The sequence below is a fragment of the Sus scrofa genome, chromosome 15 (genome assembly GCF_000003025.6).
Source record: "Sus scrofa isolate TJ Tabasco breed Duroc chromosome 15, Sscrofa11.1, whole genome shotgun sequence".
NCBI classification, from domain to species: Eukaryota; Metazoa; Chordata; class Mammalia; order Artiodactyla; family Suidae; genus Sus; species Sus scrofa.
Window position 1 is genome coordinate 94506133 of NC_010457.5, and position 487587 is coordinate 94993719.

Genomic DNA, 487587 nt, shown 5'->3' on the forward strand with positions numbered 1-487587 from the left:
GTTTTATGGTGTCTCATCTTAAGTCTTTAAGCCATTTCGAGTTTATTTTTGTGCGTGAAATGAGGGTGTGTTCTAGTTTCATTGATTTTCATGCAGCTAATTTTCCCATCACCAATTGCTGAAAAGACTGTCTTTTCCCCATTTTACATTCTTGCATCCTTTGTCGAAGATTAATTGACCATAGGTGTCTGGGATTATTTCTGGGTTCTCTATTCTGTTGCATTGGTCTGTCTGTTTTTGTATCAGTACCACACTGACTTGATAATTGTAGCTTTGTGGTATTGCCTAAGGTCTGGGAGAGTTATGCTTCATGCTTGGTTTTTGTTCCTCGGGATTGCTTTGGCAATTCTGGGTCTTTTATGGTTCCATATAAATTTTTAGATTGTTTGTTGTAGTTCTGTGAAAAATGTCATGGGTAATTTGATAGGGATTGCATTGAATCTGTAGATTGCTTTGGGTAATTTGGCCATTTTTACTATATTAATTCTTCCAGTCCAGGAGCATGGAATATCTTTCCATTTCTCTGAACTCTTTAATTTCCTTGATTAATGTTTTATAGTTCTCAGCATATAATTCTTTCACCTCTTTGGTCAGGTTTATTTCTAGGTATTTAATTTTTGGGGGTGTGATTTTAAAAGGTATTGTATTTTTATATTTCATTTCTAATATTTTATTGTAGTATACAGAAATGCAACCAATTTCTGGATGTTGATCATGTCTCCTGCTACTTTTCTAAATTCATTGATAAGTTTGAGTAGTTTTTGTGCAGAGTCCTTAGGATTTTCTATGTATAATATTATGTCATCTGCATAGAGTAACAATTTTACTTCTTCTCTTCCAATTTGGATAACTTTTATTTCTTTTGCTTGTCAGATTGCTATGGATAGGACTTCAAATACTACATTAAATAAAAGAGTGGGCATCTTTGTCTTATTCCAGATTTAGCAGGAAGGCTTTCAGCTTTTCTCCAATGAGTTATCATATTGGCTATGGGTTTGTCATAAATGGCTTTGATTATGTTAAGGTATGTTCCCTCTATACCTACTCTGATAAGAGTTTTTATTGTGAATGGATGTTGGATTTTGTCAAATGCTTTTTCTGCATATATGGAGATGATCATGTGGTTTTTTATTTCTCTTTTGTTAATGTGTATGATGTTGATTGGTTTGCATATGTTAAACTATCCTTGTGAACTTGGGTGAATTCCACTTGGTCGTGGCATACGATCTTTTTTATATGTTGTTGGATTCAGTTGGCTAAAATTATGTTGAGAATTTTTGCATCTATATTCCTCAAAGATATTGGCCTATAGTTTTCTTTTTCTTTGTCTGGTTTTGGTATTAGTGTGATGGTGGCTTCATAGAATGTCTTTGGGAGTGTTCCTTCTTTAATCTTTTGGAAAAGTTTAAGAAGGATGGGTATATAAGTTCTTCTTTGTATGTTTGGTAGAATTCACTTGTGAAACCACCTGGTCCTTTTTGTATGGAGTGTTTTTATTACATATTTATTTTCAGTTATCAGTCTATTCAATTGATCTATTTCTTCTTCTTCTTTGTGTGTGTGTGTGTGTGTGTGTGTGTGTGTGTGTGTGTTTAAGGCTGCACTCATGGAATATGGAGCTTCCCAGGATAGGGGTAGAATCAGAGCTGTAGCTGCAGCCTATGCCACAGCCACAGCAACTGCCAGATCCAAGCTGCATCTGCAACTTATATGACAACTCATTGCAACACTGGATCTTTAATCTACTGATCAAGGTCAAGGGATCAAACCTGTATCCTCATGGATACTAGTCAGGTTCATTAAACACTGAGCCATGATGGGAACTCCTGATCTACTTCTTCTTGATTCAGTTTTGGTGGGCTGTATGTGTCTAGAAAATTGTCTGTTTCTTCTAGGTTGTCAGATTTGTTGGCATATAATTGTTCATTGTATTCTCTTATTTTTTTGTATTTCTGCAGTATCCATTGAGATTTCTCTTTTTTCATTTCTTATTTTGTTTATTTGAGTTTTTTCTTTCTTCTTGGTGAGACTGGCTAAAAGTTTATCAATTTTGTTTACCCTTTCAAAGTACCAGCTCTTAGTTTTATTGATTTTGTCTATTGTTTTTTTGAATCTCTTATTGATTTCCTCTCATCTTTATGATTTCCATCCTTTGGCTGACTTTAGGTTTCATTTATTCTTCTTTTTCTAATTCATTTAGGTGGTGGATTAAGTTGTCAATTTGAGATTTTTCTTCTTTTTTGAGGAAGACCTGTATTGCTATGAACTTCCCTCTAAGAACTGCTTTTGCAGCATCCCATAAATTTTGAATGGTTGTTGTGTTTTCATTATCATTTGTCTCAAGGTATTTTTTAAATTTCCCTTTTAATCTCCTCATTGAGTCATTGGTTTTTTAATAGCATGTTGTTTAGTCTCCATGTAGTCAGTTTTTTCTCTTTTCTTTCCTGTGGTTGATTTCTAGTTTCATGCCATTGTGGTCAGAGAAAATAATTGAAATAATTTCTATACTCTTTAATTTGTTGAGGTTATTTTTGTGCCCTAGTAATGGTCAATCCTTGGAACTGTCCCATGTGCACTTGAAAGGAATGTATGTTCTGATTCTTTTGCATGTAATCTCCTGAAAATATCAATTAAGTTTAACTTTTTTATTGTGTCATTTAGGATCTTTGTTGCCTTAGTGATTTTCTCTCTAGAGTATCTGTACATTGATGTGAGTAGGATGTTAAAGTCTCTTACTGTTATTGTTATTCCCGTCAATTTCTCCTTTTATGTCTGTTAGTATTTGTTGTGTGTATTTGGGTGCTCCTATATTGGGGGCATATATATTGATGAGTGTAATATCCTCTTCTTGAATTGATCTCTTTATCATTAAATAGTGTCCTTTTTTGTCTTTATGGCCTTTGTTTTAATGTATATTTTCTCTGATATGAGTATTGCAACTCCTCCTTTCCTGTCTTTTACATTCTCATGAAATACCTTTTGCCATCCCCTGACTTTCAGTTTATATGTGTCCTTTTTCCTAAGGTGAGTCTCTTGTAGGCAGCATATTGCAGGCTCTATTTTTTATCCAGTCTGTCACTCTTATGTCTTTTGATTTGAGCATTAAGTCCATTGACATTTAAGGTAATTATTGATAAGTACATATTTATTACTTTTTTTTTTTCATTTTTAGGGCCACACCCACAGCACATGGAGGTTTCCAGGCCAGGGGTCCAATCGGAGCTACAGCTGTTGGCCCACACCATAGCCACAGCAACTCAGGATCCAAGACACTTCTGCGACCTATACCACAGTTCATGGCAATGCCAGATCCTTAACCCACTGAGTAGGGTCAGGAATTGAACCCTCAACCTCTTGGTTCCTAGTTGGATTCCTTTCTGCTGCACCATGACGGGAACTCCACCATTTTAAACCTTGTTTTTCAGTTGATTCTATGTTTCCACTTTGTTCTTTTCTTTTTTTGGTTGGTTGATTTTCTTTTCTTTTATGATTGTATCCTCTTCTTTTTAATGTTTGTGAATGTAATGTTTGGTTTTGATTTCTGGTTGCCCTATTTTTCAAGTATGTTAAACCCTTCCTATATATGCATGCTTTAGCCTGATAGTCATATGGGCTCAAACACATTCTAGAAAAAGAGAGTCTAGATTTTCTGACTTTCCTTCCCCACATTTTATGATTTTAAAGTCCTTTTTTAACATCTTCATGTTTGTCCTTTTGCTGTTCCTTGTGTTTATCATCACTATTATGATAGGTTTTTTTTTTCCTTTTAGATCTGCATACTGGCTTATTTAAATGATTGATTTCCAACTGTGATTTCCTCCATAATATTTCTTCCAACTTCTTTTTTATTTAGAGGATCACTTTCAGTGTTTCTTTAAAAATGGGTTTAGTATTGCTATACTCTTTCAGTATTTGTTCGTTGGAGAAATTCTATATTTCTCTTTCTATTTTAAATGATATTCTTGCTGGATAGAGTATTCTAGGCTGCAAATTTTTCCCTTTTATAACGTCAAATATATCTTGCCACTATCTTCTGGCCCATAGTGTTTCTGTAGAGAAATTGGCTGATAGCCTTATGGGAGTTCCCTTATAATTAACTCTTTGTTTTTCTCTTACTACCTTTAGAACCCTCTCTTTAAGTTTTGCCATTTTTATTACACAATGTCTTGATGTGGGCCTATTTGGGTTCAACTTTTTTGGGGCCTTCTGTGCTTCCTATATTTTGATGTCTGTTTCCTTTAGATATGGAAAGTTTTCAGCTATAATTCCTTCAATTTTTTTTCATAATCTGTGATTTTGTTTTTAATTCTTAAGCCTTGTGATCAGATAATTTACAAATCTGTGCTGATGGTATAGCTCCCCTACTTTAAATCTTCCATGAGTTGGTAAAAGCACCATTATCAGTCACACATATTCAGTAGTTCTGTAGTTGTGTTTTTGAATACCTATTTAAAAGACAGTCCTGAATCCTAACAGGCTGACTTTGTAAGAATTCACAAGCAAAGTTTGCTAACATATCCTGTTACAGTGAATTTTAAAAGTATCTGATCTTAATGATCATCTAAAAATTTAACAAATGCTAAATATTCTTTATTTGATGCTGTACATAAACCACTAAAACACCTTTCAATAAGTAAATGGCATTATTTTAGATACAGAGAATTTTAATGAAACTGGCATAGTTGAGACCAAAAAGATAAAGTGGACATTTTCAGTTTACCTTCAGCTCATGCCTTAACAGGCTAGTGAACACAACTTGAAACACAGGTGAATCTTGCTCTATTTATGAGACAGTGAAGGAATTGTCTCAGTATTTCAATATATTAATATAACCAGTTATAGGAAAATAAATATAAAGCCAATCTCCTATAGGTTTTAAGATAGTCGCCATTTTCCTGAAAAGCTTAACATTCCATATTCAAGTTTAATCATCTCTGTTGACAGGAAAAACAGTGATATTACTTGTTGAACTGGGATTATTATTAAAATTCAAAAAGCTGACCATATTCATTTAGTCACCAACCAATCTTATTTAAATCAGGACTTCTCAACAGAAACATTCCATCAGCCATACATGATCTGAATTCTAGTGTGTGAGATTAATTTAAATATGGTACACATATAAAAGTCATGAGACATTTCGGTCTTGTAATAAATAAGGTGGTGGCCAAATTTTACTCATTGAGCCACCAAGTCTTCCCTTTCTCCCTTCTTCTTAATGTCTGCGAAGATCATTTTTGTTCCAGGAATGTACTTCTTGGGAATCTCCAGGTACTCCATCAGTGTCTCCTCTCCCCAGGTGATGCCTTTGTTCATTTTGTGTAAGTGAATCCAGGAGTCTGGCCTGTCTTCTGCCCAAACAGACCAGAGAGATTTGGACCAGTCTTGTGCTTGCCTCCCTTTTCTGCAATATGGCACCGGGCACACTTCTGAACAAAAATCTCCTTGCCCTTCTCAACATCGCCCATTTTAAAATTGTTTCTTTAGCCAAGTGCCTCACACAAGTAGCCACTCACAAGCTGGATGTCCTGCTCTCTAACCCTTTTCTTTTTTGTCTCCTTCTGGGATCCCTATTATGTGTAGAATGGCCTGCTTTATATCATCCCTTTGATCTCTTATGTTGCTTTCATGTTTTTTCATTAGGTTTTCTGTCTGCTGTCCTGATTGGGTGATTTCCATTATTCTGTTTTCCAAGTCACACATTTGTTCCTCTGCATTATTTGTTCTGCTCTTCAGTGCCTTTAACTCAGCTCGTGTCTCTGAATGAATTTTGTAATTTTCTTGGCTCCTTTTATATTTTTAGTTCCTTTCTAAAGTAATCTGCATTACTGTTCATATCTGCTCTTCATTCCTTCATATTCACTCTTAATTCCTTCTGGATTTTCACTAGCTCCTTTTTGAACTTGGTGTCTGTTAGACTGCAGAGGTCTCTTTCATTGTTTGGTCCTTCAGGTGAATTCTCCTGTTCTTTTAACAGGAATGGTTCCTGAGCTTCTTCATTTTTCTTACATTTTTCTTATTCTCTGGAGCCTGAGTCTCAGTGCCCAGCCTCTGCTTGAGCATCTCAAGCTGTGATGTCTTGGGAGGTGGTACCAATGGTCTGTGTGGCTCTCTCTCTGCTTTCCCCTCCTCAGTCCAGCTGCTGCACTTTTCTCTGAGGCTTTGAGGTCCCTCTCTCTTGGCTGATCTCCCTGTCAGGAGGCTTCCTTGGGTGTGGGTTCCTTTCCTCTTTAATAGCTCCCTCACAGGAGTGCTAGTCCCATCCTGATTCCTTTTCCCCCTCACTCTCTCTTTTTTCCCTTTTGTCTCTACCCAGTTATGAGTAGTGTTTCTTGCCGTTTTTGGTGGTTTAAGATCTGCTATCATTTAGTAAGTGTTCTGTGCAGATCATTCTATATGTAGATGGTGTTTTTCAGTGTTTGTGGGAGAGAGTGAACACCACATCTTATTCCTCTGCCATCTTGATCCCGCCCCAGAAGAGATTTTAAAAGAGGTTTCGTGAATTCCCTGGTAGCTCAGTGAGTTAAGGATCTGGCATTGTCACTGCTTGTCATGGGTTTGATCCCTAGCCTGGGAACTTCTGTGTGTGATGGGTGTAGCCTAAAAAAAATAGTAATAATAGGTTTCTTGAGGATCATAGTATAAAAAAATTAGAATCAAAAACTAGACGGAATACATTTATAAATGGTGGAAGATCGAGTAAAAATGAGCAAGATAACTATATACCTTATATTAATATTCTACTTAATAGTTTTTCTTGAAAATATAAATACTTTAAATAATGAATATGTTATTAGGTTTAATTTTAATTATAGTAGGAGATTATAAATTGATAAAATTAATCCAAAATAATATGAAGGATATGGAAAATAATCTGATTGCATGTATTTAACTTATGCTAAACACATTTTAAAATAAATCCCTTACCACTATGCTTGGATAGCTGAATTATTTCTTAAATACTGAATAATCATTTGTGTTCATAATGATGATTCTTAGGATAAGGCAAGATCTTGAACCGACTTTTTAATCATTTGAGGAGGAATAAATTTTTTTCATGTAGTTTGTTAAGTATATCTTATTCATTGTATTTTAGTTCTTTAAAAATTGATAGCCAACATTTCACCATTGTTAATATCAATAAATATTTGAATGCCTTTTATACATAAACATCAATTTAAATCAAATTGTTAGAGCATTCTATACTGGAAAAGGAGAAGATACATTGCCTATAGAGATATACTTCAGATAATAAGTCAGCAAGATTGATTATGTATATGACTTGTAAAAAGGAAACAGCATTTTGTTTTTTTTCTTTTTGTCTTTTTTTTTTTTGTCTTTTTTTTTTTTTGTCTTTTGTTGTTGTTGTTGCTATTTCTTGGGCCGCTCCCGCAGCATATGGAGGTTCCCAGGCTAGGGGTTGAATCGGAGCTGTAGCCACCTGCCTACGCCAGAGCCACAGCAACACGGGATCCGAGCCGCGTCTGCAACCTACACCACAGCTCACGGCAACGCCGGATCGTTAACCCACTGAGCAAGGGCAGGGACCGAACCCGCAACCTCCTGGTTCCTAGTCGGATTCGTTAACCACTGCGCCACGACGGGAACTCTGGAAACAGCATTTTGTATTCATTCTTTATATGTACAATTTTAAATTTACAAGTATCAATGTGAGTGATTATTTAAAAGGTTATTCAGAATTTTCTTTCTTTGATTTATGTACAACTATCAGTAACACTTCTTTTTTTTTTTTTTTTTTTTTATTTTGTTGTCGTTGTTGTTGTTGTTGCTATTTCTTGGGCGCTCCCGCGGCATATGGAGGTTCCCAGGCTAGGGGCTGAATCGGAGCTGTAGCCACCGGCCTACGCCAGAGCCACAGCAACACGGGATCCGAGCCGCGTCTGCAACCTACACCACAGCTCACGGCAACGCCGGATCGTTAACCCACTGAGCAGGGGCAGGGACCGAACCCGCAACCTCCTGGTTCCTAGTCGGATTCGTTAAACACTGCGCCACGACGGGAACTCCGACACTTCTATAGTTTAAAATAAATTTAACTATGCATGTTAATTGAATTAAGATTAGTATCCACATTAGAAAATACAATGGCTAATCGGTACTCTGTTGCCTTACATTCATACATGGTGCTTGATGGCTTACAGACTGCCATTACATACATTTTTTTAAATTTTATTTATTTATTTATTTATTTATTTATTTATTTCCACTGTACAGCATTAGGACCATAATATTTCCTCTCACTGTTGTGTTGCTATGTAGGTATCTAGACATAGTTCTCAGTGCTACACAGCAGGATCTCATTGTACATCCATTCCAAGAGCAATAGTTTGCATCCATAAACTCCAAGCTCCTGATCCCTCCCACTCCCTCCCTCTCCCCCTGGGCAGCCACAAGTCTGTTCTCCAAGTCCATGATTTTATTTTCTATGGAAAGTTTCCTTTGTGCCTTATATTAGACTCCAGATATAAGTTATATCATAGGGTATTTGTTTTTCTCTTTCTGACTTATTTCACTCAGTATGAGAGTCTCTGGTTCCATCCATGTTGCTGCAAATGGCATTATGGCATTCTTTTTTATGGCTGAGTAGTAGTCCATTGTGTATATATACCACATCTTCCGAATCCAATCATCTGTCGATGGACATTTGGGTTGTTTCCATGTCCTGGCTATTGTGAATAGTGCTGCAATGAACATGTGGGTGCATGTGTCTCTTTTAAGTAGAGTTTTGTCTGGATAGATGCCCAAGAGTGGGATTGCGGGGTCATATGGAAGTTCTATGTATAGATTTCTAAGGTATCTCCAAACGGTTCTCCATAGTGGCTGTACCAGTTTACATTCCCACCAACAGTGCAGGAGGGTTCCCTTTTCTCCACACCCCCTTCGGCACTTGTTATTTGCAGACTTATTATGATGGCCATTCTGACTGGTGTGAAGTGGTATCTCATGGTAGTTTTGATTTGCATTTCTCTCTTTTTTTTTTTTTTTGTCTTTTTGCCATTTCTTGAGCCGCTCCCGCGGCACATGGAGGTTCCCAGGCTAGGGGTCCAACCGGAGCTGTAGCCGCCAGCCTACGCCAGAGCCACAGCAACGCAGGATCCGAGCCGCGTCCGCGACCCACACCACAGCTCACAGCAACGCCGGAACCTTGACCCACTGAGCAAGGGCAGGGATCGAACCCGCAACCTCATGGTTCCCAGTCGGATTCGTCAACCACTGCGCCACGACGGGAACTCCCTGTATTTCTCTTATAATCAGTGATGTTGAGCATTTTTTCATGTGTTTGCTGGCCATCTGTATATCTTCCTTGGAGAAATGTCTATTCAGGTCTTTTGCCCATTTTTCCTTTGGGTGGTTGGCTTTTTTGCTGTTGAGTTGTGTAAGTTGCTTGTATATTCTAGAGATTAGGCCTTTGTAAGTTGTATCATTTGAAACTATTTTCTCCCATTCTGTAAGTTGTCCTTTTTGTTTTCTTTTGGGTTTCCTTTGCTGTGCAAAAGCTTTTCAGTTTGATGAGGTCCCATGGGTTTATTTTTGCTCTTATTTCTGTTGCTTTTGGGAGACTGACCTGAGAAAACATTTGTAAGGTTGATATCAGAGAGTGTTTTGCTTATGTTTTCTTCTAGGAGTTTGATGGTATCTTGTCTTATATTTAAGTCTTCCAGCCATTTTGAGTTTATTTTTGTGCATGGTGTGAGGGTGTGTTCTAGTTTCATTGCTTTGCATGCAGCTGTCAGGTTTTCCCAACAATACTTGCTGAAAAGACTTTATTTTTCCCATTTTATTCTCTTGCCTCCTTTGTCAAAGATTAATTGACCATAGATGTCAGGGTTTATTTCTGGGTTCTCTATTCTGTTCCATTGGTCTGTATGTCTGTTTTGGCACCAGGACCACACTGTTTTGATGACTGTGGCTTTGTAATATTGCCTCAAGTCTGGGAGAGTTATGCCTCCTGCTTGGTTTTTGTTCTTCAGGATTGCTTTGGCAGAATTGGGTCTTCTATAGTTCCATCTAAATTTTTGGATTGTTTGTTCTAGTTCTTGAAAAATGTCATGGGTAATTGGATAGGGATTGCATTGAATCTGTAGATTGCTTTGGGTAGTATGTCCATTTACACAATATTAATTTTTGAAATCCAGGAGCATGGAATATCTTTCCATTTCTTTACGTCTTCTTTAATTTCCTTGATTAATGTTTTATCGTTCTCAGCATATAGGTCCTTTACCTCCTTGGTCAGGTGTATTTCGAGGTATTTGATTTTGTGAGGTGCAGTTTTAAAAGGTATCGTATTTTTGTATTCCTTTTCTAATATTTCATTGTTAGTATACAGAAATGCGACTGATTTCTGAATGTTAATCTTATATCCTGCTACTTTGCTGAATTTATTAATCAGTTCAAGTAGTTTTTGGGTTGAGTCCTTAGGGTTTCCTATGTGTATAGTGTCATGTTGTCTGCGTACACTGACAGTTTTATCTCTTCTCTTCCTATTTGAATGCCTTTTATTTCTTTTGTTTGTCTAATTGCAGTGTCTAGGACTTCTAAAACTATGTTGAAGAGCAGTGGTGAGAGTGGGCATCCCTGTCTTGTTCCAGATTGGAGTGAGAAGGCTTTCAGTTTTTCCCCAATGAGTATTATATTTGTTGTGGGTTTCTCATAAATGGCTTTGATTATGTTAAGGAATGTTCCCTCTATACCCACTTTGGTGAGGGTCTTGATCATGAATGGATGTTGGACTTTGTCAAATGCTTTTTCTGCATCTGTTGAGATGATCATATGGTTTTTGACTTTTCTTTTGTTAATGTAGCGTATGATGTTTATTGATTTGCGTATGTTGAACCATCCTTGTGAACCTGGGATGAACTCTACCTGGTCATGGTGTATGTTTTTTTTTGATATGTTGTTGGATTTGGTTGGCTAAGATTTTGTTGAGAATTTTTGCATCTATATTCATCAAAGATGTTGGCTGATAGTTTTCTTTTTTGGTGGTATCTTTGTCTGGTTTTGGAATTAGGGTGATGGTGGCCTCATAGAATGTCTTTGGGAGTATTCCTTCTTCTTCAACCTTTTGAAAGAGTTTAAGGAGGATGAACATAAAATGGTAAAAAGAAAGTCTATTCAGCAAGCATTGCTGGAAAACCTGGACAGCTGCATGCAAAGCATTGAAATTAGAACACACCCAAACATCATGCACAAAAATAAACTCAAAATGGCTGGAAGGCTTAAATATACGACAGGACACCATCAAACTCCTAGAAGAAAACATAGGCAAAACATTCTCTGACATCAACATCATGAATATTTTCTCAGGTCAGTCTCCCAAAGCAATAGAAATAAGAGCAAAAATAAACCCATGGGACCTCATCAAACTGAAAAGCTTTTGCACAGCAAAGGAAACCCAAAAGAAAACAAAAAGGACAACTTACAGAATGGGAGAAAATAGTTTCAAATGATGCAACTGACAAGGGCTTAATCTCTAGAATATATAAGCAACTTATACAACTCAACAGCAAAAAAGCCAACCACCCAATGGAAAAATGGGCAAAAGACCTGAATAGACATTTCTCCAAGGAAGATATTCAGATGGCCAACAAACACATGAAAAAATGCTCAACATCGTTGATTATAAGAGAAATGCAAATCAAAACTACCATGAGATACCACCTCACACCAGTCAGAATGGCCATCATAATAAGTCTGCAAATAACAAGTGCCGAAGGGGGTGTGGAGAAAAGGGAACCCTCCTGCACTGTTGGTGGGAATGTAAACTGGTACAGCCACTATGGAGAACCGTTTGGAGATACCTTAGAAATCTATACATAGAACTTCCATATGACCCCGCAATCCCACTCTTGGGCATCTATCCAGACAAAACTCTACTTAAAAGAGACACATGCACCCACATGTTCATTGCAGCACTATTCACAATAGCCAGGACATGGAAACAACCCAAATGTCCATCGACAGATGATTGGATTCGGAAGATGTGGTATATATACACAATGGACTACTACTCAGCCATAAAAAAGAATGCCATAATGCCATTTGCAGCAACATGGATGGAACCAGAGACTCTCATACTGAGTGAAATAAGTCAGAAAGAGAAAAACAAATACCCTATGATATAACTTATATCTGGAGTCTAATATAAGGCACAAAGGAAACTTTCCATAGAAAATAAAATCATGGACTTGGAGAAAAGACTTGTGACTGCCTGATGGGAGGGGGAGGGAGTGGGAGGGAGCGGGGAGCTTGGGCTTATCAGACACAACTTAGAATAGATATACAAGGAGATTCTGCTGAGTAGCATTGAGAACTTTGTCTAGATACTCATGTCGCAACAGAACAAAGGGTAAGGGAAAAAAATGTAATTGTAATGTATACCTGTAAGGATAACTTGATCCCCTTGCTGCACAGTGGGAAAAAAAATAAATTATAAAAAAAATTAATTAAAAAAAATATATATATTATCCTGAAAGTGGACCTGGCAGACCAATCTGAATTTAAACCAACAATTTTAAGCCAAACAGTATTTTCCTAATCAACGGTACTGTAAAAATTTGGAATATATATGAAGATGATCAAACCAAAAAAAAAAAGCAAATTCCAAGGTCTATTATCTGTTCTCTTTCAATCTCTTGATCTCCACTCTCATCTTTCAGTTTCTACCCACTCTTGGACATAATAGATAATCTTCTACTCTGTGTAAAACCTTTCATAAATGACATTTGAGTTTTGAATTTTTAGTTGGGCCTTATAAAATCTGGGTAAATTCAAACCATACAGTTATAGAAAAATTTGAAAATTCCTTTTGATTTTTTTTTTTTTTTTTTTTTTTTGTCTTTTTAGGGCTATGCCCATGGCATATGGAGGTTCCCAGGTTAGGGGTCTAATTGGAGCTGCAGCTGCTGGCCTACACCACAGCTCACGGCAACGCCAGATCCTTAACTCACTGAGCGAGTTCAGGGATGGAACCTGTGTCCTCATGGATGCTAGTCAGATTTGATCTGCTGAGCCACTGTGGGACCTTCTCCTTTTGATTTTTAATAGGTAATGTTTGACCTATTCTGATACTATGTGCCTAACAAATTTCAGCTCTCTATTATTCACTTATTTCCTACATAAAATAAAGGTGGAGTTCCCATGTGGCACGGTGGAAACGTATCTGACTAGGAACCATGAGGTTGCAGGTTCAATCCCTGGCCTCGCTTAGTGGGTTAAGGATCCGGCGTTGACGTGAGCTGTGATGTATGTTGCAGAAGTGGCTTGGATCTGGCGTTGCTGTGGCTGTGGTGTAGGCCAGCAGCTGTAGCTCCAATTAGACCCCTAGCCTGGGAATCTCCATATGTCTTGGGTGCGGCCCTAAAAAGCAAACAAACAAACAAAAAAGAGAGGTTTCTTTGGATTAATGTGCATTAGTAATCTATTACTGTATTTATGATTGCCTTGTTTTATTTAATTGTAAAAATTGAAGCATAACCAAATTTTCTTTACTATTAATCACTATTTAAAATTGGAATCAGAAATTAAATTGCAAATATGGTAGCAATAAAAGCTATTTAAAATCTCAGTGAAAACAAAGACACAGATTTTTTTCTTAATTTTTAAAAAATTTTTAATTTTTATTTTTTAAATTACTCAATGAATTTTATTACATTTAGGACACAGCTTTTATTTTGGGTGTAAGACAATATGATACATAGTATATGTAATTTTTTAAAGGATACACTATTTTGTAATTTATTCCTTCTACTGAAAATTGGACCTTATCTGACATAAGTCTTACCTCCATATCTATTTCCTTTTTGAGCACTGTTTACATCTCAGGTAAAGGAGAAGCAAAATTCATTTCATGGATTTGTGTTAAGTTCTAATATCCCTTTCTGAATGAAATGGATTTATGTATTGATGAAATGGATTTGCATAGTGATGAAAACTTTTATTTGAATCTTTAAAAACTAAAGAATGTATAAGAAGAAATCTGAAAAAATATTGCATAAAGTGGAAGGAAAATACACTACTTAGACTTTTTTCTTTTTCTTTTTTTATTTTAAGGGCTGTACCTGCAACATATGGAAGTTCCCTACCTAGGGATAGAATCAGAGCTGCAGCTGCCAGCCTATGCCACAGTCACAGCAATGCAAGATCCAAGCCGCATCTGTGACCTACACCATAGCTCATGATAAGCCAGATCCTTAATCCACTGACCAAGGCTGGGGATTGAACCTGCATCCTCATGGATACTAATTGGGCTTGTTACTGCTGAGTCACAACAGGAACTTCCCTACTTAGACTTTTTAAGTAACGACCTTGGAATTTACCAGATGGATAACCACATTGTGGTTGTAGGAATTATAATCAGTATTTTGCGATTTTTGAAGAAGTTTTATAGGACAACTGAGCTTTGCTAGTCCTAACAAAGCATTTTATCAAAACCCATTTGAACATTTGGTTGTAATTGTGTATTGTTATTAGTTCTGGAGGAAATAATATCAGTTTTTAAGATTGCGGGTGATACCTGCAATAAGATTATTGAATTATGAAAGAAACTTAGGAGTTCCTGTTGTGGCACAGTGGAAACGAAACCAACTAAGAGCCATGAGGTTGGGGGTTCAATCCCTGGCCTCACTCATTGGGTTAAGGATCCAGCATTGCTGTGAGCTGTGGTGTAGGTCACAGACGCGGCTCAGATCTGGCATTGCTGTGGCTGTGGCGTAGGCTGGCAGCTACAGCTCCGATTCAACCCCTAGCCTGGGAACCTCCATATGCCGTGGGTGCGGCCCTAAAAAGACAAAAAGACAGAAAAAAAAGGAAAGAAAGAGAATTTACTGATCTCTTAACATCAAGCTACAGCTGTAATGTGTTTCCGGATTGTTAGGCAGACTGCAATGTTTACTCAAATGCTGTATAATGTAAAGCCTTATGTAAATATCTCATGATTCTGACCATTCTCATACATACTAGAAAAAAGAGTCAAGAGTAGAAATATATAGAAATTTGACTATACAATAAGGTTTTTAAAAATTCAGTTTTTTAGTTATTAGAAACACCCATTCTCTAATTTCTTTAAAGGCTGGTTTGTTAAAGACATTAAACTGCCTTTCCTCCTATCTTTAATTAACTAAGTCATTTTGTCCCTCTTGGTTGCCATTTTGTCTTATTTTTTCCCTACATTGAATTAATTGCTTTAGAGCCTAGTTTTAAAATCTGTTTTCTGGAGTTCCCGTCGTGGTGCAGTGGTTAATAAATTCGACTAGGAACCATGAGGTTGCGGGTTTGATCCCTGGCCTTGCTCAGTGGGTTAAGGATCCGGCGTTGCCGTGAGCTGTGGTGTAGGTCGAGTTGCTGTGGCTCTGGGGTAGGCCGGCGGCTGCTCTGATTCGACCCCTAGCCTGGGAACCTCCATATGCCGTGGGAGCGGCCCAAGAAATGGCAAAAAGACAAAAAAAAAAAATCTATTTTCTAAGGAAGCCTCTTTATGTTTCTTTCTACTCCTAGTTGGCTTTTTGTTTGTTTGGTTCGTTTTGGTTTGTTTTTTGTCTTGTTAGGGCTGCTTTTGTGGCATATGGAAGTTCCCAGGCTAGGGGTAGAATTGGAACTGTAGCTGCTGGCCTACGCCACAGCAACGCCAGATCTGAGCCATGTCTGCGACCTACACCACAGCTCAAGGCAATGTCAGATCCTTTAACCCACTGAGCAAGGCCAGGAATCGAACCCATGTCCTCATGATACTAGTTGGGTTTGTTACCACTGAGCCACAACAGGAACTCTCCCTAGTTGTTTTTAAATTTACCTCAACAGTTTATTTTTATAATATGAATTGTTTGGGCCATCTTTCCTTATGAACATGATAATAACACAAAATAAACATCTAATTACTAGAATATATGTATATCCAGTTATGGTAAAAATTAAGCAATTTAGTGTAATTTTGTATGTGAAAGAAATTTATAAATCCTTTAAAGCATGCATTGTACTTTTTGTAGTTTGTACACCACAGTATGTGTGTAATTCCAGATAGTAAACCCTTTTCTTGATAATTAAATATGATAAAAAATAAGATAGTTTAGTTAAATGGTTACATATGGTAATTTATGAAGACTAAAGGCCTTATGAATTCTATGTAAACAGCTCATGAATTTCTGTATCATATAATTTGGATTATTGTCTATATACTTTGATTTATAAGTCAGAAAATCTCATGGTATGTTTCTAAGGTAGCATCATCATTTTACCACATTTTAGGCAGCATTAGGCTTTATTAGATTAAAATCAGTATTTTTCTTTATCATTTTGATATAAAAAAATGCTTCCTATGCTTCTTTTTAAAAGTTAAGCAGCCAACTAATAAAATTTTCATTGATCATAATTTGTTTCCAGAAGGACCAGAAAAACTTATAACCAAATGACTTGACTCAGGCCACTTTACTGCAAAACTCTAGGGTGTTTTATTTAAATTTACAATCATATAAACCTGATCCAACAAGGAAAAGGAACTGTTGATAGACAATCTTAATGATTTTCAAATCTTAAATAAGCAAAATGTATATATTTTATATGTTTTTCCTTGGGTGCATTTCTCAAAATATAGTCTCAAGGACTCTTTAAATGTATGTGTTAGTGAATCTCTTTTTCTAAAGCTAATTTGACAAATATCTATATTTTAGGAAAAGAAAAGAAAGCACCTGGAATGCTTTAGACTCCTTTAACATTCTCCTTTAACTTTTCTCCAAGTTTTATATATTAAAGTAAATATAACAGCCAAATTAAAATGTTTTACAGTGTTATTTTTTGTCACCAGTATGTTAATATTTTCATTGACATTGATTTTGTAAATGTCTTGAAATTTCACTGTTATAATTTGTAAAATTTAAAAATTACTTATCAAAGGAGTTTAAATTACTAGAAAGGAGTCAGCTATTTTACTCAGGACATTTAAAGTTGATTGTGGTGTACAATGTCTCATAAAAAAAAAACGCACCCCCCAAAAAAAACTATATGGTTACTTTTAGAGTATTCACAAATTTTGGTTACTTTGACATGTTTTAGGTTAGTGATTATGGAGAATTTATTATAATACTGAATTTCCTCATGGTGGCCTTGGATTAAATACAGATGGTTACAGATTAGCTAGAGTACTTGTCAAAATAAATTATAAGCTCGAGCTTTATTATCATTTGCAGCTTGAACATAGTGAATCTGATACAGTGTTCCTTCATAATTTTGATGCTCCTTGCAGTAAATTTGATATAGAACAGTTGCTAAAGAAACCCAGTTCAGATGTGTGACCATTTTTATGGAAAACATCTGGGGTAATTATAATTAGTTCAGGATGTGTACTGTTTAAAAATAATCTTGAATTCATGGAGAAAGAAGCGTATCTTTTCCTCAATGACTAGAATAATCCAAGTTAGTATAAAAAATTCTTTAAGTTTATTGGTAGCTATGCTTAGAGTATAATTTTAGAGTATTCCAAAAGGAAATAATGAGTAACTTTTATGTAAAATGCCAAATTGGCACTTTACACCTGTTAGTGTGTTTCGTTTAGAACAGCTGTGTCTTTTATTATCAGTAAACAGATGCAGAAAGTAATGGAATGTTTTAAAGCAATATGTTAATCCTGTCTTCCTCTACTGAACTGTCTCACAATATAGTGATTAAATATTGACTGTGCAGCTGTTACTTACAATTATAGAATTTCTTAGTTAATTTCTGCTTCCCATGCCCAAATGTTTTAATATTTAGAGATCTAATTTCTAATCTTAGAGTTTCATAATGTGGTTTATTACAATTTGATTTCTAATGATTAAGTTATTTGACCATTATGGAAATAATTTATATATTTATAAAATTCTTATTTTTTTTGGTGAATTGACTAATATTCTAGGTAGGATAAACATTTTTTAAAAGTATTTTAAAAACTGAATTGTTTATGAATATGAAGATGATTATTAAATAATGACATTTTGTTTAATTTTATGCTTGAAAATGGACATCATTGAGCTATAGAGGAAATGTTACTTTTATCAAATATTTACAAAGCAGAGTAAAGTGCATAATACTTTCTTAGAATAATAAGAACATTCAGGCAAAACACCCTGCAAGTTACTTTAATTCCTATAGCCCTTTTGCATTTTAATTATATTTTATTCCTCACATCTCACCTTGTCAGAAAAATATTTTAGAAACCACTTCAGTTATTACCACTTTCATACTTAAGCTTGAGGAATAGCTGTATTAGCTAAGAATATTATTATTACTAATAGCTAACATTTATTGTCTCAATATGTGAAAGGTATTGTGTAAAGAACTTTATATGTATTATAATGTTCTTGCCCCTTTTTGTAGATGAGGAAATTCAACCAATGTTTTCCAGCTGGGAAATGGAAGAGATTGGATTTAAATCCAGGCATTTTCACTCTCAAGCCTCTTGTTCTTGACAACTTTGCATTTTTTTCTGCCTTTAGCATCTAATATCAACATTATATAGAGTGGGTTTTTTCAAAGCCACTCTGTGCACACCAAGGTGGTAATTCTATCGTTTAGTCCTCATGCCTAAAAAGAAAACATGCATGGAAAGATGGAGAGCTCCAATTCTTGGTACCTCACCATACAACGACTGTGTCAGTACTCTTCCGCATCATCAGGAGTGTCCCATAGCACAGGTATGGTGACATTGTTTATACTAGAAAGGTTTTCAAAGTAGCACTCTGATTGTACTACTTTGTATAGACAAATCTAACAATTTGTCTTCCCCAAAAATACCTACCAGTAATTCAAAAAGACCTTAAAGAGCAACGTGATCTAGTTTCTACCTATGTTATTTTATTTGTGCCTTAACCTAGAAATATCAGTTATTGCTGAAACTTATTAATGTCTCTGTCAGATATTATTACTAACTTCTTAACATACTCAGTTTATTTTGTCATTTTTTCATAGGAAGTATCTGATTTTGTACATGAAGAAACTAGACTCAGAAATGTTAAATAAATTGGTCAAGATCACAGCTAACAAATGCTGTTTGTATGCATTTGATTTTTTTCTTAAAAAAAAAAAAACCGGAAATCTAAAAGTGTCCTACTAATTATTTTTGTAGAGAGCTTTAAGATTTCCATCTCTAACAGATGGCTACTTGTAGTTTTACTTGACACTGATGAGAATGCTTATAAGATTAACTAGGATCAGCATTGTCATGAGGTATTGCTGGAAAAAATTTAATATGGTAGGAGTGCATTTAAGGTGGTTATTAAGAGGCAAAATGTTCTTGCATACAAGCTGTCAGACCTATCAAAAGAAGACTAGACTTCTTTTTGCATGTAATAATATGAAACATAATTTTTCATGTTACTTGAGTCTTAAGTGAATAAAGATATTAGCTTTGATAAATTCAACCATCTATCCTATATTTATTCAACATTAATATTTTATTCAAATTATTTTTATATAATTATGAAAATGATAGTTATTTATATAGTGTCTCATCAAAGCAAATTACCTAACACAGTGAATGTAAGAGATAAATGATAAAATTATCATTTTATATAGTACAGAGATTTCCCAGGCAGAATTATTTGGTAGTTTGGTTTTTTCTTTACATTTTAAAAGATTTTTTTAAATGAAACATTATTTTGAGATAACTGCAAATTTACATGCAATCTTAAGAAATAATACTAATACAGAGAGATCTTGTGTACCCTTTACCCAGTTCCTCTCAGTAGTAATATATTGCAAAATAATGTAGTACAGTACCCCAGCTAGGATATTGATGTTAAAACAGTCAAGACACAAAACCTTTCCAACATCACAAGGATTCTCATGCTAAGCTTACACAGCCACATTCACTTCCTTTCCACAGGCTTCCTTTAACCCTGACAACTAATCTGTCCTCTATTTCTATAATATTATCATTTCAAAATGTTATATAAATGGGATCATACAGTGAATAACCTTTGAGATTGACTTCTTTTTCACTCAGCATAATTTTTTGGAGATTCATTCAGATCGATGCAGGGATCAGTAGTTTGTTCTTTTTTATTGCTGACTAGTATTTCATAAAATGGATATACCACTGTTTGTATAACCATTTACCCATTAATGGATATCTAGGTTGTTTCCAAAACAATATAAATATGGTTTCTTCCATGGTACTGAAGTTTTATATTTTTAAATTTTATACATAAGTCTGTGACTAATTTTAAGTTAATATTTGTATAATATGTGAAACTTAAGTCCAGATTTGGTTTGGTTCAGTTTTTGTGGGGACAGAGGGCATTATCTGCTAAATTAATCTAGCATAATTTGTTGAAACAACTCTCTTTGCTTCATCAAATTGCTTTTGTACCTTAGTAGAAGAAAATCAGGCCAGCACATTTGTGTACGTGTGCTTCTTGGTTTCCTTGTGTTCCACTGATCTACGTTTATATCCCTCTACCTATATCATAAGATCTTGATTACTTTAGCTATATGTAATGTCTTAAACTTGAAAATTTTATTCCTCTCAATTTTTTTTGGTAATTATTCTTTTTTTTTTTTTTTTTTGTCTTTTTGCTATTTCTTGGGCCGCTCCCTCGGCATATGGAGGTTCCCAGGCTAGGGGTCAAATCGGAGCCGTAGCCACCAGCCTACGCCAGAGCCACAGCAACACAGGATCTGAGCTGCGTCTGCAACCTACACCACAGCTCACGGCAACGCCAGATCATTAACCCACTGAGCAAGGGCAGGGACTGAACCTGCAACCTCATGGTTCCTAGTCAGATTTGTTAACCACTGCGCCACGATGGGAACTCCTATTCCTCTCAATTTTTTCAAAATTGTTTTAATTTTCTAGCTCTTTTACCCTTCACATAAAATTTAGAAATCTCGTCTATATGTACAAAAATTCTTGCTGGAATTTTGAAATGAATTGAATTAAGCTTGTATATCAATGTGGAGAGTATTGAAATCTTTACTGTATTGAGTTTCCAATTCATAGACACAGTAAGTTTCTCCATTTATTTAGGATTTTTTTTTTTTTTTTCTTTTTTGGCTGCACCGTAGCATATGAAAGTTTCCAGGCCAGGGATTGAATCTGAGCTGCAGCTGTGACTTACACCTTACTACACCAGGCCAGGGATCAAACCTGTGACCCCACAGAGACAACACTAGATACTTAACCTGATGTGCCACAGTGGAAACTCCCTATTTAGGATTTTTAATTTCTTTTTATCAGCATTGTTTAGTTTTAGCATCCAAGTATTATATGTCTTAATAGATTTTTTCTTTTTTATTTATTTTTTGACCACACCTGCAGCATGTGGAAGGTCCCAGGCCAGGGACTAAATCTGAGCCAAAGCTGTGACCTATGCCATGGCTGTGGCAATGCTGGATCCTTAACCCACTGTGCTGGACCAGGGATTGAACCCTTGCTACCACAGAGACAGTGCCAGATGCCTAACCCACTGTGCCACAGCAGGAACTCTAGTAATCCTTTTTTTCTTTTTAATGATTATAAAAGGTATTGTATTTTTACATTTTGGTGTCTGCATGATCATTGCTGGTATACAGAAGTACAATTGCTTTTTATATGTTTATCTGGTATTCTGCAGCCCTGCTGAACTCATATTGTTCTAGGAATTTTTGGTAGATTCCTTGAGATTTTCTGTCTACATAATCATGTCATCTGCATATAGGGACAGTTTTCTTTCTTTTCAGGCCCTGTGCATTTTTTTTCCCTACTTTTTTGGCTATATATAACTTCTAGAACTATTTTAAATAGAAATGATTTAGAGAGGTCTTCCTTTCCTTATTCCCTGTCTTAGGGGGGAAACATTTTGTTTTACCATTAACTGTAATATTGGCTGTAGGTTTTTGTGGATACTTGATCAAGTTGAAGAAGTTTTCTCTATTCCTATTTTTCTGATTTTTTAAAAAAAATCTCGATATGGGTGTTGAATTTTGCCAAATGCTTTTTATGTATTATTCATATTATCATGTGATTTTTTTCTTTATTTTGTTAATATGGAGTAGTGCATTGATTTCAAATGTTGAACTAGCCTTGTGTTTTTGGTATAAACCCTGCTTGGTCATAATGAAAAAATCGTTTTATGTATTGCTGAATTTTTATTGCTAATATTTTGTTAAGGATTTTTGCTTCTTAATTTATAAGGGCTATTGGTCTAGTTTTCCTGTACTTTTTTTTTGTTTTGTTTTGGAATCAGTGTATTTCATAAAATGAATTGCAAAGTGTTTCATCCTCATCTGTTTTCTGCAAGAGATTGTGCAGAATTTGTGTCAATTCTTTAAAAATTTGGTAGAATTCTGGCCTGCAGATTTCTTTCAGTGGGAGCTTTTAAATGATGAATTCAGTTTCCTTAACAATCACTGGTTATTCAACCCAGTGTAATTATGGGTAGGTGGACTATGAAAATTATCTATCATAGTTGGTGAGTTATTGTAGTCTGTGTTTTTTAGATATTGCATTATTTTATCTACGTTGTCAAATTTATGAGTACAGGCTTCTTTGTAATGTTCCCTTTTTATCCTTTTGATGTCTACACAGTCTATAATGATATCACTGTTTCATTCCTGATATGAGTAATTGGTGTCTTCTCTATTTTTTCTTTGTGAGTTTTGTGATAACATTAGCAATTTTATTACTTTTTTTGAAGATCTAACTCATCATTTCTTTAATTTTTCTGTTTTTTTTCTGCTTTCAGTATCATTGATTTCTGCTTTTTATTATATCCATTCTACTTGCTTTGGATTTACTTTTGTCTTCTGGAATCTTGAGGTGAGAAAATAGATTATTGATAAGAGATTTTTCTTTTTTTCATGAGTACATTTAATGTTATAAATCTGCCCTCAACACTGCTTTAGCTGTGTCATGAATATTTTGATATGTTTTATTCTTATTTTCACTCAGCTCAGTGTATTTTCAATTTTCTTTTGAGACTTTGTCTTTGATCTGTCTATTATTTAGAAGTGTTTTGTAGTTTCCATTGTGTTTGAAGAATTTCCTGTTTTCTTTCTGAATTGATTTCTAGTTAGATTTTTCAGTGGTCAGAGAACATACTCTTTAATATTTTAATTCTTTCACATTTGTGGAGATTTGTTTTACAGCCTAGGATATGTTCTGCCTTGACATGTATTCTGTGGGCATTTGAATAGAATATGTATTTTGCTGTTAGGGGTGGAGAATTCTATAAATGTTTATCAGATCCTGTTGTTTGATTGTGTTGTTCAAGATCTTATATTCCTTTTGATCTTCTGTCCAGTTTTATCATTGTTGAAAAAGAGACAATGAAGTCCCCAACTGTCACTTTGGATCATCTATTTCTTCTTTCAGTCCTATCAGTTTTGACTTCACATATATTGCAGCTCTCTTGTTCAGTGCATACATATTTCAGATTGCTGTATTATCTTAATGGATTGACTTTTTTTTTTTTAAGGGCTGCACCCATGGCATATGGAAGTTCCTGGGCCAGGGGTCAAATTGAAGCTGTAGCCACTGGCCTGCGCCACAGCCATAGCAACACCAGATCCTTAACCCACTGAGTGAGGCCAGGGATCAAACCTTCATCCTCATGGATACTAGTCAGATTCATTTCCACTGAGTCATGATGGGAGCTCCAATGGATTGACCTTTTTATCATCAAACTATGTTACTCTCTATAGCTGTAATTTTCTGAAGACTACCTTATCTTATATTAATATAACTACTTCTGCTTTTTATTGATTTTGTGTTTGCATAAGATATCTTTTTCTATCCTTTTATTTTCAGTCTGACTATATTATATTTGAAGTTTAATTTCTTGTAGATAGCATATACTTGGGTCATTTTTTTTCTTTTTCTTTCTTTTTAGGGCTGCACCTGCGTATGGAAGTTCCTGGACTAGGTGTTGAATCGGAGCTTCATCTGGAGTCTACGCCACAGCTACAGTGACCTATGCTGTAGCTTACAGCAAAGCTGGGTCCTAACCCACTAAGTGAGGTGAGGGATCAAACCCGCATCCACAGGGACACTATGTCAGGTTCTTAACCTCCTGAGACACAGTGGGAACTCTGGGTCATGTTTTTAATCCTCTCTGCCAGTCTTTTTTAACTGATACAGTAAGACCGTTTACATTTGATATAATTATGGATAAGTTAGACTTAAATCTGTTTTTCATTTCTCTGTTTTATTTTTTCTGATTTCCTCTGGATCACTTGAACATTTTTTAGAATTCTATTTTGATTTATCTTTAGTGTTTTTGAGTATCTCTTTGTATAGACTTTTTAGAGGTTGTGCTGGCATTACTATGTATGTATATACACATGTATACACACACCCCTATCATTGTCTATTGGTATTATCATTTTACCAGTTCAAGTGAAACCTTAATTCCCTTGGTGTTCTTTTACCCTCTCCCATTTATTAAGTAATTGTCTTAAGTACTTGCTTATATGCAATTAGGAACATCGTATACAGTGTTATAATTTTTACGTTAGCCATCAAATACAATTTAGAAAACTCAAGAAGAGAAGTAAAATGTATTGTATTTAACCATATCTTTTGCTTGCTGTATTCTTTCTTCCTGATATTCCAAGATGTCTTCTTTTATCATTCCCTTTCAGTTTATAGAATTTCCTGCAGCTCTTTTTATATGTTGGGTCTGGTAACAGATTTTCTTAGTTTTCGTTATCTAGGAATGTCTTGGTTTATCTGTCATTCCTGAAGGATATTTTCAGTGGATATAGAATTCTGGATTAACACTTCTTTTCTTTTAGCTCTTGAAAAATGTTGTCCCACTTCCTTCTAGCCTCCATGATTTCTGGCGAAAAATCCATGTCATCCAGATTGCTTCTTTTTTGCTACTTCATGAATTTTTCCTTTGTTAGTAATTTTCAGAAGTTTGACTAAGATGTGTCTTAGTATAGATTTCTTTGGGTTTATCTTTTGGGGGCTTATAAATCTTGAATCTATAAATTTATGTCTTTTGCTGAATTTGTGGAGTTTTTAGCCTTTATTTCTTTGAATACTTTTTCAACCCCACCATCTTCCTCCCCTTTTTTTCAGAACTATGATGACATGAATCTTAGGTCCTTAAAGATCTCATTTTTTTCAAGCCTATATTTTTTCTCTTGTTCATGCTGTGTAATTTCTAATGTTTTATTTTCCAGTTGAGTGGTTATTTCTTCTGATTCCTTTCATTCTGCTGCTGAGCCCATCCACTGAGTCTTTTTATTTAGGGTGTTTGTTTTTAGGGTTGTACCCACAGCAAATGGAGGTTCCCAGGCTAGAGATCAAATCAGAGCTGTAGCTGCCTGCCTATGCCACAGCCTCAGCAACACTAGATGAAAGCCACATCTGTGACTTACACTGCAACTTGTAGCAACACCAGATCCTTTAACCCACTGAGTGATGTCAGGGATCGAACCTGCATTCTCATGGATAGCAGTCGGGCCCTTATCCTGCTGAGCCACAACGGGAATTCCTAGGTTATATGTTTTCATTTTTAAATTGCCATTTGGTTCTTTTTTATACCTTTTATTTTTGGCTAAGACTTTCCAATTTTCATTTGTTTAGAGCATGTTTGTAATTGCACTTTGAAACATTGATGGCCACTTTAAATGTCATATAATTCTAACATATCTGTCATCTGGGCATTGGTATCTATTGATTGTCTCTTTCATTCAGTCTGAGATCTTCCTGGTTCATGGTATGATGAGTAATTTTCACTTGAAATTGGACATTTCTTTATCCGGAATTATAGTGTGAAACTGAATATTATTTAAAACTATTGCTTTAGCTGGCTTCCTCTGACAACTCCTTAACAGGAGAAGGAATATGTTACCTCATTATGGCCAGGTGGGGATATAAGTTCTAGGTTTCTCAATTGTCCTCCATTGTTTCCCAGAGGCTTGTTGGGTAGAGAGAGTTTCTGATTAGTGCTGAGTAGATGTGGAAGTTCCAGCTCCCCACAAGGTCTCCACTGATATCCCAAGGGTGGAGCCTATAAATCAGCCAGTGGGGTTGAAAGTATTATCTCCCTATTGGTCTTCTCTGACACCACGTCTGCAGAATTGAGAGGTGCCTTCTACAAACTGATCAGAATGGAAATCTAGGCTCCATACTTATATTTTTGGGGTGGGGCTGTGGCCTAGTTGTTTTTTGTTTGTTTGTTTTTCTTTTCTGTGATGTTTGGTTAAATTAGGTTGGGTATTATACAAAGCTCAGTCCTACAATCTCAAGGAACAGAATGCTGCTTTCACTTGAGAACCCAGCCCTAGCTAACACCTTGATTATAGCATTGCAGGGAACCTACCTAGAACAATGTCTGCACTCCTAGTCCTCAGAAACTGTGAGATAATAAGTATATATTGTTTTAAGCCAAGTTTATATATCACAATGGATAACTAATGGACTACCCCAAAATTCATAACCATTTTCCATATATAAAATAATTTCACTTATCTTCTCTCTGCCAAGTTGTTTGATGGGGGGAATCCTCTTTTCCATTTCGTCTATGATCCTGGCTTTCTTGTCTAGAAGTTTCATGTCACCTTTGGGATGAACACTAAGGAATGTACTTTTCTTGTGAGATGCACAAGTTTGGGATGCACTTTTCTGCTGGTGCATTTTTAGCAGCTCATTATTGACTTTAGAGGTTAAATATGCTTTTGGGGGATTTTTTTTAATTTCCCCAATACATTATTTTTTTTTCTACTGTACAACATGGTGACCCAGTTACACTTATATATATACATTCTTTTTTCTCACATTATCATGCTCCATCATAAGTGACTAGGCATAGTTCCCAGTGCTACACAGCAGGATCTCATTGCTAATCCATTCCAAAGGCAATAGTCTGCATCTATTAACCCCAAGCTCCAAATCCATCTCACTCCCTCTACCTCCCCTTTGGCAACCACAAGTCTATTCTCCATGTCCATGATTTTCTTTTCTGTGAAAAGGTTCATTTGTTCCATATATTAGATTCCAGATATAAGTGATATCATATGCTATTTGTCTTTCACTTTCTGACTTACTTCACTCAGTATGAGAGTCTCTAGTTTCATCCATGTTGCTGCAAATGGCATTATTTTGTTCTCTTTTATGGCTGAGTAGTATTCCATTGTGAATATATACACCACATCTTCCTAATCCAATCATCTGTCGATGGATTTGTTTCTGTTGCACCAGGACGGGAACTCCTGAGAGAATTTTTTTTTGTTAAGGAAGTCATATATATTAATTCTAAAAGCATATTTACATTCCCTCCTGCACTGTTGGTGGGAATGTAAATATGCTTTTAGAAATAACATACATGACGACTTTAAAAAAAATTCTCTCAGGAGTTCCTGTTGTGGTGCAGTGGAAAAAAATCTGACTAGGAACTATGAGGTTGTGGTTTTGATCCCTGATCTCACTCAGTGGGTTAAGGATTCAGCGTTCCCATGAATTGTGTTGTAGGTTGCAGACACGGCTCAGATTTGGTGTTGCTGTGGCTGTGACATAGGCTGGCAGCTGTAGCTCCAATTAGAACCCTAGCCTAGGAACCTCCATATGCCGCAAGTGTGGCCCTAAAAAGAAAAAAAAAAATTCTCTCAAATTTTAGGCTTCTAGGATAGCTGATTCTAGTTGGTCTCATGTGCAAGTAATTGTAGCCAAATATTTCAACTAGACATAGGTTTCATACTTAAAAACTCTGGTTGTTTTATTTCAAGCTCTCTGCTTTGCCCATTTCCCTACCTCAGCCAACCTGAGGCCATCTGAAATAGTATGTTTGCTGTTGCTCTGGCTTTCATTCTTTTTAAGTATGAGAAGGTGCTGGGAGCTATAAATTCATACATTAAAAAAGGAGGAAAATTTCAAATCAATAACATTTATTTTTTACTTTTGGTGGGGCCTGACTACTCATATAACGAAGCTACTCTAATTGGTAGAATGTACAAAACTTAATGAGAAGGAAAAATTGAAGTTAACTCCCAGATTCTATCTTGAGCAAAACTGGTGCCATTTTTTAAGGGAGGGAATAGAGGAACAGCAGTTTATGGGGGAGGCTGTATCCAGAGGGATCAGAGATATGAAGTTTAGTGTTTGATATGTGGAGTTAAAGACATCCAACTAGATGTGCCCATAAGTCCATTTGTAGGTATGGACTTCAGGACTAGTTTAGGATAGGATGTTCTTTGGATTCATTCTCATATGCGCATTGCATGGTTTTTGAAGCCAGGAATGTGGAATGAAATCATCCAGGAATGTATATAATGAAAAGAGACTATGATATAAGATAGAATCTTTTTATTTTATTTTAATTACTCAGTGAATTTTATTACATTTATAGTTGTGCAAAAATCATCACAACCAAATTTTATCACATTTCCATCCCAAACCGTCAGTGCATCTCCCCATCCCCCCAACCTGTCTCATTTGGAAACCATAAGTTTTTCAGTCTGTGAGTCAGTATCTCTTCTGCAAAGAAGTTCATTGTGTCCATTTTTTAGATTCCACACATAAGTGATAGCATTTGATGTTGGTGCTTCACTCTCTGACTGACTTCACTTAGCATGATAATTTCGAGGTCCATCCATGTCACTGCAAATGCCATTATTTCTTTCCTTTTAATAGCTAAGTAATATTCCATTGTGTATATGTACCACATCTTCTTGATCCACTCCTCTTTGATAGACATTTAGGTTGTTTCCATGTCTTTGCTATTGTATATAGTGCTGTAATGAACACTGGAGTACATGTTTCTTTTCAAGTAATGGTTTTTTCTGGATAGATGCCCAGGAGTGGAATTACTGTATCAAATGGTAATTCTATTTTTATTTTCTGAGGCATCTCCATACTGTTTTCCACAGTGGTTGCACCAATTTACATTCCTACCAACAGTGTAATGGGTTCCTTTTTTCCACACCCTCTCCAGCACTTCTTGTTTATTGACTTTTTGATGATGGTCATCCTGACCAGTGTAAGGTGGTACCTCATAATGGTTTTGATTTGCATTCAAGATGTTGAACATCTTTTCATGTGTTTTTTGGCCATCTGCATATCTTCTTTGGAGAACTGTCTGTTTAGATCTTCTGCCCATTTTTTGATGGGGTAATTTGTTTTTTTGGTATTGAGCTGCAGAAGGTATTTATAAATTTTGGAGATTCATCCCTTGTCAGTTGATTCATTTGCAAATATTTTCCTCTCCTTCTGTGGGTTGTCTCTTCATTTTGTTCAGGGTTTCCTTTGCTGTGCAGACACTGTGAAGTTTGATTAGGTTCCATTTGTTTATTTTTGTTTTTATTGTCATTATTCTAAGAGGTGGATCTGAGAAGATGTTGCTGTTGTTTATGTCAGAGAGTATTTGGCCTATATTTTTCTAAGATTTTTATGGTGTCTGGTCTTATATCTAGGTCTTTAATCCATTTGGAGTTTATTTTTGTGTATGGTGTTAGGGAGTGTTCTAATTTCATTCTTTTCCATGAGGCTGTCCAGTTTTCCCAGCACCACTTATTGAACAGGCTGTCTTTTCTCCATTTTATATTCTTACCTCCTTTGTCATAGATTAGTTGACTATAAGTGAGTGGGTTTAATTCTGGGCTTTCTATCCTGTTTCACTGATCTGTATTTCTATAGATCAGTCTTTGTGCCAGCACCATATGGTTTTGATGACTGTAGCTTTGTAGTATAGTCTGAAGTCTGGGAGCCTGATTCCTCCAGCTCCATTTTTCTTTCTTTCAGGATGGCTTTGGCTATTCTGGGTCTTTTGTGCTTCCAAACAAACTTTAAAATATTTTGTTCAAGTTCTGTGAAAAATGTCCTTGGCATTTTGATAGGGATTGCATTGAATCTGTAGGTTGCCTTGGGTGGTATAGTCATTTTGATAATATTAATTCTTGCAATCCAAGAGCATGGTATGTCTTTCCATCTGTTTGTGTCATCTTTGATTTCTTTCATCAGCATAAGACAGAATCTTGAGAAATAACAATAGTTGAGAAATGAACAAAGGAAGAGGATCACGCAGATGATATTGGAAGCAGAGTGTAGAGAGGTAGGAAAATATACATCATTCAAGCCAACAGAGAAGAATGTTTTAAGAAAGTTTCCACTATGATGCAGTGGGTTAATGGCCCAGTTTGTCTCTCTGGAGGCATCTGTTTTAACCCCGGCCCAGCACAGTGGGTTTAAGGATCTGTCATTGCTACAGCTGGGGCATAGGCTGAAGCTCCAGCTCAGATTCAATGCCTGGCTGGGAACTTCCATATGCGGCCAAAAAAGGAAGGAAGGGAGGGAGGAAAGGAGGAAGGAAGAAGGCATAGTATGTATTATTAAACATTTTCCAGACATTAAGAACTGAAAATCATTCATTGGATTGAGCAGAAAGTACATATATAATCCTCTTTAAAATAGTTTTAGTGAAGTAATGATGGAAACCTGATTATACTAGATTAAGGAGTATGCAGAAAAAAAGAAATTTGATGTGAAATTAATGTAGATAACTTTTCTTATTCTCCAGGTTTTTTCTATTCGGCAACTTATATATTATTTATCGTTGTTGTATGATTGAACACGTTTGGGGGCATTTTTTAGTCATTTTTTTCTTGATTATCTATCTTCCCAAGGATGAACCCACTAAATCTTAACTATTCGCAGGGCTCTCCATTTTACTCTGAAGGAATGGTTGTATATATCCCTCATCTTCAGAGAGATGCCCAACATGTTATTTGTGCTTTCTTGGGTGACCTTAACTTTTAAATAACTTTGCTGCTTTAAATATTCAGTACTCAGTCTGAAATCTGAGCTCTATCCTCTTTTCTTCTCTTCCAACTACAAAAGTTTAAAATAGCATTATACAGTTTTGGTCAAGGAGTGAATACTTGTTTATAGAGTGTTGGGGAGAAGTTGCCTTTTTTTAAATAAAAATTAACATTTGATCACTTACATTTCAAAACTAAGTGAGAATTACCAAATGAATACAAACTTGATCACTATATATTTACAAATATGGTCTAGTGAGAATAACATCAGCTTTATAAAGCTATTTTATCCTTTCTCTTTTAACTTTTAACTTAAAGTAACATTAAGCCTACCAAAAGTGACAAAAATAGTACAAAGAATTTTGTATCCCCTTCACCAGATACTCCAAATATTAGCATTTTGCTTTAGCATTTTCTTTTCTCTGAAACTTTTTAAAGTCTTGAAGTTCCACACATGATGCCCTTTAGCTTCTAAAAACTTCACTGTATTTCCTAAAAATAAGGACAGTCACACAATCTCAACACAATTATTAAAATCAAGAAGTTAAAATTGATATAGTACTATTATCTATACCGTAATCCTGTGTTTTCAGTATGATAGCCCCTAGCCACATGTGACTATTTAAATTTAATTTTTAGAAATTTAATTCCTCAGTCACACTAGTCACTTTTCAAGCACTTGGCAGTCCAATGGCTTTTATATTAGCATCGATAGAGACCATTTTCATCATTGCATAAAGTTCTATGAGACATTAATGCTTTAGACATTAAATTGTACCCATTGTTTTAATAACAGTTTTTTTAATAGTTGATTTACAATGTTCTGTCAATTTCTGCTGTACAGTAAAGTGCCCATTTATACATATATATATATACACACACACATTATTTTTCTCACATTTTTAAGAAGATGTGGTACGTACACACCGATGGCTTTTATAGCAAAAGAAAAAGAGCTACTTCAGATTTTGCTCAACATCCTACTCTTATGTTGGTCCAGAATCTCTTACTGCATTTGGTTGTCATGTCTCTGTTTGTCTCCTCCACTCTGGGATAATCTCTGAGTCTTTCCTTTTATTTCATGACAAATGATTTTTTTCCAAATTCCATCATTTATACCACATGTACTAGTTGGAATTCTATTTTAAGAAAGAATTTTCCCTTCTTGGAGTTCCTGTTGTGGCTCAGCAGGTTACGAGCCTGACTAGTATCCATAAGATGTGGGTTTGATCCCTGGCCTCACTCAGTGGGTTAAGGATATGGTGTTACCCATGAGCTATGGTGTAGGTCATAAATGGGCCTCAGATTTGGTATTGTTGTGGCTGTGGCATAGGCCTGCAGCCATGGTTCCAATTCCACCCCTGGTCTAGGAACTTCCATATGTTGCAGGTGCGGCCGTAAAAAGCAGTGAAGAAAAAGAATTTTCCCTTTTCCCTTCTTTATTTACTTCTATTGGTAGCAACTTATAGGTTCTTTCATTCTGTGGTTAAAATCCATTGCTGTTATGAATCGTTCGATGTTTGAATTATCCAGAATTTGACCAGTGAGAGCCCTTCAGGCTGGTTGATATTCAGACTGAACATGTCACCTGAGGTGATGAAAATGAGATTTTTTTGCAGCACTGGTAACATTTAGTTAAAAGTTATATGGATTATGGCCTTCTTTACCTACTGAGTATCTTAAAGCTATTTAAAATATCAGAATTATCATTATACTCCTAAAAATGAAAATTGTTTTATTGAATCTCATCTCTGGATATGCTGTATCTTGTGTCCATTACTGGGAACAAGATGTTTTCACTAGCATTGCTTTATTATTGTTTAATTTGGATAGACATTCACTCATCTATCCTCTCCAGGTTTTTTTTTGTTCGTTTTTTGTTTTTATTTTGTTTTCTTTCAGGGCCACACTTGTGGCATATGGAAGTTCCCAGGTTAGGGACCAAATTGAAGCTGCAGCTGCTGGCCACAGCCACAGCCACAGCAATGCAGGATCGAGCCTCATCTCCATCCTACACCACAGCTCACGGCAAAGCCAGATCCTTAACCCACTTTGCAAGGCCAGGGGTCAAACCCACATCCTCATGGATAATAGTAGGGTTCATAACCCACTGAGCCACAACAGGAACTCCCTCTTCAGTTTGAAAACAGCTATCATATAATCAGCATTCAGTTATTTTTGTCAATTTTTTCTTTCAATTTTATTGAGGTAGTATTGATATATGGCACAGTATAATTTTAAGATTGTATCACATAGTAACTTGACATAATATATGTTGTGAAATGATTACCTCTATAAGTTTAACATCTACCATCTCACATTGATAGAAAAAGAAAAACATTTTTTCTCTTGGGATGAGAATTTTTAGGATCTACTTTCTTAGCTACTTTCAAATATACCATATAGCATTGTTAACTATAGTCATGTTGTACATTATATCCTCAGTACTTACTTTTCTTATAATTGGAAGATTATACCTTTGACTACTTTCATCCAATTACTCCCACCCCCAACTCCCTTCCGCTGGTAGCCAAAAATCTGACCTCTTTTTCTGAGTTTGGATTTGGGGTGGTGGATGGGGAGATAGCTTTTGTTTGTTTCATTTTCAGATTCCATATGTAAGCAAAATCCTGCAGTATTTGTCTTTCTCTGTCTGACTTGTAAGTGGAATCATGCAGTATTTGTCTCTGTCTGACTTATTTCACTTAGCATAATACCCTCAAGGTCTACCTTCCTTATCAAAAACAGCAGGATTTCCTTTTTAATGTGGAATAGTGTCCTATTGTGTATGTACACACCACATCTTCTTAATTCAACTTAGGCTGTTTCAATATCTTGGCTACTATAAATAATGCCACATGAACATGGGAGTGCAGATATCTTCTTATCAAGTCTAAAACATGCTTTTTTTTTGTTTTACATTTTAACATTCTAGAAATCAGGAGTATCTTAGAATTGATAATGAATTACAGTCCCTATTTGCCAAGTATCTGTCCTGATACACTTGTAATTCTTGAAATGTGCAGGAATTTAACCATAGTAAATCATATTTCCATCACTTCATTTGGGTTATATCTGCTGTTGATATTATATATGTTAAGGTCACTAGCTATTTAAAAAGTTTTCAGAAATATCATATCACTATTTGCCATTGAAATGAAAAAAATTGTATTTGTAAAAGGCGCAGAGAAACAAGGCATAAATTTGGTGTTAGTGAAGGTTCAAATTCTTGTGGTAAGATCAAGAAGTGCTAGCATCAAAACTTGAAAAATGGGTGGCAATGGCTTAGGAAATCCCAGAGACAACAATGTAACCTTAACTAATGCAGCATTATCAACCCTCCAGATGTCACAGAAGATGATAATGTTTGGAAAAACCTTCAACAGCAAGAAGGAGGTAGTGAAAATGATATAGCTCCCAAGAATATTTCCCCAACTTTTCCTTTTTACATGTGATCATGGAGAATAATGGACAAAAAAAGAAATTTGCAGAGAACAAAACAAGGCCCCCAGGGGGAATTTTCCCCATAAGCAGCATCAGGGCAGTCAGGCTAGCAAAAGAATTTAATTTGCTATCAGAGGTAGGAGTCTTTGCATTACCTGCTAAGTGGATTTATCAATCACTATGGCTCAATGACTATTAGTGTTTCTAATTCTTCCTTTTCCCAATAGGAGTCTCATGGTTATTCTGTTCCCACATCACTATTGCATATTGGGTAGGGAGGGAGCAGATAACTCATCTTTTTGGTTATGGATACACAGACCGTGAGGAGCCACACTCACTAAATTCCATTTTCTCTTCAATAACAATAGAGCTATAGCTATGATGTGACTGCCTAGCCTGGGACTGCATTTTCCAGTCCTCCTTGCAGCAAAGCTATGGTCATGTGACAAAGATTTCACCAATAGAATGTGAGCAAAAGTGATGCAACTTCAGCTTCTCTTGCTTAAAAGAAATTCTCTGCCCGTTATTTTTTTTTTTTAATTCCTAATTCAATTTATTTATTTATTTATTTATTTTTGTCTTTTTTTGCTATTTCTTGGGCCGCTGCCATGGCATATGGAGGTTCCCAGGCTAGGGGTCGAATCAGAGCTGTAGCCACCGGCCTATGCCAGAGCCACAGCAACACAGGATCTGAGCCGCATCTGCAACCTACGCCACAGCTCACAGCAACTCCGGATCGTTAACCCACTGAGCAAGGGCAGGGATTGAACCCGCAACCTCATGGTTCCTAGTCGGATTTGTTAACCACTGCGCCACGACGGGAACTCCTAATTCAATTTATTTAAACTAAAACCAGAGCCAAAACCAAAACCAATTCACCTGTTTCTCCTATCTTCTGCCTCTGGCAACCACTGATCTTTTCTCTGTATCTGTGAGGTTGTATACATATATATTTAGATTTCATGTTTCAGAGAGATCATGCGGTTGGTATTGGGCTTTCTCTGGTTAACTTATTTCACTTAGCATAATGCCCTCAGGCACCATCCATGACACAAATGGGAATTTTACTTTTTTTCGTGGGGGACAAATAATATTACATCTCTCTGACACACACACACCAGTTTTCTTCATCCATCTATGGGCACTTAAGTTATTTCCATATCTTGGAAATAATTGTAATAATTTTAAATAATGCTTCATTGAACACTGTAGGGTGGGGTACATATACCTTTTTGAGTTAGTTTTTTTCATTTTCTTTGGATAAATACCTAGAAGTAGAATTGTGGGAATCACATGGTAGATCACTTTTTAGTTTTTTGAAGAACCACAATACTTTTTTCCATAGTGGCTGCACCAATTTACATTCTCACCAGCAGTGCACAGTGTTACCTTTTCTCCACATCCTCAGGAACACTGGTTATCCCTAGTATTACTGATGCTAGGTAATATCTCATTGTTTTGATTTGAATTTCCCATGATTAATGATATAGAGCAGCTTTTCATGTACCTGTTGACTATTTATATGTTGTCTTTGGGAAATGTCTATTCAGATCTTCTACCTGTTTTTTTTCCTTATTTAAAATTTTTTAATTTATATTTTATTGAAGTATAGTTGATTTACAATGTTTTGTTTCAAGTGTACAGGGAAGTGATTTATGTATATATATAATTTATAGGGAGTTCCTGTCATGGCTCAGTGGAAACGAATTTGACTAGTATCCATGAGGACTCAGTTCGACCCCTGGCCTTGCTCATTGTGGTAAGGATCCGGCATTGCTGTGAGCTGTGGTGTAGGTCGCAAATGCGGCTCAGACCTTGCGTGGCTGTGGCTGTGGCATAGGCCAGCAGCTACAGCTCTGATTTGACCCCTAGCCTGGGAACCTCTGTATGCTGTGGATGCAGCCCTAAAAAAAAGGCCAAAAAAATTATATATTTATATATATTTATATGTGCATATATGTATACATGTATACTTTTCACATTCTTTTCTGTTATAGGTTATTACAAGATATTGAATATAGTTCTCTGTGTTATACAGTAGGTCCTTTTTGTTTATCTATTTTATATGTAGTAGTATTTATCTGTTAATCCTAACCTTCTAATTTATTCCTCCCTTCCTCCCACTTTACCCTTTGGTAACCATAAGTTTGTTTTCTGTGTCTCTGAATCTATTTCTGTTTTGTAAATAAGTTCATTTGTATCATTTGTTTTAAGATTCCACATATAAATGATATCATATGGTATTTGTCTTTCTCTTTTTGACTTACTTCACCTAGTATGATAATCTCTAGGTTTATCCATGTTGTTGCAAAAGGTATTATTTCATTATTTTAATGGCTGAGTACACACACACACACACATATACAGATACATAAGATATGGTGTATATATCTTATGTAACTTTTCATGTATCTTATGTATCTTTTCATGTATCTTATGTATCTGTTCATCTGTCAGTGGACATTTAGGTTGTTTCCATTTCTAATTAATTTTTTTGTTGTTGTCATTGTTTTGCTATTGAGTTGTATGAGTTTATTATATGTTTTGGATATTGTCCCCTTATTATATATATGATTTGTAAATATTTTCTCCCATTCAGGTTGCCTTTCATTTAGTTGATAGTTTCCTTTGTTGTGCAGAAGATTTTTGGTTTGATGTAATCCTACTTGTTTATTTTTGCTTTTGTTATTAGCATTTATTTATTTTTTGATTGTTAAGTGACTTTGCTAATGTCAGTGCTTATGAAACAAGGTTATCACTACAATGGGATTGAGATTGGCAGTTTATTCATATAACTGAAGTATCTCTCCAAATGATTCCTGGTCTTTTAGGGGGGAATGTGAGGGTGAGGGTGGGAGCAACTTCCTAGAAATTCTGGTTAAAGCTTTACCCAGTGCCTAGAATTATGTTTGGCACTGTTATTGCTCAATAAGTATTTGTTGAATTAATTAATATCTGGAGAAAGGTCTCCCAACTATTTCTTTAATCTTTAATTCCTTTAGGTCAGTTTTTTAACTTAATTGTTTTTAGTGGATGGGCCATTTTTACTTTTAGCATATTGCTGCCTAAATACTTGTAATTATCAATTAAAGCATTATCAAATTGTCTTCTGTGGAAAAACATGTCTGTTGAAATTTTCAAAAGGGGTGGGGTGCTTCATGTATAAAAAGCAGGTTGATTTTCTTTCTTGAACTTTGCTCACAGAGCTTTTTATATGTCACTACACACTATGAATCTCTTAGAAAAAGGAAAAGGAGACTACTCAGCACTTTTGAAGCTTATTTAATGATAGAACGCATTTTTTTCCTCATTTCATAAGGGGCTATGATATCATGAAATATATGTTAGAAAATGCTTATCTGAGCTTTTAAAATTCTGCTCAACATTCTTTAGGCTAATTAATTATTTTATTATTTTGTTTCATTTTGTCCTTTTGGGTCTACTTGTTATGACCCCAGTGAATTTTTTTTCTCACTATTCCAGATAGCCTCTTTCAGGTAAATATGACATGTCCTGGGAAGTCCATTGATTTCCCAAAAAACTGAGCCCATGAATTGGAAATGGCCTTAAGAAGATTACCCATCTAAACATTTGTCACACATTCAACAGACAAATTTAATGTAATTTTTCAAAATCATTTAAATTCTTTTTAAGCCATTCTATACACCTTGGTAAGAGATGTTTCATATTCTAATAGACAAAGTAGTAGAAATTTTAAACATTCAAGGAATGTTGAGTCAGTCTTTTAATGGCAGAATGATACAGAGTAAGAAAAAATTCCATAGAAATAGAACCAAGAGGAGTCTACATAAATAGTAATGTGAAGAAGAGCGAATTCCTTTTTAGCTGTAACATCACATTTTTTACATGTTGCACACATTGTTTAGCCGTTTCTAAACACATTTCCATTTACGTCATTTGTAAAAACTGCCTAGCCTCATATTCTGGAAAACTGACAAAGTTGTAATGAACAGATGCAGATTCCATAATTGTAATTGGCTTTTACTCTAAACTAATGTTCTGACTCATGCATCATTAATGATTTCTGTTTTTCTCCATTTATTACCTTACAAATTTGAAAGGGTATCTTTCAGATTGAAAACATTTTGACTTTTTCAAGTGAAGGCTTATTGCATATGATCTATAGATTCTCCGATCATCTATATTTAAACATATGATTTTATTTTTCCATGTCCTTTTTTACATTTCTGTTATTTGACTTTATATAATCTTTCTCATTTCACTTTTGCCTTTCCCGGAGAAATATGTCACTTTTAAATCTACCCCTTCTTTTTATTACATTTTTCTTACTATTAAAAATTTCTTGTTTTTAAACTAGATTTTATTTAATGTGATGTATATTTTATGTTATTTTACAAATTCTGTTTGAAGACTGGATAATAAATATTAGAACTCCAAAGAGAGATAAAAAGATGTGCTCTCATGTTACTTTTTTCTGATAAGATTTTAACAATAACATGGGAACAATTTTTACTTGCCAAAATGGGACTAATTTAGGTGAATATTTGAAGGATTCAAAGGGACCAAGTAATCTTGTTTTAAGCATAATACATGTGCATTTTCATATGAAATAGAATAAACCTTCAAATCCTGATTTTTAAATGGTTCCTATGACAGTTTCTGACTATTGTTGAATTTTGCTATATGAAAGAAGAGCACAATATTTATTAATGAGGAGTGATTGTTTTATAATTTTTTTTACAGTGTTTATAAGCTCTTTTCACTAAAATACCAAAATACAGAGCAAGTGTTTTGGCATATTGTTGCCTGTTGTAAGGAAGATTTAATAGCTTGTTATGGACTATTAATATGAACAGAAGTCATTTGGAGTTCAGATATATATTTAGAACTAACATGTGTGCAAAAAGATGCAAAGTGAATCAAGAAATTCTGGAAAAGATAGTTTGAAAAGGAAAAATTGCTGTTTTTCTTGCTAGCATTGATGAAATAAATATTTAAATAAAGAGATTTAAATATTTTATTTATTTTGAAGAATTTTATTAAGAGCTGGAAGCAGTAACTTAGAATTGAAAGAATTAAATCAATACAGTATGAAACTCTTTATCTAAAATAATAGTAAAAAAAATAATTTAATTTCAAATGTTATCTAGGAAACCCAAAGTGGTTACAGCTGTTAGTTGTAAGAGATGATTACGAACAGAATGTCTGAGTTTAGTAATAAAATGCAATTTTTACTGCTTAAATTTAAAATAATCACATATAAATTAATTTTCTCTGGTTTTGAAAATGTCTGTCATTCTATTTTACATAAAGAACGGAAAAATCTTCATATTGAACAAATGTTAATAGAAATACAAGTGAATGATTTTTTCTTCCTTCCAATTTCTTGATTAAAAGGTGTGTATAATGGAAGCACATGCCAAGTAGATTTGCTGCATGAATTTTGCAGCATATGGTAAACTAAAACCCTGGTGACCTTTTGGTCTTGTTGATCACATGCATGAAGATGATCATCTGTTAATCTCTACTAATCACTGGTACATCCTTGTGCAGAAGACAGAGCAGTTTTTATTTGTGCTACATTTGCTCTTTTAGAAAATGCTTCTACAAGGAATTTTTTTAAATTATGCTCTTATTATAAAATAGTGAATATTTTATATCTAAAAATAATTTTAGATAAAAGAATTAGAATTTTAAACCTGTATATATCTTCATCATATTTTGTTTTTTTATGAGTTTTAGATACCAGTAATAATTTCCTGGAGTTATGGATATGAATGCCTCTTTAGGCCTGTCAATACACACATGCACAGGTTCATACACTTTAACTTATATAATATGTGTTTTTCTTGTTAGAATTACCAAAAAAAAAAAGCCCAGTGCTTCTCAAATTTTGATGTCTAAGAATTGATGTCTATGAATTACCTAGGATCTTGTTTAAAATCCAGAATCTGGGAGTTCCTGTTGTGGTGCAGTGGTTAACGATCCGACTAGGAACCATGACGTTGCAGGTTTGATCCCTAGTCTTGCTCAGTGGGTTAAGGATCCAGCGTTGTCATGAGCTGTGGTGTAGGTCACAGACATGGCTCGGATCTGGTGTTGCTGTGGCTCTGGCGTAGGCTGGTGGCTACATCTCCAATTAGACCCCTAGCCTGGGAACCTCCATATGCCGCGAGAGCGGCCCTAGAAAAGGCAAAAAGACAAAAATAAATAAATAAATAAATAAATAAAACAATAAAATAAAATCCAGATTCTGATTGTGTAGTTCTGAGGCAGAGTTTGAAATTCTGCATTTCTAGGAAATTCCAATTTCATGGCTATTTGCTAGTCTGTCTGAGGTAACAAATATTTTCTTCAAAGGGCTAGGTGGTAAATATTTTAGGCTTTGTAGGGCAAGAAGCAAAATGAGGATATTTATAGGTAGTTACATTTTTTTAAAAATCCACAAATTTTTTATTGTTGAAATTTAAAATATAATAACTGAGTACTTTTGTGGTACATCTGTATAACAGAACACTATTCAGCCATAAAAAGGAATGATCCACTGATATGCATAGCAGAATGAATCTGAAAAATAGCATGCTTAGTGAAAGACGCCTTACACAAAAGTTACTACTGTATGACTCTGTTGATATGAAGTTTTAGAAAATGCAAACTATTCAACAATAACTGAAAGCCACATTTCTCCTTTACAGAAGGAGAAAGAAACCCTGGCTATAAATTATGAGAAGGAAGAATTTCTCACTAATGGACTTTCCAGAAAAATGGTTATATTCATAGCATGAGAAAGCCAAACTAGAACAGCATCTTGAAGAGGAGCAGGAATTCCAGGTCAACAAACTAATGAAGAAAACTTAAAAACTGGAGAATGTTAACCATTTCTAAACAGCTTACATTACATTAAGTTTGTTGGGGGGATTAATCTTCTGTCTGCCTGCTTTCATACTCTGTGCATATTAAGATTCTTTCATCCCTCTGATGCCAAGTCACTCAAGTATGGACTGCACAGAAGAAATAAGTTTACATGGTAACCCAGTACGCTGATGTTTTTGTAACTGTATGACTGCAACAAGTTTCATGAAACAATGCTAAAAACAGACAAAACCACGCACTCTGGGACCAGGAGTGAGAGGAGGTATCTGAGGGAACTGTTTAGATGATGAGAATGCTCTGTATCTTCATTGTGGTAGTAGTTATGCAGTTATATATCTTTTTCAAAACTCATCAAATTAGGGGACTCCATCCCACATTTTATATGGACACTCAGGTAGCCCAATAGTGAGGTTAGGAAGTAAGGCCCGTCGCCAATAGCCAGCAAGTAACTGAGGACTTCTGCCAAGAGCCAAGTGAGTGAGCTATCTTAAAAGTAAATCCAGGAGTTTCTGTCATGGCTCAGTGGTTAACGTATCCGACTAGGAACCATGAGGTTGTGGATTCGATCCCTGGCCTCTCTCAGTGGGTTGAGGATCTGGCATTGCCATGAGCTGTGGTGTATGTCGCAGAAGTGGCTCGGATCTGGCGTTGCTGTGGCTCTGGCATAGGCTGGTGGCTACAGCTCCGATTGGACCCCTAGCCTGTGAACCTCCACATGCTGTAGGTGCAGCACTAGAAAAGACAGAAAACCCAAAAAAAAAAAAAAAAAAAAGTAAATCCTCCAGCCCCACTCAACCCTTCAGATTATTCTAGACCTAGGATGACAATTTAATTGGAACTTGTAAGAGATTTGGAGCCAACTAAACCACTCTCAAATTCCTATTCATAGACATCAATAATAAATCTCTGTTCTCTGAAGCCAAAAAAATTAAAAAAACACAAACCATACACTTCATATGGATGTGTTTTGTTTTATTTAAGTTACACCTCAATAAGTAAATTTTTTAAATTGTTTGAGGGTCTTCAACTAATGCAATGTCAACGTGAAATGACATTGAAAATTATAGGAGTTCCTGTCTTGGCAGTGGTTAACAAATCCGACTAGGAACCATGAGGCTGAGGGTTTGATCCCTGGCCTTGCTTAGTGGGTTATGGATCCGGCGTTGCTGTGAGCTGTGGTGTAGGTTGCAGACGTGGCTCGGATCCCGCGTTGCTGTGGCTCTGGCGCAAGCTGGTGGCTGCGGCTCCGATCAGACCCTAGCCTGGGAACCTCCATATGCTGTGGGAGCAGCCCTAAAAAAAAAAAAAAAGTGAAGATTATATATCAGTATCCAAATATGTTTTCACTGTTTTAAGTACTTCCCTAGAGTCCTTTACACTGTAGGTAGGGCCATTAGTAATCTGCACCCCTTTCACGAGGAGACTGTTTATTCTGAAGTTATACCTGAGCAATATATATTTAGGGTACACATTAGGTGACAACCATTCTAAGAATATGTCTGATTGCCCGGTAGAAGAGTCAGGATTTCTAAACCCTTTGCTTTGGGTGGGACCAAGATTTAAATATGCTGTAGTTACTACCTTCCACTTTCCAAAATAGAGATGAAGGCAGTACAATGATATAATGTAATAAGTTTGGACTCAATTATCAGGAAGCCTAGGGTTTAGTCTCCACTTAGGCATTAACTCACAAAATGATCATGAAGAAATTAGTCAGACTTCTCTGGATCCCAGTTTCCTCCTTTATAAAAATGAAGTTACTGGACTAGGAGGTCCTATAATTTTTAAAATTTATGATTCTATGAACTGGGAAACTTAAAGGATGATGAGACAATATGTAGCTTTAAAAAGATGCTGATTTTATATGATGGTTTTAGGTGCCATGAATCTTCAAAGATAGTTCAGAGTGATGCTTTTTAAATATCTGAATTTTAAAAGAAGCATTTAAAAGAGATACTGATATAGCAACCTGAAGCATTATAGCACTGTGGCACAAAAAAAGTAAAATGTATTTTAAGATAATTATCTTGAACATCCTGTTTCTTTTTTTAGCTACTAAAATCTTTTCAATTCCAAAATTCTGTAATAATCTGAATTTCTCTCTCTTATTACTAGATTTTTAGTCATGGGAAATGGGTGCGTATACCCTCCCATTGTCAGGTAGTTATTTCTTTCTTAAATCCTCAAATAAGGAATTTTAAATGAATGCTTTTAAGCTTTTGCAGAGGTTTTCATTTCTAGGTCTTGCATATCATACCAGAAAGCTAGTTTGCTCTGTAAGTTAATTACATAAGTGTAGTAATCATTGATCAGCACACATAAACATTAAAGTACAGCTCATTAATTTTCTAACTGTGCTTTCTTATATTGACATTAGCCATTCCTAGTGCAGATTTTATGTCATTTATACCTAAAATCAAATCTCAACTTTGTCACTTATCAGCTATATACGAGTTACTCAAACTTTCTGAATCTGGTTTCTTTCTTTTTTAAAAAAAAAATGAATGATAATGCCTATCTCATGAAATTGCTGATTGATTAAGGATTAAGTTAGCAAGCATAACAAAAGCACTAGGATTAAGAAAATTTTTCTTTTATTCCCCAAAGTTAGCAAATATAACAATGCATTGGTTGAATTTTTGTTTTGCCACATACAATGAACTAGTAACAGATAAAAAGATTATCCCTTAAGTTCTCTTCAACCCATCTGCATATGCTTTGGCTTGATGTATGACTATTTTTGTATATTTTGCACTTCGCTGCCTCTGACATTTTTAAACATAGATTGTTAGGTATTCAAGTATTTTTATAAGTATACAATTTTTTAAACTATTTTACTAGTGCTTAAATCATTTCAGTTTAACATTACTTAGAGTTTAAAAGTATAAAATATTTTATGAAAATGTGTTGTGGAACTTTGTAGCCAGACAGTAGTAGTTTTGAATCCTCAAACTAGATATGTGAATTTGGGTTACTTGTATAATCCCTGAGCCTAAATTCCCCAAGAAATTAAATGGTGATAATGATTAAGCACTTAGCTTGGTACCTGGAACATATTAAGCACTCAAGAAATGTTATTTATAAAACATCATTATCATTACTAAATGACAATTATAGATTTAACTTTATGCGGGTTAATTTAGCTGACCATTGGTGATTTCTGATTCTAACTAGAGTTTCAACTTTGTGTGAATAATGAATATGTTACTATTACTCAAAAATGCATACTTTGTTGGTGGTGGACTATCTTTATTAAACATGGAAATTTGAAACAATGTTTATTTTGCTGAGATTCTTGATTAGGAAATTTACTAAATCATCACTGGTAATTGGTAAAATGCTGTCACGAATTTTAATTCTAATTTTTTATTCAGTAAAATGTATCATTTTTTTTCTTTTTGGTATACTTTCAGTGTTAGGCTTAGAAAGAATTTCTTCACCCCAATATTATGTATTTGTTTATATTTTTGCTAGTTCTTTTATGGTTTTATTTCTACATTTAATTCTTTAATCTGTTAGTAAATACTTTAGGTACTTTGAAAGCCAGATCTTCCAAGTTGGGACATATATCTGTAGGTAAACTGAATGACTGTTACCTACATTTCACTGTCCTTAAATATTTCCCTAATAACCCTTCCAAGACCTAAAAGTCAAATGTTATAGAATCATCTTATCTTAGTCTTTCAGTTATTATTATTATTATTGTCTTTTGTCATTTTCTAGGGCCACACCCACAGCACATGGAGATTCCCAGGCTAGGGGTTGAATCAGAGCTGTAGCTGCCTGCCTATATCACAGCCACGGCAACACCAGATCCAATTACACCACAGCTCACAGCAACACTGGGTCCTTAACCCACTAAGCAAGGCCAGGGATCAAACCTGACAACCTCATGGTTCCTAGTCGGATTCGTTTCCACTGCGCCACAATGGGAACTCCCTTATCTTAGTCTTTGGTCCAGCATTTGCTGAAAGTAAGAAACAGGCTTAGTGTAGAAAACCTGAATCTGAAAGAGATTAAGGAAGACCACCAAAGAGAGACAGTTTACTTCCCTGTATTGCTTTTGAAAGCTTAGATGTCAACCCTTGCTTATATGCTTTCTTGCTGTGATATTTTCTGGAGACATCATGCTATATAAATAAACTTTCAAAGACATATAGATATGATGTATTGTATATGTATATAAGCATGCAAGTTTCTCCTCCTCCTTTTTGCCCTTTCTTCCTACTAATGATCTAAGTTCCACAAAGAGTTTATGTATTGTCTTGGAACTTGGGAAGGGGTATCTGATCCTTACTGCCTCTAGTTGAGGTGTCTTATCCCACCTGATCTCTGGGCATAAGCTTCTTCTGTCTATACTATCTACTGTGAAAATATTCATGGTCAATGTAATTCTTGGTATATTCTCTTATTCAAAGTCCAAGTCTGCCGCTAACTAGCTTTGGGTAAGTTATTTCTCTGTGTGTCAATTTTCTCATCTTTAAAATAGGGGACAATAATACTACCTATCTTACTGGATTGTGAGAATTCATGCATGTAAATTACTTAAACAACATTGAGCAAATAATAAGTTCCTGCTTTATTATAGGTGTCATCATTATCTTATCAAGGGCAGAGTACAGTGATTGCTTGGAGAGCTCAGCCATTCCCTGCTAGTTAGGCTCCTTCTATCCTTTTCACTTTGAGACTGCCCACCCTCAAACTGTGCCATTTGGTTCTCTACTGCTGTACTTAAATCTCAACTGTCTTTCATGCCCGAAGGATGGGATTGGAAGAATACTTAGGAACTTTTCCAGATCATTTCTGCACTTTGCTGGAGATAAGGGAAACCTGGAGTGAGTTTAAGGGTGTTATTTCAGACTGCTTTTGTCATTCTGTTGTGACTATTTCATCCAGCTTCCTCAGTATTAGTTTTTTCCCCATCTAATTCCTTAGAGGAAACTTTAGTTTAATTCTCTGAATCTTCCCCTTTCAGTATCCTTGATGCACGTATTTCTCTTCTTTAATTCTTTGGTAAGTGTAAGGACTTGAAAGCCAGTAGAGAAATAGATGTTTAGGTAAACCAGACAGCTGTTACCTGCATTTCATTGTCTGAAATATTTCCCTGAACATCCTTCCAAGATCTGAAAGTCTAAGGTTAGAGAATCATCTTATTTTAGTCTTTAGTATAACATTTGCTCAGAGCAAGAAAGGGCTTAGGTTAGCCCTATTTCTTCACCTGCCCTAAGGTGGCCAATGATAGATACATTCTCAGAGTGTAAGCTTCAGATCTTCCAAATCCGGCCTTTTGGGAACTGAAGCAAAACCAGTATTCTCCTTGAATGTATACTTAGATCTTAGAAATAAAAGACATACTGGGAAGATCCTATCTTGGGATTGTGCTTTTTTCCCTGAGAGTGATATTTATAAATCAACAGAAATGGGTAAAAGAAGAGCAATAGGGACTGGAAAGAGCAACTTTTCAGTATCTAAAAAGTCTCATTTTAGTTGTGTTTATGGTCATTTTAAAGCAGGATACTTCCACTGTACTTAGGATGTGCACTTGTAGGATAAATACAGACATGTATCTTTTTAAGAATTTTTGCTTTCCCACCCTTTTTTGGTCACATCGTCTATAATTTATTGAATATATACTTAGAAGGTGTTTCCCTTTTATTTTTAGCTATTTAGCTAATCAATTTTTATATAACTAAAAATCATTAGTCTTCACTATAAATAAGTTATTCTTTAGTTTCGTTGGTTTAGGACTTGAAAATTGTAGGCTGTAGCGATAGAAAGGAGGAAAATATAAGCTAGAATTATATCAAAACAGAGAATAAGAGTGTTATAATAGAAACAGATATAAGAAATAAGTGGTCAGCTGACTTGGTTGTCTGTACCAGTCTACGGGGTTGCGTCTTTTCTTGATGGTTTAATATTTTTGGTGCTTAATACCTTTAAGTGTGATAGCATCCCCAGCCAAAGACCTTTTGTCCAGGGTCCACTGAAGAGTCTGAGACAGGGAAAATGGGGACAGTTGACATCTAAAGGAATTTTCCCAAACACCTTGTCTACCTAGTTCATCAATATAATCCAAATATGTAGTAGAATGCTTGGCATATAGCATTCACATAGCAACAACAATATTTTTTACTGAGATATAGTTGACTTACAATATTAATCTCAGCTATATGACATATTTATTCAAAGTTTTTATAGATTATACTCCATTTATACTTATTATAAAATATTGGCTCTATTTTCTGTGCTGTTCAATATATCCTTGTAGTTTATTTCTTTTATACATAGTAATTTGCACCTCTTAATCCCCTATCCCTATGTTGCCCCTCCCCCTTCCCTTCCCCCACTGGGAACTACAACTTTGTTCTCTATATCTATAAATCTCTTTCTTTTTTGATATATTTTCTAGTTCGTTTTCTTTTTTAGATTCCGCATATGTGATAATATACCGTATTTGTCTTTCTCTTACTTATTTCACCAAGCATAATACCCTCCAACTCCATCCATATTATTGCAAATGGCAAAATTTCTTTTTTATGCCTGAGTGATATTCCATTGTATATGTACACTATATATATATATATATACACATACACTTAAATGCGTGTACACTATATATATATATATATATATATATATATATATATAAACCACATCTTATTTATCCATTCATCTGTAGATGGACCCTTAAGTTGCTTTCATATCTTGGCTATTATAAATAATGCTGCTATGAGCATTGGGGGTGTATATATCTTTTTGAATTGAAATGGAATTGCTAGATTCCAGGAATGGAATTGCTAGATCACATGGTAGTTCTACTTTAGTTATTTGAGGAACCTGCGTACTGTTTGCCACAGTGGCTGCACGAATTTACATTCCCACCAACAGTGTACAAGGTTTTTCTTTTCTCTACATCCTCGCCAACATTTTTTTGCAGTCTTTTTGATGACAGCCACTTTGACAAGTATGAGGTTATATCTCATTGGCAACAACAGTAATATTAATAACAAAGGCAACTGACATACATATGATTCTTATACATTTTGGACACTTTATGAGATTTTTACATATATTGATATGTTCACTCTTCGTAAAAATTTCTGAGATAGGTATTGTTGACACCCTCATTTTTATAGATGAGGAAATTGATGCCCAGAAATGAAGTGACTTTTTCAAGGTCTAATGACTAATAATAACTGGCAGAACCAAGATATATATAAGGCATCTGGATTCAGAGTCTAGCTCTTAACTGCTAAACTGTACCTTTTGTTTGTATATTGTTTGTGATGTTGAACGAGTGATGAAGCCCACATGTGTGTAGTCAAAATGAAAACATTATCAAAGGATTTGTTAATACATAAATAAGTAAATATTTAAATAATTTTAAATAAATTATGTAAAACAATTTAAATTAAATGATATTTGACTTTTATATCATCTAAAAACCTGAAAATGACCCTTTTATAAAATGGTATGTTTTTTCCTTGCTCTGGAATTCTAGCTGCATTTCATCTAGAGATAATACTTTGGAGAATGTGTTATATAGGTAACCTTCATCATATTATAAGGATGTGGCTATTTGCACCATAAGAAATAGTCTAAGTAATTAGATTTTATTTAACAGATCAACTTTTTTTGACAGTGTTCTTAAGTATTCTTTTATCTACTGAAACATTTTTTGAGATTTGTTAATTTCTCGTTAGCTGTCCCAAGCATGCTTTAAATAATTTAAAGAAAATAGAAATTGCCATTTTTAAATGCTGATAGTTTCAAAAGTAAATACTGTTATTGATACACTATTAGATTTTGCTGAGTAAAGCTGTTCCTACACACAAACATCTTGGCCACCTGCAACTGTTTGTCAGTGGACTTTGTTTGAGAACACTAGTAGTAATTGTAAACTTAGGAATGTGTGACAAGCTCACAGCCAGCTGTGCATATCCTGACTTTTTCCAGGTGTTAAAATAAATATGACCATTTGGTTCACTTGTAACTCAACAAAAATATTTCATGATTCATTAACTTAAAAATCCATTTATAATTTTTATTGGAGGGAGTGGATAATGTTATATTCATTTGAAATGAAGAAATACACACCCAGAAATATTTGTGGTATCATTACTTTGAATATTTAATGGTCTCTTCATAAAATGAAAAGAATTTTAATGTAACATTTGTGTAGTTTTTTTTCACATTCTTTTCACAGGAAAACACTACTGAGCCACATAAGTCTATAAGCATCAAAAAGAATGAACAAAATGAAGATATGTTTTTTATTCAAAGTTCAGCTTGCCTTGGCAAAGCCCAGTTCAGACTGATCTTATATAAATTTCTATCTCTGGTACATGTCATATATTTGATCATTAGCTGATAATAATTACTGTTTATTGAATACCTCCTATTAGGTGTTAGCGCAAGAGACCCAGATGCCTGAATCTTGCCTTGACTAAACTTCCCATCCTTATAAGTTTCCTGAAGGAGAATATACATCTTAAGAGTCAACTGCAAGTGGAAACTTCCAAATTCACTCTATTAGTAGATTATCTTGTATTGGAAGCTCCAGATATGAAGCCAGGGTGCTCAGATAAACTGGAGTGGAATATATGGGTAAATAAACTCAGGAAGAGCAAAGAGGTGGAGTGAGCTGAAAGAGAAAGGAGCTGATAGATCTCCCTTACCCCTGCCTCCCTCCCACTACACATACTTTTATTTCTAACTGGTTAACCTAGTCATTACTGGTATCCAATCTTAAGGTAAAGCAAAAGAGGGACCCTACCCCTAAGAAGAGAAGATTCTTCCTTACTTTTTTTTTTTTTTTTTGGAGAAGAAGATATAACATAATTGGTCAGATTCCTGGACACTAATTAAGCCTTGTTAACTTCTGGCAGACTCTCCCTGTTTTTAAAAAGAAATACGCTGATGCAGACAGCTTTCAAATTTTCTTGAGTGAGACCTATCATGTGGCTAGCCAGAGGTTATTAAGGTCAGGATGGTAAAGTCCCTGACCCTACTTCTGTGTGTTTGCTCCTTTGATATTTATTACTATTTTTTAATAAAAGTATACCACGCCCACAGAGATACCTTTTTTGAAATCAGTCAAAAGAAGTTATTGATGAAGTCTAATTCCAGGCTAGATAAAAAAATGAATGTCTGTTCTACTTTATATTCCAAATAATGCCCAGATTTTCACTCCAGCCTACATCAGATTTCAGAATTTGATACTGTGATTTTGCCCAGTCTTTGACTGTTATTGTCTTTGTCTAATACTTAGAAATGTTCACATTCTGCCTTGGGGGTTTCAGAGGGAGTTTAACACATAAGACAAGAGGATATAAATGTGAATTCCTTTTACTCAAAATACAGGCCCTCATACCAATTCCAGCCTTATAGAAAAGATGAGAATGAGGGAGGGACCAGACCCATGATCTTTATACACATACCTAGCACAATATTTGTTTTGGAATATGACTAGTCAGATCAACAGTTATTCTCTGAAAGAGGTGTGGAAGGCCAGGGAAGGGGGGTAGCTGGAACATGTTCTCTACCCAAAGGACTAAATCTACTGTGCTGACATTATCATGTATACTGGCTTCACAGCCTAAGAGAGCACTTAGAATAGTTTACTGGTCTTTTAGAAATTTACTTCAAGTAAGATTGCATGCAAGTCAGAGAAGAGTTTTATTTTTTTTCAGTACTAAAATAGATGTCATTTTTTTTCCAGGAAGAATCATATTTACTTTTATATAAAGGTCTTTAAAGCTTATTTTTCAGTAAGTCAAAATCCTGATTTTTATCTACTTCCTAGTGGATGGAATCATTACATCTAGTCCAAGGCTTTTGACGTTTTGAAGGTGCTTTGTAACCTTAAAGTATACTCAACTAGGATATATTTAAAATTGTTTTTATATACAATGATTTCTCATATAAATGGCTTGAACATTAATCTTTTCATGGAGAATTATATCAATCAAATGTAAACTATATTGGATTATATGAGTATTTTAAAGTTAGAAATAATAAAGACAGGATAAATATTCTACCTATTTTTTTTCACTTTTAACATTGTTATAAAGGAAGAAATGTAAGAAGGATTAATATGAGGAAAGAAAAAACTACTACAAGCAGATAATATGGTTTCTCACAAATAAAAAATAACTGAAAAACTTTTAGATCTGATCAGATCCAAGATAAATATTCACCTTAAACTATTAACAGTAGTCACTTCTAAGAAAAGAGATATTAGTGTTGGGGGATAAAGGTGGAGATTTACTGTTTGAATAATGTACTATACTTTTTTTTTTTTTTTGTCTTTTGTCTTTTTAGGGCTGCACCTGGAGCATATGGAGGTTCCCAGGCTAGGGGTCGAATAGGAGCTGTAGCTGCCAGCCTACGCCACAGCCACAGCAATGTCAGATCCGAGCCACATCTTTGACCTACACCACAGCTCACAGCAACACCAGATCCTTAACCCATTGACTGAGGCCAGGGATAGAACCTGCATCCTAATGGATGCTAGTCAGGTTCATTAACCACTGAGCCACCACGTGAACTCCTTAATGTACTATACTTTTTTATGTACTTCGATACTGTTTGAACTTCTATAATGAGCATGCATTTGTAATTTTTAAAATCTTAGAACTAAACTATTAACTCTTTATATAAAATCTATTTTAGAAATTCCAATACAATATCATGTAAGAGGCTTCACTGTGTATGCTGATATTTTTATGTAAGTTGGATCATTATAATACTTTGATAGGAACCGTATTTTATCTTGTTTTGGAAATAACCCAGATGTCCTTGAGTGGATAAATGGTTAAACAAACTTGATAGATCCATACCATAGACTAATACTCAGCAGTAAACAGAAACTATGGATATATGACTTGGATAAATCACCAAGGAATTATGCAAGTAGGGAAAAAAAAGTTCCAAATGATTATCTATTATATGATTCGTTTATATAACTTTTTGTTGTTGTCTTTTTAGGGCCACACCCACAGCAAATGGAAGTTCACAGCCTAGGGATCAAATCAGAGCTACAGCTGCTGGCCTACTCCACAGCCACAGCAACTTGGGATCCAAGCCACATCTGCTACCTATACTACAGCTTATGGCAAGCAGGCACAGCAGCTTGGGGTTCAAGCCACATCTGCTGCTTACATCACAGCTTATAGCAACACCAGATCCTTAACCCACTGAGCAGGTCCAGGGATCAAACCCATGTCTTCAGGAATCCTTGCCACTGAGCTACGACGGGAACTCCTCATATAACATTTTAAAATGACAATTTAGAGGAGCTCTCTTGCAGCTCAGCGGGTTAAGGATCCAGCATTTTTACTACCTTGGCCTGGGAACTTCCGCATGTGGTGAGTGTGGCCAAAAAGAAAAAATAAAATAAAATTGCAACTTAGAAATGGACAAATTAGTGATGAACAGGACTTAGGGATGGGAGGAGGAAGTAGGAGGGGAGTGGTCAACACTAAGAATCATTGTGGTAAAGGAACTATTCTGTATCTTGACTGGTGGTGGATACAAAAACCTAAACATATGATATAATTATGTAGAAATAAATACACAAATAAGTCCATATAAAACTGGGGGAATCTGAACAAGATTGGTGGTTGTATCAATGTCTATAAACTGGTTTGGATATTGAACTACGGTATTGCAAGATGTTACCATTAGTGGAAACTGGTTAAAGATACGTGGGATCTAGCTTTGTTATTTCTTACAATTTCAATGTGACTCTACAATTATCTCAAAGATTTCAAATAAAATGAAGGATAGCTAAGAATTTCCCACAATTATGAAAAATACTACAATTCAAATAGCTCAGATAAGCCTAAGCAAAATAAATTAAGGAAATCTGCAAGTGGAGTGATAACAACTTTTACCAAGTTGCAGATTCACAGATTTGCAATTTCCCTTTCTTGCTTAGTGTTAAAGTACCAAAGACAAGACTTTTCAACTACTCCACATTTTCCAGTCTTCCATATGGTTAAGTGTGGCTTAGTGCCTAATTTCTTGCCTGTATAATGTTTTCAGCTGGGGACCTTAAGGAGTAAACAGGCTGCCTCCATTTTCTTTCCCCTTCATATAAACCAAAGCAAGAATGTGCCAGTGACCTAGTTTTGACCATGGGGATGGCATTGAAATAAGATGATAAGGGACCTGGGTTCCTGAGTAACAGGAACAATAATTATGCCTTTATGCAAGATTTTCTTTGAGTTATATGCTTATAAATGAAATTACTGGTCATAGAATATATACATTTTCATAGGATATTGCCAAATTGCTCACCAAAGTACTTGTACCAAACTATATTAGCAGATTGAGTTTATTTCTATACATCCTCAATATTTTCAGATATTTTTAAAATTGTAAATATATTAGCATATACGAAATTATATCTCCCTATGCTTCTAACTTGCATTTTCTTGATTACTCATGAGGTTGATCATCTTTTCATATATTTATTGGCCATTTGGTTTTCTTCCTTCATGAATTACCTTTCATTTTACATTACTATTTAGTCCTTAATAATAGACCAAGAGGCTAGTACAAGTTTGTTTATTTATCAAATATTTATTGAGTCTCTTCTATATGTTAATCATTGTGCTAGCTGCTGAATACAAAATAGTAAATTAGACCACTGCCCTTGTCCTAATGGAGCTTACCAAGTGATTTTTTTTTCCATTTTCAGTTTATATTGTTGAGATATAATTGAATGTTTTCTTTGAACTCAGTTTGATAATCATCAACTTTCATGCAAGTATCTACTATCAGCTGAAAACATCCAGAGACCTTTCATAATTAAAGTTATTTCAGACTGACCTTATAATTTCAAATAGTGAATACTGTTATTAAAAGTCGTTTTTATCTAGAAAGATGTACTATGCCTGTTAGGCATCCAAGTAAAAGGCGAAAGATTTATATGATATGAAGAGAAACCAGAGTATTAGGCATCCAAGTAGATAAGCATTTGGGCACTCAAGTCTGGAGCTCAGAAGAGAAATACAAACTATAAATTTTTTTAATAGTTATTTCCCCAATATAATTTTTTTTCTACTGTACATCATGGTGACCCAGTTACACATACATGTACACATACTATTTTCGCACATTATCATGTTCCATCATAAGTGACTAGACAGTTCCCAGTGCTACACAGCAGGAGCTCATTGCCAAGCTATAAATTTAATTTTTGTAATCACTTGCTTATTAGTAGTAGTTAAGGCCATGAGACAGAATGAGATTATTGAAATGTGTGTAGATAGTAAATAAAAGAGGCCTTGGACTTAACTTTGGGGCATTCTGGCATTTTGAAACTGTGGAGATGTGGAAGAATCTACAGAGGAAAACAAGCAGTATTCAATAAGTGAAAGGAAAAAAAAAGAGCATGTGGTGTCCTGGAAGCCTAACAAAGGCAGTGTTTCAAGAAGGAGGGAGTGATAGGATATCAATTACCGGAGTTCCTGCTGTGGTGGCTCAGATTGCTGTAGAGGCGTGGGTTTGATCTCTGGCCTGGTGCAGTAGATTAAGGATCAGGCATTGCTACAACTGTGGTGTAGGTCACAGCTGTGGCTTGGATTCATTCCCTAGCCCAGGAACTTCCGTATGCCACTAGTATGACTATAAAAAAATTAAAAAGATATCAACTACTACTGATATTTCAAATGTGATGATTTCTGAGAATTAATACAGTTATACTAAAAAATAAAATCATGTCTGAGATGAGTATTATGAAGGAGCAGCACACAGTACTGTATAGGCATGTAATGGGAAGATTTGAGTCAGAGACTTTCCTAAAAAAATGATAATGGTACTGAAAAGTGAAGCAAGGATAATTGAACTGAGATGTGAAGAAAGAGTGGATGGAATAAACTAGTTGATATGAGAAGAAAAGAGACTTCCAGATAGTGGAAATAACAGCCGCAAATATTTTGCAGGTAGAAGGAAGAGAAAAAAAGGCCAGCAGGCTGAATTAAAGAGAAAAGAAAGGGGGAGAAGTATGAGACTTGAGAGGTGGGCAAGAGCTAGACCATGCACAGCCTGTAGGCCATGTAATGGGTTTTTGTTCTGAAATTACCCTAGCGGTAATGGGAAACCAATGTTTCTGGTGACAAATCTGATGCTAATTTTATTCTTGGTCCTTTATATGCTACTTGTTTCTCTCAGGAAGCTTCTAAGACTTTCTCTGTGTTCTCAGTTTTCTAAAATTTTATGATGATGTGCCTTGTTCTAGATCTCTTGTCTTTCATTTTTGCGGCTATTTATTGGTACCTTGTAGCTTGAGATTTATGTTCTTCAGTTTTGGTAAATTTTCTTATATTATTTCTTTGATACTTTCCCCCCAATTTAATTTCTCCTCTTTTTTTGGAACCTCTTTTAGATGGTGGACCACCTGAAAGGATTCTCTAATTATCTTTATTTTTTTCTCACTTGTGTTCTATTTGTGATTTGCAAATATTTTCTTCCAATCTCTGTCTTACTCACTGGTGAGCAAAGTTTTCAATTTTGATGAAATATAATTAACTTATTTTTTCTTTTATGGATTGTGCTTTTAGTATCATGTCTAAGAACTTTTTGCTTAATGCTAGGTCATGAAAATTTTGTCTTAAGCTTTCTTTTAAAAGTTTTATTGTTATACATTTTACATTTAGATCCATGATCCATATTGTATTACTTTCTGTATAAGGTGTGAAATTTTGGGTAAGTTCCTAAATATTTCTTTCTCTCTGTCTCTGTCTCCATCTCTCTCTCTGTCTCTCTCTCTTGTTCTGCTATAGAAATTCTTCCATAGATAATTGTCAAATTGTTCCAATGCTATCTTTTTCCCATTGAATGGCTTTGCACCATTCACTTGATGTATACAATTCTGGGTGACAGTTTTTTCCTTTCAGTACTTTAAAGATGTGTCACTTCTTGTTTACAATTGTGGTAAAAACATACAACATGAAATTTACCCTCTTAATTTTTAAAGTATATAGTGCAGTATTGTTTGCTATTAGCACAGTGTTTTGTGGAAAATTTCTAGAACTTTTTCATCTTATGTAACTGAAACTCTGTATACATTGAACAGTGACTCCCCATTTCCCTCTCCCTTCAACTTCTTCCAACCACACCATTCTAGTTTGTGCTTTGATGTTTGACTACTTTAGATGGCGTATATAAGGGAATTATTCAGTATTTGTCCTTCAGTGACTGGCGTACTCCATTTAGCATAAAATTCTCATTTCATCCATATTGTGACATATTACAGGATTTCATTCTTTGCAATGGCTGAATAATATTCCATTGTGTGTGTATGTACCACATCATCTTTATCCATTCATCCATTGATGGACATTTAGGTTGTTTCTACCTCTTGGCTATTGTGAATAGTGCTGTAGTGAACATGAGTACAGATATCTCCTTGATATGGTGATTTCAGGTTTTTTTGGATAACTACCTAGAAGTAAGATTGCTAAATCATATAGTAGTTCTATTTTGTGTGTGTGTGTAACTTCCATACTGTTCTCTCTTTAGCAGCTGCACCATTTCATATTCTCACCAATAGTATAAAAGAATTCTACTTCTCCCATCCTTGCCAATCATTGTTATTTTCTGTGGGTATTTTTTTCATGCCTGTGGCATGCAGACGTTCCTGGGCCAGGGATCAAACCCACCCACAGCAGTGACATGAGTCACAGCAGTCACAACACTGAATCCTTAACCCACTAAGTCATCAGGGAACTTCTATGTTTTTTGATAATGGCTGTTTTAACAGGTATGAAGTGATCTCATTGAGCTTTTTTTTTTTTTTTTTTTTTTTTTTTGTCTTTTTGCCTTTTCTAGGGCCTCTTCCTGCAGCATATGGAGGTTCCCAGGCTAGGGGTCGAATCAGAGCTGTAGCCCCTGGCTCACACCACAGCCACAGCAACACCGGATCCTTAACCCACTGAGCAAGGCCAGGAATCGAACCCGCAACCCCATGGTTCCTAGTCAGATTTGTTAATCACTGTGCCATGATGGGAACTCCCTATCTCACTGTGATTTTAATTTCCATTTCTCTGATGATTAGTGACATTGAGTATCTTTTCCTGTACTTGTTAGCCATTCGTATGACTCCTTGGAAACCCGTTTTTAAATCTGCTCTTAGGGTTTTTTGTTTGTTTGTGTTGTTTTTTGCTATTCAGTTATGGGAGTTCCATATATATTTTAGAGATTTACCCCGTATGAGTTATATGCTTTGCAAGTATTTTTTCTCATTCTATAGATTGCTTTTTATTTATTTATTTTTTTTTGTCTTTTTGTCTTTTGTTGTTGTTGCTATCTCTTGGGCCGCTTCCGCGGCATATGGAGGTTCCCAAGCTAGGGGTTGAATCGGAGCTGTAGCCACCGGCCTACACCAGAGCCACAGCAACGCGGGATCCGAGCCGCGTCTGCAACCTACACCACAGCTCACGGCAACGCCGGATCGTTAACCCACTGAGCAAGGGCAGGGACCGAACCCGCAACCTCATGGTTCCTAGTCGGATTCGTTAACCACTGCGCCACGACGGGAACTCCAGATTGCTTTTTAAACTCTGTTGTTCTTTCCTTTGCTGTACAGGACCTTTTTTTCCATTTGTTTATTTTTTGCTTATGTTGCCTGTTCTTTTGGTGTCATGTCCAAGAAATCATTGCCAAGACCAATGTCATGAAGACTTTCCCCCATGTACTACTTCCTTCTGGCCTCTTGATTTATTATGATAAATCTACTGTTACTATTCCCATTCAGGTGATGTTTACCAATGGCTGCTTTTAGGATTTTTTGTTTGTTTTTAGTCTTTCAAAAATTTGATTATGATATCTCAGCATCAATTTCTTTGGGTTTACCCTATTTATCTATTTCTCAGTGGGTTCATTAAGCTTCTTGAACCTGTAGTAATTATGTTTTTCACTAATTTGGGAAGTTTTCAACACTTACTTCTCCACAATTTTTATTCACCCCAGTATTCTTTTTCTTCTCCTTCTGGAATTCCAATGATCATTTGTTATTACCTCAGCATACCCCTGAGGTACAGCGTTTTTAAAATCTATTTTCTCACTTATATGATAGTTACTGTTGCTTTATCTTCAGGTTCACTGATATTTTCTTCTGCAGTCTCCATTCTTTTACTGAGCCCCTCTAGTGAATTATTTTATTTTATTTATTGTATTTTTTTAGTTCCAATACTTTCATTTGATTCTACTTTACATCTTTCTTTTTTTTTTTTTTTTTTTGTCTTTTTAGGGCCACACCTGTGGCATATGTAGGTTCCCAGGCTAAGGGTTGAATCGGAGCTACAGTTGCTGACCTACACCACAGCCTCAGCAATGCATAACTAAGCTACATCTGCAACCTACACCACAGCTCACAGCATGCCAGATCCTTAACCCACTGAGCAAGGCCAGGAATTGAACCTGTGTCCTCATGGATGCTAGTCAGATTCACTTCCATTGAGCTACAACAGAAACTACTATCTTTAATTTCTTTTCTGAGAATTTTCAGTTTTCTCATTTGGCAAGAGTCTTTATTATTGCTTTTTGGAGCATTTGTATGATAGCTGCTTAAAATAATTGTTTGAGAATTCCAACATCTATGTTATCTTAGTTGTGGTATCTATTAATTGTCTTATTCAAGTTCAGATTTTCCTGGCTCTTAATATAATTATAATTTTGGATTATGTCATGGGTATTTTGAGTATTATGTTATGAGAATATAGTTTCTAAGTCTTTTATTTTCTAGCAGGTAGTCATCATTTTTAGGTTCAGAACACACATCCTGACCCATTTTTGTTGACTGTGGCTTGACTGTCAATTTAGTTTCCAGAGCAATCGTAGTATAAATCTGGCATGCCTCACTACTGCCCAGAGGTAAGTTTGAAACCTAGTAATATTCTGTACCATAGTTCAGTTCTCACAAGTTTTACCATGTTGGTTCTTGGTTTCATGCCAAGGTTACTTGGGATTGTGCCCAGAACTGAATAGATCTGAATAGATGTGCTTTGTGGGTTTTTTTTTTTTTTCTTTTTTTTTTTTTTTTTTTTTTTTTTTTTTGCTTTTTAGGGCCACACCCACAGCATATGGATGTTCGCACACTGGGGGTTGAATCAGAGCTAAATCTGCTAGCCTACACCACAGCCACAACAGCTCAGGCCATGTCTGTGACCTACACCACAGCCTACGGCAATGCCAGATCCTTAGCCCACTGAGAAAGGCCAGGGATCAAACCTCAACCTGGTTCCTAGTTGGATTTATTTCTGCTCTACCACAGCGAAAACTCCCATAGATGTATTTTAAAAATCCCTTCTCTACTTTTCTCTCTCTAATCCTCCTTCCCCGCTCTAGTTTGAGAGAGCGTGGGATGCTGCTTTTTGCTCTTTTGCTTAGTGCAGAATAGGAATGGTCAGCAGAGCTCCAACTTCACAGTGCCTACTACGGAGGGAGGGGGCACTGCTACTTTCATGATGTTTGTATGGAGTTGGGAGGGTATAGTTAGATGAGTTGTATTCTGCAGATCCATCCTCACCATGTCCTTTGGCTAGAGAGAGTGAATTTTTCTTGGGGCCTTTGTTTTGTTCTCGTCTGTGCCCATTGCAAGTATAGAAAATAAACAGCAAACAGGGAAAAAAAAAACCCATCATATTCACACAGCTCATTTTTCAAGTTCCATGGTACATAGTCTACCTTCTTTTCTCTATTTTCCAGAGTCTTCTGATAATTGCCTTGTGTTTTTTGTCCACAGGGTTTTCATTGTAATCAGCAAGAGAGATAGGATTGAATATGCTAAATTCATCTTGTCCAGAACTGGAAGTTTCTCTGAGAATTTAAATATTTCTTTAAACTTTTCTTCTACTCCTAACATTCTCTCAGTTTCTTTTTTATTTAATTTCTTCTTTTTGCTATATTTTCTTATTGGAGGTTAAATATAAATTCATTTTTCATATATAATAATGAGGCACCAAAAATCTGGTTACAAACTCTTGTTTACCTATGGGGTTTGATTACTGGCAGTTTTTACTATAGGTCAATCTGTGGCAAGCTGGAGTTTTTAAAGTGGATGCCACTATTAAAATATAACTTTCAAAAAGGCTAAAAAACGGAGTTCCCATCATGGCACAGTGGAAACAAATCCGACTAGGAACCACGAGGTTGAGGGTCCATCCCTGGCCTCACTTAGTGGGTTAAGGATCTGGCATTGTTGTGGCTGTGGTATAGGCCAGCAGCTGTAGCTCCAATTAGACCCCTAGCCTGGGAACCTTCATATGCTGCGGGTATGGCCCTAAAAAGCAAAAAATAAAAGGGGGGGTAAAAAAATAACTTATATACATAAAAATGACAAATACCAAAAAATGTGACTTGTAAGATGTTAGGACTGATTTAAAGAACAGTTGAGAATCTAATATATGTATATGCTAATATATATATATAATATACATATATACGCACATCTATCATTAGGTTGTTGCAAAAGAGTAAGTCAGGGTAACACTTATCTGGGTGACCTCAAAAACATACTTTCATTCTTTGAACTGTCTATGGGGTCCATGTAGAAAAGAGCTGAGATGGCCTTTGGGTGATGGCCAGCGAGAAAAGGGAGACCTCAGTTGTACAACCTCAGGGAACTGAATTCTGCCAACAAAAAGAATGAGCCTGGAAACCTCAAGCTCTAAGACTAAGCCCACAAAGAATGAGCCCCAGAGCTGACAATCTGATATCAGCCTTGTGATGATACTCATAGCAGAGAACTTCTCCTCGCCTTGTCGGAAGTCTGATCTGCAGAACTGTGAACTAATGAGTGGATGTTGTTTTAAGCTGCTAAGCTTCTGGTAATTTGTAACACAATAATAGGATAGTAATCAAAGGTGCTTATGAATTGGTAAACATGGATGTAAATTGTAACAAACATCTATATAAAAAATGTTATCTCTTTGGGAGGGTCTTCAAGAATGACAAAAATAAAACTCTGAGCAAAAGTATATAAACTGAAAGGGGGCTCACTATAGTTAAAACATTGTATATTTGAGAGGCAGAGATTTGTATGTGTGTGTCCCTGCTAAAAAGAGATCAGATCCTAAATCTGACCTCCCCTTCTTCTTGAGCAAATGGCCAGTCAGAGACCACACTTCCCTGACTCCCACAGAGCTAAGTGACCTTATATTGATTTCTCACCAATGTAACATGAGTTGAAGTCATTTATGCATATTTCACCTTATTTTCTTAAAAGGAAATTATTTTCCATAGCTTCTCTTCCTCCTTTCTGATATTGGAACATAGATAATACCGAGCCCGGCTTTGAACATACATATACAGACCGTAGGGGAAGGTGGAACAACAGGATGGAATCATCTGTGTTCCTGAATCACTAGAGCAGAGCCATACATCTAACCTCACTACAACTTGGGACCGTCACATGAGATAGAGATTTACATTATCTAGCAATTTGTATTTTTAGATTTATTTCTTAGAGCAGCTTAATGTTAACATTAACTAAATTGATCCCTGCAACTGGAGTATAACAATTATAGGAAGCTAAAATACAGAGCATTTGGCTTAGCAAAATTTAGGGCTTAGCAGTGAGGCAGTAGATCTTATGTTGTTTGGGGTACAGAAGCAGTTGGCTTTTCTAGCTTGTGAGGCTCAAATTTCTGGATTCTCTATTCCTTTCCTTCTCTGCTTGCAAATTGGCATATTCTTGCCTTAGCTCATCTTTTTCTTATAATACCTTGCTAAAGCAGCAAGAGTAGTGAACGCATATTCCTTATTAATTTTAGTCATATATTATAAGAAATGGCATGGATAAAACTGTGACCCAAAACCTTTCAAAGAAAGAAAGGCAATCCATTGACAAAAATAAGGTTGAGGATATTGCCTTTCAACCTAAATCTCCTGTTCAGATCACCTCAAACTAGCCATCATTAAAGTGAGAAAGAGGGAGAGAGGAAAGCAAGAAGATGGGAAAAAAGCTGGCTTTAGAAACTTTGTCTAGAAAAAGAACAAAAACCAAGAAACTTTTGATAGTTTTACTGGCATATAAACAAATAGGAAAGGAATAGAACCAAAGCCTAATAAGGTGTTTTGAGAATTATACAACCACCAAGTCTATAAGTAAGGTCTTGTGAAAGGCTGTGGTTGTCCAATCCTTGATACAATCCTCAGGCTACCAAACCTACTCTAGGAATGAAGTTGGCTATTAAAATAGTACACTTATCCACTCTCAATCTACCCTACCTATATTCTCTTCAAAATCAGATATGGCCACAGAAGATTAGAAACAATTTAAAATGTCTAGAAGGCAAAGGCAGAATCCATAGATAATAAGGGAATTTTTCTAATAGATCAGAACCAGCATATAACTCAGAAACCTCCTTTACTATTAGGCCTAACAGCTCTTTATAATTCCTGCCAAGCATGATTTTTCTCCTCTCTATGGGCAAGTGACTACTCTGCAGTTTCAGTTCTTCCTTTATCCAAAAGGTCTTCCATCCTATTAGGGTTTAGGTTCATATAACTTGCTTATTAATGTATTATACGCAGGACTAAGAGGCACCTCACATGAACTGAATGGAGAGAATTTTGCAGCACCTAGATATCTTGGATTTTAGACTAGACGAGGTCTTAGATTATGTTTAATAAAGTGGCAGTAAGTCTTTTCTACGTGTTGGAGGAAAGTAGGCATAGGTATTTAGATATCCACACACCTACTTGTCCCCAAAATGTCTATTCCCCTCTTCTTCCCAGGTACTTGGTCTTGGCATCAAGAGAGTACATTTCCCAGTCTGACTTGTGGCAAGATAATGCTATATGACTAACTACTTGCTGTTAAACAAATTTTTGCCTCATTGGCTGAAAAGAAGATTGCTTGCACTGTATTTTCTCTCTCTTTCCTGTAGAATGTAGATGTGACAACAGTTCAGCTTTGGCCATGCAGACAAGGACGCATCCTAGCTGATAATGTTTCAATGACATGGATACAGTCTAGAGCCCTGAATGATCTTACAGAGCAGAGCCACCGCATTAATCTAGACTGTTCATGTCACAATCAAAAAGAGAAAAATTTTTTTTTATTAAGCCACTGTATCTTTGAGTATCTTACCCTTTTCCATAGTTAATTCAGGAAGCTCAGACAGTGTTTTAGGTTAAACTTTTTTAAGCACACTTAAGAAAGTATTAAGGGTAACCACTAAAGGATAGAAATCTTAGTCTAAAAAATTTTAATCTAAAAATCCCCCCCCCAAAAAAGACAAGAAAGAAATAGAACCAAAGGAGAAAATCAGGACAAACAGCATAAAGTAAGATTGTAGTAACAAGTCCATAAATATAAATAATATCAATAAATGTAGTGAACTAAACTCACCAATTAAAAGTCATCATAATATAGAAAGATTAAAAGAATAGAAAAAATACACAAGGCAAATGATAAAATAACATTAGATGGTTATATTTTTATCAGACAAAATTAAACTCTAATACACAAAGAATGCATAATTAAGTATGGCACAAATGAACTTTTCCACAGAAAAGAAACTCATGGACTTGGAGAACAGACTTGTGGTTGCCAAGGGGGAGGGGAAGGGAATGGGATGGACTGGGAATCTGGGGTTAATAGATGCAAACTATTGCCTTTGGAATGGATAAGCAATGAAATCCAGCTGTATATAGCACTGGGAACTATATCTAGTCATTTATGATGGAGCATGATGGAAGATAATGTGAGAAAAAGAATGTATGTGTGTGACTGGGTCACTTTGCTGTACAGTAGAAAATTGACGGAACACTGTAAACCAGCTATAATGGAAAAAAGAAAAATCACTTTTAAAAAAAGAAAAAGAATCACTACATAAAATTTTTAATTTTGTGGGAAGATGTAACAACTCTTACTTTATATTCCCCTAAATAAAAGAGCTATGATATATGTAGGGATTGTTTTAACAGAGGTACAACCTTATGTGAGAAAGTCTACTTGAGTCTGGATATAGAAAATCTCAAGGAGTTCTCAAAAAAACTTACTACAGCTTCTAAACAAATTAAGCAATGTTGCTCAAATAAATTCAACAAAAGAATGGCAATACTTATATACTGAAAACTTCAAAACATTGCTGAAAAATTAAAGATCTAAATTTGTATGGAGAGATTTCATATTCATGGATTGGAAAACTTAATTATTGTCAAGATGACCTTCTGTCTCAATTGACTTACAAATTCAGTGCAGTCATCAAAATCCTAGCAAACTTCTTTTTGTAGAAATGGACAAACTGATACTAATTTACTTGGAAATGTAAAGTGCATAGAATTTGAAAAAGAAGACAGTTTTACTTTTTCCTTTAACATTTGTTTGCCCTTATTTTTGTTCCTCATTGCACTAGCTTTCAGGACCTCTGTGTTGACGTAAATGATGAAAGCATACATTTTTGCCCTTTTTTAAATTTTAGGATGAAAATCTAAGTTTTTCACTAAACATGTGGTGTTAGCCATGAATGATTGTGTAAATTTCCTTTATAATATGGAGGATGTTTTCCTTATTCCTGAGTTGTTGAGAATTTTTTACTTTTATTATGAATTAAGCATTTGACTTTGTCAATTTTTTTTCTTTTTTCTTTTCTTTCTTTTTTTTTTTTTTTTTTTTTTTTTTGTCTTTTTGCCTTTTCTAGGCTGCTCCCGCGGCATATGGAGGTTCCCAGGCTAGGGGTTTAATCAGAGCTGTAGCCGCCGGCCTGCACCAGAGCCACAGCAATGTGGGATCCCAGCCCCATCTATAACCTACAGCACAGCTCACTGCAACGCTGGATCCTTACCCCACTGGGCGAGGCCAGGGATCGAACCCTCAACCTCATGGTTCCTCATTTGTTAACCACTGAGCCATGACAGGAACTCCTGGCTTTGTCAAATGCTTTTAATGCACATTTTTGATGATCAAATGGTTTTTGTCATTTATTCTATTAATGTAGTGTATTAAAGTAATGAATCCTAAAATGTTAAGCCAACCTTGCACTACTGAGACAAATCCCAACAGGTCCTGGTGTAAAATCCTTTTTATATGTTGCTTCATTTCATTTGCTTTTTTTGCTTTTTAGGGCTGCACTAAAACATATAGAAGTTCCCAGGCTAGAGGGTTGAATCAGAGCTGTAGCTGCCTTCCTATGCCACAGCCACAACAATGCAGGACCGAAGCTGCATCTGTGACCTACACCATAGCTCACAGAGATGCTGGAACCTTAATCCACTGAGTGAGGCCAGGAATTCAACCTCCATTCTCATGGATACTAGTTTTCTCTGCACCACAGTGGAAACTCCTGCTAATATTTTTAAAGGACATTTGTATTTTGTTTATGAGGGGTATTTGTCTCTACTTTTCTTGTGGTATTTTAGTCTGGCTTTGGAATCAGGATAAAACTGGCCTCATAAAATAAGTGGAAAAGTGTTTCTTCTGTTTACTGAAAGAGTTTTTGAAGAGTTGTATTATTTCTTTAAATGTGATAGATTTTTTTCTACCTCTTTTAAAGATAATTTTGTCATTTTTATCATTCTAGTCATTTTTTCCACTTCATAAAAGATTTCTCATTCATTGGTATAAAGTTGTTTATGATATTTCCTTATCTAGTCTCTTTAATCCCTGTAGGGCAATCAGAATTGATGTGTCCTCTTTCATTCTTAATTCCAACTCCAATTCCATAAATTGTCTTTTTTTCCCTTCTTTTTAGGGCTGCACCTGTGGCATATGTAAGTTCCTGGGCCAGGGTTCCAATTGGAGCTTCAGCTGCTAGCCTTTGCCACAGCCACAGCAATGCAGGATCTGAGGCACATCTGCAATCTATACCATAGCCCACGGCAATACCAGGTTCTTAACTGGACTGAGGGAGGCCAGGGATTGAACCCCCATCCTCGTGGACACTATGTCAGGTTCTTAACCTACTGAGCCACAACAGGAATTCCTGTGTTTTTGTTTTTATTCAGTTCCTTATATTTTCTAATTTACCTTGTGATTTATACTTTGATTTCTGGATTATTTTGAAGTCTTTCATTTCTAAATATTTCAGGATTTCAAATATTTTTTCTTTGTTAATTTAAATTGAATTCCTTTATGGTCAGAGAACATAACTGTGTTAAAAAATATATTTTTACAGAGGAGACAGTTTGGGGGGGTGGGAGGATGTGCTTGGGCTGTGGGATGGAAATCCTGTGAAATCAGATTGTTATGATCATTAGACAACTACAGATGTGATAAATTCATTTGAGTAATAAAAAAATTAAAATAAAAAATATATTTTTAGAGTCTCTTATATTAGCACACAAATTTACTATTTATCGTGTTCTTTATTTCTTTCCATGGATTTGAGTCATAGTCTTGGGTCACTTCTTTGAAGTCTGGAGGATTTTCTTTAATTTTTTTTTTCTTTTTTAGGGTCACACCTGTGACGTATGGAAGTTCCAGGGCTAGAGGGTCAAATCGGAGCTGCATCTGCTGGCCTATCCCATAGCCCCAGCAGTGACAAATCTGAGCCGAATCTGTGACTTACACCACAGTTCATGGCAATGCTGGATTCTTAACCCACTGAGCAAGGCCAGGAATCAAACTTGCATCTTCATGGCTAGGAGTCAGATTTGTTACCACTGAGCCACATGGTAAATCTTAATATTTTTTGTAAAGCATGTATACTAGCAATGAATTTCCTCAGTACTTGCTTATCTGGGAATGATTTGATCTGATTGATTTTTGTCCTGCCTCTGACTAGTTGTGGTGGGTTTTACTTTTGGTTTTGTTTTTTTTACCCAGTAGGGAATAGGTATCTGAGAAGGTGTAGGGTCAAGTCAGTGTATTCTCCAATATTAGACCACGGTCCTTCACAGTCCTCCTTCCATAATAGAGGGAGTCCTTGTTTATTACTCTTCAGGATAAGGCATGGGTTTTAACAAAAGCATAACTTTGTTCATTGACATCTGAGGTAATGTGGACTCATGAATACCTATAAAACCAATCCAGTTGTAGTTAGTTTGGGGCTGCATGCAACAGAAATTGTCCCTAACTTAAGCCATACAAGATTTATGGGTATATACTTTCTTGCTCACAGAATCAAAGTAAGAGTTAAATAGCTAGACTTTTAGAAGTATAGGATTTAGGATCCCTTTGGATATACTAGAAACTTCCTATCTTGAGCCATCCTTTTCAAAATCTTCAGGATATCACTGGCAATACCACTGGATAACTTAGTTATAACCATCTTTTGTTCTTGTACCTCAGACCTAATGATTACATTTCCCAGGACAGACTGGCTAACTTGGGTAACATGACCAAGTTAAGTAGTGAGAATCCTATGATTGGAAGGATAGGATTTTTATTCCACAAATAAAAATTTTGCTGATACCAAAACAGAGAGAAAATGAACACCAGACAGACAACCAAGCCAGCTATCCTCTAAACTCAGAATGTCAGCTCATCCTCAATCCACAAGTGAACTGAGAAAACTTATTGTTTTTGCCTGACCATAATTCATTTCCCCTTATAGTAAAAGTATCCCTTTATTCCTTGATGAACCCTCTCTGTGACCATTTCCTAGGAGTGGAGGTCTAGGTATGCATATGTGACCCTTGCCAGGCCAGTTCAAATTGATAAGTTTCAATCTGTGACTTCTCTTGGAAATATTAGGGTAAAGGTATTCTTTCTCTTCTAGAAAGTAACCTTCGTTTATGAAAAATAGTTCTGTTGGATATAGAATTATTAGTTGACAGGTTTTTTTTTCTTTCAGCACTTTGAAAATGTGATTCCACTGCCTTCTGACCACCATTGTTTCAATGACAAGTCAACTGTTAATTGCATTGATGCTCCTTTGCATATGGTGAGTTGTTTTCTTTTTGTTGATTTCAAAACTTCTTTTTGTTTTTCAGTATTTTAGCTATGATACATCTATGGGTCATTTTGTATTTGTCTTACTTGGAGTTGGTTAACCTTCTTGGATCCATAGACTTACATATTTTTCTTCAAATTCAGGAAGTTTTTAGCCATTATTACTTTAAATATTTTTCTGTCCTTTTATTCTCTACATTTTCAGGTACTCCCATTACATGTGTGTTATTTAGTACAATTGATGTTGTCCCATAGGGCTCTGAGGCTCTATTCTTTTTTCTTCAATCCTTGTTCTTTCTATTCTTCAGATTATATGACTTCCATTGCTTATCATCAAGTCCTCTGATTCTTTCTTCTGCCATCTCAAATATATTGGTGAGCCCCTATAGTGAATTTTATTTTATTTTATTTTATTTACTATAATCTTCAAATGCAGAATTTCTATTTCTTTCTTTTTTAAGAAATAATTTCCATGTACTTAATGAAAATCTCTAAGTTTTGATCCTTTGTTGTCACACTTTAGTTTTTTATACATAGCTTCCTTTAGTTCTTTAAACATATTTATAGTAGCTGCTTTAAAATCTTTGCTAATCTGGAGCATCTGAGTACATTTAGTTTCTATTGCCTACTTTTTTCTAAGTATGGATCTCACTTTCCTGTTTTTTTACGTCTCATATTTTTTTGTTGAAAATTGGACATTTTAGATAATATATTGTACATTCTAAATTCTTGTATTTTTCCCCAAAGGTTGTTGTGCTGGGTTTCTGTTTGTTCATTAGTTTAGTCACTTGCCAGGCTTATTCTATGAAATCTCCCTTGTCAATTGTTACCACTGGTGTTTCTGTCTACTTATTTTAATTTTGTATTTGTTCTTAACCTTGACTTTCTAGGAGCTTTCCTCTATCTGCAGAGTTTAGTAGTTAGCCATTTATTCATGAAAATTGTGTTTAAACAGATTAAACCAGTAAAGCTCTGTCATCTGCAGATGGATCTGTATGTAGGCAACAGTTAAGTTCACATCATTTCAGTACTTTGGAAACCAAAGAAAGGCATATGAGAGTCTGAAGAGATACAGGCCTAGTTAGCCAATCATCTGCAATAAAAAAGTACACATTTTATCACAGAAGAGAAATGCACTTTGTAATAATCTTCAAGCTGGGGTAGGCTACCTCTTTGGAATGTGAAAACTTTCTAGGAATACAAGGATAAGGATCATTTAAAAGGAATCAATTTCCAGATTCTTTACTTCCAACTCTTTCCAAAAATTAATTTGAGTGTAAACTTGACTGAGTTCACAATAGCCCTTCCATCACTTTACAAAAGTGTGTATATAAATGTTTCACACTCTGAGCTCTGAGAAAAGGGGAAGACTTAATTAATGATTAATTAAGTTACCACAATCCACAGGGAATTTCTCTGTCTTCTCAATTTATGTTATGAGTAAAAAGTAGATTAGGAATGTAGTATTTTGTCCCATGTTGGGATGTTTTGAATGCAGATATATGGTAGAATAGGGTGGTGGAATTAGTGATGATTTCCATTTAAGGGCTGTTCCTTTTCCTTGCTCCTAGCTGTTGTCAATGAATATGTACACATAAGGAAGCAAAGAAAGGATTAATAAGAAACACTGAATGCTAAAAGGAGTACTTTTATACATGTAAGCATAAAAAATTCTTTCCAGCTGTTCTCATTAATTTTCCCAGGACATGTCATAAGCTGAAAAGAAAAACTTCCTTGAAATGCCAAAACAGTTAAGTTTACTGGTGCTGAATTTTTAAAATGTTATTGAAAAAAATTTCTGGTGCTACCAAAATTTTCAGAACGCATTAGATAAAACTTACCATTAAGACGTTAAGTATCTAATGTGAAAGAAAGTAGGTGGCATATAGAAGTTCCCAGGCTAGGGGTCAAATTGGAACTGCAGCTGACCAACACAGCCACAGCTGGGGCACATCTGCAACCTACACCACAGCTTACAGCAACACTGGACCCTTAACCTGGACCCTTGATACTGAGCAGGGCCAGGTATCAAACTCACATCCTCATGGATACTAATCAGACTTATTAACTTTGAGATACAACAGGAACTCCCTAAAATATGTGTCTTTTGTATATACACAACTATATATAAAATAGAGAGAGATAACAAGGACCTACTGTATAGCACAGGGTATCCTATTCAATACTGTGTAATAATCTATATGAGAAAAGAATCTGAAAAGGAATGGATATATGTATATTTATAACTGATTCACTTTGTTGTACACCTGAAACTAACACAACTTTGTAAGTCAACTATACTTCAATAACATTTATTTTTTAAAAAAGGAGCTTCACCACACAATGTGTTTAAACATTAGCAACAACATAAAAAAATAGACTATTTAGCAACCACATAGGAGTTTGACAAATATAGTTTTAGTTTTAAAATATGATTTTCGTCTGACCTATTTAAAAGTTAAAGTTTTGAGGTATAATATTGATGAGGTAAGAATGTAATCAATCACCTGAAAAGAAGAATTACTAAAAGACTAAATTAGTTACCTCTGCCAAAAAATAGTCTATTTTGTCTAAAGAAAAAAAATTTTTAAATATATGTATATCTTTCATTTAATCAATTTTATGCTAAAAATGATTATACTGATAACCCAATCTAAAAGACAGTTTTTAATTTTTAGAGCCTTATGTTCAACAGAAAGAAAAATTAAAATTTAAATCTTAATTAATATACAGGTTTTTGTTATAGATTCATTCAACAAGTATTTAGTGAACACCTCCTTTGTGCCAGACAGTTTCTTGGGATACATCAGTGAATAAGAGATTATACACACACACACACACACACACACACACACACACACACGCATCCCTATACCTGATCTCTTGGCATTTATGTTCTGGGGGTATAAATAAGCATATTACACATTACATTAGGAAGTGATAAGAGTTGGGAAAATGAATAAGTAAAACAGAGAGGTTAGGAAGTAGGGCTTTGTAAGAAGTGGTGTGCAGGAATTGCAATTTTAAATAGGGAGGTGGGGATAGACTGTGTTGAAAGGTGTCATTTGAACAAAATTTGAAGAGGGTAAGAGTTTGCTATGTGGATACATGAGAAAACTGCCGTGCAAAGACTCTAAGATGCCTAGTATTTTGAGGAGTAGCAAGGAGACCACTATAGGTGGAGCAAGTTGAACAAATGGAGCAAATTGTAGAACCTTTTAAACACTTGGTCTTTTATTTCGAGTGAAATGGAGAGCCAGGAGAGGATAATAAGCAAAAATATGGCTTTATCATTCTTGACCTTTGTGTAGAGCATAGACTATAGGAGGCAAGAAGTATAACAGGACAAGTTGTTAGGAGCTCTGAGGATATGGCAATGGCACAGACTGGAATGAAATAAGAGGAAATGTTGAGAAATGGTTGGATTCAGGATGTACTTGTAAGGATATGAGAGAAGGAAAGGGTTTTAGCTCTCGGTAACAAGGAGAATGGTGTTGCCATCAACTGAGATGGGAAAGATTGCAAGGGAGCAGTTTTGGAGGGAAGATCAGGAATTCAGTTATGGTTATGATGAGTGTGTCCATAAATGTCCAAGGGATGAATCAAGTACATAAATAATTAAGGATGGAATTTGGGAGAGAAGCATAGGCTAGAAATTTTAATTTGGGAGTCCTCGTCAAGGAGATGATTTTTTTTTTTTTTGTCTTTTTGCTATTTCTTGGGCTGCTCCTATGGCATATGGAGGTTCCCAGGCTAGGGGTCTAATCGGAGCTGTAGCTGCCAGCCTACGCCAGAGCCACAGCAACGCGGGATCCAAGCCGCGTCTGCGACCTACACCACGGCTCACGGCAACACTGGATCATTAACCCACTGAGCAAGGGCAGGGATCGAACCCACAACCTCACGGTTCCTAGTTGGATTCGTTAACCACTGCGCCACGACGGAAACTCCAAGGAGATGATATTTAAAGCTGTGAGACTGGAGGAGACCATGGTCAAAATGTAGGTAGAGAAGACAGGCAAATCAAGGAGTGAATCCTGGAATATACCAATAGTAAGAAGTAGGGAAGAAAAAGAAGACTCAGAAAAACAGCCTAAGAAGTAGTTACCAGTAAGGTCTTAGGATAATCAAGAGAAGAAATCAGTGAATAAAATATTTCAGGGAGGAGAGAGTAACTTTGTTGCAAAAAGAAAATAATTGAGGCGGTGGCTGGTTGGGGAAATAAGGCCAAATAAACATTAATTTTCTTAAAGATGGGAGAAATAATGCCATATTATAAGCTAATAGGAGTGATCCAGTAGGGAACAAGAACAACAGATTGATGAGTTAGTAAAGACAAAGCAGTATTTCTATATTCTTGAGTAAGTGATATGGAATAGGATCTAGCACACAAGTGGAACATTTTGCTTTGGATCAGAGTATGAATAATTAATCTATAATAACAGGCAGCAAAGGAGAATATGTGGGTACAGAAAATGACCTGTGGAACTGTTAATTGTTAATTGTTAATTTTCTTAGCGAAGTAGGAAGCAAGATCATCCACTTTGAATAAGGGTATAAGGTACTATGATTTGAAAAGAGATAAGATGTGAAAGTCCTCTAAGAGAGTAAAAGAGGGAGTGGGTTAAGGATGTATTGCATAATTACTGAGCAATATTAATGGTAAGATTAGTCATGAATTTGAACTTTTTAAATACTTAGGACCTATGGTCATAGGGAAGAAAAATGAAATTTAAAATTTCAATTTGCTTGTTTTTGTTGCAGATTCATTCAAGAAATATTTGTAGATTACTGTGAATTTAAAGTCAGTGTGTCGAGTTCCCACTGTGGCTCAGTGGTTAATGAATCTGACTAAAAGGTAACTAAAAGACTAAAGGTTGCAGATGTGGCTCAGTGGTTAATGAATCTGACTAAAAGGTAACTAAAAGACTAAAGGTTGCAGATGTGGCTCGGATCCCACGTTGCTGTGGCTCTGGTGTAGGCTGGCGGCTACAGCTCCAATTCGACCCCTAGCCTGGGAACCTCCATATGCCAAGGGAGCGGTCCTAGAAATGGCAAAAAGACAAAAACAAACAAACAAACAAAAAAAACAAACACAAACAAACAAAAAACAAAAAATAAAGTCAGTGTGCTCATATAGAAAATATGGTGGGTGATGTATCAGTCATCTACTGAAATAGCAGAGCTGCCAAACAAACAAACAAAAAATCACAAAATATCAGTGGCATATAGCAATATATTTTTGCTGGGGGTTTTTTTGTTTGTTTTTTGTTTTTGGTCTTTTTGCCATTTCTTGGGCCGCTCCTGCGGCATATGGAGTTTCCCAGGCTAGGGGTCGAATCAGAGCTGTAGCCAGAGTCACAGCAACGTGGGATCCAAGCCGTCTCTGCAACCTACACCATAGCTCACCACGACGCCAGATCCTTAACCTACTGAGCAAGGCCAGGGACTGAATCCGAAACCTCGTGGTTCCTAGTCAGATTAGTTAACCACTGTGCCACTACAGGAACTCCAATATTTACTTTAACTCATGATTCCATAGTTTGAGTTTGTAGTTTTGCTTAATTGATATGGACTTAGTGGGTCTCACGCTACTTCTATAGTCAGTGTCAAGTTTTCTAGGTGCTTGAGTGATCTTTGCTAAACTCACATGTCTGGGCCCTTGGCCTTGACAATTTTGTTGATGTGTTTCTGTTCCATATGTTTTTTTGTTTTCCCCCAGCAGGCTAGCCCAGGCATATTCTCATAGAGAAGGCAGAGAAACCAAGAGAGAACAGAAATACACAAGCATCACATTTTCTGACACCCCATTGGCTAGTGCAAGTCATATGGCCAAGTCCATAGTCAGAGAGCAAGGAGACCATAAGATTACAGTGAAAAGGGTGTGGACACAGAGAGGACATTAATTGAAACAATTAATATAATTAGTCTATCGCAGGTAATCGGTAAAAGACTTTCACAGATATCACATTCAGATAAGTATCTGAGGAGGAAGTATAATGAAAATTTTAGATCAACGATAAAAAGGAAAGATTTAGAGATGAGATTGTTCATGTTTTTTGTTGGTTTGTCTTTTTAGGGCCACACCCACAGCATATGGCCATTCCTGGTTAGGGGTTGAATCAGAGCTGTAGCTACTGGCCTACACCACAGTCACAGCAACAGTAGATCCTCATCTGTGACCTACACCGCAAGCTCACGGCAATGATGGATCCTTAACATACTGAGTGAGGCCAGGGATCGATTTGTTTCCCCTGGGGCATGATGGGAACGCCTGTTCATGTATTTTTAAATGGAGGATGATATGTGTCAAACCATTATGCTAAGATTCTTTTAAATATATTTAAAAGAGAAGTTATCTTCCTTCCTTCCTTCCTTCCTTCCTTTCTTGCTTTCTTTTTCTTTTTAGGGCTGTACCTGCAGCATATGGAAGTTCCCAGGCTAGGGCTGAATCAGAGCTGTAGCTGTCAGCCTACACCACAGCCACAGCAATGCAGATCTGAGCTGTGTCTGCGACCTATACCGCAGCTCACAGCAATGTAGGATCCTTAACCCACTGAACAAGGCCAGGGATGGAACCTGCATCCTCATGGATACTAATTGGGTTCATAACCCACTGAGCCACAATGGGAACTCCTATTTTATTTCTTAATGTCAGAATTTACTTATCTAAATTTTTTTAACCATTTAATCTTTTGATGAACAGTTTCAGACATCAACTAAAAATTTATCAAGTAAACGTAAACTGTCAAAATTCATTTGGGGAATATGAGAACAAAGGTTTAAAAATTATTGCTCTAAATCATACCTTTGCCCGTGGACCTAAATAAATGTGGAGATGACAGAGGTGGTATGGTCTTTGCTGAAGCAAATTCAGTTTTCAAATCTGACAGTGTTTTCAGATTGATTTGAGGACAATCCATAAGAATACAAGTTCATGTCAGAGTTACTCCTTCACACTTTATGGGCTAATTGCTGTCATCGTCCATTGCCTGCTCTGTGACTTGTAAATGCCATCTTTTTTTTTTTTTTTTTTTTTAATTACCGTTCCTCACTGCAAGTGTATTTGTCACTTATGGGCTGCATTCATTTAGGAGTGTGGCTGAGGCTGGAACATCCAATACAGATCTTGGCTGAGGTGGGGATCACTACCATTCTCATCCTCCAGGGCCTCTCTCCCTACATACAGCCTCTAATCTCTCATTAGTATAAGCTTGATTTTGCATAACATAACAGTTGGATTTTACAAGAGCTAAAAGAGAAGATGCTGTCCTTTCAATACCCAAGAATCAAAAGTTCTAAAACATCACCTCTGTCATGTTTCATAGTGACAGTGACATTCAACATGCCTTCACAAAGCTAGTCACAAGGCTAGTACAGACTCAAGGTGAGGAAAAATAAATTCCACCTCCTTTTTTTTTTTTTTTGGTCGTTTTTTTTAGGGCCTCACCCTAGGCATATGGAGGTTCCCGGGCTAGGGGTTGAATCAAAACTGTAGTTGCCAGCCTACACCCACAGCAACAGCAATGCTGGATCCAAGCCGTGTCTGTGACCTACACCACAGCTCACAGCAACACTGGATCCTTAACCCACCGAGTGAGGCCAGGGATCAAACCTGCATCCTCATGGACACTAGTCAGGTTTGTTAACCACTGAGCCACAACAGGAACTCCAGCTCGACCTCTTCTTTATGTGAGGGGATCTGTGTGTACAGAGGTAGAATTTGGAGATTGTTGGACATTTAGATTTGTTCGTCGATTTTCTATTCACATTTATTTTTCCATTTAAATTCTAGGCTGTCTTATTCTAGCAATTTTTAAGTGTTTTGTGATATCACAGATACCGATCCATTATCTGTCAGTTGCAATAAAATTTTTTTGCCTAAATGTGTTGTGTCTTTTGAATTTGTTGATAATCTCTTATGCCATAATGTTGTTTAACTTGGCCAACCATGTTGTATGTGTAGTTTTTAGCTCGTATACTAATATTTTTATTTTTAAGTATTTTGCCAATCTGGAATTTAAGTATTTATATGATGTGAGATCAGGGTTCAACTTTATTTTTTGCAGATGATTGGCCAGTTGAGCCAGTATCATATATTACATATAGCATCTTTTTTTTCTAATTTATTGAAATACCACATTTGTCACATGTATACTCAGATTGAATTCTGAGTTATCTGTTCTGTTTAACTGAATTGAGTGATTTTATTTTAGTGAAGTATAGTTGATTTACAGTGTTGTGTTAATTCCTGCTATATAACATAGTGACTCGGTTATGTCTATGTATGTATATATGTATGTATATTCTTTTTCATGTTCTTTTCCATTATTGTTTACCACAGGATATTGACTATAGTGCCTGTGCAGTACAGTAGGACCTTGTTGTTTATCCATTCTGTATATAATAGTTTGCATCTGCTAATCCCAAACTCCCAGTCCTTCCCTTCCTAACCCTCTCCCCCTTGGCAATCCCAAGTCTTTTCTATCTGTGAGTCTATTTCTGTTTTGTAGATATGTTCATTTGCGGCATATTTTAGATTCCATATATAAATGATATCATATGTTATTTGTCTTTCTGACTTACTTTGCTTATTATGATGATTGCTAGGTCCATCCATTTTGTTGCAAATGGCATTATTTCATTCTTTATAGCTGAGTAATGTTCCATTGAGTGTGTGTGTGTGTGTATAATATTTTCTTTATCCATTCATCTGTTGATTGACATTTAGGTTGTTTCCATAACTTGGCTACTGTAAATAATGCTGCTATGAACATAGAGGTACATGTATCTTTTCGAATTATAATTTTGTCTGGATATATGCCCAGGAGTGGGATTGCTGGATCATATGATGACTCTGTATTTTTAGTTTTCTCAGGAACCTTCATACTGTTTTCCATGGTGGCTGTACCAATTTACTTCCTCACCAACAGTATAAGAGGGTTCCCTTTTCTCCACATGAACCGGGTATTTTTTAAAAATCATTTTTAAGTGTACAATTCACCAGCATTATGGACATTTGCACTGTTGTGCAATCATTACAACCATCCATCTCTAGAACCTTTTCATCTTCACCAAATGAAACTATGTACATGATAAACAACTCCCCATCATCCCCATTCATCACACCCCAGTTCCCAGCAACCACTATTCTGTTTTCTGTCTCTATAAACTTGGCTACTCTAGGTACTTCATAAGAATGAAATCATGTAGCACTTATTCTTTTGTGACTGGCTTATTTCACTTAGCTTAATATCCTCAGGTTTTGTCCATGTTGTAGTAGGTGTCAGAATTTCCTTCCTTTTAAAGTCTGAATAATATTCTACTGTGTGTATACTACATTTTGTTTATCCATCCTTCAATCAATGGATGCTTAGGTTGCTTATACCTTTGGGCTATTCTGAATAATACTTCTATGAACATGGGTGTACAAAGTCCCTGCTTTCAATTATTTTGGGTATATATCTAATAACTGAAGAGTTTTATCTATTTGTATGCCATTCTGATTTCTAAGCATTTTTATAGATTTTATTTCTATGTAAAAATAATTGTTTTTCATTTAAATTTCTAGATGGTTATTATTATTACAGAAAAGAAACTCTATGTATTACATCTAATTGCTTTATTTCTAATAGAATTTTGTTATAATTTCTTGGGATTGCTAGATAATGTACATCCCATTCTGATATCTGATACTGATTGAAATTATTTTTGTAACTGGTTTTTAGAAAATGATCTTTATCATATTTAAGTGTAGTTGACCCTGGGACAAACAGGGTTTAGGGGCACCAACCCTTCCCCCTACCCCCAGACAAAATCCAATATAACTTTTTTTTTGTCGTTTTTTGACTTTTTAGGGCCGCAACCGTGGCATGTGGAGGTACCCAGGCTAGGGGTCTAATCAGAGTTACAGCTGCCAGCTTATGCCACAGCTATAGCAATGCTAGATCTGAGCCACGTCTACAACCTACACCACATCTCATGGCAATGCCGGATCCTTAACCCATTAAGCAAGGCCAGAGATCGAACCCACAACCTCATGCTTCCTAGTCAGATTCGTTTTCACTGCACCGCAATAGGAACTCCCTATAATTTTAATATTTTACTTAAATTTTATAGTTAGTCCTCTGTATCCTCCATATCTGCAATTCTTCATCCTTGAGTTCAACCAACCTCAGATGTGTAGTACTATAGCATGTATTTATTGAAAAAATTCACATGTAACCGGGCCTTCAATTCAAACCCATGTTGTTCAGGATTTACTGTATTTTCCTTCTATTTCTATCTTAGATTTTTATTTGCAGTGGCTGCTGTGTTTTTATCAAATGCCTTTTAGCATCTACAGGTGTCTTCCTCTTTTAATTGGTGATGTTAAGAAATTATGTTAATAGATGTCTTGATATAATATCATCCTTGTATTCTTGGAATTAAAACTTACTTGATAGAGTACTATTCTTTTGAAATATTGTTGTGTTGTATTTCTTAATATTTTACTTAAAATTGATCGTGATAACCATTTTCCAGCATATCAAATTATCATGTTGTACATCTAAAATTAATACAATGTTATATTCAGTTATATCTCAGTAAAAGTAGAAGGAAAAAATACTTTGGGAAAGTTTGAGAAATGCCATAGGTATTAATCATTTTGAAAAAAAAACACTTCTCTGTTTTCATTCCAATATCATTTTTATTTTTAAAAAGTCAAATTTTTAAAATTTAAATTTCTTGTAATAGAACAAGCTCTTTAGTTTTAATGAGAGTATTTTATCAGATTTTTAAGGAAAAAGAAAAGCCACTTATATTTCTTTTGGAGCATAAATAGAGCCTCAAGAGATCGTATTTACTATCCTATTAGTAATATATATATATATGTATTTTTCCCAGTTTGTATTTTAAAAGTTTGAAATAAAGATGTGTTAGATAATAACATTTTCTAATTTAATTATAATTACAATTTTTAGATGTTTGCTGAGAGACTGTCCAAACTCCATTAAAGTAATAGGAAAAATGCCCATTTTTCCTTATGGTAATTAACCCATACCTATAAATATATACTATTGTTGCTTTATAAAATCCAAGATATCCTCCAGAGGGCACTAGATACAATAGTGAATGTATTAGATGTGCAAATGTAAATTACATGTGTATTAAAGTCAAGGGACAGGAGGGAAGCATCCTGCCTACTATGGTGTTCTTACTGGAACTGTAGTTACTCGAGAGCATCCTGGTAAATGTGGCCTGCCTAGGATATAAGCCTAGATCAAGCAGTTAGTGCTGATATGCACTTGGACTCTTAAAAGTCTTTTTGAGTGTGAAAAAAAGATAAAATTTGCAAAACTGGTTTATATTCATTTTTAAAGATGCCTAGTTCTTTCTACTATATATCAGGTAGAAATAAAGTCATATTTATATATACCTTGTGTAACTATAGAATGGACACAATTCCTATGCAACTTAACTAAGTATATTTTGACTGCAAGTCCTCAGGAAAAAAAAGTATTGAAAAAGCAAAATATTTAAAATAATGTCATTGAAGATCAGTGTGCACAAATAACTTGTTTAGGACCTAATCTAGGCTTGAGAAACCCCCAATGGGAACTTGAATTCACTCAGGTTAATTCCAGGGTCAACTATAAACTTCAGGTTCTAATCCCACATACATCTAATAATCCAGCTTTTCATTATTTCTAACCTAGACTATTGATTACTCTACCTATGTATCTTTGTCTCACTGTAAAGGAAAATCTCTAAATATATTTATAGTCACTTAAAAATGATTCATGTTTATAGGAGTTACAGTTTTGTCTCCAAACCAGGGAATCAACATTAGCAACTATTTAACAATTAATCCTTTTTGTATCTGTTTTTGAATTGCATAACTTAGTTTGAGTTAAATATAATTACCTCTTCCCAATTCCTTCTTATATTACTATTGCTATCTCTTCTTCTGTCTATACTTACTACTAATCTGGAACACAAGGTTGAGATTAGTTGGGGACCTTTTTTAGTTTCTAAGTAAGATTTGAAGATCCAAATAATTATTCTAACTCCATTGGAAAATACTTTTCCACAGAGTGCAATCGTTTATCAGTAGATTACAGATAAAATGAAACTAGCCCAGATTGTTCCATGTCTCAGCAAAAAGGAACTACCAGGCAAGGCAAAATAAAATTCAAACAGACTTATTCTTTTAAACCACACAAATTCATTAAGTTCAATCATCTGCTAACTAGTCTTCCAACCTCCAATTCATGCCTTCTCTGATATATCTGCCAGATTACTGTTCTTAACATGTATATCTTACCATGTTAATTTTAACTGCGCTCCCTATCACCCCTACCCTTTCCACACATTCTCAAAAGACTAAATGTATCTTCATTTCCTATGAGGAGATGAAGGACAGGCTTAGTACTCAATGTTTGAAGTTCTCTACAATAAAACCTCAACACATTTTTTCCCTCACTCACTAAAATATTATTGAGGACTATTATGTGTGGGTTTGTATTCTCTATTATTGATTTAATATTTCTGCTTTTTCTTCATTCTTTGGTAATTTTAAAAACCCTTCCTACTTCCTTAGTAATTACTTTTACAGGATAGTCTATTTTAACCTTAGTATTTCTATTTATTATTTCTGTAGTATTATTGTTTTCATCCCTTTTCCTCCTCCTAGCTAATCAGTCTTCATTCTAACCTAATTCCACTGTGTATGATCTTTTTTTCTTGCTTTACAGATTTCATTCTCTTGTTAATATGAGAGATTTATTGAAAATTCTCTTCTGTTTCCTGGAGGGATGTCTACTTTCAGAATGTATTCCTTATCTGTTTATTGCAGGCTATCTTTCCTCTCTCCTTCTCTCCCTCCCTCCTTAAGTTTTCTTTTGTACTATAAATATGGTGTATTTCTAGCAGTCATGCCATCTCTTTTCATTCTTCTTTGAAAGATCCTTCCCACTTCGAAAGGTCATAATCACAAATTTCCCTTAATGCTTTAATTTGAAGGTAGGTTATTTGAGGCTTATGTCCTATCTTATTACATTGTTTAATTATATGAAATGAGGGGTTGGAGCGATAATATAATGAATGACCATGTGTTTATCACTTGTTAAAAAAATATGATTTGTTCTTTTGCATTTGTGTTGTTCAAAGTTGGAGGTGTGGATGGTCAAAGAATACTTATCTGTGTCTGTAGGCAATCATGACAGTTGGATTTACTCTCTACTATTTACTGTCTACTCTTTTTTTAGTAAGTAATAATTCTGTACTAGATTTAAGTTTACCTATACAGAAATCCTTTGGATTTCATAATCTCCTATTCAGGGCGAATGTCAAACTTTTGATTCTAACAAGGATAGTCATTTCTGGGGATAAGCAAAACCTAAGAATTCTGATTAAGATGTTATTAGTACATAATTATTCATCCTATCAGGTGAAGATTTCTTTTCAAGGGTCTGTTCCCCTAGTATTTCCTGTCTTTATTTCTTTATCTGGCAAATCTCTGTTTATTATTAGAGATTGCTCTGAATGACCATAGGTCATTATTATATTTCTCTTTATGAAATGTATGCATGCGGGTGCACACACACATACACACTAAAAGAATATGGGAAAACAAACACCAAGATGGCAGATCCCCATGATAGTGGGAAGTGGCATCTATTGCAAAAAGAGCATTCTACAATTTCCTTTGTTATAACAATCCTCTCACTTTGCTTCCCTTCATATTAGGAAGTGCTGGTGAGAGTTTTCAGAGTTTATCCATTCATCTTATTCCTCCTGTACCGAGTATGGCAGTGGGATTTTTCACCAGCTGTTAATTATTAGAAACTTCTTTCTCCTTATCTGGATAATATCTTTTTATTTTTGTAGTATGAGATTTCATGTCATTCTTAGTCTAAGTGCTACTGGTATATATTTTTCTGATTGGGTTATTTTTGTTGTTTCAATTGTTGCTTTATTTTGCTTTTGCTATTGTTCATTTTATTGTTTTTAAGAAGGGAGAGTTTGTGATTCAGATTTCCACTAACAGCTTCCCTGGCCACCATTTCTTCTCTCTAGAAATTTCTCTGCTCCATTTATATTACACTCTTGGTTCTCTTCATAACCTCTTTTATGCCTTCCTCTAATCTCTACCTTCTGCCTTTCCTTGAAATATTGAAGTTTCTTAAAATTTTATTCTTGACTCTCTTTTATCCATCCCCAGTGCATCAACTGCTCTCTGCCTGCTAAATGTATATCTCTTACTCAATCTTACTAGGCTTATATTTCTCATCTGGTTTTTTTGTTTTGTTTTGTTTTGTTTTTTGTCTTTTTGGCAGAGGTTCCCAGGCTAGGGGTCGAATCAGAGCTGTAGCGGCCAGCCTACACCACAGCCACAGCAACACCAGATCTGAGCTGTGTCTGCAACCCACACCACAGCTCACCACAACACCGGATCCTTAACCCACTGAGCGAGGCCAGGGATGGAACCTGCAACCTCATGGTTCCTAGTCGGATTTGTTTCCACTGCGCCACGATGGGAACTCCTATTTCTCATCTTCTATTGGGCATATCCCCCTGGTTGTTTTGTACTCACTTCTTAACATCTCAGAAATAGAATTTAGTATCTTAGATATGAAACCTGATTCTGTATTTCTAGTCCCTACTTTTGGCATCACTCTCTATCTAACTGTCTAATATTCTTTTTAGGCCTCTCTTTCCATTTTAGCTCTCATATCCAATTGATCACCAAGACCTATCAGTTTTATCTCTCAAATATCCACTCAGGTTGCCAACCACATATTTACTCTCCCTACTTCTAGTCTTATCTCTTTTTCATTATACTCTATGTTAATACTAGAGTGATTTTTTTTCTAAAAGTAGTTGGACTACTTGCAAATGTGAATTTTCAGTCGTATACTATTTATTACAGGATAAGATACAGAATCTTAAGTAGGGCATGTAAGGTGCTTCAGAATCTGGCCCCTGGTTACCTTAGGATGCTCATCTTCTCTTCCCACTTTCCATCTCCCCACATCATGTGTCCACAGTAAACATTTTAATGTATAAAAATATTTGCATATAGTAAGTTACATTAACTCCTTTGATGTACATTTCTATGTTTTGACACATATATACAGTTATTTAATCACAATAGTAATCATGATACAGAACATTTTCATCACTATCAAAAATTACTTCATGTTGTCCATTCGTAGTCAACCTCTGTCCCTGTCTCTAGATCCAGCTTTGGGGATCTGGTGATCTCTAACCTGGGCTTTGTCCCTACAGTTTTGCCTTTTCGAGAGTGCCATTTTAAGTCTTTTTTTCTTTCACTTAGCATAATATATTTAAAATTCATCCATATTGCTATATACATCACTAGTTCTGAACCATTTATATTTACTTTAAGCAAGATAGTCTCTATCTCTAACCTCTCATGTCTTCATGACTTTGAGCAATTTTTATTTCTTGGAATGCCTCATTAACCTGTTGAACCTCTACCCATTTTTTAAAACTTCATCCATCTCCAACCCTTTTGTCAACACAACATGACTATTCTAGGCATCATCTTTTTTATGTTGCTTACTACATTGCATTGAAATCAGGAAATTATGGTCATGGGCTACATTCAAAGCCCAAATTCCACAGTCCCTACCCCTCTGTTTTTGTAAACTCTGAAACTAAGAATGATTTTACATTTTTTTCTTTTTAGAATAATTTTTTTCTTAATTTTTATTTATGTTGAAGTACAGTTGATTTGAAGTGTTATGTTAGTTTCAGATGTACATCAGTGATTCAGTTATACTTATATACATATTCATTCTTTTTCAGATTCTTTTCCCAAATAGGTTATCACAGAATATTGAGTAGAGTTCCCTGTGCTGTAGTAGTTGGTACCTGCTGGTTATATGTTTTATATATAGTAGTGTGTATATGTCAACCCAAGCTCCTAATTTATCCCTCTCCCTCCCTTTCCCCTTTGGTAAGCATAACTTTGTTTTCTAAGTCTGTGAGTCTGTTTCTGTTTTGTAAATAAGTTCATTTGTGTCTTTTTTATTATATATATAAGTGCTATCAATGATATTTGTCTTTGTCTGACTTAACTTCATTTAGTATGACAATCTCTATCTAGGTCTATCCATATTGCTGTAAATACCATTATTTCATTCTTTTTTACGGCTGAGTAATATTCCATTGTACATATGTACCACATCTTCTTTATCTATTCCTCTGCCAATGGACATTTAGGTTGCTTCCATGTTGGCTACTGTAAATAGTGCTGCAATGAACATAGGGACGCAAGTAACTTTTTGAGTTATAGTTCTGTTTGGATATATGCCCAGGAGTGGGATTACTGGATTATGTGGTTGTTCTTCTTTTAGTTTTTTTAAGGAACCACCATACTGTTCTCCATAATGGTTGTGCTAATTTACATTCCCTCCAAGAGTATAGCTGCATTCTCTTTTCCTCACACCCTCTCCAGAATTTATTGTTTGTAAACTTTTTGATGATCGTCATTCTGACTGGTATTAAAGGATTCCTTATTGTAGTTTTAATTTGCATTTCTCTAGTAATTAGTCATGTTGAACATCTTTTCATGTGCTTTTTGATCATCCATATGACTTCATTGGAGAAATGTCCATTTAGATTTCTGTCCATTTTTTTATTGGATTGCTTGTTTTTTTATATAGATCTGCATGAGCTGTTTGCATGTTTTGGAGATTAATCCCTTTTGGTCACTTCATTTGGAAATATATTTCCCATTCTATAGGTTGTCTTTTCATTTTGTTTATGGTTTCCTTTGCTGTGCAAAAGCTTTTAAGTTTAACTTGGTTCCATTTGTTTTTTGAGTTTTTTTGTTTGTTTGTTTTCTTGCTTGCTTTTTAGGTCCACACTTACAGCATATGGAAGTTCCCAGGCTATGGGTCAAATTGGAGCTGCAGCTGTTGGCCTATACCACAACCACAGCAATGCTGGATAGGAGCCATGTCTGACCTACACCATAGCTCACAGCAATACCAGATCCTTAACCCACTGAGCCAAGCCAGGGATCAAACCCACATTCTCATGTTACTAGTAGAGTTTGTAACCCACTGAGCCACAATGGGAACTCCCTCCATTTGTTTATTTTTATTTTTATTTTCACTACTCTAGGAGATGGATCTAAAAAGATACTGCTGTGATTTATGCAAAGAGTATTCTGCCTAATAGGTGCCTGGGTTTATTTCAGGCTTTCCGTCTTGTTCCTTTGAGCTATACTTCTGTTTCTGTGCCAGTACCATAGTGTTTTGATGATTGTAACTTTGTAGTATAGTCTGAAGTCAGGGAGCCTGATTCCTCTAGCTCCATTTTTTTCTTTCTTAGGATTTGTCTGTTTGGGCATATTTTGTGTTTCTCTACAAATTTTAAAATGTTTCATTCTAGTTCTGTAAAAAATGCCATTGGGTAATTTGATAAGGATTGCAATGAATCTGTAGATTACCTTCACCCATTTATGATAAAAATTCTCCAGAATAGTGGGCATAGAGGGAACCTGCCTGAACATAATAAAGGCAATATATGACAAGCCCATAGTTAATATCATACCAGCAGTGAAAAGCTGAAAGCATTTCCTCTAAGATCAAGAACAAAATGAGGATGCCTACTCTTGCCACTTTTATTCAACATAGTTTTGGAAGTCTTAGCTATAGCATTCATGAAAGAAAAAAGAAATAAAAGGAATCCAAATTGGAAAAGAAGAAGTAAAACTGTCATTGTTTCCAAATGACATGATACTATACATAGGAAATCCTAAAAATGCTACCAGAAAACCACTTGAACTCATCAATAAATTTGGTAAAGTTACAGGATGCAAAATTAATGCACAGAAATCTCTTGCGTTTCTATACTCTAAGAACAAAAGATCAGAAAGAGAAATTAAGTAAACAATCCCATTTACCATTACATCAAAAAGAATAAAATACCTAGGAATAAACCTACCTAAGGAGGCAAAAGACCTATACTCTGAAATAAGACATTGATGAAAGAGATCAAAGATGACACAAACAGATAGAAAGATACACCATGTTCTTGGAATGGAAGAATCAACATTGTCAAGTAGTTTACAATCTGCTACTTGTATGCCAAGCCAGCCAGAGGCTGAAGTGCAAAAAACTAACTATGCCTTGAGGACTAATGTAAGAGTTGGTGAATAGAGATTACAGGTAAAGTCCTGAAAGAAGACAGTAAAGAATAAATTCATCTTGAAGGATGGAAAGGGGATGGCTTCTAGGAGGAAATGGTTTATATTTTAGGCATTATAAAGGCTTTTAAAACTAAGAGAAGATTAGAGGAAAATTCAGTTGAAAGGAAAAAGCAAGATCCATGTCAATGAGATGTGAAAGCAAACGGAATTTTTGAGGAGTTAGTATAGTGTAATTGTAACTTAACGAATTTTTTCATGTTAAAGTACTTAAGTTTCTAAAAATAAAAGAAATTTTACTTTCCAATAAAACAATTGATTTACTTAAGCCCTTTGTATACCCTTATTTATAAACTTCAGTGTAACCTAAGCCCACAATTCCATGATTAGAATTTGGGAACAACTTTATTGCATATCCTAAAATATAAGTACTTAAATTGGCCCTTGGAAAAATTATGTAGCTTAGCATTAACTTTATACCCAACACCATTTGTTAAAAGAGTAATATTTCTTGCCCCCTAACCCTTGCTCTCACCCCACATGCCACATTATATTCCAAATTCAAGCCTGGGACATGCATGCACAGTGCTTTACTCTTAATAGAGTTGTGGGAATCATGCTATGTTCTAGAGATCAAACTTGTCTTGGGGTTTCAGCTAACTAATTTCTCTATCAGGTTTCACATGCTGTATATACCAATCACATTTTGCATAGACAGAGGAGGACATAAGAACATTGCCTCTTACTAAACTTTGTTTTAGTTTCCAGTTAAATGGGAGAAATTAAATTAGAATGAAGATTTAAACAACCTTCTTATTTTTAAATAAAGTGATGTACATAAGTCTGCCATAATTAGCACCCAAAATTCAGTGTGACCTTTATGGCAGCTGGTGATACTCTAATATTTCTGAGTAGTACATAAAAGGTGAAAGGGCATATCTCCTTTCAATGTGCATATGTAACTGCAATAAGTATTAATAGGAATACATACTTGTGGATAATCCTGGAATGTATATCTATATTTATAATTAGGAATAGTTATGTGAATTTGATATAAATATCTGTCATCAATGATGTTTGATTATCAATTTCCCTTATACATTTTGCAAGATCTATAAGCAGTTGGTGAACTACTATTAGGTTTTGTAACAGGTAGTGGAGTGTTTAGAATTTCTTTAAATTCTTTCATGTGTAACAATATTTGTTCAGAACCCATAAATTTAAATGTAAGGGGTTTTTTGTTTGTTAGTTTTACTTGGCGAAATTATGGCAAATGACCAGATCAGGCATTGTAGAATTTCAAAATGTAATTTTGTGTGAGAAGTTCAATTCTTAACTGCCTGTTTTTGGTAACACCAGAAGAAACCTCAAGAGCAGAGTGTGATTGTTTTATTGTATTCTGCTGTTCCCTGTACATATTTGCCTTATTTTCTGGTTTCCCTTAATTTCCCTTTGCTTAGCTTTTTGATTTTCCTCATTTCCTGCCATATGGTTCAGTCATATACAATGATTAGTGAGGAGAAGTGAAAAGAAACATAGAAGTATGTTTGTGTGGAGAATTTTAGGTGATTTTTACTTTCCCCTTTATATTTGTCTGTATTGTTTAAAGAATAGAATTAGAAAATGAAAAAAAATGATTGTTTGATTGCAAAAAACCTAGCATTAACAATCTAGGTAGTTTAATGACTTAATCAGTAGGATTCTTTGGTGTGTGTGGGGGGTGTCATGCTTGCAGCATATGGAAGTTTCTGGGCCAGACCCAAGGCACAGCAGTGACAATGCTGAATCCTTAACCATTGGGCTACCAGGAAAGTAGAGAGAAGGATTTTTTTTTTTTTTTTTTTTTTTGGTCTTTTTAGGGCCGCAACTGTGGCATATGGAGTTTCCCAGAAATAGAGGTCAAATTTGAGCTATAGCCAGCCTACACCACAGCCACAGCAATGTGGGATCCAAGCCATGTCTGCGACCTACATCACAGCTCATGGCAACACTGGATCCTTAACCCACTGAACAAGGCCAGGGATCCAGCCTGCATCCTCATGGATGCTAGTCAGATTGATTTCAGCTGCACCATGATGAGAACTCCTAGAGAAGGATTCTTAATTAATGTACAGGCTTGAGAGACAAAGCCTAGTTTCCTATGATTAGATTAATTTCAAATGAATTCATTTGACTTGTTTAGGATGTTCTTCCTAAGAGATGTTTATGAAATAATTGACTGAATTTTAGGAGGTGTTTTTATTTTATATGTCAAACAAATGATAACTCCTTTTTTTTTTTTCTTTTTATGGTTACAAGTGTGGCATATGGAAGTTCCCAGGCAAGGGGTCTAATGAGAGCTGCAGTTGCAGGCCTAGGTCACAGCCAAAGCAACACTGGATCTGAGCCGCATCTGTCACCTACACTGTAGCTTGCAGCAACCCCAGATTCTTAACCCACTGAGTGAGGCCAGGGATTGAACCCACATCCTACGGATACTATGTCGGGTTCTTAACCTGCTGAACCACTGTGAGAACTCTGATAACTCCTTTCTTTGCTATATTGTGACTGTGAAGATTTTCTTCTTTATGTGGAACACAGTCATATTCCTAAGTCTTTAATCTTCAGTAGATATTTGTTGAAGTATTTAATATATGATACACTTAAAAAATGCTTCAGTTTAAGAAATGCTCCAACAGAAAAGTTGGCAAAGTAAATGAAGTACATTTTTATGTAAATATAAATGCAGTCCATAATTTACAAAGAAGCATAAATAACCAATAATCATGAAAGATATTTTACCTCATAGGAATCAAACAATGCAAGTGGAAACAACTAATCTATCATTTTTCCACCAAAGATTAAAAAACTTGCTTATCCTCAGGATTGGTAAGGGAAGAAAAGAACATGCACGCTTTCATTCTCTGTTGATAAGAATGAAAATTATTTCAGTTCATTCTGGTAAGCAGTTTGGAAATAAATATAAAATATAAAATATATGGAGCCTTTGACCCCAGGATTCTATCTCTAAGAATTTATCTTAAGAAAATAATCAAGTGTGGTAAGATGTCTAAGTAAGGATTTTGTGGCAGCACTGATTATAACACAGAAAAATTAAACTCTAAATAGCCATCAATAGAAATTTATTAAATAAATGATGGCTCCTTTATATAATAGAATTCCTCACATCCATTAAAATGATACTTTATTTATTTATTTATTTATTTATTTATTATTTTGTCTTTTTAGGGCCACACCCACAGCATATGGAGGTTCCCAGGCTAGGGGTCTAATCAGAGCTGTAGCCACTGGCCTATGCCACAGCCACAGCAATGCCAGATCCAAGTCTGTGACCTACACCACAGCTCATGGCAATGCCAGATCCTTAACCCACTGAACAAGGCCAGAGTTCTAACCCGCATCCTCACAGATACCAGTCAGATTCATTTCTACTGAGCCACGATGGGAACTCCTGTATTTATTGATCTCTAAAAATGTTAATGATATATTGTTGAGTGGAAGAGCAAGATATAATACAGCATGTGTGGTATGATTCTTACATATCAAGATTGGCAAACTTTTGCTAAAAATGGCCAGGTAGTAAATATTTTAAGTTTTGTGGATCATACAGTCTGTCATGCTATTCAGGTCTCCTGTCAGAAGTAGCCATGAGTATGGCTGTATTCCAATAAATCTTCATTTACAGAAATGATCACCTTAGCTTACTGACCCCTTTGATATATGTGAATGTGCGTGTGTGTGTGTGTGTGTGTGTGTGTGTGTAGAGAGAGAGGGGGAGAGGAAGACCATACATTTCTAGAAGAATGTTCACCCAAATGTTACAAGTATGGCTCTGTAGGGGACATTCTAGATGATTTTTACTTGCTATTTTAGTTTTCTGTACTGTGTAGGATTTTATAGTCATTTTAAAAAGTCTTTTTTTTTTTTTTTACTTTTTGGGGCCACTCCTGTGGCATATGGAAGTTCCCAGGCTAGGGGTCAAATTGGAGCTGCAGTTGCCAGCCCACACCACGGCCACAGCAAGGCAGGATCTGAACCACATCCTCAACCTATGCTGCAGCTTGTGACAATGCTTGATCCTTAACCCCCTGAGCAAGGCCAGCGATCGAACCTGCATCCTCATGGGTACTAGCCAGGTTCTTAACCCACTGAACAACAGGAATTCCCCCCAAATTATTTATTGTTTCATTAAAGGAAAGACTCTCCCTCAGAAAAACAAGTATATGAGATAACATGCCTGAGACTTCTATTTCTAAAGTCTCCCATGTTACATAGGTATATATAAAATATAGTAATACTTAAATATAGCTTGCCATTTTATTTGGTACAAAGTCGCCTCGTGCCTGCATTATTGTACTCCTTTAATATTGTACTTGCTTCTTTAATATTGTACTTGCTTCATTATCCCTGGTTTTTATAGCCCTTCCTCCTCCTCCTAGTTTGTATACAAATGTCAGCTTTATATAAGGATATATTTTTTAATCTATTACTAGGCCTTCTAGAATCAATCAGAAGCAATCCAGTTTTGTAATAAAAATAAATATACATACACACACAAACACACTGTATTTCTTGGCTCACTTCTTTCTCTTAATGCCAGCTTTGTGGTTTTTCTTCCTATCCCCTTAATATAAAGGTCTCCCAAGTTTCTGTCCTTGTTCTCCTCTTTCACTACATTGTTTTCCTTGGCATTTTCATGGGTTCAGGTACTACCTGCATGGGAGGACTCATCTGGACATTTGTGGACATAAGTGACAGGTAGCCAATTCTGTCTTGGAAATTTATTCAAACCCACACCTACTTAAAATAACCAGTTCCTCATCACACCTTTCAGTATATCACACAGATTTTAGTTTCTCATCAAACTTCTCTGATAGATGTGTGAAATTTAGATTTACTAAGTCAGCTTAGTAACATCTGGCTCACCACAATATGCCTAGATTGTGAGCTGGGTTTCCAATACCAGCCTTGGAAGAGGTACTTTGGTGCCTTCTGGATATGTATTTAGAGACAAAGAAGTATACAAGCAGAAAAAGCAGTTAATCTTACCTGTAGTTGTCTAGACAAGATATGATGGTGGCTTTGACTAGCTAGGTTGCAGTGGAAATGAAGTAAATGGGTTCTGGGATTTTAAGAAGACTAGCAAGATTTAGTGAGGGACTAGATTTGGAGTGGTGAAGAATATCAATCAAGGGGGAGGGACACTGGGTGCCTTTTCCTCATGACATAGAAAGTTATCATAATCAGCTAAGATGAAGAAAAGTGAGGGGTCAGAAGTTTGAGGATTTTGCCAGGCAGAGAGGGGATGGGTATTTCAGGCAGAAGGAGTAATATTAGCAAAGGCTTGAAGGTATGGAAATGATCACTCTTTCCTGGAAATTGTGTATATTTGAGTATTCAGTAGTATGAGGTGTGTAGTAGGGAAGGTTGGCATAGAGAAGAAAGTCTAGGAAAACAAGGTAAAACCTGATTGTGAAGAATCCCTTTTTTTTTTTTTTTTCTTTTTAGGGTGGCACCCGCTGCATATGGAAGTCCCTGGAGCTAGCAGTTGAATCAGAGCTGTGGCTGCCAGTCTGTTCCACAGCCACAACAATATCAGATCCAAGCCACATCTGCAACCTACGCTGCAGCTTGGTGCAACACCAGATCCTTAACCCACCAAGAAAGGCCTGGGATCGAATCTGCATCCTCGTAGATACTATTCGGGTTCTTAACCCACTGAGCCACAATGGGAACTCCAAGAATATTTTTTTTTTAAATTTTATTGGAATGTAGCTGACCTACAAAGTTGTATTAATTTCAGGTGTATAGGAAAGTAAATCAGTTATACATATAAATATATCCATTCCTTTTCAGATTCTTTTCTCATATTGGTTATTACACAATACTGAGTAAAGTTCCCTGTGCTATACAGTAGGTCCTTGTTACCCATATATTTTATATATAGCAGTGTGTATGTATCAATCCCCACCCCCTAATTTATCCCTCCCCCACTCACCTTTCCCTTTTGGTTTTGAAGGTTTGGTTTTGAAATCTTTGAGTCTGTTTCTGTTTTGTATGTTCTGTTGTATCATTTGTAGTAGATTCCACATATTAGTGATCTCATATGATATTTGTTCTTCTTTTTTCTTTTTCTTTTCTTTTCTTTTTTTTTTTTTTTGTCTTTTTGCCTATTCTAGGGCCTCCCCTGCGGCATATGGAGGTTCCCAGGCTAGGGGTCGAATCGGAGCTGTAGCTGCCGGCCTTCGCCAGAGCCACAGCAACGCGGGATCCAAGCTGCGTCTGCGACCTACACCACAGCTCACGGCAACGCCGGATCCTTAACCCACTGAGCAAGGGCAGGGATCAAACCTGTAACCTCATGGTTCCTAGTTGGATTCGTTAACCACTGAGCCACGATGGAAACTCCAGATATTTGTTTTTCTTTTTGACTTACTTCCTGATTGTGAAGAATTTTGAACCTCATGCTAATTAGTTTTTACCTTATAAATCAGCAGTCTTCAGACATTTAAATTCAGACTGCTAAAACTTCATATCTAATTTGTGAGACCAACAAGAATTGCCTGATTTTATTTAGCACAGTAAAGTATTAAAACAATAATAAAACAACTATTTCCCTTTATGTTTTATTGTTTATAGTTTTCTGTTAAGGAGATTTGAAAAACTGAACACTAGATATTTTCTTACATTTCAGGAATAGTACTAGAATTGACATAACTCTAAATTACATTATAAAGGAAGCTAAAGAACATATAAATCATGCCAAAAATACTTAGGATTGGGAGGACTGGATGCCTCAGGGAATTGGAAATTTGATCCAAAGCCTGTCACCTGTTAAAATTTATCCTGGGTCAGTAGTGACTGAAAATCATCACGACCTGACAGGTGTTCAGGATCGTGTGTAAAATGAAGTGGCAGACTCAGTATAGTTCCTATTTGACACGTGTATGCATTACTGAAACCACTGCAACATTAATTGATAACTATGCTGGCAATCTTGATTGAGGTGCCAGGGACTAACTGGACTGAACTCTCTTCACCCCTACTAATGTGCTTTTTAAAATAGGCTCAAGTGTGCTTGTGTAGTAGAAAAGTGTCTTTGGGCCTGTTCCTTTGACTAGGTTACTTTCCTCCTGAAATTGACCACATGTGTGTTCTGTTTTTTCTTTTCACAGTGGATTCCTTTACTATTACATCTGAGCTGAGGTGGGTTTTTTTGTGAAATGTTTGTTTCTCTACTTTCAATCATCAAAGAATATGAAGCATCAAGTTGCTACTTATCACCCACAGGGATTAGTAGACCCATTCCGCTCAATTTATTCTCTCCTTGGAATTTAATTTAGAAGCATCGATATACTCTTAAATGTATAAGAATTTATATCACTCATAATTAAATATCACTGAAAAATTTGTTTTTCAATGTAGTTAATATTTGTCATTCAAAGATTGTTCCTTTATATATTAGAGAATCAGGAATAAAAGTAGTCTACTCAACTCTCCCTGGTTGGTAGTGGGTGAACAAGAGGAGAAAGAAAATTGTTCATTCTCAATGGTATCATATAGTGAAAATAATTCTGTTTCCTCAATAAAGGATCATGATGGTACACAGGTCTATATACATGACTTTAGTCTCAGTCATGCCAAAAAGATTTTATCCAGGTAGAACAAAGAAGGTGATTTTTATAATAATCTTATAATTTTATTAATTGCAAGCTTCTACTTTCATGATTATCGCTTAAGAAGTGACTTGCTCGTGCTCCTTGTTTAGTGGATATATTGTTTCCTAAATTTAACTAGCAAATAATTCTCTCTATCTACAACTTCTCCCAGAATGCTAAAGAAAGACTAAAAAGGATGAATCTTAAATGCATGTATTTATAGGCAAAATAATGATGACATGAAGTTTAAATCGGTTTTCCAATGGAGGCAATAAATGTATGTTCAGAGTCTTGCCCTCAAGGTTAGTAGCATACCTCTATGTCTGGCTGACCAGAGTTTTGGACACATCTTGTGACCATGGGACAAAACTACTTTATCTAGTTGTGGAATAAATTCATTAGCAATATGCATTTATAAGTTGCACAGTTCATGTACTTGATAGTAACAGATTGGGCTGATTATAAATGAATCATTCGGTTATGCCTTACTGCTTCCAGGCAGTCCCCAAACATGCTTGGTACTTCTGCTCTCATAGCTCCCTAGAATATACTCCTTTTCTTTCTCCTTTCTTCCCTATGCTTCCATCTATACCTCTCTCCTAGCCAAGTAAACTTTTTTCTTTTTATTAAAGTATAGTTGATTTACAGTGTTGTGTTAATTCCTGCTCCAAGTAAACTTTTTTTTTTTTTTTTTTTTTGTCATTTTTGGCTGCCTCATGTCATATGGAGTTCCCGGGCCAGGGATGAGATCCAAGCCACAGTCACGACTTAAGCCTCAGCTGTGGCAGCACTGTTCCTTACCCGGGCCAGGGATGGAATCTGAGTCCCAGTGCTCCCAGGACGCCCCAACCACCTTGCACCACAGCGGAAACTCCTCCAGGTAAACTTCTAACTCATCTTTGTAGTTTTGAAATATCTGTAGATTCTTTTCTAGTCGTCTCACCTTTCCCCAGCCATTTCCACTCTTCATTCTAAAGAACATTAATTTTTCTTTCCACATACTCAGCAATTGTGTTGTCACCAGTAGTATTTGTATTTGTGGGCTCCTTAAAGGAGAGATTATTATGTGTTTAACATGTAGCAGACACTTAAGAGCTGTTTATTGAATGAAGGATTATATGAATACTTATAATTTCATCATTTTCATTTTTGTTACATTTAAATAAATGTTTGTTTCATACTTAGATAAATTCTGAAAGACCTATAGATAGATTTAGGTAGCCTAAAAGGAGGCAAAAGATCTGAAATTTTACTCTGAAAATTGTAATACACTGATAAAAGAAATCAAAGACTACACAAACAAGTGGAAAGATATACTGTGTTCTTGGATTAGAAGGATCAATATTGTTAAAATGACCATCTACCCAAGGCAATCTAGCAATTCAGTGTAATCCTATCAGATTACCAATGGCATTTTCATAGAACTAGAACAAATGGTTTTTAATTTGTATATAAAATAAAAAAGGCTCTGAACAGCCAAAACAATCTTGAGAAAGAAAAGCAGAACTTGAATAATCACACTCCCTGACTTCAGACTATACTACAAAGCTACAGTAATCAAAACAGTATGATGTTGGCAGAAAAACAGAAATATAGATCAATGAAACAAAATAGATTACCCAGAAATAAACCCATGCACCTGTGGTCAATTAATCTATAACAAAGGAGGCAAGAATATACAATGGAGAAAAGACAGTCTCCTCAATAAGAGGTGCTAAGAAAACTGGACAGCTACATGTAAAAGAATGAAATTAGAACATTCTCAACATCACATACAAAAATAAACTCAAAATTGGAGTTCCCATTGTGGTGCAATGAAAACAAATCCCACTAGTAACCATGAGGTTGCAGGTTTGATCCCTGGCCTCACTCAATGGGTTAAGGATCTGGCATTGCCACGAGCTCTGATGTAGGTTGCAGACATGGCTCGGATCCCACATTGCTGTGGCTGTGGCATAGGCTGGTGGATGTAGCTCCAATGTGACCCCTACCCTGGGAACCTCCTTATGCTGCAGGTGTGGCTCTAAAAAAGCAAAAAAAAAAAAAAAAAAAAAAAGGATTAAAGACCTTAATGTAAGACCGGATACTGTAAAACTTCTAGAGGAAAACATAGAACACTCTTTGACATAAATCACAGCAATATTTTTTAGATCTGTCACCTAGAGTAATGGAAATAAATACAAAAATAAATGAATGTGACCTAATTAAACTAGAGCTTTTGCCCAGAAAAGGAAAGCTTAAACAAAAAGAAAAGACAACCTGCAGAATGGAAGAAAGTATTTGCAAATGAAGTGACCAACAAGGATTAATCTCCAAAGTATACACAAATAGCTCATGCAGCTCAATATTGAAAAATAAACAACACAATGAAAAAATGGGCAGGAGATCGAAAAAGATACTTCTCAAGGAAGACATGCAGATGGCCAAAAAGCACATGAAAAGATGTTCAATATCTCTAATTATTAGAGAAATACAAATCAAAACCACAATGAGGTGTTACCTCACATCGATTAGAATTGGTCATCATCAAAATACAAACAATAAATGCCAGAGAGAGTGTGGAGAAAGGGGAACCTCCTATGCTGTTGTTGGGAATGTAAATTGATGTAGCCGTTATGGAGAAGAGTATGAATATTTCCTAAAAAGCTAAAAATAGAGTTGTCAGCAATCCCACTTGTGGGCATATACCCAGAGAAAACTAATTTGAAAAGATACATGCACCTCAATGTTCATAGCAGCACTTTTTACAATAGCTAGAACATGGAAGCAACATAAATATATATATGGAACCTGTATATATGTGTGTGTGTGTGTGTGTGTCCATCAACAGATGAATGAATAAAGAAGATATATATATGTATAAGATATATATATATATATATATATATATTACTCCACACACACACACACACACACACACACACACACAGGATATACTCAGCCATAAAAAAAGAATGAAATAATGCTATTTGAAGCAACATGGATGGACCTAGAGATCATCATAATAAGTAAATTAAGTCAGAGGAAGACAAATTTCATGTGATATTACTTATATTTGGTATTTAAAGAGGTGTACAAATGAACTTATTTACAAAACAGAAACAAACTCACAGACATAGAAAACAAACATGATTACCAAAAGGGAAAGAGAGGAGTGATGAATTGGGAATTTAGGATTAACAGATATGTACCATGTATATAACATAGATAACCAACAAGGACCTACTGTATAGTACAGAGAACTATATTCAATATCTTATAATAACCTATATTAGAAAAGATTCTGAAAAGAATAAATATATGTACAACTGAATCACTTTGATGAATACCAGAAACATTATAAATCAACTATACTCAAAAATTTAAAAAAGAAATGTATATTCCAGTAAAACTTTAAAAATCAACTAACTTAAAAAGTAATTTTTAAAAAGACCTATAGAAATATCTATAGAGGGGCCTTCAAGTATTTTTGCTTCTAATGAACTTAATTAAAAAAATCCTTACCAGGCATTCCTGTTGTGGCTCAGCAGGTTAAGCACCTGACATAGTGTCCTTGAGGATGTGGGTTCAATCCCTGGTCTTGCTCAAGGATCTGATGTTGCCATGACGGAGGCATAGGCCGCAGCTACAGCTTTGACCGCTAGCCTGGGCACTTTGATATGCTGCAGGTATGGCTGTAAAAAGGAAAAAAAAAAATCCTGACCATAATTTTATTGACTATGACTTTTAAGATAGTTTTTTTTTTCAATTTCAAGATGCTCTTTATTTTTTTAGTAAAGTGACTTACAATGTTGTATTAGTTTCAGGTGTTTGGCAAGGTGAATCAATTATATATATAAATATATCCATTCTTTTATCCCATATAGGTCATTACAAACTATTGAGTAGATTTTCCTGCGCTATACTGTAGGTTCTTATTAATTACCTATTTTAAACAGCAGTGTATATATGTTATTATAGTTTTCATGGTTGTTAATTTGTACATATGTTGTAAAAGTAGCTAATGGACTTTTTCTTTGATCAGTTGTATGACATTCCAAAAGTTTTATACTTTTGCCTGGGAAAAGTGGGGCAAGATGATTAGAGGACTGTAAATTACACAAGCCTAGCAGTCTATAGGGCAAAAAAAATGTAACTGTTAATTGTGGAAAAGTTGAAACATATTCAGAAGTGTAAAGAATAGTTTAGTGAATCCTCAGTGACCTATTACCCAGATTTAATGACTTTAGCCCATGGCCATTCTTGTTTCATCTATTTCCAGCTTATCGTGCCAGCCCCAAATTTTCTTAAAGGCAGATTTATTGAGGCCTATTTACATAAAATAAATATACCCTTTTTTAAAAAGTAAAAAATATACCCTTTAAAGTGTGAAGAGTTGGGACACACATACACAGTTGCACGTATGTTTAAGATACAGAATATTTACATTAGCATAGAATTTTTCCTCATGCTACTTTGTAGTCAATCTCTTTACCCACCCTCACCTTCTAGTAACTACTTATTTGTTTCTGTGCCTAAAGTATTGTCATATAAATAGATTCAAACAGTGTGGAGACTTTTGTGTCTGGCTTCTTCCATTTACCATAAAGTTTTTGAGATTCCTCCATGTTGCTTCTAGTATCAGTAATTGTTCAGCTTTTCTCTGTTTTATGGATGTACCACAATTAGTTTATCCTTTCAGCCGGTGATGGACATTGAGGTTGATTCCTATTTCAGGCTATTATGAGTGAAACAATTTTGAACATTCACAATTGGGCTTTTCTATGGATATATGTATTTCTCTTGGGTAAATACACAAGTATGGAATTTCTAGGTTGTATTATGAATTTTTCACTTTTATAAGAAATGGCCAAACCATTTTTCAAAGTGGGCACACTACTGCTGTGAAAAATTTAGTGCATTTCAGTGCAAAATTTTAAACTAAGAAAACAATCTGGTTTTTTTGGGTTTTAAATTTCTCTTACTAATAAATCTTTGATCTAAAGTGCTTGGTTATTTTTATTACTCCAAGCAATAAGACTCACTGAGGCAACTATCAAGACATATTGCTGCTTACTGCTGGCAAGATTCTGGCTAGAGTTGTCTTGGACACACCACAGTGCAGCCTAGCCAACTATGTGCTCCCAAAATCACAATGTGGCTGTGGGCCATGGCGCAGTACAGCTGACATGATCTTTGCAGCGTATTTGGATTTAGGAAAGTCAGGGCTTAAATCAGGCTATATCTTACAAGACTGCAGGATCTAGAGATTCATTTTTCTGGCTAAATGAAGCTGCCACTGAAGAAATGACCCTCATTTGTAGAGTTAAAACAGGTTCTTTTATATTAAAAAAAGTATCATTTCCATTGAGTATTTTGGAAAGTGTAAACAATGGCATCCTAGTTTATTATCCTTTAACTTGGTGAAATAATTTATTTGTTTGTTTGTTTTGGTCATCAGAGTTTTAAAAGGCCCTGGATTTAAGACTATGACCTATTTTCAATTTTATTAGAAAATTAAAAGTACTCTACTTGTTTCGTATGATATAGAATATATTTAGATATACTATTATCAACATTTCATTTTAAACTACCATTAAATGAATACTGCAGATAATAAGGCCCTATGCTAGATCTATATCTAGTACACCCTCTAAACATATCAGATAAAATTAAAACTGCTGGAACAACAAAGTGCAAGTATTATTTAATAGGTGATGTAAATGCACAGGAATTACTCTATGCTGTTAAATACATGGCAATTTATAAAAGAAAACATTTACATATTATAACTGTCTTTGAAATTGATAGCACAACACTACAGATAAACTATCAACCAAGGAGGTATGAGGTCTCATTTTAAGAGATTGCCAAATAGCTTCTTGATAATGATGTTGTGGATGATTCCTTGAGCTGGGAGAAAGTTCCAGTGAGACCTGAAATGACTCAATCCCCAGGGATCAGGCATCCTTGAAGTCTACCTGCAGAGTAATCAGACATGATTTCTTTTGGCTTTCTAAGACTTGATCTGATTCTTTGCCATAGCTACCCAGACTGGAAGATGGACACGGTCCCACAGTAATATTTATTTGCACCAAATGCTGTAGTCATTCAGAACCTGTCTAGGATGCCCAGGGTTTTAGACACTGTCTACATCTGCAACATAGAATGATTATAAATCTTAGAGCTCCAAGTCAGACTGAAGCCATGGCCAAAAACGGGGGGCCAAAAACTATGAGAAACTTGGAAAAAGATGCCTCTTTGCTTAGACTCTGAATTTTCAAAGTATTGAGACTTTTCAGAGGGGAAGGCAGAGACAGGCAGAAGTCTTAAATACAGTTAAGTGGGGCATGCTTATAGAATGAATTCCAAAGCCAGGGTAGGAGATTACCTGCAGCTGGTAATGTGCGTGTTAAGAACAGAAAAGCATAGTGGAGCTGTTTTAGCTCCATGGGACTCAGGATTTAGCTGGTATTCATGCTGCTCTTGAACCTGAGAGTCAAGCTCCAGAATCTGATGAATCACTTTCTTTCTTAGGGTCAGTGCTATGACCCCACATCTAGTGGGGTTGAATTGTAACGGTCACAAACTGTGATTGAGGAGATGCAACTTTCTTTGTTTTCTTTAACTGATCTCACCTTGCTTTTAAATCTCCTTTCCCTCTAATGATGGAAAATGCTTGAGCTTACCGATCAAAGTTAACTGTTTTCCAGAGAAAATTTTAGACTTTTTAAAGGTAAGTGCTATACGATTCCACTTATATGAGGTGTCTAAAGTACTCAGACTCAGAAACAGAAAGCAGAAAGGTGTTGGCCAGAGGTTGCAGGTGGCAGTGGTGGAAAGGGGGATAGGAATAGGGAGTTGTTCAATGTGTGTACATTATCGCCCTGGGCTCTTGGCCTTCTTAATCAATAGAAGTTGATAAGAGCCCAGACAAGAAAATTCAGGCAAGTCTTTATTGGGCCCCCTGCTGCAGCAGGGGGAGGTGAAAACAAACAACAGATTCCTTTGCTTGCTCTGTCACAGAGGAGAGGCAAGCTGCTTCGTTACATAGGGTGAGGGTAGGGAAGAGTCCAGGGATCAGACAAGAAGGGTGGCTTAGGTAGTCTGCCCACTCCTTTGGTGACGTCGTATGCAGCGGGCATGCATAGTACCTGAATCGCTTTTTCTCCCAATTCTTCAGATAGTTGGGTTTTTAGTTTATTTGTATCTTCTTGTCCATAATTTGCCCCAACTGCTGCACGTATCAGTTATTTTTAGTCTTTTATAGTTTTTTGTATTTTGTTACTCAAGGAGATGTTTGTCCAGGTGCAAGCATTGCAGCCATTGCAGCAAAGTGTCCCAGGTCCCAGGCCTCTGCCTATGTTATATAGAGTTTCTGTTTTATGAGATTAAAAAAAGTTCTAGAGATCTGTTCCACAACTATATGAATATAATCAAACTTACTGAAATGCACACTTAGAAATGCTAAGATGGAAGTTCCACTATGTTACAGTGGGTTGATGATCCGGCTTGTCTCTGTGGCGGTACCCAGACCCAGCACAGTGTGTTAAGGATCCGGCATTGCTGCAGCTGTGGCATAGGTTGCAGCTCGAGCTCAGATTCAATCTCTGGCCCAGGAACTTCCATATGCCACCAAGATGGCTGAAAAAGAAAAGGAAAAAAAATGCTAAGATGGTAAATTTTATGTTATGTGGGTGGTTTTTTTAATCACTTCTTTTTTTTTTTTGGTCTTTTTTAGGGCCGCAGCCATGGCATTTGGAGGCTCCCAGGCTAGGGGCGGAATTAGATCTGTAGCCCACCAGCCCACACCACAGCCACAGCAACACTGGATCCAAGCTGCATCTGTGACCTACACCACAGCTCACGGCAATGCCGGATCCTTAACCCTCTGAGCGAGGCCAGGGACCAGGGATCGAACCCACAACCTCATGGTTCCTAGTCAGATTCATTTCCGCTGCAGCATGACAGGAACTCCAACAATTTTTAAAATAAAATAAAATTAGCCGTTACAAAAAATTTAGAATTTGAGGGAGGGGTTATTACTTTTTCAGTATTTCTACCTTGAGAAAGGCTCTCTTCTTTCCCCTCTATTCTGCTTTTCTAAATGGATGTGAGCAGAGAGGCGCACCTAACTTTCTGGCATTGCAGAAGGGTTTTCTGGTCCTTCTCCAAGCCTTCTTCTTGACACGGTTTGTATTGCTTGGCCTCAGAATCTCCTTTCCTCTTGATGCATCTGCTTTAATTTAGCTGGGTTCCCTGGTGACTGTGTCCTGTACTCATAACCACTGATATTCACCTGGTTTTCCTAGCATGTGCTGACACTTGCTATTGATGACAAAGCTGTTGCTTCCAGTTCTGGGGTCCCTGTACATTATCATCTTCATCTAAACCCAACATCAAATCCAGCAGTGCATTCAATAAGCTATTCCTCCTTGGTGACCTGGTGGCTCTTTGATACTTTCTCAGAAACTATCTGGAGGGTTTAGGAACCATTGTGGATGCCCTTAGTCTCAGCACCCTCTCAGTCATTACACTTCAACAGCTCTGACATCAGAATTCTCCTAAAGCTTTTTGACTTTCCATGCTACATAAGAATCAGGGCACCAGCTCCAGTGCTCTTTGATTCTCTCATATTTGTCTGGATTTTTCTACAGTATTTACCTCTTTCAGCCGAGTTTGACTCCTAAAAGGGAGCAAGAATGTTTGGATATGATTTCTCTCTTTCTCATCCCCTTTCCCTCTCCTTTGGTCCAAAATAATAATAATAATGGTAATATACCCCAATTTCCTAGTTAGTATTTTCTCTAATTTTCCAAGAGCAATAAACCTCAACCTAATGACTGGGTAACCCCTAATGACTAAATGGGGGAGGAGAGGGAAGAACTACTAAAAAGGAAAAAAATTGGGAGGCAAATATTTTTATAATATCCCTACTTTGCCTAGGCTTTTTTTGTGGATTCTGCTCTCTACCTGCTTCTCCATGTCCTGTTCACCCTATTTCCCATGTGCATCTAATACACTTTTTACCACCATTTATGCCCCAGTAGTGGATAAGAGTGAAGATCTGGAGTCAAACTATCCCAGTTCAAAATCTGGTACTGCCATTCACTAGCTGTGTATACTGAATAAAATTTCTTAGTGCTCTGTGCTTCAGTCTCTTTGCCTATAAAATAAAGGTAATAACAGCCTGAACTCTGCAGATGAGATAACCATATAAAGCACTTTGAACTGTGCCTGGAATATAGTCAATGCCCAATTAGTAGATATTAATATTCAGACCATCATCACTTTTCCTCTATACTAATAGGTTTCTAATTGAATGCATTGTCCCTATTTCCATCACTAGGCTCCTTCATCTCTACTATTATTTAGAATTCAGAGGATCTGAGAATTGGATGGGAGAATTACATCTTTATTTTAGTTCACATTTAATTGAAACTGGCATTTCTTTTCATTCTGAATATGGACTTGAAAGCGCAGAAGTATAATATGTGTGACTATGTCACCAACAGAATCACAAATAGTTGTAGCTGTTGCATGTATCTAACATATGTTCATCACTACCTTTAATTTTATTTGATCATTTATTTTTATTGAAGTATAGTAAATTTATAATATACTAGTTTCAGTTGTACTACCTAGTGATTTAATATTTCTATAGATTATACTCCATTTAAAGTTATGCAGCTACAGCTATGCTGTACCTTGCCACTTATTTATTTTATTAATAGTATTTTGTTCCTCTTAATCCTTTACCTCTATCTTGCCTCTCCCCACTTTCCTCTCTACCCTGGTAACCACTAGTTTTTTTCTCTACATCTGTGAGTCTGTTTCTGTTTTGTTATATTCATTCATTTTATTTCCTTGAGTCCACATGTGAGTGATAACATGCAATATTTGTTTTCTCTGTCTGACTTACTCCACTAAGCATAATGCTCTCCAGAGCCATCCATATTGTTGCAAATGGCAAAATTTCATTTTGTATGGCTGAGTAATATTCCTTTAGAGTGTGTGTGTGTGTGTGTGTGTGTGTGTGTGTATGTATGTATATCACATTTATTTATCCATTCATCTATTGGTAGACACTTAGATTGCTTCCATATCTTGGCTATTGTAAATAATGCTGCTGTGAACATTGGGTACATGAATTTTTGAATTAGTGTTTTCATTTTCTTTGGATACATACTCAGGAATAGAATTGCTAGTCATATTTTTAGTTCTATTTTTAGTTTTTTGTGATATCGCCATAATTTTTCCCATAGTGGCTGCATCAATTTACATTCCTATCAACAGCGTACAAAGGTTTTCTTTTCTCCACATCTTCATGAACACTTGTTTGTGGTCTTTCTGATGATAGCCAATCTGATATCTCATTGGGAGGTAATGTCTCATTGTGGCTTTGTTTTGTTTTGTCTTATTTTCTGTCTTTTTAGGCTGCACCCACAGCATATGGAGGTTCCCAGGCTAGGGGTCCAATCGGAGCTGCAGCTGCTGGCCTACATCACAGCCACAGCAATGCCAGATTAGTGATGTTTAGCATCTCTTCATATGTCTCTTGACCATCTGCATATCTTCTTTGGAAAATGCCTGTTTGTTTGTTTGTTTGTTTGTTTGTTTAGGCCACCCTATGGCATAGGGAGTTCCCTGGCCAAGGATCAGATCTGAACCACAGTTGTGACCTACACCCAACAGAGACAACACTGGATCCTTAACCCACTGTGCCAGGCCAGGGATTGACCTATGTCCTACTGCTTCAGAGACACCAGCAATCCCATTGCACCATAGCATGAACTTCTGGATAATGCTGATTTTTTTTTAAATCAGGTTTTTTTTTTTCAAGGGTTGTTTGTTTTTTTGACATTGAGTTGTAGAAGCTGTTTATATATTTAGGTTATTAAGCCTATTCATTCATATCACTACTTTTAAATTATGATAGTTATTCAGCTTAGTACTAGATGTTATTTAATTTAGCAAGTTTCTATGCTATCAGATTTTATTATACGAAAACTTCTAAAACATTTCATAATTATAATATACATAATTATATATTATAATTTAAACCATTTATTTATATAATTTATTCATTTATATAATTTAAAATAATTTAAATTATTATTCTGAGACTAGGCTTCATCAACCATCAGAAGACATTGGCCCAAAAAAGTTAAAATGTCTTATTTTTTTTTTCACTTTTTATTTTTTTATTTTTTTTATTTTCCCACTGCACAGCAAGGGGGTCAGGTTATCCTTACATGTATACATTACAATTACATAAAATGTCTTATTTAAAGTGCAGAATATTCCCTTTGGAATGGATTAGCAATGGGATCCTGCTGCGTAGCACTGGGAACTCTGTCTAGTCATTTATGATGGGACATGTGATGTGAGAAAAAAGAATGTATACATGTAAGTATAACTAGGTCACCATGCTGTACAGTAGGGAATATATATATATATATATATGATAAAAAATAAAAAATAAATAAAACAATGAGATAAATAAATAAATAAAAATAAAGTGGGTTTTTGGGAGTTCCCATCGTGGCACAGTGGTTAACGAATCCGACTAGGAACCATGAGGTTGCGGGTTCGGTCCCTGCCCTTGCTCAGTGGGCTAACTATCCGGCGTTGCCGTGAGCTGTGGTGTAGGTCACAGATGCGGCTCGGATCCTGCGTTGCTGTGGCTCTGGCGTAGGCCAGTGGCTACAGCTCCGATTCGACCCCTAGCCTGGGAACCTCCCCATATGCCGCAGGAGTGGCCCAAAGAAATAGCAAAAAAAGACAAATAAATAAATAAATAAATAAAGTGGGTTTTTAAAAATTACTTCCAACCATGTTGCTCTCTACTTAAAACATTTCACTTGTCACTTGCTGCCCAAGGGCTGTATCCTCCAACAATTCTGAAATACTTGCAGGACCTGGAAGGCGTCATGTTCTTTCAGGCCTACATTCATGTGTGTGTGTGTGTGTGTGTGTTGGGGTGGGTGGAGGGAAGTGTTGTTTTGGAATGTCAGTCTTCTTTTCTTCCTCATTTATTTTTTCTCCTTACTCATCCATCAAACTTTTATTCGCTATTAAAAACATTGCTAATGTCATCTTCTCTTTTAAGTCTTAAGTGAATTCCCAACATGACACAGATGACTTTCCTTTTCTCTCCCACACCACCTTGTGTAAACCATTTGTCACATTTTATTAAAGCTGACTGTGTGCTTTTCTGCTCTCACTAAACTGTGAGTTCCTTGTGAGAGAACCTTGATTTATTTTTCTTCTCTCCTCTCTCTAAAGTTCCTGCAGTAGTATCTAGAACTCAATAAATTGATAACAGATGATAGGATATCACACAAATATGAACAGAATTAGTATGTCATTTCAGAAGAAAAGTACCAGAGACATTCTTGGACAAGACAATTTTCTTGCCCTCTTCTTATGGTGATAGTGGAGGGAAAATATTGTTCTTTGGAAATCTGAATGATATATTGGGTGGCATGATTGAGAACTTTTTTGTGGCTTTGGGGGAGGAGCAAGAGATGTGTAATTTTTTCCTTCAGAGCTGTGGGAGAAACAGATCTTAACTTCAGTAGAGGTGAGAGGCACTGTCCTGGGAGACTTGGTTGTTGTAGGCTAACTGTCTCATACCTAAAGAGAAAAAGGGATTAAAATACAACAATAGTAGACTCTTAAATTTTTTGATGTAATAAATGCATGAATATGAATATACAAGCATACGTCTGGTAATTCCTAACTGGACAGAAACCCTGTTATCATCAGTACATTTCTGCTTTCACACTGATCTGTATTGATCGTAGATTTCAAGAGGGTACCTGATTTGACCCTAAGCATCCTATATTATTGCTAAATTCTATGAAAATGACTTTTTGGTTCTAAGGATCCTTATAGTCAGGCTGAGTCCCCTAAACACCATTCCACATTTCAAGTCACCAAAGGAAAGATAATATTGTAAATGGTCACAACTGAAGAGTCATATGGAGAAAAATAAGTTTGATTCCCATCTCACACTATGACAAAATAGAGGTAAGATGAATTAAAGATTTTAAAGGAAAATAACAAATCGTGAAAGTATTATAAGAAAATATAAGATACATGAAAAATATAAACATATAGGGTAAGACTCAAGTATGACACATAAATTAGAAGCCATAAAAAGACTAAAATATGTAACATAATACAAATATTCTAAATTCTGCATTAAAAAACAAGAAACCACAAAGTCAAGAGATAAATCAAAATCTGAGACAAAATAGTTGTAGCTAATTTTTTAAGTTTATAGGTTTCATTTTAATAACAGCAATGTAATGAAAAAATAAGCAAAGGATAAAAACAGTTAATAGAAAAAGAAGTACATGTCATTCTTTTTTTTTTTTTTTTTTTTTTGTCTTTTTGCCATTTCTTGGGCCACTCCCACGGCATATGGAGATTTCCAGGCTAGGGGTCCAGTCGGAGCTGTAGCCACTGGCCTACGCCAGAGCCACAGCAACATGGGATCCAAGCCGCATCTGCAAACTACACCACAGCTCACGGCAACGCCGGATCCTTAACCCACTGATCAAGGCCAGGGATCGAACCCACAACCTCATGGTTCCTAGTCAGATTCGTTAACCACTGCGCCACGACTGGAACTCCATAAGTAATTCTTAAATATGGAAAGATTAGTAACCTCACTCAAAATAAAAGAAATACTATTAAAATCATGATCAGATAACATTTTTCACCTATCAGACTAGAAAAAAGAATGATGAGGGTGTGGGAAAATAGAGAACCTCATACATTGTTAATGGAAGTATAAATTGGTAAATCTCTACAGAGTACAAATTGGCAATATCTATTAAAATTAAAGATAATCGTATATACCTGATATATGTGTACACACATGCTATACAAATATTTATTTACTTAGCATACTTTCAGCTGTAAATAACAGAAACCCAATTCAAATATGACTTAAGCAGTAGAAAAATGAATAATCTCATATAACTGTAAGTCCCAATGTAAGGCAGTTCTAGGTATAGTAAGATTAGTAGCTCAGTAATATTGGTGAAGATTTAGATTCTTTCTGCCTTTCCCTCTGATCCCTATGGTGTTTACTGGGCCCTTAGGTTGTCTTTAAATTTTAATATGCTATTATTATCTATGATAATCAATATAACCATTCCGTATTGTTGGATATATTATTTCCAATTTTAAAAAACAGTAATAACATTGTGATTTTACGTAAATATTTGCATCTTTGTTTTCTTTGGATAAAACGTTAGAAGTAAAACCACTGCATAGAACCTTTCAGGATCTCATTAAATACTGGAAGACAATGGCTCAGAGCATTTCTATAGGCAATGTATAGAGTGTTCATTGCTAATCAATGTACTAATAACAGTAGATAATAACAAAAATTGAGTGCATTTGTAAATTAAAGGATAATCTATAGTTTTAATTTACAATTTTATTATTAGAATGAGCACTTATTAAAAATAAAATTAAAAAGTTACATTTATTAAAAAGTAACATTTTTATTTATTAAAAAGTTTATTTAAAATGTCACATTTTTCTAAGGGGTATTTTTCAGATCAGAATTTAAAAAAGGTAGTATTTAGCAAAATTTTAAGTTCAAGGATCTAGGGTTCAGGTATGAAATGCAGAGAGTTAGTACATACATTCAGGTAGCCAGAACTTATGCCTATATCTTCTCACATAAAGATCTCATGAATTTATGATAGAAATTGGGAAGAGGGAAGCTTCAGACAGTGGTCTTTTTTGGTGTCCTACTTCAGAGGCTGAACTGGAAATAAGGAAAAGAGATGTTATTGTCCTCCTGTTTGGAGTCTTGGGGGCGTGGATATTGTTCATCATTTTCTGGGCGAGGTCCGTGGAGATGACAAGCATTGTAGGAGCAGTTTGCATTGACATCACAGTGCCTCTATAAAGCAGAAATGCTGACATAGCACAAGAGGGCTTGAGATAAAAACTGTGGTCAGTTCTGCACAATTAGAAAATAGGAGTTCTCTTATGGCACAGTAGGTTAAGTATCTGGTGTTGTCACTGTAGCAGCTTGGGTGGTTCCTGTGGCAGGGGTTTGATCCCTGGCCTGGGAACTTCCACATGATGTGGGAAAAAAAAAAAAAGACAAATAAAAAAGAAAAATTATATTTTTCACATCTGAACTAATAGCTGAAAAACTGTACTTCTACATTTGTATTTGTATCTCTCCCATATCACGTATGCCCCGTCTTAGATACTTAGTCACAAACATCTCTGAACCTCAGCTTCTTCATTCTAAAAATGGAAATACTAATACCTATCTAATGTACTTTTCCCTCCTAAGTAAATGCTCATGCTTCCTGTCCGAGACTTTATTGGGTAGTTTATTTCTTCCAAGGTGAATAGGATATAGGAGGCCCAAGCACACTAACCCGGGAATGTACCTGGCTTACACAGATAGAAGCCAAAATCCAACCTTTGGTACAGATTCTACCCTGAAATGACACTGCTCTCTTTGGCCAGTACCAGAATTCTTTAGTCAGACATCTGGTCACGCAAAGTGAGACTGACCCTTCATAGTCTACTCACCTCTATCAGCAAATGAAAGAGTTTCTGGCACTACAGTTGCAGGGCTACTCTCCCATGAAAGTCCCATTTGGTGCAAGTTACTTCAGTCATAGGGATGCATCCTGGCCTGTGTGTAGATGGTAATCCAGCTAGCTTCCTATCAGTCTTATGCAACTTCCTTGGAATTTTGTATGACTCTGGAGCTGTAAGAAACTTAAATTCACAAATTCATAAGACATGGGTCCTGATAGATTCTAGACTTTGGGACAAATTTACTTGCTTCCAGGGAACATCCTCAAGTAGGAAGAAATACTCTCATTTGTTCGTTTTTGCTGTAATTTCTATCCCATGGCACCTGGACTGGTTCAGAGCCCAAGATGTCTGAGTTTCCTCAGTAGAATCCTTTACTTATGGGGCAGGCAGCCACATAACTCATGCAATTTCTTGAGTTGCTGAGAAGTATGCAGCTTTTCAGGAAGATATTCTTGGAGCTCAAGCCAAGCATTTGCCTCAATGACTGCCTGATTGTTTCCATTTAACAACTTGGGTTTTCTCCCACAGTCACATCAGTGTGCTCAGTAAATTGCTGTTTTATGCTTCATTTTCACTTTCAGAATTCTATCTCAGCATTATGGGGATCTGATGTCATGATGTAGGCAAACGTTCCTGTATTGACATGTTTTGTTTTTGGCTAGTGGAGAGGTAATGCCAAAATTCTGAGTTCCATGGGAATAGAGCCAAGAGACGCTTGGCTTCTTAGTCAGAGTTAGTGTCCGTGGGAGCGGATCTGGGAAAGTCTTGTGGAGGATCCATGGCCAAAACCGCATAATCAGATTTTGTTCTGAATGGGGTCCTTCATAAGATGTTAGAAAAAAAGAACATAACATTATAGGAAAAAAGTTTTCTTAATAGAATAATCTCGGCTAGGAGAACAAATTAAATATGTGATTTATTAGGTTAATCTCTTTATATTTTTGTTTTAAAGCTTACCTTTAAGATTAACTGAATCAAATTTATCTATTGCCTTTCTCAGGGAATCTCTCCAATAGATCTCCTTAAGATGAGAGTCTGGGAATATGTTTTAGATCTCTATAAATTAATTCCAGTGAATGGTGTTTTGGCCATAGTGCATACATAGGACTAATAAAAGAAAATTTTATTAAAGTCAGTTTTCTAACAAAGTAAATATATGTGTGTGTTTAATAGTCACCTTTATTATAGAGCAAAAATAATAGCATTATATGGTTAAAAAAAAAACCCTTCTCTTTCAGTAATCCAAAACTGGAATCGGAGAAAACTAAATGTATATATGTCTTTGCTTTATTGTTAACCTGTGTATTTCTGTATCAGGAATACTTAGTATAATGTTAAGCCATAGCTGAAGTAAACTACTCAACCATTCTAAGAGATTATTAGGGAGTTTTCTACTATTATTACACATACATTTTATATTTATTCATTTATTTATTTTATTCTTATTATTTTTTTGTCTTTTTGCCATTTCCTGGGCCGCTCCTGCGGCATATGGAGGTTTCCAGGCTAGGGGTCAAATCGGAGCTGCAGCCGCCGGCCTACACCAGAGCCACAGCAACGCGGGACTGAGCCGCGTCTGCAACCTACACCACAGCTCATGGCAACGCCAGATCCTTAACCCACTGAGCAAGGCCAGGGATCCAACCTGCAACTTCATGGTTCCTATTCAGACTCGTTAACCACTGAGCCATGACAGGAACTCCTATTTTTATTTTTTTAATCTTATAATGATTTTTATTTTGTCCATTATAGCTGATTTACAGTGTTCTGTCAATTTGCTACTGTACAGCAAGATGACCCAGTCACCCATACATGTATACATTCTTTTTTCTCCCATTATTATGTTCCATCATAAGTGACTAGATATAGTTCCCAGTGCTATACAGCAGGATCTCATTGCTTATCCATTCCAAAGACAATAGTTCGCATCTATTAACCCCAAATTCCTAGTCCATCCTGCTCCCTCCCCCTCCCCCTTGGCAACCACAAGTCTGTTCTCCATGTCCATGATTTTCTTTTCTGTGGAAAGGTTCATTTGTGCCGTATATTAGATTCCAGATATAAGAGATATCATATAGTATTTGTCTTTCTCTTTCTGGCTTACTTCACTTAGTATGAGAGTCTCTAGTTCCATCCATGTTGCTGCAGATAGCATTATTTTATACTTGACAGATAAAATAGGCAGCATAAAATAAAATCAAGGAGTTCCCATTGTGACTCAGTGGAAATGAATCTGACTAGTATCCATTAGGACTCAAGTTTGACCCCTGGTCTCGCTCAGCAGGTTACGGGGCTGGTGTTGCCGTGAGCTATGGTCTAGGTCACAAACGTGGCTGGGATCCTGCCCCGCTGTGGCTGTGGCATAGGCCAGCAGCTACAGCTCCAATTTGATCCCTAGCCTGGAAACCTCCGTATGCCGTGGGTGCAGCCATAAAAAGATTTTTAAGAATAAAAAAATTAAAAAATAAAAAAAAATCAAGAAAATCCTGTATTCTTGATAGGATGTGATGTTCACCGAGGTCTTTTGACAGGTAATCTAGTAAAAATATATGTAAATATTCCCTCTATCTAGTATGTTAAGTGGCAACAAAGAAACTCTTGCTATAAATGAATGATATCTAATGAAAATGTATCAATTTTTTAGACTTCCTCTGCAAAATTCTGTCTAGGCATGAATGAACTAAATTTAGTACCATTTTGCATTGCTTGACATCATACTCAGGGATGACCAAGATTAGTATAGTTTACTTTGATATGTTTTGCAATGTGTAAACTGGAACTGAATGACCATGCAAATGAGATTTTAACACTATACATCACATGCCAGGCAAGTCATGACTTGCACATCACATTTTAGCCTATGGTTTAGTTTCTTAGTTTTGTTACTGAATAGTATTCATATGTATTATGTTTTAAACTGATCATTTGATATTTTAAATGGATTTCTTCTTGTCATGCTGCATTTTTAGTAAGTATTATTGTAATGAATGATTAAACAAGTGTAACTGATTTAGATTTCTATTTCTTAATGTAATTAACATATAGATATAAATGCTGCATTTCCTTGGGCATTTTGATTGGTTTATTTAGCCTATGAAATGGACATAATAATACTACTCAACGTTCAGCATTACAAAGATATAAAATTATATCATTAACGTGAAGGCACTTTGAAAGCTATTACTAATTAATTTACTATTTCGGTTTGTGTTACTATATACAATAAAGTAATGATTTTAATCACAGAATAGCATAAATTTCCTGTTAGTGTCTATTCATCCAATAAAATCTCCAGGTTGATAAAAGATTTATGAAATAGATGTAAACAAACTCAGGGCTCTTGTTTGTTTGTTTTTAGCTCTCCTGCATTTTGTCTTTTGAAATAATTTTTCTTACTCTGATCCACCATTTGTTCTACTCTAATATTTCAGAGCTTTTTTCTCAGTTCTTGAACCAGTTCACTTTATGTCTTTGGGCAACCGTGTCTTTAGACCTCTGTTCTATAATATGTAAATTATATGATCTCTTAGGTCTATTCCATCTCTCACATCCTATGACATTGACCAACTTCTATCTCTGTATGTATGCTGCTTTGCTAATCACCTGGTCTTCTTCCAGTTTCTCCTGATACCAATTCTAACCTCCCTCATTAAAATGCAACCACGCAACCTCTGGCAGAGATCATAATCTAGATAAAGATATATTATAAAAATAAAAATATTGAAAATATAATTTCACTCTTTCATTAGGACTTGGTGAAGAATTGTTGTAACCAAAGCAATAAATCATTGTGTCAAACTACTCTGAATTCCAATCCAGGCCAGCCACTGAGGTAATTCTTATTGTCTCAGTTCCTCAGAATCCTCTTCTGTAAACTGGGGACAATAATGTCTCTTACACTGAGCATGTCAGGAAATTTCCTAGCACAAATCTTGTGCTCAGTAAATATTATCACCTCATACTGTCCTAATTCTGATGTCAGAAAGCCTGATGATTTCTCGATTTTGTTTTTACACATAGAAGAACTTGGGTTCATAATTTGAAGTGCTTTTTTATTCAACTATCTAGTTTAAACTGTTGCAGAGTTGCCAGTTGATGATTGGATGATCTTTAAGAAACATAGAATGTTTTGGTAATTAGTAGGTGTTTTAGCCATGTTAAGACATCCAGGCTGGAGTTCCTGTTGTATAGGCTGTGCATCTGCGTATCTTTGGCCACTATGCTATCCTAGCTGTGCCGGAGCTCCCATCGTGGCACAGGGGTTAACGAATCTGACTAGGAACTATGAGGTTGCAGGTTCGATCCCTGGCCTTGCTCAGTGGGTTAAGGATCTAGCGTTGCCATGAGCTGTGGTATAGGTCGAAGAAGTGGCTCGGGTCCCGCGTTGCTGTGGCTCTGGTGTAGGCCGACAGATATAGCTCTGATTAGACCCCTAGCCTGGGAACCTCCATATGCTGTGGGAGTGGCCCTAGGAAAAAAAACAAACAAACAAACAAAAAAAGACATCCATGATGCTTTGATATTTATTTTCCTTTTCAGACATTCAAATTGTTTAATGACTAAAACCAATTAATTGGGAAGCAGGCTCTTATAAATATATTTTATTACTTCATGAATAATTTTTATCTTAAAAATCTTGGAAATTTTGGCATCCCTCCTGGGGGGTTGCAAACTAAGTTCTATGAGTGAGTTCTAGGAAGACCCTAAACTCCATGAAATTGCAAGTTTTATTTTCTTTGTGAGACTATCTCTAGTTTTCAGCAGACCCAAAAAGATCATTGATATTCTTAAATGAGTGTATGGTGGTATAAAGGAAATAAATATATTTTCATTTGAGGGATACAATAATTGAGCTCTAATCTAGCTGCTTTCAGTGTTTTTATTTTAAGAAAATAGTGTTCTATACAGAGATACAAAAGTCAAGTTGAATACAAAAGAACCATAGAGTTTGAAAGGGTTTTACTTTTTTTTTTCCTTTAACTAAAATAGGTTTGTGGGAAATATTACAAAACATTGAGAATATTAAAACTGATACACTACATTGAACTTTACATAATGTTTTATGAAAATCTCAGGGATTAACATTACATATCACAAGTGAGTATTCTTGGGGTGCTGAAAATGAAATTGATGTGCCCATAGGCAGACTGGCAGGGTGTCTTTGCAATTCCTAGGACCTAGGCAAAATAGAAAAAGAAATACCGAAGTCTTGTCAACCAAAGAAATTGGTCCTGATGCTTTATTTTGTGGTCATATGGGTTTCAAAAAGGTCTACCAAAAGGAGAGGTTTATATGATACTGGGGCTCCATGGTAAGGACAAGCATAAAGACTGGGGAGTCCTTTGACTGGGTCCTTGAAAATTGAGGTTGTTCCTTTCTTACAGTCCCCAGTCATAGTTTCTTAGTCACAAACATCTCTGAATCTCAGCTTTTTCATTTTAAAAATGGAAATACTAATACCTATCTAACATACTTTTCCCTCCTAAGTAAATGCTCATGCTTCCTGTCCGAGACTTTATTGGGTAGTTTATTTCTTCCAAGGTGAATAGGATATAGGAGGCCCAAGCACACTAACCGGGGAATGTACCTGGTTTACAGGTACATTGTTGTGTCAGCACTAAACATGTTGTGTCAACAGATAGAAGCCAAAATCCAGCCTTTGGTACAGATTCTACCCTGAAATGACACTGCTCTCTTTGGCCAGTACCAGAATTCTTTAGTCAGACATCAAGGTCCTCCATTAGAGATCAAGGTCCTCCATTATTTGTACTTCAGAGCCAAGGTGTGTAAATGGGCCTGTTAACCCAGACTTTTAGGTCATGTATATTCATGGCCCTGGAAGATGTTCTGATATGTGCAGCTGAGAAGTGACCTCACCCCATCACCATAGTTGGGCCCTTTCCCCACAAGGCCAACTAACTCCCTTACAGCTCCAGCATTGTCAGTATTAAACACATATTAAAATTAGAAGTACAACACTTTGTATGAGTGTAAACTAGCATAATACCATTCATGGTTAAAAATTATATTTATAATAATTATAAATTATTTATTTAATAACCATAACACTAGATAGAATTTTAATTACCTCCTCTATTAGATTGAGTCACTGCTTTAGAGCTAATTTACTAAACGGATGGGGGGGTAGAGAACAGAGCTCATTTTGAAGACATTTATATACAGTGTTGCACTTAAAGTATTTCTAGGCACTTTGTAATCATTTTTCAATTCAATTTGAAAATTGGTGCCCCCAAACTCGGATAAATGTGCCTGTATCATTAAGTGCTAGAAAAAAGATGTGGTTTCCCCATGTCCCTGTGGCTTAGTAGAACTTGTAACTCTAGGACCATATACCCTTGCCAACTGCAATGCATTTGGAAATTGAACCTATGAAAACATATAAATAGTTTTCAGGTCAAGATAAAGAGAAATGAAACAGATGTAACTAGTCTTTGCTTTTGTATGTTTAAAGCAACCTAACCAGAACCAATTAAACAGGAGTCTCACTCTAGTAGCAGACTTAAAATTTTGAAACCAAACTTCAATGCTAAATCATTAAACTGTTATAATAAAATGAAAACCAAAAATTCAGAATTAATCATTATAACATAAAACTGTTGTGTCTTTCAAAAAAGGTGAAAACACTTTAATATAATTTATATTGTTTCTACACATTAGATGTAAGAAATAATTTCACTTAGTCATAAGTACAATGTATTTGATTAACAAAATCCTAATTTACAAAATAGAAGTAAATATATGGAGAAATATATTCATTATCGAATTATAAAATTAAATTAACAATTCTTAAGATATCATCAGTTTATTATTCTGATTTCAGATAATTGAGTTAAATCATTTTGGTATGCTTACTTATAAGTATTAAAATAATGGAACGTTGAGATTTGAATACATTGACAGTAAACCATTGAAATTTCACATTCACATTATACAGCCATCATGAATCCATAGTGAATGTTAATAATGTAAAAAAATATAAAATGATTGTAATATAACCATCTAACCATTAGCATATGGAGTTTTAAGACCACTATTTAATCAGCTAATTTGCTCCGAAATATAAGCATTTGCTTTTCTGTCACATGACATGTATTTGTGCCTTAATACTTAATTTGAAATATCCTTACATAAAAATATACCAAAGTAAATAAAAAAGGAGACATTTATTTACAAAACAATATTGTTTACATATTATATAAATGCAATTGTTTCAAAGTCTTTTTATACAATATTGATAGAATCAGTCATTGCCATGATTTTATCATAAAAACTGCAGTGTTGCAAAGGCAGGCTATAATTTTGAAATTTTGATAAAAATGAATACTTTTTGGCTGCCTTTTAAATGCAGTTTCTCCAAGTATGCTACAGAATTGAATGCAGAGCTCTAGAAAAATGATTTTTCTTTCATTAAAGAAAATCCATTCTCCATTTGAAAGAGTATGAAAATGCACCTGAAGAAAGGAGAACCATTACTTTACTGAATGCTTTTATTTGATAAACCTGATAACACCAGCCATTCAGCCTATTGAATTAGCACCATTGGCATGAATTGTCAATGTACTGTATCAATCAGAATAGGAATGGGAACTTGCATATGGTGTACCATCCCTATTTTTGTGGAATCTTCTCTTACCAAGTATGCTATCATACAATATAATTCAAGTGTTTAAGGATGACTCAAATAATGGTATATAACAATCCTACATCTTATCAATACTACATATAGATTTTTCTGTAAATATTAAGTAAAATTGTAAAGAAATAGACTTTAAAGCATACTCCTTTAATTCACCAGAACACAAGGAGAATTGCTTTCATTTACCTGCATATGTTGTAATATATATGAACATAAATGGAATTTGATCTCCTCGTTCAAAAACTCTGGAAATCATAAAAACTTTTTATTGTATGATTTGTTTTGATGGTTAAATGCCAACCATTGCATATATTCTCTCTTTTAGTTCATATACTGTCGCTTGTGCTTAAGTGACTGTAGCATACTCCAGGCATGTAGCCTGTGGTACATAATTTCACAGTTTCAAAATTATTGAGGGGAAAAACCTTCCATGTTTTAGGAAGTAATGAACCAAATATAAATCTCATGAGCACCCACAGCGATCTACTACCATGGCTGGAATTTTCCCATATATTATTTGTTCTTTGCCATTAAAATATAGCATATTGATTGGAGACATCTTTGTGGGAGTACAGCAGGGGCCTGCTGAACCTCTGGGGTTTGCTTGGTGCACAAGATGAGTGTGAGGGTATTTTTGTAAAAATACAAATTCACACTCTCCAGAGCAGTAATTGGCCTTATATCTTTTGGGTGCAATAATCCAGTCCCATCCAAAAGCTTCAAAATCCACAGTTAGAGGGTAACGACAGCATCGAGATTCTGTTGAGTGCTCATCACAGTCGAGTCCAAAATCTCTCCTGGATCTTTTTGGTGTGTCTGTTACCTTGACTTCTAAAAAGGGATTCTGTGTGAAAATGAAAGAAGAGTTAATAGTAGCAATAGATCCTGAATCACTTTCCTACCCTAAGGATTTAACTGTTGAAGAAATAAACTATTTTGCTTATTTGTGTTTTTAAAAGGCACAGCATTAAGGAATTTTAATTTACACTAGGCTCAAAAAAATATAGCAGCAATATAAATTTCCCTGAGGTCTTCGCCTTTTTTTTTTTTTTTTCTTGTTTCCTCCAGTTTGAGTATCCCAATGCCTGGCGCATAAGAGGTGCTCTGAAAATATTGATGGGAAGAAAGGGAGCGAGGACAGAGAAGAGAGAGAGAGGCAGGAGGAAAGGAAGGGGAGAGGCTAGCTTCCTTTCTTCATGCTTGTTGATTAAATATGGTGGCTAAATATGTCTGATGGGTAGGTATGCTCATCCTTCCTCCATTCACTAGGTGTTATTAAGGGAAACTTGGATATTAACACCAAAACAAAATAGTTACCACCCAACACATAGGGACTGTAATGGGAAAGTAGGTGATGAAGGGAGTGGTAGGTATACTGGGTTGAAAGGACAAACTCCAGGAAAGGGAGGGAAAGATTCAGATGATACAATCATTCTTCCTTTATCCTTTCATTGAAAAATCCTCCTATTCAGATATTTAAGTAATAATTTACTAATCCCCCTGCCCCAATCTTTTCCTCCATATAAGACATTTTTCCTTTCATTTGGAAAAATGAGGAATATATCATATTAACTATCTGTTTAATAATAATCAAAACCTCAGTCATATCACCAACTTTGATCATGAAAATGGTACATATAAAAAAGAACACATTCTTAAGTAATTAATAGTAGTTTTTATCCTGTATCAAAATCAAAATAGACCTGGTAATTATTGGTATTTAAGATTATAAAAAAACAATAACATCATTTTGGGAGTTAATAACGTTTTAATTAAAGAAAAACAGATCACTTGGAGAAGTGTTTAATCTCTTAAAGAATAAGTTTTTATTTAAAGTAGCTATGACTTACTAATTATATATTCTTTTCAAATGAGACCATTTAAAAGCTAAAAAGATAACATTTATTGCTTGCAAGTATAGTATCTTATAAATTATAACAATAAATGGAAGTAAAGAATATGGTCACAATAAATAAGTTTTTGAAAGCAGAAGTAAACAAAAGAAGAGATGAACCAGAAGAGCAAGTACCTTTAAATTTATACTAGGTTTTAAAATGGTTTTTATTAGTTTTTATAATATATAAGACATTGTCATCTTTTTGGCCTTGGAATAAATTAGTTGGCATTACCTAAGTAAATTCTTGCAAAAGAATAGTGAGATAGTTCAGAACTAAGTTGAGTGTTACAGGTTTACTAGCCTAAAGTTTTAAATTTTATTAAGGGCAATTCACAAAGTAATCTACATACATATTAGTGCATCAACAGCCTACAAAATAATGAACATATTTATCATGAGGGGATCTTAAATATATTATATTTAATAGTATGTAAGTCTAAACATGTTGTAGTTAATTGCTATAAATAAAAGCATTTCATTTTTAATTATGATTTTTAGAGTTTATTTTTTTCTGCTTTATTAAACCAAAAGGTTTTAACACACTTGGCACTCTTCTAGGGAAAAAATATTTACTTGGGTATATACTAGAATCCAATATGAAGATTTCATGTTTTATTCATATAATCATATGGCATATCAATGAAAAGCAATTTGTGTTTCATTTCCAATTCAAAAGAATTTCCTAAGTTAAGGATTATAGTAAAACTTTTTTCTTCTAAATCCTCATGCAAAGTAAAAGTATCAAGAGGGTATTTCATAGGATATGAAACTGAACACCTACTTTTATTGGGTACAGGGCTACCATTGGGGTAAGATACTTTTGTCTAGCTTAGGAAACTGGTAGTTATTTTCCACTACTACTCATTCACATTATGAATAAAAACATAACAAGATTTTAAGAGTGTTATTTTCAGTAAACTCTTACCAGCCCATCTTCTCCTGGTCCTGGGAAGGTTACAGCAAGATCATGACCATTCTCATCTAAAGCTTTGATTTCAATGCCTAAGTTGGATTCAGGTTGTTTGAGCCAATTTTGCAACACTGTCTTCACATCAATGCTCTGCCAAATACCAGTGCCTGGGTTCATGTCAAGTTTCAGAGATCGGATTCCAGTATACCTTGTACCGTCTTTCATGGGTTTGATGAGTCTCAGGATTTGCACAAACACTGTTGTAGGAGTCTTGACGGGTCTCAGATATATCCACAGTTGGGCCTTTACTACTTTATTGTATTGTATTTTAGAGCTAAATTTAAAGAAGCAGCATTTGGGTTTTCCTTCCACTTGCATTAGAAGATCAGCTAAAAATGAGTAAAAAAAGAAAAGAGTTATTGAAATTGTTTCATGAAAAATGAACAAACTCCTTCATATTAATCAGTGAGCTTTTTTTCTATTGGAATAGTGCATGCATATTTAGTCTTTTAAAATGAAAAACTGTAGAATTTCATTCATAATTCAGAAAAATATCAAATGAAATAATTACTATAGCTTTTCAGATTTTTTTCAATATGTTTTTTCAGCTGTTTATGAGAAACCTACTTCCTTTCTAGAAAACTGTAGACTAAAGAAAATTCTGTAAAGGAATGAAGAGTGGATGAAATTTTAAAATGATGATGATTAGAGAGAACAAGAGACACTGTGGAGGAACATCCACTTAGAATTCTTTGGGAATCTGAGTAGTTACACTTACTGAGCAGCTGTACCAATCAGTCTGGAAGAAGGAACCCTTCCCCCAGGCCTGAATTACCTGGGGACGAGACACACTGAGCAACTAACTGAGCCTCGGGAATTAGTAGAAAATATAGTACATCTGTTATGTTTTGGCCTGGGATAGCTTTTTTAAAGGAACCAAACTAGAAGGCACTTAGCACCAGAATTTAAATGTTGCATTCAGGCTATCTCAAAACTTAGAAAACATTGTTAAGGCCATGCTGTCATTGTAAGCAGAAGCATTTAGAAACAGCTTTCCTTTTGGTTTTCCAAGATTGTTTATAAATAAGGCAAATCTACTCTAGGATTATCTGATAGCATAGTTTTCAAGAAAAATTATTTGTTGCATTATAGCCTAATTACTTAATAAGAAGAATAATATTTTGAAACTGTTTTGAGTCTAGTTTAAAGTGGGTAAAGCACTGTATAAAGCAAAATCACAGACACATGGCACAAAAATCTTTCTTGTCATGCCTTCTCTGTTAAGGTGCCTGTCTCCCTTTCCTTGTGTATACTTTTGAACTGATTGTAATAGGAATGGTATGAAATATATTGTCCTTCATAAGCAATGTGGATACTACAGGTAATAGTTCTTTCTCCCTCCTATGAAAAAGAAAATAATATTGTAGAGCTTATTAAGCATGTGCCTGCCTGGAAATATTCAGACAGGGTACTCTCAACAATAGTACCATGGTCAAGGTATAAGCAGGACTTTGTGAGCCATAACCTACTTGATAAAATGTTTATTTCTTGGCATTTTCTGATAATTAGCTCATAATTACCATTATGCTATGTTTACTTCATCATTGCTCTTACCAAAACATTAAATTTTTTAAAAATATTTTTTATACTTTCCAGTGTAATAGCTTTCAAAATTAGACATTTTAATTTGTGAAGAACATAGAAACACTGTGAGAAATCGTTCTGAATAACAGAAGTCATTCTAGGGGTGCAGCAAATGCCCCAATGGGGCTCAATATCTGCAAATTTACATCTTCCCTTCTTTATCATTAGTGAAAAAAACCTGTTATTACAAATGCCTATTTCAGACAACCAACCTTTTTTTCCACATTGCTTGTAGAAACTCCCAATCCTTGCCTTGGTGGCATTAAGCTGTGAAAGCATAAGCATGTTATATTTGTCTTATTAAACTATATAACAATGCTATGCAAGCATTTTATTTTTTATTTTCAGCTGTTTAGCTAAGGAAAACAATAATACAGCAGCTTTCAGTCTCATTAGTTTATTTCTCATGAAATCTTGAAAAAAGAAACTCTTTTCCCTCCTACTTACGTACAAGCCAACAGCTTGTTAAAAGAGCCTGAAAATAGATCTGTTTCTCATAAACACTGGAACAACAGTCAGCAGAATTGTTGATATACACTAATAGGACTACTTACACTCTGTAGGCATGGTAATGATCGTTTCCGTCGTAGCGTGATAATCATCATCTTCCAAGGAGCCATCACTGCTGTCATCTCTCTGGACATCGTACTGATCAATCAGTTCCCGGAGTGGAGGAGCTTTGGGCAAAAGTTGTCTTATAGCATCTTTGCTAATGTTAGGAGCTGTTTCCAGGCGAAGTTTACTGAGGATTTGAATTTTTATGGCTTCTAGTCTTGAAGATTTAGTGTTTTGTCTCCACATACATGCATTACACAGCCCCTCTTTTTCCACATTTTCCTTTTGCTCGCTGTTCTCATTCAGATCCACGGGACCAGCAACAATCAGCATAAACAGGTAAATATAAACATAGATTTGCAGTTTTTGCATGATTTTAAAATCAATACAATCTTTCTCCTTGTTCTTATTTCTTCCTTTTACTTTTGCTTTTGAGTAACGCCAAGCAAAATTTTAATGCCTGCACTGTCTGAGAGACAACTTGCCACACCAGTGAATCTTTTATACTGTATTCCAAGTGGCTTTTTATATTCCACTTGATGAGACAAGTGTCGTCAGGATCTATGATTGGCTCTTGCTCCACAATGAATCTCGCTGTCAGAGGTTAAAACCCTGTCTGTCACAAGTCACCAAACAGTATTTTGTTACAGTCAAGGGTGAGCTGATTCATTTGACTACTTCATAAAAGAAATAAATCTACAAATAATGAAAGATATATGTGACATTTGAAAAATTAAAATCTATGTTAACAATAATATAAACTGCACTTAAATATTATTAATCTTTATTAGTGAAACTTTAAAATTGTAATTTAAATAAGTAATTCTTTTACACTTCATACTTAAAAAGTTGAAATGTCTTTTTCCTCAAAAAAATAAAATGATTTTACATTATTTAGACAAACATTTGAGGAAAAAAGAATTTTATTTGCTGTTTTAAATTATTTTTAGTCCTGTGTAATCAGAGAAATACAGATTTAAATTAGGAAGACCTGAATTAAAATTTAAGATTGTGATACTAGTAAAATATATTCAGCTATAATTTGAGAAACTTGTTTTCCTGACTAAATTTCTAGTACATAATGAAAATCATACTTATTCTGTTATATTACACATGGAATTATTTTTAAATAATATCTTTTATTCACGTGAAAATCGTGCTCAGTTTTCAACTGATTTTCTCCTATCCTAAAGTTGCAGATTAATATTGCTCAGAAGATGTGTTTTTTCATTGTTTATTACCAAGAGGATAATGTCAGCTATCTGAGCTTAGAATAAGCTTAGAATAACTTAGAATAGAAAGATAATGAATTTTATGACTGATAATGCAGTTTGCCTCAGATTTCCAGTGGTGAAAGTAAAAAATGTAGTATCTATTCTCTGTAAATTATGCCCAAGTATTGTAAACACATAAAAGAGAAGGAGCACCATAATAAAGGGTGCCCATTTTTCTGTTTCCCAATTCTGTGCTAGGTTTGCACCCCTTTGCCAGTTTCTCATTTGACCAGAGGGCAGACACCTGGCAGGGATTTGGGGTAAGGTCTGGGAGCAGAGAATAGAGCTTTTTGTTCTCTAAATTTAAGTGGCCTCTGTAGAGCTCAAACTCTCAACCTTAGCTTTAGGAGCCACAAGATCTAATCAAATGAACTATTAAAGAGCTAAACAAACATAGCCAGTGAGAAACAGAAGCTGTTTCCAGGCCACAGGAGATTTATTCTTCCTACTCCTTTTGGGGAAGCTAAGGACTCCTAAGAGAGTTAATCCATTACTTTTTTTTTTTTCCAAGAGAATGCAGTGGTTCATATCAAATATTTATTTTTTAGGTCACTACTTTTGCACATTGTACACTCATTTACTGCCTCAGTGCACTAAAATGCAACTCAGTAGCCTGAAAAGTTAATGCATTTTCATCAAATTCTTAGGAGGTATCTACATCTCTTGAGAAAAATGGCCTTACATAATGCATTAGACTTGCTCATCATTAAAGATTAAGGAAAAACAGACACAAACCAGATGCCCTGAAGGATTTCAGAAATTCTTTGTTGTGGAGCAATATTAGATCAGGCTTATAAAGGGTTTTTTTGGTAAATTTATTTTTCAACATATAAATCTTTGTAATATTATAATAATCATAACATATGCTCCTATACACTTCTGAGTAAATCAGATATTTTTTTTTTTAAACTTGAATAGAATTGCAAAGCTGTTGGGAAATAGGCTTTGGAGTCAGATAGACCTGAGTTCAAATCTCAACTTTGCCACTTCTAACAGTGTAATAATGGATGAGATACTTAGCTTCTCTAACCTTCAGTTTTGGGGGATGTAATTCAATAATGCATGTAAATTGCTGAGTATAGTGCCTGTCACATAGTAAGTGATTGATAACTAGTACTTGAATGTTTGGTCTTTGTTTCATGCAGAGGGGTTTGAGATAATGCTTAAGTTTATCCTCCACATGAACTAGAACTGCTTCAGGTTGTAGCTGCCAATTATCAGTTCACATAGGCTAGCTCTCTAGGCCTCTGAGGCAAGTGAAATATTCCAAGACAACCCTATCACAAGCCACATTTCAGCTCTTTATTCTTAGTACCTGGAGTAAAGGAAACAAAGCTGTCATTTCCGTACAGCTAATGCTCGTTATTCATGGATTCCCTGTATGCAAATTTGTCTACTTGCTGAAATTTATTTTTAACTCCAGAATCAATACTCATGGCACTTTGATAGTCATTCAAATGCCTGTACAAAACAGCAAAAATCTTGAGGACACAGGGTCCCAGTTGAGGTCAAACAAGGCAATTCTCTGCCTTGTTTCAGCTCTCAGATTTAAGCAAGTGCCCTCTTTGCAATCTGTATAGTACCATGTTTTTCACATTTTTACTTGTTTTTTTAGGGGATGATTCTGCTGTTTAAAATGGTCCCAAAGCATAGTGCTGTGCTCCTACATACAGGAAGGCTGTGATGGAAAGGAGAATGGTGGTTACCAGGTGCTGGAGGAGAGGTGGGGTGGGATGGGGGAAACCTACTGTTCAATAGATACAAAATTTTCAATTTGGGAAGGTCAAAAAGTTCTGGAGATGGATATTGATCATGATTGCACAACAATATAAATGTATTTAATGCCACTGAACTGTACACTGAACTGTCTTATGTATATTTTACCACAATTTAAAAAAAAGAAGGTTGTGCTATGACTTAGGGAAAATAATTTCCTTAATGGAAAAATATGTGTATTATGTAAGCATAATTCAGGCTTGAGTTATAGTGTGTTTGCCTATGAATACAATGTTAATAAATCAATAATATATATTAAATAAATATTTTAAAACAGAAATGAACATAAAACAAGGTTATATATTGATTGGTTGGTGAAAATGTGACCAGAGGCTGATAGGAACCTAACTTTGTACTTCCCCTAGGAGCAATGGCTCAGTGATCCATCATTCATTCAGTGTTGGCAGTGATTTGATAGAACACAACTGCTATGAATAATGAGAATCAACTGAGTCTAATCAACTGTGCTCAAGGTCAGTATTGAATGAGTTAATAGGTACTCAAGAAGTTTTGAGAACCTATATTCCTTCTCCAGTGTCAGTGACTGCAATCTTTCCAAAGCCCCAGAGAAGGAAGGTTCACCAGCCATAGGAACCATCACTGTGGTGTGACTGATGGGGGCCTAGCCTTGGCTGCATTCATGAAGAATGGACTGTGTCATCAGAATGAGTGAGTAGAGAATCCCTTCTAGTTAATTGGGAGGGTGTGGTCCACCAGCTTGTTGGCTTTGTCTTAGGTGTTCCGTATTTGAAAGCAGTTTCTCACATGAGTCAATTTAGGTGGCCAGTGCAGCTCTTTCACAAGACTTATCTTTTTCCTTCCCCCTGTTCTTTATAGTGGATGAGGGCCTTATATTTCTATAACCGAAGGGAGCAAGGAACTTCTCTCACTTCTCTTACAAATGCCAGGGGGGTGTTTCAAAACAACTTTGAAAATATAAAGCATATTTCCCAGGGAGTTCTCTTGTGGCATAGCCAGTGTTGACAACTGCAGTGGCTCTGGTCACTGCTATAGTGCGGATTCAATCCCTGGCCCAGGAACTCCCACATGCCATGGGTGTGGCCAAAAAAAAAAGTGTATTTCCCAGAAAAACATTTATGGTTTTACTCTACAGTCTGGGAATTACTAAGTGCATTAACATAAAGGCTTGTCAGAAGTTTAATGATGTGGCCAAAGAAAGGAGGATTAGACTATTAGAATAAGGATAAATCATGAAAAATTCAACTTGTTGTGAGAAAAACCCAGAAAATTATATTTTATCTAATCATTTTTGCCATTTTCTTGTTTTTTTGTCTTTTCAAACTCCACTCTTTTTAAATTGAAGTATATTTGATTTACAATGTTTGTTAATTTCTGCTGTACAGCAAGGTGATTCAGTTCTACATATATATTGTTTTTTAATATTCTTTTCCATTTTGGTTTAGCATAGGACATTGAGTATAGTTCTCTGTGCTATACCTTGCTGTTTATCCCCTCCGTGGGTAATAGCCTCTGCTAACCCCAGCCTCCCACTCCACGCTTCCCCAAATCCCCTCCCCAGCGGCAACCACAAGTCTATTCTCCTTGCCCATGAGTCTTTTCCTGTTTTGTGGATGGGTTCATTTGTGTCATATTTTAGTTTCCATATATAAATGATACGATATGGTATTTGTCTTTCTTTTTCTGACTTACCTCACTTAGTATGAGAATCTCTAGATGCGTCCATGTTACTGGGAGCCCATTTCTTCTAATGACACCTCTTTGGTGTTACACTGTTCTGATTATGCTTAAGGCCAGAAAAAAAAAAAAAAACAAAACTAAATAGTGTTCAACTCACGTAACAGTTTGAGAAGGTAGTCATCCCACATTGGCAATATCTCATTATCCATACTTTCAATAGATTACAGAATAAAAATTAACAAAAACAAAGAGATCCTTAAGCCAGGGAAAAATAGTATAGGAATAGAAGACAGGAGTTCTGAAATTTAGTTCTGGGTTTGTTGCTGACATTTTATGTAACCTTGAATGAGTCAGTTGACAAAGTCTTTGTTTTGGAATGCAGGTATGTATGTATGTATAATGGACCTGTGAACAGCACGTTTAACCTGCATGGGTCCTCTTATTTGCACATTTTTTGCTAAGCATATACTACAGTACTATACCATCTGCAGTCACTTGACTCCTCCAATGCAGAACCTTGGATACAGAGGGATGACTGTAAAATTATATGCGGATTCTCAACTTGGAGGACAGTTGGTACTCCTAACCCCTGTCCTGTTTGAGTGTCAACTGTATTAATTCATATATTATTTTATGAAGTATTCTAATGCCTACTATGTCCCTGGCACTGTGCTAGATTCTGAGGAGAAAACAGTGAGCCAAACAGAAACAGTGACTATCTTCATGAAACCTATAGTCTAGTTTTTTCACGTGAAATAGGAAATTTGATATGTGCTCTTTTGCTTGAGACATACTCCTAAAGCAGCAGTTCTCAAATTTTTTGGCCTCAGGATTCTTTTGCTGTGAAAAGTTATTTAGGGAGTTCCCATCATGGTTCAGTGGTTAATGAAGCTGACTAGGAACCATGAGGTTGCAGGTTTGATCCCTGGCCTTGCTCAGTGGGTTAAGGATCCGGCGTTGTCGTGAGCTGTAGTGTAGGTTGCAGACGCAGCTCGGATCCCGCGTTGCTGTGGCTCTGGCGTAGGCTGGCAGCTATAGCTCTGATTAGACCCCCAGCCTGGGAACCTCCATGTGCCGCGGGAGCGACCCTAGAAAAGAGACAAAAAGACAAAAAAAAGAAGTTATTTAGGATCCTCAAAAGATTTTGTTTGTGTGGGTCACATCTATCAAAATTTAATTTTGTATAAATTAAAACAAGGGGTTTTTTTGCCTTTTTTTTTTTTTTTTTTTTTTTTTCAGGGCTGCTCATGCAGCATATGGAAGTTCCTAGGCTAGAGGTCAAATTGGAGCTGCAGATGCCGGCCTACACCACAGCCACAACAATGCGGGATCTGAGTCACATCTGCAACCTACACCACAGCTCACGGCAATGCTGAATCCTTAACCCACTGAGTGGGGCCAGAGGTCAAACCCACATCCTCATGCATACCAGTTGGGTTTTGGGTTTGTTACCACTGAGACACAACAGGAATTCCCAAAACAAGATATTTTAGAATACAGACATATGCAAGCGTATATTCTATTTGCTGACAGCATATGTGTCATCACATATCGCAGAGCATCTGGAAGAAAGAATGAGAGTAGCAAAAAAAAAAAACTCTTAGCATTGTTGTGAAAATAGTTTTTTTCCCACAGTCTTTCTGAAAGGGTCTTCACACCAGGGATCCCCAGACCACGCTTTGAGAATCATGCCCCAAAGTAATAATTTGTTGTTGTTGTTGTTGTCTTTCATGTTTTTAGGGCCACACCCGCAGCATATGGAGGTTCCCAGGCTAGGGGGTCTAATCAAAGCTGTAGCTGCCAGCCTACACCTCGGCCTCAGCAACGCCAGATCTGAGCCGTGACTACGACCTACACCACAGCTCAAGGAAATGCCGGATCCTTAACCTGCTGAGCGAGGCCAGGGATTGAACCCACAATCTCACGGTTCCTAGTCGGATTCATTTCTGCTGTGCCACAATGGGAACTCCCCAAAGTAATAATTTTTATACTACTTTAGTTTAATTTTTTTCCCTCTAACTTGAAGTCCCCTCTCCCTAATACCTGTAGCTTTGCTTTTAATGAGACATCAAATATGGTCATTTTAAAATGTATGATACATAATTATTGCCAAGAGCATAAATATAAATGTTATTTTTTTATAATTAACAACTACTAACTTGAGGTTGTTTAGAGGACATTTGCACATTTGTCAGTTCTGGAGCATAGACTGAAATCTGGTCTTGAGGGATTTCTTTTATGGTTTTCAGGTCAGTCTTGATAATATTCATATTATGGCAATGCATCATAATAATGTCCAGTTAACAAAGTTTTTGCATTCCACTGTCCTGTAGAGGTACTATTAATTCAGAACAACTTTAAGTGTGATTTCTACCTTCCTTCCTTTCCAAAGTGGAAACACTATTCACTCACACATTTGAAATACAAAGAACAAAAATTAAGTTATAATTTAGCTTTCTCATTTTTCCACTGAAAAAAGATACTAGACTCAAAGACTTAGTGTTAAAATTAGACTATTACAATTCTCAAGTATTTGCTTTTGTTTCCTTACTTGTCCTCCCATCTCTACCCCTCCCTCCCCCAAAAGGCTATGAGCTCCTGAAAGACAGAATTATCTTGTTCATTTTTGTCCCCTTAGGTTTTGGTCTAATACCTGGTACATAATTAGCTTGACAAAAGGGTGTTTATGGATCATTGAATCAACAAATAAATAATGTCTCCTTAAGTAAAAGAAAGTTCAACTTTCTAATTTTTCAATAGGTATACTTATATTTTTATATTTATAGACTTTTGAAGGACTCTGTTGTGCTTTTAGTTTGCACTGACTATGTTTACAGCACTTCTACAGGGTTCTCTCTTACCTGAGGTGGTAGGGAGTACCAGTACTGGTGGATCCTTTTGTCCTTGCCTCCTCTTGCAGTTCTGTGGTAGACCAAGCACTTGAACTTTTGCACTTAATGATCTTTGTGGCATTTAACAGGACCTTGTTAGGGAGTGACCACACTTGCTGTGATATAGCTAGACTACCAGAGCCCTTACCCAGCATAGATCCTATTTAGGTCAAACTGAGTTTAAGGAGCAACAGAGGTAGCCAGAAAGGAGAAAAGAAATCTCAAAAGGGCAGTGTGTGTGTGTGTGTGTGTGTGTGTGTGTGTGTGTGTGTGTGTGTGTGTGTGTGTGTAGGCACAACAGTCTGCTTTGACCCAGTGGGGAGAAATGTGAACTGATTATATATGCTACAGTCTTCTCCTTCTCCATGTTCTTTTATAAATTACTTCTCTCCCTTTCTCCTCATATCAGTAGGAAGGTATTTTTCCCCAAAACTCAAATAGAGTTTATCACCTCAGTTTACCCCAAGGCATAGCTCTTTGAATAGCCATTCCAGGTGGGCCAAAAATCAACCTATTTCCCAGAATATGCTCTCCACCTAAGTTCTTAGCTCTCCAGGGGGATCTGTGAGTTCCATAAGTAATTTCATAAAACTTAGTACTTGATGAACATTCTAGATCTACAGTGTATGTCTGTAGTCTACAGTGTATGTGTGCATATATATATATGTATATATACTTATTATATACGTGTATGTGTATGTGTGTATATATGTATGTATATGTATATATGTATGTGTGTATGTATGTATATGTATATATATGTATATTATATGTGTGTGTGTGTATATATATGTATGTATGTATGTATTCATTTTATTGACACTCCTGCAGCTTATGGAAGTTCCCAGGCCAGGGATCAAACCCACACCTCTGCAGCAACATGAGCCACTGCAGTTGGATTTTTAACCCATTGTCACACAGCAGGAACTCCTACAGTGTTATTTTTTAAAAGGTGTTTATAGTTGAGTTTTTTACTGTAATAAAGTTGACTTCAAATGCCATCTAAAGTGATAGGGGTTGACTTTTATCTGTGAGAGTTCTCTAAAAATTTGTTTTTCCTTGGAAAGGAATCTTTACATTATTAAAGCTTTGAGAACCTGGCTCAGATAATTTCTTTTAATAGTAAATAAGCATAGCTACTGAAGTTTTTTGCTGAATGGCAGTTGCTGGTTGAAAAAAGTCTGTAATTTACTAATTTAACCCTTTTTACAAGTCTTGAATTTTCTTTTTGTTTTTGTTGAATGTACATGCAGTGACATAGCAGGTAAGGATGTTTCCCTGATATGTTATAGCAGTCTCTAGTTGGACCGTCAAATTTGCTACAGTCACATCCTCACCTTTGATCTAAACTTCCACACCATTGCCCACCTCCCTGGATTAAGAAGGCACAAAACTTCTGCCTGCAGTTATGCATTTCTTCCTCAAATTTTAATGAAGTAAAATTTAAAAAATTTACAAATGGGAAGCCGAGTATAAGAAGTTCGTTTTCATTATTTTTGATGACTGATTTCCTTCATGATGGTTTTCTTTACTTTAGAACAAGCACATGCTTTCCAGAGCAGATGACAGTATAGATCGACACTGGAGATTATTGAAGCATAGTTGATTTACAATATTGTGTTAATTTCTGCTGTACAGAAAAATGATTCAGTTATACATACATATATATATATTTTTTCATATTATTTTCTATTATGGTTTAATCACAGGATAGTCAATATAGTTGCCTGTGCTATACAATAGAACATTGTTATTTATCCATTCTATATATAATAGTTTGCATCTGCTAACTCCAAATTCCCAATCTACCCCTCCCCCACAATCCTTCACCCTTGGCAACCACAAGTCTGTTCTCTCTGTCCATGGATCTTTCTGTTTGGTAGATATGTTCATTTGTCTCATGTTTTAGATTCCAAATAAAAGTGATATCATATAGTATTTTTATTTTTCTGACTTACTTCATTCAATTTGATAATCTCTAGTTCCATCTATGTTGGCGCAAATGGCATGATTTCATTCTTTTTTATGATTAAGTAATATTCCAGTGTATATATGTACCACATCTTCTTTACCCATTCTTATGTCACTGAACATTTAGGTTCCATGTCTTGGCTATTGTAAATAGTGCTGCTATGAATATAGGGGTGTGTATATGTTTTTGAATTAGAGTTTTGACTGGATATATGCCCAAGAGCCAGATTGCTAGATCATATGGTGACTCTATTTTTAGTTTTTTGAGGAACCTCCATACTGTTTTCCATAGTGGCTGCATCAGTTTACCTTCAAACATATGTAGTAGCATTCTCTTTTCTCCACACCCTTTCTAGCATTTATTGTTTGTGGACTTTTAAATGATAGTTATTCTGATTGGTGCAAGGTGATACCTCACTGGAGTTTGGATTTGCCTTTCTCTGGTAATTAGCAATGTTGAGCAATTTAGATTTTAAATTTAAAGACTTAAAACCCTTAAAAAAAATTGGCTTCCTCTTTACTCAGCTAGTGACTTGGAAATAGTAATAGCCAGAATAGAATTCAGTGCTTGCCAAAAGTATTCAGGAAATGTTTTCTTATTTCCTTGGAATTGCCTAAAGCATTGTTTTTCATAATTCACAGAAGTTTGGCTTTCAGAGCCATTCTGTTTCCAAATTCTTTTGTAAATTCCTAGAAAGAATTCTCTAAAAATGTATTCATTTATTTGTTTATTCATTACACTTACTGAGCACCTGGTTTGTGAGAGAGACTATGCCAAGAACTAAAGGCAAGGAAAAAAAAAATGATACTTTTTGTCTAGTGGAAAAAATTGAATTTCAGGAGCATTAGAATTTTAAGATGATCATATCTAATATACTCATGAACAGATGGAGAAACTGAGGCCCAGAGAGTTTATATGACCTAAAGTAGAATTAAGTTAAAAACAGTTTATTTGATTTACAAAGGCAATTTGAATTGAAACACTTTTGAAACACCAATACTTCTTTTATATTGAGTTAAGAATTTTTTTTTAATGTTCTAAAATTAACAAATAAGGTCAGTGCTCAATTTCCTGGGTCAGTGCCACATGGTGCCCTTTGTCCTTGGAACCAGTCCATGGTCTGGCTTGGCAACTGAAAGACCCAATGACCTGAGTTTGGCCATTAGTATAGGGGTTTTAGTGTCTACTGACTAAATGTACTTGGGATACCCATTTGCTCAGGTATTGGGGATCAGCCTTTTGTTACAGAACATCACTATTTCTGTTAAGCTCATTTTTCAATATTTTGAATTATATATTTAAATTCTTGAAAATTTAAATTAACAAATCAGAAGCTTCTAGTAATTTTAACGATAAAAAGTTCTGACTTTTGTATTGATTTAAAAATAGAAACAGTCTTGAATTAGAGTAAAAACATTTTCATTTAATTAGATTTAACATGAACATTCTGTCCCCTGCTGGGAACTCTAAGAACTACATCACCGGTACCACCAATTTTTCTATGGTCATAGGGACTTTAGGTTAAACCTTGAATTCAGTTTTCTATATGTTCTTTCCTTTGTTTTGGTAATACACAGAAAATTTTTAAATAAAATCTGTAAGGCATTACTTTTATTAAGGTTCAATATCTGTTAAATATTGCACATTTTTGCATGATATAATGAATCTAAATACACTGTAATAAAATCAAATCTTCACCTTCATTTTAAATATGAATAAATATTTTTCATCTTCGCTCAAACTTAGAGGAGAAATCTGATGAGAGAGCAGGTGAAATTTAAATACTTGATTAAAATATTTGATTTTTTTAAAATATTCACTGTTTGGTTGTAGGTAGACATCGAGTATATTTATATACAACATTGCCCTACCCATAGAAAGGAGTGGGTAATCACTTGAGCAAGTGCAAAGTTATGGACTGGAGTATGGACTATGGGACAAACCAACAATTTCTTGGGTGTAGCTGGAACGGTGTATACATAGGATATTTATCAGTGTGGAGTGGAGAACAAATGCGAGACTAGAAATAAGATGATAAAACCTTCCCTCTCCAAAACCTATGAATAATAAACACTTTTGCCAGCTAGTATCTATGAGCTCTCTGGCTTTGGACAACTTAGAAACTTTCATTTCCTCATCTGCAAAGTGGAAATATTAGTCAAGTTGTGAGGACTAAATGAAATAATGATGTAAAGTACCAAGAACAGAGTCTGGGGCTAAGTAAATGCTTAATAAATACTAAATATTGAAATCATTGTCAACATCTAACAACAGTAATACCAGTAGAAACCTAACAATTTTTATATCACTGATATTAATTTGTTAGAAATCTTAATTGAAAATATATAAATTTAATTTTTGTAAAGAGAATACATATGATATACTCAGAGGAAGATCTAAAGCAAAATCACTAGAAAACTAGAAAGAAAACAGTGGGAAAAGATCTTTCAGGCAAATGCTAACAAAAAGAAAGCTGTAGTCATGATAGTAGGATAAAATTTAAGGTAGAAAGTATAATACAAGGTGAAGGAGGAAATCTTATGATGGCAGAAGCTCTACAGAGAAGGTATACATTTCATAAACCTTAAAGCATTGAATAATATAATAATAAAAATACATAAAGAAAACTGCAGAACTACAAGGAAAGATAGAAAGTAGTACTAGTCTACTTTAATTCACTTCATGGATTAAGATGTCAAAATTGGTACGGATATATTTGGATGATAAAGTCAATGAGGTTGATGAAATAGATTTGGTTGATGAAATAGATGAAATAGGTATCGTGTTATCTGAAAACCAATCTTAGTTTTAAAAGTTCATGAAACATTTACCAAACTAACTATACATTGGCCCACATACACACACAGAAATCTCTTAATTAATTCCCAAAATTAGAACTAATCCAGACTACATTCTCTGATAACTATGCAATTCAACAAAAATGAGTGAACAAAATAAAAGTGAAGATTATATTTTAAATATAAACACTACTTAAAACAACTTTGGTGCAAAAAGGAAATAAAACTGTTTTTGCAGAATGTGTACAAAATAATAATTAAAACATTACACACCAAAACCTATAGAATACAACTACTACTGTGTTCAGCAGATAGTCATGGTTTAAAACAGGAATACAAGAAAGAAGAAAAACAACATACTGTTTAACTAAAAAAATTAGAAAGTGAGAAGTTCTCCTATGGCACAGCAGGTTAAGGATCTAGTGTTGCCATAGCTGTGGTGCAGATCTCAACTGCTGTGTGGATTCAATCCCTGGCCCAGGAACTTCTCGTGCTGTGGGTGAAGCCAAAAAAAAAAAAAAAAAAAAAAAAAAAAAAGTAGAAAATGAACTACCAAACAGACTAAAATTAAACCTTAAAAAGCAGAAGAGAAAGGTAAAAGCAAAAACAGCAAAGCAGCAAATTAACTATAATTCAATAAAATTTTTAAAATAAAGTACGTATTGATTTAAAAAACAGAAAAGCAATAGAACTGATAATATAAATTACAGTATAAATCTATGACTTATTTCCTTAAGGAGAAAAAAAAATCCAATACACTAGCTAATCTAATCAATATAAAGAAGGCATAGATAGTCTATATATTTTATTATATTATGCAAATAAATTTGAAGACCTGGAATTCCTGAAGTGGCTCAGCAGAAATGAATCTGACTACTATCCATGAGGACACAGTTTCAATCCCTGGCTTTGCTCAATCCCTGGATTAAGGATCCAGCATTGCCATGAGCTGTGATGTAGGTTGCAGATGTGGCTTCGATCTGGCATTCCTGTAGCTGTGGTGTGGGCCAGCAGCTACAGCTCCTTTTTTGACCCCTAGCCTGGGAACCTCCATATGCCGTGGCTGCAGCCCTAAAAAGACACAGTCACACACAAAAATTGAAGGCCTACATGGAATTAAGATGATATAGGTCTTGTCTTTTCTTTTTTCTTCTTCTTCTTCCTTTTTTTCTTTTTAGGGCCCCACCTGTGGCATATCAAGTTCTCAGGCTATGGGTCAAATTGGAGCTGCAGCTGCCAGCCTACACCAAAGCCACAACAATACCCGAACCAGCCGCATCTGCAAACTACGATGCAGCTTGAGGCAATGCCAGAAACTTAACCCACTGAATGAAGCCAGGGAATTTTTTTTTTTTTTTTTTTGGCTTTTGGCTTTTGGCTTTTGGCTTTTTAGGGCTGCATCTGTGGCATATGGAAGTTCCTGGGCTAGGAGTCTAATTGGAGCTGCAGCTGCTGGCCTATGCCACAGCCACAACAATGCAGGGTCCAAGCTGTGTCTGTGACCTACACCACAGCTCACACAAACATGGGATCCTTAACACACTGAACGAGGCCAGGGATGGAACCACATCCTCATGGATACTAGTTGGATTCTTTACCACTAAACCACAACCAGAACACTCAACTAGTAGATCTTAACCGGTTGAGCCACAAGGGGACCTCCCAAGATGATATGGGTTGTCTAAAAAAACACAAGCAAGGAAAAAAATGGAATAATTACCAGAGAGCTACTCTCTGAAAAATACCAGTTTTTATAGATGATTCTTTCAAATCCTCAAATAATCTACAGTGTTTTTCAAGATAGTGGTTTTGAGATGAGCATTTTCTTAAACTGAAATAAAATAGTATAGAGTGAGTGCATATCATAGAGCAAGAATTATGATGTGAAACTTTGGTTACAGTGCTTATTTTATGCCAGATCTCCTTTTAAAGCTGCATTTTTTACTCTGGGTCACAATCAAAATACTCTGAAAGCCACCATTCTAAAATTTTAATAAATTAAAGAATAAAAATGAATTAATTCAGAAAGCTTAGCAAAAAATATAAGCTCCATAATACTGATGCTAATACATGGCAATGAGCAAAACAAGAATATTGATTCAAATTTTGAAATTAAATATTAGTGGAGTTCCTGCTGTGGCACAAGATCAGCAGTGTCTTGGGAGAGCTGGGAAACAGGTTCAATCCCTGGTCCAGCATAGTGGGTTAAGGATCCAGCACTGGTGTGGCTGTGGCTATGGCTCAGATCTGATCCCTGGCCCAGGAACTCCATATGCTGTGGGGTGGCCAAAAAAGAAAAAAATTTTTTTTTTTTTAAATTTTATTTTCCCACTGTACAGCAAGGGGGTCAGGTTATCCTTACATGTATACATTACAATTACAGTTTTTCCCCCACCCTTTCTTCTGTTGCAACATGAGTATCTAGACATAGTTCTCAATGCTATTCAGCGGGATCTCCTTGTAAATCTATTCTAGGTTGTGACTGATAAGCCCAAGCTCCCGATCCCTCCCACTCCCTCCCCCTCCCATCAGGCAACCACAAGTCTCTTCTCCAAGTCCATGATTTTCTTTTCTGAGGAGATGTTCATTTGTGCTGGATATTAGATTCCAGTTATAAGTGATATCATATGGTATTTGTCTTTGTCTTTCTGGCTCATTTCACTCAGGATGAGATTCTCTAGTTCCATCCATGTTGCTGCAAATGGCATGATGTCATCCTTTTTTATGGCTGAGTAGTATTCCATCGTGTATATATACCACATCTTCCGAATCCAATCCTCTGTCGATGGACATTTGGATTGTTTCCATGTCCTGGCTATTGTGAATAGGGCTGCAATGAACATGCGGGTGCATGTGTCTCTTTTAAGTAGAGCTTTGTCCGGATAGATGCCCAAGAGTGGGATTGCGGGGTCATATGGAAGTTCTATGTATAGATTTCTAAGGTATCTCCAAACTGTTCTCCATAGTGGCTGTACCAGTTTACATTCCCACCAACAGTGCAGGAGGGTTCCCTTTTCTCCACAGCCCCTCCAGCACTTGTTATTTGTGGATTTATGAATGATGGCCATTCTGACTGGTGTGAGGTGGTATCTCATGGTAGTTTTGATTTGCATTTCTCTTATAATCAGCGATGTTGAGCATTTTTTCATGTGTTTGTTGGCCATCTGTATATCTTCTTTGGAGAAATGTCTATTCAGGTCTTTTGCCCATTTTTCCATTGATTGATTGGTTTTTTTGCTGTTGAGTTGTATAAGTTGCTTATATATTCTAGAGATTAAGCCCTTGTCAGTTGCATCATTTGAAACTATTTTCTCCCATTCTGTAAGTTGTCTTTTTGTTTTCTTTTGGGTTTCCTTTGCTGTGCAAAAGCTTTTCAGTTTGATGAGGTCCCATGGGTTTATTTTTGCTCTAATTTCTATTGCTTTGGGAGACTGACCTGAGAAAATATTCATGATGTTGATGTCAGAGAGTGTTTTGCCTATGTTTTCTTCTAGGAGTTTGATGGTGTCCTGTCGTATATTTAAGTCTTTCAGCCATTTGGAGTTTATTTTCGTGCATGGAGTGAGGGTGTGTTCTAGTTTCATTGCTTTGCATGCAGCTGTCCAGGTTTCCCAGCAATGCTTGCTGAATAGACTTTCTTTTTCCCATTTGATGTTCTTGCCTCCTTGTCAAAGATTAATTGACCATAGGTGTCTGGGTTTATTTCCGGGTTCTCTATTCTGTTCCATTGGTCTGTCTGTCTGTTTTGATACCAGTACCACACTGTTTTGAGGACTGTGGCTTTGTAGTATTTCTTGAAGTCTGGGAGAGTTATGCCTCCTGCTTGGTTTTTGTTTCTCAGGATTGCTTTGGCGATTCTGGGTCTTTTGTTGTTCCATCTAAATGTTTGGATTGTTTGTTCTAGTTCTGTGAACAATGTCATGGGTAATTGGATAGGGATTGCATTGAATCTGTAGATTGCTTTGGGTAGGATGGCCATTTTCACAGTATTGATTTTTCCAATCCAGGAACATGGAATATCTTTCCATTTCTTTACATCTTCTTTGATTTCTTTGATTAAGGTTTTATAGTTCTCAGCGTATAGGTCCTTTACCTCTTTGGTCAGGTGTATTCCGAGGTATTTGATTTTGTGTGGTACAATTTTAAAAGGTATCGTATTTTTGTATTCCTTTTCTAATGTTTCATTGCTGGTATACAGAAATGCAACTGACTTCTGAATGTTAATCTTATATCCTGCCACTTTGCTGAATTTATTAATCAGTTCAAGGAGTTTTGGGGTTGAGTCCTTAGGGTTTTCTAGGTATAGCATCATGTCATCTGCATACAGTGACAGTTTGATCTCTTCTCTTCCTATATGGATGCCTTTGATTTCTTTTGTTTGTCTAATTGCTGTGGCCAGGACTTCCAAAATGATGTTGAAGAGCAGTGGTGAGAGTGGGCATCCCTGTCTTGTTCCAGATTTGAGTGAGAAGGCTTTCAGTTTTTCCCCATTGAGGATTATATTTGCTGTGGGTTTATCATAAATGGCTTTGATTATATTCAGGAATGTTCCCTCTATACCCACTTTGGCGAGGGTCTTGATCATGAATGGATGTTGAACTTTGTCAAATGCTTTTTCTGCGTCTATTGAGATGATCATATGATTTTTGACTTTTTTTTTGTTAATGTGGTGTATGATGTTGATTGATTTGCGTATGTTGAACCATCCTTGTGAACCTGGGATGAACCCAACCTGGTCATGGTGTATAATTTTTTTGATATGTTGTTGGATTCGGTTGGCTAAGATTTTGTTGAGAATTTTTGCATCTGTATTCATCAATGATATTGGGCGATAGTTTTCTTTTTTGGTGGTATCTCTGCCTGGTTTTGGAATGAGGGTGATGGTGGCCTCATAGAATGTCTTTGGGAGTATTCCTTCTTCTTCAACCTTTTGAAAGAGTTTAAGGAGGATGGGCACCAATTCCTCTTTATATGTTTGATAGAATTCACCTGTGAAGCCATCTGGTCCTGGACTTTTATTTGTAGGGAGTGATTTTATGACCTCTTCAATTTCATTTCTAGTGATCGGTCTGTTCAGTTGGTCTGTTTCTGCTTGATTCAGTATTGGCAGGCTGTAAGATTCTAGAAAATTGTCCATTTCTTCCAGATTGTCAAACTTATTGCCGTATAGTTGTTCATAGTATTCTCTTATGGTTTTTTGTATTTCTGCTGTATCCGTTGTGATTTCTCCTTTTTCATTTATAATTTTGGTGATTTGGGTTCTTTCTCTCCTCTTTTTAGTGAGTCTGGCCAGGGGGTTATCAATTTTGTTCACCTTTTCAAAGAACCAGCTCTTGGTTTTATTAATTTTCTCTATTGTTTTTTGAGTCTCTATTTTATTGCTTTCTTCTTTGATCTTTATAATTTCCTTCCTTCTGCTGACTTTAGGACTTTTTTGTTCTTCTTTTTCTAATTCATTTAGGTGGAGGGTTAAGTTGTCCATTTGGGATCTTTCTTCTTTTTTGAGAAAGGCCTGGATTGCTATAAATTTCCCTCTGAGCACTGTTTTCGCAGCATCCCATAGATTTTGAGAGGTTGTGTCTTCATTATCATTTGTTTCAAGGTAGTTTTTAATTTCCTTCTTGATTTCCTCACTGACCCATTGGTTTTTTAGTAGCATGTTGTTTAGTCTCCATGGAGTAGGTTTTTTCTCTTTGCTTTTCCCATGGTTGATTTCTAATTTCATGGAATTGTGGTCAGAGAAGATACTTGAGATAATTTCTATGCTCCTAAATTTATTGAGATTCGCTTTATGTCCCAACATGTGGTCTATTCTTGAGAATGTTCCATGAGCATTTGAGAAGAATGTGTATTCTGCTTTTTTTGGATGTAGTGTCCTGAAGATATCAATTAAGTCTAACTTTTCTATTGTTTCCTTTAGGATCTCTGTTGCTTTATTAGTTTTCTGTCTAGAGGATCTGTCCATTGATGTGAGGGGGGTATTTAGGTCTCCTACTATGATTGTATTCTCATCAATATCTCCCTTTATGTCTGTTAATATTTGTTGTATGTATCTGGGTGCTCCTGTATTTGGGGCATATATGTTGATGATAGTAACATCCTCTCCTTGGATGGATCCCTTAATCATTAAATAGTGTCCTTCTTTGTCTTTCTTTATGTCTTTTGTTTTAAAGTCTATTTTGTCTGATATGAGCGTTGCAACTCCTGCTTTTCTGTCATGTCTATTGGCATGAAATACTTTCCCCCACCCTTTCACTTTCAATCTATATGTATCTTTTGTCCTAAGGTGAGTTTCTTGTAGGCAGCATATTGAAGGTTTTTGCCTTTTTATCCACTCAGCCACTCTGTGTCTTTTGATTGGGGCATTCAGTCCATTGACATTTAAGGTGATAATTGATAGATGATTATTTATTGCCATTTGATCCTCGTGTTCCAGTTGATTCTATGGTTCTCCATTCTTCTTTTTTTTTTTTTTCAAAAAAGAAAAAATTAAGTTAAATATTAGCAAGTAGAATTCTATAGTATATTAAAAGAACAATATACTGTAATGGAGCCCAGTTATTCCAGCAGCACAAACATGGTTCAATATCTGAAATCTGTTAATATCTTTTAATATATTAATATGTAAAAGAAGAGGAAAACATGATCATCTTAATTTATTCCTATAGAGCACTTGGCAGAATTTAAATAGTCCTTTAGAAAGCCCAGAAATAAACCCACACACCTATAATCAACTATCTATGACAAAGGAAGCAAGAATATACAATGGAGAAAACATAGTCTCTTCAATAAGTGGTGCTGGGAAAACTGGACGACTATATGTAAAAGAATGAAATTAAAACACTCTGTAACACCATACATGAAAATAAACTCGAAATGGATTAAAGACCTAAATATAAGATTGGATCCTATAAATGTTTAGAGGAAAACATAGATAGAACACCATCTGACATAAACTGAAGCAATATCTTTTCAGATCCACCTCCTAGAGTAATGAAAATTTAAAAAAAATAAACAAATGGAACCTAATTAAATTTAAAAGTTTTTGCACATCAGAGGAAACCACCAAAAAAACGGAAAGACAACCCACAGAATGGGAGAGAGAAGTTATTTGCAAATGAAGTGACTGACAAGGGATTAATCTCCAAAATACACAAACTCATGTGGCTCAATATCAAAAAACAACCAACCCAATCAACAAATTGGTAGAACACCATTTCTCCAAAGAAATCATACAGATGGCCCCCCAAAAAATGAAAAGATGCTCAACATTGCTAATTATTAGAGAAACGCAAATCAAAACTACAATGAGGTACCACCTTACACTAGCCAAAACAGCCATCATCAAAAAATCTGCAAACAATAAATGCTGGAGAGGGTGTGGAGTAAAGGGAACCCTTCTACGCTGTTGGTAGGAATGTAAATTGGTACAACCACTATGGAAAACCATATGGAGGTTCCTCAGAAATCTAAATATAGAACTACCATATAATCCAGCAATCCCACTCCTGGGCATGTATGAGGGCAAAACTAATTCCAAAAGATACACACACCATTATGTTCATTACAGCACTATTCACAGCAGCCAAGACATGAAAGCAACCTAAATGTCCATCAACAAAGGAATGAATTAAGAAGATGTGGTACATATATACAATGAAATGTTACCCAGCCATAAAAAGATTGAAATAATGCCATTTGCAGCAACATGGGTGGACCAAAATTATCATACTAGTGAAGTTAGACAGAGAAATACAAACATCATATGATACTACTTACATGTGGAATCTAAAAAAATGGATACAGGAGTTCCTGTTGTGGCACAGCGGAAGCAAATGTTACTGGTATCCATGAGGATACAGGTTTGATCCCTGGCATCCCACAGTGGGTTAAGGATCCGGCATTGCTGTGAGCTGTAGTGAGGATCGCAGACACAGCTCGGATCCCACATTGCTGTGGCCATGGTGTAGGCCAGCAGCTACAGTTCCAATTCGACCCCTAGCCTGGGAACTTCCATATGCTGTGGGTGTGGCCCTAAAGAGACTAAAATAAAGTAAAATAAAATAAAATAAAATATACAGATGAACTTATCTGCAGAACAGAAACAGACTCACACACAGCTTTAAAAACAAACTTATGGTTATCAAAGGGGATAGGTGGGGGGAGAGGGAAGGCCTGGGGGTTTGGGACTGGGGCATATGCACACTGCAGTATTTGGAACTGACTGGCCAGTGCGGACTTGCTATATAGCGCAGGAACCTCTATCCAGTATTCTGTGATAATCTATATGGGGAAAGAATCTGAAAAAGATTTGATGTGTGCATAACTGAATCACTTTGTTGTATAGCAGAAAAATATCACAACATTATAAATCAACTATACTTCAATAAAACTTTATAAAATGAAAAAAATTAATAGGAGTCCTTTAATTAGGACAGTTCCTTACTAAAAAAACCTTCAGCAAAATTTGAGTAGATGGATATTTTCTTGAGTGATAAACCAAAATTATGCTTAATGATGAAACACTATACATATTCTCATTAAAATGAGGATAAATTAAGAATAGCCTTAACAATAATTACTTGTTATTTTTATGGAACTATTAGCCAACACAATAGACAATATGGAATATGGTATAAATATAGGACAAGAAAAAACAAAGTTGACATTATTTTTGCATATTATATAACTTAATGCCTATAAAAATATAAAAGAGTTGACTGAAAATATGTATATGAAATAAATTCGTTAAGGTATCATGTTACAAAATGAATGCACTCTGAAATCATAGGTTTTTTTTGGGCAAAAAGTAATCAATTAGAAAATATAATGAACAAAAAAGATGCCATTTAAAATAATAACCCAAACTAAGCCAAGGCAAGGAAAAATACCTGAGGAGAATTCAGCTCTAAGAATGCAGGCCCTACACCAGTAGTTCTTAGTCCTGACTGGGGTTAGGCTCTTTTTTTTTTTTTGCCTTTTCTAGGGCTGTTCCTGCAGCATATGGAGGTTCCCAGGCTAGGGGTCCAATCGGACCTACGCCAGAGCCACAGCAACGGGGGGATCCGAGCCGCATCTGCAACCTACACCACAGCTCATGGCAACATTGGATAGTTAACCCACTGAGCAAAGCCAGGGATGGAACCTGCAACTTCATGGATCCTAGTCGGATTCGTTAGCCACTGCGCCGCGGTGGGAACTCTGGAGTTAAGCTCTTAATAAATACACAACTCTTGTGCTCTACACCAAAACAATTAAGCTTTTGGTGATGGGCCTAAACAGCTGTTATTTTTTTTTTTTTCTTAACCCTCTAAGTGATTGTAATGTACAACAAGGGTGAAAAACTACTGTTCCATATAAAGAAGATATTAAAACTCAATAAATGGAAAGACATACCCTTTTCTTGTATAGGAAGACTCAGTAATGTATAAATGTCATTCTCTTTAGTCTACAAATACAATGTAATTTCCAATTAAAACACTGATCAATTTTAAAATATAACAATAATTCAGAATAGCTAGGTAACTGGGTTTTTTTTGTTTGTTTGTTTGTTTGTTTTTTTGTCTTTTTGCCATTTCTTGGGCCGTTCCCGCAGCATATGGAGGTTCCCAGGCTAGGGGTCCAATCGGAGCTGCCGCCACCAGCCTACACCAGAGCCACAGCAACGCAGGATCCGAGCCGCGTCTGTGACCTACACCACAGCTCAAGGCAACGCCAGATCATTAACCCTCTGAGCAAGGGCAGGGATCAAACCCGCAACCTCAGGGTTCCTAGTCGGATTCGTTAACCACTGCGCCACGACGGGAATTCCAGAATAGCTAGGTAACTTTTGATAAGGAAGAGAGATTAGAGGGGACTAGCATTAGTGGATATGAAAACATTTTAAGGACCAGTAATTTAAAATAGCATGGTATTGATAGAATAATAAAAAAAAAGTGAAACAGAAAAGAGTGAAACGTAGACACAAGCATGTAAGAAAACTACATAAGTGATTAAAGTGTCTTTTTAAGTTAAGCCATTAAATAAATGGATTATATGTTGGTATTAGGACAGATATAGCCACATAGACCCCTGGCCACTAGACTGTAACCTCTGTGAAGACAAGGACAATTTCATATTCATCAACTATTTAAATCTCAGAAATGAAACTTGAAAAGTATGATAAGAAAATATGAGTGGTTTTCAAATACCATGATGTACACTTTGGAGTGGGCATCATACATCCTAAGCATGTGTATGTCCATGAATTTGAGGTTTTCTTTGCCATGCTGAAATTTAAAATTAATGAGACACATTTTTCAATCAGTTCTATTGTAGCTTGATAAATGCGGCCAGATAAAAATTTTTAATTTCAGCATGGCAAAGAAAACATCAAAGTCAAGTACAATATAAACTATTTTCTAATTTTTCTTATTTCTTTGACCTGTTGATTATTTAGTACATTGCTTAGTTTCCAATATTCGGAGGTTTTCTAGATTTTTTTGATACTGATTTCTAGTTTAATATTGTTCTAATCAGAAAACATACTCTGTATGATTTCTATGCCTTTATATTCATTGTAGCTGGTTTTATGGCCTGGCAGATAATATATCTGGGTGAATGTTACAGGAGCATTTGAAAATAACATGTATTCTGTTGTTGAATGTATGATTCAAGATGTCAGTTAAATGGAGTAGGGTTAAGTTATAGATCTCCTTACTGTCTACCTCTTCTGTCAATTACTAGGAGAGGAGTGTTGAAGCCTCCAACTATAATGATGGTTTGACTATCTCTATTTTTAGTTCTGTCAGATTTTGCTTCATGTATTTTGAAGCTTTGAAGTTGGATGCATATATATCTACAATTGTTATGCTTTTGTAATTAATTAAATTGACTTTTCTGTGGTTATGCAATGTCCCTCTTTATCTCTGGTAATATTACCTGTCCTTAACTTGTCATTATTTTTGGCTTTTCTGGATTTGGGGGGTTTATAGTTTTCATCAATTTTGGAAAAAAATGTAAGCATTATTTATTCAAATATTTTTTCTTCCTCATTCCTTTCTGAGACTATAATTGTGCATATATTAATAAGACAATTTGATGTTGTCCCACAGGTCACAGAGCCTCCATTAATATTATTTTTTACTCTTTTTTCCCTCTGTGTGCTTCTGTTTTGACAGCTATTTGCTTTTTATTTCTGGTTTATTGATTTTTTTTCTGCAGTGTCTAATCAGATATTATCGCAAATGAAAATTTCATTTCAGATATTGTATTTCATCCCTGGAAAATCCATTTGGTTCTTTTTATGTCTTCCATTTCTTTCCTTATTATGTTCATGTTTTCTTTTAAAGTTTTCTGCATATTTATAATGATTTTTAAAATCCTTGTCTGCAGATTCCATCATCAATGTCTATTTTGTATGTCTATATTGACTGTTTTATCCTGATTATGAGTCATATTTTCTTGCTCATTTATTTGTCTGCTAATTTTTTATTGAGTGTAGGGAATTGTAATTGTAAATGTTATGCTGTAGAGTGTCTAAATTGCATTGTCTTCCTTTAACATTTGTTGAAGTTGGTTTAGATAAGGAGATAAGTTATTTGTAGATCAGCTTGATGTTTTTGAGGCTGACTTTCAAATTTGCTAGGTTGGGTCTACAGCGGCTTTTACTTCAGGACTAGTTTAAGATAAATATGAACATATGATCTTTCTGAGGTCATTTAAAGCCCTGGATACTCAACAGATCTTTTACTCTGGCTGGTTAGAACTTGAAGCCCTTTGTGACTTTGACAAAGTATTCAACTTACAATTCTCCAGTGTTCTTTGCCTGTTCCATAAAGTTTCACCCTATCCATTTGCAGCCGTATTTCAGATTCAAGGGAACCCTGTGCAGATTTTTGGAGTCTTTCTTTGAATAGATTCCTCCTCTCTTGCACCCTGTCCCACAGTATCCAGTGTTCCTAACCTCCCCAATTTCTGATCTCTGTTCTCTCAACTTAGCAAGATTATTGTACTCTGCTTGTCTTTCCCTTCTCTGCAGTGTGATCCAAGTTGTGCCTCCAGGGCAATTCTTTTTTTCTTTTTCTTTTCTTTTTTTTTTTTTTTTTAATGCTGCACCTGCAGCACCTGGAAGTTCCCAGGCTGGGGGTCAAATCAAAGTTGTAGCTGCAGGCTTATGCCACAGCCACAGCAACTCTGGATCCAAGCTGCATCTGTAACCTATGTCACACCTTGCAGCAACGCTGGGTCCTTAGCCCACTGAGTGAAGCCAGGGATTGAACCCACATCCTCACAGACACTGTGTCTGATTCTTAACCCACTGAGCTACAATGAGAACTTCATCCAGGGCAATTCTATGGATCATTCATTAGTTTCCTTTCTCTTAGGGATCACAGCCTTATGCTGTCTGTGTCCAGTTTCTGAAAGACTTGTTTTGTATATTTTATCCTGCTTTCTAATTGTTTATAGCAGGAAGGCAGGTACAGTACCAGGTAATCAAATGTGGTCTGAGGTAGAACTCTCTTTGGAAGACAAACATTACAAAGGGAGGAAAGTGATATTGTGGTGCAGCAGAAACAAATCCGACTAGTAACTATGAGGTTGTGGGTTCAATCCCTGGCTTCACTCAGTGGGTTAAGGATCCAGTGTTGCCATGAGCTGTGGTGTAGGTTACAGACATGGCTCAGATTCTGCATTGCTGTGGCTATGGTGTAGGCTGGCAGCTGTAGCTCTGATTAGACCCCTAGTCTGGGAACTTCCATATGCCGTGGTATGGCCCTAAAAAAAAAAAAGGAAAAAAAAAGAGAGGAAAATGAAATGCTTATGACAGGAAAAAGGCTAAATTTATCTTATGTTCATCCAGAACCCCTAAGAATAAGAAAAAAGTTAACTCAGTAGAAAAATAGCAAAAAAGGACACAAATTTCCAATAAACCTATGAAAAGATGTTCAACCTCACTAAGGTTAACATTAAAATATGCTGAAAAGTTGAAATACCATTTCTCATTCAAGCATTATAATAAGCATTGGAAAATAATTTCCTATTTCCTTCTTGGTAAGAGTGTAAATTTAAATTTTTATCCACGTTGTAGAGCATTTTGGCGTTCTCCTTCAGAATTTTAAATATGCCATTCCCTTTGACCCAGCAATTCTATTTCCTAGGATTTTCCCCTCAGATCAACTTGCACAAACTCTCAAAAATTTATAGAGTTGATAATGCTGAAAAGTTGAAAATACCTTACATGTCCATCAATTAGAAATAAATTATAGTATCTCCAGACAAATCTATATGTGTATACTGACTTAGATGAATATAATATACTAAGTAGAAAAAGCAAATTAGTATCAGAACAGATTTTATAACTGTGAAAAAAGAAAAGTTATATTTATTATATGTATGTTTTCTCTGTAGATATTTCATTCAGTCCTTCTGACTTTAATATTAAGTATTTGCTGATATTTACTCCAGCTCATATTCAGCAGTCTATGTTATATCCCTTTTGGATAGTTAATAAGAATTTCCAGTTTACCATGGCCATAAGAGAACTTTAATTTACCAATCCTCTCTTCCCTACCCAGTCTTCTCCATTTTATTACATGGCACCATCATTCAACCACTTGCTTATATCAAACATTTGGGAGTTGAGGAATTTGTCTTTTTTTTTTTTTTTTTTTTTTGTCGTTTTAGGGCCTCACCTGCAGCATATGGAGGTTCCCAGGCTAGGGGTCCAATCAGAACTGTAGCCGCTGGCCACAGCCACAGCAATACCACACCCAAGCCACGTCTGCAACCTACGCCACAGCTCACAGCAAGGCCGGATCCTTAATCCGTGAGCAAGGCCAGGGATCAAACCTGTGTCCTCATGGATGCTAGACAGATTCACTTCCACTGAACCATGGCGGGAATTCTGAGGAATTTTTCTTGATAAGCTCCACAGTGTTCAGTGGGAATAAAGGAGTCAGAAAGCTGGAGGGTTACAAGGATATTTCCTGGTTATGGGATATTAAAATAGCATCCACTTTCTTTTTAGCTGGCAATAAATTAGCCACTATATCATGCACTTCATGTATATTATTTCATTCAATCCTCATGAAATCAATAAGGCAAGTGTTATTTCTCCATTTTATTATTAGTGTTTAAGATTTCAGGTGAAAGGAGTTCCTGTCGTGGCGCAGTGGTTAACGAACCCGAGTAGGAACCATGAGGTTGCGGGTTCGATCCCTGCCCTTGCTCAGTGGGTCAAGGATCCAGCATTGCTGTGAGCTGTGGTGTAGGTTGCAGACGCGGCTTGGATCCCGCATTGCTGTGGCTCTGGTGTAGGCCAGCGGCTACAGCTCCGATTAGACCCCTAGCCTGGGAACTTCCATATGCCATGGGAGCGGCCCTAGAAAAGGCAAAAAAGACAAAATAAATAAATAAATAAATAATAAAGTAAAAGGAAACAGGCAAAATTTATTTAAAAAAAAAGATTTCAGGTGATAATGCTTTAGTGGAAAATGAGGGATGTGTATGTGTATGTGTGTCTATGTGTAATCTTCTCACATTTCTCTTTCTTTGTTGCAGTGCATAGATCCTGCCAGAAGACGGCTGCCAGGTACTATAGATATCCTGAGAGCAATAATTTGGTCCCAAGGTAGGTGTCAGTGGAAGCATGTCAGGCACTTCCAGTGAGGTGTTGATTCCCACAGCTGGTATGTGCAGAAAGGCCTCAGATCCCACTCTTCACTAGTTCAAATTCTATAGTACAGAATTCGTTCTTCCTCAATTTTATCAAAGTTGTCCTTCTTCCTCAGTTACATAAAAATATCAGCTGCTTCTGTGTGTAGAAGGATGTCATTTTTAAAATAAATGCACTTTTCAGTGTGACATTATTTAGCAGAATTGCGAGCAAGTTTAGAAAATTAATTTCATGAGAAGCTAGGTACTAGTAACAAAAAAAGTAATAAAGACGTGATGCCCCTGATGACCTCACATTCCAGTGGGGGAGACAGACTTGTAAACAGATATGTTAAAGTAGAAGGTGGTAAGTGCTCCTCTGAAGATTGAGCAAAGCTCTGTCAGGGCAAAAGCACAGGGGACTCTGCCTCAGGGAGTCAAGAAGGTTTAACAGAATAGGTGACATTTGAGCTAGATCTTGAAGGATGGGCAAGCGTTTGCCAGATGAATGAGATGATCTCTATATAAAGTGCCTAGTACAGGGCCAGGTAGTTGGTAAGACCCAATAAATGTTAACATCTAGTTCCAGTCGAAAAAGTGTTCCAGGCAGAGGACACAGGTCAGTTCAATTCAAGGAACACTTATTGAGTACCTTGTTTAGATCAGGCCCCATTCCAGATTTCTTAGCCCTTTGTGCCAGGCACATCCTGTGAAGACAGATAATTACACAAGGGTCTGGTGTGAGCCATGTCCAGATCTACTATTTATAGAGTTTGCTCTCAAGATGGAGCAGGGATGTTTGTTTTAACACTGCTGACACATTCCATCTTGATTGCAACCCCCTACAGCACGGAGACAGAAACAGCTAAAGGCTGTTCTAGACTCAATTTTATGAAGGCAGTGGTGACAGTCTAGCCTGGATTCCCCCTGTGTTTTGGGCCACTTTGATCTGCACTTGGGTCAGGTCTGGAACAGCATGGTTGGAAGAGTCCAGATGCCAGAGTTTCTGTCCCAGCTCATTGACCCAGAGGTCAGTAAGCCCCTTTATCATACTTAATCATTAAATCTTTTTTTTCAGATCATAAAATCTTTTTTTTTTTCTTTTTAGGGTCATACTCACGGCATATGGAAGTTCCCAATCTAGGGATCGAATCGGAGCTAGAGTTGCCAGCCACAGCCACAGCCACAGCAAAGCCAGATCTGAGCTGCATCTGCCACCTACACCACAGTTCACAGCAACACCAGATCCCCAACCCATTAAGCGAGGCTCAGGATCAAACCCACATCCTCATGGATACTAATTGGATTCGTTTCTGCTGCTCCATGATGGGAACTCCCCCAATCATAAAATCTTGATGCTTTATTCTATAGTAAGGTAAGGGATAGTATAGAATAAATAGAATCTGTACTGTTATGTGAATTTCTTCCACTAAACACAGAGCCTATACATTTCCATATCTAAAACAGAACATTTCCAAATGTAAGGAACATTCTATAACTGATTTCAATGGCTGTTTTACTAGCATAACTGGGTTACAAACAATACAAGGAATATGCCAGGTCTTTCACAAACGTTTTATTTATCACAACAATTCTATGAGATGGGAATTATTCTAACTATTATACAAATTAGGAAACTAAGCCACAGCGTATTTAACTTACAAAAGACTAAAAATAGTAACACTGGTATTTGAAATCATGTCTCTCTGACTCCAATCCCACTTTCTTTTCACTATAGCAGTGTCCTATAGTGAAACACAACTCCTACCATTAGTTGTGTTTCTACCACATGTCAGACACAATGTGAAATGCTCAAATACATTCTCTTTAATCTGCATGAATTTTCTTTAATATTATGCTAAGTACCTTGCTAACACAGCCAGCATATTATAGCTCTCAACTTCAAGCCTAGTTCTGAGACTCAAATGCCAGTTGTTCTCAAGTGCACTGGAACCAAATAGAGAATTAAAAAAAAAAAAAAAAAAAAAAAAGCCCTACCCCAAGAGAGTCTAATTTAATCGGTCTGGAGTAGAGCCCAGGTGATTTTTAAAGCTTCCAGGTGGTTTTAATTTGCTGCCTACTTTGAGACCATAGCTCTCAAAAGTGAATAGGAAGCTGGAGGTAAGACACACTTTCACTTATTAGGATAAAAAATTGGTGGAAAATAGCACCTATGGACTATTTCTAAAGTGATTGTAGTTTCCTTGAAAGTACTGAAGAAAGTAGGAAGGAATGTGGGCCGTGGAGTAAGAGAGACCTAACTTTATACCTTAGCTTTGATGCTTTCTTGCTGCTTGTCCTTTGACAAGTTATTTAGCATTTTGTCAAGTATTGGTTCTGAAAGAAATAGAAAGTGTCTTTGAGAAGCAGATTCTATCTTGGAACAAATGGAGTGAAGGCTGCCTCTGGCGGTCTTTATTGGGGGACAGTCTGCACACAGTGCATCGAGAAGGCCCTTTTCTGCCTCCCGTGAGAAGTGACCCTGAGGGAAGATTCCCCGGTAGCCTCAGATGCCAGGGTATGGATGTAAGCTCAGGTGGGAAGGAAAGGGGAAGAATATTTTTAACATGTTATACTGTATCTAAAAAATATTTTACAATAGAAGCAATGGATGGTAATTAGGCTTCCTGGTTATTCACTTAAAGCTTATTTATAATTATGCCAGAAAATATACTACATTTTGTATACAAATAGCACTCTATTTCAGTAACCTTTTGAGGCTGATAGGCTTTGAGGAAATAGTGTGGACATGTAACCATCATTTATAACATTGTTTTTATGAGAAATATGGGGTCACTACTTGGAAATCCAAGAAACTGCTTCTTTCCTCTCTAACTCAACAAATATAGTGCCCACCAGTCATTTAGTGCAGAGAGAAAGAGGCAGCTTAAAGAATGCTGTTTGCTCTCTGGAGTTTAGCAGAACTCTTTTAGCTACTGATGATAAGATCACAACATGCTTGAGGTCAGGGCCCATTTCTTTCCTTCGTTTGTATGCTCTTTCCTCTCAAGCAACCAAGCATATAATATGAGCATATAGTGGACATTAATATATACATAGATTAGATTTGAAATCAGTAGTGATCTCATTGTTGGTAGAAGATAGGATACTGGTAGTCCATGACTGTGCAATGCTCCTCAAATGATCACATTATTTCCTGAAATCAGATGCCTTTCAATGACAAGAATTTAGGAGACTTAGTAGCTGTTACAGTAAAATGTCATGGTGGAAATTATAAGGGCTGTGAGGGTGGTTCTGATGGCACTAGAAAGCTTACCTAAAGAAAGCGACAAACTCGGATATTTACATTTTTAACTTGGGACACTGTCAGAGAATCAGAAAGCTTCCTTGGCTACCTAAATATGTCTTATTTCTTGTACCATTGGGGCTGAGGTACCCAAAAAAACAAACCTAAGTTTGACTCTGCAGCTTTATGTATTACAAGGCATGCTTTCTAGGCATTGATAAGAAGAGTGGGAGCCTGAAACTGAAAATACTTGGATAGGTTCTCATGAATATAGCTACCTTGAACCCCCAAATACCACTGATCCTTAGTCATTAGTGGAAGAAGCAACCCGCCCTCTATTGATAATCATAGTCTCTCTCTACCTGATAATCTGTTTTAGTATAACCTGAGGTATTTGATTTGTCAGAAGATAAGGAATATCTTCAAGGTCAAATCCACTACTTCTCTTTGCTTCCAGACCCAGGCCTATTCCATAATTTGATTCAGATCCTGAAAGACCTCAGGGAAGAGAAGGAAAAAAAAAAAAACTGGAAGATATGCACAATGGTTTCTACACAGTTTATGGGGCATAGTTGGTATTTGCAACTCCTTCTTCCACTATTTTTCCCCTCTTCCTTTTGTCTTCAGATAATACTTTAGCTAGTCATGATTATTTATCAGTTAGGATGACCTAAAGTTTCATCTCTGAAAAAGCTGAACCATTAGTGGTTCTTGCTTGACTTGGGTTGCTTTCATCCTCCAGTAGATTTTACTATGGATGTGAGAGTACTAAGAAAAACCCTGGGCTTCCAGACATAGTCCTCCATCCCTTTGCTGTGTAGTACTAACCTAATTTTATAACTAGGATCAATTGCCTGAGCCAATACAGTAATCCCCTTCTTTGCTTGCTGGTTTGGTGGCATGAAGAATTCAAGTGGCTGATGTGGTAGCCTCAGCTCCCATTCAGTGGAACCTTTCTGGTGTTTCCTAGAGGAAATATTCCTCCTTTGGAAACTATGAGCATAACATTGTGGGGATGGAGATAAAAGTTATGTGAGTAGGTCATTAGCAACTATAATGAAGGGGCCACCCCTCTTTGTAATTCTGTATTATAAGTATTCTGGTTATGGGAGAAATGGCATCATCTATTGGTTGCTGGCTCAGAGAACTTGTGGGCCAACTCCTCAGTCCCACAGGAAGCAAATAAATGAGTTATCAATAGATCATTCCATCATTCTATCAAGCCACCTTTTTCCTGTGGACATGAAACCATGTCTTCAATTCTTATTCTTATTAATGGAGTTCCTTAGTCAAAAGAAATATTTTATGCGAGTCCAGGAGAGTAAACAAAGAAGCCTCTTAGTTCTTGGATAGTGGCGCTAAGCAGAAACATTATAGGCAAAGAAGGCAAATTCAAATCCAGATTAAGTATCTTTCCTCCATGATGACAGAAGTTCAGTGTAATCCATCTGCCTTTAGGTGACTGACAAGTCCTGGAATTGATGCCATTTTAGGAGCTCAGTGTGGATTTCTGATGTTGATGACATAGACACTCATCAGTGCAAGAAACCAGGTCAGCCTCGGTGAATGGAAGCCTATGTTCTTTAGCCCGTGTTCTTGCCAGGTCCATTGTCAAGAACCAGGGTAGCTGGGGAAGACAGCTAACTGACATCCATAAGATTGTCACACTGTTTACTTGATTTTGAGAATCTTTTTCAATGGATTTTTTTTTTTTGTATGCTTTCACATAGGACACAAATATCCTCACTCTGCCCACTCTGAAAGGCCCATCCTTTAAACCTATCTCCTAATCCTGTTTCTTCAAGCCGCTGACTCCTTGGCCAAATAGCACTCACCCATGAATCGATAGAGATCTCTACTTCTGTCTATCTCTCTAGCAAGCCAAGTGGACAGTCAGGTTTTAATATTTAAGTTATGAAGCATTCTACCCTGAGGTCTCGCCACCTTTCTCAGGGCAGCCTCAAGCGCAGGCTGTAGTGTGAAAACAATAAACCTTTATAACCTTTCTAGTCTGAATGGGACAAACTTCTATCTTATTCTCATTCCCCCTTTCCTTCCTTCTCTGGGGTTCCTAGCATCATCTTTTCTATAAAGGAGAAAAAGAATTTTTTAAACCTTTTATAGCTTAAGTTTTCCCTATGCAAAAGATTCTACAAGCAAAAATAGAAATAGTCTGGCTACCTGCTTGACTCGTTGAAGAGGAAGAAAATTACAAAGCAAATAATAAAAATAGTATCTCAGAAACTATCCTACGCATCTTTCTATTTTTTGAAGTTCTTTCTAATAGTTCATCTTATTTGAACCTAACTGAAACACTGTGAAGTTAATATAGCCAGTATTGTGCTCATTTAAAGATCACGAAACTGAATATATATTCTAGGAATATAAGCAGGAACCAGAACCTTGCCCTCTGGTACAGTGGCAGGAGAATGAATGCACTAACCTATGGTCATGATATGTCTTGGGGACTCTGATTTATGTAGTGGAGAGAGATGGTGATTGATGGAAGAATGGTGAAGAAGCAGAGCACTCAGGAACAGATGACCCCGAGGCACTGAGCCGAGGGTAAGAGTAGGAGGCAGGCTTTCCAGAAAATTCCAATATAAGAACCATTCCCATATGTGTCATTTCTTTTTTCTTTCTTTTTCTTTGTCTTTTTAGGGCCACACTCGCAGCATATGGAGGTTCCCAGGCTAGGGGATGAATTGGAGCTGCAGCCTGCCGGCCTATGCCAGAGCCATAGAAACGCGGGATCCGAGCCACTTCTGCAAACTACACCATAGCTCACAGCAATGCTGGACCCTTAACCCACCGAGCAAGGTCAAGTATGGAACCTATGTCCTCATGGATGCTGGTTGGGTTCATTAACCGCTGAGCCATGATGGGAACTCCTGTCATTTCATTTTTGTCCTTTTTCTTAGTGCAACATCAAAAGATTTTTACAGGTGAACAATGGGGAAGGACATAAAAAGCATACTCAAGCCCAAAGAAATATTTCAAAAGGATCAAAACAGCAAGATGAGGAACATAAGTAACCTAATGAATAACTGAACATTCCAAAAATAAATCTGGTTCTGATAAGATATTGTATTAGCTCATAAAGACCAAAGAGGAAAGAAAAAAATGTCCTGTTAGTGTGGATTATAAATCTCTTTTCAGCAAAATTGAGTCCTAGGAATTCCTGTCATAGCTCAGTGGTTAACGAATCTGACTAGGAACCATGATGTTGCGGGTTCGATCCCTGGCCTTGCTCACTGTGTTAAGGATCTGGCGTTGCCATGAGCTGTGATGTAGGTTGCAGACGCGGCTCAGATCCCGAGTTGCTGTGGCTCTGGCGTAGGCCAGCAGCTACAGCTCCGATTAGACCCCTAGCCTGGGAACCTCCATATGCTGTGGGAGTGGCTCAAGAAAAGGCAAAAAGACAAAAAAAAAAAAAAAAAAAAAATTGAGTCGTAGTTAACCAAATCAAGTGAATAGTTTATTTTAAAATCAGTTTAAATTTCTGAAGTATTTCTTGGCCTCCTCGTTTTGTGTGTCGTAGATACTTTTATTTGTTGTGACAGAAATCTTCACCTGTATAAACAGGCCCAAGAACTGGGCAGATGTCTTTATTTCCTGGTAATCCCAGGTCTGTGACCTAAAGCAAGTCATTTAAACTCAGTGGGCTAAAGGCCTTTTGCATCACTTATGAAATAGAGAGAGAATGCTAAATGCACTCTAAGCCTTCTCCCAAATTTCAAACTCAGTTATTCTGTGAAAAATTGTTATTATATTTACACAGGTCCAGACTTAGGTTCTTGCATTTAGAGTTAAAAAGATAGGGTCCAGCAGAGGTCACTATAGTCCCACGGAGCCCTCAGTCTGCCTCTCAGGAAGCTGACTTTGGACATCACATCTGTCCTTTGTCTTGATTTACTGTCTGAGACCACATAGACCCTCTACGCACACAGGTGTTTTCTAAATTGACCTTCGGATGTACTCAGAAAACCCACTTCAAGTGTTTTCTTGTTCTATTCCTTTCCTTTATTTTATTTATATTTTCCTGTCACAAGAGATCATTTGCCTCCATTGACTTGGAGGTGCTTCCAGAGAATTTATTTTATTTTAATTAGCTATGTTAGATTTTTCACCTTTTAAAATTGTGTTGAATCTAAAATAGTGTATATTTATTTAAATATGAGATTATATTAAAACAGAACACACAAAAGTCAATCCTTTATTTATTTATTTATTTATTTATTTATTTATTTATTTTGAGATTATGAGCAGGTTTTATTCAATGAGCACCAAGATCATTTTCCGAGACTTCAGAATTTGCTTTGTTCTCTTTTGCTTATCTGAATTGATTATTAGGTGAAAGTTAATTTTTTTTAATATTTCTTTTTATTTTCCCACTGTACAGCAAGGGGGTCAGGTTATCCTTACATGTATACATTACAATTACATTTTTTCCCCCACCCTTTCTTCCGTTGCAACATGAGTATCTAGACATAGTTCTCAATGCTATTCAGCAGGATCTCCTTGTAAATCTATTCTAAGTTGTGTCTGATAAACCCAAGCTCCCAATCCCTCCCACTCCCTCCCCCTCCCATCAGGCAGCCACAAGTCTTTTCTCCAAGTCCATGCTTTTCTTTTCCGAGGAGATGTTCATTTGTGCTGGGTATTAGATTCCAGTTATAAGTGATATCATATGGTATTTGTCTTTGTCTTTCTGGCTCATTTCACTCAGGATGAGATTCTCTAGTTCCATCCATGTTGCTGCAGATAGCATTATGGCATTCTTTTTTATGGCTGAGTAGTAGTCCATTGTGTATATATACCACCTCTTCCGAATCCAACCATCTGTCGATGGACATTTGGGTTGTTTCCATGTCCTGGCTATTGTGAATAGGGCTGCAATGAACATGTGGGTGCACGTGTCTCTTTTAAGTAGAGTTTTGTCCGGATAGATGCCCAAGAGTGGGATTGCGGGGTCATATGGAAGTTCTATGTATAGATTTCTAAGGTATCTCCAAACGGTTCTCCATAGTGGCTGTACCAGTTTACATTCCCACCAACAGTGCAGGAGGGTTCCCTTTTCTCCACAGCCCCTCCAGCACTTGTTATTTGTGGATTTATGAATGATGGCCATTCTGACTGGTGTGAGGTGGTATCTCATGGTAGTTTTGATTTGCATTTCTCTTATAATCAGCGATGTTGAGCATTTTTTCATGTGTTTGTTGGCCATCTGTATATCTTCTTTGGAGAAATGTCTATTCAGGTCTTTTGCCCATTTTTCCATTGCTTGATTGGTTTTTTTGCTGTTGGGTTGTATAAGTTGTTTATATGTTCTAGAGATTAAGCCCTTGTCGGTTGCATCATTTGAAACTATTTTCTCCCATTCTGTAAGTTGTCCTTTTTGTTTTCTTTTGGGTTTCCTTTGCTGTGCAAAAGCTTTTCAGTTTGATGAGGTCCCATGGGTTTATTTTTGCTCTAGTTTCTATTGCTTTGGGAGACTGACCTGAGAAAATATTCATAATGTTGATGTCAGAGAGTGTTTTGCCTATGTTCTCTTCTAGGAGTTTGATGGTGTCCTGTCTTATGTTTAAGTCTTTCAGCCATTTTGAGTTTATTTTCGTGCATGGTGTGAGGGTGTGTTCTAGTTTCATTGCTTTGCATGCAGCTGTCCAGGTTTCCCAGCAATGCTTGCTGAATAGACTTTCTTTTTCCCATTTGATGTTCTTGCCTCCTTGTCAAAGATTAATTGACCATAGGTGTCTGGGTTTATTTCCGGGTTCTCTATTCTGTTCCATTGGTCTGTCTGTCTGTTTTGGTACCAATAGCACACTGTTTTGATGACTGTGGCTTTGTAGTATTTCTTGAAGTCTGGGAGAGTTATGCCTCCTGCTTGGTTTTTGTTTCTCAGGATTGCTTTGGCGATTCTGGGTCTTTTGTGGTTCCATATAAATGTTTGGATTGTTTGTTCTGGTTCTGTGAAAAATGTCATGGGTAATTGGATAGGGATTGCATTGAATCTGTAGATTGCTTTGGGTAGTATGGCCATGTTTACAATATTGATTTTCCCAATCCAGGAACATGGAATATCTTTCCATTTCTTTACATCTTCTTTGATTTCTTTGATTAAAGTTTTGTAGTTCTCGGCATATAGGTCCTTTACCTCCTTGGTCAGGTGTATTTCGAGGTATTTGATTTTGTGAGGTGCAATTTTAAAAGGTTCATATTTTTGTATGGATTCTTATTATTTTAGGTTAGAATTTAACTTTTTTTTGGGTCTTTTTAGGGCTGCACCCCTGGCAGCATATAGAGGTTCCCAGGTCAAATTGGAGCTGTAGCTGCCGACCTATACAACAGCCACAGCAATGCAGTATCCAAGCCCCATTGCAACCTACACCACCACTCATGGCAACGCTGGATCCTTAACCCACTGATTGAGGTCAGGGATCGAACCCACATCTTCATGGATACTAGTTTGGTTTGTTAACCACTGAGCCACAATAGGAACTCCTAACAACTTTTTAACCATCTTTTGCCCTGAAACACATATCTGTACTACCTATCTATTTCTACCTATGGTTTGAGGTTTCTATAGATGTGTGGCCCAGAAGAGCATCACTATTATGAATAGAGATGTTGTTATAGTCTTAAAAGCAAAAAATTGAAAACACAGCATTTGTAATATTTTCCTTTGCTTCTTCTTTTAGCAATAAGCCCAATGTAAGTGAAATTCTATTCACAAAAGTTAGAATTAGACAACAGAACTCTGGTTTTAATAGCCAGTCCTTTCTTCTGATCCAGTACAACACTATCCCTAGAATAAGGAGGTAACAATTTTCATAGATCGGATGGACAAGGATTTCTTTAAAGGTTATTACTCTGGGGTGGAAAGGACTTGAGGAAATAGGTGCTTTTGAGTACTTCTCCTCGATACCCAAATCAATACATTTTTCTAAAGAATAATTGAGAAAAATGATTCAAATTCTTAAAGTAAATTTATTAAAAATGCATATATGTGTGTAGTTCCCATTATGGCTCAGCAGAAATGAATCTGACTAGCATCCATGAGGATGCAGGTTTGATCCCTGGCCCCCCTCAGTGGGTTAAGGATCTGGAGTTGCCGCGAGCTGTGGTGTAGGTCGCAGGTGTGGCTCGGATCTGGCATTGCTGTGGCTGTGGTGAGGGCTGGCGGCTACAGCTCTGATTCAACCCCTAGACTGGAAACCTCGATATGCCCTGAGTGTGGCCCTAAAAAAGACAACAACAAAAATACATATATGTGGATTAACAAAAAGATTTACAATCAGATTTGTTTTGAAGTGTTATTATGACAGAATTTTGAAAGAACCTAAATGTCCTACAGTAAATTACTAATAAATTGTCAAATGCTAGCATCACATAATATGTATAATAATAATATGTAAAAAATATTTAATGATGGGAAAATATTCACATCGTAGTCAGTTAATTCTAGTTTATTTATTGAGTACATAAACCAATATGTTAAGAGCAATTATTCCTAAAGGAAGGAATTATGAATAGTTTTTAGTTTTATCACTGTACTTTCTATGTTTTATAAGTTTTCTGTGATGAACATGTATTAATTTATAATCATATTCTGTCAGGTATTAAAAACTATTTTTAAAATTCAGAATTTTAAGCATATTTATGTTTATGAAATGTGTTTATAAACACATAAGCTATAAAATAAATTATGAAAATGAATTTATGGATTATATTTATATTTGCATTTATTCTTAGAATCATGAAACTTCATAGTTGAAAGGGATCACAGTGATAGCCTGGTACAAACAACATTTGGCCTCTAGAATTTTAAGAGAGATAATCTACATCATTGATAAGGCTTTTGTAATCACTAATATAAGTTACGACCTCTTTGGTCCTTAAAATCATTTCATTTAGGCCATTTGTGATTTTTTTAAATAAAAGAAGGTAGAATCTACTAGTTGGATAAAAATAAATTATCTTTTACTTTAAGAGACAGAGAAAGCAATTTCTTACCTTTGATAGTAGGTCACTGGGGACATATTTCAGTACAGCTTTAATAAATTCCTTTGTATTGTTATCAAAATATTGGAGTTCTCTTATGGCACAGCAGGTTAAGGATCTAGCATTGTCACTGTAGCAGCTCCAGTCACTGCTGTGGCATGGGTTTGATCCCTGGCCCAGGAACTTCTATATGCTGTGGGCATGGCCAAAAAAAATCATAGTTTAAGGATTCCTATGAGATAATAGACTCTGAAATAAATTCATATATATCAAATTGAAAATTCTGGTAATAATGGAGTTTTGTCTTTTAGAATTAAACTTAAAATGAATTTTTTTTTTTCTTTTTAGGTTCACACCCATGGTATAAGGAAGTTTCCAAGCTAGAGGTCGAATTGGAGCTGCAGCTGCTGGCCTACCCCACAATCAGAGCAACAGCAACACTAGATCCAAGCCATATCTGCAACCTAACTGCAGCTCACAGAAACGCCAGATCCTTAACCTATTTAGTGAGGCCAGGGATCGAACCAGTGGATATTAGTTGGGTTCGTTACTGCTGAGCCACAACGGGAACTCCCTAAAATGAATTTCTGTTTCTGTTCCTGAATGCAAACGTGTACCACTGAGAGGTTATCTGATTAACATGACATTAAAAGATTTCTTTTGAAACACAATACATGGTTGAACTCATAGGCATTTTCCATTCTTGGAAGTACCAGGCAAAAATTCAGTTCTCAAATTATGTGGGTGGTTCGTCTATTAATGTGGTAGCAACTGTACAGTAAAGATATCTGAGTTTTTCACAAAGGATATAACTTTATTACACAGTTTTATTTTTACCTATGTGCCAGGTACTGTGCCAGATGCTGGGGTACATGCAATAGGGCAGGGTCCCTGACCTTGAGGAGCCTATAGAGCAGAGCATATTCCTAAAAATGAGCGGGCAAGTAGATTGTAGTGAGTTAAGTACTATGCTAAGAGACATGCTAGTGCTAGGAAAGAAGTAGGATGGGACAATGGTAGAAACCTTTTGCAGAGGATCCATTCAGCTCACACATCTTTCCCTGGGAACTACCTTCCACCTTTGCCTCCCAGCCTTGTCTGTACTGTGTATCTCCAACCCCAGCCACTGATGACTGGACAAGAAGTACATATTTGACCCCAACTGGAACTCATCCCAAGGGAAATTTGATCACTTAGCTGTGGCAGTTGAATCCACATGATCCTGTAAAATCAGAATCAGGGTGGTGGTTTGAGGTTATATACAAACAGATAAAAGAAGGCTGCCCTGTAGAAGTCTGGAGAGGAGGGTGGACTCAATCCATTTGGGAAGAATTGCTTCCAAGATGGCTCACTAATGGGGCCGGGGAGTTGGTGCTGGCTGTTGTCAGGAGACCTCAGTTCCCCTCCACAGCACTGCTTAAGGAATGGCAGCTGGCTTCCCCCACAGCGAGCAATCCAAGACATGGGCAGAAGCTATAAGGCTTTCTAAGACTTTGTTGGAGAAATCGCACACACACACCATCACTTTCTCTATGTTTGTCACCAGGCCATTCCTGACTCACTGTGGAAGGATACTATGGAAGCCTTTCCTTATTTATTAATAATTGGAAAGAAACCGAAGCATCTGCCTAGACTGGGACTTTAATAATGTTGGAAATGGTAGCAGCAGCTAGTGCTGTCGCTGAGAGGGGGTAATATCAATCTCTTTCAAGGGCAGGCCAGCATGCATAAGGAGGGAAGTGGGAGATGAGATTAAATGTGCCCACTATATACCTGTTACTGCTTTGGGATAAGCAATGTCATGACAGGGCTGCCATATACATCATGCCAAAGGAACAGAGACATTACTTTTTATGGTATAAGAAATTTCTTTGGAGCCATTGTCAGGTTTTGTATAAGCACATGGAATTTGAGGAGAGGCTTCAGGACAGACTGAGCCCCTCTAGAGTAGTCCTAAATTGAATCATAGTTCTAAGGAGTCATAAGATTTAGGATTTAATACTAAGGACTCAATCCTAAAACTTTGGGCTCTGGAAAGTTCTATGAATCTCTGGGAGTAACACTTTGTTGGCTGCCTGCCTTTTAGCGTCACAGACTCTCCATGATTTATATGTATAGTCATTATGTTTTCAGAACAAAAACATGTGGTATAATTTGACAGTGAACAGTGTACTTGAAATTAGAGCTGTCATTGAAATCCTTACCCTACTCTTTCATATATGAACTGGTCCTTTTATGTATTTAGCAAAATAACCATGGGGAGTATAAGCAATTAATAAAATATGAGAATTCTCAGGGATGGATGTGTTCGGGAGGAGGTGAGTGCATTTTTTTTAGGGGTTCATAATTTTTTTTTAAATATAGGATTGACAAGATGGCGGAGGAGTAGGGGGACACGCTCGCCCTCTCCCACAAACACAACAAAAAAAGCACATCTACAGAATAAATGACTTGCACAGAACAGCAACCAATCGCTGGCAGAGGAACCTAAACCCCAGTAACGGCAAGAAGTTCGTGACATTACTGGGCAGAACGGGAGAAAAGAGGAGAGTGAGAGAAGGTGAATCCGAGCGGGATGGGCGCTCCCGAAAGGGAACTGCGGAGGAAAAAGGGATCCCGCACCCTGGAAAGTCACCTACCGGGGGAAAGATCAGACAAACCGGAGGAATCTCCAGATGCAGAGAAGAGTGTAGCAGTAAGTTGGAGTACGGAAAAGCCGATCAAGAGCCCAATGGACCATCTGAACTACAGGCACAGTCACCAAAAATTGAGACGCCTGGGTGGGGGCTGGGCACCGAATCCTCGGCTCCAGAGGTTAGTCCCCGGGAAAGGGCCGGGGGACGCCTGGGTGGGGGCTGGGCACCGAGACCTCGGCTCCAGAGGTTAGTCCCCGAGAAAGGGCTGGGGGACGCCTGGGTGGGGGCTGGGCACCGAGACCTCGGCTCCAGAGGTTAGTCCCCGAGATCGGGCTGGGGGTGCGGGGCGGAGCGGAAACTGCTTGGGAGGTCTAGAAACCATTTGACAGGGCAGAGACTGCCTGGGAGACTAGAAAACAAAGCTGTTCCAGAGGAAGGAAACAATACTCTAGGGGCGGGGAAGTGGAAAGCCACATCAGAGGGAACCTGGGAGAAGAGCCTGGTCTGCGCCTGTGCTGGGGAGAGGAGAGAAGAAGGGGTGAGTCCCCATAGAATACCCCCCACGCCACAGCAAATTATAGGCCCGCTAGCGAGCAGAAAGCTGTGCTTCCCAGTGCATCCCCTCCCCCCACCCCCGCCACCCACTACGCTCTCACCGGACCTGGGGCTGCCTGCCATCCAGGAGGGCTGGCCTCAACAATTGCCTGAAGCCTACCACCACAGGGGCTGTCCCTGCACAGGCCTGCTTGACCTTTGGAGGGGCTACACTTCCGCAGAGCAACACCAAACACCACCAGCCCCCGAGAAAAGGCCTGCAGCCCAGAAAAGCTAGAACAAGCTTAGCCAGGCTGTGAATAGATCGGCCTAATTCTCGGACGGTTTTTCTGAGTCGGGCTGCCCCGGGGAGGAGCCTCTTCGGTTTCCAGTGGCCCTGCTACCCGCCCAAGCCCCCAGGGGGTGCTGAGACCTAGTGGATCAGCTGCATAGGACTGCCAGCTCCAGGCAGGACCCCCTGCAGCCCAGAAAAGCTGCAACAAGCTCAGCCAGACTGTGAAAAGATCTGCCTACACTCTCAGACTGTCCCTCTGAGTTGGGCTGCCCTAGGGAAGAGCCTCTTAGGTTCTCAGTGACCCAGATAGCTGCTACAGCCCCCAGGGGGTGCTGCACTCCTGAGGAACAGCTGCCCAACACTGCCAACCCCCTGCAAGAACCCCACAGCCTAAAAACACCAGAGCAAGCTCTGCATGACGAAGTGAAATCTGCTACCATCGTGGTGTGGACCTCCCAGTCCTGTCTGCCCTCAGGAAGCCCTCCTTTGCTTCAAAGAAACACTGTTAGCCCCATCAACACTCCAAAAAAGCCACACTGCCTCAAAAAAGATTGACCAACAACGCCAGCCCTCAGGAAATATTCCACGGCAGTGACAAGGCAAACACTGCCCGATCACAGAGAGTACAACTCCCTCAGGAGAAAGAAAACAACAAGCAAGATGAAGAAGCTGAGAAACCACCCCCAGTCAAACCAACAGGAGAACTCACCTAACACAGTCAACAATGAAACAGATCTCTGCAGTCTGACAGACCTGGAGTTCAAAAGAGAAATAGTGAAAATACTGAAGGAATTAAGAGAAGATATGAACAGTAATGCAGATACCCTCAGAAAGGAGCTAGAAAATATAAGGAGGAGCCAAGAAAAACTAGAACATTCATTTGCAGAGATGCAAACTGAACTAGGGGCAGTAGAACCAGAATGAATAATGCAGAAGAACGAATCAGTGATGTGGAAGATAGAATAATGGAAATCACTCAATCCGGTCAACAGACAGAAAACCGAATCAAAAAAACTGGAAAGCAATATAAGGGACCTATGGGATGATATAAAGCGGGCCAATCTACGCATAATAGGAATTCCAGAAGGAGTAGAAAAAGATAAGGGGATGGAAAATATATTTGAAGAAATTATCACTGGAAACTTCTCAAATCTAAAGGATACTGGGTTCAAGATACAAGAAGCACAGAGGGCCCCAAACAAACTGAACCCAAACAGACCCACACCAAGACACATCATAATAAAAATGGCAAAAGTTAGTGATAAAGAGAGGATCCTAAAGGCAGCAAGAGAAAAACAGAATGTTACCTACAAGGGAACCCCCATAAGAATATCAGCTGATTTCTCTACAGAAACACTACAGGCCAGGAGGGAATGGCAAGAGATATTTAAAGTGCTAAAAGGAAAAAATATGCAACCTAGAATACTCTATCCAGCAAGAATATCATTTAAAATAGAAGGGGAAATAAAATGTTTTCCAACAAACAAAAACTTAAAGAATACAGCAACACAAAACCCAGGTTAAAGGAAATATTGAAAGGGCTTCTCTAAACCAAAAAAAAAGGAAGGAAAGGGAAGAAAAAAGAAAAGAAAAAAAAAAGAAGAAGAAGAAGAGGAAGAACTAGGACTGAGGAAACCGCAATCAGAGAGCAGTCACTCAAATGAGCCAGCATACAGATTTAATCATGAACATGCTTCAAACAAAATAAAATTAAAAAGAAAAAAATAAAAAAGAGTCATCAAAACCATAAAAAGTGGGTAAGGGATGTTAGGAAGTAAATAACCCTTTTTGTTTGTTTGTATGTTTCTCTTCTTAATTTTAATATAGTAATGAAGTGTTTGAACTTACAAGACCATCAGGCTAAAACACACAATTATGGGAAGAGGTTAGCATACTTAAAGAACAGGGCAACCACAAAAAAAATAAATAAATAAACTCAAGCAGATAATAACAGGAGACCATCCAACCAAAAAAAAAAAAAAAAAAAAAAAAAAAAGGAAGAATGGAGAACCACAGAATCAACTGGAACTCGAGGTTCAAATGGCAATAAATAATCATCTATCAATTATCACCTTAAATGTCAATGGACTGAATGCCCCAATCAAAAGACACAGAGTGGCTGAGTGGATAAAAATGCTGCCTACAAGAAACTCACCTTAGGACAAAAGATACATATAGATTGAAAGTGAAAGGGTAGGGAAAAATATTTCATGCCAATAGACATGACAGAAAAGCAGGAGTCGCAACGCTCATATCAGACAAAATAGACTTTAAAACAAAAGACATAAAGAAAGACAAAGAAGAACACTACTTAATGACTAAGGGAGCCATCCAAGGAGAGGATGTGACTATCATCAACATATATGCCCCAAATATAGGACCACCCAGATACATACAACAAATATTAACAGACATAAAGGGAGATATTGATGAGAATACAATCATAGTAGGAGACCTTAATACCCCCCTCACATCAATGGACAGATCCTCTAGACAGAAAACCAATAAAGCAACAGAGATCCTAAAGGAAACAATAGAAAAGTTAGACTTAATTGATATCTTCAGGACACTACATCCAAAAAAAAGCAGAATACACATTCTTCTCAAATGCTCATGGAACATTCTCAAGAATCGACCACATATTGGGACACAAAGCGAATCTCAATAAATTTAGGAGCATAGAAATTATCTCAAGTATCTTCTCTGACCACAATGCCATGAAATTAGAAATCAACCATGGGAAAAGGAAAGAGAAAAAACCTACTCCATGGAGACTAAACAACATGCTACTAAAAAACCAATGGGTCAGTGAGGAAATCAAGAAGGAAATTAAAAACTACCTTGAAACAAATGATAATGAAGACACAACCTCTCAAAATCTATGGGATGCTGCGAAAGCAGTGCTCAGAGGGAAATTTATAGCAATACAGGCCTTTCTCAAAAAAGAAGAAAGATCCCAAATGGACAACTTAACCCTCCACCTAAACGAATTAGAAAAAGAAGAACAAAAAAGTCCTAAAGTCAGCAGAAGGAAGGAAATTATAAAGATCAAAGAAGAAAGCAATAAAATAGAGACTCAAAAAACAATAGAGAAAATTAATAAAACCAAGAGCTGGTTCTTTGAAAAGGTGAACAAAATTGACAAACCCCTGGCCAGACTCACTAAAAAGAGGAGAGAAAGAACCCAAATCACCAAAATTATAAATGAAAAAGGAGAAATCACAACGGATACAGCAGAAATACAAAAAACCATAAGAGAATACTATGAACAACTATACGGCAACAAGTTTGACAATCTGGAAGAAATGGACAATTTTCTAGAATCTTACAGCCTGCCAAAACTGAATCAAGTAGAAACAGACCAACTGAGCAGACCGATCACTAGAAATGAAATTGAAGAGGTCATAAAATCACTCCCTACAAATAAAAGTCCAGGACCAGATGGCTTCACAGGTGAATTCTATCAAACATATAAAGAGGAATTGGTGCCCATCCTCCTTAAACTCTTTCAAAAGGTTGAAGAAGAAGGAATACTCCCAAAGACATTCTATGATGCCACCATCACCCTCATTCCAAAACCAGGCAGAGATACTACCAAAAAAGAAAACTATCAGCCAATATCATTGATGAATATAGATGCAAAAATTCTCAACAAAATCTTAGCCAACCGAATCCAACAACATACCAAAAAAATTATACATCATGACCAGGTTGGGTTCATCCCAGGTTCACAAGGATGGTTCAAATCAATCAGCATCATACACCACATGAACAAAAAAAAAGTCAAAACTCATATGATCATCTCAATAGACGCAGAAAAAGCATTTGACAAAGTCCACCATCCATTCATGATCAAGACCCTCGCCAAAGTGGGTATAGAGGGAACATTCCTGAATATAATCAAAGCCATTTATGAGAAACCCACAGCAAATATAATCCTCAATGGGGAAAAACTGAAAGCCTTCTCACTCAAATCGGGAACAAGACAGGGATGCCCACTCTCACCACTGCTCTTCAACATCGTTTTGGAAGTCCTAGCCACAGCAATTAGACAAACAAAAGAAACAAAAGGCATCCATATAGGAAGAGAAGAGATAAAACTGTCACTGTATGCAGATGACATGATACTATACATAGAAAACCCTAAGGACTCAACCCCAAAACTCCTTGAACTGATTAATAAATTCAGCAAAGTAGCAGGATATAAGATTAACATTCAGAAGTCAGTTGCATTTCTATATACGAGCAATGAAATATTAGAAAAGGAATACAAAAATACGATACCTTTTAAAATTGCACCTCACAAAATCAAATACCTCGAAATACACCTGACCAAGGAGGTAAAGGACCTATATGCCGAGAACTACAAAACTTTAATCAAAGAAATCAAAGAAGATGTAAAGAAATGGAAAGATATTCCATGTTCCTGGATTGGGAAAATCAATATTGTAAACATGGCCATACTACCCAAAGCAATCTACAGATTCAATGCAATCCCTATCCAATTACCCATGACATTTTTCACAGAACCAGAACAAACAATCCAAACATTTATATGGAACCACAAAAGACCCAGAATCGCCAAAGCAATCCTGAGAAACAAAAACCAAGCAGGAGGCATAACTCTCCCAGACTTCAAGAAATACTACAAAGCCACAGTCATCAAAACAGTGTGCTATTGGTACCAAAACAGACAGACAGACCAATGGAACAGAATAGAGAACCCGGAAATAAACCCAGACACCTATGGTCAATTAATCTTTGACAAGGAGGCAAGAACATCAAATGGGAAAAAGAAAGTCTATTCAGCAAGCATTGCTGGGAAACCTGGACAGCTGCATGCAAAGCAATGAAACTAGAACACACCCTCACACCATGCACGAAAATAAACTCAAAATGGCTGAAAGACTTAAACATAAGACAGGACACCATCAAACTCCTAGAAGAGAACATAGGCAAAACACTCTCTGACATCAACATTATGAATATTTTCTCAGGTCAGTCTCCCAAAGCAATAGAAACTAGAGCAAAAATAAACCCATGGGACCTCATCAAACTGAAAAGCTTTTGCACAGCAAAGGAAACCCAAAAGAAAACAAAAAGGACAACTTACAGAATGGGAGAAAATAGTTTCAAATGATGCAACCGACAAGGGCTTAATCTCTAGAACATATAAACAACTTATACAACCCAACAGCAAAAAAACCAATCAAGCAATGGAAAAATGGGCAAAAGACCTGAATAGACATTTCTCCAAAGAAGATATACAGATGGCCAACAAACACATGAAAAAATGCTCAACATCGCTGATTATAAGAGAAATGCAAATCAAAACTACCATGAGATACCACCTCACACCAGTCAGAATGGCCATCATTCATAAATCCACAAATAACAAGTGCTGGAGGGGCTGTGGAGAAAAGGGAACCCTCCTGCACTGTTGGTGGGAATGTAAACTGGTACAGCCACTATGGAGAACCGTTTGGAGATACCTTAGAAATCTATACATAGAACTTCCATATGACCCCGCAATCCCACTCTTGGGCATCTATCCGGACAAAACTCTACTTAAAAGAGACACGTGCACCCACATGTTCATTGCAGCCCTATTCACAATAGCCAGGACATGGAAACAACCCAAATGTCCATCGACAGATGGTTGGATTCGGAAGAGGTGGTATATATACACAATGGACTACTACTCAGCCATAAAAAAGAATGCCATAATGCTATCTGCAGCAACATGGATGGAACTAGAGAATCTCATCCTGAGTGAAATGAGCCAGAAAGACAAAGACAAATACCATATGATATCACTTATAACTGGAATCTAATACCCAGCACAAATGAACATCTCCTCGGAAAAGAAAAGCATGGACTTGGAGAAAAGACTTGTGGCTGCCTGATGGGAGGGGGAGGGAGTGGGAGGGATTGGGAGCTTGGGCTTATCAGACACAACTTAGAATAGATTTACAAGGAGATCCTGCTGAGTAGCATTGAGAACTTTGTCTAGATACTCATGTTGCAACAGAACAAAGGGTGAGGGAAAAAAAAATGTAATTGTAATGTATACATGTAAGGATAACCTGACCCCCTTGCTGTACAGTGGGAAAATAAAAAAATTAAAAATAAATTAATTAATTAAATTAAATAATAAGAATCCATGTGGCAAGAATCAGAAAATAAATATTCGTGGATGCCTTGCAGCATAAGTAGGGGGAAATAGAGTTTTGTTTAAGGTTACAGAAGTAAAGATTTGTTCCCTTGGCCCCAGAATTTTTAAAACTATTGTCTGTAACAGGATAATATTTTGTTTTAATGTCTTCCTTTCTTCATCCATAATTTTACTTCATTTGAGGGTCGTTTTTATTTATGTGATTTCTTCATTTTCACTCAGCCTTTGGGGGATGAGTTTCCTAAAATTTTGAGGTCAAATTTGGATCTGTGTGTATTTGTTAAAATGTTGTTAATAGATTCCAAACACAGCTGTCAGTGTATTTTCCTTTTGGGAATTCCTTGTCTTGGTAACCTGACCATGGGAACCTACAGAAAGTAGGGAAACAGCTGCCGGCAGTCAGAAAGGAAAGCAATCTACTGGCCCACTCACCTTCAAATTGGGCCAGGAAGGGCCTGCCCTCTTTTTGTGCTCCTCTATCTTGTGACTGGTCACAGTGCAGCTACTGAAGCAGCAGCTCTCTGATTACGGACCAGGGTCCTGCTTTCTTTAAGGCTCCAAAACTCCTGCCAAGAGCCTCCATCTTCTTGCAGCCACAAAGAGGGTGAGCTCCTACATTGCTTTAGTTTGACCTCAGAGCCGTTGATCTCACGGCTGGTAAGAAAGTAAGATGAGTAGGTTTAAGCAATTAGAAAGTACATATGTACCAGTCTGTATAGATTCTCATTTCCAGAGACATATATTTTTAAAGGTATTAACAAAGGGGATGCATGTGCTATTTGGGGTGTTTAATAATAATTGATAGTGACCCCTAGTGCCTTTTATCTGTCAGAAGTTTTACATATTATTTCTAATCTTTTCTGCAATCCTATGAGACTGGTACTATTACTGCCATTTTGTAGATAAGAAAACTGAGTTTCTGGAAAGTTAAATCATCAGCTTAAAAATCAGAGAGTAACAGAGTGCAAGAATCATGATTTCAACTCCAGCCTATCTGACTATCAAATCTCCTGCTCCTTTCATTCAGGTTAACATTTTGTTTAAAGGGGGGCTGGGGACTGGAGTTCTAAGTTTGCAAGTGTTTGTTCTTATGAAGCAGGATTACTTCATTTTTTATTTTAAACCATGTTTTCCAGCAATCAAAGGGATTGATTACAGGATGTTTTCCTGCCAGCCAAGTCTATTGAGCTGAATCATAAACATTGCCTCGCCTTCTGTCACTATTCATCATTTATTCATGGATCACTGGTTCCTTATTAGCATTATATCCATTATGTCTTTTGAACGATCTTTTCAAGGCTTTGGGGAGGATGTTAGAGGAGAGGTAAAGGGAGGCATTTTAAAGACCGCTTTAAGTAGGAACAAATGATTGCTTTATCTTGAATGAATCATTCACATTCTGCTGGCCCAAGAAAAATAGTATTCAGAGAAAGTGAGGGACCAGTTAAAAGAATAAATGACCAGGATAATAATCCATGAGAGATACGGAATATAATTCCTACAAATCACAGAAATTGAAAAGAATTTTTGGTAATATCAGAAACAAATAGGATGGAAACAAAAGTTCAGGGAAACAGGGTGTGTGTATACATATACATTATCTTATATCACATTCAAGGGATTTATAACAAGGGTTTGACCTCATATGATGGGGGAGCTGGTTAAGCAGTATCTGTAAAGCTGTTGTCTTCACATCTGATCCTGGAGCTTGAAGTCCATGGCAGGCAGTGGGTAAGGAAAGATGGATATAATGTGGGAAAGAGCAAGACCCAATTAAAACCCCCAGGATGGAGACAGAACCCACAGGATGGACTGAAACCTGCCTCAGTTCTTGTTGCCACTGCCCCTGGTGAGTCAGCAGCCTGAAGAAGCTAGATCTTTGTTCATGGAGCTAAACATCCACACCTGGTTCGGGAGTTAGACGTGGAAGGAGAATTGGGGAAGGTGAGGCAGCTTCAGCAGTGCCCACTGCCTCACAGATGAGGAGCCAGCAGGTAAGTGACCACATGGTTCAGCTGCTTCTTCCCTCCAACCTCCACATCACTCACAAGTGTCTCTCTTGGAGCCCACCTTCGCCTACCGGAAAGGAAAACCAAGAAAGTTAGTTCAGGCTAGACAGGTTAACATCTTAAAAAGTCACCACACACACACACACACACACACACACAAAGAGGAAGAAGAGGAATAGTATGAGTATGAGTATAGCACTATAGCACTAGAAAAAAAAGAGGACCAAGTACTTTGGGCCAAAATAAAATGAACTCTTCATGAGGCTAATTATGGTGACTGACTAACACAGCCCATAGCTATTCTCCATGGGGGTCTTGTTGTCTCCACGTGTTACCACCTATAAGAGCACAGAGGCATGATCCTGTTTCAGGAGTTTTTTGCCTGCCTATGTGTTGGCCCAGACAAAAGTGTCCTGGGCTTATTTTTGTTTTGTTTGGTGTTTTGTTTGCTGTTGTTGTTGTTTGTCTTTTTAGGGCCACACCTGTGGCACAGGCTAGGGGTCAAATCAGAGCTGCAGCTGCTAGCCTACACCACAGCCACAGCAATGCAGGATCCTTAACCCACTGAATGAGGCCAGGGATTGAAACTGCATCCTCATGGATACTGTTCGGTTCATTACCACTGAGCCACAATGGGAACTCCCTGTCTTGGGCTTCTTTTCTCTGTTAACTAATCTTCATGTTCTGTTCATGCTTCTGCTCTGATATGGCTTGATTTTTCCACTTCTGAGATAATTCCCTCCTCAAACTTCCACTTCTCAAAACTTTGGTTGTGCCCTTTGTATTAGTTTTTACTGCTGCTGTAATACATACTGCACTTTGAGTGGCTTACAACACAAATTTATCTTGCCGTTCTATAGTTCAGAAGTCTGAAATTGGTCTTTCTGGGCTAAAATCAGGTTCTTGGCAGAGCTGTGTTCCCTCCGAGGGCTCTAGGAGAGAAGGCATTTCTTTCCCTTTCCAGATTCTAAAGATTTAACCACCTTTCTTTGTTCATGGCCCTCTTCCATCTTCAAAGCCAGCCATGGCCAGTTAAGTCTTTTCATGCTATGTAGCTCTTACTCTTCTGCCTCCATCTTCCATATTCAAAGACCCTTATAGTGACATTTAAATCTCCTTAATTTAAGGTCAGATGATTAGTAATCTTAACTCATCTGCAGTCTTATTTCCCCCTTCCAGTGCAGCCTGCCACATTCACAGGTTCTGGGGTTAGGACATGGGTATCTTTGGGGAGGGGCATTGTTCTACTGGTCATACCTTTCCATCTTGTCAGGGCCTCGGCTTTTTATAGATTAGAATTTAGGAGTGGTGTTTCAGGTTCTTTGCTTTCCACCTTGCCACTTACTCTGAGGCAATGAACACAAACTACCTCTTTATAGAGGCTAATGTGAAAAGAGAGAGATAAATACAAGGAAAGATCACTTAATGTCCAGAAATAATTCCTGCCACTCAAAAAACATTCTGCATTTATGAAAATCAGCTGTATGGCACAAGGCAGAAGGGACTCAGGAGTCTCTTTGATAAGAACCTTAATGCCATCCATGATGCACCCGCCCTCATGATGTAAGCACTTTCTAATACCATCATCCTTAAGGGGTTAGGAGTTCAACATATGAATTTTAGCAGGACATAAACATTCACACCCTAGCACTGGTCTTCTGTCTTTCTCTTATCATCTCCCTATATTTAGTTTCCTCCCTTATCCCGTATGTATTCCATAGGCCATCATCTTAGCCAGTTTCCTGTCAATATTCTAATTTGCCTTGCCTCATTGTCTTTGTAGCACCAGTCTGTCAAAGCCCCAATCTAACAAAGCCCAAGCTAGAAGAATCCAGATACCCACCTTCTCTGTGTCTGTACCTAGGCTGAAGAACACTAGTAGAAAAAAATCATGTGAACTGACAGATTTCTGAGCTTTCAACATTGCCCGGAAAGCCCAGTGTGTCTTTAGAGTTAGCTCAGGCTTAAATTCTCCTCAAGCCCCTGTCTTTCTGTCTATCCTAAACCAAGGAGCAGATGAACTCACTTTATACTTTACACAGAGAGCAACAACAATGTTGGAGAACTACCACAGCCTTTCAAAGATCAATTCTACAAACCGTCCTTGATGGTACCCATCCTGTCTTCTTTCCCTCTTGTTATGATGCTGCCCCACCCCCTGTTAAAGACCAATCCTTCTCCTTCTGCCCTTAATCTGTATCCTCTTCCATCTTCTCAGGAACCTTATGTTGGCAGTTGTCTTTCTTCTCTATAATGACGTTAGTCTTTCTCTTTGGTGTCTTTCCTATCATCAAATAGTCTCAATCCATTCCTTCTTAAGGAGAAAAAAGTCACCCTTGATACAACACTTTTTTCCAGCTGTTCTTTTCTTGACATAATTCCTTAAGGTGGATTACAAGCCCTCTTCTCTTTCCAGTATACTCTCTTTTTAAATTTTTCATTTTTTTTATTTCTTTGTTTTATTAAAGTATATTTGATTTACCATATTATATTAATTTCAGGTATACAGCATACTGATTTAGTGTTTTTACAGATTATTCTCCATTAAAAGTTATTGCAAGATAATGGCTATAATTCCCTGTGGCTATACAATATATCTGCTGCTTATCTATTTTATACATAGTAGCTTGTATCTCTTAATCCCATATATTTAGCTTCCCCTCCTCCCTTACCTCTGGTAGCCACTGGTTCCATTGGTAGCCACTAGTTTGTCTTCCGTATTTATGAGTCTATTCTGTTTTGCTATACACATTTGTTTATTTTTTAGATTCTACATATAAGTGGCAACATACAGTATTTATCTTTCTCTTACATATTTCACTAATAATATTCTCCAGGATCATTTATGCTTCTGCAAATGGCAGAATTTCAGTCTTTTTTAAGGCCGAGTAATATTTCAGTGGGTGTGTGTGGGGGGGTGTGCATAAAATATATGTATATCACATCTTTTTTATCCATTTGTCTGCTGATGGACACTTGGCTTGCTTCCATATCTTGGATATTGTAAAATAATTGCTGCTATAAACATGGGGATGCATGTATCTTTTCAAATTGATGTTTTCATTTTTTTCCAAATATATGCCCAGGAGTAAAATTGGTGGATTATTGGTAGAATTGGTAGATTTTTAGTATTTTGAGTAACCTCCACACTGTTTTCCATAGTGGCTGTACCAATTTACATTCCCATCAACTGTATATGTGAGTTCCCTTTTCTCCACATCCCCAGCAACATCTGTTATCTGTAGACTTTTGGATGGTAGCCATTCTGCCAGGGGTGAGGTGATGTCTCATTTTGATTTGAATTTCTCTAATAATTTTTTTTCCCACTGTACAGCAAGGGGGTCAGGTTATCCTTACATGTATACATTACAATTACATTTTTTTTCCCTCACCCTTTGTTCTGTTGCAACATGAGTATCTAGACAAAGTTCTCAATGCTACTCAGCAGGATCTCCTTGTAAATCTATTCTAAGTTGTGTCTGATAAGCCCAAGCTCCCAATCCCTCCCACTCCCTCCCCCTCCCATCAGGCAGCCACAAGTCTCTTCTCCAAGTCCATGCTTTTCTTTTCCGAGGAGATGTTCATTTGTGCTGGGTATTAGATTCCAGTTATAAGTGATATCATATGGTATTTGTCTTTGTCTTTCTGGCTCATTTCACTCAGGATGAGATTCTCTAGTTCCATCCATGTTGCTGCAAATGGCATTATGTCATCATTCTTTTTTATGGCTGAGTAGTAGTCCATTGTGTATATATACCACCTCTTCCGAATTCAACCATCTGTCGATGGACATTTGGGTTATTTCCATGTCCTGGCTATTGTGAATAGGGCTGCAATGAACATGTGGGTGCACGTGTCTCTTTTAAGTAGAGTTTTGTCCAGATAGATGCCCAAGAGTGGGATTGCGGGGTCATATGGAAGTTCTATGGATAGATTTCTAAGGTATCTCCAAACGGTTCTCCATAGTGGCTGTACCAGTTTACATTCCCACCAACAGTGCAGGAGGGTTCCCTTTTCTCCACAGCCCCTCCAGCACTTGTTATTTGTGGATTTATTAATGATGGCCATTCTGACTGGTGTGAGGTGGTATCTCATGGTAGTTGACAATGTTGAGCATCTTTCCATGCGCCTTTTAGCCATCTGTGTATCTTCTTTGGAAAAATGTCTATTCAGATCTTGTGCCCATATTTTGATTCATTTGTTTTTCTGATATTGAGTTGTATGAGCTGTTTATAAACTTTGGATATTAACACCTTGTTGGTCATGTCATTTGGAAATATTTTCTCCCACTCTGTAGGTTGTCTTTCATTTTTGTCAATAATTTCCTTTGTTGTGCCAAAATGTTTAAGGCCCATTTGTTTATTTTTGCTTTTATTTATTTTACCTTAGGAGACAGATCTGAAAAAAAATATTGCTGCAATTTATGTCAAAGAATGTTCTGCCTTAGTCTCTTTTAGGAGTTTTATGGTTTCAGGTCTTATATTTAGTTATTTAATCCATGTTAGATTTACTTTTGTATATGGTATGAGGAAATGTTCTAATATCATTGTTTTATATGTAGCTGTCCAGTTTTCCCAGCACCACTTATTGAAGAGACTGCCTTTCTTTTTCCTTTTTCTTTTGGCTGCATCCATGCTACATGGAAGTTCCCCATGATCAAATCCGAGCCACAGCTGTGACCCATGCCAGCGCTATGGCAATGCCAGATCCTTAGCCCACTGCCACCACAGTGGAAACTCCCTGAAGAGATTGTTTATCTCCATTCTATATTCTTGTATCCTAGTCATAGATTAAATGACCATAAGGGCATGAGTTTATTTCTGGGCTCTCCACTCTGTTCCACTGTTCTGCATGTCTGTTTCTATGCCAGTACTGTACTGTTTTGATTACTCTAGCTTTGTCATATAGTCTGAAGTCTGGGAAGCTGATACCTCCAGCTTTATTCTTTTTTCTCAAGATTGCATTGGCAACTTGGGATCTTTTGTGGTTCCATAAGAATTTAAGATCACTCTACCCCCTCTCTTCAGGAAACCTTATCTACTTCAAAAAATTCAATTTTCTTTTTATTTTCAGCTTAGACTTATGCCTGAGTCTCCATCTCAAATAGCCTACTGTTTATTTGATATATCCACTGGGCTGTTTGGTACCTAAAAGATCAACATGCCCAAAACTGAACTTGAGATATTTGTCATCAAATTTGCTCCTTTTCTTTGTACTCTCTATCTCATTAAATGCTATTAACAACCACTCATATACTCAAGCCAAACCCCTGGGAGTGATATTTGGCTTATCTCTATCCCTTCTGCAATTAAGTCCATAGGGAAGTATTACTAAATCAATTACTATAATATCTCTTAAGTCTATTCACTGTCCTGTTCAAGCTACCATCATCACTCGCTGGATCTCTGAATACTTCCTGCCACATCTGTTCTTTTTGGGCTCTGGTCCATTCCTCACCCTGCATTTTAAAAATGCAAACATGTTTAAAAATCTTTCAAAGCTGCTCATTTGCTCTGAAGAAATATCCATATTCTTAACACAATTTGCACAACTTCATCTCATTCTCTAACCTTATCTCATGCTGCCCCTCTTCCCTCATTTTCTATCCTTTAGTCCTGTAATACTCAGAACATCATAGGTGCTCCATAAGTGTTTTTTAGATGAATAATACGTTTTTAAAACATCTTCTCAAATTTACCATGTTATAACATGAACTGATATCAAAGAATTCTTCACTCATTTGCTCTCAACACAGAATAAAATATAGCTAAAACTTAAGTATGTAGCTGAGCTTGAAATCAAGAAAGAGGGTCCCCCAAGTGTTAGAATCAAAGAGGAAATTTTAAGTCAGGGTGCTAAGCAGACTCTTATGCCCAAACAGCTCATAGAATTCTTGCAACCAGATGTAGGCCTTAGAAACTGCCATTGGTTCTAACCACTAATTGCTCTGGAAAGAGGGTCCAGGTTCCAGGCCTAGGAGGAAAGCTTGAACTGAGCTATTTTGATAAGTCTGGGAACAAGAGCTTGTGCTGATTTTGAAATGAAGACTAAGGGAACTCTGTGCATCAGCTCAGATAAGCAACAAGAAGGTTTACAATATCCCAGGATCACAAATGAGAAAACATCACCTGCAAGAAGTCGAAACCCCAAGTCTGGGCCACCTGCAGACAGAGAGTCTAAAATCACATCCCCTTTGTGGAGGGATCCTAAGCTTGGAAATCAACCTGAAAGGAAATTGGATCCTTTTGCCCAAGCTGAGACAGGGAATAGCACTTTGTAGACTACTTCCCCACAGAGAACTCTCTACTAATGACTATCTCCTAGTAACAAATCGTAAATTATACCATGAAACAAACCACTATACCATGAATCAGCAGATGAAAGAAGTGGGAGCCAAAGCTTGAATGAGTAGAACAGCATGAATTAATTGTTTACGAAGTGTATTTTAAATGTTCAAAATGGGAGTTCCCTGGTGGCCTAGCAGTTAAAAATCCAGCCGTTGTCACTGCTGTGGTACAGGTTTGATCCCTGGCCCAGGAACTTCCACATGCTGCCAGCATGGCAAAAAAAAAAAAGTTCAAAGTGATGAAGGAAGGAGTAAAAACCATAAGAGAAGAAAGCAACAGCCAAAAAAAAAAAAAAAAAGTCCAGGAGTTCCCTGTCATGGCTCAGCAGTTACAAACCCAGCTAGTATCCATGAGGATGTGGGTTTGATCCCTGGCCTTTCTCAGTGGGTTAAGCATCTGGCATTGCCATAAGCTGTGATGTAGTTTGCAGATGTGCCTCTGATCCTGTGTTGCTGTGGCCATGGTGTAAATTGACAATTGCAACTCTGATTTGACTCCTAGTCTGGGAACTTCATATGCTATGGATGGGGCCCTAAAAAGCAAAATAAATAAATAAATAAATAAAAGAGAGAGAAAAGAAAAAAAGACCATAAGGATTTTTCAAACCCTATTATAATTTAGAAATCAAATATAATGTACTTTCCCATTCCAAGGCCTTAGTATTCTTCCTTCTGCCTGGGTATTCAAACCTCACTTCTCCACCTTCAAACTCCTACTCGTCTTTGCAGGCTCAGCTTAAATGTCATTTCCTAGGAGAACCCTTTGCTGACCTCTAAGAAGGTGTTGGTTTCCTATATAAAAAACACTCACAGCTCCCTCATCTCTCTTTTTAGCAACAGTCATCACGTTAATAATTTTTTTTATTAAATACGTGTCATTCGGTATGACTGTAAACTCTGTGAATCAAGACACCATTTCTGCCTTGTTTTCCATTTTATCCCCAGTATCTAGGACAAGGTCTGACATATGGATTATTGACAGGGCAACTGCACATGCTAGGGTCATACCAGTTTACACCTGCTGCCTGGAGTAATGATTAATAATCTCTTTTGCTTCCTTTCACCATTTGAGTAATAAGTTATATGAATACCCTGATGATTGGCTGATTAATTTATTGAACCAAAATGCCTAATTCACCATCTCCCTCCATCCTTGCCCTTAAAATCTCACTGAGAACTTTGGTTTCTTCAAACCTTGTTCTTTTCTTCTAATCTACAAAATCCCCTGATCTTTTTCAACTTTCTTTCTTACCTGCACTGAGCTCTTTCAGGAAAAGCCCCCCTTATCTCTTGGACTCTTTTTTTTCCTGCCCTGCAACCCTTGCAAATCTCTAGGTCTCTAGCATATCCACTTGGTTTCTTTGCTTCTTTACCTGGACTGATATATTTTTTTTTATTTTTCTCTAGAAGCAGAGTGAGTTGATGCCACTGCAGAGTCACTGTCTCCATTCTCAGTTGGTCCCTCAGGGCTTCCTAGTAATGTTCCCATGCTGCTCCTATCGCTAAAATCCTGGCAGACTGTAGGCGTTCCTTTGCCCTAGCATTGTCCCCACTGTTTTGGGGTATGGTGTTTGTGAATCAGATTATCCCACTCAATAGAACTACTTGGCGATGGGGCCCTTCTCTTACTCATCTCTTCCTCTAGCATCTAGCAGATTTCCTGGCACAGAGAAAATGCCAGAAATAAGTGCTTGAATGATGAGTAAATGGGAACTAAAATGAATAACAAAGAACTCATGCAAGAAGCATAAGTAAGAACAATGGAACTGTATTCATATGGTGGGACAAGATTATAATCCTAATTTATTAACTTTTTAAGCTTTGGCAAAAAAGGCAAGAGTATATTATGTTTCTTATTTATAAGATATATAATATGAGGTATAAAAATCAAAGCTATAGATACATCATACTAGGATTTAATTGTATTTTTATACTTATATCTACCTGGCCTTATATGTCTCTATGGTGCCTGTTTTGAGGAGCCAGATGGCACTGAGATTCAAGAATATCTGAAAATTTTGTCACTGCAGGTCCCCAGTTTATATATTCCAAATATATTATCATATTTATAAAATGTATTCAGTTTTACTAAATTGCTATCGTTCCTATTCTAGGAAAACTCCTTTCTCCATTTCCAACAGTTTGTGCCATTATCTGGAAGTTCACATTCTAATCCTAATTCTGATTGTCCAATATCTGTTTTCCTATCTAGCTCTGCTGAATTCTCTGTTCTTAATTGCTGTCTAGCTCTTGAAAGTTGGTATTTTTAAATTTTTCTAACCTCTCCCCTTATCGTGGATAATTCTAAATTTGGCAGCCATTGGGTCTTCATCTCTTGGATGCAGATTAATTCTTTCCTGAACAAATTCTAATCCTAGTCCAAATGACGTACCTAATAGCCATCAACATCATCCTAAATATCCAAGAAATGCAATAGGCTCAACAAAATGCTTTTAAGTGACTCTGTTCTTTGTATCTGTCTCTAAAAAAGTACTAATAGTTCATTAAAACATGTTTTTCCCTTAGGGTTTAGGGTAAACAATTGTCTAGCAATTCAAGAGGTATGATTTTTTGTTGTGGTAATGTTAAGTGGTGACCATCACTGAGGAACAGCTTAAATTCACCCAACTGAGGAGATTCTATTCCTAGATCCTACTATTCTGCCAACAAGAAACATAAGCTGGAGAGGGAAGAGTTGAAATTAGAGACTGCTAAGTAATCTTTGGCAACTATGTGGGCCACATCTAGGTGTACTGAAAAGAAGGGCCATATTTATGTGGAATAAAGTTCTTTTTACTCAAATGTTTATGCTATTACATGTTTATTAGTGAATAACTAAATTGTGAGAGCCAGGGCGATATAGTGGAAAGAGCATTCAAACTGACCTTGGTTCTAACTGATTCTGTCTTTTATAGTTGTATGACCCTTGACAAGTCACCAGATTTCTCTGAGACCTGTCTCTATCTGTAAAATGGGAAGAATAATAATTTTCTCACTGGATTATTAAGATAGTAAATAAAAAAGATATTCAAACTATCTGACAGAACATTCAGCATGAAATAGGAAATTATTTAAAACAAGTTTTCATTAAAGTTGCTGTTCTGCTATTGTTTTCTGTCTTCTTATTCATCTGCATGTCCTTGGTCTCAGGACTTCAAGTTGCAGAAGAAAGTGAAATGGATTTTTATTTTAGTTTGAGAAATATGGAATTGGGCTGGTTTGCCAATAGGAGAAGGCTATTTAGACGAGTCTATTTGATTTCAGGATGATGTCCAGCCTCATCCTTCACCAGCCTGAGTACTGCCTGTTCCAGAAGTGCATCGCTGAAAGAGTGGAGTCACACAAAGTCAGGCATGGGTGTCTCAAGAAAGCGGTGCCAGGACCCAGTTTTGGAAACATGGTCTTAATAGTCATCCAGTAACACTTAGTATTCTGTGCAAAGAAACTCAACTAGACAATGTGAGGTAATGCAAAAGAACAGAACAAATTGAATTTTACAGCATCAAAAATATTTATGTCTGGACAGACCTTAAAGACTACTAAATATTATTAAAGATCAGAGTCCAGCTGTTTCATTTTATGGATAAAGAAGCAAGGGTCTTGAGAAGTTAAGTTACTTGCCCAAGTTAACACAACCAGCTCTTTACTGATAAGCCAGCACTTTGCCACTAAACTCTTCTGGTGACAAAGTTTCTGTTAACATAGAAATTTAAAGAGAAGCTGTCCAAATTTTGCATAAAGACAACTCAAAAGGATATATTAACAACTGCAATCCATATACATAAAGAAAGCTAAATTTATTATTTTCTCATAAAAATGCTTGGAAAGGCCACATGCATTTCCCTGTGATTTATCTGGGAATTATTCTTGGTGACAATATGGCAGCCCCTCCCTGTAGAATGTGGGTATCCCCTGAAGAAACACTGTGATGTCACTAAAATGACTGGATTCAGGAAGCACAGGTCTGGGAAGATCTCAGATAGGATGCTCATCTTGGCAGCCTAGATATAAAACCCATAGGAAATATCTAGGAGTGGTCTGTTGGGATCACAAAGAGAATGGGGGAGTAAGTCATTTAGAGAGAGTAGAAAGCAGGTCATGGAGCGGGTAGTGGATGCCATGTTGCCTGCCCACGTTTGCTCGTTTTTCTTCTGAACTCCTTAGGATTACCAGTAAAATTCCATAAAGGCCTCACTTCAAGATAAGGGAGAAAAAAAAGTTTCTTCTAAAAAACCTTAAACATAAAATTCTGACTCTTAAAGAAAAGTCAAAGAGGTTGACTGGGACTCTAAGTGAAATTTGCCTCACTTTCTCAAATTCTTACTGGGAAGGGCAAGGCCTAGCTAGCCCTCTCCAAATTCTTTTGTGGGATACACACTACTTAATATAAATAGATGGATAACAAGGTCCTACTGCATAGCACAGGAAAACTTAATGCTATGTAATAATCTATATGGGAAAAGAATCTGAAGAAGAATGGATATGTGTATATATACAACGGATTTACTTTGCTGTACACCTGAAATTAACACAACTTTGTAAGTCAGTTATACTCCAAAGAAATTAAAAAAAAAATTCTTCTGTGGGATTTCTGCTTTCTTTACTTTCTGATTATTTCATACATGCTGGTTTATAATATAGGAAGTATGGAAGAAGAATCTGTATGGATAAGATGTGTTTTTATAATATCTTTGAATTAACGTTGACACTGTATTTACTGCCTTTCTAATCTTGATTTGTATATATTGTAATGCCAGGGCCAAGAGAAAAGGTAGGTGTATTGTGAGATTTGGAAAGGCAGGCAGTAAGAGTTTGAATCGGAGGTCAGCAAATGAGGGGTGAAGGAGTTTGTGGTACCTAGGCATCCAGCAGGTGTGAATGCCTGTCGAGCTTTTCCCAGTCTGTGGGTATAACCTTCATTTCCTTTGCCAACATTACAGAGCCTATAGTACCCAACCCATCTTTAGACTCTACACTATTCTCTCAGTTTTTTTTCTGACAGAGTCCTAAAACCTGTGACGCAGGCTCCTTCCTCAACAGGCTTCCATGCCACGCTTCTGCTGATAATGTTCTCAGGAGATCCCTCTGCATGGGGAGTAGGCAGTTCCATTTCCAGAACCCCAGCAGATCCTCTGCTGGAATGTTGCTCCATCACATCCCATCCACTGGGGAAGGCTCTCTTCTCCACGTGCCCACTCTTTCCTAAGAGACAGACCTTTCCATCCACTGTCAAGGTCCACATAATCACCAGGCCTAGAGAGGAGGCTATAGTCCCCACTTACCTGCAAGCTAAGGTATCTTCTAAGACCTTATTAACTATTCCAGGAGCTGCCTCTTTTCTAAAGTTCTCAAGTAAGACTACTTTCTTCTGACAAAACTGTACCTTCAAGGTATGGATTTGCCCTATGAGGCCCAGGGAATTTTATAACAAAACACAGTAGCCCAACATCAGAAAACTTGGTTCATTTAGCCCTCCAGGGTGCCACCATGGGTGCTACCTATTGAAGGTATGATTGACCTAAGGCTTTCAGACTTTAGCAAGCATTAGGATTACCTGAAGTTTCTCTTCAAACAGAAATTGCTGGACTCCAAACTCCAGAGTAGGACTGGTGTAGGGCTCAAGACTTTTCATTTTCACAAGTTCTCAAGGGATATTGATGATTTTGGCCCAGGAATCACATTTTGAAAACCACTAGCCTGGTGTAGGGTGAGATCTAGAGAAATTCACAACAAAACCCGTTGTGAATGTCTGGCACACTCAGTCATACCTGCTGTTCCCGTAAGTATCGCATAATTAAGGTATTTGACCAACAGGTATTAAGCTATTTTTCAATAAGATGAAACTTAACCTTATCTTGAAAATTTAAAACATTGGTTTTTTGCATCCTGCTGTACACTAGTTCCCCTCAGATATCAGCTTTAAAGATCCTTTACATTTTTTTTACTCCTGGATTTAGCCCAGACTGCTCACATGTAAGTTGAAATGAAAGTTACAATAAAGAGAATTGGTTATAATGACATCAAATAAGGTGAACAAATCAGTAGTGGATACTTCAACAGAATATTAAAACAATTAGCAATTTATTTCCTTCTCTTGTGTGAGATGACTATGTTGTTTAAATTATGTCACTATTTATTAACATAGATTCACCTCGTCTCAAAAATGATCTAGAAGTTGTAATCAGTGATGTTTAAAGGAGATAAAGTTGGAGGAAGGAAATGCTTCTGGCCATGTCTTACAGCTATTAATGAATGCTGGCACTTTTTGCTACTATGTTTACCACCTCTTAGAAACAGCCTTAGCCTCTGCTACACCTGTAAATTGGCCTGAGGAGATTAAGAATGTGGGGCACTGATCAATGCAGAGGGCTTCCTCTGTGTCCGAGGATCTACCTCTCAGAGCACTTAGAAGCTCAAAGACAGGGTGCAAGATCAGAACAATTTCAAGATGCCTAATCTTTCTAAAGATAATTGGTCAAAGATTGGAAAGCTGTGATTCTACTTCTGTGGTAAGAGCAGGAGGTCTGGTCTCTACAACAGCAGAGAACCCCCTCAGAGCACAGGGAAAGGTCTGATCTGTATGTGCACAGAGCGAGGAGATTACAAATTGACGGACGAATGGGAGCTACCAGGTGAAGCAAATATCTCGACAAAATGCCTACCTTGAAAATAAAACAAAACACAGTCTGAGTTGGAGTCTATTACTTTGCTTCTTTCAACTCCAGAAGTAAAATCAGATTCCTTCTCATAGCCAAGTCTCATTACTGGTAATTGAATTACTGAGTAGTACATCCTCTCAAATAGGAGACTGAGCCCCAGAGTGCCCAATGTCCATTAGCCATCAAGTGATATTGCATTAATAAGTGCAAGTAGAGGTATGATGTTACACTGTAAATGCATTTGGAGGATTTTTATTATCATTATAATTAGTGTGCCAGCATCATCTCTTTCAACCGTAGGTAAACTAAGCTTAGTATTTAGAGAGATTAAGTCTTTCAGGACCAGACTAGGTTACCATTTAAGGCACTTGTGCAGGCAGAAATAAACCTCCCTGGATCTTTAATGTTTGTCTTTAAAGTAGAATATGTGGATAAATGTAAAAAGTCGTCATGATCAGGAAATAGAGGGAGGGAGTTCCTGTTGTGGTTCAGTGGTAATGTATCCCATGAGGACGCAGGTTTGATCCCTGGCCTCACTTGGTGGGTTAAGGATCTGGAGTTGCCACAAGCTGTGGTATAGGTTGCAGACACGGCATTGCTGTGGCTGGGGCATAGGCCAGCAGCTGAAGCTCTGATTTGACCCCTAGCTTGGAAAATTCCAATGCCATGGGTGCAGCCCTAAAACAGTCTAGACTTAGTCGATTTTAGAAGGTTTTTAAAAAATGATTAACTGTATTTTCTTAGTACCTATTGGTCTATTCAAGTTTTCTTTCACTTGAGCAATTTTGAAATATTAGTTGTTTTCATTTCATCAATTTTTTCAAATTTGATAACTTGTTCTTTGTGTTCTTTCATAATTAAAAAAAATCTGTTTTTCTTTTGGCTATTTTAACTTTTTTGTTCAGTATATTGTTATTTACATCTTCCTCCCTTTTTCTCTTAATAAGCCTTTCATTCAGTTCTAAATATTTTGAAAATTTCCTCATGATGTTCCCCTTAATTTGTTTATATCAAATTAAGTTACTGAGAGACAACCCAATAGAATAGCAAGCCTCACTAAAGAAACTCAACATAATATACATGTATATATATGTGTATATAAGTATGCATGCATGTGCATATATACATAAGTATGAATTGGATGTATACAAATATATATACATAGATATAAATGTATATATATAACGTATATATACACACAATTTTCTATTCAGAAGAAATTATGTATATGCAGTCAATATTACTTATAATTTTTATTTATTATTATTATTATTATTATTTTGCTTTTTAGGGCTGCACCCACAGCATATTGAGGTTCCCAGGCTAGGAGTCAAATCAGAACTATAGCTGCTGGCCTATGCCACAGCCCCAGCAATGCCAGATCTGAGCTGCATCTGTGACCTACACCATAGCTCATGGCAACGCCAGATCCTTAACCCACTAAGCAAGTTCAGGGATCGAACCCACATCCTCATAGATCCTAGTTGGGTTCATTAACTGCTGAGCCACAATGGGAACTCCAACATTACTTATAATTTATTTAATTTACCCATGTGATTGTTTTATTGTTCACTCTTTATTCTCTCCTACATTCCCCAAGCCTCCATATGGTGTCATATTTCTTCTACATTTAGAATGGGTTGGTCTTTTGGTGAGCAGTTCTCTCAGCTTTTTTTGTCTGAAAATGTCCTTATTTAACATTTATTTTTGAGACATTTTAATTGGTTATAAATTTTTTTCCCAGCCCTTCAAAGCTATCATTTCATTGTCTTCTGGTTTCATTTTTTTTTTTTCTGTTGTGAAGACAGCTATGAATTGTATCACTTTGTGTGTAATTTGTCTTTAAGACTTTTTCACTTTGTCCTTGTTTTAGCAGTTTTAAAATTAAATGCCTTAGTATGTTTATGTCTGTTCTGCTTTCAGTTCATCATTCTTTTGAATCTGTGGCTTGTTTTTATTTTTGAAAAATTATCAAGCCATCATCTCTTCAAATGTTGGCTCTGTCCCATTTTCTCCTCCTCTCTTTTTGGAACTCTAATTACATGTATATCAGACTGTCTCACTCTAATTTATGTCTTTTACACTGTTTTCTCTATTTTTCATTCTTTCTTCTCTCCGTCCTTCAGTTTGTATATTTTCTTGTGGTCAGTATTCTAATTATTAATTCTTTCTTGAGCTATGTCTAATCTCCCTTGGAAACAATCCTTTTTTTGTTTTGTTTTGTTTTGGTTTTTGGTTATGGTTTTTGGTTTTTGTCTTTTTAAGTCTGCACCTGTGGTATATGGAAGTTCCCAGGCTAGGGGTCAAATCAGAGCTGTAGCTGCTGGCCTATGCCATAGTCACAGCAACTCGGGGTCTGATCCATCTCTGTGATCTACACCACAAATCACAGCAATACCAGATCCTTAACCCACTGACCAAGGCCAGGGATCAAATCCGCATCCTCATGGATTCTAATTGGGTTCATTGCTGCTAAGCCACATTGGGAAGTCCTCCTTTGTGTTTTTATTGTACTTCTCAGTTCTAGAATTTCTCTTCAGCTCTTTTGTATAGTTCTTATCGTTTGTGTAGTTCCCTGTCAAGATTCTGAATCTCGTTTGTAATGCCTTGAAAATAATTGTTATTTTAAGCATCTATATATTATAATACCTGTATCCTTGTGCATCTCTATTATCTATTGTTTCTCTTCCTATTTTAACATGTTTTATAGTATACCTGGTTTTTTTAGATTGAGTGCTAGAATTGACTATGAAAACTTGCAGAAAATTTTCAGGGCCAGAATTATGCTATTTTTCTTCCAGAAGAGATTTACTCTCACAGGCAGGTGTCCAGAGACACTAGGGATTTCAGATTATTTTAATCAATCCAGTTGTTAAGGTGATTTGAAACTAGCTCTTCTATTTTAGTTCACTTACTTCTAGAGTATAGCATTTTGGGATGCCATCCGAAGCTGGAGGCATTACTACCTCCCATTACCACTTAACTGGTCTTGAACTTCAGTTTTTATGCTGCTAACCATATGAGTCTATGAAAAGCCCAGTTCAGCTTTTAGCCTATTAGCTGACTCTTCAGAAATTAATGGATGTTCCAAATAGCAGGCTTCGTATCTATGTTTCTTCATCTGGACCTTGGCCATGTAACTCTTCACAGGCTCTCTGATGTCAGCTTTTCTAGTTGTGCTTAGGAGTTAGTGATTGGAATTACCAGGTTCACTAGTATAGGAGAAATATATAATTTTTAAACCTTAAAAATTCATTATTGCAGTTGTTTTATATCAGCTTTTTTATATTTTATATTTCTCCTATACCAGGTTCACTAGTATAGGAGAAATATATAATTTTTAAACCTTAAAAATTCATTATTACAATTGTTTTATATCAGTATTTTTTTTTTTGTCTTTTTGCCTTTTCTAGGGCCGCACTTGCGGCATATGGAGGTTCCCAGGCTAGGGGTCTAATTGGAGCTGCAGCTGCCAGCCTATGCCACAGCCACAGCAACGCCAGATCCAAGCTGCATCTGCAACCTACACCACAGCTCACAGCAATGCCAGATCCTTAACTCACTGAGCAAGGCCAGGGATCAAACCCACAACCCCATTGTTCCTAGTCAGATTTGTTTCTGGGGCGCCACAAAAGGAACTCCAATCAACCATCATTTACATAGGTTTAACTACACGTTTATCATTTTCTGCATTCTTCTATAGATGCTCTGAAATTTTCTTTTCTTTTCTTTTCTTTTTTTTTAGGGCTACATCCATAGCATATGGAAGTTCCCAGGCTAGGGGTTGAATTTGCTGCTGACCTATACTACAGCCACAGTGACACCAGATCTGAGCTATATCTGTGACCTATGCCACAGCAATGCTGTATCATTAACCCACCAAGTGAGGCCAGGGATCAAACCCACATCCTCGTGGCTATAAGTTGGGTTCTTAACCCACTGAGCCACAAAAGGAACGCCTGGAATTTTCTTTTCTGTAAGTAGATTGGTAGTAAATGCTTTCATTTTTGTCACAAAATGTATTTTGCCTTAATTCTTGAAGAAATTGTTGAATTTTTTTTTACTACTATTTTTCAGCACAACAGAGATACCATTATACTTTTAACTTCCATTGTTGCTATAAAAATCAGCTGTAAGTTTAACTGTTATTTGCTTTTCTTGAATTTATGGAATGGTGTCGTTCATAAATTCTGTAAAATTCTCAGTTTTTATTTTTTAAAATATTGATCTCTCTCTCCTTTCCTTCTCAGACTCTAATTAAATACATTAGATGTTTTATTCCATCATTTGAATATATTATGCTCTTTTACATATTCTATTTTTTTATCTCCAAGGGCTGCATTCTGGATATTTTTGTCTTATTTATCTTACAAGGTTTTCTCTTCAGCTGTTTGTAATCTGCTATTTAACCTATCCAATGAATTCTTAATTTGCTTTCTTCCTTTTGGATATGATCTATCAGTTTTTATAGGTTATTCTTCCCTGCAGACTTTTCCCCCAAAATATGTCTTTTATTCATTTACGCGTAGGTGCCTTTACAGTCTATGGCTGATAATTCCGGTATCTGAAGGTTTGCAGATCTATTTCTTTTCCCTTTCCTTTCCTTTCCTTTCCTTTCCTTTCCTTTCCTTTCCTTTCCTTTCCTTTCCTTTCTTTCCTTTCTTTCCTTTCTTTCCTTTCTTCCCTTCCTTTGTCTTTTTAGGGCCACGCCTGCAGCATATGGAAGGTCCCAGGCTAGGGGTCAAATCAGAACTACAGCTGCAAGCCTATGCCACAGCCACAGCAACATGGGATCCGAGCCATGTCTGCAGCCTACAGCAACGCATGATCTTTAACGCACTGAGTGAGACCAGGGATCAAACCTGCATTCTCATGGATTCTAGTTGGGTTTGTTACTGCTGAGTCACAACCAGAACTCCTGCAGGCCTGTTTTGCCCAGTTCTCGCTTAGAGTGTTTTATTTTCTTGGTTATCTTTGGCTGCCTCATAGCCATTGTACTTAAAAAATATTACAGAAAATTCTGAGATCGAAAATAAAGTTACTTTTTTCCAGAGAAGTTTTAAATCAGCTTCTTCCAGATACCTAGGAATAATAATTATATCACCATAATAGGGCCACCTTAAGCAAGTTCAAGACTTAAGGTCCCTCTGCCTATCTCAATCATGGAAATATATACTGTAATACCACATAGGTGCTGGTTCATTTCTAGTTAACCCTTAGTCTCAGAGTGAGACCAGCTTATCGTGAGGAAGTATCTGGTATTAGATTCCTCACTTTGTCTGACTCCGGGCTTCTTTTCTGATCTTCTTACTCAACTGAAGTTGTTAGAATGAAAGTTCAAATTTACTGGGATTGGCAAACATCTTCAGGCCGAAAGAGGACTCTGTATTGGCTTAACTCTTTAGGGTCCTCTGTCCCCTTCAGGCTTTATCTGGTAATTCCTTACAATCTTATCAGCCCTTCATTAATTATAAGATTAAAAAAAATTATCTAGTATATTTAGTTTTTTTTTTAACAGAGGGACTCATCCAGTAATTTAGTTTGCTGTAACCAAAAAAGGGGGAGGAGGACAACCTTGTGAATATTGTGAATATTTTTCCATTCTAATTTTACCACCTTAGGGTCAGAGAATAAATTGTGTCAAGTCTTTGGATGCAGAGTATATAATATTTTTGAAATTTATTTACTTATTTATTGTCTTTTTTCTGTCTTTTTCTAGGGCTGCACCCATGGAAATGGAGGTTCCCAGGCTAGGGGTCTAATCAGAGCTGTAGCCACTGGCCTACACCAGAGCCACAGCAATGCAGAATCCGAGCCATATCTGCGAACTACACCACAGCTCATGGCAATGCTGGATCCTTAGCCCACTGAGCAAGGCCAGGGATCGAACCCGTAACCTCATGGTTCCTAGTTGGATTCATTAACCACTGAGCCATGATGAGAACTCTTCCTTTGAAATTTAAATTACACAGTACTACCTTTAACCTACTGATATGATCCAATTTGCAATGATTATCATGAGAGTTACTTCTGGGATCTTTTGACTCATCTTTTCAATCACTGTTGAAGCTACCACCTGCATACAGGTATAACCTGACAGTATGTTGTTTCAGCTGCACTATGAATTTCTTGTTTTCTATTCTAGGGCTTCTCTACCACCATTGCCCAGGACATGTGCAAGAATCTCTCACCATTGTGACATGGGCAAACCAAGAATTTCAGATGAGTTAACAACCATGAGCAACCCTTGATCAAGGAAGCATATGAACTGAAGGATGAATATTCCTCTCTTCTATCCCTTAGGTAGTAACTCCTTTTTTTAAGATTTTTATTTTTTCTATTATAGTTGATTTACAATGTTCTGTCAACTTCTACTGTACAGCAAAGTGACCCAATCATACATACATACATATATATATATATATGTATGTATGTATACACTATTTTTCTCACATTATCCTCCATCATGTTCCAACACAAGTGACTAGATATAGTTCCCTGTGCTAAACAGCAGGATCTCATTGCTTATCCACTCCAAATGCAATAGTTTGCATCTACTAAACTCAAACACCCAGTCCGTCCCACTCCTTCCCCCTCCCCCTTGGCAACCACAAGTCTGTTCTCCAGGTCCATGAGTTTGTTTCTTTTCTATAGAAAAGTTCATTTGTGCCGTACATTAGATTCCAGATATAAGTGATATCATATGGTATTTGTCTTTCTCTTTCTGATGTACTTCATATAGTATGAGAGTCTCTAGTTTCATCCATGTTACTGCAAATGGCATTATTTTGTTCGTTTTTATGGCTGAGTAGTATTCTATTGTGTTATATATACCACATCTTAATCCATTCATCTACTGATTGACACTGAGGATGTTTCCATGTCTTGGCTATTGTGAATAGGGTGGCAATGAACATAGGCATGCATGTATTTTTTCAATGAAAGTTTTGTCCGGATATATGTCCAAGAGAGGGATTGCTGGGTCATATGGTAGTTCTATATTTAGTTTTCTGAGGTACCTCCATGCTGTTTTCCATAGTGGTTGTACCAGTTTACATCCCCACCAACAGTGCAGGAGGGTTCCCTTTTTTCTACACCCTCTACAACGTTTGTTATTTGTTGAGTTGTTAACGATGGCCATTCTGACAGGTGTGAGGTGGTACCTCATAGTAGTTTTAATTTGCATTTCTCTAATAGTTAGTGATGTCGAGCATTTTTTCAGGTGCCTGTTGGCCATGTATATATCTTCTCCAGAGAAATTTTTATTCAGGTCTTTTGCCCATTTTTCTATTGGGTTGTTGGTTTTTTGGCTGTTGAGTTATATAAGTTGTTTGTGTATTTTAGAGATTAAGTTCTTGTCAGTTGCATCATTTGAAAATATTTTCTCCTGTTCCATAGGTTGTCTTTTTTTTTTTTAATGGTTTCCTTTACTGTGCAAGAGTTTTTTTGTTTTTTTTGTTTTTGTTTTTTTTGTTTTTTGTCTTTTTGCCATTTCTTGGGCCGCTCCCATGGCATATGGAGGTTCCCAGGCTAGGGATCTAATCGGAGCTGTAGCTGCCAGCCTACACCAGAGCCACAGCAACGCAGGATCCAAGCCGCGTCTGCAGCCTACACCACAGCTCACGGCAATGCTGGATGGTCAACCCACTGAGCAAGGGCAGGGATTGAACCCGCAACCTCATGGTTCCTAGTCGGATTCGTTAACCACTGTGCCACGACGGGAACTCCGAGTTTTTAAGTTTGATTAGGTTCTATTGGTTTTTTTGTTTGTTTTTATTTCTGTTGCCTTGGGAGACTGACCTGAGAAAACATTTGTGTGGTTGATGTCAGAGAATGTTTTGCCTATGAGCTCTTCTAGGAGTTTGATGGTGTCTTATCTTATGTTTAAGTCTTCAAGCCATTTTGAGTTTATTTTTATGCATGGTGTGAGGATGTGTTCTAGTTTCAGTGATTTACATGCAGCTGTCCAGTTTTCCCAGCACCATTTGCTGAAGAGACTGTCTTTTTCCCATTCTATATTCTTGCTCCTTTGTCAAAGATTAATTGACCATAGGTATCTGGTTTTATTCCTGGGTCCTTATTCTGTTCCATTTGTCTGTATGTCTTTTTTTGTACCAGTACCATACTATATTGATTACTGTAGCTTTGTAATATTGTCTGAAGTCTGGGAGAATTATACCTCCTGCTTGGGTTTTTTCCTCAGGGTTGCCTAATTCTGGGTCTTTTATGGTTCCATATAAATTTTTGGATTGTTTGTTCTAGTTCTATGAAAAATGTCATGGGTAATTTGATAGGAATTGCATTGAATATGTAGGTTGCTTTGGGTAGTATGAGCATTTTTATGATATTGATTTTTCCAACATGGAATATCTTTCCATTTCATTGACTCCTCTTTAATTTCCTTGATTAATGTTTTATAGTTCTTACCATATAAATTGTTCACCTCCTTGGTCAGGTTTATTCTTAGGTACTTAATTTTGGGGGGTGCAACTTTAAAAGGTATTTTTATATTCCATTTCTAATATTTTATTGTTAGTATACAGAAATGCAACCAATTTCTGAATGTTAATCTTGTATCCTGCACTTTGCTTCATTGATCAGTTTGAGTAGTTTTTGTGTGAAGTCCTTAGTGTATTCTATATATTGTATCATGTCATCTGCATGGAGTAACAATTTTACTTTTTCTCTTCCAATTTGAATAACTTTTATTTCTTTTGTTTTTCAGATTGCTATACATAGGACTTCCAATATTGTGTTGAATAAAAGTGATGAGAGTGGGCATCCTTGTCTTATTCCAGATTTTAGTGGGAACGCTTTCAGCTTTTCTCCATTGAGTATTATACTGGCTTTGGGTTTGTCATAAATGGCTTTTATTATGTTAAGGTATAATCCCTCTAGACCCACATTTGTGAGTGTTTTTATCATGAATGGATGTTGGATTTTGTCAAATGCTTTTTTGAATCTGTTGAAATGCTCCTGTAGTTTTTGACTTTTCTTTTGTTGATGTGGTGTATAATGTTGTTTGATTTGCATATGTTGAATCGTCTTTGTGAATTTGGGATGAATTCCACCTGGTCATGGTGTATGATCTTTTTTATGTTTTTGGATTTGGTTGGCTAAAATCTTGTTAAGAATTTTTGTGTCTATATTGATCAAATATATTGACAATGTAATTTTTATTTGGGGAGTATCTTTCTCTGGTTTTGGTATTAGGGTGATGGTGGCTTCATATAATGTCTTTGGGAATGTTCCTTCAACCTTTTCGAAAAGCTTAAGAAGGATGGGTATAAGTTCTTTGTATATTTGGTAGAATTCACCTGCGAAGCCACCTGGTCCTGGACTTTTGTTTATAGGGAGTGTTTTTATTACATATGCAATTTCATATCTAGTTATCAATCTGTTCAATTGATCTATTTCTTCTTGATTCAGTTTTGGTGGGATGTAAGTCTCTAGAAAGTTGTCCATTTCTTCTACGTTGTCAAATTTGTTGGCATATAATAAGTCATTGCATTCTCTTATGGTTTTTTGTATTTCTGCAGTATCCATTGAGATTTCTCCTTTTCATTTATTATTTTGTTTATCTGAGTTCTTTCTCTCTTCCGGGTAAATATGGCCAGAGGTTTGTCAATTTTGTTTACCCTTTCAAAGAACCAGCTCTTGGTTTTATTGCTTTTTTCTATTGGTTTTTCTTCCTTTTTTGAATCTATGTTTGATTGATTTCCTCTCTGATCTTTATAATTTCCTTCCTTCTGCTGACTTCAGGTTTTGTTTGTTCTTGTTCTAATTCTTTTAGGTTGTGTGTTGTCAATTTGAGATGTTTCTTCTTTTTTGAGGAAGGTCTGTATCACTATGAACTTCCCTCTAAACACTGCTTTTCTGGCATCCCATAGATGTTGAATGGTTTTGTTTTCATTATCATTTGTTGGGATATTTTTTAATTTCCCTTTTGATTTCCTCATTGACCCATTGGTTTCTTACTAGCATGTTGTTTAGTCTCCATGTAGTTAGTCTTTTCTCATTTCTTTTCCTGTGGTTGATTTCTAGTTTCATGGCATTGTGGTCAGAGAAGATACTTGAAATAATTTCTATAGCCTTTAATTTGTTAAGGTTAGCTTTGTGCCCCAGTATGTGGTCAATCCTTGAACATATTCCATGTGCACTTGAAAAGAATGTATATTCTGATTCTTTTTAATGTAATGTCCTGAAAATGTCAATTAAGTTTAAGTTTTCTATTGTGTCATTTAGGATCTCTGTTGCCTTATTGATTTTCTGTCTAGAGCATCTATCTGTCCATCAATGTGAGTGGGGTGTTAAAGTCTCCTACTGTTATTGTATTCCCATAAATTTCTCCTTTTATGTCTGTTAGTATTTGTTTTATGTATCTGAATATGTCTATATTAGGAGCATGTATATTGATGACTATAATATCCTCTTCTTGAATGGATCCTTTTATCATTAAATAGTGTCCTTCTTCGTCTTTCTTTATGGCCTTTGCTTTAATGTCTATTTTGTCTGATATGAGTATTGCAACTCCTGCTTTCCCATCTTTTCCCTTTGCATGAAGTATCTTTTTCCATCCCCTCACTTTTAATTTATATATGTCTTTTTCCCTAAGGTGAGTCTCTTGTAGACAGCATATTGTAGGCTCTCTTTTTTTAAATCCAGTCTCCCACTCCATGTTTTTTGATTGGAGCATTCAGTCCATTGACAATTTAAGGTAATTATTGCTGAAGATGTATTTATTGCCATTTCAAACCTTGTTTCCCAGTTGATTATATGTTTCTCCTTTGTTCCTTTCTTATTTTTGGTTGGGTGATTTCTTTTTATTTTTTGCATGTGTCCTCTTCTTTTTAGTTTTTGTGAATGTAATGTTTGGATTTGATTTGTGGTTGCTCTGTTTTTCAAGTATGTTAACCCTTCCTATACCTGCTTGTTTAGCCCGATAGTCAAATAGGCTCAAAAACATTCTAAAAACAAGAGTCTAGATTTCCTTACTTTCCTTCCCCATGTTTTATGGTTTTCTTGTCCTTTTTTAACATCTTCATGTTTGTCTTTTTGCTATTCCTTGTGTTTATCATTGCTTTTACAATACTTTTTTTTTCTTTTATATCTGTATACTGGCTTATTTAAGTGATTGCTTTCTAATTGTGATTTCCTCCATCTTATTTCTTCTTACTTCTTTTTTATTTAGAGGATCACTTTCAGTGTTTCTTTAAGAATGGGTTTAGTATTGCTGTACTCTTTCAATTTTTGTTTGTTGGAGAAAATCTTTATTTCTTCTTCTATTTTAAGTAATATTCTTGCTGGGTAGAGTATTCTAGGCTGCAAAATTTTCCATTTTAGAACTTCGAATATATCTTGCCACTCTTCTGGCCTATAGTGTTTCTGTAGAGACATCAGCTGATAGCCTTATGGAGGCTCCCTTACAACTCTTTTTCTCTTGCTGCCTTTAGAATCCTCTTTTTATCTTAACCTTTTGCTATTTTTAATACATGCCTTGGTGTGGTCCCTTTTGGGTTCAACTTGTTTGGGCCCTCTATGCTTTTTGTACCTTGATATCTGTTTCCTTTAGATTTGGAGTGTTTTCAGCCATAATTTCTTCAAATATATTTTCAATCCCCTTTTCTTTTTATTCTCCTTCTGGAATCTCTATTATGCATAGATTGGCCCACTTTATATTATCCCAGAGATCTCTCTTTTTTTTTAAGTTTTAACTCATGTTTATTGAGGCAGAATTTATATTCAGTAAAACACTGAAATTTGACAAATGCAATAACCAACCTTAAATCAAAATGTAGGAATAGTTCCTCATGAACACACCCCTTGAAACTTATGCAGCAAACTTTTCCCTGATCCTTAGGAATCTATTGATCCAATTTCTGTCAAAGAGGTCAAAGTTAATCACTACCACCATGAAAGGGATAAAGAAAGCAAAAACCTCTGTTCCATATATTTCACATGTTCAAATATACCATATCTCCTTGAAAAGCTTCTTCCAAGCACCAGCCCTGAATTTTGTCAGCATCTTAAACTGGACCAAACCAAGTTGTGCACCACGGCTGAAAAGCCCAAAGATCTCTTATGTTGTTTTCATGTTTTTTTCCATTAGGTTTTCTGTCTGCTGTCCTGATTGGGTGATTTCCATTATTCTATCTTCTAAGTCACTAATTTGTTTCTCTGCATTATTCATTCTGCTCTTTAATGCCTTTAAGTCAGCTTGTGTCTCTGCAAATGAATTTTCTAATTTTTCTTGATTCCTCATATTTTCTAGTTCTTTTCTAAAATAATCTGCATTACTGTTCATATCTGCTCTTAATTCCTTCATATTCACTCTTAATTCCTTCAGTATTTTTACTCTCCTTTTTGAACTCGGTGTCTGTTAGATTCCAGAGGTCTGTTTCATTGTTTGCTTCTTCAGGTGAATTCTCCTATTCTTTTAACTGGGAATGGTTCCTAGGCATCTTCACTTTGCTTAGATTTTTCTTATTCTGCAAGTTTAGGGAAAACAACTACTGTAGTCTTGGAAGGCCATTTATATGCATGAGCACCCCTGGGTATTTTGTGAGAGCTTACTTTTTATTTTTTAGGGTGCTGTTTGTGCTTCTAGTGAGGTGGAGGCAATGGGCAGGGCTAGTAGCTACTGCCTGGTTGCTGCGCCCTTGATAGTGGCAAGGACCTGTGGGAAGATGGCACAAGTTGCTTCTAGTTGCAGGGCTCTGGGAAGTGACAGTGATCAGGAAGGTGTAGGTGGTGCCAGAGCATTTGGCATTCCCAGGAAGAGAGAAAACAACAATGGGTGGTGTTCAGTTGTAGTGCCCTCTCTTTGCCAACCTCTGAGGTGAGTGGGGTCACAGGTAGTGCCTGTTTATAGATCCCTAGTGGTGGCAGGCCCCACCTACATCTGGTGTCTGAGATGACTGCTGTGGTTTGCCCCCACCACCTGTAGACCACACAGGAGGTGCCACAGCATGCTTAGCCCTCTACTGCCCTTAGTCCATTCAAGAGGTGCCTGGCTGCCCATAGCCCACACAAGAGATGCACTCTTGCTATAGCCTGTACCAGTGGCGCCTCACCACTCATATCCTGTGCCAAAGGCACCCTGCCCTCTGAGATTCTGTGCATACATAGGGAAAGATATTCATATGGCAATACAACCCTTCTTCTCCCACCCTCCCCAGAAATGGCACTTTCCTTCTCCTATAGGCCCAGATCTCCTCCTAGGTTTCCTTGGCTGTGGTGCTCGGCTCCCCAGTCCATGGTGCACCATTGCCTAGCCCCTCAGGCTGTCTCCACACAGCCAACCCTAGTCCTCTCCCTGGAAATGACCTCAGGAGCCTGAGCCTCACCTCCCAGCCTCTGCCTGAGTGGTCCAGATGGTTTGTGTAGCTCTCACTCTGCTTTGCCCTCCTCAGTCCAGCTGCTGAACTTTTTTTGGTAACTTTGAGGTTCTTCCATCTCAGCTGATCTCCCTGTCAGTTAGGTGGCTTCCTGGGGTGTGGGCCCCTTTCCTCTTTCACAGCTCCCTCTCAGAAGTGCTAGTTCTGTCCTGATTCTATCTTTCTCTTTTTCTCTTGTTTTTCACCTATTGTTCTACCCAGTTGTGTGGAGGGTTTTTTGCCCTTTTGGGATGTTTACGGTTTTCTGCCAGCATTTGGTGGATGTTCTATGTGAATTGTTCTACGTGTAGTTGGGTTGGGGTTTTGGTTTTTTTGTTTATGTGTTTGTGGGAGAAAGTGAGCACCATGTCTTACTCCTCCAACATCTTGATACTTCTCAAGCTTGGGTAGTAATTCTAAAGTTCATTCTACCTGGGTCCTCAGAAGACACTGGTAGATTGAGCTCCAGTTGCCCACCATGCTGATCGACTTGAATAATGGATTTTTTTTTCATTTTTTATTACTCAATGAATTTATTACATTTGTTGTTGTACAGTGATAATCACAATCCAATTTTGGAGAATTTCCATCCCACAACCAAAGTGCATTCCTCCACCCCCCCAAACTGTCTCCTTTGAGTAAATATCTGTTCTACAAAGAAATTCATTCTGTCCTTTTTTCAGATTCCACATGTCAGTGAAAGCATTGGATGTTGGTGTCTCATTGTATGGCTGACTTCACTCAGCATGATAATTTCTAGGTCCATCCATGTTGCTAAAAATGCCCGTATTTCATCATTGTAACGGCTGAGTAATATTCCATTGTGTATATGTACCACATCTTCTGGATCCACTCCTCTGTTGATGGACATTTAGGTTGTCTCCATGTCTTGGCTATTGTAAATAGTGCTGCAATGAACATTGGAGTACATGTGTCTTTGCAAGTCATGGTTTTCTCTGGATAGATGCCCAGAAGTGGGATTGCTGGATCAACTGGTAGTTCTATGTTTAGTTTTCTGAGGCATCTCCATATTGCTTTCCACCCTGGTTGCACCAATTTACACTCCCACCAACAGTGTACTAGGGTTCCTTTTTCTCCACACCCTCTCCAGCACTTCTTGTTTGTAGACTTTTGGATGATGGCCATTCTGGCTGGTGTAAGGGTGGTACCTCAGAGTGGTTTGGATTTGCATTTCTCTAATAATGAGTGACGTTGAACATCTTTTCATGTTTTTGGCCATCTGTATGTCTTCTTTGGAGAATTGTCTGTTTAGATCTTCTGCCCATTTTTGGATGGGGTTGTTTGTTTTTTTGGTATGGAGCTGCAGAAGGTGTTTATAAATTTTGGAGATGAATCCCTTGTCAGCTGATTCACTTGCAAAGATTTTCTCCCCATTCTGTGGGTTGTCTTTTTGTGTTGTTTAGGGTTTCCTTTGCTGTGCAGAAACTTTGAAGTTTGATTGAGTCCCATTTGTTTATTTTTGTTTTTATTGTCATTACTCTAAGAGGTGGATCTGAGAAGATATTGCTGTCATTTCTGTCAGAGAGTGTTTGGCCTATGTTTTCCTCTAGGAGTTTGATAGTGTCTGGTCTTATATCTAGGTCTTTAATCCATTTGGAGTTTATTTTTGTGTATGGTGTTAGGGAGTGTTCTAATTTCATTCTTTTCCTTGTGGCTGTCCAGTTTTCCCAGCACCACTTATTGAACAAGCTTAACTTTCCCCATTGTATATTCTTGCCTCCTTTGTCATAGATGAGTTGGCTTTAGGAGATGGGTTTAATTCTGGGCTTTCTATCCTGTTCCACTGATCTATATTTCTGTCTTTGTACCAGTACCATATGGTTTTGACGACTGTAGCTTTGTAGTATAGTCTGAAGTACGGGAGCCTGATAACTCCAGTTCCATTTTTTTGTTTTCAGGATATCTTTGGCTATTCAGGGTTTTTTGTGCTTCCAAACAAACTTTAAAATATTTTGTTCAAGTTCTGTGAAAAATGTCCTTGGTAATTTGATAGGGATTCCATTGAATCTGTAGATTGCCTTGGGTAGTATAGTCATTTTGATAATGTTAATTCTTGCCATCCAAGAGCATGGTAGTCTTTCCGTCTATTTGTGTCATCTTTGACTTCTTTCATCAGTGTCTTATAGTTTTCAGAGTACAGGTCTTTTATCTCTTTTGGTAAGTTTACTCCTAGGTATTTTAGTCTTTTGGATGCAATGGTAAACGAGATTGCTTCCCTAATTTCACTTTCTGATCTTTCATTGTTAGTATATAGAAATGCAGTCAATTTCTGGGTATGAATTTTGTATCCTCTGACTTTGCCATATTCAGTGATGAGCTCTAACAGTTTTCTGGTAGAGTCTTAAGGATTTTCTAGGTATAGTATCAAGTCATCTGCAAATAGTGATAGTTTTACTTCTTCCTTTCCAATTCAGATTCCTTTTCTTTCTTTTATTTATTAATTTATTTATTTATAATTTATTTTTTTCCCAATGTACAGCAAGGGGATCAAGTTATCCTTACATGCATACATTTTTTTTTGTCCCCACCCTTTGGCCTGTTGCAATATGAGTATCTAGACATAGTTCTCAATGCTACTCAGCAGGATCTCCTTGTAAATCTATTCTAAGTTGTGTCTGATAAACCCAAGCTCCCAATCCCTCCCACTCCTTCCCCCTCCCATCAGGCAGCCACAAGTCTTTTCTCCAAGTCCATGATTTTCTTTTCTGTGGAGATGTTCATTTGTGCTGGATATTAGATTCCAGTTATAAGTGATACATATGGTATTTGTCTTTGTCTTTCTGGCTCATTTCACTCAGGATGAGAGTCTCTAGTTCCACCCATGTTGCTGCAAATGGCATTATGGCATTCTTTTTTATGGCTGAGTAGTAGTCCATTGTGTATATATACCATCTCTTCCGAATCCAATCCTCTGTCGATGGACATTTGGGTTGTTTCCATGTCCTGGCTATTGTGAATAGTGCTGCAATGAACATATGGGTGCATGTGTCTCTTTTAAGTAGAGTTTTGTCTGGATAGATGCCCAAGAGTGGGACTGCGGGGTCATATGGAAGTTCTATGTATAGATTTCTTGTTTTTTTTTTTTTTTTTTTTTTTTTTTTTGTCTTTTTGCTATTTCTTTGGGCCGCTCCCGCAGCATATGGAGGTTCCCAGGCTAGGGGTCGAATCGGAGCTGTAGCCACTGGCCTACACCAGAGCCACAGCAACGCGGGATCTGAGCCGCGTCTGCAACCTACAACACAGCTCACGGCAACACCAGATTGTTAACCCACTGAGCAAGGGCAGGGACCGAACCCGCAACCTCATGGTTCCTAGTTGGATTCGTTAACCACTGCGCCACGACGGGAACTCCCTATGTATAGATTTCTAAGGTATCTCCAAACTGTTCTCCATAGTGGCTGTACCAGTTTACATTCCCACCAACAGTGCAGGAGGGTTCCCTTTTCTCCACACCCCCTCCAGCACTTGTTATTTGTGGATTTATGAATGATGGCCATTCTGACTGGTGTGAGGTGGTATCTCATGGTAGTTTTGATTTGCATTTCTCTTATAATCAGTGATGTTGAGCATTTTTTCATGTGCTTGTTGGCCATCTGTATATCTTCCTTGGAGAAATGTCTATTCAGGTCTTTTGCCCATTTTTCCATTGCTTGATTGGTTTTTTTGCTGTTGGGTTGTATAAGTTGTTTATATGTTCTAGAGATTAAGCCCTTGTCGGTTGCATCATTTGAAACTATTTTCTCCCATTCTGAAAGTTGTCTTTTTGTTTTCTTTTTGGTTTCCTTTGCTGTGCAAAAGCTTTTCAGTTTGATGAGGTCCCATGGGTTTATTTTTGCTCTAATTTCTATTGCTTTGGGAGACTGACCTGAGAAAATATTCATGATGTTGATGTCAGAGAGTGTTTTGCCTATGTTCTCTTCTAGGAGTTTGATGGTGTCCTGTCGTATATTTAAGTCTTTCAGCCATTTGGAGTTTATTTTTGTGCATGGTGTGAGGGTGTGTTCTAGTTTTATTGCTTTCCATGCTGCTGTCCAGGTTTCCCAGCAATGCTTGCTGAATAGACTTTCTTTTTCCCATTTTATGTTCTTGCCTCCCTTGTCAAAGATTAACTGACCATTCCTTTTCTTTCTTTTTCTTCTCTGATTGCCATGGCTGGGACCTCCAAAACTATGTTGAATAGTTGTGGCAAGAACGGACATCCTTGTCTTGTTCCTGATTTCAGTGGGAATTCCTTCAGGTTTTCACCATTGAGAATTATGTTCGCTGTGGGTTTTTCGTATATGGCCTTTATAATGTTGAGGTACGGTCCCGTTATGCCCACTTTCTGAAGGGTTTTTTCAGAAATGGGTGTTGGATTTTGTCAAAGGCTTTTTCCGTGTCTATTGAGAGGATCATATGGTTTTTATTCTTCAGTTTGTTAATGTGGTGTATCACACTGATGGATTTGCAGATATTGAAGAACCCTTGCATCCCTGGGATAAATCCCACTTGATCAGGATGTACAATCCTTTTAATGTATTGTTGGACGCGGTTTGCTAGTATTTTGTTGAGGATTTTTGCATCAATGTTCATCAGTGATATTGGCCTGTAGTTTTCTTTTTTTGTGGAGTCTTTGTCTGGTTTTGGTACCAGGGTGACGGTGGCCTCATAGAATGAGTTTGGGAGTATCCCTTCCTCTGCAATTTTTTGAAATAGTTTCAGAAGGAGAGGTGTTAGCTCTTCTCTAAATGTTTGATAGAATTCACCTGTGAAGCCATCTGGTCCTGGACTTTTGTTTGTTGGAAGTGTTTTAATCACAGTTTCAATTTCAGTTCTTGTGATGGGTCCATTCGTCCTTTTCTATTTCTTCTTGGTTTAGTCTTGTAAGATTGTACCTTTCTAAGAATTGGTCCATTTCTTCTAGGTTTTCTGTTTAATTGGCATATAGTTGCATATAGTAGTCTCTTATGATCCTTTGTATTTCTGTGGTGTCCATTGTTACTTCTGCTTTTTCATTTCTAATTTTATTGATTTGAGTCCTCTCTCTTTTTTGCTTGATAAGTCTGGCTAGGGGTTTATCCATTTTGTTGATCTTTTCAAAGAACCAGCTTTTCGTTTCATTGATCTTTTCTATGGTTTTCTTTGTTTCTATTTCATTGATTTCTGCTCTGATCTTTATGATTTCTTTCCTTCTACTAACTTTAGGTCTTGTCTGTTCTTCTCTCTCAAGCTGCTTTAGATGTAAAGTTAGCTTGTTTATTTGGGATTTTTCTTGTTTCCTGAGGTGGGCTTGTATTGCTATAAACTTTCCTCTTAGAATGGCTTTTGCTGCATCCCATAGGTTTTGGAATGTCGTATCTTTGTTGTCATTTGCTGCTAGGTATTTTTTAATTTCCTCTTTGATTTCTTCAGTGATCCATTGGTTGTTTAGTAGCATGTTGTTGAGTCTCTAGGTGTTTGTGTTTTTTGCAGTTTTTTTCTTGTTGATTTCCAGTTGTATAGCATTGTGGTCGGAAAAGATGCTTGATATGATTTCAATTTTCTTAAAGTTACCAAGGTTGGATTTGTAGCCCAGGATATGGTCAATCTTAGAGAATGTTCCATGTGCACTTGAAAAGAATGTGTATTCTGTTGCTTTTGGATGGCATGTCCTATAAATATCTATTAAGTCCATCTGATCTAAAGCTTCATTCAGGGCCTGTGTTTCCCTATTGATTTTCTGACTGGATGATCTGTCCATTGCTGTAAATGGGGTTTAAAGTCCCCCACTATGATTGTGTTATTATCAATTTCTCCTTTTAAGGTTGTTAGCAGTTGCCTTATATATTGTGGTGAACCTCTGTTGGGTGTGTAGATATTTAAAATTGTTATATCTTCTTCTTGGATTGATCCTTTGATCATTATGTAATGTCCTTCCTTGTGCCTTAAAATATTCTTCATTTTAAAGTCTATTTTGTTTGATATGAGTATTGCTACTCCAGCTTTCTTTTGATCCCCGTTTGCGTGTAATATTTTCTTCCATCCTCTCACTTTCAATTTGTATGTGTCCCTAGAAGTGAAATGGGTCTCTTGAGGACAGCATATATATGGATCTTGTTTTTATATCCATTCAGCCAATCTATGTCTTTTGGTTGGCACATTAATCCATTAACATTTAAGGTAATTCTTGGTATGTATGTTGTTATTGCCATTTCATTAATTCCTTCGGATTTGTTTTTGTTGCTCTTTTTCCTTTCCTTCTTCTCTTGTTCTTTCCTCTTGTGTTTTGATGACTGTCTTTAGTATTGTATTTGAGTTGATATTTTCTTATTTGTTTGTGTATCAGTCGTAGATTTTTGGTTTGCAGTTATTCTGAAGTTTTGATATGAGTCTATATGTGTGTGTGTGTGTGTGTGTGTGTGTACACAAGATTGTTTTAAGTTGTTGGTCTCTTAATTGCAAGTACATCTGCAGTGTCCTGCATTTGAATAATGGATTTTTAAATTGTCTTTCCCTCCTTCTCAGCTTTGCTCTTGCCAGTCCCTTATTCTTGTTCCTTGAGATTCTTTTCTAAAGTAAATCTCTTGCATATAACACTTTGATTCAAGCTCTCTTCTTTGGGAATAGAGGAAAAGACACCATGCTTTTCTCCTGAGTTTTCTTTCTTTTTTTCCTTTTATGCCACTTATTAGATAATCAAATTTGTTCTGGTGTTTTGAAATTTACTTATTCTACTTCCGTTCTTCTGGTAGTTGCCCCTACATTTCAACCAGAGGCATTATCTAACGCTTATCTGCAGGGAGCCGAGAAGATACAAGGAGCCAAGGAAGGGAGCTTGCCTGAATGGAATAATTCCGAGGGCAAGCTCCTAATCAGAAAAAGTGGCCTGTTTGAACGGTGCAATTCCGAGGGCAGATTCCTAAACAAGGAGATGTCTGCATGTTCGGCGCAATTCTGAGGACAGGCCCCAAAAGACAATAAGGCTCGCCTGCTGACATTGGTGGGGAACTGAATTTTCCAGGAAACAATTTCCATTTTGCGCTGCTGAGTGGGGATTGTTCCATGGATGACTTAGTCTTTTCTGTTATTCATTTGTTACTCAGTTTTTCCTCAGTCTTTCCCGATTGTTTGCTTATTATTCTTATTTTTCATTCTTATTTTCCTGTGGTGATTTGTGATTTAACAAAATTGCAACAATAACATAATAAGAATTTCATCCTGAAGGACTTTCCCCTATTTAAATCCAACTTAATTAAAACATAGTGTTTATCTACTAACTAGTTATATAGTAAACTTTAGAGTTAGGATTTTAATGAGGTTCATAGAAGTGAGACATATATTATTCTTGACCAAATGACCCCTAGCTATGAGTTATAGAAGCTTTTAAGTGATAGCTAGTTAAGTTGGTTTATATTTTCTTACACTGTCTCCCTGACATAATGCTTTAAAGATAAGCACTAGTCTAAAAACAAGATTTGTTATGTCTATGACCTCTTCAATTTATGAAGACTTTCTGGCCATGGGATGATTTGTATTGAGTCTCCTCCTTTCTACATGATGTATTATACCTAATTGCCCTTGAATTGTACTCACTAAATTTAGTTAAAACAAAGATCTTAGAACATGATGTATAGCTGCTGTACCATGTAAAAGTTAACCAATGTACTTTTGACACTATGATGTAATCTGTAGTTAGAAACTGTCTCTATAATCAACCACTTATGCCAATAAAATTTGAGCAGTCCAGCGCCCTGAAAGAAGGGACAAAGAGGCTGTCTCTGTTGCAAAAGCCGACACGCGTCCCTCTCCTTTGGGAAAAGTGTACACTCCCTGGCTGCCGGAGCTGGCCTCTGGCACTTATCAACATCGCAGTCTTTTCCGCAAACAACCCAATAATTTTAACTGGTTCTTAGCACATTTACACCTATATCTAAACATACTAGACTCTTCCCATATTTATATGTCATTTAAGTTTCAGATATATATTGATCAAGTGGGTTAAGTGTAGTAGTTGCTCATTATTGATCAAGTGGGTTAAGTGTAGTAGTTGCTCATTTAAACAATAATAAAGTACTCAATGCTTTATTCATTCATATATATCTCACTGCCTGCTCTTGGATCCATTGCTCTTTTACCTTTAGTACGGCCTATAATAGTTATTTCAAAGAGGTTGTAAGATAAACTTTCTGTAATATTTTCTTCATTGCATTTATAGTTTAGCTGGAAATAAGACTCTAGGTTCAAATGCTTTTTCCTTCCAAATTTTGAAAACATAACTCCAATGTCGTCTTCTAAGTATTATTGTTAAAAAGTGTAATTCCTGATTCTTATTTTTTTTAATAATATCTTTCAAATTTCCTTTATTATTTTTTCTTTTTGCCTCTGGAAGCCCTTAGAATTTTCTCATCTATAATATTGTTAAATTTTTGTTGTAATTTCTTTGAATTTGTTCTTTATTTCAAAATGCCCATGTTCCTTAGATATCTAATTATTTTTCACTTTAAGCTCATCTTTAATTTTGGCACAATATATTGCCTTGGTTAGTGGCCTTTACCTTGAATAAACCCTAAGCCTTGGCTTCTGTTTCTCATAGGGAGAGTGTGTGTGTATGTGTGTGTGTGTGTGTGTGTGTGCGCGCGTGTGCACGCGCGCGCATGCATGCATGTGTATGTGTGCATGTGTGTGCATGTATGGATGTGTTCATTTGTTCATGGGGTGGTTGGGGAAAGGGAAGAAGAGTGGAGAGAAAAGAAGAGGAAAAGACAGGAGATGAGAGAAGAGATGCAGGTTCTCCTTAGTCTGGGTTCCATTATTTCCTATTTTCCATTTCAAAGGCGAGCTGCTCCCTTAGGGGTGTTCTGAATCCCTCTAACTAGAGGCACTATTTGCATGTCAAAGCAAATGTCTTTTTTAAAAAATTTCTTTTCCTAGCCAGGGAGTAAGGGGTAGGGGAAATGCTGAGGGGCTTGTTGGGTACTACCTTCTCTAGCTTTCCATTCTTGTGAGGTCCAGAATCTACCCCATTTTCACATAGCTGCTCCCAGTTGATCCTCTTGCTTTCCATTTCCATGGAAAGAGATCAATGAGATGAGCACTGTTCTGGGTCTGAGAGGCTCCTGTTCATGCAATACATGCATGTGTTTTTGTGTGTATGAATGCTCACCAAATGTCCTGGTTTGCAGAGCTCTAATTTCTACACAAACCCACAATTCTTTATGGTGGTCAAACACAACATTAAAATAGGAGATGTGTATTCTCTTTCTGGTCCCATCTTGGCTGACTGTGACTGCAACTCCAGTTTTAGGTTCCCCTAAGAGAATGACAGGAAAGGAAGAATTTACCATTAGCATGCTCTACCTCAATTCAGACTCTAGTTGTGGCCCTCTGGCCCCTTCACCCTCACCACCATTTTCTCTCTCCATTGAGACTTTAGCTACCTTCTGATTCCTAAGGATTGCTCATAGTTTGTTCCCTTTGCTGAGCCTGGCTCTGGGTTCATAAATTTCTTCTTCCTTCTTGTAGCCTGCCCAGAGTTGGGTATGAGGTGGGAGCCAGCAACCTGGACTTCATTTCTCATCTGGCAGGACTGGGCTTGCTTTTTCTTTATAAACTCTCATGTGGCTCTTTAACTTTGCATGAGTGTCCATAGGCAGATTTATTTTTTCCCCCCAAGACACCTGACCTAGTCTACTACAAACAAATTCCAAAACTAGTGTACCATGAGAATAATACCTCAGGCTAGAGAGAGGCAATATAACCTAGTGATTAAGGGAATGGGGTAGATGACCAGGGCTCAAATACCAGTTCTTGAGGTAAGCTAATCGTTTAACTAAATAAGTTCCTTAAGCATCTTACAGCTCAGTTTCCCAGTCTCTAAGATACAAGTGACTAATGAGGCCCTTTTCTCTGAATTATTTTTCTTTGCCAGGTAAGCTCATCATGGATCTTGCATTTAATGTAGGTGGCAGTCAGGTGGCCAGGGATAATGGAGCTGAAATAAGCCCTTTTAAAGAAAAAAAATTACAAAATTAGATACAGGGACTTAGCAGGGGCCTGTGCAAGTGAGGATCCTTGGGACTAGATTCATTAGCTTGATAGCAAATCTTTGCTAACAATGGGAATGACAGGAAATCATGACTATTTGCTATTCTATTCTATCCTATCCTACCCTACTCTATCTTATCCTTTTCAAGTATTTGTACTTAATATGGTCCCTGGCAGATAGTAGTGTGCAATCAGGGTCAGCTTTCATTATTCTTAGAGGAAAAAACAGGGTTCTGTGTTGAAATAAGTGTAGAAATGCTACACAGCCTTTCACTCTTAGAAATTTTTTTATTGATAATACAATTATAGAACTGTATTATTTAATTGTACAGTTGCATTATTTAATTATAATTAGCATAAATTCTTTGATGGAGAGGAAATCAGAATCAGATCTAAGAAGACTTCAGCATTCCAAAAATGATGTCAAATGACCCCCTTCATGGTGGATTATGCACTTATTTACCATGAGATATATTTCTTCTCCAGAGGTTCCTCGTTTGTGTATCAATTGTAGATTTTTGCTTTGCAGTTATTCTGAAGTTTTGATATAAGAGTCTATATGTATATGAGATTGTTTTAAGTTGTTGGTCTCTTAATTGCAAGTTCATCTCCACTGTCCTGCATTTGTACCCACCTCTTCTCATGATTTCGGATTTTGGTGGTATAATTGTGCATGGATGATTTCATACCTTTACTGGTGGGCTTGTCATTTGTGGAATTTTTGTTTCCTGTTGCTGTCTTGTCTTTTCTGCCAAGAAAAGTTCCTTTAGTATTTGTTGTAAGGCTGGTTTAGTGTTGCTGAATTCTCTCAGCTTTTGCTTACCTGAGAAGGTTTTGATTTCTCCTTCAAAGCTGAATGAGAGCCTTGTTGGGTAGCGAAATCTTGGTTGGAGGTTTTTTCCTTTCATCACGTTAAGTATATCATGCCACTCCCTTCTGGCCTGCAGAGTTTCTGCTGGAACATCTGCCGAGAGCCTTACGGGGGTTCCCTTGTATGTTATTTGTTTCTTTTCCCTAGCTGCTTTCAAGATTTTCTCTTTGTCTTTAATTTTGGTCAGTTTGATTAGTATGTGTCTCGGTGTATTCCTCCTTGGGTTTATTTTATATGGTACTCGTTGTGCTTCTTGGATTTGAGTGAGTGGTTCCTTCCCTATGTTAGGGAAGTTTTCAGCTATTATCTCTTGGAATATTTTTTCTGTCCCCTTCTCTCTCTCTTCTCCTTCTGGAACCCCTTTAATACGGATGTTGTTGCGTTTCACGTTGTCCCAGAGTTCTCTGAGACTCTCTTCATTTGTTTTCAATCTTTTTTCTCTTTTCTGTTCTGCAGCTGTAATTTCCACTAATCTGTCCTCTACCTCGCTTATTCATTCTTCTGCCTCCTATTTTCTGCTGTTGGCTGCTTCTAGTGAATTTTTTATTTCAGTTATTGTATTTTGCCTCTCTTCTTGTTTAAGTTTTATATCTTGTATCTCTTTGCTCAGTGTTTCCTGTAAGTTATCCATCTTTGCCTCCAGTTTATTTCCAATGTCTTGCATCATCTTCAGCATCAACAGTCTAAAGTCTTTTTCCTGGAGGCTGAGAATCTCCTCATCGTTTAGCTGATTTTCTGGGGTTTTTTCTTTCTCCCTCATCTCAGTTATAGTTCTCTGTCTTTTCATTTGTATAGGTTTTTGGCGTGGTGACCTTCTTACAGATAATAGAGTTGTAGCCTCTCTTACTTCTGACATCTGCCCCCCTTGTGGCTCAAGTCAGTATGGGGGCTTGCTGTAGGCTTCCTGATGGAAGGGGCTGATGCCTGCCCACTGATTCTAATCCCTCTGGTGGGTGGGGCTTAGTCTCTGGATGGGATTAGAGGCAGCTGTGTGCCTGAGGGGTCTTTAGGTAGGCTGTTTACTGAGGGGGGGCTGTGATCCCACCTGGATTGTTGTTTGCTTGGGGCTTCTCAGCACTGACTGATGGGTGGGGCCAGATTTTCCCAAAATGGCCACCTCCAGAGAAAGGCACTGCTGCTGAATATTCTCAAGAGCTTTGCTTTCAATGTCCTTCCCTCACAACAAGCCACATTCACCCCTGTTTCCCCAGGATGTCCTCCAAGAACTGCAGTCAGATTTGACCCAGATTCCCTTGGAGACTTTGCTTTGCCCTGGGACCCAGTGCACATGAAAGTCCGTGTGCACCTTTACGAATGGGGTCTCCATTTCCCCCAGTCCTGTGGAGCTCCTGCGCATGAGCCCCACTGGCCTTCAATGCCAGATGCTCCAGGGGCTCTTTCTCCCTGTGCCAGATCCCCACACGTGAGGGTTTGATGTGGGACTCAGAACTCTCACTCCTGTAGGTGAGTCTTTGTGAACCAGTTAGTTTTCAGTCTGTGGAGCTTCCCACCCAGGAGGTATGGGGTTGTTTATATCATGGAACCGCCCCTCCTCCCTCTTGATGTGGCCTTCTCTTTTTCTTCTGGAGTAGGGTATCCTTTTTAAGATTTCCAGTGCATTTTGGTGAGTTGTGCTCAGCCTTTAGTTGTGAATTTTGTTGTTTTTAGGAGAGAAGCTGAGCTCCAGTCCCTCACTCTCTAGAAATTTGCAATGCATGACAATATATTGTAATTATAAAACAATAAATCTGAGGTACAGATAACATACCTTTTTCATCTGGTCTTCTGCCCATCCTCATCATCTTCTGCTTAGAAAAAAACAAAACTCACTCCCTACCCCACACCACAAGAAAAACAATGTCCAATCCAGTTTAAAGTTCTAAACAATACTTTTTTTTTGGCCATGAACATTGCATGTGGAAGTTCCTGGGCCAGGGATCAAATCTGAGCCACAGTTGTGGTCTGCACCACAGCTGTGGTGGCAACACTTAATCCACTGTACCACACAGGAACCTCCTCTAACCAATGTTTTAAATCTTTCTTCTAGGTAATGCTCAGGTTTTCTTGCATGAAGTACCAAGTCTCTTCCTGTCCTCTTCCTTCCTCCAGGGGAGTCAGATGCTTTGGAGAGAGGTACGTGGCTTATGAGATATGAAGACATGGGGCCAAGACAGGCTACTGCGACCCCAGGCCCCTCCCTTTGCCACCTCCTTCCCATCAGGAGTCACAGCTCCTGTTGCCTGGTGACTGAAAGCTAATCCTTTTGGGCTTGGACAGAGCCTTCCATGGGACTCAGTGACACATTCAGCCTCACTTTTAGGCTCCTAATGCCTAAGGACCTGTAAATCTCAAACTTTAACATGAATACGATTCATCTGGAGAGCTTTTTAAAATGCAAATTCCTTGGCTTCACCTCCAGAGATTCTGATTAAGTGATTTAGGGTAGGGTTTGAGAATTTAAATTTCTAATGAGCTCCCAGTTGGTGGTGGTGCTGACACTGTCCATCAAGGGAACATAGTTTGAGTGAGGAAGGCTCCCTTTGAAATCTGTGACTGTTCTTTAGTCCTGTCTGAGGAGTCTTCCCTGTAACTGGCTTTGGGGATGATTCCTTGCCCTGCCATGGCTGCCATTTGAATAAATTCCCAGCCAGGAACCCTAACCTCTTGGCCTCCCTCTAGGTATGTCCATGCTGAGTCAACATGTTGTACCTGCTTCATGTTGGTGATGGGTGGGGGCGATCTGAGAGAACATTCTTCCAGAGAAGGGGGCAATAGCTCCTCATCTACCTTTGCTAATTTCCTCACTTACTGAACACCCTTCCCATCTGTGGGCCAAAGCCAGGAGAGCAGAAAGGGGTTCTCGTGTCTGCTTTTCTCACTGTCTCCCTCTCTCCCCTGCATCTCCTTCCCGTTAATCACCAGGTGAGGAAAGGGAATGGTGTTCTTTCATTTATTCCACACCATAATCTTCTACTCAAAATCCTCCAGTAGTTTTCCATCTCACTCAGAATGGGAGCCAAAATCCTGGCTCAGGCCTGTAAGATCCTCTATGGCCTGACCTCTCAGTCTCTCTGATCCCCATCTCCAGCTCTCTCCTGTTCACTCCTCCACTCATTCTGGCCTCCTTAATGTCCCTTGAGCCCCAGGGACAATGCCATAGGGCCTTTGTCACACTGTTAATATCTTCGGAACACAGTTTGGGCAACACAGGCCAGTGGGTAAATATTCTTCAAAATATAATGGGATATCATCACTCAAACTGAAAAGTAAAAGGCACATCATTACGCAGAACCCAAGGTCTTGTATGAATAAAAAGCATTGTCATAAATACAACTCAAAATTGTTAAGACCTGAGTCTTAGAGCTAGAAGAAATTAGGTCTGAGTCTTAGTTCGGCCTCTTGCTTGCTCTGTGACACTGGGAAATTACTTACCCTCTCTAGTCCTCTGTACTTCAAGTGAGTACAAGCCGTCCTCACTTTGCACAGTTCCAATATGTACACATTTAGTTACCACAGTTTAGTTAAGTAACACCAATTCCCAAACAACACAGTTCAATCTTGGTTACATGTGTAGAAACTGTAGGTAATTACATAAAATACAAACTTTGCTACTAGCTCTTCAGTCCTCAAATCATTACATAAATGGTAGGTACACCTTATGGTCAGTAACCAATCATATCACTTTTTTTCTTTTTATGGCCTTGCCCCCGGCAATTGGAAGTTCCCAGGTTAGGGACTGATTCCAAGCCACAGATGCAGATCCTTAACCCACCACACCACAGCAGGAATGCCTCATATGGCTTTTTTTTGAAGTCTTTTTGTAGCTGGTCACTGTGCATCTGCCATTCAGTTCACACCCACATCACAAAGCCTGTAGTTGTGTTGGTTCTTTGGCTCCCAGTGATAAAACCATAGGACATTTTTAAAAAGTGGCTAAACAGAAGAAGAAATTGGCCAAAAAGATGAAATGCAGCAAAGAATGAAAAGCAGTGATGCTGGCCACCATATTACTGGTGATGAAATTCAGGGTCAAACATAAATAGAGTCACAGAAGAAATAGCTGACTGTGGGAATGTTGACATTGCTGCTGTTGGAGAGACTCTAGACAAGCAAGCAGAGGAAGTAAGTGAAGGCTATCAACACAAATGAGGAAAGTAGTTGTGATGAAAATAAGGCGTATGTTCCAGAGGAACTGATGCAGGCAGAAAATTTCACATTAAAGGAAATCTCAGAGTTATTTCATGACTTGGAAAGCACAATGGATAAAATAGTGTAAGCTGATCCAAAGACAAAAGGAATATGACCATTTGCCAAGACAGAGGAAAGATTCTTGCTCCATATTGTAAGTTATAAAAAAGGAAGAAGGGGGCTAGAACCGTTCAAACTACTCTTGATAGGTTTTTTAACAAAGAAAACACTCTGTTTCTCTATGTTTCTAATTTCCGAAATTACAGCATGCTAACATTAGTTTGCAGATTTGTAAGTTTCCCTGTACATTTAATCAACAGAGAATTTTCTAAGTTTTGACAAAATTTTTTAAAGTCATAGAACAATTTTAATTTTTCTCATTTATGATTGAGATTTCTTTGAACGATTTAAGTTGCAACATCACTTTTACAATTCCTTTGTAAGGTAAGGGCTGCCTTATAATAGAATTTACCTTACTGGGCTGTTGAGCAGAGTAAATGAAACAGTGCATGTCAAGCACCAACTACAAGGTCAGGCATGTATTAAACTTTAAATGGATGTTATCTATTTTATGTGATTATTGTCTGTTGCTCTATCTTTTAGGAATTTTAGGGAGTTTGGTGTGGTTATGTATGATTCATTTAAAATTTTTTTTGCTTTTTTTTTTTTTCTTTTTAGAGCTGCACCTGTGGCATATGGGGGTTCTCAGGCTAGGGGTTGAATCGGAGCAGCAGCACTGACCTACACTACAGCAATAGCAACACAGGATTTGAACCACGTCTGCAACCTACACCACAACTCATGGCAACACGAGATCCTTAACCCACTAAGTGAGGCCAGGGATCGAACCCGGATCCTAGTCCAGTTCGTCAACCACTGAGCAACGAAGGGAACTCGCTCATTCTAAATTTATAACTGGATACTTTATTAATTGTAGGAAATTATTTTAAAATTTATATTTAAGCTAAATATCTATATATTTCCTCCTGAAAAATTTGTGGTAGCTATCTCCCCAGCTCCAAACTTATGTGTAATTAATGGAAGGGAAACACTACAAGTATAGGCACTTTCATTAGAAAATGTTCAAAAGATTTCGAATGCATCCTAGTAGTCAAAAGGATTCGAATGCATTACTGTTTCATTTCCCTATTTTATTTTATTTTTTTATCTCCAGGGTTTTGCTTAAAAATTAAAAGTGTCAAGTTCCTTTAAAATATCCTTTTAGGGATTAAAGAATAAATATTACCTGAAGCTCAACCTGAAACTCATTTGGGCACTAGTGGAAGTGCTTACAATCGGGTGGACTTTTCAAAGGAATCAGCACAGCATGGCTGACCCCTTTGAGTCAGCATTAGGACCCAATACAAGCAATAGAAACAAAGAGAAAGGTTATCATGTACCTGTTATTTAACAGTTTGTTCTATACAGAAACCAGAGGCTTAAAATACCCAAGCAATGATTTTTTTGGCTACATGACTGTACACTTGTAATGGAAGAAAGCTCTTATGGAGGCTGTCTGCTGATGAGTGAGAATATTTTGACCGGATATTTGTGAGTTTTGATGCTCTTGAAAAACAGTGTATCTGCACGGAATCCAGATGGGCTAGTGAGCTGATAAACTGAGTGTGGCTTGTATCTTGTTACCAGAGAAGTGATATATATTTAACCATTAAATGGTTAAGTGCTTGTGAATGGTGTTCTTTTTTTTTTTTAAATTGAAGTATAATTGATGTAGAGTATTATATGTTTTAGGTGTACAACATAGTGATTCACAACTTTTAAAAGTTATATTCCATTTATAGTTATTACAAAATACTGACTATATTCCCTGTGTTGTGCAATATATCCTTGTGGCTTATTTATTTTATACACAGTAGTTTGTTCTTAAAGGAGGGGTTGAGCTAAGACTGCAACCTAGTGGTGAGTTTGTTACTGAAAACAAGTGGCTGATTCACACTGGGCCATTGACAAATGCTGTATTTGAATTCAAAGTGGGAATGAACAGACAGACACATGTGCTGGTGCCCTTGTGTAGACTGACTTTCAAATCATGTTGTGGGTGGACTAGAATTGGAGGGAGGATGACTTAATTGGATTCCTGGAGCTATTTATTTGATGTAGCATTTTCTACCTTGTATGAAGCTCCTCATCACGTCTCTCAGTTTTTCTGTCTCTGAAGATTCAGAAGGACCTTGTCGAGACATTGTAGCTTATCTTCTCACATGAGCTGGTTTCTCTTATTGTTTAATAGTTCGACTTCAGGGCAGACTTGTAGTTGTTTTTATTTTTATGACTGAAGCAACTCAAATCATACTCTTCTTTAATCCAAGAAAATATTCCGTATAACATGATTATCAAATTCTCATTATTTTTTGACTCAATAATGTTCAGTTTTTTATAGTAGAGATAGATTTTATTTCTTAGAAATTCTTATTACTAATTGTGTCAATTATTATTTCATATTAGTTTGCTTTAATATGGAAACATTAATTGACGTAGTCATGCTGAGGCTTTGTTCTTGTTAAAAATTATCACCTTCCTTACACAAAATACAGAATATCCAGGAAATATTTCTGTATTAAAATTTGAATCTTTTAATTATTGTATATATTAATCTCATTTTAAAAGTCTACTTGCATCTTATCTCAATTTTCCCCATTTCTCATCAGTCCTTTTTAAGCATATACTTAAAATTAGTTTAATCATTGTTTTTGGATTTTCACTCAGATCATCCTTGTTCGTTAGCACTCTAATTCTGTTACCTTATATTAACTTTCCTTTTATATAATTTTATTTTACCTGCAAAATGTTACCCGTGGCTCTTTTTCTTTGATTGTTCCTCCCCAGTCTTCTTTTTCTGACAAAGCTCGGTATTTGGATGTGAAATCTGATTATTCCCTATGCAATAAAATCAGCCTTGTGCTTTCATAAGAGATAATGCTATTAGCTTTTAAATTCTTTCTTCACCCCAAGTCTTTCACATTTAATTCAAGTACATTTTCAGAAAATGTCTTAATTGTTTCAAATTTATATGCTCCCAAGTTTGAAGCATGTGAATCTCTAGATTGCCAAAAGCAGATAGCTCACGATTACAAGACTTATTATGGTAAGTTAACTGCAACTCTGTAAGTGAAAAATTAGGTACTCTACATAATCAAAGGACATTTTTTGTCTCTAATGTTGCCCTAATGAAATAGGATTTTTTGGGGTTTTTTTTTATTTTTTACTATGATTGATTTACAGTGTTCTGTCAATTTCTGATATACAGCAAAGTGACCCAGTCATATATATATATAATTTTTCTCACATTACCCTCCATCATGGTCCATTACAAGTTACTAGATATATAGTTCCCTGTGCTGTACAGCAGGATCCCATTGCCCATCCACTCCAAAGTTTTCATCTACTAACCCCAGATTCCCAATCCGTCCCACTCCCTCCCCTCCCCACAGCAAACATGAGTCTGTTCTACATGTCCATAACCTTTTCTGTTTTGTAGATCATTTCTGTCATATTTTAGACTCCACATATAAGTGATATCATATGCTGTCTGTCCTTCTCTTTCTGACTTACTTAACTCAGTACGAGAGCATCTAGTTTCAGCCATGTTGCTGCAAATGGCATTATGTTGTCCTTTTTTGGTTGAGTAATATCCCATTGTATAGATTTACCACATCTTCCTGATCCATTTACCCATCAATGGGGATTTAGGTTGTTTCCATGTCTCGGCTACTGTGAATAGTACTGCAGTGAACATACAGATGCATGTATCTTTCAATGCTCCAACTGAAAGAGAAAGACTAGCTGAATGGATTCAAAAGTAAGACCTATATATATGCTGTCTGCAGAAGACCCACTTCAGATCTAAGGACATGTACAGACTTAAAGTGAGGGGACAGAATGAAATACTACATGCAAGTGGAAATTATGGAAAAGCAGGAATAGCAATACTCATATCAGACAAAATAGATTTTAAAATAAAGAGGGACAAAGAAGGTCATTACGCAATGATCAAAAGATCAAAAGAAGAAGAAATAACAGTTTTAAGTATATATGCACCCAACATAGGAGCAGCGCAATATAGAAGACAACTACTAACAGCCATAAAAGGGGAAATTGGCAGTAACACAATAATAGTGGGGGACTTTAACACCCCACTTACAGCAATGAACAGATCATCCAGACAGAAAATCAGCAAGGAAACACAGGCCTTAAGTAATGCACTAGACCAAATAGACTTAACTGATATCTATAGAACTTTTCACCCCCAAAGCAGCAGAATATACTTTCTTTTCAAGTGCACATGGAACATTCTCCAGGATAGATCACATCTTGGGCCACAGATCAAGCCTTGATAAATTTTTAAAAATTGAAAATTATTTTAAGCATTTTCTCTGATCACAATTATGAGACTAGAAATAAACTACAAGAAAAAAATGGCAAACTCTTGGAAACACAAACTCTTGAAGTTAAACAATATGCTACTAAACAATCAATGGATCATTGAAGAAATCAAAGAGGAAATTAAAAGATACATAGAGACAAATGACAATGAAGATACAACAATCCAAAACCTATGGGACACAGCAAAAGCAGTTCTGAGAGGGAAGTTTATAGCAGTACAATCTTATCTCAGGAAAGAAGAAGAAATGCAAATAAAACAACCTAACCTTACACCTTAACCATCTAGAGAAGGAAAAACAAAGTCCAAAATTAGTAGAAGGAAAGAAATCAAAAAGATTAGAGCAGAAATTAATAACATAGAGACAAAGAAAACAATCAAGAAGATCAGTGAAACCAAACATTAGTTCTTTGAAAAGATCAACAAAATTGATAAATTGTTAGCCAGACTCATCAAGAAAAAAAGGGAAAGGGTTCAGATCAATAAGATTAGAAATAAAAAAACAGAAGTTACAGCTGACACTGCAGAAATACAAAGGATCACAAGAGACTACTATGAGCAACGTATGCCAATAAAATGGACAACCTAGAAGAAATGGACCTATTCTTAAAAAGTACAACCTATTAAGAATGAAATAGTTTTAGATTCTCTTGTGCTCTTTAAAACAAGGGACAAATTTGGTCTTGATTTAAATGGGGTGAACCTAAAAATCAGCCACTCTGTAATGAGTGCAGAAATCAATGCTGGAATACTGAATTATCTGAGAGAGCTTTCTATTTTCCTTCCATTATTAGGGGATATATGTTGAGAAATCTGTCACACAAAGATCATGGTGACTGACATGGCACCCTAAAGGCAATTTCTACTAAAATAAAGGTCCATGGGATTTGCAACGACATAAATGGATTTGGAGGATATTATGTTTCGTGAAATAAGTCAGACAGAGAAAGGCAACTACTGTATGTTGTCACTTAAATGTGGAATCTAAAAAGTAAAACAAACTAGAGAATACAACAAAAAGAAACAGACTCACAGATATAGAGAACAAACTATTGGTTCCCAGTGGGGAGGAGCAAGATAGGGATAGAGGATTAAGAGGTACAAAATAAATAAGCTACAAGGTTATATTGTAGAGCACAGGGAAGATAGCCAATATTTTATAATAACTGTAAATGGAATATAATCTATAAAAATTTTCAATCAGTAAGTTGTATACATGAAACTAATATAGTGTTGTAAACCAACTATACCTAGATTTTTAAAAAGTTCATGGAGCAAAATGCCTCCTATAAATTAATTAATGTAAAACTGAGAGAAACAAAATAAATCCCACCCTTCTCAATACACTTAATTATATTTTGGAAGGAGGAGGCAAATTAATAAAAATAGCATGGTGGTCTCAAAGTTATTGATTTTTCAACAGACTACTTATATAAAGCTATGTAAAAAATATGACATGATATATATTTGATGACCCTCATAATCTTTTTAAAACCAATGATGTCTTTAATAATTTAGATTTATTAACTGTTCCAGAAGTAGTGTATTTAAAATGAGGGTACATTATATACCGGAAAGTATCATTATATGGTTAAAAATTTATTAACAGAAAATTGTTGTGTAAATCTGCATAAAATAGTATAGTGATCTGAAAGCATCTTCACAATGTCCTTAAAATAAAGGTTTATCCTCAGATAATGCCTTAGTTTTCATATAGGAAAGAAATCTACAAGTTTATTTTTCAGGTCTCAAAGAGCTATTTTACCTGGCATTCTTAATATATCTAAAATAAATATAAGGAATACTGTTCTATTTCATATTCTTTTCTAACAACAACACAAAATCTTCAGTCGGGGGTTAATATTACTTTATTTTTTTTAATAATGATGTTTATTTTTTTCCATTACAGCTGATTTACAGTGTTCTATCAGTTTTCTACTGCACAGCAAAGTGACCCACATGTATACATTCTTTTTTTCTCCCGTTATCATGCTCCATCACAAGTGACCAGACGTAGTCCCCAGTGCTACACAGCAGGATCCCATTGCTTATCCATTCCAAAGGCAATAGTTTGCATCTGTTAACTTCATATTCCCAGCCCCTCCCATTCCCTCCCCCTCTGTCTTGGCAACCACAAGTCTGTTCTCCATGTCCATGATTTTCTTTTCTGTAGAAAGGTTCATTTGTGCCATATATTAGATTCCAGATATAAGGAAATCATATGGTATTTGTCTTTCTCTTCTGACTTACTTCACTTAGCATGAGAGTCTCTAGTTCCATCCATGTTGCTGTAAACAGCATTATTTTTTTGTTTTTTATGTTGCTGTAAACAGCATTATTTTTTTGTTTTTGTATTCCATTGGGTATATATAACACATCTTTTTTTTTCATTTTTTTTATTACTCAAATGAATTTATCACATCTGTAGCTGTGTAATGATCATAACAATCTGATTTCACAGGATTTCCATCCCACAGCCCAAGCACATCCCCCCATCCCCCAAACTGTCTCCTCCAGAGACCATAAGTTTTTCAATGTCTGTGAGTCAGCATCTTTTCTGCAAAGAAGTTCACTCTGTCCTTTTTTAAGATTCCACATGTCAGTGAAAGCATTTGATGTTGGTGTCTCATTGTATGGCTGACTTCACTTAGCATGATAGTTTCTAGGTCCATCCATGTTGCTAAAAATGCTGGTATTTCGTTCTTTTTGATGGCTGAGTAATATTCCATTGTGTATATGTACCACATCTTCTGGATCCACTCCTCTGTTGATGGACATTTAGGTTGTTTCCATGTCTTGGCTATTGTAAATAGTGCTGCAATGAACATTGGAGTACATGTGTCTTTGTGAGTCACGGTTTTCTCTGGATAGATGCCCAGAAGTGGGATTGCTGGATCAACTGGTAGTTCTATGTTTAGTTTTCTGAGGCATCTCCATACTGCTTTCCACAGTGGTTGCACCAATTTACACTCCCACCAAGAGAGTACTAGGGTTCCTGTTTCTCCACACCCTCTCCAGCACTTCTTGTTTGTAGACTTTTGGATGATGGCCATTCTGCCTGGTGTAAGGTGGTACCTCAGAGTGGTTTTGATTTGCATGTCTCTAATAATGAGTGACGTTGAACATCTTTTCATGTTTTTGGCCATATGTATGTCTTCTTTGGAGAACTGTCTGTTTAGATCTTCTGCCCATTGTTTGATAGGCTTGTTTGCTTTTTTTTGGTATGGAGCTGCAGAAGGTGTTTATAAATTTTGGAGATGAATCCCTTGTCAGCTGATTCACTTGCAAAGATTTTCTCCCATTCTGTGGGTTGTCTTTTTGTGTTGTTTAGGGTTTCCTTTGCTGTGCAGAAACTTTGAAGTTTGATTGAGTCCCATTTGTTTATTTTTGTTTTTATTGTCATTACTCTAGGAGGTGGATCTGAGAAGATGTTGCTGTCATTTCTGTCAGAGAGTGTTTGGCCTATGTTTTCCTCTAGGAGTTTGATAGTGTCTGGTCTTATATCTAGGTCTTTAATCCATTTGGAGTTTATTTTTGTGTATGGTTTTAGGGAGTGTTCTAATTTCATTCTTTTCCATGTGGCTGTCCATTTTTCCCAGCACCACTTATTGAACAAGCTGTTCTTTCTCCATTGTATATTCTAGCCTCCTTTGTCATAGATGAGTTGGCTGTAGGTGCATGGGTTTAATTTTGGGCTTTCTATCCTGTTCCACTGATCTATATTTCTGTCTTTGTACCAGTACCGTGTGGTTTTGGCGACTGTTGCTTTGTAGTATAGTCTGAAGTACGGGAGCCTGATAACTCCAGTTCCATTTTTTTGTTTTCAGGATATCTTTGGCTATTCAGGGTTTTTTGTGCTTCCAAACAAACTTTAAAATATTTTGTTCAAGTTCTGTGAAAAATGTCCTTGGTAATTTGATAGGGATTCCATTGAATCTGTAGATTGCCTTGGGTAGTATAGTCATTTTGATAATGTTAATTCTTGCCATCCAAGAGCATGGTAGTCTTTCCATCTATTTGTGTCATCTTTGACTTCTTTCATCAGTGTCTTATAGTTTTCAGAGTACAGGTCTTTTGTTTCTTTAGGTAGGTTTACTCCTAGGTATTTTATTCTTTTGGATGCAATGGTAAACGGGATTGCTTCCCTAATTTCCTTTTCTGCTTTTTCATTGTTAGTATATAGAAACACTATCGATTTCTGTGTATTGATTTTGTATTCTGCAACTTTGCCAAATTCGTGGATAAGCTCTAACAGTTTTCTGGTAGAGTCTTTAGGATTCTCTAGGTATAGTATCAAGTCATCTGCAAATAGCGATGGTTTTACTTCTTCCTTTCCAATTTGGATTCCTACTTCTCTGATTGCTGTGGCTAGGACTTTCAGAACTGTATTGAAGAGTAGTGGCGAGAGGGACATCCTTGTCTTGTTCCTGATCTCACTGGGAATTCTTTCAAGTTTTCACCATTGAGAATGATGTTCACTGTGGGTTTGTCGTATATGGCCTTTATCACGTTGAGGTATGTTCCCGTTACGCCCACTTTCTGAAGGGTTTTTTCAGAAATGGGTGTTGGATTTTGTCAAAGGCTTTTTCCGAGTCTATTGAGAGGATCATATGGTTTTTATTCTTCAGTTTGTTAATGTGGTGTATCACACTGATGGATTTGTGGATATTGAAGAACCCTTGCATCCCTGGGATAAATCCCACTTGATCAGGATGTACAATCCTTTTAATGTATTGTTGGATGCGGTTTGCTAGTATTTTGTTGAGGATTTTTGCATCAATGTTCATCAGTGATATTGGCCTGTAGTTTTCTTTTTTTTGTGGAGTCTTTGTCTGGTTTTGGTACCAGGGTGACGGTGGCCTCATAATATGAGTTTGGGAGTATCCCTTCCTCTGCAATTTTTTGAAATAGTTTCAGAAAGAGAGGTGTTAGATCTTTAAATGTTTGATAGAATTCGCCTGTGAAGCCATCTGGTCCTGGACTTTTGTTTGTTGGAAGTGTTTTAATCACAGTTTCAATTTCAGTTCTTGTGATGGGTCCATTCGTCCTTTTCTATTTCATCTTGGTTTAGTCTTGGAAGATTGTACCTTTCTAAGAATTGGTCCATTTCTTCTAGGTTTTCTGTTTAATTGGCATATAGTTGCATATAGTAGTCTCTTATGATCCTTTGTATTTCTGTGGTGTCCGTTGTTACTTCTCCTTTTTCATTTCTAATTTTATTGATTTGAGTCCTCTCTCTTTTTTGCTTGATAAGTCTGGCTAGAGGTTTATCAATTTTGTTGATCTTTTCAAAGAACCAGCTTTTTGTTTCATTGATCTTTTCTATGGTTTTCTTTGTTTCTATTTCACTGATTTCTGCTCTGATCTTTATGATTTCTTTCCTTCTACTAACTTTAGGTCTTGTCTGTTCTTCTCTCTCAAGCTGCTTTAGATGTAAAGTCAGCTTGTTTATTTGGGCTTTTTCTTGTTTCCTGAGGTGGGCTTGTATTGCTGTAAACTTTCCTCTTAGAACGGCTTTTGCTGCATCCCATGGGTTTTGGAGTGTCATGTCTCTGTTGTCATTTGCTGCTAGGTATTTTTTAATTTCCTCTTTGATTTCTTCAGTGATCCATTGGTTGTTTAGTAGCATGTTGTTGAGTCTCTAGGTGTTTGTGTTTTTTGCAGTTTTTTTCTTGTTGTTGATTTCCAGTGATATAGCATTGTGGTCGAAAAAGATGCTTGATATGATTTCAATTTTCTTAAAGTTACCAAGGTTGGATTTGTAGCCCAGGATATGGTTAATCTTAGAGAATGTTCCATGTGCACTTGAAAAGAATGTGTATTCTGTTGCTTTTGGATGGCATGTCCTATAAATATCTATTAAGTCCATCTGATCTAAAGCTTCATTCAGGGCCTGTGTTTCCTTATTGATTTTCTGTCTGGATGATCTCTCCATTGCTGTAAGTGGGGTGTTAAAGTCCCCCACTATGATTGTGTTATTGTCGATTTCTCCTTTTAAGGTTGTTAGCAATTGCCTTATATATTGTGGTGAACCTGTGTTGGGTGTGTAGATATTTAAAATTGTTATATCTTCTTCTTGGATTGATCCTTTGATCATTATGTAATGTCCTTCTTTGTCCCTGAAAATATTCTTCATTTTAAAGTCTATTTTGTCTGATATGAGTATTGCTACTCCAGCTTTCTTTTGATCCCCGTTTGCATGAAATATTTTCTTCCATCCTCTCACTTTCAATTTGTATGTGTCCCTAGAAGTGAAATGGGTCTCTTGAAGACAGCATATATATGGATCTTGTTTTTGTATCCATTCAGCCAGTCTATGTCTTTTGGTTTGGGCTTTTCGTCCATTAACATTTAAGGTAATTCTTGGTATGTATGTTGTTATTGCCATTTCATTAATTCCTTCGTATTTGTTTTTGTTGCTCTTTTTCCTTTCCTTCTTCTCTTGTTCTTTTCTGCCTAGAGAAGTTCCTTTAGTATTTGTTGTAAGGCTGGTTTAGTGTTGCTGAATTCTCTCAGCTTTTGCTTATCTGAGAAGGTTTTGATTTCTCCTTCAAAGCTGAATGAGAGCCTTGTTGGGTAATGTAATCTTGGTTGGAGGTTTTTTCCTTTCATTACGTTGAGTATATCATGCCACTCCCTTCTGGCCTGCAGAGTTTCTGCTGGAACATCTGCCGAGAGCCTTACGGGGGTTCCCTTGTATGTTATTTGTTTCTTTTCCCTAGCTGCTTTCAAGATTTTCTCTTTGTCTTTAATTTTGGTCAGTTTGATTAGTATGTGTCTCGGTGTATTCCTCCTTGGGTTTATTTTGTATGGTACTCATTGTGCTTCCTGGATTTGAGTGATTACTTCCCTATGTTAGGGAAGTTTTCGGCTATTATCTCTTGGAATATTTTTTCTGTCCCCTTCTCTCTCTCTTCTCCTTCTGGCACCCCTATAATACGAATGTTGTTGCATTTCACGTTGTCCCAGAGTTCTCTGAGACTCTCTTCATTTGTTTTCAATCTTTTTTCTCTTTTCTGTTCTGCAGCTGTAATTTCCACTAATCTGTCCTCCACCTCACTTATTTGTTCTTCTGCCTCCTATTTTCTGCTGTTGGCTGCTTCTAGCGAATTTTTTATTTCAGTTATTGTATTTTGCCTCTCTTCTTGTTTAAGTTTTATATCTTGTATCTCTTTGCTCAGTGTTTCCTGTAAGTTATCCATCTTTGCCTCCAGTTTATTTCCAATGTCTTGCATCATCTTCAGCATCAACAGTCTAAAGTCTTTTTCCTGGAGGCTGAGAATCTCCTCATGGCTTAGCTGATTTTCTGGGGTTTTTTCTTTCTCCCTCATCTCAGTTATAGTTCTCTGTCTTTTCATTTGTATAGGTTTTTGGCATGGTGACCTTCTTACAGATAATAGAGTTGTAGCCTCTCTTACTTCTGACATCTGCCCCCCTTGTGGCTCAAGTCAGTATGGGGGCTTGCTGTAGGCTTCCTGATGGAAGGGGCTGATGCCTGCCCACTGATTCTAATCCCTCTGGTGGGTGGGGCTTAGTCTCTGGATGGGATTAGAGGCAGATATGTGCCTGAGGGGTCTTTAGGTAGGCTGTTTACTGAGGGGCGGGGCTGTGATCCCACCTGGATTGTTGTTTGCTTGGGGCTTCTCAGCACTGACTGATGGGTGGGGCCAGATTTTCCCAAAATGGCCACCTCCAGAGAAAGGCACTGCTGCTGAATATTCTCAAGAGCTTTGCTTTCAATGTCCTTCCCTCACAACAAGCCACATTCACCCCTGTTTCCCCAGGATGTCCTCCAAGAACTGCAGTCAGATTTGACCCAGATTCCCTTGGAGACTTTGCTTTGCCCTGGGACCCAGTGCACGTGAAAGTCCGTGTGCACCTTTACGAATGGGGTCTCCATTTCCCCCAGTCCTGTGGAGCTCCTGCACATGAGCCCCACTGGCCTTCAATGCCAGATGCTCCAGGGGCTCTTTCTCCCTGTGCCAGATCCCCACACGTGAGGGTTTGATGTGGGGCTCAGAACTCTCACTCCTGTAGGTGAGTCTTTGTGAACCAGTTAGTTTTCAGTCTGTGGAGCTTCCCACCCAGGAGGTATGGGGTTGTTTATATCATGGAACCGCCCCTCCTCCCTCTTAATGTGGCCTTCTCTTTTTCTTCTGGAGTAGGGTATCCTTTTTAAGATTTCCAGTGCATTTTGGTGAGTTGTGCTCAGTCTTTAGTTGTGAATTTTGTTGTTTTTAGGAGAGAAGTTGAGCTGCATTCCTTCAATTCCACCGTCTTCAATATTACTTTAGATCTATGGGAAAACCTCCTACATACAGAATTGTTTCAGGACACATAGAGTACATTACAGAATGAGGACTTTTAGGAAAAGGGCAGCGGAAGTAGGTAGTTTTTCCTTAAATGATAGACATAATATATGTAAATGACACCAAAAGACTTGGTATTTTACTTTTCTTAATGTTATTGGTTTGAATAGATGATGGATGGGTAGAAAGAGAACATACACATGCTCCTCAAGTTTCTGATGTATTTGTGTCTTTGGCCAAGGTCACACAGACTTAGTAGAAGCCAGCTGGCCACACATCCCAGCTTAACTCAGTGTGGCTGCCTTGGCCCCCAGACCCCCTATCCCAAAGAGGGATTTACAACTGTTAATATTAGCTGCACACGGGATGACTTTCCAGATCTGGGAAGCTTAATTTCGTCCTGTACTTTTTATACCAGGGACATACACTATTCTTTAGGAAGATCTCAGGCAATCAATATATGGCCCTATTGGAGAAAAAAAAAAATTAAGACATTTGGGACTCTGGCTTTCTAGCCTAACTCAGCAGCAGTCTCATTCAGAGGGAAAAACAGAATGAACGCCCAGCTACCCATGTGTGGTATCCTGACTCCAGCTTTCTGGGGTCTTGGAAAGCCTGGTTTCCCACCACATACTCTTTCCTCTTTCAATCCCATAACCCCAAGACACTATCCAGAGCAATAAATTAATGCAGTATAGAGAAGTGAACAGTGAATTATGAATAATAAATCTTGGATGAACTCAATGCTTGTGCAGATCTGAGAGAGCTGGTAAATCTTAGCACTATCTAAATGTACTTTCCATACATACTACTACAAAGTAAAAATCCATGTTGGGAAAAGCATCATAAAATTTATTTGCCATTCATAATCAGCAAGGTGGTTCAAAATGAAGTAACTTTTTTCCCCAGTATATTCGCCCAGTCTCATGTTTCTCCCTCCTTACCTATTAGCATAATGTTTGGGATAAAAGTGGATGGAATAAGTCATAGCCGAGTTCCAGTTTTACCGAGCATTTCTCTTTATTCTTGTCACTCAGTGTGGTACATGGACCAGTAAAGTCAGTATGTGGGGACTTGTTAAAAATGTAGAATCTCAGTCTTCATCCTATATATACTAAATCAGAATCTGCTTTTTAAAAGACTGCTAGGTGATTCACAGCATATTAATTTTCAGAAAACACTACTTTGTGCAAATTTAAGTAACTGAATATTTTTCTTTCTTGGTTTGTCTTTGGTCAAATGATGAGGCTGACATAGATATGTGTAGGAATATTTTTCATGTGTTTTTTAAAATTTTTTTATTACTTTTTAAATTTTTATACAATTTTTAAAAGTTATACTCCATTTACAGTTATTGCAAAATATTGGCTATATTCCCTATGTTAAACAATATACCCTTTTAGCCTATCTTACATGCAATAGTTTGTACCTTCCATTCCTCCACCCCTATGTTTCCCCCCTCCACTGTTCTGTTCTCTGTATCTGTGGGTCTGCTTCTTTTTTTGTTATAGTCACTAGTTTATTATATTTATTTACTTAGCTCCTCCCGTGGCATGCAGAATTTCCTGGGCCTGGGAATGTGTAGGAGTTTCTAAACTGGAAGGAACCTACGATAAGGATTAATGGTTTAGAGCATGGATTATGGAACCATTGCTTCTGGGTTTGATTCACAACTCCACCACTTACTGTGTGATTTTAGGCAGATTATAGAGCCTCTCTGCCCCAATTTTCTCATTTGAAAAATAGGAATTATAGTATTTTTAACTTCATGAAGTTGACGTGACTAATTGAATTTAATATATGTTAAGTATTTAGATTAGTGCTTGATAGAGAATAAGCACTATGTAAGTATCAACTCATTATGAGTTAAGATTCTTGATTGACTAGCATTCTAGAACATATGGAGGTGCCAACCGACTGACTTGAAAGTTGTTAGTGAGGGCATTCTGTCAGTATGAGTGTGTAGAACTGAGAAAAACTTTATAGAGGATATGATAATTTAGAATAGTTTTATGGAATAAATAAATTGAGGAATGATTGGAGATAAAAGCATTTTTTATCTCTAAGGGCTTTCCAGGTAAAACAGACTTAGAGGCAGTAATAAATATTGGAGAGGGACAGAGGAAATCAGGGATCATATCTACAAAGGTGCCAGGAACTTCAAGGAAGGCATGGGGTGACTAGGGCAGAGGCTTGTTGGGCAGTTGAGGGGCTAAGATTGGATCCTCTTTATTCCAGACTTTTAAAAAATTGTCAGCTTTAACTGTGAGGAATAGAGAACTTTTATATGTGTTATTATATGTATTTGTGCTAGAAAATAAAGTGATATAGGAAGACATTAATAAAAAAGATGACCCAGTAGAGAGAGAGTAAAGGAATAAGCAGCAAGATTTGGTCATTAGACATGAAGAATATGAAGGGGGAGAGGCAATTATACTGCTAGGAATTTAAGTCTTAAGAACCAGGAATGTGATGGTTTCCTTTAGCAAAAATGGGAATATTGGGAGCATTAATGCTTTGAGGAGAATTTATGTTTGTTTTGGAAGTGCTGAGGACAGGTGATAGGAATACATCCAATAAATGATTTGGCAGATCCTGTAGAAAAAGCACCATTCAGAGTAGGGCCAGTCACACTTTCACCTTTGATTCTTCTATTACTGAGCACTTCACTAGCATCAATACAAAACAAAGGCAAAATCTTAAAATTGTGGAATGATGACCCATTTTTCTTCTTATTTCAAATTCTCAGAATCTGTCTACTAACTATTTTTAATATGGGTTTAAATTAAATGAGTCGTATTAGTTTTTTATGGATCAGTAAAACAACTTGAAATGAGTTTCAGATCCATTATTCCATCATTCTGCTCTAGACAACATCTATACTCAGACACAAAGAAATTAAGAACAAATGAAATATGTAGTTTTCAGGCTTTTATACATACTCCTAGACCTATAAGGCAAAAATCTTAATCTTTTTGTCCAGCATAGCCCAGTACAATTCAATGTCCATGAGACTATTAGCCATCATCAATAATGTTTACCAGAGTCCCTTGCCTTTAATGAAACAGGAGCAGAAAAATTGATTGGGAGGCAGTATGTGTGTTATCATAATACTGATCCTTGGGTAAAAAGTGCATTTGTGAGCAAATCTAATACTGCCTAGCAACTGTCTCTAGGTGAAGAGTGGCTGAGAGCCAGCTGCTGCTGTCTTTCGGAAGCCATCAGCCTATTTCTACCCACTTCATAGGATATCTGTTTTGGATCATTTGGATTCGTTTTAAGGTAGAGTTTTTCGTAGCAATTCTTAATACTAAATATTTTGCTTTTGAGTGACACAGTAAACCTAATGTTATTTTCAAACATCTCAATGTAATGTAAGTATATAGATCTTTAATTTCAATGGAATATATCTAAAGTCAGGAGCTTCAGTGATTTTTAAAATCATTCATGTCTGTTTCTTTTAGGCCTGCCACATTCTTGAATGGTCTAGGACTGTACCCAGATTTACACTTTCTTCTAAGACATAAGATGTGATGTTAAACATAATCCAGAAACCCCAGCTTTGACCTTTCCTCCTGAAAAACCCATGCCTGGCCTTCTTGTGTGGTCACTATGTCTACTTCTGCTACTGGCCAAGATTTATTTTCTTGCCCCTGGCCCTCGCAGCAGCATATAGCTCAGCTAATAGCAGTGAAGCAGGAGTTTCCAGAGGAACTAGCGGTTATGTCAGAAGCTGGTAAGGGGCAGACAGGCCATAGGAGTGGGGAGGAAGTCTCTCCAGGGAGAAGAATGCACAGAAAACTTAAAGAATGTAGTCAGTATTGTAGCCTCACACTGGCTGTGTACTTCCTGATATTCCGGATAGTCCAGCCCCTCTAATTGTGTCCAAGCTGCTTGCTCAGTGTCCCTAAATACTTCCCAAAGCATTCATGGCATTCAGTCAATCATCCATTCATTCTTTGATCCCCATGACCTCTTTCCTTGCTCATTTTCTTACTTGCTGTCCAGTCTCTCAATTCAGTTCCACAGGATCCTTTGAAAGCCTGATTCCTTTACAAACCTGCTTCCCTCAACCCATTTACGGAATATTCCATCACATCTTTCAGTTAAAACCCAAGGACCTTATTCATTTTCAGCTCCTCAGACAGAGCCTGCTCTTTGTCCAAACCATAACCTCATAAACCAGAGCCAGGAGACAGGTTGTCACCCACTTTAGCCACCTAGGCCACTTCAGACCTTTCTTTTTTATTTTCATGAGAAGCCTTTCTTCATTTGGGAGACAATATAGCATTTAAGATCATGGATTGGAATTTTGACTCATATTCGGGGATGTATATAGATCACCCAACATTTCTGAGCCTCCATTTCCTCTTCCGAAAGAGGGGAGGATCATTTCTGCACGGCTATGGAGATTAAATTGATGCATTCTTTTCACAAATCTTTGCTGATTATCATGTGCTGGGGATTTTTCTAAACACAGAACAAAACAATTCCTTCCCTCATGAAGCTTGTGACAAGAAATCTAATATATACATAATTTAAAAATCTGATATGAAAGAGAATATAGGGTGTTGTAATAAAGGTTTAGTTAGAGGTATAATTGAGATGGTGAAGAGGTGGTCAGGAGGCAAGGCCTGAGGAGGAGACAGTTAATGTGAGAACAGCAGGATTGGTGGGATTTAGGATTTAGGCAATGGAGCAAGAGATGGAATGGGCATTGCAAACAGGTTCAGCCCGCCACATTCCAAGGACTGAAGAGGCCTTTGTGGGAGGGAGAGTGTGTCACAGAATATGGTTAGAGATGTAGACTGGGGACAGAATTTGTGCGACCTGAATATGAAGGCTAGACAAAGAAGTTTAATATCTTTTTCTTTTCTTCTTCCTTTTTTTTTTTTTTTTGGCTGTGCCTGCAGCATGTGGAACTTCCCAGGCTAGAGATAGAACCTGCATCACAGTAGCAACCCAAGCCTCTACAGTGACAACACTGGATCCTTAACCTACTGTGTCACAAGAGAACTCTTAAATTTCATTTTAAATGCATGAGAAACAGTGATTTTATTATTTTAGTATTTTACTTTATTTTGCATTTTTACAGCCATGTCTGAGGCATATGGAAGTTCCCAGGCTAGGGGTCAAATCAGAGCCGCAGTTGCAAGCCTACACCACAGCCACAGCAATGCAGGATCCGAGCCACATCTGTTATCTACACTACAGCTCATGGCAACACCGGATCTTTAACCCACTGAGCAAGGCCAGGGATCGAACCCATGTCCTCATGGATACTAGTCAGGTTCATTACCACTGCGCCACCATGGGAACTCCAAGAAGCGGTGGTTTTAAAAAAGGCTGTAGCAAGACTTATGCATTTGAAAGATCTCTCTGAGGTCAGTACTTGGAACACAGTACTTACTTGGTAATAGAAATTATATTCACGCGCTCTGGTATTTGCTGAGTCTAGTCACCCTGAGTCACAGTTTTTCACTCTACCTCAGACTCTTGCCATCTCCCCTTGATTAGATCAGCCACAGCTCCTTTTTCAGAGCTCCTGGATCCACAACTCCAGGGGACACTCTTTGGAGCTTCTCTAAACTGGGGGCCACCCTACACGAGGTATCTTATATGCCAGTAAGCTCTTCTGACCACATTTTCTATCTTCCTAGTTCCTACCACACCTATACATGTCTAGAACCCCAGGGTGGTAGGAGATGAGGATGGAGAGATAGGTAAGAGCCAGTTGTGAAGGGTTGCTTTGAGGCTAAGGAACTTGAAATTTACTCAGCAAGAGTAGGAAAGCAGCGCTAACTGTTGCCTATGCTTGAAATGCCCCTTCTTCCTGGGGTCACCCTCAAGCTCCTAGTCATCCTTTAGCATCTGGCTTGGCTCTTGTCCCTCCTAGGAAGACCGCCTTGGCAAAGAAGGTGGTTAATCATGTTAAATATTGTGTATAGCTCTTGGTGCTCTTATGCTGTGTACTCACATACTTGTTTTTGCTCTACCCTATAAGTCTGAACATCTTGAGAGCAAGAACTTGTATTCCTGTTGTATCCTCAGAATCTGACATAAAGGATTTCATCAAGTGTTTTGAGTTCTCAAGTTCCACTAAAAGGTAAAGTACCCTAATAAGATTGGCAAATTGGAAGTAAAAGATTGGCCATTTCCTCATGTACTCATCTAAAACCTCTAAGAATTGGCACCAATTTTTAAGAAAATTTCATATTTTTATCAATTTTTTATTCAAATATCAAAGTATTTAAAAAGAATACAGAGAAGTCTCATTACCTGTGCCTTTCCACCCATTTTCCTCTAGCTGCTATAGATTACCATTCTTATTATTTTTTTTCTTTTCATTGTTTCTTTATGCAAATACAAGGAAATATGAATATATTCTTATATAAAAGATAGCCTAAAATGGATATTCTTTTATTCTTTGCTTTTTGTAAAAACACAAACATTGGCCAAGAGATGTCTCTAAGTTAGTAGTTGATAGAGATCTTCCTTAATCTTTCTTGTGGATGCCTAGTTTTTGACATACCATGATTTATTCAACCATTCCCTTATTTCTAGATTCAGGGTTCTAGTCTTTTGGTTTTACAAACAATCCTGCAAAAGATAACCTTGTACAACTCTTGTTTCATATTAGCACAGATATATAGATAGGCACACACGTGTGTATGTTTTATATGGTATCTACCCAGCTATAGTCACACTGTTCAGGTCTCTCTTTACTGTTTGATTTGATGTGAAGTCTTCATGGAGCAATAAATTGCCATAGGTAGTCAAGTCTCTCTGGACTTTCTATTCTGTTTGGTTAGTTTATCTTTTTATGAGCCAATCCTAGACTTTTAGTAATTGATTCATTTTTACATATGTGGTAGAGGTTGTACCCTTATGGCTCTTTATCAGAATCTTCTGGCTATTCTTCTTTGCACATCTATTTTTTTTTTTCCTGTGCACTTTAAAATTGTTTTATCTGGAGTTCCCGTCGTGGTGCAGTGGTTAACGAATCCGACTAGGAACCATGAGGTTGCGGGTTCGGTCCCTGCCCTTGCTCAGTGGGTTAATGATCCGGCGTTGCCGTGAGCTGTGGTGTAGGTTGCAGACACGGCTCAGATCCCGTGTTGCTGTGGCTCTGGCGTAGGCCGGAGACTACAGCTCCGATTCAATCCCTAGCCTGGGAACCTCCGTATGCCGCGGGAGCGGCCCAAGAAATACCAAAAAGACAAAAAATAAAAAATAAAAAAAAAGAAATAAAATTGTTTTATCTAGTTCCAGAAAACAATCTATATTTTTATTATGATTTTTTCTTGATAATTTATAAATAAAATGCACTGGTTTATGATATTGAGTCTTCCTACTAAAGAACACAGTACATCTTGACATTTATCTAAGTTAACTTAAAAATTTTTTATTATGATGTATTTGACATGGAACATTTAGTTATTAGTTTCAAGTGTCCAACTAATGATTCAATATATGTATATATTGTAAAATGACTATCACAATGAATATACCTATTACCACACATAGTTACACTTTTTTTCTAGTAATGAGAACTTTTAAGACCTACTTTCTTAGCAACTTTCAAGGATACAATACAGTATTAACTATAGTCACCATGCTATACATCATATACCCAGGACTTATTTATTTTACAACTGGATGTTTGTATTTTGTGACCTTCACCCACCCCCTACCTCTGACAACCACCTATCTGTTCTCTGTATCTATAAGTTCGATCATATTTATTTATTTTTTAGGTTCCACACACAAGTAAGATCACACAATATTTGTTTTTCTCTGAGTTGTTTCACTGTTTAATGCCGTTAAGATCCAAATGGCAGTATTTCCTTCTTTTCATGGATAAAGTATATAAATATAAATATTTATGCCACATTGTCTCTATCCATTCATCCATCAGTGGATACTTAGGTTGCATCTATAGCTTGGCTCTGGTGAATAATGCTGAAACAAACATGGGATATCTTTTCAGTTAGTGTTTTTGTTTCCCATGGAGAAATACACACAAGTGGAATTACTTAATCATATGGTAGTTCTATTGGTAATTTTTTGAGGACCCTCCATGCTGTCTTCCATGTGGCTGCACCAATTTATATTCCCACCAACAGTGCACAAGCGTTCTTTCTTCTTTACATCTTTCCAAGTTAACTTGCATATTCTTTGTATTAGAAACATTTTTCTTTAGGTTCTGGCTGTTTCTGGACAAAATACCCTGAGTATTTTGTCCTTTGTTGTTTTTGAAAGAGGGTCAACTTATCCATTATTTCTGTCATTGTTTGTTATATTAGTTAATTGACTAATTTCAGTATATTAATAATTTGATATCTTACTACCTTGATGAATTATCTTTATAGTTTCATTTGCTATCTCTTGGATTTTTCAGGTGTGCAATCATACCTTCTGAAAATATAGAGGTAATTTAAATTTTTTTCCAATTTTTGTACCTTTAATTTTCTATGGTTTTGGAGGTATTAGGCAATTAATTAGACAGTGTGAAATAGTAGTGATCATTGTGGGCATCTTTGTCTAGTTCCTGACTTTAGGAGGAATATCTTCAGTGTTTCTCCAGTAGGAAATACGTTAGCCTTAGGGCTAAGATAAAGACATATAGTCATATAAAGGAAGTTTTCATCAACTCTTGAGTGTATTTTTTTAAAATCAAGAGTATATTTGATTTTTATCAAATTTGTTTTCAATAACTATATATATAAACAAGTTTTTCCATGGATTGATTAATATGCCAAAATACATGATTAATTTTGTACTTTTGAATTATTCCCCCTTTTTTTTACAAGTGGTAGGGAGGAACTCCACTTGATTATGACACATTATTCTCTTAATGTGCTGTTTGTTAATATTTTACTACCTTTTTGAGTTGATAGTCATAAGTATAATTCATCATCTTTTTGCAATCTATCAGATTTTAGATCAATGTTTTAATTTTTAAAATAATTTGGAAATTTTCACTTTTCTGAGTTCTGGGAGTTAAAGTTTAAATAGCAGTAGAAACGCTCTAAAGATTCCTCTGTGAGGAAGTTGCCATATGGTGCAAGCCTGGAAACTTCCACATGCTGTGGGTACAGCCAAAAAAAAAGATTCCTCTGTGAGACTAGATAATGGTACTTTTTAGGAGGTGGAATAGGTGTTTGCAATATATATATATAAACAACAATTAAATTAGTTTTAACCCACTCAATTCCAATATGCAATGTTAGAATTATCTTACAATGTTTAATCTGGATAATCTTAACTATGCTTAGGCTACTACAACCTAATTCATCAATTTTAATGGACATCAAGCTTAGTAGAATTCATAAATCTGTTGGGGTGAGTTTAAATAATCTGTTGGGCTGATTATATTTTATTTTTCGTAAAATTTTTCAAAGAGATGTGCAAAGTGGCCTTATAATCCCTTTTGTTTCTGTGATTATTCCCATCTTTTCATGTCTTATTTTTTGACTATTTCATCTGTTAGGGGTTGGAAAGTAAATTAAATTGTCCTATTTTTGGCACATTTCCATTTATCCTTATACATTCTATAAGATTTTACTTCATGAAAGTTATTGCTAAGTTATTTGGTACATGGGTATTCATATCTTATATTCCTTGTGAATTCTTACCCTTAACATTAAAAAAAAAAAAGTCTTTTAAAATTGCTTTTGGGTTTCAAGTCTATATTCACTTATACCAAAATCACTGCCCATGCTTTTTGTTTGTATTTGTTCATACTTTTATTTATTTATTTATTTATTGTCTTTTTAGGGCCACATTCACAGCATATGGAAGTTCTCAGGCTAGGGGTTGAATCAGAGCTGTCACCACCAGCCTACACCACAGCTCAGGGCAACACCAGATCCTTAACCCACTGAGCCCAGGGATCAAACCTGTGTTCTCATGGATAGTAGTTGGGTACATTAACCACTGAGCTACGACTGAGAACTCCTATTTTTATCTTTACTGAATTGCATTTCCTCTGGGGTGCCTCTTGCTTACATCATAGGGCTAGCTTTTGCTTTATAATTGCAGTATGACTTGTATCCATCATGCACACCCCCAAATCATATTTTCTTATGTTCCACTGACCAAAGCAAATTTCGTGGTTGAGTCCAGATTCAAAGGGCAGGGAAATTAACTCCATTCTTAGGGAAAAGCTGCCAAATATTGTGGCTATTTGGTCAGAGGATGGGCTCTACTCCAGGCAATGAGGTGGATTGCCTTGGTAAGAGCTAAGTGGGGAGTGGAGATGACATACATGCCCGTAGGCAGATCTCTTCTGAGGAAACTCCCTGCAGAAGTAGAGATGCTTTTCCAAGTCTTAAGAATCCAAATGTTGACTGAGAATGAACAACAACAACTTTGAGTTCAGTTTTATTTGGTGTTTACTGAGAGCCCCTCAGATAGCTCTGTGGAAATGCTCTTAAAATGTAGAGAGGAGGTCAGTATATATGCAATTTTTGGTGAAGGGGGTACATGCAATCAAGCATACATCTCGGTAGAAGGGTGCTTCAAGTCACAAGGAGCAGATGTCCCCATTAATGTTTGTAGTGCTTTTCTAGGCATGAAAAGATGAAAGAAATTGAGTTGATAAAATTTTTTCCTGAAAATATCTAATTATCTCAAGGCCTGTTCTGCCAGTTTTTCCCAGAGCACAGAGTGCCTCATTGCTAATCTCTGCCCTGAAATTTCAGGGTGTGTTAAAGGTCAGTGACTGCAGTGGCTAGTGACTTCATTCTTGTAGAACCAGATGGCGAGTGGCATTCTTTAGTTGGCACATGCATGTACAGAAAAGAAAGCCTGCATTTGAATGTTCACTCCCCAGAGAACTTTGATGGTATGCAGTGTTAGCCACGGGAACAGGGACACCCACCACAGATGACAGCAACTTTCCCCAGTTAAGGAGGAAAATATTTTTCTCTCCTCTCCTCCCACACTTTGCCCCAAATACAGAAGAGCAAGAGAGAGGGTGGGGAGGTGTCTGGGAGCCAGATTCTTGCCCTTTCTTCTCACTCTAAGCTGACAGAGCCATAGTTTTAGTCTACTTTAAGAGAGCATAGGAGAAAAGGTAACAGAATAGTGTATTCCTGATGGTTGGAAATGGCTGAACAGCTGTAGAATCTGGTCAAGAGCCTTACCACAACAGAAAAGGGGAATTTAACAGAGCACAGAAACTGAAGAAAAATATAAGAAACAGAGGTAGAAGGTGCAGGAGAAAAGAGGGCATAACTAATGGAGCAAGGTCCTCAGGACATTGAAAGGATTGGAGTAAATAGAGCCTGAACCTGAAAAGAAGGAAACAAATTTCGTCCTTCAGAATTGGAGGAGAACATGTTAAGAATGGGTATGACCATCGGTGATTGTGCATGGTGGAATCTGGGAAGCAGATAACCCGTTTTTTTAATGAAGTAGGAAATAAGGACTTCTGGTGAGAACAAGGACAACTTGAACAGTGAGAGAGGTTTGGAATGTTCCTTGAAATACTAAAATTGAATTTGACCTAAGGTAGAGAGATAAAATAAATCACTTTTTTCTGTACAAGCAACAAGTTATAAAAGAGAAAAATAATAATGGATCATCTGAAAAAATTTATACAAAGACATTAAACAGTATCTGTTTTTAGATAGAAAGATTTAACATCTTAAAAACATTAATTCTTGGAGTTCCCGTCGTGGCGTAGGGGTTAACGAATCCGACTAGGAACTATGAGGTTGCAGGTTCGATCCCTGCCCTTGCTCAGTGGGTTAAGGATCCGGCGTTGCCGTGAGCTGTGGTGTAGGTTGCAGACGCAGCTCGGATCCCGCGTTGCTGTGGCTCTGGCGTAGGCCGGTGGCTACAGCTCCGATTCAACCCCTAGCCTGGGAACCTCCATATGCCGCGGGAGCGGCCCAAGAAATAGCAACAACAACAACAACAAAAAGACAAAAGACAAAAAAAAAAAAACAAAAACAAAAAACATTAATTCTCCCCCAAATTAAGCAAGTGTATTACAACTCTAACTTGAATGTGAAAAAGATGGGGGAAGTTGAATAAAGTGATCTTAAAGTTTGTATGGAATTATAAGTGTAAATAAGAAGACTAATAAAGAATGACTTGCTTCACATTGATGATGTGAAGCATGCCACGACCTCCTTATTGCCTTTGGTTTGGGCTTACAAAGAGACAAGTCACAGAACAGATCCGAGAGCTCAGAAATAGATCCCAGTATCTGCAGATACTTGATATGTAACAAAAATGGTATTTCAGTTAAAAGAAAAAAGATGGGTTATTTTTTAAAATGGTATTGACCCAACAACACATTCATCAGGAAAAAAAAAATACATCATATAAATTCCATATTGACTACAGAAAAGAAAGAAGATGTAGTAGATTTTATATACAGATAAATATCCCTCAAGTTGTTGCTTAGCTAGGACAGGACCAAGAAGCTGCAAAGGAAAAGACACATATTTTACAATTTAATCCGTCTACAAAAGATTAAACATAAATCAGAAGGAAATGAATATTGAGCTTCAGTAAAAACTTTACTTTAGAAAAGGAAATAATAACTTAGGGGAAAGTGTTTGAAACACATTATAGAGAAGATCTAAACTGTACAGAAGTACTTACTAATGGATAAAAATGTAAACAACTGAATATAAAAATGGGCAAATGAGGTTTGGAGAAAGCAAATCCAAGCTGCCACTAAACTGTGAATGACGTTCAACCACTCTGAGTTAGGGATACAAAGTAACAGCGACACATCTTCTCAAAGCCATTGGATTAGCTAAAGCTGAGAGTGAAAATACCTGTTGCTGGAGAAATTTGGGGAGAAGTATATTCTCATACATGTTGAAATGGTCTTTGTGTTAGCCTTCTTGAAAAGAAATATCATATTAGCCATTAAAACTAATAATACACTTACCTATCCCACTCTTAGGAATCTCTTCCATGGGAATAAAAGCACTAGTGGATTGCTGTACAACAGAAATTGAATGAAAATCATAAGGCAACTATAATATTTTTTTTAAAAAAAGCACTAGTAGATAAGGTATACATACAGTAATGTTTATTGTACATCGTACTAGTCAAAGATTGAAAACAAAGTGAATGGCCCTTAGGAGGTAAATTACTAAGGATTCCTGGCACACCCATGTCATATATTATGCAGCCCTTGAGAAATAAAGAAGGTTCTTAGGCAGCACTTCCCCTGAGCTAGGAACTCATTTGATCCTTACAACAACCTGATGAGGTGGGTAGTAATAATGCTACAGGTAAGGAATTAAAACACAGAGTGTTTTTTAAGTTACCCAAGGCCTCACAGAACTGTATTTAAATATACCGTATTTTCTCCTTATGCCAGTTGAATTAGAGAGATTTTCATAGTGCTGTTCAGTGGGAAAATCTTGATATATAGACTTTTATATAATGAGGTCACATTATGATAAAAAATAAATAACCCCCTCAACTTTAAACACACACACACACACACTGTAGCATGCTGTATATACTATATATCTCTAGAATATGTTTATATACCAGAAAAGTATGGAGGGTTTCACATGAGGTAACAGTATTCCTTATAGAAGAAGTAAATTTACTATTTGTGGTTTTTAAAAAAAAATATATATATATATATAATCCTATACAGCTATTTATGAAAGAATGATTATCTGAGAAGAGTCAATTCTATGTGATTTTTATCTTTATCTTGGTTTTTAATTTTTAATTACCTTATTTTTGTTAATGAGTATATATGACTGAGGGAAAGGAAAGCTCTATCCATTGTGGGAAAGAAAATCTAAATTAATGGGGACACAGCAATGATATTTATTCTATAAATCCACCTCAACAGATTTCACCCTGTCTCTAGAACTTAAAAAATTAATGCTGGTAAGAGAAGATATAGTGATGATATTCAAGACCTAATGTGTACGACTCGAAACATCAGGTCATGAAAGCACAGTTTTTAGCAGAAGTTAGATTTAATCTATACTTCAGTGTGTATGCAGACCCCTCAAACAAGCAATTTCATTTAAAAATGTGATGACATACTATTTCTGACATTAATTAATCTGAAGCAAATTAAATAGTATGTTTCACTTATTGAGGAAGAACCAGTAATAATTTTTGACAGTCCTATATAAATATATAGTTTAAGTGATATAAATGTATTTTATTGCATACAAACTGTAATCACATTACTTTTTATGTTACTGATTAAATTATAATTTCCTGTGTGGATCCACCATATAATATTATCACTAAAGAAGTTTATCTTTTCAAAAATTCTGTTCTCCATGGAAAACATTATCTCCAGCATTATGCAGACAGTGGGGTGGAGAGGAAGGGTGGCCCCAAGCCCCAAACTTCCAATGAACAAGGAAACGTGTGTACGAGGCTGATTTTAAAGAATGATGAAGCATAGCAGAGAGTATGATCACACACAGAAGCCTCAGGAAGCAGGGGAAGTGCTGGCATTTGGAGACCAGGGTGGGCAGAGAATCATATAGCTGTTTTGGAGGGAGGGCTTCAAGATAAGAGCTATCCTCAGAGGAGGACCAGGTTTCCCTTAGGGTCTGGAAGTCAACTGACTTCTATGATAAGATGAGGATATAGGAGGTTGACTAGAATGGGATTAGGATTCCAAAAGCTTCTGTGAAAGGGGCTGAAACAAAGCATAATGGTGGGATTCACCAGGCTGAGGAAACAGAGGACCGGCATCAGGGAACTAGAGAAGGTAGGTGGTTTTAGCTGTAACTAAGTACTTGCCTCCCTCCCTCCTTTGAGAGTTATGATTAGCCGAGATTGGCCTCCACCCAATTTGATAAAAATTTTATTGGTGTTGTAGCAGCCAGAAGGGTCCCAGGCAGTGTAACTTGTCTGCAGAATTTGTTCATATGGTCTGGAGTGGCGCTGAAGTTCAGGACTTCCAGGGAGGTTCATGGCAATTGTAGGATGATGAATACTATCGTGCTAAGCTGTTGTGTTCTCACTTTCTATGTAAATCACTATCAACAATGGTATTTTTGTGAGTATAAAATATTCACTCTTTGGTCATGAGCTAAACTGTTTGGATTCAATTTCTAGATATCTTTGGGTTTTTTCATCGAATTCAGGACATGCCCTATTTCAATTTGTGAAGAGAGCCACTAGCCTGTTGCAGTTCTGTCATATTTGGCTGTGAGTGGGTCTCATTTCTTTGAGCTCCCTTTGTATTGTGAAGCTTGGTGTTTCAAGTTCTCTTGTCCCAAAGTTCCTTGGCTGAGGACTGCTTTGTAACCACAATCTTCTAGCCAACATGACGTAAAGTAATAGAGCTTGCCAGTAACATTCAATACTTCAGACTGAGAGATCACTTAGATTCTTAAGAAAAAAGGCTGAATTCAGTGACTTACAAAACTAGACTTTTGCCATACATGGGAGAGGAAAATATCAAGGAAGCCAATGAAGTTCAAGTTTCATAGTCCATTCTTAAGAGCCATTGTTGGCCCCATCTAAACATCTATTCTTTAACCTCTCAAACTGCTGTCTTTATCTAAAAACATTAAGGTTCTATGAACTGGAATTTGCTGATGCCAAGTCAGAAGTAATGTATGAGTTTAGAATTTCATTGCAAATAAAGCTGTATTGAGCATGTTCTGTTAATGTTTCAGTTTAGGTTTGAGATATTTGTTTAGATTCAGGAAGTTACTCGGACAGTGGAGGTTCAATTTCAAACTCATGAACTTTTTAAGGAGGACCATCAGGAACCAGTTGACCTTTTCATGGATCTAGTTTTGTTGTGGCTTTCAATCTCAGGTAACTCTGATCTTTTTGATTTCTGTTCCTTAAATTGAGTTGCTTTGCAGACAACTACATTGCAAAGCCTTGGAGTGGGTTGATGATATGCTCGTTCATGAATTGCTCTTGGACATTGTTCTGTTATCCACATCCTCTGCTCCAATTTTTCCTACCTGCGTTAATGGCACTAGTCCTAGAATATATTTTTTAAAGCCATGATCATGGGCATATCAGTCCATGTTCCTCTGCAGGGATCCCCCACCTCAAAATGCCAACCCCCAAAGTATTGGTTTTTTGACCTTTTATTTCTAATTCTTGTGGGAATTGCATAGCTTACTATATCCTGTGCTGAAAGAGAATACTTAGAATCTTATTTTCTCCCATGATATTTACAAAATATGACTGAAACTTCTGTCTTGACTCAAGGAATGGGAAACAAGTTGGAATCTTAGGATATACCTCTTTCTCATTTAATGCAAGTATGACTAGACTTTTGTGTTTGACCCACACTGATTAGGTAAAATGTCATGAGGTCAAAACGTTTTATGTAATTAGCTCTCTTTCTTCATTTAGGATATATTTAAGAGAAATAGGCTTTGAAAATTGTAGATATTAAATAATAACCATAAAGATATCATCATGAGAGATGATAAATATTTGATAAGTTCTAAGACAAAATGTATTAATCTCATGGATAAGTAACTTTTAATTCTTAATATAACAATAACTTTTTCTTAATGATGCCACACGTCTGTTCGCAGTTAAATAAAAGTCTAGTCATACTTGCTTTAAATTGGAAAGATATAGATTATGTTCCAGATTATTTCCCTAAATGAAAATATGGTTTCATTCAGTTAAATTCTGTAAATTTATAGTCAATAATTATAGAAAAAGCCAATCCTATGTAACGTTATGTGAAATAAAAGTCGTGTTATAGAACCGTATATGTGTAAAAACCACGATTATAAAATATGCACATAGACATTTACTATAAAATATATAAAATACTGAAGGGAAATACATCAAAGTATTAAAAGGTTTTCTCTTTGAAAGATAGGCTCATTTTTTCTACTTAAAAGAACTAATAATCTTCTGGTCAATCAATTATACTCTTCAGTGAAAATAAAGTTAATAAAATACTGACATGTAGGTGTTCCTGTCATGGCTCAGTGGTTAGCAAACTGGACTAGCATCCATTAGGACTCGGGTTTGATCCCTGGCCTTGATCAGGGGGTTAAGGATCTGACATTGCCATGAGCTGTGTTGTAGTTCACAGACACGGCTCAGATCTGGCCTTGCTGTGGCTGTGGCATAGGCCGGCAGCTGTAGCTCGGATTAGACCCCTAGCCTGGAAACCTCCATATGTCTTGAGTGCAACCCTAAAAAAAGACTAAAAGATAAATAAATAAATAAATAAATAAATAAATAAATAAATACTGACATACGAAGAATGCTAAAATGTAAATTTTAGTTGGTCTTAGATGATTCATTAGAAAATCCTAAATAGCAAATGGAATCTAGAAGACTTGACATTTTTAAACTTTCCAATTATTTAGAGACAAAACCAGGGCTTTAATTCAGTTCTCTTGATTTATAGTTAAACTTGTTTTCTTAAAAATATACATGATGAAATAGTAGAGGCAAATATGAGAGGAGAAAACAATTTAATCAGTTGTTAATGGTTTTCTAGTTTCTTAAACCATCTTTGGTTTATAGTGAAGGTAATTTTCTGATGCTGTTCCTTACAGTTTGAAGATAATTCTTAGATAAGACTCCCTCCCTGCCTTTCTCATTCTTGCTTAAATTGTTGAGAGAATAGTCAGATATCTAAAGTTGTCTGCCCATGTTGCCAGCTGCTGTAACAGGAGGGGGCCAGCCGTGGAGGAGAAACTAAATTTGAGCTGCTCTTGAGAAGCTCTGTTCCACTAATTTCAGTGACACTGCTGGTGCGTGAAGAAAGACTTTACTCCAAAAATCCTTGCCTCCAGAAATTATCAAACGCTTTCTATGGTGACATATTAGTCACTTTGTTTGCCTTAGTCAGCCCAACATTGGTGATCCAATACGGTTGAACTCAGAATATAGTTTATACCAGCCTTTAAATTGCATTTCTTTACTCTATACAAGTGGCACACTTATTAATTCAATGGATGGTCCATCTAAAATTATACTAGATTTATTTTCCATAAACAACACATCTGGTCTCCTCAGGCCTACTACTTAACAAGTAGCAGTGGACTCTAGGCATAATCATTCCATTTTTACTATTGTCATATTGTCTTGTGGAGAGATCTGTTCAACTCCTTCTAAAACAGATTATTGGTTTTCATTTTTGTTGATCTTTCACCAGTCTTTGACTCCTGGGGCAGGAATCAGTTATGAAATAAAATTCAGTAGCTCAGTATAGACTTTCTGCTAGAGATGCTTATACAGAAGCAGGGACTGAGCAGCGAAAGCATTCTCTTGATACATAAGAAAATATTTTCTAGTGCATTAAAATAAGAATGTGGGGAGTTCCCATTGTGGCTCAGCGGGTTGAGAATATGACTAGCGTCCATGAGGATGTGGGTTCGAGCATTGCCATGAGCTGTGGCATAGGTCACAGACGCAAACCTGCGTTGTGCTGTGGCTGTGGTGTAGGCCGACAGCTACAGCTCAGATTTGACCCCTAGCATGGAAGATTCCATATGCCATAGGTGTGGCCAGAAAAAGAGAAAAAAATCTTAAAAATTAAAAAAAAATAAAGTTGAATCTAATTTATTCCTAATGTTAGAAGTCTGGTATTTGAAAGAAAAAAATAAATAAACCTCAGTGATTAAAACTACCATAAATTTTAACAGTCTTCGAGGTGATAATTACCTTATTTAGGCATTTTCTTTTTTTTTTCTTTATTTTTTATTATTATTATTTTTTAGAGCCGTACCCGTGACATATGGATGTTCCCAAGCTAGGGGTCAAATCCGAGCTATAGTTGTTGGCCTGTGCCACAGCCACAGCAATGCAGGATCCTAGTCATGTCTGTGACTCATGTCTGTGACACAGCTCAGGGCAATGCCAGATCCTTAACCCACTGAGCAAGGCCAGGGATCGAACCTATGTCCCCATGGATGCTAGACAGATTCACTTCCAATGAGCCACGGCGGGAACTCTGAGGAATTTTTCTACTCAAAAATATCTAATTAAATATAATTGAAAAAGGAGTTCCCATCACATTTCAGCAGAAATGAATCTGACTTAGCACATTTTCATATAGTTATTAGCCATTTAAATATGCTCACTTGTAAAGTGCTCATTGAAATTGTTAGCCCATTTTTAAAATTGAGTTATCTGTCTGCTTCTTGCAGGAGTTCTTTTCATTGTATATACAAGATATACATAAGATACATGAGATACATAAGATATCTTTATTGGAAATATACTTTCCTATGATATGGTATACATGTTCATTCTTTTTTTTTTTTTTTTTTTTTTTTTGGTCTTTTTAGGACTGCACCTTTAGCATATGGAAGTTTCCAGGCTAGGGGTCTAATCAGAGCTGTACCTGCTGGCCTACACCACAGCCACAGCAACAGCAACGCCAGATCTGAGCCATGTCCATGACCTACACCACAGCTCACGGCAATATGGACGTTCCCAGGCTAGGGGTCAAATTGGAGCTATAGCTGCTAACTTACACCACAGCCATAGCAACAACGTGGGATCTGAGCTGCATCCGGGACCTACACCACAGCTCATGGCAATGCTGGATCCTTAACCCACTGAACAAGGCCAGGAATCGATCTTTCATCCTCATGGATACTAGTTAGGTTTGTTTCTGCTGAGCAATGATGGAAACTCCCAAGAAGTTCTTACTTTTAATTTGATACTGTTTGTCAATCTTTTCTTTATGGATATGCTTTTTGTGTTCTGTTTTAAGAATAATTTACCTTCCCAAAGTCATTAAAAAATACTCATATGTTGGCAGGGTTTTTTTCAATACTTTGATTGTCATTCTATTGTTTTTTTTGCTTTCATCAATTCTTTTCAAAGGCAGCTATAAATATTATTATTGCTCCTTTGAGAATGATGTATCTCTTTTCCCTCTGCTGCTCTGAGATTTTCTATTTGTTTTTGTTTTTCAGCAGTTTTACTATTATGAGCTTAAATGTGATTTTATTGGAGTTTATCCTGCTTGGTGTTCATGGAGGATCTTGAATCTGTGGCTTGATATCTTTCATCAGTTTTTGAAAATGCTTTACAGTTATCTATTCAAATTATCACTTATGCTCTATTCACTCTATCCTCCCTTGGGGCTCTAATTTCAACTATGACAAATAGTTTCATCCTGTCTCATAAGTCTCTTACTTTTTTTCATTATTTTCCATCTTTTTAAAATTTCATGATTCATTTTTTATTATTTTTTAATAGTTATTTCTCCAATACAATTTTTTTTCTACTGTATATCATGGTGACCCAGTTACACATACATGTACACATTCTATTTTTGCACATTATCATGCTCCATCATAAGTAACTAGACATAGTTCCCAGTGCTACACAGGAGGATCTCATTGCTAATCCATTCCAAAGGCAATAGTTTGTATCTATTAACCCCAAGCTCCCCAACCACCCCACTCCCTCCCCCTCCCCCTTGGTAACCACAAGTCTATTCTGTAAGTCCATGATTTTCTTTTCTGTGGAAAGCTTCATTTGTGCCTTATATTAGATTCCAGATATAAGTGATATCATAGGGTATTTGCCTTTCTCTTTCTGACTTCCTTCACTCAGTATGAGAGTCTCTAGTTCCATCCATGTTGCTGTAAATGGCATTATTTCATTCTTTTTTATGGCTGAGTAGTATTCCGTTGTGTATTTATACCATATCTTCCGAATCCAATCGTCCATCAATGGACATTTGGATTGTTTCCATGTCTTGGCTATTGTGAATAGAACTGCAATGAACATGCGGGTGCATGCGTCTTTTTTAAGGAAAGTTTTGCCTGGATGTATGCCCGAGAGTGGGACTGATGGATCATATGGTAATTCTATGTACAGATTTCTAAGGTACCTCCATACTGTTCTCCATAGTGGCTGTATCAGGTTACATTCCCACCAACAGTGCAGGAGCATTCCCTTTTCTCCACACCCCTTCCAGCATTTGTTATTTGTGGACATATTAATTATGGCCATTCTGACTGGTGTGAGGTGGTATCTCATGGTAGTTTTCATTTGAATTTCTCAAATAATCAGGATGTTGAGCATTTTTTCATGTGTTTGTTGGCCATCTGTATATCTTCCTTGGAGAAATGTCTATTCAGGTCTTTTGCCCATTTTTCCATTGGGTGGTTGGCTTTTTTGCTGTTGAGTTGTATAAGTAGCTTGTATTTTCTAGAGAGTAGACCCTTGTCATTTGTATCATTTGAAACTAATTTCTCCCATTCTGAAAGTTGTCTTTTTGTTTTCTTTTTGATTTCCTTTGCTGTGCAAAAGCTTTTCAGTTTGATGAGGTCCCATTGGTTTATTTTTGCTCTTATTTCTGTTGCTTTGGGAGACTGAGCTGAGAAAATATTCATAAGGTTGATGTCAGAGAACGTTTTGCCTATGTTCTCTTCCAGGAGTTTGATGGTGTCTTGTCTCATATTTAAGTCGTTTAGCCATTTTGAGTTTATTTTCATGCATGGTGTGTGGGTGTGTTCTAGTTTCATTGCTTTGCATGTTGCTGTCCAGGTTTCCCAGCAATGCTTGCTGAAAAGACTGTCTTTTTTCCATTTTATATTCTTGCCTCCTTTGTCAAAGATTAATTGACCATAGGTGTCAGGGCTTATTTCCGGGTTCTCTATTCTGTTCCATTGGTCTGTATGTCTGTTTTGGTACCAGTACCACACTGTCTTGATGACTGTGGCTTTGTAATATCACCTGAAGTCTGGGAGAGTTATACCTCCTGCATGGTTTTTGTTCTTCAGAATTGCTTTGGCAATTCTGGGTCTTTTGCAGTTCCATGTAAATTTTTGGATTATTTGTTCTAGTTCTGTGAAAAATGTAATTGGATAGGGATTGCATTGAATCTGTAGATTGCTTTGGGTAGTATAGCCGTTTTTACAATATTAATTTTTCCAACCCAGGAGCATGGAATATCTTTCCATTTCTTTACATCTTCTTTAATTTCCTTGATTAATGTTTTATAGTTCTCGGCACATAAGTCCTTTCAATGTGGATATTTTCTGTTGTCCAATCTTCCTATTCACTATTCTTTTCATTAGTTGTATCTAGTCCGCATTCACTCTATTTGAGTTCTTAATTTTAGTTATTGCATTTTTCAGTTCTCAAGTTTCTGATTTGTAAAAAAAGATTGACCATATTAATCACAATTTTTTTTATTAGTCTGTGTCTGGAACTCTTGTAGATCTACTTATTTTTACATTTTTCTCTTAGTCTTTGGTCTCTGTCTTCAGCATATTGTGGTAAAATTTAATCAAATGTCCAACATTGTGATTTCAAATTTTTAGGAATGATTTGAGACTCTGGATGATGCTTTTGCAGTCTGTTAGACTATGAAAGACTGCATAATGGATTGAGCTAATCGAAGACTGGGTTTAGTTTTCGTGAGAGCTGATTTACTTTCACTTTATTCTTGGTTTATCCTGGAGTGTGCCTCTTCAGCAGTTCCAACTCCCAAACTCTGTGAGAAGAATGACAGCTTCTCAGCCTCCTGGCTTGTTGCTTAAAAATTAGCAAAGGCCTCAAAATGGATATTATGCATAAAATATCAGGCTCATTTCCCAGCATTTCTATTCAAATCAGGATCTTGGCTCCTTGAGTCTTGGCTGCTTTGATAGTTTTTGGATACTTTGTCTTGATTTTTTTTTTTTTTGCATTCTAACCAAATTTTATAGTTTTTCTCATTGGAAGAGTTGGTATAATACAAACTAGTCTATAATAACTGAAAGTGGAAATATATTTATTTGCTCAAAAATATTTTTAATGCCTACTGTATACCAGGTGCTATTATTCTAGGCACTGCTGGATAATGTTTAAACACTATTAAAGGTTACTCTTTTAATGGATCTCACATTCTAGAGAAGGAAAGTAAAGTTAAAACAAACAAGGCAATTTCAGGTAGTGGTAAAAGCTGTGAAGGAAATAAACAGTGTGATGTGTAAGAGTAGCTGGTTGTGGAGAGAAGGCCTGCTCTAAGATATGCTAGTCAAGAAAACCTTCCCCAAAGAGGTGACATTTGAACTAAGGCATGAAAGATGTGGAGGAGACAACCAAGTGAAAAACTAGGGGAAACAGAGGAAACGGAAGGGATGAAGACCTTGAGGTGGAGAAGAGGAAAGTGTGGCTAGGACCTAGTGAGAGAGGAGATTAGTTGTACAAGGTTGAAGAGGAGGTAGTCCAGGTAACAGCTAGTGAACTGTATATAATGAGAGGAGGGGAAATGTAAGTAGGAAAACTGAAAATGACTCCTAAGTTTGACATTAGCCACTTGTTACCATTTATTGAGTTAGAAAAGACCAGAGGAGGAGCATATTTGGAGAATAAGCATCAAGATTTCTAGTTTTGATGTGTTAAATTTGAGGTACTGTTAGGCATCCAATGCAGGGCATGTAAATTTGGAAGTCAGGGACATAAGGACATATTAAAACAGTGCAAATGGATAAGCTCCCCTGAGAAAATATTGCAAAAGAAGAAGAGAAAAGAACCTGACACCAGGCCCTGAGGGATATCAATACTTAGGGGTTAATCAAAAGTGTAAGAGCAGCTAGAGACACAGGAAGAAAATTGGCATCACATAAGCTAAAAGTGTTTCAGGAAGAAGGGACAGGTCAGCTCTTATGAATGCACTAAAAATTAAGATACTGACTAAGAAACATCTGTTGAAATTGATGATATAGAAACATTGGTGGTTTTGATTTTCTAGTGGTGGGGACAGAAGCCATACTGGAGTGTGCTGAAGAGTTTCCAGTTCCAGCAAAATGAGGACTGAACAAATCATTCTCTAAACATGCATACATGCTAAATTCAAATAACATTTACATGTATACTGGCCTCACAAGAAAGACACAGAAATTCCCAGGTACCCACCCCCCAAAAAAGAAGCTGACAACTAGAGTCATATGTATAGAAGCTGACATCAAGAGGGGATGGGTACGAGTGGAATAAGAAGGACAGGGGTCATCACCTAAAGTCTAACGGCTTAGGTTTTAATTCGCTCACAGCAATAGGAGGGGTGGTCTTGGCCTCATGCAGGGAAGGAAATGGGAGCTGAGATCCATGCATAAAACTGAGATGATGCAGCTGTAGTATAGATGTTCTATTGTACTTTACCCTAGGTAGATTCACTCTTTGCTGATCTCTTTTCTTAAATTTGCTCAGTCGATCTCAGTTCTTAGATCAGGCTGGTTAGGGATCTGGGATACTGATGGAAGATTATGTATGTTAAACTTCCTTGTATGTAGACTGGGTAGGAGTTCTCCTGTGGTGTAGCAGGTTAAGGATCCGGTATTGTCACTGCTGTGGCTTAGGTCACTGCTCTAGCATGGGTTTGATCTCTGGCCCAGCAAATTTCTGCATGCCAAGGGTGGGCAAAAAAAAAAAAAAAAAAAAAAAAAATCCTAGATCTGATAAAGTAGTAATGTCCTCAAAACTGAACTCTTTCCAAAACTGAGCTTACCATTCTCCTGGGAAAGAATTTTTATTTAAATATCTGGTGGGACTCCCAGTAACTGTTTTTTATTGGCAGTTAATCCTTTAAATCCAGATGGTCAGTTTAGTTCAAGAGCAAGTAGTTCACTGGGTGGAGATAGGTCTTAGGAGGACCTCTGGGAAGACAATGAAATGATTTAAAGCACCTGTCTCCTTTGATATAGGGCATAGATTATCCATAAATTGCCTCTTGCACCAATAATTCTAATTCTCTATTACAATATGCAAATAAAATAGAGAAAAGGTAAACAGTGAAATTCTCATACTGTCTAAAATGTTTTACTGAAAGTCAAGCGAGGCCTGAAAATGAGGTTAACAGAAGAGATAAAACTGCACTAGTAACTAATTCCCAAACAAGTTCCCTTTAACATGATCGTGGTTTCTTAGAGGAATCCCCAAACTATTCTATTCCACTTTTCTTTTCAAAGTGAAAATTGTTTTATCGGATTCTTTTATGATTACAAGTATAATCAATGTTCATTGTAAAAAAAGTTTAAAGTTCTGAAAATAAAAGCCTTTTTCTTCTTAAATTCCAAATTCCTTCAGGCTCAGCTAATAACTTTGCCTTATTTTTACTGAGCAAACTGAGGGATTCAGTTTTTCCTCAACTCTACTCTATAAATGTACAATTGGTAGATACTTTTTTTTTGCCCAAGCAAATTTCCTATTACTGAAATACTTAAACAAAATGGATAGTGATTCCATTAAGTTTTAAGTGTTTCACATCTTGATAGTTGGTGGCAAGAATAACCACAGATATACTAAGTTTATGAAGGGAAAATATGTCTCTAGAAAAAAACAAAACATCCTCTGTGGATGCTTTTTCATTCTCTCAGGCATTATGGGAGGCCGGGTCATTGATATATTCCATCTGGATCTCAGCAGCTTGGCTTGTGCCACTAATCTCTACCTACATTCTCAGAGTTGCCAAATTAATTCTATATCTATTCTATTCAAGGACAATTTTTATTACATTACTTTACAATTTAAGAACCTTCAGTGCCTGTCTATAAGTTGTCTAAACAAATTACCCTAGCTTGGCACTAGTGGGCCCTATGCCTTGCTGGCTATTTCTTACAGATTCACTTTCTTCCCATTCATATATATTCCAGGCTCATTGGCACCCCTGTAGATATAACATCAACTGTACACCCATTCTCTTCTTTCAGTAGTTAAAATGCTATGCTTGTGTCATGCCCCTGATCAAAACGCACCCACCCTTCATTGACCGCTTATGATTTACATTTTACAATATAATTTTTCCTTTCCCCACTCGTATGTCTTTACTGGTTGGTTTGCTTATAGCTATTCTTTAGTTATTTCATGACTATCTTATGTCTATGGCTGGCTTTATGTAGCTACTGCATGTGTGATGTCAGAAACAGAGTTCATGGAATAGATCCTTGCTCAGAAACATAGAGGCCATAGAAAATATAATTGGTCAGGATGCTTCCCCTATCAACATATTCAAGCCAGATATTCTATCACCAAAATTTCATCAGTTTTGTTAACAACTCATCTTCTTTCCAAATCTCAGTACCTTAGAGATGAATACTGCCTATCAGAGTTGAGGAGCACTGCTGCATGGAACTTCGGCCATTGAACAAGCCATTGTGTGGACAACTGAGACATTGGACAGCAATGTAGAATAACAGAAGGAACACTGGCTTCAGACTTAGGCCTGGGTTCCAATTCAAGTTCTATCACATATTAATAGTTACCTTATTTTTTTCACTTCCTCATATTTAAATTATACCTACTTCATAATGCTATTGTGAGGATTAAATGAGATAGCATGTGAAAGGCTACTGTGGTTCCCAGCACATAGTAGGTACTCAATAAATAGGAATTATCATTGTTATCTATAAACTGTAATAGGTCCCAATTCCATCAAATGAGGTTAGCTGTTAAGTGAAATATCACAAGCCATAAAACATTGCTATGTAGATAATTTCTTATTTTGAATTAGCTGGAATTCTTCTTTGAGTACCAATTTATGCAACATTTGGTGGTTGATTTGCTTTTAAGGAAAAATCTTTAAAAGGTGCTAAACTGCCTCCTTAGCCAAGGACACAGCATGGCTCTCTCTGTCCTTGTAGATGACACACACGGTAAGACATCAAAATAATATCTGTAGTGCTGGATTGAATACAGTCCAAAGGCCAAGTTCACATGTATTTGTATTGCAGAAAAACTTCTAAGATTACAGAATCTTGACTTTGGAGGGATTTTCTTAGAGGGTATGGAATTTTGGTATTCTTTTTATAAATCTCCATTACAGCATTCTAGATCAGTCGTGTAACTTCTGATTTAAGGGGAAGCTCAATATTTTGCCAACCAGTTCAGTCTGTTATAAGCTCTAACAAAAAGACAGTCCTTTCTTAATCAAATCCAAATATGCCTGCCATGACTTCTTCCTAGTGGTTCCAGTAATGCTTACCAGAGCAGTGTAAGTTTAGTCCCTCATGCCTCTGGATACCCCTTAGATGTCTATTCTAATTCCCCTAACTTCTCCAGAATAAACATCTTAATATCTTTATGTTGGTACGCCTATTTTGAAGATATGTTTATCAAATATTTGATTCACTTGTAAAATTGTGAGCTATTAAACAAATATGTGAAAATCCAGAATTCCAGGGGAAGCTGAACTATTTTGATCAAACTCGGACAGATTGTTTTTAACAACCAAGGTACTGAGACAATAGAAAATGAGTCATCTTGAAAGTCACATATGCCCTAAGTGAAAAACGCATCATGCACTATGATATGACATTTGAAGTAATAAACTTTGGAACAATGATTACTGCAGTATTTATCTAATTTTTAACAATGTCTTCTCTCCACATCATATGCAAAAGAAGTTGGCCCCATCTTAATGTTAGAAATGGTTATCAGAATAAATGTAGGCAGAGAAGACTTACAGGAGCTTGCATTCATAGATATAAGCAGTAATGTTTTTCTCTGTTTGATATGAGATGAAATCATAGAAAGCACCAAAGCAGAGAAATGATGTTTAATTCAACAAATTTTAATGCCTTCTACATGCCAGGTGCTAGAAATAATTAGTACATAAAATACATAAAGCACATAGTTCCTGTTTTCATGATACTCAGAATCTAGAGAGGGAAACAAATATACAGCTCCAAAAAGGACAACAACAACAATTAGAAAAAAAGAAGATGTTCATTTATTTCCATGCATTTCTCTTTGGGGAGTGTTAAATCTGCTTTTACAAGAGAAATGTAGAGATTGTTGATGGTGATTAAAAGGCTCCAAAATTCATTTGATTAAGTTTAGTATAAAGCTCTTCAGACAGAACTTGTATAGGTTACGTTGAGGCTTATTTACTGACAAGTGCACATCGGTAAACTTAAAGACCAAAACTGAGAATGCAGAAGAACTTTAAGGAAAAATAAAACCAGTGAGGAGAAGAAGTAGACTGATGGCATCTTTGACAACCTACATAGTTGTTAATATAATGGACAGAGTTGGATTATACAGTACATGCTCAGGAAATATTGTTCTGTTAAACCCTGATGCTCAGCGTTGTTAAATCTTATCTGGAACTACCCTTAATTTGAGTTGCCAGACACATAACTACATATTTGGAGAATCAGAATAGGTCTAGAAAAGCCTGACAAATGTGAGGAAAGGAAATCTTGTGAGAAAACGTTACAGACACTCTTTCCTCAGCAAAGAGAAGGTTTGAGGGGTGATTTGACTGTCTTTCATATGAAGGAGACTATGTTAATCACTTCTCAAATCACTCACTTACATAATGAGTAGGATTAGACTGGCCTAAAGTACAGTTGTGAACATTTATGTAGGGCATAAGAACTTTTAAACATATCATGATATATATTAAAATATCAAAATGGGAAACTCATACAGGCTTGCATTTTTACCTGTTTGGCTGGTCAGGTAATTTGATGACTTATTCCTTGATTCTGGGCAAACGTGAAAGAGAGGTTTTTCACAAAGGCATGATTAAGGTTTACAGCAAGATTTTGAAGGCTGCTCTGGCATAGCAACAACTGGGAATAGTATGAAGTTTACAGGAAAAGGTCCAGGAGCAAAGGATGGCCCCATTCTCATATCTACAGCTAGTACTTCATCAGGAAATATGTTCACATGTCTTGGGCTGAGAAAGTGTTAAAGACTCTAGATGCCATTTCTGCTGCTCAATTTTTAAAGCTTTACATCCTAAAACCCTAGTCTAAGGTGAGGCATGAAAGTATTTTTGTCATCTAGTCAGAGGAGCTATCTGGATCCCTCAGCTCATACAACTTGTTAAGTTCACTGTAAAGATAAGTTCATGTAAAAGCTGGATCAGTGAAACGTATATGTAGGAAATAGTCGTTTTCCAGTTACCTCTAAGAGTTTTTTTGTTTTGTTTTGTTTTCCCCTAGAGTAGACAGAAAAAAGATGTTGAGCTGCATTGAGGACTGCATGGCAAACAGTAAAGTTGCAATTAACAGGATCAAATCAAAGCACCCCCCCCATACCTTTTCCCTTAAATAGAAATCCCATTTTGGAGTTCCCATTGTGGCTCAGCAGGTTATGAACCCTACTAGCATCCATAAGGACGTAGGTTTGATCCCTGGCCCTGCTCAATGGGTTAAGGATCCAGCGTTGCCATGAGCTGTGATGTAGGTCACAGACACAGCTTGGATCCCACATTGCTGTGGCTGTGGCGTAGGCTGGCAGCTGCAGCTCCAATTTGACCCTTGGTCTGGGAACTTCCATATGCCACACCTGCAGCCCTAAAAGAAAAGAAAAGAAAAAAAAAAGGAAATCCCATTTCTACCCACAGCCCCCTCAAATTTATTTAACAGAGCTTTATCATTATGAAAGTCCAAATGTCAAAATGAGTTTTCTCATAGGTCATACCTATGTGTTATTTTATCAGGGTTCATACCCCACAATGATATCTAATAATGATAGATATTCTTCTCTCCCCTCATTTTCTATTCTTTATAAATCTGTGACTTTCGTAATTCTCTAACACACATGCAGGCTCTAGCCCTTGTATGAAACTCCCAAACTCTTCCATCCACTCATCCTGTCCTCATCACTTCACCATCAGAAAACAAACACCATCAGACTAGACTGCTTGATATGCTGTAAGAGCCCTAATGGCAGAGAAGTGAGTCCCAGGGCCCAGATCCCCAACAGGGTTGTCATTTCACTAAGAGTCCTTTTAGAGAGGAGGTGCCTCTGCCTGGCTGGCATGCCCTCCATGGGACTCTCAGAGGAAGCTCTGACCCGTGGGCCTGAAGTGGAAATAGGGTCTGAGGTGCTCAGTAGGGAAACCAATGTAGGGGGTCGGCTACCTACCTCTCTCTGACCTATCAGGATTGGAAATGGAAGTTTTAGGGGACTGGAGGTGGAAATGGGATTTCATCAAAAGGGAAAGTGTATGGGGGGGGAACCTTGATTTAATCCTATTAATTATAAGTTTACTATTAGCCTACAGTCCTCAATCCAGCTCAATACCTCTTCCCTGTCAATGGCATGGGCTCTGGGGTCAGATCACTTGTGTTCAAATTCTGGTATTTTCTCATCACTATTTTTACTATTTTTAAATGTTGTATTCCGCACACTTTCAAAATCCTACACTCTGTGCCACCACCAGTTTTAGGACCTCTGGGTTCCCACCTCCTCTTTCCTTGCTCTAGCCAGGCTGAGAGAATGACAGGAGGGCAGAAATGCTGTCCCCGACTCCCAGTTCCCCTCTGGGCTGCTGAGAGGAAAGCCAGCATCTCTGGGCCCTAGCAGCAGAAGGCACCATGCTTCCCTGAGCATCTTCCTCCAGTCTTGACTGCACCAACTAGACCAGAAGCAGGGCCTATAGTCCTAAGAGGAGGCTGAGGCCCTGGTCACCTTTTAATGTTTTAAGGCTGGAAGCAGTCTTCCTTTTGAAGGATCTTGGGGAAGCATCTTCTGGGTCCATGCTAGCCCTAGTGGCCAAGTTTGTCCAAGTGCTGGGTAAGTCCACCTGGCCACCCAAGAGCCACTGGGAAGTATTGCCTTTGGTGACCCAGCCCACGAGCACCACCCCAGACCAGGGGTTCCTAGTGTGGGGCTGGCGTCTGGGATGATGGATGGAGGTCCTGGTCTGAGTCTGGCTGGCTCAGGGAACTAATACTTGATACAGATGATCCAGTATATCTTTGAATTGAGTGAGAGACAGGAATGTACATGTACGCAAGTTATTTCTCTTCTGGTAGAGGCCAGACACTCATTCTTGTCCCATTACTGCTCTGGTAACTGGGAGATCAAAATATAAATTTCTAAGTTTCTCTTTTCTCACCTTGAGCACATATGGACTGACTCTGATCACTCACTGTGGAACCCAGAGGTCTTGTATGGATCATTCCAGCACTAGGTTGATAAAGGCTTAAAGTGTGAAGGGAGAGGGCCAGCAATGACACACCTTCGGTGAAGAATTAGGCCTAAAAGGTGGAACCTTGCGTTTGATCATAATTATTTAGCATGAGATGCCTGAAGTATGTAGAACTAAATACTTGTTTTATTTTCATATAACTGATTTATATACATTAAAAATTGATTATATACATTAAAAACATTGAAAATTGATTAATTATAGATTAATTAATATAAGCAACTGTATTCACATTCTATGATTGTCAGAATATACCTGCTTCGATTCCATTAATATTGTCATGGAGCAAAATTACATTTCTGGACTATTGTCTTTGTAAAAACTACCTTACCTAATTTAAGCATAGGAAGGTTTGTTTCATTCGAAGTCTAAAAAAATCTGAGCTAGATTTTGTGTAATCTATGCTTCTCAGTTCCTCTGAAATCTAGGCATAGTCTTTACTCTGTTGTATCTTTAGAGAGCTAGACCTCATGTTAGTCTAAAGACTGTGAGCTTTGTAGCTTCCAGTCTTTTTCACATTTAGTTTTGCCACTGGACTCTGGCCCCAGTGTCCTCACCTGTATTGAAGGTGAAGTTATCACCAAGGTCTCTTCAGGTGAAGTTATCACCAAGGTCTCTTCAAGTATGAATTTTGCATGACTAATCCATTGTAGAACGCAATGGAAATAATGGTTCTTTTGTAGTTCTCTTGGGGCTTTTACTATTGCCAGGAATCATGCTGTAAAGTTACAGGTATCACAATGGAATGGACAGAGAAACACAATTAAATAATGGCTTATGTTTTGAAATAGAAACTTTGTTAGTGATTTTTTAGGGAGAAATACGTTTGGAAAATGTTCTTGAATATTTCTGGTATAGAAGTAGAAAATGGATGTGTCCTTTTAAATGTTTGATTTCATCAAGCTATTTGCTCTGTATACTCACGGTGCAAGCTAGGTAGGGCACAGTCCCTGACTCAGGCCTGCACCGTGTGGGCTTTGAGGTCAAAGCGCGTTTGGCTAAGCTTGGACCCGGGCGCCAGAACGCTTAGCTATGAGGCTGCGGCGAGTTCACCACACGCAGACGAGGCGCGGCGGGCCTTGAGCACCTGTTCTCCCCATGGCGGGCCCCGCCTGGGTACCAGACCCTTCTCACCTGCGCAGAACCCAGGAGAGTTAGCAGCCCAGGTGGCTTAAATGGGGACCCGTGAAGTGATTTGCTTGCTTATGGTTTGTTTTCGGGTTTTTTTGTTTGTTTTCAAATTTGGGGATTTAATTCCTGCCTGGGGTCGGGGGCAGCCGTATTCTGGGTAGTGTATTAAGGGTGGGCGTGAGGATAGTGGCCACAGCTCCGCCCCGCCCTTGCCAGGGACCCGCGCCTGCGGACGTGACCGCCTCTGCCCCCGCCGCCCAGTACTCGCGTGCGTCCCGCAGAGGGCGCGCCCTGGAGCCGAGCACCCCTCGGACGCCACCTGCGGGGCCCGGCCAGCCGGGTGCTGGGCGCGAACCGGGCGGGAGCGCGTAGCGGGCGCGGCAGCCGCGGCGGGAGGAGGAGCCCGGAGTGCGGCCGAAGGACACCCCGTCCTCCAAATGCTGCCACTCCACTGAGCCGGCCCTGGCGGCTGGACAGCACTTCGCTCCGGCCCGGGCCCCAAACTCCCACCCGCCTAGACGCGGACCGGGCCCGTAGCAGCGCGGACCCGGAGCGGCGGGAGCGCCCAACGCCTGCTCGGTCCGGATGCCCGCCGACGTGTTGTGTAAGTGAACAGTTGGGAGGGGGAGACCTGTGTGTGTCCGTCGGTTTCTGCTCCTCAGCTTTGCCGTTTTGATTTTTCAGTGGCATAAACCTTTGAGTCACAAGAGGCTTTGATTAAACCAGACCTTTCTCGGCAGCTGCCTCGGATAGAGCCTCACAGCTTCTAATTGAGTACTTAGCCCCCGGCCCTTCCACCTTGCTCCGAGCCCTCACATTAAAGGGTTTGCATTACGAGCAGCAGTTTCATCTCCCTCCTTCCCTCCTACTGAAGAGTGAATGAAGATCTTCAGGTAAAAGATTTGCCTGGGACCATTTAATTTGTATGCCAAGCTGTCAGGCTTGTGCTCTGAATGTCCGGCAAGTCAGGAGCAAAGTGTGAGCTCGCGTTAGAGCGGTGGGAGGCTGAGTCTCGGGTGAATTGTGATGCAAATGGAAATAAAGCGGAGTTGAAGGGTTAGATCCTTCAGCTTTTAGAATAGGGATCTGAGAAGCAGAGAGAAACAGCTGGAGTTGTTTCTCTTCTGTTTCTCTCCCCATCCTTTATGGAAATAGGTTAACATAAAATTATTAAACGTTCTCATCGAAGATTCCATTGTTTTAGGATCTGGTGTTTATGGTATTTATCTTAGGGAACATTTTGGTTAAGGATTTTGGAATAAGGGCTCTACTTTTATTATGACAAACTATAAATCACATCAATATCAACAGTTGAATATATCTTTTTTTCTTTGAATGAGGTTGTTTTCAAGTACCTAAAATACAGGTACCATATATGGATGGGAAATAACATTAACATTTAGGTATCCTGCCTGACATATGCAACAGCCTGGTCTGGAAAAACAATAGCTTCAGTTTTTAACTTCTTCCTTTTGCCATCAAAAAGTACTTATTAGGCCCACAGTGTTATAGCAAAAAGGTACGTTAAAATCATGGGCCAACCTCCAGTGCATTTTAATATCACTTCTATTGCCCTCCTGACAGACCAGCCACATTTTGATCGAACACTTCAGTGGCAAGGTGAGGTATCCCTCCTTTCTGCTCTTGTCAGCAAGGCCTTGTTTACACTGAACTGACAGCTGCTTCCCTGGGACCTGAGTCTCATTAGTTTTCCTTTTGCCAACAACCCTCCAACTTGTGGAATTACACGTAGAATTTTTCAGCGGAGAAGATCTAAAACTTTGATCCATCTGAGTCTATGACCAAAAAACTTAAGAAATGAAAAGTTTCAAGTGGTACAGAGTTAGAGTGAAAGACTCTTTTACTTGACAGGCTTTCAGGTCCCTGGGCTGCAGTTTCCTCATCTGTAAAATGGGAATGATAATATATTCTATAGGGTGGCTGTGAGAATTAAATGAAATAATGTTCATAAAGTACTTAGCATAGTTGCCTAGAAGTCAGTAAATGTAAGTTATCTTCACTAAATAATCTTCACTCTTATGTTCCCTTCTTTACCTCTATAGCACAAATTGAACTTAATGATTCATTCTAATCTGAACAGTGCAGCATACAATGAATTCCTATCTTCAAACAAAATCATCTCATTTTGTATTGGCTTTTGTAGTAAATATACCAAAGTTGACCCCCAAAAATCTCACCACTACCACCACTACCCCCACATACACACAAGCTTTTGCTGTCGAGGTAGGCTTTATTCATTTTTTTTTTAATTTATGGTTAAAATTTTGAGTGTAAACATTTTTTCTCTTCTATTATTTAAGCCTCTCTGCAGTTTCTAGTTGGATAGATGGGTTTTAATCTTGATTGTGACATTCATCATGTTAACTCTGCCTGCTTTTTTGTCACCTGCACATGTGGTGAATTTATTCACCAGACATTCAAGTCATTAATAATAGATGGGACAGGGCCTTTTGCCATGGTAGCAAATCTAAAAGCTTGTGACATGTAGAAAGTCCTGGACTTTTGGAGCCTGGTTTTGGAGCCTGGCTACTAGCTTTGTGACCTTGAGAAACTTCTTTTCCATGTCATAGAATGAGATTAGGAACATCTATCTTTCAGGTAATCGTTAGAATTCAAAGTAATGTGTGCAAAGTACCAAGTAGAGAACTGGTTGGGAATCTAGTTGGCCCCCAGTAGATATTGCTGAGACAGTTAATGAATCAGCTGAACTCAGCTAGCACTGTCCTTCACATCTAGCCCATAGATCAGTCTTTTTCATAAGGACAGAATTTTAATCAAATGCTTTGCGAAAATTAAAGATCTTGAGTATTCTCCAATCAGAAAGGTAAATGATGTTAGTTTAGAAATGACTGATGCTTAGAGTTCCCAGGTGGCCTAGCAGTTAAAGATTCAGTGTTGTTACCACTGTGGCTTAGGTTCAATCTCTGGCCCAGGAACTACTTCTGTATGCCACAAGCATGGCTGAAATTTAAAAAAAAATAATAAAAATAAAAAGACTGATTCTTAGTGAACTGCTAGTTCCTAGAAGTCTCCAGTATTTTTCTCCCAAATAGTCCTTGTTTTCTGATTAAATCTTGAATTTTGCCAGAAATTGGCATCAAAACTAAAGTGGTTTATAATACCTAGGAATTCTAATGCTTTCCTTCACTTTTGAATTTTAAAAAATTAGGGGAAAAAGCATGTTTGAGTCTCTAGCCTCTTGAGTCCTCCTTCCTTCTGTTTTTCTAAAGGTTGTCAGAATATTTCTGAGCTTACATCTGCGGGTCCTCCCTGGAACATAATTCACCAGAATTTGAAGACTTGAATTCCTTTAAAGTGACCTCTTCTTCTTGTACCTTGATCCTCTCTTAAATGAAGTTTCTTCTGTCCTTTCCAGCTGAAAGATCATTTGCCTTTTAAGAAAGTAAAACAGTTGCTGAACAGTTCTGTTTTCTTTCTCTAATTAATTACTATACCATCTGCCTTGGGTTTGGGAATTTTTTTTTTTAAATTGGAGCCTGTTTTGGAGCTCCCGTTGTGGCGCAGTAGTTAGCCAATCTGACTAGGAACCATGAGGTCACGGGTTTAGTCCCTGGCCTTGCTCAGTGGGTTAAGGATCTGGTGTTGCTGTGGCCGTGGTGTAGGCCGGTGGCTACAACTCCGATTTGACCCCTAGCCTGGGAACCTCCATATGCCCCGGACCTAGAAAAGGCAAAAAAAAAAAAAAAAAAAAAGAAGAAGACAAAATAAATAAATAAATAAATTGGAGTCTGTTTTCCCGAGTAAGCATACTCTGACAGAATTGGGGGAGAAATACAACCAAGGGAGGTATTATAATGTTGAAAGTTTGGAGAATAATAAATTAGGAGTTATGGGATAAAGGATGCCTCCGAAGGGGCTGAAGGCAACATGAATTAGTGGAGCTGGATGAGTGACAGAGTCCAGGGAACTGGAGAATGAATGCTCAGCTTAGGACTGTTCTCATTCAGAACAGTTTGCACATCACACTGGCAAGAAACACTGGCCCAAACACTACTGTGAGCTTGTGGCTTCTGTTTGTTGAGAGTGCCCTGGAAGAGGGAGAACTACATGTAGTTCACTGTTTTATTTCCAACATCTAACACACTTTGAAGTACATGGATATTTGATAAATAGCCAAACTTTAATTAACATTCATTACATGCCTCTATGTGTGAGAACTATTCCGTGTAAAGTAACAAAAGGAGAAATTGGCTACTGCTCTAGAAGAATATTTAATCTCACTTGGGGAGGCGGCACTCGTAAATTAAATAGTTGGACATGGGCTCAAGAAGAGAATACTGACTGGGTAATTCCAGGAAGTCTGCATGAAGGAGATGGGCTTTCTCTAGTCTTCAAGATTGCTCAGGCTTGGTTTATGCAGGGAAGGGGGGAAAGGGTGCTGGGTGGAGATACAGGGGAGGTGGTGTTTTCCAACCCCAGGGCAGGCTAGCAGGAGAAAATGAGCATGGGTGTGTGTGGTGAGGATAAAATAGCCTGAGTGGGGAGGAAGCTTCCTCAGATTAATGAGAAATTGAACCCAGTAGGAAAAAGGTTTTTTGTTTTGTTTTTTAAGAATGTTTAAATTAAATATACCTCTGCCTCTACCTCACGTCTACTCCCTGTCCTAAAACACACCACCATCAGCTACAGAGAACAGGAACTCTCTAATGATGCCTTAGGAGTGTGGTATATGTATCATGAAAAAATTACCAAAATTTAAATAGCAAAACTTTCAGAATTCTTCTTCCTTTGACCTAGAGTCCAAGCAGATTTGGACACTGTGTTTTCTCACGTCACCACATAAGAATAATGGTTCTTTTAAGTATTCAAAATTACGTATACTACTGCCTGGAATTTAATTCAGTGCATAGCAGTTGACACTTTCAGTTTGCTGTTAATGCTTCCTAATCGTTCTAAAATATTTGAGGTTGTTTCACTACGTAACATAAAGACTGACTAACCTTGAATGTGTAGGGGAGGGAGAAAAAAATCATCTTCTTCTATCCTCTTAGGTTCATTGACTGGGCCTGCAAATCAAACTGACAACAGATTAGTAGGAGAAAAAAAATTAATTACCTGTGTACACATGGGCGTTCACAGAGAAATGTGATTCATGGAAATGGCAACTTGGGGGCTTACATATCATTTTAACAAAGGGTGATAAAGTGGGGACAGAGGCCAGACTAAGGAAAGGGGGTTGGAGCTCCAGGCATGACAGAGTTCTGAAAGGGTGACTAGATGTATGACTAATAAGGGTTGTTTGTTTTGCAGATAACAGTTGTCTCCAGAGTGGTTATCTTTTTGGTATAGGAGAGGGAGACACCTTTACTAAGGGGAATTTATGCCCTGCTTTTGAACAGAAAGGTAGAGGGCAGTAAGCTAATTGCTTTTGGCTCAAAACAACCCCTATGGCAATGTGGCATCTTTTAGGGTGGCAAACTCTGACCCTTTCAAACTCCTTAAGAGTTTTATTTGCAGTTGAGGTCAATAAAATTTAGTGCCCTAAAAAATGCCAGTTAAGATAATTTCATCAAGTTAAATGACTAAGATTTAGGTGTTTTAGACAAACCTGGAATTAGAAACTACTTATTAAAGTTCAGGCTTGAGTGAGGCCAAGTGCCTACCCTCTGAATTCACAGGCTTAGGAGAGAGGCATCCCAGTGGAGTGGGCTATGCATTCATACTGGAATGTAATTCCACAAGGATCTACATTTGGGGGTTGTTTTGGAGTGCATGGCTTCCACCTTTGAGGGAAGTTTTGTTACTGGGGTAGTGCTGTGTTTCTTGTGTGTGGACCTCGTGCAGGGGGTTGGGAGAACTGTTCAGAACCAGGGAGTGTGGGTTACCCAAGATAAGGTCCTCAGCTGTCAGCATCTCCTTCCTTTTTAGTGTTTTTTTCTTCCCTCTTACATCATCATCCGTTTAGCAATGGATAGTAATTGTAGTAGCAGCATAGCTGCTGCATTTCTATAGTGCTTTATGTTTTTCCTTATCACTCTTCATGAGACATTTTGGGGCAGGTATCATTGCCCTTAGTTTAGAGATGAGGAAACAGTCTCAAAGAAACAAAGAAAAACTCCTATGGTCACATTATTAAATTGCTCTACTCTTTTTTGGACAAAAGCCATGTAAAGAACTCTCTGTGTGGAATCTATTGGTTTTTCTGACTTTTCTGAGTTCTAAATGACCTGAGTTTACTGTACAGATATACTTCTCTCCTTAGGCCCAGTGAAGTTCAAAGAAACCCTATGAGAAAAAAGAGTTTATGCACTGATTTTGAGTATAAAGTAATTTTGTTTAGTGAAGCATTTTAAGTTTGGTATTCTATGATACCAAGTTGTCACTTTTTTAAAAGAACTTCAGTTAGGTTCTTGGATGAACTACTAGTCTACACTCAGAGAAATAAGAAATGGCTTGACAAGGAATAATTTTGTTTACCAAATCTAAAACAACTTTTGCCTTCTTTCTGTGCATATAGCTTTAGGATTAATAAAAAGCACATTTTATACTGTGTGTAGAAAACCTGTACCCCCAAAGTGATCTTGGGCTAGAGTGTGAGATGCAAGCATATTTAGGTAAATCACAGATGGTAGATACTGAGTTGATGAGAGATACAGGAGTTGCTCAGCTTTTTAATGTTTTGTTTGTAAACCCTGACCTTCTGGAACCACTGCCATGGAGTTCATCTATCATATCCCCTCATAAACTTGTTCTTGCTTCTGAGAGTCAAAATCCTGCATTAGTTTAACTATCATTTGACTCATCACGAAGGCTTTTTATTTTTTAAGTGTAGTCCTATTGACTTTTGACTTGCTAATTCAGTGCCATCACCCAGATCACGATATGAGTCCAGTACTGTTCTTTCTCTTCATAAGGTGGTTGAGTATCATATTGGCATTAAATCTTGGTTTCAAGCAGCTAAAGGATATGGCATCATATAAAAATCAGTTTGGCTTTAAAAAAAAGATATTTCTGATGATAAAAAATAATACATGCATTTCAAAAAACTGGAAAACAGAGAAAAGCATAAAGAATTTAAATTATCTATAATCCCTTTTGATGTTTTCCTATATTTTATCCTATACTTTTAAAATCATTTATATTTTTAAATTTAGACTCATATTTCTGCTTTTAAAAATTAACTATCAGTTCTGAAGACTTGGAAGAATTTTCTAATCTTTGTAAACTTTTCTCTATATTTTAGGAAGCAGATTATAAGATTTTCATTGCTTGGTGTCATTTCTTTAGCTAATAATAATTATACTTAAAATTATATGATATCATAAGGCATGCTTTTAACATTCTTGATTTTTTTTTTTTTTTTTTTTTTTTTTGCTTTTTAGGGTCACATATGCGGCATATGGAAGTTCTCAGAGCCACAACCATGGCAGAATCTGAGCCACAATTGCAACCTACACCACAGCTCATGGCAACACCAGATCCTTAACCCACTGAGTGAGGCCAGGCATCAAACCCACATATTCATGATACTAGTCGGGTTCATTTCCCCTGAGCCACAATGGGAATGCCCCAGTCTTGAAAATTTTCAGTGAATGGAGATGTTGGAGGAAATTATTATTTCAAGTAACAAATATGTGAGTACACAGTACATTTAAACAATATTTTTGTTATTAACAGCCTGAGATTTTTAATAGTCTTGTCATGGATAAATAAATCATTTAGCCAGTAATTTAAAAAGTTAATGTATGAGCATTTCCTCACGTTACTAAATATTTTTTAAAGTTATTATTAGGAGTTCCTGCTGTGGCACAACGGGTTAAAATCCAGTGTTGTGTCTGTGGTGGTGGTGCAGGTTCAATCCCTGGCCCAGCCCAGTGGGTTAAGGATCCAGTGTTTCCACAGCTGTGGCATAGGTCTCAGCTGTGACTCAAATACAATCCCTAGCCAGGGAACATCCATACACCTCAAGTGCAGCCAAAAAAAAAAAAGTTATTTTTATATTATGAACTATTCTAAAATCTAATTGCTTAAAATAACAAACATATATTAACTTCACAGTTTCTGTGGTTCAGGAATCTGGGTACAGCTTAACTGAGTACCTGTGCTTCAAAGCCTCTCACAATCAAGTTGTCAGTTGGGGCTGTGATCTTATCTGAAGGCTTAACTGGGAGACAGTCCAGTTCCTTGGCTACTCTCATACAGAGATTTCCTTCAATTCCTTGTCTTATGGGCCTCTCCATAGGGCAGCTCACAACACAGCACTTGGCTACCATCAGAGTGAGAGAAGGAGTGTAAGACAGAAGTCACAGGTTCTTTTAAGCCTAATCTTAGAAGCGACATCTCATATCTTCTGCTCTATTCTTGGTAGAAGTGAGTCATTAGTCCTACACTTAAGGGGAGGGAATTAAACAAAGAACGTGAATTCCAGGAGGCAGATTTGGTTGAAGACCATTTTGGAGGCTCTCCACTGTAGTTATTAACAGTTCCATAGTATTACATGATATAGACATATGATAAAAATCTTATTGTGGGACATTTAAGCAAACTTTCAGCTTAAAAAGGCTTTGATGAAAAATTTATATATATAAAATTTTTGTCTGCAGATCTCCTCATTTCTTCAGGATAGATTTTGAAAACGGGGTATTTGGGTTAGGGCTTTCAACATGAATTGTTGTGCTACTCCTGGACCCATCTGTACTACTAACGTCTGTGTTTAGAGTGCTTGTTGAACCCTGTCCCCTTCAAGATAATTCTTTTGAGGGAGTTCTCGTCGTGGCTCAGTGGTTAATGAATCCGACTAGGAACCATGAGGTTGCGGGTTCGGTCCCTGGCCTTGCTCAGTGGGTTGAGGATCTGGCGTTGCCGTGATCTGTGGTGTAGGTCGCAGACACAGCTTGGATCCCGAGTTGCTGTGGCTCTGGCGTAGGCCGGCGGCTACAGCTCTGATTCGACCCCTAGCCTAGGAACCTCCATATGCCTCGGGAGAGGTCCTAGAAATGGCAAAAAGACAAAAAAAAAAAAAAAAAAAAAAAAAAAAAAAAAAAAAAAGATAATTCTTTTGAAAAAATAGGTTTGTAAAATAAATTGCTCTGTAACTAGGCAGTTTATTTGAATTAACATGTCATGAAATATGAAAGGGAGGAACTGTGATATAGCAGCAAGATTGTATTTGACTAGAATCAAAAGATATGGATTTTAGAACAGGCAGTGCATTTGGTCTCTTACAGTGTCATCAAGGTCACAGGCTTCCCCAGGCAGGATATTTAACATGCTTACGTATATAGTTATACATCAATGTATTCTGTAATATGAGGAAAATAATTCCTTTCTGTTGTGTAAATTAATTATAAGACACCAGGGAAAGAGGAAATGAGATATGCACAACAGAAACAGAGATAGATGGGTAATTTACTCTGAAAAGCTCCAGACACTTGGTTATCATTTGTAACTTAGAGCTATACAAACTCTGTTGCTAAGAGTACTGGAATTTCTTTAAAATATCTAGACTTAAATTATTTAAACCAGTTACTATTTACTGAGGCCCTTCACTATGCTAGGCATACGGAAGTTAGATACAAAGATGAACAATTACTTATTACCCATCTTCTTTCAGAAAGAATTTAAATGGTATGGCCATGTTCCTGCCGTCAGGAGTCTAGGCACAGACTTGTAAGCAGGGCAGGATGGGAAAAGTACAGCAACAGAGATAAATGTGTTATGGAAACCCAAGGGAGGGACAGAGTAATCTGAGTGAGATGGCCTTGACACAGGCATTGACTTGAGATGAACACTAAAGAATGTTTCAACTTTTTCCCAGAAACAGTAAGCTGCCCACCACCTGCAGTTCATGAAGAGCCACCACAGCCTCCCCAGTTTCCTCCTAAAACCTAATAAAGGCTGACCTCCTCTTTGTCTCCTTAGACTTGCCTATGGTTCACCACAGTTTGCTGTCCCACATTACAATTCCTCTGCTATTCCCAAATAAACTTGCTTTGCCGATTAAAATAAAAAAATAATAATAAAAAAGAATGGGTCAATTTTAAAAGAGATTTGTGTGAATAAGGGAGGAAAAAATAAGAAATCCCTTTTTAAAAGGGCAAGCATTTTACAAATGTGATATAGGAGTCTATGGAGTAAATTCCTGGCTTAGTATATAAGGATGAGAGTGGATCATGATTTTCAGATTGCAGCAAATTGAGGACTGAGCATTCATCTTTGTGTTTTATTATAAGTTTCGTGTTCTGATTTGAGCTCAGATTCCCAGTTTCAGCTATAGGATCAAAAGAATAGTCCAGCTATAACAAACTAAAGACAATATTCTGACATAGTTACTCCTCTCACATGCCCCCCCCCCCCATTTAATGACAGTTGCTTAAGGAATTGGCTTCAGAATCTCACAGAGCTTAATTCATGTGTGTTGAGTACAGCTGTGACAGAATAAAGTTTAAATGTTTTACAACCTTACTGGTGATCTAGGGCAGGTTTTCCTCAACTGGTTGGTCAGAAGCGACTCTTCATTTCCTGCAAGGATTTACATTACAGTGCTGGGGGAATTGCTGCAGACTGAAGTTCAACATTTACAGTCACAAATAGGAGTGGCCAGGGGAAGTCAGACTTGTTCCCAGAGTAAAGCCTTTTTGTTTCTCCTGCACCTGAAAGACCTGGTAAATGAGATGTAGCACTGACAGCTGACTGAGATCTGTCACCCAATTCTAACTCTGTAAAATCCCAAATGACTGTCAACATTTTTAGGTTATTATTCTTTTTTCTTAATTATAATCCTAAACTATAATAACCAAAGCACTTAAAATAGCTAATAATTTGATGTTAGTAGGTTTAGGGAACAATCTAAGAGAGAGAAGGAAAGGAAATCATACTTACTGAGCGCCTTCCATGTTCCAAGGCAGTTCTAGATGCTTTGTGTATAGAAACTCACTTAATTTTTACAATGAACGTCTGAGGTAGATTCCTAGTTTACAGATGAAGAAGTCACACCACACAGCTCAACTCAGGTTTATTAGAATCTCAGATATCATCCCTTCACTTAACAATGTTATTTTCTCTGCCCCTCCACTGAGAAAATGTGGCCCCAAATGTGTCTTCCCAGAGAGCCTCCTGAGATGGCCCTGCTGGTAGGCAGCTGCACACAAGCCACAGCGTGTGTTCTCTGTGCCTAAGGATGAAACCAGCTATTCAGTTTCCAAAACCATGCAGTAGTGTTCTTTAGGTGACCTTCAGACTGACCCAAATCACATTTACTATATTTTGAGCTTTTACTTTTTTGTGAAATATTCCATTTAAATTGAGTTCATTTCTGTTTGCCAGTTTAACTGGCATCATTTGATCCTGTTAGAAATTTATAGTGTGAGTCAGTGACTGTCAATATTACAAGGACAAAGACCTCTGTTTACTCTCCAGTTTTCACAGACCCCCCCCCTACAAGAAGGAAAACATACTCTTAGTTCCCATTACTAGAGAACAAATAGTGATAAATATGCTATTAGGAACTTTGTTATTTTTTTCATGCATGTAGTTATATTCATAATAAATAGGCATTTTTGTTAATTGCATCAACACTGACATTTGAAAAACAGCATATTCATTAGGCTTTTAAAGACTGAAATATGGTTTTATTACATAGAGATTTGCATTAATTTAGATCTAGGGCCCATTTTAAGCTATAACTTGAGATACAAATATCTTAGAAACCTGTTTTAAAGGCTTATAATATGATTTAAAACTAGGGCAACAGTAATAACCATTTCTGTTAATCTAGTATTTGAGATAGACTTTCAGGGATTTAGCAGCCTATTAATTTATAGAGCAGATTTTGGAGGTTGCTTTTTTTCTGCTGGAGCCTTGTGTGTTTGATTATACTCATATTCAAGTTACGGCTTTTTTGCAGCACCTTCCCTGGCATATTCCCCAGGAGTTTACTCACCAGATTCAATCTGATGACACTGTGTCCAGGAGGAAGGACCACAGCTCCAAAATGCACTCTTTAGAATTGGGTGTGTTAAACTGCATCTTCTGATCCAATAGAAGACCCCATATTCGCTAGACCTGTTCCTGAGGGAGATGCCAGGGCTCTGGCCTGACACACTTGATACACTTAGTGCTTTGAGGCTTCAAAGTAATGCTGAGGGAACCTAGTAAAAGAGGCCTTTTTTTTTTTCTTTATGTCTGACTCTGACGTGTATGTATGTGTGTCTGTGTATTGGGATTTAGGGGAGGGAGTGGTGGGAGGAAAGGCATTCTTGTATTTTATTTTTGCTGGCAGTGGCATGAGCAGTGGCCACTTCACACATATTCAAGCAAGGATAAACAAATCAAGGATGCTATCTGGGCAGGTGCACTAATTACAGCCTGAATAACTTGTCATCTCATTCTCATTCTCTCTCCTTATTTTGTTATATAAATTTTGAGAGTATTTACAGTGATGGATATTAGAACACACAGTACAGACTCAATGAAGACTGGCTGGATGGTTAAGAAATATTCTCATTGATAGCTCTTTATGTATCTGAGGATTTTAAACTTAACTATAAAGGAAATTAATTTGCAGTATTTTTGAAAATTATATTTTTTAAACATTTTATATTTCTCTATCAACCAGTTAAAATGACAAGAGAGCCAAAATTTTTTCTTGGCTAATATCCAGCATTAAATGTATTATACCTTCAACTGATAGCCATAGTAACTTTCCAACCTGACAGATGAATAATACAGACTAAGAATTAACTTCAAAGGGTTAACCTTGCAAGCTGTCCTAAGAAGGCCAGACATATGATCTGTTCAACTACTGACCTGCCTTAATAGCTACACTGTTGAAACTTTATTTCTTCATTATAAACCAACTCTTATTAAAGAATGAAATTATACCAAGCTTATTCTTCACTGATGTACAGGTTGGGATTGGGATTATAATGGTTTTAGATGTCTGTCAAATATCTGAATAGCTACTACCATGAACAGTACACTTTTTTTGTTTTGTTTTTGGCTCTTACTTTCCTTTAGGGACCACCCTTTCTTATTTATGCTAAATCACAAGAGGCTTTTGTGGAACAGAAGCTACAGAATTAAAATCTGATTAACAAAAACATGGCGTTACCAATCCTGTTCTATCAGGGCAAGTGTATCTTCTCTGAGCATGTTATAAACAATTCCATTAGACAGTTATTGTACCAGTTGATTACATAAGGACATGAATATATCAGTGTCATTTTACCCAAGATAGGACCTGAAGGTCAGAGTTGACAGCTAGTCCCAGGGTAGGAAACTCTTTAGGAGCCTGGGAAACTGAGCCATAATGTCCCTGCTGATGGAGACCAGGTCAAGAACTGGGCCAATGAGCAGAGACCCTGGGAAGGAGCTACACTGGTTTTTGTCGTCAAGAATTAACTTTAAAGCTAGGAGTGAGGGGAGTTTATCTATAAATTTGAGAAGTGGAGGATGTTTAACGCTTACAAACTATGAGCTGTATTTGGATAAAGTATTATGGGGGCAACTGTTATTTCTAGGAGAACCTGGAATTAGGAATTGGAGAGCCATGCATATTTGCCATGTGACCTCTCTGGGTCAGTTGCCTCTGCAAATGGAAAGTGCCAAGCCTGTCTGCTTATTTTATCTATTAGTTGGAAGGAAGGAGGTGGTAAACATGCTATGTTAGGAAACTGAAATGATAAACAGCTATAGAACAGCAGCCTTCTACACGATAGAAGCACTATGGCTAAACTAGATTGATGGCATAAATAGTATAATTGTACTGCACTGTGGTTTTTAAAATATCTTTTTAATGTTTACAGTAAAACTGACTTTATTTTGGTGACTAGGTCTATGAGTTTGATACATAGATAGACAGACAGACAGACAGATAGATTCCTATAACTGCTATGACCATCAGGATACATTAAGAGTTCACCACTCAAAAGTTCCCTCTTGCTGCCCCTTTGTAATCTCTATCTTTTCCTTACCACTGACCCCTGAAGACCTTATCTGTTGTCTATCCCTATAGTTTTGCCTTTTTCAGAATCATGCAGTATGCAATAAATGGAATCATGCAATATGACACCTTTCGGGACTAGCATCTTTGAGTTAGCATAATGCCTTTGAGAGTCATTCATGTTGGTATCAACACATCTTTCTTGTTTTCAACTTTTGGCAATTGTGACTAAAGCTGTGACAGGTATCTATGTAAAGCTTTTGCATGAACACAGATTTCATTTTATATTCATTCATCACTAAATACCTAGGTGTGTTGATTTATAGGGTAAGTGGATGTTCCAACTTTATAAGAAACTGCTAAACTTTTCCAGAGTGGATGTACCATTTTGCATTCCCACTAGCAATGTATGAAAGAAAGTGTGGGTAAGAGTGGTATTATTTCTTTCTGAAATATTTGACAAGAATTTAGAGCTCTAGAGTTATCATTTGACCTGGAGGTTTCTTCTTAGAAAGGTATAACTTACAAATCCAATTTGTTTAATTGGTATGGGGTTATCAGACTTTCTATTTTTTCTTGTGCCAGTTTTGGTAATTTGGTTTGTATAAAGTTGCTCATAATATTTCCTTGTCATTTAATGTACATGAGATCCTTTCCCCCACGCACATCTTGGTAATGTGTCTGCTCTCATTTTTCTTAATCAGACTAGAAAGAAGCTTATCTCTTTTACTAGATTAAAAAAAAAGCATTGATTCCATTGATTCTTCTCTTTTTGCCCTTTTCCTTCACTTTATTGTTTTCTGCTCTTACCCATATTATTTCCTTTCTTCTACTTACTTTGGGTTTAATTTACTTTTCTTTTTCTTTCTTCTTAGGGTAAAAGCTTAGATCGCTGATTAAAAACCTTTCTTCTTTTCTGTTACAAGGATTTAAATTTATCAGTTTTCCTCTCAGCTTTAACAATGCATTTCAAAAATTTTGATATGTTGTTGCTTCTCTTATTTAGTTGAAAATATATGTTAATTGTCTTGTGATTTCTTCTTTGCTCCATGGGTTAGAGATGTGATATTTAGTGTCCAATTATTTGGGGCTTTCCTGGATATTTATTATCCATTTTTAAATTTAGTTCTGTGGTGGTTGGAAAATATACTCTAATATTTCAAGCTTTTGAAACCAGTTGAGACCATTGTGTAATCTATCTTAATGAATGTTCTATATGCATTTTATAAAAATATGTATCCTACAGTTGTTTGGTATAGTCTTCTAAAATACCAGTTAACTCAAGTGGAATCATAGTGCTATTCAAAACTTGGATTCCTTATTCACTTTTTTTGGATATTCTATCAGTTACTGAGAGTAATGTTTATTTCTGCCTTTATTTATGATTGTCATATCTTCTCTTCATTGACACATAAAACATCCCTCTTTACTACTGTCTTCTAAAATCTCCTTTGTTTGATATTCACACAGCCATAGCAGCTTTTCTATGTTTCTTCTCTGCATGGTGTGTCTTTTCTCTTGTTTGCAACCTGTGTATTTTGCATTTTTATCTTTTATAGGTAGTGTATGGCTGGACTTTTTAAATAGACTTTCTTTTTAGAGCAGTTTCAGGAAGCACTGATACCCTCTTCCTGGTCTTCTCCCTAACACAGAGCCTCACCCACTATCAGCATCCCATTCCAGAGTGGTATATTTGTACAGTCAATGAGCCTACATTGTCATATCCCGATCAAAGTCTACAGTTTACATTAGAGTTTATTTTTGGTGTTGTACATTTGGTTTGGACAATTGTTTAATGGCACAGAGCCACCATTATAGTATCATACAGAGTAGTTCACTACCCTAAAAATCCTCTGTGCTCCACTCATTCAACCCTCCCTCCTCTCTAACCCATGGCAACCACTGGGCTTTTTATTCTCTCCATGGTTTTGACTTTTCCAAAATTTCATACAGTTGCAAAGATTGGCTTCTTTAAGTTAGTAATATGCATTTAAGGTTCTTCCTTTTCTTTTCATGGCTTGGTAACTGATTTCTTTCTAGCACTGAATAATATTGTCTGTATATACCACTGTTTATCCATTCACCTACTGAAGGACTTCTTGGTTGCTTCCAATTTGGGCAGTTATGAATAAAACTACTATAAACATCCGTATATAGGTTTTTATGGACATAATTTTTCAGCTCACTTGGGTAGCTACCAAGGAGTGTAATAGTATGTTTGGTTTTGTAAGAAACTGCCAAACTGTTCTCCAAAGTGGCTGCACCATTTTGCATTTCCACTAGCAATGAATGAGAGTCCTGTTGCTTCTCATTAGCATTTTGTATTGTCAGTGTTTTGGATTACCATTCACAGAGGTTGTAGTTGTATCTCAGTGTTGTTTTAAAATGCAACTCCCTAATGATATATGATAAACATTTTTTCACATGCTTTTTTGCCATCTGTATGTCCTCTCTTATCTGTTGTCCATTTTTAAATCAGGTTGTTTTCTTACTGTTTAGAGTTAAGTTTTAAAGAGTTCTTTGTACATTTTGGATAAACAATCCTTTATCAGATACACTTTTGCAAATATTGTTTCCAAGTCTGTGGCCTGTCTTATTTTCTTGGCAGTGTCTTACAAAGATCAGAAGATTATTTTATTTTGGCAAAGTCTAATTTTTCAATTATTTCTTTCGTGATCATGCCTTTGATGATGTATCTGAAAGGTCATTGCCAAGCCCAAGGTCATTGGTATCTCTAGATTTAACTCCTGGATGTTATCTTCTAGCATTCTTATAGTTTAAATTTTACACCAGTGACTCACTTTGAGTTAATTTTTGTGAAAGGTCTTAGGTCTATGTCTCTCTCTCTCTCTCTCTCTCTATATATATATATATATATATTTAACATATGTATGTCCAGTTGTTCCAGCAAATATTGAAGATTATCTTTGCTCCGTTAATTTACCGTTGGTTCTTTGTCAAAGATCAGTTGACTACACTTGCGTAGGTTGGATCTTATTTATTAACTAGTCAGTCCCTTTTTTTTTTTTTGGCTTTTTAAGGCTGCACCCACGGCATATGGGGTTCCCCAGCTAGGGGCTGAATTGGAGCTACAACTGCTGGCCTACACCACAGCTAAAGCAATGTGGGATCCAAGCAGTGTCTGTGACCTATACCACAGCTCACGGCAATGCTGGATCCCTGACCCACTGAGCAAGGCCAGGGATCAAACCTGCATTCTTTTGGATACTAGCTGGATTCATTTCTGCTATGCCACAATGGGAAGCGCCCCCAGTCTGCCTTTTCATTGAAAATTTTGGTCTTTTTTTTCAGATAATTTTTGTTATCTATAGGTTTAAGTCAGTCACTTTGCTGTTTGTTTCCTAATTGTCCTATTTTTTTCTTCCTGTTTTCCTCCTTTCCTGCCTTCTTCTACGTGAAGTGTATCTAATTCCTCATTGTTTTTAAGCCATACTTATTTTTTTAATGGTGTCTATTCAGCTTTTTAAAATCCTCCCCCCATTGTTCAGATTGGCTATATCTATAGATTTATGTTCAAATTCACTAATCCTTTCTTCTCCGGTTCCCAATAGCTCATACAGTGAGTTTTTCATTTTAGTTCTTGTTTTGTGTTTTTGGTTTTGTTTTTATTTTTTTTCCAATTTCCATTTCTCTGCTTGTTCACTCTATTATATTTCCTTTACGTCCTTGAAGGTATTTAAATAGCTACTTATAGATCTATTAAGTTCTGTTAATTATCAAGTGCTAGGTCATTTGGGAGTCAGTTTCTACTAACGTTTTTTTCCTTTGAACATGGGGCACTTTTTCCTGCTTCTCTGCACTAGTAACGCTTTATTGTATGATAGCCATAGTGGATAACACCTTGCAGGAATCTGGATTATGCTGTCTTCCTTTAAATAGTCCTGAATTTTGTTCTTTGTTAGAATGGAACTGCTTGAATTCAATCCAGTATGGCCTATCGGCTGGCCACCTGTTTTTGCAAATGAAGTTTTATTGGAACACAGCCATTGTCCATTTGTTTACATGTTGTCTGTGGCTACCTCTGTGCTACAACAGGGCTGGGTTGTGTAACATAGACCATATGGCTCACAAACCTAGATTATATTATTATCTACCTCATTAAGGAAAGTTTGGTTAAACTCTGCTCTAGGATTTCCATAGAGTAGTAACTCAGTGCCTGAATTGTTCAACAAAATTTCCTCGCTTTGGCTAGTCTAGAACCCCAACAATTCCCCATCGAGCTTCTAGCATTACTGTTCACTTCAAAGTCCCAGAGCAGGTAATCTTTTGCTGGTTCTTGCATATATTTTTGTATATGCACATCCCAGCCTTCAGATAGGCACTCTTGATGATGATACTGAACCAAACTTGGGTCCATTTATCCAATGCACAGCAAAGTTAATCTACTGAAACCAGATTGTGGTGAAGGAAAGTACAGTGTTTATTGTGAGGTGCCCAATGTGGGGCCAAGCAAAGAGAATGGACAGCTCTTGGTCAAAAACTCCAAGCTCCCCCATGGCTTTGGGGGAAGGGATTTTATTTATTTTCTAATGGCCACACTTGTGGCACTTGGAAGTTCCGGGGTAAGGGGTTGAATCAGAGCTGCAGCTGCCAGCCTATACCACAGCCACACCAATGCCAGGTCCGAGCTGCATCTGCTACCTACACCACAGCTGGCAACAATGCTGGTTCCTTACCCCACGAGCAAGGCCACAGGTTGAACCCATATCCTCATAGATACTACAGTCAGGTCCTTAACCCACCGAGTCACAAAGGGAAATCCTGGGGATGGGATTTTAAAGGCAAGGTGAAGGAAAGGGTCACAGGGCATGTGATCACCTAGTGGACATCCTTCTGATTGGCTGGTGTGAGGTACCTGGGTGGCATTTGAGGAGTTATTATCATCAGCCTCTGGTTCCAACCTTCTGGGGTCTACATGCTAGTGGTTAGGAGGCAGTTAACTTCCTCCACCTGGTGGGGATTTTAGTATCTGTAAAATAGCTCAAGGATATGGCTCATGCCATATTACTTATAGCCTTTGAGGAGGAACTAAAGGTCCTTGACATTGTTTTGTGGCTAAGCAATTATTATTTTGTCTTGCTTGACTGCTTCCCCTGCTTCTGTATTTTCTCACTTCTCTGGTTAAATTTGCTCTTTGGAGCTCTAGGAAGGCCTACGAAGCTAAAGCTTTTCTACAACTAAGAGACAGAGAAAACAGGGATTTGTCCCAACGAAGGCTTTTCAGGGTCTTGCTTGGTTTAAATTAGAACTACCCCATGCAAATTTCTGCCTCCCTTTCCCAGCTCCCTTTTCTCTCTTTAAAAATTTTTAATTTTTATTTTATATTGGAGTATAGTTGATTTACAATGTCTTACTTTGTTGCATAGCAAAGTGATTCAATTATACATATACTTATATCTGTTCATTTTCAGATTCCATACCCATATAGGTTATTACAGACTATTGAGTAGAGTCCCTGTGCTATACAGTAGGTCCTTATTGATTATCTATTTTATATATAGTAGTGGGTACATGTTAATCCCAAACTCCGAATTTATCCCTTCTCCCACATTTCCCCTGATAACCATAATTTCCCCTGATAACCATAATTTGGAGTCTGTTTCTGTTTTGTAAATAAGTTCATTCATATCATTTTTTATGATTCCACATATAAGTGATATCATGTAATGTTTGTTTTTCTCTGAGTTACTTCACTTATTATGTTAATCTCTAGGTCCATTCATGCTGCTGCAACAACATGGCTTTTTATGGCGAATATTCCCCTGTATATATTCACCACAACTTCTTTATCCATTCCTCTGTTGATGGATAGTTAGGTTGCTTCCATGTCTTCGCTTCTGTAAATAGTGCCACAGTGAACACTGGAGTACATGAATCTTTTCAAATTATGGTTTTCATTGGATATATGCCCAGGAGTGGGATTGCTGGATTATATGGTAGTTCTGTTTTTAGTTTTTTAAGGAACCTGTATACTGTTCTCCATGGTGGTTGTACCAATTTACATTCTAACCAACAGTGTAGGAGGGTTCCCTTTTCTCCACCGCCTCTCCAGCATTTATTGTTTGTAAGCTCTTTGATAATGGCCATTCTGACTGGTACGAGGTGATACCTCACTGTGGTTTTGATTTGCAGTCCTCTGATTATTAGTGATGTTGAACATCTTTGCATGTGCTTTTTGGCCATCTGTATGTCTTCAGAGAAATATCTGTTTAGATTTTGTGCTTTTTTTGATTGGATTTTTTTAATATATATATATATATTGAGCTGCATGAGATTAATCCCTTGTTAGTCACTTTGTTTACAAATGTTTTCTCCCATTCTGTGGGTTGTCTTTTCATTTTATGGTTTTCTTTGCCTTGTAAAACTGTTTAATTAAGTCCCATTTGTTTATTTTTATTTCCGTTACTTTAGGAGATCCAAAAAGATATTGCCATGATTTGTGTCAAAGAGTGTTCTGCCTATGTTTTCCTCTAAGAGTTTTAAAATATCTGGGCTTGCATTTAGGTTTTTAATCCATTTTGAGTTTACTTTTGTATTTGATGTTAGAAAATGTTCTAATTATTTTCAATTATCCAGTTTTCCCAGCACCACCTGTTGAAGAGACTGTCTTTTCTCCATTCTTCCATATATTCCACATATTCTTGCCTCCTTTGTCATAGATTGACCAGGGTGCAAGGGTTTATTTCTGGACTTTCTATCCTATTTGATCTCTATTAATGTTTTTATTCTGGTGCCATACTGTTTTGATTACTGTAGCTTTGTGGTACAGTCTGAAGTCAGGGAGCCTGATTCCTCCAGCCCCTTTTTTTCTTTTTCAGGACTGCTTTGGCTATTCAGGGTCTTTTGTGTTTCCATACAAATGTAAAATTTTTTTGTTCTAGTTCTGTGAAAAATGCCCTTGGTAATTTGATAGGGATTGCAGTGAATCTGTAGATTGCCTTGGGCAGTATAGTCATTTTTGACAATATCAATTTTTCTAATCCAAGAACATGGTACATCTTTCCATCTGTTTATGTCATCTTCAATTTCTTTCACCAACATCTTATACGTTTCAGAATACAGGTCTTTTGCATACTTAGGTGTATTCCTAAGTATTTTATTGTTTTTGATGAAGTGGTAAATGGGATGGTTTCCTTCATTACTATTTCTGATCTTTCATTGTTACTGTATAGAAATGCAAGAGATTTCTGTGCATATTACAATTTTTACTGAATTCATTGATGAGCTCTAGTAGTTTTCTGGTAGCATTTTTAGGATTTTCTATGTATAGTATCATATCATTTGCAAATGGTGACAGTTTCACTTCTTTTCCAATTTGGATTCCTTTTATTTCTTTTTCTTCTCCAACTGCCATGGCTAGGACTTCTAAAACTATGTTGAATAAAAGTGCTAGGAGTGGGAGTTCCCATCGTGGCTCAGTGGTTAACGAACCCAACTAGTATCCATGAGGACGTGGGTTCGATCCCTGGCCTTGCTCAATGGGTTAAGGATCCAGCACTGCCCGTGAGCTGTGGTATAGGTCACAATTGTGGCTCCAATCAAACATTGCTGTGGCTACGGCATAGGCTGGCAGCTACAGTTTCAATTCAACCCCTAGCCTGGAAACCCTCATATGCCTTGGGTGTGGCCCTAAAAAATGACAAAAGACCAAAAAAGAAAAAAAAAAAAAGTGGCAGGAGTGGACATCCTTATTTCCTGATCTTAGAGAAAATGCTTTCAGCTTTTCACCACTGAGTATGTATTAGCTGTGAGTTTGTTATATATGGCCTTTATTATGTTGAGGTAGGTTCCCTCTGTGCCCATGTTCTGGACAGTTTTTTATTATAAATGGGTGTTGAATTTTGTCAAAAGCTTTTTCTGCCTTTATTGTGATATGGTTTTTATTTTTCAGTTTGTTGATGTGGTGTATCACACTGATTTGCAGATGTTGAAAAATCCTTGCATCTGTGGGATAAATTCCACTTGATTATAGTGTATGATCCTTTTAATATATTATTGGATTTTGTTTGCTAGTATTTTGTTGAGGATTTTTTTTTGTGTTCATCAGTGATAATTGGCTTGTAATTTGTGTGTGCATGTGGTATATTTGGTTTTAGTATCAGGGTGATGGTGGCCTCATAGTAGAATGAGTTTGGGAGTGTTCCTTCCTCTGCAATTTTTTGGAATGGTTTCAGAAGGATAGATGTTAGCTCTTCTCTAAATGTGATAGAATTCACCTGTGAAGCCATACTGTCCTGGATTTTTGTTGGGCGTTTTTTAATAATAAATTTCAGTACTTGTAAACAGGTCTGCTCATATTTTCTTTTTGATATCAGTCTTGGGAGATGGTACCTTTCTAAGAATTTGTCCATTTTTTCTAGATTGTCCATTTTATTGGCATATGGTTGCCTGTAATAGTCTTTTACAGTCCTTCATATTTCTGTGGTGTCAATTGTTAACTTTTCCTTTTTCATTTCTAATTTTATTGATTCAGGCCCTTTCCCTTTTTCCCTTGAGTCTGACAAAAGGTTTATCAAGTTTTTCAGACTCAGATTTTAGTTTCATTGGTCTTTTCTATTGTTTTCTTAGTCTCAATTTCATTTATTTCTGCTCTGATCTTTATAATTTCTTACCTTGTACTAACTTTTGAGTTCTGTTTGCTCTTCTTTCCCCAGTTGCTGTAAGTGCATTGTTAGGCTGTTTGGGATTTTTCTTGTTCCCTAAAAGAATATTGTATCACTATAAACTTCCCTCTTAGAACTGCTTTTACTGCATCTCATGGGTTTTGGATCATTGTGTGTGTGTGTTTCCGTATGTCTTTAGGTAGTTCTTGATTTCTTCTGATTTATTCAGTGATCCATTGGTTTAGTAACAATTGTTTAGCCTTCACATATTTGTGTTTATTTTTTTTCTTATAATTTCTAATCTCACAGCACTGTTGTCAAAGATGCTTAATATGATTTCAATTTCCTTATCAAGGCTTAATTTGTGGCCCAGCATGTGATTTATCTTGGAGAATGTTCCATGTGCACTTGAGAAGAATGCGCATTCTGCTGCTTTCAGATGGAATGTTCTATTAATAACAATTATGTCCTTCTGGTCTAATGTGTCATTTAAGGCCTGTGTTTCCTGATTTTCTGTCTGGATGATCTATCCATTGATGTAAATGGGTGTTAATGTTCCGCACTATTATTGTGTTACTATCAATCTCTCATTTTATTATGCCTGACCACTGGTAGGTAGAGCTGGGTCTTGTTCCTCTGGTGGACAGGGTCATGGCAATGGTTGTGTTTAGAGGTGGCTTTGGGCTCAGGATGACTTTAGGTGGCCTGTCTGCTGACGAGCTGGGTTATATTCCCACCTTGAGGGTTGTTTGGCCTGAGGTGTCCCAGCACTGGAGCCTGCAGGCTGTTGGGTGAGGCCAGCTCTTGGTGACAAAATTGTGGTCTCTAGGAGAGCTCATGCCAATGATTATTCCCTGGGGCATCCACTGCCAGTATTCTTTCCCCTACAGTGAGTCACAGTCAATCTCTGCCTGCCCAGCAAACCAAGATCCACAGGGACGTCTGGCCCTGATTCCTATAGACTCACTGCTTTGTCCTGGGTCCCAGTGAACATGAAACCTTGTCTGTGTCCTCCAGAAGTGGAGTCCCTGTTTTCCCCAGTCCTGTGGAGCTCCTCCATTCAAGGCCTGCTGCTCTTCAAGGCCAAATGCTCTGGGGGCTCCTCCTCCTGATGCCAGACCTCTACACTGGGGAGCTTGATATGGGGCTCAGAACTTACACTCTGTGGGAGAACCTTTGAGATATAATTATGTTCCAGTTTGTGAGCCACCTACCCAACAGGTATGCGATTTGATTATATAACAAAAGCACCCCTCCTACCTTTTCATTGTGGCCTCTTCTTTGTCTTTGGGTGTAGAATATCTTTTTTTGAGGGGTAGGTTCCAGTCTTTTCTCTTGATGGTTGTCCAGCAGTTAGTTGTGATTTAGGTGTTTTCAAGGGAGGAGTTGTGTTCAAGCCCTTCTGCTCTGCCATCTTGTCTCATAAGTTTCTTCTGCTCTAGTAACTCAACCACCGCCTCTCCTGACAGTGCAGGAGAATTACCACTCTGCTTGGGCCCAACCCCTGCAATAATGCTGGAAGCAGCTGCCAAAATCGCAATTGGTGGTGACCAATTGTGGTGTTTAACATCGTGTGTCTTTCTTCTTTTGGGGATCACAGTATTGTGCTGTTGTTCAATGCCTGAAAATACCCCCCCCCATATATTGCCTAGGTTTTAAATTGTTTTTGGAGAAAGGATAAATCTGGCACTCTTTTGTTATGGTAAGATAAAGCTGCTTTTGCAAAACCAAAGATTTTAGAAAACAGAATAATCTCATGATTCTTCTTCTCATGGCCTTTTATTTATCTGACACTCACTGAATTCTCTAATCATTTTCAGGTGAGTCTGATTCCCTTAACTACCCTTCATAGTACAGAGTAGATACTATATAAGCCATTACATCTTAGAGATGCACAACCAGGTCAATTCTTGTCTTCTAGTTCAGTTGAGTAAACCAGACACATCACACACATCCCTTGTTCCCTTTTTGAAATGCATCCCTGGAACATGTAGCAGGACATACAGAACTAAAGGTAATTAGAAGCAGAAAGCTAGATTTCCTTTCCATCCCTCCATATCATCCTTATAAAGGAACAGAAGTGGGGAACAAGTGTGTTATGGGAGAACTTGGGTAAAATTTACTGAAATCGAAAAAATGTGTAGTACTAAGGCCTGGGCAAAGGTCACCTTTTCTGGACTTCTTGTAAACTATTTAAAAATGTATTAAGTGCATGCTAGTTTTTAATCTTAAGATCAGTGGTTTCAGAAGTAGTCATCTGAGTTTTATTTTATGAATTTTTACAGCTGTCTTTGGCCCAAAATCTAAGATATAATCAGGAACCCTAACCTCATTCATAGGCTTTGCCTGCGCTTTCTTATAGTTAGACCTCCCCCCAGGGAAGTTGCTTTGTACATTTTAGTTACCCTTAAGTCCTAGCTTAGGTAAGTTAATTCAGTGGCAATACCCCAATAGTAAGCTTAGAAGATACATCACAAGCACTGCTGCCTATTTACTACCCAAACATCAAAAAGAGTTAGATATTTAGAGGGAGAAACTTTTAAGCTAATTCTAAATTAATCTGAGCTTATCATATAATTTCATAATATCCAATTCAGAAGGAAAATTGGTGACTTTGCCACATCTAACTTGTGCTGCCTAGAAGTCATCATTCTATTCTACTCTTAAGAGTTATAAACATGGACCAAGGGGTAAAACCTGACTTTAATCACAGCCTAAGATGTGCAGGCTCATGATAAATAAACATGAGGCAGGAGCAAATTTTGATATGTTTACCTCAACAATGTAAATCAAAGGTCAGCAAACATTTCTTACCAAGGGCCAGATAATAAGTATTTTAGGCTTGCAAACCACATGGTCTCTGTCACAACTAAACCCTGCAACTGAAGCATGAAAGTAGCCATAGATGATACATAAAAAATGAACATGCCTATGTTCTAAGCAAACTTTATTTGCAAAAATAAGCAAGTAGAATTTGGCCCAAAGGCTATAGTTTGCTGAACCCTGGTGTACATAAGTAAATCTAGGGTAGCAAAATTTGACTGTTTTCAGTATTATAAAATTTTTAAGGTCTTAAAAAAATGTTTTCCTGTTTTATAAGCTGCCATTATGAATGATCATCTTTTCTTTTCTTTTGTAAGATAAAGCTGTTATTACCTCACATTTCCTCCAAGTGATGAAAGTGATTTGTTTCTACTTGCTACCTAATCATACAGTATTTTGCATTCTGTGACTTCAGAATGAAACTTCCCTTCTCTTGACAGATAAACACTATATGTGAAGACTGGTGAATGGGAACATTGATTTCTGAAGTGGCCTGGAGAGGACAAATGCTTGGTGTTTTCCTAAGATGCTGTTGAAGTAGTCTTTGCCACTGCTTTCCTTCACTTAGTCAAAGCTCTTCATAACATGGGCTGCATGAAATCAAAGCAAACTTTCCCATTTTCCACCACAATTGAGAGTGAGAAGAGGCCTGCAAGTCAAGAAAGCTTTATGCCTGAAGAGAGATTTCTACCCAGGATACCTTCTCTAGTTAACATCAAAGAGGAAGTGAAAGAACCCCCAGGGCCTGAAATTGTGGTGTCCGAATTTGCACACCGCCTGTCCCAGGAAATCCTGACTGATGCCTTGCAGCAGTGGGCAGGCAACAACATCAAGTACTATGACATCCCGTATATTGAGAGTGATGGGCCTTGATGCTGCATGGAGGAGGATGACACTTCCTTGAATTGTGGATAAAGTTGGTGCTAGTTTAAATACACAAAACAATAGCAAAAACTGGTGTGAATAAATACAAATAACTCCATCTGGTATTAAAAAAAAAATCTATGATAGCATCAAGAGTCTAAGAATACCTAAAATGAAAAGTGGTTTTAAACAGTTCTATGTTCATTTCTGTCTGCTTGATCTTAGATTTTAGTCATTAAAGGGCTAAATGTAAGTTCTGTGGCACCAAAGGACTCAGCTATATATCACACCACTTTCTTCCATAGGCAGTAATGCCATAACCAAAGAAATAAGAATTTTAAAGGTACCCCAGGTTTCCAAATGGTTATTTTAAAGACATTCCTATAAAATAGCTATTTGTCAACCTACAAAAACCCACAAGGCATGAAAGGATTTTCCTTGAAATGCCAGGCAAGAGAATGCCACTCAAGCCATAATGGTTAACAGAAGGTCTTGTTTGTCAAAATCTTTTCAGTCAAGGATCCCTACTTCATAACACAATGACCAAGCATTAGAAAGCAATCCATGCAGAAAAGGTCTACCACGAACCCTGTCCTTAATGAGATATTTACTTTTGTAGATGAAAATGATAACTATCAGCTTGAACCTCAGGACCCTAATTAATCACAACTGTTACTGGATGACTCAGACTCTGCCTGTAAGCATCTTAACAAGATACAATTTACGAAGTCATGACAATGTTTATTGCACTGAATTAGGTAGCCCAGTGATATTACTATACAAGAAAACAAGCATGGGTAGCTTTTATAAACAGCAACCCAGTAAACTGTAAAATAATAGAAGCCCTAGTTGGCAGGTGGAAGGAAGAACCTGGTCTCAGGGCTGTATTTGTGTTAAGCTTTACTGTCTCACAGATGCAAGGGGCTGGCACATGGGCAGTCACCAAATTACTATGGGACCAGATTATGCATGAGAATTTACAGTTGTCTTTATAAAAGATTAATTACTCCTCCAAAGGTTATACTCATGTATATTTTTAATGGTAACAACACCAAAGGGCATTTATAGCCATACATTATACTATTTTCATAAATTTAGCTACCTTTTTTGGAAGCTCCCCTTTTTTTAAAAAATTAAGTACTATTTAAGATCAGTGATGGGAGTTCCCATCGTTGTGCAGTGGAAACGAGTCTGACTAGGAACCATGAGGTTTTGGATTCGATCCCTGGGCCTTGCTCAGTGGCTTAAGGATCTGGCATTGCCGTGAGCTGTGATGTAGGTTGCAGATGCAGCTCGGATCCTGCGTGGCTGTGGTGTAGGCCGGCAGCTGTGGTTCTGATTCGACCCCTAGCCTGGGAACCTCCATATGCCACAGGAGCGGCCCTAAAAAGACAAAAGACCAAAAAAAAAAAAAAAAAATCATTGGTAACATAAAATCCAGAAGCGGGGAAGAAAATATTGAGAAGATGTAACTTAAAAGAAATTCATCTTTTCATCAAGATTTGCTACACAGTGAGTTTAATTGGAAAGGGAATTATTTACGCCCATGGGCATTATTAAATCCTTTTATTAAGATAAATTACAAAAGACCCTTGTCATTGAAATCTAAAGAAAGGCAGAAAAAGGCTTGTGACCTCTAATGACATAACTGCATATTTGACCTTATAAGCAGGTAGAACTACTACCTCTAATTTTAGCAATTGTACTCTGAAACCCACAATCAAATAGTGAATTCTCCAAGGTAAATGAGCAAAAAAAGTTCTTTGAAGTGAGTGATGTGCTATCTTTCACAGTTGCCTTTGGACAACTGGTCATTTAACTTTTACTTCACCAAGTCCCAGGACATGTAATGTCCTGTTGTACCTATAATCTAGCAACTTTACAAAACATAAAAATCATCACCCTTATTTATACAAGGATCTGAAGTTGAAAGGCTAAGAATAGAAAGTTTCCCAAAAGTGCAAAACATATTTTCAGCCCATGAAGAAAAATTTAGGTTTACAACTTGTTTTTATACTAACGAGTCAGACATGACATCTATGTTGCCATTTTTCATTCATTTTAAATCTTACATTTATATCTATTTTGGTTGCAAGGTCACTGCTGTTTAAGAGATATAATTGTGCATGGGAGATAGTACATATTATGATGAGAACACAAAGCCATATGAAAGCAGCACATGACACTAAATTTTTCAGCATACATAGGGACATGGACTAGTAGGTATAGATTAACCTCAGGTTCCTCCTTTGCCCTGGACCTCTATTTCCTAGGGGTCTAATATAGGGATGCCTGCCAGATCCATAGCTAGCTACAAGTCTAATCTCTGCTGCCACCCTGATACTATGGCAGTATGGCTTTGTTGCCAAGCACCACCCTCTCACCCCCAACTCATTTTAACAAGAGTATAATATCTTGTAACTTACAGAGACTTACTTGGAAATACATGCCAAATTATATGTCAAACCATGGACAAGGAACTAGAAAGGCTTGCATAATCAGTGAGTTAGCGGATAAACCAAATCAGAAAAGGAAAGGGAGTTGGATAAACACATGCACTGTGTATGATTATTATCAAGATATAGTTTAGCCTTGATGACAAGATCAATGAAAACATCTTTAATAGGATAACAACTTTTTTTTTGCATACCTTCATATTTAAATACTGGATTTACTTCATTCTGAAGGTCTTTCATGAACAAGTAGAAAGGCTGTTGAAGCAGGAAAAAATAGAAGACCGAATAATTAGCTACTGCAAAGAGAAACATTTGTTCCAACTTAGCTCACAAATACAGAAGAAGTCAGAACAGTAGCCAAATTATAAGGGAAAGGAAAGTGGGAAAAAGAAGGCGAGAGAAACAACACTCACACGTCAGGCTCCAAAAGCAAGCTTCCAGTGTTTTCATCTGAAGTCAAGGACACAACTTGTTCCATGTTTTACCACCACTCTGACACGTGCCCAACCACTGAATCTTTTCCCTCAAGAACATCCCATAGAGGGGCAGAGGAGCTCCACCAGCGTGACAAAGAAACTGTAGAGGGCAACTGTGGAAGCAGCAGTTTACCATTCTCATTTACCAAACCCCCCATAATCCCACAGATGTGCTTCACTACTCCTCCCTAGTTCAGCATCTCGAGTGCTATTTATTACCTTTCAGTCACAGGCCTTTGATGCAGGAGTTCTCCACTTTCCATTGCCTTATCCCTTCTTTGCAAACTACCTACGGTTATTAGCACTTAAAGCACAATTTTGAAGCGGATTAAAATGACCTTAGTCCCAAAGGAATAATTTGTGTCAAACTGCCTTATGAGCATTAAAAAGAGACATGTTGAATGAAAGAAATAGCAAGACACTCATAAGCCCTAACTCAGATCCACTGGCATTTTATGAGATGGGGGAACTATACTTTTTGTAATTATATAGTTTTAGAAATCGAAAGAGACGGATTACAAATTACATCAAGTAACAGTAATATGGAAACAAAGTTCTAACGGATAAATTGTGTGCTTAACCATAATGCCCTCATCTTGTATCTGTGTGACCAAACCAGACAGGTCTTCCTTGGAAAAGTGGGGACGAACTCAGATGTACTCCCTACATCTTTACTAAAGTCAAGGTTTGTTAGCAAATTCTCTTCACTGTAAGGCTTACTTATGAAATGGTATATTTTTTCCCAAATATTTTTGTGACACCATCTTTCCTAACTGTACAATAAAAGTCTAGTTGCAGTCAACTAGTTATGAGTTCTTATTTAAATTAAGCAAGCAAATGCTCTTCCCCATTGTGATTTCAAAATTTTTTAACATGAAAGACTTAACATTTTCTGCATTTTTAGTAAAAAAAAAGGGAGGAATAAAAATCCATTTATAACAAATATTTTCTTAGATCATTCACATCCAATTTAGGAGCTTTAAGAATATAAATGTAGGAGTTTCTGTTGTGGCTCAGTGGGGTTAAGAACGCAACTAGTATCCATGAGGATATGGGTTTGATCCCTGGCCTCACTCAGTGGGTTAAGGATCCAGCACTGCTGTCAGCTGGTGTGTAGGTTGCAGATGTAACTCAGATCTGGCATTGCTGTGGGGTGGGGTGGCAGCTAAAAAGTAAAGGAAAAAACCCAAAAACTTATTTTGTCAATAATACCTTTTTTTTTTTTTTTTTTGGTCTTTTTTTAGGCCACACCTGTGGCATATGGAAGTTCCCAGGGTAAGGGTCAAATTGGAGCTGTAACTGCCAGCCTACGCCACAGCCACATCAACACAGGCTTTGAGCCATGTCTGTCACCTACACCACAGCTCACAGCAATGCCAGATCCTTAAACCACTCAGTGGAGCCAGGGATCAAACTCGTGTCCTCATGGATACTAGTCGGGTTTGCTACTGCTGATCCAAAATGCAAACTCCAACAATACCAATTATTGAAGGTGTTTCTCTTTGGAACTAAAGTCTTCTTGTTTTTAGTTTTTTCTCCTGATTTGAACTGTGTAAGGACAAATAACTATCACATAAAAGTCTGACGTAAATTGCAGAAAGTAGAGTGTCTCTTAGAGATTAGAGTGTCCTAATGCCTCATTCTGCCAGATTAGCAAATACTGCAAACAACAAGAAACAGTGCTTTTACTTTCACCATACGAAGGGATTCTGGTTAACGTCAGGGAAGGTCAAGGCTGAGTTGATAATACTGGAGAGACAACCTCATAAAATCTTTTTTAATGTTTTTATAAAAGAAACACTTCTATAGTAACTCATAATTATTTAAAAATAAATCTGGGAGTTCCCGTCGTGGCTCAGTGGTTATCGAATCCAACTAGGAACCATGAGGTTGCAGGTTCAATCCCTGGCCTTGCTCAGTGGGTTAAGGATCCGGCCTTGCCATGAGCTGTGGTGTAGGTTGCAGACGGTGGCTTGGATCCCGCGTTGCTGTGGCTGTGGCGTAGGCTGGCGGCTACAGCTCTGATTCTACCCCTAGCCTGGGAACCCCCATATGCTGTGGGAAGCGGCCCAAGAAATGGCTAAAAGACAAAATAAATAAATAAATAAATAAAATTTTTTAAAAATCTATATATGGAGAAAATTCTGTGATGTGTTAACACAGTATCCCTCAAATTTTGTTTTAATTTTTATAACCAATACATAAATTTACATAATTAACATTAAAAAGCAATACCCAAAACCAAAACATAAAATTCCCATTTCAATTAAGCAGACTAACTTAAGAATCTCGAAATTTTCCCTATTTTAAAATAGGGAAAGGCAAACTTTTTCTGAAAAGGACCAGATAATAAATATTTTAGGATTTGCAGGCCTTACAGTCTCTACTGTAACCACTCCAGACAGTCATAGTTATTTAAACAGATGAGTAAAGCCATGTTCCAATAAAACTTTATTTATGGACAGTGATATTTCAATTTCATGTAATTTTCACATGCCATGCAATACTGGTCTTTGATTTCTTTCCCCAACCATTTAAAAATACAGAAACCAATCTTAGCTGAAGGATATATTTAAAAAAAAAAAAAAAATGAGGCAGCAGGCCAGCTTTGGCCCATGTGCCATGGTTTACCAACTTCTGCTCCAAAATAATAGTTTAAAAATCCAGTTACTTCAAAATTTCAAATCATTACTTCCCAGAGAGTTGAAGTGATTATTCAAATCTTCATCAGTAACTTCTTTTAGATTAGCTGGTTTCCACTTGGGATTCTGGTCTTTATCTATTAAAACTGTCAAGTGAAGACATAAGAAATGTTAGTATCCTTCTTTCCGGTATTGCCAGATTTCAATTCCTGAATTGACAGAAACTACCTTGAACTAAGCATATATTTTTCTATAGCATATCTTCTGCAAAGTTGAGATTTTTTTTTCCATGCCTGTGGCACATGGAGGTTCCTGGGCCAGGGATCAAACCTGCGCCACAGCCACCACCCAAGCCGCAGCAGTGACAATGCTAAATCCTTAACCTGCTATGACACAAAGGAACTCCCAAAGTTGAAATTTTTGTATGTGTTCCCCCCAGCCACCCAAATTAAGCCCCTAGAGAATATGAATGGACAGTAATATACTGATGATGACCTGTGTGGTTATTTTATAACCTGCCTGATATCTGTCCCTTGAATACAGCTGACTGAACTAATCCAGTGGTTTAAGCCTTAGAACTCTTTTTTCTTTTTCAAACGACATCACAAATGAAATCTCTGTTATAAAACAGTTAAAACCAGAGCTTGTGTAAAGGGAAGGCAGGGGTTGGGGAAGGGCTCAGAGCTGCCTTCTAACCTCCTCCACATTGAACTGAGAGGAAAATTACTTCAGGCAGAGGGAAGGGGACCTTATGCATAATTAAATGTGGAGACTGCTGTTTTGCTAAATCTTCTAGTTCACACTGAATTAAAATACCAGACCACCTTCAAGTTATCATGAGAAATTCTACTTCTCTTATTTCAGTGTAGTCATCACTTAGTGTAGCCACACAGTATCCCCACAGGATTATAAGTATGAGGCAATCCATAACCTCCTTTAAAAAGGGAGGAGAATGTCCATTGGGTACAGTTATATAAATGTTACTATTTGGGAGACTGGGTGGAAGACATGCAGGATCTCTCCGTATTATTTCTTACAACTGCATGTGAATCTACAATTATCTCCAAAAATTAAAAACAAAGAATGAGAACAGGGCTATACTTAGTATGGCTGTGGTAGGGAATTTCAACCATGCTTAATAAGTGCATACTTCTTGTGAAGAATGAAAATATTTAAACATACAAACGGAGCATGATAATGTGAGAAAAAAGAATGTATACATGTATGTGTGAATGGGTCACCTTGCTGTACAGTAGAAAATTGACAGAACACTGTAAACCAGCTCTAATGAAAAAAATAAAAATCATCATTAAAAAAAAAAAACATACGAAGTCTACAGTGAGCCTAAAAAAAAAAAAAAAAAAATTTGTCACTATAATGCTAAATAATTAAAGCAGCAATCTGGGAACCAATGCAGCATGCTGCCTCAGGAGGTACATGGAAGGGGACTTTATGCATAATTAAATGTGGATACTGAAGGTTTTCAAGGTTTGGCCGCCTAACTAATAGGATTCCAATATCGGATCAGTAGCCGATGCTGACCACTGATGTTATGATTCCTGCTAATGTGAAAGTCCTACATTCCCTGGATGAAGTAACTAAAGACAATCCTGGAAAATTCTTTCTACAAGAGTCTCTCCCCCTTTAAGCTCGCTTCTCAATGCTATCTACCTCCTTTACAGGCCACTGAAGGGCAAAAAGAAAGAGAATACTAATCAAATTTGCATGTTATTTAATTTCAAACTAGCAAAGATATAACAAGTCCTTGACATGCATTCAACTCAAGTTTTTCAGATTTCATGAGACACCCACTCAAATTCCAATTGGTAGCTACCTAGCTCTTCTGAGCTAATTCATTTTTTTTTTGGTTTTTTTTTAATAGCCAGGAAGAAGTATATTCTAGACTTTTTTTTTTTTTTTTTTTTTTTTTTTTGCTTTTCATGGCTACACCCATAGCATATGGAAGTTCCCAGGCCAGGGGTCAAATCGGAGCTACAGCTGCCAGCCTATACCACACCTACAGCAACCAGGGATCCAAGCTGAGTCTGCAACCTACACCACAGCTCACGTCAACGCTGGATCCTTAACCCACTGAGAGGCCAGGGATCAAACCTGCATCCTCATAGATACTATTCGGATTCATTTCCGCTGCACAATGGGAACTCCTAGATGTTAAAAGTAATTTTCCTAGCAATTCCCCTAATTTGTTAGTTTATTTTACCTAATTTGCTAACATACTTTATAATTAGCAAATTATAGCAAACATTTGGTTATGCAAGAATATCTAATAGTTTCACCCAGAATAGATACTGCTTTCTGAATAAAGAGGTTATGCTGAAAGATGAGGCTACATACTTCCTCTTCATTAAAAAGTGGCTTGATAAGCACCTGTGTTTAGAATCAGAACTTTGATCCTGTTGGGTTTCAACTCTTCTTCCTTAAAATAACTGACAGTATATCTAAAAACAATACCTTTCTTTCTTAAGTTTAAGGGCTGCTATTAGAATGAATACTTTAAGAACATAATCGGAGTAGCACACAGGTCCTCCTAAAATCAGACCTAGGCTCTGATCCACATGCAGGAAGAATTTACAGGGAATTAGTGGGAAGAACACATGTTTTCTATAAAACATACAGCCATGTCCTCTGAATCAGCTCCATGTGTCCTCTAAAAGGATATGAACCTGCTATTTCTGGTACTGTGTCATGCCAGAAATGAAGAGAATTCAACCACAGTGACCAGTGTTTATTGACACAGCTTAGAGAACATAACCTTTTATTCAGATAACATGTATATTAAAGTGATAAAAGCATAAGAAAATTAGATAGGAGTTCCTGTCGTGGCTCAGCAGAAACAAATCTGACTAGGAACCATGAGGCTGAGGGTTTGATCCCTGGCCTCGCTCAGTGGGTTAAGGATCTGGTATTGCCATGAGTTATGGTGTAGGTCGCAAATGCAGCTTGGATCTGGTGTTGCTGTGGCTGTGGTGTAGGCTGGCGGCTACAGCTCTGATTCAACCCCTAGCCTAGGAACCTCCATGTGCCGTGGGTGTGGCCCTAAAAAGCAAAAAAAGAAAAAAAAAATTAGATACACAAAATAATTGCAGAGGGAAAGAACTCACTTTATACAACATAAATAATAACTGCTATTTATAGGGATAATGGGCTTATACATAAAAATAAACAGCTGCAAATTTGCTAGGAACAAAAACAACCACTTGCTTTTTCTAAATATGCTGACTTTGAAGACAGTAAGCAAAAATAGAAATTAGTAACATTAGTAGATATTATTAATTATATCATAGGTTTTTCTCAATGTCAATGTTTAACTGCTCAGGCAAAGAGGTGCATGGGAAGGATGTTCCCAAGCCAGTACAAAAGCGAGGAAGGGTAGGGGACCTCAGGGCTTTCTGCAAGAGAATAAATGCACCTTTCAAAGACTTCAGCAGCAGAAAGAGTTTATAGACTCGGGCTACATTTAACAGAGGCAGTCCACATAACTGTCAGAGCAGGGTTACTCCTTACATAGAAATTAGGGAGCAGGGACCAAGTTACTGGAGTTTTTAACATAATATTTTTTCAAAAACTGACCTTCCCTCATATGCTGATTAATAATATTTAAAAAAAAAACCTGCCATCTTTATAAAAGTTTGATTTTCACTAATAAAACAATCATCTTTTTTTTTTCTTTGTCTTTTTGCCTTTTCTAGGGCCACTCCCATGGCATATGGAGGTTCCAAAGCTAGGGGTCTAATCGGAGCTGTAGATTACGGCAGAGCCACAGCAAGGCAGGATTCGAGCTATGTCTGTGACCTACACCACAGCTCACAGCAACGCCAGATCCTTAACCCACTGAGCAAGGCCAGGGATCGAACCCGCAACCTCATGGTTCCTAGTCGGATTCGTTAACCACTGCACCACCACGGGAACTCCCAACGCATCTTTTTTTAAACAAGGTATGTTCACAATTCCTACTCCCTTAATAGCCAGGAAGGAAATGACTGTCACTTACCTGCCCTAACGCCTTCATGAAAGTCATGGCCTCCCTGAAAGAAAATCAAGATTAAATGGGGAATTTCTGAGCATTCTCATTCCTGATGAGCTCCTCTCTTCCACCCACTTTAGCCCCCACTCCCTTGGCCACACCCTGAGCCAAAACATTCAGCCACTGGACCACCTCTGAGAAGCCACTCTCTGATCACCTCCTCCTATTATTTGCTCAAGAATGTCCATGGCTTCACGTCCCTTTTTCCTGCGTTCCACTGATCTAGGACTTTCTCACCATTTGTTCTGGCTTCACTTTGCTCCTCATCCAGCCCAGTTTCCCCAGTTCATTAATGTGGTCACTTTTGCTTGAAAATATCCTCATCTTCCTCCAGCCTTTTGTTGCCCCTTTATTCTGTCCTGGCAAAATCCCATCACCAGCTCAATCCTACCATTTATCTGGGCCTGCACTTGAGCAGCTAAATCTTACTGCAGAAAAATCATAAAACTGTGACTGGCTTTGTTTAGAATTCAAGACCACGAATCTCAAACAGGCATGGAAAACTGCCCCACAATCCATGTTCTCTTGCTCACATCTTGGGCAAGAGATAACTTCAAGTGTCTTCTGTCTCCTCAATTTCTACCCCCAGCAAATAATGCTCACTATATCCTCGGCTAATGACTTAACCTTTTACTTTATTAAAAAAGAGAGAGAGAGAAGTCCTAAGATATGAATATCCTCTTTTTACCACCACCAAACCCCCTGCACTATAGAGCTACCTGCACCATGCCTTCCCTCTCCTGAATGAGGAGGAAAGGACCCTCCCTCCAAAGGCCAGTCCTCTCCTATCTTCCATTCACATGTCCTCTTCCAAAGGACTTCGCCCAAGAAAGTCATCCATCTCTCTCTTCCTGGCATCATCAATGCAGGCAGTAAAACGTACGGGTTAAATGCATGCAGTTCAAATGTCTGGTTCACCTTCTGGCTCCACCCCACAGTAACTGTGTGACCACGGACTAGGAATTTCTCTAACTCCCAGTTTCTTTATATGAAATGGTGATATCAATGCATTCATCATAAGATTATCTTAATCCACATCCCAGCACAGTGTCTGACACACAGCAAGTGTTCGGTAAATGTTAACTAGTGTCTCATCACATAAACTTTCTTCCCCCCATTGAAACATTCCCAATCATTTATAAACTTGTTCTAGTATCTCCCATCTTACAAAACTGAAAAGCAATCTCACTTGATTCCACAGCCCAGCTTCCACTCCGATTCTGTTTCAAGAATAGGTTGTATACACAGTCTTCACTTCTTCACATCCTATTTACTCATTTCCCCTCCAACCTTCCAGACTGTAACTTCTGTCTCAACACACTCTGAAAAGGCGTGCCAGAGTCACCCGTCACTTCAGTCTTGCCAGATGTGAAGCATGCCTTTATCCTGTCTCCTGGGGGCTTTGGCAGTACTCCTCCTTGACATGCCTCTCCTGCTCTCATGACACCCGCTCCCCTGTTCTCTGTCCTTGTTCTCTTCCACTGCTCTTTCTCCTCTAGCCTACCTCAAAATGTTGGATCTCCGGGGTTCATATCTGGACTCTCTCATTTTGCTTCTAGACGATCTTATCCATTTGAAACTCAACACATCAGGGCCTGAGGGATCAATTCTGTTAAAAAAGAAGACATATCCCTCCTCTGCTTGAAAAACATCTAGTGCCTTCCCATTTTACTCAAAACAAAAACCAAAATCTTATAAAGACTTCCAAGGCCCAGTATGTTCTGCACAGCCTTTCCCTACCCTGTCAGCTCTGACCCCCGTTCTTTCTCACTCACCAACCAAGCCTGCCCCGCTCCATCCACACGCCTTCCTGTGGTTCCTCAGAGCTTTGTCCTTGCCGTGCCCTCCACATACATGCACAGCTCGCTCCTTCACTTCTTTAAGGTTTTCACTCAAAGAACATCACCTCAGTGAGTCATCCTCTCCACAAGTTCAACCTCTATCCTCCTATCCTCCTGTAGTCCATATCCTCCTTCCCACTTTACTTTTTCTCCTTAGTATTTGTAATAACATATTGTATATTTTATAAATGTACTTGTTTACGATCTATCTCCCCCACTATAACGTTAGTTCCACGAGGGAAAAGATGTGTCTGTTTTGTTTACCTATGTATTACTGCCTAGCACATGGTAAGCACTCTTATTTGTTACGTAAATAAAGTCCGAAGCTTTTTTAAAAATTGGTGCTAATGGGAATTCCCACTGTGGCTCAGTGGAAACGAATCTGACTAGTACCCATGAAGATTCAGGTTCGATCCCCGGCCTTGCTCAGTGGGTTAATGATCCAGTGTTGCCATGAGCTGTGGGGTATGTCGAAGACGTGGCTCAGATTCTGCATTGCTGTGGCTGTGGTACAGGCTGGCAGCTGTAGCTCTGATTTGATCCCTAGCCTGGAAACTTCCATATGCCATGGGTGTGCCCCAAAAAGACAATTAAAAATTTAAAAAAAGGTGCTAATGTTTTTCAGACTTAAATCTTTAACCCATTCCTTTAAGCACCAACTCTTAAATGCATTCTTTCCCTCACATCCATCATCACAGTATATCAATCCTCTCCTATATATGTCTCAAATCCATTTACTTCTCTCCACTGCCACCACTCTAGTCGAAGCCACCACTACTTTGCACCTGAATTACAGAAATAAACTCATTTCCAGCCTCTACATCCACTCCTGAACCCCTCTAGCCCCATCCCCATTCAGCAGCAATAATTACCTTAGCCCAAAACCATGCCTGCTGAAACTTTTCAGCATACTGGTTTCTCATCCTTCAGGTCACAGAAGAGCTGACATCTCAGAGATGTCTTCCTGGAACTACTTATTTAACACAGCTTTCCTTCTGCATCCCCTGCTCCCTCTTGTCCCTCCACCATCCTCTTCTATCACCAATTCTATATGTTTCCTTTAGAGCACTTACCACAATTTGTAATTAATTTACTTATGTTGTTCACTTGTTCATTATAGTCTCAGTAGGCTATACATTCCATGAGAACAAGGACATTCAACAAGATAATACTCAGCACAGTGCCTGACACACAGCTAACATATTTGCTGCGAGAATGACGGGAGGCAGGAATCAATCAATGGAGGCAATGCACAGGGAAAAACAGGGACTGAGGAGGCATGCTGGGGAGTGGTCATGTGTGTGGCCACCTGGTGTCATACACCATGACTCTGTCACTTAAGAGCAGCACCACCTCAGGCAGGTTACTTCTCTATACCAGTTTCCTCGTCTGTAAAATGGAGACAATAATAGTACCTACCTTCTAGAGATGGTGTAATATTTAATGGAGAGAATACACATACAGAGCCTGGCATAGTACCTACTCATAATAAACAACAGTCCTCAGCTGCCATTTATACCCTATGAAGTGACCTTAAGATATGACTAATAGAGTTTAATTTAGGGTTGGATGAACTATTTTGAATATCTTCACTATTTCAAGACATGGAAGTCCATTAGCGGTCTGCTTTCTAGTTATTAAACAAAATATTTTCTTTAGGCTCTGAGTTTATTGATCTAAGGGTCTTCTACACAAAATACAAAAGAGACAATTCTGCTTTTAAAGAGTTTATCTGATAATATTCTAGGTGATTATTGCCTATTTTAAGTGTATTTATAATGGTATTTTTTAAAATATTTTTCTTTTTTTTTTTTCAGGGCTGCATCTGAGGTATAAGTAAGTTCCTAGGGTAGATGTCACATCAGTAGCTGCTGGCCTACACCACAGCAACACCAGATCAGAGCTTCATCTGTGACCTATGCCTTGGCCTGCGGTAACACTAGATTCTTAACTCACTGAGCGAGGCCTGGGATCAAACCTGCAACCTCATGGACACAATGTTGGGTTCTTAACATGCCGAGCTGCAACAGGAACTCCTCTAAGGGTATTTTCAATGCTAATCTATTAATTAAAACATGTAACAGACTAATAATTTCCCTTTGTGTATTATATATATATTTAGAGAACTTACAATTCTTGCCCAGGATCAGAGACCATGCCTGAAAAACAGTTACAATTTCTATTCTGAATTCTATATGAGAATAGAGTCCTTTTCACAATTACATGCAAATGTAACTGCTGTTTCATAAAGATTTATTAACAACCTGGGAGCAATATTTCTACATTCCTTAACCTTACTGACCTGTTGTATTTTCAAAGAGTAAATATACAGATAGCTTCAATTTTCTTGTTTATAATTTTCTGTATTTTACATGTTCTACAGTGAACATATATTACTTTCATAACTAGAAAATTACAATAATCTAAAGAAAAATTCTTACTATACAAGCTTGACTGAGCCGATATTCCATAGTTAATACTTCTGGCAAGGTCTTTGAAGATCCTTCCATGAGTTGCCTTAGTGTGATCTTCAGGGATGTTGGAGACATTTTATTAATTACCTATTAGAGACAAAAAATTTTTACTAGTTTTAGTCCAATAGTTCCTTTACCATCTAATAAACTGAATTTTTGCATAAATCATATTAAAATGTTCTCATTAACAGTACTTTCATATGACAAAGTCTCATAAAAGATTACACCTTAACCTAATCCTGCTAAAGCACCAAGCGAAAGTTTCTAATGCAATACAACCTATCACTCCACAAGTGGAATAAATTCTATAAACATAACTGAAGTAATAAATCTACATTTTGTAGCTTGCCTAACATAAATTATCATCCCAATTAGGTAAGCAAAAAGTGATTATATCTAAATAAAATTAGTATATCAGAGAGGACATTTCACTTTAAAATTAAAAAAGGTGAAGGAGTAAAAATATAGTAGCTCTTCTTTCCCACTTTGTGACTCTAAAGAAGTGTCTTAATTGAACCACAGTCCTCACCTATAAATAAATCCACTTACCTTGGACATAGAGACAATAATTCAAGGTACAGAGTGGTGGTGTCCTATAGGATTCAATATTCAATAAAATAAGAAATCAGGCCTGACTCTGGCTTCAATGCTACTCCACTTCTTTCTGAATTTAAAGATGCTATTACTGGTATTTCAATCCACAACTGTGAATACAACAGCAGCTGCAAGAGGTCCCAATACTTGCTACGTAAATCTGATGCTTGCCCTTTCCTTTATAATTGTGATATACAGTTTTCAGGTATGTTGTTGAGTGATTGTCTCAAAGGTATAAATTTGAACTTTTTGAGTTTAAAGAATTCCCCACGTCAAGATTCCAGGTTCTTTGTAGCATCCTCAAGTTTGGCCACAGATTGAGAGAAGAACCATCTTACCAAGCAGTTGCCAGTGTTGCCAAGTAGATGACTACTGTTGAGGAAAAATTCAGGGAAGATTAGTACCTTAGCTGCAGCCACAATGCTGCTGAAGATGAGAATGGGAGAGAGATGATTCAGTGTTTTATGACCTAGATTATCTTTGCAAGAACTCCTTCTTCTGCCCTTGGTGCTGTATGAATATGACCCCATTTAATGCCCTGATAGAGATCCTACTCCATGTTCCTGCCTCTCTGGCTGCAGGCCACAAGGACAGTGGGCACCCCTGCAGCAGTCTGCATGCTGTGCTAGGAGGCCCATCCTTTCCATGGGCAAGTCAGTAATGGTCCATTTTACTGACAAAACTGCCCGTTTTCTCTGGCCAGAGCAATACTCACATTATTGCAGGTGAAGACCTGAAGAACGTCATTCACAATGCTAAAAGATGCACTTAAGGGAGGTACATAGCGACCATCAATCTTTTCTAGTCTGCAAAGTCAATGAAGCTACAATCCCCTTCCCAACAAGGCCGCAGTGTATGAGCCCATAATTGTATACCTCACTCGTACTGCTGTCAGGATTAACTGCCTATGTCCTTACTTCTTTATGTGTTATCTAATTTCTCAAAACACAAAACTCTTTTCCTCACCTGGATACCAATTAATTTTTTTTTTTTAATGTTCAAACTTGCAGCTTATGGAAGTTCCCGCCTAGGGGTCAAATCTGAGCAGCAGCTGCTGGCCTAAGTTACAGCCACAGCAATACCAGATCCACGCTGTGTCTGTGACCTACATAGCAGCTCACAGCAATGCTGGATCCTTTAACCCACTGAGCAAGGCTAGGGACAGAACTCACATCCTCATAGATACTAGTTAGGTTCTTAACCCACTTAGCCACAATGGGGACTCCACAATTAATTTCATAAGAAAGGCCATTTAAGGGCTCCAGATGCTGTGCTTATGTCATATAGATACACCAGAAAAAAAATTTCATTCAAAAAGTTCCACTGGTTCAGACATTTCATAAAATATTGAAGATATTTTCATAAGACAGATATCATAGAAGAAGAAATTATAGTTTCCAACAACTCTTACTATGATGGCAATTCAGCACAGGTGCTTAAGATTTGGACTCCAGAGTCAGACAACACTGGGGTAGAATCCCAGCTCCACCACCTCCTACAAGATTGAGCTTAGTTTTCCTCATTTGCCAAATGAAGATAATAATATTACTCACCTCATAAATGGTACGGCAATACATGACAGTGCAACATGTCAGAAAGCAAACAAATCAGGGAAGGGACAGAATTTTTTTTTTTTTTTTTTTGTCTTTTTGCCTTTTCTGGGGCCGCTCCCACGGCAATATGGAGATTCCTAGGCTAGGAGTCGAATTGAAGCTGTAGCCAACGGCCTACGCCAGAGCCACAGCAACGCGGGATCCAAGCCGCATCTGCAACCTACACACCTACACCACAGCTCACGGCAACGCCGGATCCTTAACCCACTGAGCAAGACCAGGGATCGAACCCGCAACCTCATGGTTCCTAGTCAGATTCATTAACCACTGCGCCAAGATGTGAACTCTGGGACAGAATTTTTTTGAGGACATTTTCATTACCTCTCAGGCAAATATATTCACACATATGCACATTTTATACGCGAGGTAACCAGACCCTAATATGAATTTCTCAAAGGTCATACAGAGCAGGAATCCAAACCCAAGGGTGCTAACTCCAAAGCCTACCTCCTTCTACTATGTGAGGCTATAAAAGTAGCCAATAATGTCAAAGGCTGAAGAAAAGTAAAAAAAAAGAAACAAAAAACAAAAAACAAAGAGAGCCGTGTGTCAGCTGAAAAAATGAATGAAAACTTGTTTGTGTAATTTTGATGGTAACAAGGAAGACGAGGTCAGAAAGGAAGCTTGAGGAAAAACAGAGTCAAGGGAAGGCTTTTTTGTTTAAGGTTAGGAAATCTTTGAAAACAACGGCAGAATAAAAGGTGCCAAGAAGGTAAAACTGAAGATACTGAAAGAGGGAGATAACTGATGCAATTAGTTTGGAGGAGGCAGAAAAGGATGAGATAAGACCATAGGTGGGGATCTTTCCCTTGATAAGGAAGTGGAACATATTAGAGGAACCAAAGACGGGATGATGGAAGAGTTATAACAGCTAACATAGCTTCATTCATTAAAAAGAGAACACACAGACTATTTTGGAAAAAACTGATAATGATTAGACTTAGATCCTCAGTTAAATCAGGAATGTGTATGGATACAATCCTGCACCCACAGAACTGAGGGAACATATTTCTACCTCTCGGAAGAACACCAGTCAGTGTTCTTTAAAGGGTCAGTATCTCTTTAAAGATTAGTTGTCTCTGAGGATTGGCCTGGGTGGTCGTGACCTCAGGCAGTTGCTGAGTGAAATCCTGCTTGTGTCCAGGGTGTTTCATGGCGACCAAGGGAGTAATCTTTGGCCTCTGTGTTTGCTCAAACCTTCCTGTATCCACACTCTTGGGGACCTTCCCATCATGAGGCTGGACTTGGACAGGTGACTTGTTTTGGCCAATAAGACTACAGCAAAGTGATGGAAGAAGAAACTCCCGGAACCTGCCCCCATGTGCGCAAAGCTTGACTAGGACCCCCAAAGCCCCAGCTGAGAGAGAGGCCATCTTGAATCATCCAGGCAAGCTTCCTGTGACCTCCAACACAGGAGTAAACCTCCCACAGGTTTACTCCTGTGGGCTGAACCTAGCATGGCTTGAAGAATCGCCTAGTGGGATCCTACACCACATAATGGTTGAACCTAGCATGGCTTGAAGAATCGCCTAGTGGGATCCTACACCACATAATGGTTCTTGAAGTGAGCAACCGTCTCCATTTATTGGCCTCTCGGGGGCCAGCAGTGCTGGCTTGGTCTTTGGAACAAATTATGGCTGTCCAGCAGTCCAGGAGCCTTGCTACGCACCACTGGCCAGCGCTGGCAGGGGAGTTTTCACATATTAAAATATTAGGAAACAGGAGATTGGATTAAGATGGCAGACTAGAAGGAGTGGAGCTCAATTTCTCTCCTAAAAACAACAAAATTATAAACAAATGCTGATCAATCTTCAATCAAATGGACTGGAAACTTTCAAAAAGATATCCTACTCCAAAAGACAAAGAGGAGGCCACATCAAGAGGTAGGAGAGACATTTACATGACATAAGCAACCCCATACCTCCTGGGTGGGAAGCCCCACAGAATGGAAAGTAACTATCACAGAGACTCACCTACAGGAGTGAGAGTTCTGAGCCTAACGACAAGTCCCCACATCTGGGGATCTGGCATTGGCAGAAAGTCCCTGGAACATCTGGCATTGAAGGCCAGTGGGGCTTGTGCACAGAGCTCCACGGGACAGGGGGAAACGGAGACCCCATTCTTAAAAGGTGCACATAGACGTTCATGTGCACTGGGTCCCAGGGCAAAGCAAAGTCTACATATGAATCTGGGTCCAACTTGACTGCAGTTCTTGGTGGATCTCCTAGGAAAACAGGGGGTGAATGTGTCTTGTTGTGGAGGAAGGGCATTGGAAGCAAAGCTCTCGGGAATATTCATCAGCATGCCTTTCTCTGGAGGTGGCCATTTTTGGAAAATCTGACCCAACCCATCAGCACAGAGAAGCCCCAGGGCAAACAACAATCCAGGTGGGATCACAGCCCCACCCATCAGTAAACAGGCTGCCCAAAGACGCCCACGAAGACAGCCACTTCTAATCTCACTCAGAAACAAAGCCCCACCTGCCAGAGGGATAGGAATCAACTCCATCTACCAGCGGGCAGGCATCAGCCCACCCCATCAGGAAGCCTGCAGCAAGCCCCCATCCCAACTTCAGCCACAAGGGGGGCAGACACCAGAAGTAAGAGAGGCTACAACTCTATTATCTGTAAGAAGGTCACCACGCCAAAAACCTATAAAAATGAAAAGACAGAGGACCATAACTCAGATAAGGGAGAAAGGAAAACCCCCAGAAAGTCACCTAAGCAATGAGGAGATTCTCAGCCTCCAGGAAAAAGACTTTAGACTGTTGATGCTGAAGATGATGCAAGACATTGGAAATAAACTGGAGGCAAAGATGGATACCATACAGGAAACACTGAGCAAACAAATACAAGATGTCAAACTTAAGCAAAAAGAGAAGCAAAATACAATAACTGAAATAAAAAAAAAAAAAAAAAAACCCATTAGAAGCAGCCAAAAGCAGAATACAGGAGGCAGAAGAACGAATAAGTGAGGTAGAGGATAGATTAGTGGAAATCACAGGTATGGAACAGAAAGAGAAAAAAGATTGAAAAGAAATGAAGAGAGCTTCAGAGAACTCTGGGACAACATGAAATGCCCCAACATCCGTATTATAGCGGTGCCAGAAGGAGAAGAGAGAGAGAAGGAGACAGAAAAAATATTCCAAGAGATAATAGCCGAAAACTTCCCTAACATAGGGAAGGAACCACTCACTCAAATCTAGGAAGCACAACGAGTACCATATAAAATAAACCCAAGGAGGAACACCCCGAGACACATATTAATCAAACTGACCAAAATTAAAGACAAAGAGAAAATCTTGAAAGCAGCTAGGGAAAAGAAAAGAAACAAGTTACGTACAAGGGAACCCCAATAAGGTTATAGGCAGATTTTTCAGCAGAAACTCTGCAGGCCAGAAGGGAGTGGCATGATATACTTAACATGATGAAAGGAAAAAACCCCAACCAAGATGACTCTACCCAGCAAGGCTCTCATTCAGATTTGAAGGAGAAATCAAAACCTTCACAGATAAGCAAAAGCTAGTAAGAGAATTCAGCAACACTAAACCAGCTTTACAACAAAGACTAAAGGAACTTCTGTAGGCAGAAAAGAAAAGGCCTCAACAGGAAACAAAAATTCCACAAATGACAAGGCTCACCAGTAAAGGTATATATACAGTAAAGATACGAAATCATCCATGCACAATTACGCCAGCAAAATCAGAAATTGTGAGATGAGGAGGGCACAAATGCAGGACACTGGAGATGAACTTGCAATTAAGAGAACAACAACTTAAAACAATCTCATACATATAGACTCATATCAAAACTTCAGAATGACTGCAAACCAAAAATCTACAATTGATACACAAATGAGGGATCTCTGGAGAAGAAATATATGTCATGGTAAATAAGTGCATAATCCACCTTGAAGGGGGTCATTTGACATCATTCTTGGAATGCTGAGGTCTTTTTACATCTGATTCTGATTTCCTCTCCATCAAAGAATTTATGATAACTATAATTAAATAATGCAACTGTACAATTAAATAATACAGTTCAACAACTGTATTATTAATAACCATTTCTCTCCATGGTACAATGTAAGGTCTATAATGTCTTGTTTATCATATCACCTAGAATGGTGTAATGCCTTTACTGAAGAATCAATAAGATTCTACTCAAAAAATAAAAAAATAAAAAAGAGTCAATAAGATGTAACAGATTGTGAGGACATATTTATATAGCTACAATTTTTTTTTACCAATTTATGCATTTTATATTTTATTTTCAGAGGGTATATTATTTTTGTTATTCTTACCAGTTAAGTTATTCTTTTTATTATGTTATATAAAATACTTAATGGTATAGAAGGCTTTCTTCTTTATAAATTTTAGTTGCATAATATACACAATTTTAACATAATGCTAATTTTTAAAGAAAAATTAAAATGTAATAGATAATACTAAATAGTAAAGATGAAAGCCATACAAAATGGGATAAAGTATAGAATAAATTTCCTATTTGTCTCAGCATATTTTCCATTCCACTTCTCCAGAGGGATTGACTTAATCTGTTTCTTAATATCCGTGATGTAATAATCTGTGTGAATGCAATTGTGTTTAAATATATATATTTTATTCTGCAAAAAAAAATAAAATTTCAAAAAAAAATCAAATCCACTACTTTTAAAAAACTTTCTTTGAACTGTTAAAAATGCCATCAAGAAAAACACTTAAGTAAGCCACAGAGAGTAACCACTTAAGAGTGTTCAATGTAGTTGTCACATTATAGTGGACAAAAGAGAAGGATAAATCATTTGCTCATATTATACTACAGAAATTGTTTAATTTGAATAGCAGATATTTTTAAATACTTGCAAGGTACAAGAGAAATTAATCAACGCAAAAGAGGTCCAAACAAATTATTTGAAAGCAAAAAGAAAGCATTTTGAATAGAAACAATATTTTCTACAAGGGCAACAATGCTTAGAAAGTGAAAAACTAAAGAATACTACAATTAGAAACACCTTATACAGTTGGACTTTTAATTTTTTAAAGAAAAATCTAAAATAGTAAACCCACTTTTTAAGAAGTCCATAAGAACATAACATAGCTAAAACAACAGATACCAAACCCCCAAAATAACAAACTCCTGTCTTACATTATAGTTAGATAACGTAGAGTTTCTAATGAAATCTCTTATTTATGGACCATTATGGATCTGCCCCAAATCTTGGGGACACCTCTTCCACATTTTGATATTCCCTTTGATGTAAGTTCCACTTTCCTAATAGGTAAAATCTAACAGTTTCTATTAGGTATCCTGGAGGTTTTGAGATCTATACCCCTTAATAAGGCTCTTTCTGCTAAGAGTACCTGATGTGGACTCTGTTTTCCAGAACAAGAATTCTGGCCAATAAAGAGCCTAAAAATATAAAGAAGAAAAAATAAAGTATATGGGTGGGGGAAAGACGAAGCAGCAGTGCAAGTTAAAAAGCAGTCACTATACGGAGCTCCCATCATGGCTCAATGGTAACGAATCTGACTAATATTCCATGAGGACATGGGTTCGATCCCTGGCCTTGCTCAGAGGGTTAAGGATCTGGTGTTGCTGTGAGCTGTGGTATAGGCTGCAGATGGGGCTCAGATCCTGTGTTGCTATGGCTGTGGTGTAAGCTAGCTGCAGCCTACAGCCATAGCTCTGATTTGACCCCTAGCCTGGGAGCTTCCATATGCCACGCCTGTGGCCCTAAAAAGAAAAAAAAAAAAGCAATCACTATAGGTATTACAGACATTAAAAAATACCACAAACAACTCTCCAATAAATTTGATAATTTTGACAATTTAAATGAAAGTAAGAGATGCTTTGAAAAATATATATTGCCTAAAGTGACCCAAGAAGAAAATATACCTGAATAGTCTTGCATCTCCTCACAAAGGAAACTTCAGGGTAAGATGGATTCATTAGTGAAGAATTTATACAAATTCTTCCAGAAAATAGAAAAGGGAAACTTCCCAACTTCTTTTATGAGTCAGCATAACCTTATTACCAAATCCTGACACAGAAATTACAAGAAAAATTATAGGCCAATCATTTTCATAAACATAATGCAAAAATCCTACACAAATACTATGAGTCAAATCCAGCAATATATAAAAAGGATAACACACATGACCAAATGGAGCTAATTTCAAGAATGGAAAGTTAGTACAATATTCAAAAGCCAATCACTGTCCCAGAAATACATTTCTACCTATATGGTCATTTTATACCAATGATGAAAAAGAAAGTCTTTTCAAAAATTGGTCTGGATCAATTGTATAACAATATGAGAAAAAATTAACCTGGACACTTATATCTCACACCATACACACGAAATTATTTTGGGATGGATCTAGAAGTAAACAAAAAAGCAAAAACTACAAACTTTCAGAAGAAAGCACAGAAGGATATTTTTGAACTTGGGAGTGGGTAAAGATTTCTTAAGACATCAAAAACAATTACGAAAGAGAAAAAATTAATAACAGGTTTATTTAAATTAAAAATTTTTGGTCATTGAAAACTTATTGTAATGCCCCACACTGTTAAAGGTAAAAGAAAAATCATATTGTCATCTTGATGTAGAAAAACGCTTGCAATAAAATATAACATTCATTAGAAATAATTACAAAAAAACCCTCTTAGCCAGCTAAGACTAGAAAGGAACTTCTCTATAGTAATAATAATAAAAAAGAAAACCTATAGCAATCAACATTTTTAATGTTCTTCAAAGCTTTCCACATGAGACTGGGAATAAAATAAGGCTGGCTGCTGTCATCACTTCTACTAAACAGAAGTGGTAGCCTTCTGGAGGCTAGAGGTGGTCAAGCCTTCATTATAGGACGGTGGGGAAGGAAGGGGTAGGAACCACAGGGACAAAGAGGGGAGAGGGGAGAGAGAGAAGAAAGAAAGGAAAAAGAAGGGAAGAGAATGGATGAAGAAAGAGGGAAACATAGATACCATCATTATGTATATGGAAATACTGGGTCATAGGGTAACTCCATGTTTAACATTTTAAATGTTTAAGTTTTTTTTTTTTCTTTTTTCTTTTTTTTTTTATGGCTGCACCTGCAGCATGTGCAAGTTCCTAGGCTAGGGGTTAAACTGGAGCTGCAGCTGCCAGCCTACGCCACAGCCACATCAACACCAGATCTGAGCCGCATCTGCAACCTACCCCTCAGCTTGTGGCAACACCAGATCCTTAATCCACTGAGCAAGGGATAAAACCCTCATCCTCACAGACACTATGTTGGGTTCTTAACCCAGAGAGCCACAATGGGAACACCCAGTGGAACTTTTCTAACCACTTCTGATTTGGTGCTTCCTGATTTAAATACAGTTTTGCTCAAACCTTAAAATATGCCTTAGCTTACCTTTTAGCAACATATGTGATGACTCCATAGTACTACTCCTGAGTATATACAGAAATGTGTACCTTTGCCATCAAAAGACACAGACAAAATTGTTCACAGCAGCATTATCTCTAACAGGAGGAACCTACAAATAACGCCAAATGTCCATCAGCAGTAGAAGTGAAAAAATAAAATATATCACACAATGGAGTATCTTGAGCACTTAAAACAAACCACTGCTACATACAACACAGGTGAACCTCACAAATACAATGCTGATCAAAAGTAGACAGAGAACGGTATGATTTTATATACAACTCAAAACCAAAATCTAATGGTTATCCTAGGGGAAAGGTCATGACTGTGAGGGAACTCAAGATATCTCAAGTGCCTCATTTGTTCTGGGTGTTGGTTATGTTTATGAGGCAAAAAAATTTCAGCTATACATTTATGATCTTCCCACACTTCAAAAAAATGTATTCATAAAATACACACTCAGAAAAAAAACTCAAGTTGAAAATTTTTAGTTTAACATAAGGCTCCTCACAATATGGCTCCAATCATCATTTTAGCCATTATTTTCTTCACTCTTTGTTGCTGCTCTGCATTCTCCAAACATTTGCCCTTTGAGTACGTGCTTTGTTCTGTCTGATATACCCTTTGCCACTTGGCGGCTCATTTCCACCTTCTGCTCTCTGCTCAGAAGTCTCCTCCGTGAAGCCTTTAAGACTCCTTGCACTATTTTCTGGACACCTACAATAATCTGTGCAAGCCTCCAGCTTAGCAGAATTTACCATATGCTTATGCGTCTACTCCACTAGACTGTCAACTCCATCTGAGAACAAGTTCCTACCCTGTCAAATGCTCTGTGATAGGTGTCTGGAAATAGAGGAATAAGCAAGCTTCTCGGGAGCCTACAGCCTGCTCTAGATAGGCCTCAATAAAGCACAAAAGCAGCAGTAGAGAGAAAAGGACACATAATAGGACAGGGACAAGGAGGTAGAGGTCTTTACGGAATAACGCTGCCATTTTTATGGTGCTTTTACAAGACTGCCACTAAAGATCTGAAATTTTGTTGTGCTATTTTAAGGCTTAAAAGGGAAATGTGTTTTAGCATTTGTCCTTGGGATTAAATGAAATTAAGTAGAAAATAAAATTTAAGCCTCAGTAAGTCATATCATCTGTTATTTTAAAACCAAGCACCATAAGCCCCTGTTATATTCTGTTAAATAGGTCTTTGACTTTTTTTAAAACTAGTTTAAACCAATCGTAGTTATGCTTTGCTATGAGTTATAAATATTTTTCTAAATAATCACCGTATATATTACTTATATCTATAAATCTTTTCCAGAAATGTTCAGATTGACAACAAACCAGGAGAAATACAAAATATCTAAGCAAGTTGGTTTATTTCATCAGATACCGCAGCTTCACAGAAATATTTTTAAATACATTTTCACCATTCTGGAGGATCACATTATTATATAAGATAATAATAGTGCCCACTTAAAAAAAAATGGGCACTAATATTTCCTTTTTCTTATAAAAGGCTTAAAACTAGTCTAAGAAGAATGCTTTTTAGCAACCTTATCTTTAGACTTTTCCAGAATTTTTTTTTTTTTTTTTGCCTTTTTTTGTCTTTTTAGGGCCATACCCTCAGCATATGGAAGTTCCCAGGCTAGGGGTCAAATCAGAGCTGCAGCTGCTGGCTTACGCCACAGCCATAGCAATGCCAGATCCAAGCCGCGTCTACAACCTATACCACAGCTCGCAGCAAGGCTGGATCTTTAACCCACTGAGCAAGGCCAGGGATCAAATCTGGGTCTTCATGGATGCTAGTCAGACTCATTTCCTCTGAGCCACTATGGGAACTCCTCCAGCAATTTCTTAAAAGCTTTAACAATTTAAATAAAATGAAAAGACAGCATCTTAAAGATGCCAAGAGCTGCTATTCATGATACCCTAAATGCTTAGGATAACACTTGACAGTCACTAAACTTCATCTGGGAACTGGGACTGGGAACTGTTTTCTCTGTCTACATAAATAGATGCACTTTCCCCTTAAGGTCTATTGCACTCTTTCCCAAAGACACAATGTGTCCATCAACACTGCCATTAAATTACTTTTATTTACAGCAATAAACTGAATAGTGTAACTGGTAGCTTCAGCATATATAATGCTCACTTCTACAGGTCAAACTGGTTTTTTGACAATATAATTTGGTATATCATTTTATTTTTAAATAATTAGCTTTACTAAGGTGTAATTTACATATGATAAAATTCACTCATTTTAAGTGTATTATTCTACAAATTTTGATAGACATACACAGTTGTACAACTACCCCACGATCGAGATATAGAACATTTTCATCACCCCAAAGAGTTCTCCATACTTTGGTTCTATCCCTGGGCAACTGATCTGTTTTCAGTGCCTAGATTTTGCCTTTTCTAGAATTTCCTAAAAATAAATGCATACATTAAATAGTCCTTTGCGTCTGCCTTCTTTTACTTGGCATAATGCTTCTGAGATTGATCTCTGCTGTTTAATGTATCAGCTCATCCCCTCTTTTAGTTGAATATAATCCACTGCATGACTGTATCACAATCTGTTTACTCATTCAATAGTTAAGAGAGATTGTGTTGTTTCCAGTCTTCGACTATTATAAATAAAGTTACTATGGACATGTAAGTCCAAGCACCTGTGTGGACACATGTTTACATGTTTCTTGGGTAAATCCCTAGGGTCAGGATCACTATGTTTCATAGTAAATGTACATTTAACTTTATGAGAAACTGCCAAACGGTTTTCCTACAGTTTCTTGGAAAGTTACACCTACACTTACTGTACAAGGTTGTGTGCTTTTCTCCTGTTAATCTGTCTTAGGTCAGTTTGATTCTAATGGGCCCAACCAGAGAACCTGAGGGTAGAGGAGAATTTTTCACTCCTCTACAGGGGCAAGGTAAGAGGCAAGACTTTTTTTTTTTTTTTTTTTTTTTTTCCCCTTGCATATGGATCCCCAGTTGTTCCTGAACCATTTGTTGAAAATACTATCTTTTTCCCACTGAATTACCTTAGGAGTTCAGAGCAGGTTTTACTCTAGCATTTATTCACTCCCACTACTGAAGTGTAAACCTCCTGGCTGGTGGGCATATGAAAACCTTGCTCACTGTTCAGAATACTGCTTTCCTGTGACTCTCTATCTGGTCTTCCAGAGTTTTACTCAAAACACATACAGATCAATATTCTAGAAATTCCTCCAAGAAGAAAGCCACATCAATCTTAGGGTTCTCTTGTTTGCTCCCCTTCTCTCAGGAATCACATGTGCTGCCTGCATTGTCCAATGTCTATAAACAGTTGTTTCATATATTCTGTCCCATTTTCTCGTTGTTTACAGCAGAACAATTCCTGTAGCAATTTTCTTGAATACTGGTCACTTTATTTTTAAACAGCAGAATTCACAAGTATCGAGAGACATGTTTCTATAATATTTTCTTAGCCTCTTTGCTTCTATTTTCTATGCTGAAAACTCCATCTTGTCCTGTTTTACTTTACCCCACCTTCCTGCTTGAAAAACAGTCACAGTGCTGGTAAATGACTTAGCTTAAGAACAAAGACCTAAAGGCAAGGGTCAGCTGAATGAGGACATCATGCGTTTGTCAGGCACGCCAGACCTGTGCAGACTGGCACGTCGTTTGCACAAGCATGGTATGTCCTCTAAAAAATAAGAGAAAGAGGAACTTCATGGCCAAGTGGTTTATGAGTGGTGGTTAGCAGAATATGCATTAGCAAAGAGAACCAAGGTGCAATAGGCATGCCATTTGCAGAGGCACAGTGAGGATTCTCTGGAAAGGTATGCATAGACAGCTAGCTCAAATACTAATTGTTAAATGCCTAAAGGTCAGAGTAAAAGCTTGACCATCTACCAGCTATGTGACTTTTAAAATAATAAAAGAAATCATTAAATAATAAAAAAACCTATATCTTCCACCTATAGCCCCCTTCTCATTTGATGTAATCCTAAAGAGCACAGTAAAAGCAGTGTGGTTTCTTGAGGCAGAACTCTTGGTCCCTGAGACCTTGAGTCCCCTGGTTCCCACCTTTACTTAAGATAAATGTCTCTGTGTCTTGTTTTATGTTAACTTTTTTCCTTAAGTTTTATAGCACCCGTTCTTCAGCCCCATCTTGCTGAGCTGGTCTCGGCACACAAGTAATTCTCAAAGCTCACAGAAGATTAGTAATCTTTTAAGTTTAAATTTCCTTTTTAATACTTTCCTGATCTTCTTTCTTAAAAACTATGCCCTGGAGAGAGGACAAGATGGCAGAGGAGTAGGAAGACACGCTCGCCCTCTCCCACAAACACAACAAAAAAAGCACATCTACAGAATAAATGACTCGCGCAGAACAGCAACCAATCGCTGGCAGAGGAACCTAAACTCCAATAACGGCAAGAAATTCGTGACATTATTGGGCAGAACAGGAGAAAAGAGGAGAGTGAGAGAAGGCGAATCCGAGCGAGACGGGGGCTCCCGAAAGGGAACTGCGGAGGAGAAAGGGATCCCGCACCCTGGAAAGTCACCTACCGGGCGAAAGATCAAACGAACCGGAGGAATCTCCAGATGCAGAGAAGAGTGTAGCAGTAAGTTGGAGTACGGAAAAGCCGATCAAGAACCCAACGGACCATCTGAACTACAGGCAGAGTCACCAAAAATTGAGACGCCTGGGTGGGGGCTGGGCACCGAGACCTCGCCTCCAAAGGTTAGTCCCCGAGAAAGGGCTGGGGGACGCCTGGGTGGGGGCTGGGCACTGAGACCTCGCCGCCGAAGGTTAGTCCCCGAGAGGGGGCTGGGGGACGCCTGGATGGGGGCTGAACACCGAGACCTCGCCTCCGAAAGTTAATCCCTGAGAAAGGGCCGGGGGACGCCTGGGAGGGGGGCTGGGCACCGAGACCTCGCCGCCGAAGGTTAGTCCCCGAGAGGGGGCCGGGGGACGCCTGGGTGGGGGCTGAACACCGAGACCTCGCCTCCGAAAGTTAATCCCTGAGAAAGGGCCGGGGGACGCCTGGGAGGGGGGCTGGGCACCGAGACCTCGCCGCCGAAGGTTAGTCCCCGAGAGGGGGCCGGGGGACGCCTGGATGGGGGCTGAACACCGAGACCTCGCCTCCGAAAGTTAATCCCTGAGAAAGGGCCGGGGGACGCCTGGGAGGGGGGCTGGGCACCGAGACCTCGCCGCCGAAGGTTAGTCCCCGAGAGGGAGCCAGGGGACGCCTGGGTGGGGGCTGAACACCGAGACCTCGCCTCCGAAAGTTAATCCCTGAGAAAGGGCCGGGGGACGCCTGGGAGGGGGGCTGGGCACCGAGACCTCGCCGCCGAAGGTTAGTCCCCGAGAGGGGGCCGGGGGACGCCTGGGTGGGGGCTGAACACCGAGACCTCGCCTCCGAAAGTTAATCCCTGAGAAAGGGCCGGGGGACGCCTGGGAGGGGGGCTGGGCACCGAGACCTCGCCGCCGAAGGTTAGTCCCCGAGAGGGAGCCAGGGGACGCCTGGGTGGGGGCTGAACACCGAGACCTCAGCTCCAGAGATTAGTCCCCGGGCTAGGGGGGCGGGGCAGAGCGGAAACTGCTTGGGAGGTCTAGAAACCAGTTGACGGGGCAGACTGCCTGGGAGACTAGAAAACAAAGCTGTCGCAGAGGAAGGGAGCAATACACTAGGGGCGGGGAAGTGGAAAGCCTCATCAGAGGGAACCTGGGAGAAGAGCCTGGTCTGCGCCCATGCTGGGGAGGGGAGAGAAGAAGGGGTGGGTCCCCAGAGAATACCCCCCACGCCACAGCAACGCTAGCTAGCTGAAAACTCTGCTTCCCAGTGCATCCCCTCCCCCCCCCCCCGCCACGCCCTATGCTCTCACAGACTTGGGGCTGCCTGCCATCCTGGAGGGCTGGCCTCAACAATTGCCTGAAGCCTACCACCACAGGGGCTGTCCCTGCACAGGCCTGCTTGCCCTTTGGAGGGGCTACACTTCCGCAGAGCAGCACCAAACAGCACCAGCCCCCGAGAAAAGGCCTGCAGCCTAGAAAACCTAGAACAAGCTTAGCCAGGCTGTGAATAGATCGGCCTAATTCTCGGACGGTTTTTCTGAGTCGGGTTGCCCCGGGGAGGAGCCTCTTCGGTTTCCAACGGCCCTGCTACCCGCCCAAGCCCCCAGGGGATGCTCTAGTGGACCAGCTGCATAGGACTGCCAGCTCCAGGCAGGACCCCCTGCAGCCCAGAAAAGCTGCAACAAGCTCAGCCAGACTGTGAAAAGATCCGCCTACATTCTCAGGCTGTCCTTCTGAGTTCGGCTGCCCTAGGGAAGAGCCTCTCAGGTTCTCAGTGCCCCAGATAGCTGCTCCAGCCCCCAGGGGGTGATGCACCCCTAAAAAGCAGCTGCCCAACACCGCCAACCCCCTGCAAGAACCCCACAGCCTAAAAACACCAGAGCAAGATCTGCATGACCAAGTGAAATCTGCTGCCATCGTGGTGTGGACCTCTAAGTCCTGTCTGCTCTCAGGAAGCCCTCCTTTGCTTCAAAGAAACACTGTTAGCCCCATCAACACTCCAGAAAAGCCACACTGCCTCAGAAAAGATTGACCAACAACGCCAGCCCTCAGGAAATATTCCACGGCAGTGACAAGGCAAACACTGCCCGATCACAGAGAGTACAACTCCCTCAGGAGAAAGAAAACAACAAGCAAGATGAAGAAGCTGAGAAACCACTCCCAGTCAAACCAACAGGAGAACTCACCTAACACAGTCAACAATGAAACAGATCTCTGCAGTCTGACAGACCTGGAGTTCAAAAGAGAAATAGTGAAAATACTGAAGGAATTAAGAAAAGATATGAACAGTAATGCAGATACCCTCAGAAAGGAACTAGAAAATATAAGGAGGAGCCAAGAAAAACTAGAACATTCATTTGCAGAGATGCAAACTGAACTAGGGGCAGTAAAAACCAGAATGAATAATGCAGAAGAACGAATCAGTGATATGGAAGATAGAATAATGGGAATCACTCAATCTGGTCAACAGACAGAAAACCGAATCAAAAAACTGGAAAGCAATATAAGAGACCTATGGGATAATATAAAGCGGGCCAATCTACGCATAATAGGAATGCCAGAAGGAGTAGAAAAAGATAAGGGAATGGAAAATATATTTGAAGAAATTATTGCTGGAAACTTCCCAAATCTAAAGGATACTGGATTCAAGATACAAGAAGCACAGAGGGCCCCAAACAAACTGAACCCAAACAGACCCACACCAAGACACATCATAATAAAAATGGCAAAAGTTAGTGATAAAGAGAGGATCCTCAAGGCAGCAAGAAAAAACAGAATGTTACCTACAAGGGAACCCCCATAAGAATATCAGTGGATTTCTCTACAGAAACACTACAGGCCTGGAGGGAATAGCAAGAGATATTTAAAGTGCTAAAAGGAAAAAACATGCAACCTAGAATACTCTATCCAGCAAGAATATCATTTAAAATAGAAGGGGAAATAAAAATTTTTCCCAACAAACAAAAACTTAAAGAATACAGCAACACAAAACCCAGGTTAAAGGAAATATTGAAAGGGCTTCTCTAAACCAAAAAGAAAGGAAGGAAAGGGAAGAAAAAAGAAAAGAAAAAAACAAAGAAGAAGAAGAAGAGGAAGAACTAGGACTGAGGAAACTGCAATTAGAGAGAAGTCACTCAAATAAGCCAGCATACAGATTTAATCATGAACATGCTTCAAACAAAATAAAATTAAAAAGAAAAAAATAAAAAAGAGTCATCAAAACCATAAAATGTGGGCAAGGGATGTCAGGAGGTAAATAACCCTTTTTGTTTATATGTATGTTTCTCTTCTTAATTTTAATATAGTAATGAAGTGTTTGAACTTACAGGACCATCAGGCTAAAACACACATTTATGGGAAGGGGATAGCATACTTAAAAAACAGGGCAATCACAAGCCAAAACCAAATATTGCATTTGCAAAAAATGAAAAAAAAAAAAACCACTCAAGCAGATAATAACAGGAGACCATCCAACCAAAAAAAAAAAAAAAAATGGAGAACCATAGAATCAACTGGAACTCGAGGTTCAAATGGCAATAAATAATCATCTATCAATTATCACCTTAAATGTCAATGGTCTGAATGCCCCAATCAAAAGACACAGAGTGGCTGAGTGGATAAAAAGGCAAAAACCTTCAATATGCTGCCTACAAGAAACTCACCTTAGGACAAAAGATACATATAGATTGAAAGTGAAAGGGTGGGGAAAAATATTTCACGCCAATAGACATGACAGAAAAGCAGGAGTCGCAACGCTCATATCAGACAAAATAGACTTTAAAACAAAAGGCATAAAGAAAGACAAAGAAGGACACTATTTAATGATTAAGGGATCCATCCAAGGAGAGGATGTTACTATTGTCAACATATATGCCCCAAATACAGGAGCACCCAGATACATACAACAAATATTAACAGACATAAAGGGAGATATTGATGAGAATACAATCATAGTAGGAGACCTAAATACCCCCCTCACATCAATGGACAGATCCTCTAGACAGAAAACCAATAAAGCAACAGAGATCCTAAAGGAAACAATAGAAAAGTTAGACTTAATTGATATCTTCAGGACACTACATCCAAAAAAAGCAGAATACACATTCTTCTCAAATGCTCATGGAACATTCTCAAGAATCGACCACATATTGGGACACAAAGCGAATCTCAATAAATTTAGGAGCATAGAAATTATCTCAAGTATCTTCTCTGACCACAATGCCATGAAATTAGAAATCAACCATGGGAAAAGCAAAGAGAAAAAACCTACTCCATGGAGACTAAACAACATGCTACTAAAAAAACCAATGGGTCAATGAGGAAATCAAGAAGGAAATTAAAAACTACCTTGAAACAAATGATAATGAAGACACAACCTCTCAAAATCTATGGGATGCTGCGAAAGCAGTGCTCAGAGGGAAATTTATAGCAATACAGGCCTTTCTCAAAAAAGAAGAAAGATCCCAAATGGACAACTTAACCCTCCACCTAAACGAATTAGAAAAAGAAGAACAAAAAAGTCCTAAAGTCAGCAGAAGGAAGGAAATTATAAAGATCAAAGAAGAAATCAATAAAATAGAGACTCAAAAAACAATAGAGAAAATTAATAAAACCAAGAGCTGGTTCTTTGAAAAGGTGAACAAAATTGACAAACCCCTGGCCAGACTCACTAAAAAGAGGAGAGAAAGAACCCAAATCACCAAAATTATAAATGAAAAAGGAGAAATCACAACGGATACAGCAGAAATACAAAAAACCATAAGAGAATACTATGAACAACTGTATGGCAACAAGTTTGACAATCTGGAAGAAATGGACAATTTTCTAGAATCTTACAGCTTGCCAAATCTGAATCAAGCAGAAACAGACCAACTGAACAGACCGATCACTAGAAATGAAATTGAAGAGGTCATAAAATCACTCCCTACAAATAAAAGTCCAGGACCAGATGGCTTCACAGGTGAATTTTATCAAACATATAAAGAGGAATTGGTGCCCATCCTCCTGAAACTCTTTCAAAAGGTTGAAGAAGAAGGAATACTCCCAAAGACATTCTATGAGGCCACCATCACCCTCATTCCAAAACCAGACAGAGATACCACCAAAAAAGAAAACTATCGCCCAATATCATTGATGAATATAGATGCAAAAATTCTCAACAAAATCTTAGCCAACCAAATCCAACAACATATCAAAAAAATTATACACCATGACCAGGTTGGGTTCATCCCAGGTTCACAAGGATGGTTCGACATACGCAAATCAATCAGCATCATACACCACATTAACAAAAAAAAGGTCAAAACTCATATGATCATCTCAATAGACGCAGAAAAAGCATTTGACAAAGTTCAACATCCATTCATGATCAAGACCCTCGCCAAAGTGGGTATAGAGGGAACATTCCTGAATATAATCAAAGCCATTTATGATAAACCCACAGCAAATATAATCCTCAATGGGGAAAAACTGAAAGCCTTCTCACTCAAATCGGGAACAAGACAGGGATGCCCACTCTCACCACTGCTCTTCAACATCATTTTGGAAGTCCTGGCCACAGCAATTAGACAAACAAAAGAAATCAAAGGCATCCATATAGGAAGAGAAGAGATCAAACTGTCACTGTATGCAGATGACATGATGCTATACCTAGAAAACCCTAAGGACTCAACCCCAAAACTCCTTGAACTGATTAATAAATTCAGCAAAGTGGCAGGATATAAGATTAACATTCAGAAGTCAGTTGCATTTCTGTATACCAGCAATGAAACATTAGAAAAGGAATACAAAAAAATGATACCTTTTAAAATTGTACCTCACAAAATCAAATACCTCGGAATACACCTGACCAAGGAGGTAAAGGACCTATATGCCGAGAACTATAAAACTTTAATCAAAGAAATCAAAGAAGATGTAAAGAAATGGAAAGATATTCCATGTTCCTGGATTGGGAAAATCAATATTGTGAAAATGGCCATCCTACCCAAAGCAATCTACAGATTCAGTGCAATCCCTATCAAATTACCCATGACATTGTTCACAGAACTAGAACAAACAATCCAAACATTTATATGGAACCACAAAAGACCCAGAATCGCCAAAGCAATCCTGAGAAATAAAAACCAAGCAGGAGGCATAACTCTCCCAGACTTCAAGAAATACTACAAAGCCACAGTCATCAAAACAGTGTGGTACTGGTATCAAAACAGACAGACAGACCAATGGAACAGAATAGAGAATCCGGAAATAAACCCTGACACCTATGGTCAATTAATCTTTGACAAGGGAGGCAGGAACATCAAATGGGAAAAGGAAAGTCTATTCAGCAAGCATTGCTGGGAAACCTGGACAGCTGCATGCAAAGCAATGAAACTAGAACACACCCTCACACCATGCACAAAAATAAACTCCAGATGGCTGAAAGACTTAAATATACGACAGGACACCATCAAACTCCTAGAAGAGAACATAGGCAAAACACTCTCTGACATCAACATCATGAATATTTTCTCAGGTCAGTCTCCCAAAGCAATAGAAATTAGAGCAAATATAAACCCATGGGACCTCATCAAACTGAAAAGCTTTTGCACAGCAAAGGAAACCAAAAAGAAAACAAAAAGACAACTTACAGAATGGGAGAAAATAGTTTCAAATGATGCAACTGACAAGGGCTTAATCTCTAGAATATACAAGCAACTTATACAACTCAACAGCAAAAAAGCCAATCAATCAATGGAAAAATGGGCAAAAGACCTGAATAGACATTTCTCCAAAGAAGATATACAGATGGCCAACAAACACATGAAAAAATGCTCAACATCGCTGATTATAAGAGAAATGCAAATCAAAACTACCATGAGATACCACCTCACACCAGTCAGAATGGCCATCATTAATAAATCCACAAATAACAAGTGCTGGAGGGGCTGTGGAGAAAAGGGAACCCTCCTGCACTGTTGGTGGGAATGTAAACTGGTACAGCCACTATGGAGAACCGTTTGGAGATACCTTAGAAATCTATACATAGAACTTCCATATGACCCTGCAATCCCACTCTTGGGCATCTATCCGGACAAAGCTCTACTTAAAAGAGACACATGCACCCGCATGTTCATTGCAGCACTATTCACAATAGCCAGGACATGGAAACAATCCAAATGTCCATCGACAGAGGATTGGATTCGGAAGATGTGGTATATATACACGATGGAATACTACTCAGCCATAAAAAAGGATGACATCATGCCATTTGCAGCAACATGGATGGAACTAGAGAATCTCATCCTGAGTGAAATGAGCCAGAAAGACAAAGACAAATACCATATGACATCACTTATAACTGGAATCTAATATCCAGCACAAATGAACATCTCCTCAGAAAAGAAAATCATGGACTTGGAGAAGAGACTTGTGGTTGCCTGATGGGAGGGGGAGGGAGTGGGAGGGATCGGGAGCTTGGGCTTATCAGTCACAACGTAGAATAGATTTACAAGGAGATCCCGCTGAATAGCATTGAGAACTATGTCTAGATACTCATGTTGCAACAGAAGAAATGGTGGGGGAAAAACTGTAATTGTAATGTATACATGTAAGGATAACCTGACCCCCTTGCTGTACGTGGGAAAATAAAATTAAAAAAAAAAAAAAAAAAGAAAAGAAAATCATGGACTTGGAGAAGAGACTTGTGGCTGCCTGATGGGAGGGGGAGGGAGTGGGAGGGATCGGGAGCTTGGGCTTATCAGACACAACCTAGAATAGATTTATAAGGAGATCCTGCTGAATAGCATTGAGAACTTTGTCTAGATACTCATGTCGCAACAGAAGAAAGGGTGGGGGAAAAAACTGTAACTGCAATGTATACATCTAAGGATGACCTGACCCCCTTGCTGTACAGTGGGAAAATAAAAAAAAAAAAAAAAAAAAAAAAACCTATGCCCTGATTACCATTCTTAGTTTTCCAATGCAGGATCCTTAACCCAGTGAGCGAGGCAAGGGTTCAAACCTGTGTCCTCATGGATGCTAGTCAGATTCATTTCCGTGAGCCATGTCAGGAACTCCGTTTTCCTATTTTTCCCCAAATTTTTCCGTACGTGAATTCTTTACAAAGGTCTGTCATATACTTATATGTTAACTTCTTCCAGCAAAAACTGCGTTTCATTTACTCTTCACAAAATGAGCATTTTAAAATTAAAAAAAAAAATACATAAATCTCACATTGGTGATTAGAAAGAAGACATTCTAAAGAATAAGTTTTCTAACACTGGGAAAGGAAAGTATAATCTCTCTCTAAGCCTTTAACATAGCAGAGTATCCCTACATCAATAACAAGAAAATATCTCAAAGACAAGTCAAAAGTAAAACTGGTTTCCTGGCCTTTCGCTCAGGACCATCTTCCTGGACACCAACTTGACTCACTGCTCTCTGTTCTTGTCCCACTGTCTCTCTTGGCTGTGGACTTCATTCCCCAGCCCTCTTAGGGACTGGTGACCCATTTAAATTCTTTCCTTGGCTTAGCATCCTTGCTGGGGGATGAGGTGAGGGGGTAGCTTGATCTCTTCTGTTCATGATTCCTTTGATTACTGACATCACTTATAACTCTAGAAAAGAAATACTTCTTTCATTGGCCCAAAGAACATGTTTTCCTTTGGCGAGCCTGCTAGTCTCATGACCAGAAAAGGGAGACTGAAACAGGAGAGCACTTCCTACAACTCAGCAACAAAAACACAAAAACCCAATTAAAAAATGAGGAAGGAACTTAAATAAACACTTCTCCAAAGAAAATACAAATAGCCGATAAGCATATTAAAAGAGGCTCAATATCACTAACGATTAGCGAAAAGCAAATCAAAACCACAATGAGGTATCACCCACCAGCCATTAGGGTGCTATTAAAAGAACAAGTGTTGGCAAGGATGAAAAAAAAAACTGGAACTCTGTGCACTGTGGTTGGTGGGAAGTAAAATGGTGCCTGGGGCAAATGAACTTAACTACAAAACTGAAACAGACTCACAGACATAGAGAACAGACCTGTGGTTGCCAAGTGAGGGGAAGGAGTGGGATGGACAAGGAGTTTGGAATTAGTAGATGCAAACTATAAGGTCCTATGGTATAACACAGGGAACTATATCCATTCTTCTGGGATAGACTATGAGGGAAAACAATACAAAAAACGAAGTGTACACATGTGTGTATGTATATATATGTGTGTGTGTGTGTGAGAGACTGGGTCACAATAATGATTTATAATATTGGTATCAACTATACTTGGAAAAAAAAAGCAGTGTCTCAAAGAGAAATTTGTATACCCACGTTCATAGCAGCATTATTCATAAGGGTAGAGAGGGAGAAGCAATCCAAATGCTCACAAGAGACGGATGGGAAAACAAAACGTGGCATAAACACACAATGGAATACTACTAGCCTTAAAAAGGAATTCTGATAAATGCCTCATGGGTGAACCCGGAAACCCCATGGTAAGTGAAATAAGCTAGTCACAATAGAAAAATGCTGTATGAATCCACTTATGCAAGGTGTCCAGTGCAGTCAAATGCATAGAAAAGGAAAGTAGAATAGTGGTTGCCAGGGACTTGGAGAAGAGGGAAATGGGGAGTTATTGCTTAATGGGTATAAATTTTCAGTTTTGCAAGTTGCAACTGTTCTGGAGATTGGTCGTACAACAATCTGAATATACTTAATATTGAACTGTACACTTAAAAATGGCTAGGGTGGATAAATTTTATGTCACATGTGTTTGAAACAAACACACAATGGTGAGAGTATCGAAATTGGAGTCTTTGGTTAAAGTTTCTTTAATATAAGCTACCCACCAGGGCATTTAAACAGTTCATTAACTCACATGGATCACCTGGCACCATGAAAAATTAAGAGATTAAAAGGAGGTTTGATGAATTTCAATTTTAAGCATTATTAGAAGGAAGGAAGGGATTGAAACTTTGGAGGAAAATCTACGAAAGAGCACTAGAGGCCATAAAATAAGGCTCTATGAAAATTCCATCAGTTGTAAAGAGTTTACAACTTCCCATATTTATCATTTCTTTAGCCCATATGTTATCCTATAGTGATTGATAGTTAAAATCTAAAGAAATGATTTTTAAAAAAACTTTGTGTTTTCATTTAATGATTAGCAAGTACGTTGAAAAGATTCCACATGGACAATCCTAAAAAGAAAAGAACCTCTAAGACACAGAGTAGATGGTTGCAACTTCAAACATGAACACAGACTAGATCGCTGGGACCTGCAGAAAAAAGAAGGAATCCCTGAAGAGCCCACGGGGTTAGGAGCAATCCTCAAGGCTTACTGACACAAGTGTTAGCATATTCTTTATTTGTTCAAACATGTGATCTGCAAACCTGTCACTGAAGCACTAACAATTATCTTCTCCTGCAGCGTTTTTGGTGTGTTTCTGGTTGACATAATTTAAAGGAGCCCTATATAAGCTCTGTCAGGGAATCCTCAGTGAGAATTTTTGATCCCCATTTTATTATATTACGGCTAACAGATGCTAATACTGTGGAACCGCATTCATTCACCAGAGCAGGTCGACTGAAAATGAAAATCTGTTCTTCCAATGAGAGTGCTTTTGCTAATCCTAGCTGTGATGGGTGGCTTGCCAAAGTACTCTTTTCTGAATGCAAAATAAATATACTGTCAGAGGAATGGGAGGGAAATTGAAAGACCATCTGAGTCCTATCCTTCACTTTTGGGATAGGCGAGTGGTTTTAAAATAATACAGTTAGTTGCCCATCTGTACCTAAAATGACATTATACAGCCTATGAGGATTGCTGCATAACTATTTTCAAATGAAATTGCTAAGCACATACTTAATCAGGCCCAATTGCTGAGGAAAAACAAACAAACCAGGAATGCTGGTTTCTATATTGCTCTAAAAACAAGAGAACTAACACTCAGGTCAGACTCCTTGAAGTATCAAATGAGAAAGTTGTCATAGTAACATTACTTCTGTGACTTAGGGAAATACATGACTTGTCTACTTGCTCTAATTTATGCCTATCCTCGGAAGTTAATAGAATTCCAATACTGAGTAAGATCCTAAGAGGCAAACTAACATTTCCCTAAGAATGAGGAAATTATTTCCTCTTCACAGATAAGACTTAATTTTTTTTGTCAATAAGTTTCCTGACAACTGAAATGCTACACCTATACCTATAAGTTGAAAAATACTATCAAATAAAGACGAGCCACCTTTTCTTTTTGGTATGAGGAAACGTACTTTTCTTTGCCTAGAATTCTAAAATACCCCAAGTTTTATAATCGCATGATAGTTCCAAGAATGTCCGTATCCCATGTGCACTCATTTATACAAAACAGCGTTTCTTCTGCTGTTATCAGTTGAGTCACGCTGAAGAAAGATCAAAGTGTACCTAACAGGACACTGCTAATACTCTGTACCTAATAGAAACACTGCTTCAGACTCAGTTATGGCTGTAGATGGAGCCTCTTGCCAGTTTAAAAAGGATCATTTTCTTATTAAACCTACTGTTAACAAAAACCAAATACTGATGTGTTGCATGTTACACAGAACTTACAGATTAATGTCACAATTGCAATTTATTGTTAGGTAACTGTTCCTCCATTGATCCAACCCTTTTAATAAAAACATCCCTGAACATTTCTCCCTTAAGACAAAAGGGACTATTGGGGATGAATCACGCTTATGAAGTCCTTCTCATTACATTCAAAGAATCTAAAAACGGCTTAGCTTTGCAGTCAACATCCAGCAGGTAGACAAGGCATTGGGTTTAGATAAAAGTTTTGGGGAACTACTTTCCCAAGCTCAACTGAGCTCAGGAAAGAAACTGTGCAGTTGGAGCTCTAATGCCCCTCAGAGGGTTCCCTATTACAGGAATTCACCACACTCAGGGCAGAAACAATCTATATATTACCTTTAACTGCTCTAGGGCAAAAGATGAACCATCTTGCTGCAAATTTTCAATAATCTCTTCCACAGTATTGGCTGAGAACCAACTATAAAAAACAAAAACAAGAACAAAAAGAAAACAACATGATTTCAACAATGTGCAAGCAATTTTTTTTTCTAAAACGACAACAATGAATCTAAGCACAGGCCTCTCCTAAACCCCAATTCAATAATGAAAATATTTCCAACCTGTTTATAGGATGATGAAACAGAACACTGTTTCTCTGGGTAAGTGTCTGCACACTAATTTGTGAAATAAAACCTACATTTTCTTTTTTGCTTTCTTGCATCAATTATATGTAAATAAATGATGTCTTCACTGTGAAAAACTGATGCTTCTAAAACATAAAGATAATTGTCTTATTTTCTAATAGCTATCCTCTTCTTGTGTTCTTTAAGTCAGTCACTCTCTCAAATTACTGCACAAAAACTCTTGTTGATCAGCTTGACAAGACCTTCAGAGAACATGACTTTGCAAATACAAAAGATAAGGTAATTCAATTGCTACTTTCCAGCCTTTCTTCCTCACTAAAGGAGAAAAAAATGTTTTGCACTAAAGTGAATAAGCATGATAGAATACTTAAATACAATGAATTTATTTCTCCCAAAAGAGTGGGCAGGAAGCTATTTTCAACGGTAAGTGAAAACAAAAACACTATCCTATCTGATCTCAGAATTGGTACATTATCAAACCCAATGCAATTACAGTGTTAGTAAATTCAATTTAATATAGTCTTTCCAAAGGAATAGATATAATTAAGATCTCTCTTTAAGTACCTGTTTATTTTGTCCATGTGTTCCTCAAGGATAAAAGATTTGTCTTGATCAATCTTGGACTGTTTGAAAAGAAAAATCTTCAATTTGAAGAAACTCAAATCTTTAAAAAATGCTTAAAAGTTTCATCATACTTAATGATATACTTTGTGACAGATAACTTTCAAATTACATCTAGTCTCATAAATAATTACCATCGTATGTTCAAAATTCAAACAGTATATATTATTCCAGGCTAGCTCTTAAAAGTATCAATGGCAAAAAATGCTCCTTTTTTTTTTTCCTTTTTAGGGCTGCACCCACAGGATATGGACATTCCCAGGCTGGGGTCAAATCGGAGCTACTGCTGCCAGCCTACACCATAGCCACAGTAATGCGGGATCTGAGCCCCATCTGCAACCTACACCACAGCTCAAGGCAACACTGGATCCTTAACCCACTGAGCGAGGCCAGGGATCAAATCTGCATCCTCAAGGATGCTAGTCAGATTCATTTCTGTTGAGCCATGATGGGAACTCCTAGGGGTCAAAATGGATCTGCAGGTGCCAGCCTACACCACAGCCACAACAACGTGGGATCTAAGCCATGTCCTCAACCCACACAGCACCTCACAGCAACGCCAGATCCTCAACCCACTGAGCGGGACCAGGGATCAAACCCGAGTCCTTATGGATACTAGTCGGGTTCGTTACCACTGAGCCACAACAGGAACTCCTATATTTTTATTTTATGCCATTATATATGACTATGTTATCATTAAAGTATATCAATGAATTTAAGGATAGCAAGGGACCTGAGAAGTCATCCTGCCCCATTTCTGCCCAATATAGGAATTCCTACCACATCTGATATTCCTGTAGCACTGACCTTCACGGAAAAAACCCACTACTCAGAAGAGAACTCACTAAGTGCTTGAACAACTATAATTAGGACTTAAAAAAAAAAAAAAAAGAAATCTGGACCAAAAATCAGCCCTCTTATGTTTATAGTTCTAGTTAATCCCTCTTTGAATCAAGCTTCTCTTCCACAGTACAGTTAACTGTCCCTCACAACCCACAGCCTTCTTGGGCACAAGTTTCAGTTTATCAAAATCGTTCTTAAAGCATGAAACATGTACCTCAGCTGCAGGTGTGGTTGAATCATATCAAAGAACAGCAGGGCTCCACATACCCTTGTTTGTTTTGAATAAAATGCCTTTTTTTTTTTTTTCTTTTTCCTTTTTTGGTTTTTAGGGCTGCACCTGCCGCATATGGAAGTTCCCAGGCTAGGGGTCAAATTGGAGCTACAGCTGCCAGCCTACATCACAGCCACAGCAATGCAGGATCTGTGACCTACACCACAGCTCACAGCAACACCGGATCCTTAACCCACTGAGTGAGGCCAGGGATTGAATCCACATCCTCATGGATACCAGTCAGGTTCATTACCACTGAGCCACAATGGGAATTCCTAAATACAGTGATTTAAATAATAGGAGTAACTGGGTTAGTTTTGGGGTAGTCCTATTATACTGCTGTTTAACATCGAACAGTTAAAAAAAATTTTTTTTTTTTTTTTTGCTTTTTAGGGCCACACATGTGGCACGTTGAAGTTTCCAGAGTAGGGGTTGAATCAGAGCTGCAGCTGCCAGCCTACACTACAGCTCACGGCAACACTGGATACTTAACCCACTAAGTGAGGCCAGGGATCAAACCCGAATCCTCAAGAATACTAGTTGGCTTCTTAACCCACTGAGCCACAACAGAAACTCCTGAGCAGTTAAAACTTTTAGGTAATATCATCACAGACTACATTCCTCCCATCCTGTACTTATGAACTTGGTACCTTCAACTGAAATCCAATTATCCCTATTGTGATATTGTGATTTAAAGTAAGAAAAATGTATTTGGTCTTTGCCCATCTATTTGACTTTTTGCTCCAAGCGCACAGATCCCAAAACCCATGGAAATCCCTAAGCAGAACACCTTTTGTTATAATTATTTGTTCTTTTGTCCTCGGTCCCTAAAATGAAGTTAACATGGGTGTCTTTTGTTTTTCACAAGCCCCTTTCAAGCACATCATTGTTTATGCAACTGAGGGGACTATAGGAAAGGCCCCTAAGGATGGGGGCTGGTTGCTCGGGGAACCAACCAAAACAAAGTTCAGTCCCTTTCCTCACTATCAACACTCCCCCAAACCTCTGTGAGGGGCAAGGGTCTGGAGATTGAGTTCAATCCTCAGTGGTCAGTGATTTAATCAATCATGCTAATGTAATGACGCTTCCGTAAATACCCAAAAAGATGAGTTCCAGAGAGCTTCTGGAGTGATGAACATGCAGGGAGAGTGGTTCCCTTCAACTTCATGGGGACAGAAGCCCCTGGGCTTGAGACCCTTCTCTCACTCTATGGGTCATTTCATCATGCTGTTCATTCATATCCTTCATTGTATCCTTTGTAATAAATGTTAAGTGTTTCCCTGAGTTCTGCGAGTCATTCTAGCAAAGTATCAAACCCCAGGAGGAGGGTCATAAGAACCTCAATTTATTTCCAGTCAGGGAGAAGTACAGGTGACAACCTGGGACTTGTGACAGGTGTCAAAGTAGAGTCAATCTTGTGGGACTGGGCCCATAAGTCACGGGGTCTGACGCTAACCTTGGGGAGACACTGTTAGCATTGAAATGAACTACGGGACACTCAGCTGGTGTGTGGAGAACTGCCTGATGTGTAGAAAACCACACATCTGGTGTCAGAAGTGTCAATATGGCAGCAGTGAGAGTGAAGGAAAACACATGGAGTGTCTCCCCAGACATCTATTAAATATCACATTGTTACTATTAAATGGATCGCTGTGAACTTGAAGTGGATTTACTTTTCTGTTTACCTAATTTATTTTCTTAGCTTCAAATCAATCTGATCAAAATGATGTCAACATTCTCATCCAAATCACTGAGAAAAATATGGAGTAAGTCAAGGCCAAGACAACTTTACTCAGAGACACATACCTACACATTTAACAGAACTCTTTGGTGAGTCCCTTGAACCCCCACACACTATACAGGCCATTCTGCATTTGCCCAACTTGACAGAAGAGACTGTCCAATACTTTGACAAAACCTGATGAAACCCTCACATGCTCTGTATTCATATTCATAGTATGAAGGATCCAGGGCCCCATCAATCCATACTCATGTTTTTTCAGTTCTGGGTAATTTGGGGGGGAACTACTTCTCTAAATATTTCTTCACCTCTGTTACAAATTCCTAAGAGATATTGGACCTCCTGGAATAATACCTAATTTTCCTTTCTCTCCATTTTCCATCTTAGAGTTTCCTTAGCTACTGGTTTTAATCTAACCTGTTGTGGGGGTTTTTTTCTCTCTCTTGCTATCATATTTTAAATTTCATTTTATTCTTTAACTATGTATCTTTATAACATCTGTTTCTATTTCACAGATGAACTATTTTCCTCAAAATTAAAAAAAAAAAACTTAAAATTGTTAAATTTCCCTCTTCACCTTGCACTGTCTGCTTGTTTCAAGTGCCTTTTTTGTTTTGGCCAGTCTCTGGCTTTTTATACCTGGTGATCCTTATTTTTCTATGTGAAGTACTAACGGCTATGGACTGTCAACTGTCTGATGCTTTAGGAGATCATTAGGCAAGGGCCTAGATGTTTCTTTCATTAGAGTGGTCCTCTCCTTGAATGTCAACAGCTGAAGGTTTTTTTCTTTCTATTCTAATGAACTGCTAGGGAGTAGGATGGTGCTATGGACACTATGTTTGTGCCTCCTCCAACCAATTCATGTTGAAACCCTAACCCCACTGTGATGCTAGGTGGAGGTGAGGACTTGGGGTGCCCTTATAAATGGAGACCTGAGAGGGCTCGCTTTCTCTTTGCTCTGTAAAGATACAGCAGGCAGGCATCCACCTGCAAAAGAGGAAGAGGGCCCTCATGGGGAACCTAATCAGCTGGCACCTTGATCCTGGACTTCCCCGCCCTGAGAACTGTGAGAAATCTCTGTTATTTAAGCCACCAAGTCTATGGTATTTTCTTTTCTTTTTAGGGCTGCACATGCAGCATACAGAAGTTCCCAGGCTAGAGGGTCAAATCGGAGCTGTAGCTGCCGGCCAACACCACAGCCACAGCAATGTCAGATCCCAGCCCAGTCTGTGACCTACACCACAGCTCATGGCCATGCTGGATCCTTAACCCACTGAACAAGGCCTGGGATCGAACCTGCATCCTCATGGATACTAGTCCAATTTGTTATCGCTGAGCCACAAAGGGAACTGCTGATGTTTTTGTTATAGCTCCCGAAAGTGACGAAGGCAGATGATATGTAAGAGTTCTAGAAGCCAACTAGGAAGAGGCCAGAGATCTTCCCAGTTAGTATCTCCGCCTCTTTTCCAGTAGAGCACCTCACCTAGCCCTGCCCTTAGTGAGGCCTGTCACATGGACCTGGTACCCTCCAAAAGGTCTACAGCAAGAACTGGCCTGATTCTACTGGCTTGTCCCACTGAAGGCTAAGATTTTCATGCTCTCAGGACTGAAGTAAGTGCCATCATACTTCCACTTTCAAGCTTACAAAACATCTCATGCCTGCCACTCTCTCCTCTTCTATTTCTCTTTATGGATTCACACCTTTTTTTCCCACTCCTTTATTATAATTTTAGTGGGGTTTCAGGAGGGAGCATGTATCCAAACTATCATGTTTAACTATAAGTCATGTAGCACTTTTATAGATTCTTGACTCAAAAGAAATTTTAAGTTAGACAACATTAAGAGTTAAAAGTAAACACTGCAATGTACTTTATTATTATATTTAGATATATACCAGGTTCACTTTAGCAGCTCCACAGATAGTGTCAATACTGAACCTCCATTTTGTTTAAAAAAAAAAAAAACTTTTTAATTGTAGGGCTGTACCTGTAGCATATGGAAGTTCCCACCCTAGGAGTAGAATCGGAGCTTCAGCTGCCAGCCTACGCCATAACCACAGAAATGCCAGATCCAAGCCACATCTTTAACTTACACTACAACTTGTGACAACACTCGATCCTTAACCCACTGAGCAAGGTCCGGTATCAAACTCGTGTCCTCATGAATATGAGTCAGGTATCCCACTGAGCCACAACGGGAACTCCTGAATCTCTATTTTAGACATGCCCTTGGCAAAGGCCAATCACAAGGCTATGCACTGAAGTTCAGCAGCAATGAGTAAACAAGCTATGCAGTTGCACGGCAAAGAAGTCATCTCAGCCATCATAACAACTGTGAAGCACTGATCCTTCTCTCAAGCTTTAAAGTAAATAAATCACAGTACATGTATTTATATCCACAAACTATAATATTCACCAACTGTTGATTTTTTAATACCTCCCCTTCCCCATGAATTAAAATCTGAGGTTAGAATATTGACAAGATTACCTTTGTGTGGTAAGTTTCTAAGACATCTGCAATATTTTCTTTTGAAGGAGAGTTCAGGGCTAACAGATCATCTTCTAACATGCCCAACTACAGCGGGAGAAAAGGAAAACATTTAAAAACCCCACAGCAACACAGACCTTTTTTTTTTTTTTTTTTTTAGAAATCTTACATTCTTTTAAAAAATCCTTGTCTTAAAATTATGATGCTCTCTCTTCAGCTGAGTAAATGAAGAAAATTTTTCACTGAAGGTGAAAAGTTCCCAGAAAGCAAACACTGCCTGGCAAGGAATGCATAAAGGTGAAAGAAACTGAAGAGGACAAAAAACATTCATCTTTGTTTCCCTCTGGCTACTGAATACTCACAACGTGGTATTACAACAAAAGATCCAAAGTATAAGTTTTATTTCAATTAATTTTAACTAAAATTTCCATATATGACTAATGGCTCTTAGATTCAAGGCGCAATCAATGTACAAAACTCTCAGGTGGCTGTTAACATAACTGATACCATCTTGGGCCTATGTGGTTCCTCCCGTCCTTCCACTGACCCTACCCAGGACTGTACTAAGCGGTAAATCATTTCTCTGTCATCAGGGGCTTTTTAATTAACAGATATGATTTAATAATCATTAGGATAAGGTGGCCTCCATGCTCTGTTAGTCCCCAAACCATGATGAAGATTTTTGCTGACTTCCCAGTATTGCTGGTGCTCATGAGACTAGTTACCCATTCATAAATCTTGGCTTAGACATGTCCTGTTTCCAAACACCTACCCCCATACCCTAAGGTTAACTCTAAAACTGTCCCAGTGGCCCCTCCCAGAGTGCAGCTGCAAATGCTGCCAGATCGTGGTCCCCCAGATCCCACCTGCAAATGAGTTACTCTATAATAAACTGATTCATTGATTATATGGAGCTGCCTGCCTCCTTTTTTGGTCTCAAGATACCTTCTCAGTTCAGGGAGTCCTTTTCAATCCCTGTGTCCTCCAACAACTCTCCATCTACATCCCTCACACACCTGTTCCTATGCTCAGCCCAATGGACTTCTGTTCCTAAGACAGAGCCAATGATTTCCTACCCCTATGGGTTTGCTCACTCAAGTTTCCTCCACCCAGAATACCTTTTCCCAACAATATTCACTTTCAAGCCCAGCTGAAACTGCAACCTCTATGAGAAAACTTCCAGTCCTTTCTTAGAACTAAGCTCCTCCCCTTTCAATCCATTTGAGTACTTTCTTTGTATTCTGTTTTTATACTTACCATATTTAACTCTCAGATGGTACAAATGGGTTTTTTGTTTTTGTTTTTGCTTTTTTTTTTTTTTTTGTCTTTTTTTGCTATTTCTTTGGGCCGCTCCCGCGGCATATGGAGGTTCCCAGGCTAGGGGTCTAATCGGAGCCGCAGCCACCAGCCTATGCCAGAGCCACAGCAACGCGGAATCCGAGCCGCGTCTGCAACCTACACCACAGCTCACGGCAACGCCGGATCGTTAACCCACTGAGCAGGGGCAGGGACCGAACCCGCAACCTCATGGTTCCTAGTCGGATTCGCTAACCACTGCGCCACGACGGGAACTCCGGTTTTTTGTTTTTTTAATCTTTTGTACCCAACTCCAGCCTCATCCCCAATGCGTATTACCCATTTCTGTATTACCCATTTCCTTTATCCGCTACAGGCCCTGTAATGGTAGTCTATGCACTGCAGACATTACTAAGCAATCTGACAGAGAGAGGGAAGGCTTGTGGAAGAGCTCTCTCTCTCTTCCTTAACCAAATTCCCTTGTAATCGAGAGTGTCTCTTCAGAGACGATAATGGAGTGCCCATGTTTGCTTTCTCTTACAGCCCAAAGGAAGAATGAGACAGCCACCTGCTCAACATGAGGGAGGATGCCTCTAACACAGAGGAAGATCTGCAATGTGAAGCAAATGTGGGAAGGCCCTCATAGCAGTATAAGGGGACAACTTCAATTTTGCATACTTCATACATTTTAATAACATTCCTTCCCCTATCCCATAACACCCCTCCCTCAAGACCAGATATCCGTGGATTTCCTGGGGAACTGACTTCACACCACAGTTCCGGGGGTGGAGTATATTAGCTAGGATAGGTTAGTCAGTGTATTCCACCTACCCACATGGCTCAGAGGTTATAAAAGCCTGTCCGATCAGACTGAGCTAAGCTAGGTGAAGTAGAATAAAGCCCAAATCTCTAGCTGGGAATTCTGAGGCAAAACCACCTTGAACTGGGCTTTCTGTTAAATTTAGCACAAGTTTCAACCAGTAAGATAAAACTGCTGTTCCAGCTTTGGAGATGAGAAAACTGGGGCTAAAGAGGCTAAATTCAAGCTGGGATTTAAAAACAGGCTGTGCATCTGCGTATCTTTGGCCACTATGCTATCCTAGCCGTGCGGTTTAAAGACAAAGATAAGAAAAATGTGTCCTGTGCAACAAATACCCTTCAGAAAAGTTTTTAAGACCATATTTTACAAACTTTTTAATGTACTAGGAAAACGCACAAGAGAGCCTTTCAAAAATGTCTTTATAAAAGCCTATCATTTAATATATAAATCTAGATTTTTATATATTAGACTTCCTTAAACTATTATTATTTTTTTAACACAGACAGTAACTACTCACTCAAAAATATTCACTGAAGGTACCAGGCAAAACAGCCCTGGATCCAGATATAATTATCTCCATTTTGCATATAAGGAAACTGGGGATCTTTAGGCACCTTCCCCAATGCCACCCAGCTTTAACAGCAGATGCAGGATTCAGACCCATGTCTACCAAAAGCTTGTAATCTTAACCACTCATACCGCCTCCCCATGCAGTATGAGTTATTCCAACCACACAAAATGCAATCATCCGAGTAATTACCTTTTCGGAATCTACAAAGTGTGTAGCAATTCCTGCTGTGTACACATCTCTTCCTTTCAGTCTGAAACCTGTTAACGCAAGGAAGTATCCCAGTTTTCCTTGAAGTCGTGGCAAGAAATAACCTCCACCCACATCAGGGAATAGCCCTGTAATTAAAAACAGAAAGAGAGAGCGATTCAAATGAAAGAGATAAACATAACTCTCTTTACTTTAGATCAGTTAGACACTTTTCTCTGGAGTCTGAATCTATATTAAAAATACTATTACTTTTCCACAGTACTACAATGTACTATACAATGCAATCAATGTCACAAAAGACTTGCTATAAACTGTGCTAAGTTAACTGAGGTATTTCTCAAATTTTTCATGTTTCATGTGAAGTCAATGAAGGATTTGATGGCACACTGTTTCGTACATAGCTACTTGATAAATATTACCTAAGTTTCTCATCACCACTACTACTACTTTTATTTAAGACTATCCGATACAGGTAAAGACCGAAAAAATATTTTCTTTCCAAATGACACAGGAAAAAATAAATGTCACCTAAGGCTACTGTGTGACAAATCATTATTATCATTTATCAATTTCCAAAGAGTCAATTATGTAATTCTCAAGAAACTTAGTGATGTGATAACCATTACTCCTACTAAATGAACAATTTACCTACTTAAATCTTGTGCACTTATTGTTTCTTAACATCCGTATTTTTAAAATTCTCTTATTCTCTCTACTGAAAACAACTAAAAACAGTATATGCGCAAATACTTCACTTGTTTGGTGTTTATAAGCTCCTTAAATAATTGTGAACCACTAGTTTTATAATCCATATATCTTTTTGAAAACGGCTTCAATTAAGTTGAGATAAAAACACAAATGTTCAAATTCTTTCTAATTCTACTTGTCAAGAAGTTACTAGACTTAAAACAATCAGTGGCATGCTACTGTAAATAGAAACATCTCTTAGCATCTCAAACAAGATAGGTCTAAAGTTGCATTCATGACCACTGCCCCCAACCATCGTCTTTCTCCAGTATCAACCACCCCAATAAAGGGGACAACCATCCAGACTCGAACCCTCTTCTCTTGCACCACCTACTTAATCCTCCATCAGTGACTATGTTCTGTTGCTTCCTCCTCTAAACAGTTCCCTACACAGTAGCCAGAGTAATCTTTTTAATAACGCACATCTTGATCAGAGTCTTGCATTCTACTGATTAGAATGCGTTTTTCTTCCCTGGTTGCCTTTTTCTCTTAGATTAAAACTAACACCTTTATCAGTCTTCAAGGCCCCTGACCACTTTTTAAATTACCTCTCTTACCATGCACTCACTATAGTCCAGACACTGTGGTCTTTCAGTTCCTCGATACTCATTCTTACCTGCCTCAGAACCTCAGGAGTTCTCTGTCCAAGTGAAAACACCTCTATCCTGAAACACTTTGGTCTATTTCTGGGCACCACATTCTCTCTGTTCATCCCTTGCCTCAATGGCTGCGTCTTTCCAGTCCCCTTTGCTGGCTCCACTTCCCTTTTGGGCCTGTACATGCTGCTGTGCCTAGGCCTCATCTTAGGCCATCCGTTCCCCCTAAACACACATTTCCTTTGCCCTTCATGGCTTTAGATAACATCTGTATGCTGATTAGTCCCTGTTATGGACAGAATTGTGTCCCCGAATTCTTAAGTAGAAGCCCTAATCCCACAATGTGACAATCTGGAAATAGGGCCTCTAACGAGGTAATTAAAGTTCAATGAGTTACAAGAGTGGGGGCCTCATCTAATAGGACATGTGTCCTAAGAAGGAGAGGAAGAAACACCGAGGGCATACACACAGAGGAAAGGCCATGGACATAAAGAGGAGGCAGCTGTCTATGAGCCAAGGAGTAAGACCTTAGGCGAAACCAAACGTGCCAGTACCTTGATGTTGGACTTCCAGCCTCCAAACCTGGGAGAAATAAATGCTGTTTAAGCTACCCAGGCTGTGGTATTTTGTTATGGCAGCCCTGGCAGGTTAACACAGTCCCAAATCTATCTATCTAGTTATGCCATTTCTAATAAAAACTCTCAGATCTGCATTCTAGATATAACCACACAGGTAATAAGCACCCCAGATACGACATGGCAAAAACACAACTCTTGTTTCCCAACCCTCCAACCACCCTGTTCCTTCCCGAACAGTAACACTGGCTAAACACCTGGAGTTATTCCTGATTTATTACATCAGCAAGCAAGTTAACTCCACGACAGTTTCCAAATCTATCCAACTATTTCACCTCTATAGCTCCATACTTCTCCAAGATAAAATTATCTCTCTCTAGACCTGTGCTATCCAATAGAATTTTCTGTGATGATGAGAATGTGCTATGTTCTATGCTGCCGATGAGGTTGCCACTAACCTGCTTTGGATATTACACACTTGAAATGTGGCTGGTCAACCGAGGAGCTAAATTTACTTAATTAACTTACAGTTAAATAGCCACGTGTGGCAAGTATCTACAGTATTAGACAGCAAAACTCTAGATTAATGTCCTAACCTCCTAACAAGCCTCCTTGCTATTACTCCTGCACCTCCAACAACCCGTTATCCTCAAAGGGGCCAGAATGATAGTATTAAAATACAAACCAGACCATCCACCCCCTGCTTTAAACTCTCCCACAAGTTCCCATAATGCTCAGGTTTAAATCCAAACTCACCACCAGAGGTCCATGTGAACCTCTTGAAGAGCACAGTGTGTCCTCCTGTCCTTGATTCAGACAGGTGACTCCATTTGGTCCCATCACTCCTGTCCTTGATTCAGACAGGTAACTCCATTTGGTCCCATCAAGAGGTAAAGTTTATTCTTTCTTTAGGGTCGTAAGACTAACTTTTCTTAACGACACAATATTCTAAGATACTACTAAGTTGGCTCCTTTTTGTCATTCCAATCTCAGCTTGAAGGTATCTCCCTGGAGGACCTTTTTAACTATCTAATCTAAAGCAGCCATCCAAGAGAATTACACTTTGGACAAGATGGGAGTAAATGGGACAAGATTTACTCTCCTACCTGAAATAGTATTTAAAAAACAGATGTAATGTATCAAGTAACAGTTTTCAACATACTGGACCATCAAATAATAAAGGCAAGTGATTACTGAATATCCAAAAACAAGTGAGGTAAACTCTACAAGAGCTCCAGCTTAATGCCTTGAGAGAACTTCCAAGCCCAGAATAGTCTTTAATTTGAGAATGAACCACCTAGACTTCCCAGAACAGAGGAGAGAGCTGCACAAACAGAAAACCCTGGAGATCTGCAGAGTGTCTCCCAAGAGTATTGAGCTGGGTACTGATCAATAAATGTGTATGAAGAAACCGCCTGAGGTTTGGGAAAGAACCACAGGAAAGGATTATACAGAAGAGTACTAGAACCTACACAGGGCTGGGAATAGCGCCTATTCCCATCAATCAGAGTGAAAACCCATGATTCGTGGAGCACTGAGTAGGATACAAAGAAGGGTCTTATTTCACAATAGTATTGAAATAATTAGTCCTAGCCTGAGCACTACTTCATTCCTGCATTTAAAAAAAAAATCTTAAAAGATCTCAAAGAACAAACCATTTCCAAGTAATTTCATCCTGAAAGTAAGCTCAAGGGTTATTTATAAGAGTATATATCTTCCTCAACTTAGAGTTGCATTTTGATAAATCCAACATAAATTGAAAATACTGTAAGTCAAATATGTATTTAATACAGCGAAACTACTGAACATCATAGCTTAGCCTATCCTACCATAGACATGCTCAGAACACCTACATTAGCCTACAGTTGGGCAAAATCATCTAACACAAAACCTATTTTATAATAAAGTGTTGAACATCTCATGTAATTTATTGAATATTGTACTCAAAGAAAAAAAAAATGATTCTAAGTATCAGTTATTCACCCTTGTGATTGTGTGGCTGCCTAGGAGCTATGGCTCTGCCATTGCCTGGCATCACAAGAGGGAATGGTACCAGATACTGCCAGCCCAGTAAAAGACCTCAACTCGAAGTATAATTTCTTCCACATATATATTGCTTTTGCGTCATCATAAAAACATAAAATTGAAAAACTTTGACTAGCAGGAAAATACTACCCATAATGATATGATAATCAATCAAAACTGACCCAGAACTGACATAAACATAATTATCAAACAGGGTCATTAACACCATTATAATAAACACATACCATAAGTTCAAAAATTAAATAGAAACAAAGACGACAGTAGTACTGGATACTACTACAGATGAAAATTAAAATTAATAAGAGTTGAAGTATAGTTCCTGAAAAGGAAATGGGGAGATGGAAAAATATTTGAAGAAATAATGCTAAAATTTCCAAATCTGACAAAAACTAGAAACTTAATTAGCTCAATAAACACAAGTACGAGAAATATGAAGAAAACTACACGAAGGAACATCATAATCGAGTGCCTAAGGCACACCAAAACAAGTGATCAATACAAAATCTTAAAGACAAGTCAGCAAAAGTTAAAAAGACATTTATTTACAGAGGAATTAAGATAACAATGAGAACAGATTTCTCATAGAAGACAACATAAATGAGAAGACGGTGCAGCAAAATCTTTAAAGTACTGAATTTAAACAGAAGAGAATAGAATTCTTTACCCAGGTCTTGTATCACTGACCTCGGCTTCACCTTATGAGACCAGAGAAAGGCGATAAAGTAGAAGGAAATAATAACAATCAAAGCAGAAATCAATAAAACAGAAAATAAATAAAATAAAACCAAAAAACTGTTTGAGGTCAATAAAATAAACTTCTAATTAGACTAATCAGATAAAAAAGGAGACACAAATTACTAATATCAAGAATGAGAGAGTTCCCTGGTGGCCTAGCAGTTGAGAAGGATTCAGCATTGTCACTTTTGTGGCTCAGGTTTGATCCACGGCCCAGGAAATTCCACATTTCCACATGCTACACACATAGTCAAAAAAAAAAAAAAAAAAAAGAATGAAAGAACTGTCTATTACCGCAGATAATAAAAGAGAATATTATTGAGTTTATATTAATAAATTGGACAAACTCCTTAACAGACCAAAATCACCAAAGCCTATATAAGAAGAGACAGATAACTTAAATAGTCCTATACCCATTAAGGATTTTGCATCTGTAGTTAAAAAACTTCCCATAGGAGTACCTGAGGGGATGCATTGATTTAAGAATCACGGTACTGTGGGTTAAGAATCCGACTGCAGTGGCTTGGGTCGCTGTGGAGGCATGGGCTTGATTCCCAGCCTGGCGCAGGGAGTTAAAGGATCCAGGGTTGTCGCAGCTACGGCGCAGGTTACAGGTGTAGCTCAGATTCAATCCCTGGCCTGGGAACTTCCATATGCTGTGGATGCAGCCATTAAAAAAACAAACAACCCAAAGCAATAGAAATAAGAGCAAATATAAACCCATGGGACCTCATCAAACTGAAAAGCTTTTGCACAGCAAAGGAAACCAAAAAGAAAACAAAATGGACAACTTACAGAATGGGAGAAAATAGCTTCAAATGATGCAACCGACAAGGGCTTAATCTCTCGAATATATAAACAACTTATACAACCCAACAGCAAAAAAACCAATCAAGCAATGGAAAAATGGGCAAAAGACCTGAATAGACATTTCTCCAAAGAAGATATACAGATGGCCAACAAACACATGAAAAAATGCTCAACATCGTTAATTATAAGAGAAATGCAAATCAAAACTACCATGAGATATCACCTCACACCAGTCAGAATGGCCATCATTCATAAGTCCACAAATAACAAGTGCCGAAGGGGGTGTGGAGAAAAGGGAACCCTCCTGCACTGTTGGTGGGAATGTAAACTGGTACAGCCACTATGGAGAACCGTTTGGAGATACCTTAGAAATCTATACATAGAACTTCCATATGACCCCACAATCCCACTCTTGGGCATCTATCCAGACAAAACTCTACTGAAAAGAGACACATGCACCCGCATGTTCATTGCAGCACTATTCACAATAGCCAGGACATGGAAACAACCCAAATGTCCATCGACAGATGACTGGATTAGGAAGAAGTGGTATATATACACAATGGAATACTACTCAGCCATAAAAAAGAATGCCATAATGCCATTTGCAGCAACATGGATGGAACTAGAGAATCTCATCCTGAGTGAAATGAGCCAGAAAGACAAAGACAAATACCATATGATATCACTTATAACTGGAATCTAATATCCAGCACAAATGAACATCTCCTCAGAAAAGAAAATCATGGACTTGGAGAAGAGACTTGTGGCTGCCTGATGGGAGGGGGAGGGAGTGGGAGGGATTGGGAGCTTGGGCTTATCAGACACAACCTAGAATAGATTTACAAGGAGATCCTGCTGAGTAGCATTGAGAACTTTGCCTAGATACTCATGTTGCAACAGAATAAAGGGTGGGGAAAAAAATGTAATTGTAATGTACACATGTAAGGATAACTTGATCCCCTTGCTATACAGTGGGAAAATAAAAAAAATAAATTAATTAAAAAAAAAAAAAGACCTTATCACTCCAGGCCTAGATGGCTTCACTGGTGAATTCTATCAAACACAGAGGAAAAAAATAAATAAATAAATCACTTCTACACAAACTTTTCCAGAAAATGAAGCCAGTACTACCTTGATATCGAACTAAAGCAAGGACATTACCAGAAAACCCGAGAGCAACATCTGTCAAGAACATAAATACAAAAAATCCCAAATAACATTTTAATGTATTGAACCCAACAGCACATAAAAAGTTGAACATATCATACCAGAATGATATTTATCCCAGCAGTGCAGAGTCATATGTTGAAAAACCAAATTCATCATTAATTAAAAAGGTGACAGAAGAATGTAAATCAACTCTAATACAAAAAAATAAAAACCTAAAAAACAAACAAACAAACAAACCCAAAAAGATTATCTCAACAAATGGGAGGGGGGGAAATATGACAAAATCCAAAACCCATTCCTAATAAAACCCCTCAGAAATCGAGAAATAGAAGGAAAGTTCCTCATTTTGACAAAGAGCACCTATGAAAAGACTATACCTAACATCATACTTAATTGGTGAAGGACTGAGTGTTTTCCCCCTAAGATCCAGATCCAGTCAAGAATGCCCAATCTCAACATATCTGTTCAACACTGTATTGGAACTTCTACCCAGTGCAATAAGGCAAGAAAAAATAAGAATAAAAAGCATCCAGATGAGAAAGAAAAAAGTAAAACTGACTTTACTTGTAAAAGACATAATTACCCATTTGGAAAATCCAACTCAATATACAAAAAAGTCTACTAGGACAATAAGTGAGTTTATTAGGTTTGCAGGATACAAAGGAGAAAAATCAATTGCATTTCTATATACTGGTAACTAATCATCAGAAATAGTTTTTTTTTAAATGTCATTTATAATACAACTGAATAATTTAGGATAAATCGTAAGAATAAATCTGACAAAGGATATGTAAGAAACTGAAAACTACAAAACCTGAATTAGAGAAATAGAGACCCAAATAAATGAAGAGATATACATTGTTCACATGACTCAAGACTCAATATTGTAAAGATGTCAATTCTCCCTAAATCGATAGATTCTACAATCCAAGTAAAAATTCTAACAGGTTTTTTGTTAAAACTTACAAAATAACTCTAAAATTCATATAGAAGTACACAGGATCTGTATAGCTGAAACAATTCTGGGGGAAATAACAAAATTAGAGGATTATCATTATTGATCAAGAGTTACTATAAAGCAACAGCAATCAAGACAGTGTGGTGTTGCCACCAAGATCAGCACAGACAAAGGTGCAAAGGCAATCGGTGGAGAAATAGTAGCTTTTTCCCAAAAAAATGATGTGGCAATGATTTTATTTATCTTCATATGCAAAATAATAAACTTAAGTCTTTACCTTTGATCCATATCTCACACCACATACAAAAGTTCATTCAAAATGAAACATAGATCTGAATGCAAGAATATTTCTTCTAATAACTTTTTTTTTTTAAACAGCTGCACCTGAGGCATATGGAAGTTTCCAGGCTAGGGGTCGAATCGGAGCTACAGCAGCCAGCAGCATATGCCACAGCCACAGCAACATCAGATCCAAGCTGCACCTGTGACCTATGCTGCTGCTTGTGGCAACACTGGATAATTAACCCACTGAGAAAGGCCAAGGATTGAACCCACATCCTCACGGACACCATGTAGGGTTCTTAACCAACTGAGCCACAACAAGAATTCCCACTTCTAATAATCTTTCAACTGAAATTAACTACAGTGTGCTAGTGTCTCCAGTTAAATATTCTTCCTTTTGTGTTTTCAGATATGAGTATGAACTAATATAAACTTTTCAGGTATCTTCCTATTTTTAAAGGTTTTTTTAATGGCTGTATATCACACAAGATCCATCAATTCCTTGAATAGCAGTGTAATCTGAAATGTAACAAAAGATCATAAAAAATAATTATGAAAAATTTGGTTTTTTTCTGTTTTGTTTTGTTTTTTTACCTATTGCTGTTTCTGGCATTGCAAAAAGAGACTTTTCGGTAGCCACTCGGAATTGCCCATGAACTGAGAGACCAACTCCCTAGGGAAAAAGGTAAAAAAATTGTTTAAAATTACTCTGGGAGTTAAAAAAAAATTCACACATTCACAAACATTATAAACAAAGTAAATTACATTATATGTGAGTATATATTATAAATATTCTATTATAGATACATATGATATATAAATAATATACATTATACTATCTATAATTCTTCACAAAAATTTCTTTTAAAGGAATTTCTTCCAAGAGATAGATGGCAGGAAAATCCTATACCACAGTTTCAGAAGAACTTACTGATTAAAAAAATATATGTGTATCCCTGATATCTGGAATAGATTTAACTGTTTTCAGTCAGTATCCTGTGTGATGTTTCATGTTTGCTTTCCCAATTCCCTCTTACTTCAAATCAGATGCAGCATTATAGAATATACTCTTCCCAGAACCAATGAGTGTTCTTAGTGGAATCAATCATCAAAAAAGCATAACCAAGCTATTCTACCAAGTTTCAGTAGCTTTAAAAAAGAATATTAACACATTTCAATTATTTACATATTCATCAAATAAACTTAGCAACATTATTTTTCTCAGATACAACACTTAACTATTAAACTCTTAAAACTGGGAATTCCAATCGTGGCTCTGTGGTTAACAAATCCAACTAGAAACCATGAGGTTGCAGGTTTGATCCCTCGCCTTGCTCAGTGGGTTAAGGATCCAGGGTTAAGGATCCGGCATTGCCATGAGCTGTGGTATAGGTTGCAGAGGCGGCTCAGATCCCGCATTGCTGTGGCTCTGGCGTAAGCTGGCAGCTATGGCTCTGATTAGACCCCTAGCCTGGGAACCTCCATATGCCATGAAACAGGCCCAAGAAATGGCAAAAAGAAAAAAACAAAACAAAAAACCAAACTCTTAAAACTGGATAGGAAATACAAGTATATTTGCAAAATAAAAAGATTTGGCTGAGAAGCTATTTCTGATTTGTTGAATGACACTGAAAAGGACAAACTTAAGTCATCTTTGAACAAACAGATATAGTTGAATAAAATAAGAGGTATATATATGATTACAAAGCATCCAAGTTTATTCCAGTGCTCACATTGTTACATATTTCCTGTTATGTTTTTTCACATTATTCAGAACTTCTATTAGATTGTTTTAGCTCTGCTAATTCTTAGTCCTTTTTAACCAGTGTATTCTATGTTTGACATCACAGAGTTAAACAAGTTAAAACATGCAAAGTATCTGGAAGAGTATCAGGCACTTGGTAAGAGTACTGTAAGTATAAGCGAAATAGAAAGGGCTTATTTCTATTTCTTCAAGCCTTTCAAGGGTTTTCACATTCAGTTTAGCCATTTAAAAGTTGTTGAAACTTTTAAACCTTTTTTTTTTTGTTTGTTTTTGTTTTTTAGGGCTGCACCTGTGGCACATGGAGGTTCCCAGACTAGGGGTCTAATAGGAGCTACAGCTTTGGCCTGCGCCAGAGCCACAGCAATGCCACATCCAAGCCGCATCTGCAGCCTACACCACAGCTCATGGCAACGCCGGATCCTTAACCCACTGAACAAGGCCAGGGATTGAACCCTCAACCTCATGGTTCCTAGTCAGATTGGTTAACCACTGCACCACGACAAGAACTCCTCATTTAAACCTTTTTTAAGACAATACTCAAAAACATAGGCAATTTCTTATATATTTTATGTATTATATGCTAAGCTTAAATATTAAAAGACTATATCAATAAGCATGGAAGTGAGTAAAATCCTTCAGTCACTACCTGCATCCTTGGGAGTTAACATTTTTAAGTTAAACCCACATGTTTGATACTGTTTGAACAAGCAAATATCATGTTATAGGTATTGTATATGACATAACCATCTGACAATATTAACTCAAGTTAGATTGTATACACTTCAGGAGTACATGAAATCTTACAAATTTTAATAAAAATTAAACATTACTAGTTTTATTAATATTTATTATATTATCTTAAGAGCCTCATATTCTACTCCCTGCTGTAGTTGATCACAATGTAGCTGAAAGTTATGAGTGTTCAGGAATGTCTTGCTAAGAACTTAGAGAACTGGACTAGATTTGCAGTTTTTAGACTATGTTTCACTCCTAGAGTTCAGAAGGGCTGCCTCCATCTGGGACAGCACAGCAGGCAGATCTCAGGCCTTACAGACTAACCCTGCCTCAGCCATACTCTGCTGGTTATTGCCCCCTATCTCTTTCAATTAACTTTGAATTCCACAAACAGCACATGACTATATCCCTTATTATCAAACATATATATATACAAAGATAAAAATCCAACCACGACCCCCAATCCTAGTTTGCCCTCTCTCCTCAAAAACACAGTTATTATTAATTTGGTATGTAACCCTTCGGATTTACCCCTATGTTTCTCTACTACATATCTGAACAAATGTGGACATTTATCTGAGACACATACATACTTCAAACTCAATGACCTGCAAGGTTCTACATGACACAGCCCAGCAGCCTACCTCTCTGATTTCACCTCTCACCACTTTTTCTGTGCTCATTCCACTGGCCACAGGGCCTTTGTGCCATTCTTCCCAAATTCCACACCTTTGCAATTTCAATTAATCAAATAACTTTAAAGAGAGGAGGACATACTATAGAAGGCCACTGCCTGGCCCATCAGTACACCTTCTCTGCAGGAATCTGCTCTCTCCCCAGCAGTGGCTGAACTATGGGCACTAGACCCAAGGGCAGTCAGTTGAAGGCTAACCAGAATTCTAAGGCACAGAGAGCAAAGGAGGAAGAAGAGTGCATTAGACAAGATTTTCACTCTTAGGTATTTAACCTAAAACACAGTGGGCAGCTGTGGGTTGATGACAGCCAAAGAAGCTTAAAGGTCATTTGAAATTTGAGCTGAAGAAGACAGGGCAGCCAAGAGAAAGCTGAAATAATATGGGGCAATGATGAAAAAACCTGAGAAGCAGCATGCGGCCTGTACAACACAGAGAACAAAGCAAACATACCGGAAGCAGAAACAGCTGGAGAGAGAAAGAGAGGCAAACACCACTCAAATTTGCCTGAAGTCCATACTTGTGGTTCAATTTTCAGGAAGACAAGCTGTGCTGTGGTTTTTGTCTTTGGACTCCCATTTGATCCCCGCACTTGTGTAACAACTGCTCCTTTCTCTTTTCTTGATCTGTTTGGGTGAGTCCCTGTTCTTTTCTATTAAAAGCCTCTTCATCACATTTTCAGTGAGAACCAAACCTAGGTTCTGTCATGATTCAGCGTTATACAACAGCTGCCTCAGTTCTTTGATCTCTGGCATAAATTCATCCTGATACTACTGGGTGCTTTTTCCTAACATGGTTCTCCTTCACAGTCATTCCCCTTATATGTTCTGGAGCCCTCATCCCTTTGTAAAAGTACCACCTAACAGCCCAACTTCTCTACAGAGGGCCCTCCATACTTCCCAAATTAGAGGAAGAAAGAAATTTATAAGCCCCACACTCTTTCATGTAGAAACTGTTGATCCCATATTCACTGATTTAGTTTTTTGTTTCAGCCATGGCTGATAAAATAATGAATGAAATCAAAGACTTCAAAATGTTAGAAGTAATTGTAATGTATACATGTAAGAATAATTTGATCCCCTTGCTGTAAAGTGGGAAAATAAAAAAAAAGAAGTTACTGAAAGGCCTTCTGAATAAGAGATCACTGAAACAAGCACCATTTAAGAAACAATTTAAAATGCCTTTCAGTTTAGATGAAATGAAGGCTCAGAAATTCAAACTACCTCACTTGGAGATGCTATGAACATAAGTATTGATCCAGCTGAAAGCACTCTCATGGAGATTCATATCTAATTTTTGTATCTTACATAAAAGAATCCATTAAAGGTTGCTTATATTAAACCCCCCTTAAAATTTCCAAAATTTACTGTTAAATACAATTTAACTATTAAACTTAGCTGATATTCCTTTGCTATGCTAGACCAACACATCTTCAAAGTCTTCAAGTTTTATTATATTAACAACTGGTTATTCAGATTCATTCCCCAAATGTAAAACTTATTCCAATCCCAAATGTCTTCAGTTATTCTTTCTGCATCCTGCTAAACCCAGGGGTCAAATTTCACTTATCATCTCATTAAATATCTCAAAAGCATTTGACAGAGTTGCTTACTCCCTACTTCAGGAAACATCTGACTTGGCTTTGCAATACCACCCTCTCCTAGTTTTCCTTCTATCTCATTAGCTGCTCTTTCTCTTCTCCCTGACCCCAACAATCAGATGTCTCCATCTACTTCACTTCACCTGTGCTCTGTTTTTCTACATTCATTCGCCAAGTGATCTCTTCCAAGACCCCCAAGATTTTAAGCACTATAAAATTAGTAACAAATTATTTCCCCATCCCTGATTTCTCTAAAATTTTATATCTAGCTGTTTATTTAATATTTCCACCTGAAAGTGTAGTAAGTATCTCAATGTTCATGCATCAGAAGTAAATCTTGGAGTCCCCATCGTGGTGCAGCGGAAACGAATCCGACTGGAACCATGAAGTTGCGGGTTTCATCCCTGGCCTTGCTCAGTGGGCTAAGGATCTGGAGTTGCTGCGAGCTGTGGTGTAGGCTGGCAGCTGTAGCTCTGATATTTCTCTTTGAACATGCTGCTCCCTTACTTTTCCATCTCAGAACATAGCATCACCATTCACCCAGCTGCTCAGGCTAAAAATCTCAGCATCATCCTTTCTTTCTGACCTTACTATCTAATCTTTGAACCTGTCTTGACTGCTCTAACTAAAAATATATCTTAGATTGAGCCACTCTTGACCATCTCCACCGTTACAACCCTAGTTGAAATCACAATCACCTCTTGCCCAAGCTAATCTCTCTTGTTTCTGCTCTTGCCACAATCCATCCTCTGCACAGCAGCCAAGTAAGCGTATTAAATGGAAATCAGCTCATGCCATCCTCCTGCTCAACACTCTCCAGTGACTTCTCATCATATGAAAGTAATACTGAAATTCCTCATCCTGGCTGATAAGGCCCTATGTGTTCTGGTCCCTTTTCTAGCTCCCTGATCTTATAGTCCACCATTCTCCATTTTCCTCTCTTTCACTCCCATAAGCCATGCTGGCTTTTTCTCTCTCTCTCTCTTTTTTTTTTTTTTTAGCGACATAACCTGCAGCATATGAAAGTTCCCAGGCTAGGGGTTGAATCAGAGCTGCAGCTGCTAGCCTACGCCACAGCCACAGCCACACCAGATCCAAGCCGCATCTGCAACCTACATCACAGCTTGTGGCAACACTGGATCCTTAACCCACTTAGGGAGGCCAGGGATCGAATCCACATGCTAACAGATACTAGTCAGGTTCTTAACCCACTGAGCCACAATGGGAACCCCCTGGCTTTTTTATTTTTAAAAAATTTCTTAATTGATATATAATATACAATTGAAAGTACATAAATAGTACAAATAGTAAACATACAGGTCCAGTGATTTAACCCAAAATGAACATATCCATGTAACCAAAATCCAGATTAAAATTATCAGAAATTTTTTGTGCACCAAGTCACTACTCCCTCCATTCTCCAGGTTAACTACTATACTGACTTCAAACAAAATAAGGTTACCTTCTCCAGGTTTGGATCCTGATGGGATCATAGAGCATGCTGTTATTTTTTTTACTTCAGTCAATATTAGGTTCTCAAGATTTCCTTCATTGTATAGCATTCTTTTGTATATGTAAACAACTTATTGATCCATTCTACTGTAAAAGCTATTTAGGTTTTTCAGTTTGGGCTATTGCAAATCATGATTCTTATGCATGTCTTTTGTGGCTTAAATGTACATATTTTGGTTCAGTTGTAAATATGTTGGAATAAAGTATTAATTCAATCAACTTTAAAAGATGATATTAAACAATTTCCCAAAGCAGTAGTACCAGTTCTTACTCCAGCAGTAATATGAGTTTATATTCCACATCCTCACCAATGCTTGAAATTGTCTTTCACATTTTGGACATTCTACACAGAACAAGCACAAGAAAACATGTTTAACACCGCCAATTATTAGAGAAACGCAGATCGCCTACAATGTGGCATCACCTCTTACCAGTCAGAATGCCCATCATCAAAAAGTCTACAAATAATAAACGCTGGAGAGGGTGTGGAGAAAAGGGAATCCTCCTATGCTATTCATGGGAATGTAAACTGGTGCAGCCACTACAGAGTGGAGGTTCCCTGAAAAACTACAAAACTTAGAGATGAGACTTGTGGCTGCCTGATGGGAGGGGGAGGGAGTGGGAGGGATCGGGAGCTTGGGCTTATCAGACACAACCTAGAATAGATTTACAAGGAGATCCTGCTGAATAGCATTGAGAACTATGTCTAGATACTCATGTCGCAACAGAAGAAAGGGTGGGGGAAAAAACTGTAACTGCAATGTATACATCTAAGGATAACCTGACCCCCCTTGCTGTACAGTGGGAAAATAAAAAAAAAAAAAAAAAAAAAAGAGCTCCCATTGTGGCTCAGCAGAAATGAATCTGACTAGCATCCATGAGGATGCAGGTTTGAGCCCTGGCCTCACTCAGTGGATTGGGGATCCGGTGTTACCGTGAGCTGTGGTATAGGTTGCAGATACAGCTTGGACCTGGCATTGCTGTGGTGGTTGTATAGGCCAGCAGCTACAGCTCCAACTCAACCCATAGCCTGGGAACCTCCATATGCTGCAGGTGCAGCCCTAAAAAGACAAAAAAAAAACCCCAAAAATTAAAAACAGAGTTATCAAAATGATCTGGAATCCCACTCCTGGGCATATATCCAGACAAAACTATAACTCAAAAAGATACATGCACCCCAATAGGCACAGCAGCACTATTTATAATAACCAAGACATAGAAACAACCTAAATGTCTGTTAGCAGATGACTGGATAAAGAAGATGTGGTATACAAATACAACAAAATATTACTCAGCCATTAAAAAAAAATGAAATAATACCATTTTTAGCAACACAGATGGACCTAGAGAGTACTGTACTGAGGTCAAAGAAAGTCAAATATCATATGATATCACTTACATGTGGACTTGAAAAAAATAATACAAATGAACTTATTTACAACAAAGAAATAGACTTACAGACATGGAAAATATTTTAGCCATTCTAATGAGTATATATGTTAGTATTGCACTGTGGTTTCAGTTTTCATTTCCTTGATAATTAATACAGTTGAGTGCCTGATCCTATTTTTGTTATTTGTACATTCTCTTTGGTGAAATGTCTATTCTGATCTATTGCTCATTTTCCCACTGGATTTTCTTATTGATTGGCAGAAATTCTTTCTACATTCTGGATATGATTCCTTGTCCCCCCATATTTGCAGCTTATCTGAAGAATCAACCAACTGCAGATCAAAAAAAAAACTTTTTTTTAATTTCAACAAAAAGTTCCAAAAAACAAAACTTGAATTTACTGCATACCAGTAAGTATTTACATAGCATTTTACACTGTTTTAGGTATAATAAGTAATCTAGAGATGATTTAAAATGTATAGGGGGACATGTGTAGGTTACATGCAAATTCTATGCTATTTTATACAAGGGAATTGCACATCCTTGGATTTTAGTATGGGGAGCTGTCCTGGAAATAATCCCCTGCCGATATCAAGAGACTATATTCCAAATACCTGTTTTCCAGTCTGTCACTTGCTTTTCACATTCTTAATGATGTCTTAGAATGGCAGGTCTTAATTTTAGCACAATCTAATTGTTTATGGTGCAATTAGTGTACTATTTAAGTAATCCTTCCATACTCTCAAGGTGTAGGATAAACAGGTTCTAAACACTCAAAATTTTTAAATTATCTATCATTAATTACTAGCTTACTTCTACTGGGTCCAAAGAACAGTCTGTAAGATTAATTCTTTGAAATATGTTGAGACTAACTCCATGGCCAATTTGGTAAATGTTCCTCGTACACATGAAATGAATATAAAATCTGCAGTTACTGAGTACATGTTAATTGGATCAAGTTTACTGGACAGTGTTCAAATCGTGTGGTGCATATAAAATATATGTATATATATGTATACGTACTGTTTATGTCTGCTTTGCCTGTTACTGAAAGAAATATGTTCAAACCTTCTCCAAGGATTGTGGTTTTGTCTACTTTCACTATAACGGCTTTTCACTTTTTTGTAAGATCAAATATTTTTAAATGTTTGATAATTTCAGAGGCAGAAGTTTGCTCCCGTTGTTACTCAGTGTCATATTGTAAGTTATGAAACTCATTAACTCCTGTTGTTACTCAGTGTCATATTGAATGTTATGAATCTCATTAAGTAATTCAGTTCAGCTTCATATTCAGTTATAAACAGTTTTAGACAACTATGTATAAAATATCATTCTATAGTTGATTACAGTCAATAAAATTACTTTCAGAATCTGACCTCACTGATCTTCAGAGGGTGAAAAGCTAAAGAGTTTTCAACAGACTGATCTAGGCTTTTCTGCTAAGGGAACAAGAACTGAAATTTAGGGCTTGCCAAACTGGGCCCCAAATTGTTACACATTAGGATTTGGGTGGCCTGGACCAGCACTCACTTAGAGTGTGAAGCTAAGCTTCAAATCTTCCCATTCCTGATTAGACTGAGAAAACTCAATTAGAAATAACCAGCACTCAATTAGAAATAATCAGACATATAAGACCACAATGACTAAAGCCAAAGAGAAAAAATGTACAATAGAAAGATTCACAAGACATACAATTTAGATTTGTTCTGTTTTATAACAATGAAATGCCCTATATCAAGTAAAAGTTTTTGCCAAAAAATGTACCTTAAGTGATCTTAAAATAGCAGCATCAACTTTATTTTAGTGTTGGTATCTTTTTCTATTATTTTACATGTAATCCCTTTATGCCTTATATTTACGGTGTCCTAAGCATTCCAACATTCTTTTTCACTCGGATTATTATTTTTTTTGGGGGGGGGGAGCTTTTTTGGCTTTTCTGGGGCCGCTCCCACGGCACATGGAGGTTGCCAGGCTAGGGGTCCAATCAGAGCTGTAGCCACCGGCCTACACCAGAGCCACAGCAACACAGGATCCGAGCCACATCTGCAACCTACATCACAGCTAATGGCAACACCGGATCCCTAACCCACTGAGCAAGGGCAAGGACTGAACCCGCAACCTTATGGTTCCTAGTCGGATTTGTTAACCGCTGCACCACAATGGGAACTCCTCAGATTATTATTAAACAATCTTCATTGCAGTGTTGTACTAACACTGTGCAGAAAAAGTAAAATGAATTTGATGCATATTTATAAGCCTAGTATAGAGAATACTAATATGAATAAGCATGAATAGGAGTTCCCGTCGTGGCGCAGTGGTTAACGAATCCGACTAGGAACCATGAGGTTGCGGGTTCGGTCCCTGTCCTTGCTCAGTGGGTTAACGATCTGGTGTTGCCGTGGGCTGTGGTGTAGGTTGCAGACGCGGCTCAGATCCTGTGTTGCTGTGGCTCTGGCTTAGGCTGGTGGCTACAGCTCCGATTCGACCCCTAGCCTGGGAACCTCCATATGCCACGGGAGTGGCCCAAAGAAATAGCAAAAAAAAAAAAAGACAAAAAATAAAAAAATAAAAAATAAAAGCATGAATAACAGAATATATGGATGAAGTCAAACTCATACACTTTCATAAGAATGACAACCTCTGCATTTAAATTTTGGCATTTTTAAAGGCAAAACTTAGGCAATCTCTAAGACCTTTTTTTTTTTTTTTTTTTTTTAATTAAGAGACATGGCTAGATAAGTTTTCAGACTGACCAATAAAGGAAAAAAGCTGTTATAGTTTTAAGGCCTTAAAACAATATACTTACTAGAGTTCCCATCGTGGCGCAGTGGTTAACGAATCCGACTGGGAACCATGAGGTTGCAGGTTCGATCCCTGGCCTTGCTGTGAGCTGTGGTGTAGGTCACAGACGCGGCTCAGATCCTGCGTTGCTGTGGCCCTGGCATAGGCTGGCAGCTACAGCTCCAATTCATCCCCTAGCCTGGGAACCTCAATATGCCACGGGAGTGGCCCAAGAAATGGCAAAAAGACAAATATATATATATATGTATATAGTTACTTAAAAAGCACAATTAAATCCTTCAAAATGTAAATATAAGTAGAAACAAGTTGTCACTTCTCTATTTCCAGGTATTAATATCCTAGATGAAAAACATTTAATTTTTAAATTGATAACTATAAAGATGTTTAAAGTTAATGCAAGATATAGTCAACTACTCCATGATTTATAGTAATGACAGGCTTAATCTCCCAATGCACAAAGAGACCTGTAGAACAATTTAATTTGGTGCTTGAAAAAGAATTTTTCCAGATAATAGTATATCAGTCTTAAATTTCCTGATTTTGGTGTCCTTATTTTTAGGCAATATACCTAAAAGAATTTAGCAATAAAGAATTATCGTGATTTCAACTTTCTCTCAAATGGTTCAGGAAAAAAACTGCATGAAGGATATACTGGGGTTCTCTATACTATTCCTGCATCTTTTTTTAAGTTTGAAATTGTTTCACAATAAAAAGGTTTTCTTCTCAATTTAAAAAATAAGTGAAAATAAAAAATAAATGTTCCAAAGTAACTGGAGTCAACAACCACGGTAAAGAAAACAAAAAACTCAGAAAGGCATACAATGGGGTGCTGTGACTAATGCTCACACAAAGAGCCATGGACTTCGATTCTAATCAGAGAGAATGAGTAAGCTCCTGTCCAAAACGAACACTGCATCACAGTATCGGAGAGGATGTGAGAGTTTTCTCTATCATTCAGGATTTTGAACGGTGCTTTGAAATAGTTCTATATTTTTGTTAGAAATTCAAATAGGTTTTTCATCACACATTATCTCACTGTGGTATAAAAATTAATATGTAACTGTAAAAATAAGTTTTATAATGTATCTCTGGGACCACATGCCTTATATTAGCAGCCTCCATAGGAAAAAAAAACAAGATTTTTTTATGCTTCTCACATTAACAGACTAATATTGCACAAAGTATTCATATATTGATATATAATATTAATGAATTTTGATAGCCTACAGAGATCAGCACCAAGCCTTTTTTTTTTAAATCCTGCTTTAGATGAATATAATTCACATTATTTTTGGACAAAAATTATACTCAGCAGATAAATAATCAAGGTAGAAATCTTTAATTTATTTATGAATTAACAGTCTACCATTCCCGGAGGCACAGTTCTACCCTAAGCAAAAAAGTTAGGGAGATATTAAAGTTGCTAAAAGAGTAAATATTAGAAGTTCTCATCATAAAAAAAAAAAATTTTTAAGTATGTGGTGATGAGTGTTAACTTACTGTTTTACAACATATAAATGTATCAAATCATTATTTGGTACACCTGACACTAATTATATGTGGATTATATCTCAATTTTTAAAAAGCCAGTGAGTTAAAATATGAATTCTGCTACATTATACATTAAAGCATAAATTAGGAATAACATTTACACACCTCCTGGATTCATACTCAAGGTTTTTACCTCGATAAGCACATTCCCCCTCAATAAGCACATTCCCCCATATGTTAGAACATACTACATGTTATATTTAAGTGTCTATACTTTTAATAGATATTTAAAGAAAAAACTTCTAAGAAAGTATTGCCTTATATCACATATTGAAAGAGTATTCTTAATTGACCTCAGATTTACCAAAGATTTCCATTAACTCTGTGAAATAGTAACTATTTTTATCCATATTAACTCGCATCCTTTAAGCTACTCTCTAGGTACTTTTTGATATCCCTTTCTGCTTCTCTGATCTGTTGAGTTCAGAGTTTACCAAATATCAGGCATATTTATTTCTGATGTGTTTATGTCAGTTGCACTTGTTATAGGCAGCATGTACTTTAAATATTATTAATCATAAAATCATATGAGTATAAAAATAATTATTTCATGAGAACCAAGTTGAATACTCTGGAAAAATATGAAAAAGCCATGTCACTAAAAAAATTTGGTAGAGGGCAAAGACAGCAATTATTTCAAGTGACTAGTGTTCATAATAATATTGATATTGTGATTCTAAAACTATTATACAATTAGGACAAAGCAAATGTGTCACACTGTGAATTAAAAAAAAAAAGATTTTCAACATATGTAAGAGAAGAAAGCTATAAATATCAAAGAACCTAAATTTGAATAGGAAGTACAGAGCTCAAGATCTATTTTCACTCAAAAACAAAACATATATTAATTCTCTTCAAAAAGGCCTAGAAAAATTACCAACTAAACTAGTGCCCAGACTGTTATTGCTAACCACCACTACCAACCAAAAGTAACCAGGGCTACCCTGGAAAAACAGCTGATTTTAGGTCTGGTGAATGAAGTGTGCAAGATGAACACGTAATATGGTTCTTTACTACAAAGCGAAGAATCTGTCAAATGATTTCTAGGGCACAGAGGCCAACTTGAAGGTTCCCATGATAAGCCTACTCTTCTGGTTTGCCCTTATCTTCTGCCCCCTCCCCCTTTTTTCAGGGTCTTTTATAGGTTCCTTATTCTGCCCCCCAAGCAATAAACATTTTTAAGATTCCATTCTGAATCTTGGGGGTCACCATATTTCTGTCACATTTCTTTGCCTAACTTTTTCTACTGACAAATTTTCAATACAAGGATCTCTACTATAACATGAGTTACTACAACAGATCCTCAGATTCTACAAAACCACACAGAGCTTATAGGCAAAACAGAGTTTGGGCAGTCTGCTCAAAACCTATGCAACTTCATAATCAGACTTTAAGTGTTCCTAACTAAGTACAAACATAGAATGCCACAGCAGATATTTATTTTTTTATTTTTATTTTATAATGATTTTCATTTTTTCCATTATAGCTGGTTCACAGTGTTCCGTCAACTTTCTACTGTACAGCAAGGTGGCCCAGTCACACGGACATGTATACATTCTTTTTTCTCACATTATCATGCTCCATCATAAGTTACTAGATATAGTTCCCAGTGCTATACAGCAGGATCTCATTGCTTATCCATTTCAAAGGCAATAGTTTGCATCTATTAACCCCAAATTCCCAATCCATCCCACTCCCTCCCTTGGCAACTACAAGTCTGTTCTCCATGTCCATGATTTTCTTTTTGCCACAGCAGATATTTAAAATGCACAAAATAAAGTGAAAAGAATGGCAATCCTTTCATTAAAACAGAACTGGCAGATGCTGAGACAAGGCAGTGGAAGTGCAGCCAGGAGCCAGTGGGACTGCCATCAAACACAAAATGTCAAGAGTCGGGGAGGGGGTTCACCTTATGGTGGAAGTCTTCCCAGGAACAAGTGTTTGTTTGTGTGGGTTTTTTAATTATCTTAAAATACAAGCAAGAGAATTCCTGTTCACAATACAGCAATTGAGTTTAGCACTCTCTTCCTGTCTGGTTAACTATCTACTTTCACTATCCTATCTCCTCTTGCCTAGGAAAAAACTGTGTATTTTGCATTTATCCGCATCATTTTCCCATTTACCAACCACTTATGAGTTAATTCATGTTGCAGAAGCACATTGTGCTTCCATAAACCCTAAAGTTATACTTCCTGACCAGGCAGCACCATGAGTTTCAGGCTTGCATAAGACCAAACACTTTTGTTCAGAAGAAACTCTTGTGGATAAGCCCACAGTCATATCACTTAACAAGGCCCAAATTAAACTCATCTCCCTTCACTCTTCCCAGCCACTTTTTCCCCCAAAATCTTAGGAAACAGTCCACCATTCATCTCACCCTCCAGGCTAGAAACCTGTAAGTCATCCTTACCTCCTTCTCCACCTTATCCCTCATATTCAACACATCATCAAATCCCAAGTCTCCTCCTAAATATTTCCCTAATTCTAATTTTCTCTCCCTTCATTATCTCTACCCTAGCTCAAAATCACCATAATCTCTTACCTGAATCCCTGCAATAGCTCTCTAAACAATCTCTTTACATCTAATTCTAACCCACTCCCACTTGTTCTTCCCACAAGAGAGAAATCTGTCTAAAATGCACTGTTCAAGCCACCTCTCTGGCCAAAAGCACTTAAATATGGCTCTCCCTCTTTATCTCTGGATAAACAGCTTAATATAGTTTATAGAAGAGGAAACTCAGCTTCTTAGTTATTCTCAACTTCAGTTCTGAACCACTACCTCTTTCATACTCCAAAATCTAGGCACAATGAACTTTCCCCAAACATGAATTTTCTCTTCAATGCTATTATCTTCTCATTCACACACTACTCTTTTACACTACATCAAACCCTTAACACACTTGCACAAACCATATTGTATTCCTCCACTACTTCCACTTTATTTTTTCCCAGCTAATTCCTTTTAAGTCTCAGCTCAAAAAAACTTCCTCTAGGACACTTTTCCTACACTATCCCCATTACTAAAGTACTCACATGTACACACACAATTGAGGTTGTTACTCTTTGTAATCCAGGCCACACTACCTGCCTTACTAGACAGTAAGCTCCACGAGGAAAGAAAACATATCTTCCTGGTTCACTATTTATCCCTAGAGCTGAATGGGTATTTAGTACACAGCACACATCCAGCAAGCTTTGCTGTTGGGTAACACAGCTGAGAACAATCTCAAATTATAGCTAAAATCACAATGAACCTCTAGTTAGTCTTAAACCTCCGACATCCATTCATCCTTTTGGAAAACGAGCTCATTTTATAAGCAAGAAGAGCTTTCTTGCCTCTTCTCTGTGAAACAATCTGATGCCTCAAAAAGGCACAGAGCCCTCTGGACCACAAAACATTCAACCTAACACTGTGGGGATAAAATGGAGGCAGGATGAGAATGGCATAGAAGAAAGGTGCCTACCATGTGACCAAGAACCTAAAGTGCTTTCCTAGTTAAAAATGATATGAGGAGTTCCTGTTGTGGTGCACAGGAAACGAATTTGACTAGGAATCATGAGGTTGAAGGTTCAATCCCTGGCCTCAATCAGTGGGTTACAGATCCAGTGTTGCCGTGAGCTGTGGTGTAGGCCAGCAGCTACAGCTCTGATTCGACCACTACAAACCTCCATATGCTATGGGTGCAGCCCTCAAAAAGACAAAAGACAAAAAAAAAAAAAAAAAAAACATGAAATGAACCAAAATCCTGACCCAACATGACCACAGGAAATGGTCAAGGAAAAAAGAAAAGAACTCCCTGCAGATCTGAGAATCTGCCAAATCAGTGAAAGTTGCCAAGAATACACATATCACTAGAAAGTAAAAGTTCTACTTCCCATAGATCAATACCTTAAAATGGGGACAGGGCGGGGGTCAGGCAATAAAGCCAAGCTCCTATTTAGGAAATCAAAGTACTTACAGGGAATTCCCATTGTGGCTCAGTGGTAAAAAACCTGACCAGTATCCATGAGGACACAGGATCAATCCCTGGCCCCACTCATTGGGTTAAGGATCCAGTGTTGCCATGGGCTGTGACATAGCTCACAGACACCGCTCAGATTTAGCTTTGCTGTGGCTGTGGCCAGCAGCTGCAGCTCTGATTAGATGACGAGCTTGGGAACTTCCATATGTCACAGGTGCGGCCCTAAAAAGAAAAGGGGAAAAAAACAGTACTTTCAAATGCTTTTTGTTAATTACACAATGAATTTTATCACATTTAAAGTTGTACAATGATCATTACAACCAAATTTTATAGTATTTCCATTCGAAACCCTCAGCGCATCCCCCCAGCCCCCAATCTGTCTCATTTAGAAAGCATAAGTTTTTCAAAGTCCGCGAATCAGTATTTATTCTGCAAAGAAGTTCATGGTATCCTTTTTTTAGATTCCACATGTAAGTGATAGCATTTCATGCTGGTGCCTAACTGTCTGACTGACTTCATTTAGCATGATAATTTCTAGGTCCATCCATGCTGTGCTGCAAATGCCATTCTTTCTTTCCTTTTCAAGGCTGAGTAATATTCCATTGTATACATGTACCACATCTTCTTGATCCACTCCTCTGTCAATGGACATTTAGATTGTTTCCATGTCTTGGCTATTGTATATAGCGTTCCAATGAACACTGGAGTACATGTATCTTTTCAAGTCACAGTTTTCTCTGGAGAGCTGCCCAGGAGTGAGATTGCTGGATGAAATCGTAATTCCATTTTTAGTTTTGTGAGGCATCTCCATACTGTTTTCCACAGTGCTTGGACCAATTTACATTGCCACCAACAGTATAACAGGGTTCCCTTTTCTCCACGCCTTCTCCAGCACTTATTGTTTATAGATTTTTTTTGAGGATGGCCATTCTGGCTGGTGTAAGGTGGTACCTCATAGTGGTTTTGATTTGCATCTCTAAAAATTAGTGATGTTGAATATTTTTTCATGTGTTTTTTGGCCATCTGTATGTCTTTTTCTCCCCCAGTGTATTTTATTTATTCATTTTTTATTACTCAAATGAATTTATCACATCTATAGTTGTATAATGATCATAACAATCTGATTTCACAGGATTTCCATCCCATAGCCCAAGCACATCCCCCCACTCCCCAAACTGTCTCCTCCAGAGATGGTAAGTTTTTCAGTGTCTATGAGTCAGCATCTGTTCTGCAAAGAAGTTCCGTCTGTCCTTTCTTCAGATTCCACATGTCAGTGAAAGCATTGGATGTTGGTGTCTCATTGTATGGCTGACTTCACTCAGCATGATCATTTCTAGGTCCATCCATGTTGCTAAAAATGCCCTTATTTCGTTCATTTTAATGGCTGAGTAATATTCCATTGTGTATATGTACTACATCTTCTAGATCCACTCCTCCGTCGATGGACATTTAGGTGGTTTCCATGTCTTGGCTATTGTAAATAGTGCTGCAATGAACAATGGAGTACGTGTGTCTTTGTGAGTCGTGGTTTTCTCTGGATAGATGCCCAGAAGTGGGATTGCTGGATCAACTGGTAGTTCTGTTTAGTTTTCTGAGGCACCTCCATACTGTTTTCCACAGTGGTTGCACCAATTTACAATCCCACCAGCAGTGCACTAGGGTTCCTTTTCCTCCACATCCTCGCCAGCATTTCTTGTTTGTAGACTTTTTGATGATGGCCATTCTGGCTGATGTGAGGTGGTACCTCATGGTGGTTTTAATTTGCATTTCTCTAATAATGAGTGATGTTGAACATCTTTTCATGTGTTTTTGGCCATCTGTATGTCTTCTTGGGAGAACTGTCTATTTAGATCTTCTGACCATTTCTTGATGGGGTTGTTTGGGTTTCTTTTTTTCTTTTTTTTTTTTTTTTTTTTTAGTATAGAGCTGCAGAAGGTGTTTATAAATTTTGGAGATGAATCCCTTGTCAGCTGATTCATTTGCAAAGATTTTCTCCCATTCTGTGGGTTGTCTCTTTGATTTGTTTAGGATATCTTTTGTTGTGCAGAAACTTTTTTTTTGTCTTTTTGCCATTTCTTGGGCTGCTCCCGTGGCATATGGAGGCTCCCAGGCTAGGGGTCAAATTGGAGCTGTAGCCTCCAGCCTACGCCAGAGCCACAGCAATGCGGGATCCAAGCCGAGTCTGCAACCTACACCACAGCTCACAGCAACACTGGATCCTTAACCCATTGAGCAAGGCCAGGGATCAAACCCACAACCTCATGGTTCCTAGTCGGATTTGTTAACCACTGAGCCACGATGGAAACTCCTGTTGTGCAGAAACTTTTAAGTCCCATTTGTTTATTTTTGTTTTTATTGTCATTATTCTAAAGGTGGATCTGAGAAGATATTGCTGTGGGTTATGTTGGAGAGTATTTGGCCTATGTTTTCCTCCAAGAGTTTTACAGTATCCAGTCTTACATTTAGGTCTTTAATCCATTTTGAGTTTATTTTTGTGTGTGGTGTTAGGAAGTATTCTAATTTCATTATTTTATTGAACAGGCTGTCTTTTCTCCATTGTATATTCTTGCCTCCTTTGTCATAGATTAGTTGATGTAGGTGCATGGGTTTAATTCTGGGCTTTCTATCTTGTTCCACTGATCTATATTTCTGTCTTTGTGCCAGTACCATATGGTTTTGATGACTGTTGCTTTGTAGTATAGTGTGAAGTAAGGGAGTCTGATTCCTCCAGCTCCATTTTTCTTTCTCAGGATGGCTTTGGCTATTCTGGGTCTTTTGTGCTTCCACACAAAGTTTAAAATATTTTGTTCAAGTTCTGTGAGTGCGGGGAGCCGAGAAAATGCAGGGACTCAAAACAAGGACCTTGCCTGATGGCAGAAAAACCTGAAGGCAGGTTCCTAACCAAGGAAGGGAGCTCACCTGAATGGTACATGCTGAAGGTGGGCCTCTGGACAGGATAAAAGCCTGCCTGGATGGTATATGCCGAAGGTGGGCTTCTGGTCAGGATGAAAGCCTGCCTGCAAGGTACAAGTTGAGGACAGGCCTCAGGTTACACAGCTCTCATTTTGATGTTGATGGGGAAGAATTGGAGCTTTCCTAGGAAAACAATTTCCATGTTTGCACTGGAGAACATGGATTGTTTCTCGGGTGACCTAGCCTTTCCAGTTGTTTTATTTGTTATTCAGTTTTCCTCAGTCTTTCCTGATTATTTCCTTATTGTTCTTATTTTCCATTCCTATTTTCCTGTGGTGATTTGTGATTTAACAAAGTTATAACAATAATATAATGAGAATCTCATCCTGAAGGACTTTCCCCTATTTGAAGCCAACTTAGTTAAAACATAGTGTTTATCTATTAACTAGTTATATAGTAAACTTTAGAGTTAGGATTTTAATGAGATCCATAGAAGTTAGCCATATGTTATCCAAAAAACCTAGCTGTGAGTTTTGTCTTTGATTTTAAAAGCTTTTAAGTGGTAGCTAGTTTAAGTTGGTTTATATTTACTTCACTATCTCCTTGCCATAACGCTTTGAAGATAAGCACCAGCCTACAAACAAGGTTTGTGAATGCCAAATTCTTGTGTCTATGGCCTCTTCAAAGTACTCACTAAGTTTCGTTAAGATAGAGATCTTAAAACATGATGTATAGCTACTATACCATGTAATAGTTAACCAATGTACTTTTAACACTGTGATGTAATCTGTAGCAAAAAGCTATCTATATAATCAACCACTTACGCCAATAAAATTTGAGCAGTCTAGCGCCCTGAAAGAAGGGACAAAGAGGCTGTCTCCATTGCAAAAGCCGACGTCCGTCTCTCTTGTTTGGGAAAAAGTGCACACTCCCTGGCCGCCAGAGCTGGCCTCCGGCAACATGTGAGAAATGTCCTTGGTAATTTGATACAGATTGCATTGAATCTGTAAATTGCCTTGGGTAGTATAGTCACTTTGGCAATATTGACTCTTCCAATCCAAGAGCATGGTATGTCTTTCCATCTATTTGTGTCATCTTTGATTTCTTTCATCATCTTATAGTTTTCAGAGTACAGGTCTTTTGTCTCTTTAGGTAGGTTTACTCCTAAGTATTTTACTCTTTTTGATGAGATGGTAAATGAGATCATTCCCCTAATTTCTCTTTCTGATCTTTTGTTGTTCGAATATAGAAATGCCATCAATTTCTGGGTATTAATTTTGTATCCTGTGACTTTGCCAAATTCATTGATGAGCTCTAACAGTTTTCTGGTAGAGTCTTTAGGATTGTCTAGGTATAGTATCAAGTCATCTGCAAATAGTGATAGTTTTACTGCTTCCTTTCCAATTCAGATTCCTTTTCTTTCTTCTTCTTCTCTGATTGCCATGGCTAGGACCTCCAAAACTATGTTGAATAGTTGTGGCGAGAATGGTCATCCTTGTCTTGTTCCTGATCTCAGTGGGAATTCATTCAGCTTTTCACCACTGAGAATGATGTTAGCTGTGGGTTTGTCATATATGATATGGCCTTTGTTGTGTTGATAGGTTCCCATTATGCCCACTTTCTGAAAGGTTTTTATCAGAAATGGGTGTTGGATTTTGTCAAAGGCTTTTGCTGCATCTATTGAGAGAATCGCATGGTTTTTATTCTTCAGTTTGTTAATGTGGTGTACTGACTGATTCTCAAATATTGAGGAATCCTTGCATCTCTGGGATAAATCCCACTTGATCATGATGTGTAATCCTTTTAATGTACTGTTGGATCTGCTTTATTAGTACTTTATTGAAGATTTTTACATCTATGTTCATCAGTGAAAATTGGCCTCTAATTTGTGTGGGGGTGTGTGTGTGTGTGTTATCTTTGCCTGGTTTTGGTATCAGTGCGATGATGGCCTCATAGAATAAGTTTGGGAGTATCCCTTCCTCTGCAATTTTTTGAAATGGTTTCAGAAGGACAGGTGTTAGCTCTCCTCTAAATGTTTGTTTGATAGAATTCGCCTGTGAAGCCATCTGGTCCTGGACTTTGTGTTGGAAGTTTTTAAATCACACCTTCAATTTCAGTACTTGTGATTGGTCCGTTCATCTTGTCTATTTCATCTTGGTTTAGTCTTGGAAGATTGTACCTAAGCATTTGTCCATTTCTTCTAGCTTTTCTGTTTTATTGGTATATAGTTGCATGTAATAGTCTCTTATGATTCTTGGTATTTCTGGGATGCCACTGTAACTTCTCCTTTTTCATTTCTAATTTTATTGATTCGAGTCCTCTCTCTTTTCTTGGCAAGTCTGGCTAAGGGTTTATCAATTTTATATGTCTTTTCAAATTTTATTTTCATTTATCTTTTCTATGGTTTTCCTAGTGTCTGTTTCATTGATTCATAAAATCAAATCTTTGTGATTTCTTTCCTCCTGCTAACTTTAGGTCTTGTCAGTTCTATTCTCTCTAGCTGCTTTAGATGTAAACATAGGTTATTTACCTGAGCTTTTTCTTATTGCCTGAGGTAGGTTTGTATTGCTATAAAATGTCCTCTTAGAACTGCTTTTGCTGTATCCCATAGATTTTGGACTGTTATATATTTGGTGTCATTTGCTTCTAGGTGTTTTTTAATTTCCTCTTTGATTTCTTCAGTGATCCATTGGTTGTTTAGCAGCACATTGTTTAGTCTCCATGTGTTCATGTTTTTTGCAGTTTTTTCTTGTTGTTGATTTCCAGTTGTAAAGTGTTGTCGTCAGAAAAGATGCTTGATATGATTTCAGTTTTCTTAAAGTTACCAAGGCTTGATTTGTGGTCAAGAATGTGATCAATCCTAGAGAATGTTCCATGTGCACCTGAGAAGAATGTGTACTCTGTTGCTTTTGAATGGAATGTCGTATAAATATCTATTAAGTCCATCTGGTCTAATGCTTCATTTAAGGCCTGTATTTCCTTATTGATTTTCTGTCTGGATAACCTGTCCATTGCTCTAAGTGGAGTGTTAAAGTCCCCCACTATTATTGTGTTACTGTCAATTTCTCCTTTTAAGGTTGTTAGCAGTTGTCTTATATATTGAGGTGATCCTCTCTTGGGTGCATATATATTTACAATTGTTAAATCTTCTTCTTGGATTGATCCTTTGATCATTATGTAATGACCTTCCTTGTCTCTTATAATATTCTTTATTTTAAGGTCTATTTTGTCTGTTAGGAGTATTGCTACTCCAGTTTTCTTTTGATTTCCATTTGCATGGAATATTTTCTTCCATCCTCTCGCTTTCAATTTGTATGTGTCCCTAGAAGTGAAGTAGGTCTCTTGAAGACAGCATATATGTGGGTCTTGTTTTTGTATCCATTCAGCCAGCCTATGTCTTTAAGTCAGGGCATTTAGTCCATTAACATTTAAGGTAATTATTGATATGTATGCTATTACTGCCATTTTATTAACTGCTTTGGATTTGTTTTTGTTGCTTTTTTTCTTCCCTTCTTCTCTCGTTCTCTCCTCTTGTGGTTTAATGACCATCTTTAGTATTGTATTTGAGTTGATTTTTCTTATCTGTGTATATACATCCATTATATATTTTTGGCTTGCAGTTACCCTAAAGTTTTCATATAAGAACCTATGTATATATATATTAGATTGTTTTAAGTTGTTGGTCTCTTAATTGCAAGTTCATCTCCCGTGTCTTGCTTTTGTACCCTCCTCTTCTCATGATGTCTGATTTGCATAGCATGTTCATGTGTGGATGATTTCCTACATTTACTATGTATATGCCTTTACTGGTGAGCCTTGGCATTTATAGTATTTTTGTTTCTAGTTGTGGATTTTCTTTTCTGCCTAGAGAAGTTCTTTAGTATTTATTGTAAAGCTGGTTTAGTGTTGCTGAATTCTCTTAGCTTTTGCTTATCTGTGAAGGTTTTGATTTCTACTTCAAATCTGAATGAGAGCTTTGCTGGGTAAAGTAATTTTGGTTGGAGGTTTTTGCCCTTTCATCACCTTAAGTGTATCCTGCCAATCCCTTCTGGCCTGCAGAGTTTCTGCTGAAAAATCTGCTGATAAGCTTATCGGGGTTCCCTTCTATGTTATTTGTTTCTTTTCTTTTCCCTAGCTGCTTTCAAGATTTTCTCTTTGTCTTTAAATTTGGTCAGTTTGATTAGTATGTGTCTCAGTGTATTCCTCCTTGGGTTTATTTTATATGGTACTCGTTGTGCTTCCTGGATTTGAGTGAGTGGATTCTTTCCCATGTTAGGGAAGTTTTGGGCTATTATCTCTTGGAATATTTTTTCTGTCCCCTTCTCCCTCTCTTCTCCTTCTGGCACCCCTATAATATGGATGTTGATGCTTTTAATGTTGTCCCAGAGTTCTCTGAGATTCTCTTCATTTCTTTTCAATCTTTCTTCTCTTTTCTGTTCTGCATCAGTGAGTTCCACTAATCTGTCCTCCACCTTACTTATTCGTTCTTCTGCCTCCTGTATTCTGCTGTTGCCAGCTTTCAATGAATTTTTTTCAGCTATTGTATTTTGCATCTCTTTTTGCTTAAGATTTAAATCTTGTATTTCTTTGCTTGGTGTTTCCTGTAAATGATCCATCTTTGTCTCCAGTTTATTTCCAATGTCCTGCATCATCTTTAGCATCATCAGTCTAAAGTCTTTTTCCTAGAGGCTGATAATCTCCAGATCACTTAGCTGATTTTCTGGGGTTTTTTTTTTTTTTTTCTTTTTTTTCTTTCTCCCTATCTGCATGATAGCTCTCTGCCTTTTCATTTTTATAGGTTTTTGGAGTGGTCTCCTTTTTGCAGAAAACAAAGTTTCAGCCTCTCTTACTTCTGATGTCTGCCCCCCTTGTGGCTGAAGTTGATATGGGGGCTTGCTGTAGGCTTCCTGATGGGAGGGAGTGGTGGCTGCACACTGGTAGGTGGGACTGATTCCTATCCCTCTGGTCGGTGGGGATTTGTCTCTGAGATTAGAGGTGGCTGTGTGCCTGGGAGGAGGGGTCTTTCAGCAGCCTGTTTACTGATGGGTGGAGCTGTGATCCCACCTGGATTACTGTTTGGCCTGGGGCTTCTCAGCACTGATGGGTGGGGCCAGATTTTCCCAAAATGGCCACCTCTACAGGAACACATGCTGATGAACATTCCTGATAGCTTTGCCTCCAATGTCCTTCTCCCACAAGGAGCCACAGTCACCCCGTTTTCCGAGGAGATCCTCCAAGAACTACAGTCAGGTCCAACCCAGACTCCTATGGAGCCTCTGCTTTGCCCTGCAACCCAGTACACATGAAAGCTTGAGTGCACCTTTCAAGAATGGGGTCTCCATTTCCCCCATTCCCATAGAGCTCCTGTACACAAGCCCCACTGGCCTTCACTGCCAGATGCTCTGGAGGATCTTTCTCCCAAAACCAGATCCCCAGGCATCAGGACCTGAAGTGGGGCTCAGAACTCTCACTCCTGTAGGTGAGTCTCTGTGATACAGTTACTTTCCAGTCTGTGGGCTTCCCACCCAGCAGGTATGGGGTTGCTTATATCGCATAATCGCCCCTCCTACCTCTTGATGTGGCCTCCTCTTTGTCTTCTGGAGTATAATATCTTTTTGAAAGTTTCAAGTCCATTTGGTTGAAGGTTGTTCAGCATTTGTTTATAATTTCATCGTTTTTGTGAGAGAAGTTGAGCACCAGTCTTTCTATTCCACCATCTTAATCCCATCTCCGGTAACCATACGTTTGTTTTCAAAGTCTGTGAGTCTGTTTGCCAGTATTTTCAAATTCTGTATTTACATATCTCTAGACTAGAAGTCAGGGGAAAAAGAATATAGGAAAGGATAAAATAAAGGGTCCTCTCTAATAAGACAGACAAGCAGTGAGAAGGAGTTAAAAACCATAAGAATATTTGTTAGAGGATAAGTAATTGTGTCTTAAAAAACATAACCCAATGCTACCTATTAAAAAAGTTCATTGAGAAACTAAATGACCCTAAAAATTTACTATGAGAAATTCTGCAACGAAAAGCAACCCTCACTCCCCCCTATTAAGGCTGAAAGAAAAGAGAAATCTAAGTAGAGAGAATAAATCCCATGGCAGGAGTGGGGGGAACCTGGCCCTCTCTATCAAGAAAAAAAATCTCCATTCATTCTTGGAGAAATTCCAACAGAGAAGACAAATGAAAATGAGTACACATAAGTACACATTCTAAACACTTAGAAATCTAAGGGAAATTTCCACTTTATTCTTCCTTTCACAAATCCTGCTGTGTTGCTAATATTTGTCTTTAAGGAAGCTCTTTTTCATATTCTTTTTTTGTCTGATTATTCTTCCTTTCTTAATGTATTTTATTGCTTTATATGTAAAACAGCTTTGCCAGTCTATAATATAGTTTTTATTTTTACTTTCCAGGGCAACTGCACCGCAGTACCTTTCTTTAGTTTCTGACTGATCATCATTTATCTTTGCACATCCACTTCAAGTCTAGTTTCATCACACTTGCAACTGGCTGTTTCCACTCTGAACCCACAAAGGACAAAAAAGAATCACATCCATGTATCTGAAGTCAGATAATCTTGACCTACACAAGCAGATATAGTGATAAAAATGTCTATCATTCTTATTAGAAAAATACTGTAAGAAAAGAAAACTACAGGGCAATATTCCTGATGAACACAGACATAAAAATCCTCACAATATTGAGGAAGCTAAATTCAACAAGACATTCAGAAGGATCATACACCATGATCAAGTAGGATTTATTCCTAAGATGCAAGAATGGTTCAACATATGCAAAATCAATGTGATGCACATTAACAAAATGAAGGATAAAAATCACATAATCATCTCAATAGATGCAGAAAAAGCATCTAACAAAATTCAACATCCTTTTATGGTTTTAAAAGAAAAAAACCTTTAAAAATTAGGTATAGGAGTTCAGTGGTTAACAAATCCAACTAGGAACCATGAGGTCACAGGTTCAATCCCTGGCCTCGCTCAGTAGGTTAAGGATCTGGCATTGCCGTGAGCTGTGGTGTAGGTTGAAGATGCCACTCAGATCCTGCATTGCTGTGGCTCTGGTATAGGCCAGTGGCTACACCTCTGATTAGACCCCTAACCTGGGAACCTCCATGTGCCATGGGTACAGCCCCAGAAAAGACAAAAAAAAAAAAATAGGTACAGCTGGAATGCACCTCAACATAATAAAGTCCAAAGATGGTAAGCCCACAGCTAACACCATACTCACAGTGAAAAGCTGAACAGGAACATGATGAGGATGTCCACTCTCACCAAAGAAAGTCCTACCCAGAGCAATTAGGTGAGAAAAGAAATGAAAGGACCCAAATCAGAAAGTAAGTAAAACTATCACTTAGGATGCCATGATATTATGTATAGGAAACCCTAAAGATGCCACCAAAAACTGTTAGAACTAGCAAATTTGGTAGTTTCAGGATACAAAATCAATACACAAAAATCAGTTATGCTTCTGTACACAAATTTCACAAAGAGAAATTTAAAAAACTCCATTTAAAATCAACAAAAAGAATAAAATACTAAGATTATATTTAACCAAGGAGGTGGAAGAGCTTTACACTGACAAGTATAAAACATTGTTGAAAGAAATTAAAAAAACCACATAGTATAGAAAGATATTCTGTGCTCATAGATTGGAAGAATTAATATTGTTAAAATGTCCATACTGGAGTTCCTGTCATGGCTCAGTGGTTAACAAATCCAACTAGGAACCATGAGGTTGTGGGTTTGATCCCTGGCCTTGATCAGTGGGTTAAAGATCCGGCATTGCCGTGAGCTGTGGTGTAGGCTGCAGACACAGCTCGGATCCCGCATTGCTGTGGCTGTGGCGTAGGCCGGCGGCTACAGCTCTGATTAGACCCCTAGCCTGGGAACCTCCATATGCCGTGGGCACAGCCCTAGAAAAGGCAAAATGACAAAACAAAACAAACAGAATATCCATACTACCCAAAGCAATATACCCCAAAATGTCCATACTACCCAAAGTAATTTCTGTCAAAATCCCAGTGTGGCGTTCCTGTCGTGGCACAGTGGTTGACAAATCCGATTGGGAACCATGAGGTTGTGGGTTCGATCCCTGCCCTTGCTCAGTGGGTTAATGATTCGGCGTTGCCGTGAGCCGTGGTGTAGGTCACAGACGTGGCTGGGATCCCGTGTTGCTGTGGCTCTGGCATAGGCTGGCAGCTGCAGCTCCGATTGAACCCCTAGCCTGGGAACCTCCATATGCCGCAGGAGCGGCCCAAGAAATGGCAAAAAGACCAAAAAAAAAAAAATTTCCAGTGTCATTTTTTTATAGAAATTGAATTATCTTAAAATTTGAATGGAATCAAAAAAGACCCCAAATAGTTAAATCAATCTTGAGAAAAATGAACAAACCTGGAAGCATCACACTTCCTGACTTCAAATCATATTATAAAGCTACAGTCACTAAGACACTATGGTATCAGCATAAAAACAGATACATAGATCAATGGAATCAGAGAGAGAGAAGCCAAAAATGAAGCCATACGTATATGATCAATTACTTTAAAACAAAGGAGCCAAGAATATACAATAGGAACAAGACAGTTTCTTCAGTAAATAGTGTTGGGAAAACTGGATATCCATATAGAAAAAAATGAAAGAGGACACCTCACACCATACAAAAAAATAAGCTCAAAATGGATTAAAGACTTAAATGTAAGACCTGAAGCCATAACACTCCCAGAAGAAAACACGGGTAAGCTCCTTAATACTGACCTTGATAATGATTTGGGGGAAGTGTTACCAAAAGCAAAGGCAACAAAAGCAAAAACAAACATATGAATTACATCAAATGAAAGCCTCTGCACAGTAAAGAAAATCATCAACAAATGATATAGCAACCTATGAAATGGGAGAAATTATTTTTGCAAGCCATATAACTGATAAGGGGTCAATATCCAAAATACACTCAGCCCTCAGTACCTGCAGATTCAACCAACTGTAAATTGAAAATATTTGGGGGGGGAAATTCCAAAAGTTCCAAAAAGCAAAATTTGACAACTATTCACATCGTATCTACATTGTATTACACAGCATTTACACTGTATTAAGTATAAGCAACCTAGAGATGATTTAAAGTATACAGGAAGACATGCATATGTTAATGCAAATATTATGCCATTTTATGCAAGGGACTTGAGCATCCTCAGATTTTGGTATCCTTGGTGGGGGTGGGGAGGGTCGGTGGGGATCCTTTAACTCACTGCACCAAGCCAGGAATCAAACCCACATCTCCCCAGCAACCCCAGCCTCTGCAGTCGGATTCTTAACCCACTGTACCACAGCAGCAACTCTCTAAAATCATTTTTTTTTAATATGGCTAAGCCTCTCAATTAGTCCTTAAAGTTGAAGGGGATACCACTGATGAATAGCATGCAGGAGCAAATACATGACTGATTTCCCACAGACAGCCTTTCCTATCTTTACTCATGAAAAAGAAGATTCTTTGGTTGGTGGACTGTAGCCTTCACAATGGAAGTCTCAAGCATGGGCAACTAAAATGGCAAAATATAAATTCAGAATGTTTTCCAGGCTTTCCTAATGACTTAATATTTGCTCTTTTGATAGCTTCTTGGCTGGTTTTTCACTTAAAAATGGCATGGCCCACGTATGTCCCAGTGTTCTCATTATACTACAATGTAAGCATATTAAATAGTATTATAATAATTTTTTTAATGAAGAGATTTAAATGACATGAGGGGAGAGGTATACCAAAGTAAGCTAAGTAAGTTTCTTTAAAAATCTTCTTTAATGGCCAACAAACACATGAAAAAATGCTCAACATCACTGATTATAAGAGAAATGCAAATCAAAACTACCATGAGATACCACCTCACACCACTCAGAATGGCCATCATTAATAAATCCACAAATAACAAGTGCCGAAGGGGGTGTGGAGAAAAGGGAACCCTCCTGCACTCTTGGTGGGAATGTAAACTGGTACAGCCACTCTGGAGAACCGTTTGGAGATACCTTAGAAATCTATGCATAGAACTTCCATATGACCCCGCAATCCCACTCTTGGGCATCTATCCGGACAAAACTCTACTGAAAAGAGACACATGCACCCGCATGTTCATTGCAGCCCTATTCACAATAGCCAGGACATGGAAACAACCCAAATGTCCATCGACAGATGACTGGATTAGGAAGAAGTGGTATATATACACAATGGAATACTACTCAGCCATAAAAAAGAATGACATAATGCCATTTGCAGCAACATGGATGGAACTAGAGAATCTCATCCTGAGTGAAATGAGCCAGAAAGACAAAGACAAATACCATATGATATCACTTATAACTGGAATCTAATATCCAGCACAAATGAACATCTCTTCAGAAAAGAAAATCATGGACTTGGAGAAGAGACTTGTGGCTGCCTGATGGGAGGGGGAGGGAGTGGGAGGGATCGGGAGCTTGGGCTTATCAGACACAACCTAGAATAGATTTACAAGGAGATCCTGCTGAATAGCATTGAGAACTATGTCTAGATACTCATGTTGCAACAGAAGAAAGGGTGGGGGAAAAAATGTAATTGTAATGTATACATGTAAGAATAACCTGACCCCCTTGCTGTACAGTGGGAAAATAAAAAAATATATTAAAAAAAAATCTTCTTTAACATAGTTAATAAAGTTATTTCATCTCTTCTTTTACAATTGCTCAGATTCTATTAAGTAACTAAATGCTGTTAAAAGAAAAACCTTGGAGTTCCCGTCGTGGCTCAGTGGTTAATGAATCCGACTAGGAACCATGAGGTTGCAGGTTTGATCCCTGGCCTTGCTCAGTGGGTTAAGGATCCAGCATTGCCGTGAGCTGTGGTGTAGGTTGCAGATGCCACTCAGATCCTGCATTGCTGTGGCTCTGGTATAGGCCAGTGGCTACAGCTCTGATTAGACCCCTAGCCTGGGAACCTCCATGTGCCACAGGAGTGGCCCAAGAAATGGCAAAAAAAAAAAAAAAAAAAAAAAAAAACCACACACACACAAAAAAAAAAAGGGAAAGAAAAGAAAAACCTAGCATTTCACTATAATAAAAATGTAATTTCTTGGAGTTCCCGACGTGGCGCAGTGGTTAACGAATCCGACTAGGACCCATGAGGTTGCGGGTTCGATCCCTGCCCTTGCTCAGTTGACGATCCAGCATTGCCGTGAGCTGTGGTGTAGGTTGCAGACGCGGCTCGGATCCCACGTTGCTGTGGCTCTGGTGTAGGCTGGTGGCTACGGCTCTGATTAGACCCCTAGCCTTGGAATCTCCATATGCTGCAGAAGCAGCCCAAGAAATAGCAAAAAAAAAAAAAATGTAATTTCTTAAAATGTCATCTATTCAAATTGTCTCTAACAGCATCAAAACAAAATACCTTTTAAAACAGAACAAAGATGTACCTATTATGTCTTACAGATCTTTTCAATACATTAACCTAATTCAATCTTTGAGACTATTAATTCTTTCCATAAGAAAAGAACATGTCTCAATGACATTAATCAGTGGCTAAACTTAATCTGACTCAATAGCTCCCATTTAACTGAGTGCTGGTCAGATCTCCATGGGGCTGGCTAGTTGGTGTACCAAAAAGTCTTTGGGGGACTCTATACGCTTGTTGTTCCCATTCCAATTCCCACTTCTTCTCCATTCATTAGAATATACCTCTTCTAAAGAATGCCTTAAAACCTAATTTTCCATTATACTGATCACAAAACCCTTTTGCTGGCAGCATCCTGATCCTTTGAGAAATACAAAAACTATACCGTATTGTACCCATATTGGCTTGGAAAGAGAAAAGAAAGAGAGGGAGAGAGAAAGAAAAGGAAGCAGAAAGGAAGGAAAGAAAAATTTTAAAGTTCTTAAAATCCAATTCAGTCGAGAGGGAAATGTGGGTGATAATACATGTACAGAACAAAAATGTAGGGATTTTTCTACATTCTTTAATTACTTTAAATTATTTTTTAAATTTATTTTTGGTCCTTTTAGGGCGTACCCATGGCATATGACAAATTTCCAGGCTAGGGGTTGAATTGGAGCTGTAGCTGCTAACCTACACCACAGCCACACCAAGGCAGGATCCGAGCCACATGTGTGACCTACACCACAGCTCATGGCAACGTGGAATCCTTAACCCACTGAGCAAAGCCAGGGTTCGAACTAGTGTCCTTACGGATACTAGCCAAGTTTGTTACTGCTGAGCCACAATGGGAACTCCTTAATTTTAATTTTTAAAGCAGATTTACTGTTCTGTTATATATTAAATGGAGAAAATATGACTTCAGATTTTAAAATAAAGAGTAAAGGAAATTAAAACTCTTCCTTCCTAGGAGACAAAATCAATTATTCTTTCAAATTGCTACTCATAAAAAAATGTTTCTTTCTTTCAGAAACAGTGTAATGACATGATCATATAATTTTGATTAACCCAGTGGAAAACCACTCAGAAATGACATGATCATATAATTTTGATTAACCCAGTGGAAAACCACTCATTTTACTGTATACTGAAATATTGAGTAAATCTTCAAATTTCTTAAATCTGAAACACAGCAGCATTTAGCCATCCCCTCTAATAAGTGCTATGCTACTCTTCATGGTAAATAACAAGAGACAGTAAAACTGTCATGTTCCTTGCTGGAAGAAAAAAATTTCTATAGTAAAAACAAGATAATAAAAATCAAGCTCTATGGCGCCATCTTTTGGATGGTTGAAGTTTTCTTACAATCCTTTCTTAATATAAGAACAATTTACTGATCAGAATCAAGATAAAGACAAGAGACAAAACTATTTGTCTACTTTTTCTTAAGCTTGAGAGCATGTCGTCTCCTAATGGGTTGTCTTTCCTACGTTATTGGAGCCAAATCATAGAATGCCCAATGGTTTTTGTTTATTTTCATTTTTTCCCGGTTCCTTTCACATTCACAGGGGGCTCTTCCTTCAATGCTTTAGATATTTTCTTTCCCCTTGTTCCACATAATTTTTTCAAGTTGCTCTTATTTTTCCCATCTTAACACTTCCTTGACAAAGAAAGTGCAATCAACTCATGCTCAGTACCTGCCACAAGCAGAGAGGTATAGCTTGCCCTTGATGCACTTTCCAACCATAGCTGCTAGGGGATACTCTTTTCCCAAGATGACACGCAAAATCTAAGCAATTCTAAGTGCCCCAAAGACTTCATCTTGTGTGTGGTTTTCCTACAAAGATGGGAGTTCTTGTACTCCCAGTAACTAAACCTTCCAAACACTTAACAGGTTCAATCTTTGAAATTCCACTCTTTGGCTTCCTACTACCTCCTTAAATCTTTTCCTGCCATGAAGACCCATTCTGACGTCTTTAAAAAAGGCTCGTCTTTGCCAATGCCATAAATTTTAACACTTTCTGTATTTCATATTTTCTCCCACTCCTTATCAAGTTACTCAAGACCGGTGACATTTACGACTTAGTATTTTTGTATCTGTGCTATTAAAAAGATTTGTCAACTGATAGAAACACACTTGCAGAGAACGTCATAAAGAATCCAAACTCTTTCACTAAGGTTAAATTTTGTGCAGTCAATATAATTTTGGCAACCACATCCCCACTATCCAGAGTCTAATAAAATAACTCAACATTCCCATTTCTCTTCTGAAGCTATTGAAAGCAATCATTCTATTAAGTGGAAAAAGGACTCTACAAAGGGAGAAAAAAAAAAAAAGACCCCGTTTTGTTAGTTAAGAAAGCTTACTAGGAGTTCCCATCGTGGCTCAGTGGTTACGAACCTGACTAGTATCCATGAGGATACAAGTTTGATCCCAGGCCTCACTAAGTGGGTTAAGGATCTGGCGTTGCTGTGAGCTGTGGTGTAGGTTGCAGACATGGCTCGGATCTGTCATTGCTGTGGCTATGACAGGCCAGCAGCTGCAGATCCAATTCAAACCCTAGCCTGGGAACTTCCATATGCTGCAAATGCAACCCTAAAAGGCAAAGCAAAAAAAAAAAAAAAGAAAAGAAAAGAAAAGAAGAAAGAAAACTTACTAATTCAAGAATCTGAAATAGTATGTAACAAACATAATTAAGAAGGTGTTCTTTTGCGGAAAGCAAGTATTATATCCCAAACCTGCAAGGCTCCAAACACAATTTTGTTTCAACAAGTTCTATTATATTACACTCATCATCTCACTTCTCTTTAATAATTAACTTATGTTTAATAATTAACTCATTTTTAATACAACTCACACAACAATGATGACAGTAAACAGTCTACTTACCCCACCCATTGTTATTCCATGAATAAGTGCAATATATGGTTTCAGGCAAGAATCTAAAAGAAATATAGCTGTAATTAGTTACGACGTTTAAAATACATTTGCTTCTTCCAAAAAAATCCCATGCTACATGAACTGAGTATTTTTTCCTAAGAAATTTTTGCAAGAAATATCAAAGTGGACTAAACATATGGCTTATAAAATATGTTCTTTTTAAAATGTCAATCCATATTCAATCCTGATATCTATTAATTATTAAATAACTCAATGCTTCAATTTGAAACAAATGAAACTCTTCAATAACCCAGCTATTAAGGAAAACAACATTTGCCTTACAAGCCACTGATGTTTATGTAACACAATCATATTTTAAAGAACATAATTTGTTTTCTATGCATCCAAAGAACTATCTGGATACAAGTGTAGCATGTAGGAAAAAGGCCAGACTGGGAGTTAGAAAACCCAAATCCTAGTCTCAGCTTTGTCATTAACTGGCCATTAAACTATATTCAATATATATACTGGAATTAGATACTTATATACTGAAAACTCAATATATGTATAATGGTATTAGGTGTACATATATATTTATGCTTATATATACACGAGTTATATGTATGTACATATATCATGTACATGACACATGGTTAAGTTTCTTCATTTTTGAAGAAACTTGCCTCAGAAGTCCCTTAAAGCTCAAAAATTCTGTAAACTTTTACTCTGTTCCTTTCCCTTTGTTTTTCCTTCCTCTGAGAGAGGAAGTTGCCAACAACATAGAAATATAAATCACTGTGCTAATACAGCTTGTTGCCAACAACTTCCCTACTAAGGACCAATATAAAATGCAGTTTTGATACATCTAGCAATTCTACAAATATTCACAATTTGCCTAATGAGTCACCAAAGCACAATTCTAAATTTCACATTTACAAGGACTTCCACAGCCCTCAATTTTTAACTATAATTCCCTAGACACAATGGAAACAGATTTCTCAATTGATTGGGATGGAGATACTAATGTACAGTTTCAGCTACAGAAATGTATGTTTTAGATACAAAATATCAGAAGCTAAGTGATGAAGTTCACAAAGCCAGAATCTAATTGTTAAATTCCTTAATGACTAAAATAGGTCATTGTAATGTACAGAAATTATATCTTGAAGGTTTTCTCTATATATATTAACATTGTTTCAAACCGCTTAGAGGTTTTCTCCCCACTTTAATTTAGTACAGAACTGCACTAATTTAGAAGCCAACAGCAAATGTAGTTATTTAGATTAAAATTAATCAAAATAAATTTTTTTGGCTTATCCTTTTTATTTTTTAAATTTTTATTATGATTAATTTACAATGTTCTGTTAATTTCTATTGTACAGCAAAGTGACCCAGTCATACATATATACATACATATATATACACACACACATATATATATATACACATTCTTTTTCTCACATTATCCTCCATCATGGTCCATTACAAGTTTTTAGATATATAGTTCCCTGTGCTATACAGCAGGATCTCATTGCCCGTTCACTTCAAATAAAAGTTTTCATCTACTAACCCCAGATTCCCAATCCATCTCACTGCCTCCCCCTTCCCCCAGCAAACATGAGCGCCACATGTCCATGATCTTTTCTGTTTTGTAGATAGATCATTTGTACCATATTTTAGACTCCACATACAAGTGATGTCATATGCTGTCTTTCTCTTTCTGACTTACTTCACTTAGTATGAGAATCTCTACTTCCATTCATGTTGCTGCAAATGGCATTATTTTGTCCTTTTTATGGCTGAGTAGTATTTCACTGCACCTATGTACCACATCTTCCTATATCCCATTCATTGGTCAATGAGCATTTTTAGGTTGCTTCCATGTCTTGGCTATTGTGAATAGTGCTGAGATGAATATATGGGTGTATATATCTTTTTCAAGGAAATTTTTGTCTGGATATGTGCCAAGGAGTGGGACTGCTGGGTCATATGGTAGTTTCTATATTTAGTTTTCTGAGGTGTTTTCCATAGTGGTTTTACCAATTTACATTCCCACCAACTGTGTACGAGGATACCCTTTCCTCCACACCCTCTCCAGCATTTGTCATTTGTTGACTTGTTAATGATGGCCATTCTGACTGGTGTGAGGTGGTACCTCATTGTAGTTTTCATTTGCATTTCTCTAATAATTAACGATATCGAGCATTTTTTCAGGTGCTTGCTAGCCATCTGCATGTCTTCTTTGGTGAAATGTCTATTTAGGTCTTCTGCCCATTTTTCAACTGGGTTGTTTGTTTGTTTTTTGTTCTTGAGTTGTATGAGTTGTTTATATATTTTGGAGACTAAATCTTTGTCAGTTGAGTCATTTGCAAAAATTTTTCTCTAATTCTGTGGGCTTTTTTTTCATTTTTTAATGGTTTCCTTTGCTGTGCAGAAGCTTTTGAGTTTAATTAGGTCCCACTGGTTTGTGTCTTTATTGTCTTTATTCTAGGAGGTGGATCAAACAAGATGTTGCTGTGATTTCTGCCAGTGTTCTGCCTGTTTTCCTCTAGGAATTTTATAGTATCTGGCCTTACATTTAGGTCTTTAAGCTATTTTGAGTTTATTTTTGTGTATGGTGTTAGACAATGTTCTAACTTCATTCTCTTACATGCAGTTGTTCAGTTCTCCCAGCACCATTTATTGAAAAGACTATCTTCTACTGTATGATCTTGCTTCCTCTGTCATAGATTAGTTGACCATAGGTGTTTGGGTTTATTTCTGGGCTTTCTATCTTGTTCCATTGATCTATATTGCTGTTTTTGTGCCAGAACCATGCTATCTTGATGACTGCAGCTTTGTAGTAGAGTCTAAAGTGAGGGAGCCTGATTCCTCCGGTTCCATTTTTTTTCTTTTCAATATTGCTTTGGCTATTGAAGGTCTTTCATGTTTCCAAACAAATTTTAAAATGTTTTGTTCTAGTTCCGTAAAGAATGTCATTGGAAATTTGATAGGGATTGCACTGAATCGGTAGATTGCCTTAAGTAGTATTGCTGTTTTGAATATATTAATTCTTCCAATCCAAGAGCATGGTATATTTTTCCATCTATTTTCGTCTTCTCTGATTCTTTGCATCAGTATCTTATAGTTTTCAGAGTATAAGTCTTTGGTCTCTTTAGGTAGGTTTATTCCTAGGTGTTTTATTCTTTTTGATGCAATGGTAAATGAGATTATTTCCCTCATTTCTCTTTCTGACATTTCATTGTTGATATATAGAAATGCAATTGATTTCTGTGTATTAATTTTGTATCCTGAGACTACCAAACTTATCCATGAGTTCTAACAGTTTTCTGGTAGTGTCTTTAGGATTTTCTAGGTATAGAATCATGTCATCTGCAAAATGGAATAGCTTTACTTCTTTTCCAATTTGGATTCCTTTTCTTTTTCTTCACTAATTGCCATGACTGGGACTTCCAAGACTATGGTGAATAACCATTGATGAAGACGGCCTCCTTGTCTTGTTCCTGATCTCAGTGAATATGCTATCAGGTTTTCACCATTGAGAATGACATCAGCTGTGGGTTCATCAAAAATGGCTTTTATTATATTAAGGTAGTTTCCCTCTATGCCCTCTCTGGAGAGTTTTTATTAGGAATGGGTGTTGAATTTTGTCAAAAGCTTCTTCTGCATCATCTCAAGATGATCATATGGTTTTTATTTTTCAGATTGTTGATGTAGTGTATCACATTGATAGATTTGTAGATATTGAAGAACACTTGCATTCCTAGGATAAATCCTACTTGATCATGGTGTATGATCATTTTAATGTATATTTGTATGTGGTTTGCTAATATTTTGTTGAGCATTTCTGCATCTATGTTCATCAGTGATATTGGCCTGTAATTTTATTTTTTTTGTGTGGTATCTTTGTCTAGTTTTGGTATCAGGGTAATGGTGGCTTCATAGAATAAGCTTGGGAGTGTTCCTTCCTCTGAAATTTTCTGGAAACATATCAGAAGAAGAAGTGTTAACTCTTCTCTGAATGTTTGGTAGAACACAGCTGTGAAACCATCAGGTCCTAGACTTTTGGTTTTTTTGCAAGTTTTTTAATCACGTTTTCTATTTCAGTTCTTGTGACGTCTCTCCATATTTTTTATTTCTTCCTGGTTCATTCTTGGTAGGTTGTACCTTTGTTCTTCCTGCCATTTCTTCTAGGTTGTCCATTTTATTGGCATACAGTTGCTCATAGTAGTCTCTCACAATCCTTTGTATTTCTGCAATGTCAGTTGCAACTTCTCCTTTTTCATTTCTAATTGTATTGATTTGAACCCTCTCCCTTTTTTTCTTGATGAGCCTGACTAATGGTTTATCAATTTTTACCAACTTTTGGTTTCAATGATCTTCTCAACTGTTTTGTCTCTGTTATTAATTTCTGCCCAAATCTTTATGATTTCTTTCCTTCTACTAATTTTGGACTTCATCTGTTCTTCCTTCTCTAGATGCTTTAAGGTGTAAGGTTAGGTTGTTTATTTGCATTTTTCTTCTTTCCTGAGATAAGACTGTATTGATATAAACTTCCCTCTCAGAACTGCTTCTGCTGTGTCCCATAGGTTTTGGATGTTGTATCTTCATGTCATTTGTCTCTGTGTATCTTTTAATTTCCTCTTTGATTTCTTCAATGATCCATTGATTGTTCAGTAGCATATTGTTTAGCTTCTAAGAATGTATGGTTTTTGCCTCTTTTCTTGCAGTTTTTTTCTAGTCTCGTAGCATTGTAATCAGAGAAAATGCTTAAAATAATTTCAATTTTTAAAAATTTATCAAGGCTTGATCTGTGGCCCAAGATGTGATCTATCCTGGAGAACCTCCCATGTGCACCTGAAAAGAAAGTGTATTCTGCTGCTTTGGAGTGAAAATTTCTATAGATATCAGTTGTCTGTTTGGTCTAGTGCATTACTTAAGGCCTGTGTTTCCTTGCTGATTTTCTGTCTGGATGATCTATCCATTGCTATAAGTGGGTGTTAAAGTCTCACACTATAATTGTGTTACTGTCAACTTCCCCTTTTATGGCTATTAGTAGTTGCCTTCTATATTGTACTGCTCCTATATTGGGTGCCTACATATTTAAAATTGTTATTTCTTCTTCTTGCATCGATCCTTTGATCATTATGTAATGTCCTTCTTTGCCTCCTGTGACCTTCTTTATTTTAAAATCTATTTTGTCTAGAGTTCCCATCATGGTGCAGTGGAAATGAATCTGACTAGGAACCATGAAGTTGCAGGTTCAATCCCTGGCCTTTCTCAGTGGGCTAAGGATCAGGTATTGCTGTGAGCTGTGGTGTAGGTTGCAGATGCAGCTCAGATCTGGTGTTGCTGTTGCTGTGGCTGTGGCTGTGGTGTAGGTCGGCAGCTGTAGCTTCAATTAGACCCCTAGTCTGAGAACTTTCATATGCCGTGGGTCCAGGCCTAAATAGCAAAATAAATAAATAAAAATCTATTTTGTCTGATATGAGTACTGCTACTCCTGCTTTTCTACAATTTCCATTTGCATGTAATATTTTATTCCATCCCCTCACTTTAAGTCTGTATGTGTCCAGAGATCTGAAGTGGGTACCCTGTAGAGAGTACATATATGGGTCTTGCTTTTGAATCAATTCAATTAGTCTTTTGCTTTTAGTTGGAGCATTTAATCCATTTACATTCAATGCAATTATGGTTAAGTATGTATTTATTGTCATTTACTTTAAAAGAATTATTTTTGGATTGCTATTTTGGATCTTTTGTCTTCCTTTTTTTTTTTTTTTTCATCTTTTCTTGTGATTTGCTGACCATGTTTACTGTTATGTTTTGCTTGGTTTTTCCTTTTTGTGTGTGTGACCATTAGTTATTTGACTAGTGGTTCCCCTTATATTTTGATATATCCATCTATATGTGTCCAGAATTGTTTTGTCCTGCTGCTCTCCTTAATTTCAAATGCATTTTCAATGTTCTGCATTTGTCCTCTCTTCTCATGCTTGCTAGATATCGTATTTGTCAATGGGTGATTTCCTACTTTTAAATTATCTTTACCTTTACCAGTGAGCTTCTTCATTTTTAATATTCTCCTTTCAAATTGTCGCTTTTTCTTTTCTGCTTAGAGAAGTTCCTTTAGTAGTTGATGTAGAGCTGGTTTGGAGGTGCTGAATTCTCTTAGCTCTTGCTTGTCTGTGAAGCTTTTTCTCTCTCCATCAAATCTGAATGTGAAATTTGCTGGGTAGAGTATTCTTCATTATAGGTTCCTCCTCTTCATCACCTCAAATATATTTTGCCACTCTCTTCTGGCTTGTAGAGTTTCTCCTGAGATATGCTGTTATCCTTATGGGAATTCCCTTATATGTGATTTGTTGCTTCTCCCTTGCAGCTCTTAATATTTTTTTCTCTGAACTTAATTTTTGTCAGTTTGATTAGTATGTGTCTTGCTGTATTTCTTCCGCAGTTTACTGTGTATGGAATTCTCTGTGCTTCTTCCACTTGAGTGTTTCCTTTCCCATATTTGGGAAATTTTCAGTTACAAACTCTTCAAATATTTTCTCTGGCCCTTTTTCTCTCCCCTCCCCTTTTGAAACCTCCATTATGCGAATGTTGGTACATTTAATGTTGTCCCAGAAGTCTCTTAGACTCTCCTCAGTGTTTTTCTTTTTTTCTTTGTTCTTTTCTGTAGCAGTGATTTCCATCACCCTGTCTTCCACCTCACTTACTCGTTCTTCTGCCTCTGTTAACATGCTATTGGTTCCTTCTAGATTATTTTTCATTTCAGCTATCACACTATTCATTTTCCTTTTCAAATCCTCTAGCTCTTTGTTAAACATTCTTTTTTAAGTTTTCAATCAGTGTCTCCATTCTTTTTCCAAGACCTTGGATCATCTTTCCTATTATCACTCTGAATTCTTTGTCAGGTCCAATTGCCTATCTCCTCATCATTTAGTGGTTTTTATGTATTCCTGTCTTGTTCCTTTGTCTAAAGGATACTTCTTTGGTATCTCATAGTGTTTACTTTTCTGTTAATTGTCCCCTGAAGTTAGAATGTAGATGTTGAAGCAGATGCCCAGTCCTGGAGTTCTCAGGGGTGGTAGTGGTTCATGTGCACCACTTTGCTGAGTAGGCTTTAGGGACTGTTCTCTGTAGAGATGGGAGCATGCTCCACTGCTTTGCTGGCATTCTCCTTGCTTGGCCACCCTAGGGCTCTCTTTCTAAAGTCTCAAGGGTGGGGGCGTCTCCTAATTGTCACTCACAGGCTGTCTCTGTAGCTGCAGGATGTGTTTCTGGCAGTCCCTCCCCCTTCCTTGCTGCTGGTAGTACTCTCTGCAGTCCTGCAGACTGAGATTGCAATCCCAATCTTTCTCCACTCTTTCTCAGTGGAAAGAGTGCCATTGACATAAGCCTTCACAGGGCCACTGGCTGGGGTCCTGTATCTTGTGCTTTTCCCTAGTTGGGCAGCGCACAACTCCATCAGAAAGCGAGCACCACCACCAGCAGCTTTTCTGGCGCTGCCCTGCTGGTCGGAGCCCCTGCAGATTCTCTGGGTGGAGCCAAATCACCTGTGTTTTCCCTGCTCTCTCAGGGGATGAGCACCACCATGGCTGGCAGCTCTTCTGGTGCAGGTTGGACTCTACTAGTGCGGGGCCCCCAGCAGCAGGAACCAGGAACTTGTGTTATTCTTCCAGGCAGTTACTCCACCTGCTCCAAGAAGTCTGTAGCCCTAAGGGCAGGGCTGCTTCCCAGCCATTGCCAACCACTACTGCCAAGTGGTTCCTGAGCTGAGGCAAGGAGTGTCCTGCAGCTTGAGAAAGTGGGCTTAGGGAACAAAGCTGTAGTGGTGGATCCCGCCCCTTCCTTCTAACACCTCCAAACAATGGCATCTAGTCTCCAAACCCAACAGGGTTGCCTCTGCTTAGATGCTCTCCATTGTGGTTGCCCCATACTCTAGTCCCTCCAGGCGGTTTATGCATGTCCAACCCCTTTTCTTCCCCACGTAACTGCCCCCAGCTCCCTCTTTGGGTCTGATCTCTAAGGCCAAAGTTTTAGTTCCCAACACCTGCTGGCACCCGCCTACAGATGCCTGTTGCAATAGCACTGACCATTTGTGGAGGTCTGTTTCCTTCTTAACTGCTTCAGACCATTCAGAGCTCCTCCTCTGTTTTTGGCTGATCTCATCTCTGGTGGGGAAACTTCCCAGAGTGCAGAAGCTATTCCTCCTTCTAGCTCCCTCCTGGGAGGGCAGGTCCCATCTCATTTCCTTTTCATTCTTTTTTCTGTTACTCTTTGTCTTTCTTGTGTCCTAATGTTTTTCTTGCTCTATCATAATCTTGGGGTCTTTTTCAGGTTTTCACAAATTTCCTGTGCAAATAGTTCCACATATAGTTGTATTTTCAATGTATTTGTGGAAGTATATGAGCCTTATGTCCTGTTACTCCACCATCTTACTTCCCCTCTCACAATTAAGTAAAATTTAAAATTCAGTTCGTTGATCACACTAGCCCCATTCCAAATGCTGATTAGCAATGTGTGGCTAGTGATGATCATATTGCAGAGCACAGAAGCAAAATATCTTCATCACTGCAGAAAGTAATATTGGACAGTGTTGCTATAAATTTTTAGAATGAATAAAACATTCTGAGTAAATCTGATCTGCAGAATTTTTTTAATTTAATTTTACTGGAGTGTGGTTGACTTACAATGTTGCACTAGTTTCAGGTGCACAGCAAAGTGAATCAGTCATACATACAAACATATCCATTCTTTTTCCCAGAAAGATTATTACAAACTATTGAGATTTTCCAACACTATACAGTAGGTTCTCACTGTAGAATTTTAGAAGTAAGTGTCCATTCAACATGGCTCACTGAGTCAAACTGGGAAACAGCCTCTTTTCTCCACTCCTACTTTAAAAACATAGAAATTCAAAAAAAATTTTTGTTTTAAATGTATATCCAAGTTCAAAGCCAAACAACAGAAATCCCCAGGTGCCAGAAATAAATAAGAAACTCAACATCAACAGCTGTGTGGAAGCTACAGCCAAAGATTACGAGTGTGTGTGTATCAGTTCTGAGTCAGGAATAAGTACTAGGCCACACATGTACACAATGAGCTACCTGCATAAAGCCTCACAGGAGAAAAAGCCACATGATTTGTGAGACTTAACTAACTGCTGATCCTGGAACTCAGTAAATTCCTGCCTAGAAGAAGAGTAAAGATCAGAAAAAGTAGATGCTCAAGCACTGTTAACAACCACCACCACCACAACTGAACAAACAAAAGGAAATAACAATGTTGAAATAAAGTAACATCTAACTTGGTATAAAGGTCTACAAAAAGATTATACTACAGGATAAATTTTAAAAGCTTTCCCATGGGCATCAGAAATAAGACACTACAGTCATTCAGCATAATAACAGAGGTCCTAGCCAAAGTATTACAAGGAAAGTCATAGGTATAAGGACCAGAAAGAAAGAGATGAAATAAATTATGTGGACATGGTAGAATTGCCCATGTAGAAAAGCCAAGAGGATCTGCAGAAATGTCATTGGAAGTAACAACATATAGAAATGCTTTTGATTTTTCTATTTCTATCTTATATCCAGCAAGGTTGCTGGATATAAGACAGAAATAGAAAAATCAAAAGCATTTCTATATGCAAGAAATACTTGATTAGAAAATATAATAGGCAAAATTACCATTAAATGTCACAAGACACACACACACAAATCAGCTAACTAAGAATAACACTTTAAAAAAAAAAGATGTTAAGCAGGATTATTTATGAAGAAAATTATAAAACATTATGAAAGGATGTGAAAGTCAATCTGTGGAGCTCCTATCATGGCTCAGTGGTTAAGGAATTCGACTAGGAATCATGAGGTTGCGGGTTCAATCCCTGACGTTGCTCAGTGGGTTAAGGATCTGGTGTTGATGTGAGCTGTAGTGTAGGTCACGGATGTGGCTCAGATCCCCTGTTGCTGTGGCTCTGGCGTAGGCCAGCGGATACAGCTCTGATTAGACCCCCTAGCCTGGGAAATCTCCACATGCCACAGGAGCAGCCCTAGAAAAGGCAAAAGACCAAAAAAAAAAAAAAAAAAGTCGATCTGATGAAAATGTTCTGAAACTTGCTTATGGTGATGATTGCATAAGTTTACTAAACATTATTGAGTTGTATACTTGAAATGAGTGAATTTTCTGCTTTGTAAATTATAATTTTATAAGCTTTCTTTAAAACAGACATGAAAAACATTTATAGATGGGAAGGCTCCATATCAAAGATGTCAATTCCCCAAAATTAATCTATAATTCATTGTCATTCCAATCCAAATCTCAATAAAATCTTCCGTGAAATCACAAAAATTTTAAACTCACTTGGAAAATCACAAGTCCAAGACTAGCTAAGACAATCCTGAAAGAAAACAAGAGCAACTTGTCCTACCAGATAAAGACATATTTTAAAGCTATAATAATTTTGAAACAGTAGCTTCATCATAAGTACAAAGTTGCCAAGAAACAGACCTGGTCACATATAGGAACTTGATATATGATAGGGATGGGATTAAGATGGTGGAATAGAAGGACTGGAGCTCAACTTCTCTCCTAAAAACAACAAAATTCACAACTAAAGGCTGAGCATTCTTCACCCAAATGCACTGGAAACCTTAAAAAATGTATCCTACTCCAGAAGAAAAAGAGGAAGACACATCAAGAGGTAGAAGGGGTGATTTCGTGATATAATCAACCCCATACCTCTGGGTGGGCAGCTCCACAGAATGGAAACTAACTGGTTCACAGAGACTCACCTACAGGAGTGAGAGTTCTGAGTCACACATCAAACTCTCACGTGTGGGGATCTGGCACAGGAAGAAAGAGCCCCGGAGCATCTGGCACTGAAGGCCAGTGGACCTTGTGTGCAGGAACTCCATGGTACTGGGGGAAACAGAGACCCCATTCTTAAAAGGTGCAAACGGACTTTCACGTGCACTGGGTGCCAGGGCAGAGCAAAGTCTCCATGGGAATCTGAGTCAAATATGACTAAAGTTCTTGGAGGACAACCTGGGAAAAGAGGGGTGAACATGGCTTGTTGTGAGGGAAGGACATTGAAAGCAAAGCTCTCGGGAGTATTCAGCAGCTGTGCCTTTCTCTGGAGGTGGCCATTTTGGGAAAATCTGACCCCACCCATCAGTCAGCTGCTAAGAAGGCCCACGGCAAACAACAACCCAGGTGGGATCACAGCCCCGCCTTTCAGTAAACAGGCTACCTAAAGACCCTTCAGGCACACAACTGCTTCTAATCCCATCCAGAGACTAATTTCCACCCACCAGAGGGATTAGAACATGCTCCAACAAGCAGTGGGCATCAGCCCCTCTAATCAGGAAGCCTACAGCAAGCCCCCCACTCTGACTTCAGCCACAGGGGGGCAGACAACAGACATAAGAGAGGCTTTAACTCTATTATCTGTAAGAAGGTCACCACACCAAAAACCTATAAAAATGAAAAGACAGAGAACTATAACTCAGATGAGGGAGAAAGGAAAAATCCCAGAAAATCAGCTAAGCCATGAGGAGATTCTCAGCCTCCAGGAAAAAGACTTTAGACTGTTGATGCTGAAGAAGATGCAAGACATTGGAAATAAACTGGAGGCAAAGATGGATAACTTACAGGAAACACTGAGCAAAGAGATACAAGATATAAAACTTAAACAAGAAGAGATGCAAAATACAATAACTTAAATAAAAAATTCGCTAGAAGCAGCCAACAGCAGAATACAGGAGGCAGAAGAATGAATAAGCAAGGTAAAGGACAGATTAGTGGAACTCACAGATGCAGAACAGAAAAGAGAAAAAAGATTCAAAAGAAATGAAGAGAGTCTCAGAGAACTCTGGGACAATGTTAAACGCACCAACATCCCTATCATAGGGATGCCAGAAGGAGAAAAGAGAGAGAAGGAGACAGAAAAAATATTCCAAGAGATAATAGCCGAAAACTTCCCTAACATGGAGAAGGAATCACTCACTCAAATCCAGGAAGCACAACAAGTACCATATAAAATAAACCCAAGGAGGAACACCCCAAGACACATATTAATCAAACTGACCAAAATTAAAGACAAAGAGAAAATCTTGAAAGCAGCTAGGGAAAAGAAACAAGTAACATACAAGGGAACCCCAATAAGCCTATTGGCAGATTTTTCAACAGAAACTCTGCAGGCCAGAAGGGAGTGGCATGATATACTCAACGTGATGAAAGGAAAAAACCTCCAACCAAGATTACATTACCCAACAAGGCTCTCATTCAGATTTTAAGGAGAAATCAAAACCTTCACAGATAAGCAAAAGCTGAGAGAATTCAACAACACCAAACCAGGCTTACAATAAATACTAAAGGAACTTCTCTAGGCAGAAAAGAACAAGAGAAGAAGGAAAGGAAAAAGAGCAACAAAAACAAATCCGAAGGAATTAATAAAATGGCAATAACAACACACATATCAATAATTACCTTAAATGTTAATGGACTAAATGTGCCAACCAAAAGACATAGACTGGATGAATGGATACAAAAACATACCCATATATATGCTGTCTTCAAGAGACCCATTTCAATTTTAGGGACACATACAAATTGAAAGTGAGAGGATGGAAGGAAATATTTCATGCAAACGGGGATCAAAAGAAAGCTGGAGGAGCAATACTCATATCAGACAAAATAGACTTTAAAATGAAGAATATTTTCAGGGACAAAGAAGGACATTACAAAATGATCAAACGATCAATCCAAGAGGAAGATATAACAATTTTAAATATCTACACACCCAACAGAGGTTCACCACAATATACAAGGCAACTGCTAACAATCTTAAAAGGACAAATCGACAATAACACAATCATAGTGGGGGACTTTACTCCCCACTAACAGCAATGGAGAGATCAACCAGACAGAAAATCAATAAGGAAACACAGGCCCTGAATAAAGCTTTACACCAGATGGACTTAATAGATATTTATAGGACATGTCATCCAAAAGCAACAGAATACACATTCTTCTCAAGTGCACATGGAACATTCTCTAAGATTGACCATATTCTGGGCTACAAATCCAACCTCGGTAACTTTTAAGAAAACTGAAATCATATCAAGCATCTTTTCCTGCCACAATGCTATACAACTGGAAATCAACAAGAAAAAAACAGCAAAAAACACAAACACGTGGAGACTCAACAACATGCTACTAAACAACCAATGGATCACTGAAGAAATCAAAGAGGAAGTTAAAAAAAACCAAGCAGCAAATGACAACGAAGATACGACACTCCAAAACCTATGGGATGCAGCAAAAGCCATTCTAAGAGGAAAGTTTACAGCAATACAAGCCCACCTCAGGAAACAAGAAACAGCTCAAATCTACAAGCTAACTTTACATCTAAAGCAGCTTGAGATAGAAGAACAGACAAGACCTAAAGTTAGTAGAAGGAAAGAAATCATAAAGATCAGAGCAGAAATCAATGAAATAGAAACAAAGAAAACCATAGAAAAGATCAATGAAACGAAAAGCTAGTTCTTTGAGAAGATCAACAAAATTGATAAAACCCTAGCCAGACTTATCAAGCAAAAAAGAGAGAGGACTCAAATCAATAAAATTAGAAATGAAAAAGGAGAAGTAACAACGGACACCACAGAAATACAAAGGATCATAAGAGACTACTATATGCAACTATATGCCAATAAAACAGAAAACCTAGAAGAAATGGACCAATTCTTAGAAAGGTACAATCTTCCAAGACTAAACCAAGATGAAATAGAAAAGGATGAATGGACCCATCACAAGAACTGAAATTGAAACTGTGATTAAAACACTTCCAATAAACAGAAGTCCAGGACAAGATGGCTTCACAGGCGAATTCTATCAAACATTTAGAGAAGAGCTAACACCTCTCCTTCTAAAACTATTTCAAAAAATTGCAGAGGAAGGGATATTCCCAAACTCATTCTATGAGGCCACCATCACCCTGATACCAAAACCAGACAAAGATATCAGAAAAAAGAAAACTACAGGCCAATTTCACTGATGAACATAGATTCAAAAATCCTGAACAAAATACAAGCAAACCACATCCAACAATACATTTAAAGGATTGTATATCATGATCAAGTGGGATTTACCCCAGGGATGCAAGGGTTTTTCAATATCTGCAAATCCATCAGTGTGATACACCACATTAACAAACTGAAGAATAAAAATCATATGATCTGCTCAATAGACGTAGAAAAAACTTTTGACAAAATCCAACACCCCTTTCTGATAAAAACAAAACCCTTCAGAAAGTGGACATAATGGGAACCTATCAACACAACAAAGGCCATGTATGACAAACCCACAGGTAACATCATTCTCAATGGTGAAAAGCTAAAAGAATTCCCACCGAGATCAGGAACAAGACAAGGATGTCCACTCTCACCACTACTCTTCAACATAGTTCTGGAAGTCCTAGCCACAGCAATCAGAGAAGTAAAACAAATAAAAGGAATCCAAATTGGAAAGGAAGAAGTAAAACTATCGCTATTTGCAGATGACATGATACTATACCTAGAGAATCCTAAAGACTCTACCAGAAAACTGTTAGAGCTCATCCACAAATTTGTCAAAGTCACAGGATACAAAATAAATACACAGAAATCAACGGCATTTCTACCACTAACAATGAAAGAGCAGAAAAGGAAATTAGGGAAGCAATCTCATTTACCATCGCATCCAAAAGCATAAAATACCTAGGAGTAAACCTACCTAAAGAAACAAAAGACCTGTACTCTGAAAACTATAAGACACTGATGAAAGAAGTCAAAGATGACACAAATAGATGGAAAGACATACCATGCTTGTGGATTGGAAGAGTTAATATTATCAAAATGACTATACTACCTAAAGCAATCTACAGATTCAATGCAATCCCTATCAAATTACCAAGGACATTTTTCACAGAACTTGAACAAAATATTTTAAAGTTTGTTTGGAAGTACAAAAGACCCAGAATAATCAAAGGCATCATGAAAAAGAAAAATGGAGCTGGAGTTATCAGGCTCCCAGAGTTCAGATTATACTACAAAGCAACAATCATCAAAACCGCATGGTACTGGCACAAAGACAGAAATATAGATCAGTGGAACAGGATGGAAAGCCCAGAATTAAACCCATGCACCTACAGCCAACTCATCTATGACAAAGGAGGCAAGGATATACAATGGAGAAAGAACAGCTTGTTCAATAAGTGGTGCTGGGAAAACTGGACAGCCACATGGAAAAGAATGAAATTAGAACACTCCCTAACACCATACACAAAAATACACTCCAAATGGATTAAAGACCTAGATATAAGACCAGACACTATCAAACTCCTAGAGGAAAACATAGGCCAAACACTCTCTGACATGAACGACAGCAACATCTTCTCAGATCCACCTCAGAGTAATGACAATAAAAACAAAAATAAACAAATGGGACTCAACCAAACTTCAAAGTTTCTGTACAGCAAAGGAAATCCTAAACAAAATGAAAAGACAACCCACAGAATGGGAGAAAATCTTTGCAAATGAATCAGCTGACAAGGGATTCATCTCCATAAACACCTTCTGCAGCTCTATACTAAAAAAAAAAAAAAAAAAAAAAAAAAAAACCCAAACAACCCCATCAAGAAATGGTCAGAAGATCTAAACAGACAGTTCTCCCAAGAAGACATATAGATGGCCAAAAACACATGAAAAGATGTTCAACATCACTCATTATTAGAGAAATGCAAATTAAAACCACCATGAGGTACCACCTCACATCAGCCAGAATGACCATCATCAAAAAGTCTACAAACAAGAAGTGCTGGAGAGGGTGTGGAGGAAAAGGAACCCTAGTGCACTGCTGGTGGGATTGTAAATTGGTGCAACCACTGTGGAAAGCAGTATGGAGATGCCTCAGAAAACTCAAAATAGAACTACCAGTTGATCCAGCAATCCCACTCCTGGGCATCTATCCAGAGAAAACCACGACTCACAAAGACACACGTACTCCATTGTTCATTGCAGCACTACTTACAATAGCCAAGACATGGAAACCACCTAAATGTCCATCGACGGAGGAGTGGATCCAGAAGATGTAGTACATATACACAATGGAATATTACTCAGCCATTAAAATGAACGAAATAAGGGCATTTTTAGCAACATGGATGGACCTAGAAATGATCATGCTGAGTGAAGTCAGCCATACAATGAGACACCAACATCCAATGCTTTCACTGACATGTGGAATCTGAAAAAAGGACAGACGGAACTTCTTTGCAGAACAGATGCTGACTCACAGTCACTGAAAAACTTACCATCTCCGGAGGAGACAGTTTGGGGAGTGGGGGGATGTGCTTGGGCTGTGGGATGGAAATCCTGTGAAATCAGATTGTTATGATCATTACACAACTACAGATGTGATAGATTCATTTGAGTAATAATAAAAACAAAAAAATTAAAAAATAATAAAATTTTAAAAAAGAAATTAATATATGATAGAAGTATCATTAAAATTAGTAAGGAAGGCATGAAGTATTCAATAAAAGACATTATAGCATCTGGCTTTCCAGCTGGAAAATAAAGTTAGATGACATCACATGCAAAAAAAAATGCAAATACATTACAGACTTGGAATATAAAAAACTATTCAAAGAAAATATAGGGAGTTCCCGCCGTGGCGCAGTGGTTAACGAATCCGACTAGGAACCATGGGGTTGCGGGTTCGGTCCCTGCCCCTGCTCAGTGGGTTAACGATCCAGCTTTGCCGTGAGCTGTGGTGTAGGTTGCAGACGCGGCTCGGATCCCGCGTTGCTGTGGCTCTGGCGTAGGCCAGTGGCTACAGCTCCGATTAGACCCCTAGCCTGGGAACCTCCATATGCCACGGGAGTGGCCCCAAAAAATAGCAAAAAGATAAAAAAAAAAAAAGAAAATATAAAAGAACATCTTAAAAGTGTCCATGTTAATAAGTGTTTTTAAAATGCAAAAAAGTAGAAATTATAAAGGAAAAGCATGGATACATTTTACTTAATCAAACAAAAACTTGTATATACTAAAAGATAAAGTAGCAGACTGAGAGAAGTGTATTTGTTATACATATAATATATAATATATAAAATATATAATATATAAAATCCAAGAATCCAGAATACACAGACCTATAAAATCAGTAAGAAAAAGACAAAAGAAAGATAAACAAAGGGTGAAAATGAAAAGAAAACCTAAATGATTAACATAAGAAAACATCTCACTTGTGTTCAATGAAATACAAATTAATACCACAATAGGATATCAAACATGCAAAGTTTAAAAACAAAACAATGACAGAAAGGGCATGAGGATACTGAAGTATTGTACTTAAGAGAATAACTTGGAAACATTGAAAATGAATAAACTCTAATCTATTCATTCAGCTTCTATTTCTTCTAGAAACTTTTGCACATGGACAATAAGGGTGTACCTATAATGGTATAACAATCTGTATTAGTAAAAATTTGATATACTCTAAAACACCCATTAATGTAGAATAGATAAATAACATGGGGTTCTGAATAACATACAGCAGTTATGTTCCATGTTATTAAAAACAACTTAAGGAATGGTATACACAGTAGGAAAGTACTCATGCAAATTTCCAAAACAAAAAAGTAATACTATATTTGTTCATAAACACATAGTAAAAATATAAATTACAGCCTGATAGGATGCACTCAAAATTAACAACAATGGTTGTTTCTGGAGAGAGAAAAATGTTTCTGGAGAAAGAAAGAAATGGAACTGAAGAAAGCGACAAAGCAGACAGGACTGTAATTTTAAAGACTCATAGAATTCTATTTAATTCTAATAAATTGTAAGAAGATGTTGGAGGAGTAAGCTGTTGTACGTACCTTCTCCCACAAACGCATCAAAAAAACACATTTACATGTAGAACGATTCACAGAGAACATCTAACCACTGGCAGAAGAACTTAAATCTCCAAAAACAGGAAGAAACCCTTGACATAACTGGGTAGAAAAAAAAAAGAAAGAAAAGAGAGAGAGAGAGAAGGAATCAGGACGGGACTAGCATTCACGAGAGGGATCTGTGAAAGACAAAAGGAATCCACATCCTGAGAAGCCACCTAACTGATGGGAGATCAGCTGAGACAGAGAGACCTCAAACTCTCCAAGAAAAGCACAGGAGTAGGACTGAGAAGGGCAAGGCAGAGTGAGAGCTGCACAGATCGTCTGCAGCACCAACCCGGACACCACAACCTGAGACACTCGGGTCAGGGCTGGGCACTGAGTCTCAGGGAGGTCAGTTCTGGGGAGAGGACAAGGATTGGCTACATGGAGAAAGCCTGAGGGGCTAAGAAGCAGTATGCCACAGAATGGGGAGTACAATGCCACAGCCAAGGGAACCCAGGACGAGGTCTGGACCCTCAGGAGAAGCAAGGCACCATTGGGGAGGGTAAGAGGAGGAGAGGCAGACTGCCATAGGAATCTTTGTACATGTGTGGGCTCTCAGAGGTTGAGGTACCTCTGGCACAGGCTACAGGTAGGGCGAAGCAACTTTCTGGGGCTATGGGAGACCAGGCACTTCTCATGCAGGTTATGAGTGGCCAGGCACTTCATGTGTGGGCTAAGGGCAGCAGGAGGCTAAGCACAACTCAGTGCCTCTTGCAGTGGGGCCAAACCACAGCAGTCAACTCAGAAACCAGAGGGAGACGTGGCCTGCTACCACTAGGGGTCTGTGAACAGGCTCCACCTGCAGACCCAATCACCTCAGAGATCAGCAAAAAAAGAGTGCTGTAACTGAGCACCACCTGTTGTTGCTCTCGCTCCCCTGGGAACACATCCACCCTGCTGCTGTTACCGCCAAATGCTCTGGGCAGCATCCACATAATTGATCACTGTTACTTCCCAGGATGCTGCAACTAGGAGCAGCCCGTGCAGCACCTCCTGCATGAAGGAACTAAGTGGGACAGGATGCTTGTTGCATGTCTACAGGTGGAAGGGCAAACCACTGCAGTTATCTCTGACTCCAGAGGTGGGTATGGCCTGCCACCATAAGGGGTCCATGAACAGGCACCACTTGTGGCCCCAATAACCTCAGAGGGCACCACAGAGGAGGGCATTGTGACCAAACAGCACCTGTTGTTGCTCTTACTCCCCTGGGAACTCACAGACCCTGCCATTGCCACTGCCAAATTTTCTGGGCACCTCCTAAATCTGCCTAAGGCTCCGTACCACTTCCCAGTGCCCTGCAACTAGGAGTAGCTTGCACCACCTTCCTGCAGGTCTTTGTTACTGTCAAGAGCCCAGCAACCAGCACTGACTACTAGCCCTACCCACTGCCTCCTTCTCCCTGGAAACACACTCAGCACCCTGGGGATAACAGCCTGCTCACACTGAAGAAAGAGACAGCAAATATCCAAATGCCCACGCCAAAAATAAATAGTAACAGCCTACCAAATACCAAGGGGCACCCCTGCATAGAAATAGCCCTCCAAGACTACGATTTGGTTTCCCTAAACTCACAGAGAAAGAAAAATATAAGCAAGATGGAGAAGCTCAGGAAAAATTCCCAGTTAAAAGAAGAGGAGAATTCACCTGAAACAACAAAAATGAAACAGAATTCTGCAGCCTAATAGACACTGAATTCAAAAGAGAGATCATGAAAATATTGAAGGAATTAAGGGTGAATATGAAGGAATTAAGAGCATATATAAACAGTAAAAATGCACACTACTTTAAAAAGGAAATAGAAAATATAAGGCAGAACCAAGAATAATGACAAAATTCATTTGCAGAGACACAAACTGAGTTAAAGCCACTAAAGAGGAGAATGAATAATGCAAAGGAACAAATTAGTGATTTGGAAGATAGAATAACGGAAATCACCCAATCAGGATGGCAGAATGAAAACCAAATTAAGAAAAAAAAACATGAAAACAATATAAGAGATCTATGGCATAATATAGAACAGGCCAATGTATGCATAATAAGAATTCCAGAAGGAGAAGAAAAAGAAAAGGGGATTGGAAATATTTTCGAAGAAATTATGTCTGAAAAGTTTCCAAATCTAAAGGAAACAGATGTCAATATACAGGAAACACAGAGGGCCCCAAACAAGTTGAACCCAAACAGGCCCACAACAAGATATATTATAATAAAAATGGCAAAAGTTAGAGATAAAGAGAGGATTCTAAAGGCAGCAAGAGAAACACAAAGTATTAATTACAAGGGAACCCCCATAAAGTTATCAGCTGATTCTCTATAGAAACACTACAGGCCAGAAGAGACTGGCAAGATATATTCAAAGTTCTACAAGGGGAATGTTTACAGCCTAGAATACTCTACCCAGCAAGGCTATCATTTAAAATAGAAGGAGAAATAAAGAATTTCTCCAACAAACAAAAACTAAAAGAGTATAGCAACACTAAACCCATTCTAAAAGAAATATTGAAATGGTTTCTCTAAATAAAAAAAAAGTAAGAAATAGGATGGAGGAAATCACAACTGGGAAGCAACCACTTAAATAAGACAGTATACAGATCTAAAAATTAAATTAAAAAAAACCTAATGTAAAAGTGACAAACACAAGGAACAGCAAAAGGACAAACATGAAGATATTAAAAAAAGACATCAAAATCATAAAATGTGGGGAAGGATCATTTTTTTTTAATAATGTGTTTGAGCCTATATGACTATCAGGCTAAATCAAGCAGATATAGGAAGGGATTAACATACTTAAAAAACAGGGCAATCATAAATCAAAACCAAACATTACACTCACAAAAACTAAAAAGAAAAGTACTCGGGCATAAAATAAATGGAAATCAGCCAACCAAAACAAGAAAGAAACAAAAGAGAAACATAGAATCAAGTGGAAAAGAAGGTTTAAAATGGCCATAAATATGTATTTAGCAATAATTACCTTAAATGTCAATGGACTGATTGAGTCAATCAAAAGACACAGAGTGGCAGATTGGATAAAAAAGCAAAAGCCTACAATAGGCTGTCTACAGGAGACTTACCTTAGGGCAAAGGAGACATGAAGATTAAAAGTGGTGGGATGGAAAAAAGCTATTTCAGGCCAATGGACAAGACAGGAAAGCAGGAGTTGCAATACTCAGACAAAATATACTTTAAAACAAAGGCCATAAAGAAAGACAAAAAAGGAAACTATTTAATCATAAAAGGATCGATTCAAGAAGAGGATATTATAGTCGTCAATGCCCCTAATATAGGAGCACCCAGATACATATAATAAGTATTAACAGACATAAAAGGAGAAATTGATAGGAATACCATGATAGTAGAAGACTTTAACATCCCACTCACATTGATGGACAGACCCTCTAGACAGAAAATCAATTAGGCAACAGAGATCCTAAATGACACAATAGAAAAATTAGACTTAATTGACATTTTCAGGACATTACATCCAAAAAAATCAGAATACACAGTCTTCTCAAGTGCACATGGAACATTCCCAAGGATTTACCACATACTGGAGCACAAAACTAACCTCCACAAATTTAAGATTATAGAAATTATTTCAAGTATCTTCTCTGACCACAATGCCATGAAACCAGAAATCAACCACAGGAAAAGAAATGAGAAAAAACTAATTACATGGAGACTAAACAACATGCTACTAAAAAACCAATGGGTCAATGAGGAAATCAAAAGGGAAATTAAAAAATATCTCAAGACAAATGATAATGAAAACACAATCATTCAAAATCCACGGGATGCCACAAAAGCAGTGTTTAGAGAGAAGTTCATAGTGAAACAGGCCTTCCTCAAAAAAGAAGAAAAATCTCAAATTGACAACTTAACCCACCACCTAAAAGAATTAGGAAAAGAACAAACAAAACCCAGTCAGCAGAAGGAAGGAAATTATGAAGAGCAGAGAGGAAATCAATAAAACAGAGATTCAAAAAACAATAGGAAAAAAAAATCAATAAAACTAAGAGCTGGTTCTTTGAAAGGGTCAACAAAATTGACAAATCTTTGGCCAGACTTGCCAAGAAGAGTAAAGAAAAAACCCAAATAAACAAAATAAGAAATGAAAAAGGAGAAATCCCAAAGGATACTGCAGAAATACAAACAACCATAGAATACTATGAACAATTATACGCCAACAAATTTGACAACCTAGAAAAAGTGAACAACTTTCTAGAGATAGCACACCAAAACTGAATCAAGAAGAAATAGATCAATTGAACACACTGATAACTAGAAAAGAAAATGAGCATGTAAAAAAAAACTCCCCCACAAACAGGACCAGATGGCTTCACAGGTTGAATTCCACCAAATATACAAAGAAGAACTTATACCCATCCTCCTTAAACTTTTTCAAAAGACTGAAGAAGGAACATTCCCAAAGACATTCTATGATGCCACCATCACCCTAATACCAAAACCAAAGATACTACCAAAAAAGAAAATTATAAGCCAATATATTTGATGAATATAGACACAAAAATTCTCAACAAAATTTTAGCCAACTGAATCCAACAACATATAAAAAATATACACCATGACTAAGTGGGATTCATTTCAGGTTTAAAGGATGGTTCAAAATATGCCAAATCAATCAATGTCATACTCCACATCAACAAAGAAAAGTCAAAAACCACATGATCATCTCGATAGATGCAGAAAAAATATTTGACAAAGTCCAACATCCATTCATGATAAAAACTCTTACCAAAGTGAGTATAGAGGGATCATACCTTAACATAATAAAAACCATTTATAACAAACCCACAGCAAATATAATACTCAATGGAAAAAGATGAAAGACTTCCCACTAAAATCAGGAACAAGACAAGGATGCCCACTCTCACCACTTTTATTCAACACAGTACTGGAAGCCCTAGCCACAGCAATCAAACAAATAAAAGAAATAAAATTTATCCAAATTGGAAGAGAAGAGGTAAAATTGTCACTGGATGCAGATGACGTGATACTATATATAGAAAACCCTAAGGACTCAACACAAAAATTACTCCAACTAATCAACGAATTCAGCAATGTAGCAGGATACAGGATTAATATTGAGAAGTCAGTTGCATTTCTGTATACTAACAATGAAATATTAGAAATGGAATATGAAATACAATACCTTTTAAAACCACAACCAAGGAGTTCCTGTCGTGCCTGGAGTTCCCAACATGGCTTACTGGTTAAGGAATCCAACTAGTATCCATGAGGATGCAGGTTCAATCCCCAGCCTCACTCAGTGGGTTAAGGACCCAGTATTGTCATGAGCTGTGATGTAGGTTGCATACGTGGCTCAGATCCCACATTGCTGTGGCTGTAGCATAGGCCGACAGCTACAGCTGCAATTCAACCCCTAGCCTGGGAACCTCCATATGCCGTGGGTGTAGCCCTAGAAAGACAAAAAAAGGAAAAAAAATGAAATAAAATCACAACCAAAAAAATTAAATACCTGGGAATAAACCTGACCAAGAAGGTGAAATACTTACATGCTGAGAACTATAAAATATTAATCAAGGAAATTAAAGAGGATTCAAAGAAATGGAAATATATTCCATGTTCCTGGGATGGAAAAATTAATATTGCAAAAATGGCCATACTACCCAAAGCAATCTACAGATTCGATGCAATCCCTGTCAAATTACCCATGACATTTTTCACAGAACTATAACAAACAATCCAAAAATTTATATGGAACCATATAAGACCCAGAATTGCCAAAGCAATACTGAAGAACAAAAACCAAGCAGGAGGCATAACTCTCCCAGACTTCGGACAACACGACAAAGCCACAGTCATCAAGACAGTGTGGTACTGGTACCAAAACAGACATACAGAACAATGGAATACAATAGAGAACCTAGAAATAAACCCAGACACCTACAGTCAATTAATCTTCGACAAAGGGGGCAAGAATATAAAATGGGAGTTCCCGTCGTGGCGCAGTGGTTAACGAATCCGACTAGGAACCATGAGGTTGCGGGTTCGGTCCCTGCCCTTGCTCAGTGGGTTAACGATCCGGCGTTGCCATGAGCTGTGGTGTAGGTTGCAGACGCGGCTCGGATCCCGCGTTGCTGTGGCTCTGGCGTAGGCCGGTGGCTACAGCTCCAATTCAACCCCTAGCCTGGGAACCTCCATATGCCGCGGGAGCGGCCCAAGAAATAGCAACAACAACAACAACAAAAGACAAAAGACAAAAAAAAAAAAAAAGAATATAAAATGGGAAAAAGATAGTCTTTTCAGTAATTTCTGCTGGGAAAACTGGACAGCTGCATGTAAATCAATCACACTCACACCATGCACAAAAATAAACTCAAAACGGCTTAGAGACTTAAACGTAAGACAAGACACTGTCATACTCCTAGAAGAGAACACAGGCAAAACACTCTCTGACCTTACAAATGTTTTCTTAGGTAAGTCTCCAGGGCAAGAGAAGTAAAAGCAAAAATTAACCAATGAGTCTTAACCAAACTGACAAGCTTTTGCACAAAAAGGAAACCATATAAAATATAAAAGAAAACCTACAGAATGGGAGAACATAGTTTCAAAAGATGCAACTGACAAAAGCTTAATCTCTAAAATGTACGAACAACGTATACAACTCAACAGTAAAAAAACCCAACAACCCAATTGAAAAGTGGGCAAAAGACCGAACAGACATTTCTCCAAAGAAGACATACAGATGGCCAACAAGCATATGAAAAAATGCTCAACATCATTGATTATTAGAGGAATGTAAATCAAAACTACTATGAGGTACCACCTCACACCAGTCAGAATGGTTATCATTAGTAAGTCAACAAATAACAAATGCTGGAGAGGGTTGGAAAAAAGGGTACTCTCCCACACTGTTGGTGGGAATGTACAACCACTATGGAAAACAGTGTGGAGATAGCTAACAAAATTATGGAAAACAGTATGGAGATAGCTAACAAAACTAAATATAGAACTACCACATGACCCAGCAATCCCACTCTTGGGCATAGATTTGGACAAAACTTTCCTTGAAAAAGACGCATGCACCCGTATGTTCACTGCAGCACTATTCACAATAGCCAAGACATGGAAACAACCTAAATGTCTATCAACAGATGAATGGATTAAGAAGATGTGGTATATATACACAATGAAATACTACTCAGCCATAAAAAATAACAAAGTAATGCCATTTGCAGCAACATGAATGGAACTAGAGACTCTCATTCTGAGTGAAGTAGGTCAGAAAGAGAAAGACAAATACCATATGGTATCACTTATATCTGAATCTAATGTACAGCACAAATAAACCTTCCCACAGAAAAGAAATTCATGGACTTGGAGAACAGACTTGTGGTTGCCAAGGCGGAGGAGCTGGGATAAGGACAGACTGGGAATATGGGGTTAATAGATGCAAACTACTGCATTTGGAATGAATAAGCAATGGCACTGGGAACTGTATCTAGTCACTTATGATGGAGATGAGGGAGGATAATGTGAGAAAAAGAATATATATATATATATATATGTACATATATATGTATGACTGGGTCACTTTGCTATACATAGAAAAATTGACAGAACACTATAAGCCAACTACAGTGGAAAAAATATTTTAAAATAAAATGAAATATAAATAAATTTTAAAACATCAAACAAAAATAAAATATAGATGTCTATTTATTCTGAGCTGAGTACACAAGTATTTATTATATTATTCCCTGTAATTTAACACTTGAAACACATGCTTGCTAAATGTAACTACTGTTTCACTTACAATGAAATCTCGAACACTGACTATAAAGAAATTTCAGTTCCTGTCATGGCTCAGCGGTAACAAACCTGACTAGTATCCATAAGGACTTGGGTTCGATCCCTGGCCTCACTCAGTGGGTTAAGGATCCGGCCTTGCATAAGCTATGGTGTAGGTCACAGAGGCAGTGCAGATCCCAAGCTGCTGTACCTGTGGTGTAGGCCGGCAACTACAGCTCTCATTTGACCCTAGCCTGGGAACTTCCATACACCATGGGTGCAGCCCTAAAAAGATTTAAAAAAAAAAGAAAGAAAGAAAAAAGAAAAAAAAAGAAATTTCATCCCAGGGTTCCTCAAGAATTAGGAAATGATACTTCATTTTATAGTGAAAACTGGGACTCAGTTTTTTTTGTTTTCCAAGAAAGCTAGCCATATGATCAGAGTTCATGTTTCCATATTGACTGTATGGCCAATAGTGGTTAAGGATAGCCTATTTAATAATAAAGTATGGATTGTCTGGGAATTAAGAAGTCATGCTAGTTTAATCAAGTTTATTCCTAACACAAAGTATATAAACAATTAAATAAGAGTGTCTGTTGATTACATTTTAACAACTCATGTTGTGCAGCTTATGTCTTGATTCTACTTTCAAAACTCTCAGCAGAGCACACATACCAATGGCATTGTTCAGCATATACTCCTCTCTGAAAAAATCTTGAACCATCTTTGGGTTTGTCTTTGTATTTTCTGAGATCACTACAAGAAAAAAAGAAAAAAAAGATCATAAATCCACACACACAAAAAGTGTTTTCCAGTAAATACAGCCAAATAGAATAAATTTAAAATACTGTGATTATCAATCCGTACCAGAAGGTTCTAGAAGGTTCTGAAGTTGCCCATGCCACAGACACATTATGGTTAGCCCCAGATCCAGAGTCCAGTCAAAACTTCAAGGCAGGAGTTCCCATCGTGGCTCAGTGATTAACGAACCTGCCTAGGAACCATTAGGTTGCGGGATCGATCCCTGCCCTTGCTCAGTGGGTTAAGGATCTGGCATTGCCATCAGCTGTGGTGTACGTTGCAGACACAGCTCGGATCCCGCATTGCTGTGGCTGTGGTGTAGGCTGGCGGCTACAGCTCCGATTCAACTCCTAGCCTGGGAACCTCCATATACTGCAGGAGTGGCCCAAGAAATGGCAAAACAAACAAACAAACAACAACAAAAAAAAAAAATCAAGGCAAAAATTCTTAATCAAAACCTCTCACAAAGTGTTATCCTTACATTAGAAATCATGTATTGCTACAAAACGCATTTTCTTTTGACTATTTTCTGTAGAACCTTAACAAACACTGGCTGGATACACATCTTAATTCAAAGTACATTATACACATACAAAGAAATATATGCGGGTACCATACATTTTGAAGACTGCAGCTTTGTAGTATAGTCTGAAGTCAGGGAGCCTGATTCCTCCAGCTCCATTTTTCTTTCTCAGGATGTCTTTGGCTATTCTGGGTCTTTTGTGCTTCCAAAGTTTAAAATACTTTGTTCAAAGTCTGTGAAAAATGTCCTTGGGAATTTGATAGGGATTGCATTACATCTGTGGATTGCCTTGGGTAGTATAGTCATTTTGGTAATACTGATTCTTCAAATCCAAGAGCATGGTATGTCTTTTCATCTGTTTGTGTCATCCTTGATTTCTTTCATTAACGTCTTAATAGTTTTTAGGGTATAGGTCTTTTGTCTCTTTAGGTAGGTTTATTCCTAAATATTTTATTCCTTTTGATGTGATGTGGAACAGGATAGAAAGCTCAGAATTAAACCCATGCACCTACAGCCAACAAAGGAGGCAAGAATATACAATGGAGAAAAGACAGCCCGTTCAATAAGTGGTGCTGGGAAAACTGGACAGCCACATGGAAAAGAATGAAATTAGAACACTTCCTAACACCCTACACAAACATAAACTCCAAATGGATTAAAGACCAAGATATAAGACTGGATACTATAAAACTCTTAGAGGAAAACATAGGCCAAACACTCTCCAACATAAACCATAGCAGTATCTTCTCAGATCCACCTCCTAGAGTAATAACAATAAAAACAAAAATAGGAGTTCCCGTCGTGGCGCAGTGGATAACGAATCCAACTAGGAACCATGAGGTGGCGAGTTCGATTCCTGCCCTTGCTCAGTGGGTTAACGATCCGGCGTTGCTGTGAGCTGTGATGTAGGTGGCAGACACGGCTCGGATCCTGCGTTGCTGTGCCTCTGGCGTAGGCTGGTGGCTACAGCTCCGATTAGACCCCTAGCCTGGGAACCTCCATATGCCGCGGGAGCAGCCCAAGAAATGCCAAAAAAAAAAGACAAAAAAAAAAAAAAGAAATCCCTTAAGCACCTTCAATGGAATGGCCCTGACTGTTATAGCAAATTTACAGGGGGGAAAAACTCATCCCTTCCCAAATGAATAGTTTTCAAAAATTACTTGGGGTGGGATTTGAAAAAATAAAATAAAATAAAAACAAAAATAAACAAATGGGACTTAATTAAACTTAAAAGTTTCTGCACAGCAAAAGAAACCCTAAATAAACCAAAAACACAACCCATAAAATGGGAGAAAATATTTGCAAATGAATCGACTGACAAGGGATTTATCTCCAAAATTTATAAACAACTTCTGCAGTTCAATACTAAAACAAAAAACAGTAGGAGAGAGGACAAGACGGCGGAGGAGTAGGGGGACATGCTCGCCCTCTCCCACAAACACAAGAAAAAAAGCACATATACAGAATAAATGACTCGCACAGAACAGCAACCAATCGCTGGCAGAGGAACCTAAACTCCAATAACGGCAAGAAGTTCGTGACATTACTGGGCAGAACGGGAGAAAAGAGGAGAGTGAGAGAAGGTGAATCCGAGTGGGATGGGTGCTCCCGAAAGGGAACTGCGGAGGAAAAAGGGATCCCACACCCTGGAAAGTCACCTACTCGGGGGAAAGATCAAACAAACTGGAGGAATCTCCAGATGCAGAGAAGACTGTAGCAGTAAGTTGGAGTACGGAAAAGCCGATCAAGAACCCAACGGACCATCTGAACTACGGGCACAGTCACCAAAAATTGAGACGCCTGGGTGGGGGCTGGGCACCGAGACCTCGCCTCCAAAGGTTAGTCCCCGAGAAAGGGCTGGGGGACGCCTGGGTGGGGGCTGGGCACCAAGACCTCGCCTCCGAAGGATAGTCCCCGAGAAAGGCCCGGGGGATGCCTGGGTGGGGGCTGGGCACCGAGACCTCGCCTCCGAAGGTTAGTCCCTGAGAAAGGGCCGGGGGACGCCTGGGTGGGGGCTGGGCACCAAGACCTCGGCCCCAGACGTTAGTCCCCGAAATCGGGCTGGTGGGGCGGGGCGGAGCGGAAACTGCTTGGGAGGTCTAGAAACCATTTGATGGGGCAGAGACTGCCTGGGAGACTAGAAGACAAAGCTGTCGCAGAGGAAGGGAGCAATACACTAGGGGCAGGGAAGTGGAAAGCCGCATCAGAGGGAACCTGGGAGAACAGCCTGGTCTGCGCCCATGCTGGGGAGGGGGGAGAAGAAGAGGTAGGTCCCCATAGAATACCCCCCACGGCACAGCAAGCTTACAGGTCCACTAGCTAGCTGAAAGCTGTGCTTCCGAGTGCATCCCCTCCCCCAACCCCCGCCACCCCCTACGTTCTCGCCGAACCTGGGGCTGCCTGCCATCCAGGAGGGCTGGCCTCAACAATTGCCTGAAGCCTACCACCACAGGGGCTGTCCCTGCACAGGCCTGCTTGCCCTTTGGAGGGGCTATACTTCCGCACAGCAGCACCAAACACCACCAGCCCCCAAGAAAAGGCCTGCAGCTCAGAAAAGCTAGAACAAGCCTAGCCAGGCCGTGAATAGATCTGCCTAATTCTCGGATGGTTTTTCTGAGTCGGGCTGCCCCGGGGAGGAGCCTCTTGGGTTTCCAGTGGCCCTGCTACCCGCCCAAGCCCCCAGGGGGTGCCGAGACCTAGTGGACCAGCTGCATAGGACTGCCAGCTCCAGGCAGGAACCCCTGCAGCCCAGAAAAGCTGCAACAAGCTTGGTCGAGCTGGGAAAAGATCTCAGACGGTCTTTCTGAGTCGGGCTGCCCTGGGGAGGAGCCTCTTGGGTTTTCAGCGGCCCTGCTGGCCACCCAAGCCCTCAAGGGGTGCCCCACTCCCACGGAATAGCTGCTCAGCACCACCAGCCCCCTGGAGGAGTCCCTGCAGCCCAGAAAAGCTGCAACAAGCTTGGCCAGACTGTGAAAAGATTCGCCTACATTCTCAGGCCATCCTTCTGAGTTGGGCTGCCCTAGGGAAGAGCTTCTTAGGTTCTCAGTGACCCAGATAGCTGCTCCAGCCCCCAGGGGGTGCTGCACTCCTGAGGAACAGCTGCCCAACACTGCCAACCCCCTGCAAGAACCCCACAGCCTAAAAACACCAGAGCAAGCTCTGCATGACCAAGTGAAATCTGCTACCATCGTGGTGTGGACCTCCCAGTCCTGTCTGCCCTCAGGAAGCCCTCCTTTGCTTCAAAGAAACACTGTTAGCCCCATCAACACTCCAGAAAAGCCACACTGCCTCAAAAAAGATTGACCAACAACACCAGCCCTCAGGAAATATTCCATGGCAGTGACAAGGCAAACACTGCCCGATCACAGAGAGTACAACTCCCTCAGGAGAAAGAAAACAACAAGCAAGATGAAGAAGCTGAGAAACCACCCCCAGTCAAACCAACAGGAGAACTCACCTAACACAGTCAACAATGAAACAGATCTCTGCAGTCTGACAGACCTGGAGTTCAAAAGAGAAATAGTGAAAATACTGAAGGAATTAAGAGAAGATATGAACAGTAATGCAGATACCCTCAGAAAGGAACTAGGAAATGTAAGGAGGAACCAAGAAAAACTAGAACATTCATTTGCAGAGATGCAAACTGAACTAGGGGCAGTAAAAACCAGAATGAATAATGCAGAAGAACGAATCAGTGATATGGAAGATAGAATAATGGAAATCACTCAATCTGGTCAACAGACAGAAAACCACATCAAAAACTGGAAAGCAATATAAGAGACCTATGGGATGATATAAAGCGGGCCAATCTACACATAATAGGAATTCCAGAAGGAGTATAAAAAGATAAGGGGATGGAAAATATATTTGAAGAAATTATCGATGGAAACTTCCCAAATCTCAAGGATACTGGGTTCAAGATACAAGAAGCACAGAGGGCCCCAAACAAACTGAACCCAAACAGACCCACACCAAGACACATCATAATAAAAATGGCAAAAGTTAGTGATAAAGAGAGGATCCTAAAGGCAGCAAGAGAAAAACAGAATGTTACCTACAAGGGAACCCCCATAAGAATATCAGCCGATTTCTCTACAGAAACACTACAGGCCTGGAGGGAATGGCAAGAGATATTTAAAGTGCTAAAAGGAAAAAACATGCAACCTAGAATACTCTATCCAGCAAGAATATCATTTAAAATAGAAGGGGAAATAAAAATGTTTTCCAACAAACAAAAACTTAAAGAATACAGCAACACAAAACCCACGTTAAAGGAAATATTGAAAGAGCTTCTCTAAACCAAAAAGAAAGGAAGGAAAGGGAAGAAAAATGAAAAGAAAAAAAGAAGAAGAAGAGGAAGAACTAGGACTGAGGAAACCGCAATCAGAGAGCAGTCACTCAAATAAGCCAGCATAACGATTTAATCATAAACATGCTTCAAACAAAATAAAATTAAAAAGAAAAAAATTAAAAAGTCATCAAAACCATAAAAAGTGGGTAAGGGATGTTAGGAAGTAAATAACCCTTTTTGTTTGTTTGTATGTTTCTCTTCTTAATTTTAATATAGTAATGAAGTGTTTGAACTTACAAGACCATCAGACTAAAACACACAATTATGGGAAGGGGTTAGCATACTTAAAAAACAGGGCAACCACAAGCCAAAAGCAAATATTGTATTTGCAAAAAATGAAAAAAAAAATACACTCAAGCAGATAATAACAGGAGACCATCCAACCAAAAAAAAAAAAAAGAAAGGAAGAATGGAGAACCACAGAATCAACTGGAACTCGAGGTTCAAATGGCAATAAATAATCATCTATCAATTATCACCTTAAATGTCAATGGACTGAATGCCCCAATCAAAAGACACAGAGTGGCTGAGTGGATAAAAAGGCAAAAACCTTCAATATGCTGCCTACAAGAAACTCACCTTAGAACAAAAGATACATATAGATTGAAAGTGAAAGGGTGGGGAAAAATATTTCACGCCAATAGACATGTCAGAAAAGCAGGAGTCGCAACGCTCATATCAGACAAAATAGACTTTAAAACAAAAGACATAAAGAAAGACAAAGAAGGACACTACTTAATGATTAAGGGAGCCATCCAAGGAGAGGATGTTACTATCGTCAACATATATGCCGAAAATATAGGAGCACCAAGATACATACAACAAATATTAACAGACATAAAGGGAGATATTGATGAGAATACAATCATAGTAGGAGACCTAAATACCCCCCTCACATCAATGGACAGATCCTCTAGACAGAAAACCAATAAAGCAACAGAGATCCTAAAGGAAACAATAGAAAAGTTAGACTTAATTGATATCTTCAGGACACTACATCCAAAAAAAGCAGAATACACATTCTTCTCAAATGCTCATGGAACATTCTCAAGAATCGACCACATATTGGGACACAAAGCGAATCTCAATAAATTTAGGAGCGTAGAAATTATCTCAAGTATCTTCTCTGACCACAATGCCATGAAATTAGAAATCAACCATGGGAAAAGGAAAGAGAAAAAACCTACTCCATGGAGACTAAACAACATGCTACTAAAAAACCAATGGGTCAATGAGGAAACCAAGAAGGAAATTAAAAACTACCTTGAAACAAATGATAATGAAGACACAACCTCTCAAAATCTATGGGATGCTGCGAAAGCAGTGCTCAGAGGGAAATTTATAGCAATACAGGCCTTTCTCAAAAAAGAAGAAAGATCCCAAATGGACAACTTAACCCTCCACCTAAATGAATTAGAAAAAGAAGAACAAAAAAGTCCTAAAGTCAGCAGAAGGAAGGAAATTATAAAGATCAAAGAAGAAATCAATAAAGTAGAGACTCAAAAAACAATAGAGAAAATTAATAAAACCAAGAGCTGGTTCTTTGAAAAGGTCAACAAAATTGACAAACCCCTGGCCAGACTCACTAAAAAGAGGAGAGAAAGAACCCAAATCGCCAAAATTATAAATGAAAAAGGAGAAATCACAACGGATACAGCAGAAATACAAAAAACCATAAGAGAATACTATGAACAACTGTATGGCAACAAGTTTGACAATCTGGAAGAAATGGATAATTTTCTAGAATCTTACAGCCTGCCAAAACTGAATCAAGTAGAAACAGACCAACTGAACAGACCAATCAGTAGAAATGAAATTGAAGAGGTCATAAAATCACTCCCTACAAATAAAAGTCCAGGACCAGATGGCTTCACAGGTGAATTCTATCAAATATATAAAGAGGAATTGGTGCCCATCCTCCTTAAACTCTTTCAAAACGTTGAAGAAGAAGGAAGACTCCCAAAGACATTCTATGAGGCCACCATCACCCTCATTCCAAAACCAGGCAGAGATACCACCAAAAAAGAAAACTATCGGCCAATATCATTGATGAATATAGATGCAAAAATTCTCAACAAAATCTTAGCCAACCAAATCCAACAACATACCAAAAAAATTATACACCATGACCAGGCTGGGTTCATCCCAGGTTCACAAGGATGGTTCAACATACGCAAATCAATCAGCATCATACACCACATTAACAAAAAAAAGGTCAAAACTCATATGATCATCTCAATAGACGCAGAAAAAGCATTTGACAAAGTCCAACATCCATTCATGATCAAGACCCTCGCCAAAGTGGGTATAGAGGGAACATTCCTGAATATAATCAAAGCCATTTAGGATAAACCCACAGCAAATATAATCCTCAATGGGGAAAAACTGAAAGCCTTCTCACTCAAATCTGGAACAAGACAGGGATGCCCACTCTCACCACTGCTCTTCAACATAGTTTTGGAAGTCCTAGCCACAGCAATTAGACAAACAAAAGAAATAAAAGGCATCCATATAGGAAGAGAAGAGATCAAACTGTCACTGTATGCAGATGACATGATACTATACATAGAAAACCCTAAGGACTCAACCCCAAAACTCCTTGAACTGATTAATAAATTCAGAAAAGTGGCAGGATATAAGATTAACATTCAGAAGTCAGTTGCATTTCTGTATACCAGCAATGAAACATTAGAAAAGGAATACAAAAATACGATACCTTTTAAAATTGTACCTCACAAAATCAAATACCTCGGAATACACCTGACCAAGGAGGTAAAGGACCTATATGCCGAGAACTATAAAACTTTAATCAAAGAAATCAAAGAAGATATAAAGAAATGGAAAGATATTCCATGTTCCTGGATTGGGAAAATCAATATTGTGAAAATGGCCATCCTACCCAAAGCAATCTACAGATTCAATGCAATCCCTATCCAATTACCCATGACATTTTTCACAGAACCAGAACAAACAACCAAACATTTATATGGAACCACAAAAGACCCAGAATCGCCAAAGCAATCCTGAGAAACAAAAACCAAGCAGGAGGCATAACTCTCCCAGACTTCAAGAAATACTACAAAGCCACAGTCATCAAAACAGTGTGGTATTCGTACCAAAACAGACAGACAGACCAATGGAACAGAAGAGAGAACCCGGAAATAAACCCTGACACCTATGGTCAATTAATCTTTGACAAGGGAGGCAAGAACATAAAATGGGAAAAAGAAAGTCTATTCAGCAAGCATTGCTGGGAAACCTGGACAGCTGCATGCAAAGCCATGAAGCTAGAACACACCCTCACACCATGCACAAAAATAAACTCCAAATGGCTGAAAGACTTAAACATAAGACAGGACACCATCAAACTCCTAGAAGAAAACATAGGCAAAACACTCTCTGACATCAACATCATGAATATTTTCTCAGGTTAGTCGCCCAAAGCAACAGAAATTAGAGCAAAAATAAACCCATGGGACCTCATCAAACTGAAAAGCTTTTGCACAGCAAAGGAAACCAAAAAGAAAACAAAAAGACAACTTACAGAATGGGAGAAAATAGTTTCAAATGATGCAACTGACAAGGGCTTAATCTCTAGAATATATAAACAACTTATACAACCCAATAGCAAAAAAACCAATCAAGCAATGGAAAAATGGGCAAAAGACCTGAATAGACATTTCTCCAAGGAAGATATATACAGATGGCCAACAAACACATGAAAAAATGCTCAACATCACTGATTGTTAGAAAATGCAAATCAAAACTACCATGAGATATCACCTCACACCAGTCAGAATGGCCATCATTAATAAGTCCACAAATAACAAGTGCTGGAGGGGCTGTGGAGAAAAGGGAACCCTCCTGCACTGTTGGTGGGAATGTAAACTGGTACAGCCACTATGGAGAACCGTTTGGAGATACCTTAGAAATCTATACATAGAACTTCCATATGACCCCGCAATCCCACTCTTGGGCATCTATCCGGACAAAACTCTACTTAAAAGAGACACATGCACCCGCATGTTCATTGCAGCCCTATTCACAATAGCCAGGACATGGAAACAACCCAAATGTCCACTGACAGATGATTGGATTCGGAAGTGGTATTATATATACACAATGGAATACTACTCAGCCATAAAAAAGAATGACATAATGCCATTTGCAGCAACATGGATGGAACTAGAAAATCTCATCCTGAGTGAAATGAGCCAGAAAGACAAAGACAAATACCATATGATATCACTTATAACTGGAATCTAATATCCAGCACAAATGAACATCTCTTCAGAAAAGAAAATCATGGACTTGGAGAAGAGACTTGTGGCTGCCTGATGGGAGGGGGAGGGAGTGGGAGGGATCGGGAGCTTGGGCTTATCAGACACAACCTAAAATAGATTTACAAGGAGATCCTGCTGAATAGCATTGAGAACTATGTCTAGATTCTCATGTTGCAACAGAAGAAAGGGTGGGGGAAAAAATGTAATTGTAATGTTTACATGTAAGGATAACCTGACCCCCTTGCTGTACAGTGGGAAAATAAAAAAAATTATTAGAAAAAAAGGGAAAAATAAATAAATAAATAAATAAAATAAAATAAATTAAAAAAAACAAAAAAAATTTAAAAATGGGCAGATCTAAAGAAACAATTCTCCAAAGAAGACATACAGATGCCAAAAATATAAGAAAGATGTTCAATATCACTCATCATTAGAGAAATGCAAATCAAAACCACTATGAAATACCACCTTACATCAGCCAGAATGGACATCATCAAAAAGTCTACAAACAAGAAGTGCTGGAGAAGGCGTGGAGAAAAGGGAACCCTATTACACTGTTAGTGGACATGTAAATTGGTGGAACCACTGTGGAAAACAGTATGGAGATGCCTCAGAAAACTAAAAATAGAATTACCACTTGATCCAGCAATCTCACTCCTGGGCATCTATCCAGAGAAAATCATGACCCAAAAAAGTTACATGTACTCCAATGTGCATTGCAGCACTATATACAATAGCCAAGGCATGGAAACAACATCGACAGAGGAGTGGATCAAGAAGATGTGGTACATATACACAACGGAATATTACTCAGCCATTAAAAGGAAAGAACAAACAGCATTTGCAGCACAACATGGATGGACCTAGAAATTATCATGACAAGTGATGTCAGTCAGACAATGAGACGTCAACATTATATGCTATTACTTACATGTGGAATCTAAAAAAAGGACACTATGAACTTCTTTGCAGAACAGATGCTGACTCACAGACTTTGAAAAACTTACGGTTTCCAAATGAGACAGGCTGGGGGGTGGGGGGATGTGCTGAGGGTTTGGGATGGAAATGCTATAAAATTGGGTTGTGATGATCACTGTACAACCATAAATTTAATAAAATTCACTGAGTAATAAAAAACAAAAAAGAAATATATGCACAGGTGTGTGTACGCATACACACAGAGTCCTACAGAATCCTATATATTTAATCTAGTTAAAACACTCCTGACACTCACTTCACTAGGGAACATTTGTTGAGCATCTACCAGGCATACTGTTTTAGGTGCTGTAAATTATAAGGTAGCAATAGAAGACAGCTGCCCTGGAGTTCAGACTAGTAAGACAGACTACCAACATACACTCCTTGCACTATGCCTGCTCTGAGGCTGGAGAGCTATGGGAATGGGAACAAGAGAGGTGTAATTAAAATACAGCTTCCCAGAAGAGAAAAATCAGAGTCAAATATGAATAGGTAAGGATTTCCTAGAAAATGACAGAGAACGATTCTGAGTAGAGAAGGAGTTACCTCCAAAGGCACACAGGCAAGAAACAATAAAATCAAGAAATTAGTAGTTTTACAAGATTAAAGGAGAATGGTAAAAGGTGAGGCTAGGGACATATATGAGATAGTAATATCTTTATTTATTAATATCAATGGAAATATAACTTCCCAAAGATACTGCTATAGCATAGGAATGCCTGGCTTAAGCACGTGCTCAGTAAATATCTCAATAATAAATACTATCAAATGGTTTCATTTCTATTGCAATTTCCTATTATCCAGAGTTCATATCTTTACTCCTATTTCAGTCAATGTCAAAACTATCAAATCTCTCTTCCATATTCTGCAAGCTCATATGCTTTTCTTATCTTTAAGTACTATGAGAACTACCTACTAAAATACAAATTAAACACATGATTTCTTCTTTTATGGGAAAGAGTTATATAAAAATTGTGGTTCACTAATAGATTTTTAGACTAACTCCACAACTCTGATAAAGCTTCCTTCAAAATGTTCCAATCAAATATGTTCCCGAGGGGGAGGAAATAGAATAGATTGGGAATTTGGGGTTAACATATGCAAAGTATTGCCTTTGGAATGGATAAGCAATGAGATTCCTGCTGTATAGCACTGCAAACTATGTCTAGTCACTTATGATGGAGCATGACAATGTGACAAAAAAGAATGTATGCATGTATGTGTAACTGGATCACCTTGCTATACAGTAGAAAATTGACAGAACACTATAAACTAGCTATAATGGAAAAAGTAATAATTATAAAAAATTAAAAATTAAAATAAAAATACTTATTTTCCTCGTTTTTAAAAAAAGTTTGATATCCAGTTTTGTCATTCTGAGGTTTCACTGATAAAAGCCCTGAAATCATTATCTATTGTCTTTTGTGTGTGTGTGTGTGCGCGCGCGCGCGCACGCGCGCTTTTCAGGGCAGCACCCATGGCATACAGAAGTTCCCAGACTAGGGTACTAATCAGAGCTACAGCTGCTGGCCTACACCACAGCCACAGCAACATGGGATCTGAGCCGCATCTACGAACTACACCACAGTTCACAGCAATGCTGGATCCTCAACCCACCGAGTGAGGCCAGGGATAGAACCCACATCCTCACAGACACTAGTCAGATTCGTTTCCACTGTGCCACAATGGGAACTCCTAATTATCTATTGTCTTTTAGTATTTCTTACCAATTCTAAAAGGAAAGGCGTATAATATATGGCCTGTGGAATAAAGCTCTTTACCTCAGAAATCTTCTGCGATTTCTTTCTAATCTTATTCTAATCAATAATTCCATATAAATTAAATGATGTTTAATAATACCACTTAAAAAATGTTTTTCAGAGTGCCCACTTTAAAAATAAAAATCACTTCATGATTTTTAAAGAAACTAAATTTCCTGGAATTGAAATTCATCGCTTTATACATGTCAATGAGAATATAATTCTAGAATTTCTAACTGAATTTCCAAACATCAATATAAAGTTAGGCCTATATGCAAAAATAGCTCACAGTCAGAACAAGTTAAAATCAATACATAAGGCTCTGCCCATTTGTAAACTGACAAGAGCAAAGGCACAACTCTAGAGGAAAGTTTAATTCCAGGCTGAAAAGTAATGTTTTAAAAATGTTTAAGTTGTGGAGTTCCCATTGTGGCTAAGTGGTAACGAACCAGACAAGGATCCATGAGGACTCGGGTTCGATCCCTGTCCTCACCCAGTGGGTTAAGGACCCAGCGTTGCCATGAGCTGTGGTGTAGGTCACAGATGGGGCTCGGATCCTGCTTTGCTGTGGCTGCGGTGTAGGCCAGCAGCTGCAGCTCCAATTCAACCCCTAGCCTCGGAACTTTCATATGCCACTGGTATAACCCTAAAAAAAAAAAAAAAAAAGCATAATTTGGGAGCAAAAGATAAATTCAGAAACAATTCAGTTACCATGTTAGTCTAAGCAACTGAGTATTTTAAAGTGAAATTTTAAGACTCAGTTACTTTAAATTTAACAGGTAGTTGAAATTATGTCCTGAATCAAGCTCATTTCTTCCTATTTCAAATGTAATGGCTTACATAAGACTTAATAAATTTGGTAAAAAGATCAACCCAAATATTATCACCTTAACACAATATAAAAAACAAACCAATATAAAAAATAAAACACATAGAAAAAAACTATCTTAGGAACCTATCAATTCCATAACAAATAAAACTCAAAATGTGAAAACAGTTTGCAGTAAATACAAAATACTGACAACAAGTGGTAATAACTTTCTTCTCTCTTTTGTCCTTGGGTTTAATAATTAAATGTCAACAGACTGACCTAAACAATTAGAAAGATTCATCTTTTTATCTCAGAATGTTTGTTTAAACACAAAAAAACACTAATAACATAATAGGATAAATAACATAATTAACTGCATTCTTGCTTTAGGATCATGAACAACAGAAAGCACAAAGTCATGGAAATATGTGAAAGAATGTCATAATTGGAGAATAGCAAGTCACTCAAAATAGCCAGACTGTCAGGCCTCTGTGACAAACTTTACTATTTAATATCAACTATTCTAAAATAAAAAGTGGACTCACGTGCCATAACTGGACATTCCATTCAGGATGATTCAGGGAAAGAAACAATATATCTGAAGGGCTTATATATGTAGGTAAAATATAAAACAATATGCTATTCTCTTCATTTTTCTATTAACTATAAAAGGTAAGCCTCTAAATTTTCCCTTTTTCTAAGTTAACTACATGAAGAATATGTAGAGAATACACTCTCTCTTTCCCCAAAGCATGTGGAAGCTCCCAGGCCAGGGATAAAACCCATGCCACAGCAGTAACCCCAGCCACTACAGTGACGACACTAGATTCTTAACCCCCTGCGCCAGAAGAGAACTCCACAAATGTCAATACATTCTTCATAACAATAAAAATTGTAAAAAGTAAAGCAAATTACAAAGTACTGCAAAACTTTTCTAATACTTATTAGTTCTATAGGGGAAAAAAGCATTTAGGCAAGAAGGAAAACGTTTTTACCTCTGATATCACCCCCAGCACAGAAAGCCTTTTCACCAGCTCCCTTCATGATGATCAGGAATGTTTCTGGATCTTGTTCCCACTTCTATCCAAATGTAAAAAATGGTATATTACAAATACAAAGTCATTAAAGATATGTCCATATACACATGTGTATAAAGAGATATATATGGATATATACAAAGCATAAAACTTATAAAGCACATCCAGAAGAATGGATCCCAACTTCATTTTCTTTTCCAACATAAATTAGAGGCTATTCCAACAGTTTCTAGATGAGTGATCCAAATTTGATGATGACAACTGACATTCTTGCCATGACAACTTTGAGACCAAGGTGAAAAAATATGGGCTTAATAATATTATGTTACATAAGCTTATAAATCTGGTGAACAAATCAACTCAAAGATCGTAAATAAACAGAGTAGAAACCTTTCTACTGTGGTGATTCAGTCTCTGTCTAAAAAAATTTTAAGTAACAGTGAAAACACTTCTACTGATCAAATGTGGAAGTGATGTGGGGTTGGTTAGGACAGCTAATAAGTAAGCTAATAAACAATCAAGAGGCAATGGAAATTGAAAAGACCAGAAAAAAAGGATCAAATAAAATGTTAGCCAGAGACAAAAAATTAAGAGGGGCTCTATTAATTCTACACTTGAGAATAAAAATATAAATGGACAAGGAAGAGGTATAGCTGGATATATGTGGTTGTCCAAAAGGTTAATACTGGATTACATTAACAGAAATATGGTATTCTAACATGGAAGCTCTATTTTCTTCCACTTTAATCTGGAACTCTTGGCTTATTTCTCTGTCTCACACTGAAGTACTGAGGTCTCCCAAACAGACAACATAGGATGGAAAAGAGAATCATTAAGTGAAGAATTAACAAATGGGTGACCAGGGGAGCACCAGTCTTTAATCCCTATGTGGCCAACTGTATTAGGTACTATTTCACTTCATCTTCACAACAACTCTGTGTAATAATACCATCCCCACTTCACAGCTGAGGATAGTGAAACACAGAGAGATTAACATTCCCAGCCTACACAGTTAATAAATAGAAACCCAAGTTTCATACACAGGTAGTCTGACTTTATTGCCCTATACAGTTCACTTAGAAAAGCTTATGGCCTTCTCCAAGAAAAGGTTGGCCAGACAGTTCAAAAACAATCATCTTCAAATAAAGGAGCTGTCATGTGGAAGCAGACTAGAAGTGTACACGCATGACTCAAGAGACAGAACCAGTACCACTGGTTGAAAGGTTGGAAAAACAAGGAAGAAACCTGGAGCTATGTAAAAGTGGAAAGGGTTGTTTCATGGGGCAATGGGCTCCCCATCACTAGGGGTGCTCCAGGATAACCACTAGAGAAAGCACTGAGGACACAAGAAGGGCCAGAGCCTGGGCACTGATCCCAGACAGTTCAGGATGCTATGGGAGAAAATACCAGAAATGTTCTATGTATTTTTTAAAGGACCCATATGATTTTAAAATTACAAACCTTTAGCTGTGGGTAGATTTGCTGAATCATACTCAGATTCAGTGCATTTAGGAACTTTGGTCTGTTTAGTGTTATCACTCCTGCACAACCTTTTCTCTCCAATAGGACTTCTGCTGCTGCATCCGTGTGCTTAGACATTGTCTGTGTAAATGAAGAATAACTTTAGGATAAAATTCATTACATTTTTGTCACAAGCCTACATCAAAACGAATACATTACATTCAAGACCTTACACACAATGCTAGGGGTAACTAATGAATAGATAACTAGGTACACCTAACAAAGGTTTCTAAAGTTACTTAGACTCTGTAGACAGACAATTCCAAGGAAAATTATACATACTTATTAAATCTCTTTATTTTTATCTCTGAATGAACTTAGTCAAATGATTTAAAATAGAATCCAGGAGTTCCTGTAGTGGCTCAGCACTCAATGAACCCGAATAGCATCCATGAAGACAAGGGTTTGATCCCTGGCCTCCCTCAGTGGGTTAAGGATCTGGCGTTGCCATGAGCTGTGGTGTAGATCGCAGACATGGCTCAGATCCTGCGTTGCTATAGCTGTGGCATAGGCTGGCAGCTATAGCTCCAATTGGACCCCTAGCCTGGAAACCTCCATATGCGCAGGTGTGACCCCAAAACGACAAAAAAATAAAAGAAAATAGAATCCAGAAAGTTGCAATTGCAGCTCAGCAGGTTACAAACCTGACAGTACCCATGAGGATGCAGGTTTGACCCGTGGCTTTGCTCAGTGGGTTACGCATCCAGCACTGCCATGAGCTACAGCATAGGTTGCAGGCACGGCTCGGATCTGGAGCTGCTGTGGCTGTAGTGTGGGCCAGCAGCTGCATCCAATTCAACCCCCAGCCTGGGAACGTCAATAGGTCACAGGTATGGCCCTTAAAAAAAAAAAAATAGAATCCAGTCCTAGAATTTCTTGGACTACAAAACACTCTTAATCTTTATTACTGTATATCAAGCAATATATTGGGTACTTGCAATCAAAGACGAATAGCGAGGGCAAATAATTCTGACCATAGTAGCCACCAACAAGTTGCAGAAGAAAAGGTAATGTTTGAGCTGGGCCATGATGTATGCCAAGAAAAATAGGGGTGAGACTCCTGGAGAGGACCACATCCTAAAACATGAACAATGAGTGTCTAGAAATATTGAGATGTTAAACATGAGTGGAATGAAGCCTGAATGAGGCAATCAGTGATGGGAAATTAGGCAGAATAAGTAGCTTAAGGCCAGATTATAAAATGACAGATTACGACTCACACGACTGTGAAGAACTTGCCTATACACAAGTTCTTAGGGCCTCACACACTATGGTGAGTGAAGCAAGTGTCGCACAGCCTACTCCCTTTCACTAATCATTGTGGCTTTAATTCCTTGATTAAACCCTTACTCGTATGATAAGTCAGATTACAGACTAAAAAAGCCGCACTTTTCAGACCCCTACATCATTCTTAATTTTTCAAGTACTACAGATAAGAATTTTCATATTACACAAATTTATTACATGCAATTACTAATAAACTTTCATTTCTCTCTATACTTTTTTTTTTTTTTAGGGCTGCACCTGTGGCATATGGAAGTTCCCAGGCTAGTAGGCTACGGGTCAAAAGAAAATACAGATAAACTAAATTTCATCAAATTAAAAATTGCAGCTCTGCCAAAGATACTGTTCAGAGAATGAAAAGACAAGCCAGAAATTAGAGGAAAATACTTGCATATCACATACTAATAAAGAATTTGTGTCCAAAATATACAGTTGGCCTTTGAACAACACTGGTTTGAACTGCGCCAGTCCACTTACAAGCGTTTTTCAATCATAAATACTACAGTACTATGTGATCCTCAGCTGGCTGAATTCATAGGAGTGGAGAAGGAACCTCAGTTGTAGAGGGCTGACTGTAAAATTATACTCAGACTTTTTTTAACTCTTAAAACTCAGTAAGAAAACAATCCAATATTAAAATGGGCACAAAAAAAAAAATCTGAGGATCTTTGAGGAAAATGGGGAGTGGGGAACACCACACACACACATATATATACATACACATATGAAATGTTCAACATCATTTCTTACTAGGAAAATGCAAATTAAAACCACAATGAGATCCCATTATACAATATTAAAAGGCTAAAATTCAAAAAGAGACAATAACATGCTGCCAACATGCTCATTCACTGTTGGTGGAATTACAAAACTGCAGAGTCACTTTGGAAGATGATTCGGCAAACTCATAAAGTTACACATAGACTTAGCATACAACCCAGCTATCACACCCCTAGATATTTAGCCAAGTGAACTGAAGAAAACTTATGTTTACACAAAAGCCTGTACACAAACAGGTTTAGCAGTTCTGTCCATAATGGCTAAAACCTGGAGGCAACCAAGATACTCTTCAACAGGGAAATGGATAAATAAACTGCAGTACATCCAAACAATGGAATACTCTTCAGAGATAATGAGAACCAAGTTCTCAATTCATGCAATAATATATATGAAACTTAAATGCATTCTGGCTAGTGAAAGTCACCAACAGCTTATATGTTGCATGATTCCATTCATTATGACATTGTGCAGAAATAAAATCACAGGTCAATGACTGGGAATAGGAGAAGTGACTGACTACAAAAGGGAAAACACTGGAGAAGTTTTAGGTGATGAGGCCGCTCTGTATGGACTTTGGGTGGCAGATGCGTGACTTATGCATCTGTCAAAACACAAAGAAATGTACAAAGAATAAACTTGAATGTATACAAGCTATATTATTAAAAAAAAAAATCAGCCTGAGTATCAGGGATTCCAATATGGAATGCAGACTGTGACAAACCACACATGCATGACCTAACCACAATGAAGTGATCACAGTGATAGTGGCAGGAAAACTGACCTAAGTAACCTTAGAAACCAGTCATTTGGAGTTCCCGTCGTGGCGCAGTGGTTAACGAATCCGACTAGGAACCATGAGGTTGCAGGTTCGGTCCCTGCCCCTTGCTCAGTGGGTTAACGATCCGGCGTTGCCGTGAGCTGTGGTGTAGGTTGCAGACACGGCTCGGATCCCGCGTTGCTGTGGCTCTGGCATAGGCCGGTGGCTACAGCTCCGATTCAACCCCTAGCCTGGGAACCTCCATATGTCTCGGGAGCGGCCCAAGAAATAGCAACAACAACAACAAAAAAAAAAAAAAAAAAAAAAAAAAAAAAACAAAAGACAAAAAAAAAAAAAAAAAAGAAACCAGTCATTTGACTGGAAACTATACAGAAATATACAAAAAGAACTGTACATCAACATTGTGCTCTAGTTACTATATTTGTTTTGCAGGGCTGGAGGGGGGTTAGGAATTATGGAACTGCTCTGCATGTACACTAAGGTTAAACAAGTAACCAAGGGGAATTGGTGAGAGCCAGGCCCTCACTTATCAGAACAGCAACAGACAAACAAGAAGAGAAAGCTAGAATGAACCCTGCCCTACGATACTGGATTAAAGGCACAGGTCACAGATACAGCTTGGATCCCACACTGTTGTGGCAAAGGCCTGCAGCCGCAGCTCCAATTCAACTCCTAGCCTAGGAACTTCCATATGTCACAGGTGTGGCCCTAAAAAGAAAACAAGACAAAACAAGGAAAAAAAAAAAAGACAGAAGCTCATATTAGAGGCTATTCTACAGAACACCTGGCCATTATTCCTCTAAACTGTCAAGGTCACGAAAAATAAGGGAAGAGTAATCAACTGTCACAGATGGAAGAGAACAAGAAGACACAACAAAGAAAGGCAATGTGGTATCCTGGACTGGACTCTGGAGCAGAAAATTCAGGGAAAAACTGGTGAAATCCAAATAAAGTCTAAAGTTAATACTAATATATCAATGTTCTTAATTTTGACAAATGTACCATGGTAACTGTATTCCTTTGCTAGGGTTGTTGTGACCAAGTAGCACAAACTAAGTGGCTTAAACAGAAATCCATTGTCTCAGATCTGAAGGCTATAAGTCTGAGATCAAGGGAGCAGGACCACATTCCCTCCAAAGGCTCTAGGCAAGGATCTATTCCCAGCCTCTCTCCTAGATTCGGAAATTCCTTGGCTTGTCACAGCATAACTCCAGTACTCACATGGATTCTCTGTGCATATGCGTCTCCAAGTTTTCCCTTTATATAAAGACAAGTCACATTGAATTATTCCAATAATTCCTCCTCCAGTATAACCTCATCTTAACTAATTACAGCTGCAGTGATCTGACTCAAAATCTGGCTGTTGGGAGAAGCCATCCACCTCAGGTCCTGAGGTTTCCCTTGCACTTTATTGCTGTGTATGTCATGAATCCAAGGGCCTGACTGTTCTCCTGGGTCATTTTTCAGCATTGTGTTTACTGTGAGAAACTTTGAGGAAAAGGTACTGTCTCCTTCTGGGATGGAAGGCAGGCTTGCTTACAGCATGCTACGAACTGGCAGGGTCCCTGAATTCAGTATTGCTGTCCCGCAATGCAACCCACTGCACAGGAACACATTCATCTGGACCTCCTGTCACCCCTGTGGGACCTGGGGAGAAGGGGAACCAATGCAAACATGAAGCTCAATGCTGCTCACTGGGTCACTAATAACGAAGTTCTTTGTCTCTAAATAAAAATTTCACACCTTCTGTCAGCACCCAAAGAATAGCAACAGGCTAACTACCAACTTGTTACTGGAGTAAAATCACATACCAGACCCAGTGTTGTCTGGCCAACCCAAAAGCCTTCCACTTGTTCCATCCCAATCTTAGCCCTCTCTCTCCCTTCAAAAGCATCAAGTAGGTTTTATGATAAATACAAAGTGCACATCCATCAACATCATCTGTCCATTTTTTTAAAGTGGATATATCTTTCAAGTCTTTTTTAAAATCCACAGCTCCTCCCTCCATCCTTTTTTTCTTTATAATTTGTTGTAGAAAAAAAAAAAAATTTTGCCAGTATGGATTTTGCAACTGCACACTCATGCTACCTTTTTTTTTTTTTTCCGGCCACACCCATGGCGTGTGGAAGTTCCCAGGCCAGGGATCAAACCTGCACCACAGCAGCGACCCAAGCTCCTCCAGCGACAATGCTGGATCCTTAATCCACTGAGCCGCAAGAGGACTCCGCTACCCAGTATTTTTAACAGCTGTTCATTCTTAGATATCAATTTAATCAGTCCCCTACTGATAAGCACTGGGTAATTTCTAATTTTTGCTTTTACAATGATGAAGGAATATCTTTAAGCATGGACTTTCCAGCACATAGGCCAAGTATTTTTGCAGGACATTTACAGAGAATCACACTTTGTAAACAGAATCTGCTATTAAATGCCACTAGGATGATGTAAATGAATAAATGAAAAATTTGGGGCCTTCTCAACACCTGAAAACAACTACTGGTACATTAATTAAAAAAGCATTCATGCAAAAGGGCAGAAAGGAAAAAGATGAGGTCTCCAGTATTAGTGTCACTTACATATATGTTTAAAAAAATTAATTCTGCATTAAAAAAATCTTTTCCAAAAATGTCTAGGTTTTTAGCTAAAACCTAGAAAAAGTTTCCATGAAGAGAAATTTATCATATTAGGGAGATGACAGAGACTAGCGTTAGAAAAGAACTTATACAACCAAAAGCTGGCGGTGGGGAAGAGCAGAAGGGGTAGGAGAACATCCACTCAATGGAGCAATGTGAAGGAAACTTGCTCAAATGTATACCAGCAACACACAGCCCTGTGCTGAACGCATGAAGTCTGCCAAAATAAAATCCCCGAGACACACACAGCTTAGAATATCTACTCTGCTCAAACATGGAACTATTCTGGCAAATCCACAGTAGCAGCATTTCCCAAAGTGTGCAAAAAAGATGTCTCCTGCTGCTATGAGGAAGGAGAAAATGGCCTTTGGTCAAATAACTTTGGTAAAAACTTAAACCAATATAAAGCGTCATTCCTCTAAGACTTTCGTCTTTAATATGAAAATACACAATGCAAACTTTTAAAATACAACAAGCAGTATATTTCTTACTTGATTAAGGAACTTTTTTTCTTTATGGAATATCTATCTCTTGAGACTTGCCTTTTGCAGGTCATGTTTTAGAAAAGACAGTAGAGATTTCATAAACATTGAAAAAAGTAAGGCTTTCCCTTGAGGAAAATCCAGTGCCTGACAGAGCAGGTATCCTCAAAATGTTTAATAAGCTGAATGAATAATCCATCATTCTACTGATGCAGTCCTGCTGTAACACAAGCCTAGGATAAGCTTCATGCTGTGGATACCCAAATCCCAGTCTAAAGCACATGCTTTTCACTATATATAACACCCACTGCCACTTAACTAAGCTGCAACTCAAAGACATACCCAGGATATACCCTACCTTTTGGAGAACTTGATTTATTTTGACATGCCATCAATTTCCAGCCAATATTGAAGAATGCCATTAAATTTAGGTCATTATAATATAAATACAACACCAAAACACAAGCACAATTTGTAGCATCGAAAAACATTAAATAAATGCTGATTACTCAAGCTTCACTCAAGCCTTCCTGACTTCAAACTGGGTAAGTAAATTCCTCCACATGGTAATAGATAAAAGAATCTAACTGTCCTTGGCTGGCTCTCTTCTTTCACTTTCTGGAATATCATTTATTTCCCATCTTCAGTTATTACTTCTAAGCAGCTGACTCAAACCTGCATCTGTACCTTTACTTTTCCAGAGGCCCAGGCCCAATGCCTGCTACAATTAGAGGAGGACCTACATGGCACCCTAAACTCACCTCACTAAAAACCAAATTTACCGAGAAATTTCTAAGAAAGCTGTCCCTCCACTTCTATTCCCTGTATCCAGTAAAGGCATCACCATTTTCTCCATCAAGCTCAAAATGTTGGTATTAAATTTGATTTCCTACTGTTCTCCTTCCCTCTCTACCAACAATTTGCCGCAGCTGCCAAATACCAGAGAAACTATTTCTAAAGTGATTAAATCTATCCATTAGTTTCTATTCTCATTACCCTAGCAATACAGCACTTATTATCATTTTCCTTTTTGGCATGTTGCCGGAGTCTCTACCAGATGATCTGTCCTTCATATTGCCATCAGAGAAATTCTGCTACATAGCACAATTCTAATCTTGTTACTCGCATTCAGAAATGTTCCATGACTTGCAATTAACTTCAAAAACATCCAAGTTGCTTGTCACGGCCTTCAAGTCTCTCCGCACATGATCCCAGGTAAACTCTCTGGACCAACCATTGCACAGCACTCCTTACAATGGATTCTCAGAAAACCCTGAGTGTAACCTCCATTCTCCCATCTCAGCTCTGGCCACCTGGAATAAGCATATTGTGTAGCACAAAAAGTTAATGGATGCAAACAGTTTTGCCACTCACTACTGTACTCTCAGATAACTTACTCTCAGAGCTTCATTTTCTGCATTTATAAAACATTTGTTTACTGTTAATGTTTAGTGTTACTCGATGAACTCCCACTACTTCTCATATCTACCTGTTGAAACCCTAATCCTGTTTCAAAGCCCAGATCAAATAAATAAGCTACCACCGGTTATAAAGTCAACATCAATCTATCCCATCTTTGTTCACACCTCTAATTTATCTGGCCTTTGCACCAAACATTATTAGTACATATTTTTATATCTTTCATTAAAGTATTCACTTCTTAGGTCAGAAATTATCTTTTTCATAATAATACCTCAAAGTGCTTAGTTGAATTCATTGCATACACAAAGCAAGCCCTTAATGTATGTCTGTTTAAAGCACATGGATTATAAATTGATTGATCCTGACTCTAGATTATCTGGACAAACAGAATGTGAAAATGATGCTGTCATGAAAAATGACATGTGCAAGTATCAGTTCATGAAGTCTAGCCAGTATATCTTCACAGTGAAAAGAACTATTTCCTGAAAGAAAAAATTTTTATCCACGTCCAGGTCGAAATTATGGGGGAAGGAATTCCTGTTATGGCTCAACAGGTTAAGAACCCAAAGTAGTGACCATGAGGATGTGGGTTCAATCCCTGGCCTCGCTCAGTGGGCTAAGGATCCAGCGTTGCCACTAGCTTCAGCATAGGCACAAATGTGGCTTGGATCCAGTGGTGCCATGGCTGTGGTGCAGGCCTCTGCTGCAGCTCTGATTTGACCCCTAGCCTGGGAACGTCCATATGCCACAGGTGTGGCCATTAAAAAAATTTTTGTGTGGGAAAAGTGAGTTTTTCCATGTTAAATTAAATGCTGTATAAAAGTTTTAAATAGAACATTATGGAGAAAGAAAAAAAAAACTTCCCCATGAATATTTTTGTTGTAAAAGTATGTTCAAATCCACCTATGAATACAAATGAGACTTCATGAACAGGTCCCGCCAGCTGGCATTAGCCAGACAAATCCATCTGCAGAAATGCAGAGCCTTGGCCTCCTTTCTAGTTTCAGGTCCATCTGGTATCTTTGAAGGGGCAAAAGGAATGTCACATCACTATCACAAGTTAGTCCTGTCCATTTCTCATAATTCTGCCTACAGTATTGCCATCAATGGAGTATTTCCATCACCCTACTAGGAAGTAAAAAGGGCTCTTGTTCCATTAGCTCTCTTAGAAGTCACAGAATGACTGCTTGGGATACAGGCTCTCTACCTTGGAAGTACATGAAAAAAGCCAACGATGGGACCTGGAACTACTCAGGCTCTGATGAAAATACAATTTATCTTCCTTTCCTCAATTAGTTTATGCTCCAGGTCACACAGCCCCCACGTGATCTGGACTGTCATGTCCCTTTATTCTACGTCAGTGCATGTCTACATAAAACCACTAATATTGTTCTAAATTATTTTTCCAGGAAAATCCTCAACCCTCACGTATATCAGCTGATTAAAACAAATAAGGGGGGAGTTCCTGTCGTGGAGCAGTGGTTGACGAATCCGACTAGGAACCATGAGGTTGCAGGTTTGGTCCCTGCCCTTGCTCAGTGGGTTAACAATCCCACGTTGCCGTGAGCTGTGGTGTAGGTTGCAGATGCGGCTCAGATCCCGCGTTGCTGTGGCTCTGGCGTAGGCCAGTGGCTGCAGCTCCGATTCGACCCCTAGCCTGGGAACCTCCATATGCCGCGGGAGCGGCCCAAAGAAATGGCAAAAAGACAAAAAATATACATAATAAATAAATAAATAAATGTAAGATATTCCAGTTTTCATGTGCCCATATCTGCTTAGGCTGAGCTAAAGAGAAACACTCTGCAATAGTTACAATGAGAATCTACTGAGCTAATACCTATCAGTACTGAGAGGAGCACCTGGCATACCATAAGTGCTATATCGGAGTGACTTGCCATTTTTATGTGCAAGGTACTTGTCAGGTTGTATAAGGGTGTCTTAGTCTGTTCAGACTGCTGTAAGAAAAATACCATAGACTGGCTGGCTTATACAACATTTAACTCTCATAATTCTGGAAGTGAGGCGGTAAGGGTAAACAAGATACCTGCAGATTTAGTGTCTGGTGAAGTCCCATTTCCTGGTTCATCACTGGCTATCTTCTCACCGTGTCCTTCCTCAAAAATAGAACAGGTGAGGGAGCTCTCCAGTGTCTCTTATAAAGACACTGATCTCATTCATGAGCACTCCACCTTCCTGACCTAAGCACCTCTTAAAGGCCCCACCTGCAAATACCAACCCACTGGGGATTAGATTTCAAAATATGAATTCTGGAGGACTCATTCCGTCTATAGCAGAGATACACAAAAATGAATAAAAAATTATTTCTGGGAGTTCCCATTGTGGCGCAGCAGAAACATATCTGACTAGGAACCATGAGGTTGCAGGTTCAATCCCTGGCCTCGCTCAGTGAGTTAAGGATCCAGTGTTGCCGTGAGCTGTGGTGTAGGTCACAGACGCAGCTCGGATCCCGCATTGCTGTGGCTCTGGCATAGGCTTGGATCTGGCGTTGCTGTGGCTGTGGTGTAGGCAGGCAGCTACAGCTCTGATTAGACCCCTAGCCTGGGAACCTCCACATGCAGTGAGTGAGGCCCTCAAAAAAAAGACAAAAAAAAATTTTCTTCCTTACCACGAAGGGTACTATTAGTACGATGGTAGCTAACATATGATTATTATATGCCAAGCACTATGCTAGATTTTTTAGTGAAATATTATTCGAAGCACTCTAAAGGGTGCTATTATCCCCACTGTACACATGTCAAAAAGGAGGCTGAGAGAAACCAAGTAATCTGCCCAGATTAAGTAATGGACCCACTACTTAAATCCAGGCATTCTGACTTGGAGATCCATCATCCTCTTATCCATATCCCTACGCAAATTATATACATCAAGTCTTGACACTATAAAATTTGAAACCACAGTGTACTTAGGACAATGAAATCTCCCAGTTCTTCTCAACTTCCCTAACAATGACATTTTAAGTTACACATCACAATCTAATAACACCAGCAAAACACAGTCCAAACTTACCAAATGCTGCAGTATGGTATTAGTCCTTTTGGATGAATTAAACCTGAAACAGATGTAGAATTACAATGAATAGAGTAGTGGGTACTCATGTTTCAATATATAAACATTATTCCCTTTCATTTGCTTCAGCCTCTTTGGAAAGGTATCAGAAAAGTTTTAAAAGAGTTTACTTCTCATTCACTGCATTAGGAACCCAAGAGGATATGGTCACTTTGAAAGAATATTTGGCAGTTTCTTATAAAACTAAACATACTCTTAGCATATGGTCCAGCAATGCACTCCTTGGTATTTGCCCAAATGAGTTGAAAAACATATACCCACCAAAAAAAATTTGTATTAAAAAAAAAACCCTGCACATGAATGTTTATGGTAGCTTTATTCATAAAAGCCAAAATGTGGAAGTAACCAAGATGTCCTTCAATATCTGAATAGATAAACTGGTATATCTACACAATGAAATATTACTCAGCAATAAAAAGAAATCAGCTATCCTTGCATTAAAAGACATGCAAGAACCTTAAATGTTCTTTAAGCAAAAGAAGGCAATCTGAAAAGGCCACAGACTGTTTGATGCCAACCACAGGTTATTGTGAAGGTGGTACAGCTATGAAGATAGTGAAAAAGATCAGTGGATACCAAGGGTTTAGGGGAGGGAGGGAGGAAAGAATAGGTGAAGCACATGGGATGTTTAGGGCAATGAAACTAGTCTGTACCATTATAAAGGCAGAGACCTGTCATTATGCACTTGTTGAAATTTTCTGCTAAATTTTTCTGTAAAACCTGAAACTGTCTTTTAAAAAATCTATTAATTTAAGGAAATGTTTGCTAAGGATGTAACAGCATTCTCAGACTTTGCTGTGAGATATATGAACTGGTATTGCCTTCCTATCAAGCATTCTGGAAATACAGACCCACAACCTTTAAAACGATCACACCCTTAGACCTAGTAGTTTCACAGGCATTTGTATTAAAGAAACCTCAGACATGATCAAAGTGATTTACAAAGATATCTGTATCAATTATTTACATAAAGGAAAAACTGGATACAAAGTATACATCTAACAATATAGAAATACTTTAGAAACTGTCATCTATACAAATCTGCTACATAGCCAATAAAAATACATATTTAAAAAATATTTGAGTTCTTGTTGTGGTGCTACAGAAAGGAATCCGATCAGGAACCACAAAGTTTCGGGTTCAATCCCTGGCCCTGCTCAGTGGGTTAAGGATCCAGTGTTGCCATGAGCTATGGTATAGGTCACAGATGCGGCTCACATCCTGAGTTGCTGTGGCGCAGGCTGGCAGCTGTAGCTCCGATGAGACCCCTAGCCTGGGAACCTCCAAGTACCAAGGGTGCCACCCTGAAAAAAAAAAGCAAAAAAAAAAATTTTAAATAAGGAGTTCCCAAAGTGGCTCAGCAGGTTAAGAGCCTGACATAGTGTCCATGAGGATGCGGGTTCAATCCCTAGCCTCGCTCACTGGGTTAAGGATCTAGCATTGATGCAAGCTGCAATGCAGGTTGCAGATGCAGCTCAGATCCCAAGTTGCTGTAGCTGTGGTATAGGCCAGCAACTGCAGCTCTGATTTGACCCCTAGCCTAGGAACTTCCATATGCTACTGGTGCAGCTGTTTAAAATAAAATAAAGAATTTATATAATACTTACGACGTGGAAAAATAGTCATGTCAGAAGTTACAAAAAGAAAGCAGGCTGCAAAACAACAAACAATACATTTCTAACAATACATTTCTAAGTTTGTTGTTTAAAGGTGTTTGCTAGGCTAGGAAAGCAAAGCTTATGATACTGCTTAACAAAAGTGACCAGTAACAGCAGATGTCAGAATGGTGGAGGGTGGGGGCAGCTGGGAAAGGGCATGAGGAAACAGAGTGATGGAAACTGCCCATCATTATGGGTTACAGGCTGTTGACATATGTAAAAGTTCACTGAACTGCACACTTCAGAACAGTGTATTTAAATACTTTACATACTTTAAAATTAAGAAAGTGAGAGCAGCATAGGGAAGGGTAGTGACTAGAAAGGGCATGACAAGGACTTCCGGATGCTTGGTACTATCTTGTTTCTTGAACCAGTTGCCAGTGAAATGAGTATGTTCATGAAAATGCATCAAACTGTATCTTTATGCTTTGAGTCTTTTTTTTAAAATCTCCAAAAGACCTCACTCTTGCCTTTGAGAAATTCAGAGGACAGCGAAAGTATGACAAAAATACTATAATGAGGAAGATACAGGCATCTCCTGCTTTTCAAAAGCTCGCTTTATGCCACATTGCTTTTACCAAAGACACTGCATTAGTGCCTGTTTTCACTAACCCAAAGAAATCTAAAGATTTTCACTTTTATGAAAAAAGGTGAAAATCAAAAATAGAATTCCATGTATGCTCTGAAGTAAGATGTTATAGTGGCAGCACCCACCTGGAACAGTTCGAATGACCACCAAGCTCCTTCTCTAGGAACTACACTCTGCATCTCAGCATCAAGTGATCAAAGATAGCTTTGAACTGTGTATCTGTGCTTTGTCTCGATTTATTTTGTGCATCTATTAGAAGGATGTGTCCTAAGGTAATTGTTTCTTCAATTTATACCATTTCGGCTTATGAAAGGTTTACTAGAAATGCCCTACTTTTAGATATCAGGGGAAGCCAGCACTGGGATAGAACTGAAAAAAAAAAAAAAAATTTTTTTTTTTTTTGGCTTTTTAGAGCTGCTCCCTGGCATATGGAGGTTCCCAGGCTAGGGGTCAAATGGGAGCTGTAGCCGCTGGCCTATGTCACACCCAAAGCAATGTAGATCCAAGTGACCTACACCACAGCTCACAGCAATGCCGGATCCTTAATCTAGTGATCGAGGCCAGGGATTGAACCTGTGTCCTCATGGATACTAGTCAGATTCCTTTCCACTGAGCCATGACAGGAACTCCAAGAGGTGAAATTTAAGATGTGTGGAAAGAAGTCAAGGCTGAGACCAGCAACAGCCTGACAGGGACTATGCACATGTGAATTTACAGATACTATCTGATGGAAGTGATAAATTGTCAATTTATTAATTCTTCAAGGATAATTTGAAATTGAGGGGCAAAAATTTAGCTGAGACTTTTTTAAAAAAGAGGGGCACTATAAGCATTGTTAACCACTTGTAACCACATTCTAGATGAACAAATTCATAAAAATATTTGTAATCCAACTTTTCAGAGTTTATACAACTTTCACTTTATATTCCATTCAAATTGAGTAAGACTGGGGGAAAAAAGAGGAAATCACTCATTTAAGTTAATCACACTTCACAGTCCTGGACTAGCACATTCTGAATTTGCCTTACCTCAAGTAAAATACTTTCAATCCTAATCCAGTAATTCCACAATTTGTCTGCAATCAAGTAGAATCATCAGGGAACACTTGTAAACATTCCAAAGCAAAAGACCAATTATCAAACTCTGGAGGTAGGACACAGGCAAAGGTATTTTGTTTGAAGCTCCCTCAAATGATACCAAAGTACAGACATGCTATCATGAAAATCAATCATTTATAAAAATTAAACTGAAATTGACAGTTCCAGCTTACTTAGGGATATTTTAAAAATTTTTCATAGACTTTTAAAATCTGAACTATATTTACCCTAAAACAACATTTCTAACATTTTTTCAACTGAAAAAAACTTCGAAAAAGAAAAATTAAGTATCAAAAAATTCAAACACTAATTTCTTTAGATCCAAAATAACTGAATTCCTTAATGGCCAGTACCCAAATGCCAGTTCAAGGTTAATGATGGTGCTGCCAGAATGGCAAATTTTATATACCAGTTTAAGTACTACCAGCAACATAAAGAATAAATAGAAACGCCAAGGCCTGGCTTCAAGTCCTAGTTTTATTTATGAGATAGAATTTTATTTCACTCAAAGAACATTAATGTAAACTTACCAAACACAAGTTCAAAGCACTGTGTATGGCATTTATAGGTCAAAAAATATCTGGAGCAATTGTTATAAAACAAAATAGAAAACAAACCTAAGTACATCTAAGTTCCCTGCCAGATTCTATATAATCATATTACATCTATGTTTCAATTTATAGTCATCTCTTCTTTAAAATCTAGTATTAAATTTTATATCTCAAAAATGTGTTTACATAGTCAGAGTCCCCAAGTAATTCTGAATTTATGATCTTCTCTTTCCTTCCTATTAGCTCCAAAACTGCCATCTGGTGGAAGCTAAGAGCTATGCAGATTCCAGTGACTGCTAATTTACTAATTCACTTTATCAGACTTATTTTCTTCAGGTGATGGTCAACTTGGCTACTAGTGGCAGTTATCCCGGACCAACACATCAGTTCACCTGGGAACTTGTTAGAAATACAAATACTTGGCCCCATGCCACACCCACTGAATCAGACCCTGTGGGGTAAGACTCAAAAATCTATGTTTAACAAACTTTCCAGGTGATTTTACTACACGCTAAAGTTAAAAAAAACTGTCTTAGAAGGACAGGAACCTTATCCTTTAGGTCTCTGATTATCCAGTAAAGTACACAGGGGTTTACAAAATTAAATAACTTTTCATTAAATTCTTTAAGATGATGACATAATACAAAATAGTGCTGAATAAAAGATTATTACAGCAGAAGTAGGCAAGGTAGAATGTGAACAGCAGAAAACCAAGACCAATGCCAAGTGGAACTCTTGTCATGGCTCAGTGGAAACGAATCTGACTAGCATCCCTGGCCTTGCTCAGTGGGTTAAGGATCCAGCATTGCCGTCAGCATGGTGTAGGCTGCAGATGTGGCTCAGATCCCACGTTGCTGTGGCTGTGGTGTAGGTCAGCAGCTCTAGCCCCAATTGGACCCCTAGCCTAGGAACCTCTTTATACCACAGGCGCGGCCCTAAAAAGACTGGGAAAAAAAAAAAAAGACCAATGCCAAGTAACTCAGGCATGAATTAGAATTAGTAACTCATTAGAACAGCTGTGGAAACAAAGGAAGGATTTATTGATTATGGAGCAAAAACTCAATGGAAAAGAAATATGTCAAAAATGATTTCAAGCCAGGATAGCTAAGAGAAATACATATTGAAAAAGTTGGGGAAAAAACTAGGTGGTTTGTAGGATAAAATATGAATTCCATTTTGAATTTCTCGCGTTTATAATGACATCAGTAGATATAGTCAACAGTAGGTGGAGAAGAGAAACTGGAGTTTGAAAGAAAAGTTAGAACTAAAGACACATCAGGGAACCATATACAGAGACAATCACTGTGGCATAAGAACCTCTCAGCTCTCTATGAGGAATAAACGAGAAAGCTGAAGTTGAAAACTAATGGTCTGAAGGCTGCCTGGGCCTATGAGTGTTAGCAATGTTTTAAAATGACAAACATTTAAAAACCAAGATATTTTGGAGTTTTCTTGTGGCCCAGTGGGTTAAGGATCCAGTGTTGTCACTATAGCAGCTTGGGTCACTGATGTGGTACGGGTTCAATCCCTGGCCCAGGAACTTCCACATGCCGAGGGTGTAGCCAAAAAAATTGATTATTTCACTTCACATGCAGTTTTCCAGCTTTTCCAGAAAAGCTGGTAGTTATGGAAACCCTCTGTCTACACTCTACAATGGTGGCAATGCCAGGAGATGAGAAACTGCCTCCTTTAGACAGAATGCTCCATTGCTCACTAGTACCCCACTAATCCCCACTGCTGCCATGTAGCCAGCATCACTCAACGTTTCTGCTGAAAGAAAAAATAAGAGAATCAAATATTGAGCCTTCTGAAACAACTATGCAGAAATAAAGAGAAAACAAGCAAACCAAAACAATGTGGTTCATCATCGCACACAGGAGGTCAAGAAGAGAATGAGTACTATTGACAACTTGGAAAGGGCTCCCTGACCTCTTCCTTTCTAAAGTTTGCTCTCTTTTCCCTTAAGACACTTGTAAGAGTTGATAATTAAGTATCACTTTGTTTTCATACATTTCTCATTTGCTCTCCTTGAACTTCAAGGCCCTGAAGTAAGAAACAATAGCAAATGGCCCAGGTTGGCCACAGGATAACAGAAGTGCCTAGAACAGTACTTCCCAGGAGCTATATAGCATAACATTAAGTATTTCTGAATTCATGAAGTAAAATGGGGCCAGATCTTTGAAACCTGGGCTGGAAGTTTTTATTTAACTCTATAGATAGGAGGACACCTCTGAGAACGTCTGAGCAGAGGAACAGCAGGCACTAAAGTCAATTTTGATAAGATTAATCTAGCAGTCAAGTGCAGAACCTATTCAAATTGGGAAGCGATAAGTCCATTAACCTAGTGTCTGCAAAATGAACAATTGTCATATGAGATGACTTCAAATTCGAATCAGCAGGAAGAGATAAGGATCGGGAGTGTAGGAGAACTTAGATAACTTTAAGAACATAGAAGAATGGATGGTAATAAGTTGAAAGTGCAGAGGAAAAATAAGGGTTGCACTTATGTGCAAATTTACATGGGAGGCGCCAAGGAGACATTCAAATGGTTGCGCCTAGTACTGAACTCAGGATAAATCAAGGTTAGACACACAAATTCAAGAGTTATCTTCAGAGAAAGGTATGCTACTGGGGCATCAAAAATATTATAGGGCAGTATTAGCACTAGGACAAGATAAATAGCAGAGAATATAAGTAGGAAAGTGAGACGGTGTTGTCGCAGGACAGTGCCAGAATAGCCAAGAAGCCAGAGCTCAAGGACTGCCCAACAATCAAACTAAAGCACAGAGGCCCTATTTCCTCTCAGAAAACTGTGGCATCCTATTCCTTAATACATTTGTTGATTAAACTGTTGTAGAATGGATGGTGCTGGCCTCAGGTCTCTGCTTTGCTAAGGTAATACCCAACCCAGAGCTGGAAAACAGTCTGCACCCTGCAATGTGTGGCTGAACAAAGACAATTTGAACTCTGAAAATGACAGGTTCTTTCCCAAGTGAGTTAATTCTGTTAATAAACCTGTCTCCCAATTTGTTTCTCAAATAATTTGGTAATTGCTCACAGTTTCAAAAAAGCAACAGCAATGATTACATGTACTGATTTTCATAGTATCTGCCAAGGCTCTCTGAGCTGGTGGTTACAGGCACAGGAACACTGATTTCAAGGTATTAAAAAAAAAAAAAAAAATACCATGAAGGAAAGCAACTTTTTGATTGTTCTGCAATACTGAATACCAGGTTGGTGGATACAATGTTAATTTAAACAACTAGACACATTGCCCTAAAGCAGTAACTAGCTTCAAAAAAAAATTTTTTTTAACTCCCATCCCCTTCCCCTAGGCAAAATCCACGGCTAAAAATCCCAGGAACTTCAGCTGTGGAGGATATCAGACTGTTCTCTCTTCAAGTGGTCCCAGCTGCTACCTGGTAAGGCATGGGGGCAGGCTGTAGGCCTCAAAACTGCTGCATCCTAACTTTCTACAGTGATCGCTACCAGGTTTCCTCAGCTGAGCTCAAGCTGCACTGAGTAGCACTTTCAAAAGTTAAACGTATTTGCTGCAAGGTCCTTTCGTGGCTCAGCGGTTAATGAACCCGAACCCGACTAGTATCCATAAAGATGAGGGTCTTGGCCTTGCTCAGTAGGTTAAGGATCCAGCGGTGGCGTCAGCTGTGGTGTAGGTCTCAGAAGTGGCTCGGATCCAGGGTTGCTGTGGCTGTGGCAGGCAGCTGTAGCTCCGATTCGACCCTTAGCCTGGGAACTTCCAGAGGCAGCGGGTGCGTCCCTTAAAAAAAAAAAAAAAAAGTTAAGCATATTTGCACACACACAAATCTCTATGTCCACAACACTTGCCTAAAAGTTCCAGATACCTATACTAACACTGGAAGCATGCGACAAGTGCTGAACAACATTCACACCATGCGCACAGGTGCAACAAACAACCGGCAAAGAAGGAGCATTTGCTGGCAACACAAAACACGCCACAACATTCTTCCAAGTTTCCAAAGGAAACCCCGCTTTTCCTCCAAACTTACTCAACTTTGAAGGATAGAAAAGGGAATCAAAGGAAAAAAGGAGTGCGGGGGTCAAGGCTGCACAAGACCCAGAAAGGCTAAAAACGAAGGTGATGCTGCAAAAAAAGGTTCCAGAAGGAGTAAGAGCGAGACCTGGAAAAGGGCCGAGGTTGGCCCGGGCAGGCCAGGGCTCAGGTCTGAGAGCTGCTCCTCCACCGGCAACTCCGAAACTTCAAGGTAAGGTAGTCCCCACCCCCGACCATTTCCGCCTGGGGGAGGGTAACCAATAGGCCTATATTCCTTGCTTACTCACCTGGACGTGAAGCTCCACACCTTCCACAGCCCCATAGCCAAAACACTAGAAAGCAGCCGGCCCCAGCAGCGCACTGACTCTACACGCCGCACGTCGGACCCGCCCACAGCCTCCTGGCGCCGCGGAGCACAGACTACAAGCCCTCCAGCGGGCCAGAGAGGCCCAGGGCGGGACTTCGGCTGCGCCGCGCCGAGGGGCGGAGCGTGAACTACAGGCGTTGGAACTAGATTGAGAACGGGAGAGGAGGAGCGTGGGAAGGGGCGGGGCCTGGGCGGGGCCATGCCGGAATAAAAGCGAAAGGAAAGCTTCCGCCGGGTGCAAGCACCTGGCGGATACCTTATGCCGGATGCAATATTAGGAGGGAAAAGAATATGCTCTACAGGCTGTTAGGAAAACCCCAAGTGTTCTTCCAGGCTTAGCCTGCTTAGACTGACTAGCATAGATTGACAGGGAAAGACCTTTCTGAAATCTTAAGATTTTTTAATTAAAAATGTAAATTTAGTATTCTTTTCTGAGAATCAATCAGATGAAATGCACTTAGGGAGAGGAGGACTTTGATGTAGTTTATTCCTAGCCTAATTTAGCAGAACCTCTTTCATATTAGGATTGGAATAGTCCCAGTTTTTTTGAAAAAGTTATAGAAGTTACCGTCAACAGAGAAAGCGTAATTGCCTCTAGAAAACAGCTTACTCTTGAACCCAAAATTTAACTCATCCACCAGGATCTACTATTACGTAGATTCCTAGAAGAATGCTCCTCTGTATCCAGATAATCCTAAAGGTCCAGCAACAAAAATTTCATCACCACCGAAATATTATCAGGAAGGAGGAATTCAGGGAAGAATTTCAGAGAGAATTTAAGTAGTCTTAGCAAGTGGACGTCTAAGAATATACTATCAAGTCTTTGGTCAAAATTTCCCTTTCCAGGAATTCCCGCTGTGGCGCAATGGGATCCCAGGCGTCTTGGGAGCTCTGGGTGACAGGCTGGATCCCTGTGCCTCACAGTGGGTGGAGGATCTGTCGTTGCTGCCGCTGTGTCTTGGGTTGCAGCTATTGCCTAGATCTGATCCCTGGCCGGGGGAACTCCATGTGCCATGTGCCTTGGGGCAGCCAAACATTGCGGTGGAGGGGCGGGGGAGGGCAGTTACCTTTCTACTAGATCAAATATAATTACCAAATATCCACTGAACAGAGGACAAACAGACATCACAGGAAGAACTCCTGACCTGCAATTCAGTTTTTAATTGGCACAGGAAATTGCTGTTTGACATCAGCATCTGACATCGCCCTCATTCAGTGTGCAGAAAGAAAAAAAAAATCATCAGCGTGGTTTATTGGAAAGAACGTGAGCTTTCTTGTAAGCCCAAGATCAAATCTTCCCTGTTCCCCTAGCTTCATGGGTGTGCAACCAGGGTCTCACAAGGCTCCATGCTTAGAAGGACCCTGCGTTTGATTTAATGCTCTGCTCTTAGTAATTTTTGAACAAGGGACTATGCATTTTCATTTTGCACTAAGCCCCACAAATTATGTAGTCGGTCCTGATCTGCCTCTAGCACACTAATAGTTTAGTGCCTTTGGGCAAATTTTGTCACCTAAGACCTTTTTCAAAAGTGCTTGTATTAGATAGAGTTCTCTCCTGGCTCAGCAGGTTAAGGATCCGGAATTGGCACTTCAGCACATCAGGTCACTTCTGTGGTGCAGGTTCAGTCCCTGGCCCAGGAAATTCTGCATGCTGTGGGTTGGCCAAAAAAAAACAAAAAGAAAAAAAAAGTTTGGATTATTTTGGACTAAGAATTCTAGCTGCAGACAATCCACAGAATGGGGATAAAATAGCAAGCGATGTATTTGACTGGGAGCTGTTATCTACAGTATGTATTACAACTCAATAAGAAAAAACAACAAATAGCCCAGCTTTTTAAATGGACAACTGATTAAAGAGACAGTTCTCCAAAGAAGATGTACAAATGATTGGTAATCATATGACAAGATGCTCAACATAAATGGCCATCAGGGAAGTGCAAATCAAAATCATAATGAGATATGACTTCACCCTTACTAGGATGTCAGTAATCAAAAAGACAGATAACAGTGTTGATGAAGATATGGAGAAACTGAAATCCTCATACGCTGCTGGTGGAAATGTAAAATGCCATGGTCCATTCAGAAAAGAAGTGTGGCAGTCCCTCAAATGGTTAAATATACCATAAGACCTGGCAATTCCACTTCCACTCCCAAGAGAAATGAAAACATAGTCCACACAAATCTTTATAGGAGCATTATTCATACTCTCCAAAAAGTGGGCCCATATGTCTAACTGGTAGATTTTTTAAGTGATATATCCACAAAATAAAATATTTGACAATGAAAAGAAAAATACTGCTGATACATGATACAACATGGATGAACCTTGAAAAACACCGCAAAGTGAAAGAAGCCAGTCACAGAAGACCACATTTTGTGTGATTCCATTAAAATAAGTGTCTAGAATAAGCAAATGTATAGAGGCAGAAAGTAGACTAGAGGCTGCCTAGGGTTTGGGAGGAGGGATGAGACAATTGGAGGTGACAGCTAAGTCATATGGGTTTCTTTTTGGTGTAATAAAAATATTCTAATATATATTGTGATGGTTGGACTGTAGTAAAAGCGATTGAATCGCATACTTCAAATCAGAAAATTGTATGATATACAAATTATATCTCAATTTTTTTAAAAAAGAACTCTGGTTGCACCACATCCTTATCAACATTTTGTGTTGTCAGTCTTTTCAATTTTATTTCTTTATTTTATAGGCTTTTGATGCCTACTTTTTTTTTCTTACAGATTTTATTTATTATTGTTGTTATTCCACTGGTGTTGTATAGTATTATTTCATTGTGGTTTTAATTTCCATTTCCCTTGTATCTAATGATATTGAGCAGGTTTCCATACACTAATTATCTTCTTTTGTAAAGTGGCTGTTCAATTCTCTTTCTCTTTTTTTTTTTTTTTTTTTTTTTTTTTTGTCTTTTTGCCATTTCTTGGGCCACTCCTGTGGCATATGGAGGTTCCCAGGCTAGGGGTCTAATCAGAGCTGTAGCCGCCGGCCTACACCAGAGCCACAGCAATGCAGAATCTGAGCCACGTCTGCAACATACACCACAGCTCACGGCAACGCTGGATCCTTAACCCACTGAGCAAGGCCAGGAATCAAACCCACAACCTCATGCTTCCTAGTGGGATTGTTAACCACTGAGACACGATGGGAACTCCCTCTTTCTCATTTTTTAAATTGGGTTCTTTTTTGAGGGGGGTGCTGCTCCTACAGCATATGGAAGTTCCCAGGCTAGGGATCAAATCAAAGCTACAGCTGCCAGCCACAGCCACAGTAATGTGGGATCTGAGCAGAGTCTGTGACCTGCACCACAGCTCATGGCAACACCGGATCCCTGACCCACTGAGCAAAGCCAGGGATCGAACCTGCATCCTCATGGATACTAGTCGGATTCGTTTCCACTGGGCCACAACGGGAACTCCTGACTAGGTTATCTTTTTAGTAAAGCTTTATGTACTAATTATCAATTGCTGTTACAAATTACCACAAAGTTTAGCCACTTAAAACAACAAATATCTGTTATCTCTCTGATCCTGAGGCTTAGGAATCAGAGAGAGGCTTAGATGGGTGGTTCTGGCCCAGAGTCTTCGCTGAGGTTACTGTCCAGGTGTTGGCTGGGACATTGATCATCTGAATGCTCAGCTGGGGCAGGGGAACCCACTTCCAAACTCACTCACATGTTGGCAACATTCAGTTCCTCACCACAGGAGCCTCTCCATTAGGCTGCAGGCAATGCAGCAGTTAACTTCTCCCAGAGCCAGTGATCCAACTGAGACAGCCACCAAGACAGAAGCCACCCATCTTTTATAACCTAATCTTGGAAGTGATGTACCAACAATGACAGCCTTATTCTGTTGGTCACACAGACCACCCCTGGTCCAATGTGGGAGGGGACTACATGAGGGTGTGAATACTAGGAAGCAAGGATCCTTGAGGACTGTTTGGAAGCTGGCTACCTCTCCTGAATGTTTTTTTCTTCTCTTATTGCCGATCAGTCATTAAGGCATACTATCTCTTGAAAACATCTCTCAGATTTGCCCTATCCTCCTAGCACCCCACTGCTACCATTCTATACCCACACATAATACATTCCAGCTCTAATTTCTCTCCTCTCTCAATCATCACATCCTTCAATTCACTCTGCATTTTACCGATAATAAATCTTCCTGGGATACAACTTTGACTTATTTAGCTGCTGAATGATCTCATAGTTGTCTATAGCTATGTTGTTCAACATCAGACACATGGATTGAACCCTTTAAATGTGTCTAGTGCTGAGGAACTGAATAATTTTTAATTTAAATTTAACAACTGAACCAGTGTGAACATTTTTTTCATATTGGTTATTGTTGAGCCATATCTGGGCGCCATTTCTTGTCATCTCCCTCTCTCTTTGGCCACATGGAATCTTACACAGACTTGTGGAATGTCTGCTTCTCTCTTGGTGCTTTGTCTAGTCATTGTGGACCTGTTATGATCCAGGTGCTGTGTTAGGTATTGAGCCCTGCACCCTTGGAGGTGATGCTATGGAAGCACACAGTAGGACTACCTGTCATAATCTAGGAATCGGAGAAGGCTTCTCAGATGTGACTGTTTTAGGAGTTCCCATCGTGGCTCAGCAGAACGAATCTAATATCCATGAGGACACAGGTTCAATCCCTGGCCTCACTCAGTGGGTTAAGGATTTGGTGTTGCCGTGGGCTGTGGTGCAGGTCACAGATGTGGCTTGGATCTGGCATTGCTGTGGCTGAGGTGTAGGCTGGCAGCTGTAGCTCCAATTCACCCCCTAGCCTGGGAACTTCTATATGCTGTAGTTGTGGCCCTAAAAAGACCAAAAAAAAAAAAAAAAAAAAAGAAGAAGTGACTGTGTTTTAGTTGTAGGAAAACTCTGCACAGATGGAACAAAAAGTGACTCCAAAAATGTTGCCAATAAGCATGTGAGTGAGTTTGGAAGTGGGTCCTCCTTGGAGGGATAGGATAGGATCAGATCATAAAGGGCCTATGAAGCTACTATGTTAAGGGTATTTAAGCAGAAACTTGACAAAATCAGATTTGAATTCTATCAGTATCACTTTGAAACATGGCCAGTAGATCAGAGAAAACATATCTGGCTCCTCACACCACTTCTTATAATTTTCTGTACCTTCTTTTTTTTTTTTTTTTTTTTTTTTTTTTTGCTGCTGTTGTTGTTGTTGCTATTTCTTGGGCCGCTCCTGCGGCATATGGAGGTTCCCAGGCTAGGGGTTGAATCGGAGCTGTAGCCACCAGCCTACGCCAGAGCCACAGCAACACAGGATCCGAGCCGCGTCTGCAACCTACACCACAGCTCACGGCAACGCCGGATCGTTAACCCACTGAGCAAGGGCAGGGACCGAACCCGCAACCTCATGGTTCCTAGTCAGATTTGTTAACCACTGCGCCACGACGGGAACTCCTGTACCTTCATTTTTAACTTGATTTGTAGGAGGTTTGGACTTGCCATGGGTTGTCCAATCCCAGCTCTACTTCATGATATCATCTCACAAAATGGCTTTTAAATTGTTATTTACTTATTCATTTTGCTTTTGTCACACTTGCTAACTGGCCAACTTTTTTCTCATTTTCTGAACTCAGCAAAGCAATCTGACTAGCCTAGTTTAAATTTTTTGAGCTACAAATGGGTCACTTTGGATCAAGAGTCCATGGTGTTTAACCACCTATTTGGATACTGGGGATGTTCATGATTTCCAAGATTATGTGTGTTTGGCAGGCAATGATGGGTTATTTCTCAGATCATCAACCAGTATCCATGCCCAGTGTATTGATTCAAATAGCAGCTAACAAAGATAGAAGCATTAATAAAATAGGATATTCCAAAAAACAGAAATGGTTTCTGTTAGGAAAAAAAAAAATGTGTGTATATGCACAGAAACATTCTAGAAGAATATATGCCCAAAGTGTTAACAGCAGTTATCCTTGGGTGTGGTAGAAATGTGGGTGACTCATATTACTTCTCTATTATTATATTTTCTATTGTTTCTCTTGAGAATAGATAATTGTTTTGTAACAAAAACAAAAGTGATTTCTTTTGGCTGTGCCCTCAGCATGTGGAAGTTCCCAGGCTAGGGATCAAATCAGAGCTACAGCTGCCAGCCTAGGCCACAGACACAGCAACGAAGGATTCAAGCCGAAACTATGACCTATACCACAGCTCACGGCAACGCCAGATCCTCAACCCACGAGGCCAGGGATCCAATCTTCACCCTCATGGATCCTATTCTGGTTTGTTACCACTGAGCCACAACGGGAAATCCTAAAATAACTTTTAAATATGCATTTTTGGAGTTCCCTTTTGGCTCAGAGGGCTAAGAACCCAACCAGTATCCATGAGGATGCAGGTTTGATCCCTGGCCTCACTCAGTGGGTTAAGGATCCGGTATTGCTGTGGGCTGTGGTGTAGGTCACAGACATGGCTTTGATCTGGTGTTGCTATGGCTATGGTTTAGGCCAGCAGCTACAGCTCTGCTTTAACCCTTAGCCTAGGAGCTTCCATATGCCACAGGTGCAGCCTTAAAAAAAAAAAAAAAAAAAAAAAAAAAAAAAAAAAAAAAAATTTGTGGAAAGCATTTAGGATCAAAAGTTCAATATATGTGAAGACATTATGAAAGCTAAAATTATTTTTAATTTGTAAGAGATTAGAATAATAGTACAGTCCCATGTGCCCAAATATATTTGTCTTCTCGTATTACCTAAGTAATGAGGAAATTTGTAGATCACAGAAAGCAGTTTCTTAACACATTAAAAACACAATACAATTAGCATATGAAAGCTCTACCTCTTGTCTCCTCTTCCCTTTCCAGTCTCTTGTTGGCTTGAGTTTTTACCAGAATAGTTAGGTAACTCGAGGTATGGAGGAAATACAATGGGTGTGGTTTTGGAAGGGAATTTCATTCTGCATATTAGACATTTTAAAGAAGTTTCTACTGTTTAAAGTTCTACTTTTGAATGCCTAAGAAGTGGAAAAAGGAGTTCCCTTTGCAGCTCAGCAGAAACGAATCTGACTGGCATCCATGAGGACCCAGATTAGATCCCTGGCCTCCCTCAATAGGTTAAGGATCCGGTGTTTCTGTGAGCTGTGGTGTAGGTCCCAGACGAGGCTCTAATCTGGTGTCGCTGTGGCTGTAGGCCACTGGCTACAGCTCCAATTCAAACTTAGCCTGGGAACCTCCATATGCCGAGGGTGCGGCCCTAAAAAGACCAAAAAAAAAAAAAAAAATTGAAAAAATTTTAATGCACTTTTCCCTATGAAATTAATGTCATATTCACACCTGCCATGTAATATCCAAAAGACAGATTACGAAAATAACATTTATGAAAAAAAATCTAGGCAAATTTATTTCAAGGCAAAATACACTGAAGGAATAAGCAATCAGGATGTAAATATTGGAGATAACAAAACATGCAGTAAAATGACTTTACAAACTGAAGAGTGTCAGGGAAGATCCAACAATAAGTTGATTTTAGGGTCTTCCATAGATAGCTAAAATAAATAAGAAAATATTCAGGAAAGTTTCAGAATTGGAGGAAATGACTCATTGATAACATGTTGCTTCAGAGGATAACTGAGCAGCAGGGAATTCTACACCTAATCAGCAGGGGCTGGGCTGGGCAGCTTACTAAAAAATGTTCAGACGAAGCACAGGGGAAGGCAATCCAGTGTCCCGTCCCTATGTCTTTTGCTTTTAGAGTCCAGCCTTTAATTCTCTTGAGACAGAGGGGAATTCAGATCCAAAGTATCCATGAACTTCAAGGTTTTAGCATTTATTATATTTCACATCTAGGAATTCAGTAAGCAACCCTTCTATAGAAAGGTAAGTGAAAAAAAAAATTCCCATTTTATGAAGTTTATTTAACAGTGTGTGTGTGTGTGTGTGTGTGTGTGTGTGTGTATGCAGAGTATGAGACAATAAAGATAAACACTGAGGCCTAGTGAAACTTTGTCAGAGATAAGCCTGTGTTCCCATGAATTGGGAACTGCCATAAATATATATGTATAACTTGTTCTAGAAATTTATCCTTTGCTTCTGTAGAATCTCATTGAAGTGTAGCCCTCAATACCACATTCAACATCCCCTAGATTATCTAGTTTAGTAAATTTGTACCGTAACTTAAGAGAAACTCAGAGTTTTAAATATTTCTATCACAAATGTTAAAGATTCTTCCTCCAAATCTTTTTAAAAAATCATGCACATGCTTTGTTATCATGAGAGTTGTTCAGTCTTTTCCAAATATAAATGATTTATATTAGTTAATGATTTTTAAAGGAACACAAAAATAAGAGTGTGCAATATGGTGCTAGGAATCTTACAACTAAATCAATTCAAACTTATTTCTTGTGTGGGTAACCTACGTTTTTGCCTCTTTGTTAGCTACCTAATATCATCATCTGGCTGAGTCATTTTTATATATGCCTAACAGAAAAGATACAGTTGGCAAATGCTCCAAAACTCATTATAATCCAGTGAATATCAGTCAAAACCAATTTCAAGTTTCCAGCAGCTGATTTCAAGCTATGAGGTGTGACAGTGGCAGGCGCGCATCATTGATCTCTTGGTGACTTCAGTGCTAGTTGGATATGACGGAGTAAAGGGTATGACGGAGTAAAGGGTATGACGGAGTCTAAGGAGGCTGTGAGAGCTGCTTGCAGACACTGCTACATTTGACCCTTATGCTAGAGGCCTCAGCCAACATGTCATTAAAAATCATATTTCAAAAGAAAATTTAATGACATGGTGAAATGCTCATATATGGTGATTAAACAGCACTTTACAAAATAGCATGTTTAGTAATATTTGTAGAAATAATATACACATACGCATGCAGAGAAGATGGAAAGTTATACTCAAAAAGGTTAACAGCCATAGGATTTGGGATGGAATTTGTTTCCTTCTGTAATTTTTTCATGGTTTTTCAAAGTTTCCACAACTTGTCTTCAAAATACTTTAATTTTTTTCTTTTGCAACACAAGCCACAGCAGTGACAACGCCAAATCCTTAACATGCTGCATCACCAAGGGAACTCCATAATGCATTCCTTTTTTTTCTTTTATTTTTGTCTTTTTAGGGGTGCACTGTGGCATATGGAGGTTCCCAGGCTAGGGATCCAGTCGAAGCTACAGCTGCTGGCCTACACCACAGCCACAAAAATGTGGGATCCGAGTCGCATCTGCATCCTACACCACAGCTCACAGCAACGCCAGATCCTTAACCCACTGAGAGACGCCAGGGATCAAACTTGCATCCTCATGGATACTAGTCAGGTTTGTTAACCACTGAGCCACGACAGGAACTCCTGAATTACTTTTATAATCAGAGAAATAGTTAATAAATTTCATCTGAAAACATAAATATTTTGAATATTTTGAAAAAGTGAGTTTTGGTGGAGAGTTACCCTTTTGCCATTAAGAAACTATTCCATTGGCACAGTAATGCAAAGGAGGGTGAATGAAAAAAAAAATAGAGGGCCCAGAAATATGGCCTAGTGCATAAAAAACTTAATACATGATATAGTTGTCATCATGGATTAGAGAGGAAAGGATGTCTGTTCAGTAATGATGCCAGGAAAATTGGCTAGGTATTTGGGTGGGGTAGGATCAAATAAGAGCTTCTCAAAATAACTTCTGGATAAGGTATTAAGATTTAAATCTTAAAAATCAGATAGTAAAACTATTAGGAGAACTATAAGTGAATACTGATCTTTGATTTTAAAAGGATCTTTTAAGCATAAAAACAAATAAAAACAAAGATCCATACGTTTGACCACATACAATTTTTTAAATTTGTAAATAATAAAAACCCTTCAATAAAATGTAAACTGGAGTTCCTGTCATGGCTCAGTGGTTAGTGAATCTGACCAGTATCCATGAGGATGTGGGTTTGAACCCTGGCCTTGCTCGGTGGGTTAAGGATCTGGCATTGCCTTGAGCTGTGGTGTAGGTTGCAGCCGTGACTCGGATCCCCCGAGTTGCTGTGGATGAGGGGTAGGCCAGCAGCTACAGCTCCTATTCAGACCCTATCCTGGGAACTTACATATGCCACAGGTGCAGCCCTAAAATGACAAAAGACAAATATATACATACATACATAAATGGTAAACTAAGAAAATTAGTTGTAACGAATGTGACAAAGGGTTACCATACTTACTATATTGTAAACTGAATTAAACAAGATAAATAGTGAGACTACAATATTGCCAGTTTGTGAGCTCCATGAGGGCAGAGGCATAAGTGTATTGTTTATCTTTTACACCTATTAGCATAATACTCAGATACAAGGAATTAATGTGTATTAAAGGAACAGAGAAATGGTCAAACATGAAAGGCAGTTACAAAGGGATGGGGGGGAGAAGAAGAGGAAATACAAATGGCAAATAGATAAGAAAAAAATCTCTCACTAATAGCAAAAATGCAGAGAAAACTAGGATGAGAAATTAGGAAATGTTTTTCGTTTGTGTGTATTTGATAATAGGTGCAGTAATGAGAAAGGCAACATCACGCACAGTAAGGAATGTTTTGAAGGGCAATTGGCAAAGTCATACAATTGACCATATAATTCTAGGAATATAGAGAAATATAATAGACACTTGGTGTTTGTGAAGGATATACCTTCCAGACCGTTGGACTTTCCAAATCTGGGGTTCTGCTTGGATGTGCTAAAGTCTGCCAAAAAGGTGAAGAAGAAGGTTCCCCCAGCCCTGTGGTTGACTTTTAACTCATTTGTATATTAGACTCGATATTTAGGAATATTTTATGAAGATTCCACTGAAAACATCAAAATGTGAACACCACTATACTGTATGATTTTTTTCGTTAAAATGCAATGGAGAGTTACTTCTCAAAAAAAGTCTGGAGAAGTGAAGAATAATAGAGTGTGACATTCCCAAACACTGGCCTCACAGTCAGTAATTCAAATTCCTGCTTCAGGAAACTTGTAAATCATTCTATAATCACCCTACAAATAGTCAAAAGCTTAGATGTAAAATCTGAGACTATCCCGGGCCTCTTGCATAAGAGAAAAGATTTGTGTTCCATGCTCCTCCCTAGTGTTCTTTAATACAGCAGTCTGTCCAAAGAGGAACCAACTTCCACTTAGATGTTTCAACCGAAAAGATTTTATGGAATGGACTATTTACAGAAGTTTGGGGTTAGGTTTAGGGTTGGGTGAAGGGAAACAACTCAGTATGAACATAGCCAGGCTCTTGCAACAGTAAGAAGATGTTACCACTGCTAGGGTTGAAGGAATAAGGAAAGGAAGGATATCAAACTAGCAGTGCGGTAGGGGCTGCCTCACTGGAGTCTTAAAGGCTCAAAGCAGGAAAAGAGGAGTTCCTGCTGTGGCACAGTGGGTTAAGGATATGTCACTGCTGCTGTCGTGTAGGTTCAATCCCTGGCCCAGGAACATCTATGGGCCCTTCATATTTTTTAAGGGTGCAGCAAAAAAAAAAAAAAAAAAAAAAAAAAGAGGTGGGAAGAAGGAAAGAACTATCCCAACCAACCTATTGTTGGTATCACCCATTGGGCAATCCTACCAGCTGGCAAGACAGCCCAGACAAAATAGGCTATGAAAGTTCTGCCTTCTGAGACACAGAGCAGCAGAGAAGGAAGGGAAATGGATCTAGCAGAGAACAAATAGAAAATAACCAGCACACTTATAATAGTGAAATACTGGGAACCCAGATGTCCAATAATAGAAGAATGCATAACTACATGAAAGTAATAACCATTCTCCAATTAAGTAGATAATGGTACTCAAAGGACCATTATAGGAGTTACCGTCATGGCTTGGTGGTAACAAACCCAACTAGTATCCATGAGGTCAAGGGTTGGATACCTGGCCTCACTCAGTGGGTTAAGCATCCGGAGTTGCCATGAGCTATGGTATAGGTCACAGACCCAGCGTGGGTCTGGCGTTGCTATGGCTGTGGCATATAGGCCAGCAACTGTAGCTCTGATTCAACTGCTAGCCTGGGAACATCCATGTGCCACAGGTGCAGCCCCAAAAAGATGGGAAAAAAAAAAAGAACCTATGTGTTCAGGGTGCACACAGGGAGAGGGAAGTGAATTCAGGGGAAGACTTTCTCAAATTGGCAACTAAGGGCTTTGTTGCTGCCCAAGCAATGTTTCTTGTATTTTTACTTATTACAAAAACAGTATATGATCACTATTGAAAACACATATGCAAAACTAAAAAACCAAATATCTACAATCTCGCCCCCACCCAAGACCACTATCAATATCTTAGGTTGCTTACATCTTTCCAGATCTTTTTCTATGCATTTATACATGATTATGTTGTATTTGGAATAACATAACATTCTTTAGTAAACTGTATTTTCCCTCTGAATAAATCATGAATACTATCTTGTGAGATAAATATCATTCTGAAAGGTTTTAAAGCATTTAACATTTTTAAAAAACTTGTTTTAAACTTGACTATAACTAACTTCTATCCTTAGACATTTTATTTGCTTTCTATTTTTTGGCTATTTGCAAATCCAGGGAGATGAACTTTTTTGTAGTCAACTCTGCACACATTACTGACCTCAGGCCAATTTCAGGCCACAGCCAGTTTTTCTACAACCCTCAAGCTAATAGCTTTCATATTTTTTAAGGGTTTAGGGGGAAAAAAGCACACAGAGAAAAAAGAAAAGTAATAGAGACACATGTGACCTGCAAAGCTTAAAATGTTTACTGTCTGGACGTTTATAGAAAACGTTTGTCAACCCCTGCATTAGGAATTCCCAGAAATGCAACTTTTGAGTCAAAGGGTGTGAACATTTTTGAGGCTTTTATTGCATTCTGCCAAACTGCCCTCCAGAAACATTGAAGCAATTTATGTCCTTCTCAGCACTGAGCATGCTCACTTGCCACACATCCTGCCTCAGGGGTCGCTGGCCCAAATCGCTAGCTCTGAGCATTCTTTTATTCTCAGTCAACTTAAAGGTGCATTACATTTTACATTTTCACTTCCCTTAAAAGTGTTTGGCTATTTGCATTTTTCTTTCACAATACAACTAATTTATATTTTTGCCCATTTTTAAAAACAGGATATTTACATTTTCTTTTTCTTATAATGATTTTTATTTTTTCCATTATAGCTGGTTTACAGTGTTCTGTCAATTTTCTTCTCTATAGCAAGGTGATCTTTGTAAGATCTTTTTATTAAATGAGGATGTACTCTCTTACCTTTCATAGATACTGCACATTTTGGGATAATTTTTACTTGTCTTTTAATTTTATTCTAAGGGTCTTTTCAATGAAAGAACTCAAAAATTCTATAGTCCAATCTCTCACTTTTCCTTTGTAATTTTGCCCTTTGACGCTTTCAGATGAAAAGTAGTTCAGCTATATTTTTGCCTTGCACATTTAAGACTTGTGAAAAACTTAAAATTGTAAATCCTGCTTATATTTAGTGTCTGAGAAAGGTTTTTTAAGCCATGAACAGGTAAAATAATGTGAGTCCTGGAGTTTTATTGTTGGGTTCAAATTTGACCTCATTACATGCTACATATTTGAGCAAATTACTTAAGCTAAGTTCACACTTTTATTCTTCATTACATTGAGATAATAGTAATCCCACCATAGTGTTGATGTAAGAATGAGCAGCTATAAAACCAAAAGGCACTTGGCCTCATGCCATTAGCTATTGTTATAGCAGAGAGAGAATATTCCAGGCAAAAGAAATAACATGTATAAAGCCATAGAGGAATGCAACCAATTTTCGTACTTAGGAAACTAGATGTGCTGTGGTAAAATGGGATGTCAACTGTTGAGGGGGCAGGACTGACAGTTGGGATGGGGAGAGAGCCCTTGAAAGCTATGCCCAGGAGCTTGCTCTTCATATGACCAGAGATTGGGAGCCCGTGATGGCCTTAAAGCAAGCAACCCATTGAGATGTGTGATGTAAGATGATCTCTGTGATAACAAAGTGGAAAATGGACTAGATCCAGATCATAGACTCATATTGCTTTGTCACAGAAACAGCATTCTCCAGCTCCACCCTCCCCTCCCCTAATTCCTGCTCCTCCAGGGGCAAATTCTTTGCCTTCTAACTAGTTTGGCATTTGCCTCTTTATTTCCAAATATCATGTTCAAACTATTTGTTAATTTTTTTCCATCAGAGGTAGAAATGAGACTAGATATGATTACGAGAGTGATTAATAAACAATAGCAAAGGGGATGGGCCTAAGGAGCCTTAAGGAGATGGACCTAAAAAAACTGAATCTGAGAGAGGACAGAATTGATCAGCTGGACTTACCAGTGAAGTACAGTCTGATAACCGGGAGGGGGTGGGGAGGGAAGGAAGAGTTGTCTCAGAGACTATAGAAGCAGGCTGGGAGCAGAAAGTTGAGTTAGTTTTGGAGGTGTAAATTTTTAAGCACCATTGTGGGTTGAGTATTACCCCCAGCTCCTGTCTTGGATGGCAAGCCACTGCTCTTAGGACCAAGTCTTAACAACTCAGGAGGCAGTTCTGGGTGGTGTGAGGAAAGGTAGATAAAAAACCTGCTGGCCAAAACTTTACACTGGATCTTCCTAATGTCATGTCATGGAATGAGTTATAGGTATGTGGATAGCGGTCTCCTCTGCCCTCCAGGAGCAAAGGCTCAGTCCCTCCTGCCTGAACAGCTGAGATCATTTCCTAGGTGTGCTATGAAATGGAAGGATGCGTGAAGGGCTTTAGAAGGTCCGCTACACACACAAACAGCCTTCCGCCTGCTGGGCTGACCGCCAGACCGCTTCTATTCAAAACGCTATTGCCCTTTAAAAAATCTACCCTTCCCCTCATCATAACTCATTCCTCCTATCCCCTCTTCCCCCATTCAAAACCTTATTTAGGGTAAGCTGAATCCCACAGTTTAAAGGGTGGAAGGGAGAAGAGTCCCTGCCCACGATCTGCTTCCTGTCAAGGTGTCTCTAGGCCCACACCCCATAAGTCAAGCGTCCAGGAGACGCTGCTAGGGTTTGCAGAACAACCAGCACACTTGACATTTCTACTAGAACAATGGAACCCGATTGCCACCAGCAGCAAGTCCATTTTCAAGCTGCCAACCCGTCTGTCAAACCCGTAATCCTCAAAAAAGGGTGCGGAAGACTGCAGAAGGAAGATATTAAATGCGAATTTGTGGGCGGCTACAAGAACAAAACAAAAACAGTGGATTAGGTGACCCAGGAGCCCTTTTTTTCCTGGCACTCCCCTGTGAATCATCACGCCCCACTTGTGACGTTACCGACTTTGAGCTCCGGCAGGCAGGCGTGGGATGCCCTCGCCTGCCCTGGGAGCCTCGAGGCGTCACTGCGCCTTTCCACGCCAAGGTCCCGGGGGAAACGGGTGGGCGGCGGCTTGGCGGATGCTGTGGTTTGCGATCCCCGGCCGAGCGAGGCAGCCCGCCGCCCGGCTGCGCCTCGCCCTCCGCTGGCTACCGCCGTGCTCCCCGCCCCTCGCCTTCGGGCTGAGCTTGCGGCTAGACGCCTGGCGCCCCTCTGCTTGCCTCGCACGCCCGGCCACCTCCTCCTCTGCGTTTTCCTCCTCCTCCTCCCCCGCCTCTTCCGTTTCTGGAGGGAAAGACTGCAGCCTCCTCCTGCGCTCCGCATCCCGGCTTAGGTAATACGTTTTCCTCCGTAAGCTCCCTTCGCCCCAGCACCACAACCTCCTTTCCTGCTCGGATCTGGGTCCCGAGGCTGGGCGAACTGTACACACCCTTCACCTCTCCGGACACTAGGTGAGTAAATCTGGGCCGGGAGGGCTCCTTGCCTCTCCGCCCGGCCTGCGATGACCTCTGTCCGCTGCAGCGAGGCTGCCACCCGGCCTGGTCCGCCCCGCCCCACATCGCTGCTGCAACTGGCCGGGCGGAGGAGCTCGCGAGTCTTGCCGTCTTCCTGGGATCCGCAGAAACGACCCGAAAGAAATAGACGATAGGAAGAAAAATTGGCAAACAACTTTTTATTATTATTATTATTATTATTCGATCATTAGCCTTTCTAGGTCGAAGAAGCTAGATCTGACAGTTGTCGAGAGAGCAGTGGCCCGAGTTCAACAGGTAGATGGCGTAGCTGTCAGGCACCCCTTGGTTTTGCTTAGAGAGATGCAGCTAAGGGTCCATAGCTGCTGGCTGCCGCTAGTGACCTACTAGATGAATGTAAAATAAACATGAAGGGACTATATTTAGAAAAGTCTTTGCCTTCTTGTTTTTAATTCTCTGCATTTTGAAAGGCAGTTTTGTGAGATGTGTATGGTGTGGCCAGAGTAGAGTAGCAGAGGGGAAAATATTTAACTTGGGTTTGGATGAATCATGTATACTGTTACTGTGTTAGATGCAAAGAGCATGAAGAAAATCCCTAGATTATTTAGTACATTCATGAAGAACATATATAAACAATCAAGGTGTGTATTTTGGAGGTTTTCGTTTTAAAGGTAATTTTTAAGATGTTGAATAAGCAGAAGTTTGCCACTGTGTGAATGGTGTTCACTTCAAAAGAACAGTGGGTTAAGGTTGTAGGGATAGACCACTGGAGTGCATCCCACATGTTAAATAAAACATTTTTTTGGCCTTTTTCCTGTCGTTCCTAGCTTTCAAACCAGAGAAGTGGATAAAGATCAGCCCTGCTCAGCCTAGTAATAGTCTAATGATGAAAATAATCCACAAAACTACTGTTGACTGACAAATTACCTAAGTGACCTCATTTTTGACCTTGTGAAATACCCAACAGAGGGAGAAAAAAAGCAATAGAAGAGTTTCTTTTTTCAACACAGATATTTGTTTGCATTCTAATTGAGAACCTACTTTATTTTTAAGTTTTTGTGGATCTTTATACTACTCTTGAAAGTTAATTCTTAGTCATGAAGAGGATTATATAAATGCATAAGGTTACATTTTACTTTTTCATAGAATAAGTTACCATTTCTTTTCAAGCTTTTGGACTAAATTACCCCTTGGTTGAAAATTGCAGCTTGGACTTATGTCATTTAATGTGAAATATCTTATTATAGATTTAAATTACAGCTATACTTGTGGTAATTTTGAAGAAAATGATGTCTTACTTGATATATAAGGCCTGTGAAACAAAAGTTATAAAGTTATATGTTATGTATTTAGTTCCCCATTTATTTCTTTCTCTGATAACCAATCAGAAAATGTCTTGGAGTTCACGTCATGGCTCAGAGGTAATGATCCCGACTAGTATCCGCGCGAGGACTTGGGTTCCATCCCTGGCTTTGCTCAGTGGGTTAAGTATCAGCCTTGCCCTGAGCTGCAGTGTAGGTCACAAACATGGCTTGGATCTGGCATTGCTGTCGCTGTGGTGTAGGCCCATAGCTACAAGCTCCGATTGGATCCCTACCCTCGGAACTTTCATAGGCTGCAGGTGAGGCCCTAAAAAAAATGAAAAAGACCCCCCCAAAAAGAAATAGTCTTAATATGCTTCATGTTGTAGATAAATTGCCTAAAATATACTGATATTATATAAAGTGATTAATAAAAACAAGTCTTTTTCATTTATTAAATGTGAGAATGAGGTATGTGAGAACTTTTTTGTGGCTGTGTGTCCTCAATAAATGTCCTTGTTGATGTATTTTGAACCTTACAATGAAACTAATAAAACTCTCTATGTAGATGTTTTCATTTGATTTGGAGTTTAGAGATAAAAACAGAAGTGACAGCACTTTGCTTCTAATCTCTCATGATTAGTGTTGGGTAGAAGTTCCCAATCTTGTCTAATTTAAAATATTACCTAGGGTAGAAGGCAAGTGGGAGGAAGTGGGGATAATAGTGGTGTAAAAAGATTCCCAGATTGCTGCTTGGGATTTCCTGAATCAGAATTTCTAAGAGAAAGAAGATACTTAAAATAGACCAAAATGATAAAAATGTAAACGAGAAAAAAAAAAAAAAAAAGCAAGCTTGAGAAGTACAGATGGCTGTTGCTGACATAACGTGTTAACATTCCTGTACATAAAATGTTCTTAAATGGAATCTGTGGTTTTGGTAATATGATGATGTCACACACTTAGGAAATCTGAAAGGATAAAATCTTTTTATCCTTTTGTAGTCAAGCAAGCCTTCCAGTGGTTGAATTTAGCAAACTTTGTACATGTCCAGTGGCTTTTTTGTGGTAGGCAATCTTAATTCAAGTGTTTAATCTTATTAAGAGCATTTTTTTTTTTTTTTTTTTTTGTCTTTTGCATTTTCTAGGGCCGCTTCCCACGGCATTTGGAGGTTCCCAGGCTAGGGGTCGAATCGGAGCTGTAGCCTCCGGCCTACGCCAGAGCCACAGCAACGTGGGATCCGAGCCGCGTCTGCAACCTACACCACAGGTCACGGCCACGCTGGATCCTTAACCCACTGAGTGAGGCCAGGGACCAAACCCGCAAACCCCATGGTTCCTAGTTGGATTCGTTAACCACTGCGCCACAATGGGAACTCTAAGAGCATTTTATTAATGGATTTTACTGTGACTAGTAATCTACAGCAGAATATTGTGCCTGATCATTTCTCTTTCGTATAAACAGAGTTATCTGTTACCTTTGCTATGCTCCTAATCAGGAAAGACAAGCATGCAAATTTTAGTAACATATTAGAACTTTTATTAAAATGACCCAACACCATTTAAAAACAAAACAAAACAAAAAAACAAAATTCGGGCATAAAATGTGGTCAAAATTATATTTAAAAACAAGTTGACAGGAGTTCCAGTCAAGGCTCAGCGGTAACAAACCTGACTAGCATCCATGAGGTAGGTTCAATCCGCGGCCTTGCTCAGTGGGTTAAGGATCCAGCATTGCCATGAGCTGTGGTGTAGGTCGCAAATGCCTCTTGGATCCTGCAGTGCAGCTACAGCTCTGATTCGACCCCTAGCCTGGGAACCTCTATATGCTGCAGGTGTGGCCCAAAAAAGAAAAATAAATAAATAAATTTTTTAAATTTTTAAATAAAAAAATAAAAACAAGTTGACAAAATAGAGTGTTAATTATCTGTAAAAGAATTCCTTATGATGAATCACCACAATTGAAAATATCAGTTTCCTTCTCTCTCCATTCCTTTTTCTCTCTCTTGTCTTTTTTTTCCCTGAGTGATGGAGGAGGGTGTTTTCTTTCTTGTTTTTATTTTTAATCAACTAAATATTTCAAATCTTTTAACTTAATTACTTAAGTTTGAATTAAAGTAATATTTGCAAGCTTTATCAATAGATACTTAAATTTCTCTTTTTCTTTGCAAAGTGATGATTGTGGATTTCCCTTGGTGCTAATGAGAGTTGTAATTAATAGCAAACAGTTAAATTCAAATGACTAAAGGAAATGCTATTAAATACTGCTTAAGGAAATCCTAGTGTACTTAAATTCCTTTTTTTTTTAATCAGCAGTAATTTTTTAAATAGGACTTTATCTTCTAAGTTCTAGAAAACTCCTCTCGTTAATTCCTGGGAATTTGCAAGAATCACATATAATCACATTTAATCGCAGTTTGATCTGGGAATAATGAAAGGCCTATTTTAAAAATATGATTGATGATAAACTTCATGAATAGCAAAGAATGGGGGAAATAGAAATGAAAAATCATTTCAAGAAGATAAATATTAACCAGCTTAGACATTTATCTACCTATGAGAATGCAAGAACATTTAGTATATTTCTATATTGGAGTGGCTTTAATGCACCATTTGTATCTTTTTAGTACTTTGACCTTTTCCAGTGAAAGGTACTATAAATATTCGTCTATCATTTTGTGTTCCTTTGAAGGCAAATGTTACTTTCAGTATTCTGTATTGTTCTATCAACACTTGTAAATATCTGTTAAAAATAAACATTTGCCTCTGCAAAATAGAAGTAGCATGATAAGAGATATGTTGCCATAAACCCTGTCTGCCCAAGTGATTCATAATGTGATCTGTGACCTTTGCTTTCTTGTAATATTCAGAGAATATATTTTAGGTCACGTAATTTATCATGCAAAAATAATAATAGCCATCTTCTAAAAAATTCTGTAAAGAACTCCTTTGAATCCTATTTTCTAAAATAATATAATCCTAAAATTTGCATAACGAATAATCCCTTACAGATTATTTTTGGTGCAAGAAAATCTTTTTAAAGATTTTTACCTTGTTATCCATCTCTAGTGGAATGAAAAATCAGGCAGTTAAATTGTAGAACTCCCACCATGTATTATGAAGAGATGGAAAAAATGTGTATCCTGTTCTCAAGGAATTTACAGCCTATTAGAGAACAATGGTTGCCCCAAGGGCTGACACGGGTGAGGGGCTTAGGACTTCCTCATAATATTCACTCAAACCACTGTAGTATATAAACATACAATCTAAGTATAAAAACCAGTGTGATTGCTATGTAAAATCAACTATAAGACAAAGAGCCTAGTACCCTTTTTAAACTTATTTTTCATGACCTTACCTCAACTTTTTTTTCATTCAACCAACAAATATTTATTATGTTCTTATTAGTTAGATGACAAACATCATAAGCTTTTAAAATGTACATACTTTGAACCTGTAATTTGTTTGCATTTAACTCTTTTAAATATTGTAGTAAAATATAAAATTCACCATTTTAACCATTTTCATGTGTGCAATTCACTTTCATTAAATACGTTCCCATTATTATGCAACCATCACCACTATTCATTTCTGGAACTTTTTTTTTAATCATTCCCAAACTGAAACTCTGGATCCATTCAACAATAACTCCCCATTACCTGCTCCTCCCAGCCCTGGTAACCACCATTCTACTTGCTGTCTCTATGAATTTGATTATTCTGGGTACCTCAGATAAGTGGAATCACACAATATTTGTTCTTTTTAAGTCTGACTTCTTTCACTTAGCACAGTGTTTCCAAGGTTCATGCATGTTGTAGCATATAGCAGAATTTCACTCCTTTTTAAGGCTGAAGAATATTTCCCAACCTCTTTTATATGGAAAGTGCGTATTAAAAAATAGGGAAGTTTTGAACTAAAGCAGACCATAGAAATCATCCCCTTGGATTTCTCTGTCTCTTCTTTCTTTTCCTTTTTCATGTTTAGAAAAATGAGGAAAACAAGTCCCTGAGAGCTTAGTCATATGGCCAAAGTGTCACACCTGGTTGGTTGAAGGCAAAACAGAGCCTAAGAACCAGCTCTCCTGTGGCGTAAACAAGGGTCTTTCCATCACATGCTCTTGAGTCCCATGTAGACCACAAAAGGCAAATATTAAATGAGTTGGTGCTGAGAGTAAGCATTACAAAATTCAGAAGTAAAGATAACAAGACTGAAAAAGGTTATATTCCAAAGGAAACATTCAAAATAGATTTGAAGATTAATAAGATTAATGATAAGATTAACAATTATCAAAACTATAAATAATATTCTCTTGGAAAAGATTCTACAAGACATATATCTTGTGTACTTTCTTTCTGCCTTGAATTAGGCATTACATTTGCATTTTAAAAAATACTTGGGGAATTCTGTTGTGGCTCAGTGGTTAACAAACCCGACTAGCATCCATGAGGATGCGAGTTCGACTCCTGGCCTCACTCAGTGGGTTAAAGTTCCTGTGTTGCCATGGGCTGTGGTGTAAGCTGCAAACACAGTTCAGATCCCAAGTCGCTGTGGCTGTGGTGTAGGCCGGCAGCTGCAGCTTCTATTTGACCCCTAGCCTGGGAACATCCATATGCTGCAGGTGTGGCCCTAAAAAGACAAAAAAAATGAATTGGGGAACTATATCTAGTCACTTGTGACAGAACATGATGGAGGATAATGTGAGAAAAAGAATGTGTATGTGTATATATATATATATATGAATGACTGGGTCACTTTGCTATATGGCAGAAATTGACAGAACATTGTAAATCAAGTATAGTAGAAAAAATAAAAATCTCAAAATATTTATTCTTTCCTATAGTTAAGGTAGCTACACTGAATCTGCTTCTATTTTATTTTATTTTAATTTTTTGTCTTTTTGTCTTTTTAGGGCCACACCTGCGACATATGGAGGTTCCCAGGCTAGGGGTATAATTGGAGCTGTTGCCGCTGGCCTACACCAGAGCCACAGCAACGCGGGATCCAAGCCGTGTCTGCGACCTACACCATAGCTCAAGGCAACGCCGGATCCTTAACCCACTGAGCAAGGCCAGGGATCGAACCCGCAACCTCATGGTTCCTATTCAGATTCGTTAACCACTGTGCTGCGCCACGCAGGGAACTCAAGTATTTCTAAATAGAATATTTACTCATACTTTTTAAATGATCTGGGAAGTCATTGAAATGCATACTTTAGGCAAGTATTATGCTAATGTGGAATACTTACTATGTAGATCGACTTGCATTTTTCCCAGCGGTTAATTTTTGTTACAAAAAAGTCAGCATAGTTGACCCTTAGCCTTCCAAAGCCATTATTCTTAGTTGCAGTATCTATAGCTTTCCCTGTGCTGCTAAATAACCAGTGACAGAGTTGATAGTTTCATCTGGTGTTGCCTTGAACTGTCAAATAAAAATTAGCCGAGTGACATTCCCTGTCCTCACCCCAGATCTACTGAATCAATATCTCCAGAGGAAAAGTCCAAAAATCTATATTTTTAGTGGGTGTTGCAATTAATTCTTGATCTTACTAAGCACAAGCACCCATTTACAAGCTACCAGAACTTCATGTAAGGACAGAGGATATCTTTGTGGCCTATTGCTTTGAGCAGCATCTGTGAGCAAAAATGTGGGCTAATGTAGTCCAACAGTACCCTTGATGTCGCTAGGGTGAGGTAGATGGATCAGCTTAGAAATGACGTGTATATTGACACTACCTGAAGGTTGGGAAGAAGGGAGGGAGAAATGTTAAAGGTTAAATAGATGGATTTACATACCCTATTTTTAATATCTTTTCTAACAAAACCAAATTAAACTTACTACTTTTGGTCATTTAATAAACAAACTCATCAAGATAGATCATCTCTAGATGATAGAGAATAGTATCAGATTCTGATTTGATGCTCAAAAAATGTGGTTTCATGTGCTAGTCATCCAGATACAGCTTTGATTTGTTTTTGTAAATGAATATAGTATATATGTAGACTTTAATATAAATAAATATGGGCCCAGGTGCCTAATGGCACCCGGTAACAGCTGATAAAATCCAAGTACAATAAACAGCATGACAAGGAAGAATTCTGAATTTACAAAGCTAAGAGGAAACTCATCAGCCAGCATTTATTAAACACCTCTGAGATATGTGCTAAGAGTCATAAGAAATCACACACTTTTTTTTTCTTTTTCAGGGCCGCACCTGCAGCATATGGAAGTTTCCAGGCTAGGGGTCGAATCAGACATACAGCTGCTGGCCTACAGAACAGCCACAGCAGCGCAGGATCTGAGCCATGTGTGCAACATACACCACAGGTCACGGCAACAGTGGATCCTTAACCCACTGAGCTAGGCCATGGATGGAGCCCGCATCCTCATGGGTTCTAGTCAGGTTCGTTAACCACTGAGCCACGAGGGGAACTCCTGAAATCACACACATTTAAATCTCCTGTCAGAGCATAGATAAGCAAACCAAATTACAGTGTTTTGGAGAGCTGGGATGGAGGCTTGACCTGTCTCTGTTCTCAGGTATCCAAGGTACTTGGGTACTTGGCCCAAGTTTTCAAGATGGAGGCTCAGACATGGCTCCAGAAGGAGCCAACTGTTGAACTGACTCACCTCTCTCTCTCTCTCTACACACACACACACACACACACACACACACACTTTTAAAAACTTTTTATTCAGTTAGAAATACATACAGAGGAGTTCCAGTGGTGGTGCAGTGGAAATGAATCCCACTAAGAACCATAAGGTTGTGGGTTCGATCCCTGGCCTTGCTCAGTGGGTCAGGGATCCAGCGTTGCCATGAGCTGTGGTGTAGTTTGCAGACGCAGCTCAAATCTGATGTGGCTATGGCTATGGCATAGGCCAGCAGCTGTAGCTCCAGTTCAACCCCTAGATTGGGAACCATCATATGCTGCCGGTGTGGCCCTAAAAAAAAAAAAAAAGAAAGAAAGAAAGAAAGAAAAGTAGGCAGGTTCTAAGTGTGTAGATTGATGAATGTACACAGAGTCAACCCACCCATGTAACCAGCACTCAGATCAGAACATTACCAGCACCTAAAAGCCCCATTCTGTACCCCCATCAATAACCCCTCTTCCTCCTCCAAGGGTAACCACCACTGTGATTACTAACAGTTCGTTTTGCCTTTTTTTGAACTAAGTTAAATTGCTCAGCGTATATTTTTGTGTGTGTGACTTTCACTCAGCAGTATGTTTTTGTGAGATGCATCCACGTTGTTGCCTATAGCAGTAGTTCATTCCTTCTCACTGCTGTATAGTATTTTCTTTTGTAAAGGTGCCACAGTTTATTTCATTTTATTGCTGATGGACGTTTGGGTTATTTCTAGTGTGATATTATTGTAAATTATGCTGCTCCTAAATATTCTTGTACATGTCTTTTATGTGTATGTGCGGGAATTCCTATTGACTAGAAGCCTACAAGGGGAGTTTCTGGGTCATAGGTTATGCTTATATTCAACAAATCACAAACTGTCTCCCAACATGGTTGGACCAATTTTATTCACACTAGCAGTGTGTGTCTCATTCTCTACGTCTTTACCAAACCTTGACATTTTCAATCTTTACTTTTAGCTATTCTGTTGGATATGCAGTGATACCCTGCTGTGATTTTTAAGGTGCATTTTCCTGAATATTAAGGAGTTTAGACTCTTTTCATATATTTATTGGCAATTTGAATATACTCTTTTATGAAGTATCTGTTCAAGTTTCTTGCCCTGGAACTAATTATTAGAAGGTGTGTAGATATTAGACATAAAAAGCAGAAGGAAGGGCATGACAACCAGAGGGAACAGCATATGTAAATTAATCACCTGCCCAGAGCATGGGAGTATATGAACAGATAGTGAGAAATCAGCCACTAAAATGCTAAACTTAAGCAGAGCCTATGAAGTGATGACAGCACTATCACAGAAGAACAGGCTGTCCCATGCTGTACTACTTAGTAGATTCTGAGAAATGTATGACAATCAAATATCTGAAAGTTGATCAAGGTTTATTCACTGGAAGGGCAGTTCAGTTTCCAGTGAGCTAAAAGGTAGTATTTATACATTCCTTTTAATGCTTATGGTACAGTTTTCCTTCTGGCCCAGGTGACCAAGTGGGCAGGTGAGCATATCTCAGGGATGTCGGGGGAGGTTGTTGTCAGCAGGTTGCACTTCAGTCGTCATTGACTGCTTCTGTTAAGCCCCTGACATATTTTTTGTGAGCCCACTTCTGTCCCCCATCCTTTCTGCCAGGGCAGCTTCCATTCTTTAAACTACTTCCCACAGCAGCCCTAAGCTGGAAGGGGAAGGGGAACAAGGTCTCTGTTTCCCCTACAACAGCAATGTGAGCTAAAGAGAGCCTTGGCCAGCCTCTCAGCATGTGCCCACCTAGGGGGACCCCTGGACAGCTGCCCCCCCTTGAGAGAGGTCACCACAAACACTTCTTGTGAAACACCCAGGTATGTCATGGAAATAGGGCCTTTTTCCCTAACAGCAGTACTAGTCAGGCAGGGCCACCACTTAATAGTTTCAAATTGCTAATCCTCAAAGGATAAGTGATAGACCAAATTTAGGCTATGAGTAGTAGGGGTATGGTAGAGTCATTGTCTGATGGGCAAAAATGTGGGCTCTGTAGAAGTAGTGGATTATCTGCAGGCAGAAGTGAATGTTAACAGAAATGCTTTGACCTACTTGCCTATGTATTAGAGAGCAGTTCTGTTTTGTTAAGAGCCCTTATCAATGTCATCACACTTCTGTCATCATGAGCAACAAAAGGACATGGCCAGCTTCTGGTAGAACCAGGCTCATCACACAAGAACAGACATCCTTGGCCCTAGAATTGCCATATATTTCCTGACAAAATATCCTTTTGACAAATAATGATCCTCCTGAGCCATTTACAGAGGGTCTACCATGAAGCCAGAGTAGTTTTCAGCCTCCAGGAGCCAAAGTTTCCACCCAGACACCCAGAAACTGAAGCAATCAGATCTGGCCTGCATAAAGGAACTCTTCTCTGGGTCAGAGAATTACAAGTAGTTTCCAGCCTTTTCAGATTTAATGGAGTAGTAAATTTTCAGAAGAAAACTTCAGTGGCCCATGTAAAGTTGCCGTCTTCTTATTTTTCAAGCAAGGACAGGTGACTGTGGTTTGTGTGAATTTGTATTTAATAGTCACAGCTGTCATTTGTTATCCACTATGTGCAAGGCTCTGTGCTGGTTACTTTTCCGGAAATATCTCATCCGATCTTCACAATGTCCCTGCAAGGTAAGTATTTTATCTTAATATTACAGATGAAGAGATAGGCTCAGAGAGGGTAGGTAATTTACCTGATGCCACACAGCTAGTTGATGGCAGAGCCTTGGTTTTGAACCAAGGCTCTCTGATTCTGAAGCCTGTGTCTTTCCTGTTTATCAGAACTGAAATATATTATTCAGATAAGATTTTTAAACATCTGGTCTGATGAAGTGATAGCTCAGAAATTAAAAATGAGTTTTGTCTTCATAGAGAGATTTGGGCTTCCAGGGAAAGTCCCTTTCTTTTTTGCTTTTTTGGGGCCACACTCTGGGCATATGGAAGTTCCCAGGCTAGGGGTCGAATTAGAAATTAGAGTTACAATGCCAGCTTATACCACAGCTCATGGCAACGCCAGATCCCCGACCCACAGAGTGAAGCCATGGATCAAACCTGTATCCTCATGGATACTAGTTTGATTCATTTCCGCTGTGCCACACCGGGAACTCCCCAGGGAAAGTCTGAAGAGCTTTTTTTTTTTTTTTTTTTCTAATTGACCTACTCCATTTTATTCAGGAGTTCTCATCATGGCCCAGCAGTAACAAACCTGACTAGTATCCACTAGGATAGGGGTTCTATCCCTGGCCTCGCCCAGTGGGTTAAGGATCGGGTGTTGCTGTGGCTGTGGCGTAGGCTGGCAGCTACAGCTCCTATTCGACCCCTAGCCTAGGAACTTCCACATGCCATGGGTGTGGCCCTAAAAAGACCAAAAAAGAATTTATTCAGTAGTTCTCTAATAGATGTGAAAATCCCATAAAAGTTAAGAGACTGTTTCTATCTGACATTGTGATATAATCTTACATAAACATGTAGATACACATTTGGTCTGAGGTGGTGAGGAATTTAACTTCTTTAAAACTGTTCTGGAGTTCCCGTCGTGGTGCAGTGGTTAACGAATCCGACTAGGAACCATGAGGTTGTGGGTTCGGTCCCTGCCCTTGCTCAGTGGGTTAACGATCCAGCGTTGCCGTGAGCTGTGGTGTAGGTTGCAGACGCGGCTCGGATCCCGCATTGCTGTGGCTCTGGCGTAGGCCGGTGGCTACAGCTCCGATTTGACCCCTAGCCTGGGAACCTCCATATGCCACCGGCAGCGGCCCAAGAAATAGCAAAAAAAAAAAAAAAAAGACAAAAAAAAAAAAAAAAAACCCACAAAATTGTTCTGCTCAAATGTGACTTGAACTAGGTTGTCACAAAGTAAGGCTTGTAAGAGGTTATCTCAGTGTTCACTGATCATTAATGATTTGACTGTTAAAGTGAATAGCTCTTAGTGGGAAAAACTGTCTCACAGAATTAAACTTACTGACCCCATAAATGGGAAAGAGAAACTACCCACTTCACTGTTTGGCCAGAAAACAGAAGACACAGTTGGTATGCTAGACTGGGTTGGCATTTGCTAAGATCACCAAAGTCTCTTTGTCAAGAGAGGTATTTGGGGCTGAGTTGGATTCTCTCTAAATTTGTACGTTGATGCCCTAATCCCCGGTACCTCATAATGCAACTCTTTGGAGATGGGCCCTTTAACTTAACTCAGTCAACGTTAAGTGAGGTCATATGTGTCAGCCCTGATCCAATCTGACTGGTGTCTTTAAAAAAGAGGGAGAGCCAGTCAGGGATGCTCGTCTACAGAGGAAAGGCCATCTGCAAGCCAGGGAGAGTCTTCAGGGGAAACCAACACTGCCAACGCCTTGGACTTGGACTTTCAGTTCTAGAACTGTGAGAAAATACATTTCTGTTGTTTAAATCACCCAGTCTGTGGTACTTAGTTAAGGCAGGCCCGGCAAACTCATACAAGAGGAATTAGATGTTAGGCATGAACTGCTTCCACACACACACCCCCATCCCAAGACAGCCAGTTAAGGGAGACATCAGTAGACCATGGGTGAGCTTTTACTATCCAGCAAGGATGGTTTACACCGAGGCTGGAGATCAGTTAGGGATAAGGGATCCTTGGGATTAGGAAGGACGTGAGTGTCAAATTTAGTGATGTTTTGAAAGTGTCAAAACTACTGACAGTGGTCAGGTAAGTATGTGTGTTTCCTTTTTGCTGTATGATATACTTTATAATAATAATCATATTCTTGTGATTACTTATCCAACAGTTGCTCATTTCTTCCCTTGGTTAACAGCTAACAATGCATGAAAGGCTTTTATTGGCTAGAGCACTGGCAAGAGCACTGGCGAGCAGTGTGGGTTTCTGCCTATTCATCTGGGCTTGAATCTTGTCCCAGCCACTTTCCAGCTGTGTGGTTTTGGGGCAAAGTATTTATCTTCCTGTGCTTCAGTTTCTTTATTAGTAAAATAGAGATCATAGTATCTTCTTCATAGGGGTGTGTGAGAATTAAATGAGTTAATCCACGTAAAGTGCTTAGAAGGACACCTGTCATATAGTAAACACCTAATAAATATCAGTAATTGTTATTTTAACTTGGGCCTTTCCTGTACATGGATAGCTGACAGCCCATATGCATTTCCAGCAAAACATGTGCCAGCCCCCCTGAAATGACCAGCTTAGTATTACAACAGAATGAACAGCTCGAAGAACAGTAGCTACTAAATCTCAGTGTTAGCATCATCTAGGAGGTTGACAGAAATATAGATCCCTGGACCCTCCCCCCGGAGATTCTGATTCACTAAGTTGGGATGGATTTGACTTTATGGTAGGCACTTGAGGTAATTCTAACACAGGTGGTTCTCAGAATACCCATTACATCCTAATCCAAAGGAATGTTATAACTTACTAATTATGAGACTATAATAAACTTCATTTAGTATTTGAAATATGTAAGTAATGTATCAAGTATATAAACTTGCTTTAAAAATCACCTGAACGATAATTTCCACGAGTGTTAATACAAGCTATTTAATAAACCTGAAGAAATTCTGTATTGGATGTAGCCCTCAGTTTCATTGAAGATAACTTATCTCAGGTTGAGTCCTTGAAGGTGAGTAGCCCCCTGAGCATTGTGACCTGGCTGAGTGAACTGGGTTGAGGGCAAATGGGGAGATAGGGAAGCAGCTTCCAGAGAAGCACAGAGGATGGTGGCTGGATTCATTTTGGAGGAAATGGCCCATTCAGCCAGAATGTAGCAGGCTAGCCATGCAAACCAATTAGAAAGTCTTACATGTAGATGATGATAGCTGTAAGGGAATTTTTGTTTTTTTTTTTTTTTTAGGGGGCTATGACCCTGGAGAAAGATAAATAGCTAAAGAAGTTCTGGGTTCTATAGGGTGACTGGAGAAAGCTCAGTCCTAAGCTGAAACTGGGTGTTCAACTTGACAAAATACTACACATAGTGTTTCCTAGGTTGAGAATAAAGGGTGATTAAGGTTGAGCACCAGGATAACTCTGGAACTGAAAAGTGTGATCTATTGTGTTACAATAAATTCCTAAAATCTATATACCTGTTGATTACAGGACTGAAGTTCAGAGCTGATATATTTTTTTTCCCACATTGGTCACGTTGCTGTGATCAGGTAAAGTGGGAATGGTCATTATTGAGGAAATAAAGGTCAGGTTCAAAGGGGAGAAACTCCAGATCCTTGGGCAGTTATAAAGAAACTTAACAGGACCAAGTTGATGAGTTTTCTCTGTGAGGGGGAAAGGTAGTGGTGGTGGTTCCTGGAGTTTGTAGCCTGTGTAACTCACCTGAGTCTTCTGACGGCATCATGGGGAGAGATTCTTGGGTATTCAACAGTGTGGTGGTACAGTGTTTGTTTTAGGAAAAAAACATTGATTTTAACAACCTTGAGTAAAATAGACAATACTGGTATTGTTAACCTAGAAAGTTTTTGAACTGGATTCCTTAAATTCTTTATGCTGCTTCCAAAATAAAAAGCTACTTAGATACTGTTAGTTCTTTGATTCTTTTCACCCTATTTACAATAACCTTAGAACATTTACTAAGAAGTAAAAATCAAAGGTATTAAATTTATACACTTAGAGCTAGTGGGTTCTACTAAGATATGTATGTATCCGTGTGTATATATTGTAACTTATAGCTTACAGATGCTGTAATTTTTTTAAGTCCAAGTGCCTCAGATTTATTAATATATCTGTTTTTCTTAATGTTGAGATTTAAGTCAACCAAAGCGAGAGTTTTTAAAAAGTTTTTAAGCGAATTTAGGTAGGCAGGTGTTTCATTTTTAACTTTATCATCTCTCCTACCTGATGTTTGTGTTGTTGCCATCGTATCACTTTGGACAGTTATTTCCAGAAATTGAGGAATTCTTGTCCTTTGTGCTTAATTGTCCCAAGATATTTTAAAATATCATTTCTTCTTTTTTTTATGGCCACACCTGCAGCATATGGAAGTTCCCGAGCCAGGGATTGAATACAAGCTGCAGCTGCAGCAACACTGGATCCTTTAACCCACTGCGCCAGGAGGGGATTGAACCCATGCCTCTCCAGCAACCTGAGCTGCTGCAGTTGGATTCCTAACCCAGTGTGCCAGAGCAGGACTCCTATCATTTCTTATTATAAAAGGAGTATATATTTATTATAGAGTATTTGAAAATTATAGTAAAGCAGAATGAAATCTCCACAATTCTAGCACCCAATGATTACTACCATTCAATGCCTGCCTGATTGCCATTAAAACATTACCAACTGGTCTTTCAAAACTCTCTCTATATGTGTAAACAGAATGTGTGTGTGTTTATAAACACAAATTAGTAACATACCATGATACTATATATAATGATACTATATATACACTGAACTTTATCACAATATCACATATCCCTATTAAATGTTCTTCAAAAGTATAATTTTAATAACTAGTAGTCAACATTTCACCAATGTTTATGATTATTTTTAACTTTTTGCTGCTGTAAATAATACTAATCCTTCTTGTGCAGAAATATTTTAACACAACTTTGACTTTCTTAACACAAAATAAGGACAGACTGGAGTTACTGGCCTATAGGTGGTAACATCTCCAGGGATCTTGATACGTCTTTCCCAGGTGCCCTCTGGAAACCACTTGTTTGCATGCTCACTAGCAGAGCATAAGCACCTGTTTCACCACACCTTCTGTAAGAATGAATGTTAACTTTATTTATTTTTCTCTTTTTAGGGCTGCACCCGAGGCATATGGAGGTTTCCAGACTAGGGGTTGAACTGGAGCTGCAACTGCCGGTCTACACAGGATCTGAGCCGAGTCTGCGACCTACACCACAGCTCATGGCAATGCAGGATCCTTAACCCACTGAGCAAGCAAGGCCAGGGATCGAACCCTTGTCCTCATGGATACTAGTCATGTTCCTCAATTACTCTGAATGTTAACTTAAAAATAGTTTGTTCATCTAATAGTGCAGCTGATATTTCACTATTATTCACTTTCCTTTGATTATTCTTGACGTTGGAGATATTTTCTTAATGGTGGTTGACCCATAATCCCTTTTTTTTTTTTTTTTTGGTTTTAGGGCCTATGGAACTTCCCAGGCTAGGAGTCTAATCACAGCTACAGCTGCTGGCCTATTCCTGGTCTACGCCTCTGCAACTGTGATCTCTGTCACAGCTCATGGCAACGGCAGATCCTTAGTCCACTGAGTGAGGCCAGGGATTGAACTCCTTGTGGAGTTCGTTAATGGCTGAGTCACAAAGGGAACTCCATGACCCATAATCTTAAGAAAATAGCATATTTTTTTAAGCAAGCCTGTTTAAGACAAAACAGCTATAACAGTTCACAATTAACTCCATTGCACTGACACCTTCGTTGTTGTACTAATTCCCAGCCTCCTAGAGTCCATTAAGGGACTTTTTTTTTTTTTTTTTAAGGAAGTAAAGTATTTGCTATGATAATAAGGAGGACAAGCTTCTGTGTAAGACTGATTCGGCACCCTGCCGTTTAGTCTTGTGTAACCCTAAACAAGTTGCTTAACTTCTCTAAGTTTTCGTTTCCTTGACTGTAAAACAAAGCTGATTGTATTCTCACAATAATGAGATAGGAGTTAATAAAATAAAATGTAGTTCGATAAAATGTAGTTACTGTTGAAATATTTCTACCCTAATTAGCTGATAGGTATGGCAAGGCATGATAGCATGCCTCTTAGGAGCCAGAACTTTTCAAGTCCCAACAAGTTGCCTGTTTTACTTCATTTTATTGTTTAAATTTGCTAGAACAGCAGCATAGATAATGGGACTTTTTTAACTGGGGGGGAAAAAAGGTGGTTGGTGTTGGGATATTGCCTGGGCTTGCTAGCCCAAGTGTGACCTCAGTCTTGCAGGACACAACAGTGCTTGCTGGTGTGGTCCTTAATACTTGAGAAAGTTGCCCCCAATCTGATAGGATAAACTGGCTTTCACTTATTCCTTCTTCCCCCATAGGTGAAAGAAAGAGCCCTACTTTAACCATACTGTTGCTACGTTTGTGTGCTTATCTGAAGGTCATTATATGAACTTGGCTTTTCTCTTTAACACTGTGTCTGTGTATCCACCTGCTCATCTCTTTAGGGTTTTGTAAATGTAATGCAGATTCTCATTCACTGAAGTTTCAGTTCTTTGTGTAATGGATTTGAAACTATAAATATTTGATTTTCAAAGGTAAATTTCGAATTTTAGATGATGTCTAGTCTTCCACACCGAGGATGTGACTGATCTATACTCACTGTTGAGCCAGGCTGACAGGTTGACTGCCGGGTTGGCAGCAGTGGGTTGTTAGCAGTGCTGAGGCACCCTGACATCACCCTCTGAACTGCTTTCTCTTTCACATTCTTGTACTTTTCCAGCTGACCGCCCAGAGGGTGGGTGCTGATTCCACCAGCTGCTGCATCTGTAAAGCCAGGTTCAGAAATGTCAGATATCCTTCGGGAGCTGCTCTGTGTCTCTGAGAAAGCTGCCAACATTGCCCGGGCATGCAGGCAGCAGGAAGCCCTCTTCCAGCTGCTGATAGAAGAAAAGAAAGAGGGAGAAAAGAACAAGAAGTTTGCAGTTGATTTCAAGACCCTGGCTGATGTACTGGTACAGGAAGTTATAAAACAGAATATGGAGAACAAGGTAAGAAAGGTCACAGCCAGGTAATTGCAAAACATCTGCCTCTGTGGTTTTTCCCTCTGATAGAATAGCATGCCTTTTCCTTTCCCTCTCAGAATTCTAGCAACTTAGATGCTAATAAACTGCCTCCCCACCCACCCCACGTCCTTGTTTTGACTCCAATATTACTCAATTTGTGTTGCAGAAAAAATTTAACTGCAGAAAACTAAGAATCCTCTTAATCATACCACTAAAGAAAACCACAGCTATGTTTGGCTAAATATTGCTAGAACATGTCTATGTGAATGCATGGCGCATAGAACTTATTTCAAAAGAAATGAGAACGTTTTACAACCTGTTTTTTTTTAACTTGATATATATTTTTTGGCATAATCATTTATCTGATGGGTGCCTCAGTTATAGGCTCACAGAGATCCTGAAGACTTGAAATCTCCCTTTATTCTAGTAGAAAAACACAGTTTGTAACTAACAATGATTGTAATTCTAGATCTATTAAACTGACTAGGGAAAACCTACATTCATAAGTAGTAAAAACAAACAATAACATTAGCAGGTGCTTATAAATTACCATGTTCCCAGTACTAAGGGTTTTAAATATATTAATTCATAACAATTTTCTGAGGTAAGAACTATTTCAATGTAATGGATGAGAAAAGGAAGGCACAGAGAGGTTAGATAACTTGCCTGAGGTTACACAGCAAATGAGTGGCAGAACTCATTTTTGAACACAGGCTGACTGGCTCTAGAGTCTTTGTTCTTTGTATTACTTTATTGCCTTTTATATAATAACTGAATAATTGCTTTTCTTTTAGATTTGGGAGGATATAATTTTATGTCAGAAAGCCTTACAAAATATTGGAATAGTTTCTCTGAAATTCTCAAAATACGGGGAGTCATTTAGAATCATATAAGTGAATTCTTTTTTTTTAAGTTTATATACACATTTTATTTTATTTTTTTTTACAAAATAAAATACATATATTTAAACACAATTACATTTCACACAGATTATTATATTATGGATTTTAAGAAACAGATTAAGTGACTCCCTCTTGAGAAGTGGAATGGCTAATATGCTGAGACAAATAGGAAATTTATGCTATACTTTATCCCATTTTGTATGGCTTTTATCTTTACTATTTGGTATTATCTATTACATTTCAATTTTTCTTTAAAAATTAGCATTATGTTAAAATTGTGTATAGTCAACTAAAATTTATAAAGAAGAAAGCCTTATATACCATTAAATATTTTATATAGCATAATAAAAAGAATAACTTAACTGGTAAGAATAACAACAATAATATACCCTCTGAAAATAAGTAAAATATAAAATGCATAAATTGGTTAAAAAAACAGTGTAACTATATAAATATGTCCTCACAATTTGTTACATCTTATTGATTCTTCAGTAAAGGCATTACACCATTCTAGGTGATGTGATAAACAAGACATTATAGACCTTACATTGTACCATGGAGAGAAATGGTTATTAATAATACAATTGTAGAACTATATTATTTAATTGTGCAGTTGCATTATTTAATTATAATTATCATAAATTCTTTGATGGAGAGGAAATCAGAATCGGTTCTAAAACTTCAGCATTCCAAGAATGATGTCAAATGACCCCCTTCATGGTGGATTATGCACTTATTTACTATGAGATATATTTCTTCTCCAGAGATTCCTTGTTTGTGTATCAATTGTAGATTTTTGGTTTGCAGTTATTCTGAAGTTTTGATATAAGAGTCTATATGAATATAAGATTGTTTTAAGTTGTTGTTCTGTTAATTGCAAGTACATCTCCAGTGTCCTGCATTTGTACCCACCTCTTCTCATGATTTCTGATTTTGGTGGTATAATTGTGCATGGATGATCGTATCTTTACTGTATGTATACTTTTACTGGTGAGCCTTGTCATTTGTGGTATTTTTGTTTCCTGTTGCTGTCTTATCATTTCTGCCGAGAGAAGTTCCTTTAGTATTTGTTGTAAGGCTGGTTTAGTGTTGCTGAATTCTCTCAACTTTTGCTTATCTGTGAAGGTTGATTTCTCCTTCAAATCTGAATGAGAGCCTTGCTGGGTAGAGTCATCTTGGTTGGAGGTTTTTTTCCTATCATCACATTAAGTATATCATGCCACTCCCTTCTGGCCTGCAGAGTTTCTGCTGAAAAAAATGCAGATAACCTTATTAGGGTTCCCTTGTATGTTACTTGTTTCTTTTCCCTTGCTGCTTTCAAGATTTTCTCTTTGTCTTTAATTTTGGTCAGTTTGATTAGTATGTGTCTCGGGGTGTTCCTCCTTGGGTTTATTTTATATGGTACTCGTTGTGTTTCCTGGATTTGAGTGAGTGATTCCTTCCCCATGTTAGGGAAGTTTTCAGCTATTATCTCTTGGAATATTTTTTCTGTCCTCTTCTCTCTCTTTTCTCCTTCTGGCACCCCTATAATATGGATGTTGTTGCATTTCATGTTTCCCAGAGTTCTCTGAAGCTCTCTTCATTTCTTTTCAATCTTTTTTCTCTTTTCTGTTCTGCATCTGTAATTTCCACTAATCTGTCCTCCACCTCGCTTATTTGTTCTTCTGCCTCCTGTATTCTGCTGTTGGCTGCTTCCAGTGAATTTTTTCTTTTTTTTTTTTTTGTCTTTTTAGTTATTTCTTGGGCTGCTCCCGCGGCATATGGAGGTTCCCAGGCTAGGGGTCCAATCGGAGCTGCAGCCACCGGCCTACGCCAGAACCACAGCAATGCGGGATCCGAGCCGCGTCTGCAACCTACACCACAGCTCACGGCAACACCGGATCGTTAACCCACTGAGCAGGGGCAGGGACCGAACCCGCAACCTCATGGTTCCTAGTCGTTTTCGTCAACCACTGTGCCACGACGGGAACTCCCCAGTGAATTTTTTATTTCAGTTAATGTATTTGCATCTCTTCTTGTTTAAGTTTGATAGCTTGTATCTCTTTGCTCAGTGTTTTCTGTAAGTTATCCATCTTTGCCTCCAGTTTATTCCCAATGTCTTGCATCATCTTCAGCATCAACAATCTAAAGTCTTTTTCCTGGAGGCTAAGAATCTCCTCATCACTACATAAGTGAATTCTTGACCACAGGCAGGAATAATTGATGCCTGGAAATCTCTGCAAACTATATATACTTTTTCATATACTTTTTCATGTCCTATAATAATCTGGCTCCAAGAAACTAAATGAAGCAAGTTTATTTTTGTTATCGATCAAGATAGCTGGGTGGAAGCAGCTGGAAGAAATGCATCAACGTTAATGTTTGTAAGTTAATGTTTGCCCCAAAGCATTATAATAAGTTCAAGCAATTGTTCGTTCATGAAGTATATGCTTCATGAATAAACATGAATGGAATAAATAAATGATACTCGCTTTTGGCTGCATAAAATAGTTTCGCCACTCTCAGTATTTCAGCCTCAGAAAGAGTCTCCCAGCGAGCTGCAGGACTGGAGCTTCAGCCCTTGATGATAGGTTCAGTGCCAGCCCATGTTGACTGCCATTGTTCTTCGAAAGAGTTAAAAATAACAAATAGATGTGGGCACTATCAAAGCTATCTTAAAGCTATCAACCATCTGTGAATAACTGAGTTCAAATATTTGAAGCATTTCCTTGCTTTTATTGCCTGGGAGCTTCACTCATATCATAATTCAGCACATATTTCATGAAATTATTTTTACTATAGAGAGAATCAGAAGCAAAATGTATCTGAAAGCTTCCGGTCACCCAAAGATGACAGAAGATTCCTATTTAGCTTGATTTTTTTTTTTAAATCCTATATTGATGTACAAATGATTGGTCAATAAAACATTTCCCCTTTTTTGCTATATCACCTTCCTAGCCTGAAGGCTAAAGATACCTCTAACAGGTGCAGAAAACACACCTGAAAGGAAAACAAAATCTCATGTTATCCTCTGATCCCTTCTATGCAGTCTCAAGTAATTATTTTAGGTACTTTGTCAATAACATTAATATGTATAAGCTGTTAGAGGGCTGTTTAAGAGCAACAGTTAAAATAACTCCTTTGTAAACATTCTAGCTCTATGGCCCTGAACTAGAAGTTTCTAGAAATACTTCTGCACTCTCAACAGAACATCAGGATACCAGACTTCTACCATGAGTTGGACTTTCTAGAGGGGCAAAGAAGTAGGAAAATATTAGAAAACTAAGTACTGAACCAAGTTGACTTCATTTTTTATACCTAAATTAATTGCTTGAATTGTAAAATTCTAAATTTAAGATTTAATTGTGCTATTTAATTTGAAACATAAAATGGAAATCTGTTCAGAATATAATTTTTTTTTAATTATTGTTTCTTATTTTTGTCATACTCTGAATCATTCAGTTTCCAGGCTTGGGGAAAAAAATTTTTGGAGAAGAATCCAATGAATTTACTAATGATTTGGGTAAGTATAAGAATCTTAATGTATTTTATAACCTAATTATCATATGATTTTTTAAAATTTTTAACTTACATGATGGAATAAATGGACGTTGGGAGGGTTTTCATTCAAATAACGTATTTGAATTTAGTTAAGCTTCATTCAGTACTTCAGAATATCACAACATTTAAGTCAGGGAGATGTGGCATCTTAGAATTACTTAGCAAGTCCACATGTATTATTCTTCATATAAACAAATCTGTAGCATTCGAACAATTTATAACCATTGGGAAAGTTGCTTGGCCCTTTGGGAATCTAATGAAAGTTATAGACGCCCCCAGAAAGATGCATATCTACACAGTTGTGCAGATAATTTCAGGTCCATATAAATCCATTTGTGGACCTCCTGGGGAGCCCATGGACCTTGGCTGAGAATGTAGAGGAGGCCCTGTGCCTGAACGCATCTCATTGCTTCTCTGGTCTCAGAACCTCTGTAAAGGCAGTTGGGCAACCTAAAAGGTTGCTTTTACTTCCAAGTTTTAGCTCTTATTTAACTCATTTCCTGTGGGCCAAATTCTCCTTTGAGGGACCACCATGTGCCTTTGTGGTAGAGAGAAAAATATCAAAACCTCTAATCCTTTTCAGAGAGACAAATTGTTTTTAGCTTGTCTGGGTTTTTGTTTATTTAATAGTAGAAGATTAAAGTAGTGAACTTTAAACATTGACATGTGACAAATAGTTAAATAGCTAGAGGCATATTTACAAAGAAAACTAATTTCTGGATTAACTCTGGAAAAAAATCTGTCTCCTTCAAGGGCTGTGTATTAAGATGCAGTTCTTTCTATGACATTCAGTAAAAAGAAAGAAATTCTCATTTAAACTTAAGGTTAAAGCAAAAAATCTGTGACTAACTTGCAAGAAATCCTAATACACTTAAAATCCTAGGTTCGACTACTTCATAAACAGTTACTTTGATATTTCATTGTTTTAGAATTGTAGGGGCAAAAAGGCATTCCACATACATTTTCTGAGATCTGAAGGAGAGAAATAGATTTAGTGTGTTGGTGGGCAGAGAATGTCAGCAAAGGGAAGGGGAGGGGCTGGTGGATGAAGTGAGATGAGATCGTGGAAGTTCAAAGGAAGAAGTTTAGATATTCCTCCAAGTGCGATAGGAATTTGGTGCTGAATTTTAAGCAAAGGAGTAATGGGATATGATTTGCTCTTTGAATGATCCCATCACTTACTGAGCCTACTGTAGGTGCTTAGCAAGTGGTGGTGATTAGCGTTATTATTCCCAAACTTTAACAGTCAAATTTAATTTGAATTTAGCTAATTTAATGGACTATTTCTTGCTGTTTCAGAATCATCATTATAATAGATTCAGGAGTTCCCGTCGTGGCACAGCGGAAATGAACCCAACTAGGAACCATGGGGTTGCGGGTTCGATCCCTGACCTCACTCAGTGGATTAAAGATCTGGTGTTGCCCTGAGCTGTGGTGTAGGTCCCAGACGAGGCTCAGATCCTGCATTGCTGTGGCTGTGGCCGTGGCGTAGGCTGGCAGCTGTAGCTCCGAGTTGACCCCTAGCCTGGGAACCTCCATATGCCGTGGGCATGGCCATAAAAAGGAGAAAAAGACCCCCCAAAAAATAGATTCAAACTGTGCTTCCCAAACATAATGGTCACTTGAATTGCTTGAGGATCTTGCTAGACCTCAGTAGGTCTGGGATGAGGACTGAAGTTACAGATTTCTAACAAGCTCTCAGGTGATGCAGATACTGCTAGTTCTTGGAATGGCTAGGTTAGCTAGGAGTATTTGTATAACTAAAAAATCCCAAAGTGCCATGTTTTCTTAATTTTTAAAATTTTATATTCTGTGTTGCTGTCACTTGTTGTTGCTATTGATTTGCCTGTTTTTGCCAGCCTCTTTCCTTACTTTTGTGGCGTAGCTGGAAACCCCAGGATCTAAGCAAGGATCTAAGAAGCATATTTAAAGCAATGGTAAAGCACCTGGACTTGGTAACTTGAGGTTTCAATTACAGAAGCAGCCTTGCTTACATCCTGTTTTCCAGTGGTTTAACAGAGGAGAGCTAATTAATCTGTGTGTCATTTCGAGTCCTACAACTTTTATCACATAATTAAAGATTAGTATACTTCATCTTATATTACTTTACTGAGCATAAACAATTTTTAGAGTTAAAGACAGCATCATATGGGGAGGTAGAAGCCCTTCTGTGTGCTGGGTAAAAACTCCATTCTTTTCAATAACACATTCAAACATGAACAGGGTAACCTACAGTATATTAAAAGTCAGAAGGCAAAAAATATAAAAGATTATCAAGGACTCGGGATTCAGAGTTCTTAACTGGTCCATGAGCTCCCTTAAATTGGGTATAAAACTGTGCGCATGTGCCCATGGGAACATTTTTCTGGAGAGGAGGTCCTTTGACATCTGGAATCCATTCCTCACTGTTAAATTCATGAGTGACCACTGAGCAGCTGTGACTTAAAGAAGCCCACTGGGTGATTCTGGCAAGCAGCTGGGTTAGGAACCATGATATGGAAATGTTGCCTTCACCTAATCTGAGGTGCTCTGATGGCTTTTGCTTCTCCCTGCCCCTCTGTCTTTCTTTCTCCCCTAAAACTTGAGATGTAATGGTTGTTAGTTTGTCTCTACTCTAGGGGAAAAGATCATCATGAGACTGTGTCCAACAGAGGAAGAAACAGTAGATCTTCTCAACAAAGTCCTTAATGGTAACAAGTTGGCATCTGAAGCATTAGCGAAGGTGGTACATCAGGACGTCGTCTTTACTGACCCAGCTCTGGATTTGGTAGAGATCAACATTCCACAGGACATTTTGGGAATTTGGGTAGATCCCATAGGTAAGTAGTGGAGAGTGTTTGCTTTTGTTTACTTGCCTTTTTAGTAACTTTTTAACCTTTTTTTTTTTTTTTTTTTTCCATTTTTGGTGGGGCCAAGGTTTGGAAAAATAAAAATCGAGTATGGTTTAACTCTCCTAGAAGTTTTTAAATTTTTGAAGTTTTAAAATGATAAATGAAGAGTTGAGGTGTTTGTTATAGACATATATCTATTACACGTATATACATGTATGTGTGTATACACACACATATACACACACACATATAGGCACATATATACAAAGCGGAATTAACTCATCTTTGAAAGACCTCAGGAGCCAGACAGCTAAGTATGAGAGAAGAATGAAGTGATAGCAGCTATAACTAATTGAGTACACATGCCATTTTAAGAACATTCAGCTCCAGCAGATTGTTGCTATCTGAGAGTAGAGTCCAGATCTTCAGATTAAAAATAAATAAATAAATAAAAATCCAGGTTCTTAAGTGAGATCTCACAATTAAACCACTGTTTTTGTTTTTGTTTTTTTTCATTTAAATAAGCAAACAAACACTCAAAAACCACTGTCAGGTCAAGCAAAACACAAGTGAATGTGACTCTTAGCAGTCAGACTGTGAGTCCTGGGTAAATATCACCATTATTTTTTCGGTCATGATTATGGTAGAACCATGCCACAGAAGTTAATTTTCAGAAGTCTTCCTTTTCTCCCCAATTCCTGGCATATTCTACCCAACACAACTGGGACCAGTCATTATGTTGAGCAGGCAACTCCCCCCACCCTCCCAATCCTCCAACCACATTAATACAACATTATAGAAATGCCTTTAATCATCAGAGAACTAGAGAACTTTCAGCCAATGAATTGTATTGCAAACTGAGAATGTGTTTCAGAATCTCTCATCACCTAAAGGCAAGTCAGCCTCAGTTAAGTTTTTTGAGGGACACAAACCTTGTTTTTAGGTTCTGTCCTGAACTGGTTCTGTTTGACAGCTCTCTGGATCTTGTGCCTGGCACATCCTTAACTGGGCATGAACTCACTAGATGTTTGATGACATGTACATCTTTTAAGAAGAAACCTAGGAGTTCCCTTCGTGGCTCAGTGGTTAACAAATCCGACTAGGAACCATGAGGTTGCAGGTTCGATCCCTGGCCTTGCTCAGTGGGTTAAGGATCCAGAGGTGCGGTGAGCTGTGATGTAGGTCCCAGACGCGGCTCAGATCCCTCATTGCTGTGGCTCTGGCATAGGCCGGCAGCTACAGCTCCAATTAGACCCCTAGACTGGGAACCTCCATATGCCGCGGGTGCAGCCCTAGATAAAGGCAAAAGACAAAAAAAAAAGAAAAAGGAGAAACCTAGCTCCTTTTTTTTTTTTTTTTTTTTTTTAGGGCCACACCTGCAGCATATGGAGGTTCCCAGGCTAGGGGTTGAATTGGAGCTGTAGCTGCCAGCCTATACCACAGCAACAGCAAGGCAGGAAACTAGCATGTCTGCAACCTACCCCACAGCTCATGGCAATGCTGGATCCTTAACCCACTGAGCGAGGCCAGCGATTGAACCCATGTCTTCATGGATGCTAGCTGGGTTTGTTAACCACTGAGCTACGACGGGAACTCCACTCCTTGGCTTCTTTTTCCCAGGAGCACCATCAGTTTCTTCCTCTTCTGTCACTATCATTTTTTTTCTCCTACCTGGAGGTACAAACACCAAAAAGTTAATTCTACACCTGACAGATTCTAGAAGGAGGCTTTCTTCCACCTTGGACTTGTCCTCTGATTAGTAAGGAAATAAGCTCTAAGGAATCCCACCAGCTATCCTGAACCATTAGCTTTTATTTTTTTATTCTTTATTAATCAATTTTATTCTTGGCTTCCCATGGCATATGGAGCTCCCGGATAAGGGATCAGATCCGAGCCACAGCCATGAACCAAGCCACACCTGCAGTAACATTGGATACTTAACCCACTGTGCAGCTGGGGATTGAGTCTGCATCCTAGTGCCCCCAAGATGCTGCCAATCCTGTTGTACCACAGTGGGAGCTCTATGAGCCATCAGCTCCTAAATGATTTTGACATGTGATGGATATTTGAGTGCTTGTTATTTGCAGCATGGTCTGCCAGCTGCCATCGGAACTATAGACATGTTCTCTCTCTCCAAGAGTTTCCATATAGTTGGGAAAATGAAACATAAGTAGCTTAAAAGTAAAGTACAAGAGGTCAAACGGTAATTCCATATAAGTGGCACCCAAAGGTAAAACTTGATTGGTTACTATCTTAGTCCATTAGGCTGCTATAACAAGATACCATGGACTAGGTAGCTTATAAACAACAGATTTATTTCTCACAGTTCTAGAGCTGAGAAGTCCAGTATTGAGGTGACAGCATGGTTAGGTGAAGGCCCTCTTCTTGTTCATAGCTGGTACCTTCTCACTGTGTCCTTACTTAGTGCAAGAGACTAAGGCTCTTTCTGGTGCCCCTTTTGTAAGGTGGTAATTCTATTCATGAGGATTCCACCTTCAGGATTTAAGTACCTCCCAAAGGCCTCACCTACTAATTCCACCAACTTTGGGGGGGGAGTTGAGTTTGGGGGAGAGGGGACACAAACAGTCAGGCCAAATTAGAAGAAGGAAATGATAAAGGACAGAGTTTATAGATGTATTCATTATTATCTTCTAAATAATCATTACCTGAATCCTAACAAATTTCCTTCATTTTTCAGATTCAACTTATCAGTATATAAAAGGTTCTGCTGACATTAAATCCAACCAAGGAATCTTTCCAAGTGGACTTCAGTGTGTCACTATTTTAATTGGTGTCTATGACATACACACAGGGGTGCCCCTGATGGGAGTTATCAACCAACCTTTTGTATCGCAAGACTTAAACACCCTCAGGTAAAAAGTTGAACATTTTTGGTATATTATGGTTTTTGGAATTTACAACCTTATCTTCGTTTATTGTCAAGATTATTTCCCCACATGACTTTCCCATGACAATACATTTGCATTCCTACTAATTATCTGCATGTTTAAATTAACAGTCTTTTTATTTTCAGTCCTGGGTTTCACAACAAAATGTGGGGATTATCTAATGAAAATACGGGTAGGTATGGCCAGGATTAGAACCCGACTATGAGGTACTCTTCCTATAAATATTTACAGTATCACTTCCTTTTCTGCCTCCTCCCTCCTCATCCTTCCATGGACCCTTGTGCAGAGCATAGGGAGTGGCCAGGCCATCAGCTGCTCTGATCCATGGCCCATGCTTTGGTTGAATCCAGGGCATGTTAGGGTCCAAATGGAAGCTACTTTTCTCCTGTGGTTTTAGTTTATTTCTTGAAATAGGTAATTTTTTTCACTTATATAGAACTACATATTTTTATTTATTATTATTTTTTTGCCTTTTGTCATTTTAGGCCGTACCTGCTGCACGTGGAGGTTCTCAGGCTAGGGGTCGAAATCAGAGCTGCAGCTGCCGGCCTGTGCTACAGCCACAGCAATGATGGATCTGAGCCTCATCTGTGACCTACACCACAGCTCATGGCAACCCCAGATCCTTAACCCACTGAACAAGACCAGGGATCGAACTCTCGTCCTCATAGACACTAGTTGGGTTCATTAACTACTGGGCCATGACAGGAACACCTACACATTTTTATTAACTTTGACTTGCTTCAGGCAACTAAGAATTGTTTGTTCTTTCATAGCCTTAAATGACATCATTGGAATTTTGACGTTCTACTTCTACCCCTGCCTTCTTCCAAACTGAAAATATGTTTGTTATCTTTAAAGGGTCATTAAGAAGTTAAAAATAAGTGGGGTTGTGGAAGTTCCCTTGTGGTGCAGCAGGTTAGGGATCCAGCATTGTCACTGCAGCAGCTCAGATTCGATTCCTAGCCCAGGAATTTTCACATGCCATGGGTGCAGCAAAAAAAAAAAAAAAAAAAAAAAAAAAGTGGGGCTGGATACTGATATAATCATGGCCTAGAAATGGCCGATAAAATAGTTAGTGGCCCATATTCTAGAATAAGACTTCCTGGGTTTGAATGCAGATTCTACCACTGATTTATATATTCTTACGCTTACATTCTCTAAGCCTCAGTTTCCTTCTCTGTATAGAGAGTACATTACCCAGCCTATAAAGTTAAACATGGAGAAATGATAGGTGCTATTGTTGTTGTTGCCAAAAATAATGAGTCCGTCTTCTTGGTGTTAAAGCCAAAGCAGAGCTAGTGAATTAGAAAATGAAAAGGTGTTATCAATTGAAGGAAACTTAACAAGAATTGTGAAAGATTTGTAGATTAAAAAGAGATTATTTATCTGGTCATCTTTCCCCATTAAACTTTTAGCCAAAAGTGGCAGTGAACTTTGCTCTGTTCCTGGAGGCCAGAAATCCCACCCGTATTTTAGCATTGTCCTAGATGGATGTGATAATGCAGAAAAATGGAAAGCATTCCTAATCTGCAACAACACAGGCAGCAACATGCATAGGGAGTAACTTTTAGAAAAGAATTAGCTACTTTATTCCTGGGCTTCAAGGCCTCGAGACTCATTACTGTTATGTATTTCTCATATCAAGTTGGGAAGCCAAATGAGCAATAAAAAGCGAATATGATAACCTACCCCCACAAACTGAATGTTCTGTTCCACAGGTGGAAAGGACAGTGCTACTGGGGCCTTTCTTACATGGGGACCAACATCCATTCACTTCTGCCTTCCATCTCTACAAGAAACAGCAGGGAAACGCAGAGCCAAGAGCCCAAACCCCTCCGTTCTGAGGCAGAATGCCCGCACCCGTTCTCAGCTGTCATTAGTACCAGTGAAAAGGAGACCATCAAGACTGCGCTGTCCCAGGTGTGTGGAGAGCGAGTATTCCGGGCAGCGGGGGCAGGTTACAAGAGCCTCTGTGTTGTCCTTGGCCTTGTAGACATTTACATCTTCTCAGAAGATACCACGTTCAAGTGGGACTCTTGTGCTGCTCACGCCATCCTCAGGGCCATGGGTGGGGGAATGGTGGACTTGAAAGAATGCCTGGAAAGAAATCCCGATACAGGGCTTGACTTGCCACAGTTGGTGTACCACGTGGGAAACGAAGGTGCTGCTGGAGTGGATCAGTGGGCCAACAAGGGAGGTCTAATTGCATACAGATCAAAGAAGCAGCTGGAGGGGTTCCTGAGCCGCCTCTTCCAGTACCTGGGCCCTGCAGATGCATACACGTAGATGAGCTCTGCCTCCTGTACTCGAAACCCAACTGTGAACCTCGTTTCCACATCTCCATCTTTTGAAGACCACTTTGTCCTACTGATGGTCAACATTCACCTGCCTCTTTTGAGGAGAATTTTTCCATGATATGTTCATAATGTTAATGTCAATAAATGAATGATATTCATGAAGCAACTAAATGCCCGAGATTCTTAATAGTGGATATTGTGCCATTAGTGGTGCCTAAAACTTGCAGTAAAATATTGAAGACAAGGGAAAATTCCTGCTCAGTTAGTAAAACTCTCCTAAGCATCTAAGTGATAAGTAAAATGTCACTGAAATATTAGGAAGGGGAGTTCCTACATGGCGCAGTGGAAACGAATCCGACTAGGAACCATGAGGTTGCAGGTTCGATCCCTGGCCTTGCACAGTGAGTTAAGGATCCGGCGTCGCCATGAGCTGTGGTGTAGGTCACAGATGCGGCTTGAATCTGGCGTTGCTGTGGCTCTGGCATAGGCCAGCAGCTGCAGCTCTGATTAGACTCCTAGCTGGGAACCTCCATATGCCAAGGATGCAGCCCTAAAAGGATCCAAAAAAAAAAAAAAAAATTAGGGAGAGCAGAGAGGCTTGTGCTTAGTTTTGTTTCCTGTCTGGAGGGGAAATTTGCAACTTTAGCCTTTGGGAAAACATTTAGAACTGAATTTGAAGCATAAGTTAGCTGTGTTCATGTACTTCAACAGTATTCTGTCTAAACCAAAGCTAAGAGCACTGTGGGCCTCTTCCTGCTCACATACTCTCTTTAACATTCTTATATGTACACACACTCACACATGCTAATCTCTCTCAAACTCATATTCTTTTCTTTTTTGGCCACGCCCCATAGTATACCGAAGTTACAGGGATGGAACCTGCCCCACAGCAGTGGCCCAAGCTACCATGACAACATGGGATCCTTAACCCACTGAACCCCAAGAGGAACTCCCATATTCTCATTCCAATACTCTAAATACTCTCTAATTCTTTCACACTCACTCTCCATTTCTGTAGGTAAGCCAGAAGGGGGTATAGAGGTTTCTGTAATTTCTGCATATTTGCCACACTTCAAAGGCCAGAGATAAATACAGGCAGTCATGGCCTACTAGGATCCCACATTTAATGTCCTCTGCGGTGGCTGAGACCACCTTGCCTGTTCTCTTTAACAGCCCTGGTGGGGAAGTAGCGCCACCGTCTGGAGGGATCAAACTCTCAACTCTGACTTCTTTCTGCCTTGCGCCCTCTGGGGGCCAAAGGATATTTTTGCAGCATCCTCTATTTTTCTACAATTAAATTAACAACCTCTTTTTTATTTTTTGTCGTTTTAGGGACGCACCCTCGGTTCCCAGGCTAGGGGGTCTAATTGGAGCTGTAGCTGAAGGCCTACAGGCCTATGCCACAGCCATAGCAACATGGGATCCAAGAGACACATCTGAACAAGGCCAGGGATCAAACCTGTGTCCTTATGGATACTAGTCAGTTCGTTAACCATTACAACCTCTTTTTATTTTTTTATTTTGTGGTGCACCGGTTGCATATGGAAATTCCCTGCCAGGCCAGGGATTGAATCCAAACTGCAGCTGCAATTTATGCCACAGATATGTCAACACAGGATCTTTTAACCCACTGTGCCAATTGGGGGCTTGAACCCACTCCTCTGCAGTGGCCTGAGCTGCTGCAGTCAGATTCTTAACCCACTGTGCCATAGAGGGAATTGTTGCACACAGCAAATTCGATGACTTATTTAGTAACGAGGTTAGAGTTTTTAAAGTATGCGCATACTTTGTGATGGATTGCGGGCCCTCAAGCTGTTTATTCTTACCACTTACAGTCTAATCTTAAAGGTTGATTTTTAGGTCAGAGTAAATCCATTCTTCACAAAACACATTAAAAACCAAAACCTAGGAGTTCCCGTAGTGGCGCAGTGGTTAACGAATCCGACTAGGAACCATGGGGTTGCGGGTTCGGTCCCTGGCCTCGCTCTGTGGGTTAAAGATCTGGCGTTGCCGTGAGCTGTGGTGTAGGTTGCAGACGCGGCTCGGATGCCGCGTTGCTGTGGCTCTGGCGTAGGCCAGTGGCTACAGCTCTGATTCCACCCCTAGCCTGGGAACCTCCATGTGCCGCGGGAGCAGCCCAAAGAAATGACAAAAAGACAAAAAACCAAAAACAAAAAACCAAAACCTAGAAACTAATTCTCCTTGATATGCACCAGAAGGAGAAACAGAATACAGATCAAGAAAAAGCATTGATAGTCCATGCGAATATTTTTAGAATATGTAAATTATCAATACAATGCAGTGAAAATAGTCATCTTCTATGTGATAGGAACAAGCAATCTGCCAATTCACTGAAGGAAAAAAAAGCTAGATAGAACAGAGGATCCAATATGTTCTGTATACATCCATTGTCAATCTTTGCAAGAAGGCCAAGGCCCATCCTTAAACATGTGTCTCTTGATTGGTCTGCATTGTTTTTCTTGCATAAACCAAATCCATGGGTATATAATCTCTAGCTCTGGGGAATTCCTGTCTGTGGCTCAGTGGGAACAAATCTGACTGGCATCCATGAGGACGCAGGTTCAATCCCTGGCCTTGCTCAGTGGGTTAAGGATCTGGCGTTGCCTTGAGCTGTGGTGTATGTAGGTTGCAGACGCAGCTTGGATCCAGCATTGCTGTAGTGTAGGCCAGCAGCTATAGCTCCAGTTCATCCCCTAGCCTGGGAACCTCCATATGCCATGGGTGTGGCACTAAAAAGACAAAAAAATAAATAATCTCTAGCTCTGATTTCTTTAGAGGAAGGACTTAAAAATATTTGCCAAGTAGTGTGAGAACATTATTACCATGGATTTAAATTTTTTCCTTCTATTTTTACAATTGCCTCATACCCAGTAAATTTTTAAGACTCACCTTGATCAACACTTTCCAAAGCTTTCTTTTTTTTTCAACATTATGTTCCTTTATTTTACATTATATTTAATCTAATATTAAAAGTACAATCAGAACATATAGTTTGGGGAAGAATTCAACCACTCTGGGTAAACATACAACTCAACTGATGGAAGTAGGAGCTGGGGGTTGTGATGGCGGGGTGTTCCAGAAGGTAGCCTGTTGGTCATGAAGATTCAGTTTTTGTGCATCAGTTAGCCCTATAGTCGGTTGGTTAAATTCTCAAACAATTGCCTGAATGCCTGAAGTAACCTATAAATTTTTATTTCAGAGAATAAACACTGAAACATTTCCCAAGATAATAATCAAGTGGAATATCAAGAGTTAAGGGAGAAAGAAATGGTTAAGTCACTTTTCCTCCATGCTAATATCCTTTTTTTTTTAAATGGCCACATTTTCAGCATATGGAAGTTCCTGGGCCAGAGACTGCAGCTATGGCAACACCAGATCCTTTAACCCACTGCTACAGCCTGGGGATCAAACCCACAGCAACCTGGGCTGCTGAAGTAAGATTCTTAACCCACTGCACCACAGTGGGTACTCCTAATATCATTTTGATGGTAGAACAGGAGTGAGAGAGCTTGCAGTAACTGCAATATAAAGGAAACTGGCCCCCTCTCTGTAGAGCAAAATCTAAGGTCTTTCAATGGGGTTTGGGAATCAACAGCTTAAGATACAATGCTGTATAAATGCATCTACTTCAGGGCATTTGTAAAGGCATGGAGCTCTATGCTGGGATGGCTTACCAACCTCACCCTTTCAGACAAACCCAACTATGCCCATGGTGTATTAAGACAGCAACATCATAATAGTTAAACTGATTTATCAAACTTAGAGGACAGAAGAAGACAAAATAATGAAAAGCCAGAGGGATTTAAAGTATTCTTATCAGAGTTCCTTTTGTGGCTCAGTGGCTAATGAACCGGATTAGGATCCATGAGGATGCGGGTTTGATCCCTGGTCTCATTCAGTGGGTTAAGGATCCAGCGTTGCCGAGAGCTGTTGTGTAGGTTGTAGACATGGCTCGGATATGGCTTTGTAGGCCGGCAGCTGTAGCTCCGATTTGATACCTAGCCTGGAAACTTCCATATGCCACAGGTGTAGCCCTAAAAAGCAAAACTAAATAAATAAATAAAGTATTCTTATTCTTAGGATATAGGGGGGAGTGCCATTACAGTGGGACTTTGTACCTTTGATATTACTTTTCTCCAGGGCAGATTTTTAAAAATCAATTTATCTAAATTTTATCAGTTTATACTAATATATCATAAGCTAGGTCATGCATGTGGCATATTGGTTCTATGGTCTTTTTAAAAATAAATTCTAAGGATTCTGATTTAATTATCCAGATTTTTCTGAGAATCATGACCACACTGCAGGTAATCTGGACTTACACTACCCAAATTATATCCACTAGCTTCAGGTGGCTATTGAGCACTTGAAATGTAGTTAGTCTGGACCGAGATGGACCACAAGTAGAAAACATCCTGTATTTTATGGGAAAAAAAGTAAAATGTTCCTAATTTGTTATCGATATTTCTATAACTCCATTTTTCTAAGGTGGATAATAGTTTTAAATTTTAGAATAAAATACCTTAACTTGCAACTTGATGAATATTACAACAAAGCAATAAGGCAGTGCTTATTAATAAAATAAATTAAGTAAATAGTTAATAATTGTTGTCTTTTCTAAGTTCTATCTATAAGTTACTAATTTACCTTTTGTTGTTTTGTTTCTCATATTTCCCATGTTATAACTACTGATTTATTCCATCTTTCATGTAATTATATACTACAGTGTCTTTGCTGATTTAAAATCTGTTAAAAATAGCATGACTATGGAAAAATTCTCATGTACCATTTTGTTTCACTAGGTCCAACTGAACTGCAAAGGAAACTTGACACATACCTTACCACCAAAGACAGAGTAAGAATTGGTATTAGGGAAAGAGCATGAGTGTGGGATTAACAAACCTGGTTCACCGCCACCTTGAATGTGATCTTAAGTCATGTAATCTCTTTTGATCCCAGTTTCTTCATCTGGTAAAATGATTTGATGTCATCTCTCAGAATACTATAAGAAGCAAATGAAATAGTGTTTGTAAAACATTTCTAACCTAGTAGATGCTCAGTAAAACATAGCTACTGATACTCTTATCATTCATGTATAATATAGTCAACCTAAACATTATCAGAGAACAGAAGCATGAGAAAATAAGTAAGAGAGACCTCACTCTATTCAGCCAGTAATTCAAATGATTTGCTAATAGGCTTAATTCTTTTACCATAATATCATAACATAATGTAGTATTATGCAACAGCTAGCATATGAGCACTGTCCTTCAAGTGCTGTGTTAGACACTTGCTTGCATTAGTTTATTTAAAATGAGCAAAATGGGAGTTCCTATCGTGGTGCAGTGGTTAACGAATCCGACTAGGAACCATGAGGTTGCGGGTTCAATCCCTGGCCTTGCTCAGTGGGTTAAGGATCTGGCATTTCCGTGAGCTGTGGTGTAGGTTGCAGATGTGGCTCGGATCCCACATTGCTATGGCTGTGGCACAGGCCAGCAGCTACAGCTCTGATTGGACCCCTAGCCTGGGAATCTCCATATGCTGCAGGAGCGGCTCTAGAAAAGGCAAAAAGACAAATAAAATAAATAATTAAATAAAATAAAACCGTTTAAAAAAAACTGTTAAAAACACTAATTTAAGAAAATAAATAAAATAAAATGAGCAAAATGTGCAAATTCCCAGCTGCCATGGCATAACACTGTCCCCCCCCCCCAGATGTTTTGCTTGCTTTTTTTTTTTTTTTTGTCTTTTTGTCATTTCTAGGGCTGCACCTGCAGCATATGGAGGTTCCCAGGCTAGGGGCCCAGTCGGAGCTGTAGCCGGCAGCCTACACCAGAGCCACAGCAACTCGGGATCCAAGCCCCGCATCTGCAACCCACACCACAGCCCACGGCAACACCAGATCTCTAACCTACTGAGCGAAGCCTCATGGTTAACCACCTCATGGTTCCTAATTGGATTTGTTAGCCACTGAGCCACAAGGGGAACTCCTTGCTTGCATTTTTAAAATAGAAATTAATTAATAAAATAATTTTTCAAGATCTGCTTTTTAAAACATTTTACACACATTCCTTTCACCTGTTACTCTACACCAGGCATGTGCTTCCACTTAACCATCACCTCTATCTCAGTCCAGCTGTTCCTAAGGATTGGTGTCCACACTGAGTAGGATACTAAAGATTGTTGCCTTTTAATGCGCTTTGTATGTTTCCGATCTTTGGCCCTGGCTTCCGAATCCCTTGTTATAGGCTCCCTGCATGACAATTTGATGTGCCAAGGAATAAGTATGTTCTATAAAGGGCTTTCTGCTATATTATAATGATGGGAGTATAAAAAAAACCAGAATTTTGCACCTGTGTGTGAAGTCCATAAAATTACCCTTCTGTGTAGAAGTGCCGCTAGGATTAGTTTATAGTAATACTTTGTATCAGTAAGCATCCAGTTTAACTGGGAGTGGCAAAATGCCAAAATAACAATGGCTTAAATAAGATAAAAGCTGTTTGGTGAGTAGTTGAAAGGAAGTTCAACCCCAAAGTCCTCAAGGAGTCAGGCTCCTTCCATCTCACTGCTTCCCCATCC

The 487587-nt window shown here is 38.0% G+C and overlaps 4 protein-coding genes and 1 pseudogene across 11 annotated transcripts; 2 read left to right on the plus strand and 3 right to left on the minus strand.

Moving 5' to 3' along the window:
- On the minus strand, positions 4234 to 5679 carry LOC110257019 (annotated as a pseudogene).
- Positions 117394 to 122308, minus strand: MSTN (myostatin). The gene is given in 3 exon segments (NM_214435.2): positions 117394 to 117774; positions 119753 to 120126; positions 121936 to 122308. Coding segments are annotated over 3 exon segments (1128 nt in total).
- On the plus strand, positions 122151 to 287982 carry C15H2orf88 (chromosome 15 C2orf88 homolog). Of its 3 annotated transcripts, XM_021076261.1 has the most exons (8): positions 122151 to 122275; positions 124826 to 124919; positions 125352 to 125459; positions 125548 to 125655; positions 148848 to 148917; positions 190991 to 191148; positions 211163 to 211248; positions 283822 to 287982. In XM_021076261.1, exon 8 carries the CDS (start codon positions 283967 to 283969, stop codon positions 284252 to 284254), a length of 288 nt encoding a protein of 95 aa, XP_020931920.1. In that variant the 5' UTR covers positions 122151 to 122275; positions 124826 to 124919; positions 125352 to 125459; positions 125548 to 125655; positions 148848 to 148917; positions 190991 to 191148; positions 211163 to 211248; positions 283822 to 283966; the 3' UTR covers positions 284255 to 287982. The 3 variants fall into 3 exon arrangements, with proteins under 3 accessions (XP_020931920.1, XP_020931921.1, XP_003133593.2); XM_021076262.1 differs by lacking the exons at positions 122151 to 122275; positions 124826 to 124919; positions 125352 to 125459; ... (2 more) ...; positions 190991 to 191148; positions 211163 to 211248 and adding exons at positions 258335 to 258614; positions 258695 to 258903; XM_003133545.5 differs by lacking the exons at positions 122151 to 122275; positions 124826 to 124919; positions 125352 to 125459; ... (2 more) ...; positions 190991 to 191148; positions 211163 to 211248 and adding an exon at positions 258335 to 258614.
- Positions 289612 to 435230, minus strand: HIBCH (3-hydroxyisobutyryl-CoA hydrolase). 3 transcript variants are annotated; one of them, XM_021076264.1, is made up of 15 exons: positions 435023 to 435186; positions 426748 to 426790; positions 423533 to 423611; positions 416282 to 416422; positions 414779 to 414863; positions 400952 to 401032; positions 374527 to 374579; positions 341903 to 341981; positions 333369 to 333514; positions 330493 to 330579; positions 325094 to 325152; positions 324282 to 324363; positions 298147 to 298266; positions 293832 to 293865; positions 289616 to 289965 (listed from the first exon to the last, which is right to left on the minus strand). In XM_021076264.1, exons 3-15 carry the CDS (start codon positions 423533 to 423535, stop codon positions 289850 to 289852), a joined length of 1086 nt encoding a protein of 361 aa, XP_020931923.1. In that variant the 5' UTR covers positions 423536 to 423611; positions 426748 to 426790; positions 435023 to 435186; the 3' UTR covers positions 289616 to 289849. The 3 variants fall into 3 exon arrangements, with proteins under 3 accessions (XP_020931922.1, XP_020931923.1, XP_020931924.1); XM_021076265.1 differs by lacking the exon at positions 423533 to 423611 and adding an exon at positions 297837 to 297864 and having other exon boundaries at positions 289857 to 289965; positions 435023 to 435230; XM_021076263.1 differs by lacking the exon at positions 423533 to 423611 and having other exon boundaries at positions 289612 to 289965; positions 435023 to 435230.
- Positions 450403 to 481154, plus strand: INPP1 (inositol polyphosphate-1-phosphatase). 4 transcript variants are annotated; one of them, XM_005672032.3, is made up of 6 exons: positions 450403 to 450750; positions 468223 to 468490; positions 472849 to 472909; positions 475566 to 475766; positions 478477 to 478651; positions 480409 to 481154. In XM_005672032.3, the coding sequence occupies exons 2-6, from the start codon at positions 468287 to 468289 to the stop codon at positions 480974 to 480976; spliced, it is 1209 nt and encodes a 402-aa protein (XP_005672089.1). In that variant the 5' UTR covers positions 450403 to 450750; positions 468223 to 468286; the 3' UTR covers positions 480977 to 481154. The 4 variants fall into 4 exon arrangements, with proteins under 4 accessions (XP_005672089.1, NP_001231941.1, XP_020930266.1 ...); NM_001245012.1 differs by having other exon boundaries at positions 450698 to 450868; positions 480409 to 481153; XM_021074607.1 differs by lacking the exon at positions 450403 to 450750 and adding an exon at positions 459111 to 461466.

What these genes read in the sequence shown, in the direction of transcription:
- C15H2orf88 (XM_021076261.1), top strand. Translation starts at nt 283,967, where the DNA reads ATGGGCTGCATGAAATCAAAGCAAACTTTCCCATTTTCCACCACAATT.
- HIBCH (XM_021076263.1), bottom strand. Translation starts at nt 435,057, where the DNA reads ATGGGGCTGTGGAAGGTGTGGAGCTTCACGTCCAG. An exon ending in TAGAAACTTACCACACAAAG is followed by an intron (nt 325,153 to 330,492) that starts GTAATCTTGTCA and finishes CTTTTCAAACAG; the next exon opens with TCCAAGATTGATCAAGACAA. An exon ending in GGCTCAGTCAAGCTTGTATA is followed by an intron (nt 293,866 to 298,146) that starts GTAAGAATTTTT and finishes ATTTTCTTTCAG; the next exon opens with GGAGGCCATGACTTTCATGA.
- INPP1 (XM_005672032.3), top strand. Translation starts at nt 468,287, where the DNA reads ATGTCAGATATCCTTCGGGAGCTGCTCTGTGTCTCTGAGAAAGCTGCC. An exon ending in AACAGAATATGGAGAACAAG is followed by an intron (nt 468,491 to 472,848) that starts GTAAGAAAGGTC and finishes TGAATCATTCAG; the next exon opens with TTTCCAGGCTTGGGGAAAAA. An exon ending in AATTTGGGTAGATCCCATAG is followed by an intron (nt 475,767 to 478,476) that starts GTAAGTAGTGGA and finishes TTCATTTTTCAG; the next exon opens with ATTCAACTTATCAGTATATA.